The sequence below is a fragment of the Ovis aries genome, chromosome 12 (assembly GCF_016772045.2).
Source record: "Ovis aries strain OAR_USU_Benz2616 breed Rambouillet chromosome 12, ARS-UI_Ramb_v3.0, whole genome shotgun sequence".
Lineage (NCBI taxonomy): Eukaryota > Metazoa > Chordata > Mammalia > Artiodactyla > Bovidae > Ovis > Ovis aries.
The window spans coordinates 70731990-71284552 of NC_056065.1; the positions used below are offsets into that span (position 1 = coordinate 70731990).

At 42.7% G+C, this 552563-nt stretch overlaps 4 protein-coding genes, 4 long non-coding RNA genes and 1 other non-coding gene across 12 annotated transcripts; 5 read left to right on the plus strand and 4 right to left on the minus strand.

The window, feature by feature from the left end:
- Positions 1 to 63510: 63510 nt before the first annotated feature.
- On the minus strand, positions 63511 to 88997 carry LOC132657528 (uncharacterized). Of its 2 annotated transcripts, XR_009595875.1 has the most exons (4): positions 88605 to 88997; positions 86922 to 87011; positions 83973 to 85654; positions 63511 to 81553 (listed from the first exon to the last, which is right to left on the minus strand). It is a non-coding gene; the product is annotated as an uncharacterized LOC132657528 (long non-coding RNA). The 2 variants fall into 2 exon arrangements; XR_009595874.1 differs by having other exon boundaries at positions 78612 to 85654.
- TRNAG-ACC (transfer RNA glycine (anticodon ACC)) lies at positions 66114 to 66185 on the plus strand. Its single transcript has one exon. It is a non-coding gene; the product is annotated as a tRNA-Gly (tRNA).
- Positions 88998 to 91517: 2520 nt separating the features above from the next.
- Positions 91518 to 122572, plus strand: LOC132657529 (uncharacterized). Its single transcript, XR_009595876.1, has 2 exons — positions 91518 to 91638; positions 115098 to 122572. It is a non-coding gene; the product is annotated as an uncharacterized LOC132657529 (long non-coding RNA).
- A 47282-nt stretch (positions 122573 to 169854) lies between these two features.
- DTL (denticleless E3 ubiquitin protein ligase homolog) lies at positions 169855 to 220725 on the minus strand. The gene is made up of 15 exons (XM_004013903.6): positions 220531 to 220725; positions 214298 to 214423; positions 213412 to 213510; positions 209152 to 209213; positions 208946 to 209066; positions 201226 to 201291; positions 199773 to 199885; positions 197912 to 197985; positions 196383 to 196486; positions 195978 to 196082; positions 191577 to 191689; positions 185706 to 185795; positions 183068 to 183203; positions 173624 to 174456; positions 169855 to 171819 (listed from the first exon to the last, which is right to left on the minus strand). The coding sequence occupies exons 1-15, from the start codon at positions 220580 to 220582 to the stop codon at positions 171721 to 171723; spliced, it is 2193 nt and encodes a 730-aa protein (XP_004013952.2). The 5' UTR covers positions 220583 to 220725; the 3' UTR covers positions 169855 to 171720.
- Positions 220726 to 220932: 207 nt separating this feature from the next.
- Positions 220933 to 300431, plus strand: INTS7 (integrator complex subunit 7). Its single transcript, XM_004013905.5, has 20 exons — positions 220933 to 221131; positions 229885 to 230014; positions 231181 to 231327; positions 232649 to 232786; positions 240212 to 240258; positions 244753 to 244952; positions 245557 to 245679; positions 261212 to 261329; positions 267700 to 267834; positions 269168 to 269265; positions 270335 to 270574; positions 272171 to 272308; positions 273180 to 273386; positions 284394 to 284588; positions 285193 to 285296; positions 286525 to 286593; positions 290658 to 290790; positions 294095 to 294193; positions 295543 to 295728; positions 298983 to 300431. The coding sequence occupies exons 1-20, from the start codon at positions 221038 to 221040 to the stop codon at positions 299268 to 299270; spliced, it is 2889 nt and encodes a 962-aa protein (XP_004013954.1). The 5' UTR covers positions 220933 to 221037; the 3' UTR covers positions 299271 to 300431.
- A 15488-nt stretch (positions 300432 to 315919) lies between these two features.
- LPGAT1 (lysophosphatidylglycerol acyltransferase 1) lies at positions 315920 to 468492 on the plus strand. 3 transcript variants are annotated; one of them, XM_060396725.1, is made up of 8 exons: positions 315920 to 327487; positions 387363 to 387627; positions 423954 to 424072; positions 429387 to 429482; positions 432200 to 432473; positions 435799 to 435925; positions 460546 to 460652; positions 463772 to 468492. In XM_060396725.1, exons 2-8 carry the CDS (start codon positions 387390 to 387392, stop codon positions 463921 to 463923), a joined length of 1113 nt encoding a protein of 370 aa, XP_060252708.1. In that variant the 5' UTR covers positions 315920 to 327487; positions 387363 to 387389; the 3' UTR covers positions 463924 to 468492. The 3 variants fall into 3 exon arrangements, with proteins under 3 accessions (XP_060252708.1, XP_027812107.1, XP_060252707.1); XM_027956306.3 differs by lacking the exon at positions 315920 to 327487 and adding an exon at positions 386257 to 386449; XM_060396724.1 differs by lacking the exon at positions 315920 to 327487 and adding an exon at positions 386480 to 386806.
- A 19141-nt stretch (positions 468493 to 487633) lies between these two features.
- On the minus strand, positions 487634 to 503043 carry LOC121816056 (uncharacterized). Its single transcript, XR_006055513.1, has 3 exons — positions 502492 to 503043; positions 496537 to 496704; positions 487634 to 488139 (listed from the first exon to the last, which is right to left on the minus strand). It is a non-coding gene; the product is annotated as an uncharacterized LOC121816056 (long non-coding RNA).
- An 18686-nt stretch (positions 503044 to 521729) lies between these two features.
- On the plus strand, positions 521730 to 534240 carry NEK2 (NIMA related kinase 2). Its single transcript, XM_004013910.5, has 8 exons — positions 521730 to 521916; positions 523119 to 523336; positions 523618 to 523858; positions 526497 to 526579; positions 527312 to 527438; positions 528429 to 528648; positions 530057 to 530182; positions 533344 to 534240. The coding sequence occupies exons 1-8, from the start codon at positions 521821 to 521823 to the stop codon at positions 533568 to 533570; spliced, it is 1338 nt and encodes a 445-aa protein (XP_004013959.2). The 5' UTR covers positions 521730 to 521820; the 3' UTR covers positions 533571 to 534240.
- On the minus strand, positions 531492 to 534240 carry LOC132657530 (uncharacterized). Its single transcript, XR_009595877.1, has 2 exons — positions 531973 to 534240; positions 531492 to 531897 (listed from the first exon to the last, which is right to left on the minus strand). It is a non-coding gene; the product is annotated as an uncharacterized LOC132657530 (long non-coding RNA).
- Positions 534241 to 552563: the final 18323 nt, after the last annotated feature.

A 552563-nucleotide genomic window follows, 5' to 3' on the forward strand; every position in this document is an offset into this window, starting at 1 on the left:
CCTCTCTGGCTCTAAGCCGCGCACTTGGAAGTTACCGGGTAAATTTACAGCTCTCCCAAGGTTCTGGCAACACAGTTCCTGAGAGCTGTTTTAGCGCGAGTTCGGAGTGTCTGGTGCCTACTACTTGAAAGCCTTTCCCAAATCCACATCCTCCAAGAAAAGGTTTCTCATTCCCAATTTAACATCTTACTAATTTTCGCTTTTTCAGCCGGAGACCTTGAACTGCTTCAACAGGACGAGTATGAATTCGCTGATCAGCAGTTTGTAGATTTGAGGACTGGCAGTTTACTCTTACTAGGATCTCTTACAGGTTCCATCCACATTTTCCACTTCTTAAAGACCAGAAATGTTGGTCATCTTAGTTTTTTGTCCGGTGCTTTCTGTATAATGATGCCTAATAAAAATAAGTGAACTGCACAGCTTGTCTTGTGTTTGGCTTAGTGGACCCCAATCTCCATTTCTCTTCGACGAGCCCCAGATCTTTTCTTTTCGACGTGCTAAAAATATTGCCATATATTTAAGCAACACTACCTGATGACAGGTAAAGAAGGTGGTAGGAAGTTGAATTCTAGATCTAGAATCAAATGCTACTTTGAAATATTTCTCTCCTTATATTCACTGGGAGAAGGCAATGGCACCCCACGCCAGTACTCTTGCCTGGAAAATCCCATGGACGGAGGAGCCTGGTAGGCTGCAGTCCATGGGGTCGCCAAGAGTCGGACACGACTGAGCGACTTCACTTTCACTTTTCACTTTCATACATTGGAGAAGGAAATGGCAGCCCACTCCAGTGTTCTTGCCTGGAGAATCCCAGGGACGGCGGAACCTGGTGGGCTGCCGTCTATGGGGTCGCACAGAGTCGGACACGACTGAAGTGACTTAGCAGCAGCAGGATATTCACTGAGTAGTGAAATTGTACACAAGCGTTCTAGTCAAGGAGGTTCAAACTTCAGCACTGTCTTAGACATCTTTCTCTTTCTCATCCAATCAAGCTCCAGACTCTCTTGAATCTACCTTAACAAACGTTCAAACCAAGCTTTCCTTACAATTTGCTTAACCGATCCCCAAATATAGTTCAGGGCTTTCAAACTCTGCCAGAAAAGTCTTTTTACTACCGCCACATTAATTTTATTGGCATGTGTGAAGAACCATCCAGTACCTATGGAATAAAGTCCCAATTCCAGGTTCTTCTCATTCTACCTCGTGGATGTCTTTCCAGGCATAAATTGTGCCATGTCTCTACACAAATTCTTTTTTCAATTTAGACGCATCATTCCACATACTGATAGCCTAGAAGCAGAGGATTCCTCCTCTGTTCCTCGTAGAACAGAGGAGCCTGGCGGGCTACAGTCCATGGGGTCGCAAAGAGTCCCATGTGACTGAGCAACTAAGCACAGAGCATTTATCACCTACCCCACTCACAGAGTCTGTCCTCATATAGGGTTAGAGATTGCAGGTGCTATACTCTTTCTTCCCCGGCTGTTTGTAACCATCGAAAGAGTAAGGGACCTCCTGGTGGTCCACTGGTAAACAATCTGCCTGCCAGTGCAGGGGACATAGGTTTGACCCCTGGCCCAGGAAGATCCTACATGCCACAGAGCAACTAAGCCTGGATACCACTATAACTGAGCCCATGAGCCTACAGCCTGTGCTTTGCCATGAGAGAAGCCACCTCAGTAAGAAACCCAAGCACTGCAACTAGAGAGTAGCCCCCACTTTCTGCAGCTAGCGAAAGCCTGCGTGCAGCAATGAAGACCCAGCACAGCCGAAAAGAAATTAATAAATGAAATTAATAAAAAAAGAGTAAGGACTCAGTTATTTTATACCTTTGTATCTCTTACTGAACAAAGTATAAATATGCAGTATGTACCAATCATTTTTAATTCTTAAGAACAGGGTTTCTGAAAGTATAGTCACTGGATTACCTGCATAAGGATCCTCTGGGGAGCTTATTTAAAATGCAGATTGCTGGGCCTGACACACAGAATTCTCCCCCACACACAGAATCAGAACCAATGGGAAAAGCACTAAGATTTTTTTTTTTTTTGCCGCATGGCATAGCATGTAGGATCTTAGTTCCCCAAGCAGAGATTGAACCTGCGTGCCCTGCATTGGAAGCACAGAGTCTTAACCACTGGACTGCCAAGGAAGTCCCCTGAGAAAGCTGTTTTTAATAAGTTTCCTAGGTCATTCTTATGCACATGAATGTTTGAAACTCTATTCTCCAGTCACCTGGATGTTATTTAAAATAGATCTTAAATGTCCAGAATTTGTAATAAAGAGAATTTGCATAGGCTAAGAAGGGGAAATAAACAGCAGAAAGCACACCAACAAAGGTAAAATTCTTACTGGAATATGACATAATAAATAATGGAAAATAGAAACTGAATAGAACAGGTAGAAAATAGATACTGGAAACAAATTCTTGGGAGGTTTGGAACAAGCAAAACTGTCTGAGTTTTCTGAAATAGCCTCTTGGAGAAGAATTTTGAGAAAAATTTTAAAGAAAGTGTGAGTCAAAACCAAAAAAGAGAGCAAGATGGCATTCTAGATTCAAGCTACCAAACATTTTGGGTGGGATGGAAAGAACTATAGCCAAAGGCTCAAAAGTCCTGACTTTATTAATTATAGCATGGTCCCATCAAGTCACTTACCCTCTCAGAGGCTTGGTTTCCACATTTGTATATCAGAAAAAAAAGTAACCAGCCTTCTTTACAATATTGGCATGAGTTTTAAATATGATACATAAAACACACACTTGGAAAAGCGAATATCATGCACTTGATAATTTTATGCACATATGTATGTCCATAAAATTATCATGTGCATGATATTAATCATTTCTTTTCCATGCACGGTCTTAAGTAAATAAAGTATCTGAGTCATAAACAGATTTGGTCACTAAGAATCATCTAACAGAAAACCACAGTCTCAGTGCTGAACTGTTTGTACCCCTGACAAGGAAGAGTGTCAGTGACGATTCCATGCTGTAGAACTCCTGTTTTTTTCCATATGTGAAGACCCATATATAAGTCAGAGGCCAAGACTTCATCACCGGCAAATTCTTTGCTTTACTTTATCCTCACATGACTTGATTTATTTACTGATTTCATTGTTTTATTCACAATGACTATCTTGCAGGAGAAAATAAGCAAGGAGATCAAACCAGTCCATCCTAAAGGAAATCAGTCCTGAATATTCATTGGAAGGACTGTTGCTGAAGCTGAAGCTCCAACACTTTGGTCACCTGATGCAAAAAAATGACTCACTGGGCAAGACCTTGATGATGGAAAAGATTGAAGGCAGGAGGAGAAGGGGATGACAGAGGATGAGATGGTTGGTTGGCATCACCAACTCGATGGACATGAGTTTGAGCAAGCTCTGGGAGTTGATGATGGACAGGAAAGCCTGGCGTGCTGCAGTCCATGGGGTCGCAAAGAGTCGGACATGACTGAGCGACTGAACTGAGCGAGATGACAATACTTACAATAGCAAAATCAAGGTCTTTTAATGGTTTAAAGTGTGCATCAGAGGAAAAACCATTCTAGCAACTCTGATAGCTAAGCATATTATTTGTGCTTTAAATTTCAAGAATACTAGAAGAAATTTTTTTAAAGAGTGCATCAGAGACAGTATTATGTCCACATCACTGTGAAATTCTCTAAAGCATGTCCAAGCAAAGTGTTGGCTGCCAACATTTCTCTTTCCTTAAGAACCATGATACCCAAACGGTACTACTCCTATAGAACACCAAACAAATATGCTTTATCTGAAAATCAAATAGTAGTGATCTTTTCCCAATTTACAGAAACAAAACAAATTAAGATTTTTTCCTTGTATCTTTCTTAGAATTTTGATTCTTACAACTGCACTACTGAACTTGAATCTAAATCAAGATGGTATCGTAAAACATTAATTTTTAATATGTCATTCCTTCTTATTTAAGTACATTTAAATTAGGTAAAATTCCCTCCCTGGGAGGCAATCGAAGCTATCAGATTCTTTTATGTGCTTCTAGAGATAGAATCTGGAGAAGGAAATGGCAACCCACTCCAGTGTTCTTGCCTGGAGAATCCCAGGGACGGGGGAACCTGGTGGGCTGCCATCTGTGGGGTCGCACAGAGTCGGACACGACTGAAGTGACTTAGCAGCCACAGCAGAGATAGAATCAGTTTACTCTCTTAAGATTTAATAAATTAACATTTTTAGAGGCTCCACCAAAAGCTACATGATTTATAGGTATTTCATCACTGAAGATGGAGTAGGAAATGGCAATCTACTCCAATATTCTTGCCAGGAAAATTCCATGGACAGCGGAGCCCTGTGGGCTATAGTTCATGGACTTGCAGAGCTGGACACGACTGAGCAACTGAGTACGAATCACTGAAGAAGTTTGAAAACCACTGCTCTATACTTCAGCGAAGCTTCCAAAGTTCTTACAGACTTATTCACACCTATGCATTCATTCTTTCATTACTTTATTAATTCACTCATGTTGCAGATATTATATATGCATGCTGTGAATCAACAAAATATGAAATTTGAAGAGACCTTAAATGCTAATCAGGTCAAGTTGTTACCTGACCTCACGTAGACCAAGAAGGTCCTCCTCACAGACCTCAAACTGATCCAAACTGGAAAGTCCTTTTTTTTTTTCCAGGACTTACAGGAGACTTTTGTTTCTGTATACAGTGAGATCTTCTGACTAATAACTTACTCTCCAAGTGGTCAAAGATTTTTGGCACTTGGTTTTCATAAACTAAATTCAGCACTTTTTAGACTTTTTCCAAGAACTCTGATTCTGTGTTGTCTTTCCGGCCACTGTTCAAATACAAGTGCACATTGAGACAATTGGAATTTCAGCAATTTTCAGGAAGGATCCTTTGTCAACAGGGGAAGATCGGTGGTCATGGTTTTCAGTTGATGCCATTTTTGCTTTCAATTATAAATTGCTTTCAGTTAAGCTTGTCATTATTAAATAAGTTTGTTGTGGGCCATTGTACAGGCTATTGTGTTGGTGAACCAAGAACTCAGACAAGGTCAGTGGCTGTAGAGATGGTTAGACTGGAGATTTATCTTAGTGGAGGATTACATAGGACTTGCAGAAGGAGTGGACGTGAGCTATTGGTACAGCAGAGGTATTACTAATTCCCCCAAAGCGTTTGCTGGCACACTTACACTCTGTGATTATCTCTGAATCCTTTTCTCACAGCTGTGAGGTCTTTTGCCCCATCTAAGTGGGCTGAGTTGAAAATATTGGATAACTCCTGATGTGGGCAATGCTTTACCTGTATACTAGATGAGGAACTAGAATAGGTTGAAGGAGCTCAGCTCATGCCATATCCTTTCGTCCTTGCAGAGAGGGGTTTAAAAGATTGATATTGGTGAACTCTCTACTCTTTAAATCAACCCTGCAAGTATTTTGCAAGCACCATCCATGTGCCAGGCAATATGCCAGACACTAGGAATGAAAAGATAAATGAAGCATGGATCTTTCAATTTAGTGAGGAGGGATAGCACAAACAAATGATCAAAGAGTATATCCTAAGTGTTCCTTATAGCACTGTGTAAACACAGTGGGGAAAAGAGCGAATTTGGTTTGCAAAGAGGGTCAGAGAAAATGTAACAGAAAAAGTAATGTTTGAAGTGATTCTTGAAACAAAACAAAAATTTTATAGGGATATGGACAAAAACAACAGAGAAGGATACTTGCCGTTCAAGAAACTAATTTACCCACCTTTCTTCATTACTAAAAAGATTTCCAGGGAGTTCCCTGGTGGTTTAGTTGTTAGGATTTTGAGTTTTCACTGCCACGGGCCTGGGTTCAATTTCCTGGTCAGGGAACTGCGAAAAAAGATTTCAATATTTCATTCAATGAATTTACTTATTTCACACAACATTTTACCCCCCCCCCCAAAAAAAATTCCATTTCAGCAGAAGAATATATTATACCACACCTTGAGTCAGAATTTGACCTGGAGATGAATGGGCAAAAAGAAAAAAAAAGCAGATTAAATTCAAAACAGGACTGCTCTCTGGCTATATTTTGCAGCACAGTCATTATAAAAGTACTGTTGTCATTCTTTCTCAGTCCTGTCTTTGTGACCCCATGGACTGTAGCCCTCCAGGCTCCTCTGTCCGTGGAATTTTCCAGGCAAGAATACTGGAGTGGGTAGCCGTTTCCTTCTCCAGGGGATCTTCCTGACCCAGGGATGAAACTCATGTCTCTATCTCCAGTGTCTCCTGCATTGGCAGGTGGATTTTTTTTTTTTTTTTTTTTACTACCGAACTACCTGGGAAGCCCATAAAAACACTATATGGCTACTTACTGTTCCACTCATATGCAGATTTTATACAAACCTGTAACTGATCTTCTTTCATCTGCCTGGAGGAAGCAAATAGTAAGTTTTGAAGCAGTGCTTATCTTAAAATACCTAGTGGCTGCATGCCAGCAATGTGTTCTCTCTTACTGGCTTGCTACTTTGGCTCAAACTTCCAAAAAATGGTCAATCTGAAAATCTAAGAAATTAACCTTATATCCTCAGTATCAGGTGATGTCTATGCTTTGAAGAAGCAGTATTAGTAATATTACAGGATTTTCAGGAATTATTGGACTGGAAATTCCCCAGTGTTTCCAGATCCTAAGATTTGAATTCTGTGCCAAAGGACACAGTTGATTTTTTTTCTTTTTAAACTGCGTATGTGTCTGGGTAGGCGCATATAATCACCTTCAAAAATTTAACACCTACCATATACCAGGCATTATTCATACAACAAATCTGGCAGAAAGAGATCAAACAAGATTATTAAGGTCTCTCTCTCATCTGTGTGACACTCATCTTTACTGTCCTAGGATTCTCCTATTCTCCTTGTTTCCAGTGACTTCTGTCATGTCCAGGAACAATTTTTTTATATTCTAGCATCTCTGGGGTTCTCTATTCTTCTCTTGTAGAAATCAGTGGAGCCTGGAGAAGGGAATGGCAAACCCACTGCAGTATTCTTGTCTAGAGAATCCCATGGATAGAGGAGCCTGCCAGGCTACAGTCCATGGGGTCACACAGAGTCAGACAAGACTGAGTGACTAACACTTACTTACTTCCTTGTGGCTGTAAGGTGATCTAAAGAATTTCAAGCTTCAAAACTTGTACACAGTGACACCCAAAAGTTAAAAAAAAAAGAAATCAGTGGAAATTCAAGTTCGTTTATTCAGTCTGTATAGAGACATTCACAAAGAAATTTAATTGACTGGATTGAAATCTCACTGCTATAAGATGCCTAGCACTATAAAAAATTTGTAAATGTGGCACTCTGAGGTACTGTTACCTAGAGGGAAAATGAGCTCATCAAGAGATATAATGGTGTCCAATGCTTCCTATTCATTCACTCAAAAAATATCCCTTAATCTGTAATGTCCCTGCTTTATTCCAGGTGCTCGGAGGATAGCTATGAGTGACACAAGAATGACTTCATGGAGTTCACCATCAGTGGGGAGAGCTCACATCAATTACAGCTATAAGGACTTCCCTGGTGATCCAGTGGCTGATTCCAAGTTCGCATTGCAGGGAGCCGGGGTTCGATCTATGGTCAAGGAGCTAGATCCCACATGCCCCAACAAAGATGGAAGGTCCTGCATGCTGCAACTAAGACTCAGCACAGCCAAATAAATAAATAAATGAATAATTTTTTTTAAATTCAACTAAGAGAACAAAGCAGGGAATATGTACCAAAGGAAAGATGGTATAATTGCACACACAGCTGGGCAAACCAGGAGGGCTGGTCATCCTATGGACCAAACAAGCACCATCACAGATTTATGAGGCCTGTTATGAACACAGCCTGTGGGTAAATATTGTGGTCCCAACCCTAAGGGAGCACCAACTCAAGAGGAAGAGATGAGGCATATGCCCAGGAAAAGATATTAATGACTTCTCTCTCAGGGCAGTGTTTGATGAGAGCCAATGCTTTTGAACTGTGGTGTTGGAGAAGACTCTTGAGAGTCCGTTGGACTGCAAGGGTATCTAACCTGTCCATCCTAAAGGAGATCAGTCCTGGGTGTTCTTTGGAAGGAATGATGCTAAAGCTGAAACTCCAGTACTTCATGCGAAGAGCTGACTCATTGGAAAAGACTCTGATGCTGGGAGGGATTGGGGGCAGGAGGAGAAGGGGATGACAGAGGATGAGATGGCTGGATGGCATCACCGACTCAATGGACATGAGTTTGAGCAAACTCCGGGAGTTGGTGATAGACAGGGAGGCCTGATGTGCTGCAATTCATGGAGTTGTAAAGAGTTGGACATGACTGAGAGACTGAACTGAACTGAAGGTGTTTTAAGAGCGGTGGATGGGGAAACTGGAAGCCAATGAGATTAGGTGAAAGCGAGGATAGGTATCCAGGATAAGGACTTGGCTGAGGGGTGCTAAGCAGAGTGTATCAGCCCCCTGTGGAGATTTTTTTAAGCTCTACAGTATTTTGGAAAAAATCCCAAATGACAATCCAGACTCCCTGCCCCCCGCCTGGCCTCATTTCCCCTTCCTTGATGACCACAGGCTTTAACTAAAAATGGCCCTGAGAACAGGTATGAAAGACATTACAAGGAAATACCAGAGAGACATGGATGAGACTGGGGATGTGAGGAATTGGTGGACCAAAACTCAGAGGGCCAAGAACTGTCACAAAACTGAGTAGGCAAGTCAGTTAGAATTTTGAAGAGCTGGATGGTGACCAGATGAAGGCTAGACTGGGCTGGCCGCCTGGAGTAGGCCAGAGCAAAGAGGGAAATTACACCAACAACAAAAGAAGGGCTGCAGTAGGAGAAGCAGGGCTCAGCCGCTGTGGCGGAGAGTCAGGGATGAAGAACAAAGTGGCCCTCGCCGCTCACAAATAGGGCTCCGCGGGGACTTTCCAGGTGGTCCAGTGGTTAAGACTCTGCGCTTCCAATGCAGGGTGGCACCAGCTAACTCCCTGGTCGGGGTCACTGTATTTTAAAAATGGTGAAATTGAGCTGATCAGTTCAGTCCAGCCGCTCAGTCATGTCCGACTCTTTGTAACCCCATGGACTGCAGCACACCAGGCTTCCCTGTCCATCACCAACTCCCAGAGTTTGCTCAAACTCATGTCCATTGAGTCGGCAATGCCAACCAACCATCCCATCCTCTGTCGTCCCCTTCTCCTCCTGGTGATACTTGGGCATTTATGAAAGGGGAAATCCAGACACGGAGAGAATTCTCTGCTATGTGCATTAGATCCAGCCAGCAGACAGACTGCCAACCTCCAGGTAGCAGAGTAAGGATTCCGCAAAACGAGCTAGATAAAGGAAGGCTTGAGCACCACTTTAGAGAATGTCCACCTACAGGAAAAGTGACACCGAAGTAGCACCAGCAGAGTAAAAGCCAGAACAGATGGGTTGCAAAAACAAAAACAAAGGAAATGCATTGATTTAGATTCCTGGGGAGAAAGGAAGTAATAGCCTGTCAGTGACATCAAGGAGGAAAGTTAGAAGACAGTTTGACGTGTACAGAAAAATATTTTTATTGACTTAAGCAAGAGCTATTTTAGTAGTGAAAAAAGAAATCACGATGAAAAAACTTGCACTTCCAGACATGAAAATTAACAGAAACTGGATTAACCCTCTCACAGGACACAAGAAATTTAGGCAAAAATGCTTGAAATAACTGTTTTCATTGTACAAAACACAGTGCAGGATTGCGGTTCCTGGGAGTAGAGAAACAATAAGACTAGCTTTCTGCCTGGAGGCACTTTCCAGATGACAAGAAGAGGGATCCAAGCAGACAAAACAGTCTTGCTAAAACAGGGGCAAAAAGATCAGAGTTTGGGCAGGATTTGGACTGCAAGGAGATCCAACCAGTCCATTCTGAAGGAGATCAGCCCTGGGATTTCTTTGGAAGGAATGATGCTAAAGCTGAAGCTCCAGTATTCTGGCCACCTCATGCGAAGAGTTGACTCACTGAAAAAGACTTTGATGCTGGGAGGGATTGGGGGCAGGAGGAGAAGGGGACGACTGAGGGTGAGATGGCTGGATGGCATCACGGACTCGGTGGACGTGAATCTGGGTGAACTCTGGGAGTTGGTGATGGACAGGGAGGCCTGGCGTGCTACGATTCCTGGGGTCGCAAAGAGTCGGACACGACTGAGCGACTGAACTGAACTGAACTGAACTGAACTGACGTAGCTGTATTTTTTGAGGCAGAATAGCAGCGAACAGGGAGGTATATGGAGAAAGAAATCCTGAGTCACCTTGAATGTTAAGCTGAATGCTAAACTTATAAGGTACAACTAACTCTATGGCACTCAGGAAAGAGAACTCAGATTGCTAAAAGTTAACTGAGCTCCTTAGCAGAGCTGGGAAATACTCAAGTTCCAACCAGGCAGAATGGAGAGAACTTGTTCAACTCCTGTGGCTTTTAGAAGAGACTCTATAGCAGGGATCCCCAACGGGCACCAGTACTATCAAGAAGGTATAAGAATTTATACTGAAATTGGAATTTTTCATAATAATAATAATAACAATAATTCATTTTCATATTTTCAAACATGAATTAATATATAGAAGATTTTCATTGTAACCAAGAGCATTATGTAAGTCAGCTTCAAAAACTAAAAAAAATATGAATATTTTATACAAATATGAATATCGATGAATTCACAGTTGCTTTTCAATTTGTGCAATACTTCTTTGAATTGAACGTTAATAATACTGAGTTTACAGAAAAGTTAGTGAATTGCTTAACTTAGAATTGAAACTGATTTCAATTTGCTTCAAAGTCAGGTCATTTCTTCTAAAATAAAAAAAACCAAGTTTGACAATACAGATGCCCACATTGAAAGAGTGATGTTTGGAACTCAACTCAGTCATTGGAAAACTTTTCAGTATGCTTGAAGTAATTTGAAAAAACTCTACTTTTTTAAACTATAAATTGTATGAAATAGAAGATAAATATTTCTGATGAAAATTTAGCATTTGCACTGAAATGTGGTCTAAGTCTAAAAATACACACTGGACTTAGAATAAAAATGCGACATCCAAAACTATGGCCACTTGATGTGAAGAACTGACTCAGTGGAAAAGACGCTGATGCTGGGAAAGATTGAAGGCAGCAAAAGGGGACGACAGAGGATGAGACGGTTGGATGGCATCACTAACTCAAAGAACATGAGTTTGAGTAATCTCTGGGAGACAGTGGAGGACAAGGAAGCCTGGCATGAGGCAGTGCATGTGGTCTCAAAGAGTTGGACACAACTGAGCGACTGAACTGAACTGAATATACAAACATATAAATAATATAACATATAATAATCACATGTTGAAATGATAATATTTTGAAGATATTTGGTATTAAATATGTTATTAAAATTAATTTTTACCCTTTTTACTTTTCATGCATTAGAAAAACATTTTTTGCCGGTACCACCTGGCTTCCAGGAAGTTTCCTGGCCAGGGTTTGAGGCCGTGTCCCCTTCAGTGGAAGGATGGAATTTTAACCACTGGGCCACCAGGGAGTTCCCTCTTTTTATTTTCCCTGATAGCTCAGTTGGTAAAGAATCTGCCTGTATTGCGGGAGACCCTGGTTCAATTCCTGGGTTGGGAAATCCGCTGGAGAAAGGATAGGCTACCCACCCCAGGATTCTTGGGCTTCCCTTATGGCTCAGCTGGTAAAGAGTCTGCCTGCAATGCGGGAGACCTGGATTTGATCCCTGGGTTGGGAAGATCCCCTGGAGAAGGGAAAGGTTACCCACTCCAGTATTCCGGCCTGGAGAATTCCATGGACTGTATAGTCAGTGGGGTCCCAAAGACTCGGACACGACTGAGCGACTTTCACTTTCACCAGAACACTTAAACTTACATATGTGGCTCACATCTGTATCTTGCACTGTATTTCTATTGAAAACTCTACTCTAGGGTAGAGACTTCAGAGACTAAGATTTAGGCTTCAAATAGCTTAAGTTCAAGTCTAGACTTTGATACTTCTTAATTGTATATCTTGGGCAAGTTGCTAAACATCTCCATGCTTCAGTTTTCCCCATCTAAAACATGGGGAGTAACAATAGTTCCTACTTCACTATAAGAGTTGTTATAAGAATTCTTAAATAGTATCTAACACATTGGAATTACTATGTGTAATAGCCATTGCTGTTGTTTTATTATTATGAACTATGTGTCCTTGAGAAATTTCTTAACCGTTAATTTACTCTTTTGTAAAATAGTGATAACAACATGTTTCTCACGAGTTTAGTTATTGAATTAAATGAGATAAGGGATGCAGAATTGTTTGATAGAAGGTAGGTGCCCACCACAAACTTGCTGAATCTTCCATGTATTAGCTGGTGTTCAGAAGTGTCTGTAATCTGGCTCAGCTCGTGACTTTTTTTTGTTTGTTTAATGGAGAATAGTTGGTTTACAGTGTTGCATCAGTTTCAGTTGTACAGCAAAGTGAATTGGTTACACATATATAACATACATACATATCCACTCTTTCAGATTCTTTTTTTAACACATACATACATTCTTTTTTTTTTTTTAATTCCTTTCCACTATGGTGTATCCTAAGGAGATGGGATATGGTTCCCCCTCTATACAGCAGGACCTTGTTTCAGCTCACTGCTCTTAAATTCAATAGTGTAGGGATAGTAGAGGAGGGGAAGTACTTCTCTGACAGTCCAGTGGTTAGAACTTGGCTCTTTCACTGCCCAGGTTCAAACCCTGGTCAGGGAACTGAGATCCCACTAGCTGCATGGTGAGGTACCCCTCAAATAGTGTGTGTGTGTGTGTGTGTGTGTGTGTGTGTGTGTGTGTGTGAAAGCAGTTGCAAACCATAAGGTCCTCTTTAGCTGTTAAACATTATTTTTATTATTCTCTACCATGAAATTCCTCCTGCGAGTATTTGTTCGCTAAGCTTGGCTTTATTTCGAATCGCCCTGGTTCCACCCTCTTACCCTTTAGTCTGAAGGCTTGCTTTTCTGTGGTGCCTTCAGTGTGGACTCCAGCCCCAGCATGATCTCTCTGTCTCTTCTAAATTCCTGAAACACCTCCTACCCATTGTGTATGTTGCTGTTCTTGTCCCTAAGTTGTGTCCAACTCCTTGGTGACCCATGGACTGTAGCCCACCAGGCTCCTCTGTTCGTGGGATTTTCCAGGCAAGAATACTGGAATGGGTTGCCATTTCCTTGATATTTAACCATATATTACTTTGTATTGTTTTAAAGTAATCATGTAGGGTGAATGTTTTATAAATTGTGATTTTTCCAACAGCACATGATAATTGCTCAAAAAATATTTGGTCCACAAGTGGGGAACATTCGAAAACATTAGAGGGAAGGTCTTTTTTTGAGTTTGGACTTGGGAGAATCAAGTATCCTCTACAGAGAACAAAGAGCATCACTGGAGAGAGGAAGTTTTTAGCAGAAGTTTGAGATAAGCATGAACAGGCAGAACAGAACTGATGTGGGAAGTGAGAGGGGCAGAGGTGGTAGCGAAGGACAGAGCAGAGGTCAGGAAGCAAAGTGGACACCCACCCTGCAGGACATTCCTAGAACTCAAGGCAAAGCTCCTTCTTTCCCAAGTCCCTCCAACAGCTATTTTTAGCCACGTCCAATTTTAGAAAGTGACACAAGGTCTCATTCCAATCAGTTCTTTTGCTGATTTCAGACAGCTTATTCCCAGAAATTCCTTCCTCTTGCCCTGGGAGCCTTCCCTACCCTCAGGTACTTTTCTTTTTCTTTTTTTTTTCCCTCAGGTATTTAAGATGTTTGGAAATCCTCCTCTCCACCAGAGGCTTTGCTGGCCATCTGAAAGTGAATGAGGTCAGGTGCCTTCTGCACTCGGGAATCCCCCTGCTCACTCCATCAGGATAAGACAGCTTACTACCCGGATTCTGCAGGATCCAAACAGTGCCTGCTCCACGACAGAAGCCCCTGAATGCCACTCCATTGCCACTAAGTGAACCAACGTTGTTTTAATGACATTCATGGTAGCATGGTTGATTCTTGTTTGGGCTACAGTGGAGGAAACACAGCTAATGTGGAGAGAAAGAAGCTGTTGTTCAACCATGACTCATAGGCTTAGCTCTCAACACAAGTTTGTTTTGCATTTTTGTGGCTCTAAGGTGATGGTGACTTGGCAAGGAGAAAGGGAAGCAACACGGTAGGGACAAGAGAGACAGGATTCAGGCTTTATCACTAGTTTCAGTGTGAGTTTGGGTAGCAACTCATGCGGGTTTGAGGAGGTGCCTTCCCTCCTCAAAATTCTATGATTCTGTATAATGATATAATGCTATGATATCTGAAAAGTATAACGAAGATGTTTTCTAAAAGGCTGACTGCTACAATGAGACAGACAGGTAAATCACCTACAAAGGAGAGCCAAAGGAGTACAGAGCAAGGGCAGGGAAAAGGCAGGGTTTTCCCCTGGAATATCTTCCCAGTTAAATGGACATCTACATCTTTAAAAACATTCTGCTATTCTAAAGTTAGACTGTGTCATTAGGCACAGTGCACCGATGACAATCATTCCCAGAAGGGGGTGGATCCTCCCCACGGAAAAGGGTCCCTACTCACTGGACTTGGAGAAGTAGGACATCTCGGGTCTGGGGCTTCGGCCTGCAGGCTCAGAGACGTGGGCCACCAGAGGCCAGCATGCCTGGAGAGGGATGTTGTCTCAGTCCCTTGCTCTCTTTTCACCCAGCCAGGTATAACCAGTCTCTCTCTCTCTCTCTCTCTCTCTCTTTCTTTCTAACTTTGTACCCAGCCCCCAAGCCAAAATCTGATTACATAATTAAGTACTTAGTAAGTATTCTCTGATGCTGATTTTTAATGAACTTGGCTGGTTCTGCTTCCTGTTTTGAAAGAAACCAGCCCATTTAAAAAAGCTAGTCCATGCCCCCAATACGCACTGTGTCTTAGAAATCAAATGGGCATTTTAAACCATTTTAGAAGGGAAAATAATTATATGTAAATAGGTTAAAGTTCTTACAACAGAGAAGGTAGCTATTGAAAAAAGAAACTTGGGTAGCAGAATATGATTCTGATACCAATACTAGTATTTGCCCATCTGTTTATATATCTATCTATTCATCTATCTACCCTATCTAATCTCAGATTGTTCTGAACTAATATCAGAAATATCATGAACATGTGTTCATGTTCACATCCCCTAGAGCCTGCCTTTACCCTGGGATTTTGGAGCAGAGGCAAGAGATATCTCCTAGACTTTTCAAGGCATCTTCCTACCAAACTACTTCGCAGTCTCCTGGGTACTTTCGAAGGGTACCTTGGAATGAAATCTAGAAATTCACATGACGGCCTCTGAACTTGACCCCAGGCCTGCTCATGTCCCTTAGTGGAGTAGAATCAAGATAGCCTCACAACATTCTTGGTGTGGGCACTGAATAGTACAGAGCGAAAAAAGAAAACAGAAATGTTAAGGGAGGGGAGTAAAGATACTGGGAGAGATGATGGGCATTCAGGAGAGGCGCTGTGGTTATTCTCCATAAAACTATTCTCTCTTCTCACTCTACACCCATGACTATCAACCGCTGAAGGATTAAATCTAACACCATTATTTCCCTCCTTAAGATCTTTAATCCCAAGATGCCTGCCATTGCAACCTTGGTTTGACATTTAGTCCTGCCTGTAGCTTCTTCCTTAACACTCCCTGCCACACCTAAATACTTCTAATTCCCCATGTGCTCTCTCCTTTCAATACCATTGCCCATGTTGAACTCTGAGAATGCATTTTCCCACCTGAACCACTTCCATTTTCTATTTGTTCTTTAAGATACCTCGGGTGCCACCATCCCTGATACCCCCTGCCTGAGCTTGGTCTCCCTCCTAGGTTATCTCTGAGCTCCTGATAAGTAAGTAAGTGAAGTCACTCAGTCGTGTCCGAGTCTTTGCGACCCCATGGACTGCAGCCTACCAGGCTCCTCCGTCCATGGGATTCTCCAGGCAAGAATACAGGAGTGGGTTGCCATTTCCTTCTCCAGGGGATCTTCCCGACCCAGGGATCGAACCCAGGTCTCCCACATTGCAGGCAGACACTTTAACCTCTGCGCCACCACGGAAGCCCTGAGCTCCTGATAGCGAGCTCCTGATAGCGTGTCTCTGTCATTGTCTCTATTACCATATGCTGTGATCATCTCTTTGCTTTAATATCTCCCTAACTAGACTTATGGACCATAAGCTCTTGGAAGGTAAGACCATCTTTTAACCGTAATCATATTTCTGCTGTCTTGCACAATGCTAGTCACTTTACTGAAGCTCAATAAATGTTGATGAGTTAATCAGTTAGGCTATAGATTGGGGGTAAAACAATCCCAACCATCTGGCACTGGCATGGTGCCACAGAAAACAGCTGTTTTCATCTCCAGTGTTCTCCTGGGCATAAGCCTTGAGCTCCACAAGCCCTCTCTGACCTGGGCCCCGTGTCCACACACAGGGACACATTATTCTCCCCACCTAGGCTTAAACTGTTCAGCTCTGAGCTCCGTGCTCTCCCTCTTTTCGACATCTACTCCCTTTCTGAAGCCACTGGGCTCTTTTCCCTCCGTGTCTCTGCCCCCTCGTCACGGTATGCACCGTGCTTTCGGGTGTGTGTTTCCATGCCTGTTTTCACCTGCGTGAGTGTGTTCCCTGCCACCTTCACTCAGGTTGAGGTTCTGCACATGGCCCTGGCTCTCCACCAGGCCCTCTGCAGTGCTGTGTACACAGAGGAGCTCACCTTCCTCATTGGCCTTGAGCCTGTTTTGGACAATTCGTAATCCCCACAGTCTTCAACCACGGTTGCAGGAGGCCACCTTGTATGGTTTTCTCTGGAGCCGTTCATTTCTGCTGTACACCTGGCCCAAGACCGGATCTGTGCCGAGTTACTGCACAATAGATGCTTCACTACTGTCTCAGGGATGTCAGGAGGTGGTATGCCAGGACCTCAACAAGCTCAGAACAATTAAACAAAACTTGACACCTCACCTATGTTAGAACATCTCTACAATTTCTCAGTATATTTTTAAGGAAAAAGCAGTAAATTGGGGATCTTGGCCTTTCCTAATCCCAGGGATTAAGATTCAGTGAGATGCCAGGTCTCTATTGCAAATAGAAAACTATCTTTATATAAAGTTGTAACTTTTGACAACTGATCTGTAGTTTCATAGTTTATCATTTATTTCTTTTTAAATAGAGGATTATATTAAGCCACTTTCATTGCCATCCAGGGGTCTACACTTGAGAAATACTGGCCCAGGTTAGGAGTACTGTCTGCGACCACAGGTTAGATGGATGTGAATAGGACCACGAAGGAATCAGATTTGTGACCTTGGCCCTATTACCACTTGCCCAAGTAGGATGTGGTCCGAGAGGCCTGGCAAAGCAGGAGCTTGGTGACTACAAGCTTGAGAAAGAGCAGGGTTCCCTGCAGATGACCAGTTACAGGTCCCTGTGGATTCTGGGGCTAAGTATAACCCCAGACGTCTGGTGACCAGCTTCATTTTCCAAAGAGCTTCTTGTTTGAAATGGTATTCCCTACTTCAGTGGGTGGGAATAAGTTGAACTAAATGCCTTGTAAGCAGTGTAACATGATGGTTAAGAGCAGGGGATCAGGAATGAGGCATATTTGAGTCTGTACCCCAGTGTGGCCACTTGGCTGCTGTCTGCTCTTGGGCAGGTTGCTTGACCTCTCTGACCCTATGTCCTTACGTTTTAGAAGGGGATGGTATTAGAGTTAGCATATGATCCAATAATCCCACTTCTGGGCAAATATCTAGAAAAGACAAAAACTGTCATTCAAAAAGATATTGGGTTGGCCAAAATGTCTGTTTGGATTTTTCCATAAGATGTTACGGAAAAACTCGAATAAACTCTTTGGTCAACCCAATACCCACACCTCTGTGTTCACAGCAGCACTGTTTACCAAAGTCAAGACCTGGAAGAGACATAAGTGTCCATCAACAGATGAATGGATACAAAGGAGAAGGTGACAGCACTCATTTTATGAGTTTCCTGGAAGATTAAATGAGAAGTTTTGCAAGGTGCTTAGCATGTCATCAGGTACTCACTCAGTGGTAGCTTCTCTTCATATATAAAGAATATTACGAGTGGTAATAATAGGAAGTCATATTTAAAATGATTCCAGCAAGACAGGGCCAGATGGGCCGTGCTCTCAGGCCACCACCCCAGTCACAGCTGCCTGCCTTCTCCCAGGGTGACCCCGGTTGGCCATGCCAGCTCTGTCCAGGCTGCTGAGTGAGGGTGGAATGTCGGCCAGGATCGAGCTGCCTGGGCGTGAGCCCTGGGCTGGCAGCTGTGAAAGGAGGAGTGTGGAGCAGAGGAGAAATGGGGTATCAGCGGGCGAGCAAGACTCTGGGGAGGAAGTGGCTTTGCCGTGGGGTGAGGGTGGGGTAAAGAAGAGGGGATAGGCAGGGCTAGAGAGGTTTTCCACAGGAAGGAAAGCAGTTGAGAAAAAAAATGACCACCTTGTGTCTTACTGGCTGCTTGGTGTCCTTTTCCGGAAACAAAGAATCAGAAAGAGAACCCAACACAAAGCTTCTAGAGTGTTACTAAATATCAGGCATTTCTCTCTTATATATATATATATATATATATTTTTGGTGGAGGGTGGGCAACTCACCACTGTCCTGTCTGCAGCTCCAAAAAACGAAAAATGGGCTGTGCTTTACAAACGGTCAGACTGCCCGACTGAGATCAAATGTGTGCTTTTCACCTCAAAAGCCTTGTTGCACAACTTGGTGTTATTTCCACAGGCAGCTGAAGTAATTCTGCTCTTGAAATCTTGCCCCTTGTGACATTTTTTTCCCCTTGTTTGTTAGCCCAGTAATTATTGACAAACAGTACCCTAGTTCAGCTCAGTTCAGTCGCTCAGTCAGATCTGACTCTGCAACCCCATGGACTACAGCATGCCAGGCCTCCCTATCCCTCCCAACTGCCGGAGTTTACTCAAACTCATGTCCATCGAGTTGGTGATGCCATCCAATCATCTCATCCTCTGTCATCCCCTTCTCCTCCTGTCTTCAATCTTTCCCAGCATCAGGGTCTTATCCAATGAGTCAGCTCTTTGCATCAGGAGGCCAACGTATTGGAGTTTTAGCTTCAGCATCAGTCCTTCCAATGAATATTCAGGACTGATTTCCTTTAGGATGAACTGGTTGGATCTCCTTGCAGTCCAAGGGACTCTCAAGAGTCTTCTCCAACACCAATGATCAAAACCATCCTTTCTTCGGTGCTCAGCTTTATTTATAGTCCAATTCTCACAACCATACATGACTACTGAAAAAACTTTAGTTCTTCTTCCCTTTCTGCTATAAGGGTGGTGTCATCTGCCTATCTGAGGTTATTGATACTTCTCCTGGCAATCTTGATTCCAGCTTGTGTTTCTTCCAGTCCAGCGATTCTCATGACGTACTCTGCATATAAGTTAAATAAGCAGGGTGACAATATACAGCCTTGACGTACTCCTTTTCTCATTTGGAACCAGACTGTTGTTCCGTGTCCAGTTCTAACTGTTGCTTTCTGACCTGTATACAGATTTCTCAGGAGGCAGGTCAGGTGGTCTGGTATTCCCATCTCTTTCAGAATTTTCCACAGTTTGTTGTGATCCACACAGTCCAAGGCTTTGGCATAGTCAGTAAAACAGAAGTAGATGTTTTTCTGGAATTCTCTTGTTTTTTGATGATCTAACGGATGTTGACAATTTGATCTTTGGTTTGTCTGCCTTTTCTAAACCCACCTTAAACATCTGGAAGTTCACGGTTCACATACTGTTGAAGGCTGGCTTAGAGAATTTTGAGCATTACTTTGTTAGCATGTGAGATGAGTGCAACTATGTGGTAGTTTGAGCATTCTTGGCATTGCCTTTCTTTAGGAGTGGAATGAAAACTGATCTTTTCTAGTCCTGTGGCCACTGCTGAGTTTTCCAAATTTGCTGGCATATTGAGTGCAACATTTTCACAGTATCATCTTTTAGGATTTGAAATAGCTCAACTGAAAATCCATCACCTCCACTAGCTTTGTTCATAGTGATGCTTCCTAAGGCCCACTTGACTTTACATTCCAGGATGTCTGGCTCTAAGGTGAGTGATCACACCATTGTGTGATCTGGGTCATGAAGATCTTTTTTGTATCGTTCTTCTGTGTATTTTTGCCACCTCTTCTTAATATCTTCTGCTTCTGTTAGGTCGATACAATTTCTGTCCTTTATTGTGCCCATCTTTGCATGAGGTGTACCCTTGGTATCTCTAATTTTCTTGAAGAGATCTCTAGTCTTCCCATTCTGTTGTTTTCCTCTCTCTGCATTGATCGCTGAGAAAGGCTATCTTATCTCTTCTTGCTATTCTTTGGAACTCTGCATTCAGATGCTCATATCTTTCCTTTTCTCCTGTGCCTTTTGCTTGTCTTCTTTTCACAGCTATTTGTAAGGCCTCCTCAGACAATTATTTTGCCTTTTTGCATTTCTTTTCCTTGGGGATGGTCTTGATCCCTGCCTCCGGTACAATATCATGAACCTCTGTCCATAGTTCCTCAGGCACTCTGTCTATCAGACCTAATCCCTTTAATATTTTGTCACTTCCACTGTATAATCATAAGGGATTTGATTTAGGTCATACCTGAATGGTGTAGTGGTTTTCCCTTCTTTCTTCAATTTAAGTCTGAATTTAGCAATAAGGAGTTCATGATCTGAGCAACAGCCAGCTCCTGGTCTTGTTTTTGCTGACTGTATAGAGCTAATCCATCTTTTTCCACAAACATTTTAATCAATCTGATTTTGATATTGACAATCTAGTGATGTCCATGTGTAGAGTCTTCTCTTGTGTTGTTAGAAGAGGGTGTTTGCTATGACCAGTGCGTTCTCTTGGCAAAAGTTTGTTAGCTTTTGCCCTGCCTCATTCTGTACTCCAAGGCCAAATTTGCCTGTTACTCCAGGTATTTCTTGACTTCCTACTTTTGCATTCCAGTCCCCTATAATGAAAAGGACATCTTTTTTAGGTGTTAGTTCTAGAAGGTTTTGTAGGTCTTCATAGAACCATTCCACTTCACCTTCTTCAGCATTCCTGGTCGGGGCATAGACTTGGATTACTGTGATATTGAATGATTTGCCTTGGAAACAAACAGAAATCATTCTGTCGTTTTTGAGATTGCACCCAAGTACTGCATTTTGGACTCTTTTGTTGACTATGATGGCTACTCCATTTCTTCTAAGGGATTCTTGCCCACAGTAGTAGATATAATGGTCATTTGAGTTAAATTCACCCATTCCAGTCCATTTTAGTTTGCTGATTCCTGGAATGTCGATGTTCACTCTTGCCAACTCCTGTTTGACCACTTCCAATTTGCCTTGACTCATGGACTTGACATTCCAGGTTCCTATTCAGTATTGCTCTTTACAGCATCGGATCTTGCTTCCATCACCAGTCACTTCCACACCTGGGTGTTGCTGTTGCTTTGGCTCTGTCTCTTCATTCTTTCTGGAGTTATTTCTCCACTGATCTCCAGTAGCATATTGGGCACCTACTGACTGGGGAGTTCATCTTTCAGTGTCCTATCTTTCTGCCTTTTCATACTGTTCATGGGGTTCTCAGGGCAAGAACTAGTCACCTAGTTCTGCGAGGCTCAAAGCTGGGAGCTCAGCAGCAGCTACCAGGCATCTCCAGAAAGCACGTTGCATTCTGGAGAAATGAGTGATCCCTGCCCTCTGGAGCTTCTAGCCTGGTGCCCTGTGTCCTTCAGCTATCAGTATCCAACTGAGATGCAGTGTGGTGCAGACTGATGCCCCCTAGAGCCATGCCCGAAGGATGGAAGCTTAGGAAGCTTCTCCTATCTCAAACGGGAAGCAAACGCCACAGGAGAGCAGGGTTTCAAAATCAGGGTTTCTTCAGCATCTTGGAAACACCCATTTGCCTCTCCCACTGTCCCCAGAGCTTCACTTCTTATCTCTGCTCAGCCACTTGCTTTTCCGTATTCTTTTTCAGACTCTAGTCTCCAAACTTTCATCAGGCTTTGTTTATGTAACCAGTAGATTTATTTGACTCTGAGTTTCCTCACTTCCCCTCAAATCAGCCTATTATTTGGAACAGTCTATTCCCTGATGGCTCAGAGGGTAAAGAATCTGCCTGCAATGCAGGAGACACCGGAGATGCGGATTCGATCCCTAGATTGGGAAGATACCCCAAAGAAGGAAATGAAACCCACTCCAGTGTTCTTGCCTGAAAAATCCTGTAGACAGAGGAGCCTGGCGGGCTACAGTCTATGGAGTCCCAAAGAGCTGGGCACGACTGAGCGACTAAGCATGCATGCATTGTTTGATATAGCTCAGCCCAGTTCTATCCTCCCCTTAGATATTGCACCTTCGAAAATTTGCACCTTCAGCCCAGTTTCGTCATTTCTATTAAGCCATGCGACCATGTACCCAGTCCTTCAAGCGAATCTTTGACTCACACCTGCCACCTTCCTAAATCGTCACCAGCAGCTCTGGGTGCTTCTTGGTTCATCTTGAAATGTCACTCGACTGGCCCCTCATCACTGCCACTCTGTAAAGCCCAAGCCCTTATCACGGCTTCATGTCGGTACCTTGGTGACAGGCCCCTTCCAGATCTCTCCAGCTCATTCCATCCTGCCTAGTGTGTCAAAATGAATCCACTCAGAACATAGATCTCATCACTGCATTTTCTGCACAGAAGCCTCATCACTGCCTACAACACAAAGTCCAGCCAGACAGGCAGCCTGGCGTTTCCCACACTCCTCTGCAGTCTGGCAGCTGACTTCGGCAACCACCTCCCCTCTCCCCAGAGGACACCCGCTGCTCCCATTGGGCTGCTTTGACTATACTGTACTATACTGCTTGGTATGTGGGAGGTGCTAACTCCTAGGGAGGGAGAGAGGCAGGCAAGGAGGAAGGAAGTACTTGGCAACATCCCCTTCACAAATCTTTCTCTGGGGGCTCCAGTCCTTCCTCCAGCACCCAGCTCAGAACTGCTCCACCACTCAGGTCTACATCACTCACTGACATACAAGCAAAAACTTGGAGTATGAAGATTTCCAAATTCATATAAAACCCTCATGAGCTCACCAGCCATCACATTTTGCCGTATTTATTTCATCTATCCTGTCTCCACATTTTTGGGGGTGTGTGTGTAGGGGGGGGAGGTAGAACATTTTAAATCAAATTGTAGACATTGTACAAATTTATGCACAAACACTTCAGCATGCATCCCCCCAAAGGACGTTTTTATACATAGCCACAAAGCCATGATCACACCTAATAAAACTGATCATAATTCCTTCTTAACACCTATTATTCAGTCTATATTCAAGTTTCCCAAGTTGTTATTAAAAAAATCGTTTTTAGAGTTGCCTGTGTTTTTTAATCAGGATCCAAGGTCATGCTTACTTATCATAATTGGTTTTGTCTGTGAGATCTCTTTTAACTCCTTTTAAAGCAGAATATCTTTCCCTGGTGGCTCAGATGGTAAAGAATCTGCCTGCAATGCAGGAGACCTGGGTTTGATCCCTGGGTTGGGAAGATCCCCTGGAGGAGGGCATGGCAACCCACTCCAGTATTCTTGCCTGGATAATCCCATGGACAGAGGAGCCTGGTGGGCTACAGTCCATGGGGTCACTAAGAGTCAGACATGACTAAACTAGAGTGGTCCAATTTTCCACCCCTCCCCATGCCATCACCTCCGTAAATAAATCAGACAAGGTCCTGTAGTGTCCTGCATTCTGGATTTGGCCAATTGTTTCCTTGTAGTATTGTCTAAATCCACTCATTTCAACACTTATACCTTGTGTTACCCAGTCGTCAACCTAATTTTTGCATGTGCTGTGAGCTCTCAAAGATAAAAGTCTGTGTGTGAATGTGTGTGTGTTTAGCTTCAGTATTGTGAAGACTTTTTCACATACCAAGACTCTCAATAAATACTTGCTGATTAGCATTTATTATACTCTTCTGTCTGCAGAATTGTGTACTAGGGTGAGAGAGACAGAAAAGATTCTCAACCTTGGTGTTTCCAGTTCTGTTAACGATGTAGGACAGCAGCTCTGGAACTTGAACATGGGTCAGAACCACCCAGAGGGGCTTGCAGGATTCCACATCCAGAGCTCCTGAAGCCATAGGTCTGGGACCCGCCTAGAGAATCTGCAGTTTTAACAAGCCCCTAGGTGATGCTGCTGGTCCAAACTTTGAGAACCACTAAAGTCAGACATGAGCTTCGGAAAGTTTTCCACCAGTTCTCAGTGGCCAGGCTCTTTGCACAGACCCAGTTCCCAACACTGCCCACTTCTGAGGTCTCTCTCTCTGGGCTCAGTGAGCGAGCTGGTTCCTCTAAATCTTTCCTGGGGAAGAGCTACTTTGAAAACACTCCTCCAGGTGGAGAATGGGGAGGTGAGGATGCCTGACTGGAGGGTAGAGATGAGGAGGAAGGGGTCAGGTAGGTTCTGTGAGTCACAGAAAGCTGGAGAGGAGTGCTAGGCAGCAGGGGCTTTCCCCAGGCCGGTTCCTGAGAGCTTCAGGCACTTCTCCGCATACGCGGCGCAGTGACGCTCTGCAGAGTGATTCACAGCAGCCAGGCTGGGTGTGGCTGAGGCTTTGTGCCGCAGCTCCTGCCCCCAGGTCTGCCATCCAGATTTGGAAGGAAAAGATGCCCTTTGAAAGGAGTGGGCAAAATGAGGGAGCTGGAAAGTCTTTTAAGAGCACCCTTGAATCAAAGGGACCAAATTTAAAAAATCTGTTATTTTGCTCAACACTCTTAGTTCAGTTCAGTTCAGTAGCTCAGTCATGTCGGACTCTTTGCGACCCCATGAATCGCAGCACGCCAGGCCTCCCTGTCCATCACCAACTCCCAGAGTTCACTCAGACTCACGGCCATCGAGTCAGTGATGCCATCCAGCCATCTCATCCTGGGTCGTCCCCTTCTCCTCCAGCCCCCAATCCCTCCCAGCATCAGAGTCTTTTCCAATGAGTCAACTCTTCGCATGAGGTGTCCAAAGTACTGGAGCTTCAGCTTTGGCATCATTCCTTCCAAAGAAATCCCAGGGTTGATCTCCTTCAGAATGGACTAGTTGGATCTCCTTGCAGTCCAAGGGACTCTCAAGAGTCTTCTCCAACACCACAGTTCAAAAGCATCAATTCTTCAGCACTCAGCCTTCTTCACAGTCTTAACCAGACCTCTTTCCATCCTGGGCTTGTTTCTTTCCCTGCAGCCAGTTATTTCTGAGTGTTTTCCTTATGTTAATTCCTGTTACTTTATCCCTTCTACTCTCCACCTCATTCTTGGGGGATAGACTCCCTACCCCCTGCCCCTTACCTGTGGGCATTCGAATTTCTAGACTTGGCTTCTCATCACTTCTCACTATGTATAATTTCCCCTAGAGATACATCTACTTCTTTAGTTTCAACCTTCCACCTGTATGTTCATGGCTCCCAAAAAAACCTAGCCTAGACCTCTCTTTTGACTCCAGACCATAACTCCACTTCCTGCTAGATGCCTCTACTGCGTGACCCTCAAGTACCCTGCTCAATATATCTAGTCCGACTTGTTTCCTCCATCCCAATACTTCTCTTCTCTTTTCTCTTGCCTTGTACCCTATTCCTCCTGCATTCCCAAATTCAGTGATAGCATCAGCACCACTCGAGTTGTTCAAGCTTGAAATCAGGGAATTCTCTTCACTTCTCTTTTCCTCACCCACCGTCTATCTAATTGCTCATTGAGCCCCATCTTTCCACCCCTGAAATGTCTTTATAATTCATATTCTTCTTGCTATCTTCCCTGCCTTTGACTTAGTTTCAATCCTCTAGTAATTGTAAGAATCACAGCAATATGAAAATAACTGCTAGGTATTGAATGCTTACTATGTGCCAGGAACAGTGCTCAAATTCCTAGATACCTTACCTGATTCAATTTCAAGCTAATGAGGTAGTTCTTACCATCTCCATTTTATAGATGAGAAGACTTCTGAAAGCTTAAAGATATTAAGTAATTTGTGCAAGATCCCTTGCTTGCTGGTAAGCCTTGGAGTTAAGAGCCTGTAGCCATAACCAGTACCCTGTGCTAACATGCTTCCAACCTTGTGGGCATAGTAGAATCATCTGAGAAGTTTTTAAAGCCTCCTGTTATCTCAGCTCCACCCTAGGCTAATTGCATCAAAACATTATCTACTTCCCTGGTGGCTCAGAGGTAAAGAATCCACCTGCAACGCAGGAGACCTGGGTTCAATTCCTGGGTTGGGAAGATCCCTGGAGAAGGGAATCACAACCCACTCCAGTATTCTTGCCTGGAGAATTTCATGGATAGAGGAGCCTGGCGGGCTACAGTCCGTGGGATTGCAAACAGTCAGACACCACTGAGCAATTTCACTCATCTGAGTTCACCTCATTATCTACTTCTACAACTTCCAACTTTCCACCCATATGTTCATAGCTCCCCCAGATCTTTCTTTTGAGTTCTAGGCTCCTTCCTCAGGTGTGCTCCTGGACAGTCAGGACTGAGAACCATTGCTTTTCTGCCTCACATGTAACTATTAATACCATTTCTGCTCCCTATCCCACTCCACCCTGAACCTTCCTGCAGGACACTGTCTAAGTATTAGTCGCTCAGTCGTGTCCAACTCTTTGCAACCCCATGGACTGTAACCCACCAGGCTTCTCCGTCCACAGGATTCTCCAGGCAAAAATACTGGAGTGGGTTGCCATTTCCTTCTCCAGGGGATCTTCCTGACCCAGGGACTGAACCCACAACTCCTGCAAGTATTGTGCATTGTAGGCAGACACTTTACCATCTGAACCACCGCCTAGCTGTTCTTTTAAAGCATCACCATGATCAAACACCCTTGTAGCTCCCCCCTGCCTATAAAATGAAGGCCAAACTCTTCAGTGGAGCAACCAGACCCTCAACAGTCTTACAGTCCCATCTGTAACCTGCCCCCTACACACACACCTGCTCTGGCTTGCCTACTTTCCCTTCAGTCATACCACGGACTTGAGATTCCAGTATCTTTGCACATGCTATTTGCCCAGCCTGAAATGGCCTTACCCTTTAAGGTCCCCCACTCTAACTGTTTTGTAAATAGTTTCTCTTTGTTCTTTCTTTTGAGACAATTAAAATGTCACCTCCATAAATTCTCCAGCTAGTATTAATGGCTTCCCCTTTGTTCTATCTGTAATCTGTCTTATTACTCTGAGTTGCAATGATTTATTTACAAATCTCTCTCCCTCAAAAGACTTTGAGTCTCAAAAAGATCTGGGTCTTGTTCATATTTTTACCTTCATGACATAACCCATGTTAGGCACTCAGTAAGTGTTGAATGAATGAACTCCCTTGCTGGCTTGTGTAATCCATGGCTGCTGGGCCCTATGGTGCAGAACAAGTTCCTGAATCAGTTGAGTCCAAGTCCAGGTTCTGCACCCTTACTAGCTGTGAGGCCATTGACTGGAGGCTAACAGTGCTGACCTCTATGACTTAGTCTCCTCATCTGTAAAAGAGGGGTACTGATAGTACCTACCTCAGAGAATAGCTTTATATATATATATATATATATATATATACACATATATATATATATATATGCACCAAAGAATTGATGCTTTCAAACTGTGGTGCTGGAGAAGACTCTTGAGAGTCCTTTGGACTGCAAGGAGATCCAACTAGTCCATCCTAAAGGAAATCAACCCTGAATATTCATTGGAAGGACTGATGTTGAAGCTGAAGCTCCAATACTTTGGCTACCTGATGCCAAAAATGACTCATTTGAAAAGACCCTGATGCTGGGAAAGATTGAAGATGGAAGGAGAAGCGGTCAACAGAGGTTGAAATGGTTGGATGGCATCATCAACTCAATGAACATGAGTCTGAGCAAACTCCAGGAGATTGTGAAGGACAGGGAAGCCTGGTGTGCTGCAGTCCATGGGGTTGCAAAGGGTCAAAGACAATGGAGCAACTGAACAACTATATATATATATATATATATATATATATATATATAGTAATATATAGTAGTTTATATATATGAGTATATAGATAAATATATAAAACTATAATATAAAACTACTATATGAGTAGTATTTCACTTTTATTTTTTCTTTATTATTAGACTGTTCTGCAATAAATACTGAGTTTTACATATATGTAGAACTTCACCTCCCAAAATACACACACCCATCCATGCACACAAACTCTCCAGCCCATAATATATACAAACTCCACAAACATCCACATAACGCACACAAGCACGCATATCCCCTTGGGAGGAAGAAATGCTGAGTTCAGACGTGCCCCAGCCACAGGGAGGCTGAGAATGTGGCTGCAGAGAGGACGTGTAGACCTCGGGCCATCTCTGGCTCTCAGCCAGCAGGAACGGCAGGCAGTCTGCCAGCTCTGCAACAAGGAAGTGACATTCCTATTCATCCAAGCCTTCCAGTCAACATCCAACCTGCGTGTCTGGAGACTCTGAAGTGCAGGCCCTGAAGGGGAGGCCCGGCTGTGCTGGTCTGTTTCTCTGCTGGCGGAGAGAGAGGCAGGGGGCTGCACAGCACACAAAGGACGGCTGGGACGTGACGACCTTCCCGACTGGGCTTCCTGGAGCAGAGGGGAACTCACCGCTGTCAGAAATGATTTGTTTTTATTCCCGAAAGTTTAGGAAACGTAGGAGGAACTGTATGGAGGGAGATAAATGCTAACACATTAATTGGAAGTTCCTTTTTCTTCCACTGAAAGAGAAAACTTGATGGAGTGGGCAATGGGCATGCGCAGATGCATGCTTTTATATATAGGATGGATAAATAAAAAGGTCCTACTGTATAGCACAGAGAACTGTATCCAATAGCCTATGATAAACCGTAATGGAAAATAATATTAAACAAATATATACATATATATAACTGAATCACTTTGCTGCACAGCAGAAATTAGCGCATTTTACGATCCACTCTATTTCAGTGAAAAAAATATCAATAATAAAAAAAGTGAAAACTTGTAGTGACTTTTGAACTGGCTTTGTTGCTTAGGCCTCAGTTTTGATGCAGTTTATTAATAATATCAAATCTATTATTGTAATCAGCCTGCTCCACGTCGGAGTACATTGTGACCCAGAAGAAGCAGGCGACACAAGACCTGCAGAGATCATTCTAGCTTTCCCGTTGAAGAGAACAAAGGATGCCAAGCATTAGGGCAGAAATGAGGAAAAATCTCTGGATCCGTGAACTATCCCCGACCTTCAGAGAAGAATCTGAAGAGATTAGCAGCAAATAGAATACAGCCCTGTCCAGAGTTGAAGGCTCACACAGCGTGGGCCCTGCAGCCAGACTCCAGGTCTAGATCCAGTTCAGAGTCAGCGTGAGAAGGTCACGTGATCGAAGACCACCTTTGGGTGCTCTGCTTAAGGCAGAGAAGAAGAGAGAATTCCTAATTTTCTAAAAAGACACAGTTTCTACCCTCAAAAAGTTTACATTGCAGCTAGGAAAATAAAATGGACACTCAGGAAACAATTAGAAAAAAATCTCCATCCCTCCATCGTGGGCAGTGGAGATCCTAAGTGTTGAAGAGGTTCACAGAGATATGGGGCCACCAAGGACAACCACAGAAGTCATAACCTCTGTATAGTTTGCAAGACAACACCTCCTTCAATGCTGATGGAAAGCCATGATCCCAATCATCACCAGCCTAATGAGGAACAATTCTGATAACAGAAGAAGGTGTATTAACATAAATAACCAAAATTTTATTAGTTTGTAACTCTGGTGGATCACAATCTTGGGCCATCCATCTATCACCCCAAAGTTTCCCAATTCTTACCTTCCATTTAAAAAAATTGAGATATAATTTACATACCACAAAAATCTACCACTTTAAAGTACACAATTCGGTAGTTTTTAATACATTCACAAGGTTTTGCGACCATCACCACTATCTAATTCCAGAAAACTGTCATTGCTGAAAAAGAAACCCTGTACCCAGTAAGCACATGTTGAGTCATGTCGGTCATGTCTGACTCTTTGCGACCCTGAGGACTATAGCTTGCCAGGCTCCTCTGTCCATGGCATTCTCCAAGCAAGAATACTGAAGTGGGTTGCCATGCCCTCCTCCAGGGAATCTTCCTGGGCCAGGGATCGAACTCTTTTCTCCCGCGGCTCCTGCATGGCAGGTGGACTCTTTATCACTGAGCTGCCAGGAAAGCCCATACCCAGTAAGGAGTCACTCTTCATTCCCGTCTCCTCCCAGCTCCTGTCAATCACTAATCTACTCTCTCCATCTCTATGGATTTGCCTCTTCTGGATATTTTAAGTCAAGGAGTCATGCAATATGTAGCCTTTTGTGTCCAGTGTCTACTTAGCACATGGTCGAGGTTCATCCGTGCTGTAGCATGGGTCAGTACCTGTTCCTTTTCTAACTTTCTTCTGGGCATGCTGGACGGTGGTGCCTGTGTGCTCACGAACACCTGCTCTCCAGCAGCCACTTGGGAGATGTACCTCGCAGCGGCTACCTCTGCCCTCTGTGTGGATGCTGTTTCCCATGCCTCGGGTCTGTCTTCCAGTTCTTTGAACTGGAAACCCCTAAAACATCAAATAGCATTCAGTTCCCATCAGTCCTGCCCTCTTAGAACTGGAACCATATCCTGTTCAGACTTGGGGAAATGGAACCCTGTATACACGTCTCTGGCTCTTTCCCACTTACTGTATGTACAAAAGAAAATGAAGGTGGTACCTGCTGGATTGTTGGTGTGAAGGAAAGAAATGTATACACTTAGGGAAATTGATTTCATGAAGTTCCAGGTGACAAAGTTGATGATCAACACAGTGTCCAAGTTTGATAAGCCAGGGGTTCAGGCTAATACATTTCTCACCCTGGATTCTGGAAGGGCCTCTCTCTGGCAACTGCAATGGGTCTTACTTTCATCTTTTTTGAAGCACAGAACCCAAAGAAACAGGGAACTGAGTAGCCATAAAGACAATTACTTTTAGGACTCCAGTGAAGTCTGTCTATTGATCGATTAATCAGTCAATCAATATGTGATTTCTCTGTCAACAAATACTGGGTCTTAGCACCATGCTACGTGATAATATGTACTAGCTTCTGATACATTTGTGGAAGAGCTTTCCCGGTAGCTCAGTGGTAAAGAATCCACTTGCAATGTAGGAGACACAGGCTCAATCCCTGGGTCGGGAAGATCCCCTGGAGGAGGGCATGGCAACCCATTCCAATATTCTTGCCTGGAGAATCCCATTGACGTAGTAGCCTGGTGGGCTACAGCTCATGGGGTTGCAAAGAGTCAGATATTGACTGAGCATGGACGCACACATGTTTGTGGAAAAAGGATAAAAAAGAAGAGAAGATAGCAGAACCTGTGTGTTTTTTCACTCCCAGGAGTCAGCACCTGCGTTGCTATGTCAAAGGGCTGCTCTCAGGCCTCAGGGTGGCCTTGGCCTGGGCTCTCTGCAGGCTGAAGGGCCAGCAGTCTACACACCTGGGGAGTGGTCCTTGACCAGGAACTGACAGGGGCGGGCCACAGAGACCGAGTTCTCTGACTGACTTGGGCATGTCAAGTCCAGACATCTTTATTTTTCCATTTTCTCAGCTACTTTGCTCACATCCCGAGGATCCCCTGGAGGAAGGAATGGCAACCCGCTCTAGTATTCTTGTCCGGAGAATCCCATGGACAGAGGAGCCTGGAGGGCTATAGTTCATGGCGTTGCAGAGAGTCAGACACAACTGAGCAGCTAACACTTACCTTTTTTCCAAGGTATAAAGACTAAATCAATGGATATAGAAGATTTTGAAGAAACATACTCACAAATATAAAAAATTATTTTAAAAAATAGCTTTTGACGTTTTTTAAGAAAGGGAATCTTGGGCAACTAAGGGGGGATGTCTCAAAGAATGAGGCCAAGAATGTCCCCTTGAGTCCTCAGTGGGGTCTGAGTCTTACCATGACCCCAGAGCTGGCATGTCACCATGCATTCATTAACCCACCACCAGAAGCCTGTTTATACCTTCCAGCAGGGCTAATCCATAAATGTCCATGAGAAATTAACATGTGTTACAGTATTATTAACTAAAGTACAGACTGTGTTCAAATTTCACAAAATTTTATGCTAATGTCCATTATGTGTTTTCATTCCTTACTCGAGTCCCCTTTTTAAATTGTATTGAGCAGCTTCAGCTGAATGCAACAATTCTGACAAATTCTCTTTTAATTTTTATTCTTACAGATATTTTCTAATTTTTCTTATTATGGTTTCTTAGATATACCCGTCATTTAAAAGTGGACATTCAATTTTCAAATACATAGGGTTTTTAAAGTATCTTTCATATTAATTTATCATTTTGATATTAATTTTGCATTTAAAAGCTTTCTTCTCTACAGTTTTTTAACTTTATTGAGGCTTTCAATGGCCAAGTCAAAGATCTCTCTTGATAAATGTCCAATTATACTTGGAAATATGTGGGTTATTTTCAAATATCTTTTGATATTGATTTCTAACATAATTCCACAGTGGAAAGAGAACAGATTGTGTGATTTCAATACATTTAGACCATGACATTTTTGTACCTTCTTTTATGTCCCTGGATATGTCCTAGTGACTCCTGGTTTATAGTCTATGGGAACTTGAGTAGAATTTATATCCTGCTACTGGGTGAAAATTGTATAAATCTTAATTATGTTGAATTGGTTCATAGTGTTTTTCACATCTACTATAGCCTTCTACTTTTCTGTCTATTCATTCTATTAGTTTTTGAGAGTTTGATATTGAAACTCCAACTAAAAATCTTAGTTTATCTACTTAAAAATTAATTTGTAATATGAAGTGGAACTATATGTAACTTTGTTCTGCACTTCCCAAGCCTCCTGTAAATGTGCTATCATTCTTTAATAATTTAAAAAAATAAAAAAGAAAGAAAAAATATAAAGGTCCATGAGGAGCCCCAGCAGAATTAAGAATAGGGAGAGAAGGCAAAAGAGGAATAGAAAAAAGGGCGAGGGGAAAATGGGGGAAAGTGGATGGGAGAGGACAGGTGGGTAGGGAACAGATGAAGAAGTAGGGATAAAGGAAAGAGAGGGGACTGAGTGGATCGTGCAGGAGGGTGATGGGCCCCATTGGCAGCTGCTCCTGTAACGACCACATCCCACGTCCTGGGCTCCCCAGGCACTGGGGCTGCGGTGGAGGCCCCATTTGCCACGCCCAACCCTTCTCTCACTCTCTGGCGACCTTTCCAAATTTTTTGAGGAGGAAAAAATGTTTGGGAGGGTCTCTAAGGCAATCTGACCTTGACCCCCCGCAGACCTCCTGCAGGCCTTGGGCAGAAGGTAACCAGGAGAGTCAGGAAGCAAAGGCCCAGATCCGCTGGCAAACAGAGGGCCCTCAGTGAGCGTGCCAGCCTGTAAATTGTCCTTTTGTTTTGCAGGCTTTACAGAACACGGTTTTATTTCATGTGACTGTGCTATTTCAGGAGGAATAAATATTGCCGGCGGTCTGTTTAAAAGGCTAGTGACCTGAAATGGTGGTTTTTGGGGTTTTTTTCCCCCCTTTTCTTTTCCATTTGAATTATCTCCAAGAGACAGGTCTGCCCCAACATCGTGCAGTTTTAATTCCTTGGCTTTTAGTTCTAACTTTCTCTTTTTGTCTCGTGACATGCTGGACTGGCAAACAAAAGGGAGAAAGATATGAGATAAAGCTGTGAAACCGAGGCCCAAGGAAAAGAGGGGGGAGACGTCCAGGCTGCAACCCGGAAGAGGGCATGGAGCCACTGGCTCTCTGTTGCCTTCGCTGCTTCCGGAGCTGTTGTTGGACCTGTAATTACAGCCTCTTTCCTCTGATTTCCTCTGTGAAAATAGCAACATTCAGACTAAGTGCTGAGTAGAAAAAGGCACTACACAAAGGATCAGGGATTTATAAACACAGTTAAAATTACAGGATTGTTACCCCCACGGTTTAGGTCTCTGAAAGGCAGGTTGGGAAGAGGGAGAGGGCACAGCTCTTGAAACTTAAGTCCTAAAATACTCAGGTGTGTCTCTTTGGGGGCCTTGTCAAGGAAGATTCACCACAGTCTTTTTTTCCACTGGATGTCAGTCATTATAAAAAGGAATGTCCCTGATGAGGCACATACCGTTTTCCAGATTTTTATTTTGATGTTTTTAAGATTCTCACTCACCTTCTAGTTTTTCAGTCTCTTTTCAAACTCATTATCTCAAAGGAGAGGGTGGAGGTTATCCTTGTCTCATTAAATACCTCCCAGTCTTCTGGGATCTGCTTTTCCTTTTATTATTTTTGTTTGGTTTTGTTTTTACTTTTTGGCCCCATCATGCGGCATGTAGGATTTTAGTTCCCTGACCCAGGAATCGAACTCATGCCCCCCTTGCGATGGAAGAGTGGAGTCTTACCTATTGGACGTCTGCTTTTCCTTCTAGACAACAATGTGTTCCTGCTGGCACTATCATGTTCTTACATGACCCAGCACCCTGGTCATGGCTCACCTACACTGGCCCTCCCATGGGATTTCTTAACCTGGGCGAGGAAAAATTATCAGGAAAGTTCATCTCTGGTGAAAAAGGCTATCACAAGGAAATATGGACATGGAAAGTGGAGCCAGCCTGTGCCATAAAAGAGAACAAAGCAACCAGGTGAGAGAACAAGAGACAAGAGGCAGAGACAAAGGCCTGGCCCTGAAGTCCTTAGTTCTAGTGGTTCTTGAATCCATGTATCCCTAAGCTTTGAAGAGGATGAGATGGTTGGATGGCATCACCGTCTTGACAGACATGAATTTGAGCAAGCTCTGGAAGTCGGTCATGGAGAAGGTGATGGCACCCCACTCCAGTACTCTTGCCTGGAAAATCCCATGGATGGAGGAGCCTGGTAGGCTGCAGTCCATGGGGTCGTGAAGAGTCAGACACGACTGAGGGACTTCACTTTCACTTTTCACTCTCACGCATTGGAGAAGGAAATATCAACCCACTCCAGTGTTCTTGCCTGGAGAATCCCAGGGATGGCGGAGCTTGGTGGGCTGCTGTCCATGGGGTCACACAGAGTCAGACACGACTGAAGTAACTTAGCAGCAGCAGCAAGGAAGCCTGGTGTGCTGCAGTCCATGGGGTCGCAAAGAGTTGGACATGACTGAGTGACTGAACTGACTGAAGCTTTGCTTAGTTTAGATACTCAACTTCCCCTGAATCCCATGAACTAATATATTCCCTTTTTTGTCTAAACTTGCTCCTGTGAGGCTTCTGGTGTGTGCAACTGAAAAGCCTTGACTAATATGGCTAGATGCCAAGAATTCTCTAGGGAAGTTGACAAAGAAATGTTATCAGTGCAGCTTCTCAAAGTTAGTTTCACAAAGGGTTAAGAGCAATATTTATAGTTTGCTGACTGAATTGCTGTCACTACCCTACTTCCCAGAGAGATAAATGGCGGGAAGATGACTGAAAATACCCCAAGCAGCATTTATAACTCAACGACTAAAGAAGACGAAAGAATACGGGGAGAAGACTCATGGTCTGGCCCCTGCCTTCACGTGGAATCACATAGAAGTTGGAGATTCCCATTAAGGTATCAACTCCCACTATCAGATCTACAGTAAATGAAACCCAGTTTCCATGTCTGCTTCTCAGTAGACTTGAAAAACGCAACAGACCGTCATCAGAAGAAAGCCTGTCCTCTGCTTCGAGTTGTCGCCTCCACACTAAATGACTCCAGTCCTCTTTGTGTGTCAATGGGCAAGTGGACTGGCATGGCATGATGATGTGGAAAATGCCCCGAACTAGGATTTCAGTCAAGGTTTTGCTACCAAGCACTTAGAAGACCAGTTTCCTCATCTGCTGAACAAGGAATTGGGCTAGTTGTTGTTGCTGTTCAGTCGCTAAGTAATGTCTGACTCTGTAACCCCATGGACTACACGCCAGGCTCCTCTGTTTGGGCTAGACGACCTCTAAGATCCCTTCCAGCTCTTATATTCTGTAACTCAAAGGTAAGTTACTGGCCTAGTATCATTCTCCCCAGTGAATACTATTTGCTTTCCACCAAAAGTGGAAGAGAGAAGAAGTTCAAACATTTTGCTTTCTCATATTTCAGGTGAGATGATTCTTTTTATAAAATTAGGGTTATTTCTAATATACTATTAGATTTAAAAAATAAGTTTACTGCATAAAAATAAATGTCTAGGGGCTTTCCTGGCGGTCCAGTGGCTCAGGCAGTGTACTCCCAATGCAAGGACCCCGGGATTGATCCCTGGTTGGGGAACTAGATTTTACAAACCGCAACTAAGAGTTTGTATGCTGCAACTAAAGAGACCCCATGCGCTGCAACAGAGATGAATGATCCCATGTGCCTCAGCTAAGACCTGTGTAGCCTAAATAAATAAATATATACTTTAAAATGTCTACTATTTGCTCAGAAAGTAGTAATATAAATACATATAAGAATGTATTATACTAATACCATAAAAGTTACATTTCAAATCAGTGGGACAGATTAGTCAGTAAATTGTGATAGATACATGTTGGGGTATAAATATTTCCCTGGAGGGGTCCACAGCATGGCAAAAGCGGATGTCTCTGATGAGGGAAATGTGAGGCTGGGGAACTTGGGCAAAAGGGTGGATTTCCATTGAATACCCTTGTGTACCTTTCCTAATATTCTGTCATGCAAATCTATCAGCTCCGAAGTTTGCCTGAGTCCAAACCCCAGCTCCCCATATTGCTAGCTCTTAATCTTGGGCAAATTCTTCCCACTCTCCGAGCCTATCTCTTTATCTGTGAAATAGGGTCAATAACTTAGCTTGGTGCTGCATGGCACAGAATAAATTCTCAAAAATGGAAATTATTAGTGAAAAAATAAATGTCCACTATAAAAATATACATACTAATAAGTAAACAGGAAAGAAATTAAACAATCTGTCACCCTTCCTATCAAAGATAGCATCTATTAATATTTTGTGTATACAAATGAGATATTTTTCTATATACATATGTACTTCTTTTTCTTATGAAAACTGGATCAGAATATCCGTTTTGTTTCTCAGGTGGGTTGCCACATTTAGCAGCATGCTAAAATCATCTATGTTAACAAGTATGTTTGTATAGCATTGATTTTAACAGCTACATGTTAATCTGTTGTTTCTCTCTGCTTAGTCACTCAGTCATGTCTGACTCTATGCAATGCTATGGACTGTAACCTGCCAGGCTCCTCTGTCCATGGGGATTCTACAGGCAAGAATCAGTTGTTTGGGTGCACCTTAATTTATTTACTCAGTCTCCTATGGCTGGATAGCTGGATAGTATTATTTTTCATTATTATAAACAATCTTGTAAATACACTTCCTGGGTCAGGAAGATCCTCTGGACCCCACTCCAGTATTCTTGCCTGGAGAATCCCATGGACAGTGGGGACTGGTGGGCTATAGTCCATGGGGTTGCAAACAGTCGGACATGACTGAGTGACTAAGCCCACACAAGTAGCCTGCCATACTCCTCTGTCCATCAGATTCTCCAGGCAAGAATCGTGGAGTGGGTTGCCATGCATTCCTGCAGGGTATCTTCCTGACCCAGGGATCGAACCCAGTCTCCCAGATTGCAGGCAGATTCTTTACTGTCTGAGCCATGAGGGAAGCCCATATATATACATATACATATATATATACACATATATTTTAAGACTTGTAAGTGAGCAGCCAGTAGCAATTCAGTGCAGTTAGGGATGCAGCCCATCCACACATGTGAGTCAGGCTCTTTGAGGCTGCAGGGAACCATCTGATTCCTCTGTACCACATGACCTCCCACCATCCTGGTCACAGCTGGTTGGACTGGTATCCTCTCCCCCACGAAGGCAGTCATCTGGAGGCTGGCCAAAGGGCTGTGTGGGGCCTGGCAGGAGACCTCTGCCCTTAGAGGGATTCCTTTCCTGGATGGTGACTGAATTAGTGACCTCTGTTGCCAGGTGGCACAGTGGTAAAGAATCCACCTGCCAAGGCAGGAGACTCAAGTTTGATCTCTGGGTCAGGAAGATCCCCTGGAGAGGGAAATTGCAACCTGCTCTAGTATTCTTGCCTAGAGAAGCCCATGGACAGAGAAGCCTGGCGGGCTACAGACCAGGGGGTTACAAAGAGTTGGGACTTAGTGAGAAAGCAGCTTCTGTACAAGGGGCAGGCAGGGTGTTAACTCCCTTTAACAGTATTAACTGTAACCAGAGGGTTCCCTACGACCTGACAGAGAAAAGGATCCCTTCCTGTGTGAGGCTCCGGGTTCACCCTCCCTAGCTCTAGGTAGTTTAATTGGGAGGGTGAAAGTGTGTTTTCTGGAGCCAGAGAGCCTCAGTTTGGATCCTGGCTCCTTCCTGTATGACTTCAGGCTAGTCTTTTAGCCTCCCTGTTCCTGAGTTTCCTCATGTGAAAATAAGGATAACAAGGCCTATGACAAAAGGCTACTGTGAAAACTAAAAGAAGTGATACAGAAAAGCCTTGGGAAGAGCACCCAGTATTTAGCAGATATTATTCTGCCTCTGCTAGCAGGGTTTGCACTACCTAGAATCTCAGGAATTTAAAGAGCCCTACAGGTCACTGATACCTGCAAGGACAAGCAGATGACTTCAGATATCTTGCTATTACTCGTTTACTTTTTAAGTACTTCGGTTTCTTCCACTGGATTTGTGACCTCCTTGAGGGCATGGGTTAGGCCTGCCAGGTAAGTGTCTGATTTCATGACTGATTCTGCTCTCCGGTGAGAGAGTACTTTCTGCGCAGCCTCAGCACAGCTAGTTTGGACCAGTGCAGTGGACGGTGGTCTGCTGCCCTCCCCCACCACAGCCTTCCTGAAGCTGTTCTCCCTGGATGGCCCAGGGCCAGGAACCTTTCCCGGCATGTGGAAGCCTAGTGCTGCGTGCAGAGCCGAAATTTTGGGACTAGAATCTTGTATCCTAGTCTGCAGGCTTAGAAAAACACCCCCGCCAAGGCTCCCCGAGATCCTCCTTTGGCTTGTGCCAAGAGCTGTCAAATTGTAGGGGTACAATCTGTTTTGGGGACTCCTCCCCGCAGGAAGACAGTACATCTGCCTGCTTCCTGAAAGATGCTCCAGGTCACACACTCTGATTTCCCCTTCTGGGGAAAACCTCTGTCTCTGAGGTTAGAGTGCATGCTAAGTTGCTTCAGTCATGTCCGACTCTTTGCGACCCCGTGGACTGTAGCCTGCCAGGCTCCTCTGTCCATGGGATTCTCCAGGCAAGAATACTGCAGTGAGTTGCCATGCCCTCTTCCAGGGGATCTTCCCAACCCAAGGATCGAACCCCACTGAGGCTAGAGCCTCAGACAAATAATGGAATAAAGACAGTGAAATTTGTTTGTCCTTCTCAACCCTTGTTGGGAAGGATTGAGGGCAGGAGGAGAAGGGGATGACAGAGGATGAGACGGTTGGATGGCATCATCCACTTGATGGACATGAGCTTGAGTAAGTCTGGGAGCTGGTGATGGACAGGGAAGCCTGGCATGCTGCAGCCTGTGGAGGTCACAAAGCATCAGACATGACTGAACAACTGAACACCACCACCCCTTCGGTCTCCTCTGGACACACCTGCTGACTTATCTGCTCCACCAAACACATGCCTCAAATGCCTGATTGCTAAGCGGCTCCTGAGCCCCAGCTTCCTGTTAGCTGGAGAGAAGCTTGGCTGAGCAGGGCAACCAGAGAGGAAGGCATCCCAGAGGCCTGGCAGCAGGTTTAGTACTAAAGTTATTGGGGAACAGGGAATTACTTTTTTAGTGTTAGCCTATGCCAGATATTACACTGGGTATGCTGCATAATAATAACAATAATATTAACATCACATAGCACTTGCCGCCTGCAAATGATGATTCCAAGCATTTTATGCATATCAATTCACTTAATCACTACCCCAAACCGATGGAGTAGGTAGTGTTATTATCTCCATCTTACAAATGAGGAAACCGAGCCACAGAGACATTGAGTAACTAACTCACTTAAGGTCCCACAGCTACTAAATGGCACACCTGGACATATATCAGAAGCTTTCCCTTCTTTGCACTGGGTCTTCATTGTGGAGTGCGAGCTTTCTGTGGGCTCTCTAATTGCAGCATGCAGGCTTAGTTGCCCGCCCCCTACCCCAGCACTTGGAATCTTAGTTCCCAGACCAGGGATTGAATCCACCCCTACACTGGAAGGCAGATACTTAACTTGGCGGCAGTGAACCACCAGGGAAGTCTCCAAAGCTTTTCAGTTAATGTCTAAGTATGATCATGTATGGATGTCCACTTTTGATTCTCATAGTAACTCTATAATAGCTTATAGGTTAGTGTGATCCCACCTTATGGGTAAGGAAACCGAAGCTTAGAGAGCTTAAATATGTTCAAGTGCACAGTGATCAGTGGGGTTCATGCCAGGCCTATCTGACGCCATCTTGATACGGAGAGAAGACCTTGTAAGAGGAAGGAGGCCACTGCAGGACCACAAGGATCGGGGACGTGCAAACTGGGCCTGCTGGAGGTTGCACAAGCACAGCAAAGGAGCCAGACCTGGAATTACCTGCCCTTTTGCTACTTTCAAGCTGCGCCAATTAGCGACACGGGTGAGCTGACTTAAATCTCAGAGTGGCAGGCCTTTTAGAAAGGTGAACCCAATAGAGCTGAAAAAATGAGTCTAAATGCAGCCAGGTCACCAAATGGAAAAATCTCAAGGCATTTCTCACTCTCTTTCTAAACCATCTTGGAGTTTTTCTTCTCCCTTCTTTCCACTGGGATTTTTCCAGCCCAGCTTCAAACTATTCTTCAGCTCAAGATTGTTCTGATTCTAGAATCCCAGAACTGGAAGGAACCCTAAAGATTATCTAATGTTCCTTGTCAAGGCTAATTAAAGCAACTTCTACCTCTCATTGTATGTTTAAACCTTTTCCCCTTGACCCGAAGAAGACTTGCCCCTTATTAATGGGGCTCAGTGACTGACTAGTGGTGGAGCTATTTCAGGGACTTACCTGGAATCATATGATGGAGGCCGATGCTGGCACTGCCAATCTCCTAATACCACCAGCAGCCAGGTCCTCACTGGGGAAGGCAGGGGACCTATCCTGCCCTTTTCTAAACAGAAGGAGCCCTTAGAAGGGTCACTAGGAATATAGAAAGAAGTAGGATCCATTGAGAAACTCACCTACGTGTAATGATAACACTGTGAGACTGTCGTAACAGATGTCTGTAAGGAGTTTTATGTGAGCTCTCCAACCATAAACTACCAGGACCTGCAGGTGTCCACAAGCTTCACTAAGGAAGAGACCCACAGAAGAATCTGCGGCCCAGAGAAACTGCAGGCCTAGAGGCAGCAGAGTTTATCAACTGAAGGCAGGCATCACTGACTTTCCAATTTGACTTTCCCCTTTCCAGAGTGGGATTATGACAAGTGACACACCTTGGCATTCCCAGACTTTACTTCATGGTGCAGCTGTCTGACTGGGTGACTCCCCATACTAACGTGGGAATGAATGATGACTATAAAACTGAGTTCATAAAATGAATGGCTATATATCTAAGTTATACTTTACACAGATTCTTTATCATCATCATTATCTTGACCATCAAGCACTAACTGATTACCTAGCTCCATTTAAATGAGTGAGGATGAGGTTTGTCCAGTGGGGTGGAGGCTTACGCCGAGCTCAGCATCTGTGGCTCCCATCCCCACTGGGGCCAAGTTCCCAGCTGTGGCATTGCTGAGGTCCTAACCCCCCCGGGGGCAGGGGAAGATTTGACTGTGGCAACAACAGGCATATCAGCATATCAGTAATCTTAGTCCCACACCAGTTGTTTCTTGGCAGAAGCTACCAGTTTACCTTAGTTAAATGCCTGTTAAGTGTCAGGCACTCTTTAGAGTGCTGTATATCACTTGGGCTTCCCTGTTGGTTCAAACAGTAAAGAATCTGCCTGCAAAGTGGGAGACCAGGGTTTGGCTCCCTGGTCGGGAAGATCCCCTGGAGAAGGGAAAGGCTACCCACTCCAGGATACTTGCCTGGAGAATTCCATGGACAGAGGAGCCTGGCTACAGTCCTTGGGGTTCCAAAGAGTCAGACACAACTGAGGGACTAACACACAAAGGTGCAAAAAGTAGATGCCAGACCTTTCTGGGGCGGAAAGAAAACACAGTTTACAGCAGAGATGAAAGTGACGAGGCACCCATCACAGATGACTGGGTACTTAAAATACAATTTACTGACTTTTGTTCACATTGTGGGTAATTCACATTCCTTTGCTCAGCCAAGGTAGATGGCTGAATCCTTGTTTCCAAGTCTCTCAACTGGGAGAAATATAAAGTCAGGGAGAAAAGAGAAAACCTAAAGTAGGTCCTTGTCACCTGAGATCAATGCTGTGATCAGGTTCTGATAAGTATAGTGATGATGCTAAATGTTCAGTGGAGATGTTCCTTCTCCCTTCAGGTTTTGACTTTTATAACATCTGCCACCCCCTTTATTAGGGAAAACAGAGTGGATGGAGCATGAGGATGTTCCAGTTGGATGAGCTGCTACATGAATGTTCCAAATGCTAATTCCTTCACCAAAAGCATCCCAATAATTTCATTCCTCTTGACCAAACTGGATAATGCAGGGCAAGAACATAAAGAGAAGCAGTGCTTTTAAACATAGGTCCGGGCCCTGCTGGTCCAGTGGCTAAAACTCTGCACTCCCAAGGCAGGGGGGTGAGGTTCAGTCCCTGATCAGAGAACAATAATAGATCCTGAATGTCATAACTAAAGATCCTGAGCACTGCAGGGAAGATCCCAACGCAACCAAATAAATAAACATTTTTTAAAAAATGAATAAAATAGGTCAGGTTTCCCTGGTAGCTCAGTGGTAAAGAATCTGCTTGCCAACGCAGGAGACTCAGGTTCGATTCCTGGTCCGGGAAGATCCCACATGCCAAGGGGCAACTAAACCCGTGTACTACAACTGTTGAACCTAGATCCTGGGAGCCACAACTACTGAGTGCATGCGCCCTAGAAACTGTACTCCCCAACCAGAGAAGCTGCCACGAGGAGCCCGTGTACCGTATCTAGACAGTAGCCCTGGCTTGCTGCAACTAGAGAAAGCCTGCACGGGAATGGGGACCCAGCGCTACCAAATAAATAAATACAATTATATTTAAAAAATAGATCTGACTTAGTAGCCTTTAAATAATCAAGTATTATGATATGAGAGAGGGCTACTTTAGAGCTCCATCTCCACTGAGAGGAAAACTTGGCCAAAGGGCCTCAGTGGACTTGACTAAAGGGATTTGGTCTTCCTAAGTAAGAACTCCCACAAGGTAAGAAAACTGAACAAGAGAACTTCCTTCTCTTCAGCAGGACAGATTCTTATTGGACTGAGATGGTTGCTAAAGTTCAGCCTACATTGACATAAAGTAAAAATAACAAGTATATCTTTGCTATTCCAAGAGTAGTCCGCAAACCAGCAGCGTCAGCCTCACCTGGGAGATTGTTAAGGATACAGGAAACCAAGGCCCCACTTTCCACCTACTGAGTAAGGATCTCCCCTTTGACAAAATTTCCAGATGAAACTCTCATACCTAAGAGGCTGAGAAGCACTGGGCTGAATGACCTTTGTAGGTTCCTCACAGTCAGGGGGAGAAGGCAATGGCACCCCACTCCAGTGCTCTTGCCTGGGAAGTCCCATGGACGGAGGAGCCTGGAAGGCTGCAGTCCATGGGGTCATGAAGAGTCGGACACGACTGAGCGACTTCACTTTCACTTTTCACTTTCATGCGCTGGAGAGGGAAATGGCAACCCACTCCGGTATTCTTGCCTGGAGAATCCCAGGGACAGAGGAGCCTGGTGGGCTGCCATTCATGGTGTTGCAGAGTCGGACACGACTGACGTGACTTAGCAGCCGCATAGTCAGGGAGTTGATAGGCCACCCATGTTGAAAAGCAATGTGGTCCCTCTGCGCGGGGTACCAGGCTGCTAAGGAAGCCTGAGGCATGCTGTTGTCCCCGTCCCAAGCCACAGCTCTCTGCTCATCTGCTTTTAGAGGACACATTTCTCCTCACGGGGCCTGCAGCTGCAGTCCCTCTAAACACACACCAGACTCCCTGTGGCAAATTCCTGGGAGAACACAGCTTGGGAGTCCAGTGGGTGTTCAAGAGGACTGCAGCTGCAATACACTTGACGCTTGAAGTGTGCCTCCCTCAGGCCGCTCACGGACACCCAGAGCGAGGAGCCTGGCAGGCAATCCAGCGGCTTGTGCAGACCCTAGCTCTCCCCTCAGTGGTGAGAACTACGGCATGAGCTACCGTTCATTCACTGGGCCCCACAGATGGCGGGCAAATGTCAACATCTTGTCTGCTGAAGAGTCACAAGGCAACTCACATACTTTCCCTAGAAAGCTTTGTAAATGTCATTACTGCACGAAAGTGAAAGTCACTCAGTCGTGTCCGACTCTTTGCGATCCCATGAACTATATAGTCCACGGAATTCTTCAGGCCAGAATACTGGAATGGGTAGTCTTTCTTTTCTCCAGGGGATCTTCCCAACCCAGGGATCGAACCCAGGTCTCTCACATTGCAGGCGGATTCTTTACCAAATGAGCTATCAGGGAAGCCAAACAAACTGCCCTTTCTGAGACCCGAACTCAGGACCTTCAGATTGTGAGACTGACACACTGCCTATTGCGCTAAGAATTATTCATAAATATCAGTGAGACAAAGAACATCCAAAGTCACGTGGAGAGTGAGAGAGTCTCAAGATATGGGCAACAACCAAGGGGATCTAGCTCACAGCCATACACACGTGTGTCTACCCAGCTGCTGGTATCAACTACTAATTTGGTCTTTGGGGGCTGCTCTAGCAAAATACTGTAGATTGGGTGATTTAAGAGAGGTTTATTCTCTCAAAGTTCTGGAGGGAGGAAAGTTCAAGATCAAGGTGTAAGTATATCCAGTTCTCGGTGAGTCTTCCTAGCTTCCCGGCCGCCTTCTCACTGTGCCTGCACATGATGTGCAGGGCTAGGAAAGAGAGAAGGCAAAGAAAGCACTCTGGGGTCTCTTTACTCTTCTTTTAAGGGTGATAATCCCATTATGGAAGCCCCACCCTCATGACTTCTCTAAATCTAATTATCTCCCCAAGGGCCCGCCTTCAAATACTATCACACCGGGGATCAGACCTCAAGAGATGAATTCTGTGGGGACACAATATAACTATCAAGGTAACTGACTTCAGAGAGCCCGTTCTCTGATCCGTATTTTTCTCGATAAATCCTGTATTTGTGGCTAATGCTAATATTTTTATTGTACTAAGGCTATAGTAATTAAAGCAATGGAAATTTAAAAATGTACACATCTTCATAACAGCCAGTTGTGCTACAGAAAAGCAGTTCACCTGTGTCGAGGGTCTCTCCACTGCTCCATTTTTGTTGGACGGTTGTCCTCAAAGATGGGTGGCGCTGAATATTCACAGTAAGGAGATCAGAGGCTTAAGAATTAGAATGTTTTGGGTTAAAAAGTGATTCTATGATTCCATACCTATGACCCATCTAAACTTTAATTTCCCCACCTATGAAATGAGTGAGTCATAATGACTTCTACTATTATATATTATGCTTTAGTTGTGTGAAGGTTAAATGAAATATACATGAAACACTCTGCCACAGAGGAGACACTGACTACAACGGTGGTATTAATATTGCTGCAGTTGATATTACAGGACATGACCCTTATATCTTCCTGGCTCATATGCACTTTCTACTCAGACTGAGACCTCCAAGAAGCAGGAATCCAATTTCCCGTAACTGACTCCTTCTCATGTTCTTGAGATTATCTAAGCTCTCCTGCTTCCTGTAGCTCATGGAGCAGCTCATGGCGGGCTCTGTTCTTGGGGAACAGAAGAACTACTGTGGCCACTTGCCTGACTACTGACCAAAGAACTCCTGAGATCTTGAGCTCCCAATAAAACTTGCAGCACAAGTTAGACCTTGTTTGGTAGGAGGCCAGGAGTTCTCCTGACTCTCCAACCCGCATTGCCCCACCTTGGTACGTACTGATCTTTATCCATACCTCGTTACCTTGCCTGCTTATCCTTAACGTAACTCTTCAGCCCTGAGCACTGGTTTTCAATGGTGAGCTTCTCCTCACTTTCTCTCTCATGTCTGCCAGGATTCCCTGGGGTCAGCTATCTGAGCAGGCACCTTGATCATATTCAGTACTTCCTGGTAGGTCACCTGTACTTTCCCAGAGTAGAAGGAGGCCTCATTTCCACCTGTCCATGTGGTCCTAACTACACCAAGTGACATCAAAGTCTGTGGTCATTCATCCGTGGAAAACTCAGCCCCAGAGTTCATCCCAATTCCTTTCTCCAGCACTCTTGAACCACATGAATGACTTGGTTTCCCAGGTAAAGGCTCTGGGCCCTACTTGACCCCCAATGTCCACTCCTAATCAATCATCCAGTTATGTCTTCTAGGAAGCTTTCTGCCTTCTCTCTCAAGCCACGCTGGATTTAGGGCCTCTCCACCAAGCTTGCCTCCACCCTTTCCCACTGTGTTGGAATGAACTGTGTCTCCGCCTCCCCACTAAACCACGTTCCAGGAGGGCTGGGGCCATGTGTTGTTCATCTCTGTATACCCAGCACTTAGCACTGTGTGTAATACATTGTAAGCATGCAGTAAATATTGAAGAAAGAAACAAAGAGGAAAAGAAAGAAGGGAAGGAGGAAAGAAGACAGAAAAATAAAGAACAGCCATAGGAAGAAGGAAATAATGAGAACAGACTAAATCTAATTCTGTAAAAGTCTTCCCAGTGGCCCTGAGCAGTGAAGCTAAAACCCATCCTCCCCTCTGTTTAATCTTCCAACTTCTCTCTCCCTGTTATTAATGTAAAAATAGAATGAGTTTATATAGACTCATTAAAATCATTGGCTAAATAATGATGATAGTTCCTGGAGCCCTGGGCCATCAGCAAGCTTTATAAAATACTTTCTACTGACAGGAGGGCATAAAACCATCATCAAACAGGAACACTGAACTTTTTCCTGGTCACAGATACACCGTCCAATCAAAGGTCAAGGTCAGTCACTTTTGGTGTACAGAGCCCTCTACAGCTGACAAACATTTCCACACACATCCAAGGAGCCAGGGACTGAACAGCTCATAGGGATTCACTGTTGGTCATGATCACCTTATAGGTGTCTCCACCAATGGTGAGGAGCAGGGGCCCAGAAAAGTAAGCAGGAAAAACAAAACAGCCAGATAACCCAGAAAGCATCCACGTGTGTACACACAGACACACACACTCAACAGTTTAACTTTCCTAACAATGTTTTGCTCAGATTAATAATTAAATGGCCTATGTACTTTGACTGGAAGCCAACTTCTCAGCAAGGAGAGGTGATGGAGAACCATATCCACGAGGTGAGCCTGGAATGGAAATTAGCCAACCCACCATGCAGATAATCTAGTTTCCTACCTTCATCCCCTATATCTTCTCTGCCTTTGTTCAGCTCAGCATTTTACAGAGGGATTAGGCATAAAGATCCTCTGGAGGAGGGCATGGCGACCCACTCCAGTATTCTTGCCTGGAGAAGCCCATGGACAGAGGAGCCTGATGGGCTACAGTCCATGGGGTCGCACAGAGTTGGACACGACTGAAGAGACTTAGCATGCATGCATACATGAGAAAGTTCAGTCTACAAACTTTGGTCTGTTCCAGCCAATTCAGTCTTTGTTCTCTCTACACTGAATGGGAGTAACACTTTGACCCTGAAGCCTGAGCCCAGCTGTTTCAGTTGTGTTTGGAGACAGCTCCTCTTGGCCTTGGGCTCATCCACCCATATGTGTCCTTTCCCTTCAGCAGATCCTGCTCTCATAGGTACCCTGACACCTTCCTGACAAAGAGTGCATACTCCCCAGGATTCCCTTTGTGTCAGGAATTTCCTTCCTGAAGGTGGAAATCATGTGCCAGTTACTCCCCAGGGTACTGGATAAATGAATGTGGTGTTAGGAAGAGAGAATCTATGATAGACTACTTCCTAAAAATACTGTCAAATGTTTATCGTGTCTCCGGAGAGGAAGAGATGAAAGTTAACAAAGGGTCCAAGGGGAGCCCAGCTAGTCCTCAGGCAAGGGAGGCGGAAGTGGGGAAAGGAGCCTGAGAAGGAAGAAGGCGCAGGCCACAGAGGGGAGTTGTCCTCCCCAAATCCAAGGAGGGCAGCGCCTCCGGGAGAGCAGAAGGTCCCCTGTCCCCCAAGGCACCTACTGGGCCAAGAAGCAGGTGCAAGGCCAGGCCGGCCTCCTTCCCAGTCCCCTCCTCTTCTTCCTCCTTCCCTCCCCGCATGCTTTCCTTCCGTTGGTTTCTGTTGACCGTCTGTGTGTCAGTCCCGTGTGGGTGGTGGGAATATGAAGACAATAAAAGAGTTCCTAACCTCAAGTTATCAAGCCGTAAAACCAGTAGTGAATGTGTTCCACAAAGCAAACAATGCAGGTATATCGTAGGGCCCGTGTGAGAAAAGGTGCCAGACCCAGGAGACCTCAGTGGGAACCGTGGCCATTTTTACCTGCAGCCTTTCAGGAGCAAGGTCGTTCTCGGTGTTTCTCCACTGCTCCAAATATAAAAGAACAAAGAGATTAGACAATTAAATTCAATGTCAGACTCTTGATTGGATTTTGTTTGGAAAAAATAAAAAATCTATTATAATTTGGGCAATGCCAAAGAATGTTCAAACTACCGCACAATTGCACTCATCTCACACGCTAGCAAAGTAATGCTCAAAATTCTCCAAGCCAGCCTTCAGCAATACGTGATCCGTGAACTTCCAGATGTTCAAGCTGGTTTTAGAAAAGGCAGAGGAAACAGAGATCAAATTGCCAATATCCGCTGGATCATCGAAAAAGCAAGAGAGTTCCAGAAAAATATCTATTTCTGCTTTATTGACTATGCCAAAGCCTTTAACTGTGTGGATCACAACAAACTGTGGAAAATTCTGAAAGAGATGGGAATACCAGACCACCTGACCTGCCTCTTGAGAAACCTATATGCAGGTCAGGAAGCAACAGTTAGAACTGGACATGGAACAACAGACTGGTTCCAAATAGGAAAAGGAGTATGTCAAGGCTGTATAGTGTCACCCTGCTTATTTACCTTATATACAGAGTACATCATGAGAAACGCTGGGCTGGAGGAAGCACAAGCTGGAATCAAGATTGCTGAGAGAAATATCAATAACCTCAGATATGCAGATGACACCATCCTTATGGCAGAAAGTGAAGAGGAGCTAAAAGCCTCTTGATGAAAGTGAAAGAGGAGAGTGAAAAAGTTGGCTTAAAGCTCAACATTCAGAAAACGAAGATCATGGCATCTGGTCCCATCACTTCATGGGAAATAGATGGGGAAACAGTAGAAACAGTGTCAGACTTTATATTTTTGGGCTCCAAAATTACTGCAGATGGTGATTGCAGCATGAAATTAAAAGACGCTTACTCCTTGGAAGGAAAGTTATGACCAACCTAGATAGCATATTCAAAAGCAGAGACATTACTTTGCCAACAAAGGTCTTGTCTAGTCAAGCCTGTAAGTTTTCCAGTGGTCATGTATGGATGTGAGAGTTGGACTGTGAAGAAAGCTGAGCGCAGAACTGTGGTGTTGGAGAAGACTCTTGAGAGTCCCTTGGACTGCAAGGAGATCCAATCATTCCATTCTAAAGGAGATCAGTCCTGGGTGTTCATTGGAAGGACTGATGTTAAAGCTGAAACTCCAATACTTTTGCCACCTCATACAAAGAGCTGAGTCATTGGAAAAGACCCCGATGCTGGGAGGGACTAGGGCAGGAGGAGAAGGGGACAACAGAGGATGAGATGGCTGGATGGCATCACGGACTCGATGGACGTGAGTTTGAGTGAACTCTGGGAGTTGGTGATGACAGGGAGACCTGGCGTGCTGCGATTCATGGGGTCGCAAAGAGTGGGACACGATTGAGTGACTCAACTGATTAGAACTTTCCTAAAGTTCCATTGTTTAAGATAAGGAGCTTCCACTGAAGGGAGAACGGATCTGATCCCTGGTCAGGGCACTAAAGATCCTGCATACCACATAGCCGTTAATAAATAATAAAGGTTAAACTCTGCAAGGCCTTGAGAAAAAAAATTTTTTAATCTATTAGAAGGCTTAATGGGGGACATTTTGAAACTCTTTATATAGATTGAAAGTGAAAGTCGCTCAGTCGCATCTGACTCTTTGCAACCCCATGGACTATACAGTCCATGGAATTCTCCAGGCCAGAATACTGGAGTGGGTAGCCTTTCCCTTCTCCAGGGGACCTTCCCAATCCAGGGGTCGAACCTAGATCTCCCACATTGCAGGTGGATTCTTTACCAGCTGAGCCACAAAGGAAGCCCACTTATATAGATTAGGAATAAGGTAATTCAGGTAATCATTATAAATGTTCTTAAATGTAATAAAGATTATTGTGACTATGTAGGAAAATGTCCTTATTGCTCAAGAGGTGTGTGTTTAGGTGTTTAGGGTCATGTCTACATTTCACTTTTTCTAAACGAAAAAAAAAAATGTATATATACAGCAAAATGTAAGCAATTGCAGAATCAAGGAGAGGGACTCCAGTGTCAATTGTACTATTCCTTCAGCTTTTCCACCCATTTGAAACTTTTCCTAATACAATCAGTTTAAAACATTCTCTCCTCTTGCTAGCTGTTACACTAAGTTCCCAGTAGAATAAGGCCATTTACGGAGCAGTTCACCAACCAGTAATCATAGCTGAGACTTGCCAGGTGCCGGGAAATTCTGAGAGCCAGCATGCTTTCTCTCCTTTAGTCCTCAAAACTGACCTGCATCAGTGTGGGCTTTCATTCACAGAGAGAGGAAACTGAGGCTCGGCCAGGGGAAGCCCTCAGCCCACCTCCCACCACTGGTAACCCTCAGGACCAGATCCCAGCCTGGCTTTGATGTGGTTCTAGTCCATGAGCTCCTAGCCACGATCCCCAGGAAACACTCTGAAATGCAACATTTAGTTGAAGAGAGGGTGACAGAAATCATTTCCAAGAAGGTCAATCTGTCAGCCTGCGAGCCCAAACAAGAGCTTGTCCTGCTTTAATAAGGAGAAGAAAGGCCTCCAGGGGCTGCAGGGGAGGAGAGGCCACCAGTGAGCCGGGAACCGCGGAGAAGGAGGAAGCTGGGAAGGAAACGTGGCCTCACCTTGTGTACCAACAATGATTTGGGGACAAATGGAAGCTGTAAGGCAGGTATTTCTCTTTGGAGCAGCAAAGTAGTTTCTGTTTAGTAGAGGATTTGCTGCAATCAACACTGCTCCACATCACTAATGAAAGCTGGCGGGGTTGGGGGTGGGGCGCGGGGTGGAAATCACAGCTGAGACCTATCATGGTGTCTTCTTCCCAAAGGCTTTCTTAATCAAGATCTCATTATGCCTGAAATTCCTATTCACTGACCCACCATTCAGGACATGCAATACGATTTATGAGAGCGGGGCTGGGCTGCCATTCCCCACCCTGTAACCCCTGGTGACCCGGGCCAGAGCGCGCTAAGGGCAGGGTGTGCCCGGGCAATGGCCTCTATAGGAATTTCAACCCCGACTTCAACTTATTCGCCCTCTGCTCCTGTCTCATGACTAACCAGCCCATGCACACGGCAAAGCCACTGTTCCAGAGCCAGCCTGGCAGACCTACTGTGTAATAAACCAGGGTCAAGTTCTATTTTGCTCTCGGTGTATGAAATGTAAGAGTTGGGGAAATCATGTAAAAAGTCAGGAGTATGTAAACACTCCAGACACCAGTCTCCCAGGGGTTTGGCATTAGAACAAAAGTCGCTTCCTTCAGTGCCCTTTTCTTATAGCCCAGCTTTCCCTGTGAGGGCAAAACTACTTTATAAAACCTCCATCTAGTGGGGTGTGCTGAGTAACGGGATTCACCACTTGTGCAGGGACGCAAAGGGTTGCCTTGTGCAGACTCTAGGGACCGCCCTGGCAAGTTTGTTTGTTTGTTTTATTTATTTTAAAAATTTTTTAAATTTTTTTACTTTACAATACTGTATTGGTTTTGCCATATATCAACATGAATCTGCCACGGGTGTACATGAGAAGCACAATCATACCAGCTGACCTCAGTAGATATTTCTAGAAAATTCACTCCATTGTGACAGTTACAGACCCTTCTTCAGCCAAAGACCAGGGGCAACAGACTCTCAAGCAGCCCTCAGAAATCAAAACGTTGATTCTTGAGAAGCAGGAATTTCAACTCAGTGGGAAAGGAAACCATCACCCAAACTTCAGAAAGCTACAGAAATGACAGCTCTTTTAAAAATCCCCAAGTGAAACGTGCACCAGGGAGGGAAGTGGCAATAGGAGAACGTTTGTCAAAATAAACAGCTTTTACGGGACATTTCCCCCTCAAACAGTACTCCTGTCCTTAATCCATCCTGAACACCCCATGGCTGTAAGCATCTGATTAGCTGCTGCACAAACCTCACCTGCTCATCGCCAGAACTGGTCCCCTTCCCCTGGCTTCTCTGAGCCCCATCACTCTCTCCTCCCAGTGACTTTTGCAAAGGTCAGCATGAAGCCACCCTCTCCTGCTTAAAAGTTGTGGCTGGCTCCCGATGCCTTACATGATAAACATGCACATTATTTATCTGACACCTAGGACTTCAAGACTCCTTCAGCCTCCTTTCCCCTGATATGATGGTATAGGGGTGTGCTCCCAAGCAAACTTTGTCCCAGTCACACAGATTTCTCTGAATTCTCTCCTTGTCTCCAGTCTGTGGCTCCTCACAATACCTTCTCACTAGCTGTTTCCCTCCTAGGATGCTCTTCTTTCTTCCTCTGGGTCCACAGACGAAACTGAGGCTTTAAGACTCAGCTCATATCCCCATTGAGCTCATCCAGAAAACTCTCTCTCCCTCTACACACCAGAGACCACACACAGACACACACACACACACAGACACACACACACACACCCGGGCTCCCAGCTTATCTCCCTGGCTGTTCAACCATCACACCTCTTCCCAGGGCCCTGCCCTGCCCTCTGTTCGCATACCTGCTGCCTACATGGGGTGGGAGCACTAACATCAGGACAGAGCCCACCCAGCACTCATCTTCACGCTCCTGGCTTTTTTCTTCAGTGCCTGGCACCCAGTAGGTCTTTCATAATGTGGAAGGAATCTAGATTCTCCCCAGCCAGCCAGTGTGCTAAGTGTGTTAGTCGCTCAGTTGTGTCCAACTCTGTAACCCCATGGACTGTAGCCCACCAGGTTCCTCTGTCCGTGGAATTCTCCAGGCAAGAATACTGGAGTGGGTTACCATGCCCTTCTTCAGGGGATCTTCCTGATCCAGGATCGAACCCGGGTCTCCTGCATTGCAGGCAGATTCTTTCCAGCGAGGCCAGGGCTCAAATTCCTTGTCTTCCCAGACACCTGACAGGCAAGATTTCTGCCACTGCTTAACTCTGTATCCTATATGGTCTATAAATTGTTACTTCTCTCTTCCTGAATATTTTGCTACTATTCACCCGAAAGGACAGGCAAGATTTCTGCCCCCGCAGAACTCTGTGTCCTATATGGTCTGTAAATTGTTACTTCTCTCTTCCTGAATATTTTGATATTTTCTAGAATTTAAAAAGTTTCTTCTGCTCAACTAGAATAGGCTTTAGGAAAGTCACACTGTTTACTCCTTCCCTTCCCCAACCAGCCTCCGGTTTTGTTTAGGAGATACTGTTGATTGCTTTGTTGGCTTGTCCTTTAAGACATCAACATCAATTGTTTTCAAATCTTTTAGTTTACGAAGTTTAGCCTAAAGACTGACTCTGTTCTCCATTCAGAATCCGAGGGTTTCTGCAGGATGGAGGCTGTGAATTTGGAAGCTGCAGGAAAGTGAAGAGCTAGTAGGGGGGGAAAGGTCCTGGCCCCGGGCCCTGGCACTGTCCCCTCTGTCTGTCTTGCCGCCTGGCTTCCTGAAGGCTGGGCGCTGTGCTCCCTTCCCAGGGCCAAAGTGTTCTGAGGCGACCCTAGAGTTACACACTGAAGTCCCCCTCCGACTTTCTTAGGGTTACCCTTGTGGGGCGTGGTTCTCTGCTGTTCTGATAATACTTCTCGGACAGGCCCTGCAATTCTCTAAGTTACTTTGTTTCTGTGGCCCTAAGGGAGGAAATTCAGAGCCACTGCTTCTTTGACTTTGGAGAAACTTTTTTCAGCCTCACCATTTCAGAAATTCTAAAAGGCAAATCTGGGGGAGGAGGACGATATGCAGAAAATTTCATCTTTGGCTCCCACCTGCCACTTTTTATCACCAGCTACTGAAGAGTCCAGCTGCCCCGAGGCCTTGAGCCAGGATGGTGGTGAACTAGAGTGTCGGTAGGATGCTCTAGAACAGCCTTAAAATGGTCCCAAGGAAATCAGCTGGCATCTTGCCGCACCACTCACTCTCTACCTCTATGACCCGACCTTACCCTCCCACGTCATCCTGCCACAAACTCCCCTCAAAGGCAGGGGACCAAGAATTTGTTAGTTGAAGGGGAGCAGCCTTCCCCCAGTGGGCTCCCACAGCCCCTCCTGCCTGTATCCTTTGGATGCTGGGCCTGACTGTTGGTAGGATAGAGATTCAGATCTACACAGCTGCTCACAGGCACGGATGGCCAGGAGTTAAGGACAGGAGGGCAAGGGTGGGGACTAATTAATGGAGAGATGGACACACATGTGTTCAGGTCACCCTGGAAAGGCTAGTGTGACATAGTTGTTGTTAATCAAGGTGGACTCCACCTAGCCCAAGTTCCTTGGAGCCTCTCCAAGGGGGTCAGCCAGGCAGCTGATAGCACCTCGGGGTTTAACAGCAGTTATTGGGGTGTCTAGGTTCCAGGGCAGGAAATAATGTTGAATCTTAGGGGGGGGGGTGATGAAATATCAGGCAGGGGCTGGGTAAAAATAGAACTTTACAAAGAGGATTGATAACAGGGAATCAGGATACTGAAATCAAACCAAGTTACTAGCTGCAGAGCTTGGTGGGAAACAGGCCAGGGTGTCTCCACTTCCTCCTACCAGGCATCAGGCCTGGTCCCACACATGGGCAGGGCTGACTTTGCAGCAGAGTTCTCTCTTTGCTAGACAATCAGCCCCAGAAAGACAAGGACCATGCCTGGAACACTCTCTGCTCAGTAAGTGTCTGCCACATAGCAGATGCTCAATAAACACCTGCGGAGTGAATGGCCATTGTGTAAGTTGCTGGGGAGCAGGATAAACACGCCAGGCACAGCCTCCTTCCACTAGAAGAGCAGAGTTGGTCTTTGTCCTGTTAACCATGTTACCAGAGGTCTGTGTGGGCCCTTCCGGTTCTGGCCTCTGAATTTAATAAACACATATAGTGCTTGCCATGTGCCAGCAAATTCTAACGAATTTAATCTTTAAACAACCCTATGAGGCAGGTATTTTTATTAGCTCCATATTATAGATGAGGAAATAAGCACAGACAGGTCAAGTAACTTGACCCAGGAAGTGATAGAGCCTGCACACGAAGCCAGGTGTTCTGGCTGTAGGGCCTGTGCTCACACAGACTAGTGTAAAGGCTAGGGTAGCCAGAACCAGCGCTGTTTGTGATCTGAGAACCATCTCATGCCCGTCACTGTGATGCTCCTAAAGCCGTTCACCACCCTGAGGCGCTGGTAGTGACCACCCAACATGGAACCAGTTCCCGCTGTGTTTCCATGTCTCTGAAATCCAAGAGAGAGACAGACGAGAAAGCTTTGTCTTGTAGAACAACTCCTTGGGGCCTCTAAACTCTGCCACTGGTGCAAGGATCAGCTTCATGGGTGGGCATGCAAATTGTGCTGGCACTTAGGTTCCTGTGCTCAGAAGGGCCCTGCGTTTTGTTCTAATGCTCTTCTGTTGTCATCTTTTAAAAATTAATGTTTGGGGAGTATCGTTCCTTTATAATGTGTTGCTGCTGCTGCTAAGTCACTTCAGTCGTGTCCAACTCTGTGCGGCCCTGTGGACAGCAGCCCACCAGGCTCCTCTACCCACAGGCAAGAATACTGGAGTGGGTTGCCGTTTCCTTCTCCGTTATAATGTGTTAGTTTCTACTATACAGCAGAACGAATCAGCCATACATGTACATGTACACATATATCCCCTCCCTTTTGGGCTTCCTCCCATTCAGGTCACCACAGTGCCTTAAGCAGAGTTCTCTGTGCTTTACAGTGTCTTCTCATTAGTTATCTATCTTTATAGTATCTTGATATTCCTAATAATTTTTTAACCAGGGCTCTGGGTTTTTTTGTTGTTTTTTTTTTTTGCATTGGGCCTCTGCAAATTGTGTAACTGGTCCTGCCTGAGCTTGTATACTGTCTATCAGTTCATCCAGATTACCTTTCTCTCAGCGTCCCTCTCTTGTTTGTAGGAATCAGACTCTTACAATTCGGTAAATTCTTGTCATTCTCAAGTGCTAGGAGATTATGCAGGTCAATTCTAGTTTTAACAGTCTCTTATTTGAACGTTTGCCCTGAAGCCCATTAGGATTTTTTTTTTTTTTCTGTAAGATCTGAGGACTCTGATACTCACTCCATCCACCTGTCCTCTTCCCATATTGAAATCTTCTAACCTCTCAACTCCCTGCTCATTCAGGGAACAGATCAAGCCTGTGAGGCTGAGGTGGTTGGCGGCCAAGAGAAGCCCCAACTAGAAGAAAACATCCACAGTGTTAAAAGATAAACTGAGACGTGGTAAACATTTAAAAAGTTTATTTGAGCAAAAATCAATTCCCGACTGGGTGGCGCCAAACGAAGTGATTAGGAGCACTCTACTCTGCAAGAGAAGTCAGGGGAAGGAATTATATAGAGAAAATGAGGAAGCAGAGAAAGGAAATTATTTGATTGGCTTTGGTTTAAAGCCTCATTGGCTGCTCGTCATTCGTTCTCCTCAGTGTTTTTATTTCATAATCGTGAGGCATTTACAGGCTTAGATTTTGGTTTGCTTTTATGGTCTGCCGCAGAATTAGAGCCACCTCTGCCTAATGGCTTCCCTGTTGAATTAATTTAACAGTTGTCTAGATTAAAAGAGGTACAAGAAACGTGTCAACTCTATCTGTGAATCTTGTTTAGATCCTGATTCAAATAAACCCACTGCAAAAAGATGTTTTAAATATTCAGGAAATGTTAAGTATGGACTGGATAATGCTTCATTTTGTTGGGTATTGAAAAAAGGTATTGTGGTTATGTAAGAAAATGATCTTATTTCCTTTAGAGATGCATACTGACGTGGTTTGGAATGTTAGGACATGGTATCTAGGATTTGCTTTAAAATGCTTTGCAGGGGACTTCCCTGGTGGCTCAGTGGGAAAGAATCCACCTTGCAGTGCAGGAGGCACCAGTTCGATCCCTGATCCAGGAAGATCCCTCAAGCTGCTGGGCAGTTAAGCCCATGCGCTGTAGCTACTGAAGCTCCTGCGCCCAAGAGCCTGTGATCTGCAACAAGAGAAGCCGCCGCAAGGGAAAGTCCACACACGTCAAGGAGGAGCAGCCTTCGCTCGGCGCAACAAGAGAAAAGCCTGCGCAGCGACGAAGACCCACCCAGCACGGCCAAAAGTGTAACATCAAATAAAAATTTAAATGTTTTGGGGGGAAAATAGAGAGGGAGAGAGATGAAATAACTATGGCAAAATGTTGATGCTTGTTGAACTTAATGTGGGGTTTCTTGTACTCTTTTCTTTGTGTATGTTTGGAAGGTTTCATAATAGATAAACACAAAAGAGGGGACAAACAGAGTGGGAGACACAGAGCATTAGATCTACACGGTTTCCAGAAGAGTAGAAGCAGATGCTTACGCTGCTCTCTTTTAACGGGGTAGAGGAGCCTGGTCTCTGAGTGAACTGTTATTTCTTTACGTGGATGGGACTGGACTTGGCAGTATCCTCTGAGGCAATCTTGAGCTGCTTCAGTGGTCTCCGGAATGGCTCCACTTACTCCCCTGCCTGGTTCCTCGTGTGATCAGCAGCTTATGAGGACACCAGTATAATAAGTGTTATAGCCGATCAAACTCATAATCTCAACTTACCAGCTTCCTTCCCTAATTTCATCGCATCGGAATCCTGTTTCCTCTCTGGACTAGTTCAGTGCTACCTCCTAGGTGATGCCTCTGGTAACCACTTGGCATATCCAGAATTCTCCCTCATCTCCCACAGCAATTACAGTCCAGCATCTGGTGCTTCATACTGTTCATGGGTTTCTCGGTATGAAGCACCAGATGCTGGAGTGTAATCGCTGGGAAAGACTGAAGGCAGGAGAAGAAGGGGATGACTTCTTGGAAGAAGAGTAAGACGGAGGATGACCTGATGGACCTGAGTGTGAGCAAGCTCTGGAGTTGGTGATGGACAGGGAAGCCTGGTGTGCTGCAGTCCATGGAGTCCCAGAGTCGGACACGACTGAGTGACTGAACTGAACTGATCCATGTTTAGTTTTCTATTCGCACCTAAGTAGTTCTTGATTAATTTTGTACAACCCATTCTTATGTCCCCGACAGACTGCAGTTTTCCATGGCCTTCCACCCCCACAGAGTCAGAGTACTCTTAACAGTCTTATTCCATTCTGAGCACAGAATGGCTGAGCATAATGTCAGCCATTTGTTCATATGTTTATTCATTTATGCCTCCAAATCTGAGCACCTACAACATGCCGGACATGATGCTGAGGATTCAGCCTCAAACAAGATAGACCCAATCTCTGTCCTAGAGCTCTGCTGAGAGGGAGAGATGACACTAAACACAAAACGAACACGTTAGAAAACGAATTTCTGCCTAACTAAAAAATTTATGACATTTTCATTCCACTCGTTTGACTTAGTGTGAACAGAATGCTAGATTTGTAATTTAAAAAATAGATATGCAACAAGCAACAAAGGTTTACTCTCTAGCGCAAGTAAATATAGTCAATATCTTGTAATAACCTATAATGGAAAATAATCTCAAAAATAATATATGTGTGTATATACAACTGAGTCACCTTGCTGTGCACCTGAAACACTGTAAGTCAACTATACTTCAATTAAAAATATATATTAAGAAAAAAAAACTACACAGCAAAGAAATTCATAACAGTGCTTGCGAGTCCTGTAAAAGCAGCGCCTGCGATCCTCTGAGTGTGCAGAGCAGGAGACTGGATGTGGTCTGCAGAGCGGGGAAAGGCTCCCCGCATGAAGTCACTTCAGAAAAGGACTCGAAGGAAATGCAATTATCCTGCCAAGGAGGTGGGGAGGAACATTCCAGGCAGAGCAAACAGTAAGGGAAAGATCCTTGGGGAAAGGAGTGTGGCATATCACAAGAAGTCCAGTTTAACTGATACGTGGAGACCAAGATTGAAGCATAGCTCTTTAACTGAGATGAAAGCTGGGTTCTTGTTATCATCTCAGGTAGACTTTTGCAGTAATTGCCTCCAGTTTATTCTTGTCGTATGATTTTGTCCCTCTCCCCCAAAAGCAGCAGTCTGTTTCTCTATTTGATGAATCTGGGCTTCTGTTGAATCTGTACAACCTTCTCTTGCAAGTATGTGTGTGTCAGTAGCTTAGTCGTGTCTGACTCTTTGCAACCCCATGGACTGTAGTCTGCCAGGTTCCTCTGTCCATGGAGTTCTCCAAGCAAGAATATCCTGGAGTGGGTTGTCATGTCCTCCAGGGGATCTTCCCAACCCAGGGACCAAGCCTGGGTCTCCTGCGCTGCAGGTGGATTCTTCACTGTCTGAGCCACCAGGGAAGCCTTTGGCAAGTGGATGATAGCAAGTTTGACACAGTGGAGGCTCTCTCTGGTGGGAACCCTTTGCCACCACATGACCACGTCCCCTCGGGGATGACAGGTACCAAACAAAGAGGCTCTGACCATACCCACTGTTCTCCTGCAAGTCACTTGAGGCTCCAGATCTACAAGTGAGGCCATGCCAGACCACCCAGTCGCAAACAAACCAGCCCAGATCAGAGGAACCATCCAACCAACCCACAGAATCATGAGCTACAATAAATACTTGTTATTTTAAGTCATGAAGTTTAGAGGTAATTTGTTACGAAAAGCTAAGTGATACATCATCCTTACGTCTTACATGTACGCACTTATACCAACTCCCCCCTAATTCCAAAGATTTGTTAGGCCCTTGGGGATACAATAATGAGTAAAACTCAAAGATTATCATCTAGTTGGAGAACTGTTCTACCTAGAAAAAATAAGTATCACTGAAGTTCAAAATGATAAATGCTGAGGAAGTTCTACCAATACTTCTACAAGCGTTGGCAGAAAGAAGCGATCCCCAAGGCAGAGAAACTTTCTGCAGGGGTGGAAACATGCACTTGGTCTAGAAGGCTGTTCATTTAATCTTATATGACTGGAGAGTAATGGAAGTAGAATCTCCAAGACAAGAGAAGATTGCAAATAACATGTTCAGGAAACCGGTGAGCAGTCTGGTGTGGGCAGAAGTTAAAGCCTGTAAAGGGGGTTCAGCTCAGTTCGGTCACTCAGTCATGTCCAACTCTTTGCTGTTGAGTCACTTTAGTCGTGTCTGACTCTGTGCGACCCCATGAATCACAGCACACCAGGCCTCCCTGTCCATCACCAAATCCCAGAGTTCACTCAAACTCATGTCCATCGAGTCAGTGATGCCATCCAGCCATCTCATCCTTTGTCGTCCCCTTCTCCTCCTGCCCCCTATCCCTCCTAGCATCAGAGTCTCTTCCAATGAGTCAACTCTTTGCATGGGGTGGCCAAAGTATTGGAGTTTCAGCTTTAGCATCAGTCCTTCCAATGAACACCCAGGACTGATCTCCTTTAGGACGGACTGGTTGGACCTCCTTGCAGTCCAAGGGACTCTCAAGAGTCTTCTCCAACATCACAGTTCAAAAGCATCAATTCTTCGGTGCTTAGCTTTCTTCACAGTCTGACTTTCACTTCCATACATGACCGCTGGAAAAACCACAGTCCAACTCTCAAATCCATACATGACCACTGGAAAAACCATAGCCTTGACTAGATGGACCTTTGTTGGCAAAGTAATATCTCTGCTTTTGAATATGCTATCTAGGTTGGCCATAACTTTCCTTCCAAGGAGTAAGCGTCTTTTAATTTCATGGCTGCAATCATCATCTGCAGTGATTTTGGAGCCCCCAAAAATAAAGTCTGACACTGTTTCCACTGTTTCCCCATCTTTTTTTCCATGAAGTGAAGGGACCAGATGCCATGATCTTAGTTTTCTGAATGTTGAGCTTTAAGCCAACTTTTTCACTCTCCACTTTCACTTTCATCAAAAGGCTTTTTAGTTCCTCTTCACTTTCTGCCATAAGGGTGGTGTCATCTGCATATCTGAGGTTATTGATATTTCTCCCGGCAATCTTGATTCCAGCTTGTGCTTCTTCCAGCCCAGTGTTTCTCATGATGTACTCTGCCGAGATTAACGAGAGATAAAGTTGGAATCAGGAGGCCAGGTTATGAAGCACTAGGGACCTGGGGTTAGAGCTGATAGATTTAACAAATAAAAATTCAAGATGTCCAGCATTATTTGGGACAAATACTAAAATCTTATTTGTTGATTGTCTGAAGTTCAAATTTAACTGAAGTTTTGTTTTTCTGTCTGGCAACTGTAGCTGGGGTGGCCAAGTTCAAATGCCTACAGAAGGCTGGAATATGAAATGAATGAGGAATATGGGCAGGGTGTCAGGCGACAGTGCGATGGGGACTGTGGCAAAACAAGAGAACACTTGCTCCACTTAGACGAACAGCCCAACTTTGCTCTTGCCAATTACTGCCAGTGTTTCCAACTCTTCTAACATTTCAAGGGAAGTTGGAACTTTGGATTTTATGTGAAATCTCCTATTTAATATAAATGAACATTTCAATATTTTTAATGGAAGTATAGCTGATTCATAATGTTGTGTTAGTTTCTGGTATATAGCAAAGTGATTGATAAATAAATATACATATATTCTCTCCCATGGCTTATTATAAGAGATTGAATGTAGTTCCCTGTGCTATACATTAAGTCCATGTTGTTTATCTACTTTATATGCAGTAGCTTACATCTGCCAATCCCAAACTCCTAATTTATCCTTCCTCTGCTTCCCTGGTAGCTCAGTTGGTAAAGAATCCGCCTGTAATGCAGGAGACCCAGGTTCGATTCCTGGGTTGGGAAGATTGGCTGGAGAAGGGATAGGCTACCCACTCCAGTATTCTTGGGCTTCCCTTGTGGCTCAGCTGGTAAAGAATCTGTGTGCAATGAGGGAGACCTGGGTTCAATCCCTGGGTTGGGAAGATTGGCTGGAGAAGGGAAAGGCTACCCACTCCAGTATTCTGGCCTAGAGAATTCCACGGACTGTATAGTCCATGGGTCGTAAAGAGTTGGACAGGACTGAGCGGCCTTCACTTAACCCCTTTCCACGTTGTGTGCTGTGTGTGCTTAGTTGCTCAGTCGTATCTAATTCTTTGCGACCCCATAGACTGTAGCCCACCAGGTTCCTCCGTCCATGGGGTTTTTCAGTCAAGAACACTGGAGTGGGTCATCATTTCCTCCTCCAGGGGATCTTCCCAACCCGGGGATCGAACCAGTGTCTCCTGTGTCTCCTGCAGATTCTTTACCCGCTGAGCCATCAGAGAAGTCCCTTTCCCCTTTGGTAACCATAAAGTTGTTTTCTGTGTCTGTGAGTCTCTGTTTTCTAAGTAAGTTAATTTGTATCATATTTTATTATAAACAGTGCTGCTATGAACACTGGGGAGCATGCATCTTTTAGAATTAGAGTTTTCTCCAAATAAATTTCCAGGAGTGGGATTACTGGATCATATGGCAGCTCTTAGTATTTTAAGGAACTTCCATAATGTTCTCCATAGTGGCTGCACCAATTTACCTTTCCACCGACAGTGTAGGAGGGTTCCCTTTCTCTACACCCTCTCCAGCTTTTCTTATGTGTAGAATTTTTTATGAAGGTCATTCTGACGAGTGTGAGGTGCTACCTCATTATAGTTATGTTTTAATATGTTTTAAACCCTCTGTGAGCCAAACAAAACTTGTCTGCCAGCTGCAGCCAGCCTGAGGCTCTCCATTTTATGTCCTAAACATCTGAATAATGTTTCTTTTTACTGCAGTAATACATAGCCATAAAAAATACAAACATCAAAGAATTAAGGTGAATGAGAACGTTATTCTCCCAGTCTTTCCCTCCAAATCCTATTCTCTTTCTCAGAGGCAGCCTCTGGTTCAGCAGGCTGGAGCTAAGTGTTATCTGGACACTGGGGAAAAGCTAGAATCTGCAAATTCTAGATATACACTCTAGTACACTTCCATGTATATGTGTAGGACATCTGTATGTGAGGAAATATGAACAAGGATATTCATTGCTGTGAAAAATTTTTAACATCCTAATCCCCATGTTAGAGAATGACATAAACTATGATATATTCATATGACAAAATGCTATATAGCAGTTAAAACAGGTGAACTAGATATTCATGTATCAAATGGATAGATTCTCAAAAACATGAAGTGAGGATAGAAAATAAATAAAACAAAATTATCTTTTCTATTTATTTCTATCTCTCCACTTAGTTCAAGTATAAAAACATGGACCAGGTGGAAACATGTTTAACTCATTGTACTAGTATCTTATTGCTGCTGTAACAAACTAGCACCAACTCAGTAACTTTGAAGAATACAACTTTATAATCTTACAGTTTTCACGGTAGAAGTCTGCAGCGAGTCAGCAGGGCTGAGTTCCTTCTGGAGGTTCTAGGAGAGAATCCTTGCCTTTTCCAGCTTCTAGACGCTGCCCACATCCCTTGGCTCTTGGCCCCACCACACCAACTTCTGCTTTTATTACTACGTGTCTTCTGACTCTGACCCTCCCTCTAGTAAAGATACTTATGGTTACACTGGGCCTAGCAGCATAATCCAGAATAATCTCCCCATCTCAACTTCTTTAATTAAATTACATCTGTAAGTTCCCTTTAGCCATGTAAAGTAATGTATCCACAGCTTCTAGGGGACTAGGACCTAAACATTTTTAGGAGGCCAGTATTCCCTGGTGGCTCAGTGGTAAAGAATTCACCTGCCAAGCAGGAGCCGTGGGTTTGATTCCTGGGTCTGGAAGATCCCCTAGAGAAGGAAATGGCAACCCCATTTTAGTATCCTTGCCTGGGAAATCCCACGAACAGAAGAGCCTGGCAGGCTGCAGTCTATGGGGTTGCAAATAAGTCAGACAGGACTGAGCAACTAAGCAACAAAAAAATTGTCTTGATAGCCATTGTCTGAGGAGAGAAGGAAGAAAATAGAATGGGGGAGATGAATTAAGATAATTTACCTTTATGTGCTGAGTTTAATTTCTTTGCTTTAAAAAAGTTATCTGAGAGACATCTCTGGTTATCAAACGGCCCTGAGAAGACCCAGCTTGGGGCAATACTTTGAGAGCTTCCGGGGCCAAGAATGGGGCCTTTAAAAACACGCCTTCTTCACTTATTTCACCCTTCCACTCCCACTCTCCCTTCAACCAAAACATATCTGCTTTTATCTGGTTTTCATGTTGGGGTTCCACATAAAATAGCATAATTCAAAAAGATGTTCTTCTGTTTAAATACAGACACATTCATGCAGGCATGCATGCACACACATACACAGTTTGAAAACCACTGATTCATTTCAACCTTCATCACTGTGTGATAGAGGAGTCAATATGGGAAAGAAAAAGTAATTTTAATTACACAAAAGGTGTTACTATCTCTTAGTAAATCTCTTTTATTTGTGAGTCAGAGGCCAGGCCACTGCAGCAGACCCACAGAGGAAAACCTTAAGATTTTCCAGTAACTGGAATTGTTTTATCTGAAAACGTTTCCTGGAGTCATGGATTCCTAGGACAGGGGTGTGGAGGCAAGGAAGGAGAGGGTGTTTCTTGAGGAGGAAAAACCCTTTGTTCGTCCTCCTGCCTGCAGATGAATAATGAAACTTCTGAAAAGAGGGCTATTAGGAAGGGAAGATAGTAATAAATCTTTAAATCTCAAAAGTAGTTTAAAAAAACAAAATGATATCAGATTTCCCAGCCCTCCAGTAGGCTCAGAGATCATTCCTCTGCCTCCTTTTTCCTCATTTGCTTTTGTAAAGATATGTGTGTTTTCCTTATTCTGTCTTTCTAAGTCTGCTTTTTCCCTGTCTGGTTTTTTTATTTCCATATTTATTGTATTTTATTTGAAGTAGAAGGACAGGGCTGGCTGTCATGCCTCCCAGGCAGGGTATTTGTTTGGGGGACAGGGAGGACAGAGGTGCTATCCAGGTGAGGCATTTACCAGTTGTGGAATAAAAACTATAAGGAAGCTTAGCTATAACACAGAGGAGAGCAGAAGGAACAACTGGTCAACCCAAGAGCACTGGCTTGGCCCTGTGCTGTGCTGTGCAGTAGGCAACAAGGCGTGCAGAGTCGGCATCCACGTCTGGAGACTGTATAATCTCAAGCTTTTGAAAAATTTTCACTGGCGCTGACAAATGACTTGATTTCCAAGTGGAGAGGTGCATTAAGAGGTTGCCCTCAATCCAGCTTGTATAGATTAGGTTTGGCTGTAGTTGAGAGCAGTGGTGACTAACATTTCTGGGATGGGCACCTGCCAAGTGGTCGTCGTTATCCTGGGCATTTGCAGACTGCCGCAGAAACTGTTGGTGGCCTGCTCAACTTGCATTTCTCCCTTTCTTTCGTGTTGACAGGGCTCCAGTCTTGTTCATCTCTTCTTTCATTTTGAGGCTTAGAGAAAGGTGATCTATCCCCTGATTCCAAAGATAAATATTAATCCATCTAAACCAATCACAATATTTCCATTTCCCTTGATATTAACTAACTGGCACAGGAAGGGTCATGTGATATAATTCTGGCCAACAAAATATGAAGGGAACTCTTTTTGGAGCGGAGGGGGAAGGTTCTGGGAAAGAGACACAGAAAGAGATAGCTTTTCTCTCTGGGTATTGTGTTTGGATGACATTCCTGAAATTGTTTGCATTCAGCGTGTTATCAGCCTCAGGATAAATGGCAGCACAGAGAGGAGGGCAGAGTCAAGAGTCCTGATATTCTCCCCTGAAACCTGGGATAACTCTGGACTTCCTAACTCATGACGTGATAACGTTTTTATTGCTTGGACTTCCCTAGTGGCTCAGATGGTAAAGCGTCTGCCTACCGTGCAGGAGACCTGGGTTCAATTCCTGGGTTGGGAAGATCTCCTAACTCATATTAAATTGGAGGTTCTGGTACTTACATCAGAAATTGTTCTGATATCCACTAGTTAGTCCACTTAGTCTTCATCATTGTCTATGGAGAATATAGCTCCTTTTTATAGTTTAAGAAATGTATTTAAGTTAATACACCTGGTAAATAGCGCAAATTCAATGCAGTTCTAACTTTATGAAAGAGACGGAACCAGGCATCAACCTGAGGCCAAGGGCAGAATTTTGTTCACAATGTCTAGTACAGTGCCAGACATACAGTAGCCATTCTAAATGAGCTAGCCCAAATCCCAGGTTTATATTATTACCATATGCTACTACTTGCAGTTCAGTCCAGTTTAGTCGCTCAGTCGTGTCTGACTCTTTGCCACCCCACGGACTGCAGCACTCACACTTTCCTGCCCATCACCAACTGCTGGAGCTTGCTCAAACTCATGTCCATTGAGTAGGGGAGGCCATCCAACCATCTCATCCTCTATCATCCTCTTCTCTTCCTGCCTTTAATCTTTCCCAGCATTAGGGTCTTTTCCAATGAGCCATCTTTTCTCATCAGGTGGCCAAAGTATTGGAGTTTCAGCTTCAGCATCAATCCTTCCAGTGAATATTCAGGACTGTTTTCCTTTAGGATAGACTGGTTGGATCTCCTTGCAGTCCAAGGGACTCTCAAAAGTTCTCCAACACCACACTTCAAAAGCATCAAATCTTTGGTGCTCAGCTTTCTTTGTAGTCCAGCTCTCACATCCATACATGACTACTGGAAAAAAGCATAGCTGTGACTATACGAACCTTTGTCAGCGGAGTAATGTCTCTGCTTTTTAATATGCTGTCTAGGCTGGTCATAGCTTTTCTTCCAAGTAGCAAGCATCTTTTAATTTCATGGCTGCAGTCACCATCTACAGTGATTTTGGAGCCCAAGAAAATAAAGTCTGTCACTGTTTCCATTGTTTCCCCATCTATTCACCATGAAGTGTTAGGACTGGATGCCATGATATTAGTTTTTTGAATGCTGAGTTTTAAGCTAGCTTTCTCACTCTTCTCTTTCATTTTCATCTAGAGGCTCTTCAGTTCCTCTTCACTTTCTGCCAAAAGGTGGTGTCATCTGCATATCTGAGGTTATTGATATTTCTCCCAGCAATCTTGATTCCAGCTTGTGCTTCATCCAGCCCGGCATTTTGCATGATGTACTCTGCATATAAGTTAAATAAGCAGGGTGACAATATATAGCTTTGCCATACTCCTTTCCCAATTTGGAACCAGTTGGTTGTTCCATGTCCAATTCTAACTGTTGCTTCCTGATCTGCATACAGATTTCTCAGGAGGCAGGTAAGTGGTCTGGTATTCCCATCTCTTGAAGAATTTCCCACAGTTTGTTGTGATCTACACCTTAGCCCTAGCAGATAAATTCTATTCCCCACAATATGGTGGAGCAGACATTCTTAAAAATCCTGTCTGTGAAAAATACCTAAAATATCTAAAAATAACCTAAAATTTTTTTTTAAACTTTAAAAATGTATTGCTGAGCCGCTGTGCCTATATATCACCCCCCTCCTCATAAACACACAGACCAAAAAGGAAAAACTAAAAGGCAAAAAAAATCAAAGCAACAGAAAAATCTAGAGAGGTAAGTGAATGCTGAAGCCGGAGGTACCATGAAGAAACATCTGTCAGTTTCTAGCAACCAGAAGCCACAGAAGCTTAAGGATCAGACACCCTAATAAAAACCTGGGCTTCTGCAGGGTTGAACTGCAGTGGAAGTGGGGTACCCTACAAAAGCACTTAACAAGGAATTACTTCTCTTGGCTTTTGCTCTCAGTTTGGGAGAAAAAACAAAACAAAAAGTTCCCTTGAGATATGTGTCAGCATAAGCCATTTCTTGACTCAGTTTTAGGGTTCAAATTCACTCTACTTACATATTCTTGACAACCTAAAATTGAGAATTTCATTTAAATTGTGTCTGGGTAGGTGGTGACTCTGAGCACCTAGAAGAAGTAAGTGTATATCCTCTCTTGTGGAACACACCAGATCTCAGAGAATCCCAGCCAGTAAAGACCCAAAAAATATAAACTCACAGTTTTTTAAGGAATTCCCTGGTGATAGTGGTTAGCACTTTGTGTTCTCACTGCTGAGGGCCCGGGTTCAATCCCTGGTTGGGGAACTAAGATCCCACAGGCCATGTTGACATGGCCAAAAGCAAAACAAAACTCACAGATTTAAAAAACAAATGATAAAATATACAAGAAAATCAAATGCCACGAATGAGAGTCCAAAGAAACAACTAAAAGAAGAATCAGACCACAGAGATTGTGCATTGTGTAAAACATACCCTTTAGGATTATTTGATTCTAACCTTTCCTTGCCTTTGCTGTATTTTAAAACTCTGTGGGTAGTAGAGAACTGATAATAATATAAATTAATTATGCTAACCCATGGACATTCAAATGAATCCTGTCCAGTGGAGGGACAACATTTCTTCTCCCTACCCTAGAAAAACCAGTTTTGTATCTATTTGCAAATTCTTTGCAATATTCCTGATTGATAAATGTGTTGTCCTTTGGATTCCTTTGAGTCAGTTGTAACATCTGCCTAGTCCTCTCATTGTGTGTACTGTGCTTAGTTGCTGAGTCGTGTCTGACTCTTTGCGACCCCATGGACTGTAGCCCACTAGGCTCCTCTGTCCATAGAATTCTCCAGGCAAGAATATTGGGGTGGGTTGCCATTTCCTTCTCCAGGGGATCTTTCCAACCCAGGGATTGAACCTGGGTTCCCACACTGCAGGCAGATTCTGAGCCACCAGGGAAGCCCGAAAAAGAACATATAGATAGATAGATAGATAGATAGATAACTGAATCACTTTGTTGTATACCTGAATCAACAGTTGAATAGTTGTAAATCAACTGTACATATGTATATACATATATATATATGAAAAGTGAAAGTGTAGTCACTCAGTTGTGCCTGATTCTTTGCAAGCCTATGGACTGTAATACAGATACAAGTTGGAGAAGAGATGGTGACCGGTGAGAGGTCATTCGGAGTGAACTCCTCTACTCCTGGGCAGAATCCACCACTCTCTTAAAGGCTGCTCCCAAGGCTAGCAGCTAACCCAGTTTTCTTTGGAGCAAGAATGCCAGGGTTCAAACCAGGGCCCCAACATTCAAATCTGAGAGACTTGGGTCAAGTTATTTAAACCTTGCCTGCCTCATTGCCCTCACATAGAAAATGAGAATAGTAATACAGCCTTCCTTAGTGGGGTTCTTGTAAAGATTAAATGAATTATATTTGTAAATTACTTGAAATAGTGTCTGTGGCCCATGGGTAAAAGCAAGTATTAGCTAACATTATTAATTATTGTCAGCATGACTCAGTGGCCTATTTTTTTCAGGCCAATTTCAATCGGAAACAGGATCACCACTTCCCAATAAAGTGGTGGCTTCTTAATCTTTCTCTTTGCTATTTCCTTTTCACTCACTTACTGTTTCTGGTGGTCCCAGAAACAAACTGTATGGGGTCGATGGGTGGGTCGGGGGGACACAGAGAGCAAAGAGTTGGAGATAAATGCCAGGAATCAGTGGAAGTAGCCGTCATCAGAAAAGCTGGCGTATCTGTGGCAGCTGACCTGAAATAGAAAAGGAGGGAAATGTTGAAAACTGTTTGTCTCAAAATATTCTACCCACCTCAGGCCTGTGGTTAGTGAGTTATTCCTGCTAGTCAATTCATGTCCCCAGAGGGAAGATATTTTCCCCAGAAGACCCTGTTAAGAGGTGGCAGAGTGAGTGGTGAGCCATGCGGTGAAGTGAAAGTCACTCAGTCGTGTCTGTTTGTGACCCATGGACTGTAGCCCGTCAGGCTCCTCCTTCCATGGAATTCTCCAGGCCAGAATAGTGGAGTGGGTAGCCGTTCCCTTCTCCAGGGCATCTTCCCAACTCAGTAATTGAACCCGGGTCTCCTGCATTGCAGGCAGATTCTTTACCAGCTGAGCCGCCAGGGAAGCCCTGAGCCGTGTGGGGCTACTTCCACAACCTCTGATGCTCAGTTGCCCGTGTCTGTGTCCCTGGTCTGCCATTCCCCGGTTGTGGTATCTTGCATGGTTTACTGAAATTTCTTTACCTGACAGGGCTTTAAGGAGGATTAGATGAGATGAGGAATATAAAACGCCTGGACAGTAGTCAGTACTCAATAATCCAAGGGTGCGTGCAGTATGGGCTTAGAGAAGGCCTTATTCAGTGGACTCTGGCCAGGATTTCCCATCGGAACCACCAGGAGTTTATTAAAATACCAGGGCCCAGGTCTTTCACTGGAGGGGAAACCCTGGGGGCTGAGCAGATTTACTTTCCCAAGAAGGGGAGGAGCTACAAACAAGCTACAGTTGTCTCCTGCCTTGGCTGGCAGTTCTGCACCAGAATGTTAAGCTGTTACCCGTGTGGTGCCCAAAATACCAGAAGGCCACGTGACATGGTGGGGATGGCACAGGCCTTGGTGTTACACAGCTCTGCAGGGAGATGCAGCCCCAGTCAGCTGCTGGCTGTGTGACTATGGTCAAGGCACTTCATTTCCCTGAACCTCAGGGTCCTCATCCGTGCGGCAGAGATCTCTATAGATTTCTTTAAGCTTGTGGTGAGGATTCATTTAGGCCCAAAAGTGCCTAGCAGTCAGTCAACGTCAGCATCACTTGTCTTTTCAGGATAGGGCCCTGACACCATTCAATACCAAGCCCCTCTGAGAAGATGGGAGATGAGCTTCTGAGAGCATCCTCAGCAGTAATGGAGCTGTTCAGGTATGCAGCTGGCCTTTAGGCATTAAATGGAACTGAATTTTCTGCCAGGGGAACATCTGCCAGGTCACTGGTCACTGCTCCCAGTGGGTGGGTCATTGAGGATGGGTAAAAGCTCAGAGGTTACAGTAGTTGGGAAGCTGGGCAGGGCAGAGACAGGCAGTGGGGAGAGGGCCACTGGCTTCTTCCTTACTGAAAAATGAACTGTTCATTTCCAGAAGCCAAGAGCCTTCATATTAGCCTATAGGGCATTCCCTCCCTGCCAATGAAACAAAAACATCCCACCTGGGTGGCACCCTACTGAAGAGCAAAGCAAGCTCTGTGATGGTTGTTGGTGGTGGGGTTCCCCTTCATCCAACCACCCGGCCAGAGGAAGAGTCTCCTTGATCCGCCTCCATTTGCTCCCTGAGTTACACTCTTGTGATGAAATAATCTAACTCCCAGGATTAAATTCACAAGCAGAGTCACACACGTTATAACACAAAACGAGTGATACACAGCCAAACCAGAACCACAAGAGGTTTAGTCAATAGAAATGACAGACAACTACATCCCCTTCTCATCTCCCATCTCCCACCCCGGCACCCCAGCTGTAGCCCCGCATCTGTCCAGGTGAGGAGGAAGCCCTCAGTGGGAGCTGTTCCCCACTGCTCTTGGGGTCAACTACTGCAAGGTACGGCCAGTCTTTACCAAGACCTTTCTAGCCACAAGACATTCTCAGGGAATATTGGGAACGGGGGTGGGGTGGGGAGCTTAGAAGTCAATCAGCTTTCTTTGCAGTTGTCTCTTTCATGCTTACGTTGTGATTTTTCTTGCTTTGGGGTTCTTGTTGACATTTTGCCTTCTCTCCGACTTTTGCTGTTTCCAAGAGCACGTGCACCCCATTTCTCCAGAAACCTCCAGGAACCCCTACTGGAATGTGAGTTCCTCACCTGTCTTGTCTGTCTTTACATCCTCAGCGCTTAGCCCAGTACCTGGCACCAGGATGGTCCCCAGTCAAGGGTGCTAAGCCAGGGGAGCAGCTTCTTATTGTCCTAGAAGTGAGACTCACTTAGAGAAAGGTGGCTCTCTCCATCGCTGGCTTGACTGAGCAGAGGGCCCACAAGGGGTGGTGGGAGGAGAGGAATCAACAGCTTTCCAGCTCCTTCTCCAGGCCATGGGAGACACCTGGGATGTGGAATCTGATACCTGAAACTGTAAGGACCATTAACTTAAGCCCTATGAACCTCAGTTTGTTTGCTGGTTTCCAAGAAAATATAGGATTCTCCCTTCTTGCCCCACAATCAAAGAGGTTCTGACAATTCAAGAACAAAGGTTTCTACTAATACGTTCTATAAAGAAGTATATGAGTGACAGCCTTTACTCTTTGTAAAGTGGTTTCACTAGTGGGTTCAGTGTGGTGGCTCAGAGGTTTTAGGTACTTACCATGTGTTAAGCACTGGGCTGGGGGTTTCAGTAAGTCCACAAGGTGAGGAGAGCACTCTAAAGGGAGCCCAGAGAAGCTAGCCATTCACAGACTGAGCTCAGCCTGGGGGTGTCCTAGAGGTTTGTGTCACTAAAGCAGCCTGGAGCCTTTTCTCCTCTGGAGTCTGAAGCTGTAACAAACACCCAGATCATTCCCATTCGGCTTCAGGACCACCCCCAAGCCCCCGGGCTGAGTCTGTGAATGACTCTTGGTGCTGCCCCCATCAGCACCAGTGTGGGCCACATCTCTGAGAATATTGAGAAATAACTGAATATAATCTATGCTGAAGCCACATTTGGATTATGGACATCATATGACTTCAAACATCAGCACCCATTCTAATAGGAGATATTGAAGGAAGAAAAATTAATAGACAAACAGAGCTGCTGCTATTTCCCTCCTCTCCCACATCAGATCAGATGCTAGAGATATGCCAAGTCCTCTGCCAATAGCCAGTGCCATTGATTCCTGGCACCTACTTCCTACTTCTTTGCTCTCTGTGTCTCTTCTTCATGCAGTTTTGCTTCCAAGAGTCCACAAGAAACAGTGGTTGGGTGTAAAGGAATAGCAAAGAGAATGATCAAGGAACTGCTACTCTAAGAGAAAAGGGGAGGGGCAATACTAGGGTAGAGGGGCAAGAGATGCAAATTACTAGGTATAAAATGAGCAACAAGGATATATTGTACAACATGGGAGTATAGCTAATATTTTATAACTGAAAATGGTGTGTAACTTTTAAATATTGTGAATCACTTATATTGTGCAGTAACTATACTTCAATTTTTTTTAAAAAACTGCCACTTTATTTTAGTCCTAAAAGATGATGCTGAGTAAGTGTGGTACTCAATATGCCAGCAATTTTGGAAAACTCAGCAGTAGCCACAGGACTGGAAAAGGTCAGTTTTCATTCCAATCCCAAAGAAAGGCAATGCCAAAGAATGTTCAAACTACCTCACAATTGCTCCCAACTCACATCCTAGCAAAGTAATGCTCAAAATTCTCCAAGCCAGGCTTCAACAGTACATGAACTGAGAAATTCCAAATGTTCAAGCTGAATTTAGAAAAGGCAGAGGAACCAGAGATCAAATTGCTAACATCCGCTGGATCATAGAAAAAGCAAGAGAATTCTAGAAAAACATCTACTTCTCTTTTATTGACTATGCCAAAGCCTTTGACTGTGTGGATCACAACAAACTGTGGAAAATTCTGAAAGAGATGGGAATACCAGACCACCTGACCTGCCTCTTGAGAAACCTATATTCAGGTCAGGAAGCAACAGTTAGAACTGGACATGGAACAACAGACTGGTTCCAAATAGGAAAAGGAGTACGTCAAGGCTGTATATTGTCACCCTGCTTATTTAACTTTATGTAGAGTACATCATGTGAAATGCTGGGCTGGATGAAGAACAAGCTGGAATCAAGATTGCCGGGAGAAATGTCATTAATCTCAGATATGCAGATGACACCACCCTTACAACAGAAACGAAAGAGGAACGAAGAGCCTCTTGATGAAAGTGAAAAGGGAGACTGAAAAAGCTGCTTAAAACTCAACATTCAAAAAACTAATATTATGGCATCCAGTCTCATCACTTCATGTCAAATCGATGGGGAAACAGTGACAGACTTTATTTTGGGGGGCTCCAAAATCACTGCAGATGGTGACAGCAGCCATGAAATTAAAAGATGCTTGCTCTTTGGAAGAAAAACTGTGACCAACCTAGAAGGCATATTAAAAAGCAGAGACATTACTTTGCTGACAAAGGTTCATCTAGTCAAAGCTATGGTTTTTCCAGTAGTCATGTATGGATGTGAGAGTTGGACTGTGAAGAAAACTGAGCACCAAAGGATTCATGCTTTTGAACTGTGGTGTTGGAGAAGACTCTTGAGAGTCCCTTGGACTGCAAGGAGATCCAACCAGTCCATCCTAAAGGAAATCAGTCCTGGATATTCATTGGAAGGACTGGTGCTGAAGCTTTGGCCAATACTTGGCCACCTGATGCGAACAGCTGACTCACTGGAAAAGTCACTGATGCTGGGAAAGTTTGAGGGCAGGAGGAGAAGGGGATGACAGAGGATGAGATGGTTGGATGGCCTCACCGATTCAATGGACATGAGTTTGAGCAAGCCCGGGAGTGGTGATGGACAGGGAAGCCTGGCGTGCTGCAGTCTGTAGGGTCACAAAGTGTCAGACATGACTGAGAACTGAACTGAACTGACCACTTTATTGGGAAGCAGTGATACCATTTTAGATGAAAAGATGCCTAAAAATAGACCATGCAGTCATATACACAATAATAAATTACATGTAAACACCAAACAATTATGCACATTTTAATACAAGTATTCCATGTGGTGCTTCAGCGTATTTGGAGATGGTGTGAGAATACCCCCAAGTACAGTCTAGCGAGTAAGAACTAGGCGCTGAAGTCCATCAGATCTAGGTGCTGGGCACAAGCTGTGCTGATTACTAGCTACAGGACTTCAGGCAAGCTCTATGGCCTCTCTGTGCCTCGGTTTCCTCCTCCATAAAATGGGATATAATGTAGTACTCACCTCTGGATAGGCTGTGAGGACTGAGTAAAGCACTGTAGACTCTCCTTGATAGTGGCTTGGAGGAAAATAGTGACCCTACCGGGATTCATTTCTCTGCTTTCCTCAGTCCTTGTCAATGACATCTCTTCTTCGCTCCCACACAAGGGCACCTGATTCAATGCAGACTCTTCCACCCTCAAGGTGGGGAGCTGTGTCCTTGGCTTTAAGATAGATATCTTAAATTCTCTTCCGCAGTTACAATGACTCAGCTGTTGCTTAGGGATTTAATTAACTAGCAATCAGAGGCTTGAAAGAGACAAACCTCTGGGGACTTTTGCTCTGGTTGGCTTTCAGAAGAGTGAGAATGGAATATAAAGAAGCTTCCAGAACTTCACTGTCCAGTATGGTAGCCACAGGGGCTACTGAGCCCTTGAAATGTGATTGTCCAAATTAAGAATATGCTGCAAGTATAAAATATACCCCAGATTTTAAAGATTTGTATTAAAAGAGGAATATGTGTCTCATTAATAATTTTTATTAAAAGTTTAAATGGTAGTATTTTTGCCATATGAGTTTACTTTTGTTAATGTGGCTATGGGAAGACTTCAAACCACCTCTGTGGCTGTTGGAAGATGCTGTTCTAGAATATTCATGATTTAATAGTGACTTAACAAAAAAAAAGAAAAAAAAATAGTGACTTAACAGGCCAACACTATTTAAAACATAGATTGCCTTTTAATATTTTTAAGAGGTAGATATTGTTATAACCAATTTTCAGACAAGGGCAGCAAGACTATAACAACTCATTTTGTGTTGACAATCAGTAGACCCAAATAGATGTAAGCTGATGGCTAATCAGAGGGAAGAACACTGACTTAGGAATCAAGAAACCTAGCTTCTTGTCCTTGCTAGATCCCTAAATAGCTGCGTGACTTCAGGCAAATTACTGCCCCTCTCTGGACCTCTGATTTTTACTTGAAAAATAAAGGGATTGGCTGGATTTGAATTTTAAAGTGGGAAGCTAGAAGCCGGTAGACCAAATGCAGCCCTATATCTGTGTGTTTGGGGCAATGCCACTTTTAATTTACGTGGTTTTAAGTAGGGGTCAGCAGCTCTTCTATTGCCTAGGGCTCCTACCACTCCCCTTGGACTCTCACTCCACCACTTCAGGCTTTGTTACTTGCCTCAAAATCCTTAGCTGCAAATTTTAAACTCCAGATACAATGACCCCATGGAGGACGGTCTACTTCCTTCTATTCACTCCAATTCTGACCATTTTCAGGACTGGGGATCTTAAGTAGATTAGTGATCACCAATCTACTCTAGGCCAAATTTTGTCTCTCTTTTTTTTAAAACGATGTATTCCAACAAAAATAGTGCCATACCTTCCTGTAAACCATAAATATTAAACTAGAAAGAAACTTAAAAATAATCTATTCAGGGTAAACTTCTCATTTTACAGATAAGGAAACCAAAAGAAATTTAGAGGATATAGTGCTTTTATACTTACTGTGTCAGTGATTTTATTCTCTGTTTTGAAAAGTAAGATAAAAAATTATTTTTGAAATCAAATCTTATACTTATTTGCATTTCCTTTACAAGAAATCCAGGTAGAATTTTCTTCTTTTTCCTCTTTTTAACAAAAATTCAATGGGATGACTAGCTAGGAAAAAAAAAAAAAGGTGGAACAGAACTGCTTCCTTTTCCTTGTGATTATTCTATATAAAACTTGTAACAAAAAATAGGTAAATGTAACCCACGCAATGAAAATAAATAGCTAAAGGATTTTAAAGCATTGAAAGAAATCTTTTTGCAAGGATAATAGCAAGTGGGACGTGAACTACAGCTTTTGCATATTAAACGCAGGTCTTTGTCTCTTTCACCTAAGTAGTGTGAGAAAGCAAAATCTAATTTAATGGGGGAAAAGGAAAAGACCATAAATAAAAGGGTGTGTTGTTTTCTGAGTGACAATCTTCCTATTGGCATTCTGCCCAGAAGCCCTTTCTTCTTGTCTAAACCACATGATCAGGATAAGTTGAGTAACCAAATCGAGACCCCGGAGGGTCAGGAGATACTGCAAAGCTGATCAATACCTTCAGGGTCCAGATGTCAGCCAGACCTGACCGTTAACCTGGTCAATATTGCTGTTGGATGAACACAGAAATTCCACCTGTGATCTCGGTCAGGAGACACTCAAGGTCCGTGATGGGGGAGGTCCTTCCCAAGGTTAGGTAGTCACAGGCACCCCAGAAGTGTCTGAAGATATAATTACCCCTGCCCCCCAACACTGCTCCCAGGATCTCTTTCCAGGAGAGAAGTCTAACCTTGGGTCCATGCCAGATTCAGGCAAGGAATAGCTCCTTGTATTTTTCCCAGGAACTTTGCTGCCCATCACAGCCATGATCTCTGCCCTCAGGAAGTCAAGGTCCAAAGCACAGAAAGATAGATCTATTTTTCATCCATGAAAATATAAAAAGGTAAATGCTAGAGGTTGCATCAAGGATTCAAGAAGAGGTGAAAGCGAAAAAAAAAAAAAAAAGGCTTTGTGACTGGCAAAAGCCAGTCCAACCAACTCAAGGTGGAAAGAAGATGAAAATTAATGGTAAAATGTTTTAAAGAGATACATTTTTTCTTGATGTTTTTATTCATTTCCTCCCCTGCTTTTACACTTCCTGCATAGTAGGTCCTTAATTTTCCCTCCGTTTCTCCAACAATCTATTCTTTAAAGGTGCATCAAAGATTTCACTTATTAAAAAAAAAAGAATTCACTTCTCCCATGAGCCTTTTCTAACCCTTCAACCACAGAATATCTTACTTTACTATCTGCACTGTTCATTTGCCACTTAACTATGGTCTTGATGCGACCAGGCTGTAGACCCTTCACCGGCAGAGCTGTGTGAGTGACAGTGTCTAGCTGACCTAAGCAAGGAGCTATAGAGAGGAGCCCAGGGAAGCAGCTATCAGCCTGGACCCTTCCTGCTTCCCATTCCCAGCATGCCCTGGGACACCGTGCCTTCTGCTGACTCCCTCCTGGTTCCCTTCTGGACCAAACAGGAACCACTTCTTTCCTCAATAGAAGGCTGAGAGAACTAGAGGGCTTTATCTTTGTTCAAAAGATAAAGTATCAGGGAAACAGAAAGCATTATCAACCGTTTAGGGAGTTTTATAACAGCAATTACCATTATCTGTATTATTAAGATTTTCTTAGAAATCCAAGTCTTTTCCCATGGAACAGATCTAGACCATTAAAAGAAAAAAGGAAGCAAAGAGAAACCTTTCACGGATTTTTTCTGGATATTGTTACCATGATTCTGAGGACTTTTTTTTTTTTTTTTAGCAAATATGTATTCATTGGGTTTGGGGGCTTCCCAGGTGGCTCAGTGGTAAAGAATCTACATGTAACCCAGAAGACACCAGTTCAAGCCCTGGGTGGGGAAGATCATTTGGAGGAGGAAATGGCAACCCACTCCAGTATTCTTACCAGGAAAATCCCATGAACAGAGAGGCCTGGTGGGCTACCGTCCATGGAGTTGCAGAGTCAGACGTGACTTAGCAACTGAGCACACATTCACTGGGTTCACACAGTCCACAAGTTAAATGCAGGCAAGCCCATAAAACAAGTATTAACAACAAAAATACAGTCCATGTTGAACTGAACATTTAAAATGGGTAAGATGATATATTTGATGTTGTATTTTTACCACAATTAAAAACTGAAAACAAACAAACAAACCACACAGTCTATGTATGGTGCCAGGCACTAAAATACGAGCAGCAAGTTGAAAATGGAACATGTGAGAGTACAAGTTATGGTGGAAGATGCATGAAGATTTTAGCTTAATTGGAGGGAAGTGCAATCCATAACTGCAATATAACACAAGCTAGGCAATGAAGAAAATGACTATTAAAAACTCAACCATGGAATAGAGATAGGCATTTGTTAAGACATTAAAATTATACTTGGAATGCACATGGAACTGAACGCAGAACTAAGTACTATGTTCATTAGGTGTCTGTTTTTATTTATATAATTCACTCCCTTTGAGAAAAACTACAAGATGGAGTCAAGATTTGCAGTCTTATATGGCTGAATGTGTGTGTAACTTCATCCTTTTCCCCCTAAGTTAAAAGTCAGTACGTGCCAAGAACATAAAATTCCAGCCGGACAAATGAGGAACAGAGGAAGGAAACGGCCACTTTGGCCGGCGCCTTTGATGGGCACATCTGTAGAGAAAGTACAGCACTGGCGGTAGATTCTCCCTGCTCAAAACCCTTAAAAAAAAAAAGATTCCCCATTGTTTGTTGCAGTGTGTCTCAAACATATCTGATTTCAGGACAATTTTTATGTATAGTACATCGAGAAATTACCAGGAGGAGCTAATGAATTGCATCATCATAATGATGGTAACAGATAGCATTCACTGATAACTTACATGCCAACACTGTTCTAAGCACTTCATACACATTGACTTGTTGAATCTGCAGAGACACCTGCAAGGTAAGTATTGTTACTACATCAGCCTTCTGATCCTCCAAGTTTCATAGTGGAGGATTCAACCAACCTTGGACAGAAAATACTCAAGAAAAAAATTCCAGAAAGTTCCCCCAAAAAACTTGAATTTGCTGCATGTCAGCAACTATTTCCATAGCATTTACATTTCATTTATAATTATTTCTATAGCATTTACATTGTACTAGGTATAGTATATCATTTTAGAGAAGATTTAAAGTGTATGGGAGGATGTATGTATTATATGCAAATACCACACTGTTTTATATATAATGGAGTTGAGCAACCCTGGATTTTTATATCTATGGGCAACCCTAGAATCAATTCCCCTCAGATGCTGGATTTGAGGGCTGACTATATCTCCTATTTTACAGCTGAGGAAACATAAGCACAATCACGGAGTAATTTGTTCAAGGTCACAGAGGTAATAAGGGGTAAAGTCAGGATGCGAACCAAAGTAGCTGGACTCCAGAGTCCAGAGGCCTTGACTGCTGCTGTGAACTGAATGACAGTGTTCTCCCCAAACATGTAAGCTGAAGTTCTAACCTCGGTGTGATGGTATTTGGAGATGGGGCCTTTGGGAGGTAACCAGGTTTAGATGAGGTCATGAGGGTGGGACCCCTACCCAACCCCCCGACCCCTGACTGGATTACTGTCTTTGTTAGAAGAGACATAAGAAAACTCTCTGTCTCTCTTTCCATTAAGAAGAGGTCCTGTGAGCACACAAAAAGATGGAGGTCGCCTACAACAGGAAAAGGACCTCAGAATGAAACCTACCCTTGTTGATACTTTGATCTTGGACTGCCAGCCTCTAGAACTGTGAGAAATAAATTTCTGTTGCTTAAGCCACTCAGTCTATTTGCTATTTTGTTACGGCAGCCTGAGCAGACTAAGACAATCACTATATTTCACCTTCCTGCCCAGCACAGAATTTTAAGGAATGGTGTGTAAATGTTTAGGCCTCAATAAACATGGAACAGCATAAGAATGAATGCTGAAATCACAGGATGCCTGATGAGAGATGACTCTTGATTGGTTAGTCTTGCTGCCTCCCTTAAGCTCCCAGAGCAGGCTGGTATGCTCTCCATAACATGCTTGTATAGAAACATCATTTTTAAAGGAAAATGGACTGTAGGGGAGAAAAGATAAATGTTTTTAGTATCTTTAAAAAAAAATTAGTGTTAGCTTTTAGATTTACAGAAAAATTGCATGTGGCACTATTTAAAATAGCCAGGATGTGGAAGCAACCAAAATGTCTATCAGCGGAGGAATGGATAAAGAAAATGTGGTACAAATATACAATGGAATATTACTCAGCCATAAAAAGGAACAAAAACGGGTCATACGTAGAGATGTGGGTGGACCTAGAGACTGTCATACATAGTGAAGTAAATCAGAAAGATAAAAACAAACACTGTAAATTAATGCATTTATGTGAAATCTAGAAACATGGTAGAGATGGTCTCATTTGCAAAACAGAAATAGAGACACAGATGTAGAGAAAAAATGTATGGATTCCAAGAGGGGAAAAGAGGTGTGGGGTGAATTGGGAGATTGGGATTGATAGCTACACACTACTATGTATGAAATAGATGACTAATAAGAACTTACCATTTAGCTCAGGGAAGTCTACTCCATCCTCTGTGGTGACTTAAATGGGAAGGAAATCCGAAAGAGAAGAGAAAAATGTATAGCTGGTTCACTTTGCTGCATAGTAGAACTAACACAGCACTGCAAAGCAACTACACTCAGATAAAAAACTGATTTAAAAAAAAATGAAAAAAATAATATAGCACATTTATTACAATTAATAAAACAATATTAATACATTATTTCCAACTGAAGTCCATACTTGATTCAGATTTACTTAGTTTTCATCTGATGTCCTTTTTGTGTTCCAGTATCTCATCCAGGATGCCATGCTACATTTAGCTGTCAAGTCTCCTTAGGTTCCTCTTGGCTATGACAGTTTCTCAGACCCTGGTTCGATTCCTAGGTCAGGAAGATCCCCTGGAGAAGGGATAAGCCCAATCCAGTAATCTTGGGCTTCCCTGGTGGCTCAGCTGGTAAAGAATCCGCCTGCAATGTGGGAGACCTGGGTTCAATCCCTAGGTTGGGAAGATCCCCTGGAGAAGGGAAAGGCTGCCCCCTCCAGTATTCTGGCCTGGACATGACTGAGTGACTTTCACTTTCACTTTTCAAGTCGCATAAGGATAGGTTCTTGCTCTGTTTTTGCTCTGCTTTCTACAATCTGTTGTTTTCTTTTATAACCCCTTTTCCAAGTTCTGAGGCATATTTCCTCCTTTTTATCACCAGTTGCATAGGTGAGCCATGGTTTAGTCGCTCAGTCATGTTCAGCTCTTTGCAACCCCGTGGACTATAGCCTGCCAGGATCCTCTGTCCGTGGGATTTTCTAGGCAAGAATACTGGAGTGGGTTGCCATTTCCTTCTCCAAGGTAGAGAGGTTTTATTCAGGTACAGTCCTGCCTGGGAACCAGTGGATGTGAGCATGGTTGTTTGGCTGTCCCCAGATCTGTGTATTTTGGGAACAATGAGAACATTTGTGGGACACAGGCAAAAGCCCACATGGACTCCCATGTACCTACATCTAAATATTTAAAGTTATGAATCAAGAGAATAAACTGTTAAATAAAATGTTTTATTCTCCTAATTTGACAAGCGTACCTTCATCATGACCTGGGGAGGCCATTTCAAGCGCAGAATTCTTGATCTCCTTGGAGTTCTGTGCCGAAATGGAGTGGGTCCTGTTTCCCCACTCAGTCCCCACTTGTATTTCTGCTCCTGGCTCTGAGGGGCCTCCTGAGCAAGGCCACGGCTACCTCAGCCTGTGGTCCAAACTCTGTCCACAATTTTTGCAAACAGCTGCCACAAGGCCACCTGAAGATCTTCCAGGGACAGAGAGGTTAGTGCCAGAAGCAGGGTCCCGGAAAAAGGTCACACAGGCCCTGGAAGCAGGATCAGGAAAGGCCCTCTGCACAGAGGATTCGGGCATCCCTGCTCCTTGAAGCATCCCTGCTCCTTGAAGCATGGTCTAGAAGGGGCGGTGGGCTCTGGTGGCCGCATCTCCCAGGCCCAGAGGACTCCTCATCCAGTGAGGAGAGACACAGCTGAAGGAAGCCCATTTCTCAGACTTGAACGTGCCTGTGAATCACCTGAGACCTTATTTAGTGGGTCTGGGGTGGGGGCTGAGGTTACAGGTCTAAAAGGCTCCTAGGTGATGCCAATGCTGTGGTACAAGGACCATACTTTGAATAATAAAGCTCTAAAGCAGGGCTCCCCAACCTCTGGGATCTAATGCCTGACGATCTGAGGTGGAGCTGCTGTAGTAATAATAGAAATAAAATGCACAATAAATGTAATGCACTTGAACCATAACAAAACTATCCCCCTCTCCCCCTAGTCCTGGAAAAAATTGTTATCCGTGAAACCAGTACCTGGGTCAAAACCTTGGGGACCACTGCCCTAAAGTATAGGTCCAAGGTAGGGGTCCTTCTTGCCTTGGCAGACTAATACCCTAGGCAAAAAATGATATAATTGATATTAATTTAATCACACCCATGTTAAACTGGGGCTTCCCAGGTGGCTCTAGTGGCAAAGAACTGACTTGCCAGTGCAGGAGACACAAGAGATGCGAGTTCGATCCCTAGATTGGGAAGATCCCCTGGAGAAGGAAATGGCAACCCACTCCAGAATTCTTGCCTGGAGAATTCCATGGACAGAAGAACCTGGTGGGCTACATAGTCCATGGGGTCACAAGAGTTGAAATGACTAAGCATCTGAGCATACAAGGACAGCATGGGTAAATTACCAATAGAACTTAGTATACTTTCACTACACAGAAATGTAGATGTAATACAAATCTGAACGTAGTATCAGTGCCCATTCGGGGAGTTCTTTAGTTTAGCAGGACCCAGTAAGGGGCACAGCTTTCAGCCCTGACAGCTGTCCTTTTCTTCCCCTTCTGGTGTCCTTGACCCCTTCCTGCATGTGGCTGGCCCCGAGTCCCTCCCTGCCCAGTTACTGGCATTTCTCTTAGAGCTTTGCTGTCCTTTCTGCAGATTCTTACAAACATTTCTTACTTTTCCTCATCATTTATTCCACTCTTTCCTCTCATATGCTTTCCCACACTCTCGGCACCTTTCTTCCGGCAGTAATTCCAGCAGACTTGCTACTTTTCCGGGTCCCTCTGCCCTTTGCCCTCAGCCCTCAAGCCTCCTCCTCTGAGTCACCCCGCTTGTCTTGCAGCTGCTGCCCCTGTCCTCAGGCTCCCAGAGGTGCTCACTTTCCTGATACTGGGAGGCACCCTCCAGAGGTCTGCCTTCTGGGGCCTGAGGAGGCGTCTTCAGCCAATTCCATGTGGCCAGAGAAGCTATTTCTGCCTTTCAGAAACCTCCTCACTGGGGCAGGAAGTGACCAACTTCCTGGCAAAGAGTTCTCAAGAACATCTTCTCAAAGGGGAAAAAAAGAGAAAACATACCTCTGACGTACACGATGGTTTCCTCACTTTTAACTGGCCCTGCCCGCAGCCAGTGATGTGGCTCAAGGCTGACGAGCTTCTGCTGGTGACAGAAGCCTAGCCTGTGCAACCCACTCAGACTCAGGGTGTTGGATGTGGCAGCGGTTAAGTTAGCTTTGACTGAATCCAGTTGAGCTTCCTGGGGCTGAAAACCTGTTTCCTATTTACTCTCTGCTTCTGCGGCTCCTTCCATGGGGCGAGCCAATGGTAAAGAACTTGCCTGCCAATGCAGGAGACGAGTCCCTGGCTGGGGAAGATCCTCTGGGGGAGGGCATGGCAACCCACTCCAGTATTCTTGCCTGGAGAATCCCATGGACAGAGGAGCCTGGTGGGCTACGGTCCACAGGATCACAAAGAGTCAGACACGACTGAAGTGATTTATCACGCACACAGGGACACCGCCAAATATTGGTTAATACATAAAGTGAATTTTTTGCTAAAAATGAGGATTTGGACACGTCAGAATGCTGAGTCAAGCAGATCGTGCCAGGGGCATACAGGAGGATGCAAGCTTTCCTCCAGAAAAAGGAATGGTGTAAAGTGGAGCCAGAATGCTTGCCTCGCCCACTCTAACCACCTCCCTAAACCCCCAGAAAATGAAAAACAGAGCAGAAAAAAAGTTCTGTGTTCACTGGACACATGAGGATGTTGCCTTAGGATTATGTAAGGGATGACTTTAGGGGGCAATAAACAAGCTCTTTCCAAACAGTGGCATGTTTGATATGTGTATGTGCTCAGCCTCTCAATCGTGTCTGACTCTTTGTGACCCCATGGACTGTACCCCGCCAGGTCCCTCTGTCTATGGGATTCTCCAGGCCAGAATACTGGAGTGGGTAGCCACGCCCTCCTCTAGGGCATGTTCCCGACCCAGGGATTGAAACTGCCATCTCTGGCATTGCAGGTGGGTTCTTTACTGTTTGAATCACCAGGAAAGCATGTTGATATAAATGGACCCCAAACCAGTTTACTCTCTTTGGTTGTATATACTATAAGGGCTTGTTAGACTTTAGCAAAGACTGCAGGTGAAATCACTGCTGACTATGGTGTTGTTTTGAAGTCTATTTTTTTTTCAAATATTCTATCCTAAATTCTAGCAGTTAGAGATGTGCCTCCAGCTCAAAAAGTTTAAGAACCACAATCCTACCGCCATCTAAGATGCAACAGGACTATCCCCAAGGGCAAATTGAAACAGAAGTGTTGGTCTTCAGGGTGTTGTTCCCTCTTCCTGCTACCAGCTTCTTGCCCACCATTGTTGGTTTCACCTCAGTGCAGAAAACTTACTGCTGTATGGTTCTTTCTCCCCAGGTTAGTAGTTCCAAGGTGTCGTCTAGCTAATCTAACTGACTAATCCATGCGCACCTGCGTGCCAAGTTGCTTCAGTTGTGTCCGACTCTGCCAGGCTCTTCTGTCCGTGGGATTCTCCAGGCAAGAATACTGGAGGGAGTTGCTATGCCCTCCTCCAGGGGAATCTTCCCAACCCAGGGATCGAACCTGCATCTGCTGCATTCCAGGTGGATTTCTTTTTTTACCGCTGAGTCCCTGGGGAAGCCCAATCCATGCTATCATGCAAACGGACATGGGCCCTTCCTTGCAGTCACTGTACATGTTCATGGTGGTCTTAGGAGACTCGACCTCTCTAGTGCCTGACGGGACAGAAGACAGACAAGGCACATGAGGAAATCTTGCTGAAAGAAGACTTTCTCACAGGTGTGATCTTGCCATCCTCTAGTTCTACCGTTACACTGGTCTTCTCCTACACAAGTAATTCAACGTCCCTGAATTCCAACCTCTCAATTCAGTGAGACCACCAGGCTTTGTTTGTTTTCCCCATCCCCTGACTGAAGCCTAGAAACTGCCTCCAACTAGTAACCTAAAGATGAAAGTGGAGAGTGAAAAAGCTGCTTAAAGCTCAGCATTAAAAAAACTAAGATCATGGCATCCAGTCCCATCACATCATGGCAAATAGGTGGGGAAAAAAATGGAAACAGGGACAGACTTTATTTTCTTGGGCTCCAAAATCATTGCAGATGGTAACTGCAGCCATGAAATTAAAAGACACTTGCTCCTTGGAAGAAAAGTTATGACCAACATAGACAGTGTATTTAAAAACAGAGACATTACTTTGCCCACAAAGGTCCATAGAGTCAAATTTATGGTTTTTCCAGTGGTCATGTATGCATGTGAGAGTTGGATCATAAAGAAAGCTGAGCACTGAAGAATTGATGCTTTTGAACTGTGGTGAGGAGACTCTTGAGAGTCCCTTGGACTGCAAGGAGATCCAACCAGTCAATCTTAAAGGAAATCAATCCTGAATATTCACTGGAAGGACCGATGCTGAAGCTGAAGCTCTAATTCTTTGGCCACTTGATGAGAAAAGCTGGCTCACTGGAAAAGACCCTGATGTTGGGAAAGATTGAAGGCAGGAGGAGAAGGGGGTGATAGAGGATGAGATGGTTGGATGGCCTCACCAACTCAAGGGACATAAGTTGGAGCAAGCTCCAGGAGATGGTGCAGGACAGGGAAGCTGGCGTTCTACAGTCCATGGGGTTCCAAAGAATTGGACACAACTGAGTGACTGAACAAATAAGCTGAAGCAATCATAGGACTGACCTTGTTTTTCCCCCCTTTTTAAGGGACCACAGTCCTGTGCTGACTATTGTCCAAAGTCTGAAACCACTGTGTCATAGTTTGCCCAGATTTTTAGTTACTTAAGGTAAGAGAGTAACCTCTGGAGCCTGTATTACTTCATCATGGGCAGAAGTTGAACTTCTCTCAAGGAAGATTTAATGAAATAACATATGACATTTTAAGTCATGGTGTTTTTACTTAGTAGATATTGGTCATTTTTTCCATTTGTTGCATAATTTTGGTAAACATTATTTTAAACTGTGTATACATTCATTCACTTACCAAACACATTGGTTGAGTAATTCCTACGCTCCAGGCTCTGGATAAAGCAGTGTGTTGAGATAAGATCGCCAGCCTCCCAAAGCTTTTACGCTAGAGGAAGGAAGACAGGTAAAAGATAAACCTGTGATAAGAGCTAGAAAACAGGGTGGTATGTTAAAGAGTGACAGGGCAGCTGCCGAAGATTTGTATTTAGGGAAGCCCTCTCAAAATGTATGATGTAGGAGCTAAGTGAGGGATCTGCGGGGCAGTCGCGTGCATTGTTCCAGGCAGAGGAAGGGACGTGCCTGAACCCCAGGAAAGTGGCAAGCCTGGTGCGTTGGTGGAACAGAGAGGAGACTGGCTTGATGAAAGTCCAGTGAACCAGGCGGGAGAGTGATACTAGATGAACTCAGGGAGGTAGGCAGGGGCCAGGCTCTGTGGGGCAAAGAATGTCATACAGAGGCAGAATTTATTTACTTAATTTTGTCGTTACATATTGACTTCCTTATTCCTGTCCTGTGAAACGTAGATTTTTGCATTTTACAACATCGTATCATAAATAACACTGCAATTAAAACCTTTGTTCTCCACAATCCCCATACTTAGATTTATTTCAATATGGCAGAATTCCAAGACTGGAATTAAAGAGTCAAGAGGTAGCAGCAGGAGCTGATGGTGCCCTTGGGGTCCCTGTTACATTCAGGGGTGTCTGTCCTCAGCTGCGGAGGGGCTGCTGACACTTCACACTTTGCACAACTGGAGCCACCTCCCCATGTGCCTGGGAATGACACCCCTCCAAGCCTACAGCCAGCGGCTGACTGGTGTGCAGATACAAAAGCTCCCACCTCCTTGCCTCAATGCAGGACAAACTCTGTGGTGCCATTTACACTCCAGAGCTCCTGAAAGGACCGGGTGGAAGCCATGATCCTCCTGAAGCCACATTCTTGCTGAGTTTTTCCTGTCGCTACCCTACTCCCCCTCCCTCCCTCCCAGATTTATTCCAGAACATTCCCCTTAAAAGTCACCTGCACAGGAATCCCCACATCAGGCTCTCCTCTAGAGAACCCAATCTAAGACAGGATATGAGGTTTTTGAAGATTCCTAATTTATCCCTGGTGGCTCAGAGGGTAAACATCTGCCTGCAATGAGGGAGACCTGGGTGCGATCCATGGGTTGGGAAGATCCCCTGGAGAAGGAAATAGCAACCCACTCCAGAATTCTTGCCTGGAGCATCCCATGGATGGAGAAGCCTGGTGGGCTACGGTCCATGGGGTTGCAAAGAGTCAGACACACCTGAGCAACTTCACTTTCACTTTACGCAGGAGATGCAGGTTCGATCCCTGATCCAGAAAGATCCCATAATCCCTGGAGCAACTAAGCCTGTGCACCACATATACTGAGCCTGTGCTCCACAGCAAGGGAAGCCACCTCAGTGAGAAGCTCAAGCATCACAGCTACAGAGTAGTCCCTGCTTGCCAAACTAAAGAAAAGCTCACACAGCAATGAAGACCCAGCACAGCCAAAAATAAATAAATACATACAGGAATAAAATTATATAAAAAAGAAGAGATTCCATTTTTAGAAACACTCTGTCCACTGAAGGCAATTTGAAATGTACACAGTTCCCATGAAGGGTAGAAATTACTGGGAGGTCGCAGATAGGTAGCTGAAGGATAGATGAAGGTCTGGAGGTGAAGGACTCACGGTAGCTGATGGCTCCCTGTGGGATGAGGATTAAGATTCCGCTGGGTTTGGAGGAGTTAGGAACACAAGCCTGTGAAGACTTAGGAAGAGCCAGACTCGACCTTCAGCAGCAGGAGGTCATTTGAGAGCATCAGGTGAACTTGTTTCTTCTTTCAGTGACACTGGGTTAGCCCACTGGTCCCAGAGCCCCCTCCCATTCTCCCCCAGGAGTCTGCCATTTGATCCCAGGAGCCCTGTGACTTTAAGATAACAGGACAAGAGAACAGAAACACTGAAGTCGGGGATGGGAGCAATGGTCAAAAGAAAGAAGGAGACACATTGGGAAATGAGAAAGAGGGTTCAGACCAGGGGAGGAAAACTTAAGGGATCCCGACACTTCAGTCATGATTCTTGTTCTCCTCTGTGCTATGGGAGAAGAAGGCAGTCCCTCAGGAAAGCTGAAGATCAGCAGTGACTGTCACGTGGGTGTGTATACTCAGTCATGTCTGACTCTTTGTAACCCCATAAACTTTAGCCTGCCAGGCTCCTCTGTCCATGGGATTTTCCAGGCAAGAATACTGGAGTGGGTTGTCATTTCCTTCTCCAGGGGATTTTCCTAACCCAGATAGAGATTGAACCTGTGTCTCCTGCATGAGCAGGCAGATTCTCTACCACTGCGCCACCTGGGAAACCCAACGACTATCACACACACACACTCACCCTACTACTCTTCCCTGGGCCCCCATCTCCCCATCCTTTGAAGAGAGGATCTTAGATAAGGGAGCCCCAGCAGAGGGTTTGGAAGCACCTCTTATTGAGAGTCTGGGCAGATGTCAACCTGGCTTCCAAAGTAGATGACAATTCTACTGCCAACCATTTCTGAAGAGGCTGACAACTGAAGAGGCTGCGATCTAGAATCATTAACATATCTGACCAAACATCAGGGAAATGAGAAAAGACTACGTGCAGGAAGGCAGTTGGACTTGCTCTGGATTCTTGTGCTATCTCTACCCATCAGAATGAGAATAGTGAGGATTAGGTACACACCGGAACATACCCCTCATGTACTGAACACACACACCCTTCCAGCTCTAAGGTGGCATGGTCCTGGAGCTGCTTTTCCAGGACTGTAGATGGGTCTCACTGAGCCAGTTTTCAGGATGATGGTAATAACTGAGACTTACAAAATATTTCAGACTCTATAACTTACAAAATATTTCAGAAATACTACATTTAGCTGCCACTCATCTGTAAGACAGCTACTCTTTATCACTGTGGTTTTCACTTTTTCATGATGAGTACACTGAGATGAGTTCACTGAGGGTCAGAGCAATGGAATAACTAGCCCACACTCCCACAGCCAACATGAAGCAATCCTTTTCTACTGAATCTGCATCGTGTTAGTTCTCACGCTCTATTTGCCTGCCTTGTCCCTTTCTCTGCTCACCGGAGTCTTCTTACATCCTGCTGCTCAGGGCTAAGAGTTCTAAGATCCTAAAAAGGGCAATAGGGCGTTGGCTACCCTTGGACTCCTGAAAGCCTATACTCTCTTTCTAAAGGATGTTCTCATGCTTGATGGAAAAAGACCATGATGGCACAGCCTTTTAAATTTTGGGGTACAGCTCCCAACTTCCTGAACTCATGAAGCACTCCTTTCTCTGCCTAATTTGCTCCTCTATTGCTCCCAAGATGGCAGGCGTCTTCACATCAATGGAAAGATGACAAGATGCACGAACCCACCCCTGCATGTGTATCCACTGCATCCCAGGGCATGCAGGAAGTGAGAGCGCAGGTCACTGGCCACTGAATGCTGAGCACATTGCTTTATAACCTGCCCCGCCAGCTCCCTGTTACTCCCCCGCCAGCAGAGCTGCCTGTGTGACTAATCTGGGTGGATAGAATGCTAATTCTTTCTCTCCTTACCCTAAATGAAGTCTTGTTAGGAAGGTAAATGCTCTGCCTAGAACAAATACATCACTTAACATATTCCAGAGACACATTTAAATTATCTAAATTATTTTTAGATGACGCACCCCTTTGGATTATTGCTGCTTTCCTTAGCAAGAATAATTGAGAATTGACACAAAAAGAAACTCACCTGAAGCCCGAAGCCCGAAACCCCAGGGCTTAAGTTGACTTGCAGAACAGGTATAGAGCCTACTGTGGAAGGAAGTCTACAGCGATCATGTCTGGGAGAATTAGTCAGCCCGAAGAACGTGGTGGTGGTAATTCCAGCCTTTGCAAGCCCTGACTCACTGCAGAGCGTGCTGTATGGTGGGGACAGACCCAGCTTTGGATTGGATGACTTTCTCAGGTGGAGACACCCTGCAGGCCTGGGAGGCTCCATAATCCTCACCAGGGTATTATTACCATTGCCAGTTCTAGCCGTTAGTAGGCACAGATGCCCTGCTGAGGTTCCCAGGTGGGACGTGTAGGGCCAAGACTCCTCAAGAAAATAGAAGCCTCTAGACTGGAGGTTCCTTCCCCAGCTCACAGCAACAGAGGCGCTTAGTCCAGGGAGGCTACGATGGTGGCAGAGAGGCAGGGAGGGAGGAGAACTGCGGCTGGCTCACCTCCTAGAGCACTGTGCCTGCCACGCCTTGGCACCAGAAGCAGGCTAAACAGCCATGCTGCTGCCCGCAGGTCTGTTGGCTAGCCCAAGAGTCCCCATGAGGGTGATTAGAACTAGAAGTGTTTGTCAGACAGCAACACCGATCACAGAGGAAACCAGGCGAGAAACGAGGAGAAGTGTTTCCTCTAGGAGCTGCTGCAATGAGGCAGGGAGAGTTCTGGGTCAAAGGCCAAAGACCAGCAGATTTAAGGAACAGGCTGTGGAGGTGATCAGTGAATTAGAGTCCCTCCCATTCCTAATGTTCTGTGGTTCGAGTTTATGGGAGGAGACTGAATAAACTTACTTCAAAAATACACAAATGCTCAGCACCAGGAAACGTCAATGATGCAGTCAAGACTGTCTGCCTTGAGCATGATCCTTGTTGGCCACTGACAGCAGAGCTGAAGGCGACACCACAGACAGAGGGTGTGGGTATAAGAAAAGGTAGGTGATTCTAGCTGAAATATCGGGGAGCTGGTTATGGAACAGATTGGAAGGGGAAAACTCCATAAAATGAACTCTTTATTTTTTTAAACTCAAGGCTGAATATCTCATCTTTCCTCCTGGGGAGAGAGATTCTGCTACTGTTTCAGCCTCCTAAAGGAGGAGACGACTCAGGTGTTCCCTCTGGAAAGGTGGCTGCTGGTGAGAGAAGAGGGGCTACAGGGGATTCAGGGCTGACTTAGGGTGATTGAGATGGCCCAGGACCCTGACTTCCATGGGTCAAAATCCTGAGTTAGGTCCCTCATGCAGACACACAGGTGGTTGCCATGTGGATGGTCTGAGATGCTTCTGGGACGATGACTTATAAATGTCTCAAGGGCAAGTCACTGCACAGTTAAGCTAGGGGAGGGGTCAGGTGTGATGCTCTAAAGCTAAGCAGAGTCATGCAGGGCCAGGAAGGTGTTCTAGAAAATGGGGTTTCTTTTTAAGTTAGTTGCTATTATTATTTTTGCTGCACTGGTCTTCGTTGCTGCCCATGGGCTTTCTCTATTGTGGTGAGTAGGAGCTACTCTCTAGCTGCAACGTGTAGGCCTCTTGCTCCTGTGGCTTCTCTTGTTGAGAAACACAGGCTCCAGGTGCGGCCTTCAGTAGTCGCAGCACGCAGGCTCAGTTGTTCGCGGCGTATGGGATCTTCCTGACCAGAAATCGGACCTGCGGACCCTGCATTGGCAGGTGGGTTCCTAACCACAAGACCACGAGGCAAGTCCTAGAAGAGGGGTCCTCTGATCTGCCTCTCTGGGGAAGGAGCTGTCCTGGCTCCTGCACGATCTGCCAAAGCCGCTCTGTGTATACCCACCGCACCTGCAGCGGCAGTACTGTTTCCAGCTCTGGTCCTTGGACTCTTCCATCAGTGGAAACTAATGAGGTCAGGTGAGGAGTTCAGGCAAGGCTTTAACTGGGACTTATGCTGCAGCAGTGGGGAGTGAAAACAAGGGATAGTTTCCATCTCTAAGGAGGGCAGGCTTGCCGGGAGCCAGTGTGAGGAATCCCGCCCGTGACAAGGTCATGAGGAAGGAAGCTGACATACGCAAGGCGTGCTCAGACTTCAGGGGCCCCTATGGAAATTCCTAAGCATGTACCCCAACAAAAATCTGCCGGCTTTTGTGCTCTGCTTTTCCACTCTTCTGACATTTTCTGGAAAAAGTCAATTCAGGGCTTTAGTCTTCTGCATTTGAAAGAGTGTTTCAATCCAAAAAACCCTCTGATGGCTTTCTAGCCTGCCTGCAGGACTCCTACAGCTGCGCTTGTGATTGTTTGAGGCCTCCTGACTGCAGGAGGCACAGGAAGCTTAAAACATCCTAGGAATGTAGGGGCTTCCGAGGAGTCAAAATCTTTAGAATAGGACTGATTAAAGGTTTCATTTGTTGAGTCAATGCTTGCTGCCAAATTTTCATATCCTTTATTTTTAGATATAGTTGGTATATAGAAATGCAAGTAGTAGACCTGGTATTAGCAACATTAGATCTTTGATTTAAGTACCTTCTTTGTTATATCCCACTGCACCTTTGTTCTATAGAGATGTAACTTTAATACTTTAAAGAGATGCAAATTAAAGAAAAACACTTCAGGGGAAACAAAATTAACATTCATTAAGGAAGAGAGCCAAAAAGTGTTAACAAGCCTCTTGGCCAAAAGATAATGTAAATCACCTGAGACCTTTTGTATACAAAATGATGTACAGAAAGAATCTGGGTTGCGAACGCTACATAATTTTGTGTTACCCATTGATCTCCATATTTTATCAAAAGTATAAAAGGCCTTCTGAACAATAAAGGAGGGGACCAGTTTCTCGGACCAGCTTCTCGAACTAGTCTCTCGGCCTGGTTTCTTGGGAATCTGGCTCCCCCCGTGTCTTTCTCCCTCTCTTCTTCTCTCCCTTCCTTCTCTCTGCTCTTTACTTTAACTTCAGGCTGAATCTCCACCTGGGGCGCGGAGGCTCGCCAGGTCTACTTGCCCGGGCTGTTAAGACCCACGCGAAAGGGAGCTTAAGGCGAGGCACCCTTAGATATTCAAGCGGGCGCCGGTGGCCCAACGTAGATGGTGCAAATTCCTTGTCTGGAATTTTATTGGCCTTCCGTGTAAACCAAGCTATTCAGCCCTCTTCCTCCACTTAATCTTACTACACTATAGTTTCTTAATCTAATCTTATATCAATAAATAAACAAGTCTTTCCATGGCAACGCCATCCACCCTTCGAATTCCCTGGATCCACCGGGGCTGGACCCTGGCACAGGCTGGTTCCTTAAATGAGGTGAGGGTAGGGGTGGATCAGTGTGTCTGATTGGCGGAGTGGCTTAGGTCTGCTCACCTGCTTGGTGGTGCTGTGGGCAGGATCATATGCAGTACCCTGCTTTTGCTCCCAGCAACCTCAGAGTTGGTTTGTGGTCTTTTTGTATCTTGTTCATAATTGCCCCAATAGCTCATGCATGCAGTTACTTTTCGTCCCTTATTTGCAGGAGTCCCCAAACTCTAGGATCCAATGCCTGATGATCTGAGGTGGAGCTGATGCAATAATAATAGAAATAAAGTACACAATAGATGTAAGGCACTTGAATCATCCCCAAACCATAAAACCGTCACACGCCGCCCCCCACACTATTTCATGGAAAAACTGTCTTACATGAAACTGGTCCCTGTGTCAAAAAGGCTGGGAACTTCTGCCTTAAAGTTTTCCCTGTATTCTGTTGCTTGAGGAGATGTTTGCCCAGGTGCAAGTCCCCTGGTGGCTCAGATGGTAAAGAATCTGCCCGCAATGTGGGATCAAACCTGGGTCAGAAAGAACTCTTGGAGAAGGGTATGGCGTCCCACTCCAGTATTCTTGCCTAGAGAATTCCATGGACAGAGGAGCCTGGTGGGCTTCAGTCCATGGGGTCGCAAAGAGTCAGACACAACTGAGCAACTAACACCAACACAAGCCCTGCAGCAAAGGGGCCCAGGTTCCAGTCTGCCTCAGCACAGCTTTCAAGCATCCAGGTAGACAGAGTCTCCTTGATGGATCAGGGTGAGCTGGGGATGGGGAGCATTTACTGAGCTCCTACTGCCCAAGGAGGCTGGATCCTATGTAGGAAAGCCCTTGGGTTGCCAGAAACATCTGGGTTCAAGTCCTTCCTGGGCTACTTATTAGTTGTGTCTCCTTGACTGTGTTGCTGACCCCTCTGATTCTACAGAATCCTTGATTATAAAACGGGGAAAATCACTCCACAGGGCTGAAGAATATGATAAATGTGATAATATACAGCCCTAGGCCAAAAGTAGCTCCAGTCGTTTCACTTCTCGTGCATGTCAGAAACACAGTGGGAGAGCAGGACCTGAGATCGAGGTGGATTAAGGAGTTGGAGGAACAGGCCCAACGCGGGGCCCTCACTGGGCTTTCCTCTCATCCAGTGCCGTGAGGAGGGGAACCAGCCTGAACCCAGGGCGCCTTACCGAGATGGCAGCCCGTCACAACAGAGACTCCTCCACGCAGAACCTGTGACAGGCCCGGGACACATTAGCCTTGCAAACTGTGCCTCAGCACTGCCTTTGGCAAACAGAGTCACCCCGGAAACCCCCACTAAGCCCAGATTCTCTGGCCCTGCCTGCACAACACAACGCAAACACACATTAAAGCCCGAGGTGCTACACCGGCCCAGCCTGTGGTGCATCTCCTTGGTTGAGACGATAGGGCAGAGAAATGAAAAGTAATTTCAAAAGGGGAAACATTAGTTAAGATCATGTGGGCAAACTGCCAGTAGATAGACTTTCATTTTTCTTTGTACATTTCAGCGCTATTTGTGTGCTTTTTATTTTTTTAAATTTATTTTTATTTATTTATTTATTTATTTATTTTTATGTGTGTGTGTTTTAAAAAAACATTTTTTAAATTTATTTTTGGCTGCGCTAGGTCTTCATAGCTGCTCGGGCTTTTCTGTAGTTACGGTGAGCTGGGGCTACTCTTTGCTGTAGTGTGTGGATTTCCCTGGAGAGGCTTCTTTTGCACCGGGGCACAGGCTCCGGGTGTATGCGGGCTTCAATAGTGGTGGCATGTGGGCTCAGTAGTTGCAGCTCCTGGGCTCTAGAGCACAGCCTCAGTCATTGTGGTGCGCGGGCTTAGTTGCTCCGAGGCAAGTGGGATTGTCCCTGACCAGGGATCGAACTCGTGTCTCTGGCATTGGTGGGCAGATTCTTTACCACTGAGCCACCGAGGAAGCGCCCTATTTGCATGTTCTTGTATGAGACTGTGTCTGCCAGGTATTAAATGCGTCAAGCCAAAAGAGAAATAATACGTTCTGGGTTCCAACTCCAGCTTTTGTTAACTGAGAGAGAACTTGGGCAAATCCTTTAATCTTGTTCGGCCTCAGTGACCTCATTAAAATGGGGAGACTAGTGACTTCTTAAAGGGTTGTGGTTAGGATCAAATAAAATAACAAGTGTAAAAGCCCTTGGTGAACTGGAGGCAAAAGTGATGCAAGGGGAAGCTCGTTTTTGCGTGTTGAATGTTCCTTGACTGCTTGAAGTATCTTTTATTACCAGGTTGACTTCCAGGCTATCCAGTGATATCTCGGCAGACATCTGGGCCTGCCTCTTCCCTGCTCACTCAGTCCTTAATTCGGTCTCACACCTCCATCAGGTCAGAAGAACTGAGACAGTGTTGACTTGTGCCTGGGGCAGGTCGGATGTTGCTGAAGAGTCGTTGAGGACTCCTAGGCAGTGGTCCCCAACCTTTGTGGCACCAGGGACCAGGGACCGGTTTCATGGAAGACAGTTTTTCCACGGACCGGGGAGGAGGGGATATTTTGGGGATGATTCAACGCACTAAGGTTCGCACTCCTATGAGAACATAATGTTGCCTGCGAGCTGACAGGAGGCGGAGCTCAGGCGGTCACACAAGTGACAGGGAGCAGCTGTAAATACAGGTGAAGCTTCGGTCACTTGCCTGCCGCTCACCCCCTGCCGTGTGGCCCGGTTCCTAATGGGCTGCAGACCGGTATCGGGCTGTGGGCTCCCTGCTCTGAGGGACAGAGGTGACGTGACAACTTGCTGGTGTGAGTGTGGGAGCCATTCAGTGCTTGCCTTGCACATCCTCTCAGAGCTCCTGTTGCCCCAGCCTTTCCCTCCACAAGGGAAACAAAAGAAGAGATGAGGAAAGACTCACGGTACACAGGATGCTGACGGCCAAGGCCGCCAAGTTGCTCCACCCACAAACCCTCCATCAAACGCTTGAATCCACAAGCGAGAAACACAGCCTCTCAGGTCCTCCCCTTACTTTTCTCCTCAAGCTCTCCCTTCTCACACGCTGCAAAGGTGATCAGAGACAAGACTAGATGTACAGCTAGGAAGCCGAGGAGCAGGTGTGATTCCCAACCGTGCTTCGCGAAGCGAGTTTACTGTCTCTTGCTCACCTTGCTTTGAGCAGAAACGACCTTGTCAAATCAATCTTTACTAAAAAATTAAAGCCACTTGCTAACCATAAGAAAATACACACTTGTTGTAGAAAATTTAGAAAAGAAAGTGATAAAGAAGAAAAAAAAGACCCTCCATAATTCCACCATTACTGACATCTTGAGTGAGCTTCCTTTTGGTGTTTCCTCAGTCACACAATGTGGGTGCTGGGTGTACAGTTTTGTGGACTTTTTTACTTAATGTTATGACAGGTAAATTTTCTCATAGTGCTAAAATCCTCAGAAAAGTAGAATTTTTAATGGTTTCATGAGGTCTATCACACAGATGAATCACAAATTGTTTAACTGATGCCCTATTGTTCAACATGGAGGCTGTTTTAATTTTTTCCATTCAAAATAACACTGCTATTTATATCCCTGTACATGCGTGTCCATGTCTCTGAGTATTTCCTTAATATAAATTACTAGAAATAGAGCTACTGGGTCAAAAGAGTAAGAACATTTCTGAAAGTCTTGCTTGACCTATGCTACCAAACTGCCCTCAAGAAAGTATGTACCAATTTACCCTTCTACTTGTAGCACATAATGGCACCCGTTGCCCCCCTCCATCAAAGCTATGTATTATCTCTGTTTTAATCCTTGCTATTTTAATAAGTGAAAACTGATTTGCTTCATTTATTTCCATGTAGCAGTCCTGTCCTGTCATTGCACTCATGGGACTCATTTGTATGTTTGCGACCTGTTTGTTTATTTCCTATGCCCTGCCTACCTCTAAACAGAATCTGAAGCGGTAATAAGTCTAGGTAATAAGTCCTTAAAATAGTAATTTTCCTCCTTGCAGCTTCTGTGACTGGCACGGTGGTCTTCGTATATTTACTTTTATTTATTTGTTTATTTGAGCTGCATCAGGTCTTAGGTGTGGCGCACGGGATCCAGAGCACGTGGGCTTGGTAACTGCAGTGCATGAGCTTAGCTGCTCCACACCATGTGGGATCTCAGTGCCCCAGTGAGGGATCGAACCCACGTGCCCTGCAAACAAGGCGAAATCTTCACCACTGGACCATCAGGGAACCCTTCATATATTTAATATTTGATTCAAGTTTACAGGTTATTTTTGAACCATCTAGAGATGTTCACTAGCAGAATAGGGTATTCTCTCTTTTGCTAAGAGTATGGCCCTATTATGTTCTTTTCTGTCAATTTTCCTTGCTTTTATGTTTTTTTAAAATTTTACTTTATTTTGAATTGGAGGGTGATTATAATATTGTATTGGTTTCTGCCATACACCAACATGAATCAGTCATAGGTATACATATGTCCCTCTTTCTTGGACCTTCCTCCCACCTCCCACCCCTCCCCACCCCTCTAGGTTTTCACAGAGCACCAGATTTTCGTTCCCTGCATCATATAGCAAATTCTCACCAGCTGTCTATTCTGCATATGGTAATGTATGTTTCCATGCTACTCTCTCATGTCACCCCATCCTCTTCTACCCCTACTGTGTCCAAAAGTCTGTCTTTTATATGTGCGTCTCCTTTGCTGCCCTGCATATAGGATCATCAGTACTATCTTTCTAGTTCCATACATATGCATTAATATATGATATTTATCCTTCTCTTTCTGACTTACTTCACTCTGTATAATAGGCTCTAGGTTCATCCACCTCGTTAGAACTCACTCACATGAGTTCCTTTTTATGGCCAAGTAACATTCCATCATATGTATGCCCTGCATCTTCTTTATCCATTCCTCTGTTGATAGATGTATAGGTTGCTTCCATGTCCTGGCTGTTGTAAACAGTGCTGAGATGAACCCTGGGGTGCATCTGTCCTTTTCATTTATGGTTTCCTCAGGTTACGTGCCCAGTAGTGGGACTGTTGGGTCATACGGTAGCCTTTGACTGTGTGGATAACAATAAACTGTGGAAAATTCTGAAAGAGATGGGAATGCCAGACAACCTGACCTGCCTCTTGAGAAATCTGTATGCAGGTCAGGAAGCAGCAATTAGAACTGGACATGGAACAACAGACTGGTTCCAAATAGGAAAAGGAGTACATCAAGGCTGTATATTGTCACCCTGCTTATTTAACTTCTATGCAGAGTACATCATGAGAAACGCTGGACTGGAAGAAGCACAAGCTGGAATCAAGATCGCCGGGAGAAAGATATGGCAGAAAGTGAAGAGGAACTAAAAATCCTTTTGATGAAAGTGAAAGAGGAGAGTGAAAAAGTTGGCCTAAAGCTCAACATTCAGAAAACGAAGATCATGGCATCCGGTCCCATCACTTCATGGGAAATAGATGGGGAACGAGTGGAAACAGTGTCAGACTTTATTTTGGGGGGCTCCAAAATCACTGCAGATGGTGATTCCAGCCATGAAATTAAAAGACGCTTACTCCTTGGAAGGAAAGTTATGACCAACCTAGATAGTATATTCCAAAGCAGAGACATTACTTTGCCAACTAAGGTCCGTCTAGTCAAGGCTATGGTTTTTCCTGTGGTCATGTATGGATGTGAGAGTTGGACTGTGAAGAAGGCTGAGTGCTGAAGAATTGATGCGTTTGAACTGTGGTATTGGAGAAGACTCTTGAGAGTCCCTTGGACTGCAAGGAGATCCAACCAGTCCATTCTGAAGGAGATCAACCCTGGGATTTCTTTGGAAGGAATGATGCTAAAGATGAAACTCCAGTACTTTGGCCACCCCATGCAAAGAGTTGACTCATTGGAAAAGAGTCTGATGCTGAGAGGGATTGAGGGCAGGAGGAGAAGGGGACGACAGAAGATGAGATGGCTGGATGGCATCACTGACCTGATGGACGTGAGTCTGAGTGAATTCCAGGAGTTGGTGATGGACAGGGAGGCCTGGCATGCTGCGATTCTTGGGGTCGCGAAGAGTCGGACACGACTGAGCGACTGAACTGAACTGGACTGATGGTAGTTTTATTCCTAGTTTTTTTAAAGAAATCTCCATACTATTCTCCATAGTGGCTGCGTCAGTTTGCATTCCCACCAACAGTGCAAGAGGGTTCCCTTTTCTCCATACCCACTCCAGCATTTACTATTTGTAGATATTTTGATGAAGACCATTCTGACTGGTGTGGGGTAATATCTCATTGTAGTTTTGATTTGCATTTCTCTAGTACTGAGTGATGTTGAGCATCTTTTCATGTGTTTATTAGCCATCTGTTTGTCTTCTTTGGAGAAATGTATGTCTAGGTCTTCTGCCCACTTTTTGGTTGGGTTGCTTGCTCTTCTGGTATTGAGCTGCATGAGCTGCTTGTATATTTTAGAGATTAATCTTTTGTAAGCTATTTCATTTCCTATTATTTTCTCCCATTCTGAGGATTGTCATTTCACTTTATATAATTTCCTCTAGTGTGCAAAAACTTTTAAGTTTAATTAGGTTCCACTTGTTTATTTTTGTTTTTATTTCCATTATTCTGGGAGGTGAGTCATAGAGGATCTTGCTGTGATTTATGTCAAAGAGCATTCTGCCTATGTTTCCCTCTAAGAGTTTTATAGTTTCTGGTCTTACACTTAGGTCTTCAATCCATTTTGAGTTTATTTTTGTGTATGGTATTAGTTCAGTCACTCAGTCGTGTCTGATTCTTTGCGACCTCATGAATCGCAGCATGCCAGGCCTCCCTGTCCATCGCCAAATCCCAGAGTTCACCCAAACTCATGTCCATCGAGTCAGTGATGCCATCCACCCATCTCATCTTGTCGTCCCCTTCTCCTTCTGCCCCTAATCCCTCCCAGCATCAGAGTCTTTTCCAATGAGTCAACTCTTTGTATGGGGTGGCCAAAGTACTGGAGTTTCAGCCTCAGCATCAGTCCTTCCAATGAACACCCAGGACTGGTCTCCTTTAGGATGGACTGGTTGGATCTCCTTGCAGTCCAAGGGACTCTCAAGAGTCTTCTCCAACACTGCAGTTCCAAAGCATCAATTCTTCTGCGCTCAGCTTTCTTCACAGTCCAAGTCTCACATCCATACATGACCACTGGAAAAACCATAGCCTTGACTAAAAGTGTTCTAATTTCATTCTTTTACATGTAGCTGTCCAGTTTTCCCAGCACCACTTATTGAAGAGACTGTCTTTTCTCCATTGTATACTCTTGCTTCCTTTGTCAAAGATAAGGTACCCATACGTGTGTGGATTTATCTCTGGGCTTTCTATCTTGTTCCATTGATCTTTATTTCTGTTTTGGTGCCAGTACCATACTGTTTTGATGTGTGCTAGGTCTGGGAGACCTGGCGTGCTGCGATTCATGAGGTCGCAAAGAGTCGGACATGACTGAGCGACTGAACTGAACTGAACTGAAGTCACTTCAGTCATGTCCAACTCTGTGTGACCCTATGGACTGCAGCCCCCTAGGCTCCTCTGTCCCTGGGATTCTCCAAGAAAGAATACTATAGTGTGTTGCCGTGCCCTCCTTGAGGAGAGCTTCCCTAACCCAGGGATCGAACCCACATCTCTTATGTCTCCTGCACTGGCAGGGGGTTCTTTACCACTAGTGCCATCTGGGAAGCCCATTGTCAATAATTATAGCTTTGTAGTACAGTCTGAAGTCAAAAGTTGATTCTTACAGCTCCTTTCCTCTTTCTCAAGATTGATTTGGCGTTTAAGGGTCTTTTGTATTTGCATACAAATTGTGAAGTTATTTCTTCTAGTTCTGTGAAAAATACCATTGGTTGTTTGATAGGAATTTCACTGAATCTGTAGATTGCTTTGGGTAGTACATTCATTTTCACAGTATTGATTGTTCCAACCCAAGAACATGGTGTGTCTCTCCACCTGTGTTGTCTTTTCTTTCTTTCTTCAGTGTCTTATGGTTTTCTGCGTACAGGTCTTTTCTCTCTCTAGGTAGATTTATTCCTAAGCATTTTATTCTTTTTGTTGCAATGGTGAGTGGGATTGTTTCCTTAATTTGTCTTTCTGATTTTTCATTGTTAGTGTATAGAAATGCAAAGGATTTCTGTGTATTAATTCTATATCCTGTGACTTTATTCTTTGATTAGCTCTAGTAATTTTCTGGTGGCATCTTTAGGGCTTCCTATGTATAGTGCCATGTCATCTGCAAATAGTGAGAGTTTTACTTCTTCTTTTCCAATCTTGATTCCTTTTTTGCTCTTACATTTAATCTTAAATGTATATAATTATTTAGTAGTTAAAAAAAAAAACAAACACAAAACCATCTGTCTCCACAACTGGGTTGTCAGTCACTGGAGGGCAAGGGATACATGCTTTTTATTTCTCTTAGAAGAAATGAGTACAGCATCAAGCACACACTGACACTTAATTTTTCATTCCTTAATTCTCTTATTTAACAAGCATCGTTGAGCATCCATTAATATGTCAGGCATTGCACTCCGTGATGAAGAAACTAGCTCCCCTTCTGACAGGACTGGGATATGTCAGCACACAGGATGTTAGGAGAGCATTAAGCAGAGATCTCACACCAGGATTGGAGGAATCAAGGAGGACTTCCTGAAGGAGATGGTGGCTGACAGGAGCTAGCTGATAAATAATATGGCTGAAGGGATGGGTGTTTCAGGAAAAGAAAGAAATACCTGTGGAGTTATAGTCAGCAAAGAAGGTATGAGGCTTGAAGGAATTTACTACTGGCTCAACACACCCAGAACTTAGGGAGCAACAGAGAAAATGCAGGAGATGAGAGAGCTGGGCAAACTCTGTTACATGTGACCAGTTTTGGGCCTTACCCATCAGTGTATACGGAGAAGGCAATGGCACCCCACTCCAGTACTCCTGCCTGGAAAATCCCATGGACGGAGGAGCCTGGTGGGCTACAGTCCATGGGGTCGCTGAGAGTTGGACACGATTCAGTGACTTCACTTTCACTTTTCACTTTCATGCACTGGAGAAGGAAATAGCAACCCTCTCCGGTGTTCTTGCCTGGAGAATCCCAGGGACGGTGGAGCCTGGTGGGCTGCCGTCCATGGAGTCACACAGAGTTGGACATGACTGAAGTGACTTAGCAGCAGCAGCAGTCAGTGTATATAGAAGCAATCCCACTGGCATCAACACCCAGCTCCCGTGTGCTCTGCATCCTATTAACTTGACCACAGGAAGTCAAGATCTTGGAGGCAGTCAGAGTTCAGCGTCTTTCCCATCAGGGGACTCTCTGGGGAGTACGTCCATGCTTCAGTGAAACAACCTAGGTCATCCCTCACTACCATCTCTAGCCAGGCTGCAATACTGCAATCCCAGGCCTTGGTGCTTCTGCAACGGTGCCAACGCAAGACTGGAACAAATACCTAGCAGATTAAGGAGCTTCATATGTTGAAATTGGAGCATTACTGCTGCATCTGAAGTGCAGAGATTACTGCACTGCCCTAGCAAAGTGTGAAGGAAAATGCTCTTACCGGATACGATTCATATAAGGGTCCACAGCAAGGCTGCTCAGCTTCACAGAACTAGCTCTTTAAACATCCACACAAGCCCCCTTTCTTCCGGGAGCCACACATGCTGCCAACACAGCTAGCGGAGATAAGTCCTAGAGCTAGCTTCCACTGCGAACCCGGAACACCATCCTCCTTGGGCACTTGGGCCCAAATGCTAGATGAATTCAGGGAGGCAGATCCCTTCTTCCCTATGACTGCTAAGTTCTCAGGCCTCACTACCTATGATCATGCCTCCCTCAGTGCCACCCCAGTTCATCAGGTGACTGATCCAATCAGGAATAAGGTTCAGACTCTTTCTCATAGGTTGTACTGTTCAACTTCTGTGTCAATCAACAGGTGTAAATGGATACATGGAGGGAAGGCAGTGGCCCAACCATTCTTATCAAAGGTATCTGAACACCATCTCCTGCTCAGACAACACATTTGGCTTTTTGAAAGTGTTTTATTTTTATTTTTTGGCCATACCATGCAGCATATAGTTCTTAGTTCCCTGACTAGGGATCGAACCTGTGCCCCCTGCAGTGGAAGGACGGAGTCTTAACTACTGGACTGTCTGGGAGGTCCCCACATCTGGCTTTGTTAAAGTACATTGACTTTATTCTGTAAGCAAAGAGGATCCGATAAAGTTTTCATGTAATATATTAGTATACTAACTGCACTATACTAATTAGTGATTAATATCCACAATATACATGGAGCTCCCAGAAACTGGTAAGAAAAGACAAACTTGGTAGAAATGGATAAATGATATGAATATGCAATTCATGGAAGAGAACATCTAAATATCCAGTAAATGTACTTAAAATATGCTAAAGAAAATTAAAGCAATAATGTAATTTTACTTTTTACCCTTCAATTTGGTAAAAATTAAGAAAGATAACACCTACTCCTGGTAACAAGAAAGAAGAAACATTTGTACATTGCTAGATGAAATATAAATTGCTACAAACTCTTTGGCAATCAGGCAAAGACTATAAAAATTTAACACATATGTCCTTTATCCCAGCAATCCCATTGCTACTAATTGACCCTATAGAATCATAGTTAACCCTTGAACAATATGGGTTTGAACATCATGGATCCTTAATGGGCTGTTTTTTTTTTTTCTTCTGTAGTAAACACTGTAGTAGTAAACGATCTGTGGTTGGTTGAATCAGCAGATACGCAAAAAGAGAGGAGCTGTTTCCCAGGTGGCGCTTGTGGTAAAGAAACGGCCAGCTGATACAGGAGAGATAAGAGGCGTGAGTTCGATCCCTAGGTTGGGAGGATCCCCTGAAGAAGAAATGGCACCCCGCTCTAGTATTCTTGCCTGGAGAATCCCATGAACAGAGGAGCCTGGCAGGCTACAGTCCATATGGTCGCAAAGAGTTGGGTGTAACTGAAGCGAATTAGCATGCAGGCACCCATATATATAGCAGGCAAAGTATGGTGGCTCAGATGGTAGAGAGTCTGCCTGCAATGTGGGAGACCTGGATTCAATGCCCGGGTCGGGAAAATCCCCTGGAGAAGGAACTGGCAATCCATTCCAGTATTCTTGCCTGGAGAATCCCATGGATGGAGGAGCCTGGCAGCCTACAGCAAGCACATGGGGTTGCGAAGAGTTGGATAGGACTGAGAGACTAACACAACGCACAAGTTACATACAGATTTTGGACTACGTGGAGAACTGGTGTCTCTCATCCCTGTATTGTTCGGTGTCAAGTGCAAAAGCAAAGGACAAAGGATATATGTAGGGAAGTGTTTATTGCTATATTGTTTGTGGTTGGCAAAACACTGAAAACAAAGTGAAATCCCACTGTTAGGGGAATGACTGAAAACGTAATGATGTACACAGTCTGTGAGGAGTTGTTTAGCCTTAAGAATATGTTAGATTATACTCATTGACTTAGAGGGATTTCCATGAAGTGTGATTAAGTGGGAAAAGCTATATGCAAAGGTGTATATGTACTCTGATCCAATTTTTAGAAAACACAGGCAGTTCCCTGGTGGCTCAGAGGCTAAAGCGTCTGCCTCCAATGTGGGAGACCCGGGTTCAGTCTCTGGGTTGGGAAGATCCCCTGGAGAAGGAAATGGCAACCCACTCCAGTACTCTTGCCTGGAGAATCCCATGGATGGAGGAGCCTGGTAGGCTACAGTCGGTGGGGTTGCAAAGAGTCAGACACGACTGAGTGACTTCACTTCACTTCACTTCACTGATAGCAAAACAACAACCCTAAAACCTTGTGTGTGTGTGTGTGTGTGTATGTGTGTGTGTATGTTGCCCACCTTGCAGATAGGAGTGACCAATGAGATATAAGTGGAAGTTTTGGATGGAGTGTTTGCTGAAGTTCATTTTTACTCCTGGTCTTCCCCTTTTCTTATCTGAAATAAGGATGTGATAGCTGGTATTTTTACAGTCATTTTATGGCTTTGAAGATATGAAGTGTGAAAGACTACAAGGCAGATGGAACCTGGCTCCCTGATCACTTTATGGAGCCCTGGACTTTGTACGTGCAAGGATACAACCTCAAGTGACTAAACGCCTGTAGTTTGGTCACTATAATGAAGGACCAAATATAATTATGATTGTAATGAAGAAAAAGTATGAAAGTACTCATTCTTAGCATTTATTACCTGGGGTGGGTGTGGTGGTGCAGGAAGTACAGAAAGAGACTGGAAGGAAGGTACAAAAAAAGTATCTAAATAAAAGGTGTCCTTTATTCAAAACAAAGCATTATGATATAATTCCATTTGTTTCCAATTATATATTCAGTCTTTCCAGGCCCTGTTTGTTCCTACTTAAAATTATTCCTCCCTCAGGGCCATCCATCTGAATCCCAAGGAGGGATAAGGTTTAGACCCTTCTATCACATGATCGATCAATACAAAAAGGAGCCCACAGGGATGACCATCACAACATTAATGGGGAACGAGGCTATCACAGGGAGGAGGATTTCAGGTGATCATTTCTTTCTTCCTTATGTTTGTATGAGTGTTTTAATTTTTATATTGATTTGTATTATTTATATAATCAGGAAAAAACAACAATGCTATTTTCATTGTGAAAGTGAAAGTTGCTCAGTTGTGTCTGACTCTGTGATCCCACGGACTGTAGGAATTCTCCAGGCCAGAATGCTGGAGTGGGTAGCCCTTTGCTTCTTCAGGGGCTCTTCCCAATCCAGGGATCAAACCCAGGTCTCCCACATTGCAAGTAGATTCTTTACCAGCTTAGCCACAACGGGAACCCAAGAATACTGGAGGGCGTGGCCTATCCCTCCTCCAGCAGATCTTCCAAACTCAGGAATCAAACCAGGGTCTCCTGCATTGAAGGCGGATTCTTTACCAACTGAGCTATCAGGGAAGCCCTTTTTCATTGTGGAACAACAAAAATAATACAAAGACTGGAGTGAGGCAAGATTGGAGGCAAGATCATCTACAAAGGCATTTCAATCATCCAAGTAAGAAATGACGATGGGTTGAAGGAGGTAATGACAATTGGAGATGGAGAGATGTAGAAAGACATAGTAAGAAATAGTAAGGAGATACATTGGGGCTTCCCAAGTGGTAAAGAATCTCCTACCAATGCAGGAGACACAAGAGATTTGGGTTTGATCCCTGGGTTGGGAAGATCCCCTGGGGTAGGAAATGGCAACCCACTCCAGTATTCTTGCCTGGAAAATTCTGTGGGCAGAGGAGGCTGGTGGGCAAGAGTCCACAGTTTCGCAAAGAGTCAGATATGACTGATCATACATGCATGCACTCCAAGGAGGTAGATTGATAGGATGTAGTGATTGACTGGAAGAGGAGGAGAAGGCAAGATTTCTAGATTAAATGAGTGGATGGAGAGGTGTGCCATTCCCGAAACGAGCAACAAAGGAGGAAAAGCGACTGAGTGGAGGACGTGTAGCCTCTGCAAAATACTGATGCCGAAGCTCAGGCTGAATCACAACCTCTAGGCACATATTGCAGATGATTCCAGGGCACAGTCAGTGCCGAGAAAACACTAGTAAAGACGCCGACAGGGGACTAAGGACCAGAGGACCGGGAAACCTGAGAAAAGAAAACAGGATAAGAGAAGAACGAGGAAAGCTGAAACTGAGGTTTCGTGCACTCGTGAGGTTTGCTTGTTCAAGGCTTTTGGGAAAGAGTCTGAAAGGGTTTGTGGGTGAGAACGGCGGCAAATGTTTCCGAGAGGGAGAAGGGAGGTGAGTATGAGAGCAGTGTGAGGAATTAGCCTTGGACAGGACATGTCTTCCTGTGACTGGGGAAGGAGAGAAGTGTTCAGTAAGTATAAATGCAATAATTTGTAGGTGCAGAGAGAGAGAGGAGATGGAGAAAGTTCATGACTGATAGTCTTGGTGTCTGTTACTGAAGCCAGCAAGGCTGTCCTCGTCTACTTTTTAAAATGTGTATTCATCTGGCTCTGTTGGGTCTTAGTCGCAGCACCCAGGATCTTTATTTCCTCATGCGGATCTTTTGTTGTGGCACATGAACTTGGGTGTGCAGGCTTAGTAGCTCTGTGGCACATGGGATCTTAGTTTCCAGACCAGGGATCAAACCCATGTCCCCTGCATTGCAGGGTGAATTCTTAACCACTAGACCACCTGGGAAGCCCCAAGGCTGCCTTCTAAGAGAGGTCTTGAATAGCCACCGTAGGGAATGAAGGAGGAAAGGGGCACTCGGAGACATTGCCAAGTGGTACCAAGCGCCTGGCTTTGAATGGAGACGTGACTCTGCCTTGGCCCTGACCTGCTCCCATGTAGCAGGTGTACCCACTGTTCCGTCAGACTGTTTTTTTATTTTGGGGTCTGTATTCTTTTACTTTATTTTTTTTTAAAAATATATATTATATATATATATTTAATTAGAGGATGATTGCTTTACAGTGTCTTCTGCCGTACAACACCACTGGCATGAATCAGTCGTAACTACATACATATCCCCTCCCTCTTGAGCCAACGCAGACCTAGAGATCGGACTTGCGGACGCAGCGGGGGAAGGAGAGAGTGGGAGGATCTGAGCAGGCAGCGTTGACAGTGTACACACCACGCGTGTCACTCGGTTTTGGCGTACTTGTGGCTTGTCCTGGATTTGTCCCTGGGGACCGTGTGGCTTCTGGGCTCAGGAACCTGCAGAAGCTCCGTGTGGGTGTTTTCTCTCTGAGAACCTGTGGAATCTGATCACGAAAGAGTCATTTTAGGACAGGGGCTTGCCTCGGATTCTGGCTTCCTGATGGTGTTGATTGGGGGCCAGGATTATACTCAGTCTGTGTGTGAGCGTACATGTGCTTCCTTCACTTCTGCTCCAGGGGACTCAATTTGCTGGAGGGGAAGCACCTGTAATCCCTGTTTGGAAAAATGTCTGCTTAACGGCAAGTCTCCCGGATGTGACTCGCTTGACAATAAGAGTTCTAATGGAGTCAGGTCTCACTGTAGCCCCGTTTACGTATAGATATGATCAGACATTTGACTGGCTAGCTGGAAACGACTGGGTCCTCGGAATGAGCTCCCTCATATGTATTCTCTGACTTTATCAGGATCTCTGGTGTTTCCTCCCCTCCATTTTCTCCCACTTCAGCACCCCTCCTGGTGTATCTTCCTTCTATATCCTGCCTGAAATTCATGGCCTATCCTCTGGCATTCTTAGCATCCAGGCTCCCAGATTTTCCTGTCGATTCTTCTTTATCTATCATCAGCCTTGGATTAATCTAGCCATTTCCTCTGCTTCTATGTCAGGCCTACTGAGCCCTTCATCAGGGCCTGGGTTTTTGCTCCAACATGGTCAGCAGGGATTAGAGGGGAAGGATCCCACTGATGGGAATCAGTGACTGCAGGACCAAGCACTGGCCCCAGAGTAGCCAGGGTATTGGTTACATTCAAGAGAATTGAGCCAACATGTAATATATTAAGGATAATGAAAGTGACTCATTGTTAGTGAAAGGAATTCCAAATATGAGAAGGGTAAGGCTAAGAGAAACCCTGTGATACTAAATTGAAACTGGAAGTATTGGTGAGAACTCATGGTTTTTAGTAGGCAGACATGGAAATAGATATACAGATGTGCATGTGTGTATATGTTTATCTTTTCCTAATTCTGTCTATTGCAAGGACGGGGGCCTTAGAAGTAATAAATGACTCTCCAGTAGCAATGAGCACACTAAATACCCAGATCCTGATTTATGAATATCACCTTCCGCTAAAAGGAGTCAAGTCTCCTCAGAGAAACGGCTACTTTAGGGGCCAAGGCAAGGAGTATAAGATGATTCTAGATCCCATTACTAAAAGTAAGAAAATACTCAGAGAATGATGGAGTCAAACCATAAGGACACAGGAGATAACTTGAAGAAATTGCTACTGGTCATATGTATGGACAATTTAAAGATAAAAAATAATAATAGTAATAGATTGTAAGTCATTGAATAAAATAGAAATTCATGAACTTACACAACTGACTTTTAACTACAAATAAACAATTTACGGGGCTTATAAACTGTGTAGAAATAATTAAGCGTATTACAATAGCACAAAAGCCAGGAGGGGTAAAATATAAGTATATCATTGTATGTTTATTACCTTATACATGAAGTGATATAATATTTATAATATATAATATCTTGATTTCAAGAGATACTTGTGAAAAGTTAAGCATGCATATTGTAATTTCTAGAGCAACCACTAAAATAAACAAAAATCTCATGAGAAATAGCTAAAATGTCAATAGAGAAGATAAAATAGAACACTTTAAAAAGTTTGTTTTTTTGCTCTATACAAAGGAAAGCAGGAAGAGAGATTGAAAAAAAAATAGAACAGAGAACAAATGGGGTAAATTGAATATAAATAGCAAGAGAGTTGACTTAGAAGCCAGTTCTGTCAATAATTACACTAAATATAAATAGTCTAAACTCTACAACTAACAGGCAGGCTGGATAAATAGAATGGCTGGAGAAGGCAATGGCACCCCACTCCAGCACTCTTGCCTGGAAAATCCCATGGACGGAGGAGCCTGGTAGGCTGCAGTCCATGGGGTCGCTAAGAGTCGACACGACTGAGCGACTTCACTTTCATTTTCACTTTTCACTTTCATGCATTGGAGAAGGAAATGGCAACCCACTCCAGTGTTCTTGCCTGGAGAATCCCAGGGACGGGGGAGCCTGATGGGCTGCCGTCTATGGGGTCGCACAGAGTCGGACACGACTGAAGTGACTTAGCAGCAGCAGCAGGAAGGCTTCACCACAAATGTGACAATTAAGCAAATACCTGAAGGAGAAGAGGAAACAAGACGTGCAGATAGGTGAGAGTGTTTCAGAGAGAAGAGTGTGTGTAAGACTGACTTGGACTATTTTAAAAACAGAGAGCTGATTAGTAGACACTGCTCAGAGATGAAAGTGAAAAGTGAAAGTCGCTCAGTTGTGTCCGACTCTTTGCAACCCCATGGACTATACAGTCCATGGAATGCTCCAGGCCAGAATACTGGAGTGGGTCGCCTTTCTCTTCTCTAGGGGATCTTACCAACCCGAGAATCGAACCGGGGTCTCCTGCACGGCAGACGGATTCTTTACTAACTGAGCTATCAGGAAAGCTCAGAGATGAAGCTGTCTGGATTCTCACTGAAATATCCAGGAATATTCTTAGGATTGTATTCTAGTAAATTATTATGGCCTCAGAGCTTTGCAGGAATATCCCTTAGAACATGACTAGTTCTGGTTCTCAACTATGCCTTTTCTGAGCTCACATGTTCTCTGTGCTCTATCACAAGCCACTATCCTTTACCACAAGCCTTTAAAGGTTATAGTGATAATAATCAGAGTCATGGAATTAGGGATTGCAAGCTATCTCAAAGGTCATCAGGCTCCAACCTCGTATCTGTGACAAGGCTGACAAATAATGAGTCAGAGTCACATCCAGTGGAAATGATTTTGCATTTCCCAGGGCCAACTCTTGATCCCATGGAAGGCTTTACTAGAAAGTTCTTTATTCCAGTGCCTCACTGGAGTTAGATTTTTTTCTGCATTTAAGCAACCGTGATGAACGTCTTACCACGTGTAGTGAATGAGAAAGTGCAAGAGTTTCAAATTGACCATAAGTTTCTCGGCTTTCATCACCTTCACAGGGCCTGTCAAATGGTTTAGGTTTCAAAACTTAAACCCTTGGCCTTCACTAAACCTTCCCAATATCTTCTGTCAAGAGGCTTCCTGGACTTTTGAAGGGAAAGTAAACCAAATGGGCGTTTGTTTCTCATCAGCGAAAGCAAAGTGCTTGCAGAGGCCAGCTGGGCTATTTTTGTCTGTGGGTTGTGGATGGTTGCCAAGACTGAGCAGAGGTGTTTGCCTGTGGTAAAGACAGACAGGGACGGGTGGAGATGACTACTGATGCAGGAGAAGGATTCAGAACCTGAGAAGCTTGTTGAGATGATCCTAGCTTGACCTGCAAGCTCAGACTTCTGATTCTCCTCACTTGCATCTCCTCGTCTGTGGGCTCAGGACTGTTGTGGGATTCCTCTCCAGATAGAAAGCAGATATCAAGCCTTTGGTTGGGCCTGGTCATGTAGTGCCCTCATCTTACTGTATGATGCTCTCATTGCTGGTACCCTGAGAAGTATCCTCACCACCATCCTCTCTTGTGGGACTCTGCACTGCTTTGGCCAGATGCAGACAGCTGGGGTGGGAGGAAGAACCACCTGAGATTTTTGTTGTTGTTGTTGTCTGGTGACTATGTTGTGCCCAGATCTTTGTGACTGTTTGGACTGCAGCATATCGAGCTTCCCCGTCCTTCACTATCTCCTGAAGTATCTCCCGGCGTTTGCTCAGACTCGTGTCCATTGAGCTGGTGATGCTATCTAACCATCTCCTCCTCTGCCACTCCCTCCTCCTTTTGCCTTAAGTCTTTCCCAGCATCAGATGGCACAAAATCTCAAAGGAGTCAAGTTAATCTGAGGGATCTAGGGACAGATTCAGATTCAAAGACTGAATGTCATCCAGAGAAACACCGGCTCCACCAGCCCCGGAATGCTAGGATTTCAGAGCCAAGAATTTGTAACCAGGTAGATTTAAGACTGGGGCTTCCCAGGTGGCTCAGTGACAAAGAATCCGCTTGCCAATGCAGGAGACACAAAAGATGCCGTTTCGATCCTCGGGTCAGGAAGATCCCCTGGAGCAGGAAATAGCAACCAACTCCAGTATTCTTGCCTGGGAAATCCCATGGACAGAGGAGACGGGCGGGCTACAGTCCATGGGGTCACAGAGAGTCAGAGGAGACTGAGAACAGATCTAGATTATAAGGAAGCAGTTTGGGAACAAGCCAACGCAGTGCAGTTCAGTTCAGTCACCCAGTTGTGTTCAACTCTTTGCGACCCCACGGACCACAGCACATCAGGCTTCCCTGTCCATCACCAACTCCCGGAGCGTGCTCAGACTCATGTCCATCGCAGGGTCCTGAGTTATTTTAGTATTTGCATTTTCCTTTAAGAGTCCATGCGTGTTGAATACATACACGTGAATGAGTGTGAATTCAGGGTGATTAAAACAATTTTTTAGATTCGGTTTGCCTGGATCTTAGTTGCAGCTTGCAGGATCTTAGTTGCTGGGAACTCTTAGTTGCAGTGTGCGGGATCTAGTTTCTGACCAGGGATTGAACCCGGGCCTCCTTTATTGGCAGTGTGGAGTCTTAGCCACTGGACCACTGGGGAAGTCCTAGAGTGATTTTTTTAAAAATAGAGATTTTTAAATATAGATAAAAATACAGATTTCTGGGCCCTGCTTTTAGAAATTTTGATTGAGGCAGTCTGGGTAGGACCCAGAAAGCCATCTTTTGGAAATTTCCTGAGATGACTCTGGTTTGTGTTTGGGAATCATCAGCTTAAATGTCTGGAGGTGAGGCAGACACCTGTGCTGGGTCTCTTTGCTGACCTCTGAACTTTCTGTCCTCAACTGTGTAGATCGTATCTGTTCTCCTCTCACCTACCTGGATGCCTCTCGTGACTTGATTACCTCCCTGCCTGGTTTCAGTGGGTCTCAGGGCTGCTGTGAGCTAATGATAAAGAATACTTAGCACAGCGCCTGGTATTCAATAATCATCACTCAATGGAAGTCAGTTGTTATTATCTCTGATTACAGTTACATAATAGGCCTGAATTGGACAACCCATTAGACTTTACAATCATATTCCTTGAAGACAGTGTAACTAGGTCAACCTCCTACCTCTTACATTAATCCCTGGAATCTTACATTAATCTCCTCCAGGAAACTTCCTCCTATTTGGCTCCATTGGGTTCTCACTTGGTGCCAGTCCGATTTTCTTGGGTTTGCTTTCTATTTTTTTGGCAGGAACTGGAGCAGGTGTAATCCCCCTTTGTTTAGAAATACTCTCCACTGGGTGAGAGGAGTTGGGCCTCCCACCCATCGCGTTCTGGTGGTTTGTTTCCATTCCTCTGTGGTTGTGTTTATGATTGTGGTACAACTACTTGGAACTGAACTGCAGTTTCTTTGGAGACAGGGGTATTCTGTAGACATAGTGTGAAATTCTTTGGCCTGAGAGGTCCCTAGAATGTAATATAATATCTCTGCTGCCTCTAGAACTACCCAGAGTAGATAGGATTCTACGGTTACAACTAGAACTAGAGTAAACGCTGGATTCACTCATTTGTTCAACTGATGTTCATGAGTGCTTTTAGGGTGCCAGGCACTACTAAACTGGGAAGGAAAAGAGGGCCCCACATTTCAGCCCAGATCCTCTTTGTCCCCTCTCCAGTCCATTGATTGCAACACTGCCAAGTTAACCTTCACTTGTTCATACTCATAGTTACTGAACACCTACTGTGTACTCGGTGAAAAAGTTGGTAGGATATAGTTCCTGTCTCCCGGGAGCTCACAGCTTGACAGGAAAGCAAGCTCAGAACCACATACCTATTCTATTTCAAGTTCTGTTTGGAATGAGTGAAATGTGTTTATTCTACCAAGGCCTTAGTACTAACTCAGAGTTATAACAGAAAAGTGTGTAGAGTAAAGGAGCGTAAGAATTAAATTTACTTCAGAAGTGTCATTCATTTAATAAGCGTTTACTGAATGCCTACTATATACCTGGCATTACTGGCAACCCACTCCAGTATTCTTGCCTGGAGAATCCCCATGGATAGAGGATCCTGGCAGGCTACGGTCCACGGGGTCGCAAAGAGTCGAACACGACTGAGCTGCTAAGCACATGCTTGGCTATAGAGAAAAACAGCCTCTGCTTTTATGGGATAGACTTTAGAAGTGTGGCCTCTAAAGAGTAAGAGAAGAATACAAATTCACAGGATACTGAGTGGCTCTTCCATTGATTAGTGGTGTGATCTTGGGCAAATTATCTACCTTCTCTGAGCCTCACAATTCTCATCTATAAAATGGAGGGAATAACATTTACTGTACATACTGGGAAGGTTAAAGAGGATTTTTTTTAAAAGCTTTCTGTTTAATCACCCTTCATTCTCATCTCCTACCTTATATAAAATTTGGGCAGTACCTGACTATTGCCCTGGACTCTAATTTCCCAAGGGGGGTGACTGTGTCATATATAGTTTTGCATCTACTGTGACAGCTTCCTGTTGACTCCTGCCCATGTCTGGTTTATGGTCCCTCACAGCTGCTGTTCCTGCTCCCAGACCTGGGGCACCATCCGCTGACCAGGGCCCTCCGGCCGGGCTGAACTGACTCTTACCACAGAAACAACGCAAAACTGGGGCACGGCGCAGGAAGCTGGTGTGGTCAAGTTCGTTCCCAGTCTCCTCCAGGTTCCTGATGCGCCCCTCAGTTTTAACCTCCACCTCCTCCCAGCTTCCTGAACCCAGCCCTGCCCCTGCCCTCTCCCTTGCCACCCATGTTGCATTGCCTTGTCCGACTTCCTGCCTGACCTCATTCTCCACGCTGGCTCTTGGGGCCTGACTGATACAGCATTGTCTGCTTTGGAAACCTTGCTCACACATTCACCCCAGCTGGCCTCTAAGCCTCCCACTCTGACCAGTGCCCTAGTGGAATCCTTGCTGTCAGTTTTTCTGCCCCAGTTGGGCTTCCACCCACCCTGACCCCTCCACAAAAATGCACTGAGTTCTAAAGTATGCCAGGCTCTGGGTTGGGGAACATGCAGACAGATGAAATGGTCCCTACTCTGAACCACATATGTGACTGACCTGGTCTTCAACTCCCTCAGGATAAAAAGAGTTGTGTTGGAAAAGGAGTCTCTAGTCTCCACCATGAGGTTTTCTTGCTCACTTTGATGAGCAGCAACAGTATGCCTTCTGGCAGAACCCTTCAGGCACCCCGTTTTATCTGACCTGCAAGAATCATGCAGGGTAAGGAGCAGTGGATTGATAAATAGTTAATGAATACTTGGGCTTCCCTTGTAGCTCAGTCGGTAAAGAATCTGCCTGCAGTGCAGCAGACCTGAGGTTGACCCCTGGGTTGGGAAGATCCCCTAGAGAAGGAAATGGCAACCCACGCCAGTATCCTTGCCTGGAAAATCTCATGGACAGAGGAGCCTGGTGGGCTGCAGTCAATGGGGTCACAAAGAGCTGGGCACGACTGAGCGACTAACACTAACTAACTAACTAATGAATACTTACCATGTTCCACATACTGGGCATACGATAGAGACTATGATCTGCCTTCTGCCCTTGCAGAGCTTGGAACCTGTGGTAGACAGAATAGAGGCACCCAAAGATGTCCGTGTCCTAATCCATGGATGCTGTGGACATACTCTGCTACCCAGCAAAGGGAATTAAGATCGCAAATGGAAGTTAAGATTGCTCACCAACTGACTTTTTTTTTGGCCATGCCACATGACTTGTGGGATCTTAGTTTCCCAGCCAGGGATCAGACCCAGGTCGCAGCAACAAAAGCACCAGGTCCTAACCACTGGACCACCAGGGAATTCCCTAAAGTAGGGAGGGTATCCTGGCTTATTTAGGTGGGATCTGTGTAGTCGCACGATCCTTAAACGTGGAAGGGACAGGAGAGCTGGTGTCTGAGTGATGTGACATAGGAAAGGCTCAACCAGCCATTGCTGGCTTTTCAGTGTTTTGGGTTTTTTTTGGCCTTGCCACATGTCTTATGGAATCTTAATTCCCTGACCAAGGATTGAACCCAGGCCACTCGCACCAGAAGCTCATAGTCCTAACCTCTGGACTGTTGGGGAATTCCACTGCTGGCTTCGAAGGTGGAAGAAGCCATGTGCTAAGCATCTAGAAACTAGAAAAGGCAAGAAACCAGATTCTGCCTGGAGCCTCCAAAAGGAGCCCAGTCATGCCACCACCTCGGTTTCAGTGAAACCCATTTTAGACTTCTGACCTTCACAACTATAAGATAGTGAATCTGTATTGTTGTCAGTCACTGTTTGTGGTGATTTGTGACAGCAGCAATAGGAAATGAATCCAGAGCTCAACTCAGAAGACGGAAGTTAAAAAGGGATTAAGGTTCAATGGGATGAGTGCAGGGACAGAAGTATCGAACTCTGTGAGAGTACGCACAAGAGGCCCCAGCCCAGTCTTAGGGGGGTCGGTAAGGGGGCAGTCAGGCCGTGCCTCCTGGAAGAGGGCTGGGCACCTACAGGAGAGAGAAGGAGTCAGAGAAGAATCTGCTGTAATTGTGAGAGGGGACAGTGGTGTAGTCCAACAAGAGTCCAGAGGTGTGGGGTATCTGGGCTATGAGAGTGAGAGAGGTACCCGAAAGACTGCTCTGCGCTAGCCCCTCTGCCTGCAGTTTCTCCTTTGAGGAGAGGAATTTTGCTCACGTTTTCAAAAGATATAAAAGATAGATAAATTACTGGTACCAAATTCATACCACAGACTATTATGCCTCCATTAAAAAGTAAATGTAAATATTATTTTCACAGAACAAAATGTAAAAGGCACAATTTGACCCAGCAAGTCTCACTGCCAGGAATTTATCCTGCACATGTAACCTTTTCAATTCAGCTCAGTTCAGTTCAGTTGCTCAGTCGTCTCTGACTCTGCGACCCCATGAATCGCAGCGCGCCAGGCCTCCCTGTCCATCACCAACTCCCGGAGTTCACTCAAATTCATGTCCATCAACTCAGTGATGCCATCCAGCCATCTCATCCTCTGTCGTCCCCTTCTCATCCTTCCCCCAATCCCTCCCACCATCAGGGTCTTTTCCAGTGACTCAACTCTTCACATGAGGTGGCCAAAGTACTGGAGTTTCATCTTCAGCATCAGTCTTTCCAATGAACACCCAGGACTGATCTCCTTTAGGATGGACTGGTTGGATCTCCTTGCAATCCAAGGGACTCTCAAGAGTCTTCTCCAACACCACAGTTCAAAAGCATCAATTCTTCTGCACTCAGCTTTCTTCACAGTCCAACTCTCACATCCATACATGACCACTGGAAAAACCATAGCCTTGACTAGACGGACCTTTGTTGGCAAAGTAATGTCTCTGCTTTTTAATATGCCATCTAAGTTGGTCATAACTTTCCTTCCAAGGAGTAAGTGTCTTTTAATTTCATGGCTCCAGTCACCATCTGCAGTGATTTTGGAGCCCCCCAAAATAAAGTCTGACACTGTTTCCCCTGTTTCCCCATCTATTTCCCATGAAGTGATGGGACCAGATGCCATGATCTTCGTTTTCTGAATGTTGAGTTTTAAGCCAACTTTTTCACTCTCCTCTTTCACTTTCAGCAAGAGGCTTTTAGTTCCTCTTCACTTTCTGCCATAAGGGTGGTGTCATCTGCATATCTGAGGTTATTGATATTTCTCCCAGCAATCTTGATTCCAGCTTGTGCTTCTTCCAGCCCAGCGTTTCTCATGATGTACTCTGCATAGAAGTTAAATAAGCAGGGTGACAATATACAGCCTTGATGTACTCCTTTTCCTATTTGGAACCAGTCTGTTGTTCCATGTCCAGCTCTAATTGTTGCTTCCTGCCCTGCATATAGGTTTCTCAAGAGGCAGGTCAGGTGGTCTGGTATTCCCATCTCTTTCAGAATTATCCACAGTTTATTGTGATCCACACAGTCAAAGGCTTTGGCATAGTCAATAAAGCAGGAATAGATGTTCAAAGATGAATGTACAAGGAAGCTGAATGGTTTCTAATAGGTAAAATAAGAAATATCCTGTGCCCATAGATGGGTGGATGGTTTTGAACTGTGGTGTTGGAGAAGACTCTTGACAGTCCGTTGGATTGCAAGATCAGACCAGTCCATCCTAAAGGAAATCAGTCCTGAATATTCATTGGAAGGGCAGATGCTGAAGCTGAAACTCCAATACTCTGGCCACCTGATGAGAACTGTCTTGTTGCAAAAGACCCTGATGCTGAGAAAGATTGAAGGCTGGAGGAGAAGGGGACAACAGAGGATGAGATGGTTAGATGGTATCACTGACTGGATGGACATGAGTTTGAGCAAGCTCTGGGAGTTGGTGATGAACAGGGAAGTCTGGCATGGGGCAGTCCATGGGGTCGCAAGGAGTCAGATATGACTGAGCGACTGAACTGAACTGATAGATGGGTGATTAGTTATATTAGTATTGAGGTGCCCATGGTGTGACATTCTATGAAACTTACTAAAAGCAAGGCATGAAATCTATTTGACCTGATAAGTAGAGAGATTTATCCAAACCAGGATGCTTTGAGAGGGGGAATCTGTTGATAATTATACAGGATGGACTGTCCCAGGCAAACTGGGACATACAGCCATTCCAATGAAAAGAATGATCTCCACGGAAGATGTTTAGGTGAGAAAGGCAAGATGTATCACAGTGTGCAGAGCATGACTCCATTTGTGTGAGATTTTTGTTTTTGGGTGAGGTCTTTGCTTCTGTTTTAATAATGTTTGCTTGTTTATGCTGGGCTGTGCTGGGTCTTCGTTGCTGCCTGGGCTACTCCCCACTGTGCTTCTTGGGCTTCTCTTGTTGCAGAGCGCAGGCTCTAGGGCGTGTGAGCTTTGACAGCTGTGGCTACCGGGCTCTAGAGCAGAGGTTCCATAATTGTGGTGCACAGGCTTAGCTGTTCCTCGGCATGTGGGACCTTTCTGGATCAGGGATGGAACCTGTGTCTCCTGCATTGGCAGGCGGATTCTTTACCACTGAGCCACTCAGGGAAGCTCTGTGCAAGTTTTTTAAAGAAATGATACACTCTCCTAGTTACCTATGCATAGATGCTTTTTCATAAGAACATGTAAGGAGCTGATCACAGATCTGGAGAGAATGCTGGAATGCCTCCACACGAGGTTCTTATATTCATTGTGTAATATATATACTGGATATTTAAATTACTTTTATAATAAAAACACCAAGTTGACTGGGTACATATATTCCTTTCATAATAAAACTGCAAATTCAAATAAAGTCATAGAAAGTCAAACACAATTGAGTTAGCTGTTCGTGCCCAATCTTCCTCCAGTAGGTCAGCTCCCTCATCAGTCTCACCACTCTCAGTCTGGTCCGGGGTCTTCACACCCTACTGAGTCTGAATCCCGACAGTTTCAATAGAAGGTGATGGAAAACCAAACATAGTCAATAAATAACACATCCATATCACATATGAAAAAATCCCTCTTGGTGTCCAACTGGGACAATTATGAAAGTAGAGGCTACATTTTCCGGAGAAAATTTTCAGCCTCCTCTTTAAAGGGGCCAGTTCTCACCTCAGAGGAAACAGGTGCCCATTTGTAGAAAATGTTTCTCTTCTGTTAATATATTCTAAAACCTACTGCTGGACAGTAACTTGTTCCTGCCACTCCCTTTTCCTTCTGCCCTGAGAGGAGCACATTCGACAACTTTCCTCCTTTAGTCAATAGGTTTCTTCCACGAAGGGAAGGGTTGAATTCTAGGTCATTCGTCCACCCACTTCCTGAGAAAAGGTCACTTCCTCAGTCCTTATTACGGACCCCGCCTGAGAGCAGGGCGGGAAGGACTGTTTTTCGGCTGGTGGGGTCACATTTGCATCCAGACCTGTTGCTTTCCGTGGATGTTTATCTCCCTGGAACTTCACTTTCAAGGAAAAGGAGGCCCCAAAGCAACCAGTTGAAGAGACCGAGAGGGTGGAGGTTGTTTGATGTTTCCTTGAACAACTTTTTGACAGAATTCCAGTCAGACTCATTCTGTTCCTTCCCTTTCTCCACCCCTCGAGACCACTTAACTCTTCTAGCCTTGGAGAGCTTTCCCTCCCAGTGAGGTTGCAGGATGAAGGGGAATAATAACACTGGTAAGTGGTTGAGGTAGGGCTTGACCAAGTCTGTCTGCCTCAGAAGGCTGTGCAAGGGACTTCCTGGTGGTCCAGCAGTTAAGAATCCACATTGCAATGCAGAGGACACATGTTCAGTCCCTGGTCAGGGAACTAAGATCCCACGTCCTGCAACTATTGAGCCCATGGGCCAAAACTGGTACGTATGATGCAAGGAAAATCTGATGCAGCCAAAAAAAAAGCCTGTGAGATCTCCATACACCTGGCCCATTCCTGAAACTGAAAGTCTGTATCACTCAGTTGTGTCCAATTCTTTGCGACCACGTGAACTGTAGCCCACCAGACTGCTCTGTCCATGGAATCTGCCAGGCAAGAATACTGGAGTGGGTTGCCAAGCTCCTCCAGGGGATCTTTCCAACTCAGGGATTGAATCCAGGTCTCCTGCATTGCAGGCAGATTCTTTACTGTCTGAACTACCAGTTCAGTTCAGTTCAATTCAGTCACTCAGTCATGTCTGACTCTTCGTGACCCCATGGACTGCAGCACACCAGGTCTCCCTGTCTATCACCATTTCCCGGAGCTTGATCAAACTTGGCCATTGAGTTGGTGATGCCATCCAATCATCTCATCCTCTGTCATCCCCTTCTCCTCCCACCTTGAATCTTTCCCAGCATCAGGGTCTTTTCAAATGAGTCAGTTCTTTGCATCAGGTGGCCAAAGGATTGGAGTTTCAGCATCAGTCGTTCCAGTGAATATTCAGGACTGATTTCCCTGGACTATCAGGGAAGCCCTTTACTGTCACAGCACCTGGGAAGCCCAGCCCATCCCTGCTGCTGCTGCTGCTAAGTCGCTTCAGTCGTGTCCAACTCTATGCGACCCCATAGATGGCAGCCCACCAGGCTCCCCTGTCCCTGGGATTCTCCAGGCAAGAACACTGAAGTGGGTTGCCATTTCCTTCTCTAATGTGTGAAAGTGAAGTGGCTAGCTCATCCCATCTCTCTCCTTCTGGGAATTCAGCGCCCCCTTCAGGCAGGGCTCTTCTCAGCTCTCACCTCCCCTGCTCCTCAATAGGCTCCATACCATCCTTACTCCCTGTTCAAGGACCTCACCTGTTCAGAGTACACTTTCAGTCCTATCTCTTTCATAGAGATTTCCCTGAGCACCGATGTTATGCTAAAAAGATATCAGATTTTTAAAAATTATTTTAAAACGATAGGCAGAAGACTGTTCTCATCATTAATGATAATAAAATCACTGACTGTAGCAGGGGGGCACATTCAAGCTTCAGGCTTTGCCCGGTGGCAGCCTGTGTGAGAAGCACTGGATTTTCCAGGATGCTTTCCCCGGCTCTGACCGAGAGCATCAGGGGTACTGACAGCCTGAAGGGCCCCCAGGCTGTCCTGCTGCGCAGGGTGAACGCTAAGCCAGCCAGAACCAGCCTGATGGCAGGAGGTACTGCGAGAAAGCAGACTGCAGTTTGCACTTCAAATCCCAAGCTGTTTGGCTTCAAATACAAAGGAGTCACTTTCTAAGAGGAAGTCAGTTCTCTCCATGACTGACGTGATGCCACTGAAATATCTCCTGGTCACTCTCTCTCTCGGGGTATTGCAGGGAGTGGTGTGGTCTTCAGATGGATCCTAGACACACATCTGGTTCCTCTGACCAGGGCATTCTGGCCAACACTGCCAGCCCAGGGGTTTCTATTTCCAGCTGTTAGTAGAAAGAGAATCTGGGCTGGAGTCAGAGAATCATTAAATGTTCGGAGGTGGAGGGATTCAAGGAGAAATCCAATACCCTCTGATAAGGTATTGATAAATAAGGCCAGAGAGATTTCAGAAGTTGGTCCCAAATACGGATCCTGGTATCTGCCAGTCTTCTGAAAAGCAAAAAAAAAAAAGACAAAGTTGTTCAGTCGCTAAGGCGTGTCTGACTTTTTGCAACCCCATGGACTGCAGCACGCCAGGCTTCCCGATCCTTCACCATCTCCCAGAGTTTGCTCAAACTCATGTCTGTTGAGTCAGTGATGCCATCCAAAAGTAGTGAATTTAAAAAAGAAATGAAAGTTATTTAATTTAAAAGACACCCCCTTTATTCTGGTATTCTGATTTTGCCTTAACTGTTAAAATGCCTTTTCTCCTATGAAGTGATGTTGATAGTAGATGGCAGGTGATTTTTAACTCTCTTAAAAGGAAAGTAACGACTGTACTTGAAATTCCAGTGTGCGGATGCCAGGGCTTGGGTTGCTCAGCAGTGGCTGCTCGTGTATACACCTCGCCAGGGCGGAGCTGAGTTTGCATTCCTGTTACTCATTGTTTTCTTCTGAGAGACATGTACCCCTGACTCTGCGTAAGTGACTTTACATCCTGACCTTCATGTTTTGCATCTATAAAATGAGGGATAATAAAACCTGCCCTGTGTCACAAAGGCTAAAATGAGACAACAGAGAGGAAAGAACTTCAAGAAGTAAAATTTTTACACTTAACAAGGGCTTGGAGTGATTATTGTGTCTGTCAGTTGATTGTTGATGCTCAGCTGTGTGGATTGTTTGCTTTGAACAGTATTAGTTTCCTAGGGCTGCTGGAATGGAAAACCACAAACCAGTGGCTTATAGCAACAGGAATGTGTTCGCTCAGTTCTGGAGGCGAGGTCTGAAATAAGATGCTGGCAGGGTCACGCTCCCTCCAAAGCCTTTAGGAGATGATCTTTCTGCGCCTCCTCCAGTTTCTGGTGGCCGCAGGCTGTCCTTGGCTTTTGACAGCTTTTCTCCTCTCTCTGCTTGTGTTTTCCCATGGCTGTCTCCACTCTGCCCGTCTCCGCCTCTTCACCTGGTGTTCTTTTTGTAAGGAAACCAGCCATATCGGATGAGGGGTCCAGCCTCCTCCAGTCCGACCCTATCTTAATTGAGTTCATCTGCACAGACTTTTTCCCAATAAAATCACTTTTCGAGGTACTGAGGGTGGCTCAGTACCTGAGCTGAGTATCTCCCTGGTGGCTCAGATGGTAAAGAAACTGCCTGCAATGCGAGAGACCCGGGTTTGAGCTCTGGGTCGGGAAGATCCCCAGGAGGAGGATGGCACCCCACTCCAGGATTCTTGCCTGGAGAATCCCATGGACAGAAGAGCCTGGCGAGCCACAGTCCATGGGGTTCAAAGAGTCGGACATGACTGAGAGACTAACACTTTCACTGACAACTAGGATTTCAATATATCTTTTCTTTGTGGGTAGGGGGAACACAATTCAGCCCACGACAAAGATCATCTAGGTACATTTTAAAAAATGTTTGTTTATTTATTTCGTTGGCTGCCTTGGGCCTTAGTTTCAGCGCGCAGGGTCTTCACTGCGTCTTCCATCGCGCTGCACTGGCTCTCTAGCTGTGGCGTGGATGGGCTCAGCAGTTGTGGTGCGTGAGGTTAGTTGCTCCACGGCAGGGGGGCTCTTTGTTCCCCTCACCAGGGATCCAACCCGAGTCCCCTGCATTAATAGGTGAATCCTTAATCACTGGACCACCAGAAGTCCCATCTAGGTAAGTTTTAAGTTGCATTTTAAGTAGCACCAGCTACCCTGATTTTAAGAAAAGCAAATTTTATTCTTCCACCCTTCTAAGAAGAAACGCTATGAAGCAGAAAGGAAGAGAAGTGGTGGGAGGTGGGTGGAGAATTTTGGAGAATTATAGCAGCTGGTTAATCCTTGGCTCCTGAGAAATGGAGCCCCTTGAGCAGCAGTGATCAGAGCTGGAAAGCAAATCCCAGGCTGGGCTGATTCCTCAAAGACCTTTTAACTGGACTGCGGCCCCCGCAGAGCAATCTGAGCCAGGGAGAGGTGAAGGAACCACAGCTTCTTCTTCGGTCAACACGCTTGGGCCTGAAGCAATGTTTATTCATGAAGGGCCTGAGCTGGGTTTTGCTCTGCCCAGAGCCGATACGCTGGTGGCAGGGACACTGCTGGGCAGTCCGGCCTTGCCAGGCCCCGGGGCCAGTTGAATCAACACCAGCACCTTTCTTTCCTAGCTGCCAGCCTCCACTTCCTTCCAGAGAGCTTTTTTTGTTTCTATCCTGACTCAAAGGTCAAAGGCAGCTGTGTTTAGTTCTCCAAAGGACTGGGCCAAGGAAGAACATGATTGCAGAAGGAATTCTGCTCAGCTCTTGCGAAGAAGCCATTCTCCATCAGGTTTATGGACCTTGAAAAAGCTGTTACGTAAGGAAGACAAGGCTGCATTATGGCTTTTGCTGGCCCCTTGACACTTTTGCCTTTGTGGCCCCCTTCCTCCATTAAAATATATTTTAAATTATATTTTATATATAATTTGTATAAAGAATATAATCTAGGCTGGATTCATTACAATATGCTATTGTTCAGTCGCTCAGTTGTGTCCGACTCTTTGTGACCCCATAGATTGCAGCACGCCAGGCTTCCCTGTCCTTCACTATCTCCCAGAGTTTGCTCAAACTCATGTCCATCGAGCCAGTAATGCCATCCAACTATCTCATTCTCTGTTGCCCCCTTCTCCTACCTTCAACCTTTCCCACCATCAGGGTCTTTTCCAATGAGTCAGTTCTTCACATCAGGCTGCCAAAGTATTGTATATATATCATTACTCTCTCTCTCTCTCTCTATATATATATATCATTATTATATATCCACTATTATTACATTCCTTTTTCCTTCTAGTATTAAAATAAGTTAAAATTAAAATATTTGTGTTGGTCCTTAAAATAAATATCACAGGCCCTTAGGATTGCGCCTACTCTCTTTGGATCAGTTGGCCCTGGGGAGAGACTGGGCATTTTTTAAGCATGTGGGAGTTTGGTATAGTGAGGCATGTGTGTGTGTTTATTGGATCAAGGAGAAGACTTTAATCCAGTCTGGACACAAGGGAAGGACTAAAATGATCTTTTGAGACCCATGGAGCTGAAAGAATGAGATTGAAGGTACCATGCCCTTTTTCTCTATGTATAGTTAGATGCCTCCCTTCCTCCTAAGGACTCAGATATATACCCAAATGGAAAGTGTATCTGATGTCCAACTTCAATATCTGGATACCTTGTCCAACCTCAAGATAAAAGCGTGGAGGAGGATGGACAAACAGGGTTAGGAGATGGGGAGAATGCCAGGACTACTAGTCTAAACAGGGGCCCAGGGCCTGACAGTGTTGCAAATCGACACAGATCCTTCCCAGCTGCAGTCCGCCCCGCAAACCGTTTCCTCTCAGGCTTAGCTATTTACAGTTTTGAGTACAAAGTACTTCATCTTCCACCTAACCGAGCACTAATCTACCTTCTCCTCCATCAAGGGAAGTTGTACTAATTTTACAGAGTCTGGGGAGCATTTATTGAGTTTTGGGGTTGGCAAACTTTTTCTGTCAAGGCCCAGGCTGTGCCTATCTTAGGCTTTGCAAGTCTTTTGGTCTTTTTGAAACTATTTAATTCTGCTGTCATAGAACAAAAATGGCCATAGATAACCAATGGATATGGCTCTATTCAAATTAAACTTTATTTATAAAAACTGACAGAGGGCAGGATTTGGCCTGTGGGTTGTAGTTTGCTGAACCCTAGACTAACCTATTTTTCATTTCCTGACCATACCTTGTTCTCCCTGCAACTTTTCATGAGTGTCTATTATGTGATATGAACTATGCTAAAGACGTTAGGGGAATTTCCTGGGGGTCCAGTGGTTAAGAATATGCTTGCCAATGCAGGGCCCACGGAAGATTCCACATGCCATGGGGCAACTAGGCTCATGAGCCACAGCTACTAAGGCCTGTGCTCCACAACAAGAGAAGCCGCTGTGGTAAGAAGTGCACGCATTGCAGCTAGAGAGTAGCCCATGATCGTGACAGCTAGAGAAAGCCTGTGCACAGCAGCAAAGATCCAGTGCAGCCAAAAGTAAATAAACAAACATTATTAGACTTTGTGATATTTGAGTTTTCCTGTATTTATTTCTTGTTTCTCCAGTGACCTCAAAGGCCCTCTTTTCTTTCATCTCCTCCATGAGGCTGAACACAGTGCTGAGCTGAGCATATTTTGGTTTCTTCTGATATTTCTTGCTTCGATTTTTCTGGGTTTGAAATCACTAGGGAAGGAAATAGTTAAATTCACGAAAATCCACTCATTTCTGTTTGGTGTTCAATCACCTTTCCGAATTTCAGGCTTCTACTTTCTTCATGGAGCAACTTCACCTCTTCCTGCAAGGCCCATCCTACAGAGCTTTGCTTGCAGTTAACCACATTCTTCATTTGTCAGTCACCAAGTACTTATGGAGTGTCTACCAATATACTCTAGACTATGCTGGTAAATGTGAACATTAAAAAAAAAAATACAGTCTCTACTCTGTCTATAGATTGTGTTAGATATTGGTGGCCACATTTCCCCCCAAACCATACTGCCCATGAGTCCTCTCCCTCATTGACTCTGGGTTTGGTTGTGTGATTTCCTTGTGAGATATTAACAAATATGAAGCAACTAGATAAGTGCTTGCACATCAGGGCTCTACTTCTGGAAATGCTGCCTTCTGGAACTCAGCTGCCATACTGTTAGAAAGCCCAGGATGACCTGCTGGAGAGGAGGTTATGAAGAGAGGCCCTGGAGAACAACACACTATATGGAAAGAGGGGCCAGCCAGTTCCTAGCTGTTCTAATTTCCTCAACTGAGAATCAGACACGTGAATGAAGTCCTCTTGGGTTTTTCCGTCATAGTTGATGCTCCAGACAATGACAGCTGTGTGAGTGACATCAAGCCAATCATCAGAAGATCCACCAACTGATTCTAGCCTGTATTATAGAGTTGTGAGTAAATAAACAGTTGTTTTAAGTTTTGGGGTAATTTGTAGTGCAACAAGATAGAAACAGGTTTCCCCCACTATCCAAAAACAGAGTGCTTCTACAAAGCTTTTCCTAAGCGGAGATGGTATAAAGTGAAGAAGCAATTATCTTTTCTCATTAAAGTGAAAACCCCTTTGGATTTCTTTTGGTTAATGAAAACAGGTACTAGTGCAGGCCCTTTGTAAAAGCTTTCGAAAAGTGGGGGTACCTATAATTGACAGACACGCTGATTAGGAAGTGTATGAGCACGCACACACAAATACACATAACACACACACACACATAATCCAATCAAGAAGCCACACGAGACCAAATCTGCCAGATCAAAGTCTCACAGCAGCAGTATGAGTCCTCCCAAAGAGGAAGACAGGCCGGAAGAGAAGCCCCGAGGAAGCGCTCTGGACATGAGCGACTCCAAACATGCTTTGCATGGTGTGGAAAAGAGCAGCCTAAGCAAAGAGCAGCCGGAGCAAAGACGCATCCCTCTCTGGAGCAAATGCTTTTACAGGAAGGCTTTGCTGCTCAAAGGGTCCTTGAGGACCGCCTGTGATGCTGGACTTCCAGGGACAGTGGCACAAGGAGGTATTCTGGCATTCCCCCGAGGCACCCCCTCGTTTCTCTCGGAGCACACACGTGGGTGGCAACCTACCCACCTACTCATAAAGCCAATACAAATATTCCTATTGTCATTTTAGAAAAATCGTAAGGCAAACCCCCGGGAACCCTACTGGGGCTTCTCTCTTTGGAAGAATAGCCAAGAACAGCTAGGTTTACACCTCCTACTTTATAGAATGGTCAAATGCCAGGTCTCATTTTCCTGTTACCCATCCTGGTCCTTCCTGTTTACAACATAGTTTGGTTTCTTGTTTTTGTTTACGCACTGCCCAATTAAAAGGCTGAGTGCTTCTCTACCATCTGACTTGTTGGTTCCCTGAAGGCACACCCCGACTTAAGATCCAGAGCTGAACAACTCCCACAGTGTACCGTCGTTGACGGCTTGCTTCTCTGCAGCCCCCACTAGAGCATGAGATCTTCAGAGGCAAAGATTTATTCGACTCAGTATTGTGTCTCCAAAGCTTACATAGTGGCCAACATGGATGGATTCAGTAAATGTGTAATGAATTAGGGAGAAAACCCAGAAGTATAACAACCACAAAACCAGGCAAATTAGGGTGGAAGGCACACTTGGCATAAAACTTCACTAACATTTATTGGCACAACCTGATTCCAGATTCTGTGCTAGCCACTTTAAGAACATTTTGTTCTCTTTTAAGAAAATTTTTATTTATTTGGCTGCACTGGCTCCTAGTTGTGGCATGTGCGATCTAGTTCCCTAACGAGGGATTGAACCCAGGGATTGGGAACTTGGAGTCTTAGCCACTGGACCACCAAGGAAGTCCCTGTCTCTCTTTTTGTGTTTAGCAAGTTTTAATTACATTTGGAGAAGTGAAATCACTGACCCACAGGCTGTAATTCAGTTAGGCCCTTCTGTTCCCAAGTCCACACTTCTCTTTCTAGCTCTTTTTCTGGATCGTGAATTCTACCCACTTTCTCCTTTTCGGAGGCCACCAGACAGGAGTGGCACAGTGGTAAAGAATCCACCCGCCAATACAGGAGATGTAAGAGATGCGGGTTCAACCCCTGAGTCCGGAAGCTCTCCTGGAGTAGGAAAAGGCAACCCGCTCCAGTATTCTTGTCTGGAAAACTCCACCGGGAGAGGAGCGACAGGCTTCAGTCCATGCGGTCACAAAGAGGCGGACATGACTGATTGTACACACACACAAACAGGGGCAGGAGATGCAGGAGACTAAGGTGGCTCCCTTTAGAGAATTTTTGCTTGGGGCTCGGGAAGGACCTACTTACCCCTGAGCATGTGCTGGGGAGGGCTAGGTGCAGACAGAAGGGGCCTTTACCGTCTTTGCAGACCTTTTCCTGGGTGTCAGGAGGAAGGGTTTGGCACCCAGACTGCACTGGGGGTCATAAGCACAAGTCCCTCCCAGGCTGCTCTTTTCCTCCTCAGGACAAAGTTATTGTTCTCTGGAAGGACTGACAGGTACAAGAAGGCAGCCGGGCCTGCCCGGGCATAGGGTGGGGCATCATGATTAAGACCGGGAGCCAAAGGTGGGGCAGGGCTGTGGCACTGGGGCTGGGGCAGAAGAGGAATATTCAGGCTCTTGGAGGGCCGGGTGGAGCTGGGGTGACTCAGGGGGCAGGGTGCAGGGCAGCTTCCGGCTGGCAGGGGCAGAGCTGAGGACAGCATCTAACCATGATTGGTGCCTGCAGCCGTGCAGGCACCCTCTGGAAGCTGCAGGGGTTACGGAGCCTGGGGCTGGGTCTCCACTGTCCTAGGCTCAGAACTGAGCTATTGACTGTCTTTTTCACTTTTTTAAAATAATTTATTTTTATTTATTTATCTTCATCTTTGGCTGTGCTGGGTCTTTGCTGCTGTGCCCGGGCGTTCTCTAGTTGTGGCTGCTGCTGCTGCTGCTGCTGCTGCTAAGTCGCTTCAGTCGTGTCTGACTCTGTGCGACCCCATAGACGGCAGCCCACCATCCCTGGGATTCTCCAGGCAAGAACACTGGAGTGGGTTGCCATTTCCTTCTCCAATGCATGAAAGTGAAAAGTGAAAATGAAGTTGCCAGTCGTGTCCGACTCTTAGTGATCCCATGGACTGCAGCCCACCAGGCTCCTCCGTCCATGGGATTTTCCAGGCAAGAGTACTGGAGTGGGCTGCCATTGCCTTGCAGGGCCTACGCATGTTGTGGTGCGTGGGCTTCTCATTACGGTGGATTTTCTTGCAGCAGAGCACAGGGCTTTAGTAGTCGTGGTACACAGGCTTAGTTGCCCCCGTGGCACATGGGATCTTCTCAGATCAGGGATCGAATTGTTCCCTGAATTGCAAGGCAGATTCTTAACCAGTGGACCACGAGGGAAGCCCGGCCATTTACTGTCTTGATGGCAACAGGTGAAATCACTTCACTGTTCAGGGCTTCAGTTTCCCCTTTGATAGCATAGGGCTGAAAAGATGGATTGGGGAGACAACCCAATGAGAAAGCCTGCTGAATGTCAGTTCCCCTCTGTCTCCCTGTCCTGCTGGCTCTTGACATTCAGTTCAGTTCAGGTCACTCAGTCCGACTCTTTGTGACCCCCTGGACTGTAGCACGCCAGGCTTCCCTGTCCATCACCAACTCCTGGAGCTTGCTCAAACTCATGCCCATCGAGTTGGTGATGCATCTGGCTCTTGACATTAGCCAGAGCTTTAAAGGCGTGCTGTGTCAGGTGGGGCCACACTGTGGCTTTTGTGGGTCCCTTTCACCTTTCTGGGTTGTTTCCTCCATAAGAAAAAATTAAAAATTCCATCTCATGACTATTGATATAATAATCCAAGCTGGATTTATTAGCAAATATTAATTATTATTATACTCACCTCTCTTCTGATTCCAAAAGGAATTACAGCTAAAGTATTTTTGTGAGCCCCTAAAAGGCTATGGTTTTTCCAGTAGTCATGTATGGATGTGAGAGTTGGACTGTGAAGAAAGCTGAGCACTGAAGAATTGATGCTTTTGAACTGTGGTGTTAGAGAAGACTCTTGAGAGTCCCTTGGACTGCCAAGGAGATCCAACCAGTTCATCCTAAAGATCAGCCCTGGGTATTCTTTGAAAGGAATGATGCTAAAGCTGAAACTCCAGCACTTTGGCCACCTCATGTGAAGAGTTGAGTCATTAGAAAAGACCCTGATGCTGGGAAGGATTGGGGGCAGGAGAAGGGGATGACAGAGGATGAGATGGCTGGATGGCACCACTGACTCGATGGACGTGAGTTTGAGTGAACTCCGGGAGTTGGTGATGGACAGGGAGGCCTGGCGTGCTGCAGTTCATAGGGTCGCAAAGAGTCGGACACGACTGAGCAACTGAACTGAACTGGAAAGTATCATGCCTCATGAACACCCCCCTCCCACTGTGGCTAAGTATCAACTAAGGGAACTCTTGCAGGCTCGAGTCTCTTCCTTCTTCTGGAATCTTTGAGTCTCACTGTGATCCAGATGGTTCGGGACAGTGAATTCACGTCTGAGAGGCACTCCCACTTGAGGTGTGTATTGGGTCACTGAGAGGGTGTGTTGCACATGATGCCTGGCGCTCCCGTGGTGGTCCTGGTGTGTCTGCATTTCAGGATGTAGTTATTCGGGAGTGCAGGGGGTGGGTAGTGTGAAAGCTTCAATTATAAAGTCCCTGAAACTTGATTGGTTCATCCCACAAATATATATTTTTTGAGTAGCTACTATATTCCAAGCCTTGTTATAGAAACTAGAGAGATGGTGCAGTAAATAAACGAGAGAGAAAGTTCCCTTTCTCATGTAGCTTTCCCTCTACTGGAGGCACGTAGATAAACAATCAAATTGATGTCAGTTGGTAAGGACCAAACAAGGAGGGTTGGGAGAGCGGGGTGGTGGTAAGGTGGGGATGGTGTTTTGCTGTTACGTGTAAGATGGACAGGAAACATGTGCTGGATGAGGTGATATCGGAGTGGAGCCCCAAGGAAACTGAGGGGTGTGGCTATCTCGGGGAACAGCATTCCAGGCAGGGGAGAGGCAAGTACAAAGGCCCTGTGGCAGGAGCATCCTTGGCGAGCTTGAGGAACAGCATAGAACAGAGGCTGGAGCAGGCAGAGAGAGGGGTGGAGGGGCTGGACCGGAAGTCAGACAGGTGGTACAGGCTGTTGTAAAGGTTTTAACTTGTAGTCTGAGTGTGATAAGAAGCCTCTCGGAGAATTTGTTAGAGACATGATCATTTTGTCCACTTGCATGGAAGAGAGGAAAGGGACAGGCACGGAGGCAGGGGGCCAGTTAGGAGGCTGTGGTGTGTTGCGGTGAGAGATTACAGGGAGTTGGAGCAGACGGTTAGCAGTGGTAGTGCTGGGAACCGGTCAAATTGTGGCCATGAAGGTATGGGCAACAAGATTTGCTGGTATATTAGATGTTCAGGAAAACAGAGAGAGTGAAGTCAAAATTCCAATCTTTTGGACTGGACAACTGGAGGCATGCGCTTGGCATTTACTGAAATGGAGAAGTGAACATGTTTCAAGAGGACTCCAGGAGTTTGGTTGCTGGCCATTCTAGCCTTCAGAAATGGCCAATACTCTGTGGAGTGTGTTTCTCTCTAAATAAATCCACTTCTTATGTTTAAAAAAAAAAAGTTTGGTTTCTTTTTTTCTTTGAAAGAGTTTGGTTTTGAACAAGTTAATTTTGAGATGGTTCTTGGATAGAGATACCCCATACTGAAGCACTGAGCAAGGATTTGTAGCCCCACATTGACAGGTCTTTGGTTGTGGGCTCCCCCAGTGAGGGTGTGCAGAAATGAGCCAAGGATGCTCCTTTCAGCTGACAGCGTTGCTCAGAGAGGGACACAGCCGTGAGCCATCATAGGCAACACTCCTGGACGCTGACGGAATGCAAGTCTCAGTCCTGAAGGGGGGACCGGGACTGAGCATTGTCCTGTCTGTTACACACCAACTTCCTGTGACGTTCAAATCCACTCCATCGGGGAAGAGCTTCTCCGGGATTCTGGCTAGTCTGTTTCCCTGGAGGAACTTAAGGAAGTTTAGCAAGATGAATGAGACCCCCGACCTCTCCCCCCAGTACTGCAGTCCTGAGACCATAATGAATACACAGCATCTCCCTCCTGTACTGCCCATTCCAGAGTGCCCTCACCCTTGGCTGGCACCTCTGCTGTTCCAAGTGGTGTGACCCAGACCCTCATCCCCAGGGGATGTGAGCAGTGGGTTACCATGTCCTGCTTAGATCGAGGCCGCTACACTTTTCCATATACCTTTATGATTGGAAGGGGGACTATCAGGAGAGGCTCCAATGGATTACAGGAATGCCAGAGGTATTCCTCCCTGTCTCCACAGTTTAACACAGCCTTCTGATCATCAGAGTCAATGACCTTGGCCAGCCTGGTGATGTTTTCACTGTCTGCTGGTCTCTTAGCATGAGGAACTTGCAGTTACCAGGCAGCAGCCATGGCTTACAACTTACCGGAACGCCTGCTATGCCTCCTCCTGGTGGAAGCATTCTCCCTATGAGAATCAGGGCCTCTAGACCAATACATAGAGCCTAAAGCTGCAGGGACTGGATGGTAGCAATTCCACAAGGTCACTGGAGTCTACCATGTCCAGGTCTACCATGGTTCCTGGACGTATGTGTTCCATCTGTTGGGGACACAGTAGTATATATCGTTGTTGTTGAGTTGCTAAGTCGTGTCCGACTCTTTGCTCCACGGACTGCAGCATACCAAGCTTCCCTGTCCTTCACTATCCCTTGGAATTTGCTCAGATTCATGTCCATTGAGTCAGTGATGCCATCCAACCATCTCATCCTCTGTCGCCCCCTTCTTCTGCCCTCAACCCTTCCCAACATCACGGGCTTTTCCAGTGAGTCAGCTCTTCACATCAAATGGCCAAAATATTGGCCATTTGGTTTTAGCTTCAGCATCAGTCTTCACAGCAGAATATAATGGTGGTTGATTAGGGTGATATCAGCTCCAAGTGGGTGTCTCAGCTGCCTCATTAAGCAGCCACTTCACCACTATCAGCTTCTGGATGTGAGCTAGGACTAGCGGATCCCAGGACATGTACCTACTCCCACCGTTGCTGAAGAGTGAGGCCCAGATTCCAAAGCAAGGTTACACTCAGTCCTGTGTCAGTGGACCTAACACTCTAACAAGCCTCTGGATTGTGGTGTTGGCCCAGGCTCTCCTGGCAGAAAAAGCCCATCCAAACCTAGAATAGCAACCAGGAAGATGTCGTTTTAAAATTAAACCTTTATTTGATAATTATACATGCATACGCCGTTGTAAAAAACAGTTCCAGAGAGATCCAATGTACTCTTTATCCAGTGTCCCTCCAAGGGTAGCATCTTACAAAAGTACAATGCTGCAGCTGGGAGACAGACATGATTACAGATCAGTGTGTTAGTCACTCAGTCATGTCTGAGTCTTTGTGACCCCATGGGCTGTAGCCCACCAGGCTCCTCTGTCCATGGAATTCTCCAGACAAGAATACTGGAGTGGGTTGGCATGCCCTTCTCCAGGGGATCTTCCTGACCCAGGGATGAAACCCAGGTCTCCCATGTGTCAGGCGGATTCTTTACCATCTGAGCCACCAGGGAAGCCCGTTACAATTTGGATTGCTCCAATTTTGCCTCTCTGTCTTTCTGTGTCTGTGAGTCTGTGTGTATGTACTTCTTTCTATACAATTGTATCATGTGTGTAGGTTTGTTTATCCACCTCCGCAGTCAAGATACAAACCAGTTCCAGCCCCACAGGATTCCCTGTCTTGACTGTTGCTTCTCCCTCTCTTCTCCCCAGTCCCTAGCCTCTGACAACCATTCATCTGTTCTCCATGTTTCAAAACCTCTAAATTTTTTAAAAAGATTTTTTGATGTGGACCGTTTTTAAAGTCTTTATTGAATTTGCTTCAATATTGCTTTTGGGCCTCTTTTTTTTTTTTTAAATGCTTTGGTTTTTGGCTGTCAAGCATGCTGTCAAGGGATCTTAATTCCCTGACCAAGAAGTGAACCTGCATCCCCTGCACTGGAAGGTGAAACCTTAACCACTGGATTGCCAGGGAAGTCCCTCAAAAAAGAGACTTAATAAATGGAATCATTCAAAGCATAACCTTTTAGAATTGGCTTTTCCCACTCAGTATACTTCCCTGAAGAGTCATCCAAGTTGTTGCGTTCACCAATAGTTCATTCTTTTCTATTGCTGAGTATTCTACGGTATGAATGTACAGTTTGTTTACCTTTTCAAGCATTGAAAGACAGCTGGACTGTTTCCATTTTTTTTCCTTTGGCTGTCATGAATAAAGCAACTATGAACATTTGTGTATAGGTTTTCGTGTGAACAGAAGTCTTCATTTCTCTGGAATTAATGCCCAAGAGTGCAACTGCTGGGTCATAAGGCAATTTTATGTTCAGTTTTATTAAAAACAATAACAACAAACCTGCCAAGCTCTTTTCCAGTGCCACTATACCATTTCACATTCCTGCCAGCAATGTGAGGGAGCCAGTTTTCCTACATTCTCACCAGCATTTGATGTCACAATTATGGTTTTATTTTTCTTTAATGGCTAATGCTATGGAACTTTCTGGCCATGTGTTTATTTTCCATCTGTATATCTTCAGTGAAATGTCTGTATCTTTTGTCCATTTTCTAACTGGACTTCTTTTTTTTTTTTACTATTGAGTTTTAAGGGTTCTTTATGTATTTTGGATACTGGTCCATTGATAGGTATATGTTTTGCAAACATTTTCTCCCAATAGCTTCTTTCATCCTTTTCACAGTCTTTGATTGAGCAGAAGCTCTTAATTTTAGTGAGGTCAGATTTATCACCTCCTCCTTGTATGGATCAAGCTTTTGGGGTCAATTCTTGGAACTCATTGCCTAGCCTTAGATCTCAAAGACTTTCTCCTCTGTTTCCTTTTCCTTAAAGTATTTTATACCTTTACATTTTATAAATAAGTCCAGGATCCACTTGGAGTTAATGAAATATGTTTTTAAGTTGGGGCTTCCCTGGTGGCTCAGACGGTAAAGAGTCTGCCTGCAATGCAGGAGACCGGGTTAAGTTAGACATTTAAAAAGTATACTTTATTATACAGATACAGACTTCAAAAATTTCTATATGCTGTTATTCTAATATCAAATAAACATACTATTTAGTTTTTCTTTTTATTCTTCTTGAATTGAAACTGTAAATAATAATAGCCAATAATATTAAATATTGGTAATAAACTAATATAAATCTTAAGTGATCTTATAATTGGACTTCTTTAATATGCAAATTAAACTAATCACTTGAAGGCACACCCCTAAAAAATTACCATCAGGTGTCTGAAATGAAACTTGGTCCTTGATTTTGGGTAGCCTAGTAGATTAGTGCCTGCTTTGGAGCTTGTTTGCCCATTGATCCCTCTGTCCTTAGTGTTCTTTGCCTGATACATAGCAGACACTCATCAGATGTTTGTAGAGTGAACTAATGCAGGGCATTTGGGAATACAGAGGTCCTCCATTGTACAGTGTTTTCTTGTTTGACAGAGAATAAGTATCTTTCTATAAAATGAGGCAGAAAGCAAATAACATTTTAATATTGACTTCCATTAGGACTTAACGAGACATTTTTCTGTATGGATATAGTTGAAAACTTGTGAAAAGGAGTGAGTTAAAATGGTAATTACCTGTTGTATGTCACAGGTACTATAATTCTGGGAGTACGGCTTCTTCCCAGAGTTAATGAAATATGTTTTAATCCCAGTCAAGATAAACTGTTATCTCTTCCATGGTGAAGAAGAACAAATATAATCAGCTTCCCACAAGTGGCTGGTTCTTGTCCTTGAAAAATGGTTCTGTACTGGGGGCCATGCAATCTGAAAATTGCCTGTGCCTTCAAGATTGAGGGCTCACCTCATTTGCTTCCCTTTCCTGAGGGATCACAGTCCCGTCTTGCCTCTGATCCAATGTCTGGAAATAGTTGTTCCATATCTTTGATCCAGTTTTTCCATTGTTTATAGAGAGATAGTTAAGTCCCATTTTTCATGGATGAAGGCAAACCTGAATCTGTTTTTGAAGATCAGGCCAACAGGATTTGATTATGAGTTGGATGCAGGTTGTGGGAAAAAGAGGACGTCAAGGATGACTTCAAGTTTCTGGCCTGAGGACTTTCCTGGTGGTCCAGAGGTTAAGAATCTGCCTTCTAATGCGATGGACATGGGTTCTGACCCTGGTCAGGGAACTAAGATCCCACATGCTGCAGGACAACTAGGCCCACACACCACACCGAGGGAGTCCACATGCTGCAGCTGCTGAGCCCAAGTGCTCTAGAGCCTGTGCTCCTCAGCTAAGAAAGCCCGTGGACCCCAACAAAGACCCAGCACAGACAAAATAAAGAAATGAATGAAGCTTTTGGTTTGAAACCGGAAGAGTGATATTGCCATTTCCTGAGTTGAAATCAGATTTAGCCAGGGAGGTGAGGAGGTCGAGTTAGGAGTTTCATGTGTTAAACGTGAGATGCCCATTAGACATCCTAGTGGGGATGTCAACTTTCCACTTGGATGCACTGGTCATGTGTTTAGGCTGGAAGTCAGGCTGGAGGTGTAAAGTTGGGGATCGTCTCTGTATGGATAGTGTTAATACTCAAAGCTGTGGGTCTGGGTGAGATCACTAAAGAAGGATGGACAGAGCAGGTGGAAGTCCAGGACTGGGCCCTGGGGCTCTCTGATAGGAAACATTTGGGGAGATGAAGAAGAGCCCACGTTGTCTGTGCCAACCCTCCTCCTTTCCCCACAATTCTCTTTTGCTCTCAAGGCCATGCCCCATCCTGTCTGCTATCAGCATACTCTTGCTGCCTTTTTGGCACTGACTTTTGCTGACTTACTTGTCCTGCAGCCATCCAACTTTGGGCCTGACAAATCAGGTCCAGGACTCACCTCAGGCCCTGCAGACCTCTCCAGTCCATCCATGCCCTCAAAGGCCTCTGAGGTCATTTAAGATCCATCTAGCTCTGTCAGGACTGGCTCCCCTGCTGAAGTCTAAAGTGGGAATAAGGCCAATGACCCCTGGCTCCCAGTGTGAGCAATGCCTTGCCCAGAACCTCTTTTCATCTGAGGTGGTAACTTCCAGATACACACACACAGACACACACACACACACACACAGACACACACACACACACAGACACACACAGACACACACACACACACTTGACCAAGCCGGGTTTTTTTCTTCCTAAGAGTCTGTCCTTCTCAGTACTGCTTTATGGGCTACCTAGGTAGGTTCTTCCACGCTACTGACCTCAAAAATGAAGTGTACATTTTCCCCAAATTCCCAGTTTCCACATAGCAGTTTCTTACTGACTGGATAGTAGTCATTAATATTAGCATCTCTCATCTAATCACATGCAAGAAGAGTCGTATAAGGGTGATTGTCACAGTGGTACTTATGAAGGCAGAAGTATTAGAAAGGACCTACGTGACCCAACGGGCTTCCCAGGAGGTGCTAGTGGAAAAGAACCTGCCTGCCAATGCAGGAGGCATGGGAGACGCAGGGTTCGATTGACCCTGGGTTCGCTCCCTGGATCAGGAAGATCCCTTGGAGTAGGAAATGGCAACCCACTCCAGTATTCTTGCCTGGAGACTCCCACGGACAGAAAAGCCTGGCAGACTACAGTCCATAGGGACTCAAAGAGTCGGACACGACTTAAGCGACTTAGCATGTATACACATGACTAACAGTAGGAGATTGAGTAATAAGTTAGAGTACATGCATAATATGCCCCCACTAAAATAATTTTGCAGATATGGGAAGATGTTTATAATAAAAGCTGATTTTAACATTTTCACAAGGCAGTTCAGTGTAGTGTGCAAAAGCACTTTTAGGATAAGAGACTTAAAGAGAACTTTATGCCTTGAACTCTAACCATGAATGGCTAGGTAGAGAAGGATAAGTTTGCAAAGGAGACTGAGCAAGGTGGGTAAAGACAGAGAAATCAAACAAGGAGACTGTTGTGTCGTGGAGGATAAGGGAAGATTATTTTTTTTAAGAGAGAGAATGGTCATGTATAACCACTCAATAGAGTCAAATGCTGAAGAGGCAAGATGAGGACTGAAAAATGGCCACTGTATTAATCATGAATATCCCTGATGACCATTGAAAAAGCTGCTTCAGGAGAGTAATAACAGTGCAAGTCAGACTGGAGTGTACTGAACGTTAAAGGGAGGAATTAGATTGTGTACAGGAATAGAGGAAGAAGGCCGCAGACCGAAAAGCATGTATGTTAATATCTTTTTTAATGAGAGAGATGTGAGTTTGTTTAAATAACCACCAGAAGCGGACTTCCCTGGTAGTACAGTGGCTAAGACTCCTTGCTCTCAGTGCAGGGGCCCGTGCTCAATCGCTGATCAGGGAACCAGTTCCCACATGCCACAGCTAAGAGTTCGTACGTCTCAGCTAAAATATCCTACATGCTGCAAGTAAGACCTGGGACAGCTAAGTAAATACATTAAAAAAAAAAAAGTATGAGACAGACCGAGTACAGAGGAAGAGACTAAATATACAACAGAAAGATTGGCTAAATTACAGCTAAGATTCACTGTAGGAAGGTGAAGGAGAATGGGATATAATACACAAGTGGTGGGATGGCTCTTGGTTAGAGAGTAGATGGGAAAACTCTTCCAGTGTAATGGGGAGCAAGAAGGAAGGGAAGTCTAGGTAGGCTGAAACATTTGGTGGGCTTCCCTGGTGGCTCAGATGGTAAAGAATTCGCCTGCAATGCAGGAGATGCCAGTTTGATTCCTGAGTCGGGAAGATCCCCTAGAGACGGGAATGGCTCCCCACTCCAGTATTCTTGCCTGGAGAATTCCATGGACAGAGGAGCCTGGCGGACTATAGTCCGTGGGGTTGTAGAGTTAGACATGCCAGAGCGACTAACAATTTCAACACAAAAGGGGAGGAACTGGAAGATGATGACTTCTGAGGAAAGGGAGGGTGGAGGTGAGGGCCCTCAGGGGAGTGGAGAAGTGTTGGAACAGTGTTGTAGGAATGTTGATAGGAACAGTGTTGACAGAATGTACCAGAAATCCAGTAAAATTGTCAACCACGCTTTGGTGCATGTAGGGTTGATGATCCTCCTAAGTTACAGTGGAACCTATCTGACTGGGGGCTTCCAAGTTAGCATAGTAGTAAAGAACCTGCCTGTCAATGCAGGAGACTCAAGATAGATGCGGGTTTGATCTCTGGGTCGGGAATATCCCTGGAAGAGGGCATGGCAACCGACTCCAGTATTCTTGCTTGGAGAATCCCCATGGACAGAGGAGCCTGGCCAGCTACCATCCACGGGGTCACAGAGGCGGACACGAGAACGAGCCATCTGCCTGATGGTAAGACTTTCCTCAGTGGTGTTTGGGGTCTTGAGTGCAGACAAGAAGAAGGCAGAGAGATCAGTTCTTCAGGGGTTGGATTTAGCCATCGAGGAGAGGTGAGAATCTTTCCCCTCCCCTGTTTGCAGGCCTGGGGGACGGGAATAATTAGCTCCCAGCTCTCTGTGGAAGCACAGCTCGGGGGAGGGGTCCTCTGTCTCCACAGAGTGAGCTTCCCTGCAGTTCACCTCCCAAACTTCCTGCCCCTGGGACAGCCTGACTGATTGCCCGCGTGGAGCTCAGCCTCCCTGCACTGTCTCAGCAGGCTTGTTGGGAACTATCCCTTTCAGCTTTCAGAAAGTGCTGTTCTTTGATCCGTACTGTGCTTGTGAGTGCACGGGAGGGACAGGGTTTGACCCCTGAGGAAGGTTACTGTGCAATTCTAGTGAGGACTACACAGCTCTCTTTAATGCTTCAATTAACTCGACAGTCTGGTGCCCACACTGCCTTCAAGGAAGCAACGGCTTCCTCTGGCCCTTGGCTTCTGCAGAGAGTGATACAGAGTGGAGATGCTTCTGTCCCTCCACTCTGGGTGTTTTACCTGTGGAGGAGACACAGGGCAGCTAGGTTATAATCTGTGCACGAGTGACAGTCCTAACCTGCTTGCTGGGCCAGAGTGGTGGACTTAGGTTGCAGCTTGCACCCAGGCCTCAGGGGTGGTGTCTACTGTTTGGAGAACAGAGGAGAGCAGGTGAACACAGGGTCGAGTCACTGATGTACCTGCTGAAGCATGGACAGTGCTCCCTAAGCTGGCCAGACTTGGGAAGAGAGCAACCCCACTCCCACCTAGACATACACACTCCAACCAGGGAAAGGCCACACATGTCTCCTGTGTCCTAGCTCCCTCCGGGCAAGGGAGTGCCATTTAATTGATTACCCTCGGCCAGCTGACGAGTCCTAGGTCCCTTGCCATCTCTGAGCCTGTTACTTCCCCTACAACTAAATAAGATGACCGTTAGGTTCCTTCAGTTCCAGCTACAAACCTGACTGACCAGCAATGACATCAGAGTTTTCTTGTCTTATGGTCATTGGATCCCAAGGTCTTAACATCTATTGGATAATTACACACAGAGTTTCAGCACTGCTCACAAGGCTGGTGGGGGTAGGAGGAGAGGATACTTTAGGATGGCCCTGCCCTGAAGAAAGGGTTGAGACTAGCTTTGATTCCACTTTTTAGGCCCTGGTTTCTTCAACTCTTAAATGAGACTTGGAAGCCTAGGAGGTCTTTCAGATGTAGTTTTCTGAATTGTTATAATTTTGAGCCCAGTGGATAAGGGCTTGCCAAACTATTTGCTTGGCATGTGTGCAGTGCTATGGTGGAACACAATCTCTATCTTTAAGGAGCTCACAATGTATTTTTAAAAAATAACCCAGGGACTTTCCTGGTGGTCCAGTGGTTAAGAATCTACCTTTCAGTGCAGGGGACACAGGTTCGATCCTCAGTCTTGGTCCAAGATCCCACATGTCTCAGAGCAGCTAAGCCCATGCTCCACAACTACTCAGCCCTCACGCTCTGGAGCCTGTGAGCCACAACTGGAGTCCATGAAATGCAATGAAAGATCTTGCATGATGCAACAGCCAAATAAACGGACAAAGATAGATAAATACATCTTTAAAAATAAAAAAACAGTAACCCACATACATAGGGCAATATGTCATAAGATGCAGTACCATCGTGGTCTAATGAGTAACAGAGACGCCCCAGAATGACTTTCAGCACGCTGGAGGCTGGAGGAGTCACACTTACAGCTTGCTTCCCCTTGGCATCCTGCTACTTCGGCTCTTAGAAGGAGCTGTGTGCGGGCCAGACTGCAAAGTTTAGTTCTGGCTTCAGCACTTGCAAACACTGGGGAAGTTACTCGAGCTCTCTAAGCTTCAGTTTCCTGATCATTAAGATGGAGATAATAAAAGCACCTCCTTGCCATGTTATTGCAAAGATTAACTAAGCCCTCAGCAAACTTGGGCTTCCCTGGTGGCTCAGTGGGTAGCATCTGCCAGTCATGTGGGAGACCTAGGTTCAGTCCCCAGGGTGGAAAGTTCCCCTGCAGAAGGAAATGGCAACCCACTCCAGTATTCTTGCCTGGAAAATTCCATGGACAGAGGAGCCTGGTAAGCTACAGCCCATGGGATTGCTCACACATGGCTGAGCCACTTCACTTCTCAACAAACTGGGCATGGGGAAACCTACCTCAACGTAATAAAGGCCATATATGACAAGCTCACAGCTAATATTACACTTAATGGTGAAAAGCTGCAAGCTTTCCCCTTAAGATCAGAAACAAAATGGATGCCCACTCCCACTACTTTTATTTAACATAGTACTGGAAGGCCTAGCCAGAAGAATTAGGCAAGACAAAGAAATAAAAAACCTCCAAATCAAAAAGGAAGAAGCAAAATTGTCCCTCTATGTAGATGACAGGCTATTATGAGTAGACAACCCTAAAAATGCCACCAAACATTGTTAACATTAATAATCAAATTCAGTAAAGTTGTAGGACCCAAAATCAAGGTACAAAAGTCAGTTGCCTTTCTATACACTAATATGAACTATCAGAAAGAGATATTAAGGAAACAATCTCATGTATAATTGCATCAAGAGAATAAAGTACCTAGGAAAAAATTTAACTAAGGAGGTGAAAGATCTGTACACTGAAAATTATAACACATTGAAGAAAGAAACTAAAGACATAAATAAATGGAAAAATATTCTGTGCTCATGGACTGGAAGAATTAATATTATTAAAATATCTATACAATCCAATGCAAACTACAGATTCAATGCAATCCCTATCAAAATTCCAATGGCAGTTTTCACAGGACTAGAACAAACAATTCTAATGTTTGTAAAATTCTGGAATTCTAAAATTCCAAATAGCCAAAGCTATCTTGAGAAAGAACAAAGCTGGAAGTATCATGCACCCTGACTTCAAATTATATTATCAAAACGGTACAATATTTGTATAAAACTGGAAACAAAGATCACTGAGACAGAATAGCCTAGAAATAAACCCATGTAAATATGGCTAATTAATTTTTGACAAAGAAACCAAGAACATATAATGGGGAAATGATAGTCTCAATAAATGATGTTGGGAAAACTTGGCAGCCACTTGCAAAAGAATGAAACTCCTATCTTACGCCATACACAAAAATCGACTCAAAATGGATTACGGACTTAAATGTAAGACTTGAAACCATAACACTCCTAGATGAAACATAAAGGGTAAGCCCCTTGACATCACTCTTGATACACATCAAGATACACATCACTACATGATAATATCAAACTAAAAAATATCTGCATAGCAAAGGAAATCATCAACAAAATGAAAGGCAACCTGTGAGACAGGAGGAAATATCTGCAATTCATACGTCTGTTAAGGGGTAAATATCCTGCAGAGTTCCTCCTGGACCCAGTTCCAATGTGTGTGGCAGGCTTCTCCTCACCAACAAGCAATGTGTCCAAAAATGCAACTCAATTCTGACACTATCTACCTGTTGATAGAATCAGAAACCACAAGTAAAGAGCTCAGTCCCACGAGGGAGCCGTTCTCGACCTCAGTTGTCATTTGTTCTTCTGACCTACTGGCTAAACTAAGAAGTTCCCACTACTGCCTCCTGGGTTTGATTAATTTGCTAGAATGGCTCATAGAACTCAGGAAAACCTGTTTACTCACTAGATTACCAATTTATTATGAAGGGGCAATAAAGATTATGAATCAATAGCCAAATGCAGAGATACATAGGGCAAGGTCCTGAACAAAGGCACTTCTGTCCTCACGGAATGTGGCGCCTGACATGGTGGCACATGGAAGCATTCTGGTTCCCCAACGTGGAAGGTCTCCAAAAAGGACCAAAAAGCCATCCTCAGAGACATGATCGACTCAGTCATTGGCCAGAGGTGTTTGATTGAACCTCAAACAGCTCTCTCCTTTCTGGAAATCAGGGCATGGAGCAGAAGGGTCCTGTAGTCATAGGGTTGGTTTACCTGGCCACCAGTCCCCACCCTTAGGTGCTTCTGAAAGTTACCTCTTTCACATAAGAAAAAGCACCTTTATCACTCTCAACACTTAGGAAATCCCAAGGGTTTTGAGAGTTGTGAGCCAGGAACTGTACATGAAGACAAAATATATATGAGAAATATATCTTGGGCTTCTGAATAAGCAAATACATATTTCTTATACATCATGATATCACAATCCAGAATAAAGAGCTCACAAAACTCAGTAGCAAAAAACCAAACAGGGACTCTCCTGGTGGTTCAGTGGTTGACAACCCACCTGCCAATGCAGGGGACATGGGTTCAATCCCTGGTCTGGGAAGATCCCACATGCCATGAGGGAACAAAGCCCGTGTGCCACAACTACTGAGCCCGCCTGCCTACAGCCCATAGTCTGCAACAAGAGAAGCCAGCACAATGAGAAGCCCATGTACCTCAGTGAAGAGCAGTCCCCACTCACCGCAACTAAGGAAAACCCAAGCACAGCAACGAAAATCCAGCACAGCCAAAAAAAAAAGAAAAAAAATCAATGCACTACAGTAATAGAATGAGTGAAAAAATAATATTAATAACACACCATCATCTCAATTGATGCCAACCCACCCCAAACAATCCAATCAAAAGGTGGGCAGAGGAACTGAATAGACAAATTTTCCAAAGAAGACATACAGATGGCCAACAGGGACCTGTTAATAAAAACATGCTCTGTATCACTAATTATTAGGGAAATGCAAATCAAAACCACAAAATGGTATCACCTCATACCAATACTGTTGAATGGCTATCATCAAAAAGACAAGATGGCAAGTTTGGGGAGAATATGGAGAAAAGGGAACCTCTGTACACTCTTAGTGGGAATGCAGATTGGTGCAGCCAGTATGGAAAACAACATAGGGGTTCCTCAAAAATTTTAAAATACAACTACTACAGGATCCAGCAATCCCATTTCAGAGTATATCCAAAGGAAATGAAAACAGGTTCTTGAAGAGATATTTGCATGCATTACTCACAATGGCTAAGATATGGAAACAAGCTAAGTGTCCATCTACAGAGGAATGGATAAAGAAGGGGACACATATATACAACGGAATATTATTGAGCCACGAGAAAGAAGGAAATCCTGTCATTTGCAACAACGTGGATGGACTTTGAGGGCATTAGGCTAAGTGAAATAAGCCAGACAGAGTAAAACAAATACTGTGTGTTACCATTTACATATGGACTCTTAAAAACAAAATGAGATGTAGAGAAATTGAGTAGAAAAGTGGTTGCCAGGGTCTGAAGAGTGAGAGAATAAGGAGAGATTGATAAAGGGGCATGAAGTTTCAACTATAAGATTAATAAGGTCTTAGGATCTAATGTGGGCTTCCCTGATAGCTCAGCTGGTAAAGAATCCCTGGTTCAATTGCTGGGTCAGGAAGATCCCCTGGAGAAGGGATAGGCTACCCACTCCAGTATTCCTGGGCTTCCCTGGTGGCTCAGAAGGTAAAGAATCTGCCCGCAACATGGTAGACCTGAGTGCGATCCCTGGATTGGAAAGAGCCCCTCTAGGAGGGCATGGCAACCCACTATAGTAATCTTGCCTGGAGAATCCCATGGACAGAGGAGCCTTTTGGGCTACAGTCCATGCAGTCGCAGTAACCTCAGATATGCAGATAACACCACCCTTATGGCAGAAAGTGAAGAAGAACTAAAGAGCCCCTTGATGAAAGTGAAAGAGGAGAATGAAAAAAGTTGGCTTAAAGCTCAACATTTAGAAAACGAAGGTCACGGTATCTGGCCCCATCACTTCATGGCAAATAGATGGGGAAACAGTGGTTGACTCTTATTTTTTTCGGCTCCAAAATCACTGCAGATGGTGATTGCAGCCATGAAATTAAAAGATGCTTACTCCTTGGAAGGAAAGTTATGACCAACCTAGAGAGCATATTCAAAAGCAGAGACATTATTTTGCCAACAAAGGTCCGTCTAGTCAAGGCTATGGTTTTCCAGTGATCATGTATGAATATGAGAGTTGGACTATAAAGAAAGCTGAGTGCCGAAGAATTGATGCTTTTGACCTGTGGTGTTGGAGAAGACTCTTGAGAGTCCCTTGGACTGCAAGGAGATACAACCAGTCCATTCTGAAGGAGATCAGCCCTGGGTGTTCTTTGGAAGGAATGATGCTAAAGCTGAAACTCCAGTACTTTAGCCACCTGATGCGAAGAGCTGACTCATTTGAAAAGACCCTCATGCTGGGAAAGATTGAGGGCTAAAGAAGGGGACAACAGAGGATGAAATGGTTGGATGGCATCACCGACTCAATGGACATGGGTTTGGATGGACTCTGGGAGTTGGTGATGGACAGGGAGGCCTGGTGTGCTGCAGTTCATGGGGTCGCAAAGCATCGGACATGAATGAGTGACTGAACTGAACTGAACCATGCAGTTGCAAAGAGCTGGACATGACAGAGAGACTAAGCACAGCACAGGATCTAATATAAAATATGATCCTTGTAGTTGATAATACTGTATTGTAAAACAAATTTGCTAAGAGAATATAACTTAAATGTTACATTAAAAAACTGATATATGTGAGGTGATGAGTTAATTAGCTAGATTGAGGGGGCAATCATTTCACAGTGTGTATGTGTGTATATATATATACATATAAATCACCATGAAGTACATTTTAAATATATTACATTTTATATGTCTATTATACCTAAATAAAATTAAAATTTTAAAAAGTATAAACTAAACTATCAGTTCAGTTCAGTTCACTCAGTCGTGTCCAACTCTTTGAGACTCCATGAGTCTCAGCACGCCAGGCCTCCCTGTCCATCACCAACTCCCGGAGTTCACTCAAACTCACGTCCATCGAGTTGGTGATGCCATCCAGCCATCTCATCCTGTCGTTCCCTTTTCCTCCTGCCCCCAATCCCTCCCATCATCAGAGTCTTTTCCAATAAGTCAACTCTTCGCATGAGGTGGCCAAAGTACTGGAGCTTCAGCTTTAGCATTATTCCTTCCAAAGAACACCCAGGGCTGATCTCCTTCAGAATGGACTGGTTGGATCTCCTTGCAGCCCAAGGGACTCTCAGGAGTCTTCTCCAACACCACAGGTCAAAAGCATCAATTCTTTGGCACTCAGCTTTCTTCACAGTCCAAGTCTCACATCCATACATGACCACTGGAAAAACCATAGCCTTGACTAGATGGACCTTGGTTGGCAAAGTAATGTCTCTGCTTTTCAATATGCTCTCTAGGTTGGTCATAACTTTCCTTCCAAGGAGTAAGCGTCTTTTAATTTCATGGCTGCAATCACCATCTGCCATGATTTTGGAGCCCAAAAAATAAAGTCTGACACTGTTTCCCCATCTATAATAAGCTGCTAATCAGAACGTTTGCTCAGCATGTAAAAGAGATAGTTCTGCCTACATTTAGTACAGGAAAATCACCTCCCTCCAACTCAGTTCACAATAGGAAAAGGACCTTGAAGCCATGACCAGTGGAAGCCCTGAGTGTGGACTGCATCTGAATTGATATCTGTGTGCGATGAAAAAAAAATACAACTTAAGAAGGGGATGTTGGCACCAATTTCGTGTGTTGTGTGTCTGTTAATACTATGTTAAGGGAAGCTTGACCTTGATGGTAAATAGTACCTTGCATAGTGCCTGGCACTTAGTGTACATTAGATACGTATTTTTTCGATAACTGAAGAAATGAACAGATGTATGATAGACACTAAGTAAATATTGGCTGCCTATCTCAGTTCGTGTGTTTAAAAATGAGGAGACTATAATCATGTGCTTTCCATCATATGCAAAATTATATCCCTGATTCACCATTTAAAGCCATTCACTTGGTATTACGTGGTGTGGCCTGGGCTCTAGTTCTAGCCCTGTAATTGCCATGTGACCTCAAGTGAATGACTAATTTTCTCTGTGCTTTTCTTTTCCTTTTTAATCTATAAAAAGAGGAGGTTGAACTAAGCACATACTAAGCCTGTTTCCAGGTCTGAACTTTTGAGACTATTCTGCGGTTCTGAGATAAGAGCTTCTGTGTGCAAAGTCAACTCACCCACAGAGGGACTAAATCCATGAACCCTGTTCCACTACTGTTGGGCTGGAGCTCAACTGCTCTGCAGCAGCTTGAGCCAGGCATCCTTAAACACAGACCTGCAGAGCCTCTGAGGGTCATCAATGGGCCTCATTAGGTCTATGAACCTGCAGACCCACAACCATACTCTTACAAGCAACATTTTGTATATAAGTATCATGTGAATTTCTCTGTAGTGTGTGTCTCTGGATTTCAAAGATTCCTCCAAATGTGGATAATCCCCAAACAGTTAAGAAATCCTTGAACTTTTCAGAGGACAAGTGTAGAAACTTATGCTCCCAACACTATTGCATTTAATCTGATAAATGAATTAAGTCCTGGCTGTAGCCACAGAAAACTAATGAAATTCAGAACACAGGTCAGGTCTTCTGTGACAGTCATTCTGACTATAGGGGAGTCATCAACAGATCAATGACAGAAAAAAACCACATCCCCCCATGACTACAGGACAATAATATTTGAGCTGAGTAGAATTCCACCCAGCAGGGGTTATCACCGAAAGGTACGTGTCAGGTTTGCTAGGGTATTTATAATCTGCTACCTGATGCAGTGATGTCCAAGACTGTCCCAGAGAGACAGGTGGCAGTTGCAGAGAAGGAGCCTATGCCTGTAGCCATCAGTGGTTTAGTTTTTAGACTGGCACCAACCAGAGGCAAGCAGGCGGAGGTGGGCCAACTGAAAGAGGCAGGGACCCCACTGAGCTTCAGTCACAGCTGTGCTGCAGAGTTCTTTCTGTTTATTATTTATGTGTGTATTTGGGTGCATTGGGTCTTGGTTGCAACACTTGGGATCTCCAATCTTTGTTATAGCAGGCGAGATCTTTAGGTGCCGCTAGCAAACACTTGGCTGCAGCACGTGGGATCTACTTCCCTGTCCAGGGATTGAACCTGGGCCCCCTGTGTTGGTAGGGTGGAGTCTTACCCACTAGACCACCAGGGAGGCCCCCTAGGGTTCACACAATTCCATTCAAACCACTCAACCCTGTTGGATCCCAATTATTCATTGGGCTATTTAAGAAGAGAGAACTTGAATTCCTAAGAAGTCCCAAGTAATTAAGAGAGTTTACTTTTTAAGAAAAGGAGGAGGTATATAGGAAGTCGAGACAGGAGAGTCATCTCAGATCTAGACTTGGAACCCCTAAAAGACTTAAGGGAACTTGAGAATTAATCAGACCTACTATCATAGGATTAACCTTGAGAATTAACCAGACCTATTATCATACATGAACAGAGAACTTCCAGATGTTCAAGCCAGATTTAGAAACCAGAGATCAAATTGCCAACATTCACTGGATTATTGAAAAAGCAAGAGAGTCCCAGAAATACATCTACTTCTGCTTTCAGTTCAGTTCAGTTCAGTCGCTCAGTCGTGTCCGACTCTTTGCGACCCCATGAGTCGCAGCACACCAGGCCTCCCTGTCCATCACCATCTCCCGGAGTTCACTCAAACTCACGTCCATCAAGTCCGTGATGCCATCCAGCCATCTCATCCTCTGTCGTCCCCTTCTCCTCCTGCCCCCAATCCCTCCCAGCATCAGAGTCTTTTCCAATGAGTCAGTTCTTTGCATGAGGTGTCCAAAGTACTGGAGCTTCAGCTTTAGCATCATTCCTTCCAAAGAAATCCCAGGGTTGATCTCCTTCAGAATGGACTGGTTGGATCTCCTTGCAGTCCAAGGGACCCTCAAGAGTCTTCTCCAACACCACAGTTCAAACGCATCAATTCTTCGGCACTCAGCCTTCTTCACAGTCTAACTCTCACATCCATACATGACCACAGGAAAACCATAGCCTTGACTAGACAGACCGTAGTCGGCAAAGTAATGTCTCTGCTTTTGAATATACTATCTAAGTTGGTCATAACTTTTCTTCCAAGGAGTAAGCGTCTTTTAATTTCATGGCTGCAATCACCATCTGCAGTGATTTGGGAGCCCAAAAATACAAAGTCTGACACTGTTTCTACTGTTTCCCCATCTATTTCCCATGAAGTGATGGGACCAGATGCCATGATCTTTGTTTTCTGAATGTTGAGGTTTAAGCCAACTTTTTCACTCTCCTCTTTCACTTTCATCAAGAGGCTTTTTAGTTCCTCTTCACTTTCTGCCATAAGGGTGGTGTCATCTGTATATCTGAGGTTATTTCTCTCGGCAATCTTGATTCCAGCTTGTGCTTCTTCCAGCCTAGCGTTTCTCATGATGTACTCTGCATAGAAGTTAAATAAGCAGGGTGACAATATACAGCCTTGACGTACTCCTTTTCCTATTTGGAACCAGTCTGTTGTTCCATGTCCAGTTCTAACTGTTGCTTCCTGACCTGCATACAGATTTCTCAAGAGGCAGGTCAGGTGGTCTGTATTCCCATCTCTTGAAGAATTTTCCACAGTTTATTGTGATCCACACAGTCAAAGGCTTTGGCATAGTCAATGAAGCAGAAAGAGATGTTTTTCTGGAACTCTCTTGCTTTTTTCATGATCCAGTGGATGTTGGCAATTTGATCTCTGGTTCCTCTGCCTTTTCTAAAACCAGCTTGAACATCAGGGAGTTCACGGTTCACGTATTGCTGAAGCCTGGCTTGGAGAATTTTGAGCATTACTTTACCAGCATGTGAGATGAGTGCAACTGTGCGGTAGTTTGAGCATGCTTTTGTATTGCCTTTCTTTGGAATTGGAATGAAAACTGACCTTTTCCAGTCCTGTGGCCACTGCTGAGTTTTCCAAACTTGCTGGCATAGAGTGCAGCACTTTCACAGCATCATCTTTCAGGATTTGAAACAGCTCAACTGGAATTCCATCACCTCCACTAGCTTTGTTTGTAGTGATGCTTTCTAAGGCCCACTTGACTTCACATTCCGAGATGTCTGACTTCTGCTTTAGTCTATGCCAAAGCCTTTGGCTGTGTGGATCACAATAAACTGTGGAAAATTCTTCAAGAAATGGGAATACCAGACCACCCGACCTGCCTCCTGAGAAATCGGTATGCAGGTCAGGAAGCAACAGTTAGAACTGGACATGGAACAACAGACTGGTTCAAAATTGGGAAAGGAGTACGTCAAGGCTGTATATTGTCACCCTGCTTATTTAACTTATATGTAGAGTACATCATGCAAAATGCCAGGCTGGATGAAGCATAAGCTGGAATCAAGATTGCTGGGAGAAATAGCAATAACCTGATAGGCAGATCACACCACCCTTATGGCAGAAAGAAAAGAATTAAAGAGCCTCTTGATGAAAGGGAAACAGGAGAGTGAAAAACCTGGCTTAAAACTGAACATTAAAAAAACAACGAGGATGATGGCATCTGGTCCAATCACTTCATGGCAAGTAGATGGAAAAACAATGGAAACAGTGACAGACTTTACTTTTTTAGGCTCCAAAATCACTGCAGATGGTGACTTCAGCCATGAAATTAAAAGGTGCTTGCTCCTTGGAAGAAAAGCTATGACAAAGCTAGACAGCATATTAAAAAGCAGAGACATTACTTTGCTGACAAAGGTCCGTCTAGTCAAAGCTATGGTTTTTGGAGTAGTCATGTAAGGATGTGAGAGTTGAACCATAAAGAAAGCTGAATACTGAAGAATTGATGCTTTTGAACTGTGGTGTTGGAGAAGATTCTTGAGAGTCCCTTGGACTTCAGGGAGATCAAACCAGTCCATCCTGAAGGGAATCAGTCCTGAATAATCATTGGAAGGACTGATGTTGAAGCTGAAACTCCAATATTTTGGCCACCTGATGTGAAGAAATGACTCACTGGAAAAGACCCTGATGCTGGGAAAGATTGAAGTTAGGAGAAGGGGACAATAGAGGATGAGATGGTTGGATGGGATCACTGACTCGATGGAGATGAAATTGAGCAAGCTCTGGGAGTTGGTAATGGACAGGGAAGCCTGGCATGCGGCAGTCCACAGGGTTACAGAGTTGGAGATGACTGAGCAACTGAACTGAACTGAACTATCACAGAGCCACGAGTGTTCCCAGGGCAGTCTTTGGAGTTTTGCATTCAGAAGCAACTAATGCAAAGGCTTGTCCCAGAGGCATTCAGGGCCAGTTAGCTCTGGGTACTATGGGGTCAGAGATTTGGCCCTGTGTGTATGTTACTGTCTCCACGTTAGGCTGAGCGGTAACCCTCGCCAGCAGAGGGGACTGGCTGGGAGAGTGAGGGTGGCATTCCCATCTTTGGAAACAAACTCAAATTCACTCTAACTCAAACTACACACCTCGACCTCTCAGGTTTGGAGCAGTGTCTGTAGGTGTCCCGCATGGCATGGTCATCTTGCAGTCATTTTAAAGGACGCGTGTGCAGGGAGAAATAACAGGCTTCACTGGCTAGTTGCCCAACTGGACTGACTGTTGATTCTCCTTGAGGAAGCAAGCACTCAGAATTTGCTATCTTCAGGGAAACCACAGAGCTCTTCTATTCTTGCAGGGCCTGTCTCTCTGGGCACCTGTGTGAGCAGGGCTGGTCATTCAGACTCCCTGTGAGAGCTGTAGTGGGGTGTCAGGCACACAAACCGCAGGGCTGGGCTTTTGACGACAGCTCCCAAAATAAGGTGCCAAGCCCAAGTTCTCACTTTCCCCTTGCGCCCTGTGAGATGCTGGCACTTCCTCTGGGGCCATTACTCAGCAGCCTGAATGTTCAGAAATAGGCTGAGTGTGCTGACCCAGGAGCCCTGGACTTTTCCTCCGGCAGGTCCTGTCCTGGCACGGGGGGCCCAGGCCAGGCTGTGCGGGGCCATGTCCTGGTCTCCTACGTTCACTTCCTGTTAGGCAGCAATCCTATCACAAGACAGAGCTTCACAGAGTTCCTAGGCCTTTGAAGGTGTTTCCTTGCAGTGAGCCGGTGAACACACTTCCTCACTTCCATCATCTTTTCCACATACACGTTTTCCATCTTCTTCTCCCAGTGAAAACGTGGCCGGCCCTGTTCTCTGGTCCTCTCCAGAGCAGACCGTCCCATCTCCCTGGCCACCCCATTCAGTTGTCTATGGATCTCCAGCACTCTCCCACTGTGAACATAACCTGGACATGGGATCAGAATGGCCCATGGCATCACAAATTCTCACAACCTACTCTGCACTCAACCTATCGAACGCTTTCTGCCTGTGGGGGTATTTCCTTCCTCACCTGGTCACCCTTCCCGGAAACTCTTGTTTCCTCCATTCCCAGCCTGGACCCCTTGAGCTGCTGTCTCCAGGCTGCTCACTGATCTCGCATTGTTTATTCTTCTCTGGGTCCTTCTCGGCTAACTCGCCATCTCAGGTAATCCCTAACTCAGCTGTCTCTGCCTCTATTCCCATATTGTTGAGTTCTCCTGGAAATTTACAAGCTTTCTGTGATGTCTGAGCCCTCAAAAAATATTCCATTTAAGGGTCTGTATTTACTAGATCAATGTCAAATTTCTTGAGTATGATAATTATACTGCGGTCATGTAAGGGAATTCATGTTCTTAAGAAATACATGCTGAATACTTATTAATAAATAAATAGTAATAGGCAGTCAATAGCAACAAAAGGACCATGTGTCTTCAAATGAATTTATCTGTGAAACAGAAACAGACTTACAGATATTAAGAACAGACTTCTGGCTGTCCAGGGGGACGGGGTGGTTTGGGAGTTTGGGATCAGCAGATGCGAACTATTATAGAATGGATAAATAGCAAGGTCCTATTGTACAGCACAGAGAACTATATTCAATATCGTGGAATAAACCGTAATGGAAAAGAATATGAAAAAGAATTTTATATATATCTGAATCACTTTGCTGTACAGCAGAAAATTAACCCATCATTTTAACTATACTTCAATAAAATACTTTTTAAAAAAGACCACGTGTGTCTGACTCTCTCCTCTACTATTCACTCTCCAAGGCAGGAATTTTGGCCCCTCAGAGCAGTTGGAAAAGACGGTGTGGGAGGTGGGAGGAAGGTTCAGGAGGGGCCATATGTCTACCTATGGTATGATATATATGCCATATATCAACATGAGTCCTGTTGCTATATGGCAGAAACCAATACAATATTATAAAGCAATTAAAAATAAATTAAAAAGAAGCAGAAACTTATTACCTGCCTGGCCTTTAATTTGAGGACTTTACACAATCCAACTCATTGACTTCTCCAATGATAATGAGAGAATTACTGTTAATACTTCTGTAATTTTTTTGATGAAGAAACAGGCTCAGAAGGATTAAGTAAATTGCATAATGTCACAGAATTACCAAGTGGTAGAGTCAAGATTAGGGAATCTGGGCGAGACATTATCTTATATCTCATCATAAGATGACTGTAAACTCTGGGAAAAGTCTGTTGACTTTCATCAGAGCTCCTCCTGCAGTTCAACAGTCTTATAAATCATCCCTTGTTTACTCTTAATTGGAGGTATGAATACTTCAAGTCTGTTGCTATCGTTCTTGGTCAGGGGGGAACCAAGGACCAAAGGCATCGCTTTGGGAGTTCCAGTGAGCATGGGTTGGAATGTTGGGGTATTCTTCCATTCTCTGCCTGGGTCTGACTGAATCAGTGCCCACGTGAGCTTCCGGAGGTCAGCACTTTGAACTCTGCTCATTACTCACTAGCTTTCATGGGCAAATGGTTTAAACTCAGAGGTTCAGTTTATCTGTAAAATGGGAGTAACAACAATCCCCTTGTAGGGTTGTATTTATCAAACAGCCTAGCATAGACTGGGTCACAAACAGGCACATGTTCGTTCCTTTCCCTCTCTTCCCACACTCACTTTGTTTCTTTATTCTCCGTACTCTGAAACCTTCCTTCTGGGTGAACTTCAACGTCCTTATATATCTCTATCGAAAGTCTCTTTTACAGCACCACATTCTCGAAAGTAAGTCGGCACTTGTAAGGCAGGGATCTTATTTTTCATTTTTTATTTTTTTAGGCAGGGATCTCATTGTTTTCCAGTCCCTCCGTCACAGTAATTCCATCTCTGGGAATCTTTCATAAAGAAGTAGTGGAAATGTGTATATGTATTCTACATATAAATTCTATAACATAATTATACTACATATGTTTTATGTATCTGTTTTTTGATGTGGACCATTTTTAAAGTCTTTATTGAATTCGTTACAATCTTGCTTCTGTTTTATGTTTTGGTTTTTTGGCCATGAGGCTTGGGGGGTTTTAGGTCCCTGGCCAGGGACTGAACCCTCACCCCTTGTGTTAGAAAGTGAAGTCTTATTCACTGGACTGCCATGGAAGTCCTGATATGTTATAGAATATTCTATATAAAAGAGTCTATATGAAATGTTTTGCATACACACAAAGATGTTTGTTATATAATTACTTATCTTAGAAAAAAAAAATACAAATCTCTGTATTTCTGCCCTTTATTTTTTCTTTTCCTTTTGCTTCTGAGAAACAAGTAACTCTTTTCCTCCCTAGATTCAACTAAAAAGTATACTGCAAAATAACTTAAAATTTTTTTAAATCAAATAATTTTTAAAAGATTAAAAAATTTTTGAATGTTTACAGAAAGATCTGGAAAATAAGTCAAATCACTTGTGAGTCCACTCTCCAGTGCTGACTACTACTATTACTACAGTACCTTTACAAATATTCAAATTCACTTACACCCTGAAAAGCAAAATTAGATGTTACATCTACTATTTGGTAATTTATATTATTTCCTATCTTTTTTCTGTCATTACAATAGCATCTTTCCTTTCATATCTTGAGACTTCCCTGGTGGCTCAGATGGTAAAGCGTCTGCCTACAATGCAGGAGAACCAGGTTTGATCCCTGGGTCAGGAAGATTCCCTGAAGAAGGAAATGGCAACCCACTGCAGTACTTTTGCCTGGGAAGTCCATGGACAAAGGAGGCTGGAAGGCTACAGCATGGGGTCACAGACACTGAGCGACTTCACTTTCACCTTTCATATCTTAATTTATCTAACCAACATCCTATGATTGCTGGAAAATATTTTTACTTTTTTAAACTTTTAAAAGGTTGAGGTATAGCTGATGTACAATATTATATAAGTTTCGGGTTTATAACATAGTGAGTCACAATTTTCATATTATTTTTATTTTTTCAAGATTATACATAGCATTGTGGTGATCGCAGCGGCATCTCTGGGAGCTTCCTAAATGACATCCTTGTCTGTCTCTGTTCCTGATGCCATCCTTCCTAAGACTCCATTTCCGGGACCCTGAGCCAGAGCATGGCCCCTTGCCTCTGGGCAGGCCCCTTGCCGTTGGCTTACAAACATTACAAACCTCCTCCAGGCACATCTAGCCTTCAAAACTCTCCCCCTTGATTCTTCTGGCCTTTCCTGGCATCCCGAAGGCCCTTCTGGCCTCACAGGGAGGGCTCTTCCTCCTCAAGGCTAAGCTCCCTGTGTTCTGGATCCTCTTCCTTTGTGTCTCCATCATAGTTATCCCCACTCCCGTCTTTAAACTCTCCCTCTTTCCTGCCTCCTTTCTCCTGGCCCACACATGCACTGTCTTTCCATTCCGCAGATCTCGTCCTGACCACGACCCTCCCCCTGCGCCCAGGGTCCAGACCGTCTCTCTTCCCTTCTCAGCCAAACCCCTCAGAAAAGGAAACTGTGTTTGCTACCTCCCATCTCCTCCCTGCCACGGCCATCTGACTCCAGTATTACCCTCTAAATTGTCAAATGCAATTGGCATTATTTGTTCTCCATCTTGCCCAACATTGTTGTTTTTACTCCTTGAAACTATATCTTGAATCATCTCTTCCTAAATGGCTCCCTCTCAGTCTCTCCTGTCAGCTCTTCTTTCTCCCTGTTAGTTGCTGTCGTGTCTGACTCTGTGACCCCATGGATTGTAGCCCGCCAGGCTCCTCTGTCCTTGGGATTCTCCAGGCAAGAATACTGGAGTGGGTTGTCATGCCCTCCTCCAGGGCATCTTCCCAACCCAGGGATCCAACCTGGGTCTCCCACATTGCAGGCAGATTCTTTACCATCTGAGCCACCAGGGAAGCTTGCTTCTTTCTCTACTCATCCTCAAATGGGGGCTTCTCTCCACACAAATAAGCATGGTCCTCAGACCAGTACCATCAACCTGGCCTCTTGTTCAAGGTACAACTTTTCAGATCTCCTGAATTAAAAGCTGGTGGAGTGTTCACCCAAGCTTGAGAACCACCACTCGACACGTTCTCCCTGTCCATCTCCTCTCTGCTGCTAGTGCTAAGTTGCTTCAGCACTGTCTGACTCTGCGACCCCATGGACTGTGGCCTGCCAGGCTGCTCTGTCCATGGGACGCTCCAGGCAAGCATACAGGAGTGGGTAGCCATTCCCTCCAGGGAATCTTCCTGACCCAGGGATCGAACCCACGTCTCATGTCTCCTGCATTGGCAGGAGAGTTCTTTACCACTAGTGCTACCTGGGAAGCCCTTTCCTCTCTAAAGCTCCACATTAACTATTCTTTTCACACCTAATACTCCTTAAATTCTTTCCAGCCCAGACTGCTCTCTGGAACTTCTACAGGGCATCTCTACTTGATACTATTCATCAGGGCTTTACAGGGAAAATAGTCTTTTCCCATAATCCTGTCCTTTCTACTGTATCCCTTTCCCCCACATGATATACCATTCACCGGTTGCCAGTGTCAGATCCGGGGATTCATTCGATTCCTTCTCTCGTTTACCCACTTAGAAAACCACCAGACTGCTGTCTCAGGAGCCTCTCTCAAATCAGCACTCTCCTCTCGCTCGCACTGCCATTGCTTCCTTCAGGCCCATTCCTCCTACTGCTGAGATTACTGCATACCTCCTAACGGGGTCGACTTTCCGATCTACCTTCCACTCTGCTACCAGAAAAGTGAAAGTCAAAGTTGCTCAGCCCTGTCTGACTCTTTGCCACCCCATGGACTATACAGTCCGTGGAATTCTCCAGGCCAGAATACTGGAGTGGATAGCCTTTCCCTTCTCCAGGGAATCTTCCCAACCCAGGGATCGCATCCAGGTCTCCTGCATTGCAGGCGGATTTTTTACCAGCTGCTACCAGAATCATCTTTCTAAAAGAAAAACCAACTCGTGCTTGTTTCCCACCTAGTCACTCAGGGGCTGTGTCTGAGTCCAAACTAGTGGCGCAGTAGGGGCCTTCACGCCCTGCCCCCTGCCTGCCCCCACAACCTCATCTCCTGCTGTTCTTGACACATTCCCTCTTCTCCAGCCCTAGTTCAGTTCAGTCGCTCAGTCGTGTCCGACTCTTTGCGACCCCATGAATCACAGCACGCCAGGCCTCACTGTCCATCACCAACTCCCGGAGTTCACTCAGACTCATGTCCATCGAGCCAGTGATGCCATCCAGCCATCTCATCCTCTGTCGTCCCCTTCTCCTCCTGCCCCCAATCCTTCCCAGCATCAGAGTCTTTTCCAATGAGTCAACTCTTCGCAAGAGGTGGCCAAAGTACTGGAGTTTCAGCTTTAGCATCATTCCTTCCAAAGAAATCCCAGGGTTGATCTCCTTCAGAATGGACTGGTTGGATCTCCTTGCAGTCCAAGGGACTCTCAAGAGTCTTCTCCAACACCACAGTTCAAACGCATCAATTCTTCGGCGCTCAGCCTTCTTCACAGTCCAAGTCTCACATCCATACATGACCACTGGAAAAACCGTGGCCTTGACTAGATGGACCTTAGTCGGCAAAGTAATGTTTCTGCTTTTCAATATGCTATCTAAGTTGGTCATAACTTTTCTTCCAAGGAGTAAGCATCTTTTAATTTCATGGCTGCAGTCACCATCTGCACTGATTTGGGAGCCCCCAAAAATAAAGTCTGACACTGTTTCCACTGTTTCCCATCTATTTCCCATGAAGTGATGGGACCAGATGCCATGATCTTCGTTTTCTGAATGTTGAGGTTTAAGCCAACTTTTTCACTCTCCTCTTTCACTTTCATCAAGAGGCTTTTTAGTTCCTCTTCACTTTCTGCCATAAGGGTGGTGTCATCTGCATATCTGGGATTGTTGATATTTCTCCTGACAATCTTGATTCCAGCTTGTGTTTCTTCCAGTCCAGCATTTCTCATGATGTATTCTGCATAGAAGTTAAATAAGCAGGGTGACAACATACAGCCTTGACGTACTCCTTTTCCTATTTGGAACCAGTCTGTTGTTCCATGTCCAGTTCTAACTGTTGCTTCCTGACCTGCATACAGATTTCTCAAGAGGCAGGTCAGGTGGTCTGGTATTCCCACCTCTCTCAGAATTTTCCAAAGTTTATTGTGATCCACACAGTCAAAGGCTTTGGCATAGTCAATAAAGCAGAAAGAGATGTTTTTCTGGAACTCTCTTGCTTTTTCCATGATCCAGTGGATGTTGGCAATTTGATCTCTGGTTCCTCTGCCTTTTCTAAAACCAGCTTGAACATCAGGGAGTTCACGGTTCATGTATTGCTTGAAGCCTGGCTTGGAGAATTTTGAGCATTACTTTACTAGCATGTGAGATGAGTGCAATTGTGCGGTAGTTTGAGCATTCTTAGGCATTACCTTTCTGTGGGATTGGAATGAAAACCGACCTTTTCTAGTCCTGTGGCCACTGCTGAGTTTTCCAAACTTGCTGGCATATTGAGTGCAGCACTTTCACAGCATTATCTTTCAGGATTTGAAACAGCACCACTGGAATTCCATCACCTCCACTAGCTTTGTTTGTAGTGATGCTTTCTAAGGCCCACTTGACTTCACATTCCAGGATGTCTGGCTCTAGGTGAGTGATCACACCATTGTGATTATCCGGGTCATGAAGATCTTTTTTGTACAGTTCTTCTGTGTGTTCTTGCCACCTCTTCTTAATATCTTCTGCTTCTCTTAGGTTCTGTCCTTTATCGAGCCCATCTTTGCATGAAATGTTCCCTTGGTATCTCTAATTTTCTTGAAGAGATCTCTAGTCGTTCCCATTCTGTTCTTTTCCTCTGTTTCTTTGCATTGATCGCTGAAGGCTTCCTTATCTCTTCTTGCTATTCTCTGGAACTCTGCATTCAGATGCTTATATCTTTCCTTTTCTCCTTTGCTTTTCGCCTCTCTTCTTTTCACAGCTATTTGTAAGGCCTCCTCAGACAGCCATTTTGCTTTTCTGCATTTCTTTTCCATGGGGATGGTCTTGATCCCTGTCTCCTGTACAATGTCACGAACCTCATTCCATAGTTCATCAGGCAGTCTTATCTATCAGATCTAGGCCCTTAAATCTATTTCTCACTTCCACTGTATAATCATAAGGGATTTGATTTAGGTCATACCTGAATGGTCTAGCGGTTTTCCCTACTTCAATTTAAGTCTGAATTTGGTAATAAGGAGTTCATGATCTAAGCCACAGTGAGAGGCCTCTACACATTGACATCACCAGATGGTCAACACCGAAATCAGACTGTTTTGCAGTCAAAGATGGAGAAGCTCTATACAGTCAACAAAAACAAGACCAAGAGCTGACTGTGGCTCAGATCATGAACTCCTTACTACCAAATTCAGACTCCAGCCCTAGGGAAACTGGAATTACTTGAGTTCCCCCAACAGGCACTCTTCCTCACACCCTCAGACCATTGTTGATGTTATTTGCTATTTCCTTTATGAGGAATGCTCCTTTTTCATTTACCATCTGGAAATTTTTTCTTCTCCAGGGCTCAGCATTAGCTTCTGAATAAAACTTTCCCTGATATCCAGGCTTGGCTGGATGTGCCCCAGCGCCCTCACCCATCATGCCTTCAGCAGAGACCTTAGCACATCGTGTCCATTCTCGTCTGCCCTAGGAGACTGGGAGCAGCTTGAGGACAGGCCTTTGTCACTTCTGTTTAGTGCAATGCCTGACACGTAGCATGTGCTAAGCCACTTCAGTCATGTCCGACTCTTTGCGACGCCATGGACTGCAGCCCTCCAGGCTTCTATCGTGGGATTCTCCAGGCAATTTTACTGGAATGGGTTGCCGTGCCCTCTTCTAGGGCATCTTCCTGCCCCAGGGATCAAACCTGCATCTCTTGTGTCTCCTGCATTGGCAGGCAGGTTCTTTACCACAAGGGTCACCTGGGAAGCCCTAGGTGTTCAGCAAATAGCTATTTACTAGGAGAAAGACTAGGTTCTCTTGAGAGGAACCTACCTTGACTGCTTCTTTTCTAACCACTCCTGTTTTTCCCATCCCAGACACCTTTCATCCCCGTGACGCTACTGGGATAGCTCTGGAGGACAAAGACTTGCTGGCCTTACGGTCAACTTCTCTACAGCAGTCAATGACCCAGTTCTCAAAGATCTCTCTTCTCCGGGCTCCTGAGCAGACACTTCTGGAATTCTCTTTACAATTTGGTCTGTGCTTCCACTGGTTCCTTCTTCCTCATGCTTTTTGCAACTGCTCTGCCGGGCAGTATAGCAAGCAGGGTTGGTGGTAGTGGTGATGGGAAATATGCCTTGATGTGCTGTCTCTCTAGGGAAAAAAAGGGCCCTGATTTGTAGCTTTTGTCTCTTCCATAGTGTAAATACTCTCACCAGTAATTCAGGCTACCATTTTAACAACCAGCTCACAAAATTCTTGAATATTTAATACTTGGCTTTCATGAGTCAGCTCTAGCACACCACTGGGTAGACAGGAATGAGTGAGTCCAGTTTGACATCAAAATATGGAAATAATTCTAAGATAAATGTGATAAATACTAGTGTTTAAAAAAGGTGCTGGGGGTTCAGTGGAAGGCGGACTTAATTATGAAAATCTATAAATGCTTCCCATAAAAGTATATTCTTCCCTTAGAAGTATAGAGAAAAGTGTTTGAATTGGACCTTAAAAAAAAAGAGGATATTAAAGGCAGGCATAAGGGGGTGAAAACTATTCCAGTCACAGGAAACACCTTGAACACAGGTGGGACAGTCAAGTATTCAGGGGACTGGCTAACAGATGAGAAGGACTGGCATGCAAACAAAGTGGGATACCAGAACGGATCCTGCCACTATCTAGTTTTGTGATGCTGGTCAAATTGGTTCACTTTCCCAGGCCAGTTTCTATATCTTTAAAATAAGAATTTGACTTCTATGACCCATTTCTGTCTTAATTTGATGACTGACTGTGGGAAAAGTAAGAAAACAAAAGACTGAGGAAGGAGAAAGGAAGAAATGAATATAGCATGGAGTTTGACTTCCCTGGTGGCTCAGATGGTAAAGCGTCTGTCTACAATGCGGGAGACCCGGGTTCGATCCCTGGGTTGGGAAGATCCCCTGGAGAAGGAAATGGCAATCCACTTCAGGACAATTGCCTGGAAAATCCCATGGACAGAGGAGCCTGGTAGGCTACAGCCCATGGGATCGCAAAGAATTGGACACGACTGAGCGACTTCATTTTTTCAGGCAGCTAAAGGCTGCAATGCTGCTGGATTCTCTTAACTCTTGGCTCAGTCCCAGTTATGAAAACTCCAGCCCCATGTTGGAGCCATTGCACTGTTTGCTGAAGTCTCAGTTCTTTTCCAGTAAAGTGAACGAATATACTGAATCCTCACAGCACCTGCAGAAGCAACTCTTTTCATCCTTCTGCCTCAGGGGAGCAGAGGATTCTCCCTTTTCCTTAGAAAGTATCGAGGTCTCCCAGGCTCACCTAGTAGCTCATTCCCTTTGTGTAATTGTTATTTTCCAGTCTATCTAGAACTTCCTCCTCCCCACCTCTTGCCTGTCTCCTCTAGAGAACTATCTCATTTTCATTCCTTTCAGTTCAGTCGCTCAGTTGTACCTGACTCTTTGCGACCCCATGAATCGCAGCACGCCAGGCCTCCCTGTCCATCACCAACTCCTGGAGTTAACTCAGACTCATGTCCATCGAGCCAGTGATGCCATCCAGCCATCTCATCCTCTGTCGTCCCCTTCTCCTCCTGCCCCCAATCCCTCCCAGCATCAGAGTCTTTTCCAATGAGTCAACTCTTCTCATGAGGTGGCCAAAGTACTGGAGTTTCAGCTTTAGTATCATTACTTCCAAAGGAATCCCAGGGCTGATCTTCAGAATGAACTGGCTGGATCTCCTTGCAGTCCAAGGGACTCTCAAGAGTCTTCTCCAACACCACAGTGTAAAAGCATCAATTCTTCAGTGCTCAGCCTTCTTCACAGTCCAACTCTTACATCCATACATGACCACAGGAAAAACCATAGCCTTGACCAGACGGACCTTAGTCGGCAAATGTGGGGCCCTAAATGGGAAACCTTGAAAAAAGAAGGGCTAGCTTTGCGGTTTAGAGCTAAGATGGGGCCTAGCAGAAGAGATGAGGGCACGGACTAAGCTGTTTCTTAAAACTTTTGATTGGTGCTCTTGATTTCCGTGCACGTGGAGTGGACAGTGCACGTGGAGTGGACAGCGCGCATGCTCACCATTGACTCTTGTTACAGTCAAGCGCATAACGACTTGACCTTTAACATGATTGGTGCAACTATGGTAGGTTAAGATTTGACCTTTAACGTGATTGGTGCAACTATGGCATATTACAATTTGACCTTTAACGTGATTGGTCCAACCCTCGCAAAACCCCTTGCTTGCCTATATAAACCAAGAGTTTGTGGCAATAAAGCCAAACTGCTCAGACGGAACCCCTGTTGCGTCTGATTGCCTCTGGCTTGCTGAGGGGCTGGGTTGGCAGACAGCAGGCTCACCTCTCCTTGGGACCCCTCCGCTTTGCTGAGGGAAGTTCCACTGCCTCTCTTTCTGCGGAGCGCCCCCTGCAGGCAGTAATGTCTCTGCTTTTTAATATGCTATCTAGGTTGGTCATAACTTTTCTTCCAAGGAATAAGCGTCTTTTAATTTCATGGCTGCAATCACCATCTGCACTGATTTGGGAGCCCAAAAAAATAAAGTCTGACACTGTTTCCACTGTTTCCCCATCTATTTCTCATGAAGTGATGGGACCAGATGCCATGATCTTCGTTTTCTGAATGTTGAGGTTTAAGCCAACTTTTTCACTCTCCTCTTTCACTTTCATCAAGAGGCTTTGTAGTTCCTCTTCACTTTCTGCCATAAGGGTGGTGTCATCTGCATATCTGAGGTTATTGATATTTCTCCCGGCAATCCTGATTCCAGCTTGTGTTTCTTCCAGTCCAGTATTTCTCATGATGTACTCTGCATATAAGTTAAATAAGCAGGGTGACAACATACAGCCTTGACGTACTCCTTTACCTATTTGGAACCAGTCTGTCGTTCCATGTCCAGTTCTAACTGTTGCTTTCTGACCTGCATACAGGTTTCTCAAGAGGCAGGTCAGGTGGTCTGGTATTCCAGGGGCCAGAGTCAGGCTTTTTTCTGATGCATTATAATACAGGAATTAGTACTGTGGGCATTTGAGTCAGCCCAGTCTACAAGCTGCCACTTGTTGGCTGTGGTGTCTTTGGGCAAGTTACTGAACTTTTGTGCTTTACTTTCTGCCTAAATGTGGATCCGTCAAAATGTGGATAACAATTATAGTCACTTATGCGTGTATTGCATGAAATAGTCTACAAGTTTGATTAAAAGAGGTTTATAAACTTGTTCTTCAGATAGAACTGAGGAAAGACCAGAATTCAGAATGCCTTCAGGATGTGTGCACTGAGGATTCAGACTCTGAGTCTGTTTATCCTGAGCCTCAACACTATCCAGCCCTCTCTGTGGGGTGGCTGGCTAGGGAAAGCCTGTGACATGCTCGCTGCCAGTGGCCAAAGAACAGAGTGAAGTGAATAGGCACAGTTGGGAATCAAACTCACAACCCTGGCTTCATCTACTATTCAGCTGGCCAAAATAACATGAAACAGTGAAATCCTGTCAAAGTAAACAGGAAGGCATGAGGACACCACAGGGTAACTCAAGTTAAGCAGCTCTGAACAGCATCCTCCCTGTGTGTAATTTATTGAACAGAAGAATTGGCTGGGAGAGAAACCATTTTTAATCATCAAAAAACCACATTCTACTTCTAGTCCTGCAGGCACTCCATGTAGAATTCTACACTGTCACTGACATTTCCTGGTTTTAGGAGGTAGTTTTCCAAAACCAAATACTTAATTATAGCTGCAACACTTAAAGGCCAATACCTCATTACCTAATTAGGGAGCTGAGAAATGTTTATTATGAACATCCTTTTCTCCACTGAAAGTTACTAATATTCATTTCGACTTGTCTGCTAGTCAACCCCTTTGGAAGACATTGGTTTCTGGACTCAGAATCTTAACTTCCACAAAAAGCCAGAAAAATTCAATAAGGTTTTTATGGCAGTAGCACTTCCGACTTGACATTAAGTGTTGGGCCAAATGTTAAGCTATTATAAGTGGCAACAATGCCTACTGGATTTTAATTGTTAAGTTTGTGTACCTTTTTTACGTGTTACACTTAATAAATCCTGTAATGCTTCTTTTCAAATAACTCTTGGAAAGTTGTGTTTGAGTACACCATAGGTGATGGGGAAAAAGATGGAAGAGAAATTAAAGAGAGAAAGGCTGGTGTTGAATGATTATCGAGTGATGTATGACAATATTTGCTAACTTCATGTCAATATAGCAAGGTCAGAAGGTTTATTTATGGTTTGCTGTTCTAGTAACATGTATTATCTAGTAATATACTAAGGAAGGGTCCATTTGTATAATTACTTTTAGACTCTGACTTCAAAACTCTTAACATCTTTATCCAAATTGCTAACTTTGGCACAAACCCATGAAGGGGTCCGGTGTGGAGGACTGTTCAGAGAGGGAGATGCCATCTCCTACTAAGAGAAAGTTCTCGTAAACTGGAAACCAGGGTCCTGAACAGCAACAGCAGTAGCTCAGTTTGGTACTCGGGTGCCAACTGAACCCGTGCTGTTTGTCCACCAAAGGGTCAACCCTTCATGGCTGGCACTTTGGCACTGATGTGATACCACTGGCCTCGAAAAAGAACCCAGGGAAGAAACTCATTAAAATGAGGGAAAAGAATCTAGAGTTACAAGATACTCCTCAGCCAGATGTTCAGCAACTACCTTTCTTACAAAATCAGAGCCACTGACAGAGCAGAACGGCCTATGTTGAGCTTCACCTCCTCTCTCACTGGCCAGGGAACACAATAGGGCAACAAGCGATTAAGACTTGGCTCTAAGAGTGGACCAGCAGCAGCTTCCTCCCTAAGGTGAACACATCTTAAACAACGTAGCAAATATGAGGGCAGGCTTCAGGAAATGGGAGAGTGGGCCTGGTGTGAGCAATGTCTTTGGCTGAGTTCACAATATAGATCTGCAAATGATAGCCTCTTTAAACTGTGGCTGAGCCAGTATAGGAAATAACCTTGTAATTTTCATGTATACCTGGTGAGAGTCATGAATCCAAAATATGTGGGGAAATGGAAATTTTCCCCCCCGAGTCCTCTTTGCTCCTTTTGAAAAATGCTAAGACTAGGAGACCCAGGCGACATTTTTAAAAGCTTCCCAGGCGATTCTGATTTAGTTCCTGTAACTTTGAGACTTACAACTGTAGTGGAATAGGAATGAGTCAGAACTGAAGTTACTTAAACCTGTCCGTCCGTTTATCAAAAATAGTTAACCCCTGCCCTCCCTACCTTATGGGAATAGCTAACAGTAAACATTCAATAAATTTAAGCTATTATGTGCTATTAGGCACTGTCCTAGGAACTGCGCTTGTAATAACCACAGCCCATGGAAACTGATTCAGAGAGGTTAAGGAACTTGTCCAAGGTCACACAGCTAGGGTTGGAAACCAAAGCTGGGCAGCTTAGCCTAGAGATCATGTTTTTAACTGTTATTTAACAAGGTTGTAAAGTATATATGAAACATGCATGAGGGGACTTCCCTGATAGTCCAGTGGTTAAAATTCCACATTCTGAATGCAGGAGGCCTGGGTTCAATCCTGGTCAGGGAACTAGATCCCACATGCTATAACTAAGACCTGGTGCAGCCAAATAAATATTTTTAAAATGTCATCAGATAAAAACAAAACACTTGAAACAAAAACATTCATGAGGATAGCATTTCCTGCTATCCTCATGAAAAGTTAAAGACGGTTTAATGGGCAGTGAATGAAGCTGCTCCACTGAAGTCAGCATCTAGCCAGTACTTGCTACATTGTAGCTGCTCACAACTTCATTCATAGTACTTGAAAATCTGATATCTGCCTGTGTCCCTCAAATGCTGGCTTTGGCCTATTGAAGCGCCACAGATAAAGTGACTCCTGTGACAACTTAAAAGGCAAGAACTCTGCAGGCCAGGTGCCTCACACAGGGCTTGGCACTCAGGTGATGAATAAATAAGTGTTGGCTGAATTGAATACCTTCCAATTAAAGGCATTTGAAATGTGCTATTCATATTCTACAAACTGGCTTGAACTATTTAGAATGTCAAAACAGGAAAGGGCATGTAGCAAGTTAAGGAAATTAAAGAGAAACTGAGTATAAATGGAGTATTAAACTTTTGAAATTCAAAATAAAGAACCTGGTTATATATCCTTGAAGTCCTCTTCCCTGGCTTAGCAGGGAAGTGGGAGGGAGGAGCTTTGGGGATGGAAGAAGCTTCAATAATATAACAGCTCTCATTTGTGTTGTACCTATCTGCTGCAGGCATACTGATCCCAGCACACTGCCCAGTAATGTTTTTAAAGGCTGACTTCACCTTACATCATTGTTTAATGACCTTTACACTTTGCAGCATGCCCTCAAACGTAGCTCAGAAATAAAAACAGGTTTTTCCTACCACTTTAAAGGATAAAGTGGGTCCCTTATAACAAGCTGGGCATGTATTCTTGGCATTGGATCTAATGAAGTATTTGACTCATTTCACATTCAACAAAACACTGTGTTTGGCCTGCCTGTAACTGCCAAACAACCTCTGAAGAGCTCATGCATGATACTGGTTCTCCCACAACTCCTAAGAATTTAATGAGTAACCAGTTAATCTGTGATGTGGCATGACCCAAACCGAAGGCAGTCAGAGAATCTCCTCTGAAGACGTGTGTGGGAAGCGGTGCGATGCTCAGCTGGGTCAGGACGCGGCCCTTCATAAAATGAAGAAGCAGAGCTGCGCTGCACGGCCCCAAGGAGAACACAACTCAGTCGACACCCTCTCCCAGGGTCTCTTCCGAAGCACCTCTGTAAGATGGTGCCCCCACCATGTTTGTGGAACCGATTCTCTTTGTGAGGCTGCTGGGCCTTTGCTCTAAGAACAGTGTGAGAGGAAGTCCAGTTCCTCTAGGGACTACTGCTACTGCGAAGTCGCTTCAGTCGTGTCCAACTTTGTGCGACCCCATAGACGGCAGCCCACCAGGCTCCCCCGTCCCTGGGATTCTCCAGGCAAGAACACTGGAGTGGGTTGCCATTTCCTTCTCCAATGCAGGAAAGTGAAAAGTGAAAGTGAAGTCGCTCAGTCATGTCCGACTCTTCTCGATCCCATGGACTGCAGCCTACCAGGCTCCTCCATCCATGGGACTTTCCAGGCAAGATTACTGGAGTGGGGTGCCATTGCCTTCTCCGTCTAGGGACTAGGAATAGCAGAAAAACAGACCTAAGGGCACAGTGTGTCTGCTACAACAGGTTCTCAAAAAACACATTAAACTGATATGTGTGACCTATACAAGAGCACAACGTGCCTGCGTGCTTAGTCATGTCCGATTCTTTGAGACCCTTTGGACTGCAGCCTGCCAGGCTCCTCTGTCCATGGGATTTTCCAGGAAAGAATACTGGAGCAGATTGCCATTTCCTTCTTCAGGGGATCTCCCGACTGGGATTGAACCTGCATCTCCTGTGTCTCCTGCACTGTAGGCAGATTCTTTACCCCCCGAGCCACCGGGGAAGCCCTATTCCTCTCTCTCTCTGTCTCTCAAAGTCATCTCTACACATCCCTACTGGACAGCTGAGGTTTTAAAAAACGCCTCCTATTCAGGGTGTCCCCAAAAAAGTCTTGGTAAAGTTTTAAGTCATTAAGGCTGGGGATAAGGGTGGTGGGCTGAATCTGCCTTCTGCAACCCCTATGGAGGCAGCTACACATGGTTTTATCACCAATTAAAAGTGTAGCCTAGATTAAGAGGCATTTTAAAGGACTAATTAGTCAACCCTCCCAAAAGTAAATTAAGAGCCCCTGTTGAAACAGCCAAAAGGAAACTAACACAGCTTTGTAGCAACAGTGCTTGGAGTATATTCAAATAGAAAAGCTTGGGCTGGAAATACTTGTTTAGAAAAAGAACTACATCACTCCACCCTCTTTTATCAAGTAATCCCAAGTCATCTTAAATGCGAAAGGTCTGATCAAGCAAGAGGTATTAAAACTTCTTTCAGCCTGAGCTAGATCATGTCCTTGGGAATAAACAAATTTTATTCAATGAACAAGTAGAAGGGATTCTTGATTACTACTATAGTTCTTTTGTGTATACAGACTGCTTCTAGGTTAATGCAAAAGCTCAGGAAAGAACATCAGATCAGGTAAAAGGCTTTTTATTCAGAAGCAGCTCAAAGTCTGACAGGGACACAAGTAGGGATAATTATTAGCTCATTACCTTAGCTCATTGAACTTCAGCACCTATTTGAAGTACTAGTTTTCCAAGTGGGAATGTTACACCCACTAGACCCTCAGCAGTTTCTGACAGCCATATTTATCCCAATTACACTCAGTAGAGCTGTCAGGAGATGAGCAGAGACACAAAGAAGAAAATCATCTACTTTAGTTCTCTTCTTCACAGGTCACAGGCTTTCAAATCAAGAGAGACAGCATTATCGGCAGGTACTGGTCATAAATAACACCTTCCCATAGTCGAACACTCCAAAATCAAACATCAAATATAACTAGAGTTCTTAAATATTCAGTTAATGCTATGCCATACTTTGTTTCAAAAACAGCATTTCTGTGGCCTTTTATTTATTTTTCTCCTTGGATAAAACCAGGAGAATCCATGCTTAATTGACCTATGTAGTTTTTGCAGTTACAGCTTAATTTATAAGAATCAAAGGAATTATAGAGTTATAATTAAGAATACATTTTAAAATGACAGAATATATGAATAAAGCCTACACAGTCCTTAGGGAAATGGATAAAATGAATCACGTTTCATGAGTGGAAGGGGACTCCCTTCTGAGGACACAGTACATAGAAAATACATGGAGCTTGTTTCTATGAGGTTACAAAGGGCTAAAATAGAAAACAATGGTTCAGTTCAAACTTATTGATACATAACTGTTAAGAGACACTCAAGGTATTTTGCACATTATTAACTGAGAGTCACCTATATACTCTCTATGTTAAGTATCTATAGAGAAAATCCCACGATTTTTTGGCTCAGGGCTCTACTAGACATTCACTGCTTTTTAGTACATGAAGAGAATCCAAAAGATCAAGTTAAGGCGAAGATTTAATTTTTAGGTTCTGGATTTTCAGTATAGGAATTACCTACACTTTTATAAAAATATCAATAAGAAATCAATACTTTGCTTAAAATTTGATAGCTTTTTTTTTTTTTAAAGTAGCAGCCCCTAAAAAAACCAAAGACGTTAAATTCAAACCCCAGCTTCAGTGTATGACTACTGATTTTATAAACATCTTCCTCCAGGAAATGTCAAAAATCATAACGTGAAGTTGGGTTGGAAATGCAGTAGATTGCTTAGTAAAAATGTGAAAACCTCAGATCATATACGGCATATATATTTGGGGGGAGAAAAGACAAAGTTGCTAGTGTTCTAGTTTCGCCAACAAGTTGACATTTACCGCTGTTTTTAAAATAAAGACAATTTTAACTTAAGAGATTGTATTTTAACACTGAATCAATATAAATGTACTTATCTAAAAATCACATTTAACCATGTACTTAAAAAATCCACAAAAATGTAGTGAAAAGGTTATATATTTTATATGAAACTGTATTAATGTGTTAGAGGCAGCAGAGACCCAGGGTCCCGTTAGGCAGTTGACCTTCACAGACGGGCCTCCTGCTGTGGCCTGCAGAGGCTTTCAGCTGTGCACAGGTCTCAGAGCAGGAAGAGATAAGGCTTTTTTTTTTTTTTGCCTCTACAAACTGGGATGTCACTATTGTACAGAAGACGTGTCATTTAAAAGACTACTCACTCAAAATGTTACAGAGTGGCAAACTTCATGAAATTTAAACAAAGCGTTCACTCTGAGGAAGCTGCACATACACTATGGTAGCAGAACCAGACTAGGTAAACTTTTCCAAACGATTTTCACTAAAAACGAAACAATGGTAGCTTTCTTAAAACCAGAGTTAGAGTCCCTCTCAAATTTTTTTATCTTGTTTTAATGAGCCAAGCTTCAGTTAACTCACTCAGATGAGAATCTATAATTCTGTTGACTGTTCTGGACTACAGAAGTCATCTTGGGACTTTCTATGGAAATATGTACAGATTTTCCGCATGGAGCTGGGAGTAATGGTGACCTAGAAGAAGAAAGTTCAGATTTTAGAGATTTTGTACGATAAAGTTCAGCTATTATCTCAGCAGGTTATCATTATGGGTATTTTAAGTTAGGATGTCTGGAAATTTGCTTATGTAGCCAGATTTCAGTCTCAATTACTTGATGGCAATGTCTCTTTTGGTTGATTTGTACCAAATATAGGAAAACTGAAGGCAGCATGCGTGAAAGGAAAACAGATTTTTCATGTGAATGGAAAATATGTACCACTTAAGCCTCGTAATAGGAACCAAAGAGGTTACAATTACCATCCTCTTTGAAATAAATGAGTAAATAAGCCTTCCAAATTTACAAACGAGATAGGTATTTCAAATGGCAGATACTACCCTTTTCTGAAGTCTTTATCAACCTGTACATAAAGACAAAAAATGTTTTAAAGAAACTTTAGCTTCAAAAGATTGAAATTATAAAGCCAGAAATATCTTAGATAAGAAGACTATTTTTTAAAATGCCCTTAAGATGTACACATTCATGAAAATAATTTTTTATTGAAATTGTTTTCCTGCTAACACATAACTCAGACCAGGTCCCTTGAAAAAAATAGGAATTTTGCTAGGGGCAAAGATTACCTACAGTGTGAATTTTCAGAGAAGACTCCTTACAGCCTTTTTTCCCCCTTTATACTCTATGGCAAGGCCTTGGAGTTTGTGTTTGAAGTAATCTTTAAAATATTTCTAGTTTACCTTTTCTAAAACTAGGGGATAGGCTTATTGACAGTAGGAAGGGGTTATGAACATTTGTTAAATTAGTACTGGCCTAAGGTTAAGTACTGCCCTTTATAAGGGCAGATCTTACCTGGATCAGGTTTCATTCTTCCACCTTCTCCCTAACACAGAAAGAGCTACGGGAGAAACTTCCTTAAACTGCCTCCATCCTTAACTTGCAACCTGAGTGGCAGAAGCTATCCATTCTCTTTGACTGGTGCCCGCAGCTCACCCAATGCTCACAGCTACTTCTGCCTCCATCATTATGAGTCACTCACTTGCTTTTCAAGGTTCACAAAGCTATTTCTGCCAGCAATATCTGTTTTTGAAATTATCTAAATTTAATGAAAAGATGGGTAAAATTAAGATGAATGTTTAAAAAAAGGGAGATACAGGTGAGTTGCCAAAAATACCAGTGTGAGCAAGATGATCCTCAAAGACTGGAAGAAATCATGTAACTCTAGGATTCTGCACTTAAAACTGCTTTGTAAGTATCTTAATTTTGCTTTATTTTAAATAATCATAAGCTGTAATTACAAATTGAAAATCTATTTGTGGATGTTGGCAACTTGTCCATGAATTATAGCTTTCTCTATAAAAAGAGGAGGGAAATCTATAAAAAGAGGTTGCAGGAGCTGAGGGATGGTGAGGCAAATTTTTAAAAAGCAAGGGGTTGTGGGAGGGAATAATGTCAAACAAAGAAGGAAGTTATTTTTGAACTGATATCCTAGAGGATGAAGAAGGCTTTGAAGAACTGGGCAAAGGGGCTGGGGGGTGTGGACTTTGACAGAAGGGATTTTAACTGGAGTAAATAGGATTGCCAAAGAAAATACAGGACACATGCAGTTACATTTGAAATTCAAACAAATAACATTGCAGTATGAAAATTTTTAGTATAAATATGTCCCATGCAATATTTGTCCTATATTTTTATGTACTAAACCTGGTGATCCTAGGAATAAAAAGATTTACTTAAAAAAAAAAAAAGCATTCTGACTTCTGAGAAGGCATTTGTGCCTGCCCTGGCCAGGTTAGGAAATGCATTTTCTATCGCTGCCGACTTACCGGGCCTGGAGAGGTCTTTCCGCTCTGTCTCCTGGGGTTGGGGGTCTGGGACGATGGACTTCGTGGAGATGAATTCTCCGCCTTCCGTTTGGCTGCCATGGCCAACAGCCAGTTTTTATTCTCTGGGGAGCTATTCTCTTTGCCTACCACTTCAGAGCCTTCTCCACAAGACCCCAAAGGAAGAGGTAGCGTTCCACAGCCTTCTGAAGCATAAGGACTGGCAGGAGAAGGAGGCTCAGAGACACTCATACTAGCTCCTTCAATCTTGCTTGGTTTGGTAGGACCTAGCGAGTCTTTCCCAAGTTCTTCCTGGGTACCAGCAAGGCAGCACAGATCCAAATGAAGCTTTTCAACGGGGTCATCAAGTTCAGTCACACAGCTGCAACTCTTTACACACTTTTGTTTCACATTCTCCAGACAACTGGAGTCTAGCCTTCTCTTTACTCTATTTCTAGACTCAGAGCAAGCCACGGCCTGGGATGATTTCAGGCTCACAGGTATGAGGGCTTTTCTGGGAGACGTTATCTTGGTTTCGGAAGCAGGTGGAGTGACGGGTGGTGATAAGGAAGCCGTTCGGGTCATCCAGTTTCTAATGGACATTTTGAAAGATGAGGGTGGCTTGGGAGAGACGGAGGACACAGAGCCTCTTCTGCTGATGGGAGACCGGGCCTTGGCAGGAGGGGTCTTAAGAGAGAAGGTAGGCGTATTTGAAGCGAGGGGCAGGTCCCCAGCGCAGCTCGGAGCACAGGCTGCCGACGACGGGGAGGAGGTGCACGGGCTGCTCTTTGCTCTGGGTGCTTTAGCCGGAGTGCTCTGGCTGCTGGGCACTGCCACTGAGAAACCAAAGAGGTCACAAAATCAGAGGTGAAAGCTACAGAATATCCCAAGGTTCTCATCAAAGAAAATTATACCGATAGCTAACTTAATCATCCAGGGGCTGATTTCCCAGTGTGGATCACATAAATCATTCGATTCTTCCCAGACCCTTTTTAGCATTTTTCTTCCCATTTCCTAACTGTCAGCCCCTAAGACACCCTGTTGTAAAACATATGCTTGTAAAAGTCTAGAAATACAGGAAAAGAAAAATTTAAAAGCATCCAGGTGAACAATTTTTTATATTTATGCATATGATATCTCTTAAGGTTTTCTATACAAAAATGGGACCATGATGTACAAGATACTTAGTAACCTGCTTCTTAACGTATCATGAACATTTCCCACAGTAACACAGATCTGTACCATTTTTAACAGCTACAAAGTATTCTAAGGTAACAGTAAGACATCAGGGCTGTTAAGTAGTGCCGCTCTTAGTATTTCTGTGATGCTTCTAAGCAATGCTGGGCCACAGAGGCACCACACGTCAGGAGAGCACAGGTCTCCAATCCAGCACAATCGCTTACTAGGTCACCTGGGTACAACCGTTCACCTCTTCGGCCTCAGTTTCCACATCTGTTAAATGGAGATAGCTTTGAATCTCCACAAAAAGTAATCCCATCAATTACTTGTTAAGGTTATCAGTCCTCATGTGCCTTCCTCCTTAATATACAATTCATGATTTTCCACAAGCAAAGAATGGCAAAGAACGTTTCCAAAATGTGATGCAAAACCAATCACACTGTGGGGAGCACTCCGCTCCACCTGTCCTGCCCCTTGTCTCTAGGCCAGGACCAGTCCTTCAGGCAAACTCTCATAAAGCTCGTGTTTCTTCCTCCTGAAGACCCGACAGACATGATGTTTTCTCACCCTCCTGAGCTTTCCAGATTTCTGAAAAAGGGTTCCAGTCTTCAAATAACAAGGAAAAGGCATTTATTTCTCAGTTACCCAGTACTACAACTCTGATGTTTAATTCCGTTTAACTACTTCATTGTATTTATATGCAAATAAATACAAGTCCTAACTCTGGTCAGTTAGTTTTCCTGTACATTTTACCTTCTGCTTTTCCCTACTCAAACAGCCTAGCCTTGAGACAGAGAAGTTCTACAAACTGACTTTTGTCTAAACTTTTCTCATCAACGGTATGTTTAGAGACAAAGTGATACTGCTTCTTCAACAAAGATCATCCCTGGAAAGCCCCATGTCATTGTAACAAGCTATAGAAGGGGAGTTAATGATTAGGACCAGTCCACGCAGCGTTTGGTGATGGCTCTCACACTCATGTTCTAGAGCCTGAGCCCTGTTACTACTTCCAGAGAAAACTCCTCACTGCAGGTCCATAGTCAATGCACAGCCCCTACAGTTATCAGTTCCATTAAATTGAGCTGAAGAGTATGTTTAGGGCAGAAGTCCTAAAATACCATGGGTCTTACAACATGCAGATTCTAAGGCAGGATTCAGGGAGAAGGAAAAGTTGGGCCAGGGACAAACCAAATACATGTTTCTGACACTGCAGTGGCAGAAATCTGAAGTGTCTACTAAAGGCCAATGGAAAATCTGATATGTGAAAAGCTGTATCCTCTTCAGGATGTTACCGTCCAATTTTCTTCTCTTTTTCTTTCCTTCCTCCTCTGAACCGCTACAGGGGGGAATAAGGTAACAAGTAAAAGGTCCTCTTTTCAGCCATCTCATTTCACTCATGCTGCTGTGTATTCCACTATTTTCTATGTACCTATTAGCATTCACAAAAGTATATGTATATCACACTTAAAAAAAGATCACACACACACACATTCTGCAATTTTCTCTCCTCTGAACATCCTATCTTCTCCTCTTTACACCTCTTCATAGAAGTACACTTAGATGCAATACAATCTTTTTAACAGCTGTATATGAGTCACTACATTGACCTTTAGACTTAAAACACAGATGCCTTTAGTACTTCATCTCCTAAGTAAGTGTAGTCGCTCAATCATGTCTGACTCTTTGCGACCCCATGGACTATAGCCCACCAGGCTCCTCTGTCCATGGGATTCTCCAGGCAAGAATACTGGAGTGGGTTGCCATTTCCTTCTCCAGGGGATCTTCCCGACCCAGGGATCGAACCTGGATCTTCCATATCACAGGCAGATGCTTTACCCTCTGAGCCACCAGGGAAGCCCTCATCTCCTAAGTGCATCCCCAACTCCTATGGACCCTAAGTGCTGCATGGTATCTGATGACATGGTGGCACAGACTGGGCCACTGCCCTAAAAGCTTCATGAAAGTAGGTCCCTTTGAGGAATTACAGAGTTTACTAATCACCAGTCCATTTGGAGCTTCTTTTTTAATTTGCCACCTGGACTCAGCCTACCTTTGCAGTCTGATCACGGGCTCTGCCCGCTGAGGATCCTGTTACAGGAGACAACGCACAGCTTCCTGAACAAGCTGTGTGCACTGTCACATCTCACTGCTCACGTGGTTTTCTCGCCAAGTCTACCCCTTCTTTTCCAGGCAAAACCGCTCATGTTTCCAGGCTCTGGTGACAGTGTTATTAACTCCTTTGTGAAGATTTCACAAACTTTTTTCCTCCTCTCCCACAGGAAGCAAGTTCTCAAAGCCTTTTGTCTATGTAGCTGGGTGAAATGGTTACAATATACTATAGTTTTTGTAGCTGCCTCCTGGATTAGACTAGGAGCATCCAGAGGGCAAGTGATAATGATTTACTCATTTTTAGGTCTAGTGCCACTATAGTTCCTAGCAAGGAATTATTAAACAATGCTTGTTAAATTTCATTACTGCTGACAGGGATGAGGGTCAAGTTCCAACCATCAAAGAACAGATTCTGTAAGTACTGTGTTTGACTTATAAGTCTACAGCAAGCACTTGAGAAAATAGCTAACATTTCCCTCTTTTTAAGATAATCATCTTTTCACTCAGTGATACCTAGACCAGAGGTTCTCAGTCTGGCTGCATATTGGACTCATTTGGAGCTTTATAATACAGGTACTTGGTCTCTACTCTAGGCCTACCTAACAATTTCTGGAGGCATACAAATTGTTTAAAAGCTCCACAAGTGCTTCTGATGCACAGACAGGATAGAGAACCCCTTGGCCTGACAGTGCTGAGATCTCTGGCTGAAACAATGAAAGAATACTAAGTAATGGAGCAGGTGCTGACTGGGAAAAGTAGGACAGAAGGGAATGGGGCTGTGTGTTGCAATTTAAAGCTTGCCAGTTAATAAGTTAAAAAGGGCCAAAAGAGAAGACAGGCAATCCAGGACAGCAGTGAAGGGTTGGGGTGGCAATTAGAAGCTCGGGCAAGCAGAGGAACATAATTTTCAGAATGGCAGTGTGATTAGCAACAGCCAATCTGTCACTGGGAATTGGCTTAAAGGGCTGAATGGCCAGTGCACCAGCCTTTGGTCCCTGTGTCAAGTTGCTGCTCTCTTGCTCTTCAGAGTTAACTCTAGCATTACCCAGAAAAAGAAATCTAGGTCTAATTCCTGGACCAGTCTTCACTTAAACTCTTGTGCTAGGTTCTAAAGGAGGCAGTACTCCAGGCATGAGCTTTAGAATCAGACTGCAAGGGTCTGAACTGGTTCTACTATAACTTCACAGCTGTGTGACTTTAAGCAAATCTAAGTTCCTTGAGCTTCAGGTTTGGTTGTTTGGGGAATTACTAATAAATGAGATAATACAAATAGGTCTTTAGAACCAACTATGCTAATTCTTAATAATGGCTAAATGTTATTAATATGGTATAAATTTGGTCAACATATGTAACTTTTTTGTGACTTAGTTTGCAAAACTAAGAATAATTAATACCTAGAAATACCTAGTTAAAAGACAACATATTTTTCCTCAAAAATGTTTATAGTCATTAACACAGAGATTTCACCTCTGGGAATCTATTTTAATGGGAAATGAAGACCCTAAATTTAGAAAAAACCATTCCCCCCCCCCCCCAGCCCCACAAAACATTGGAAATAAAACGTTTAACTACAAGAGAAGAACTAGGTAAACTATGGAACATTTAAAAGTTTTGCTAAAGGAAAGTGTTTAGAATATCATGTTTAGTGAAAAAATCTTCAAGAAATCCAAATGTATACATAGCATGACTCTGTTAATAAAAAATCTCTATGGATAAAGGGGTAAAATCTAAAATTGAGCAAAATGTTAACTAAAATTGTGTATGAGTGTTGGGGAGGCTGATGACTTTTTCCTTATATAATTCTTTTATTTTTTTTCAAAATTAGGAAGCAAAATTAAAGACAAGGCAGCAGAAAGACATCCTATGTTCATGAATCAGAAGAAAATACGATTAAGATGGCAATATTCCCAAAACTGATCTAAAGATTCAATGCAATCCCTAACAGAATTCCAGCTGATTATTTCTGCAGAAATTGGCAAGCTGGTCCTAAAGTTTGTATAGAAATGTGAGACCCAGAATAGTCCAAACAATCTTAAAATTTAAAAGACAATTGGAGCGCTCAGACTTTCTGATTTTTAAAACTTACTGCCAGGGACAGGAATCGAGACAATGTGGTGACAGCATAAGGACGACTTACAGATCAATGGAATGGAGCTGAGCCTCCAGAAATGAACCCTGACTCTCACTGTCAGTTAATTTTTGACAAGAGCGCTGAAAAAATGCAATGGGGTAAAGAATAGTCTCTTTGAAAAATAATACTGAGAATGTGGGCTATCCACATGCAAAAGAATTTGGACCCTTACCTATCTCATACTATACACAAAAATAAACGCAAAATCAACAGTAGCCCCCAAACTACAACACTCCTACAAGAAAATACAGACATAAATCTCTGTGAGTTTGGATTAGGCAATGCTTTCTTAGATACAACATCAAAAGCACAAATTACAAAAGGAAAAAAAAACAGATAAACAGGTCTTCATCAAAATTAGAACATTTTGTGTGTCAAAGGACAACATCAAGAAAATGAAAAAACAACCTACAGAATAATAGAAAATATTTATAAATCATTATATGACAAGGGAGATACATCCAGAATATATACAACAATAAAAACAATAGACAAATTACCCAATTAAAATATGGGCAAAGGATTTATTTGCATAGGTACTTTTCTGAAGAAAATTTACAAATCACCAATAGGCACATGAAAAGATATTAAACATCATAAACCATCATGAAAATATCAGTACAAATCAAAACCACAGTGGGATACCACTGCACACTCAGTAAGATGGCTATAATTTAAAAAACTAAATAATAACAAGTGTTGGCAAGGTTATGGAGACACTGGAACCCTTATTTTGGGTCTTGAAAATAGACTAGAATTAGATTATGTTGACTGCCCAACTCTGAATATACTGAAGAACACTGGACTGTATAAACAGGTGAATTTGTGGTATGCGAATATATCTTGACTTTTTTTTTAAGTCTCAAGGGGAAAAAAAAAGTACAGGAAATAAAAAGAAACAACTATTTACCACATAGCTAAATTCTGAATAGAAAATACAATGATAGTAATAATAATAACTCTTGATCTAACCAAAATTATGACCCTATGTTGGGAAGCTAGGGGAATGTTGAGTGTGCAGAGGTTTGGTAATCATGGGGACATAGGCAAGAGCTAAGTGCTCATCTCACAGAGTAAGATGTCAATAGATAATGCTAAAGCAACAACAAAAAATCCCCTACGAGATAGAAATGCACAAATGTTACTTAGAGATACAGGAATAAGTATCAAAATATTAGTTAAAAGATTTGAAGTTGTCACCCTGGGAAAAGGGAACTATGGTAGGGTATCTAGAGAATGCTATTTACCTTATTTAGCCCTGTAGAGTTAGTTGACTTGTTAAAGTATCAACACTTAAAAAAAAATTTTTTTTTAATAAAGCAGAAACCCAAATTAAACACTTTATAGAAGTAGACTTAGATAGAAAGACTCCTCTGGAGTTCAGTCACGCTTGAGGTATCTTATAAAAGACTAAACAAGTAAGTCAGTAGAAAAATGTGCATATATTCTCACCCTCAAATCCTCATTACCTCAGGCCTTGACGGCTGACAGAAGTTTGAAGCTTGAATTTCAAACTTATGACTATCTACTGATATCCCCTTTGACTGGCTCAGTGCTTAGAGTTTTGTTCTCGATTCCCTGTCACTCTCTTTAACTCTACCCGTCAGTTCAGTTATTACAAAACCCACATTCATAATCTTTTCAATATCTGGTTTCTCATTTTCTTGACCTCCTCCTTCTACAATAACCTTGTCCTTTCACTCACTTATCCCTTGGCCTTATTACCAGTGCCTCCATTATTACTAAAATCCTCCACTATCTCAATTTCAACCACCACCTATTTTCCCAGTTCTCTTCAGCACTCCAGTGCCATCAGCTCTTCATGCCCAGGGGGCCCTCAGTTCACTGACCCTACCACTTCTACCCTCAGCCCAATTATATCCACACTTCCTTCCTCACCCAGTTTAACTCTGATAGTATATCTATCCTTAACTTCCTTGGCCCTCCACTCACTTCATCATACTTGTGGATTTAAACCACATCCCTGATTAAAACCAACTTTTCCACCTACAGTCTGCCTGTACCTGTGCAGCAGAAACACAACCATACTGACTGCTCATTTTCAGCGAAGGAGTGCTAGCCTCAGGTGGATTCTTCACTCAACAATTGCATTTCCCTGGTCCATTTGCTCTTCTATTCTCTATGTGACTGTTTCAGACTTTCTTTCCTCTCCTCAAATCTCTATCACCTCTTCCTCTAATCCTTATTCTCAGTTGATGATCCTGATTCCAATGTCACCACTTCCACAAGTTCTGACCCTCCCACTTACCCGTCTACCTCCACCATGCCTGTATTTCTGGCTTCTCATCACTATGGATGAACAATCCACACCCCGTATATTCGAGATCATCCCCTCACTCAAGGAAACTGCTCCAGCTGCATCAGTTTTCTCCTGGACTAGAGGATCCTTCTAATCAGATACAAAATGCTATATTCTCACTAAAAACAAACTTCAGCATTGCTTCGTCCTCTAACTACCATTTCATTTTCCTCCTTTGCTTTCTAGCAAGATTCCTTGAAAGAGCCTCCTCTCTTCCCATCCTCCTGAACAACACTAACCAGGCCACTGACACGCCACCAAAATCTGCCCTCAGCAAGGTTGCTAAATAACCCCTGTACTGACAAATCCAAAGGTCAGTTTTTAGCCCTCATCTTACTTGGCATGCCAAACACATTCAACCAAATTCATCCCTCTTCCCTTTACTTACTTTATACAATATTCTGGTTTTTTTTCCTTACTTCTCTGGTTGTACTTGCTGCTTCACCTCCCCCAACTTATGTTAGGATGCTCCAAGGCTCAGACCCCAGACTTATTCTCTTTTCCATATATAGCTACCTTTTACCTGTATGATAATAAATCCCAAATTTACAACTCTAGCCCTGAACTGCAGAATCAAATATCTAACCGCCTCTTTGACATCTCCATTTAGATATTTAATAATCATATCAAACAACATATCCAGTTGTTCCCTCCCTCAAACTGCTCTTCCTGCAGTGATTCCTATAGAGGTTAATGGTTACTCCATCCTAGCTTCTCAAACCAAGAACTCTGATGTTATCCTTGATCACTCTCCCTCATATCCCACATCTGATCCCACAGAACCTTCTGCTGAACCCATCATGTCAATATATCTGGAATTTGAAGACTTTTAAAAATTGTATCGTCTTCTACCTCTTTGGTCCAAGTCACCACCATTGTTTCCTAGGTTACTTCAGTAAGTTTTTAAATTAACTTCCAGTTTTACCCTGATTCCCTTACAATTTATTTTCAACGGAGAATTTAGAATGACCAAGAAAAGTCAGATTGTATACTTCTCTATTCAAAGCCCTCCAACAGTTTTTTGTCTATCAAAATAAAAGCAAGAACCTTATTTTCCACTACTATTTCCTGTCCTCTCTTCTGCCTGCTTTAGCCACAGGGAATACAGCTACATCAGCCTCTTTGAAGAACACAAAACATGCCAGGTCTGCTCCTGCTTCAGGGGGTTTGCATTTGCTGTTTCGTCTGCCAGAAACATTCTCAAAAACACCCCCATGACTTACTACTTCACTTCCTGTTCTCAAGCACCTCTTTTCATTGAGGTTTCTGTAGGCACCCAATTTAAAATTTTAACAGCATGCTGTTATTCTCCCATTCCTTCTTTCCTTTTTCCCTAATCCACGTATTACTACCTAACAAGCAAATTTTATTTCTTTAACTTGTTTACTGACTCAAACTAATATGTAAGCTTCATTTCTGATTCTTGATTCTTTTGATTACTGCAGAATCCACAGCAAATCAGAATAGTGCTTAGCACACAGTAGATATTCAACAAATATTTAAAGAAATAAATCTACCGGTGTATTCCAATGCCTTGTGTAGATAATAAACAGTGTTCAGAAAATATATATTAAAGAAAATGTCAGTAAGATGGTGCTTTCCTTCAAAATCATACTAAAATAAGATCAAATCTAGCTCATCCTTCTGTACTGCAGAACTAAATCAATAAAAACATAAAAAACCTTAGAAAAATGCATGGGATCCTTACCAAAGTCGGCTTTTGCCTCTCTCTTCTTCTGAGAGGCCCATCCCACTATGGAGAGTTTATCTCCTCCTGATTTCTCCTCTAAATCTCTGTTCAAGCGCCAGACTTTCAGTGTGTTGTCATCAGAGCAAGTAGCAATCTACAGAGAACCAGAAAGGGAGTTAGTAACTTTCAATCAAAGATTCACAACAAAGTAGAAAGCAGACATGTCTTTAAGGGCTCATGACTAGAGAATTATTCTGTCTGATATAGAAAATGCTACCTAAAAGGTCAGATACTTTCATTGCTTGTTTTCAGAAATCATTCCAGATTTCCAAAGAAGTGGATCCTTTAGTTTCTTCTTTATATACACTCTGTGGTTATGACTTTTGTAACCAGTGATTTCTCAGCTAACCTAAAGCTCTACTATAAAACCAGGTTCATTTCATCTTATTTTCAAGAAGTTGGGCAAATCATTATCACCTTCTGTATAACTACAAAACACACATAATTAAGACATTGCTTTTCTCTTACGTGATCGATCAGTGTTATGTCACTGACATTCAATTCATGTGACTTTCTTCAGAATTCTTCAAGTTCTGGCTTATTCCAAGTAATGGGATCACTCCCAAGATCTGACTTATTAGCCCATGACTCTAGTATGCTGTGACAAGTAGATTGAAACCATTTCCTAAGATTCTTTTTCAGATAGGTAAAGGAGCAATCTGGGAAAACAACAAGTTCACTAGCCTGAAAGAAGTTAAAAATAACCTTTGCCCCTTTAAAAATATCTGACCGTTCCTGATCTTGGTCCCAAGCCTTTTATGGCAGAGAAAGTCCGGCTTGAAGAGCTTGTGGCAAATGGCCACTGGTACCAGAGCTGTTCCCTAGCATTTGTTTATATAATTTCTCTATTTCAGTAACTAAAGAGAGAGAAAAAAAGAACACACGTTCTCTTAAGTCTTGGCCCCCAAGAGGCTGGCAGCTTTTTCCTTTCCTTACTGGGAGGCCAAAAGAAGACACACATATTTAACTGCTCAAAGAGATGCCTGGGATTCCCAGTTGTTCTATAGTCTATTATCTAGTTGTTACTTACAGAGCAACTATTAAGTCTGAGTGTCCTAAAATTAACATCATCGTATTTAATTCTCATTATATAAAAGCCTGACACTCAAATAACCTCATCTACAAAACAAGAATAGAGTTATTTGCCCAAGGTTACCACAATTCAGTGGCAGAGCTAGAATTTATTTATTTTTCAAACTTTAAACTTTTTATCTTGTATTAGGGTATGGCCGATTAACAATGTTGTGACAGTTTCAGGTGAACAGTGAAAGGACTCAGTCATATGTACACATGTATCCATTCTCCCCCAAACTCCCTTCCCAACCAGCCTGACACATAACAATGAACAGAGTTCCATGTGCTATACAGTAGGTCCTTGCTGGTTATCCATTTTGAATATAGCGGTTTGCTCGTGACCTTCCCTGCCTGCCTAACTATCCCGTTCTCCCAGCTCAGAGCTAGAATTTAAATCCAAGTTTTTTCAAAGTCTAAACCTTTTTTCTTTAAAGTGGGTTATTTTACATTCCTAATTCTAGGGTAGGGACAAAATTATTTTAAAGACCCTTTTGAAAAGGTGGTCGTTAAATGAATATGGGAAAACAGCCCTGCTCCTACTTCCTCTGAGTCTTTCCTGTGCATAGAGATAAGGACAATATACAATGGATGGAGAAAAATGACATGATTAACTGAGTAATTTGAAAAAAATTCATCTTCAAGTTCTCTGAAGATATAAAATTCCTCATTAAAAGCAGATATTTCACTGGAAATCACATGGAAACTTAGAGGGAAAATGTCACTGGGATGTAATTATTGGTGATTAAAGCAATGATTTTAAAAAAAAGTCTATCATGAGCTCATCACAGAAATGGCTATACAGGGATACAGAAATAAAAGCAAATCCATAGGAGTACTTGAAAGCCAGCAGGGATGTCCTGAGTAGATAAGACCATGAGAAGATTCTAAAAGATAGAAAAACAGATAGGCACAATAGGCAACAAACCTTTAACACATAATAGACGAAATGGAGCTCTCCACAGAAGGAACATTTCCGGTAAATCCAAAATAACCCAGAGACCAAAGGTGGGGGGCTGGGAGAGTGAGTGGAACTGGGGCCACTATTATATGAAATCCCTATATATATGTAGAATTTATTGTTTCTGGGATTTCTGCCTTTCAGGTTTTAAAAATTTGTTTAAAGTATCACTATTAAAAAATTATTTTAAAGTGAGTATATTTTCTTCTTTTCAGAGTGTCTATAACAGTTTAGAGTTACTTCTCCCATAGTTTAGTCACAGATAGCCAAACATTTTAAGACTTCACAGTAAGCATTTTTCAGGCATGTGTGAACCCAAACTGGTCTGTGAAGAACAGTCAAGATGTTACTTTTAACACACATTAATAATATATACAAAGTCAGAAACACTAGTTTTCTTCACTTTAGACTTTCTTTTCGCCTTAATTTTAAGATGAAATTTTACTAACGTTAAAAACTTAAATGCTATGTTTAGGAAAGGAATGACTCCAGAGAACCAAGAAATACACTTAGCAGGAAAAAACAGAATGTGTGATTAATGATGATATAGATTCGCTTACAAACCTTTGTGAAGTCTGATGGACACCAGCACACAGATGTGACCTCTTGAGAATGACCCAGGAGCACGGTGGGAGGATGCCAGGGCATGGAGACCTATCACACCATCAAAAACAAACAAGTCAGCAGGGCAGTGTTAGGTCTCCAGACCTCGACTTCAAATTTATCCATACTTGTACCTTAGACAGCTGTAGAGTTGTTACCAAAAATCCCTAGACATGCCTAGTTATAGCTCAGAAAAAGAGGCCCAATGGGCAATGAAAGTATTTCTGTCATTAATCTGAGAAAACAGAAGGAAAACAGCCAAAATAAGTAAATAGTATGAGGTAAGATACCAGGACAGCTCTTATTTCAAATCAGGACTACTTCAGTTCAGTTCAGTCACTCTGTCGTGTCTGACTATTTGCAACCCCATGAATCGCAGCACACCAGGCCTCCCTGTCCATCACCAACTCCTGGAGTTCACTCAGACTCACGTCCATCGAGTCGGTGATGCCATCCAGCCATCTCATCCTCTGTCTTAGTTATATATATTTTGATTAAAATTCAAGACTGAAAGGGTGAGTTTCAGTGGCTAGGTATAACACTTCAAGTGGAACCTAGACTAAATTTTAGATCTTCTCTAGTCAGCTACTTCCAGGAACACTGCACATACTAAATCCTGAAGGTACTTGAGAAATGGTAGCAGATCTCTTGGGACAAGGGGATAGTCTTTCTTCCAAAAGAACTCAACTGACTTCTAAGAAAGCCCAAAGTTATACTCCTTCATTTTGAAGGGGGAAAAGCTATATTCTACATGGCACTTTGGTATTTTTTTGGGAAAAAAAAAAAAAAAAAAACACTTCTCTGAAATTTTATTTTCAGTTCATTTGCTTAAAGAAACTGAATTTTCAAGTTAAGTATTGTCACATTTTAATGTACAAAAGAAGGGTCACATTGTGCAGTACTACACAGGTGACTAAGAATGGTATTTTCCCCCTCACTGAATGCTATTAGTGATATGCGTTTGACAGCTGACTCATTCAAGAGCTGTCAATCCCTGTCAGAGGCCATGGGCATTAATCAGCACAACACAAAGAGACAGACTCACGTAGCTATTACTAGCATATGTGTTTGAAAAAGAGAAATTATTCTCTTCTCATTTACCTGAGACTCTTAACCATTGCTCATTCATATGAAGAAGGAGGTGGCACTCTGGGAAGAATGTTTGGAACAATGACTAAGTAAGTTAATCGACTCCTCAGACTGTAGTTAAGAGATTCGACATACTGATTCATAAAGTATCCAACTCAATTATTACTACTCCTCTCCTGGGTTAAATGGCACATATGTAATGATTCAAAAAGCCAAAGAAGACAAAGAGCAGAATCTGATTTGCCCTGCTGGATTAATTAAAGTTTAACAGAAAAGGAGGCTTTTCTTCGAGCTCTAAAAGGATCTCTCTGGCTGCCTACTCCTACAATCCCACAGAACTCATTCTCTCACATGGTGGCATATTTTAGAAAACACTTTCAAGATAGACTCTAATGATCTCAACAGTCACAGAAATTCTCAATGGTCCCAGCCTACAAAGTTTCTCTTTACCCAAGACCCAAGGAGGATGGGTAACAGCAAATTAAAAGAGAAAATCCTATGTCCTTCTGACCCTCCCGGGTAACAACATATTATTTTATTCCATGTATTTACTTGCTTGTTGCTTCTAGCTCATCATCTCATGGTACTGTCCCTTCCTCAGTTTCTTAGGCATTACATATACCGAGGAGAACCTGAGTGTCTATATCGAAGATTAAAAAATGTCCAGAAAAAAAATGTCCACCAATAGAATGTATGTACATTTCTGCACTTATCTATAGGATTTAAGAGAAAAACAAAACAAAACCCCAGAAGAAAAGATAGACCTGTTGGAAAAATTTTTTATAATTTGATAATAAGGCAGGAATAAAAATAGTAACAATAAAAGTCAGCATTTATTGAATGATTGCCATGAACCAGGTATCTTACATAGCATTAAAAGTGAGGGGAGGAGTTCTAAAAAGTTAAAAACATAGAATTAGTTACCATATGACCCAGCAATTCTACTCTTGGGTATACACTCCCAGGAGAATTGAAGACATATTCAAACACAACTTTTTACATGCATGTTCATAAAGCCAAAAAAGTGGGGACTTCCCTGGTGGCCCAGTGGTTAAGAATCCACCTTCCACTGCAGGGGACATCGGTTTCCTCCTTGGGGAGGGAACTAAGATCCCACATGCTGAAGGACAACCAAGTCCACACACCACACTGGAGAGAAGTCTGTGAGATGCAACAAACGATCCCGAATGCTGCAACCAAGACCGGATGCAGTCAAATATATAAATAAATGAATACTTTTTAAAAAAAGCCAAAAAGTGGAAAAGTTTAAATGTCCATCAACTGATAAATAGACAAATAAGGTCTAAACATCCAATGGAATATTCCCTCCATAAAGAGGAATGAAGTACTGATATATATAACAAATGGATAAATTTTATGAAAGCAAAGCCAGACATAAAAGATCATGTCTATATATAATTCCATTTATAAGAAATGTTCAGAAAAGGCAGATCTACAGAGACAGAATGCAGGTTAGCGGTTGCCAGAAGTTGGGGGAAGGGAGGAATGGAGTGACTCCAAAGGTTATGGGGTTTCTTTTGGGAGTGATAAAAATGTCTGGGAATGAGATGGGATGGCTGCACAATACTGTGACTATACCAAAAAAAAAAAAAAAAAAATCACTGAACTGTACACTTTAAAATGACTACAATGGTGAGTTTTACAGTATTCAAATTCTACGTCAATTTAAAAGAAAAAGTGGAGGGAAGGGCATGTTGTAGGCTAGAATGAGAGCTTATGTCCAACAACTTTTTATGAAAGTCAGTAACAAGTGTTTTCACAGTTGAGGACTATCCTAGTATGGTAAAGTATATTTGGTGACTACTCCAAAGATTAATTTCTTCTAATGAAAATCAGGTGACTTAAATCTTTGATTCTTATTCAAATATGTTTTTATTTATTGTCCCTTCACTATAATATTCATTATACTTATAATAAAAATATTATCATAATGACATGATTTCACTTTTGAAAACCTCCCTCTACTTTTAAATAGGAAGAGGAGACTAATTAAGCCCAAGAGACATTTACATCTATGCATTCTGGGAAAGGTCAAAACACAAAAAATTGTCTTCTCTTACAAATTTTAGTTGTTACAGAATAAAGGCTTAACTCAAGGCAGGAGAAATTCCTAAGTTAAAACTCTCAGAACAATGAAGGTACCTTTAGAAGCAACTGGCCCTAATGTACAGACCTCATAAAACATTTTGTATACTTGAACAGGCAAAAAAGATCAGCACCTTTCCTCAAAAAACCTCCTTACTCTGCCCAGTTAGAGACCAAACCTAATCTTCATTTCTGCCATGAGATCATTTACACTTCCTAAAGTGTCAGGCTCAATGTTTCGCCAGTCAGCGGTAGAATGATGGTGCCAAATCAGTTTATTTATAACCACTTCAATACTATTCAGTGGCTCTATCAGAAATGAACCAGGGAAGGGGGCAGGGGTTAGGGTAGGACAAGGAGTAGGAAATTAAATAAGAAGAAAAAATAATATTAAATCTTTTTACTCTTGGGCCTCAGTGTCAGAAAGCCTAATTAAATTACATCTCCTCTTCGCTGGGCAGTAGGTAGGACTGGAGGGCCATTCATTCTCTTCTGCCCTGAGATCTAAAACTCCATTCTTTCACCCCATTTTCTTGCGCCCATGGGATTTTTTTGGCATAGGAAAATCCTTATACCTGAGAGAATTCTGACCTAATTGTCTGACTACTCAGATTGTGTGTAACTGTTTTTAAATTACACACTACATCCCACCCCCCTTTTCTTACCATGGAAAAGGAAAATTGAGCCACCTCACCAAGCAAATTCAATTTTAGGAGCAGTAAGTTTGCCAGGATCTCAAATATCAGAACCTGCACACTGAGTTATGTGTGGACAGGCAGGAGAACATCATGTCTGAACCACATCACTCAGCACCAACATGTGACCCAGCCTAGAATTCAGAAAGGGTCACCCATGTGTGTGATACTCACTGACTGGATGTTTGAAAATGAGTTACTAATAAACAGCCAAGTATCTTTACTCCTTATCTTTAAGGAAAGGAAGCATCCCTCAACCCAGATTTTCTGGAACCAAAAAAAAAACAAAGGCAATCTTTTGTACCAGAGCTAAGAGGAACTTTAGAAACTGGCAATAAAAAAAAAAAAGCCAGAAAACAAACAAAAGTATTGGCAATAAACTATACACACACACACACACACACACTCAACTAAAAAGCTGATTTTAAAATATGATGAGTGCCTAAGTTGTTTTGTGCATAATCCTTTATTATGCTTTTTGGTATGTTTGCAGTTTTATTTTTAAGAAAAAAAATTTAAAAGATACTGACCTTGGTAGGAATAAAATCCTCTAGCTAAGTTGGGAACCAAAGCAGAAAAAGGAATGTAGGTAAGATAGTGAGGGAAGGAAAAACCAAAAGATAATAAATATGCAGCACAAGACCAGATTATGAAACAGAAACACTAGTGCTAGTCACATAAAGTTTAAAGCTCAAGTAAGAAGAATTTTATAGACAGGAAGTTATGTAAAACTCTTATCATGAGAGTCTCAAGTATATATTTTATAAGAAAATTTTCATTTAAAAATACAGTAGGTGTGTGTGAAGAAAAAAAGGCAAGGTAAACAAAAAAGCATCTTGGATAGAACAATATCTCCACCCTGTGATCATCAAGCTTATTGTTACTAAAGCTTTTTGAGAAGGTAGTGTTACATTTAGTCATTTTTTAGTACCTCCCCCAGGACTAGTTGAAATTAAGCTGAAGAATTATGCCTCATATCTGATAGGATCTACCCCGTCCTGCATTAAAGATATGACTTCCTAGAAGTTGGCAGGACTAAAGGTGACACAATTGTCTCCTGAAAAGGGATTTAATAATATTGAACCTACAGGTCTATGAAGTTTCAGTCACTATGATTATAAAAGCTAAAATCAATAAACTTTGATCATTTATTTCACCAATGTCTATGACAGTTATGAAACTATAGGGCAATCCAGAAGATAATGATTTCTAGCCCTAGGAAAACCTTAATGCTCTTTTTCTTTGAACTCAGACATTTCTATAATTAATTATTTCATAAGAGCCATTTTCCATTGGTTAGCAAGTGCTACTTGTATTTCAATTTTCTCTGCTTGACTTCAAATGAATAGCTTTAAACTTCTTAGCCTATAGTAGCTGCTTTAGAACCACTATTTAAAATGTAAAAACAAAAAATTATAAATTTGTACAACAGGAACAGGTAATCTGTAAAATAAATAAATGAATAAATAATGCTATTAAAGAAATACAAAACTGACAAAGCAGCCACAACTGTTTTAATAACCTGACAACTGGCCACTTAGAGGAGAGTAAAAAATACAATTATTACATGAATATTTTTGAATGAGTGTTTTGTGCAAGGTTCTACGGGTGACTGGGGTGTAGGATTCAAATACTGTACTGTTACTGTACCAAACTAATACAAAGTTTTATGAGAGTCTGAAAACCCAGGGCAGTAAGGCAGTACAGCATGTTTTTCCAGGAAGCAGGACAAAGTATTTAAGAGTCTTTTCAGTCTTCTGAATTCTCAACTTCCTCATAATCTGTAAATCTGCTGGATGATATGTATTTAGATTCTGAGAAGCATACTGTGAAACTGTGATACATTTTGTCACAGTTAGGGTGAAGTTTCGGCTGTATTAAGAGGCAAAAAGCAATTTTTACTTAACATCTGATACAGAAAGGCTAAAGTTTGGTAACTTACCTTCCAGATGTAGGCAGCTTCATCACTTGAGCCACTGACTAAAAACTGGTCATCTGGACTAATACTGGATTTAACATAAAAGGTAGAGTTCTGATGTCCATTGAAGACAGCCACTGCCAGAAGGAAAAAAAATCAAATTATTTCTTTTTATTTCCAGTTTTCAAATAAATGCAGACAGTATACATATCCTAATAAGTTTTATTAATGTACTGACTAATGAAGCAGATGGTCAAGTCAGTCAGCAATTAAAAAAGAACTGGACAATGGCAGAGAAAGAAAGGAAATCCTAGGAAAAGGCTTTATATTAGATCCAATCTCACGATCTAAGGGCTTCCCTGGTGGCTCAGAGGTTAAAGCATCTGCCTACAATGCAGGAGACTTGGGTTTGATCCCTGGGTCACGAAGATCCCCTGGAGAAGGAAATGGCAACCCACTCCATGATCTAAGCCCAAATACTTGGTATGGAGTTAGCTATTGAGAAGAAAGTGACAAAAAATATTCTTAAAGGAAGAACAGAGCCAATGTCCAGTCCTTTAGTAAAAATGCCTTTGTTAGACCCTCTCTTTCCACCCCAGGCTAGGTTTTTTTCCACTGCATTAAACATTGGTCTTTCTTCCTCTTAAACTTCAAACCTCTTAAGGATACATTCCACAAATATCTTTTTCTTTCCTCACTACACTTCAGACTTTATAATGCTTTGAACAGAGGAAGTCTTCAAACATTTGTTGTATGAATAGGTAAAAATCAGTGAAAGGAGAGTTAAGATTTATGGATAGTTTATCTGAGATGCGGTAACCTTTAAACTTGACTTTAAGTAGGCTGAAGAGTAGAAGTGGCCAATGAGGTAAACTATATATTCATATGTAAAATACTCCAACTAGGTTAGGTTTAGACTTCTTACTATCCAATCTAGCATAATGTGCTTGATATGTTAAATTCCATCCTAAGGAGACCAAAACCTGAGGTCTCAGGCATCAGAACTCTACTAGGAAATAAAAGAAAAAACATCTCGGTCACTGGAAAATTTAAGGATACATTCAGGAAGGAAAAAATACTTCACTGCAATCTTCTAACGGAGTGGGGGAAAAACAATTATTGTTGGAAGGACTGATGTTGAAGCTGAAATTCCAATATTTTGGCCACCTGATGCGAAGAGCTGACTCATCTGAAAAGACCCTGATGTTGGGAAAGATTGAGGGCAGGAGAAGGGGATGACAGAGGATGAGATGGTTGGATGGCATCACCGACTCAATGACATGGGTTTGGGTGGACTCTGGAGTTGGTGATGGACAGGGAGGCCCAGCGTGCTGCAGTTCCTGGAGTTGCAAAGAGCCGGACATGATTGAGCGACTGAACTGAACTCAACTAACAGCTTTCCATAACTACTCACAAAAATCTCTTCCTTTTGCTAGAATAAAAAATTGGATTAAAAAAACAAACTTTGTATTTAAAGCCCTTCAAGAAAAACCCTGCATGTCAAATACACTGCCACATCACATACTGCAACTGTTAAAGTTAAGCAAGACATGAATCAATTCAGATACATGTATTAGAGTTACTATAACAGATAAATCATCACAAAATAAACAGGATCCTTTATTCTGAATACAATTCCAAAACTATAATTGTTCATCCTCCTCAGCTCTTAGCTATGAATGGAAAACTATAGACCAAATTTTCCACTAAACTCTTAAGTATTTATTGCCCTCTGCTGGTCTAAGAAAGCCAACATAAAGTTCATAGAAAAAAATTCCTTCTAAACCTATATTGGCTTTAATTAGTTTAACTGTTGACAATTTGAGCTCTTAAAATGCTTCATTAAGATGCTTTAATTGCCAACATTCACTGGATCAAGGAAAAAGCAAGAGAGTTCCAGAAAAACATCTATTTCTGCTTTATTGACTATGCCAAAGCATTTGACTGTGTGGATCACAATGAACTGTGGAAAATTCAGAAAGAGATGGGAATGCCAGACCACCTGACCTGCCTCTTGAGAAATCTGTATGCAGGTCAGGAAGCAACAGTTATAACTGGACATGGAACAACAGACTGGTTCCAAATAGGAAAAGGAGTATGTCAAGGCTGTATATTGTCACCCTGCTTATTTAACTTATATGCAGAGTACATCATGAGAAACGCTGGACTGGAAGAAGCACAAGCTGGAATCAAGATTGCTAGGAGAAATATCAATAACCTCAGATATGCAGATGACGCCACCCTTATGGCAGAAAGTGAAGAAGAACTAAAGAGACTCTTCATGAAAGAGGAGAGTGAAAAAGTTGGCTTAAAGCTCAACATTCAGAAAACTAAGATCATGTACTCTGGTCCCATCACTTCATGGGAAATAGATGGGGAACCAGTGGAAACAGTGTCAGACTTTATTTTTTTGGGCTCTAAAATCACTGCAGATGGTGATAGCAGCCATGAAATTAAAAGACGCTTATTCCTTGGAAGGAAAGTTATGACCAACCTAGATAGCATATTGAAAAGCAGAGACGTTACTTTGCCAACAAAGGTCTGTCTGGTCAAGGCTGTGGTTTTTCCAGTGGTCATGTATGGATGTGAGAGTTGGACTACGAAGAAAGCTGAGCACCGAAGAATTGATGCTTCTGAAGTGTGGTGTTGGAGAAGACTCTTGAGAGATTCAACCAGTTCATCCTAAAGGAGATCAGTCCTGGGTGTTCATTGGAAGGACTGATGCTAAAGCTGAACCTCCAATACTTTGGCCACCTCATGCAAAAAGTTGACTCATTGGAAAAGACCCTGATGCTCAGAGAGATTGGGGGCAGGAGGAGAAGGGGATGAAAGAGGATGAGATGGCTGGATGGCATCACCAACTCGATGGACATGAGTTTGAGTGAACTCCAGGAGTTGGTGATGGACAGGGAGGCCTGGCGTGCTGCAATTCATAGGGTTGCAAGGAGTCAGAAACGACTGAGCAACTGAACTGAACTGAAGATGCTTCAGAGTCGTCCTTATAAACATCACTTAGTATAATAAAATGCTGTGAATTAAAGGTATAGAAGATCAAGTACTGAGTTCAGGACCTTAAGTTTTGAAAAAGACAAGCAATTATTAGATCTCTCTTTCTCTCTCACATACACACCTGTCAATTTCTAACGAACATACCTATCTGCCTACCTAACTACCTATCTATATATGAGAGCCAATAAAACAATTTCAGGAGTACAGAGGAAAGGTTACTAAATTATTAGTTAAGTGGCCTTGGGCATATTTGTTTGATGGCAGAAGAACAACGAAATTTAAGGCCCCTGTTGGTGTCCACACATAACAAAATGATATAGAAAAAGCTCTTGGACATCTGATAATATGATTAGGCTTTCATCTTCTAGGGAAAATTTTTGAAGAGTTTGTTTTATATGGCTAAATAAACCAGGAGTTGTTCAAGTTCTAATTTCAATCAAGGAGACAGCAAGCAAAGTTATAAAACCTCTTTCGTTTTCCAAACATTCTTACTCTTGTTTAGACAACATCAGTTTAATGCCCTAACACAGGGCATTAAAAATGCCACGTATGATACTGTCATAGGTACTGAAGTCCTAATAATGGCTTGGGGTCAGTCTTAGGAAACTTCTGTAAATGCCCAGCTAAATTCTGCACTATTTCAAGATTTCTTTTTTATCAATGCATCTTATTTTAGTGGGAACTGGGTAGCTCTAGGGATTGGTTATAGAATTCAAAGTCTTTTTCTGACAGTTATATATGAGAAATAAGTAGGTAGGTTACAAGCATGTAGCTTGCTTAAACAACTGATAATGTCCTTAAAATGATATAACTCTAATCCTCTTGAGAGTATGCTTGAGAAACTAATTTTTAAAAATGTCATTTATTAGCTTTATATATTCTACTTAAAAATACATGTAATATATATAAAATATGTAAGCTTTTTATAGTCCACTTATAAATTATATATTCCACTTACAATTTTCTTAAAGAAAAAAAAATGAGATTAGGGAAAACATCCAGGGATAAAATAGCTTCTGTCCAACATTAGGGAGAAGGCTGAGGTAGGTAGGAACTATTTTGAGGGCTTAAAATTAAGCCCCCTAACTTTAACAAATAACCCACACAAAGGACAAAAGCTGAACAGAACAGCCTTCTCTATCCCACAAATATTGAAATAATTTTAAGTATACCTAAAGGGGCATAATTTAAGGAAAGACTTAAGCCAGCACATGGAGCAGGATTCTGTTCACTTGTGAAATCATCACAAGATAAGCACATCTATGAATTAAAACATCACTGGAGCTAATCAAAGACCCCAAAGCACCTATATGTCTTCATAAATTCAGTACAGAGAAAACAAACAACATTAAACTATCATTAATGAAAAAAATCCATATTATTTTTAGGAAAGAATTTGAATGACTAAGATCCTACTTGGAGAAGTCTTTAATCCAGTCATATTGAACATATAGATGTTGTCATCTGTGCAGTTAGCAAATAAAGTGGAGCCAGTAGAATCCAAAATCAGACTTGAGTATCCTGGGAAAAGGAATTTGAGTTAGCAAGCGCTGATGACAGAGTAGACTGGAGCTGAAAATTATCTTTTTAGATCACTTCATAAGAAGTATCATCAGAATTCTTATTCCCCCAAATTTCTACAAACCAAAATTATTCTTCTAAGTTTTTGTAACTTCAAAAAGATACTTTCATATACTAGTTTCTCAAGTCAACTGAGAATAACAGTTGCTGAAAACTAGCTTGATATTTATTTTAAAATTTTGACAAAACTTAGATATCCAAAAAAGCCCTACAAGAGTCCTACAGAATACAAAGGCTTACCTAGTTTTCGAGTGCTGCTACCTGGGTACAGGAAAGACTTCGATGCTATGGGTTCCTGTCGATAAGCAGTATAATTCTTACGTAAATCCCATATTTTGATTATGCTAAAAATCAAGGTGAAGAAATAGTTATTTTGTAGTCCTTTTCCAACACCAATCAGTTTCAACTATGTTTGAATGTGAAATGACTTTTAATCTAATTTCTCTGGCACATCAACCATCTACAGTGAGGATATTTCATTGGGGAACAGACTGAACTATCTCATACTCTTGTCTCCAATATCAGGCTAACAATTCTAGTAGAACGGAAACAGATGTGTTCTGACCCACAGATGGGTTGCCCTGAGTTTACTTGAAGAGAGCGGAAAAGGAAGATGAAGGTTGAGTGCTGATAGTCATTGTTTCATTGTTTTCAGGAAAAAAAAAAAAAAAAAAAAGGAACACTTCCTAAGCCTTTAGCATTCCGCATGTAACCTTTGACATCATTAAGTAGAAAACTGTGTCCTTATGGTTGGATCTCTATACATTAACTCTTTAAGAAATCTAGTCTAAACAAACTTTACTGTGAAATAGAGTATTTTTACATTTCACCTATTAGGATGATTTTCCTAATTTTCGAGATCTACTTTGTAAACAACTTGAAAACACAAGCTTGGTTATAAAAGGGCAGTATTCCTTGGAAAGAAAGCTTTCACAAAGAAAGCCATTTACAAATATAACTAATAACCTTTAGATAATCCTTCATTTGTGCCTGAGAATTTGGTCCACAGAAGAGTTTTAGTGTTTAGAGGACACAACAGAAATCTTAGTTTATTAAACCATATTTTTAAATTAAAATTTTTGAAGGGAAGGATATCTTGGGAGATATAATGGGCAAAAAGAGGGCAAAGAACTCGTTTCACTGTGCTTTGCAGATATTCCATTTTTTCACAAATTGAAGGTTGTGGCAAGTCTATAGGTACCATTTTTCTAACAGCATCTTCTCATTTCATGTCTCTATGTCACATTTTGGTAGCTCTCCTAATGTTTCAATTTTTCATCATTATTATTTTTGCTATAGTGATCTGTGATGTTACCATTGTAGTTTTGGCATTTTCCAGCAATAAAATATTTTTAAATTAAGATCTGTACATTGACTTTTTTAGACACAATGCTATCTTACACACAACAGACTACAGTAAAATATAAACATATCTTTTAAATATAACGGAAAACCATTGATTAAATTATGCAGCACACAAGCAAGTTACCATCAAGCTTCTCTGTAACAGCAGCAGCAGCAAGTGCCAACGCTGCTCCTAAGTGACAGACAATGTGCTAACTATGACAATTATCTCATTTAATTATTTGAGCAAGAGTCCTAATAACTAGATATTTTCCAGTGTGATCTAGAGTTCTTCTTCTCAGCTGGGTACTATGTTGAAATTTAAAAGCACACACATTAAATTACAATGGGACTAGGTGACTTATCCATCACAGTTCATGAAAGACAGCTCATCAAAAGAACCAATAAATAAAGACTCTTCTTACCCATCCACGGCTCCTGCTGAGACTAATGTGTTCTCATCTTGAAAGAGGACCACAGTAACACTCTGCTGGAAATCCTAATAGCACAAGGAAGAAAAAAAAAAAGAAGGAAATCCTATTTGGGGTATAACAATCTTCACTATTAAGAGACCAAGGCGCTAAAACGATGCCTTTATCCCCTAAACTGAACTAGGCTAAATCTTTCCCCAGCAATATCAGTCAAACATATATTGTAGACCAAGAAGTAATTTTAGCAAGAAAATAACCTAAACATCAATTTATATCATACCATGAACATTCTGACTTGCATTCAAGAAAAAAACTGGTGATTAACACAGTATTTTAGTACCTAAGTCTATCGGCTATACGTAAAGTCATTCCGACTGTGTATCCTTAGGAAACTCATTTAACTTGTGCATGTTTCATTTATAAAATGCTGATATCTTTCCAGATTATCATATAGGAGTGTCAAGAATTATAGATTAAAAATGGTTACATGCTCTGAAAAATCTAAAGGAGCTAGTGGAATTTTACCTCCTAATTAAAAGACACTTACTCCTTGGAAGGAAAGTTATGACCAACCTAGATAGCATATTCAAAAGCAGAGACATTACTTTGCCCACAAAGGTCCGTCTAGTCAAGGCTATGATTTTTCCAGTGGTCATGTATGGATGTGAGAGTTGGACTATGAAGAAGGCTGAGCACCGAAGAATTGATGCTTTTGAACTGTGGTGTCGGAGAAGACTCTTGAGAGTCCCTTGGACTGCAAGGAGATCCAACCAGTCCATTCTGAAGATCAACCCTGGGATTTCTTTGGAAGGAATGACGCTAAAGCTGAAACTCCAGTACTTTGGCCACCCCGTGCAAAGAGTTGACTCACTGGAAAAGACTCTGATGCTGGGAGGGATTGGGGGCAGGAGAAGGGGACGACAGAGGATGAGATGGCTGGATGGCATCACTGACTCGATGGATATGAGTCTGAGTGAACTCCGGGAGTTGGTGATGGACAGGGAGGCCTGGCGTGCTGGGATTCATGGGGTCGCAAAGAGTCGGACACGACTGAGCGACTGAACTGAACTGAACTGAATCGATGTTAAGTTTTCTTGGCCCCAGAAATCTGATGAAATGTCTGAAAAGCTACTCATTTTAACTTCATCTGGCTTCCAAAGACTACATACTAGTCCTGTCAGTTTCCATTCATGCCAATGTAGTTTAAGCCCTAATGTTTTAGCAACCACACATCCCCAAAATATTAACTTAGACCCTACAGAACAGGAATACTAGAAAAATAAATTAAGAAACACTGATAATTTTTTTTTTTAAGAAAAAAGCTATATTATGGGCACTGTTTGAACTTTGACTGTAAAATGCTAAAGAGGTACTTATATTTTCCCCAATATTTCTCAAAATATTTTGAAATCTTTTGCCAAGTATGTTTTTTAAAAAAAACAAAAAAACTCACATCTGTTCAGCAGTTTGTATTATGAAAACAATAATGAATTCCTTTGCCCTACAGAATATGGCACCATGGCACTTAATATGCTTTTGAAACCACACATCTCCCTCTCCTAATGAGTTATTCTACTGTAGATGATATGCATGCATGGAGATCTCTAGGGATGAGTTTCAGGAAACTGAATTTTTAACATATTTCCCTGGTGACTCCGTTGCACTCGAGAGTTTGAGAATCAGTACTGTAGGTACTGAATGAGTATCAAACAATAAACCACTGGTAACAAGAAGAAATAAAGACTCTCTTTTCACTAACTGAATCACTCTCATTTAATGCCCAACAAACTTCCCAAAATGAGACTCTATGATGCTGTCAAGATCTGCACACATGTACACAGCTATAAAACCTTACCACAGAAGGAGCAAGCCCTTTGGAATTCTGTTTCTTCTTAGGTTTTGAAGGGGTTTGCTTGTCTAAGGTATTATGAGCTCCACTGATTTGGTTCACTTGCCTGTAAAATCCATCTGAAAAATATTTTTTTCAGAACATAATTGGTTTAGGTTTCAGAAATTTATTCCCATGCTGAATGTAACATTTATATATAAGATCTCAAAATTATATTGTTTTAAATTAGTAAAAGTAGAAGCCAGCAGGGTCACTGTACTATAATCTCTTGTGTGAGATTATAATATATAAAAAGGAAATAAGCACATGGATATGTATAGCAGCTTTATTCTTAATTGTCCAAATCTGGAAGCAACCAAGATGTCCTTCAGTAGGCGAATATATGAATAAAAGTGCGGTGTAAGTAGACAATGATACATCATTCCATACTAAAAAACAGAAAATGAGCTACGAAGTCATGAACAGACCTTTAAAGATGTATTACTAGGTGAGAGAAGGCAATCTGAAAAGACTATATATACTCTAGGGATCCAATCATATGACATTCTGATAAAGGCAACACTATGGAGAGAGTGTAAAAGATCACTGATAGCCAGGGTTTAGGAGGAAGGGTATGATGACTAGGTGGAGCACAGAGGATTTTTAGGGCAGAGAAACTACTCTGTATGATACTGTAATGGCACATCCATGCCAGTTATACACCTGTCAAAACCAAGAGCACGTATAATACCAACAGCGAACCATAACGTTAAGCAAGCACAGATGGACACTGGGTGATAATGGTGTATCAGTGTGCGTTCACCAGCTGTAACAAATGTCCAACTCTGGTGCAGGATGTTGACAGTGGGAGAGACTGTGAGGACATGGGGTAGATCCACACAGAGAACTCTATACATTCCGCTCAGTTTTGCTGTATATCTAAAGCTGCTCTAAAAAATAGTCTATTACAAATAATTTTTTAAAAATAATGATGTAAGCAGGGAGACAATCATTTGTTGTTGTTCAGTTGCTAAGTCATATCTGACTCTTTTTGCGACTCCATGTATTCTAGCCCATCAGGCTTCTCTGCCCATGGGCTTTCCCAGACAAAATATGGAGTGGGTTGCTGTTTCTCTGAAAGCACTGCTTTCTGCTTAATGGCATTAGGGGGCAATGTGAGTATAATTAAATTTAATTTAATCCAATTCTTTAAAGTCCTCAAATTTTTAAAATTAAAATGAAAGATCATGTACTAATAATTGCAATCCCATTGATAATTTAGATAACTGGCATTATAGTTCATAAGGTAAATATGGAGGGTAATACTTGAAGAAATCACTAAGAACCTGGGAACCAAACAGAACTAGGGATTATGAACCTGTGCCCCCTGGTGGTAAACAGGTGAAATCACCAATTCTTTCATTCAAAATTATTATGGAGCAATACCACATTTGTCAAAATTAAAATGGAACTAGATTACCTTTTTTGTTGCACCTGGTATCCCAGACCATAATGTTGCCATCTCTACCCCCTGTACAGAAGACAGCTGTAGACATATAAATAGTTTATCAAGAAGTTAACAAAACCAGTCAATGACACATGTATTTCAACTTATTAATAAGGTTCCAAGGGTATATGCTTGGTACTGTAATTGGCACTGGAGACTAAAAATGATAAAATATACAGCTCAACACAAATAAGAGAAAACAAAGCTGTGAAGGAAAAGTATTAGAACTCAAAATGCTTACATTGAGCAAAAACTTGATAGAATAAACCTCTGTAAGTTTTCCTAAAGCCACATGAAATACTATATTATATACTAAAGTTATAGTAAGAATAATGATAAATAAGCACTAACCAAAATATATGGAGTCCTTACTAAGTTCTAGACACTATCCTTTTTTATAGATGACTTTTTTAAAAGAACACCTCAATGAGAATTATTACCCTCACTTTATAGATGAGAAAATTAAGGCATAGGGAGGATAAGTAACTTGCAAAGATTATTTTTGGCTTATGTATCTACAGCCCATACTCTGAATTTCCAAGCTGTATTCTCAGGATAAAATTATAAACTAGATCAATATAAAATTTGTGAAAGGAGTTGCCTCTGGGGATGGAAGAAGGGCAGTGACATTGGAGGAAGAAACACAGGAGGAACTCCAATTTACCTGTCACATGCTTTCCTCTTTAAAAATTAAACCAAAAAAAGTATGCTTCCTGTATGAGTGACCACTTACCAAGTTAATCCACCTGGATTAATTTGCAGCCAATGTAGACAGATTAATTTGATAAGTGCTCAGGTCAAAATACAAAAACTATTTGAGGGCCCTATAGACACTGAACAAAAACATGCAATTTTTGAAAGGAAGTCAACCACTGAATCAACTGACTGGCCTAGGCTAAGTTCTGGGTTTTTTGTGGTTTTACCTTGAGGGCAGCCAGAGTTGTACCATCTGGACCAAGCAGCTAAAGTGGAGGAATTAGGAAAAAGAGTGGGGCAACGCAAGCTGTAAGCAGCAGCAGGAAACTCTGGAGAGGGGAGACAATGGGAAACCCTAATACTGTGTTTATACTTAGTGCAAGTCTCTGGCTGACTCCTGAACCGTGTTTATGTATGAGCTGTAAGAACTGAACTGAGATCTGATCTTCTGAACTAACTGCTTTCCTACAGGTTTGACCATGCAGTTTGAAATCAATCAATCAATCCAGTCGCTCAGTCGTCTCCAACTCTTTGTGACCCCATGAACCATAGCACGCCAGGCCTCCCTGTCCATCACCAACTCCCGGAGTCCACCCAAACCCATGTCCATTGGGTCGGTGATGCCATCCAACCATCCCATCCTCTGTCGTCCCCTTCTCCTCCTGCCCTCAATCTTTCCCAGCATCAGGGTCTTTTCCAGTGAGTCAGCTCTTTGCAACAGGTGGCCGAAGTATTGGAGTTTCAGCTTCAACATGAGTCCTTCCAATGAACACCCAGGACTGATCTCCTTTAGGATGGACTGGTTGGATCTCCTTGCAGTCCAACGGACTCTCAAGAATCTTCTCCAACACCATACTTCAAAAGCATCAATTCTTCTGCGCTCAGCTTTCTTTATAGTCCAACTCTCACTTTCTATAGTCCACTGTCTATAGTCTCACTTTGTATAGTCCAACTGTACATGACCACTGGAAAAACCATAGCCTTGACTAGATGGACCTTTGTTGACAAAGTAATGTCTCTGCTTTTTAATATGCTGTCTAGGTTGGTCATAACTTTTCTTCCAAGGAGTAAGCGTCTTAATTTTGTGGCTACAATCACCATCTGTAGTGATTTTGGAGCCCCAAAATTAAAGTCAGCCACTGTTTCCCCATCTATTTGCCATGAAGTGATGAGATCGGATCCCATGATCTTCGTTTTCTGAATGTTGAGTTTTAAGCCAACTTTTTCACTCTCCTCTTTCACTTTCTTTTTTAATATATAAATTTATTTAATTGGAGGTTAATTACTTTACAATATTGTATTCCTCTTTCACTTTCATCAAGAGGCTCTTTAGTTCCTCTTCACTTTCTCCCTTAAGGGTGGAGTCATCTGCATATCTGAGGTTATCGGTATTTCTCCCAGCAATCTTGATCCCAGCTTATGCTTCTTCCAGCCCAGCATTTCTCATGATGTACTCTGCATAGAAGTTAAATAAGTAGGGTGACAATATACAGCCTTGACGAACTCCTTTTCTTATTTGGAACCAGCCTGTTGTTCCATGTTCAGTTCTAACTGTTGCTTCCTGACCTGCATATAGGTTTCTCAAGAGGCAGGTCAGGTGGTCCGGTATTCCCATCTCTTTCAGAATTTTCCACAGTTTATTGTGATCCATACAGTCAAAGGCTTTGGCATAGTCAATAAAGGAGAAATAGATGTTTTTCTGGAACTCTCTTGCTTTTTCCATGATCCAGCAGATGTTGGTAATTTGATCTCTGGTTCCTCTGCCTTTTCTAAAACCAGCTTGCACATCTGGAAGTTCATGGCTCACGGACTGCTGAAGCCTGGCTTGTAGAATTTTAAGCATCACTTTATTAGCGTGTGAGATGAGTGCAATTGTGCACCAACTCTTTTCTGAGCAACGTAACAGAATCCAGAGTCCAGCATACCATTCCCAACGCACAGGGTACAATCTTAAATTATTTGCCTTATAAAGAGCCAGGAAAATGAGTCATTCTCAAGAGAAAAGTCAACGGAGGTCAACCTCAAAACGACCCAGATACTGATTTATCAGGTCCAGTTGTAAGATAGATATAACTATGTCAAGTGAAATAAAGAGACAGTCAATGAAAAAGATAAGAAATCTCAGCAGAGAAACAAATAGAACTTACCAAAAACAAATGGAGATTTTAGAACCACCACCCACAACTTCTGAAATGATAAAATTCACTGGATGGGCCTAAGAGCAGAATGGAGGGAACAGAGGAAAAAGTCTATGAACTTGAAGACAAATCAACAGAAATCATTCCATCTGAGGAAGAGAGAAAACTAAGACTGAACATTACGCTAAGTAAAAGAAGCCAAAAATGTATTGTATGGTTCCATTTACATGAAGGCATAATAGGCAAATCTATAGAGACAGAAAGAAAGTAGGCTGTATAAGGCTGTGGAAGATGGAAAGTACTGTTAATGGCTCTGTTTTCTTTTTGGGCTGATGAAACTGTTCTAAACTTGGACTGTGGTGATGACTGAACTCTATAAAAAAATTAAAAATCACTGAAACATACATAGTAAATGGGTGAATTTTATGGTGTATTTATTATATTTAAGAAAACTGAAAAAGATGAATAAAGCTTCAAGGATTCATGGGACAATTTCAAAAAGTCTAGTACATGAGTAATTGTGGAGTTCTAGGAGAGAAAACTAGAACTGCCATATGACCCAGCAATTCCAATCCTGGGTTATATAAAAACAAAAACACTAATTCAAAAAGAAACATGTATCCCAGGGTTCATGGCAGCATTATTTATAATTGCCAAGATATGGAAATAACCTAACTGTCCATCAACAGATGAGGACTATGAAGATGTGCTGTGTACACACACATGCACACACAATAGAATGCTACCCAGCCATAAAAAAGGATGAACTGTTCCATTTGCATCAACATGGATAGACCTGGAAGGTGTTATGCTAAGTGAAGTAAGTTAGACAAAGAAAGATAAATACTGTATGATATCACTCATGTGTGGAATCTAAAAAATAAATAAACTAGTAAGTATGATGGAGAAGGCAATGACACCCCACTCCAGTACTCTTGCCTGGCAAATCCCATGGATGGAGGAGCCTGGTAGGCTGTAGTCCATGGGGTCACTAAGAGTCGGACACGACTGAGCGACTTCACTTTCACGCATTGGAGAAGGAAATGGCAACCCACTCCAGTGTTCTTGCCTGGAGAATCCCATGGACAGAGGGGCCTGGTGGGCTGCTGTCTATGGGGTCACAGAGTTGGATACGACTGAAGTGACTTAGCAGCAGGAGAGAAAACAGGGCAAATATTTCAAAAAATGGCAGAAAACTTCCCAGATTGGGGTAAATCATGAGTTCAGTTTCAGATATGCTGAATTTGAAGTCCTACCAGAAAAGCGAAAGTTGGAAATATAATCTGGTTCAATATAAGTAGAGCAAAAAACAAAATTGGAATAGATGAGACTGCCCAGGGAGAAGATACAGACTGAAAGGAAAACATGGGCAAATACCAAATTTTGGGCCATGCCAGCTGGAGAAGGCAATGGCAACCCACTCCAGTACTCTTGCCTGGAAAATCCCATGGACGGAGGAGCCTGGTGGGCTACAGTCCACGGGGTCACAAAGAGTCAGACACGACTGAGCGACTTCACTTTCACTTTAAGAAGGCAATGGCACCCCACTCCAGTACTCTTGCCTGGAAAATCCCATGGACGGAGAAGCCTGGAGGGCTGCAGTCCATGGGGTCGCTGAGGTCGGACATGACTGAGCGACTTCCCTTTCACTTTTCACTTTCATGCACTGGAGAAGGAAATGGCAACCCACTCCAGTGTTCTTGCCTGGAGAATCCCAGGGATGGGGGAGCCTGGAAGGCTGCAGTCTTTGTGGTTACACAGAGTCAGACATGACTGAAGCGACTTAGCTTAGCTTAAGAAACTTAGAAGAGATAAGGAAATAAGAAAGGGTAATAAGATAGGGTGATAAGATCTTCTTTTAGGGACAGGCCACAGATATGCTTGCATTTTTCCTAGGAAGAGCCAAGAAAAGGAAAACTGTGGAGACATAAGTGATGGCACAAGGTCTTGGGGGAGGATCAAGAATGCTTCTCAACATTAGCAGCACGCTGGAATCCCTTGAGGAATTTTAACTAAATAGATGCCTGGCCCACCTTCAAGAGATTCACACTTAATTGGTATTTTAAAAAAGCTCCCTAATGTGTGTAACTGAGTCACATTGCTATACAGCAGAAATTAACACACTGTAAACTTCAATAAAAAAACAAACCAAAAACCTTTCCAGGTGACTAATGAGTCAGGGTTGAGACCCAGTACTCTAGGAAGAAAGACTGGTCTTAAATTGGATAATGAAGAATGAGAAAGAAGGTACAAATTCAAAGATAATGTAGGAGAGGTAAAAGAAATATATTTGTAATTACTTTTAATTATCCACTAGTAGTTCTAGCACCCCTTGGACCACACAAAAACACATCTGGGAGTAACTGACAATGAAAAATGAAAACATTTTCTGGGTTTCAAGGTGGTAGATATTTAGGGGAGGCAAATTACACTATTATTAATATAACTATGTCCTAACAGGGTTATCTGTATCCTGCTCATGCAGGGCTGAAAGAACTTGATCATGATCTTTTCTACCATGTTGACTACAACCCCTCAAAAACCAAGAACCCCCACCAAGCATTTATATGCCCCTCAGTTTTGCTTTTTGCATTTGCTGCTGTTATTTTGTGCATGTACATCACATCTCATTTTTATGCTCATGAGGAGATCAAACTATTCAATCCTAAAGGAAATCAACCTTGAATATTCAGCGGAAGGACCAATACTGAAAGTAATATTTTGGCCACCTGATGTGAAGAGCCAACTCATTGCAAAAAATCCTGATATTGGGAAAGATTGAGGGCAAGAGAAGGGGGCGACGGGATGAGATGGTTGGATGGCATCACTGACTCAATGCACTGGAGTTTGAGGAAACTCTGGAAGACAGTGAAGGACAAGGAAGCTTGGCATGCTGGGGTCCATGGGGTCACAAAGAGTCAAACATGACTGAGTGACTGAACAACAACAACAAAAATGGTTTTGTGGTTAAACAGGATATTTATCTCACTAAATGAACATTCAGGGAGATAAAAATGACTTAGCCTAAGAATTTAGAGGCAGAAATCAGAATAAAACATGGGGTCTTCTATGTATGGTGGTAAAAGTATGCTCTGCACAAGAACACTTGGCTGAAGGAGAAGGGGTTAAAATCTGTGTTTTAGCAATCAAACTAGATGGCCCTGGGAGCAGTGTCCCACCAGACATTCATAATGGGGCAACTGTGGACTACTGGGATCCAAGATAAGGTTTGTGCTTTCTCTACTAGACCTTACTAGCATAGATTCAGTGCACAGAGTTTTCAAAATTAAGCAAAGGGACTGAATGATAATGGTGTTTTCCTTCTCTGTTTGTTTGTAAGTAAGATTATGGCATCTGGTTCCATCACTTCATGGCAAATAGATGGGGAAATAGTGGAAGACTTTATTTTTGGGGGCTCCAAAATCACTACAGATGGTGACTGCAGCCATGAAATTAAAAGACGATTACTCCTTGGAAGGAAAGTTATGACCAACCTAGACAGCATATTAAAAAGCAGAGACATTAGTTTGTCAAAAAGGTCTGTCTAGTCAAGGCTATGGTTTTTCCAGTGGTCATGTATGGATGTGAGAGTTGGACTATAAAGAAAGCTGAGTGCAGAAGAATTGATGCTTTTGAATTGTGGTGTTGGAGAAGACTGTTGAGAGTCCCTTGGATGCAAGGAGATCCAACCAGTCCATTCTAAAGGAGATCAGTCCTGGGTGTTCATTGGAAGGACTGATGTTTAAGCTGAAACTCCATTACTTTGGCCACCTGATGCGAACAGCTGACTCACTGGAAAAGACTCTGATGTTGGGAAAGATTGAGGGCAGGAGAAGGGGGCCACAGGTGATGAGATGGTTGGATGGCATCACTGACTCAATGGACATGGGTTTGGGTGGACTCCAGGAGTTGGTGATGGACAGGGAGGCCTGGCGTGCTGCGGTTCATGGGGTTGCAAAGAGTTGGACATGACTAAGAGACTGAACTGAATTGAAACAAATTTACCTTAAGAATTAATACATTTCCATGACCTTATTTTCATAAACTCAGAATGAACTCTGACACAAGTGTAGTAACCTAGAACATAAACATATCTAACTTTACAAAATAGATGTGCTAGGGAAAATGTATGCAGATATAAAAACTATGTCATGTATTTTCTCTTCATGGTTCCAGTCTCAATAGCAACTGATTTTTTTAAAAGTTCAAACCAGTTCCACAATTCGGTTTAGTAGTACTGAGTGCTCAGGTGAATAAAGGAAAATATTCCTTTAAAAAACAGAATATTTTTTAATGTAAAGGAGACTATAATGCTTATTTCTATTATTATGAGACTGAGGTCAGATGGATCAGCCACTTCTCTGAGGTTAAAGTTTGTTGTCTCACTCTCATTTAGTGAGAAACAAATGGAAGGAGGAAAAACAAAAAAAACAGAAATTAAGAGCTAATTCAGACACCCCTGCTAAGTTTTTCCCTAGCTACTATAGTACTATTCTGTGTTACAGCCCTCCTTAAACCTTCCTTCCCCATTGTAATAGTTAAATAAATGTAGAAAGATTAATTTTGAGTAATAGCTGGAAACAGAGGTTATCGTGGCTATTTGTGAATTTTTATCTTATCTATAACATCATAGAAAAAAATTATCTGAAGATGCTTGACTTTTAGGGACAAGTTAGAGGCAATATCCATTAGAACAGGACTAAAATCCAACTTGATTTCATTGAGGTTTCCAGGTCATCTTAAGAATCTCCATCATCTATGTAGGGAAAAGTGCAAATCTGATAGGTACAAACAACTGTAACTTATTACTTCACCATGAAAGAGGTTAAGGATATGAAAGAGGATAAGCACATACTTACCTTTCTCAAACTTAGAAAAGGCAACTGACTTGAGGCTACACTGATGACCTTTGCAAGTTCCAATCAGCTCACCAGCATTTACATCCCAAAATTTGGCTGACTGATCACCTGCTGCTGTAACCTTTCAAAAATAAGGTATCATGGTTTAATAAAACAACCCTTTACCAGTATTTACCCAGATTCCCCCCAAAATGAAAGTTACTTACAAGCTTAAATTCACCAGGGACCCAGGCCAGGTCAAAGACAGCATTCCAGTGAGCCATCCACTCTAAACGAAGAAAATGGTGAATGTGAAATGTCTACCTATGTTCTGTGGTAGCCATACCAACAATTTAAATGGCTTGAAAATTGTAGTAAAAACATCAGTGGTCAGTACAGTAAGGTCCATGGGCCAAAGAGAATTTGTGGATTCACACACATTATGCATTCCCTTCACTACCTCATAAAACTACCATCTGATATCAAATTGCTTTCCATGAGGGGATATATTCTCTAAAACAGAGTATTTGTGAAACATTCTAAAAACTCTTCATCATGCTCTCTGAAAGGAGTCTAAAGTACTTTAGCTTGGCATTCAAAGTTCTGCTCATGTTGGCCTATCTCTCACTGTGCTCTATGTACCTTATTCCAATCAAACTGCATCACTGCCTCTATCCACATTACTTCTGACGCTTTCCTATCTTGAGGCCTTTGCAAATGCTTTTCTCTCTACTTGGAGTGTCCAATTCCACCTGCACTCGTCTAAAATACCACAGTCCACCTTAAATGTCCCATCCTTTATGAAAAATTTCCCTCACCTTCTTTACTAGATGAGAGCTTTCTGTAACCCGTGGTGTTTTCTTTGTATTTCATGTACATCATCTAAAGCCTTTTTTCTTTGAGTTTTTTTTCAAACACCTGAATTTGTTGTTGTTGCTGTTCAGTTACTAAGGCATTTCTAACCCTGCAACCCCACGGACTATAGCATGCCAGGCTCCTCTGTTTTCCACTATTTCCCGGAGTTCCCATGCTCAAATTCATGTCCATTCAGTCACTGATGCTATCTAACCATTTCATCCTCTGACACCCTCTTCTCTTGCTCTCATTCTTTCCTAGCATCAGGGTCTTTTCCAACGAGTTGGCTTTTCGCATCAGGCGGCCAAAGGATTGAAGTTTCAGTTTCAGCAACAATTCTTCCAATGAATATTGAGGGTTGATTTTCTTTAGGATTGACTGGTTTCATCTCCCTGCAGTCCAAGGGACTCTAGAGAGTCTTCTTCAGCACCACAATCTGAAAGCATCAGTTCTTTGGCTCAGCTTTCTTTATGGTCCAACTCTCACATCCATACATGATTACTGATAAAACCATAGCTTTGATTATATGGACCTTTGTCAGCAAAGTGACATCTATGCTTTTTAATATGCTGTCTACGTTGGTCACAGCTTTCCTTCCAAGGAACAAGTATCTTTTAATTTCATGGCTGCAATCACTGTCCACAGTGATTTTAGAAACCAAGGAAAGAAAATCGATCACTCCTTCCACTTTTTCTCCTTCATTTGCCATTAAGCGGACTGGATGCCATGATCTGAGTTTTTAGAATGTTGAGTTTTAAGCCAGCTTTGTCACTCTCCTCTATCACCCTTATCAAGAGGCTCTTTAGTTGCTCTTCACTTTCTGCCATCAGAGTGGTATCATCTACATCTCTGAGGTTGCTGCTATTCTCCTGGCAATCTTGATTGCAGCTTGTGATTTATCTAGCATGGCATTTCACATGATGCACTCCACATATAAGTAAAATAAGCAGGGTAACAATATATAGCCTTGTCATACTCCTGCCCCAATTTTGAATCAGTCAGGTCTTACCTCCTGGTTTGTACTGATCTAGTATTCCTATCTCTTAGAATTTTCCAGTTTGTTGTGATCCACAAGTCAAAAGCTTTAACATAGTCAATGAAGCAGAAGTAGATGTTTCACTGGAACTTCCTTGCTTTTTCCATAATCCAATCAATGTTGGCAATTTGATCTCTGGTTCCTCTGACTTTTCTGAACACAGCTAGTACCTCTGGAAGTTTTCAGTTCATGTATTGCTGAAGCCTACCTGGAAGGATTTTGAGCATAACCTTGCTAGCATGTAAAATGAGCACAGTTGTATGGTAATCTGAACATTCTTTAGCACTGACCTTCTTAGCGATTGAAATGGAAAATGACCTTTTCCAGTCCTGTGGCCACTGCTGAGTTTTCCAAATTTGCTGACACACTAAGTGTTGCACTTTAATAGCATCATCTTTTAGGATTTGAAATAGCTCAGCTGGAATTCTGTCACCTCCACTAGCTTTATTTACAGTGATGCTTCCTAAGGTCCACTTGACTTCACACTCCAGGAAGTCCAGCTCCAGGTGATGACCATACCACTGTGATTATCTGGGTTATTAAGACTTTTTTGTATTCAGTTCAGTTCAGTCGCTCAGTCATGTCCGACTCTTTGTGACCCCATGAACCACAGCATGCCAGGCCTCCCCACCCATCACCAACTCCCAGAGCTGACCCAAACCCATGACCATCGAGTCAGTGATGCTATCCAACCATCTCATCCCGTCGTCCCCTTCTCCTCCTGCCTTCAATCTTTCCCAGCATCAGGGTCTTTTCAAATGAGTCAGCTCTTCACATCAGGTGGCCAAAGTACTGGAATTTCAGCTTCAACATCAGTCCTTCCAATGAATATTCAGGACTGATTTCCTTTAGGATGGACTGGTTGGATCTCCTTTGCAGTCCAAGGGACTCTCAAGAGTCTTCTCCAACACCACAGTTCAAAAGCATCAATTCTTCGCCATTCAGCTTTCTGCATAGTCCAACTCTCACATCCATATGTGGCCAATGGGAAAACCATAGCCTTGACTAGACGGACCTTTGTTGTCAAAGTAATGTCTCTGCCTTTTAATATGCTGTCTAGGTTGGTCATAACTTTCCTTCCAAAGAGTAATTGTCTTTTAATTTCATGGCTGCAATCACCATCTGCAGTGATTTTGTACAGTTCTTGCCACCTCTTCTTAATTTCTTCTGCTTCCGTTAGGTCCTCACCATATCTGTCCTTTATCATGTCCATCTTTGCATGGGATGTTCTCTTGATATCTCCAATTTTCTTGAAGCGATCTCTAGTCTTTCCCAAGTTCAGTTCAGTTCAGTTCAGTCGCTCAGTCATGTCCGACTCTTTGTGACCCCATGAATTGCAGCACATCAGGCCTCCCTGTCCATCACCAACTCCCGGAGTTCACTCAAACTCACGTCCATTGAGTCGGTGATGCCATCAGCCATCTTAGCCTCTGTCATCCCCTTCTCCTCCTGCCCACAATCCCTCCCAGCATCAGAGTCTTTTCCAATGATTCAGCTCTTCGCATGAGGTAGCCAAAGTACTGGAGTTTCAGCTTCAGCATCATTCCTTCCAAAGAACACAAAGGGCTGATCTCCTTTAGAAAGGACTGGTTGGATCTCCTTGCAGTCCAAGGGACTCTCAAGAGTCTTCTCCAACACCATAGTTCAAAAGCATCAATTCTTCAGCGCTCAGCTTTCTTCATAGTCCAACGCTCACATCCATACATGACCACTGGATAAACCATAGCCTTGACTTGACAGACCTCTGTTGGCAAAGTAACGTCTCTGCTTTTGAATATGCTATCTAGGTTGGTCATAACTTTTCTTCCAAGGAATAAGCCTCTTTTAATTTCATGGCTGCAGTCATCATCTACAGTGATTTTGGAGCCCAAAAAAATAAAGTCTGACACTGTTTCCCCATCCATTTGCCATAAAGTGATGGCACCAGATGCCATGATCTTAGTTTTCTAAATGTTGAGCTTTAAGCCAACTTTTCCACTCTCCTCTTTCACTTTCATCAAGAGGCTTTTAGTTCCTCTTCACTTTCTTCCATAAGGGTAGTGTCATCTCTTTAAGGTCAGCAGAACTTTGCCTTATGCCTAAAAGATACTTGTTCAATATAAATATTTTAAAGCAATGTTTTCCCACATTAAGTATAAAAAATTTAACTTTTTGGAAGAAAAATTGTCGTTAATCCTAAAATGTTCTTAACTCTCAGTAAAGATTTTGCTGCAGTTAACAGTTATTGACAGAAAGGCAGCCCACCATTTACTTTCAGTCTGGTCCCTAAACAAACTTAATCAAAATTGAGTATCACTGAGAATTTATTCAAATAGTAATTTCCTTGTGGTGGTGATTTAGTCACTAAGTCATGTCTGACTCTTGAGATCCCTTGGACTGTAGCCTGCCAGGCTCCTTTGTCCATGATTCTCTAGGCAACACTGGTGTGGGTTGCCATTTCCTTCTTCAGGGGATCTTTCCAACCAGGAATCAAACTCAGGTCTCCTGCATTTCAGGCAAATTCTTTACCCACTGAGCTATGCAGGAAAGCCTAATTTCCTCATTGAGGCTTTATGAATTAAAAATATTAAAACAGATATTTTAGATCTTGACTTACCTTTGATGCACTTCTTTCTACTGCTTTGTGATTCGGTGTTATACAACCTAACAAAGCCTTCTTCATTGGCAACTGCTAGTATATGCTCCATATTGGGAGCTACGTAAGAAATAAAGAATAAAATAAAGAGTAAGAACAAATGTTAAAGCTGAGTTTAAAGCTATATATGTATAAACAACATAATATCGATTAATTGAAAACTAAAAGGTAAACAACAAAGAACCCGTTCGGAAAGAGGCAAGACAATTCTGCCCGTATAACATCTGGTACAGTAGAGGTTTTTCTGAGTTAAAGATGGCTTAAAATTTGCCATAATATCTAATTTAGTAAGTGACTAAAAACCACCAATCCTCAGATAATCTCTTATTTAAAGGGGAGCTGAATCAAGAGTGATACCTGAACAAAACAAGAGTGATACTGGCCAATGGCAAAAAAAAAAAAAAAAAAGAGGGGGGGCATATGACATAGGCCTCCAGCAGGCTAACCCTATTAAATTAATATCCCTTTTCCTCAACTTTTTTACTTTTCCTCTGTTAAACTTTTAACAGCAGGGACAAGCACTTCTACTTCTGTGATATGTTCCCCAATGCATTGCAGAGGAGACAGATTCAATGAGATCAACATGATGGTTGAACCTTTGTAACCCTTTCCCGATATCAGATAAAAACAAACTAAAAATGATGCTATAAGAATCGTATGGTTTAGCAGAAATATATAGTTATGCACAGAGATTAAAGTAGATTTTATAGATGAGAAGAGAGGAGATATTAGAAAAACTCTACCATCTAATATACTTTTTGTTAAAAGAGACAGATAGGATAATTTCCCTCTAAAGAGTGAACCAGATCATTTCTGACCAACCTTGCTTATTCAGTAATTCTCTTACCAGAAGAGAAGGTGCATCCAAAAGGAGGAACTGGGGTTCCTGTTTCTCCATAAGAAGTATGCTCATCATTATAGCTGCACTGATAGCCAGTGAGCAGGGACTGTAGCGGGTACTGTGAAGACCATCCTAAAGGAAGACAAAATTCCTTATAGATTCCAATATATCATCACATTTCAGTACTTCTAACAAATGCAGAGGCAAAAATTCACTTTTAAAAGTTTCATATATTTTACTATAGATCTATTCACTATCCATGGCCCTCTGGAATACAGTTTCAGACATTTTCCTAAGTGGTCCTAAGGAAAAAATGAAAGAGCACTTCTCAACTTCTGGTGAGATACAGCTTTGGGCTTACCATCAAAAATGAAGACTCTTGCTAAACGTATTTAGCACAGAAAGACACTAGTGGCCTTTGTATGTTACTCCTTCCCCCATCCTTTGGTGACAATCACGAAAAATAACCACAAAGATTACCACAGCCATTCTTATCAAGTAAAATTCTAAGTTTCTAGAGTTCAAATCATTACTGCAAACTTTAAGTTACTAGCAACATCACACATAATCTGATGGTCGGAGTCAAAGGAAATAACGTAAGGTTGGCCAAAAAGTTTGTTCAGGTTTCTGGTAAGGTGGTGTGGAAAAGTCAGAATGAACTTTTTGGTCAACCCACAACATCAAGCCACTAACATCAGTTCAGTTCAGTCGCAGTTGTGTCTGACTCTTTGCAACCCCATGGACTGCAGCACACCAAGCCTCCCTGACATCACCATCTCCTGGAGTTTACTCAAACTCATGTCCATTGAGTCAGTGATGCTGTCCAACCATCTCACCCTCTGTCGTCCTCTTCTCTTCCCGCCTTCAATCTTTCCCAGCATCAAGGTCTTTTCCAATGAGTCACCTCTTTGCATCACGTGCCAAAGTAATGGAGTTTCAGCTTCAGCATCAGTCCTTCCAATGAATATTCAGGACTGATTTCCTTTAGGATTGACTGGTTGGATCTCCTTGTAGTCTAAGGGACTCTTAAGAGCCTTCTCCAACACCACAGTTCAAAAGCATCAATTCTTCAGTGCTCAGCTTTCTTTATAGTCCAACTCTCACATCCATACATGACCACTGGAAAAACCATAGCCTTGACTAGACGGACCTTTGTTGGCAATGTAATGTCTTTGCTTTTTAATATGTTGTCTAGGTTGGTCATAATTTTTCTTCCAAGGAGTAAACATCTTTTAATTTCATGGCTGCAGTCACCACCTGCAGTGATTTTGGAGCCCCCCAAAATAGTCTGTCACCGTTTCCCCATCAATTTGCCATGAAGTGATGGGACCAGATGCCATGATCTTAGTTTTCTAAATGTTGAATTTTAAGCCAGGTGTTTCACCCTCTTTTCACTTTTACCAAGAGGCTCTGTAGTTCTTTGCTTTCTGTCATAAGGGTGCTGTGTCACCTGCGTATCTGAGCTTATCGATATTGCTCTCAGCAATCTTGATTCCAGCTTGTGCTTCTTCCAGTCCAGCATTTCTCATGATATACTCTACATATAGGTTAAATAAGCAGGGTGACAATATGCAGCCTTGACATACTCCTTTCCCAATGTGGAACCAGCCTGTTGTTCCATGTCCAGTTCTAACTGTTGCTTCTTGACCTGTACAGATTTCTCAGGAGGCAGGTCAGGTGGTCTGGTATTCCCATCTCTTTAAGAACTTTCCAGTCTGCTGTGATCCACGTAGTCAAAGGCTTTGGCATAGTCAATAAAGCAGAAATAGATGTTTTTCTGAAACTCTTTCACTTTTTCGATGATCCAATGGATGTTGGCAATTTGATCTCTGGTTCCTCTGCCTTTTCGAAATCTAGCTTGGGCATCTGGAAGGTTCACATACTGTTGAAGCCTGGCTTGGAGAATTTTGAGCATTACTTTGCTAGCATGTGAGATAAGTGTAATTCTGTGATAGTTTGAGCATTCTTTGGCATTGCCTTTCTTTGGGACTGAAATTAAAACTGACCTTTTCTAGTCCCGTGGGCACTGCTGAGTTTTCCAAATTTGCTGGCATATTGAGTGCAGCACTTTCACAGCATCATCTTTTAGGATTTGAAATAGCTCAACTGGAATTCCATCACCTCCACTAGCTTTGTTCATAGCGATGCTTCCTAAGGCCCACTTGACTTCGCATTCCAGGATGTCTGGCTCTAGGTGAGTGATCACACCACTGTGATTATCTGGGTCATGAAGATCTTTTTTGTATAGTTCTGTGTATTCTTACCACCTCTTCTTAATATCTTCTGCTTCTGTTAAGTTCATGCCAGTAACATATTCACAAGTAAATATTAGTTCTTATACTCTCTCTTTCCTTTCCAGCACTGAAATTCTAGGACTCTAAAACGTTAACGGGAACAAGTCATAGTATCTTAAAGTTTATCACAACAATTTTAAGCCCTGAATAGCAGTAGTAGGTAGGGTCTGGAAGTCTTTAAAGAAGGTGAAATCAAACACAAGTTTTGAAAGGAGAGTAAGTACTCACTGAATATATGAAAGAGGAAGAAATTCAGAGTGGAGGGAAAGCTTACTCTGCTTGGGTCAGAGACCTGATATGTACTATGGTCCTAAAATAGTAAACCATCTACAAGGTTTTGTTTTACCATTTTGCCATGTAGGTTAACATATTTTAAATATATAAAACATTCATTTAGCATACAGTTACTGAGAACCAAATATAGTAAGCATCGGAGGAAACAATGAAGTTACAATCTAGAGAATTGTCTAAATAATTAAGAAACTCACTCATATTTTACAGTACTCTCAATTCTTACTTTTGGTGATATAAAATAAAAAATGTCATTTGGAGAAGACATCTTAGCCTAAATAATCTCACACAAATCTAGTTCTGCAGGTTCACAGAAATAACCTAAAGGAATACAAAGGAGGCAAAGAAATTCAACTCAGATTTAGTCATTACTCCTGGGGGCATTACCTTAAGGCCAGATATCACTGTAACTGCTACTGCTACTGCTAAGTCACTTCAGTCGTGTCCGACTCTGTGCGACCCTATAGATGGCAGCCCACCAGGCTCCCCTGTCCCTGGGATTCTCCAGGCAAGAACACTGGAGTGGGTTGCCATTTCCTTCTCCAATGCATGAAAGTGAAAAGTGAAAGGGAAGTCGCTCAGTCGTGCCCAACTCTTAGCGACCCCATGGACTGCAGCCTACCAGGCTCCTCTGCCCATGGGATTTTCCAGGCAAGAGTACTGGAGTGGGGTGCCATTGCCTTTAAAGACCACTAAAAGAATAATATGAATACAAAAATTAGTTATGTTGTAGAGTTCACAAATCTGCATCTACAGACAGAAAGGCAGTCCTTAAAAGCCTCTGTTCTAAAACGATTTAGAAACGATTCTAAAACGATTTAAATCTATAAAACAGTTTTTTACAGAGTAAGATAGGGTGATCAAAAAAATGACTTTTCAAGCTTAAAGTCAAATTACATTAGGATAAATCTGTGGGAAAAATAAAGTGGAAATATATTCAAGGGAAAAAAACAACTATGTAGAATATCTAGCAGTTCATACTTTAAAAAATGGTTGATGTGATTATTAAATCATTACTATAGTATTTACAGTCTATTAGACAGTTTAAAGACACAGCATTTTCATTTAAGAAGGTAAACACAATATGGTCAGAAATTATATATCCTTTGCATCTGTTTAAACTTTTAAAGAAAACTTCAAGATCAATTTAAAAATACACAGAAGAGTAATCAGCTTTCATTTTAGAAAGATCATTGGCAGCAATATGGGAAATAAACTGGAAAGAGGGAAACTAAGAGACCATTCAAGGGACTTGTTATAGTCCAGACAAGAAGGTATAAAGGCCCAACTGAGGGAAAAAGAATGATAAGCATAATATAGATCCAAAATATGTGAAGAGGCAAAATCAGCGAAGAAGACACAGAGAAGGAAGGATTCAGGAGATTTTAAGGGAACTTCTCGAAAGGGTATCTTGAGGAAAATGGAGGAATTCTGATTGACTTTCAGGTTTCTGACTGTGAAGACCAGCTTATAACAATGAGACCATTTCCTAAACTAGGTAATATAGCAGGTTAGAGAAAAAAGTGAGTTTACATGAGTTTGAGATGTTTCTGGGACTGACCACCTGGATGAAGATGCTTATACACCTCTCATAGAAATAGATGTAAAGCGAATAGAAGGTTGCAGGTAATAGTGGAAGAAATCCTGGTTACAGCTATGATCACCCATGGGAGTTGGTAGAAACAGAAAAGGGGCCTAGGATATATCATGGAAGGAGAAAGATGGTCCTACAAAGTTTGGCGCATGATATAGAACAATGAATGAATTTCAGCGCCTAAACACAAAACAATGAATGAGTATTTGGGGGCTTGGTGTGGGCTGTCTCAAAACATACCATAACAGCATATTGATTATTTTGAAGTTGCTTGAGAAGCAGCTGATGCAAGAAGGAAACCCTAACCTTCCTGTCTCCCTGAAAGGCAGGAAATAAATCTCTCCTATGAAAGGTGCACTCCTTGCAACTGGAGGTATAAGGTCACCCTTATCCGACAGAGAGGAAATTCAGAGCCAAGAAGGCTGTGTAAACAAACCTTGTAACTTCTTTTAATTTACTACCTCAAGCCCAAACTCTGTTTAGATTCCTTACTAATTACGTATCCCAAACTTAAGTTCTTTGTCCTGTCAATTCCTCACAAATTTATTGCCTTTTCTGGGGTCTGAAAAGTATAAAAGCTGCCTGCTTTGGCCACTTCTTAGGTACCATTTCTATGAGATCTCCATGCACATGAATTAAAATTTGTTTTTCTCCTGCTAATCTCTTGTGTCTATTTTGTTATTAGTCCAGCCATATATACTCAATCAGCGTAGAGGGGGAAATTTACCCTTTCCGGAAAAATATTTACGAATCAGAGATAAAGTTGACAGACAGAATGTAGAGTTAAGAGAAGAAATCTGTTTCAAACGAAAGACTACATAGCTTGCTCCAGGTCACACAGACAAGCAAGGAGTGGAGGTGAAATTAGGAAGACAGAGCTCTTAACTACCATGCTATACTGACATTCATGACATAAAGGATATAGAAGTAAAGCAAGGTCGCAGCAGAGACAGAAAGGAGAGGCTGTTAGAGTATAATTTAAAAGACTGTCTAAGAGATAAGGATGGTAGAGTTTTAGATTGGAGGAAGGAAGCTGATGAGCTACTCACCAGTCTTCTCAATATCTTTTTTCAAGACCTATGCCTTAAACATAAAAAGCTCACTTCTCACATTTTCTGTTTTCCACACGGGTTTCAAGGGGAAAGAAGACCTTGTTCATCTTTAAATGAATGAGATTTCATTTGCAGCCAACCTTAGTCTGGGTGGTAACTCCCTTATCAAAAACTTACCAGAAAGTTTCAGGTTGATGACACTCAAACCTAAAGCTCAAAATTCTTATTGCCAATGTTTTAACCTAAGGAACTTCAAGAACTGGAAAGAATAAATTGGAAGCCTATATACTAACATGGAAGTATTTCCAAGTTCTATCGTAAAAGTAAAGAGATAAAACATTTTAACCCCATTTCCATAAATAACAATACTTCCTACTTCTGGCATTGAAAAACATTTTGGAATAAAATACTTCAATCTATTAATAGTGGTCATTTGTGGGAAATGTGCTTACGGGCATTTTTCACTGTATTACTACGAATTTTTATACCCTTGAATTAATCAGGAAGAAAAAATTCTGACCATGCTAGAAGCAGATGTTCTGTTTTCCCTGCCTGACTGAGTTCTTTTTAAGAGCCGATCCTATTCTCTGGTGTATATAGCAAACGGTAGGGCTCACTAAGTTTCCACTACAAATGAATGAATTAATCAATGCGTACGATCCTTGACGATCTCACACAGCTGTTCGTTCAGAAAGCCAAACACTCTCAAATGCACGCGTCTTCCAGTTAACGTGCAAAACAGACATAAACCGTAATGGAGGTCAGTTAACTCAACGTCCCTCCCTCCCTCAGCCTACACGACTAAAAAAAGCCTCGATTACGACGAAAACTATCTCGAGGGCACTAAAGTGCGGCTTTCTTCAGTATTCCTAGCTAGTACGAACTCATTCTGGCTGGGGGAGAACTCGGCGGCTGGGAAACTGAACTGAAATCGGCATTGGTCCGAGGAGTTGTTCTGGGGGAGGTGAATCCCGCCGGCAAGAAACAGCGGTTAGGGCCGTTACTCACCATTTCTCGGGACGCCAAACTGGGGCTGGCGGAGCACCGAATTGAACAGCATCTGGGACGGAGGAAAACGCTCAACTGAGGAAAAAGCCGTGGAAATGCCTCCAGATTCAGCAGAAACTGTATCCTGCGCCCCTTAGACCACGACTAAGTTATTGCCTCCAACTCCCGCCACTGTAAGCCCCGGTCACCAAACTCCCCGCCAAACTGACGTCACGCCCTCTGATTGGCTCTCGGAGCGGCGTCCGGGAGCGTACGAGTCACTTCCCCCTTCGAAGCCCCGCCTCCTTCTCGCCCAGCCGCGGGAACCTAGCGTTCCAGAGCTCCCTGAGCGCCTGCGCGGGGGGCCGCAGGGGCGCTGGCGAACGGCAGGGAGCCCAGGGCGCATGCGTAACACGGCTTGACAGAGCGCGGAGGAAAAATCCGCGAGAAGGTGGTGGAAGAAGATGGCGGTGGTGGGGCCGAGTTTGCAATCTCTATGAATAGGCTAATCGAGTAACTGTATGGGTCATGGCGTCAAACTCAACTAAGTCTTTTCTGGCAGATGCCGGCTATGGCGAACAGGAGCTGGATGCTAACTCTGCCCTTATGGAGTTAGACAAAGGTATTTCGAAAGAGCGGGCTGCGCGTGTGTGGGGGGAAGTGGCGCCACCAGGCGGTGGTAGCCGCGCGAGAAGCTGGGGAGGCGCATGCGCGGTGCTTCCTGGGCGGGGCGGGGTCGGGCGCCTTTGCCTTTGGTGAGCCCAGGGCTTTTCGCGGCTTTGGGAGGTTGGCCGAAAACGGCAGCGTTGCTTGATTGGCCTTGTACAGCTGAAAAAGTAGAGAGCTCCCGCTAAAGGCTCGCTTGGACCGCTTGAGGGCACAGCCCCGCGATTTTCCACGCAGTTTCTAAAAGTGCTGTATTGAAATTATGAAATTATTTTTCAGTATGTGCAGTTAAGACCAGGTCTTCACCAAGACTGCTGCTTCTTGCACCGACTTTACAGCGATTCATTTAATTTCTGTAATTCTTACCTGCCGGTTACTAGGCAGGTCAAAAATAGGGCCAAGACATCCGAAAAGCATAGCCCCTATTCATTCTCTGCTTCCCTGATAGCTCAGCTGGTATAGAATCCGCCTGCAATGCAAGGTTCGATTCCTGGGTCCGGAACATCCGCTGGAGAAGGGATAGGCTACCCACGCTAGTATTCTTGGGCTTCGCTTGTGGCGCAAGCTTAGTGTAATTAAAGCAATGTACTTTAAGGGCAGGGTCAGATCAATGGAAAGATTAGAGAATCCGGACTTACTTGGGAACTTGTGTATGATTGATGATTTTCTAACTATATTTCCTATATTTGGTAGTTTTAAAGGGGGTATTTGAAGCCTATCAATAAAGTAGTGTTACTTCTGAGAAACTACAATTAAGTCCTAAAAATACAATAAGTGAGACATCACATATCCTATTTCATCCATTAAGATACATATTTTTTCACATATTAACATCTCTGAAACAGAGTCATCTTAAAAACCTGTAAAATAAAGTCTTAGTTATTATTTAATTGGGCTTCCTTTGTGGCTCAGCTGATAAAGAATCTGCCTACAATGCGGGGGACTTGGGTTGGATCCCTGGGTTGGGAAGCTACCCATTCCACTATTCTGGCCTGAAGAATTCCCTGGAGTGTGTATAGTCCTTGGGGTTGCAAAGAGGCGGATACGACTGAGCGACTTTCACACACATTCTCTGCAAATGAGTTCAGTTTCCTTATGGCAATGAAGGGATGGGACAGGCTTGGTGTAGTAGTAGAAGCTTTGGATAGACTTGAGTTGAATTCTAGTTTCGCTAGTTTTATGATCATGGACATGTCATTTAACCAAACCTAATCTTGGTTTTTTTCTCTGCAAAATGAGGAAAATACCATTGAGCTGGCAAAATGGTTGTAAATATTAAGTGATGTAATAGTATGCAAAAAAGTCCTTATTAAATGCAGAAGAGATTTGCCTTATCTTTTAGAGAGGGATTTGGAAGGCAAGGGCAGGTATTTCTTAGTAGAGAACTCAAAGTATTACAGTTACTCTATTGTTTCAGTGTACTTGTTATTTTTATTGAATGGGGGAAACATCACTTGGTATACAGTTAATTAACTGTAGCCAGTGGGTAATATGTTAAGAACTGGACTAGCAGTTAGAAGGATTTTTAAGTCCACTTGGAGCCACTTCCCAGCCCTCTGACTTGGACACTTTGTTAACTTTTCTGGGACTTCAATTTTTTTTTTTTTTTTTACCTTGTAGACATTTAAAGTGCAGTTGGTCCAGATAAGAGTTTCTCAGACTTAAAAACAAACAAACAAACTTTTAACTTCCTTTGATCAACATGAAAATTTCATAACACTCCAATGAGATATTCCTTTGGTTGAGTCATAGTAGTGCAAGTCCATCATCCAAGAAAATGATGTTGAGCTTTGCTTTCTCTTAAGAAAAACTATAGGGCTTTTTCCTTCTGAAATAGAAAATCATAATATCAGATGTGTTTTTTAAACACTGCATAACCTTTTCCTCCCCATTCTGTTAATTCCTTCCTTATTCCCCAATAAGAGTTGCAGGTCTACATGTCTAATATTTCTACTAAATCTCTAAAGAGATTTTCTACCACTGTGGTCTGGGTGGACTCATCCCATAATGAGAGTAGAGCAGTAGTGTAGAACAGCATTGGGATGGGACTCTGAAGAAATGAGGGCTCTAGAATTATTTGATTCCTAAAAACTTGCAGTTGTGGTAAGAAAAAAATGTAACACAATTTTTCCTTCCCAAAAGTTGAAATAGGAATATTTTAGACCTGTAAGAAGTGTATAGATGGTTATTGAGTGTTTACCTATAAACCAGGTGTCAGTCCTAGATCATGTTTAATCCTCCCAGCAGCACCTTGGGTGAAGTAAGATGTTATTCTATTCCATAACATCTTACAGAAGAACGCAAAGTAACTTTTTGACCAACCCAGTTATTTTACAGGTGGAAGTTGGTCTGGGGTTGCTTGAATACATGGTGCCACACAGATAGCAGCGAGGCTACTGCTGTAGAGAGGAGGTGATTGTAATAATCCAGGGAGAAGAGAAGAGTGGCTTGGGCCAGGTTATAGTGAAGCTGTGTGAAGTGCTGAGATTATGTATGTATTTTGAAGGTAGGGCCAACAAGATTGGCTAATGAATTAGTTGAGGATGTGAGAATAAGAGGTCAGGAGAAACTCAGAGGTTTCTTGGGTTTTTTTTGGTCAGTATTGGAAGTATATATGGTCATTTACCGAGTGGATGAAAATCAGATCGCTGTGGGACTATTGAATTTGAGCTATCGCTTAGACATTCAAGTGGAGATGTTGGGTAGGCAGTTAGATATACAGATGTGATAGTTGAAGTCCATAATAGAAAAGTATCTGTAGCACGAGTGTCAAGAAACCCACTTGGGAAATATTGCCATTTTATAACCTGTTATATGGTTATGACTGTTGCACTTTGTTCTGAGCATTTTGAGCAAGCATGGAAGTAAGATATTTATTTCTGATCTCTTTAGGAATAAATGGATGTTCTTTTAAAGCTGATTGAATGTCTGTTTAGGATGTAGTTAGTAACACAGGAAAATAATCATTCATATAATAGTCATCAATTCATTTAATAAATATTTACTAATCACCTGCATTGTGATAGGCACTTAAACTTGGAGCTGTATTAGTGAACAAAACAGCTTTAAGAACCTCCCCTGAGGGAGGGAGGTTCAAGGAAGGGACTTAGACTATGGCTAATTCATGTTAATGTATGGCAGAAATCAAACCAGTATTGTAAAGCAATTATCTTTCAATTACAAATAAATAAGTTTTTTTAAAAAAAGACCAAAAAGTGGGCAGTGGCCTGATTCCTGGAAATCTCCCCTCCCCCCAAATAGTTGGACTAATCCTCCCACTCATTAGCCTATGAAATTATCCGGCCCAGAAAAACTAACCATGGCCACATTTCAAGACCACAGCACTTGCCCTCTGTCGAGGCCCACACTGTATCTATGGAGTGTGTTTCTCTTTGAATAAATCTACTTCTTACCTATGGAAAAAAAAAAAAAAGCTCACCTAAGGAATCAGACAGGACTAGATTAAATATGGCCTTGTTAGGACAAGAAGTTTGGATTTTATGAGAAGACATTGAGAAGTTTTTAAGTAGAGGACTGACATGGATTGGTTTACATTTTTGAGGATGACTTTCGCTCCTATGTAGAGGTCTTTTTGCCTTCCCCTTTTTAAAGTTTTAAGCTGATAACCATGCTGCCTGAGCTATGAAGACAAAGCAAACAGAGTTAAGTGTTAAATCAAGTACAACTTATGTATATTGGACATTTCGTAATACAGCACATCATTTCTATAGTATAGGCATTACAAAGGACATACTTCACATAATTTATTCAGTTAGTGTAACTTTTTCACTAAACATTGTCAGTCTAAAGATTTTTAAGTCAGCTGATGGGAAGTGTCCTGATGATTTAGGAAAAGGTACACAAGATCTCCACCCTGGGTGGAAAGGAGAAGCTGCTGTAGAAGACACCACTCAGCCTGCCTGCTTTCTGTGAGGTTGGTCTTGGGAGGGATGAGATCAAAGAGCAATGGAGAAGAGAGCAGTTTGCCTTTCCTGTGCCTGGGCGATGAGAAAGGAGGACGTGCAGGGGTTGGAGTTGCTGGCCGAGGTGCTGGTGAGCTTAATGCTGCATGGAAAACCTGACGGTATGTTCAGTGAAGAAATTGATATGGATGCCGTCAATCAGGACAACTGTCTTGTCTCCCTTATTTTCCCCTTAGATGCTATCACGTCACCTATGTTGGCAAACATCTAAATTCTCAGATTGAAGAAGAGCACAGGTTGCTTTTACACTGTCCGTATTGGCACAGATGTAGTTGGCATGATAAATAAATGTGAGGCCTTACAAGTATCCTCATATCCCCTTCCAAAGAGGGAGATCTCTGCAGCCAAGATTGTACCAAGTGACTTAATTCTGTGCCATAAGTGATTCAGAAATGGACATGTGATCCACACTGAGTCAAATTCTTTCTCTTTAAGAATCTGTACTACCAGACCAAACTTAGTGTTGAGAGGTGGACCTCTTGGCCTTGGCACGTGTGCGCTCAGTTGTGTCTGACTCTTGGTGACCCTCCTCTGTCCATGGACTTTTCCAAGCAAGAATAGTGGAGTGGATTGCCATTTCCTACTTCAGGAGATCTTCTCGACCAAGGGATCGAGCCCATCTCCTGAATTACAGGTGGATTCTTTCCCACTGAGCCATCTGGGAAGCCCGTGGACCTCTAAGATCATGTATAATAGAATTGAGGTGAAGGTCAGACTGTTAACTCAAAGTCACATAAAAACAAGCATTATAATGGACTATTTCTTAAAGCCAGTGATCCCTTGGCCAGCTGTGAGAACTGATCCAAAAATTCAAGACCCTTCTTTGGTTCTTGTTGAAATCCACAGATTCATTTTTAGGTGTGGCTAAGCAGAGTCGGACATGATTGAGGGACTGAACTGAACTGAACTGAATGCATTTCTCTCGTTTGCACCCTACCTTCTCATTTCCTCTCTCATAATAAGACTCTCATATCAGAAAATAAGCAAGACATTTACTGTTCTTTAGCTCATGTACCCAAGGCTCTGTTACAGGAATAAATGGTCTATCTTAAATAAAAATTGACCACACTAGAGAAATCAGAATATTTCTCTGGCAGATGCAAAATTATCTTTGGCACATTTTGAATCAGTTTGAATAAATTGGTCTGAGATTCTGTTTTAAAGGGAAGGTAAAGTGGATTGTCTTCTGTTGAAGAGACTCCTTGTGCCTAGGCTACTTCCTCCTTTCCCTTTTTCATCCCAACTAAGGTTGATTTACTACAAACAGAACTTTGCTGTCATGTGCATCACTCAACCAGGGAGAGAGAGAGAAGGAAGCAAACCCAGTTGCTCTGGGTTCCCCCAGCAGTCCGTTCCCCCGCCGCATGTACACAAGCGCACATCTCTCCTTTCTCTGCCTTCACCTCTGTCTTGAGGCTTGCCTTTCTTTCCCTTCACTGCCCCGGCTTTGTGTCCCTTGACCGCCTTTTCAAGGCTTCAGGAGCCATTGCTAGTCACCTAGAAGGTCTGTTTTGGCGCTTAGTGTATTTAATGGGAAGAAGACTCCAAGAGCTCCTAGTGGCAGTTCTTGTGTGTATGGAAGTTGGTGAGTGAGGTGTGTAGGGAGAGGGGAGCAGACAAAGAAGGGATATGTTCTGAATATCTCAGTTAGAAATTAATTTTGAATTAATTTTCCCTTAAGAACTTTTATTATAAGCAGCCATTAGATTACAGAGTACTGTTAAGTACTGACGGTGCTGTTTTTTTTTCCTATGAGGAAATATGTTCCCAGTACCAGATAACTAACCTGAGCGTGCCTACAGAACTGAATTCATTAGTAAGCTGTAGAAATTGCGTGTGCACATTTACTTTGTAAGTCTTCCACATTGAGACAAAGAGGCACCCAGGAAAGAGCCCTCAGTCCACTGGGAATCAACCGCACAGTGTACGGGCGGTGAGTTCAGTTTCAGTCAGAGTCTCACTGAGGACTATAGCCCTGGAGACAGCTTTCCAGAAAGCTCTGAGAAATCGCTCAGGGGGAGAGGTCAGTATATCATGCAATTATGACTAAGGAGTATGTGCAAGCCGGCGGACATCTCGGTAGGTTACTGACAGTTTCAAGGAACACACATCTCAGTTAATGACTTCAGTGCTTTTCTAAGTGTGGGAAAATGCAGGACTCCGGGTTCATAAACTTTTTTCCCCTGAAATATAACTGCCTAAGTGCATGTTTGGCCTGTTTTCCTTAAAACACAGAGTGCCTCATTTAGTTCTTTAAGCTGAATTCCTTTCAGGGTGTACTGTAGGTCAGTGACTACAGTAAGACTGAATGGCGAGCGACAGTCCTTGTTTCAACCCCAGATATTTCCTTTGTCATTTTTAAACAATGAACAAACTTTACTGAACAGAACTATTCATGGGCACTTATTCTTGTACAGATATAATCAGCATTTTATAAGTGGCAAAATAATAAAAATTATTTGAAGGTGATACTATTAATTTCATATCAGGATATTCATTCTTAATGGATTTTTTTAAGGATTGAACATGAACTGTTTGTTGGATTTTTGAAAAATCAAATTCATTGAGGGAATTCCCTGGTGGTCCGACATTTAGGGCTCCATGGTTTCACTGTTGAGGGCCTGGGTTCAATCTCTGATCTGGGAATTAAGATCCCATAAGCAGTGCAACCAAAAAAAAAAAAAGGAATCATTCATTGAGGCATAATTTGTTTGTAATAAAGTTCACCAAATGTATATAGTCATGAAACCACTGCCTGGAATATTTCACCCCTAGAACTTCCTCATGCCCCTTTGTGGTCAGTCTTTCTTTAGCTTTCGGCAACCACTTTCCACTTTCTGTCTTCATAGCTTTGCCTTTTCCAGAATGTCATGTAATATATAGTCATAGAGTAGTCTTTTGGGTCTGACTTCTTTGATTTAGCATGATGATTTTGAGATCCACCCATGTTGTGCATCAGTAATGGGTTCCTTTTTTTTTTTTTTTTTTGCTGCTGCTGTTCTGTCACTAAGTTGTGTCTGACTCTTCCTGACCCCGTGAACTGTAGCACCCCAGGCTTCCCTGAACTTCACTGTCTCCTGGAGCTTTCTCAAACTCATGTCTGTTGAGTCAGTGATGCTATCCAACCTTTTCATCCTCTGTTGCCTCCTTCTCCTCCTGCCCTCAATCTTTCCCAGCATCAGGGTCTTTTCCAGTGAGTCAGCTCTTCGCATCAGGTGACCAAAGTATTAGAGCTTCAGCTTCAGCATCAGTCCTTCCAATGAATATTCAGGGTTGATTTCCTTTAGAATGGACTGGTTTGATCTTGTTGTCCAAGGAACTCTCAAGAGTCCTCTCCAGCACCACAATTCGAAATCATCATTTCTTCGGTATTCAGCCTTCTTTATGGTCCAACTCTCACATCTGTACACGACTGCTAAAAAAACCATAGCTTTGACTAGATGGACCTTTGTTGGCAAAGTGATGTCTCTGCTTTTTAATACACTGTCTAGGTTTGTCATAGCTTTTCTTCCAAGGAGCAAACATCTTTTAATTTCATGGCTGCAGTCACTGTCCGCAGAGATTTTGGAGCCCAAGAAAACGAAGTCTATTACTGTTTCCATTTTTGTCCCCATCTATTTGCCATGAAGTTACAGGACCAGATGACATGATCTTAGTTTCTTGAATGCTGAGTAGGAGACTGTTGTATGGAGATATCACAGTTTGTTTATTCATTCACCAGTTGATGGACTGGGAATTTTTCGCCATTCTAGTGGATGTGTAGTGGTATCTTACTGTTGTTTTTAATTTATAGTTCCTGGATGACTAATAATGATGAGCATCTGTTCATGTGCTTATATTTGCCATTCGTATTTCCTTTGTAGGGAAATTTCTCTTCACATCTTGCCCATTTAAAAAACTGAGTTTTCTAGAGATATAAGAGCTGTGAATGAAGTCCTTTATCAGATACATGTTCTACAAATATCTCTTCCAGTATGTGGCTTGTTTTTTTATTCAGAAAAGTATATTTTGAAGAACATAAGTTTTAAATTTTTATGAAGTTTAAACTTATTCTTTAATCTTTAAAAAGCCCACTTTTTGTGTTTTATCTAAGAATTATTGCATAATACAAGCATACAAAGATTTCTTCCTTTTTTCTATATGCTTCATAATTTTAACTCTTACTCTTAGGTCTGTGGTTCATTTTGAATTAATTTTTGTATATGGTGCAAATTAAGGATTGAGTTTCTTTTTTTCCTCTTTTAAATTTCTCTTCTGATTTCTTCTTTTACACTTTTAATTCTTTCAGTGGTTCATCTTATTGGTTTTTTTAAATAACTGTTGCTTAATTTCCAGTATATTTGAAAATTTTTTAATATTTTCTCTTATTGATTTTTTAATTTAATTCCATTATGTTGTAATGGAGAACATATATAATATGATTTCAGTGCTTTCATATTTGTTGAGATTTACTTGTGGCCCCAAATATTCTATCAATTCAACCTTAAAAAAAAAAGTTTCTCTTTCATTATATCTTAAGGTGGCACTTTCCAAAATTACTATTTCATGTGTCATTTTTATTTTTGAAAACATAACGAGTTACTGTTGTACTTTAATTGTTAAGAATGATTGTAATTTTACTGTGTAAATAAATTTTAGTCTGTAATACTGTGTTGGTATTTGCTGTTTTTGCCTTTCTATAGTCAAAAATTTCTAATCTGTTCTTCCCTTTTAATGGTTCCCATAGGTCTAAGATCTGGCAAACTTGGTGAACAGTGTGAAGCAGTTGTCCGCTTTCCCAGGCTCTTTCAGAAGTATCCATTCCCTATTCTCATCAATTCTGCATTCCTAAAGTTAGCTGATGTTTTCAGAGTTGGGTAAGTCTTTTTAAGCCCTTGGTGTCCTAAAGCACTTTGTTCATATTTCTTTGTTTTATATTGTAGTCTGTATTCTTTTTGCCTTTTCGGACTTCAACATGATGGGTTTTTGTTTTTGTTTTTTTACCATTTTAGTGGACGCACGTGGAAATTCACAACAAATTTTGGTGTGAAATTTAATGGCATTTTGAGCCAAAGTAAAGGGTATAAGGCAGAGAGTACTTATTTCTTTGGGGGACAGGATAATTCAAAGTTAAAGACAACCTTGATATATAATTGTGTATTTTGGAAATATCTGTGGCTTTGTGTAGTTCATTTTGAGAAGTTTCTGATTTAACAATTTATTTTTATAACATGAGATTACATGTTACATGAGATTATGGGCCACTGTGAAGTGCCTGAAACATGTAAGCAGAGCCTGAATATATACCTGTTCTGTCTCTACGCCATTCCCTCTCCCACTTCTTTCCACCATTCTCCATATACTTGTGTGCTTACACACAAACCTAATCATACTTGCAGAGAAGAAGCTGTAGAATTAGCTTGAGAGGAGGAAGACCATCTTCTTGGTTCTAGTAGGATTGAGGACGTTGAGTTTGGCTCCCAGACTTCTCTCTACGTTACAGCTGTTTGGGTGCCTTCCTGCAGGACTGCAGGCTCTGCTAACTGCTTATGCTTAGTACTCATCTCAGGGTTCTGCATCCATGGGTTCTACCAACCACGGGTCAAAAATATTTGGGAAGATAATTCCAGAAAGTTCCAGAAAGCAAAACTTGAACTTGCCACCCACTGGCCACTAGTTACATTGTACTTATACTAGTTTACATAGCATTTACATTGTATTAGGTATTATAAGTAATCTAGAGATGATTTAAACTATGTGAGAGGATGCGCAGGCACTGTGCCATTTTGCAGAAGCGAATTCAGTCTCCAAGGATTTGGGTTTGGTGCGGGGCTAGTCCTGGAATTAGTTCCCCTCCACACTGCGGGTATCATAGGATGACTGTACAGACTTTTGACTGTTTCTGTGGTAAAACAGAATGTTAAGATTGGAAAACATTGGCCTGTTGCTAAAATGTATTAGTATCGTTTGTGTTGCTTTGATTCCTAATTAAATATTACTTTCCTAAAGTGGTCTAATTCATTTTATCTGTGGTTCTTCCTAGAAACAATTTCCTGAGGCTGTGTGTTCTTAAAGTTACCCAACAAAGTGAGAAGCATTTGGAGAAGATCCTAAATGTGGATGAGTTTGTAAAGAGAATTTTCTCTGTGATTCATAGTAATGACCCTGTTGCAAGAGCCATCACACTCCGGTATGTTCTGTTACGCCACTGAGTCACCACAAGATTGTTTGAGCTGTATTTCTATACTCCCAAAAGGCCGTACATTTACTTCTGTTACTCTGAATATTAGGAATTCATTTTTGTTTTTCCTAGTAAGAGTCAATGAGAAAATATGGTAACCATCCCAATCTATAAATGCTTTAGAGCTAACCGTCTGTGATACAGTTTTGGTAACTTATGTTTGAGACACTCGTTTTGTAGGTAGATGTTCTGATCTGTTAACTCAAATGTAAGTATGGTTTGAAAGAAAGAAAATGAAGTTGCTCAGTCAAGTCCAACTCTTTGTGACCCCGTGAACTGTAGCCTACCAAGCTTCTCCATCCATGAGGATTTCCCAGGCAAGAATACTGGAGTGGGTTGCCATTTCCTTTTCCAGGGGCTCTTCCTGACCCAGGGATCGAACCTGGGTCTTCCGCATTGCAGGCAGACGCTTTAACCTCTGAGCCACCAGGGAAGCCTCATGCTTGTTTTGAACTTTTACCTTTCTGACCTTGTTCTTCTTGTTTCGTGTATGCTTTCTACATTCATCCTTGATTATGTGCTCATTTTTATATGTGATAATTCATATCTTGACTCCTTGGAGAATGCCAGGTACAGCCACCTTAGTTTCTTCAACATTTCCTTTTCTTTCTTGGCATTAAAAAAATTTTGGTAGAATTTCATTTTGTAAGCCTTAAAACCAGCTTGAAACATATCCTCTTTTTAGGTCTGTCATCTATGAAATTAGTATGTGTAAACTTTGGATTTTTGATCACTTTCCTGAACTATACCTGCCTCTATTCTGATATGAGCTCCAGGGGACCTCCTCCACTTCTCTTGATGTTGAGAGATTTGAAAATCATGATACAAGTAATTACTGATGTGGAAAAAAGACTGGGAAGTCTTACATTTTTACTTTGTGGGTCTGCTTAATAGCAAAAATATTGGACTCTTAATGCTTTGCTAAAATGGACTTCTTTATATAACATTGGAAAATTGGCATTTTGATGCTTTAGTAATTCAAAAGTTTGTTTTCCTGGGCTCTCTTTGGTACTTGGCATGTACTTCAAGGTGATTTTTAAAAAAAATTTTTGCTGTGTTAAATTAACCATGTTAATTTTTCTTACATGTTGAAGTATGGAAAAATGTTTACAGAACTTGAGTCGCTGATTTTTAAAATTGATATGTCATTAACCTGAGATTTATAGAGTGACCTACAAACTTTATTTTTGGTAAGCTTTGCCTGTTTCTTCCTTTTCTGACCTTGAACTTACTGTATTTCCATTCTTTTTGGGTTTCTCTGTTTGTGTAGGATGTTGGGAAGTCTGGCATCAATAATTCCTGAGAGGAAGAATGCTCATCATAGTATTCGTCAGAGTCTGGATTCACATGATAATGTAGAAGTTGAAGCTGCTGTTTTTGCTGCTGCTAACTTCTCTGCACAGTCAAAGTAAGCCTAGGCCTTTTATAGTTTGGCTTCCTAAGAAGAGGTTTTGAAAGAATAGCTCATGTATATATGTAAACACTAAGGGATATAGAAAAATGTAAACTGCAAGATGTATTTTCCAAGGGTGTTTCTATCATGTTGGGAAAACAGGACTTAAATCCATAAAATAGAAGAGTTAAGTACAGATGTTGGCATTAACTGTAAATGAAATTAAAGCTCCCAGAAGGACAGGATCAGCCTGGGATTAGAATAGTTGGGGAAGGCTTCATTGGGAAGCAGAAGCTTTGTCCACTGAGGTGTCTTCCCCAAACCTATACTGTCCTAATACTAAATTATTCTTTTCTTACTATCGTCTCAGGTCTGGACAATTTGACAGAGATAATAACTGGAATTGAAACCAATTTTAACTTCTTTGGGGTATCATACTCTATTATAAAATAGTATTTTTCTCTACATATATTAATTATTTTTTGATGAAATATTGGCCATAGTTTTATTAATGTGTTTGACTTACTGATTATTTGTTTTACTGACTGATGATGTGAAAGTAACACTGCTTTTTGGAGGGCATTTTGGTAATATGTATTTGGTACATCCCTTGGACCTAGAAAATCCACTTATAAGAATTTATCCTAAGGAATCAGCAGTGTGTACTGATACTTACTTGCAAGGATGCTAGTTATAAGATTGTAATAACAAAAAATATTAGTAACCAATTCCAACCAGTGTGCCAATAAGATAAATAGGATCATACATTGAAATACTATATCAGCTTTTATAACTAATGTATTTTAGAAATATATTTGAAAACAAGTTACATAATAGGTTATGTGATATTATGGTTTATTTGAAAAGCAAGTATTTATGGAATAGAAAAGAGACTAGGATATGTATCGAAATATTGTCTCTGAGTGAAGATATTATCTTATTTTTATTTTATTTTTCACAAACTTCTGTATATCCTGCTAGGAGCAAGTTTTGATTTATAATCAGGTGACTAATGAATTTTTTAATGTAAAAATAGCATTTATATTAAGAGTCTCTGCTAAGTTTGGATAAGACTTGAAATAGTTAATCACCAATGATCTTTCTTTATAGTTTAATTATATGCTTATTCATCTCTTCAGCTGCTCCTATCAAACCTTCAGAAGTCCAGGATTATTCATTGGAAAAGGAGATTAGAGAACATAAACTGTGTATTCTTTTATTTACTGATTGAAAGTAGTAGGTGTGACAGTAAATGAGGAAGAGAAATATCTAAGTAAAGACGATCCCTATTTGTGCTTTTGAAAATTGGCATTTTTTCTTATTGAGAGTCATGGGTATTGCAAGAACTTTTTAAAAATTAATTTTATTGATTAAGAGTTATAGCTGGTGAATATTTATCATCTGATCACCGCTGTCAAGGTGTGAGTACTTTAAATCTGTCCAATTAAGTGTGTACTTGGAGTAGCTCTAAAAATAGTTTTCTAAATGTAGATGATAAATTTGTGATTCAGTATTAGAATTTGCTTATGAAAATCATTTTTGGCTCAGTTTTTCTCATGTGTTATTATCAGAAGCTAATTTTATCAGCTGTGGAATTTCTGATCTATCTTGGAAAAGATTAAGACTAAGTAACATAGGAACAACATGATTCTTCATTTACAGAATTGATGACCAGTAAACATTTAACAGTTTAAACATAGAAGCGGTTTTTAACATACCAGGCTTCAATATGGTATACTTGTGATTTGTGATGTTTAAACATACCAAATTAGTGCAATAATTAAGTCTGAAGTACTTAGCGGAATGTATTAGAGTGTGAAAATCAAGAAAATACACCTTTTCCAGATTAGCATTTACCATGGGAAGTTCCATGGACAGAGGAGCCTGGTGGGCTGCAATCCATGGGGTCACAAAGAGTCAGACACAACTGAACAGTGTGTGCACTTCCCTCAGAAATGATGACCTGGTTTGAGATCAGATATCTCAACCAGTATAGATGGATTTTTATCTTAGTATCTTTATTAGTTTTGGATCTTAGAGTAGTTGACCAAACAAAGGCTTTTAAAATTGATTTAATCCTATTTCTACCTGTCTGCTACTATAACCACAGGTAACTTGTTCTGAGGGTGTGCGTGCTCAGTTGTCGCCAGCTCTTTGTGACCCCATGGACTACAGCCTGCCAGGCTCCTATATCCATGAAATTTTGCAGGCAAGAATACTGGAGCAGGTTGCCAATTCCTTCTCCAGGGGTTTTTCCTGACCCAGGAATTGAACCTGTTTCTTTTGAATCTCCTGTATTGGCAGGCAGATTCTTGACCACTGTGCCTCCAAAAAGGTTTTAATTGTTAAGAGCTAGTCCCAGAGGAGGAATTGCAAACCCAAATGACTTCAGGAACCTGGGAGGCATTGTCAAGCAGAGTGGTGACCTCTAGTGGTCACTGGTGGACTGGAATGTGCACACAATCTGAAAGGGTGACTGCTCCTGGGTACCAGCTGACAGTGATGGTGCAGGAAATATGACCAGTGTTGTCAGATCTGAATTTGGGGTGGGAAGAAGCTGGAGAATCAGATTATTCTGTAGTCTCAGCGAATGAGACTATGTATTCTTAACGTATTTTTAATGCTGCCATTAAGAGTTTTTAAAAATATTATTAGACCAAAAAAAAGAGAAAACTCCAGGCTTCAAACTTGCAGTTTATTGACCCTAGAGGCCCGTAACAGATTTTTAAATTTTGCATTTGTTAAAAAAGTTATTTAGTTAGTTAAGAAATACTTAGTGAATATCCATCATGTCCAGACTCTATTCCAAGCAGCGGGAATACAGGAGTGGAAAAGATGAATGCTCTGTTGCTATGTAAACCCACAGTAGTTTCAGCTGCTCACTGATGTTACAGAAAAATAAAGTAGTTTTATCATTATGGTGATGACCTAAGCAAGCTCCTTAGGTAGAGTGATCGGGGATAGCCTCCCTGAAGAGGTGGCATTTGAGCTGAAACGGTCCTGAAGAAGACGCAGCCACCTAAAGAAGGATATTCCAAGCAGAAGGAATAACAAATAGAAGAGTGCTCTGAAAGGTGAACAGGTCATCTGTAGATACCTAATACACCTCTTGCCTTGTACCCAAAAGACATTTACAGCTTACTTTTTCTTATTGAATATAAGGCTGATATCAGAGCAGTAATTTTCAAACTATTTGGTATCAGAATCTCTTTACACTCTTCAGCATTATTAACATCCTCAAAGTGCTTTTTATGTTTATATAGATTACATCGATTGGTATTTACTGTATTAGAGATGAAAATGCCTAAACTTAAAATACGTTATTAATTCATTTAAAGAATAACAAATTCCTAATATATTGACACAAAAATATCTTTATGAAAATATTTTTCCAAAACAAAAATCAATTTTGTGGGAAGAGGGACGTTGTTTTTTACATTTTGACAAATCTCTTTAATGTCAGGCTGGATTGTCACATCTGGTTCTGCATTCACCATTTCTTTTACAATGTGATGTTTTGGTTAAAGTATATGAAAAAATGCCAGCCTCACACAGATACGTAGTTGAAAAAGAGAGGAGTATTTTTAAAGGTTTTGTAGATAATTATGCTTATTTTTCCTTGATCTCTTAACGGAACTAGAAAATTGTTGGTTCATAAAAGTTAGTTGCAATGTGAACTGTAAAACCGTGTCAGTGAACATGTACTATTACATTGAAATCCGTTGGCATCCCTTACCTATGTGTGGTTTTATAACTTAGACATTGGTCTTTTGGGAAATACTGGTTCACTCTGTTAATGCAGGTCTACCAAATGTTGGCCCTTTCCTTTGTAAAATATCAAATTTGTTGTTAAATATCAAAGGATCATATTTGTTGTTATCACCACTGATCTCATCAGGAAAGGCTTTAAGTATTAAGCTGTCAAGCTCATGGTGACAGATAGAAGTTTTCTGAAGTGCTAATTTTTGTTTAGAAGCTAGGATTGGCAAAAAGTTTACCCAGTTATTTTTCTTAAAGTTACATGCTTATTTTATTTATCTCTTTAGAAGATACCTGCAAATAGCCATTTCTGAATAGTTATAGAGTTTCATGAAAAAATGGCTAGTTCATCTCATAACTCTAAGGATTGCATGGTGCTTACCCTGCAGACAGCCGCTGTGTAATTTACATGTACTTTTCATTTTGTCAGAGAATGTTAAAATAATATCTTAATGGCAGAAAATATTTTATACAGACATCCATTGAACTGCAGAGCGAAAGTATTTCATGCCTAATGTGTCATGAATTGTGACTGAAAGAACAAAATTTGATCATGTTACCTGTATCATCTTTCCTTACATATTATATAGTTTTATCCCAAACATTCATGTTACTGATAACTTTTGCAACATTCAGTGTTATTTCAGTTGCAACAGACTCAAAAGCGACACCTTGGAAAATACTTTTCAGATATACGATATTTTGAAAATGGCTACTTTAAAATTTTATTTATTTATTTATTTATTTATTTAATTGAAGTATACTTAACAATGTTATTTTTAGGTATACAGCAGAGTATTCAATTATACATATATATATCTTTTTTATATTCTTTTCTCATATAGGTTACTATAAAATATTGAATATAGTTCCCTGTGCTATATAGTAGGTCCTATTGGTTGTCTAGTTTATATTTATTTAGTGGTGTACGTATGTTAATCCCTAACTTCTAATTTATCCCTCCTCCCCCCTTCCCCTTGGTGACTACAAATCTGTTTTCTATATCTGTGGGTTTATCTCTGTTTTGTAAATAAGTTCATTTCTATCATTTTTCTTTTATTCCATGTATTAGTGATATCATAAGATATTTGTGTTTCTTAATCTGGCTTATTTCATTGGGTATAATAATCTCTGGATTCATCCATGTTGCTGCAAATGCATTATTTCTTCTTTTTGTGGCTGAGTTATGTTCCATTGTAATATATACCACGTCTTCTTCATCCGTTCATCTGTTGATGGACATTTAGTTTACTTCCATGTAAATAGTGCTGCAGTCAGCGTTGAGGTGCATGTATCTATTCGAGTTATGTTTTTCTCCGAGTGTATGCCCAGTGGTGGGATTGTAGGATCTTAGAAAATGCAGAAGAACCAGAGGTCAAATTGCCAACATCCGCTGGATCATGGAAAAAGCAAGAGAGTTCCAGAAAAACACCTCTTTCTGCTTTATGGACTATGCCAAAGCCTTTGACTGTGTGGATCACAATAAACTGTGGAAAATTCTGAAAGAGATGGGAATACCAGACCACCTGACCTGCCTTTTGAGAAACCTATATGCAGGTCAGGAAGCAACAGTTAGAACTGGACATGGAACAACAAACTGGTTCCAAATAGGAAAAGGAGTATATCAAGGCAGTATATTGTCACCCTACTTATTTAACTTATACGCAGAGTCACTTCACTTCAGTCACTTCAATTGTATCCGACTCTGCGACACCACATCATGAGAAACGCTGGGCTGGAAGAAGCGCAAGCTGGAATCAAGATTGCCGGGAGAAATATCAGTAACCTCAGATATGCAAATGACACCACCCTTATGGCAGAAAGTGAAGAGGAACTAAAAAGCCATTTGATGAAAGTGCAAGAAGAGAGTGAAAAAGTTGGCTTAACGCTCAACATTCAGAAAACAAAGATCATGGCATCTGGTCCCATCACTTCATGGGAAATAGATGGGAAACAGTGGAAACAGTGTCAGACTTTATTTTGGGGGGCTCCAAAATCACTGCAGATGGTGATTGAAGCCATGACACTAAAAGATGCTTACTCCTTGGAAGAAAAGTTATGACCAACCTAGATAACATATTGAAAAGCAGAGACATTACTTGGCCAACAAAGGTCTGTCTAGTCAGGGCTATGGTTTTTCCAGTGGTCATGTATGGATGTGAGAGTTGGACTGTGAAGAAAGCTGAGCCCTGAAGAATTGGTGCTTTTGAACTGTGGTGTTGGAGAAGACTCTTGAGAGTCCCTTGGACTGCAAGGAGATCCAACCAGTCCATTCTGAAGGAGATCAGCCCTGGGATTTCTTTGGAGGGAATGTTGCTGAAGATGAAACTCCAGTACTTTGGCCACCTTATGCAAAGAGTTGATTCATTGGAAAAGACTCTGATACTGGGAGGGATTGGAGGCAGGAGGAGAAGGGGACGACAGAGGGTGAGATTGCTGGATGGCATCACAGACTCAATGGACGTGAGTGTGAATGAACTCCGGGAGTTGGTGATGGACAGGGAGGCCTGACGTGCTCAATTCATGGGGTCGCAAAGAGTGGGACACGACTGAGCGACTGAACTGAACTGAATGATGGTAGCTCTGGTTTTAGTTTTTTAGGGAACCTCCATACTGGTTTCCAGAGTAGCTGCACCAATTTACCTTCCCGCTAACCTCCTCCACACCCTCTCCAGCATTTATTATTTGTAGAATTTTTTGATAAATGGCCGTTATGACTGGTGTGGGGCGATACCTCATTGTATTATAGTTTTGCTTTGCACTTCTAATAATTAGTGATGAGGGGCATCTTTTCATGTGCCTTTTGGCCATCTGTATGTCTTCTTTCTTCTTTGGAGAAATGTCTATTTAGATGTTCTGCCCATTTTTTTTTATTGAGTTTTTTGTTTTTTGATATTGATCTGTATGAGCTGCTTGTGTATTTTGAAGGTTTATCTGTTGTCAATTGCATTGTGTATATTTTCTCCCGTTCTGTAGGTTGTTTTTGTTTTTGTTTCTTATGGTCTCCTCTGCTGTGTAAAAGCTTTTATGTTTAATAGGTCTTATTGTTTATTTTTGTTTTTACTTCCATCTTGCTGGCAGACAGCTCCAAAAAGATATTACTGCAGTTTATGTCAAAGAGCATTCTGCCTGTTTTCCTCTAGGAGTTTTATGGTATCTGGTCTTACATTTAGGTCTTTAATCTAAAAATGGCCACTTTTAAATAATTTGGCTCTACCCATATTTCCCACTGCATTTCTACTGCTTCATACTTACTCTGTTTTTCTAAAATTCAGACTATTTGATGTATATTTTGTTGTTTATATAAATGATTAGCTTGTGTGCCAAAAGCTTTTCTTAACTAAAAGTATGTCCTAAAACACTGTAGACTGAGATAGTGACCTTGAGTATTTCAGACAGTGTCATTCAGTAATGAAATGGCAACAGTGCTCATAAATCAGAGCATCTTTCCTTGAAGATCATGTGGGAACAGTGTTGGCAGAAGCCCACTTGCTTTGTGGAGTTTTGGTTTTGGTTGTATTTCTTTCCCCATCCCCAGCACCTGACCTTAGGAATATTAGTTATGATTTGGAATATTGCCTTTCTCCTGTGCTTTCTGTGTTCTATATAAGTCCTTAGAAAACTGAAGCAAATTTAATTTTTTTTTGGTTTTAAAGATTATACTGTTTTCTCTTTCCCAAGGGATTTTGCTGTAGGAATCTGTAACAAAATCAGTGAAATGATTCAAGGTATGTATTCTTCATTTGGTGTTATGAAGTGACTTAATGGTACTCATACTAATAATAGCTGCTAACATTCATTAAATACTTACTATTTGCTAGTCACTATTCATTCCTTTATTCCTCCAAATAATGCTTATTAAGTGTCTTCTAAATGCCAGAACTATTCTAGGAGCTTAGGATGCAATACTGCACAAGGCAGAGTCCTTGCTCCCGTGTAACCTGCATTCTAGTGGTGGAAGGGGTGCCAGCAACAGGTGAGTCAATTTATGACACAGCAGGTGATATGGAAGAAAGGCGAGGTAAGAAAGATAGTCCCTAGAGTCCATGGTAGGATGGCAGGGGTGAGGTTTCTGTTGTATATCTCTTGATCAAGGAAGACTTCTGATCAGGTGATACTTGAGTAAGAAATGCATATTTTTAGGGGGAAAATATTCTGACTGGGGGGAAAACTCAGAGACTCTCTTCACTCTGCTAATATGCCTCCAGTATCTTCCAATTTCTACTAAACCCAAATCCAAATTGCTTACTGTAGCTTACAAAGCCTTATTCTGGTCTCATCTTCCGTACTATGCTTCCCGTGTATTACCGCATTTACTCTCATAATAGTCATAAAAGAAGGCTCTGGGGTTACAGCATTGCGCAACTCTAGAGAACACGACTTCCTTTGTATTTTTCTAAATGGTGTGTCTTTGTATTCTATAATTTGGCAGACTTGAATAGGTAATACTCTTCTTTTATGGAAAAGGAAATGGAGTCATAGTAAGATCACTTAGTTGAAGACAAAGATACAGTGATTGAGCTTTCTCCGGTTTCCCTTTATTCCTTTGTCTTTCCCCACTACCTCCAGAAAAAGGCTGCCTTGCAGAAAGCTTTCATTAGAAGCAGCATCACTCATTTATTGAGCAGGTTTTTGCTGAACACCTGCTGTATCAGACAGCATCTCAGCAGGAAACATGTCACACTTGAACTGCAGTAATTCAAGTAGGGTTTAATGAAGGAGCCATTTACAAAGATGTGGGCAGAATAAACTAGAGGGAATGACGTTGTCCTGCACTGTCTGAGCTGCAGGGGAGGAAGTGCTTATCAGAACCTGGAGTCATATCCAGAAGGCCACTTTGGAATACTTACCTTCAGGGTGATGCGACTTGATGTGACCCTGTAGAGGAGCCAAGGAATAAATACACTGACCTGACCTGAACTTCCCATCTGCTGGGGCTCTCCACACAGACAGGGTAGATAGCAAGGGAGTTGATGAAAGCTATACAGGTAAGCCTCCTAGGATGCTGAAGGATTCTGTATAACTTGAGTGGTGTGTATATATGAATATAGATACAGGCATATGTAGAATCCATTAATGTACATATTTAAGATTCATTTTTGTTCCTTTAGTTTTATCTATACAAAATTAAAGTAAAGGGACTTAACCTGATGGTCCAGTGGCTAAGACTCTATGCTCCCAGTGCAGGGGCCTGGGTTCAATCCCTGGTCAGGGAACTAGATCCCACATGCCGCAACTAAAGAGCCTGCACTGCCAAATGAATAAAAATAAGTTGATTCATTAAAAAAAAATTAAACAGGAATTAGGAAGTACTGAGAGAAAGGGAGAAAAGCAATGGGGTAGAAATGGGGGTGGGCTTCCCTAGTGGCTCAGATGGTAGAGAATCCACCTGCAGTATGGGAGACCTGGGTTCAGTCCCTAGGTTGGAAAGATCCCTTGGCGGAGGGCATGGCAATAGTGGAGGGCCCATTCCAGTATTCTTACCTGGAGAATCTCCTTGGACAGAGGAGCCTAGCGGGCTAAAGTCTATGGAGTCGCAAAGAGTTAGACATAACTGAGCAACTAAGCACAGCACAGAAGTGGGGGCAAGGTAGAGGAAGATTGAAGCCCAACATACAGAAGTGGCAGGTGAGTTTGAGGAATAAATATCCTTAAATTTTAAGCTGCTTGTGTTTCTACGAAGTAGAATTTTGAGTCTCCCTAAACATGACTTAACAACTAAACAACAACAAAACCTTCAGTAAGGTGTCTGCAAACACAAAGAATCCTCTGACTGCTGGCCTGAGAATAGGCTTGCAGAGGAGAAGGGAGGGATATGAGACGGAAGTCTGCCGTGGGGAAGCTGTTAAGTAGGGACAATACTTAGGAAACTTTGCAATGATCCAGTCAGGAGGTAGTGGTAGAAATGAACTGGTGTGACAGCAGTGAAGGTGGAAAGACGGTCAGATTTGGTTTATATTTTGAAGCTAGAAACCAACAAGATTTGTTAATAAATTTGGATGTGAATGTGAGAGAAAGAAGAGAATCAGGGAAGACTCCAGGGTCTGAGGAGCTGTCATGTTTTGAAATGGGGAAAGTTTTGCACGGGCAGTTTCATAGTAAAGATCAGAAGTTCTCTTTGTCCCTGTTAAGCATAAAGTACTTCTGAGATAGCCCATTGGTGATGACCAGAGGTAATGGGACAGAAGGTAATAACCAGAAGGTAATGGGACAGAAGGTAACGGGAAGGTAATAACCAGAAGGTGATGGGACATATGCATCTGAAATTCAGGGGGTGGGAGTGAGAGGGGAGGCAGTCTTTAAAAGCAAATAGCTGATTGCAGAACCCATGGGATTATATCAGCTCACTCAGGGAAAGTACATAGGAGGAGAAGATAATTTATTAGCAACCCCAAGGAATATCAGAAATTAAAGTGTGGATAGAAGAATACAAAGAGATTGAGAAAGAACAGCCAGAGGAAGGACAAAAACCAGGAAGAGTGAAAAAGCAAAAGCCATTGAGAAAGAGTTCAAAGATAGAATGGTCTTGCAAATGCATTCAGTAACTTAAGGATCAAAGCAGCCATAACACAGGCCTGATCTGACCCTGCACAGAGAAAACCGGGGAGTAAATATTCTGGCATTCTTCTCTCTCCCATCTCTTGGGGCTGCTTTGCTTTGGCTGAATTTGATGAGTGGCCAAACAGTAAGGGAGTCAGTTGATGTAAACTACTGTTGGATGTTGAAATGTCATGTATTCACACTAAGAGTTATTCAGTGTGGCAAAAAGCACTCATCAGCAGAGATAAATTAGCTTTTGGCATATAAGTAGGACATTATGATTGACAGTTTTTTGTTTACTATCACCATTAAGCCATGATGTAGAAGCAAAGACTTTCCATTTATTTAGCTCCAGTGTTGACAAGAAAAGATACTTTGGAATCAGTTCTCAACAAAATTCCAGCTGTGGATGCTGTAAAGAAAGGCAGTGCTGCACAAAGTTCAGAGAACTTTGCAACTGCTCCGTACATAGTCTGTTCACATTCTGATCTTGACTTAGTGTTGAAGGAAATAATTAAAATTGTAAATATAACAGGTTATCACCATTGAGTTTGTGTATATGCATGTGTATATATGTTCATGAATATGTATATGTTTTGGTATGCTATGGGAAGAAAGAGGCAGCAAATATGACTGCTTTCTACTGTGCCTTTTAAGGATATTTTCTACTATTAGCCTGTAATTTAATAATCACCCCCAAATCAAGATAAATACTTTTGGAAAAAACTATTGAACTTGATTACCTCTAATATAGTATTACATAAGCATAATATATATATAAGCATAATATAAATTTAAACACAATACTAGTGTACTATTTGGGCTTCCTGGTGGCTCAGGTGGTAAAGAATTCACCTGCAATGTGTTTTTGTTTCTTTAGTTTTATCTACACAAAATTCAAGTATATAAACAGGAATTAGGAGATATAGGACTTCCCTGATAGCTTAGTTGGTAAATAATCCGCCTGCAATGCAGGAGACCCTGGTTCAGTTTTTGGGGTGGGAAGATCCCCTGGAGAAGGGATAGGCTAACCGACTCCAATATTCCTGGGCTTCCCTTATGGCTCAGCTGGTAAAGAATCCGCCTGCAATGTTGGAGACCTGGGTTGGATCCCTGGGTTGGAAAGTTCCCCTGGAGAAGGGAAAGGCTACCCACTCCAGTATTCTGGCCTGGAGAATTCCACTGACTGTATAGTCAATAACATCGCAAAGAGTTGGGACACCACTGAGCTACTTTCACGCTCAGGAGGTACAGAGAGAAAGGGAGAAGAGCACAGGGTAGGAATGGGGGCGGGCTTCCCTGGTGGCTCAGGCAGTGGAGAATCCGCCTGCAGTGCAGGATACCTGAGTTCAGCCCCTAGGTTGGGAAGATCCCCTGGCGGAGGGCATGGCAATACTGGAGGGCCCACTCCAGTGGGTTCGATCCCTGGGTTAGGAAGAGCCCCTGGAAAAGGGAATGGCAACCCACTCCAGTATTCTTGCCAGGAGAGATCCTATAGACAGAGGAGTCTCGTGGGCTACAGTCCTTGGGATTGCAAAGAATCAGACATGACTGAGCAACTAACCATTGAGTTTGCTATTTGCTTTTAAATAGTCATTTTGCTAATGGAATCAGACCTTCTGAATCTGAGGTATTATCCAGGATGAGGGTCAGAAATCTCTAAGCATTCTTTCCATGTCCAGGTCTAGCCACGCCAGTAGACTTGAAGCTGAAGTTGATCCCCATCCTGCAGCACATGCACCATGACGCCATCTTGGCGTCCAGCGCGCGTCAGCTCCTGCAGCAGCTGGTCACCGCCTATCCTTCCACCAAAATGGTGATAGTCTCTCTGCACACTTTCACTCTGCTTGCAGCTTCATCTCTGGTTGATACGCCTAAGCAGGTAGTTTCAGTTTCCTTTAAACTTCCTTTTTCTTCAGTAAACTTGCCTTTTAAGTATTAATATGCTAAAAAATAAGTAACCCATAAGTTTTGATAGTATTGAGATCCCTTTCTCTGATAAAAGATCGCAGAAAGTTTAATTGCCTTTTGCTTGTTCTTTTCCCTCTTTGTATTCACAGTATTAATTCTTGGGAGTCTTGTGAAAAAAGAGGTGGCGGTGAGGGTACAGAGCAGAGCATGGAGTTGGTGCAGTGGGGAGGAAGATTTGAGTTGTATTCTCAGTGCTGATTCTTGGAAGTCTTATAAAAATTAAATGAGGTGGAGGTGAGAGTAAGTACATGGCAGAGCATGGAGTTGGTGGGTGGAAAAAGGAAGAGTTGAGTGTTTAAGGCCAGGTCTTGCGCTAGAACCTTGCAAGTTAAGTGAAGATATATTTTTATACAAGAGGAGAAAGGCCCAAACATGGGTACATAGTGAATAAATGGCAGGGCTGTAATTTGAAATGAGCCCTATCTCCAATCTGATAGTTTCACGAAACTACAGTGCATCCCTAACGATAATTTCAGTGATGATGTCACTCATGGAATGACTTATTTGCTTTATAGATTCAGCTTTTATTGCAGTATTTGAAGAATGACCCTAGGAAAGCAGTAAAGAGACTTGCTATTCAAGATCTGAAATTACTTGCCAATAAAACACCACATACTTGGAGTAGAGAAAACATTCAGGTATGTAGAACTTCAAGCATCATTATTTTATATAGAAAAATAATATGATGTTGTCATAGATCAAATTGTTTCACTTTACACTTTTATGTTATTTTTGTCTTCTTAAATGTTTGAATATGGAAAATTTCTAAGAGTATTGTTGATATTTATGGCAGAAGTTAGAACTGGCAAAGTAAATATATAAAAATTCTTTATTATTTTCCCTTTACTTTTTTCCCAGTTTTATTGAAATATAATTGACATGCAGCACTGTGTAAGTTTAAGGTATACAACATAACGATTTACCTTAGAACATCATAAAGTGATTATCTCAGTAAGCTTAGTGCACATCCACTTGTGTCTATCTCATATAGACACAAAATTAAAGAAAAAAATTTTTAGATTTGCTTTCCTAACTAATTTCATATATAACTTACAGCAGTGTTAATTATATTAACCATGTTGTACATCACATCCCTAGTACTTACCTATCTTGTAAATGGAAGTTGGTGCCTTTGACTGCCTTCATCCAACTACCCTCTGCCTCTGGTAACCACAAATCTCATCTTTTTCTGACTGAGTCTGTACGTTTGTTTGTTTTCTTGCTTTTGATGTATAATTGAGCTATAACACTGTTAGTTCCTATTGTGCAATGTAGTCATTTTTTTTCTATACATTTCAAAATGATCACCATGATAAGTCTAGTTATGATATGTCACCATACAAAGATATTACCTAGTTACTGGAAAGCTTATATCCTTTAATGTTTAGATTTGTTGTAGTTCATTAGACTTATCTCTTAGTTTCTTTTTCAATTATCCCATAGCAGCACCATGGCTAGTTGAGAAGCCCTGTTAAGTTGTTCATTTTATTCCTGTCTCCTTTACTCAATTTAGGGAGAATGGTTTTGGTGCTGGCTATGATTTATTAGAGAAGAGGTAAAGCTTATTTCTCCTTTACACACAGAGGAAAAGACAGTCTTAAGTTTTCTTTTGTAAATACAAGAGAAGATCTCAATCTTTAGACTTTTAATGTGACATCTTTTATAGCATTTCTTAGGTTACATTGATGTTTAATATTTTTCTCAAGGTACAACCCTGTTTTTAAATGCTGCTTAAAGTGAAATGGAAGATTGTTAAATTCAATCTTTGTTTTCATGGATTTTATTTCTTGGTATCATCATAGCTACAGTGTAACAAAAACTGCTGAATTTCAGATTATGAAAACTGAGCAGCTCTTTTTTTTGTTTGTTTTGTTTTGCAATTTTCTAAACATGTCTCAGTGGGCTTCCCAGGTGGCGCTTGTGGTACAGAACCTGCCTGCCAGTGCAGGAGACATAAGAGATGATGGTTCAATCCCTGGGTCAGGAAGATCCCCTTGGAGTAGGGATTGCTACCCACTTCAGTATTCTTGGGCTTCCCTGGTGGCTCAGCTGGTAAAGAATCCGCCTGCACTGCAGGAGATCTGGGTTCGATCCCTGGGTTGGAAAGATCCCCCAAAGGAGGAAATGGCAACCCACTCCAGTATTTTTGCCTGGAAAATCCCATGGACAGAAATGCCTGGCGGGCTACAGTCCACAAGGCCGCAAAAAGTCAGACACGACTGAGCATCTAAGCCAAACATGTTTTAATATATTATGATTGATAGTTGGCAAATATCCCAAGAGATGAGGACAGTTATTAATATTTGCACTTAATAGATGAGCAAATTAGGATTCAGAGAGACTTAATATGCTTAAGAGAGCTTCTTAAGAGGGCTTAATTAAGAATTTAATTAAGAGAGCTCTGTCCTCTGGTGCTTTTTTCCTACTAAACAGGAAGAGAATGTGCTTGGCCGCTTTCAGGAACCAGACCCAGTGAAAGCACTGTATTAGTCCATCTCATTTCTTTCCTTATTGTGAATAAATCGCACACACAGTTGAAGAATGTATATTTAATAGTTTAAACAATAATTGTAAGTCAAAGCCCATGTAGTCTCCATCAGCTAGAAATAGAACACTGCAAAAATCACAGGACCCTGTTTCCCTGAATGTCAGGTCCATGAATCAAGGCAAATTGGAAGTGGTCAAACAAGAGATGGCAAGGGTGAACTTCGACATTCTAGGAATCAGTGAACTAAAATGGACTGGAATGGGTGAATTTAACTCAGATGACCATTATATCTACTACTGCGGGCAGAAATCCCCCAGAAGAAATGGAGTAGCCATCATGGTCAACAAAAGAGTCCGAAATGCAGTACTTGGATGCAATCTCAAAAACAACAGAATGATCTCTGTTCATCTCCAAGGCAAACCATTCAATATCACAGTTATCCAAATCTATGCCCCAACCAGTAATGCTGAAGAAACTGAAGTTGAACGGTTTTATGAAGACCTACAAGACCTTTTAGAACTAACATCCAAAAGATGTCTTTTTCATTATAAGAGACTGGAATGCAAAAGTAGGAAGTCAAGAAACACCTGGAGTAACAGGCAAATTTGGCCTTGGAATGCGGAATGAAGCAGGGCAAAGACTAATAGAGTTTTGCCAAGAAAATGCAATGGTCATAGCAAACACCCTCTTCCAACAACACAAGAGAAGACTCTACACATGGACATCACCAGATGGTCAACACAGAAATCAGATTGATTATATTCTTTGCAGCCAAGATGGAGAAGCTCTATACAGTCAACAAAAAGAGGACCAGGAGCTGACTGTGGCTCAGATCATGAGCTCCTTATTACCAAATTCAGACTCAAATTGAAGAAAATAGAGAAAACCACTAGACCATTTAGGTATGACCTAAATCAAATCCCTTATGATTATACAGTGGAAGTGAGGAATAGGTTTAAGGGCCTAGATCTGATAGACAGACCGCCTGATGAGCTATGGAATGAGGTTCGTGACATTGTACAGGAGACAGGGATCAAGACCATCCCCATGGAAAAGAAATGCAAAAAAGCAAAATGGCTGTCTGGGGAGGCCTTACAAATAGCTGTGAAAAGAAGAGAGGCGAAAAGCAAAGGAGAAAAGGAAAGATAGAAGCATCTGAATGCAGAGTTCCAAAGAATAGCAAGAAGAGATAAGAAAGCCTTCTTCAGTGATCAATGCAAAGAAATCGAGGAAAGAACAGAATGGGAAAGACTAGAGATCTCTTCAAGAAAATTAGAGATACCAAGGGAACATTTCATGCAAAGATGGGCTTGATAAAGGACAGAAATGGTATGGACCTAACAGAAGCAGAAGATATTAAGAAGAGGTGGCAAGAATACAGGGAAGAACTATACAAAAAAGATCTTCACGACCCGGTAATCACGATGGTGTGATCACTAATCTAGAGCCAGACATCTTAGAATGTGAAGTCAAGTGGGCCTTAGAAAGCATCACTACGAACAAAGCCAGTGGAGGTGATAGAATTCCAGTTGAGCTGTTTCAAATCCTGAAAGATGATGCTGTGAAAGTGCTGCCCTCAATATGCCAGCAAGTTTGGAAAACTCAGCAGTGGCCACAGGACTGGAAAAGGTCAGTTTTCATTCCAATTCCAAAGAAAGGCAATGCCAAAGAATGCTCAAACTACCACACAATTGCACTCATCTCACATGCTAGTAAAGTAATGCTCAAAATTCTCCAAGCCAGGCTTCAGCAATACCTGAACCATGAACTCCCTGATGTTCAAGCTGGTTTTAGAAAAGGCAGAGGAACCAGAGATCAAATTGCCAACATCCGCTGGATCATGGAAAAGCAAGAGAGTTCCAGAAAAACATCTCTTTCTGGTTTATTGACTATGCCAAAGCCTTTGACTATGTGGATCACAATAAACTGTGGAAAATTCTGAAAGAGATGGGAATACCAGACTACCTAACCTGCCTCTTGAGAAATCTGTATGCAGGTCAGGAAGCAACAGTTAGAACTGGACATGGAACAACAGACTGGTCCCAAATAGGAAAAGGAGTACATCAAGGCTGTATATTGTCACCCTGCTTATTTAACTTCTATGCAGAGTACATCATGAGAAACGCTGGACTGGAAGAAACACAAGCTGGAATCAAGATTGCCGGGAGAAATATCAACAACCTCAGATATGCAGATGACACCACTCTTATGGCAGAAAGTGAAGAGGAACTACAAAGCCTCTTGATGAAAGTGAAAGAGGAGAGTGGAAAAGTTGGCTTAAACCTCAACATTCAGAAAACGAAGATCGTGGCATCCGGTCCCATCACTTCATGGGAAATAGATGGGGAACCAGTGGAAACAGTGTCAGACTTTATTTTTGGGGCTCCAAAATCACTGCAGATGGTGACTGCAGCCATGAAATTAAAAGACGCTTACTCCTTGGAAGAAAAGTTATGACCAACTTAGATAGTATATTCAAAAGCAGAAACATTACTTTGCCAACTAAGGTCCATCTAGTCAAGGCTATGGTTTTTCCAGTGGTCATATATGGATGTGAGAGTTGGACTGTGAAGAAGGCTGAGTGCCGAAGAATTGATGCTTTTGAAGTGTGGTGTTGGAGAAGACTCTTGAGAGTCCCTTGGACTGCAAGGAGATCCAACCAGTCCATTCTGAAGGAGATCAACCGTGGGATTTCTTTGGAAGGAATGATGCTAAAGCTGGAGCTCCAGTACTTTGGCCACCTTATGCAAAGAGTTGATTCATTGGAAAAGACTCTGATGCTGGGAGGGATTGGGGGCAGGAGAAGAAGGGGACGACCGAGGATGAGATGGCTGGATGGCATCACGGACTCGATGGACGTGAGTCTGAGTCAACTCCAGGAGACGGTGATGGACAGGGAGGCCTGGTGTGCTGCGATTCATTGGGTTGCAAAGAATTGTACACGACTGAGCGACTGAACTGAACTGAACTGAACTGCTTCCTCTTCTCACATGCTTCTCCCTGATCAGAGTCTTAATAACCACCCAAAGGAAACCACTCTTGACTTTTGTGATAGTCACTTTTTGCTCTTCATAGTTTTACTGTGTGTGCCTCCCTAAAAATACCATTTAGTTTTGTGTTTACTGCTTTTGCTTAGCATTGTACTGATGAGACTCGTCCATGTGGCTGCATGTTTTTTTCCTTTCATTGCTATTCCGATGTCCCTTGATGTCATTGGGGAATTGGGTCTAGTACTCCCTACTGGATACCGAAATCCTCAGATGCTCAAGTTCTTTGTATAAAATGAAGCAGTTTTTGCATATACCTATGTATATCCTCCTACATACCTTAAATCTAATCTCTAGATTACTTATAATAGCTAATACAATGTAAATACTATGTAAGTAGTTGTAAATAAAATCTAAATGCAGTGTAAATAGTTGCCCTTTCCACGCTCTGAAACAGTTAAGAGCTTTGACATAAAAATTTTCTGTCTTCTGAGGGTATAGCTTTATAAGGGCCGTAAATCGGTCTGAACCTGGACCTTCTTTCAGGAATAGCATTTTGAGAATATTTCCTATTCCTTACATGGTTGTTACCATGTTGAGGTTTTCTAGCTCTTCTTGAATCAGTCTTGATAATTTTTTTTCATTTAATTTTTTTTTGCAGATGCATTAGTATCAACATTAGGAGAACGTTTGTAATTTGTAGTATGTCTGTATTTAAAATGTTATCTTTATTTTATTCTTACTGTTGTGTTTGTGTTTCCCTTTTCTTTATTAAACTTGTCAGCAGCATGGCTTTCTTACGCCTCAAGTGGTTGGTACATTTATTTTTATTCTTCTGTTTAATAATGGAAGCACTTAAGGCTATTAATTTTCATCTTAGTGCAGGTTGGCCACATTCCATAAATTGCAACTTTTAGTGTTCCCTTTGCCATTAATTTGAAGTACACTTTTTAAGTCAGATTTACTGTGGTATAATTTACTCACTGAAACTTTTCCAGGTATACAGTTCTAGATATGCAATTCGAGTTTTGATAAATCTATACAGTCGTGTAACCACCACCACAGTTGTGATATAGAACATTTTTCAGATCACTCCAAAAGGTTTCTTCAGGCCCCTCTGTAGTCAGTTTTTCGCCTAACTCCTGACTACCACTGAACGGATTTCTAGCCCTGTGAGTTTGCCTTTCCAAAATCTAAATGGATTTATATAGTATGTAGCCTTTGGGGTATGATTTCTTTGGCCTAGCATAATGCTTAACATCATTCATCCATATTGTTACGTGAATAGTTAGTTCATTCCTTTTTACTGCCAAGTAGTATCCCAGTATATGAACCACAGTTTATCTGTTCACAACTTGATGGACATTTAAATTGTTTCCAGTGTTTTTTTTTTTCTAAAATTCCTGATGTACAGACCTTTGTAGGACGTTATTTGAGTAAATACCTAGAAGTAGAATTGCTGGGATGTGTGGTAAATGTATGTTTAACTTTGTAAGAAACTGCCAAATTGTTTCCTATAGTAGCTGTACCATTTGACGTAGTCACCGGCAATGTCTGAGTTGTGGTTCTGTACCCTTGCTTGCACTTTCTATTGTATGGTTCTGTAGTTGTAGCCTTTTGAATAATTGTGTAGTGGTATCCCATTGTAGTTTTAATTTGCATTTCCCTGGTGACAAGCGGTGTTCAACCTTTTAGTCTTGTCATCACCAGATCTCTTCTTTGGTGAAGTGCATATTCTAATCTTTTATGCTTTAAGTTTTCTTCTTGTTACTGAGTTCTCTCTATGTTCTAGATACAAATTCTTTATCAGATGTATATTTTGCAAATATTTCCTGCCAGTATGCGCCTTTAATGCAGAGCCTTTTAAGTTTTTTTACTGTGGTAAAAGTCACATAATATAAAACCTACTATTTTAACCGTATTTAACTGTACAGTTCAGTGGCACTAAGTACATTCACACTTTTGTGCAACTATTGCAATCATCTATTTCCTAAAGTTTTCACCTTTGTAACTACGTCTCTAATATAATAAATATCTTTTGAAGATTTTTGTTTTGATGAAATCTAATTTATCATTTTTTATTCCTTTTGGGGTTTTATTTTTGTGTTTTATCTAGGAAGTCTTTACCTAACCCAAAGTCACAAAGATTTTATCATATATTCTCTTCTAGAAATTTTAGTTTTAAGTTTAATATTTAACTCTGTGTAATCCGTTTTGAGTTAACTGTTGTGCAGTGTAGCAGACCTGGGTTTGTTCCCTGTGTCGGGAATATCCCCTGGGTCCCCTGGAGAAGGGAATGGGTACCCACTCCAGCATTCTTGCCTGGAGAATTCCTGGACAGATGAGCCTGGCAGGCTACAGTCCATGGCGTCACAGAGAGTCAGACTTGATTGAGCGACTAACACTTTCACTTTTCATCGCATATGGTGCAAGGTAGGAATCAAGATGTGTTTGGATAGCCGTGTGTTCCAGCACAATTTGTTGAAAAGACTGTGCTTTCTCTTTGAGTTACCTCAGCATCTTTGTTGAAAATCAGTTGACCTTTTCTGTATAGATCTATTTCTGGATTCCAATCTGTTCCTTTGGTCCATGTATGTGTTCTTAAGCCAAGTAGCACACAATTCTGATTTCTGTAGCTTGAATTCTATAAGTCTTGCAATCAGGTGGTGTGGATCCTCTTACCTTTGTATTTCTTCTTTGTTTTGAAAATTGTAAGTCTTCTGCCTTTCCTTGCCTTGCCTTGAATCAATTTGTCAATTTCTGCAAAAAGTCTGCTAGGATTCTTTCTGTTCGGCATTTGCATCTACAGATCAATTTGGAGAGCGTTGACATCTTCATAGCACTGAGTTTCTGATCTATGAACATGGCACATCTCTCCATTTATGTAGAGCTTCCTCTCTTTCTCATCAGTGGTTTTTACTTTTCAGCAGACAAATTTTGCGCATATTCTGTATGATATTCCTAGGTATCTCATGGTTTTTGGTTATATCCTCAGGTTCCATGTCTACAAATTCAACTAACCCCAGACTCAAAAAAATATTAAAGGAAAAAAATCCCAGAAAGTCCCCCAAAGCAAAACTTGAATGTGCACCTGCAAATTTGCCAGCAACTATTCACATGGCATTTACGTTGTATTAGGTATTGTAAGTAATCGAAAGATGATGTAAAGTATATGGGAAGATGTGCACAGGCAGCTTATATGCAAACACACCACTTTAGAGAAGGGACTTGAGCATCTGAAGACTTTGGTATCCACAGCAGCGCAGGGGGTCTTGGAACCCCTGCAGATATGGAAGGTTGACTGTATTTTAAGTCATTTCCTTGTTTTAATTTCCTTGAGAGCCGTTTTGATTTCCCCTTTGGCAATAGAATTAGTTTGGTTTGCATCCATTGTCTCATATAGATAAAAAGAAAAAACAAATTTTTTTTGCTTGTGAGGGTGACTCTGAGGATTTCCTCTAACAATGTTCCTGTGTGTCACGCAGCAGCATTAGCTATAGTCACCATGGTGTGCATTACACCCCTAATACTTACTTATAACTGGAAGTTTCTGTTTTTAAAGTGATAAGCTTTTTATATTTGTTGATGGAATTTTTGTTGTTGCTAACCTCTTGTTCAGTTCAGTCGCTCAGTTGTGTCTGACTCTGCGACCCCATGGACTGCAGCATGCCAGGCCTCCTTGTCCATCACCAACTCCCGGAGTTTACTTGAACTCATGTCCGTTATTAATTCCTGATTTTAAAGTTTCTTTGCAGCCCAATGTAGGGTCACTTTTTATTAACAGTTCATAGAATTTAAAAAGAAGGTATGTTTTCTATATAATGTAATATACTAGATAATATAGATAAGTATATAATATATATGTATTATGTATTGATATTATATATTATTAACATTTATTTCAGTATAAAACTGCATGAAATCTATATAGTCAGATTTACCTCTTTGGACTTAATCTGAATCTTTTTTAGTAGTATAACATGCATGACTTATTTACAGTTATTGATGTAACTGAGTATTTTTTAAACTCCCTTCCTCTTATTTTATACTGTTTATAACATGTCCTTTGTGTTTCTTTAGTTTCATTACTTTCCCTTGTTGTTTTGATCAGGTTTTCTTTGTTTATTCTCTAGTGAATTAAAGAGACTTTGACATGGTAATTAAACGTTATTCTTACTCTGCCTACCTCTATACTTAATATATTAGTGTTAGAACTTGTATATTTCTACTCAGAATGCAAAGTATGGTGGTTCATATGTTGCAGATTTTGGCAGAGACTTAGGTACTCTTTTCTACTCCCCTTCATTCCCTCCCCTTCCCTTTTGTGTTAAGATAATCTGGAATTTAAATACCAGTTACTGTTTTTTCTTTAATACTATGTAATTTCTTTTTTGTAGTAGTTTTTTTCATAATATTTCCATTGAATTTCACAACCACATGAATGGTCACTTAAGTGTTAACTGTTTTGTTGATTTCACAGCTTACTAGTATTTCTTCAGTATACCCCTTGTTCTCTGGAGTTTTTTGTTCTGATTTATCTCTTTCTTGTGGCTTTTTTCATTACTTGTTTTTAATTGAAAATATGTATTTTTGAATATTTGTCTCTCCCACAAAGAATTTTTTCCTGAAACTTGATTTTAATTAAATGGATATGATCAAACGATTGTTTTTTCAAAGTGTGGTGTATTTTTTGAAAATATTAAAATAGAGCAGGAGAGTGTTCTAATGATTTAATCTTTACAGAGTAATAGCTTGTTGATTTCAAATTTGAATTTTGCTCTTAGTCACCGAGAATAATTATTTTTCTTCTAGGTCTCCCTCTTCTTTCTTCATTCTCTCCTTTTTTCTTCCTCTTAGCCAGTATTAGCTCTGGTTATTGTTTTTTGAGTTTTGGTATTTCCAATGCAAATTGAATCTGTTCTATTGCTACTTTTACTGGTGTCTTGGTAGATATTATAATTTCCACCCATAATCAAATATTCCAGCTGTAAAAGAAGTACCTTCATTCTGAATGTTTTAAAAACCTGAAGGAAGGAAGAGCTTAAAATCAAGGCCCAAGAATGGTGTATTCTTGTTAAGGTTGTCAAAAATAAGTTCATAGGAACAAAGAAAGTTTTTCACATTTATATTTTTCTTTGGGTTTTTTAAAAATTTATTTTTAATTGGAGGATAATTGCTTTACAATACTGTGTTAATCTCTGCCATGTGAAAAGTGAAAGTGTTAATTGTTCAGCTGTGTCCCACTCTTTGCAACCCCATGGACTGCACATATGATGGGGAGGGAGGGGAGGACAGGGAAGCCTGGCGTGCTGCAGCCTGTGGGGTTGCAAAGAGTGGGACACAACTGAGCGACTGAACAACAAGAGTGTCTTTGACACAGTACTTTTATTTTTAATTGAAGTGTAGTTGACATGCAATGTTATGTTAGTTTCAAATGTATCCCAGGGATTCAACATTTAAATACTTTATGAAAGGATCATCACAATAAATCTGGTAACCACTTGTCCTCATTCAGGGTTACTGTAGTATATTCACCAGATTTCTTATGCTGTACCTCACATGCCGTGACTTTTTTTTTTTAATGACTGGAAGTTTGTGCCTCTTAATTCCCTTCACAGAGTATTTTTCATGTGGCATTTCTCATTAAGGATTATAAACTGCCATTCCTTTCTAGAACACATCCCTGGTGGCCAGTCCCATCCCAGAGTAGAGGAGAAGCCCCCACTTAGGAGCTGACCCAGAAAACAGTAAATCAGGACAGAGCCTCAGCTGAGCAGTGAGTTAAACCAGCCTAGAGAGAGAGAAATCCAGACCAGATAGGCAGTGACAGTAACAGTGGTGGTGTGTGAGAAAGGGCGCCTTCATTTGAAGAATTAGATTTTTCCTTTTGGTTGATATGAAAAACAGTCCTGGTAAGAACAATTTTGTAATAGGTAACATCCTTGAAAGAGACTTGAACCAGAGTTTATCATTGAAATATGATTGATGGGCTATCTCTAGGGAGCTTTGATGAGCTCAGTTAATTACTACTTTGAATTAATTGGACCTTTAAGACCAATATGTCATTACAGAGAGCATTTTAGATATCCAGTACTGTGCAAAGTGACACTAATTAGAAGATGACGTTGTAAATAATTCTAAGATTTTCTAATGTTTTGTTCAATTTTTTAAATGATAATTTTTTCTTCTTTAAAACTTTTAGTATCATCTTACGTAACATGTCTCTCTTACCTTCTTGATTGTTCCAAAATAATTGTTCTGTTATACATAGAGCATGTCATAATACATAATTTTGAATTTGTATAAATACAGGACATAGCCTCTGGGGCTATTTGATTGAGAATTTTATTCCTAGATACAAACAGTACAAGCAAACCAGTTTAGGCAATAAAAAGTGGATAAGTGGAAGTAGTCTCAGTATTTGAATAAATAAGTTATAACTGTAATTTACCTAATAACAATCACCATTTTTAACAAAAGCTTTCTTTTGAACTTCAAAAAAGCATCTTTATCTGCTTGTATTTCTTCATCCTCTACTCTGTCTGTAACACACTTGGATATAATTCTGTCCCCTATTCCTTTGCTTAGTTACTTAAGATCACCAGTGTTCTTAATGCTAAACCCAGAGCCTTTTTCTGCCTTTCCTGGCTTTCCTTTGGGTCCGTATGACACCGTCAGCCTCTCCTTTCTCTGGCTTCTTTGGGCCTCACTGTCCTCACTTGCTCTTCCCACTCTCTGAACTGCAGCTTCTCGGGATTCTTCACTGCTCCCTTTCCTCAGAGTTGAAGTTTTTGAGTTGAGTTCCGTCTACGTGCTTTCTTCCATTTATTCTCTGCCCCTCTGAGGGCTTCCCTTAACCTTAGCCATCACATCCTCCAACAATTGAGTCCACTTCTGAGCTCAGTTGCTCTCCAGCACAGTAGCTTAAAGAGGTTGTGAGTGCTTTTTTGTCTCTCGGTAGCTGTTTGATCTTACAGATGCTATATGTCACCTCCTCTTATATTTTAAATTTCACTTCCTTTCTTTTAATGCCAATACACTCATGTGTCAAAATTCAGATGCTCTAAAAGGCTATCTGGACTTCCCAGGTGGCTAGTGATAAAGAATTTACCTGCCAGTGTAGGAGACACAGCAGACGCAAATGTGATCCCTGGGTCTGCAAGATCCCCTGGGGAAAAATGGCAACTCATTCAGTTTTTTGCCTGGAGAATCTCATGCACAGAGGAGCCTGGCAGGCTACAGTCCTTGGGGTTGCAAAGAGTCAGACATGACCGAGCACAGCACACAGCAGTAGCAAAAGGCTACATATATAGTAAAATATTTCCCACCTTTCTTCCATCCACTCAGCTCCTTTGCCTGGTGGCAGCCAGTGTCTAATTTCTTATATGTTTTTCCAGAGATATATAAATTCTGTGTAAATCTTTACTGCCATTTTATAGACAAAGAAGTTGAGACTCAAAGATTTCAATAATTGGCTCAGATCACGGAGATGGTAAGCGGCAGAGCCAGAATTCTAATGCAAGCCTTCCAGTTAAAAATCTGCTACATCTCAGATTCCAAATGCCTGGTGGATCTTGCTTTTTGGATTTCACGTCTCCTCCTATTTTCTATTCTTACGCACGTGTTCATTTGTCCACATAAATTCTTATAAATGGAACCAACGTTCTCGGCCATCAGTTTTGAAATGTTGTGATAGTAATTGAATGCTTCTTGTTCATTGCTCGTGCCTCATGTACAGTCTCCTTCCAAGTGTCTCTCCTATTCATCCTCTATTCTCCACTCCTACCCCTGGGTTCTAGCTCAGGCCATCACCAGTGGATGTCTGATTGCTGCCATAAACTACAGGATGGCTCCTTAGCTCTCGACTTTCTTTGTTAACTTGTTCTGTTTACCATTGCCAGAATAATCTTCCCAACACTTTAGATGACATTATTCCTCTCCAGTGGCTTCATTTTTTCTTTCTCATCCTGTTTAAATTATTCTGCCTAACTTTCAAAGCCCTCTAATCTGGCCTAAATATTTCTCTCTCTTAGCCTTCATCCCTTTTGGATACATCTCCTCTTATCACAAATAAGCACTTCATATTCTGCCCTTATTGCCCCAGTTCTTGTTTATATCACCTAGACTGTCTTCCCTTCCAAAAACCTACTTTGTGTCTCAAGTCCATTTCCATGCTTTCCACAGTAGTGTTTGCTGCTGATGGTGTTTTTGTTATTAACTAAGTTTTTCTTTGAATTGAAAAAGTATTGCATTCACATGATATATATATTTTAAAAAAGCAGTTCATAGGTGCACAGTGAGCAAAATATAAGTGTCTTCCATCTCTTCCCTCAAGTGTCCTCTGTAGAGGTGATCACTGTTACTAGTTTCTTAGGTATTCTACCTGAATTTCTTCATCCACATGCAAGCATGTGTACGTCCCATCTTTTTTCTGTACAAATGAAAGTAATACTCTATGCATGTTAAGAATTTTTTATCACTTAAGAGTATATCTGGGAGAATATCTCATATTAGCACACAGATCTACTGCATTCTTTTACCAACTATGTAGTTCAGTTCAGTTCAGTTCAGTCGCTCAGTCTTGTCCTCTCTCTTTATTCCCCGTACTCCATCAGTGGACGTTAGAGTTGCTTCCAGTATTTTTACTGCTGCTGTTTATATTGCTACATTGACTAGTTTGTTTAAAAGAAAAGAAAAGTTGCCTTAGTCGACATAAATTTCCAAAAGAGGAATTTAAGGGCTCGACAGTGTTTTCTATTTAATGCCAGTTACCAGTCAAGGAAATTTACACCCTTTTCCTCTCTATCAGGGCTTCCCAGGTGGCTCAGTGGTAAAGAAACTGCCTGCCAATGTAGGAGATGGGGATTCCATCCCTGGGTCATTAAGATCCCCTGGAGTAGGAAGTGGCAACCCACTCCAGTATTCTTGCCTGGGAAATCCCATAGACAAAGGAGCCCAGTGGGCTACAGTCCATAGGGTCACCACAGCTGGACGTGACTTGGCAGCTGAGCACACACACACGCACCCTCTGTCCACAGTGTGGTAGAGTGCATTTCCCCATACTGTTTGCAGTGTTATGTATTATTAAATTTTAATCTTGGCCAATCAGATCAGTGAAAAACAACTCTAATTTTAATTTAAAATTTTAAAATTATGAATGAAGTTTTAAAACGTTTGTATAAATTTTTTCTGTGAACTACTGATTTTTCTTTTTGGGTTGTTTGCTGATTTATTAGTAAGAACTTTAAAGATTATTAGACTTTTGTTGACTTTACATGATATGAATTTTTCTTCCAGTGTTGTCAGTTATCATTTTACGTTTTCTTTTGCCTTGTTAACTCTTCGTACTTTTATAGTTTCTTTTGATTTGCCATAAAAAAAGAAAAAAGAATCAAGTTTTATTTTTTCCAGGTGACTGGCCAGTCGACCTTGACTTGTTTGTTACCTGGTCTCTCTGATTTGAAATACCATTATCATATATTAAATTGTGTGTGTAGTGGAGTCTACTTCCGGGACCAGTTCTCTTTCGATTTCTATGGAGTAGGAAAAATTTATTGTATTTCTTCAAATTTATTATATATTTTAATGTTTGATAGGGCTTGTCTTGTCTGTCATTATACTTTGTCAGAATGTTCTGCATATTTTCTGATTTCTATTTTTCCATATAATCTTTAGATAAAGGTTATCTAAGTTCTCCCCTCCCTCCAGTATTTTGTTGACATTTTTACTGGAGTCATATTAAATTTATTGTTTAACTCTTTGTGAAATTTGATTTTTTATTGTTTCCCTAGTCTTTCAGTTTTGTTCATCTTCTGAAACTTGGTGAGAGAATGGGAATTAGTTTAATTTAACAGGACAGTTATTTGACCATATATATATATTGTTATAGAGTCATAAGAGTAAATATCCAGGATGAGCCAACAGTCACTAAGCCAACACTGACATATTCAGGGTTAACTGCAGTGAAAGGAAAACTAGCATCTTGATTTTAGCAATACATCAGAGCACCTAGGTAAGGAGCAGAGGAAGTGACCTGAAATGGCAAAGAACAGAGAGACAGCCCACTCACTTACTAGCTAGATAGAATGCTACACTCTCAATTATTTTTAAATATACATATGTGTGTATATATATACACACACACACATATTCATTTATATTCAGCTAATATTCATCTCTTAGATAAGGTAAATATGTTGGAACTCCTGCTTGTGAGAAGTAAGCAGTACATAATTGATAATGACCTTAATAAAAAGTTCATCATGACATTTTTTTAAAGACTGTATTTTTTAGAACATGTATAGATTTACAGAAAAATGGAGAAGGTAGTACAGAGAACTCCCACATACCCACAACCAGTTTCCCCAGTTATTGGTCTTTTACATGACTGTAGTAGGTTTGTTAAAAATCAGTGAATCAGTACTGAAACATTATTATTATTAACCGAAGCTCATACTCTGTTCTGACTTCTTCAGCTTTTACCCAGTATCTTTTTTTGTTGCTGTTATTCCAGATCCATCTAGGATACAACATTGTCTTCTTAGGTTCCTCTTGACTGTGGCAAGTTTGACTGAAGTATTTTCTTATGGAAGAAAGATACAGTTTCTCTGAAAGCTGGAACATTTACAATGAGTAGACAGTTTTAAGGTATATCGATGTTTTAACTTCTGTGTTCCTTTCTCTTTTGCATTTCAGGCACTCTGTGAATGTGCCCTGCAGACTCCTTATGACAGCTTGAAACTCGGGATGCTCTCTGTCCTTGCCACGCTGTCAGGGACCATCGCCGTCAAACATTACTTCAGCATAGCTTCAGGTAAAGAGAAGAAAGGAGATGATATATGGATAACATGCTAATAATCTTTTATTCATGTCATATTTATATTTCAAGTTAAAGCTTTAGAATCAAGAAAGGTTTTAGTTTCTTACTGTTACATGTTAGTAATTTCTTCAAAAATGATTTCTTAACTAATTCCTAAGATAATAAAAGCTTGCATCCTTGATATTAACTCAAGGCTATAGTTTTTCTTGATTTGCCCTTTTTTGCATTGTTATGTGGATGAAATAATATTTTTTGAGAGTGCTTAAAATAGCTGGTTTGCTTTTGTATGTCTCTGACTTAAATTGCCCTTTGGATTTAAGTATCTTTCAAAGGCCAAGTGGTGGTGAATTTTAAAAGCAAATGTCATATGCTTCCTTTTACGCATATGTTATCCTTCTGGAAAATGATTAAAATAAAACTTTGCCTCAGTTCAATAATGCTTTCCTACTTGCCTGTTCAAGATGATTTAACTCCAAAATGCCTTTATTAATGCCTTTTGAGGAGCTTGCTTACATAACACACTTAAGCTTAAAGGTTTTTGTTGTTTGAATGCAAGTTTTGTAGGATCTCTATTGCTTCCTTTTCTAGTTCAGTTCAATTCAGTTCAGTCGCTCAGTCGTGTCCAACTCTTTGCAACCCCATGGACTGCAGCATACCAGGCCTCCCTGTCCATCACCAACTCCCAGAGTTTACTCAAATTCATGTCCATTGAGTTGGTGATGCCATCCAACCATCTCATCCTCTGTTGTCCCCTTCTCCTCCTGCCTTTAATCTTTCCCAACATCAGGGTCTTTTCCAATGAGTCAGTTCTTCACATCAGGTGGCCAAAGTATTGGATCAGCATCAGTCCTTCCAGTGAATATTCAGGACTGACTTCCTTTAGGATAGACTGGTTGGATCTCCTTGCAGTCCAAGGGGCTCTCAAGAGTCTTCTCCAACATCATAGTTCAAAAGCATCAGTCTTTGGCACTCAGCATTCTTTATAGTCCAGTTCTCACATCCATACTTGACTACTGGAAAAACCATTGTTTTGACTAGATGGACTTTGTTGGCCAAGTAATGTCTCTGCTTTTTAATATGTTGTCTAGGTTGGTCATAACTTTTCTTCCAAGGAGCAAGCATCTTTTAATTTCATGGCTGCAGTCACCATCTGCAGTGATTTTGGAGCTCCAAAAAATAAAAATCTGTCACTGTTTCCTCTGGTTCCCCATCTATTTGCCATGAAGTGATGGGACCAGATGCCATAGTCTTAGTTTTATGAAGTTGTGCTTTAAGCCAGCTCTATCACTCTTCTCTTTCACTTTCATCAAGAGGCTCTTTAGTTCTTCTTCACTTTCTACCATGAGGGTGTTGTCATCTGCGTAACTGAGGTTATTGATATTTCTCCCGACAATCTTGATTCCAGCTTGTGTTTCTTCCAGCCCAGCATTTCTCATGATGTACTCTGCCTGTAAGTTAAATAAGCAGGGTGACAGTGTATAGCCTTGACGTACCCCTTTCCCGATTTGAAACGAGTCTGTTGTTCCATGTCCAGTTCTAACTATTGCTTCCTGACCTGCATACATATTTCTCAAGAGGCAGGCCAGGTGATCTGATATTCCTGTCTCTTTAAGAATTTTCCACAGTTTGTTGTAAATAGCCAATAAAGCAGAAGTAGATGTTTTTCTGGAACTCTCTTGCTTTTTCAATGATCCAACAAATGTTGGCAGTTTGATCTCTGGTTCCTCTGCTTTTTCTAAATCCAGTTGAACATCTGGAAGTTCAGGGTTCACGTCCTGTTGAAGCCTTGCTTGGAGAATTTTGAGCATTACTTTACTAGCATGTAGTTACTCTGAATTGAATTAATTAAGGAACTGCATTATGCATTTGTCTTTTTTATGGCTTCACAGCATATAAACTCACTTATTGGGTAAGGGAAATTCCCCACCATATAAGTCTTGGTAGGAAGCTGTAAAGACCTGATGCTCTATTGCCAAGGCTCCTGCCATCTAGGATGCACACAGCAGTCTGCACTCAACTAATCATTTTCATACTGGAGAATAAATTGGAAGGCATTGACAGCAAGAAGTAGTGATATCTGAGAATCCATTCTGATGATACTGCAATGACCGCAGCAGTATCCCGTTTCCAGGGTACATTGTAGCAGGGACGTTTGCCGTATCTGGTCCTTTGGCAGCAACGTAAGCTGTGGCAGCAAGCAGCAGTAACAGCAGTGATCATGTCTTCACTGGGCTAATTCTATGCATGCTTTGGGCTATCGCCTTTGGTTGGTCTCTAGCCTCAGCTTATTCCTATCCATCTTTTGAACTTAGTTTTCCAGCCTTTTCAATAATTGTGTGAGGTACCTCTGTATTAGTTATCTATTGCTACATATTAAATCAAAACTCTGTGGCTTGAAACCACTGTTGTCTGCCATCTTGACCAGACTGGATGGTCTGAAATGGCCTCATTCACCAGCTATAGGTCGGAAAGACTTTCACCTGAGGCACTGTGGTTCTCCTCCTTCTGACTCTGGCAGTCCAGCTTGGGCCTGTTGACATCACGTTCTTAGGGTTCTGCTGCTGCCGTCAAGTCGCTTCAGTCATGTCCGACTGTGTGACCCCATAGACAGCAGCCCACCAGGCTCCTCTGTCCCTAGGATTCTCCAGGCAGGAACACTGGAGTGGGTTGCCATTTCCTTCTCCAATGCATGTTTGCATGCTAAGTCGCTTTAGTCGTGTCTGACTCTTTGTGATCCTATGGACAGGAGCCCACCAGGCTCCTCTGTCCACGGGATTCTGTAGGGAAGAGTCCTGGAGTAGGTTGCCATTCTAGCAGCACCCAAAAGAAGGCAAGCCACCAACATATGAGCACTTTTTTAGCCTTTTGCTTGCACATGTTTTTTAATGTCTCATTGGTCAAAGCAAGTCGCATGGCCAAGCCCAGACAGGTGGAGAAATAAACACCTGCTGATGCAAGGAATTGGAAAATTACATTGCAAAGGGGCATGCCTACAAGAGACGAGAGAGGTTATCACAGCGTTTTTTTTTAAATCAACAATTTAGAAAAATCAATGATCTATTTATACTCATTGTGTTTTCAATAAATTCTTTTTTCTACATAAATCAGCCAATCTCAGTTTATTGTTTTTCAGTCACCCAGTTGTGTCTGACTCTTGGCAGCCCTGTGGACTGCAGCACAGCAGGCTTCCCTGTCCTACTCCATCTCCCGGAGTTTGCTCAAACTTGTGTCCATTGAGTCAGTGATGCCATCCAAACATCTCATGCTCTGTTGCCCCTTCTCTTGCCCTCAATCTTTCCCAGCATCAGGGACTTTTCCAGTGAGTCGGCTGTTCGCATCAGAGTATTCAGGGTTAAGTTCCATTAAAATTTATTGGTTTGATCTTGCTGTCCAAGGGACTTTAAGGAGTCTTCTCCAGCTTACAGTTAATATCCTTCACTCCTATCACACGCTGAAAGAGCAGCAGTAGGCAAAGTATTAATTTTATCTTACAGTTTATAGGAGCCCTCCCTTACGAGGTCCTTTGTACGAGTACCTATTAAGTGAGGCACATGCATAAAAGCTGCAAGTATTGGATCTGAGGCTCCCAGGGCTTCAGTGGTGTCCAGAGTCACAGCTGTGAAGCACGCGAGCCCAAGGGCTCTGTCTTGGGATTTTTTTCTATACTAAACTGACCTAGATACAAGATGTCTTTCTTTTTCTTTATTTTCTAATTCCAAAGACCTTTGTAAGTGTGTCAGGTTATAACATTCAAGCACTTCACAAGCTAGATATTTTCTTTGTCCTTTTTTAAAATTTTGTTAAATTGTAATTTGTATATGGAATTAAGCAAACAGCTTAAACAACCAGACTAGGTAATGCTCACAAGAAATAAATGTCAGGTATTTTCTAAAGTCAGATTATTTCCATAACTAATAGTGAATATTTAAGTGTATTTTCATTGATTAGAGTTTTAGTATAACCAGATAAACAGTTTGTAAAACAGACTTAAATTTAGTGTGTCTAAATTATCCCTAACAAATGGGCCTTAAGCATCTAATATGTTCAGTATCACACATACCTAAGAAACATGCAAATTAAAGCAACACTGAAATATTTTTCTAATCCATCAGTTTGGCAAAGATCCAGAAGTTTGATAATATGTTGACAAGGGGGTGGCTAATCAAAAGCTACTCTCATTCACTGCTGGTGGGAATGTAAATTGTTAAACTTCAGCATAGGTAATTTGGAAGTACTCATCAAAATTATAAGTGAAAAACATAGAGAAATTCCACTTCTTGGAATTTATCCTACTAATTTAGTCTCACATTTGAAAAATGATATGTACATGGTTATTCATAGCATCATTAATGTAGTAGCAAAATATTGTCCATCATTGGAGATGGAGTAGCATAAGAAGGTCCATCAATAGGGAACTCATTAAAGAAATTAAGATACAAAACTGCAGTAGCAATCGGTGCAGCTTACTAAAAAGAATATATGGCATGGAATAACCTCCATGACATAATGTCTGGGGGAAATAAAGCAGGATGCGCAGCAGTGTTTAAAACAGGAAAAAAGAAAGGATTGTGCTTACAAATGTGTAGACTCTTTAGAATGATACACAAGAGATATAACCTTAGGTGTTTGAGGAAGACTTTTCACTCAGTAACTTTTTACCTTTTTCCTACTATTGGTTGAACTTTTCGAACCAAGTAAATTATCTTACAAAATTATTTCTAAATAAAAAAACTAAAAATAATAATTTTATCCCTGAAACAATTGACACAGAAAAATGCTCACAAATATTATATTTTAAAGGCAGAATATTGACAGTATCTACTTATCCTGATTATGAATTTTAAAGTTATAATTGTATGCATAGGGAAAAGATTTTTAAGTACTACAGAAAGCTAATAATAAGGTTATGCTGGTTTGTGAGTTTAGAGGCTTTTTTATTTCCTGTTTTTTTTCCCCCAAGTTTTCTTTGACATCTCAGTGAGAAAAAAAAAGGAAAAAACAAGTTAAAAACATTTGTGAATTTATAGATGAGTTGTCATTGTCCATATTACATGTACAAGGGAAAAAATGGAGAAAATTACAATTTCCATTGTTTTGTGAAAAAAAATCCTTTCACATGTTTTGCCTATCAGAAAAACACTGAGGCCTTACCTACGCTAGTAGTTTCATGTTAAACTGGAAATCAGTAAGGTGACCATATGTCCCAGACTACCTGGGATAGTCTTGGTTTATGCCTGTTGTTATTAGTAATAGTGTCCCCTTCAAACCTCAAAAAGGGTGATTGCCCTCAGTGTAAAAGGTTATAGTTGATAGGAATCATGGAAAAATAAACAGGGCAAAGAAAGACAGGAATGAAAGACCCTGCTGAGAAGCTGAATTAGCTTTAATCTTCAGATTCTTCTTGATGCTAAACTCACCTATAACTGAGAGCTTCTCTGCTATAAATAAAAACATTCACAGCATAAACCTTATGTTACAGAATTTCAAGTGTGATTTTTAACTGTAGGATAGAACTTAACGTATAAAGCACAAAGCTGGTGCATAACTAACAAGTTTATATGACCTCGGTGGCAAGATGCTTAAGATCTTTAGGCTTCAATTTCTTCTGTAAAAATAGTATTGAATCAGAAGATCTCCAAGTCCTTGGTAGCTCTAAAATTATAAATTCTTACATAAACCTTTTGCAGTATAACTACATGCCAGCAATTGAGCAAACTTAAAATTTTTGTTTCTCTTTTCTCCTCTTGAATGGAAGGTTTTTAATCTGGCAAGAAGCCTTGTAATGATTCTGTTTTAATGAGAATCCGTTTGAATGCCCAAGATACAGTCTTGGCTTTTGGTGTGTTTCTTAGTCAATTTTTATTAATATTTCAGTGGGGGGAGCCTGGAAAATCCCATGGACAGAGGAGCCTGGAAGGCTGCAGTCCATGGGGTCGCTGAGGGTCGGACACGACTGAGCGACTTCCCTTTCACTTTTCACTTTCCTGCATTGGAGAAGGAAATGGCAACCCACTCCAGTGTTCTTGTCTGGAGAATCCCAGGGATGGGGAGCCTGGTGGGCTGCTGTCTGTGGGGTCGCACAGAGTCGGACATGGTTGAAGCGACTTAGCAGCAGCAGCAGTATTATGTTAATTTTAGATCTTAATCATTAGAAAACTATTTAGTATATACTTATTCTAAGTATGTGAACAGGAGAAAAAGGGATGGTTTTGTATATTGAGCATAGGGTTGAGGTAGAAAATTTTGTTGAAATTCATTGTTAGAGATTTTCTTTTGAAAATGATAAAAAATGAACCTATAAAATGAACTGCTTTTGAACTGTGTAAATTAATTAAATCTGCCCTACTTTTCTTTGCTTGCTTAGGAAATGTGGCTTCGTCCCCTAGATCCTCTGATTTAGTCAAATTAGCCCAAGAGTGCTGTTACCATAATAACAGGGGCATTGCAGCTCATGGAGTGAGAGTCCTAACTAATATAACTGTATCTTGTCAAGAAAAAGGTAAGTTTGATCAAGACTGATACTATGTATGAACTTTCAGATTGGAGTTTCACCAGAGTCCTGTTTGTATTTCATTTTTTAATCCCTTATTATTTTTAGGCTGTGTGCTTTTATCTATTAGTCACCTCCTCCTGAATGTTCTTAGGGCATATTTTCTCAAAACTACCTAATTCTTTGGGAAAACGAAATGAGGATCTTGGGATTGGGAGTGCAGAACTGAAAGGTTTTACGGAGCATTGCCCATCTCCTCCTATGGCTTTACCTTTGCTCGTATGATGCTATGGATAGAGGCTGCTTATAACTATCCAGTGATTATCAGTTTGTTCACTTGTTTAAAAAAAAACTAGAAAATTTAGGGGAGAAAAAGCATACAAAGTTATTGAGAGGCTTAAGTAACAGATAGTTTTCACCTGGGGGAAAATGAATTAACAGAGCAATGTAAGTTAAACTGTCATGGAATTTATCTCTATGTATCTATAGCATTAAATGACTTGCATAGTCAAGAAGGATGTGCATAGAAAATAATGCATATATTTTATTGTATTCTTAACATCTTTTGACCTAAACAAATTCATGCTGGTGTTCAAAAACAGGAATGCGTTCTGGATGTTTCATCTGTTTCAGTGCTTATTTTGATCTTTGTTAAGAATCAGCAGTCCCTCTTATCCCCACTAGGCTTCAGCACTGCTTGTGACTAGTACCTTTGTTTTCCCAGCACCTTGATCTTCACCAGACATTGTTTGCCAAGCTCTTACACTGACTCAAAAGGCATTTAAGTTGTTTGTTCATTCTGATTTCAATAACTCAATTTTTGGCATAGTAATAAGCATCATCTACCATGTAACACAGAAAATTGCTCTGTATTCTCAAAGTTGACATATGTTAATATTAACCTAAATGTGGTTTTATATACACACACACACACACACACACACACACACACACACAGAACTTCAGAGAAATTTTAGCTCAAAAGTAGTGAAAAGATGATATAGTACTGGTATTACATGAGACATCTAGAGGGTTCATTTCTTTATGATCTGACTTAAAACACTAGTAAGATGAAGTGGGATCTTGATTATTTCTAGAAAGCATTTCTACTTCAATGAGAAGGTTGCATCCTAGGTAAAAATGGACCTGCATAATGTTAGGCTAGTTTGGAAGATTTGACACACACCATGTCGATACATGGTTTGCTGTACTTAGTATCTTTCTTAGCTAAGCTGTTTGGTATTTTCTTGTCCTGAATGTTTTTTTCTTCTGTGTGCATCTGTGTGTGTGTGTATGTAATCTTCTCTACTTGACCATTAAAGACACAGTATTTTTCCTCTAGACCTTTTGGCACTGGAACAAGATGCTGTCTTTGGCCTGGAATCCCTTCTGGTGCTTTGTAGTCAAGATGATAGCCCAGGTGCTCAAGCCACTTTAAAGGTAAAAACATCAGCTCTTTTTATATAATGCCTGTTTTCATTGCCAGAAGTGTAGATTGCCAGTCTCTCTGTAAAGGGTCAGATAGTAAATATTTTAAGCTTTGCAGACAATGCACTTTTTGTCACAACTATTCAGTTCTGCTATTATAGGGAAAAAATAGCCATGGACAATTTTTTTTTTTTTTTTTTCAAGAGAAGGGTTAATGGTATGACTATGTTCTGGTAAAATTTTATTTGCATAAACAGGCAGGATTTGGTCCAAGTGCAAGAGTTTGTCAGCCTCTGGCTTAAACAAATATTTGCCCTTGATCTTCACTTTCAAAGCTAGTATTTTGACTGTTATTATTCCGAAAGACAGATGAAGTTAAAATTTGATTTTGGCCTATTTTGCCATCAGTTGAAAGTATTTATTAAGCTGTAATAGATATGTATGATGATCCTAGATAAGGTAAAGCAAAGTTAAACAGACAGAGCTCCTGTACTTTTGCAAGTTTTATAATCTGAGGTAACACTGATAAGGTCACAAAGAACTAATGAAATTACTGAAATAAATGTGTAAGTGTATATTAGTTTATACAGTATAGAAGCCCTAGTTTTAATCCACTCACCTAACTATCATCTTAGAGGTATTTAAACATTTTAAGGTGAAATGAGACTATTATTGGAGTTAAACATGAAATGTAATATTTGATGGCACAAAATAATTAAGAAAAGTAGGACCAATAGAAATAAAAGGCTGTTAGACATTGGAGAATGTAAGAACTATAGCTTGTTTAAGGTATAGTTTGAGAAAAATCATGACTTATTTTAGCATGTTAAGAAAAGGTATGATGTGGTTATAATGATGAATAATACAGATGCTGGTACTGTTAAATAGAAGCTGATAATCAAGAGGTGGTGAAGGAAATAGGCCCCATGTGATTGGCAAATCCCCAGAATCCCTGTGGGACCACAAGACCTTTTTTTGTGCCTACCAACAACCTTGATTCTTCCTAGTAACTTTAACTTTCTTTAAAGCTTCACTTCATACCTTCTAAATGTAACTAGTCCACTTTCTATTCAATATACAGATTGCTCTGAACTGTATGGTGAAGTTGGCCAAGGGCAGGCCCCATCTCAGCCAGTCCGTGGTTGAGACCTTGTTGACTCAGCTGCATAGCGCTCAGGACACTGCCCGCATCCTGATGTGCCACTGCCTGGCCGCCATTGCCATGCAGCTGCCCGTGCTGGGCGATGGCATGCTTGGTGACCTTGTGGAACTCTACAAGGTGATCGGACGATCAGCCACAGACAAGCAACAGGAGCTTCTGGTAAAGAGCTACTTTTCAGTAGCTGAATGGGTTCAGCTGTGGATGAATGGGTTCTGGTCTAGGGAGGATTATCAGTAATCCAGGAAGACAGCAGGTTAAAATAATTAGCTAAGACCAAGAGCATGCTGAAGTGAAAATAGGCTGGGGAGCTGGAGCTTTTTGCTGTTTCCACTTTAGGTATAGAAAGCCCTGTTTAGTTCACATGTAAAACTGCTTTCTTCCTAAGCCCTGTCAAATCAGTTTAGTGTAGCCAAAACCTTCAATCTGATATTTTTGCTTTTTTACAAAGGACAGAATGAAACTGAAGGGTTTGTTTTTATTTTTTTCCTCTTTTTTACAAAGCAAATAAATAATGAACCAAACCCTGTTTTGTCCTTCCAAAAATATAAGTAAAATGACCTAGTGATATCAGCGACCATAAGAGGAATTAAATCAGTTCCTCTTTGCCAGTCCAGGACCTCTTTAGCTGTTGAGGATCCAGTTTGGGTTTCAATGCAGTCCTGGGGTTGGAAAAGGTAAGGCGTGGAAGGCGTGGAAGTTGTGTAATAATGTTGACTTGAAAGTTCTCCAGGGCTGAGAGTAGACTGGATGCTAAATAGGCATAAATTGGAATTAAGCTTCAAAGTAGCCTCTCCATATTGTTTGTGGTCATTTGATTATATGGCTTGGGAAAAAGCCTAGTGAAATTACTTACTCAAGCCCATTTTATGTTTAATCCTGCAGGGGGCATTATGTAAAAGATCGCCCCCATCTCATCATTTGCTGTCAGGAAAGGTTACCCTGATGTCTTAAGTGGCAGTGGTCGTGGAAACCATGCATTTATTGCAGTATGTATGGATCCTTATATGTGTTGGCTTTGGAATACTGAGGAGCAGGTAGCCAAGTCTGCTTTTCATTGAAGCAGCATTTTCAACTAATGTTCTTTATCCCTTTTTTTTTGTTTAGTACTATTTTAAAAGCAGCTTTAAATTATGACAGGAAATATTCAAAAACACATCAGGAATAATATGATGAGAGGTCTTGCATCCGTCACTTAGTTTAAGAAAAAAGTGTTGCTAGTACAGTTGACTTGTACCTGCCTATGTATCTCCATGATGGTATCTTCTTCCTTCCTGTCAGGATAGGTAACCACTATCCCAAAACTGGGGTTTGTCATTCCCATACATATTGTTCTATATTTACTGCCTTAGTATATATCCTACGTGATATGCAAGATTTTTTGTATGTTTTAACTTTATATGTTATCGCACTACATGTGATCTTTTGCATTTTTCCTGTTTTATGTGAGTCTGTATTGATTCTATATTGGTAAGAGTATTTCTGGTTTATCCATTTCACTGCTCTATAGTTTTTCATTGTGTGATTTTAGTAATATCATAGTTTGTCCATATAATTGGGCATTGTTTCTAATTATTTGCTGTTATACACAATGTTCTGAGTAATGGAATAAAGTGGAAATTTAGTAAGTGTCAAAGGAAGACAAATGTTGTTATTTTTCAGTAGGCTCTAACTAGCGTTTCACCCTTCTGGGTAAAGTTATCTATAACACTGGATAGAGTCAACAATTCTCTTGACTTTGTTCTTGCTCGATGCTAGGTGAGCTTGGCCACTGTGATTTTTGTAGCCAGTCAGAAAGCACTGTCTGCTGAAGTGAAGGCGGTAATAAAGCAGCAGCTTGAAAGCGTTTCCAATGGATGGACTGTCTACCGGATTGCCAGACAGGCATCCCGAATGGTGCGTACTGTCCTTCTGTGCGAGCTGGGTTGTTGAAAAGGGCAGATTACGAACCTTTAGGCTGTGTGATTGTTCCTCCTAGTCAGAACTAAAGATGAAGGTGGAAGTACTTTTTAGTCATGGGATTAAAAGATGATGAAGGAAAGGACGTAATTTTTAACATATACACATGAGAACAATGTATACATTGTTAGGGAGAGATTCCACCGGAATTCCAGAAATAGGAGCTTTCCGGCTGTAGGTTGTTAGCAGCGCTTTCAGTTTACCGTGTACTCTCGGAAACACAGCTCCTTCCCGCTTGTGTTTCTCTCCTCCCCTTTCAGCTTCCCACATCTTTCTTCCCTTTTTCTCTCCCACCGTATCATTCTTATACTGGGCAGGAGAGTGAGCATCCCTCGCCCCCAGGCATTAACAGGCATTCACATCCCCCCTCAACTCCCTCCCTCTCCGTCAGTCATTTCCCGAGGGCACAGTAATACTTGATGGAACTTAACTGGACTTCTCCCCCACCCCACTAAATAGCTCATATGAAAATGACATACAATAAGAATTTATACTTTCTAAATCTTGAACTAGAAATTCTAGACTGGGTCTAAAATTCTAGACCCAGGTTATAGATAACGCCATTCATTTTTTCTTTGGAACTGTTTTGGTACAGAACTTCAGGCATTATGTTACATAAAAGCAGCTCAGCATATTTTCTCTGAAGAACTACTTTGACGGAGTCTGACACAGTTATATAATGTGAGGAATGATTGCTAAAACTTTATCCAAGGTTTGAATTTCTCTTTTAGCTGCTACATCAACCAATTCAAGTGTAAGAATCTCATCATGCCCCTCCATTTCTCCCTCCCCCCACTTTTTTTTTTAGGGTAATCATGACATGGCCAGAGAGCTTTATCAGAGTTTGCTGACTCAGGTTGCCTCAGAACATTTCTACTTCTGGCTGAATAGTTTGAAGGAGTTCTCACATGCAGAACAGTGCCTCACTGGGTTACAAGAAGAGAATTATAGTTCAGCACTTTCTTGCATTGCTGAGTCTTTAAAATTCTACCACAAAGGGATTGCTTCCTTAACAGTAAGTGCGCTTAATTCTCCTTTGGTGACGATTACTTGTGAGAATGATTTCTCTTTTCTTTTGGGGCTATTCTCTTTTAATCTTGAAAAATTTGCTGATACACATATATTTGGCAGTATTAAAATGATGAATAGGATCTGGAAGTAGATCATTAACCCCTCCCTAACTTTTTACTGTTCCTAGATTGATGAACATTTATCATTTTGTTTTATCAAGTATCAGGTACACATGTGAAGAGAATTGCTGAATCCATACAGGAGGGATAACTGAAGGTGGGATTCCCCCTTTCCAGACTCTTAGTAAGACCCCAACCTGGATCACTACTGTTGTCAAATGTGAACCCTCCACCTCATCTCATACCTGGGAGCTACTTACTAGAGTTTCTTATTTTGTAAATTAAGAAGAAATTATCTAGGATGCCAGTATCTCACCTTTTATCCCTCTGTGATGTCTTCCCATTCCAAATTAACAATCAGCCAGCTACTACCATTTCAGTTTTTTTTTCTGCCAAGAAAGAAAGAGGGGTACAGAGAGAGCAGATCCTTAACATTTTCTTGAAACCAGTTCTTTTCCTTAAGTAAGTACCTGTTTCCGAAAATGTGCATTTTATATATTAATGCAAGGACTTTTTCCCCTGAAGAGTGTAAAGTTTGTGTAATCACCATTAAGCATCTTTAAAGTATTGTCACTTGACTTTAAAAATTATATGTATATAGATGGGGCCATAAAACTTTTGGTACCTGTTTTATATTTATCACATAATCTAAAATGTTTTTAATGGTGAGCCATTCAAAGAGAAGTGTTGCAAACAGAACAGAGAACAAACAGATGTCACAAGAGACAGACTGTTCAGATAACTGTGGGTGCATATCTTTTGAGGAATGATTTTAGGGGGCTGGGATTGATTGACTGCTGTTTTAAAACAGGAATATAGGTGTGGCTCCCCTCCATTTTAAGGGGTAGCATTGACTTCTGTGGTTCTCTTCCCTTGACTATCCTGGGAAAAGATTGTTGTTGCCTATATCAGGCTATTAAATACCTCAGAAAATCTAAAAGTACTGTTACTGTCTCTAGTAAGTAGAATTATTTCATTTTCTAGTTGATGTAGAGCAGAAAATTGTTAATCATTTAGTGCAGTGAATGATAGGAACTGTGATATAGGCTAACAAGATAGTGAGCCAGGTAGAATTAATATTATGAAAAAAATCTTATTGAATACTTAATAGTCCTAATGATTTGTGTGGTATGTGTGTTTAATGAGGTTTGGCAGTAATTAAGAAGTGAATTCCGATATAGGAAGAAAGCAGCCAATTGACAGACAAAAGACCCTTGTCTTAGCCTCTGTTCTGCAATTAACACATTGTGACCTAAGGCAGGTTATTGATCTTCAAATCATCTTTTGATGGAGTTCCTTTATTCAGCAAACTGTAAGCACTTGCTATGTGCCAAACACTGCTTTGAGGATAAAAGAATCAGGAAATAATTCTTCACTTGAGAGTAGTCTCAAGAGGAAGGAAGTATAAGCCTAAAACAATCATTTGGAACTTCTCACATTTCTGATTATAAGTACTATACTATCACAGTTTGGGGTGGTTTTTTTTCGTTGTTTTTTTTTTAAGATTTTTAGACAAGTGTGAATTTGATGATAGCTTTCTGTCTTTTTAACAGAGATGATTTGAGCATGTGCTTAGTTGCTCAGTCGTGTCCAACTCTTTGCGACCCCATGCACTGTTGCCCACCAGGCTCTTCTGTCCATGGGATTTTCCAGACAAGAATGCTGCAGTGGGTTGCCATGCCCTCCTCCAGGGTATCTTCCCCACCCAGGGATCGAACCCAGGTCTCCCACATTGCAGGCAGATTCTTTACATCTGAGCCACCAGGGAATCCCAAGAATACTGGAGTGGGTAGTTCCCTCCTCTAGGGAAACTTTCTGACCCAGGAATCGAACTGGGGTCTCCTGCATTGCAGGTGGATTCTTTACCAGCTGAACGACCAGAGAAGCCTAATTGCCCTTTTGTTCCTTGACACATGAAGGAACATGTCAGCTGTGATGATTATGCTTTTTAAACCTTCTTCAACCAAACTAAACAGAAGTTAAGAATTCTGTGTTTGTTGGAGGTGCTATAGCAATGTTGGGTGTCTGATTTCCCAGTAGAGTGATTAATGATAGTTACCTTGCTTCTTAGGAATAAAATTCATAAAAAGTGTTTGTATCAGCTTTCTGTGCTGTGTAACAAATTACCACAAATTTAGTGGCTTAAAACAGGACCCATTTATTGTTTACTGTTTTACCATTTGCATGAGTCAGAAGTCCAGGCATGACTTAACTGGGTTCCCTGCTCATGTTGTCACAGAGTTGCGGTCCAGGTGTCAGCCAGGGCCAGTCTTGTCTGGGACTTGGGTGCAGGGTCCCCTTCTAAACTCATGTAATTGTTGGCAGGATTCATGTCCTCACAGCTGTGAGACTTGTGGAAGCCTCAAGCCCAGAAGGAACATCTCTTACCTTCAAGACTTTGTTTTAATGGACTCACCTGATGAGGAGTGATCTACCCAGAATAATCTTCCTTTTGATGAGTATAAAGTCAGATCATTAGGGACCTAAATTACATCCTCACAATCTATTACTTTTTCTATATTCCATTAATTAGAAGCAAGTTACAGGTTCTATCCACACTTTAAGGGAGATTACACAAGTTTTGGAGACTGGGATGAGAGTGGGAAAGCATGATTAGAGGAACCATTTTAGCAATCTGCCTACAGATGGTGGGTCTTTATTTTTTACCTTATTAAATATTGAATAGGTATTATATCTATATATTATATAGGGTGTATAAAGATATCAAATATCCAAGTATAAACTTATATGCAAAGTACATCATGAGAAATGCTGGGCTGGAGGAAGCACAAACTGCAATCAAGATTGCCGGCAGAAATCTCAATAACCTCAGATATGCAGATGGCACCACCCTTATGGCAGAAAGTGAAGAAGAACTAAAGAGCCTCTTGATGAAAGTGAAAGAAGAGAGTGAAAAAGTTGGCTTAAAGCTCAACATTTAGAAAACGAAGGTCATGGCATCCGGTCCCATCACCTCATGGCAAATAGGTGGGGAAACGTGGAAACAGTGGCTGACTTTATATTTTTGGGCTCCAAAATCACTGCAGATGGTGATTGCAGCCATGAAATTAAAAGACACTTACTTCTTGGAGGAAAGTTATGACCCACCTAGACAGCATATTAAAAAGCAGAGACATTACTTTGTCAACAAAAGTCCGACTAGTCAGGCTGTCGTTTTTCCTGTGGTCATGTATGGATGTGAGAGTTGGACTATAAAGAAAGCTGAGTGCTGAAGAATTGATGTTTTTGAACTGTGACTCTTGAGAGTCCCTTGGACCGCAAGGAGATCCAACCAGTCCATCCTAAAGGAAATGAGTCCTGAGTGTTCATTGGAGGGACTGATGTTGAAGCTGAAACTCCAGTACTTTGGCCACCTCATGCGAAGAGTTGACTCACTGGAAAAGACCCTGACGCTGGGAGGGATTGGGGGCAGGAGGAGAAGGGGACAACAGAGGATGAGATGGCTGGATGGCATCAACGACTTGATGAACGTGAGTTTGAGTGAACTCTGGGAGTTGGTGATGGACAGAGAGGCCTGGCGTGCTGCCATTCATGGGGTCGCAAAGAGTTGGACACGACTGAGCGACTGAACTGAACTGAACTGAGAGTCATTTATGATTATCACAACTAGGTGTTAACTGGCATTTAGTGAATAAAGGCCAAAGATACTGCTAAACATCCAACAAAGCACAAGACAGCTCCCCTCAAAATTTGAGAGTTATTCCAAAATGTCACTAGTATGCTGAGGTTGAAGACCCTTCTCTAGGGCAGTATACCTCAGTCAAAACTGTGTATCTGCCCGCTGCTCCAATTTAGAAATATGTGAAGATGTTTCTGTTTTTCCCAGTGATAGAGTGGTTGGAGAGACTGCTGCTAGCCTAACGGTCATTGACTGGAGATGCTGAATTTTCTGAAATGCTGAGGATATTCCTGCTCCTATTAAAAGATACTGATCGAAAGTACTACCTTGGAGTAAAATTGCATAAGTTATGTGCATCTTCAGTTGACTAGCTGATACCGGGAGTTTTTACATAGTGGTTTTAAATTCACAGTATTTCCAGCAGTGTATAAGAGTTCTTGTTACTCTACATTTCCCCCATTGGTATGTTCTGGAAGTTATGATTGGAGTAATTAATACAATTAAACTTTATATATCTGCATATTTGAGTTTTGCTTATTATAGAACATATTAGTTTCAGATGTGCAACAGGATTTGATATTTTATCTGTTGTGAAATCACTACAGTAAGTATGGTGATAGTTAAAATCTGTCACATATATAGTTACTAATTTTTTTTTTTCCTGTGAAGAGGACTTTTAAGATGTACTATCTTAGCAACTTTCAAATATTCAATATAGTGTTTTTAAAACTTGTTTTTTCTTCCAGTTTTCTTGAGATATAATTGACATAAAACACTGTGTAGTTTAAAGCGTACAACATGATGATTAGTATACATCATGAACTGTTTATCATAATGGGATTAGTGACCATCCATGGTCTCATATAAATACATTAAAGAAATAGAGAAAATAGCTTTTTTTCTTGTGGAAAAAACGTAGGATTTTTTCTTGCCTTTCATATATATCATACATCTTACGTACATTTTATCCTTAGAACTTATGTATAACTGGAATTTTGTACCTTTTGACTACCTTCTTTCAGTGCCCCCACCCCCAGTCTTCCACCTCTGGTAGCCACAAATTTGAAATTTTTTTTGTTGATTTGTTAAGTATGATTGACCTACAAAACTTAGTTCCTTATACACAACACACTGATTCAATGTTGGCATCTATTTTAAAATGGTACCGTGATAAGTCTCCTTGGCATCCGTCACCATAAAAATATGGTCATGATTATTGGCTCTTTCTCATGTGGTACATCACGTTATCTGTGGCTCGTTTACTTTGTGTCTGATAGTGTATTCCTCTTGGCCTCCCTTGTGTGTTTCACCTTCCCGCCCTCTCCCCTCTGGTAACCGCCTCTTCTCTCCGCGACTCTCTTTCTGTCCAGTCACGTGTACTCACTTGCTTTGTTTTCTAGATGCCATTTATACATTAAATCATAACAGTATTTGTTTTCCTCTGACTTTTTTAGCTTAGCCTAAAGGCCCACCAGTGTCGTTGCAAATGACAAGATTGCCCTCTTTTTTTATGGCTAACATCCCATTGTATAAATGTGTGCTGCATCTCTTTATCCGTTTGTCTATTGATGGGAGCTTAGATGCCTTCCATATCTTGCCTGTTGTAAGTAAAACTGCAGTGTGACGGTTGCGTATATCTTTTTGAATTAGTGTTCTTGTTTTCTTTGGATAAAAATGCAAAGGCAAAACTGCTGGAACTTGTGGTTCTATTTTTAATTTTTCGAGGCCCCTTCATACTCTTTTCCATAGTGGCTGTGCCAGTTTACACTCCTGTCAGACGCACACAGTGGTCCCTTTTCTTCACATCCTCTCCAACACTTGTTACCTCTGGTCTTGATGATAGCCACTCTGACAGGTGTGAAGTGATATCTCATTGTGGTTTTGATTTTCATTTCCATGATGATTAGTGATGCTGAGGCCATCTATGTGTCTTCTTTGGAAAAATGTCTATTCAGAGCTCTGCCTATTTTTTAATCAGAATTTTTTTTTTTTTTTACTATTGAGTTGTATGAGTTTTTAAATGTATTTTGGATATTAACCTCTTATTAAATATATGATTTGCAAATATTTCTTTCCACTCAGTAGGTTGTCTTTTCATTTTGTATGTTCTAAATACCAGTCTTTTGTCAGTAATATGAGCTGCACATATCTTTTCATTCACAGTCACTCTAAGAAATGTTTTCCCTTCAAGTCACTACCTTTACCCTCCTCTACAGAAATCACTTTAGGTTTCTAAAATTATAGATTAGTCTTGCCTTGTTTTTCATCATCATTTGAGAAATCATGCAGTATTAGACTTGATTATAGCTTCTTTACTCAGCTTTATATTTATGTGATACAGTAATGGTATCTGTTACATATTGCAGTAGTTTGTTCATTTCATATCATCATGATATTCTTTCGGATGACTTATAACAGTCTGTTTATCTTTTATTTTTGATCAGCATTTGAGTTATTTCCAGGATGGGGCTATTTAAGGTAATTTCACTATTAACTTTCTTTGCACATCTTTTGGTGAAGTGTGCATATTTCCTGGATGGTGTTATATGTTTAAGTTCAGCTTTAATAAATACTGCCCAAAAGTTGCCTGTGGTGGTTTCCAGTTTATACTCCTGTCAGTATAAGTGCCTTTTGGGGTCCACAGTACTTCTTGAATATATGGCTTGATGACTTTGGTCAGTTATGGAACATTTGCCATTATCTCTTCAGCCAGTGACTCCAAGTACCCCTTTGTTAATTCTTTTTACCAAGTCTCAACTCTCTCTCCATTCTCTTCTGTATTGCCTTTTTATCTCTCCATACCTAATTCAATATTTTCTTCTAGCCTGTCTTCCATTCCCATAATTCTCACTTACATTGTATCTAATTCATATATTAAACTCATTCATTAAGTTCTTTTTTTTTTAAACTCATTCATTAAGTCTTTTTTAAAAAACTCATTCATTAAGTTCTTAATTTCATTTATTGTGTTTTTCCAGTTTCAAAATTTCCATTTAATTATTTTATATTTTGTAGTTCTTCTTTAGGATCCTCTATCTTGTCATTGAAATTCTTTAATATGCTAATTATAGTTATCTTGAAATTCGTCTATGTCCATTATCTGAATCTATTACAGTTTGTGTCTTTGACACTTTTTCCCCCTCTTGGTTTGAGGAATTGCATCTTTGTTGTATGCTCAGTTATTTTTTATTTAGTTTTGGACAGTGAGTGTGAAAATTATATTATCTTCGCTTTTGGAGGGCAGTTAGGCTCTGGGCAGATTACTTAATCCAACCAAGGATTGAGCTAATTCAAAGCTAAGCTTCAGTCCTTGGAAGAATCAGTCTATTTTTGGTTCTCCTGACTGCTAGAGTATAGCTCTTTGAAGTTACAGACAAAAGCCCAAAATGTTTTCCACAGCCCTCTTCTTAGTTTTGTGAGACTGATGAAAGCTCTGTTCAGCTTCTCTGACTGCTGGGAGCAGATTTCAAATTAGCAGATATTACCAAATGTCGGTCTTACCTCCTTGAATTGCCCACTTCTCTGTGATTTTGGTTCCTTGTTGCTTATAGCTCTTCAGTGTTTTCAGATAGATGTTTATAACATTTTATTCATTTTTCCATTTGCTCTTAACAGGCTGGCTGGTTTAAGACTATTTAGTCTAGCATTCCCTTAAGCTTGGCTTATTCTTTCAAAAACTGAGCTTGTATTAAGTAAAATATAGTCACAAGAAGACAAATATTGTATGATTCCACTTAACTGAAAGTGGTCGGATTCATAGAAACAGAAAATAAGTGGAGAAGGCACTGGCACCCCACTCCAGTACTCTTGCCTGGAAAACCCCATGGGCAGAGGACCTGGCAGGCTATAGTCCATGGGGTTGCAAGGGTCGGACATGACTTAGCAACTAAACCATCCACCACCTCAAAGTGAATATATGCCTAAAGATAACATGTGAAAAGGATATTTGCCATATACTAGCAAGTTTTTGGGGGGGATGGTGGGAGTCAAGAAAGACTTGGGGTTATTTTGTCATCACCTTCCATTTTATACTTATTTATAGTGACCGTTATTTTTACTAATACTGTAAAACTATGAAAAATGAATAAAATACTAAAAATACTAAAATACTAAAAGTTTACCAAAAAAGTATGATGGTGGTTACTAGGGGCTTTAAGTCCATCACTGTGGCTCATTCTTGGTTGTTCCGTGTTCTTTATCACAATGTATATAAATATTTTAAACTGAGTTTATCAAGTAGCGTTACTTTCAGCCACATTGGGAGTTTTCTTTTAGCTGATCCATGTAGAAATCAGGGTATGAACCACAAGTCAGAAATTCTGTGAAGCAGTATTATATGTGTGTTTAACATAGATTTAACTCTTATGTTTAGGCTTTCCTTTTTTTTTTTTTTTTTGAGAAAGAAGTGCCAACCCACTCCAGTATTCTTGCCTGCAGAATCCCATGGATGGAGGAGCCTGGTGGGCTACAGTTCATGGGGTCTCACAGAGCTGGACATGATTAAAGTAACTCAGCACTAGCACTTAGGCTTTTTTTAAAAAAGTCAAGAAAACAAAAAACAAGAATGAAGAAAAAAATAAGCAATTTCAATAATAGGGAAGCAAAATAGCAGTTTAAATAGTGAGCAGTTTTTCTCCATTAGCTTGTACCCCAGAGTGAGCAGTAGAGAAGAGCTCTGAGTTTGCTGTTTTTTCACCAGTGTTAAATTTACTGGAGGTGATTCTTTCTTGAGAAATTTTCAAGAATAATTGTGATTATATACAATTTTTGCTTTACCTGCTGACCTTACAACCCACTTCTATTTAAACTTTAGCCCCAGCATAAAGAAAAGTAAATAATATTCCTTTTATTCCTCATTGGCATTGTTCATCATGCTATAGTCTAAATTTTATTTTTGTCTGTTTTTCTATCTTTCATGGATGATACTACCTTTTTAAAGTCTTTGACCTCTAGCACAAGTTTAGCCTTTCTGTTTTGTTTTTGAACATGCATACTATATCTAGCATATTTTTCCTTTGGTATACCACAGTCTAAGATGCACAATAACTTGGCAAAGTTGCCATCTTATGTCATCAATCAAATATTTCCTGTTAGTCAGAAATAAATCCAGGCTAACAGTAAATCTTTCTCATTATAACTACATCTTTCTTTGCTGTCAATTTTATAATGAATGTTAGGACCATGTTGTAAATTTTTTTGCCTGATAAGATGGTCTGCACTGTATATAACAGTATCATATACCTACTTGTGTTTCTGACCCTTCTAAAGTTACTGACAAGCAATAAATTAAAAATAGCAAGTAGGAACATAAGAGGCAGAGGGAAGGGGAATTTATCTTCCTGTAAAAGCAAATCAGATCTCCAAGAAATTAAAAACAATTGAAATAGTCTCTTTTACATCCTAATCTGTACTGTTTCACAGTTAGAACAAAACATCCCAAAAGTTTGAAAACCACAGAATTCGATACATTGATTACAGTTATTACCTCTAGCTTATATAATTTTATATAGAGGTAGCTTTGCAATCTGAGAGGGATACTATAGCAAGTATACATTCTTGTAAAGGATATAGGAAGTGGCTATTTCCTAGAGTAAAATACAAATGCTGCCAAGTAATAAAACTTACCATTTGACACTTAAGACTAGAGAGAACCTCACAGAGGTCAATATGTGATACTTGGACAGATGTATAATATTGTAACTGAATTCTGGAACCTCAAGTCACATACCTGGAGGTTCCAGAATTGAAAATTTAAAGATCCAGAATTAAGCAGCTGCTGCTGCTAAGTCGCTTCAGTTGTGTCCGACTCTGTGTGACCCCTTAGATGGCACCCCACCAGGCTCCTCCATCCATGGGATTTTCTAGGCAAGAGTACTGGAGTGGGGTGCCATTGCCTTCTCCGGAATTAAGCAGACTCTCCAGCTAAAAGAATAGTATGAGGTACTAAGAAACAGCATCCACATGTTTTAAGTGAGTCATGTCAGAGAAGAGAATTAATGTCATTGTACTTTCTTTGTTGTTAAATTAATGTATTTTTAATATGCCTTTTGTTGAAAGCACCATGCCAGTTTCTTCCCTAGGGCAGTTGATAAATAGTTAAAGGTTGTCTTAGTTCTCTGTCTACACTGACTTGACTTAAATTCTTGGCCTCCTTTACCTAGCTGATGCTGCTCTTTGCTGTTTAAGACTAATCCCTGACTTTTCTCCATTCTCATTGAAACTTGTGTGTTATAACCTATTCCTTGGTAGCCTCTCTGTGCATTCTAAATGTCTAATGAGAAATTCTCTGTAAAATTAATCTGGACTTGAGACTTTGCTTCCAGTGGTTAAAAATCTACCTGCCAATGCAGGGGACCAGGTTCAACCCCTGATGCCACGAGGCAGCTAAGCCTGTGCGCCATGAGGCAGCTAAACCTGTGCGCCACGACTCCTGAGCCAGAGCTCTGGAGCCCATGAGCCCTAGAACCCGTGCTCTGCAGCAGAAGCCACTACAGTGAGGAGTTCGTGCACTGCAACTAGAGAGTGGCCCCTGCTCACCAGGGAGAGCCCACGCGCAGCAACGAAGACGCAGTGCAGCCAGAAATAAACAGATTTTTTAAAATTAATAAATAAGTAAAATAAAGTTGACCTGGACTAGTCATGGAAGAAAGCAGCCATAAGGCAACATGCTTTGTTTGTTGTTGTTGAAACTGCCTTTCTGCCACGTTTAAAACATAATCCAGAACTTTGCCTGTTGTTTGCAGGCCCCACATAATCTGGCTGTCCCTTGCCTCAGCTCTACCAGCAACGTGCTTTTTAAGCAGTGACTATCTAACAGTATAATTCTCCTGCCCTTACCTTCCTTTTCTCCCCACTCCCACCTTTTAACAGTTCTGCTAATGATTCCAGCATGAAAATTTCAGGTTAGAAGGGTAGGAATGTAATAAGGGAATCTGGAGAGAGTGGTAATGTCCATGAAGCACCCTTTATATGCAATCTTAACTGCTGACAGTGTAGCTGATCCATGTGTTGTAAGATCTTGGCAAATGTAGGAAGGAAGGATCCTCAGGGTTGATGGAACCCAGATTTTCAGAGTGCCGATAATAACAGTGTCTTCCTTTCTGTATTACGTCCTCCCGTTATAAGTGTTTATCCATCACTGTTAGAACTGTTGGTCTTTTGCACAGACTACGACAAATACTTTGCCCTTCACTATCTTCCTTTTATGTTTACTTTGTCTTAAATATATCTTTTTTTTTTTTTAATTCCCCAGGCTGCCAGTACACCACTGAATCCTTTAAGTTTTCAGTGTGAATTTGTAAAGCTCAGGATCGACCTTCTGCAAGCCTTCTCCCAACTTATCTGTACTTGTAATAGCCTCAAGACAAGCCCCCCACCTGCAATCGCCACAACTATCGCCATGACCTTAGGGAATGACCTTCAGCGGTGTGGTCGCATCTCCAATCAGGCATGTCTTAACTGTATTTTCAGGGCAGTTTTTATGTACACTTTAGAGATTTTTGAGGTTAGTTGTGAGATCAAAAACATTGTGAAATTTATTTATTTATTTATTCATTTATTTATTTATTTTTACAGTGTGAAATTTAGAAATCAGTGGTTTGACTCATAGGCAACAGCAAATGCTTATAAACTCATCTGTCTTGCAAAACACAAGCTACGAAAGCTTATTAAAATGACAAAATGATTGATGATACCTCACTCCATGCTATATATTTATATAAAGAGAAAGGACATACATTTTAAAGAAACTTTGGGATGTTCACAGCTATTATTTATTTTAGTAGAACTTTGAAGAAGCTAAAAATGCAGTGGTTTTTGTTTCTATTCGTGGTATGTAAATTATTATAATCTTATGCCCATTTGTGGTTTCATTTGCCACCTTTGTTAATTCTCAACAGTTTATAAAACTGAGTGAACTGAAAAGAGTTGAAATATTTTTTGCATTTTTTAATTGAGGATTTTTTCCTTAGGTTTCAGTTTTTGTGTTATTTACACAATAAGGATAGCATGTTTGTTTATTTATCATAATTGATATTTTTCCTTCTTTATAGATGAAGCTATCCATGGAAGAATTCCGAAGCCTTGCTTCCCGATATGGGGATCTTTATCAGGCATCTTTTGATGCTGATTCGGCAACTTTGAGGAATGTAGAACTGTATCCTAAACTTGCCTGATATTTCTTGTTCATCGGAAGTATTCTTTTAAATGTAGAATAAATACTTCAGATATGCGTAACTAAAATATACATTAGATAACCCTACAGATTTACAACGTTAAAGTCGCTCAGTCACGTCCGACTCTCTGCGACCCCATGGACTGTATAGTCCATGGAATTCTCCAGGCCAGAATACTGGAGTGGGTGGCCATTCCCTTCTCCAGGGCATCTTCCCAACCCAGGGATCGAACCCAGGTCTCCCACATTGCAGGTGGATTCTTTACTAGTTGAGCCACCAGGGAAGCCCATAAATCTACTGTAAGTAATGATTTTCTTTTTTTGAAATCTAGTATGAACAGTATAATTATACTTTTCTTTTTCAACCAAGCTTTTTAAAAGGTGGTGACTCAATGTTGGGTGGTCGTTCTCCCTCTTGAGAAGAGCATCCAAAACCAAGGTCTGATCAGTGTTGAGGTCTTTGTGCTCACTTAAGTTACAGAACATTTTTGCACCAGAGAGCCATTTTGTCTCTTGCCTCACCTTCTTTTCTTCACAGCTAACAACCCTAGATTCCATCACCTTTATTAGTGATATATTCAGTTGTTTCAGTCATCACTTTTGTTCCTTAAGCCATCTTTAGTTCTCCATATTTTTTTATTAGCAGCCTTAGATCCTTTTTGAAAAGAGTAAAGGGATACATTGGTTTTTAGTTGTAGGACCTATAAATCAATAATTCCTGGCAATTTGGCTTACCTGATAGAAAACCTAATGAATGCTATTGACTCTGTCCCCTGAAAAATGCATATGTGCACATACCCTCCCAAAGTTTGCATACCATTTCAGGAGGGTTAACAGATCCCTCCCAGCCTAGGAATCTCCAGGGTAACCACTGTACAGACCCTTATTGTGGTGGTGGTTTTTAACTTTTATCAGTGAAACGCCTGTATCTAAGATAAAGAGCTTTTGTGAGTGAATCACAGATCCTGTTGCTTGGGTTCCTCTTTCCAACATGAACCTCTGAAGCACCCTTCCTGAAACTACTACAGACAACATATATCCCTTAAAAGGAAAAAAAAACAAAACCACCACAGACTGTTTGAATCAGTAACATAGTTACCTTCACCAAGAATATGATGATTTTCATCTTGCCTTATTTAATATTCAAATATAAAGTCTGTAGTACATTTCTCTATTATCATGTATAACGTATAACCTTAACATAATTCAGACAGCAGCAGAGCTGTTTACTGATATCTCATGCAATTGAAGCCCTCATTTTGGACCCAGAATCAGCAAGGTATTTTTTTTAAGGCTTTCATTTAAAAAAAAATATTTATGATTTATTTGGCTTTCAGGCCTTCATTGTAGTGTGCAGTATCTTTGTTGCATCCTGTGGGATCTTTCGTTATGGTGCCCGGACTCTCTGGTTGAGCATGCAGGCTCAGTAGTCGTGGCCTTTGGATGTCTCTCGTTGTGGCATGTGGGCTCTGGAGCTCGCAGGCTCAGTAATCACGATGTGCCGGCTGAGTCGCTCTGCGGCAAGTGGAATCTTAGTTCCCCAACCAGGGATCGAACCCATGTCCCCTACTTCTCAGTATATTATCAATGAAGCATTCTATTTTTTTAATTATTATTTTTTTACGAAAGGATGTCTATTATAATATATATTTATGTTTTGAACTTTAACTTTTTGTTTTGTATTGGGGTTTAGCTGATGAACAGTGTTGTGGTAGTTTCAGGTGAACAGCCAAGGGACTCAGCTATACATGTACATGTATCCATTATCCCCCAAGCCCTGCTTCCGTCCAGGCTGGCTATACATGTACATGTATCCATTATCCCCCAAGCCCTGCTTCCATCCAGGCTGGCTATACATGTACATGTATCCATTATCCCCCAAGCCCTGCTTCCATCCAGGCTGGCACATAACACTGAGTAGAATTCCATGTGCTATGCGGTAGGTCTTTATTGCTTATCCGTTTTGAAGACAGCAGTGTGCACATGACCTTCCCAAACTCCCTAACTATGCCTTCCCCCCAACCCCCAGCAACCATAAGTTTGTTTTCTGAGTCTCTTTCTGTTTTATAAGTTCATTTGTATCATTTCTTTTTCAATTCCACATATAATGGATATCATATGATAATACTCCTTCTCTGTCTGACTTACTTCACTCAGTGTGACACCCTTCAGGTCCATGTTGCTGCAGATGGCATTATTTCATTCTATTTAACCGCTGAGTAGTATTCCATTGTATATATACCGCACCTGTATCCATTCTTCTGTCGATAGACATTTAGATTGTTTCCATGTCTTGGCTATTTAAACAAAGCATTTTAAATTTCTCTGTCCTAAAGCATTGACTTAACCATTTTTTTTTCTAAGCAGTATCAAAATCCTGGCCGTCTGTTTTGAAGTCCTGTCTACTCTCAGACTAGGCCACTTGGCTATTTTTTTCCCATTTACCTGATTCATTCCAAATTTTTTAGAATACTGTGTGAGAGAAAATCTCCATGACCTTGAGGTCAGCAAGGACACAAATAGCAGTTACCATCAAGAAAAATTTGTTTAATTGGATTTAAAAATTTAAACTTCTGCTCTTTGAAAGATGCCACTAAGAAAATGAAAAGATAGGTTGCAGGGTGAAAATATTCTCAAACATACTCTGTCAAAGTTCTTGTGTTCAGAATATTAAGGAAACCGTACAACTCAAGATAACCCAATTTTTGAGAACTGACAAGATTTTTTTTTTAGATTTTATTTGTTTATTTAGCTGTGCTGGGTTCTCGTTGCTGCTCAGGCTTGTCTCTAGTCGGGGCGAGCAGGGGTCCTCTCCAGCTGTGGTGTGTGGGCTTCTCATGGAGGAGGCTTCTCTTGTTGCGGAGCACAGGCTATAGGCGCTCGGGCTTCAGTAGTCGCAGCTCCTGGGCTCTAGAGCACAGGCTCAGTAACTGGGGGGCACGGGCTTAGTTGCTCCACGACCTGTGGGATCTTCCTGGATCAGGGATCAAAGCTGTGTCCCCTGCATTGGCAGGTGGATTCTTTAGCCCTGGGCCACCAGAAAAGCTCTTGACAAGAGATTTGACGAGACACTTCAAAAAAGAAGACGTATTAATGTCCAATAAGCACATGACAAGACGCTTAATATCATTAAATATCAGGAAAATGCAAATTAAAATCACAGTGAGATAAACTTATACCCACTAGAATAGCTAAAATTAAAAAGCCCTATAATGCCAAGTATTAATTAGTTGTGGAAGAGCTTGAATTCATATATTGTTGGGACTACAAAATGATTCAGCCACTTTGAAAACTGTTTGGCAGTTACCATATGACCACCAGTTCTATGCCTGCTTACTTAAGAGAAAAACATATTTTTACAGAGACCTATACACAGATTTTCTTAGCAGCTTTATTTATAACAACAAAAATTGGAAGGAGCCAAATATGTCAACAGACGAGTGAGCAAATAAATTGTAGTATATCCATACAGTGGAATATTCAGTCAGTTCAGTCACTTAGTCATGTCCAACGCTTTGCCACCCCATGGACTGCAGCATGCCAGGCCTCCCTGTCCGTCACCAACTCCCAGAGCTTGCTCAAACTTAACGTCCATCGAGTCAGTGATGCCATCCAGCCATCTCATCCTCTGTCATCCCCTTCTCCTCTTGCCCCCCAATCCCTCCCTAGATCAGGGTCTTTTCCAATGAGTCAGCTCTTTGCATCAGGTGGCCAAAGTACTGGAGTTACTGGAGGTTCAGCTTCAGCATCAGTCCTTCCAATGAACACCCAGGACTGATCTCCTTTAGGATGGACTGGTTGGACCTCCTTGCAGTCCAAGGGACTCTCAAGAGTGTTCTCTAACACCACAGTTCAAAAGCATCAATTCTTTAGCACTCAGCTTTCTTTATAGTCCAACTCTCACATCCATACATGACTAGAAGAACCATAGCCTTGACTAGACGGACCTTTGTCAGCAAAGCAATGTCTCTGCTTTTTAATATGCTGTCTGGGTTTGTCATAGCTTTTCTTCCAAGGAGTAAGCATCTTTTAATTTCATGGCTGCAGTCACCATCTGCAGTGGTTACTGGGGGCCAAAGGTAGGGGTCTGACTAGGAAAGGTGCATTTTTGTGATTTTGTAACGTATCTGAGTAAAATTTATTTTTAAGTAAAGGAATACTCCTTTTGTATTGAAGGTGGAACAATGTATTCTGGGTTTTTACCCTTTTATTAGGTCACTTTGTCAAAGACTTTAAAATCATCATGCTTAATTGTGTGGGGTAGTTTTCCTTAAAGTCCGTCATATAAATGAGGTTTGGTTCTTGTCTTAATGCAACTTAAGATGCAGTACAGAGTAGGGAACAAAGCTTAGGAGCCAGCCGGATACTCATGCGCTTACAGCTGGGAGTGAGTCAGTCCCTTAAGACTCACTCCTAGCTGTATGAATACAGACATGTGATTTCATCTCCCTGAGCCTCTTATGTGTAAACTATAGGTAAGTAATGATGCCTGTCTCTTAAGAGTGGTTGTGTTGGTTAAGTGAAAAACCTCTATAAAGTACCTAGTTGAAGTACCTTGCGCATAGTAGGCATTAAAAGGATAATAAGGGAGTGATAAGAGTAGTATTAACACAACATAGTTGCCTGTATTGCATTTTCTGATAGCCCTGTTGAAGTTTAGTTAGAATGCAGTTTTGCCACCTCTTCCCATTTAGAAATGCTTCCAAAAATATCTCTGGGTTTGAGGCAGTAGAGAGAAAACTGAAGAAATCTGGATAAAACTTTTTCTAGCATGTTCCATATGGTAGCTCTCTGCTGACCATTCTTGAGCATTTCACCTGCTTGCTGGATTCATGCCGTTTTCCCAGCTGTGAATGCCCTCCGCACTTTTCATCTCTTCACGTCTTATCCTTGCTACTTGTGTAGTGATTTGTCCAAGATTGATGTCGTCTATGACATTCCTCAACTCCTTGCATAATCTGATGACTTGCATATCTTTATTAGTTATTTGGCCCTTGTCTGCTGGCTTTATTAATAGTTACCTTTTCAGATATCTTTTGTCTGTTTCACCTCATGGCAGGAACAATTTTTAATTAAACATTTTTCATCTAGCTAACAGCCAAAGTGATTAAGACTTGTATAATTTGAAATCAGGTCTGGATTTGCATTCCAGCTTGTCACTTATTGTGACTGAAGGCAAATTACTTAACGTCTCCAAGCCTCAGTTTTCTCATCTGTGAAATGGAAATAACAGTGTCTACTTCGTTATTTTGAAGATTAAATGAGTGTGTGGAAAGTACCTGACACATTTTGACATTAAATTACTGTTTTCGTTGATTCATTGATACTAATTTTTGACTTCAGTTTCCAGGAATATGGGTCTACAGGAGCAGCCCATGCTGATAGTGAATATGAGAGAAGAATGATGTCTGTATATAATCATGTCTTGGAGGAGGTGGAATCGCTCAATCGGAAATATACCCCTGTTTCTTACATGGCAAGTCGCATTTGTTTCATTGAGGTCTTTTTATGTGGAAGTGAGTTTTTGTGTGTCTCTGGCACTTACTGTGTTGTGACTTCAGCACATCAACCTCTCTGTGCCTGTTTTGTGACAGGGTTAGTACGGTGCTTGCAGCCTGGTAGTTGTGAGGATGGTAATCCGTGAAAGCTGCTACTGAACACATCTGTAGTGGCTACGTAGTCACACAAACATGTCAAATCTGTTCTACCAGAATGCAGATAAAACTATTTTTCCCCTTTTTTAAACTGCTTAACTGAGATTGCAGTTGTTCTCAATCTTGGCTACATTCTAGAATCACTTGGGAAGCTTTTTAAAAAATACATCAATATCCAGGCCCCACCACAAACCAGTTATCTTTGAATCTCTGCAAGGCCCAGACATTAGTATTTTTAAAAGCTCCCAGGTGATTCTTTCATGACATGAGGGTTAAAAACCACTGGCCAATTAAAACAGAAAGAACTGGGCTTATTGTCTGACTGTCAGTAAATTAGTTCCTGCCAGGCGATGCCAGTGTGGTCCTTTAGTACACCTGGCCGTCTTAGTATACCTGGCCATTTAGCCTGCTGAATCTCTGGTGTCTTTGGTTCTGTTGAGCACCTGCTCTTTATCCCCTGACTTTCCAGTCACTTGACACTCTCACCCAGATTTCTTCCTCCCTGTCTGGCCATTTCTCCAGTGTCATATTCAACTCAGGTTCCTATGAAAAAAATAGACATAGTAGCTTAAGCAGTGGCCATTTCTCACAGTTCTGGAGGCTGAGAAGTCCAGAATCAGGGTGCCAGCCAGCTTGTTTCCTGGTCGGGCTCTCTTGCTAGCCTACCAGCTGCTTTCTCACTGTGTCCTTAGGAATTAGAGGGAGAGGAGGCTCTCATCTCTTTTTCTCTTCTCCCGTAACGGGGGCCCCACCCTCATGTCCGCATTGAAACTTAATGACCTCCCAAAGGCCCACCCTCAGATATCAGCACACTGGGAGTTGGGGCTTCCGCATGTGGGTCTGGACACAGCAGCACATCAGCCTGCAGCACCATCTTTGAACTTCACACCCTGGAGGTGTCCCTTGCGCTGCCCACACGTGGGGTGCTGACTCCCTGTGGCTCTCTTCCGCCTCCTGCTCCCTGCGATCTGAACTCGTCATTCATCAAGTGTTTTAGAAGAAACTGGCAGGATGTGTCATGAAAGAGTCAAGTTAGATACCAAGGTTAGATACTCTGCTTTACACACTGCTTTCCACATTAGATTGTCAGTATGTATATGCTGGATTGAAATGACATAGGTAGCTGTTTGATACTGAAATTGGTTGCTAAGGAAGGTTGTAAAGATAATCTTTGTAGAAAATAGACATATCTGTGTGAGACATTGGTTAAAAAAATATTTTCATATTTCCTCTAAGCTCCACCCTAAGAAGTTAAATAAATGCCACACAGTAACTTGAGTTTGATACATTTGAATCCACTGAATATAATGGAAGAGATGGGAATTTTCTGCTCAGTAGGTATGCAATATAAGAGAAGACCCCCTCAGGTCAAGTTCTACTGCTGTCAATCAGCAGGTCATGATTTGAGGCAGATTTCTAATATCCTTTTCTGTGATGTGGAAAAATATCTACCTCGTAGAGTTTTTGTGAAGTTTAAGTGAGATAATGCCTGATGCCTAGCACATCGTCTGGCCCGGCACAAAAGGAGTGGTTACTAATTCTTGATTCCCTTTCCAGATTGTCTTTTATAGACTTGGTACTTTCTGAACCCAAAATGCAGTTCAACAACTATTTTTTGAATCCTAGGAATAGAAAAATGACAAAGACGATCTTCCCTCCAGTTGTCTATAGCCTGATAAGAAAGAAAGATTCTGTAAGCAAATACAGGTCCTGTGCAGTGGTGGAGCTCCTTGCAAAGTAGAGCTGTAGCACAAAAAAGAAAGTAATTCACGTTGAAGGGTGGGAAGAACAGGTGAGGGCGCAAGCCAGAGAGATGTGCTTGCACATGGGTTTTCCAGGCAGGTAAGGAAGTGTGGAGAATTCGTGGCAGAAGACAATACGTTCTAAAGCAAAGGCAGAAAATCGCATGACGTCTCCTGGGAACAGTGTGTTACTGCTGCAGTATAATGTCCAGGCTCGGGACTAGAGAGGTGGGCAGAGGCCAGATGACAAAAGGCTTTGAACACAGTCTTAAGGAGTTTGGACCTTGTCCCATAGGCAGTGGGGGCACTTTTTAGGAATTTTACATGGAGGTGGGAGGGAAGTGGTTAAGTTAAGACTGTACATTATGGCTCTATAGAAACAGAACAGGTCATGGCCTGGAGGGCATGGAATTAGAAGAAGGGTGGTTATAAGACTTTTGCAGTAATCCAAAGTAAGGGCCACACTGGTAAAATGGGAGTAAGAATGAGAAGAACAGATACATAAAGATTACTTAGGTGTAATATTTTCAAGGCTTGGTTTTGTTTTTTGTTTTCTTTGAATCAGATATGAGGGATGCAGACATGACCTCTGGGTTTCCAGCTTGGGTGACCATGTGCACAAGTGGTTGATACTTTACTGAGACAGAATACGGAGGGACAGTGGGAGAGGTGAAGGTTTTGTTTTTAAACCTGTGAAACCTGGGTAATTGGATAATAGGTCTGATGTCAGAAGGAGATAGATTGCGATGCATGGAAGTTGTCATGATGTAGAGATTCTTCATGTCCTGGGAGTGAAGAAAATTGCCTGTGAAGAACAAGTGGACTGAGAAGACAAAAGGACTGAAGTGTCAACACTGAGGGAGCAAGCAAAGGAAGAGAATCTTAGGGAAGAAGATGGGAGAAGGGAGCAGGCAGAAAAAGTGAAGGCAGGGGCCGTGAAGGGGCATCCCATGGAAGAGGACCATTGTCAGGAGCCACAGAAATGTCAGGAAAATCCAAAGGCTGCAAAGTACTGGGTTTGCAGTGAAGAAGGTATTGGAGGTGGACTAGTCCTCCTAGCAGGGTACTAACCATGCCATGTGATTATCATACCATGTGCTATGAGATGTGGTTTCACATCTCCAGACTGGCACGTTGATAGTTACCTGCAGCTAACATACCTGTGGGGGTGGGCCCAAGGGCTATAAATCTCTGACCTCAGCAAGAGTGATTTGACAGATGTATGAGTTCCTAAGTGTTGTCTCTGTTAACCTGCTTGGTGTGTACTTTTGTAAGAATCATGAACATTTAAAGTTTTTAAACTTCTTCCTGAAAGTAACTATTCGTTGATGAAATTTGGAAATTTATTTTCACTTCATTTTTCTTTTTTTTCCGCCCCCCCCAGCATACAGCATGCCTCTGCAATGCCATCATTTCTTTGCTGAAAGTTCCTCTTTCATTTCAGAGATATTTTTTCCAGAAACTTCAGTCTACCAGCATCAAGGTAATATAGGACGAACACTCAGGTTTAATGTAGTTTAATACCTTCTTCTGAAGATGACAAGGGGCAGAGCTTTACCTTTGGTTTAGATAAAACTTACACTCTTCCGTTGTAAGCCTTTCCTTTATCAACTGATTTAGGAGTTAAACCTTCTCCTCTCCTTTCTTACCTGACAGCACCCAATGCAGTGTGATAGACATTTGGGTACCTGGAGTTCTGACCTGTCTTCAAGAATGATTTGAGTGGTATTCATCATAGTAGCCCATAAGGATCTTGAGCTGAATCCATGTCTAATCAGCCTGTTCAGACCCAACTTAGAATGAATCAGGTCTAGTGAAACATTACCAGCCCTACCTCCAGAGAACTTTTGTCTGTGAATAACAAGTTTTGAGGAGCTGGTCACTGAGTAGAGTTAGTATTTTAAAATATTTAAGCCACTCAAAATTTAAAAGCTGTTTTGATTCAAAGAATGAAATTGTTGGGGAAGAGGGGAATTGTCGCTTTCAAGAGATTCCCTGGATTATCTGTATCAGTAAATGTCTTCAGTGTACTTTTGGATCCGTTTGAATGTTTTTGACTGCAGATGATAGCCCATTCCATTTCAGAATGACATGAATAATAAGGAAAATTGATTATCTAGATAAGAAGTCCTAAAGGCACCATGTCTCCAGGGTTGATTAGTTTAGTGGCTCAACATTATCAAAAAGACCCAATTTCTTCCCTCATTTTATTTAAGTAAGATTTGAGCTTTCTGTAATTAAAGTGTATTTAGGATTCTTAATATGTTTTTGAAAGAAAACTAGTGAGGTTAAAAATGTCTTTGGCTTAAAAAAAATTTCATTGGAAATAGACTTTTTTTTTTTTGGAAATTGACTTTTATACTATGGTGACTTGGTGATATATGTAATCCTAGAATTTTGGAGTCATTTGCATTTGAATTTAGTCTATTTAAAATTACCTAAGGCCAAAGAGACAGCAACTGCACATGAAAATTTCCATAGTGCATTTCCCTGCTGGAGTTGGTTCATTGTGAGAGAAGTGCCCCACCTCAGAAATTGGGAGAGAAGGGCCCTTACTGTTCTGTAAGCCTCTGTTCCCCTCTGTAGGGGGTAAATTCAAATAAACAAACAAACAAAAATTGGTATTTTAAAAGAGGCACTGGGGATAAGGAACCATAGACTTTAAAGGTACAACTGTCTGGTCGTCCCAGCACAATCAGGTCTTTAAAGGGAGATGTGTGTCTCTGTGTGCAAGTACCATTTTAATCTGTGATCAGCGAATAGCACGGGTGTGTGTGTTGGAAGGAAGCTTGCTTTTGGTTGTGAGCATTCTTTTTGGTGTTGGCTTTCCAGCTTGCCCTGTCACCGTCCCCCCGGAACCCTGCAGAGCCCATCGCGGTCCAGAATAACCAGCAGCTGGCACTGAAGGTAGAGGGGGTGGTCCAGCACGGGTCTAAACCCGGACTCTTCCGCAGAATTCAGTCCGTCTGTCTGAACGTGTCCTCCACGCTGCAGAGTAAATCCGGGCAGGACTACAAGGTAACGTAGAAAAGAGGCAGAGTTGTGATGCGGGTTTTATCAACTCACTGATGCAAGTTTTCCATGGTTAAGCAGACAGTACTTAAACCTACCAAAGGACACAGATGGACATAAGCTAAAAGCGCTTATTGTGGTGTGAGGGGGCTGATCAGCAACACTTCTCTTTTCCCTGCCTGAACCGGTTGACGGACAAAGCATCCAGGCAGTGGAGTGTCACCCCTGTTAGAGCTGGGGGAACCTAGCTCAGTTCCTGGCAGCAAGGACTGCCTAGCCTTGTAGCTCTGAATTGCGTTCTCCCACCGGCCTCCACCAGTACACGCAAGAGCCTGCCCCTGTGAAACTGGGAGGAGCAGTACCCTGCAGCCCAAAGGAGAAGGGAGGGAGAAGGTGCTTAGCACCCCAAGTCCAGCCCCCACCCCACAACCTACCAATCAGTAGCATTTACCTTCTCCCCTAGAGACAGGCACTGTTCATCTAATGAAAGGTTCCTCCACGTGGAGGGAAGCGTCAGGAGTGGGGAGTAACTTCTCCCTAACCCTTTGACCCCAAAAGAACACATCTGTTTATTTTTCCTTTAAGTAAATTTTAACATGTTCAAAAAAAAAATTACTGTGTTGATATGCAGTGATCAGATGAAGTAAAACCTCTTGTTAAGGATTAGACCTAGGAATGTGCTGCTTTGAGAAATCATGAGGTAGATTAGCCAAAATCGTGCTTACTTTGTTAGTCAAAGCTAAGATTCTGAATCTGTGCCCATGAGACACCAACGTTCCAAATGTGAAATGTTCTGTCTTTATAGACATCTCTTGCCAGTTGCTTGGAGATTTATTCATCGTAAGTGGAACAAGAGAACGAGTGTGCAGTTGTATGAACAGAGTTGTTTAAATGCCCAAATTGGTTTATTTGTCGGCATCCGTGAACTGAGGTCCAGAGCAAGGAAAATGGGGTATCAGTAAAGATATAAAATAACAGCCAAGGGAATGTCTGGTGTAAGCCATCACTGCTTTCCTTACTTTGGTGACTCTCTTTCCGGGGGCTCTGTGCCCACCCTGAGAAGGCTCTGTCTTCATTCCCTCCCTCTCTTTTGACTTCCGTGGCATAAAGCGCAGCACCTTATGTGGCCATTCAGTAGGTATGTGGTGAATAAGGAAAAAATCATTTATTGTGTTGTTGCAGTGATCTCTGTTGTCACTCACAGAAGATCATAACGAGAATTTACGTAGTTAGCTTATCCCTGTCTGCAGCTCTCTGCTCATTTTGAGTTTGAAAGAACAGTGGTGATTTCTGTTTTTTAAAAAACATACATTTAAATCGAGGTGACTTTTCATTGTTGACTTTCCTCTCAAGAGACATGCTGAAAGTCAAGAAGCTGATATTAAGAAACCAGGTGATACATGATTGCTTTGTAATGTTACTTGTAGTGAGTTTGTAGCTTAAGATGCATTATCCATTTAGAGGGATCAGGTTGCCTCCTAGGCCTATTTCTGGTCCTTTTAAGGAAGTTCTTGTTTGGTGGGCATATTCTTTAGGGAAATAAACATCCTACAGAATTTGAATGTGCAAATAAAAAACAAAAAAGGACTTACAAATAACTCTAAGATCTTGAATTGGCTGGCAACTTCATTTCATTAATGTAACACCAGTGTCTTTGGAAAACTGACCTCATGATAACTGCCTACAGAGACCCAAAGCTTCAGGGCACATTTATGTAATTAATCATACAACAGAAACACACAGAAACATAGAGCAATCAGGTCAAATATTCATTCTGATTATCTCTATATGCATTCTTAGAATTAGCGTCAGCCTTGATTTACTTCGTCTTGGGTACAGATAAGGGTACATCCACAGGTGTTATTCTGTTCTGTGAAGGACAGAGGTTTGAATATCTAGCTAAATAAGTGAACCAATGTGTTCATAATATAATAATCAATGTGTTTCATAATATACTGACAGTCTGAACAAGACACTGATTTGTTGAGACTTCCCTAGGAGTCCAGTGGTTAAGACTTCACCTTGTAAAGCAGGGGGTGCAGGTTCGATCCCTAGTCAGGAAGCTAAGATCTCACATATCTTAGGGCCAAAAACCCAAAACATAAAACAGAAGCAATATTGTAACAAATTAAAGACTTTAAAAATGGTCCACATCAAAAAAAAAAACCCTTGGAAAAAAAAAAAAACCAGTCAATTCTAGGATTTGGAGGGAAACTATATATTTACTAAGCATTATGTTGTTCTTCTGTCGTCTAGATTTTAAACTCCCTGAAAAAGATGTTTGCATCCTCTTTCTTTAGAATATCTCTTCACAGGGTCAAGAAAGATGGAAATTGGGTTGGGGTTAATCTAGCAAGTGTATGGAGAAGAGAACTTTCTCTTTACCCTCAGGGTCTCCAGCTGGGCCTAAGATTGAATTGACATGAAGGCAGGTTAACGGGAGAAAAGCAGGCCAGTTTTATTAGCATTTCACACATATATGGGCATCTTCACAGAAGGATGGAGACCAAAGAAGTGACCAGGACAGAAAACTTAAATGCCTTTTTTTAGACGCAGAAGCAATGTATTTTTGACAAAATGACAAGACGGGGGGTTTGGGACTAGAGACAGTAAGTCAAGGAGACCATAAGGCTAGGAGATTTCTTGGGAAAGTGTGGAGAGACCGATGAAAGGTGAGGGTTCTCTTCAGAGGTGGGTCTGTACAGCTCCATCTCAGTGATTCCCAGGCTCTGGTGCTAAGGCTGGTCTTCTGTTCCTTGTGCGGGGAGGTTACCTTTCTCATGGAGAATTTGACGTGTGTTTTAGGTTAAAAAAAGGAGTGTGTGGGGCAGATCAGAAAGCCCGTTCTGTATCTGTTGTTTTTCAAGTACCCTTAACGCTGCCTTAGCAGCCTGCTTGGGGTGGCGTGTTCTGAACTCTGTCGCAAAACACACGGGCCTGCGTGAGAAGGTAGAGGCAGCCTCTTCTGCTCAAGGACAGTGAGGAGGCATTATCGTCTGATGATGGAGCATGGAGGCCCTGGAGTCAGCCTGCCTGGGTTCAGATGCCTGCTGCCCCACTTGTTAGCTGTGTGGCCTCAGAGAAGTTACCCAGCCTCCCTGCCTCAGTTTCCTCATTCATGAAGCAAGGATCATAGTAATACCTACCTCTTGCTTGTTTGCAAGGGTTAAACAGTGCTCTCTTATCACAAGGGCTGGCTCATAGCATACCCCTCTATACATGTCAGCTGTTGCTGTCATTTAACAATTTTTTCATTCCAGATACCCATTGACAATATGACCAATGAGATGGAGCAGAGGGTTGAGCCTCATAACGATTACTTCAGTACTCAATTTCTGTTGAACTTCGCCATTCTTGGTACTCACAACATTACGGTGGAATCTTCGGTGAAAGACGCCAATGGTATCGTGTGGAAGACTGGTCCCCGAACTACCATATTTGTGAAATCCCTGGAGGACCCTTACTCCCAGCAGATTCGCCTACAGCAGCAGCAGGCCCAGCAGCCGCTGCAACAGCAACAGCAGCGAAATGCCTACACGCGGTTTTAGCCACACAGCCACACAGTTAGAATGCGGAATCCATTTATTCATCGGTTTCTGTAATGTAACATTCTGGGGGAAAAAATTTTTTTTTCTAAAAAATTCAGTTTGAGAAATAATTGGGGTCCTAACCAGAAAGATTTTTATTTTTTCCTGACTGCTTCTCCTACCAAGCCCTTCATCTCATCTTTAACACTTTTGTTGTTTTGCTATGATTGCTTTTATTGTGGCTGAGTCTTTTCTTTTTCTTTCAGGAAAAGTCACATATTGGGATCATTGAATTAGTAAATTTGACTGCTTTTCTACCAAAATATATCACATGCTGCCTGACATAGACCTCTAATTCTGAGCTAGGCCTTGGGAAATCCTAGTTCTGATCAGTAGGTGCTGGGTTTACCCAGGGTATAGACACAGAGTCCTCCCATAGTTGGTTGGAGTTGAAAGTGTCCCCTGAAACATCTGGTCTTGTGGGTTCTGAGCGTGACTGGTCTGGCAGAATTGAAACATCCTGCCATATTATTTCAACTATTTACCTATCTTTTCCCTGCTAAAGCAATATTAATTTATTGTTTCAGTATTTAATTGACCCAAACAGCAGCTAACAATTACGTAGAAAGATTGGAAATTAATAATTTGTTTTTTCTAATATGTGTGTGATTATATATAATACAGACTTTTTGTTTGTTTCTTAAGAGTGAAAAAATCACCTGCATTTAGTATCTTAATATTTTAAGTTAGGAGGGCAGATCCTTTCCTTTGATTGGTTTAAGTTCTTCTTGGCACGTTAGGTAATGCTAGACTTGATCGTCTAGAAATAGCAGTCTCTTTATAATACAACCTCTGTGACTTGGAATGCTCAGGGAATAGATGTTTTCCGGTTAGGCCAGAAAACCCCTGTTTTTTCTGTTTCAATACTGGTTGAAAACCATTATAAAAGTAATAATAATAGACTTTCTTGTCTGAGCACAGTGTCCTAAATGTCATTTAACTGTTCCTTACTGATTTGGGATCATTCAGTGCTTTGGGATCATGATTTCTAGACATCAGGGATCACAAGATTGCAGACATTGCTGATATGGGCACTTGGGCCGGAAGCTGCTCCCAAGATGAAGCGCAGGGCACATTCCTAGAAGTTTTCTTTTAAAATAAATCTCTCAATTTCTTTGCTCATTTTGTCTTTCTCTCTTTAAAGTTGACGTTGGCTTAAAGGAGGGGTAGCGTTTAAAGGAAAGAATGAATTTACAGGATTTGTGTGTATGTGTAATGTGTGTGGGAGGGGGGTGGGGGGGCACGTGGAGCTGGTGAAACTGATTGGCAGGTAACTTGGGTCCTTCTAAGATCTCTTGGCTTCATGAACGGTTGTCCCAGCGCAGCACTTCTGCCAGTGGCCTGGCATTGTCATAAAATGTGTGTAAATCCACAGTGCACAGGTGTGACCACGCCTCAGAACGCACGCCTGGAGACTTGCCAGAAGAGAGTGGGGATGGGTGTGGGACCGCTCAGCCTCTGCCCTGTGTGGAGGAGCCTGGGTCCCACTGTGAGCTCTGGTGAGTGAGCCCAGTGAGCTGCGCAAGTCATGTCATTTCTGTAGACTTCAGTGTCCTTGTCTGTAAAATGACTGGATTAGAGGGGACCTCTTGAGTACAGTCTAGAGTTCAGTTATCTAAAAGACTAAAGACCAAAAAATGTTCCTTGAATTGGGGAAAATCCTTTTTTTTTTTAAGTGGCTGTTTTTAGAATGAAACTTTATAGAATGAAACTTTCAGGTTTCTGATACCATTTTGAGGCAGAATTGTCCAGAAAAGAAGCAAATTTTGTAAACCAATTCGTGCAATTCCTGTATTTTATGTTCTTGAAAGATAGTCTTTTGATAGCTGTAGTTATAAATGCATTGATTTGGTGCACTATAGAGTTGCTGGCACAATTGGAAAGGAATTACTAAAATAAAAACAAATCTAGTTTGGAGTAAAAAGTAACTCTGGGAAGCAAAAAAATGAGGCTATTTTATGTCTCTTAGAATCAGATTTGGGACACTTCAATTTTATGGTTGTTTTGATATCTACTGCATTTTTGTCATCAACTCTTAAACAGTTATTTAAGGTGAAAGGAAACTGTTTATAATTTCAACACTACACTAATAAATGAAAAAGAATACTCAAGGAAAGATGCAGAAAATTCTGGAAAGATAAACATGCTGGTTAAATAGTGAACATGTTCCCTGATAAGAGTGACATAGGGCACTGGCCAACTAATCTAGGAAGGCAGGACTGATTTTTCTCAGTGTTCAGTGATTTTGCAATGTAACCTGGTGGCTAAGAGCCCAACCTCTAGAGCCAATCCAAATTCTAGTTCCAGATTCTAACCCTTATCTAGATTGGTGGCCTCAGACAAGCTACTCAATCTCTCTGTACCTCGGTTTCCTTATTCCCCAAATTGGGAAGCATAGTAATGCTTTATGGGTTAGGTGTGAGGAGTAAGTTAGTTAATACAGAATTAGGGGGGGTTCCCTGGTGGTCTGGTGTTAGGATTAAGCGCTTTTACTACGGAGATCTGGGTTCCAATACCTAGTCAGGGAACCATGCCACATGCTACTACACACACCACATGGCCAAAGTACAAAAAAAAAAATTTTTTTTAATACAAAATTAACATATATAAAGCGTTAAGTACATGCTTCGCACATAGTAAGCAGATATATTGTTGTTCAGTTACTCAGTTGTGTCCAACACTGTGACCCCGTGGACTGCAGCATGCCAGGCTTCCCTGTTTTTCACCATCTCCCAGAGTTTGCACAAACCCATGCCCATTGAGTCAGTGATGCCATCGAGTCAGTGATGCCATCCAGCCATCTCGTCCTCTGTCGTCCTCTTCTCCTCCTGCCTTCAGTCTTTCCCAGCATCAGGGTCTTTTCCAATTAGTCAGTTCTCCATATCAGGTAGCCACAGTATTGGAGCTTCAGCTTCAGCATCAGTCCTTCCAATGAACACCAAGGACTGATCTCCTTTAGGATGGACTGGTTGGATCTCCTTGCAGTCCAAGGGACTCTCAAAGAGTCTTCTCCAACACCACCCTTCAAAAGCATCAGTTCTTCAGTGCTCAGCCTCCTTTCTGGTCCAGTTCTCATATCCATACATGACTACTGGAAAAACCACAGCTTTGACTATACAGACCTTTGTTGGCAAAGTAATGTTTCTGCTTTTTATTACACTGTCTAGGTTTGTCATAGCTTTTGTTTAGTATTTTATTTATTCAAAGTTAGAGTTACATTTCCTCTGCTAGTAAACACGTTTTAAGCTATCTTCCCTCATATTCAATTCGGGTACATTGATTAAGAACAAAATAATGTTGGCCTAAACAAAATGAAATTTCTGTTTACTTGTTCAGTCGCTGGGTTGCCTCTGACTCTTTGCGACTCCATGGACTGCAGCATGCCAGGCCTCCCTGTCCTTCACTCTCAGAGTTTGCTCAAACTCAAGTTCATTGAGTCGATGATGCTATTCAACTATCTCATCCTCTCCTGTCCACTTCTCCTTTTGCCTTCAGTCTTTGCCAGCACCAGGGTCTTTTCCAGTGAGTTGGCTCCTCAAATTTGGTGGCCAAAGTACTGGAGCTTTAGCTTCAGCATCAGTCCTTTCAGTGAATATTTAGGGTTGATTTCGTATAGGATTGACTGGTTTGATTTCCTTGCAGTTCAAGGGACAATCTGCTATCTTCGTCTACTATAGTGCTGTTAAGTACTATTAAAATATTTAAAGAAAGGGAATTCTCTAGCAATCCAGTGGTTAGGATTCTGTGCTTTTAGTGCCAAGGGCCTGTTTGGGGAACTAGGGTCCTATAAGCCATGCAGTGAAACCCAGAAAAAAGAAAAAATATTTTATGTATTAAAAGTATATAAAGAAAATTATGAAGTACTTCCAACAATACTGATTGTCTTTAATGTTGATAGCAATAGTATATAGGTTATTTAGAGATTAAAGTACTGTTGTAGTCTGGCTTGAACTGGGAGATCTTGTGATGTGACTTTCTTGCTCAAACCAACGAAGGTAGCAGGTAATTTGCAACTGGAGGCTATCGATCTCTTCACACTGAAGCATATAGTTCAGAGAAGAACAAACCAGGCAAATAAGATCCTCAGTGTAGAGTCCCAGAGATACCAGTTTAAATTCTAAAGACTCATTTGCCATGGACCCTTGGGTAGGCTACTTGATCTTTCTCTGTTGATATATGCCAGTAGTATAAGAATAAGGAGGCCCTGTCCCTGGGTGTACAGTGTATGCAGTGCTATCCCACAGAACTTTCTGTGATGATGGAAGTGTGCCAAGTCTGCCCTATCCAGTATAGTCACTAGCCACATAGAGCTGTTGAGTATCTAAAATAAGCCTAGAATAACTGAATCATTTATTACTTTTAATTCAGTTAAATAGCCTCATGTGGCTACTGCCTTTAGAATTGGACAGTGCAAGAGTAGTAAGGGAAGAAATGACCGACTCAATGGACATGAGTTTGAGCAAGCTCTAGGAGATGGTGAAGGACAGGGAAGCCTGGGGTGCTGCAGGCCTTGGGGTCACAAAGAGTTGGACACAACTGAGCGACTGAAAAACAGCAAGGTTTCTGGATATGGCGTCTACGTTAGGATTCTTTGATGAACCAAAGCTTTTTCAAAGTGGAAGAGTGTGGATGCCGAAAAAGACCATGGGGGTTTGTATGTTTGCTTTGCTTCTGATAACACAACACTAGTGCTCAACCATCCAGTCCACTTTTCTGAAATGTGCCTTGAATTTAGCCTTTATCGGTCACCGACATTAAAAGCATGATGGGAGTACTGAAAAGTCCAAAAGTCCGGTGAATTGGCTTAGATTTCCGACCAACAGCTCTCCAGCAGGTTATGGTCTTCCTTTCCATATCTTGTGCAACAACACAAAGACCTGGGCTGTGTGTGTATTTTATTGGCTTAAGTAGCATTAGTTAATACCCACTGTCCTGTGGATATCCACTGTCTCTCCCAGTCCACTCATTCTATGAGCAAATTGCTATTTAGTTGTCACTGAAATTTAAACAGTCATGGCTTTTTTTTCTTAACCTACCAAGATGTGGAGTCATTGATTTTCACATTACAATTGAGAATGCTGCGTGTAAATTTATTTTTTTTCCAAATCTTTTATTTGCAAAACATTTTTTCAGTCTATCTTTTCCCTTATGCCATGTTTACTCGCTAATCTCTCCTAGTTCTCTCCTGCACAGTCATGTTTGTTATCAATGATTGTCCTCTCTGCTTATTATTTAGGTCCAGCCTTGGTAAAATGATTTTGGGGATTGTTTTCTTTACAGATCGTGACTATGAGTCTAGCTTTTGTCTATGGATACTTAGCTGGCAGGCTGAGACTAAAAATATTTTTATTGTTATTTTTTAGTAAAATTATAAAGATGAGATAATATAAAATGAAACAGTCAGGAAGATGAACATCTACCCAGTGCCTCAAAGTCAGATTATAAGCAGAGAAGAAACACTTCTACCTTTTGGTTTTCTCTAGAGATTTCGTTTGTGGGTTTTTGTGGAGCTGGTTTGCAGCTTCCCTGGTGGCTCAGTGGTAGAGTCACCTGCCAGTGCAGGAGATGTGGGTTCCATCCCTGGGTGAGGAAGATCCCCTGGAGGAAGGCATGGCATCCCACTCCAGTATTCTTGCCTGGAGAATCCTATGGACAGAGGGGCCTGGCAGGCTACAGTCCATTAAATTGCAGAAAGTCCAACGTAGCTTAGAAACTAAACAACAATTTGCAGATTATTTGTATTTTAAGGAAAAACATTTAGAAGACTGTGACAAGTAAAATAGTACTGAGTTAGACTAAGGAGTTTTGAGAAGGTATCTGTTTAATTTTCCTGTTTCCCAAGATCACGGAAGGTGAAAGTCAGCTGCGCTGCCTCCGTCTCCACCACTCTCACCCCTGGCCCAGCCCACTGGAAGCAGCAAGGCCAGTGAGGCCTTCTGTTTATGCCACCTCACCCTGAGATGAGCGAACTGACGGTGAATTGTTAACACTTGTGTCCCCCATCCTTGCGTTCCCCTCCCCACCCCCACCCCCAGCAAAAGCAGCAGGTCCTATGATCAGGAGGGTTAGTTCTGAAATCGCCCCAGCCCCCTCCCCCACTTGACCAGAGAAGTAGATGAAAAACCTACCGTAGAAGCGCTAGTTGGAGAGGGGGACTTTGCTGGGTGATCCTGACAAAGCCAGGCCCTGAACTGGAGTGAGAAATGCAAAAATCTGACAGAACGCTCAAGCAACTTGTAGACTCATTTGACAGAAAAGGCCTATTTTTAGAAAATGTGGAGAGGGCATTATAAACGCGATAGAGCACAGAAGATGCAGTTCTGAAATTCTAGTAGCACCCTCCATTACATGTAACAGGGCAGGCACTTAGGTAATTAGAAACTGGCCTTCATCTGGCATTTTCTCCTTTTCCAGCACTTGGAATGCAGTGTCCCTTCCTCCTCAGGGAGCCTCTTTTTGACGTCATCAGAGACAATTGGGTGCCTACTACTTGGAATTCTGCCAGAGGGACAAAAGAACCTTTAGAACAAAGATACACCCCTGAAGTGTGAAGTTACTATTTAGCCTCGAGGAGACAGGAGCTTATACTCAGAATTAAAGACTGTCTCCTGTTGCAGAAACTGCTGCTGCTTCTGGCCAAGCGGATGGAGGACATGAACCCCTGAAGAGCACATTTTTCAAGGTATCAGGGCATTAGGGAGAAATGACTTCGATTGCAGAATCACTTAAGCAAGATCAGCTCTATCCTGCTTGGTGGTTACAGTGTCCCCTGGGGATGCTCCCGAGCGTGTTAGCCCTGCCTTGAATTGTCTCTCAGGGAGTGAGTGCGTCTGGAATCTCCTTGAGGGCCCTTTGCACAGGAGAGGGCTCACAGCTCACTGTGTCTGTCCCAAGCCCCATCTCCCCCTGCCGTCTCTCTGCACCGACCAGGTTAGCTGATGGAAAGCACTTTTTCTTTCGTCCTGAGCTCCAAGGTAACTCAGCTGATATCACAGGGCCCTGCAGTTCAGTCAGCATCATTTGTCCATTTGTCTGAGCTGGAGTTCATGAACTCAGATTTCCCAATCTATGCAAAAGGCACAGCCAACAAGGACACAAACAGTTTGGGAAATGGGGTCTTTTATTTATTCACCAAATGTTGATTGAACACGTACAGGGCACCGAAACGGAATACAATCATGGACAACCTCCCTGGGTTCATGGCCATGCCACTCCTTGTTTCTGCACAGACCGTGGGAGGGGAGGCGGCAGGAGACCCACTCTGGCCTTGATTCTGTTGGATGGGCCTGCGCTTCCTCGGTAGTCAGTCATTTTCTCCAGGGGCAGAGGAAGGTGTTCAGACATGGCCATCCAGGTCAGAGTCGCTGCTGTTTGCTGTGTGGACTTTGGGAAAGCTCTCTCAGCCTGAGTGTCTTCTCGTTGGCATCTAACCATCTTCCAAGTTCACTAGGCCTTTCCTTACATCCCAACTAAGCCTCTCATGGCAGTCTTAACCTCCTGCTTCAGTTCTCTGTGTTGGAAGGGATGGAAAGCTCCCCAAAACCTTGGTCATGGGGAAATAACTTTAATCAAAATACAGTCTCCCTGACCTCAACTACACCACTATACCACTTTGAAAACCCCATCCGCCCCTCCAGACCTAGCAGAAACCCCAGCCAGACCTGGTGCTCTCTGCCTCCATCTGTGACCAGAATCAAACCCAGTCTCGTGGATGTTCTCCTGCCTGACCCTTGGGGCTGGCGTGAACATGACCAAACGGTGACTAAAGTTACCATGTCCCATTAATGGGAACAAACAGCTCTCTCCACTGTTCCATGCCCCACGTCAGCCCCCTTGGCTATCCTGTGTCTCTTGACTCTCATAACATCTCTTTGAGCCATGGCTTCTTCATCTGTGAAATGGGATTAATACTTAACAGTTGAAGAGTTATGAAGATTAATGGTAATAAATAATACAGGGATAAAACCAGCTGCTGCAAGGCCCACCAAACATTGGTTGGCTTCTGCATTTATGATGGAGTGGCTGGTGTTGCCTGGCAGACCTGGGAATACCAAGGAAAGAAACCTCAGCCTTATAAAAACAGGTTTCAAAACATCTCTGCCTTAAAGATGATGAGGACTCAAAAAGGAACTAAAATTTCTCAGACTCAAGATGAATTTATGCTTTTCGTGTGGGAGGACTTGAAGACATTTACACCTGTCGGGCTTCTCTATCAACACAAACCTTGAGCCCCTGGGGGAGGGAAAAAATTGGAGACGTGTTTTCGGCTTCTCTGTCATTCAGACTTATTTAGCAATTGCAAAATAAATGGGCTTATATCCAGAGTTAGTCCTTGCCAACCAACTATTGTGCATAAGCCCCATAATTCACCAGATACCTCCCACCCGACCCAACTTCCCTACTCATAAGGGTTTCAAGAGTTTATCATTACCCACAAACATACAACATGAAGCTAGGAGATTTATGGATAAAATAGCAGGAAGATGTTTAGGTTGGGTATAAAGAAGAACTTGAACTGTGAAAATAATTACTAAAAAAAGAAAGCATTTGGACTATCCTGTCCAGCCAACAGCCTCACTGGAGGCAGGGGGATGGACTGTCTGACCTTTTGGTCCCACTCCATCAGCGGGATCTCTTGCAAGTGGCAGACTCCCGAGGGGTGCGAAGGTTCTGCCTGGGGGACCTGGGGTGTGGCCCAACTCCCCACCAAGCACATGACCTCCGGACAGAGGGCTCAGGCGTGGCTGCAGATATAAATAACCCTCTCAGGACTCTTTCTGTCCTTTGAGCAAATGCCTCTGGCCACTGTCCAGAATGGGATCAAGGGAACAGGACAGAAGTGGGAGGAAGTTGGGGGAGAGGGTGGGGACGGGGTGGGCTTGACAGTGGAGAGGAGAGGGATGGTAGAGAGGTTCTGTTTTCTCTCACCTCCTAAGTGTGTCTGTGTGTGTTCGTGTGAGATGTGTGTCCAGGAGGGAAGAGAAGAGGGGAGACTGCTTCACGGTGTTCCCTCCCTCCTGTTTCTATTGCCATTGTCTGAGTTCACAGCCTCCTTGAATCTTCCTGGAATATCACTTTCACTTCCTGTTTTTCCTGCTGCTAGGGTCTGCCTCCTCTGAGTCATCCTTACTTCCCACTGCTTCCCGGTTCACCCATCTGCTCCAAAATCTTTATTCCCATTGGCTACACTAAATAGTCCAGATTCTTCGGGCTTTGTGCTCAGGCTCTAAGTTGTATCCAACTCTTTGCAAACCCATGGACTGTAGCCCACCAGGCTCCTCTGTCCATGGGATTCTCCAGGCAAGAATTCTGGAATGGGTTGCCATTTCCTTCTCCAGGGGATCTTCTCCACCCTGGGATCGAACCCGCATCTTTTTCTTAGCAGGCAGATTTTTTACCACTGAGCCACCAGGGAAACCCCTCAATATATCTGAAAAGACTCTCCATGGTGAGACCCCAGCCAAGCAGCCAGGCCTTACCTCTTGTCACACTTAAATGTACATCCAAGCCTGTAATAAAATTAGCTTCCTGGGCCTCCCACGAGCTCGGTTTGCACACTCTCACCATCGTGACTGTTCATACTTTCCCACCACCTGAATACCCTTCTGCATCACTGACACCCCTGTCCGTCCCTGAGTGTGCTGCCTCTCCAGCCAGGCACAGGTCTCCCCCACGTCCTGTATCGTGTTCAGCCTTGTGTGGCGCAGTTAGGCTGCCTGACCCTCGGGGCCAGCGTGACAGTGGACAGATAGGGGCCAATATGACCGTGCCCTACTGATGAGGACAACGGCTACCTTCACGGTCCCACCCCTCGTGACTACCCTCCAGCCGCCAGCCCTGGTTCACACCCCTGCATGGGGCAATCCTGACTACTACACCTGCTGACTCAGTGTTCACCCCAGAGACAAGGCGTGTAGGCAAGAACAGTGTCAAGGCAGGAGCACAACCCACTGGCATTGCAGCGGCCCGGTGGGGCTTGGAGTGCAGCTCAGGCTCTGATCTGATGGAGCCAGAGCCTAGACTCACTAGAAAGAAAACAGCAAAAAAAAAAAAAAAAAAAAAAAGGACCACTCATCTGTCTTTAGACACCTCCACTCTCCTCCAGCACCAGCCTTCTGTTGATCAGAATTTGGAATGTGTTGTTGCTCTGGGGGATTTGGGTTTCACCGTTGCCAGCCAACTCCTTCCCTGTCTGCCTTCTTCCCTCCTTCCCTTTCTCTTCCTCTGCCTTCCTCTTTGCAGGTCTGATTGAGTACCTGTTATGTGCAAAGCACTGCAGCAGGGAGCATCCTGGCTCTAAGGAAGCTTTGGTCGGTGGTGTCGGCTTGATCCTTGCCTGTGAACAAGGTCAAGGTGCTGAGGTGCCAGGGTCCACCGAGATGAGACTCGAGCGGTCCACCGCATTGTCCTTCTCATAGACTGAGCTCGTGCGTAAAGAGCTGCCTGAAAGAAAGGCCCTGGGGGCGGAGGAGGCAACGGAAGATGCCTTGGAAGACACAGGCCAGGAGAGGAAGCGGAGGCGGCCATGGGTTCTCACCGCTCCGATCCAGCCTGGCCCCAGCGCGGCGGCAGGCAGATCTGTCTTGCCGAGTTCCTCACTGGTGCTTTCACTCCTCTGCGGGTCACCTATTAGGTTTCTGTCAGCTTATGTTTTCCTGTGGCCTCCTGCCCCCATCTGCTTTCATCTACAGATTCTACCCTCTGAGCTCTGGACCACAGACTCCCTTCGGATGGCTGGACCTGTGATAAGTAACCTTGGGAGTCATTCAAGACTGTGGGGGTTTTTTGCTATATGTACCGACAATAAAAAAAAGAACAGCCCAGCTGAGTTCCTGCCCAAAGTTCCCTGAGCTGCCCTTACATTCCTATAATGCAGTGAAATATTCATCTTTGTGCTTTTCTTTTGGACATTGCCCAATGTTGAGAGGGATCTGTAGTCCCCTAAGGAGAAGTGGAGGGTTAAAGCAATATGCCAAGACAAAACAAAACAACCCAATGTTCCGTTTTTTAACATACAAAATGAGATACTGAGAATAAAAAGGGATAGCATTTCGGCTATAAAAATAGAAGGGAGAAAGAACAGTGAGATAACCACGGCTGCTGCTGTTGACCTTCTTATTGTTCCCTGAACCCCAAGGCATTTCACACCTCCGGGCCCTTGTCAGCACTTGGCATTCAGTGTGTGATGCTGTTTTCCCCATGGTTCTCCTTAGCAAGCTCAGTCCACCTCTGAAGACTTAGCCGGGTCGAAAGTCTTCCTTTCCAAGAAGCTCTCCCTGAAAGTCCCACAGGGCTGGGTGCTACCCTAGCCTCCTTCTGGGCTACTCTCTGCTTATTTATATATACCTCCCTGCTTTCATAGCTGTCCTCTCCTGTCTAGACTATGAACAACCAGCGGGAGGACTGGGAGTTTATCTTCGCATGCCTGCTGTCCAGCTTGTGCCCAGCACAGAGTCGGCAGTCAATCAAGCTGAATTACTTAATGCAGAATTCAGCTTCTAATGACGTAGCCTAACTATAGCTTCTGGTCCTAGGAGCCTAGCCACTGAGAACTAATCATAAATTCAAGCAAAACCAATGCTGGACGTTTCTGGTCCTCGGCTGAATCACTCAGCTGCTTAGGTGACCCTAAGCGATGCCGCAAAGGATGCGGCACCCTGGCAGCCTAAGGACTCTGCAGCCACCGTCACGGGGATGCCCTTCCTAGGCTAGTGGCCTCACCTAGACCCTGCAGCCTCCGAGGAGCAGTCAGACCTGGGCTGGGCTCCTCTGGGACCAAGGCGAAGCTCTCTCGTCACTGTCTCCGGTCTTCAGCCTCTCTGTTGTGTGGTTGTGGGTCCTAATTAGAAAGCTTTTAGAGGTTCCTGGAAGGACTGTTACTGTTTAGCAGCACAAAGGGTATTATGTCACAGTGGTAGAAGAGCACGGCAAGGAATAATAAGGGTACTTATTCCCAGAAGCACATTGATTTAAACCACAAAAGCTCCTTGGAATAGGGCTTGAGGATTGTAAAAAGCCTGAGCAATCAACAACCCCTGTGGGAGGGGAGCGTATGCCAAGCTACCGCTGGAGAGTTCATTTGGTCACGGTAGGCGGGCCGGTTGTGTCCCTCAGGTGTTCTCACTTGGGTGAAATTTCCCTGCTGGAAGGAGCCCAGCCTATTTGCGGGTTCCGGGGAGAAGTGGCTGTTAACTTCCACACCCCTGGCATAAGAAGTGAAGACTTGGCCTGAGCACAGCTCAGTTCACTTTTTATCCTCTGTAGGATGAGGACAGTTCTCCAGGCAATGGAAACGTCATCACCACCTTTGCTTCTACAGTCTGTACAGCAGAAAAGTCATCTGGGTCACACTTGGACCTGCCGTTGCTGCCCCTGGTCAGCAACTTTGGCAAAACTGCCAGACACTCTGTTAGCAAGCTGGTCATTCTGGAGTGGAAAACTTATGCTAAAACATAGCTCTCTGACAGTAGGAAGGGAGAATCTACCAAAAAAAAAAAAAAAAAAAACCACACATACACAGAACGATAGCTCCTGGAAGAGATAGGCCCCTGGGCTGATGGCTCCAGGGTTTCCGCTCAGGAAGGTCAGTGGGTCCTTGATGGCTGAAAGGGGTGGGCATGGGAACCTGCTTGCTGTGTTCGCACAAGAGTTTAACTGAACTGGGAAAACCTCAGCTATTCCTGAGAAAGAAGGAGGTGAGTGTGTGCAGGCATGGGGTGCTGGTGGAGGTGAAGAGGGAGTGGGTGAAGCCCCCAACCCTGCTCTGGAAGTCAGTACTAGGCATGGATAAAGATGCATCCTGGATATACATGAAAGAAGCATTTAAACATGGGAGTGGGCGTCTGGGAGCTTAGCCTCTGGGGCCGGCTTTGCTACTAACTGATCAGGGCAGGTTGTTTTCCAATTTAGCCCATGGTGCTTCAGGAGGTTCTGAAGACCAATGTAGGACAGGATGTGTAGAAAACCCAAAAAATCCTTGTCAAAGCAACTTCAAGTAAAGACCTCTGCTTACCTGATTTACCTGGTCAGGCCCACCTGCCCCTGATTTTAATGGCCTGGCAAAATCCAACCAGCTCAAATACCCAGAGGAGTTGTATACCTGGGAAACGTATGTGGACAACAAAAAGAAGAGGTGAAAATAACTAAATCTGTGTGACTGAAAGAAACCCACATTGTTTAATCATAAATTTACCTGAAAGTGAAGTCACTCAGTCGCGTCCGACGCTTTGCGACCCCGTGGACTGTAGCCCACCAGGCTCCTCCGTCCATGGGATTCTCCAGGCAAGAATACTGCAGTGGGTTGCCATTTCCTTCTCCAAATTTACCTAACCAAACACTGATGTGATGTGACATGGCATTACACACGACATGGGATGATAGGTGATAAAATATGATGTGTTGGCTTCCAATTTCCTTCTTTTTAAAAAAATAATAATAATCCTGTCAATTCTTAAAAAATTTTTTTAAATTAATTTATTTTAATTTGACTGCCTTGGGTCTTAGTTGTGGCCTGCAGATCTTCACTGCAGCACGTGTACCTTTGTTGCGGCGTGTGGAGTCTAGTTCCCTGACCAGGGGTTGAACCTGGGCCCCCTGCACTGGGAACCACCCGGGTCCAGTGTTCCTTCTGACTAGGAAATTAGAAAAGCCTCTTAATCAAGCATGACTGAGAGACGGGTAGAGAGGTATAGGATTATACATAGAAAAAGAACAGAGCTCAGAGTATGCCCCACAGTGTGTGCACCCCCAGTCTGCCGCTTACTCGTTGTGCAACTCAAGGTACATTCCTGGAGATTACTGGGTCTCAATTCCTTCATTTGTAAATTGGAGAAAACACAACGACCTCACAGAGTTGCTGTGAGGATTAAACGTCAACACAGAGAAAGCATGGAGCATTGTAGATGCCCAGTACCGGCCTGACGGATTCTTGTTGGCAATATATCCTTCCTCTGGCAAGTCCCCAGTTCTCCCAATCCCCCCCACCATCCATGTCTCTTGTCAAACTGGGCAGCAGTGTCCTGTTAAAAATTTAGTGTGCCTGGGACTTCCCTGGCAGTCCAGTTGTTTAGACTCTGCCCATCCGATGCAGGAGGCGCAACTTTGATCCTTGATCAGGGAACTAAGATTTCACAAGCTGTTTTGTAAGGTGTGACCCAAAAATGAAACAGAATAAATAAATGAAATTACATTTTAAAAAAAACCACCCAAAGACACATCATAATTAAAAACAATTTAGGGTGCCTAACTCTGTCTGGAAAAAATCATATTGTTAGACACTTGTCCCAGCTCTTGGCAGAGTCCCAACAGAGGCCTGAGTCACCACTCCCAGCTTCAGGCTGCAGTGATGGGACAAGTGGTACACGGCCATAGGGCCCCAACTGAGGGAGGGGTCAAGTAAAGTCAGTGGGATTTGATGGAGACAAGCAAGGGTCAGTTGCCTGAATTAGAGTTGACTCCTCACGTTGCTTCCAAGCCTGAGATGTGTGTGTGTGTGTGTGTGTATGCACACTCAATCACTCAGTCATGTCTGATTCTTTGCAACCCCATGAATTATACCCCTCCAGGCTCCACTCTCTGTGGAATTTTCCAGGCAAGAATACGAAAGTGGGTTGCCATTTCCTCCTCCAGGGGATCTTCCCAACCCAGGGATCAAACCCACATCTCTTGCACCTCCTGCATGGGCAGGTGGATTCTTTACCACTGTGCCACCTGGGAAGCCAATGCAATATGAGAGACCAAAAAGAAAGCCAAGAACCATCAAAGAACACCTACAAGGGGTGGTAGGAAAAAAAACAATGACTAAAGAAGCAGTTGTTGTAGAGGAACAGGAGAACCAGAAAAGTATACTATCATTATGAGCAAAAAAGAGCATCGAGAATATGAAGTGTGCAACCACCATACTGAATATTGTGCAGCAGCGATGAGCGTCCTGTGTAAACCTGTAGCCTAATTTCCAAGGCTCTCTTTCTGTTCTTACAAAGCAACAGTATTAGGAGAAATAGGGCTATTTTAAGAACCACTTAGGACAAGAAAAGGGACCTTGAAGAATTCTCATGTTCCTAAAATCCTGAAGACATAGACTGATACAGAGGTCAGAGGCAGGCTGCAAGTTGCCATATGGCACCATAGCAAAGCGTAGAGCAGGCAGGCAACTGCAAGTTAGTCCTTCTGGGAAACTGGTAACATCAGTTTAAGAAGGAAGCATGGCTCACCTGCCTTGCCTAGAACACTGGATGAGAGGTTGGAGTCCTAGAAGTACCTGACTCACAACAAACAGTCCAGGGCAAAATTAGAATTGTAAGAATTTAAGGATGAGGTAATGAAGGCAGAGAGTCAAGTCAGGACTGAAGCAACTGAACACACGCTGAAGGCAGCAGCGTTCGTTACTGTTTCCAAGCATTTGACGAGGGATGGAAGGAGAGCTTGAAGACTAATGAAATGGATTTTTGTTGCTTTTTGTGTTTTTAACTTTGATCTCTCAGTGGATTGAGTGGGTAGAACAGAAATGAGGAAGATGCAAGATAAGAGGATAATTAAGGAGGCAAGAGTCTTAAGCCCACAACAGAAGAGGAAATCAAGATTGTAAGTGGGAAGTTTAACCCCCCCAAAAATTGTCTTTATTTTTCTAAAATGAAAAGGGAAGAGAAAGTATGAGTAGAGAAACTGTCCAGGTAAAGAGAATGAAGTTAGGAAGCAATGATTGTTTCATTTTCTCAGAAAAGAAAGCCTCAAAATCATCTGAATGAAAAAGAGTAAGAGTGCTTCCAAGCCTGAGATACCATGATTTTTAAATCTTTCTCTGTTTACTTCACTAATTCGTACAGACCAGCCTAGACTGGTTCTAGAGAGAGAGACCAGGTGACTCAGCCAAGGTCATACGTTGAGCAATGGCCAGACTGAGATGAATAGCTCTAGCTTGTGAACCATTATCATGAGCTGGCAGAGATCTTAAGCCTATACCAGTGGAAATTTCAAGTCTATACATGGAGTGCCCAATGGGTCAACAGCATGTTGATTTTTAAAATATTCCTTGACAATTCTCGCATCATATAGTTTTGCTGTTAATTCATTTTTAAAAGGTTTCTTTGGCCTCTACTATAGGTGACACACAGTGCCCAATAAGTCATCTTGTAGAGTATTTATTTCCTTCTCTAGTGACATTTCCGGAGAAGGCAATGGCACCCCACTCCAGTACTCTTGCCTGGAAAATCCCATGGACGGAGGAGCCTGGTGGGCTGCAGTCCATGGGGTTGCTAAGAGTCGGACACGACTGAGCGACTTCACTTTCACTTTTCACTTTCATGCATTGGAGAAGGAAATGGCAACCCTCTCCATTGTTCTTGCCTGGAGAATCCCAGGGACTGGGGAGCCTGGTGGACTGCCGTCTATGGGGTTGCACAGAGTCGGACACGACTGAAGCGACTTAGCAGCAGCAGTGACATTTCCTAAATGGAAATCAGGAGTGAGAGTCTCTGGGCAGGACGTCCCAACATTCGCCTTCACTGGGTGCCAGTCTGTGTCGAATCTCTAGGCTGCCTGCCAGACAGTCTTGTGATTGGACTGGAGAGTAGGAAAACATGTAACAGTGAGGCAGGCGGAGGCCGGAGGCCAGAGTAGCTTGAGACAGCAGGGAACACAATAGTAAGATGAGCAGGACTAGGATCGGATTTTCCCACGGACACATGGAGGCGGGGAAAGATGAGTGGCCAGCAGGAAGCAGCACAGGGGAGATAGAAGGGCTAAGTGTGGGTTTGAAACAAAGGAGGCAGGAAGCTTCTTAGGGTTCACCCGGCAACATTTGTCTTAGTCAGGGTTAAGCTATGGAAGCAGAACCACTATGAGTATTATGGAATAAGGAATTTACCATAAGAGTCAGATCAGACACAATTGTGGGAGGAATTGGATAAGGAAAGATCTGAGCGGAGAATCACCGAACAGTCATTCACCAGCTGTGGTGCATGTGAGCAAAGCAGAGCTCACAAGAAAGAACAAGGTGAGTCTGGCTGCTGGCCTGGGGCCACCAAGGGGCTGGTGCGGAATCTTTGGGAGGATGTTGGCGCTTTGCAGTTACTGCCTCTGTGAGTTGGCGACAAAGCATCTCATGGTGTGTGGTGGGGGTCACAGAGGAGTGGGGAAGGGCAGGGACACACTCGAGCCTGGCTGCACCTGTGTGTCCCCCTCATGAGCTCCAGCCACCAGTGGCCTTGGGAGTGTGGTGGCTACTGCTTCACAGCTGACTCCTGCAGTTCACACAATCTCACTTTTGGCCAGCTCTCTCTAGAATCAAACAGGCAAGGGGATGCTAGGAAATACAGTCCCTGGTGTATCCAAGGTGACCACTGAAGCTTCCAACTCTGATCTAGGAAAGACAGGAACACACTCAGCTCACAGATACACAGAGCCTCACATTTTTGAAGTTTCAAAAAAGCGTATGTTGGGATTTGCCTGGCTGTCCAGTGGTTAAGACCTCGCCTTCCAATGCAGGGAGTTGGGGGTTCAACCCCTGGTCAGGGAACTAAGATTCCATATGCCTCTCAGCCAAAAAAAACAGAACATAAAACAGAGGCGGTATTGTAACAAATTCAAGAACGACTTTAAAAATGGCCCATATCAAATCTTTAAAAAAAAAAATAACAAACCAGGTAATGTAGAGAAGGAAGCTGACAGAATACTTCTGTTCATCAAGACTCTGGGTTGCAAGTGACAGAAATTCTAAAACAAGCTGTCTTAAGTGAAAAAAGAAATCTTGAGGCTTTGGAGAGGGGTGGAAAGCTTGGGATAGCTCAAAGAATCTGAAGGAAAATAGCCAGGACAGTCAGAGGGAACATGACCCCAGGACTCTCTTTCCTTGTTTCCATGTCTGTCTCAGCCTCACCTCTCTGCACGGCGGCCTCATCCTCTCAGCCTTCTTATATGGTAGCTCTGGTGTTGCACTTATACAGCAACTCGACAAGAAAGGAGAGGGTTTCCCCACCAGCTTTATTTGGAAAAATCCCTGGCTTTTCTGTTCGTTGGTTGGTTTGTTTTAGATTGGTCATTAGATGAATCCCCATACCAACTGCTGTGGCTGGATGAGTAGGCTATTGTTATAGTTAAGCTGGGGTCGCATGTCCACCCCTGGGGCCCCGGAGGCATGGCCCAGGGTGCTCTGATCAGTGTATGGAGGGGGAAAGAAGCAATTCCCCAAAGGAAGGTGGCTCTGCCCCCACGAGAGAGGAAGCAGGTGCTGGACAGACAGGAATAACCCTGGCGTCTCAGGGATTGAATGAAATGCTCTTCACATTTATATTTCTCATTCCTACCCATTTCCTTTAACGTGAAGGCCACTGAGGCAAATTTCTGCTTACTCTCCACTGTACAAGGAGGGAAATATTAGTTTGTAAAAGGTTATGAGCAGATGATAACAATCAATTCAGAGACCTAGAGATTGAGCAGTTTGCTCAAGGCCACAGAATTACTTAAAAAGGAGAACTAGAACTCTCGTCCTCTCCCAAGCAGGACATCAGGGGCCTGGTTTATGGAGCACACTGTGGAGATTGGGGCTACTGTGAAACCATTTTCCAGAACCTGGTCAGATTGCTTTCCTGGACCTGAAAGAACAGACTGGGTCCAGACTGATTACTCAGAGGTCAAAGGGTAAAAGACATGACTTAGAATCTGACTTCAGAATGAAGGCTGGAGGAGATGAGTCATGGTGTGTGTGTGTAGACTGCAAGGTAAAAGGAATGTCACTGAAGTAATACACATCTTTTCTAGGAGGAAAGGGACCTGAGATTAGGGTTTTGAATGCCCTGAAAAAGGCAGGCATTTAGTTATCAGCCCTGTTAGTCACTCAGTCGTGTCTGAGTCTTTGCAACCCAGGGACTGTAGCCATGGGCTCCTCTGTCCATGGAATTTTCCAGGCAAGAATACGGGCCTGGGTTGCCATTTCCTCTTCCAGGGAAAGTTCCCAACACAGAAATCAAACCCGTCTCTTGCATCTCTTTCACTGGCAGATGGATTCTTTACTGCTGTGACACTGGGAAGCCCATTCATTTCACATTCGCTGTATCTTTTCTCCTCCTTACCAGGCATGATTAACACTTCCCTTTTTTAATGACTTTACAAAATCACCTCAAGAATGTTTGTTGTTGTTATTTAATGGCTAAATCGTGTCTGAATCTTTGCAACCCCATGGACTGTGGCCTACCAGGCTCCTCTATCCACGGGGTTTCCCAGACAAGAATACTGGAGTGGGTTGCCATTCCTTCTCCAGGGGATCTTCCTGACCCAAAGATAAAACCCAGGTATCCTGCATTACAGGAAGATTCTTCACCATCTGATTCACCAGGGAAGCCTAATCAACTCTAAACAGAATTTTAAATGTGCAGATAATCTAAGACATCTTATTAGCTAACAGTGTAATTGATTTTCCCTCTTCTACTTGTCTTTTATACTTTGTCAGTGGCTTCCCCACTTGACTGTATATCAGAATCACCTGAGCAGCTTTAAAAAAATAAAAGCTTTCCAGAAACCAGGTCCCACCCTCATTCGCCCCTGCTCCCCGCCACCCTTTACCTCTTCCCCTTGCAGAAACCCCACCTCAATTTTGAGCTCTGTGGAGGATTCCAGTGAGCAGGAAAGAGAACAGCTCCTCCTGGGGCAAAGGGCTCCCTGTCCCTTTATCTTGCCTGATGCCCCACAACTGTGGGAGCCAGGCAAGGTGGGCATCCTAGGATGTGTGTATAGGTGCTAAGTTGCTTCAGTTGTGTCCAACTCTTTGTGACCCCATGGACCGTCATCCACCAGGCTCCTCTGTCCATGGGATTATCCAGACAAGAATATTGGAGTGGGTTGCCACTTCACTGGGGGATCTTCCTGTTAGGTAGGCAGAACAGGGAAAAGGAGTCCAAAATGGCGGTGGCTACAGAGAAGGAAGGGAAAAGCCCTCGAAAATGAAACAAAAGAAGGTCTGAGGACCGGATTGAGGACCTCAGGTAAAACAAACAACACTCCTGCTTGGCCCAATTTACATACGACAGGCCCAGGGAGAGATAAACATATAAATAGAGGAGCCAGAGCCAGCTCTCTCTCTCTCTCCTGCGCTCTGGGGTGCTCTTCTCCGCGTGTCTTTGGATCGACGTGCCCTCACGCCTCGAAGATGGATTTTCCTGCTATCTTCTAAATAAAATAGAGCTGTAACACTGATTTGTCTAAGAGCTATAACTCGGTCCATTTGAGACCTGAGAGCTATAACATGGTCTATCCAAGACCTGAGAGCTGTGACACGCCGAGGGAACTTTAATGTCTGTCACTCCAAATCTTTGTTGTGACGGGACAAAGAACCGAGGAACATACACTCGTGTGACATTCCCAACCCAGGGATCGAGCTGGCGTCTCCTGTGTCTTCTGCATTGGGAGGTGTGTTCTTTACCTCAAGCGCCACTTGGGAAGCTGGCAGTCCAAGGATACAGCTGTTAAATGGTGTTTTTAAGGCCAGACAACTTGTAAATTCTGGAACCAGGTGCACTGGGACCTGGATTCATCTGGTCCTGATCTAGTCAAATGGGGCACCGAGGGCTTGGTCTTGACCCCTAAGGAGAAGTGAGAGAGGCCTAACTAATAAGGATATGTCTACTTCTGTCAGTAATTGAGCAACTGGGTTGGCCAAAAAGCTCACTTGGGTTTTTCCATACCCAAATTTGGGTTTTTCCATACCCAAATGAGCTTTTTGGCCAACCCCAATAGTATTCCTAGGTAATATACAGAAATTAGCACGTCTGACAGGCAGAGCCCTTCCTAAAATATAATATTCATGGATTCTTTCCTTGCTGAATGAAGGTGCCATTTTCCCTGTTCTGACAGTTACTGCTGTGTGACCTTTGGAAAGCTGCTTGATTTCGATGTTTCTTGGTTTCCTCATTTATACACTGAGAATGTTGGGCTTGACTCCTTTCTGCTCCTGTGCTCAATTGTTATATCCGGAGAGCCCTTGAGCCATGATGTGATTGCAAAGAGCTGAAAAGAGCCCTTTGTTTTCTTAAAGTCCATTGGGCAAACTTTTTATGTTGCAATACAATATGAGAAAAAGCGTAATATATGGTGATCCCTGGAAAAGATGCGTATGACTCAAGTAAACTGTGACTGTGACTCAAGTGAAAAATGAGAATGATAGACAGTGAAGGGAGTGGGAAGTGTGCAGAACAGAAGGTGGGAGGCTGGAAATCCATGAAGGGAGTGCGGATGCCGCTGAAGAGTGCCTCAGGGGCTGGAGTTGACAAGACAGGGGTGGCAACAGCAAATGTGGCTGGTTCAATCCAATGTTGCCTGAGGATGAAAATTTGAACTCTAATCCCTTCTGCCTCAGCCCTTCTGGAAAGGCTTAAGTTCATTTTCCCTAGATTTTCCACTGCAAGCCTGCTGCTGCTGCTGCTGCTGCTGCTGCTGCTGCTGCTGCTGCTAAGTCGCTTCAGTTGTGTCCGACTCTGTGCAACCCCATAAATAGCAGCCCACCAGGCTCCCCCATCCCTGGGATTCTCCAGGCAAGAACACTGGAGTAGGTTGCCATTTCCTTCTCCAATGCATGAAAGTGAAAGTGAAGTCGCTCAGTTGTGTCCGACTCTTAGCAACCCGATGGACTGCAGCCTTCCAGGCTCCTCTGTCCATGGGATTTTCCAGGTAAGAGTACTGGAGTGGGTTGCCATTGCTTTCTCCGCACTGCAAGCCTAGTAAGCGTAAAATAGGCATTAGTGTCCTGAATGAATGAAACACGTATGTTGCTCTTTGCCCAGCCTGGCTACTAGAGGTGGGAGAATAAACTCAAAATCTAAGAGGGGGAATTCAAAGACAGACATAAACTCATGAGAATGATTCAGAAAGCCTAAAGCCCCTACAAAAAAGGGCCCTGCCAACCACAATCAGGGCAATAAAAAGGCCCACTGGGTCATGTTCAGAGCAGGAAGAGGGCTAGTCCTATAGCCTGGGAAAGAGCACAATGTTGACAAATGGCAAAAAGACAGAGGAGTCATTCAGCTCCTAAGTGCTTGCTCTGTGTCCATTGCTGGAGACACGGGCAAGTCTCTGAACTCAGGGCCTGGCATGTCGTAGGAGTACAGTGAAGGTTTGTTCGGTGAATGGAGAAGGAATGGGAGGAGGATGACAAGGAGAAGGCTTTTCTTGAGCTTAACAGAGAGCCCAGGATGGTTGAAAAGGTCTTGAGAGTCTGCACTGTCACTTCCTTCTGAATTGGGAACGGGAGGTCATTGTGGCAATCAGTCCCTTCGAAAACTGACCAAGATGGAGGTTGTAGGCAGGAAGTTTGCTGAGTGCCCTTGGCATCCACACCTATGGGTTACTGGCTGCTGCTGCTGCTAAGTCGCTTCAGTCGTGTCCGACTCTGTGCGACCACACAGACAGCAACCCACCAGGCTCTTCTGTCCCTGGGATTCTCCAGGCCAGAATACTGGTGTGGGTTGCCATTTCCTTCTCCAATGCATGCATGCATGCTAAGTCGCCTCAGTCGTGTCTGACTCTGTGCGACCCTATGGACAGGAGCCCGCCAGGCTCCTCTGTCTACTGGATTCTCTAGACAAGAATACTGGACTGGGCTGCCATTTCCTTCTCCCAGCGGGTGACTGGAGGGAGTAGAAATGGCAGAGGGATGAACTGAACTGTGATGCAGACGTAATAAATGTCTCAGGTCAACCCTAGGGGATGGTTCTTCAGAACTGGCTCACCTTGAGGACAGGGGGGCTGGGTCTTCACACTTCCTCATTAGCTCCTTGCTGGATACAGGCTATGCTTTTGGGGGAGATGTGGTCCTGGGCCACCTGTGAACTGTCAGTTGGCCCAATGGTTGATGGAATGAGTGACTTAGTCTTGAAGAAGGATGTGTGGATATGGTGGTTTAGAGCACAGACTCTGGAACCTGATGGACTCTATGTATTCAAATCCTAGCACCATCAATTACTCAGTGTGCCGCCCTGAGCAAGTGTCTGATTTCCCTGTCTCCGTTTCCTCATCTGTAAAACAGGGACAATAATACATAATCATAGTATTTACTTCATAGGATTATTTATTGTAAGGATCTGCGAACTAATATGTATAAAGAATTTATGACTGTCCCCAGCACAGAGGAAACACTGTATTACCATTTGGTGTCATTATGCGTAATTGTTTCAGCTATCTATTGCTGTTGTAACAAACTACCCCCAAACTTAATGATTTAAAATGACAATTTATTACTTTTTATGATCCTGTGGATTATTTTCTATCCCTTGGTACTGACTGGGACTCTGGGATAACTGGAAGGACCAAAATGACCTCATTCTCAATAGTTGATCATTGATACCAGCTAGCATAATAGAATCTTTGAAAATGGGGCCCAGGAATCTCCATTCTAATAGCCCTCCATATGATTCTGATGACAGCTAGGTTTGAAAACCAACCGTGCATTCTCAGACACCAGTTCCAGTTCCCCAAGGGGCTGTCAGGCTTCACAGCATAATGGTTGGCCCCCAAGAAGAGTCTTCCAAGAGATGAAGGCAGAAACTGAGATCTCTTTAGGCCCAGCTTTGGAAATTACCTTGTGTTTCTTCCCTATATTCTATCCTTTGGAACCAGCTGCAGGCCCAGCCCAGAAGCAGGGGAGAGGAAATAGACCCCACCTTTCAATGAGAAGAATAGCAAAGACTTAGCAACCATCTCTAATTTATCAGACATTCAATCCCACTTTTGTAAAACTGTGTGTATTTGTAAAACTTTGTGTGCGTGTGTTTATGCATAGAAAGTGATGTCTAGAATATATCCCCAAATGTACACAATAGTTATCTTTAAAAGGGAAGGGTTACAATATTGTTGTTATTCCCTTCCTGTTTTGCTTGTTTCCCTGAATTTTCCATGATGAGTGTATATTATTTTTTTAAGTAGTTTCCATTTTTTGAAACAATATGACGATTTCAATATTAATATGAGCCAACATTGTGATGATTCTACCCCCAGAAAAGAAACCTAACTCAGATTTACACAGCCTTTAAAAAAAATCAGAACAGCTAAATCTGGAGCAAAGTTCCAGTCCCAATCCCCCAGCCATCAGACCACCCTGAGGATTATGCACTGGGTTTTGAACTCCCAGAAAGGGAAGCAAAGAGAAACACAGTGTATCAACGTGCCAAAGGGCTGACAAAGTGTCTGTAAATCTCTGGTGAAGGATGTAAGGACACTGGGTGGAAGGAAAGAGGCTCAGAGGGGACACGAGAGAGTAAACCAGGCCAATACTCTGTGTGCGAGGAAGGCTGCCATAGGGGAGGGGTGTTATTGACCAGGGTTCTTGATCTCCTTAATCAACAGAAATTGATCAGAGGCTGAACAAGAAATTCAGGAAAGACTTTATCTGGGTCCCTGCTGCAGCAGAGCGATCAAGAACAAACAACACATCCCCTTGCTTGCTTGCTCCCCAAGGCTGGGTGAACTGGTTCCTTATATGGGGTGAGGGTAAGGATGTCTTCAGGGGTCAGACTGGAGGAGTGGCTTAGGTGGTTTGCCCACCCCTCTGTGGTGCTGTGTGCAGGGGGCAGGTGCAGTACCCTGCTTTTGCTCCCAACCCCCTGTTGTTGCTCCTGGCGCTTCAGAAGTGGCTGTTAGGCTTTTTAGTCTTCACTTTGGTCCAGAATTTTCCCCGACTGCCTACACGCACAGCAGTTATTTTTAATCCCTTATTGTTTCTTTTTATGTTCTTGCTCAAGGAGACGTTTGTCCAGGTATGAGCATTGCAGCCCTGCAGTAAAGGGTGCCAGGTCCCAGGCCCATCACAAAGCCATCCGTGCTCTTTTTGTTTGTTGTTGTCTAGTTGCTAAGTCAGGTCTGACTCTTTGGCGACCCATAGACAGAGTTAGGAACATTGAATGGAATTGACACAGAGGTAGATTTGAGATTTTTCATACGAATAACTCCCTAGACTATAAAAGCTAGAGCTGGAGTGAGCCTCGAGGATGGCTAAGGTAAGCTCTCCATGTGGAGGCCAGAGGCCCACATCCTGCTTTGTGAAGATGCCTGAACTAGACCCACCAGGTCCTTCCCAAACCCCAAGCTGTGTGGTTATAGGCCTACAGGAGAGTGGGAACAAAACACACAGACATTTAAGCCTTACCCTACCTGAAGGCAGTGGCCTGAAATAAATGAGCTCTTGAGATTCCTTTTATGGGTCCATAAATGGATATTGCCTTTGACGTGAAAACATCATGAATCAACAAATATTATCAAGTGAATGCTAAATGCATGGCAATGTCCTCGGTATTCAGGACGTTGGTCTCTCAACCCAAGGCTTTAAAGTTTAATAAAGAAGAAAGATATATAATCACCGTATGAACTTAACACTCCTAAATACAGCCATTACCAGTGGGAGTGGCAAGGGCCCAAAGAGTAAATGATTGATTTGTAATAGCCTAGAAAGCTTTCGGGGAAAGTGGGGATGGGAGCTTTAGGCTGTGACTATGATACGAGAAATGAGAGGGATGGGGGCTGAGGCCAAGGAAGAGGGCCCTTGCCCCCCATCTTTGTGTTAATGTGAACGCCTTTGGTGGAGGAAAGAAGCTGCATGCCAGCCTCCTGGATTGGTTTTCCTAAAAATAGATCACATGCTATCTTTATTGACAATTATGATAATTATAATCACCTCCTTTTACTAAGGACATACTGTATGGCCATTTCTTTACACGTATTAACTCATCATACTTGTCTGATGACCAGGTGAGGCCGTGACTATTATCTTCAGGGTACAGGGGCCCTGAAGAACTAAGGCTGACCTCCTCTGGGGAGCCTGCCCAGCTCTCAGGAACCTTTGTCCCTTGCCCCAGCGCTGGCTCCTAGCAGCCATCCGTGTAGCTTGACTGCACTCCTGGACTCGGCTGAATCAGAACCCTCCCCCAGGCATCTGGAACTGTGTCCAGAGAGTCCAGGCTTTCCATGAAGTGGGAGCTGTGAGATGAAATGCAGGCCACTGTGGGCGACCATGTTCTGCTGTGTTAAGAGAGGGGGAGAGACAGACAGGCAGACAGACAGACAGAGAATGCAGTTGCCCAAAGAGCAGCAGAGAGCGTGGTCCTTGGTGGGCAGCCACCCGCCAGGTGTGGTCTTCCTGGGGCCTGGATGCCTTGCCACCCTCTGGTGTTAAGAGACAGCCCTATATCATTATGGTACTAGACCTTTTCCACTTATCCTAGCTTTAGTGTCTCGGAGAAGGCAATGGTACCCCACTCCAGTACTCTTGCCTGGAAAATCCCATGGGTGGAGGAGCCTGGTAGGCTACAGTCCATGGGGTCGCTAAGAGTCGGACACACTGAGCGACTTCACTTTCACATTTCACTTGCATGCATTGGAGAAGGAAATGGCAACCCACTCCAGTGTTCTTGCCTGGAGAATCCCAGGGACGGGGGAGCCTGGTGAGCTGCCGTCTATGGGGTCGCACAGAGTTGGACATGACTGAAGTGACTTAGCAGCAGCAGCAGCAGCTTGAGTGTCTATTACTGACAACTGAGTTCTTACTAATGCAGGTGTTTTGTCCATCTGTTAAATAGGGAGCCAGGCTTCTGGGAATTACTCCGCAGGCCAGTGGTTAGGACTCTGTGCTTCCACTGCAAGCGGCAAGGGTTCAATCCCTGGTCAGGGATCTAAGATCCCGAAAGTGGCAAAATAAAAGAGCCAGGCTTTTAACTTTGTGTTTGCTGGTTTGTTCACTGGTTTACTTGACCGCACCAGGTCTCAGTTTGGCACGTGGGGTCTTCAGCTGCAGCGTGAGAACTCCTGGTTGGGGCACATGAGATCTAGTTCCCTGACCAGGGATCAAATCTGGGCCCCCTGCATTGGGAGCACAGAGTCTTAGCCACTGGACCCCCAGGGAGGCCCTTCAACTTCGCTTTGTATACCTCCAGAGTGCATCCCTGGGGTCCTCCAGCTGCTTTCTGTTCGCTCCAGAGTGGCAATTTTAGGGTAACATTTCCTCAAAGGAGGTTTAGTGGGACAGCTGGCTCTTTGCTTCGTCAAGGTGGCTCTGGTGCCACTTAGGTGTCAGCAGGCTGATAACCAGGGCAGGGGTCTCCCAGCAGCAGTCCAACTTGTTCATAAGGTTCAGCAGTTGCCATCATCACGTTGTCCCTAGAACGTGTGCCTTTCCCGTAACGTTGTTGCTTCCCAGGTGTCAATGGACACAGATCAATGGGCACAGGCATGGCTGCCCTGCCTCCCCGGCCCCTGAGCCTGCCTTCCACGTGCTGCTGCCCCTCACCCGTCACAGCTGTCACCCTGGCCACCCCAGACACCCCTTCTCGGAAGCCTCCTCTTGACCTCTGCCCACAGACTCCCCACGTGATTGGATCACCCTGACCCTTGTACCCGTGTCTACAAAAACTCTGATGACATACCTGGGCTTTCATTTACTTAGTGACTTGGCTCCCACTTCTACCTGTGTGGGCGGGGTCCGTGTCCTACCTGATTTTTTGTGTCTCTAGTTCCTATCACAATGGATGGCACAGAGATAGTATTTCCTAAATGTCCATGGAGTGAATGACTGAATAAATGAATCATCAAATCATCGGCATTTCTTTCACTCTTTCTCCATTCTGACACACCGACTATGCTATGTTTTACTTCGCTAATGGTGTTTCTTTTAGGACCATTTTTGTCCTCCCTGGTTTTTCTCCTCTTTGTCCACCTGAAGGACTGCAAAGCGAAGGTTTTCTTCCCTCTTTCCTCCTCATAACTATCACAAGGGTTTGCAAATTGTCGGTGTGTTGACTGAATAGTTGAATAGCTGATTCACGGTGTGTGTGTTGTATCTATTTTACAGAGCACAAAATAATAATCTGAGTGCGTATTCTCTAACGGAGATTTCTCATTCGCCGATGCCGTCTAGTTCTGCTCCCTCCTTTCCGCGTGGCCGGCTACCTCCTCATGGGAACATAGTCCAACACAGGGCTTTAGAGTCAACATGAGTGAACTTTGGCTTAAGCAACCCAGACAGCATTTTACTCTGATATTTAGAAATAGAGGCATCTGTTTAATAATCCTACTGAAACTTGGGGGCAAATCTATCACATCACCTTCCTGCACTTTTGAGCTCACCTAAACGGAGCAAACAGGAACCTAAGTGGCCGCTAGGAGGTCAGACTGTCCCCGTCAGTCGGGCAGCGGGTGCACAGAGCGAGGTGGGTGAGCTCCCCCCGGGCCATGCATGCCCTGCCTTTGCCCCTCACTGCTGTAACCCATGTAGGCTTTACTGTAGGCTGCGTTTTCTTCCCACTATAAGGCAGAGAGAGTGGCCTAACAAGATGGGACTGGAGCAGACAGTCAATGAGGCTAGAGAGGACAGGGGTGAGAAGGGGCTTGCCAGCCAGGAGAGGTCTTGGTGAGGGGCCCTTCTTGTGTTCTCTCGGCCGCCACAGCCTCATGGTATTGATCTCTGAGCTCTAGGGTCTCTGGGCTGCATCAGCTCCCTCCACTGTCCTGGATCACATCATCTTTTTATAAAGTGAGCCAGGACATCCCCAGGAGATGAATATTCTGAAAAGAAACTCACAAGGGACAAGAGCTGAGATTTAAGTGCTTTCTTTATGGCAAGTGTGGTGCTGGGTTTGTCTCTCTCTTTTTTTTTTTTCTGAGCTGGAAGTCACATTCTTTTTTTTTTTTTAATTTTCAATTTTTAAGTCCTCATTAATTAACTGTTTTATGCATAGTAGTTTGTATATGTCAATCCCAATCTCCCAGTTCATCCTACACTCCTGCCATCCTTCATATTCATATGTTTGTTCTCTATGTCTCTGTCTCTACTGCTTTGCAAATAAGTTCATCTGTGTCATTTTTCTAGATTCCACATATAAGCAATATGATATGATATGTGTTTTTCTCTTTCTGACTTACTTCACTCTGTCTGCATCTCTAGGTCCATCCGCATCTCTGCAAAGGGCACAGTTTTGTTCCTTTTATGGCTGAGTGATATTCCACTGCATATATGTATCACATCTTCTTTATTCATTCCCCTGAGTTAGTCTTTCTTTCTTCCTTTTTCCTTCCTTCCTTTTTCCTTCTCTTTGTCTTCACCAACACCATCTTCATATTCTTTTTTTATTGAAGAACATATCTATGAAATTTTATAGATGTGAAATTAGTAATAATGAGACCCACACAATTAATTTCTTTTTACTTTATCTGGCCTGCTAAACATTGTTTAAGATTTCAGTGCTCCGCTGCGTTAGCCAGCTGCTTGTGAAATTACATGGCTTTTTCATAGGTATTAAACATGAACGGAAGACTTCTTCTGGTATTTTTGGACTTCTATGAAGCTCTGGTTTTGTCGCCAATATCCTGAGTCTCAATCTATTTCCAGAATTGCAAACTAAGTGGAAGGCTTGAGACAGAAAATTGGGGGGTAAAATAACCTTAATGGTCCAGCCAGCTCTGTTCTTCCCTTTATCCTTGTCACATTGCCCAGCCTTCCTTGGAGTTAGATACGGCCAACTGTTAAATGTCTCAAAGGAATGTGAGCGGAAGTGCTGTGTGCCTTGCCAGGCCTGCACCTTAAGACCTGGGTCTGTCTCCTCCCCAGTCTCTTCCCCCTTCTCACCCACCAAGACCCTGACAAGACAATGACTCAACCTTGATTAAGCAGATCATATCAAGGCCTAGGGAATGGAGGAGCAACAAAATGGAATGAAGTTGGATCCCTGAGTGATCACGTGAGGCAGAACCAACCTGGACCGTTAACTGAAAAAGAACTAAGCTGCGGTCTTCTGAAACATATGGGATTATTGAGGGGGTCTCTTTGTTACTCATCTATAGCCTTACTCTAAGTAATACAGAAATCGATTCCAAAAGCATGGTATTGCCATTACAAAAACTCAAAATATATGTCGTTGTCTCAGTGGTTAAGAGATAAGAAAACTGACATTCTTTACTGGAAAGCCAGTGTCCTCATATGCGGAAGCAAAAACATTTGACAAGATTGTCATCTGCGATACTTTGAAGGACAGAACACTCGCCTACCAAGCCCTAATTCCAGAGGAAGTAACTGTGTGAAATTCCATTGTCAACATGTACTAGTTGCTCCTTCCTGTAAGATATTACAAGTGCAGGCAAGAAGTGGCCGGATTACTGAGTATGACCAGAATTGTGGATTTTTACAGAGTTAGAAAAGTCAGTTGCTTCTTTACTCAAAACAAGAAGAGAAAATTGTAGTTGTTTAAAGCATTTTTCAAAAGTTCATTAAAACTACTCAGCCAAACCAAGCGCCAGAACTGTGCCAGAGATGAGACTGAGGGTTGAAGGGTTTGTAATGCAGCCTGTGTTTCAGATGGACTCAAGGTGCGTGTGTGTGTGCTCATTCTTGTCTGACTCCGAGACTTCATGGGCTGTAGCCTGACAGGCTCCTCTGTCTGTGGGATTTTCCAGGCAAGTGGGTTGCCATTTCCTCCTCCAGGGGATCGTCCCAATCCAAGGATTGAACTCGAGTCTCCTGTGTCTCTTGCATTGGCAGGCGGATTCTTTGTCACCGAGCTACCTGGAAGCCCTGGACTTGAGGAGCTATCATTAAAATGAGAGAGAAAAGCACTTATTGACCAAGGAAGCAAAGAAATAAAGCAACTTGAAGAACTATGTTCAGAGAAGAACTTGGGAATGGTGACTGGCTCATGGAACTGACCAAAACCTTCTCAGTTTTACAAGCATTGTCAAAAAAAAAAAAGAAGAAGAAGAAGAAGAAGCCTCCTAGTGTCAAGTGTTGATGGCATAAAGCAACCCTTGGACCCCAATGTCTGCACCAGCAGGAAGCTGACTATGAAATCTGCTTAGCTCCAAAGAGGGCTTAACCCAAAACTTAATCCAGAGTTCAGATGTTATGAGAGAGGAGAATAGATAAAGAAGAAGCTCCCAGAAGACAAGGCCATCCGCCTTGAAGGAAATTGGCCTCATCTCTTCCACACTCTTTTGCCACTTCCTGCCAGCTCGGCCACTGCTCATCCATTTTCATTGCCCAGTAGTGTTTCGTTGTCAGAATATGCCATAATTTATTTATCCATTCTGTCATTGGTAGCTGTTTAGATTGTCTCTCATTTTTTGCTATTATGTTCGGAACATTCTTTTACATGTTTCTTGGTGCGCATGTGGACAGATATCTCTGGGGTACATTCTTAGGCGTGCAATTGATGAGTCATAAAGTACTCAATAGTGCCAAACTCTCTCAACTCTCTCAAAGTAGTTGTACAATTATACTCCCTCCTGCACTGTGTTTGTGTTCCCTTTGTTTCATACACTTGTCTATATTTGTTATTTTAAGATATTTTTAAAATTTCACTTATTTATTTGTTTGGCTGTGTTGGGTCTTAGTTGCAGCAAGCAGAGTCTCTCTTGCGTCATGCAGGTGGGACCTGCCCTGCGGCCCTTGGGCTCTCTGTGGCGTGTGGGTTCAGTAGGTGTGGCTCATAGACTTAGTTGTTCCAAGACATGTGGGATCTTAGTTCCCCACCACGGATCAAAGCCATGTCCCCTGCATTGCAAGGCAGATTCTTAATCACTGGACCACCAGGGAGGTCTCAGTTACTTTCAGATATTTTAATTTTGCTGATCTGTTGGATGTACAATGGTGTCTTATTGGGGCTTCAGTCACACTTGGGCCTTCAGCCTCATTCACATGAGGTTGAATATTTTGGCATACTGTTTATTGGCCATTTGGATTTTCCCTTTGGCGTCCATTAAAGGGGCACCAAAACTTTTCCATAGAGCTGTTGGGTTGTCTATCTCTTTCATGTTAATTTTTAAGAATTCTTCTTTGTAACAATCACTTACATAATGTTGCAAATATTTTCCCTCATTTTATGGCTTATCTTTTCACTGTTTATCTGGTCTTTGGTGGACAGAGGTACTTAATTTTAATGTGGTTGAGCCTAAGTTTTTTCCATTCCTCATTGTGTATCCCTCTCTATTTATGGTTCACATGCAGGATCTCTGAGAGATGATTTACCTAGCTGGCCAAGCACAGCACAAAGCTGGGCGGTTGGATGATCTTCTCATGTAAGATCATCTCTTAGGTCCTGGGAACCCATGGATGTCTGCTTGAGGATCAGTGACGGTCTCTGGCCCATCTGGAGTCCCTAAGATAGGGAGTACCATTTAAAACAGTAAGTGATGGAGACAGGAGGAAATTAGACACCGGATAAATATTCAAATCACGAAATACTACTCATTGACAATAAAACTCTTAATAATCTACATCTAGAAATGAGAAAATAAACAACAGAAAACAGAAATTTTATCATTCTATGGAAATTTATATCTCAATTATTTGGTGATTGAATACATAATAATAATCCATCCTAAAAACTGTGGTTTGTAGAGAGCTTATTGATTATATTATGTGACTCCAGAGTCCATGGGGTCACTGAGTCAGACACTACTGAGCGACTTCACTTTCCTTTTTTACTTTTGTGCATTGGAGAAGGAAATGGCAACCCATTCCAGTGTTCTTCCCTGAAGAATCCCAGGGATGGGGGAGCCTGGTGGGCTGCTGTCTACGGGGTCGCATAGAGTTGGATACAACTGAAGCGACTTCGCAGCAGCAGTAGCAGCAGGGTTATGGCCAGGAAGTAATAAGCTTAAACCTTCATATAAGTATGTTGAAATGATAACTACAATTGCCATCTAAAGGTAGAAGTCCAAAGTCTAGAAAAATGAGAGTCAGTGAGTGCAGATTCGCCTGTGTTCCTTCAGGAAATCTCCAAGAGAGAACTTCACTGGATGGACATGAACACTCCTGTCACCCTAGGATGCTTTGTTTCAGTTTTAGAAAATAACTTACTCCTACCAAAAGTTCAGACAAGGAGGGGAGCTGACGGGGACTTGTGTGGAGAAAATTGCTCCGTGGGCAAAATCCAGAGAGCCAGCATATCATGGGTTTATCCAACACACAAGCATTTATCGGATGCCTGCCATGTGACAGATACTCCCTGTATCAGTTAGGACTCTTCCTGTTACAAGTCACCTCAATTTAATAAGAATTTTTTTGGGGGGTTATGCAAATAGAAGTTGAGAGGTAGGGCAGGCTTTGGGGTTTAATTACCCAGGGGCTCCCAGGTCACCTCTGCTCTATGCAAGGGCCTCCTCTTCAAGATTGTCTTCCCACATTATGACAAATGACTCTTCTAGATACCAGGACTTATGAAAGAGAGGACAGCTTTTATGAAGGTTTGCTTTTAAAAGCATAGACCCTTTTTCCCCAGAATTACCTAGCAAAGTTCACCTTATTTTCCAGTGGTGAGATCAGGTCACATGCTCCTTTCAAAACCAATCCCCATATGGAAAGAAATATCAGGCATTGACTGGTTCTAAAACCCAGGCCTAAGCAGGATAGGATTACAAATAGGCAATAAAAGTCCTTCTCTTTAGCTAGAGGGTTGGGGGGTCATCTTTCCCCTAAGCTTATGGACCAGAGAGTAAATGCTTGATTAAAAATAAGGACACAGTTAGGGAATGGCAGAAAGGATGCGGTGCCATCTTTCTATTACAGTCTCTGTCTGCAAGGAGCTTACATTTTGGGAAGACAGGAGTATTATCTACTCATAATGAAAAATGATATGAGAGACACAAACTGCAATGGGAGACTAGAAGAGACCATTTATCCTGATAACGCCTGAGGGATCAGGGAGCTGGCTTTGCAGAGATGCATTTTCTAAGGATGCCAAAGTAGAAATTCATGTAGGTGAAGGGTGTTGGATCCAGGACATAGGAAGGCAAGTGTGGTTTAGAGGAAGGAGGCAGGAAGTTAGTTAGATTCATAATACATTGAAACAATCAAGTAAAAATATCTGGAGAAAATTTGGGACCAGACAGGGATGGAGAGATTGTGTTGGAAGCCATTAGTATAAGAGAAATGATAGTAAGAGGTACGTTTTATCACATATATGTGTGTGTGTGTGTGTAAGTCTCTCAGTTGTGTCCAACTCTCTGTGACTCCGTAGCTTGGCAGGCTCCTCTGTCCGTGGTATTCTCCAGGCAAGAACCTTAGAGTGGGTTGCCATTCCCTTCTCCAGGGGATCTTCCCAACCCAGGGATCGAACTCGGGTCTCCTGCATTGCAGGCAGATTCTTTACTGTCTGAGCCACCAGAGAAGCCCACATATGTATTACATAAACATTTTATTTTATTATATATTATTTATATATTAAATATTATATATTTGTCAGACTGGTTCCAAATACTTTGTTGATATTATTTCTTTTGATTCTCACACTCCAGTACAGATGGTCTCATCTCGCTTTTACTAAGAAGGCAATTGACATTCAAAAGAGTAACTTGCCAAGGCCATCCATGTGATCAATAGATGAATAGGATTCAAACCCAGATAATTCAGGGGTCTGGGTGCTGGAGCTATGAATAGAAATGAGGTTATTCAGAAACATGTTTCCAGTCCTCATCTCCAGATGCAGTGATCCTCAATTTATATGGATACCTTGACTTTTTAGTAGTATATTTTTTCTAAAGTATTTTGTTGTCATAGATTTCCCCCCACCCCCAACGTTACCTTCTGACTACAAGCAGCTCAGCAAGCCAAAGCAATGAGAAAAAGTATGAGCATTATCTCATATAACAAGGTTCAAGGCAGGGCAGCTCCAGGATTAATTAGTCCAGCAACTCCATCTCATCAAGAACCTCGGTTATCTCCATTCATTGTGTATCTAAAGCATGTCAGTTGGGTTCTTAAGCTAACTCATCTGAAAGATGAAAGGCTACCTTTCAGAGTTTAAGATCTAGAGGTGCTAATACATCTAGACCTGCCAACACCCAAGGGGAAAGGTCAGACCCTCTCTTCTGGTGTGTCCATTTTGAGTCATGAAGAAACCTTTCCCCAAAGTCACCTGTCAGATTGGTCCTCACGTCTTGCCCAGAACTGTTTTGCACACCCATTCCTAACCAATCACTAGTGAAATCACTAGCAAAGAGAACAGGGTTACCTAACTGGCTGAATAAAGTACACGACCCCATCTGTGACAGTGGATTAACATAAATAAATAAATGAAACATTAGGGTTCCCTTAGAAAGGAGAAGGCAGAGGGTGGAGGATGGGACACGGGTTAGTGGTAGGAAGAGGAAGATGGCAAGAAGGACCTTGAATAGCCAATCAGCATGTCTGCTACATCTTCATCAGTAATACAGCATGCATTCTCAATGGCAATGATATCCCCCCAAGAGAGTAAAATACTGATTGGGGTGGGACTTTCCTCCTTTCCTGTGTAAGACGCAAGTATCCATATAGTGCATAAACACATGAATATACAGTGTATCATCTACACTATTAATGGACTTCCCTGGTGGCTCAGACTGCAGTGCAGGAGACCTGGGTTCCATCCCTGAGTCTGGGAGATCCCCTGGAGAAGGAAATGGCTCCCCACTCCAGTATTCTTGCCTGGAGAATTCCTTGGAGAGAGGAGCCTGGCAGGCTACTGTCCACTGGGTCGTAAAGAGTCGGACACGACTGAGCAACTAACGCATGCTGTTAATATTTCATAGTGGGAGTAGATTAGGGGGAAGACTTCTAAAAAGGCTCCTGTGGAGCGGGAGTGGGGTGGTAATAGTGAAAAAAAAAGGGGGGACAGACACTGAGATATATCACTGCGTCATTATTTAGAACTGGAGGCTCCACTCGAGAGGGAAGGGATATATGTATACGTACAGCTGATTCACTTTGTTGTACAGCAGACTCTAAGACAGCATTGTAAAGCAACTATACTCCGATAATAAAATAAAATCAATTATTAAAAAAGTAATTGGAGGCTCCTTGAGAAAAAGTTGTGCTGAAATCCTTCTGTGTAGCAGAAGGCAACGATACTTTGAGACTCTGTGACCTCTCAGGGCCTTCTATCTCTCTTTGGTCCAGTTCTATAAATATAATAACAGTCACTCATCACGGAATCTTTTATTTATGTCATTCACTCTGTTGAGTGCTTGACAGGCATTAACTTGTTAAATCCTCATAACGATCTAGCAAAATGAATACTATCATTATTCTCATGTGACAGATGAGGAACCTGAGACACGGGAAGATTAAATAATTTTCATAAGAAAGTGGCTGAATGGGGGGATTAGAAAAAAACTATTCAGTATGGAAAATAACAAAATGGGAAACTTTCACAGTAGCACAGGACTGTAAAACTGTAAGCTGAAACCACACAATGCAATTTTAATAAACAATGAAAAATTGCAATTATTTGATGACCTTTAAATATTTTTGTCAAAACTTTAAAATTTCTCTTACTGTCAGTTGTAAATCTATAGGGAGATGAAAAAAAGAGTAGAGCTAATATTTATTTAGTACATTGTAATTCAAAACAAAAATGAAAGTGCTTATTTGTTTGTAAGAAACAGATGTAGAATAGTTTGAACGGTGCTTGCCCTCACGTCGCACAGCGGCTGAGCACCTTCTCTCTGCCTTGGTGAACTGTCATGCTCTTTCTAAGGGCAGATCAGCTTCTGGTACTTGGTCCTTTGAGCTTTCCATGTTGCGAAACTCTTCCAAGAGTACCTTCAATGTGAACATTTTTCCCAGAGTCAGTTCCCCTGAAATATTATCATCTTTTCGTCACAACCACTGTTTTTCCTACTTTGCCTTCACAGAATCCTCTGACTGCATCCACGGTCTTGAATGGTGGCAAGGCTGACCTCCCCACGGTTGGCTATTTATCTACAAGTTCACCTGTGTTCAGTGTTATCACTCTTCATTTCTTTAGTGCATTTTCATTTCTATTGGCTGATTCCCTCTTTTGATTATCCGTCTTTGCAAAATGTCACGTAGGTTTATTGCTAGGAGATACGGGGGCAGCTCAGCACATGCTTTCTGTCTGTGTGTAAATGTTAACAGATGGGCAGTGACCAACAGCAGAGACAGGGTGTGAAAGAACTGATGAGGTAAGTCACTGATGACAGGCACATCTGTGTTTATGCAGTGATTTGTGCACCAAAGTGTGTGCTTTGTGTAACGACTTCCAGTTAATATCCTGTGGCAACTGAAAGTTGAGTTGTGTTGTGGGGAGATTGGTGTTCCTTAACTAAACCATGGTAACTGCCATCCATGCATGTCAGAACCATGCAAAGTGAGGACTTCCTGTTTATACAAGGTAGGCAGATGTATCTACGCGTCCATGGATACCCAGGTCTCCCCATGTAGCCATCACCCAGTTTCAGCCATTATCAACTCATGGCCAATCTTGCTTCATAACACCCTCACTGACTCTCCCCTTCCAGCACTATTTTGAAGCAAATCCCAGACATCTCATCATTTCATACATAAATATCTATTTGTAATTGAAAATGGGGGTTTGAACCCAGTTCTGTCAAATTTCAGAGACTGCACTCTCAACAATTACACTCTATTTCTTCCTGGAGAAGGTAGTACACCCAGAAAAGTGGAATGGCGTATTGACAGTACTTGGTTTTTTTTTTTCATCTTGACAACACCCTTTTTCACCCTGTGAAGTATTCTTGTCTTGATTTTTTTCTGATGAGGAAACTGAGGCCCAGAGGAGCAGCATAACCTGCCCAAGATCACACAAAGAATGAGGAACTGAATCAGGCTTTAAGTTCAGATTTTCTGATTCCACATCCCATTCTCTTTCCCGCACATCACAAGTGCCCTTCAAGATGGTTTTTAAACTTTAATCATTGAACTTCTCCTGTGCCTAACCTCTTGTGCCACTTTGCCCCAAGCCAAGGCTAAGAACTTCGGAAACCACATATTATTCCCTTCTCTCTGTACCTCCCGTCTTTTTTTTTAAATTTTCTTGGCAGCACCGCATAGTGTGTGGGATCCTAGTTCCCTCACCAGGGATGAAGGCTACACTGTTGCATTGGAAGTGCCAAGTCTTAACTACTGGATCACCAGGGAAGTCCCCATTCCTCCAATCTTCCTGGAATATGCTTTCGATGGCAAAACGAAAAGACAAACAAGGGGGGCTTCCTCAGTGGCTCAGTGGTAAGGAATCCACCCGCCAGTTCAGGAGACACAGGAAGATCCCACATGGCTCGGAGCAACTAAGCCCGTGTATCACAACTACTGAGCCTGTGCTCTAGTGTTGCAGGAAGGGGAACCCCTTCCAGGGCCCCAAACTGGGCTCTTGTCTAACACTTGGAAGTGAATTGTCCGAGGAGACACATGTGCTGACAAAGCAAGAGATTTTATTGGAAAGGGCTCCCGGGCAGAGAGCAGTAGGTTAAGGGAACCCAGGAGAACAGTTCCGCCAGGTGGCTCACAGTTTCATGGTGTTTGGGATTAGTTTCCAGGTTGTCTTTAGCCAATAATTCTGACTCAGGGTCCATCCTGGTGGTGCATGCCTTGTTCAGCCAAGATGGATGCCAGCGAGAAGGATTCTGGGAGGTGATCGGACATGTGGTGTCTCCTTTGGACCTTTCCCAAACTCTTGCAGTGGGTGGTGGCTTATTAGTTTGGTGTTCCTTACCAGGACTTCCTGTCGTAAACTTCCTGTCAAATGGTTACTATGGTGCCTGGTCAGGGTGGATGGTTTCAGTCAGTGTGCTTCCCATAATACTAGGGCCAGGAGTCACCACTACTGAGCCCGCGAGCCATACCTACACATGGAAGGTCTCGCCCTAGAGTCCATGCTCCGCAGCAAGAGGAGCCACCGCAACGAGAAGCCCGTGCACCGCGACTAGCAAGTAGCCCCCATTCACTGCAGCTAAGAAAGCCTGTGCACAGCAAGGACACCCAGCACGGCCAAAAACAGTAAATAAATAAAATTATATAAAGAAAGAAAATAAAGAGAGGGAAGTCGCTCAGTCGTGTCCGATTCTTTGGGACCCCATGGACTGTAGCCTTCCAGGCTCCTCGGTCCTTGGAATTTTCCAGGCAAGAGTACTGGAGTGGGTTGCCATTTCCTTCTCCAGGGGATCCTCCCAACCCAGGGGTTGAACCCAGGTCTCCCGCATCGCAGGCAGATGCTTTACCGTCTGAGCCACCAGGGAAGCCTAAAATTATATAAAAACAACAACAAGCAAGGACTCAGCACAAACACCCGTGCAGGTGTAGTCGTCCCCCACACTCCGCACCCCCCCAGTCCCAATCCCCACAGGCACTGAACCCATTGCCAGGGCCACACTTGCTATGGGCCCAGGAGCCTGGTCTGGCAACCACCTCCTCCTCCATGGGTATCTTCTTTTGCTTCGGACTGCAAGAAAAGTCCCATGGAGCAGGTTACTGGATGGAAACCAGCTATGCCCCAACCTGTAGGCCTCACTTGGGCCCAAGTTTAAACCACTCTCTGCTTCCTGCTATAATGCCTCAGCTCTGGATGGTAGCATTCCTCCCGCTGAGCCTCCGGCAAAGGCAGGAACTGCTGGAGTTCTCTAAAAACTGTGGAAGCAGCAGAGAAGAGAAAAAGAAGGGGAGGGAGAAGAGGAAAGAGAGAAGACGCCCTACCTGGCAGTTGAATGGCACCTTCCTGAACCCTGCCACCAGTTCTAATGGGACGTGCTGTGTTCCAGCTCCTAAGTGCTGAGAGAACAGGCCTGATCATGGCCTTGCGGGCTAGCTTTCTTTTCTACTACAGCTTTCTGATCTTCCTGTGAACCTTCCTTCTACTTTAGATGGCAAGCATCTTTTCTCTCCTGTTCCTGTTTCTCTCCTGGGTCCTTTCAACCCCTTTCAGCTTCAGTTCCCCCGCAGCCTCAGAAGTGACTTTGGGTGTGGCTGGGACAAGGATATTTAAGGAAGGAAGTAGGAGGTTCCAAGAACAGAGGGACTGAGAGCTGCCAGAAGAAGGAAGAAGTGGATGGTTTAGTTTAATGTTAGTACAAGGCACCCCTTATATACAGCATCCTATTGATAGAAATAGACAGTTGCTATTTTGTCTGCCCAGATTCAGCTCCATCCCATCCCCACCACCCAAATCCTTATTTTTGGTGACTGCTACTGCTAAGCCACTTCAGTTGTGTCCAACTCTGTGTGACCCCATATACAGCAGCCCACCAGGCTCCACTGTCCCTGGGATTCTCCAGGCAAGAACACTGGAGTGGGTTGCCATTTCCTTCTCCAATGCATGAAAGTGAAAAGAGAAAGTGAAGTCGCTCAGTCGTGTCTGACTCTTCGCGACCCCATGGACTGCAGCCTACCAGGCTCCTCCGTCCATGGGATTTTCCAGGCAAGAGTACTGGAGTGGGTTGCTATTTCAGTATTTACAAAATACCCTTTGCTCAAGGGAATTTCCTCTTTCCACTCTACCAGAATGTTCTGGTGGGACTGTCCTTCACAAAACCCTTATCCCCTTCCTGGGGTAAGCTTGCAACTCAGATCTGGCCAATCAGAGACTTTCCTGGGACTTGTCTATGCTGATCAGGGAAACAGAAGTCCTTTTCCCCTGTGGATTGCTAAGCAGAAATGAAATAAACTATTGACGAGCATTACCACCACTTGTGGGGAGAAAGCATGTTTGTAGGAAAACATGAGAACAATTACAGAAAGAAGCAGAATTGAGTGTGTGTATGAAATAAAGAGAGAAATTGATATGTATCTCCATCTCTACATGTCCAGCTCTCCACCCATCCTTCTGTTTATGAAAGAGAGACTTGAAAGTCACATAGTCTTTGGATTAAGACATAATGTAAACTAATAATACCACTATGTACCAACATTTTGTTTTGGTTTTTTGTTTTGTTTTTATTTGCTTGTTTGTTTTTTTGATGTAAGCTTGAATTGGGTTTTCAATACCTCAGTTAAGTTCAGTTCAGTCACTGAGTCGTGTCCAACTCTTTGTGACCCCATGAATAGCAGCACGCCAGGCCTCCCTGTCAATCACCAACTCCTGGAGTTCACTCAGACTCATGTCCATCGAGTCCGTGATGCCATCCAGCCATCTCATCCTCTGTTGTCCCCTTCTCCTGCCCCCAATCCCTCCCAGCATCAGAATCTTTTCCAATGAGTCAACTCTTCGCATGAGGTGGCCAAAGTACTGGAGTTTCAGCTTTAGCATCATTCTTTCCAAAGAACACCCAGGACTGATCTTCTTCAGGATGGACTGGTTGGATCTCCTTGCAATCCCAGGGACTCTCAAGAGTCTTCTCCAACACCACAGTTCAAAAGCATCAATTCTTTGGCGCTCAGCTTTCTTCACAGTCCAACTCTCACATCCATACATGACTACTGGAAAAACCATAGCCTTGAGTAGACGGACCTTTGCTGGCAAAGTAATGTCTCTGCTTTTGAATATGCTATCTAGGTTGGTCATAACTTTTCTTCCAAGGAGTAAGCATCTTTTAATTTCATTGCTGCAATCACCATCTGCAGTGATTTTGGATACTAGAATAGAGACAATTCTAAAAGAAGGCTGATCCCGCAACTCCACTCCTGGCACTCTGCCAAATTGCCTTCTGCAGCTGCTAAGTCGCTTCAGTCATGTCCATTTCTGTGCGACCCCATAGACAGCAGCCCACCAGGCTCCCCCCATCCCTGGGATTCTCAGGCAAGAACACTGGAGTGGGTTGCCATTTCCTTCTCCAATGCATGAAAGTGAAAAGTGAAAGTGATGTCACTCAGTCGTGTCCGACTCTTAGCGACCCCCTGGACTTCAGCCTACCAGGCTCCTCTGTCCATGGGATTTTCCAGGCAAGAGTTTTGGAGTGGGGTGCCATCGCCTTCTCCTAAAGATGGGTAAAACCTGGTCCTACCCTCAAAGAAATAAAGTCTGCAAGAAAATGAGACCTTTACAAACCACTTTAAAGAAAGACAGAAAACAAGGATACAAAAGAGATACAAATAAAATTCTGCGGGATCCACAGGAGAGGAGAGACCGCAGTTGTGCCTGAGGTCAATCCAGACCCAGCTCTGAGGGCTGCCTGAGTGTGTGAATTAACGCCCAGTCTCCCAAAGTCCATTTGGGCTTTCATGGTCACTGCCGTTTACTAAGGTACAACCCGCCGTTATCACAGCCCTGAACAGAAACCTAAAGCTGCAAGCTTCGACCACTGTTTGCAGAACTCGGTTTTGTTTGTGACCCTGCCCGCTCATATTTACAGTTGTCCTGAAACCTTTGCTGGGAACAGCCCCGCCCCACTACCATTCCTAACCGATGCCCGGCCGCCTGATGGGTCAGACGCCATGACTTTCTGCTACACCCACGGTGAGGCTGCAGCTGAGTAGGGAGTGAAAGAAAGTAAGCATGGATATTTATTTTCCAGGCATCGATCAAGGGAAATGAGTTTGCAAGTGCCATTTGTAAGTTGTTTGCAAAATGTGCTGTATATTCAATTGTTTATTCTTCAAGGCTAAGACAGTGGTTTTCAACCTTCTCTTTCCACTTTAGGCTGGGCAAAATAGACCACAGCCAGTCAACCCTATCCTTTCTCACATACCAATGGGATAATAACTCAGGGATACTATTGAGGGGCCACTGTGAAGTATACTTTGGGGAATCAAGTGTCAATGTGCTTTAGCAATCAGGGTATACATGATTCATATTCAAATAGCAATGCATAATTGTTTTTAGGCGTAATTATTGGAAAATTAGAGGCCAAAAAATGCAGCAGAAGCAAATATGCAACAATAATTGCTTCAAGGCTAACCAAACAAATCACAATTAACATGATAATGATGAAGCTAAGTTAACAATACGTAATAATTAAAGCAAGAATGACAACAGTTGAAAACCTTGACCCAAATGTGACAATACAAGCAATAGGCTAATGACAAAGCACTGGTCCAGAGATGGTCAGGCGTGGACAAGTCTCCATCAGAGCTTTCCTTGAAAGCCAAGCTTCATGATGAGATGCTAACTCAGAAATTAGAAATCCTCAATAAGAACTGATATCTCATTGATTCTGGCTTATGAATTCCAAATTAGAGTATCTTTTGATAATTCACTTTTCGAACTACTAGAGAGTAGGTCTTAGATGTACATGAAAACCTGAGTGTACATATTTGTAAATAGTTCATAAAGACTTGCTTTCTTGGGTCCATTTGAGATTGGCCTTGGGTAGCTTTGAGAATCAGTGTTTGGAAGGCTCTGAATTATTATAATTACAGCTGAATTATTATTATTACAGCTGAATTATTATTCACCAGGAGCAAAATATGAGATCTGAGAGCCAGGGACATTTATTCCACCTCTCTTGCCTTCTATAATAAGAGTTTGCCAGGACCTCAGGAGGAAGGGGCCTGGAGAAGGAAGTGGCAACCCACTCCACTGTTCTTGCCTGGGAAATCCCATGGACTGTAGTCCATGCAGTTGCAAAAGAGTTGAACACAACTTAGTGACTGAAACAACAATAGGAGGAACAGAAGTGTTCCAGGCTGACACTCCCAGTTAAGTTAGCACAGAGGTTAATGTGACCTGGAAGTTTATCACATTTCCTGCTTATAACGCAAACCTCCTCAAAGCAATGAAGATGGATGCTGGTGGCTAACAGAAGAGTTATAATTTATTTGTGGCTAAAAAATTAAGTGAAGGAAAGACTAGATAGTAGTTGGCCAGAAAGCACAGAGTACCAGTTTCCAAAGGGTACAATGCTTTGGTATTTGTGCCTTAGAAAATAACACTCCACAATTGCTAACACTTTTAACCTTTGAAAACACATTTGCATATGTTACTTTGATCTCCAGTGAGGGGTGCAATTTAAATCTCAGGTGTTTGGAGGCTGTTTGCAGCTTTCTGACCTCCTTTTCCCTTCCTCTGTCCTCCAACACTCTACTTCCTTCTCCTTGAGTTCACATCCTTCTTAATATAGCTTTTCTTTCTTGTTCTTTCTGCTCAGTTTCTCAGAGGTTGCTTTAGAAGCTGGCCCAGGCCTTGCTTACTCTTGAAATGAACCTACAGGACTTCCCAGGGTCACTAAGAGTTAAAGAGGTGGCTGATCCTGGAATCAAAGTCTAATTCAATCTAGATCTTTTGGTATCTCTTTTAAAAATCAAAATATTTGACTTTTTGGTGTGTTAAAAAGCAAACATTCACTGAGTAAATTTAAGAACCCTATTGGCTTTATCCAGGGATTCATGAATTGGACAGCAGCCCATCCAGTAATTAGAAAGGAACACTAAGGATCATACCAAATAGAAGGTTTTTATAGGTAGATGGGGGCAGGGAAAAGAAAGAACAATTAGCGAATCTTTCTTTGGGGATGGAAAAGGTCTACTGCATGGATTTCCACGCTACTGCTGACCAGGAAATTGCAGGTGGACTGAACCTGCAATTAGATAGGTATTGAGTTTTACTTTGGTGATGTGCGTTCAGCACAAGTGACTCCATTTGGGCCCTGTTTTTTTTTGTTTGTATTATTTTTGATAAGTGAGTCAGGTAGAAGCCTTCACTCCTGGATGATGATCCTAGTAAGTGGGTTTATGAATTGTGAGTGACTCGTGCGTAGCATAGCCTGTCCCCTGACTCCACCTCCCTGAGGCAGCCAGCACCAGTTTGAGTGTCTCTTTCTTATGAAACCTACAGTTCAGTAATTGGGGGACTGCTATGGGTTGAGCTGTGGCCGCCCCCCCAATACATGTGTTGAAGCTGTAACCCCCAGTACCTCAGAATGTGATCTTATTTGAAGATAGGGTCTTTAAAGTTGGGCAATCAAGTTAAAATGAGGTCAATAGGGTGGGCCCATATCCAATAAAACTGGAGTCATTTTCAAATGGGAAATTTGGACAGAGACAGACTCAAATAGAGGGACAAAATGTGAAGAGACACAGGGAGAAGCCAAGCCAGTGAGAGAGGTTTGGGACAGATGTTTTCTTCAGAGGCCTCAGAAGGAGACAACCCTGCCAACACTTTGGTCTCGGACTTCCAGCCTCCAGAATCCCTAGCAAGTTAATACAAGGGCAACAGAGCCAAGGAGACTGACTTTGCTACCTCCTCACAGAATTATTTTAGGAATTAGATAAGTTAACTTAAGGAGGTAAAGGACCTATTCTCAGAAAACTATAAGACACTGAAGAAATAAATAGAAGGCAACATAAACAGATGGCAACATATACTGTGTTCACGGACTGGAAGAATGAACATTGTGAAAATGATCCTGCTACTACTGCCGAAGTCAGCCTACCAATTCAGTATAATCCCTACCAAAATACCAATGGCATTTTCCACAGATGCAGAACACATATTTCAAAAAATTGTGTGGAAACACAGAAGAGCCTGAGTAGCCAAAACAATCTGGAGAAAGGACAGACCTGGAGGCATCAAGCTCCCTAAACTCAGACTATCCTACAAAGCTGCGATAATCAAAGCTTTATGGTAGCGGCACAAAAACAGACACACAGCTAAATGTAACAGAGTAGAGAGCTAAGAAATAAACCCACATACTTATGGTTAATTGATCTATGACAAAGGAAGCAAGAATGTACAATGGAGAAAAGACAGTCTCTTCAATAAGTGGTACTAGGAAACTGGACAGCTACATGCAAAGGAATAAATTAGAGCATTTTCTCACACCATATACAAAAATAAATGCAACATGGATTAAAGACCTATATGTAAGACTGGATACTATAAATAGAGGAAAACATAGGTAGCATACTCTGTAACATAAATTGTAGTAATATTTTTTTGTATCAATACTTCAAGGCAAAGGAAACAAAGCAAAAATAAACAAATGGAACTAGTTAATCTTAAAAGCTTTTGTACAAGAAGGAAGCCATTGACAAGACAGAAAGATGACCTATTGAATAGGAGAAAATAGTTGCAAATGATATGACCAACAAAGAGTTAACATCCAAAATATATAAACAGCTCATACAACCCAATATAAAAAAACCCAAACAACCCGATTAAAAAATGAGCAGAAGACATTCAGATGACCAGCAGGCACATGAAAAGATGCTCATCTCCACTAATCATCAGAGACATGCCAATCAAAGCTACAATGAGATAATACATCACACTTGTCAGAATGACTATCATCAAAAAGACTGAAATAACAAATGTTGGAGGAGATGTGGAGAAAAGAGAACTCTTGTAGACAGCTGGCAAGAATGTAAATTACTGCAGCCACTGGGAAAACAGTATGGAGATTCCTCAAAAATCTGAAAATAGAACTACCGTATAATCTAGCAATTCTACCCCTGAGTATATTCCAGAAGAAAATGAAAACACTAATGAAAAATATACTTGCACTTCAATGTTCATAGCATTATTTTTACAATAGGCAAGATATGGAAGCAGCCTAAGTACCCACTAATAGACGACTGGAAAAAGAAGATGTGGTATATATACACACACACACACATACACACAATGGAATGCTGCTCAGCCATAAAAAGAATGAAATAATGCTATTTGCAGCAACATGGATAGACCTCGAGATTATCATATTAAGTAGAGTAAATCAGATAGAGAAAGATGAATAACATATGATATCAGAGAAAGGTGGATACGTGAAATCTTAAAAAAAAAAAAAAGAATTATTTATAAAACAGAAACAGACTCCTAGATATGGAAAACAAACATATGGTTACCAAAGGGGAAATCTCAAGGAGAGGGAAGGGATAAATTAGGAGGTTGGGATCAACGTATATACACTGTGTGGGTGTTTGCTCAGTTGCTTCAGTTGTGTTCAACTCTTTGTGACCCCATAGACGGTGACCTGCCAGGCTCCTTTGTCCATGAGACCCTCCAGTCAAGAACACTGGAGTGGATTGCCATGCCCTCCTCCAGGGCATCTTCCCAACCCAGGGATCAAACCCACATCTCTTACATCTCCTGCATTAGCAGGCAGTTTCCATACCACTAGTGCCACCTGGGAAGCCCAACACACACACACTGCTGCTGCTGCTAAGTCGTTTCAGTCGTGTTCGACTCTGTGCGACCCCATAGACGGCAGCCCACCAGGCTCCCCCATCCCTGAGATCCTCCAGGCAAGAACACTGGAGTGGGTCCATTTCCTTCTCCAATGCATGAAAATGAAAAGTAAAAGTGAAGTCGCTCAGTCGTATCCGACTCTTCGAGATCCCATGGACTGTAGCCTACCAGGCTCCTCTGTCCACTGGATTTTCCAGGCAAGAGGACTGGAGTGGGGTGCCACTGTCTGCTGCAATACACACACTGCTGCTGCTGCTAAGTCGCTTCAGTCGTGTCCCACTCTGTGCGACCCCATAGACGGCAGCCCACCAAACTCCCCTATCCCTGGGATTCTCCAGGCAAGAGTACTAGAGTGGGTTGCCATTTCCTTCTCCAATGCATGAAAGTGAAAAGTGAAAGTGAAGTTTAGTCAGCCATGTCCTACTCTTAGCGACCCCATGGAATGCAGCCTACCAGGCTCCGCCACCCATGGGATTTTCCAGGCAAGAGTATCACCTTCTCTGAATATACACACACTACTATCTATAAAATAGATGATAATCAACAAGGGCCTTCTGTATAGTACAGGGAACTCTACTCAATATTCTGAAATAACCTTGTGGAGAAAGAAACTGAAAAATAATAGATATATGTAAATGCATAGCTGAATCACTGTACACCTGAAATTAACATAACATTGTAAATCGACTATACTTCAATATAAAATTTTTTTAAGAAACAATTTACCCATGAAAAAGGAATGAACTTTTGAAATCTTCAACAAGATGGATGTGCCTAGAGGGCATTACGCTTAGTGAAATAAGCCAGAGAAAGATAAATACTGTATGTTCTTACTTACATGTGGAATCTAAAAGAGCTGAACTCATAGAAACAGGAAAGAATGGTAGTTGCCAGAGGTTTGGAGGTGGAAGACAAGGAGAGATGTTGGTCAAAGGGTACAAACTTCCAGTTTGGGATCAAATGGACAGCTTGGTGACTAGAGTTAACAACACTGTCTTATGAACCCGGCTCTAAGGAGCTCTGTGAGGGATGCCTATGGGGCAAATAACCTGCCAGATCCCACGCTGGTCTGGGAAAGACTTTAGGTTCTGTCTGGACAAGACTCTCTGAGGACGAGTAGGGACTTAGGAAGAGGTGGACAGTGATGGAAGAATGGTCATATTCCTGGATGTTCAATGGGTTGCCCTTAGGAAACTCAGGGAAGTGTCCACAAGTATCCTGTTAAGGAGTCCTTGCCTTAGGATGCTGTGGCACCATGGAGGAGGTTCCCTGTGCGAGTCATGGCGGGATTGAGTGCTGGAAACATGGGCAAGGGACCATGAAGCTTGTGGGGACTCAAGGGACATTTGCGACTGTGACCTCATCTTGGACTCTGATGGAGCTCTTGCTGTTGTTTAGTCACTATGTCGCGTCAGACTCTCTTGCTACACCATGGACTGTAGCCCACCAGGCTCCTCTGTTTATGTAGCTCTGCTGGCACCTAAACCCTGAGAGCTCCAGTCTGCAAAGCCGGCTCCTCGAAGCCAAAACAAAACAAAACAAAAACCCTGTAAATTTATATACGTGAAAGTCGCTAATAGACTCAGTTCAGTTCAGTTCAGTTCAGTTGCTCAGTCATGTCTGACTCTTTGCGACCCCATGGACTGCAGCACGCCAGGCTTCCCTGTCCATCACCAAATCCCAGAGCTTGCTCAAATTCATGTCCATCCAGTCGGTGATGCCATCCAACCATCTCATCCTAACAGAGTAGATCTTAAAACTGTTCTTACCACAGCCACCACCACCACGACAAAATGGTACCTACGTGAGTTGATGGATGTACTAATTAATCTTACTGTAACAATTATTTTGCAGTAAGTACATGCATAAATCATCACTGTATACCTTAAACTTACACAATGTTATATGTCAATTACACCTCAATAAAGCTGGGAAAAATGCAATTTTTTAAAAAGAAGTGACTCACTGTTGACGCTGTAGCCTCGGCCGTGCCCATGAGCACATAAAGGGATGATCAGGACTTCTCTGGTGACACAGTGGATAAGAATCTGCCTGCCACTGTGGGTGACATGGGTTTGATCCCTGGTCTGGGAGGACTGCACTTGCCAAGGGGCAGCTGGGCCCGTGAGCCGCAACTACTGAGCCATGGGCTGCAACTACAGAAGCTGTGTGCCTGGAGCCGGCGCTAGGCAACAAAAGAAGCCGCTGCAACGAGAAACCTGCGCAATCCCGTACAAAGCGATGAAGACCCAGTGAAGCAAAATTAACTAATTAGCTAATCAGTTAATTAATTTAAGAAAAGTAAAAATGTTAAAAAAAAAAAAGGGGAAGTCCACCTCATATGCTATTTTGGGGGCCCCATCAAATAGGCAGTGAGAAAACCCTGGAGGAGAAATAAAATTACAATCAATAAATCAGAGCAAGGATATGGAAAGCCTCAGTAAAGATAAAAAAAAGGAGAGGCTTCTGGATATACAAAGTAAGAGTCTTATTTGATAAATATGTTAGCATAATCCAACACAGAATGAGTTCTCCTGGGGCTGAGGAGGAGAGTGGGGGCTGTCAACTGGAGACTTTGGTTAGGAAAGGGAGGACTGAGGTGCCTTTGTCAGCTGAGCCTGGCTTAGAGTGCCCACACTGGGGATGAAGACATCAGATTTTCCTGGGAGGTCTCTGACAGGAACTAAACCCTGGGGCCCATCTGGGTTCGGTATGGCCAGGAAGCAGCACCAAGGTAGTACTCAACTATGATAAAGTGATTCAGGGTAGGAATCCTTTGCCTCTGTGAAACCTAGTGTTGCAGTTTGCATTTGAAAAGGACAAAGCACAGGAAAGAAAATCTGTAAAGATCCTTGTGCTCTGAGTGAAGAACTAAGGCTCTCGGACTGGTGCATCCAGCCTAAAGAACAGGAAAGGCATCGCACTTGCCAGACTGGCTGCCTTTGGGGTGCACCATCCCAGGGAGGGGGAGTCATCATTTTGTCCGTTCATTCATTCATTCAGGTCTTTTTGAACCAGTTTGTTTTTTGTTGTTTGTTCACTCAGTCGTGTCCAACTCTTTGTGAGCCCATAGACTGTAGCCCACCAGGCTTCACTGTCCATGGAATTTTCTAGGCAAGAATACTGGGGCAGCTTGCCGTTTCCTATTCCAGGCGACCTTCCCCACCAGGGATCCAACCCATGTCACTTATATTGGCAGGTGGATTTTTTTTTTTTTTTTTTTTAAACCACTGAGCCACCTGGGAAGCCCCATGGCCCTGTGCTAAATCCTGGAGATACAAAAATAAATGTTAACAACCAATCCAACTAAGAACCTTAACCTCGGGATCTGTGTAATCTATAATCCAGTTCAAACAAGCATCTGCTGGCGTCCCCCAGGGGGTTAGGAAGGGCAGTTGTAACCCAGAGGAGCACGAGTCTAATCGAGCAGAGCAGAAGCCGTTCAAGGAGTGAAATGCCAATGCACCTGGGGGCCTGGGTCCACAGCCTTACAGCCTCTTTCTGGGAACGGTAACTGGGACACTTTACAGTAGAAATACAGCCCCATTGCAGCACCACCACTGATAAGCACTTAGCCAAAATTATCACGAGCTAAAGAAGGGTGAGCACCAAAGAATTGATGCTTTTGAACTGTGGTGTTGGAGAAGACTCCTGAGAGTCCCTTGGACTGCAAGGAGATCCAACCAGTCCATTCTAGAGGAGATCAGCCCTGGGTGTTCTTTGGAAGGAATGATGCTAAAGCTGAAAGTTCAGTACTTGGCCACCTCATGCGAAGAGCTGACTCATTGGAAAAGACTCTGATGCTGGGAGGGATTGGGGGCAGGAGGAGAAGGGGACGACAGAGGATGAGATGGCTGGATGGCATCATTGACTCAATGGACGTGAGTCTGAGTGAACTCCGGGGGTTGGTGATGGACAGGGAGGCCTGGCGTGCTGTGATTCATGGGGTCGAAAATAGTCGGACATGACTGAGCAACTGAACTGAACTGAACTGAAACAAGGTTAGGTAAGCAGATATCAACTGAAAAAAAAAAAAAAAAGCACAACGTGAAAATTGAGCATTATGTTTTATTCTGAGGACTTAAGCCTCGGAGACAGCCTTTCAGCTCTGAGGGACTCATCCAAAGAGGTAATGGAAGAGCCAGGGTATATATGAGTTGATTACTGCTAATCACAAAACATATCTCAAATGAATGATTTTAGTGCTTTTCCATGTTGGGAAAGATGTTAGAGTTTGGGCTGACTGAAATCGTTCCTTCAATATGCACCTGAACTATTTTAGGGTCAGTATCCTGTTTTTCTCCATCTTGAATCCCCATGGGTAGATTGTCAGGAGCCCTGCAGTGGGTGACAGCTTTAGGGTGCAACATCCTTTGTTTACTAAAATGGCAGGTGATAAGCTTTGTCCTCACGGATCTTTCTAAAATGCCTGCCAGGGCCTTTCAGATCTGTTCACTGACTGCCCCCACTGGCTGACTTCCCTGACTGAGCAATCCTTCTTTGGTCCAGAAACAAACCGGCCCAAAGTCACCCCAGGATTCTGTGTCTAGACGGCACTTTAACTAGGACAGTGCCTTTCATTTTCGAAATTTGGTTGTTGTTTAAGCCAGATTGTCCACTTCTTTTTCAAGTGTGGATGTCAAGACCAGTGAGCCTAAAAGCCACCTTTCTGGGATCAGAGTAGATGGAGAAAGTATACTATTTCCCACCCAGTGCTTTGCGTGAATTTGTATATTCCAACATATGACTTTATATGCTGAAGTTTAAAAGCATTATTCAAGCAGGCAAAATTAAACAGAACAAAGCACTTTAGTCCTATTCCAGATCTGGCCTCATTTCCCTACCTATAAAATACAGTTTCCTTCAAGGGATCTTCCCAACCCAGGGATCGAATCCGGGTCTCCTGCATTGCAGGCAGATTCTTTACCATCTGAGCCACTAAGGAAGCCCATAAAATAGAGATTAGTCTTAATAACCTTTGTTTGCTGGATCCTTCCATACTAAGAGCCATTGAATTTTCTTGGCCTGAAACAGCTGATTGAGATCCATTGGAAGTTTAACAGTTGCCTATGGCTGCGTAACGAATGACCACAAAACTTAGTGGTTAAAACAGTGAATGTGTATCATCTCAGTTTCTTTAGGTCAGGATTTCAAGAGCAGATGAACAGTTGATAGTTCTGCTCAAGGGACCCCATGAAGTCGCAGTTAGGAAGCTGGCATGGGTGGCAGCCATTTTAAGGCTTGACTGGGGTTGGAGGACCCACTTCTAAGATGGCTGAACTCACACACCCACAGGCAGGAGGTCTCCATCCCGTGCCACATGGACCTCATGACATGGCAGCTGTCTTCCCCCAGAGCCAGTGACCCAAGACAGAGTGGCCAAATGAAAGTCACATGACTCAGTCTCAGAAGTAACTCGGATCCTTCTGCCATATTCTGTCTATTAGCAGGAGTCAGTAACTCTGGCTCCTAATCGAGAAAAGGGGGATCAAGCTCCCATCACCAGTTGAAGGGTGGAGGGTCAACGGATGAGTGGACCTAATTCAAACTACCACAGAAGGGAATGCAAGGCAGGGCTACAGAAGGTTACAGAGTGAGCCTGGAGCAAAGCTGTGAATCAGAGTCTCATCTTGGCTCAGAGTCTCAGGTGTGTCCTCACTTTTCCTCATCAGTCCATCTCAGACCATCATGTATTGTATCTCTCCCAATGGACAGCTGTGCCCCGAGGAGATGGCCGGGTAAGCTAATGTACTAAGCCCTCCTCGACCCCCCAGGTATTGCCAACATTTCCTTAGAGGAACCTGCCTCTGCTGAGAAAGTAAAAGCTATCCTCTTGGAGAAAGAATGAATTTAGAGGCAGGTGCCTAGAGGAACTTGTGAGGTAACTGCCTGATGTACTCACAAATATCAGGTCTCTTCCAGAGAGCTCATATGCCGCGAAGAATCAAGAATAAATGTCCAACATGCTACATTCCCCCAAGCCTGCTCTGTTCCCTTCTGACCTCTGAGGTAGAATGAGCCCCAGGCCTGGTGGTAGCGCCCTCCAGGGGAGTCCTTATCAGCCTCTGCTTCTGATCCTGCATTAGGATCACAAACTCAAGAGAGGTGCTTCAAGTCCTTACTGAGAGGGCATGGTTCTGTGCCCAGAGCTCCCTTGTTCCTATCTCCCATGTCTCATCAATTAAACTGAACTACCTCCCATCCCAGAGTGGACAGCAGACAAAGAACAGTTTCTTGGAGTCCTTCTGGGTTGGGGCTCTAGAGTCACCTTTAATGACTATATGTTCTCTGGGGCCAACCAGCCAGGCCTGAATCCAGCAGAAACACAGGGAGCTGGGCCTGCCGCTGATCAATAGTTCTCCGATTTGCCTTCAGTGGTCAGTTCCAATCACCAGATGATGTTCTTCAGATGTCCAAAGAGAGCACAGAGCTCTCTAATGTCTAGATCAGGGATGCCCAACCTCTGGGAACTAATGCCTGTTGATCTGAGGTGGAGCTGATGTAAGAATAGAAATAAAATGTACCATGAACATAATGTGCTTGAATCATCCTGAAACCACTCCCCTTCCCCAACTCTGTGTAAAAATTGTCTTCTTCCATGAAACTGGTCCCTCGTGCCAAGAAAGTCTGCGAATGGCTGATTTAGGCTAAGTGCTAGTGGCTTGTTGTTCTTCAGTCGCTCAGTCGTGTCTAACTTTTTGTAACCCCATGAACTGCATCATGCCAGCCTTCCCTGTCCTTGACTACCTCCCAGAGTTTGCTCAAACTCACATCCATTGAGTCTATGCCATCCAACCATCTCATCCTGGATGAAATGAACCAATTCCTTTAAAGACCATCTGCCAAAACTCACACAGAAAGAAATGGCCCGTGTGAATAGGCCTACAGCAATTAAAGAAATTGAATCAATCATTAACAACTTTCTAAAACAAGAAAGCACCAGGCCCAGATGGGGAATTTTATCCAACATTTAAAGAAGAAATTATACCAATTCTTTGTAATTTATTCCAACAGATAGAAGTCAATGAAATACTTCTAAACTCATTCTATGAGGCCAGCATTTCTTTAATATAAAAACAAGTCAAAGACAGTACAGGAAAACCATAGACCAATATCTGCCATGAACAGAGATGCAAACCTCATCAACAAATTGAATCCAACAGTGTACAAAAAGACTTATATATCATGACTGAGTCAGATTCATCCTTGGTAGGCAAGGATGATCAACATTTGAAAATCAATTAATATATCACATCAGCAGTTCAAAAAAGAAAAATCATATGAACATGTGAATAGATGCAGAAAAAATATTTCACAAAAATCAACACCAATTTATGATTAAAAGACTGGGCATGTGTAGGATAAGGGTTATGTGGGAACTCTCTTTACTTTCTGCTCAGTTTTGCTGGAAATTGAAACTTGCTCTAAAAAAATTAAGTTTGTTAATAATTAAACAAAAGAGATAGTATGTACATGTAAGAAGGCATATAATATTAGTCTTTAACGTACCATTCAATTCAACATTTGTCTCTTTTTCTTAACACATAGTTATTTTTGAAATAGTGTCTAATTTGAAACACCTTTAAGATCTTAAGACTCAAGCCAAAGGTTCTTCCTAACACCAATGCCAACTCCAGGCATCCTTTGTCTTCTGACTTGAGGACTTTATTGATAATGCTAATCTCAAAAGTTAAAGGCATTCTTAATTTTTCTCCCATACTTTAAACTTTTTATTTTGTATTGAGGTAGGGCTTCCTTTTTAGCTTGGAGGGTAAAAAATCTACCTGCAATGCAGGAAACATGTGTTCAAACCCTGGCTCAGGAAAATCCCCTGGAGGAGGGAGGAGCAACCAACTCTAGTATTCTTGCCTGGAGAATCCCACGGACAGAAGAGCCTGGCAGGCTATGTTCCATGGAGGTCTCAAAGAGTTGGACATGACTGAGCAACTAAGCAAGAACACATAGCTGATTAGGGCTTCCCTGGTCGCTCAGATGGTAAAGAATCTGCCTACAATCAGGGAGACCCAGGTTTGATCCCTGGGTCAGGAATATTTCCTGGAGAAGGATCTTCCCACTCCAGTATTCTTGCCTGGAAAGAATTTCATGGACATAGGAACCCGGTGAGTTATAGTCCATGGGGTCTGGTGGTGCTAATGGTAAAGAACCCACCTGCTAATGCAGGCAACGTAAGAGACACAAGTTTGATCCCTGAGTTAGGAAGATCCCCTGGAGGAGGGCATGGCAACCCTCTTTAGTATCCTTGCCTGGAAAATCCCAAGGACAGAGGAGTGTGGCAGGCTATAGTCCATTGGGTCGCAAAGAGTCAGACACAACTGAGCAACTTGACATTCTGGTAATGGACATTTAGGTTGCTTCCGTGTCTTGACTGTTGTAAACAGTGCTGCAATGAACACTGGGATGCATGTACCCTTTCAGATCATGGTTTTCTCCAGGTATATGTGCAGGAGTGGGATTGCAGAGTCCTATGGTAGTTCTAGTTTTAGTTTTTTAAAGAAAACTCCATACTGTTCTCTATAGTGGCTATACCAATTTACGTTCCCTCCAAAAGTGTAAGAGCATTCCCTTGTCTTCCATCCTCTCCAGCATCTGTTGTTTGCAGATTTTTGGGCAATAGCCATTCTGACCAGTATGAGGTGACATCTTATTGTAGTTTTGGTTTTCATTGCTCTAATGACTAGTGATGTTGAACATCTTTTCGTGTGCTTATTGGCCATCTGTATGTCTTTTGGAGAAATGTCTGTTCCGATCTTCTGCCTGTTGTTTTTGAGTGGGCTGTTTGTTTTGATGTTGTTAAGTGTCATAGCTGCTTGTAAACTTTGGAGACTATTCCCTTGTTGGTCACATCATTTGCAAATATCTTCTCCTAATCTGTGTGTTGTCTTTTCATTTTATTTATTGTTTCCTTTGCTGTGTAAAAGCTTTTGAGTTTAAGTAGGCAGAACACAATGGCACCCCACTCCAGTACTCTTGCCTGGAAATCCCATGGATGGAAGAACCTGGAAGGCTGCAGTCCAGGGGTCGCTGAGGGTCGGACACGACTGAGCGACTTCACTTTCACTTTTCACTTTCATGCATTAGAGAAGGAAATGGCAACCCACTCCAGTGTTCTTGCCTGGAGAATCCCAGGGATGGGGGAGGCTGGTGGGCTGCCGTCTATGGGGTCGCACAGAGTCGGACACGACTGAAGTGACTTAGCCGCAGCAGCAGGCAGAACACTCTCTGACATAAATCACAGCAACATCTTTATCAATCCATTTCCCAGAATAATGGAAATAAAAACAAAAATTAACAAATGGGACCTGAAGGCATTTTCTAATCAATCTTAACTTCCCTAATAACCCATTATGAACCTGAATGTTTTTCATTAGGATACATAAATAACTTGTAAAAATTTATATCATTTGGCATATTCATATTATGCTGTCATTAAAATAAATATATTTGAAATGTATATTTAAACATCACGAATTAGACAAATGTTTGTTAGAAATGCTAGAACTTGAAGACATATTTAGTGACAATACTAAATTGCTCAGTATTACATATAGCTTGCTATTTTTGCATTAACTTGTATTTATATTTTTCCTCACATTATTTTAATAGTAACAAATGGAAAGGAAGAAGGGTGGGTGGGACAAGGAGAGAAAAAAAGAACTTCAACTGCATTGTCGAAGTTTTTAAAGGAATCTATGATGAAGCTTCTGGTTTTCTCCTAAAGGGCCCCGAGGAAATAAAAGTTCCTCAAGTTTCCTACCCATTTTGTAAAGTAATTCTTTCATTTGACCTGAAGTTGCACCTTCAATTTTGAGAGGCTTTCTGAAATCTCTTAACTTAATTTGGTTTGCTCTATCTTTACCATTGCAATTTTATAGTAGCACCTTTGAAAAGAATATTTAGTCAGATGTAGGATTAAATCTAAGTTTTATCACATGTTAGTGGTTTGGTGTCAATTAAGTTATTTAATTCAGTTTCTTTGTCTGTAAATGTTGGTAAGAAAAATATTCCTCTCTGATTGTTGTGAGGTAATATATGTAGTAGTAGCTGACAAAAAGCTGATATCCAATAAATGCTAGCTTCTTTAAGACATAAATCACATTATTTCTTAGTTTCTGAACTATTTGTAGAAAGAATGCATGCATGAAGGAATGCCAGGAGAATTATACAGTTATTGATGAAGTAGGTGTTGATACAGTGAGATAGCATGTTAGAGATTTTTCACGGAAATGTAAGTAATAAGGTAAAACATTAGTGATAGTTCATTGGTTAGTTCAGTTCAGTTCAGTCGCGTCCAACTCTTTGCGACCCCCATGAACCGCAGCACATCAGACCTCTCTGTCCAACACCAACTGCCGGAACCTACCCAAACCCATGTCCATTGAGTTGGTGATGCCGTCCAACCATCTCATCCTCTGTTGTCCGCTTCTCCTCCTGCCCTCAGTCTTTCCCAGCATCAGGGCCTTTTCCAATGAGTCAGCTCTTCGCATCAGGTGGCCAAAGTATTGGAGTTTCAGCTTCAACATCAGTCCTTCCAATGAACACCCAGGACTGATCTCCTTTAGGATGGACTGGTTGGATCTCCTTGCAGTCCAAGGGACTCTCAAGAGTCTTCTCCAACACCATAGTTCAAAAGCATCAATTCTTCAGCACTCAGCTTTCTTTATAGTCCAACTCTCACATCCATACGTGATTACTGGAAAAACCATGGCCTTGACTAGATGGAACTTTGTTGACAAAGTAATGTTTCTACTTTTCAATATGCTGTCTAGGTTGATTGTAACTTTTCTTCCAAGGAGTAAGCGTCTTTGAATTTCATTGCTGCAATCGCCATCTGCAGTGATTTCAAAGCCCCCCAAAATAAAGTCAGCCACTGTTTCCACTGTTTCCCCATCTATTTCCCATGAAGTGATGGGACCAGATGCCATGATCTTAGTTTTCTGAATGTTGAGCTTTAAGCCAACTTTTTCACTCTCCTCTTCATTTTCATCAGGAAGCTCTTTATTTCTTCACTTTCTGCCATAACGGTGGTGTCATCTGCATATCTGAGGTTATTGATATTTCTCCCGGCAATCTTGATTCCAGCTTGTGCTTCTTCCAGCCCAGAGTTTCTCATGATGTACTCTGCATATAAGTTAAATAAGCAGGGTGACAATATACCACTTTGACATACTTTTTTTCCTATTTGGAACCAGTCTGTTGTTCCATGTCCAGTTCTAACTGTTGCTTCCTGACCTGCATACAGGTTTCTCAAGAGGCAGGTCAGGTGGTCTGGTATTCCCATCTCTTTCAGAATTTTCCATAGTTTGTTGTGATCCACACAGTCAGTCTTTGGCATAGACAATAAAGCAGAAATAGATGTTTTTCTGGAACTCTCTTGCTTTTTCGATGATCCACAGGATGTTGGCAATTTGATCTCTGGTTCCTCTGCCTTTTCTAAAACCAGCTTGAACATCTGGAAGCTCACAGTGCATGTATTGTTGAAGCCTGGCTTGGAGAATTTTGAGCTACTTTACTAGTGTGTACTGCTGCTGCTGCTGCTGCTAAGTTGCTTCAGTTGTGTCCGATTCTGTGTGACCGCATAGACGGCAGCCTGCCAGGCTCCCCCATCCCTGGGATTCTCCAGGCAAGAATATTGGAGTGGGTTGCCATTTCCTTCTCCAATGCATGAAAGTGAAAAGTGAAAGCGAAGTCACTCAGTCGTTTCCGACTCTTAGCGACCCCATGGACTGCAGCCCACTAGGATCCTCCGTCCATGGGATTTTCCAGGCAAGAGTACTGGAGTGGGGGTGCCATTGCCTTCTCCGTACTAGTGTGTGAGGTGAGTGCAATTGTGGGTTGTTTGAGCATTCTTTGGCATTGCCTTTCTTTGGGATTGGAATGAAAACTGAACTTTTCCAGTCCTGTGGCCACTGCTGAGTTTTCCAAATTTGCTGGCCTATTGAGCGCAGCACCCTCGCAGCATCATCTTGTAAGATCTGAAATCGCTCAACTGTAATTCCATCACCTCCCTAGCTTTATTCATAGTGATGCTTCCTAAGGCCCACTTGACTTCACATTCCTGGATGTCTGGCTCTAGGTTAATGATTATCTGGGTCATGAAGATCTTTTTTGTGTAGTTCTTCTGTGTATTCTTGCCACTTCTTTTTAATATCTTCTGCTTCTGTTAGGTCCATATCATTTCTGTCCTTTATTGTGCCCACCTTTGCATGAAATGTTCCCTTGGTATCTCTAATTTTCTTGAAGAGATCTCTAGTCTTTCCCATTCTGTTCTTTTCCTCTATTTCTTTACACTGATCACTGAGGAAGGCTTTCTTATCTCTCCTTGCTATTCTTTGGAACTCTGCATTCAGATGCTTTTATCTTTCCTTTTCTCCTTTGCTTTTTGCTTCTCTTCTTTTCACAGCTATTTGTAAGGCCTCCTCAGACAGCCATTTTGTCTTTTTGCATTTCTTTTTCTTGGGGATGGTCTTGATCCCTGTCTCCTGTATAACATCACGAACCTCCGTCCATAGTTCATCAGGCACTCTATCTATCAGATCTAGTCCCTTAAATCTATTTCTCACTTCCACTGTATAATCATAAGGGATTTGATTTAGGTCATACCTGAATAGTCTAGTGGTTTTCCCTACTTTCTTCAATTTAAGTCTGAATTTGGCAATAAGGAGTTCATGATCTGAGCCACAGTCAGCTCTAGGTCTTATTTTTGTTGACTGTATAGATCTTCTCCATCTTTGGCTGCAAAGAATATAATCAATCTGATTTCGGTGTTGACCATCTGGTGATATCCACACGTAGATGGATATCTTCTCTTGTGTTGTTGGAAGAGGGAGTTTGCTATGACCAGTGCATTCTCTTGGCAAAACTCTATTACCCTTTGCCCTGCTTCATTCTGTACTCCCAAGACCAAATTTGCCTGTTACTCCAGGTGTTTCTTGACTTCCTACTTTTGCATTCCAGTCCCCTATAATGAAAAGGACATCTTTTTGGGGCGTTAGTTCTAAAAGGTCTTGTAAGTTTTCATAGAGCCGTTCAACTTCAGCTTCTTTAGCATTACTGGTCGGGGCATAGACTTGGATTACTGTGATATTAAATGCCTTGCCTTGGAAGCGAACCGAGATAATTTTGACGTTTTTGAGATCATATCCAAGTACTGCATTTCGGACTCTTTTGTTGACCATGATGGCTACTCCATTTCTTCTAAGGGATTCCTGCCCACAGTGGTAGATATAATGGTCATCTGAGTTAAATTCACCCATTCCAGTCCATTTTAGTTCGCTGATGCCTAGAACGTCAATGTTCACTCTTGCCATCTCCTGTTTGACCATTTCCAATTTGCCTTGATTCATGGACTTAACTTTCCAGGTTCCTATGCAATATTGCTCTTTACAGCATCAGACCTTGCTTCTATCACCAGCCACATCCACAACTGGGTGTTGTTTTTGCTTTGGCTCCATCCCTTCATTCTTTCTGGAGTTATTTCTCTACTGATCTCCAGTAGCATACTGGGCACCTACCGACCTGGGGAGTTCATCTTTCATTGTTCGTAGTTCATTGATAGGTGTTTTAAAGATAAAGGATGAGTAAGCTAGTACTTTCAGGCATCAGGTTGATGTTTCATTGTAAAATGTGTGACATAGGAAATTAATTAAGTTGTCTTTACTAGTCTCAAACTATCATCAGTAGCATGCATGGGTCTAGTTATGTCATATGATGAATCACGTAGTTACCTGTATTAACAACAAAATAAAAGTCATGGTCCAGAGTTACCAAGAATGAAATGGGTTGGAGGTGGGGAGTTGTAGAAGTGAAGCATGAAGATGTCTTATAGGTTTGAATGTAAGAGCAGCTGTGGTTAATATATGATCTTCTTCTGAAGTACCAAGGTAATAGATAGATAAGGCTCTTAACTAACAATCAGACAAATCAGAAAAGTAAAGGTCTTGTTTCTTTTTTTGTCCACTCTAGGTCCTAAGGTCTTTTAGAACAGAAAGTGGCTAGACAAATATTTCTCAAAGTGATCAAGTATTTTCATTGTGTGTACCATGTCATCAATTAGCAGCAAATGGATATCATGTGTCTCCAGAGGGAATATTCTGAAAAGGACATATCAATTATGGAAGATTCTCACCAGAAATGCATAACTCAAATCTAATCATTAGAAAGCATCAGCCAAACCCATAATAAGGAATGTTGTATAAAATAATTGGTTTGTATTCTACAAAAAAATGTCAATGTGACTAAAACAGAGATAGGCTGGGGCACTGCTCCAGTTTGGAGGCAAAGAGATGTTACACTAAATGTAATGTGTGATCCTTGAATTGGATCCTCTTTAGATGAAAACAAGTTGTTATAAAAGGCATTGACTGAAGAAGTGAAGTAAGGTTGCTTAGTCGTGTCTGACTCTTTGCAACCCCATGGACAGTAGCCTACCAGGCTCCACTGTCCATGGGATTTTCCAGGTAAGAATACTGGAGTGGGCTGCCATTTTCTTCTCCAGGGGATCTTCCCAACCCAGGGATCGAACCTGTGTCTCCTGCATTGCAGACAGACACTTTACCCTCTGAGCCACCATTGAGGCAATTGATAAAACTGGAATATGGGTTATGTATTAGGTAAAAATAGTTCATCAAAGTTAAACTTTCCAAATTTGATAACTGAACAGTGTTCATGTAGGGTAAATATCTTTATTCTTAAAAATACAGACTAAAATTTTAAGGAGTAAAGGGGCATAATATGCAACCTACTCTTTTTAAAATTTTTTACTGGAATATAGTTGACTTACAATGCTATGTTACTTTCAGGTGTACAGCAAAATGTTTCAGTTATATTCTCTTCCATTATAGGTTGTTACAAGGTACTAAGTACAGTTTTCAATGCTATACAGCATATCCTTCTTAGTTACATACTTTATACACAGTGGTGTGTGTATTTTAATCCCAAATTCATAAATTATCCCTTCCCAGCCTCTCTCCTTATGGTAAGCATAAGTTTGTTTTCTATGTCCACACGTCTATTTCTGTCTTGTAAATAAGTTCAATTGTATCATTTTTTAGATCCCACATATCACTGATATCATATGATATTTCTCTTTCTCTCACTTCACTTAGCTCGGTAATCTCTAAGTCTATCCATGTTGCTGCAAATGGCATTATTTCATTCTTGTTTATGACTGAGTAACATTCTTTGTGTATGTACGCCTCACCTTTATCTATTCATCTGTTGATAGACACTTAGCACAACCTACTCAAAGGATTTAGAAAAAAATTTTATAGAGGGGCAAATAGATAAAAAGAGAGATTGGGAAAACAAACAGAACAAACTATCAAAAACTGGTGAATCTTGGTGCTTTTTTTACAATTTCTCTATAAATTTGAAATTATATCAAAATGAAACTTCATTTTAAAAAGCACCCATGGATCGCTTGCATCAGAAGTGTACTCCGTAGTATACTCAGTACACTGGAGGACACTATTGCTCTTGATGCAGGTTCACGAGCCCTGCCACTGAACCAGAAACTCTGGGCAGAGCCTGGGAGTGTTCATTAATCATTCTTCCTTTTTTATGTTTTTGGTTGTGCTGGGTCTCCCTGGGGCGTGGGGTTCTCTAGCTGTGGTGACTGAGGGCTACTCCCTGTGTGCGGTGCGCGGCTTTGTTCTTCCTGATCATTTCTGCGATTTTCCAACTTATCTTGCAGATCCTCTTTAGCCTACAGGTACCAGGCTGGGTGAGGTCTGGATATACCTTCGGCAAAGATAGTCTCACCCTTAGAGTGAGAGGGTTTCTCATTGAGATGAAATGTCATCATAGTGTTAAACCAGGAAACGAATTATCCCTAATGAAACCAAAGATATGACTTGATGGGGCGGGGGTGGAGGAGGTGGGGTGGGGGGATGGGTAGATAGGGGGAGAGATAAATTGGAAGATTGGGATTGATACATACACACTGCTGTTGCTGCTGCTGCTGCTGCTGCGTCGCTTCAGTCGTGTCTGACTCTGTGCGACTCCCATAGACAGCAGCCCACCAGGCTCCACCGTCCCTGGGATTCTCCAGGCAAGAACACTGGAGTGGGTTGCCATTTCCTTCTCCAATGCATGAAAGTGAAAAGTGAAAGTGAAGTTGCTCAGTCATGTCTGACTCTTAGCGACCCCATGGACTGCAGCCTACCAGGCTCCTCCGTCCATGGGATTTTCCAGGCAAGAGTACTGGAGTGGGGTGCCATTGCCTTCTCCAACATACAAACTACTATATATAAAATAGATAGCTAATAAGGAACTACTGTATAGCACAGGGACATCTGCCCAATTCTGTAATGGCCTAGCTGGAAGAAGAATCTAAAGAAGAGTAGATATATGTGTTTTTTTGTACACCTGAAACTAAAACAACATTTCATAAATCAATTATACCCCAATAAAAATTTTTTACAAAGAAGAATGCTTAATAGTCATAAAATAGTTCATGTGAAAAGCAAGCTATAAAAATTTGGGTATAATGCTTAACCAATCTGTGGTTGTACATATACATGCACACTTGTGTCTGGAGACTGAAAAATAAAGAGACTGATACAAAATTAATGTTGGGAAAAAAAAATAAAGGACTAAAAAGAAGTAGGCATTTCCCCAAGGTACAGCTCAGTTGGTTCTGCCTCCCCTGGTCTCAGGCACTGCCACCCCTCTGAGGCTCAGTCCTCTGCAGAGGAAGCAGCCAGCTTGCAGAAGGAAGCCTGATGAAGTAGCTCACTGGACTCTTAATAATAACCATGTGAAGTGAGGTAGCCAGACATTAGTCTCACTTCTAATAAGGACAGAGCTGGACTGGAAACCAGTCTTCCAGTTCCAGAGGCTGAGTTCTTTCCATTAAGCCACACTGACTTCTGAATGAAAGAGACCATTGCTAACACTATTTTGGAATCATGAGCTCATGTATTTATGTAGGTTGATAAGTGCAACCCTTGCGGTACAAAGCAAAACTGCAATTTTTCACCTGCCTCTAGTTGAGATGTAGTGTGTAAAGAATTAGTAGTGCATTTTGTTCCTTCCCTTATGGCTCAGCTGCTAAAGAATTCGCCTGTAATGCAGGATACCTGGGTTCGATCCCTGGGTTGGGAAGATCCCCTGGAGAAGGGAAAGGCTACCCACTCCAGTATTCTGGCCTGGAGAATTCCATGGACTGTATGGTCCATGGGGTTGCAAAGAGTCGGACACTACTGAGTGACTTTCATTTTGTTATTAAGAAACTCATCCTTTCTAGCTAGAAAAAGGAGAAACTCTCAGCAAAAGCATCACTATTTTGGAGGGATTGAATAACCACCCCCAGCTCAGCCCCACCACAGTGCAATTGTTGCAGTCTTTAAGAACCTTCAGTTGGTAGATGACATGACTTAATGTATAGAAAATCCTAAGGAATCCACTTTAAAAAATTATTATGACCAATTAATAACTAAGGTTGTAGGATACAACCTTCAGAGAAGGCACCCCACTCCAGTACTCTTGCCTGGAAAATCCCATGGACGGAAGAGCCTGGTGGGGTTGCTAAGAATTGGACACGACTGAGCGACTTCACTTTCACTTTTCACTTTCATGCATTGGAGAAGGAAATGGCAACCCACTCCAGTGTTCTTGCCTGGAGAATCCCAGGGACGGGGGAGCCTGGTGGGCTGCCGTCTATGGGGTCGCACAGAGTCGGACACGACTGAGGCGACTTAGCAGCAGCAGCAGCAGGATACAACCTTAGTTAATTAACCTACAATTAAATACAAAAATAATTTTCTATATAATTGCAATGAAAAATCTGAAAATGAAATCAGGAAATCAATTCTATTTACAACATTATCAAGAGGAATAAAATAATTAGGAATAAATTTAATATGAGAAATGCAAAATCTATTCTCTGAAAACTATAAAATATTGTTCAAGAAATAAAAACAGACCTAAACAAATAAACAGACAATATAGTTTAGGTGGCAATACTTCCCAGGGCTCTACAGATGCAGCACAATCCTTATCAAAACCTTAGCTGGGTTCTTGGCAGAAATCAACATGCTGATTCGAAAATTCATAGGACCCAGAGTAGCCACAACAATCTTGGAAAAAAAAAAAAAAAAAGAGCAAAGATATGTATTCACAATTCCCAATTTCAAAATTTACTAGAAAACTACAGTAAATAATACAGCATAGTAGTGGCATAAGTAGAGACATATAGATCAATGGACAGAACTGAGAATCCGGAAGTACACACTCACATTTCAGGTCAATTGATTTGACAGGGGTGCATGAACATCCAATGGAGAAAGAATAGCCTGGGACAGCTGAGTAGCTGCATGTAAAAGAATTAAGTTGGACCTCTACCCCACACAAAAATTAAGTAAAAATTTAGCACCTAAAAGTTAAACTCTTTGAACAAAACAAAGGTATAAGTCTTTGTGGTCTTGGAGTAAACGATGGTTTCTTAGATATGACACCAAAAGCACAACATATGAAAGAAAAATTAGATATCATCAAAATAAAAAATGTTTGTGCTCCATCATGAAGAAAGTAAAAAGAGGGGATTCCCTGGTGGTCCAGAGACTAGGACTTGGCACTTTCACTGTCAAGGCACAGGTTCAATCCTTAGTTTGGGAACTAAGATCCTGCAAAAAAATAAAAGGAAAAAGAAAACCCATAAAATGAAATAAAATACTTGTAACTCACATATCTAAATATAGGACTTGTATTTAGAATATATAAATTACTTTCACAACTTACAAGTAAAAAGATAAATAACACAATTTAAAAAGGACAAAGCATCTGAATAGTTATTTCTCTAAAGAAAATTTACAAATGGCCAATCAGCACATGAAAAGATACTCAACATCATTAACTGCCAGAAAAATGCAAATCAAAACTACAATGAGGTACCACTTCACACCCATTAGGATGGCAATAATATACATATATATATATGCACATGTATTTGTAAAACAGCTTTACAGATATATAGTCATAGGTAGAGAGATTGCTACACATGCATTTGAACTCCAGATCATCCAAACTTATCCTGGTCACCGCTATAAGATTTTAAGAATTATTTTATTAACATTATTTTCAATGTTTTTACAATTAAATTAATTTAACAGTGCTAAATATTGCAGAGTATAATTTAATAATGACTGTAGCCTGCCAGGCTCTTCTGTCCATGGAATTCTCCAGGCAAGAATACAGGAGTGGGTTGCCATTTCCTCCTCTAGCGGATCTTCCTGACCCGAGAATTGAATCTTTGTCTCTTGAGTATCCTGCATTGGCAGGCAGATTCTTTACCACTGGACCACCTGGGAAGCCCCATAGAGTATAATTTAATAATATTAAGATATGCTAATTGTTACTTTGCGAAGAAAATATTTATATACATTATAGGTGTAAAACCCACTCCAGTGTTCTTGCCTGGAGAATCCTAGGGATGGGGGAGCCTGGTGGGGTGCCGTCTATGGGGTCACACAGAGTTGGACATGACTGAAGCGACTTAATAGCAGCAGCAGCAGCAGCATAGGTATCCAGTTCCAGTTCCAGTTCAGTCGCTCAGTCGTGTCTGACTCTTTGCCACCCCATGAATTGCAGCATGCCAGGCCTCCCTGTGGAGAAGGCAATGGCAACCTACTCTAGTACTCTTGCCTAGAAAGTCCCATGGATGGAGGAGCCTGATGGACTGCAGTCCATGGGGTCGCAAAGAGTTGGACACGACTGAGCGACTTCCCTTTCACTTTTCACTTTCATCCATTGGAGAAGGAAATGGCAACCCACTCCAGTGTTCTTGCCTGGAGAATCCCAGGGATGGTGGAGCCTGGTGGGCTGTCATCTATGGGGCAGCACAGAGTCGGACACGACTGAAGTGACTTAGCAGCAGCAGCAACAGCATCAGGCCTCCCTGTCCATCACCAACTCCCAGAGTTTACTCAAACTCATGTCCTTCGAGTCGGTGATGCCATCCAGCCATCTCCTCCTCTGTCGTCCCCTTCTCCTCCTGCCCCCAATCCCTCCTAGCATCAGGGTCTTTTCCAATGAGTTAACTCTTTGCATGAGGTGGCCAGAGTATTGGAGTTTCAGCTTTAGCATCAGTCCTTCCAATGAACACCCAGGACTGATCTCCTTTAGGATGGACTGGTTGACTCTCCTTGCAGTCCAAGGGACTCTCAAGAGTCTTCTCCAGCACCACAGTTCAAAAGCATCAGTTCTTCGGCTCTCAGCTTTCTTCACAGTACTCTAACATCCATACATGACCACTGGAAAAACCACAGCCGTGACTAGACAGACTTTTGAGTTCTTATAGGTTTTTAGAAACTTTAGATTAAATATAAATGGATAAAACATATCTATGTTTAAGCACAAATTTTGATTCTACAACATCAAGCTTTTTGCATCGTTTTCTCGGCTCAGAATCCTAATCTTTCATTTCCTAAGCTATTGATTAGTTTTATGGTGCAAAAAAAGAGGCAGTAATTAAGTTATACATACTGTTTGCTATTCTTACTAAAAAGAACATTTTGCAAAGAATGTTAAAATTATCATTAAACTACAATGACAATTGTAATAATTGTCTGCTGCTGCTGCTGCTGCTGCTGCTAAGTCGCTTCAGTCGTGTCCGACTCTGTGCGACCCCATAGACTGCAGTCCACCAGGCTCCTCCATCCCTGGGATTCTCCAGGCAAGAATACTGGAGTGGGTTGCCATTGCCTTCTCCAACTGTCTGGGAATTATATAATAATAATAATAACTGGAGAAGGAAATGGCAACCCACTCCAGTGTTCTTGCCTGGAGAATCCCAGGGACAGAGGAGCCTGGTAGGAGGCCGTCTATGGGATCAGACGGAGTCGGACATGACTGAAGCGACTTAGCAGCAGCAGCAGCAGCAGCAACAATAACAATAATTCCCTGGGAATTCCCTGGTGGTCTAGTGTTTAGTACTCAGCTTCCAATGCCAGGAGCTGGGGTCTAATCCCAGTCAGGGAACTAAGATCCTGAAAGCCACATGGAGTGGTCAAAAGCAAATAAATAATAAAAACCAACCACTTAACTCTGCAATTGTAGCATGAAAGAAACTACAGACAAAATATAATCAGACAGGGTGGGAGGAGCTCTGTTCCAATATAATTTTTTAAAAAATTGCCAGTTTAGAAACATGAGTTAAGAAGCAAGACAGAAGCAAATGATTCTTTGGAAATATTATCAAAAACACAGTTCTCAGACCAATAAAACCTAGATCAGTAGCTCCTGGTAACTACTGTACCGCTTTCTAGCAGGAGGAAAAGTATTTCAGAGGAGGTGAAAGAATTCCTGGTTTCTTTTGCAGTTAGGTGTAATTATTTGGCTATTGAAAAAAACACACACACACAAGATTGTTTTCCTTGGGGAACACTTTGGTCTAATGTGATTTAAATGATCTTTGCCTAAAGGTAGCAGGCTAATTAGCCATAATTCTTGAAACCAAGTATTAGACCAGATAGTTTGTAGTTTGGCTAAGGTGATGTCCTCTTGGGTCTACCCTAGTATTTCAGTGCTTAGATGAATACAATCAAAGTAGTTCCTATGTGGGATTGGGAGTCCAGATACCATTGTTATATCTGAGTTAATTCATGTGGTCTTGGAAATAGCATTTCCAACCTCTCACCATGTCCTGACAATTATCCTAATTCCATTCCTGAACTCCTACACTTGGTTTTCCACATGGCAGCCAGACTGTGGTCTTTAGAAAAAATTAGATCACTAAGATGACCAACCCCTTGGTTTGCCCAGAAATGTGCTAGTTTTAGCACTGAAAGTCTCATATCCCTCAGTCCCAGACAGATTGGTATGGTTCGTCATCCTAGGATGGCCAGCAGCCGATCTTCTTTAGCACAGAACCCTTTATGATGGTCTCCAAGGCCCTGCAGGACCTCTCTTTTGCCTTCCTCTCCAGCTCGTCTCATACTGGGCTCCCCTGTGGGCTCTCCACTTCAGGTACACTGGTTTTATCTTATTTATGAGAACTTATCCTGCTCCTTTCCATCTCAGGGCCTTTGCCTTTCAATTCCCTGCAGGGGCTGTACCTTCTGTTCCTTTCACTTAGTTAACTCAGGTTCATCCTTCATATCTCAGTGGAATCCTACATCACTCTAAGCGCCTCTAACACCAGCTCTCAGAACATTCTCCTTCTTTCCTCCATAGTACTAACATGGTCGTACGATTAATCATTACAGCTTAATGTCTGACTCCCGGGCTGTAAACTCTGTGAGTGTTAAGAAGATGTGTGTTTCTATTTCTTATTGTAATTTTAACTCCTAGAATGTGCCTGGGACAGAAAAAAGGCTCATTAAATACCTGCTTCTTTTCCACTGCTAATGCCATAGGGTAGACTTGAGACTTCTGAAGCATTTTCCTGCTTTTAGTCTATCCACCTTTCAAACATGAAGTCGACTACAGCCATGCGAATCTTCTAGATACAGACATCCTCTGAATTTCCACAGCCACTGCGTCCCACAGTGATCTGTTGCTATGCTCCTGTATATAATTAGAAGGAGTACAGTTATTAAGAGTGTGCTATACACTAGATACTTTATATAGTTAATCTAATTTGCTCCTCACAACCACCCTTGAGGAAGGTTTTCCCCATTTTACATGTGAGAAGACAAGGGCTTAGGGAGATTAGGTAATAATCTATTAGGGTCAGAGGGTTGGTGACCTGGAACAAGGATGGTGCCTGATGCATAAGTGCTTGCATTTTTGGCTTTCGATTACACGTTTTAGGAATTTGAATTAGGTTTGTCTGTGCAAGACAGAAAAGCCAAAATATAATGTTAGTGACTTAAGGAAGATACAAAATTACATCTTTCTCATATTAAAGAGACCAGAGGAAAGCAGCCTGGGGTTAGCATGGCCTGTTCTTGGGACCCAGACTCCTCCTGTGTCCCTGTTTGTTCACGTTAGCTTGTGAATTTCACCATCCGGTCCAAAATGGTTACTTGAGCTCCAGTTTTATCCTCATCCCTCTTTAGTTACCAAGAAAGTGGAAGATGTCCAAAAGGGTGTGCCCCCATCCTTTAAAAATACTTAGAGAGGTCACAGCTGACACATACTCTTTTGTTTATATCTCATTGGACAAAAAGTCATCTGATCACATTGCTCTGTAAAGGAGGCTGGGATGTGTAGTGTCTTGGTTGGCTATGTAACCAACTTTAAAAAATCCCCTTAGTCACCTATTGTTATTGTTTAGTTGCTCAGTTGTTTCCTACTCTTTTGCAACCCCATGGACTGTAGCCCACAAAGCTCCTTTGTCCATGGGATTTCCCAGGCAAGAAAACTGGAGTGAGTTGCTATGTCTTTCTTCAAGGGATCTTTGACCCAGGGATTGAACCCACATCTCCTGCGTTGGCAGGTGGGTTCTTTACCTCTGAGCCACCAGGAAAGCCCTTAGTCAGCCTTACTATAATTTTTTAAAAATCTTATCAAGAAGAAAGAGAGAATGGACTGGGAAAAATAAGCATTGTCTAAACACATGCTGTACCAATTCTACTTCTGACCGTCATACATCTACAATTTAGTTTCATCCTAATAATACAATATACTGTCACTTCGGTCGTGTCTGACTCTGTGACCCTGTGGACTGTAGCTCACCAGGCTCCTCTGTCTATGGGATTCTCCAGGCACGAATACTGGAGTAGGTGCCACGCCCTCCTCCAGGGGATCTTCTCGACCCAGGGATTGAACCTGTGTCTCTTGTGTCTCCTGCACTGGCAGCTGGATTCTTTACCACTGGTGCCACCTGGGAAGCCCTTAGTTTCATCCTACATAACCTTTTTGTTTCCTGTTCTTCATTTCCTTTAAACTTTTGCCACAATAAGACTGTTTATTTCTCTGTCTCCCAGACAGGTCAAGCTCGTTTTAAGTTTTACTCTCTTTGCTCTCTCTCCTTCTTGGGAAGGCCTCCTGTCAGCTTGCATAGCACCCACCAGACTTTACCAACCTGCTCACTCCTCCTCCATGGAGGCTCTCCTGATTCCTCCAGTCAGTATACTTCCCCTTTCTTAGACCTCCAGTTGCCAACATCGAATGCCCACATACACAGCATCGAGGCATTTCATTCTCTTCTATAAGTCTTGCCTGTATTATCTTTCTCCCAAATGGAATGGGAGAAGCAAAATTCTGGGCATTGGAAAACACCCAATAAGTAAATACCCGTTGGTTAATGGGGGCTTCCCAAAATATATAAAATGATCACGTTTGTATACTCTTAACACTTATGTAGACTTCTGGCTTATTCAGGATTATGTCAATGCAAGGTAGTTTGCACAATGAGACTTCCATGGTCTCTCTTCCATGAAAACATATCTGTCCAATGAATATTTGTTGAGTACACTTTAAAGGCCCCCATGGAAAAGATCCCGACCCAGGAATCAAACCCGGGTCTCCCGCATTGCAGGCAGACACTTGACCGTCTGAGCCACCAACTGCCCCATGGAAAAGAAAGCTTGTTCCAGGTTGTTCATTGATAGCTCTCACTTGCTTTCAGATTTTGGGTTGATGCGATGCTGTTAGTTGTATTGTAGGGCACTGCTTATCAGACCTTATGTACACACAAGCCACCTGGGGATCTTATTAAAATGCAGATCCTGCTTCAGAAGACCAGGCTTCTGCCTGAGAGTTTGCATTTCTAATCCATCCCAGGTGACACTGACGTTGGCAGCCCACAAGGAAATAGTAAGGCTATAGCGCTCTTCAGAGCGCCTGCCTCAGATCACCTGAAGGAGCTTTTTAACTCTGAAGACCCCCCAGGCCCTGCCCCAGAACCCCTGAATCCGAATCTCAGGGAGGAGGCCTGGGAATCTGATTTTTAACAGACTCGCCAAGAGATGATTATATACACTCAGTTCAGTTCAGATCAGTTTAGTCGCTCAGTCGTGTCCAACTCTTTGCAACCCCATAAATCGCAGCATGCCAGGCCTCCCTGTCCATCACCAACTCCTGGAGTTCACTCAGACTCTCGTCCATCGAGTCAGTGATGCCATCCAGCCATCTCATCCTCTGTTGTCCCCTTCTCCTCCTGCCCTCAATCCCTCCCAGCATCAGAGTCTTTTCCAATGAGTCAACTCTTCACATGAGGTGGCCAAAGTACTGGGGTTTCAGCTTTAGCATCATTCCTTCCAAAGAAATCCCAGGGCTGATCTCCTTCAGAATGGACTGGTTGGACTTCCTCGCAGTCCAAGGGATTCTCAAGAGTTTTCTCCAACACCACAGTTCAAAAGCAACAATTCTTTGGCACTCAGCCTTCCTCACAGTCCAACTCTCACATCCATACATGACCACTGGAAAAACCATAGCCTTGACTAGACAGACCTTAGTTGGCAAAGCAATGTCTCTGCTTTTGAATATACTATCTAGGCTGGTCATAACTTTTCTTCCAAGGAGTAAGCGTCTTTTAATTTCATGGCTGCAGTCACCATCTGCAGTGATTTTGGAGCCCCCCAAAATAAAGTCTGACACTGTTTCTACTGTTTCTCCATCCATTTCCCATGGAGTGATGGGACCGGATGCCATGATCTTCGTTTTCTGAATGTTGAGCTTTAAGCCAACTTTTTCACTCTCCTCTTTCACTTTCATCAAGAGGCTTTGTAGTTCCTCTTCACTTTCTGCCATAAGGGTGGTGTCATCTGCATATATGAGGTTATTGATATTTTTCCCGGCAATCTTGATTCCAGCTTGTGTTTCTTCCAGTCCAGCGTTTCTCATGATGTACTCTGCATAGAAGTTAAATAAGCAGGGTGACAATATACAGCCTTGATGTACTCCTTTTCCTATTTGGAACCAGTCTGTTGTTCCATGTCCAATTCTAACTGTTGCTTCTTGACCTGCATACAGATTTCTCAAGAGGCAGGTTAGGTGGCCTGGTATTCCCATCTCTTTCAGAATTTTCCACAGTTTGTTGTGATCCACACAGTCAAAGGCTTTGGCATAGTCAATAAAGCAGAAAGAGATGTTTTTCTGGAACTCTTTTGCTTTTTCCATGATCCAGAAGATGTTGGCAGTTTGATCTCTGGTTCCTCTGCCTTTTCTAAAACCAGCTTGAACATCTGGAAGTTCACGGTTCATGTATTGCTGAAGCCTGGCTTGGAGAATTTTGAGCATTACTTTACTAGCATGTGAGATGAGTGCAATTGTGCGGTAGTTTGAGCATTCTTTGGCATTGCCTTTCTTTGGGATTGGAATGAAAACTGACCTTTTCCAGTCCTGTGGCCACTGCTGAGTTTTCCAAATTTGCTGGCACATTGAGTACAGCACTTTCACAGCTAAAGTCTCAAATTAAAAAGACCTGCAGATGACTCTGATGATTAGGCACATTTAAAAACACTGAAATAGAGCAGGTACATTTTTGAAAGAAAGTCATTCAATTCAACATGACGTGGAGTGCTGAAACATTACTAAAACCTCATGTAAGAACTTAAACTATAGAACTACAACACCTTAAAAGGCTGCAAACTTTCAAAGTCCCATACTTTGAGAGGCAGCATTCCTAGCCTCACCCTTTGCCCATAGCCTTGTTGTGGTTTCCTTTGTTTCTGTTTTCCTTTGGCTCTGCCAGGTCGTCACGCCAGGGTGAGAGCTTTCCCTAGCTATGGAGCACTGGTTCCAGAGTGTGTGAGCCCAGTAGCTGCAGGAACCCCGGTTTAGGTGCCCGGCAGCATGTGGGGTCTTAGATCCCTGACCAGGGAACCTGAGTCCCCTGTATTGGAAGGCAGATTCTCAACTTCTGGATCAGCAGGGAAGTCTCATCCGAAGCCTTGTTTAATTCACAGTACTTGAAACAGGAGTTTGTGCCTAGAAGACCTTATAATAGTAAACCAAGGGATGAGGGACTCTGTTGATGGTTCCCAATTTACAATCAGGTTCTATTTCAAGAGAATGTACCTGAGCATTTCCCCATAGAAATAATATTCTGGGTGAGAGGATGTAGGGAGGCAGGGCCTGCCAGAATGTGGGGTGATGGAGGGTGGGCCCTTCCCGAGTGGGACCCTGTCTTCCTCCAGGACCTGTGCTGGCTGGGAGGGAGGAGCTGGGATCCCCCCAGCCCCACTCTGGAGTTTCTCCAGGCTGTGTGGTTACCAGCGGCTGATTCCTAATAATTTAGATCTCCAGTTTATGCTTTGAAGACAGAAATTAAAAGAAACAAAGGCTTTGAAAGCATGTTTTATAAACTGTTTCCTGAAGACATTTCAAAAGAAAACCACTTGTAAAGAAGTTCTTTCCTTACCCTTCTTACCTCTTTCAACCAGTAAGTACCTCAGGGGGTTATTGGTAATACCCAGCAAGGTGTGTGTGTCTGTGTGTGTGAGAGAGACAGAGACAGAGAGAGCTCTCTGTTGATCATATGGCACTGGGGAAATGCAAAATGGCATGATTTTCATTACAAGAGAGTCTCAGGCAACAGGCTCAGATCCCAAGATGACAAATCAACCTTAAACACACAGTTTGAAAAGGAGCAAGGTGGAGATTTCTGCTCCAACTTCCTATGATTTAAACTGTTGAAAACTTTGGAAAGAGCCAAGCTGCACTGCTGAAGGCTTGGATAAGAGGGGAAATTTAACCTAGGTAAAGGACAGATGATACACATTAGAGGAAACACTAAACACGCTATCAACCCTGAACAGCTTGTTGACTTTTAACGTATCAAGTTGCCCAGGAGCAGCAGTGGCAGAGGAAAGGTGGGTTGCATGGGGAAGCTGGACCTCTGCAACCTGGCTAAGGGGCTGCACGGGGACCCAGATGCAATAGAGGATCACCAACTATTTGCCAAGACTGAGTAGTTTCCTGGGCCATGGGGCTTTGAGTGCTAAAATGATGAAAGTCCTAGGTAAACTGGGAGGTACTGGTCACCTTAAGACCACAGCAGTTCTGTTTGTGATACGCTCTAGGATGAACAAGCTGTGTAACTTCTTCACACCTTCTTTCCTCTGTTTATAAGTGGAATTGTCCTGTGTCGTTTTTCCTGTAAAGGGGGAGTTTCTCTTCCTTATCAAACATCACTACTTTCACCATCCCAATACCAGAACAAAGATGCTGCACTGGTTTGTTGTTTGGTTTTCTTTTTATATTTGTGGGGAAACCCAGAGACACAGGATACTTGTGAATTAAAAGCTTCTAGCCAAGTTAAGAGTCTGTTGACAGTGGTAGGTCAGGGAATTGTGAAAGAAAGCTTGAGATATGAGATTCCATAAGGTCTCCTGAGGATAAAAATGGGAGCAGAGGAAAGGGAGAAGAAATGAGTTCAAAGCAGTTAGTCGGGGTACTCTTTTCAGAAAGAAGTCAGTGCTGGGAAATGTTGTGGACACAGTCTAGGGAAACTGCCAAGCTGGAATTTATAGACAGCAGTTTTGTCTGGAAACAAAGGGGAATCCACAGCCCTGAAAAGACCTAACTTTTCTGAGGCGCTAGACAGTGAAGTAAGATTTAGCTTTAAACTGGGGGATAGAGCTTGGAAGGACGGGGTGACTGAAAGGATCAGTTGCTGAAGGACCAGCAGATAAAGAATTGAGAAGGAGGAGATGGGAATTCTGCAGTTTGAGTGGGGTACCATGAAACTGTGGACCGGAATTTCTCAATGTGTTCAGGTTATATGTCAAGATCACTTTGTACTGTAGGCTCAGAACCAGGCAGTTAGTTATGGCTATTCACCTCAACAAGCATGCAGATGGGATGTGTGAGAGCAAATCAGGAAATCAAAACTGTGTTTGCTCTCTATCAGTGCAGTAGGTATCCAGAGGAGGGACTCTGGAGGGCCAAGGGACTCTGGACGAGAAGATGGGCTTCCAGTGGTTGTAAAAAGATGGTCAGAGAGAAAGAAGGATGACGTTCCAGGTAGGGGAACAGCCAAAGCCAAGGTATGGAATGTGTTTGCTTAAAGGGAGAGGAGGCTGTTTGGGAAGTAAATGAGAACTGAAACAGAACTTGACAGTGTTTGCCAGTCTTTAATTTCGTGGCCCTCATTGAAAATGGAGGTCATCAGTCTGCTACCCTAGAGAGCTAGGTTCTGCTGCGGGAACCCCATGGAGACACAGCAGCATGCATGGCCATTGGTTGATAGGTTCCAGGACAACGAATGAGAAATTGGATGCTAAGGTCCTGAAGTAAACCAGACAGAGACACTCAACCTTGGTTTGCTAGGACATGGAAAAACAATGGCAAAACTTGAGCAGGAAAATAAAATGTTAAAAATGGAACTTTAAGAAAAATGGACTTCCTTTGTGGCTCAGCTGGTAAAGAATCCACCTGCAATGCGGGAGACCTGGGTTCGACCCCTGGGTTGGGAAGATCCCCTGGAGAAGAGAAAGGCTACCCACTCCAGTATTCTGGCCTGGAGAATCCCATGGACTGTATAGTCCACGGGGTTCCATAGAGTCAGACATGGCTGAGTGACTTTCACTTTAAGAAAAATACTATAACCACATCATCCAGGATTGATTGGGAGTAGGGGACAGCTTGAGAATGGAGGAAGATATTAATATTAAAAGGGGCAATATTATTTTGTACAATTAGTGATTCACCTGAGGTGCTTCTAGTCACTGAAACAATCATTTTTAAAAGTTGAAACACATCTTAAGATGAAGTATTAGCAACATTTATTTCCTCTGGCTATGGTTTGGGTGAGGATGATGATGATTCACCACTCAAGATATCCAGTTAACCTAAAAAAATGAAATGATTCAGTCTGAATAGATTAAATAAACATTGAATTCAAAAAATTTTTCCTGCCAAATATAAGACACTAAGCTAGACACTGGAAAAAAAATAATGAGACAGGTGATATGGAAACTCTACTCTCAACAGACAACCTAAAATATCAAATATCCTAGCCTGTTACAATATGATAGGCACTGGGCTATAAGAATGGACACAGAGGGAGAATGAATTCTGGGGGTGGGGATGGGGTCGTGGATCCTTTGATATTTTAGCTGGACCACAAGGGGTGAATAGGATCAGAAAGACACTAAGAAGGGAAAAGCATAAACAAACAAGCAAACTAACAACAAAAAGATGCATGAGTTTGTATGTGTGAAGTTGCACAGTGCATTCTTTCAAGATGGTGAGCACTTTGGTGTGGCCACACTGTGAGGGAGGGGAAGGTGTGAGAAGAGAATGATAAGAGATGAGGCTGGAGAAGAGTAGCATCTTCTGAAACTTCCTGTCACTCTCTCTCTTTCTCTCACACTCTCAGTGGAAAACAACTTTTCTACCAGCCTCTCCTAGAGAGGCACTGTAGTGTGTGGTCTAGGCAATGGAGTCTGAGAACTAGGAATTGAGTTGCAGCCCCGCCACTTGCTGCCTAAGTGACCTGGGACTGAATGCTTAATTTCCCCACTTGTAAAATGTGAGTGTTCATGGGGTTCTCAAGCAAGAATACTGAAGTGGCTTGCCATTTCCTTCTCCAGTGGACCATGCTTTGTCAGAACTCTCCACCATGACCCGTCTGTCTTGGGTGGCCCTACACTGCGTGGCTCATAGTTTCACTGAGATAGGCAAGGCTGTGGTCCATGTGATCAGATTGGTTAGTTTTCTCTGATTGTGGTTTTCAGTCTGTCTGCCCTCTGATGGAGAAGGATAAGAGGCTTATGGAAGTTTCCTGCTGGGAGAGACTGACTGAGGGGGAACCAGGTCTTGTTCTGATGGGCGGGGCCATCCTCAGTAAATCTTTAATCCAATTTTCTGTTGATGGGTGGGGTTGTGTTCCCTCCCTGTTGTTTGACCTGAGGCCAAACTATGGTGGAGGTAAGAGGATAATGGCGACCTCCTTCAAAAGGTCCCATGATGCGCTGCTGCATTCAGTGCCCCCAGCCCTGCAGCAGGCCACTGCTGACCCATGCCTCTGCGGAGACTCCTGGACACTCATGGGCAGGTCTGGGGCACTCTCTTGTGGGGTCGCTGCTCCTTTCTCCTGGGTCCTGATGTGCACAAGATTCTGTTTGTGCCCTCCAAGAGTCTGTTTCCCAGTCCTGTGTAAGTTCTGGCAGCTCTGTTCAGTTCAGTTCAGTCACTCAGTCATGTCCGACTCTTTGCAACCCCATGAATCGCAGCACGCCAGGCCTCCCTGTCCATCACCAACTCCCAGAGTTCACTCAGACTCACATCCATCAAGTCAGTGATGCCATCCAGCCATCTCATCCTCTGTCGTCCCCTTCTCCTCCTGCCCCCAATCCCTTCCAGCATCAAAGTCTTTTCCAATGAGTCAGCTCTTCGCATGAGGTGGCCAGAGTGCTGGAGTTTCAGCTTTAGCATCATTCCTTCCAAAGAAATCCCAGGGCTGATCTCCTTCAGAATGGACTGGTTGGATCTCCTTGCAGTCCAAGGGACTCTCAAGAGTCTTCTCCAATACCACAGTTCAAAAGCATCAATTCTTCAGCGCTATGCCTTCTTCACAGTCCAACTCTCATATCCATACATGACAACTGGAAAAACCATAGCCTTGACTAGACAGACCTTAGTTGGCAAAGTAATGTCTCTGCTTTTGAATATACTATCTAGGTTGGTCATAACTTTCCTTCCAAGGAGTAAGTGTCTTTTAATTTCATGGCTACAATCACCATCTGCAGTGATTTTGGAGCCCCCAAAAATAAAGTCTGACACTGTTTCCACTGTTTCCCCATCTATTTCCCATGAAGTGATGGGACTGGATGCCATGATCTTCGTTTTCTGAATGTTGAGCTTTAAGCCAACTTTTTCACTCTCCGCTCTATTGTGGGGTTAATGGTGACCTCCTCCAAGAGGGCTTATGCCATACCCATGTCTGCTGCACCCAGAGTCCCTGTCCTTGCAGCAGGCCACTGCTGACCCGTACCTCCTCAGGAGACACTTAAACACAATTCTGTCTCAGTCTCTGTGGGATCTCTGGGTCATGGTGTGCACAAGGTATTTTTGAGCCCTCTGAGCATCTTTGGCGGGTATGGGGTTTGATTCTAAATGCGATTTCACCCCTCCTCCCATCTTGCTGGGGCTTCTCCTTTGCCCTTGGACGCGGGGTATCTCCTCAAAGTCACTTCAGTGCCACACAGCCACCGCTCCAGCACCTACCATCTTGCTGGGGCTTTGCTTCTCTGCCCTTGGCCGTGGGATATCTCCTTATATTTGCTCCAGCGTGACATTGTACAGGAGGCAATGGTCAAAACCAACACCAAGAAAAAGAAATGCAAAAAGGCAAAATGGTTATCTGAGGAGGCCTTACATATAGCTATGAAAAGAAGAGAAGCAAAAGGCAAAGGAGAAAAGGAAAGGTATACCCATTTGAATGCAAAGTTCCAAAGTATAGCAAGGAGAGATAAGAAAGCCTTCCTCAGTGATCAATGCAAAGAAATAGAGGAAAACAATAGAATAGGAAAGACTAGAGATCTCTTCAAGAAAAATAGAGATACCAAGAGAACATTTCATACAAAGATGGGCACAATAAAGGATAGAAATGGTATGGACCTAACAGAAGCAGAAGATATTAAGAAGAGGTGGCAAGAATACACAGAAGAACTATACAAAAAAGATCTTCATGACCCAGATAATCACGATGGTGTGATCACTCACCTAGAGCCAGACATGTGAAGTCAAGTGGGCCTTAGGAAGCATCGTTACAAACAAAGTTTGTGGAGGTAATGAAATTCCAGTTGAGCTATTTCAAATCCTAAAAGATGATTCTGTGGAAGTCCTGAACTCAATATGCCACAATTTCCAATATGCAAATTTGGAAAACTCAGCAGTGGCCACAGGACTGGAAAAGGTCAGTTTTCATTCCAATCCTAAAGAAAGGCAATGCCAAAGAATGCTCAAACTACTGCACAGTTGATCTCATCTCACATGCTGGCAAAGTAATGCTGAAAATTCTCCAAACCAGGCTTCAACAGTACTTGAACCATGAACTTCCAGATGTTCAAGCTGGATTTAGAAAAGGCAGAGGAGCCAGAGATCAAATTGCCAACATCTGCTGGATCATTGAAAAAGCAAGAGAGTTCCAGAAAAACATCTACTTCTGCTTTATTGACTATGCCAAAGCCTTTGACTATGTGGATCTCAACAAACTATGGAAAATTCTGAAAGAGATGGGCATACCAGAACACCTGACCTGCCTCCTGAGAAATCTGTATGCAGGTCAAGAAGCAACAGTTAGAACTGAACATGGAACAACAGACTGGTTCCAAATAGGAAAAGGAGTATGTCAAGGCTGTATATTGTCATCCTGCTTATTTAACTTCTATGCAGAGTACATCATAAGAAATGCTGGGCTGGAAGAAGCAGAAGCTGCAATCAAGATTGCTGGGAGAAATATCAATAACCTTAGATACACAGAAGACACCACCCGTAAGGCAGAAAGTAAAGAAGAACTAAAGAGCCTCTTGATGAAAGTGAAAGAGGAGAGTGAAAAAGTTGGCTTTAAACTCAACATTCAGAAAACTAAGATCATGGCATCTGGTCCTATCACTTCATGGCAAATAGATGGAGAAACAGTGGAAACAGTGTCAGACTTTATTTTTTTGGCTCCAAAATCCCTGCAGATGGTGACTGCAACCATGAAATTAAAAGACGCTTGCTCCTTGGAAAAAAAGTTGTAACCAACCTAGACAGCATATTAAAAAGCAGAGACATTACTTTGCCAACAATAATCCATCTCGTCAAAGCTACGGTTTTTCCAATAGTCATGTATGGATGTGAGAGTTGGACTATAAAGAAAGCTGAGTGCCAAAGAGTTGATGCTTTTGAACTGTGGTATTGGAGGAGACTCACCCTTGGATAGCAAGGAGATCCAACCAATCCATCCTAAAGGAAATCAGTCCTGAATACTCAGTGGAAGGGCTGATGTTGAAGCTGAAACTCCAATACTTTGGCCACCTGATGCGAAGAGCTGACTCATTTGAAAAGACCCTGATGCTGGGAAAGATTGAAGGCAGGAGGAGAAGGGGATGATAGAGAGTGAGATGGTTGGATCACCAATTCATCGGACATGAGTTTGAATGAACTCCGGGAGTTGGTGATGGACAGGGAGGCCTGGACTGCTGCAGTCCATGGAGTCGCAAAGAGTCGGACACGACTGAGCAACTGAACTGAACTGAAAATGTGGATGACAGTATGGTCCTTATAAGGTCTTTGTGAAGCATGAATGAGTTGATGCCTGGAAAGCAAGCACTGAGAACAGGGCCGGCAGTGTTGAAAGTGATTAATAAATGTCAACGATTATTACTACTGTAACATAATCATGAATATCAGGTTATTTCAGTTCTTATGTTAGGAAAAGCCAATTTTAAATTTGGATTTGTCTTATTCTTACGGGTACTACATAGTTTTATAGCTTCTGTCAGTTAGGAACTTGCTGAAATAGACTCTCCAAAATATCTTACAGGAATACTTCTCCACAACTGTACCTAGGAATCTACCAATAGAAATGCTTTTTTTTTTTTTTTAAGGAAGTCCTTTATAAAATGTTAATACTTTAGGAAGTGGAAATGTGTGTTTCAGCCATTCGCAACTCAGCAGGGATTAGTTTACCCCACTAGGCAAGAAAGACAATGCTGAAATGCAATGTTGGATAGGTGAGAAAATAGGTTCTAGCTTAGAATGTTGTCTGTTGGGGGTGGGGGTCTTAGATGGGGTCTTCAGTGCCCCTTGGAAACTAGGGACCGTTTCAGTATCAAGAGGGGAAAAGGAAATTAGTCGAAGAGGAGAAGGACATAGGAAGGAAAAGAGAATTGTTTACTTCACAGTATTGTTTAAAGTCAATCTTGTTAATAAAAAGAGTTGCTGAAATGGCTTTAATAAGGCTGCTGTCAAATCTTATCTAGAAAATGTTAAGGTTACAAGCCCTAACATACTTCATGGAAAATGATTATGGATACTAATATAGAAGATAAATTATATATGGTATATTTCATATTATATATATATATTTAGATATATATGTGGCAGGCTTCCCTGGTAGCTCAGATGGTAAAGAATCTGCCTGCAATGCAGAAGACCCAGCTTCAATCCCTGGGTTCAGAAGATCCTCTGGAAAAGGGCATGGCAACCCACTCCTATTCTTGTCTGGGAAATCCCATGGACAGAACAGCCTGTCAGGCTACAGTTCATGGGCGTCACAAAGAGTCAGACACCACTGAGCGACTAACCCTTTCAAGCTTCACTTTCCTTTTCACGATACGTATGTATTTCCCTTTTTGTCTGAAGTTAAATCTGACAACACTCAGAATGCATGACTGTCTTAGGGGCTAATTTCTAGGTTGCAACTGTGTCTAGTGATGTGGGGGCCTTTGTCAAGTCGTTGAATGTTTTATGAAACTGCTGGTTGGGTTTACCCTAGAGAGAAATAGTTCAGTGGAGCTTTAGTGCAGAAACTGGCACAGGTAGCTGAAATGTTTTTTTAATTGCCACCAGGAAAAAGAGAGGGCCCAGAAGGATTCTTCAGCCCGAGGGAGCCCCTCCTTGGTTATAACCTAATTTGCTGTGTGCATGTGGACCAGATGGATGGAATTAAACCTTCTTGGGTGTCATGGTTAAATCGTTTTAAAATGTCTGGAGACTCCTGGAAATGTAAGAAGTCATATTTCTCTTTCAAAGGATCATCCTCTTATGGTTCAATTGTGAGCTTTGAAACTGAAATGATAACTCCTGTGGCTATAGGGTGGGGTCTCTATGTTTTCCTTCTTCCTTTATTGGGCTTTACTATATAGAAAGATTGTAAAATTCTCAGTTTATGTTTGTGTTTTGATAAAGCCAGCTCTAAGGTAGTTGGAGAGGGGACTGGAGGCTAGTTAATCTTTGAAGAAAGTCCCTGCTTTCTACAGATCTTCTGTCCTGAAGAACTGGTCATCCCAATCTTCTTGTTACAGTTGTTCAGAGCCTTTACACATCTATCTGCCTGTGGTATTGTGGAAATAACCTATAGAAACATCTCAGGAGGCTGCATCAGTAAGTTGAAATATGGTGGAGAAAAAAATGTAGGCTAGAGGGAAGTATCATATGTAGGGTAAGAGAATACAGACCTGGGCTTGATTCCTGGTTTGGGAAGATCCGCTGGAGGAGGAAATGGCAATCCACTCCAGTATTCTTGCCTGGAGAATCCCATGGACAGAGGAGCCTGGCAGTCTACAGTCCATGGGGTTGCAAAGAGTCAGACACGACTGAGTGACTAACACTTTCACTTTTCAAAAGAACACAAACCATATATCTTAAGTGAAATATGAAATACAAGAGATAAATATAAGCATCATCTGAAATTGTTCCCTGAAGAAGCCAGCCCAAATTATCCATTGTAGGTACTGAATTGTCTGGAAGCTAAACACACTACTGTGATAAAAAATGTTAAAAAGATAAGCCCTCTCAATCACCCTGGGCAATAAAACAGGGCATATCTACACCTGGAATACCATGTCTTGTTCTATATACTTAGCTTCAAGATAAGTCTAATGAAGTTGGAGTCAGTCAAGAGGGGACCAGCTGACTGGTTAGGGTTTCTACATCCCTCCCATAAAGCTACTGTAAAGAATCTGTCTGCAATGCAGGAGACCTAATGTCAGGGAGATTGTTCGATTCCTATGTCAGGGAGATCCCCTGGAGAAGGAAATGGCAACCCACTCCAGTATTCTTGCCTGGAGAATCCCATGGACAGAGGAGCTTTGTGGGCTATATTCCATGGGGTCACAAGAGTCAGACATGACCTAGTGACTAAACCACCACCACCAAAGAGTAGAAGGAGGATATTATGGGTGACTCTTGTCCCCCTAAAATTCATATATTGAAGTCATAACCTTCGGTACTTCTGAACCTGGCTGTATTTGGAGACAGGGCCTTTAAAGAGGTAATTAAATTAAATGGGGTCATTAAGGTGGGTTCTAATCCAACATGACTAGTATAAGGACTATGGTCCTTGAAAGAAGAGACTGGGACACAAGAATGACACCAGAGGCCTGCACGCATAGACAGATGACTATGGTCATCCACAAGACAAGGTGAGAGGCTTCAGAAGAAACAAACCCTGCCAACACCTTGATCTGTGATTTCCAGCTTTTGCAAGTGCTAGAAATAAATTTCTGTTGTTTAAGCTCCCCAGTCTGTGATATTTTGTTTCGCAGCCCTAGCAAACTAGTACAGATGAGAACAGATATGATTGAATTATTTAAAATCATGAAAGGTCAAGAAAAGGTGATAATGTCAGGATACTTCTCGGTCAGAGTTTCTTAAAGCAAGATCTGCCTACTCTGCCTGCATTAGAACCACCTATGGTTTTTTTTTGTTTGTTTGTTTTTTGTTTTTTTAAAGAAGCAGGTTCTCCAGCTCCTCTGAACCTAGAGTATGAAAATTTTTCTGATATGAGGTTCAAGAATCTCTCTTTTTGGTAGGCACCATAAGTGATGTTGAGCTTTGGAAGAAATGATGCTAAAGCTGAAGCTCCAGTACTTTGGCCACCTCATGTGAAGAATTGACTCATTGGAAAAGACTCTGATGCTGGGAGGGATTGGGGGCAGGAGGAGAAGGGGACGACAGAGGATGAGATGGCTGAATGGCATCATGGACTCGATGGATGTGAGTCTGAGTGAACTCCGGGAGATGGTGATGGACAGGGAGGCCTGGTGTGCTGCGATTCATGGGGTCGCAAAGAGTCGGACACGACTGAGCGACTGAACTGAACTGAACTGATAAGTGATGTTTCTGCACGCTAAAGTTTGACACCTGCTGTGAAAGGTCCTCCCCAACCTCTGGCCCTTTTCTGGGCATGACTGATTGATACTAATTACATCTCAGCAAGTGCTGGTGTATCTGGAGCTCTGGCAGATGCTCTGTAATCCAGGAACCAGGTACAGATCACATTGTAGGTTATGTCTCCCCAGGTGTCAGCCAGCATTTGCCAGCATGTGGAGAATGTTGAATGGGATGGACCTAATGGAATCTTAGGGGAGTTTACTCTTGATTCCCAGAAGAAATATGTGTCTTACCTATCTTATCCACTTAATAATACTATGACATATTTTAAACAATCAATAAACAGTATATATATTATTTTTATCATGAGATTTATTTTAAGATGCTATTACCTTGGCACCTAAATTCTCAAAGGAAACATTGATACAAAGAATAGAAAGGTCATATTTAACTTGTCTATTGCTATTCATCACTTGAACTTATACAGAAAGACATGGCCTGTGCCTTTTTATGCTCTGTACAGTTAGAATATAATATTGGTGAAATAAACAACATCTATAAATAAAAACAAATTAATACTAAATGGAAAGAAATCTAATCAACTATTCCAGCCAGGCTCCCAGGCTCTGTGCTTTCATATTTTCTCATCACCCAAGGGAATAGGAAATACTCTTTCACATGTCCCTAAGGTGAATTTTCTTTCTTTGACCTGTGAGCCAAAGAGGAGCTGAAGGACTGAGAGAAAGAGAGAGGCCATTGAGAGTCTGAAGCAAACACAGTGATAAACATTTTGTAGGAAGAGTAAGTGGCATTCTGATTTAAATATGGCAGGTCACCATGGCAGGGCACCAAAAAAAAAAAAAGTGCCCCTCCTCAATTTACAAATGTGATTAAGGGATATAACAAGATTTTATACTTTTTTTTAAAATACTGAAAATTAGTAGGCCATATGCGGAGAAGGAAATGGCAACCCACTCCTGTATTCTTGCCTAGAGATTCCTGTGGACACAGGAGCCTGGTGGGCTCCTGTCCATAGGGTCACACAGAGACGGACACGACTGAAGCGACTTAGCATGCATGGATGCACTGGAGAGGGAAATGGCAACCCACTCCAGTATTCTTGCCTGGAGAATCCCAGGGACAGAGAAGCCTGGTGGGCTGCCGTCTATGGCGTCGCACAGAGGACACGACTAAAGCGACTTAGCAGCAGCAGCAGCAGCAGACCGTATGAGAATGTGTAGGTGGGGAGGTCGTTGGGCTCTGTCTTTATTTTTCTTCTGGTGGTCCAGCCTTTGAAACAGAATGCAACTACAGTATCTTGGGAATGACCCAGCCCTGTCCAGGGGTACCTATGGACACCAATTTTTGAGCACTCGCTCAATGACAGTTACTGCTTACCTGCTTTTCCCTCTTTGACTAACCAAATTTTAGTGTCTCTGTGTAGACCACTCATTCCCACTGGATTCTTTGGGGGTGTTGTAGGGAGCAGGAGGATGGATGGGACACTGGAACTATCATTAATATTCCATGTGCTTTCCAGGAACGAGAGATCTGGCACTTAACATGAATTGATTTTAAACTCTAAACCTTAATCCTCTGGAGAGAGTCAGAAGAAAAGCCGTGAGAGCAGCTGGGTTTCATTAGGAAAGAAAAGAGGGCATTCAGTCTTCGAGGAGGACAGTTTCCCAGCCCGGGCAGTGATCTGGTTTGTCAAGAAGAGAGAGAGAGCCCTCACAATGAAAAACCGCTGTTTCGGCAGAAAAGCGGCTCTAAATCTGGACCAAATCACTCTCGTGTAGTGGAAGGGTTGGAGCTCGTTGCTAGATCTTTCCGAGCGGCTCTCTTCCTCGGTCCCGGGCTAAGCCAGGTCCCGGCCTAGGGACCAGGCGGGCCCCAAGGGCCTCGACCCACGGGCAGCGGGGACCCGGCGCCGGCGGCGGTGGCGCGAGCGGGAGGGCGGACGACGGCCGCCGCGCCTTCATTAGAGGGCGCTCTGGGGGCGGCTCTGCAGCAGTGCAGACTCCCGCCGCTTCCTCCCCGCTGCCCCTCCCCGCCAGCCCCGGCGAAACGCGGCCAGGCCCCGGGGACCGAGTCTCGGCGCCGCCGGGGGCCGGGTGCGGGCCGCGCCGCTCCTCCTTCCGCCGGCCATGCAGTCTTCCGGCTCCTCTGGCTCCCGCAGCCCGGGCCGGGGCCGGGCCGGCCCGAGGTGAGTGCGGGCTCGGCGGGTGCAGGCCCCGCGGCTGCCGCAGGCTGGGCCCCGGGAGGCGCTGTGGCGTGGGGTGGGGGGGAGGCGGGGAACGGGTGTCGTCGTCGCGTGGCCCGGGGAGGAGGCGGCGGCGGCGGCATGAGGGACGAGGGCGCGGTAGGCCCCAAGGAGGAGGCGGGGGCGCGGGGCATCCGCCCGCCTCCCTGGGACCCGCCCCGGTGACAGGTCCGGCCTCAGAGTCCCCGCCGTCCCCTCTGTCCGCAGGCAGCCGCGAGGGGAGTAGGGCGCCTTCGCGCCCGCTCGCGCCGCACCTCGGCCGCCGCCGCCGCCGCGTCCATGACCGCGACCCCCCGGCCGAGGACACCCGCCGCCGCCGCCGCGCCTCGGGCCGCCCACCCCCGGCCCCGCCGGTCCCCGCGCTCTGCCGCCCGCCGCCCGCGCCCGCTGAGGTGAGCCCGGCGCGCGGCCCGACCCCTCCCACACCTCGGACCGCGGCCGCCCCAGCCGCCCCCTGACTGAAGCGCCGCGGTCGCCTCTTCCCCGCTCCTTTCATCACCCCCGGCTCCCCTGCGCTCCGGCCGCGGACGGGGCTCGTCGTCCCCGGCGCTGCGCCTCCTGCCGCCGCCGCCGCCGCTCCCCTCCCCCTACTCGCGTTCTTCCTCCTTTTCGCCTTATTATCGCCCACTTTCTTCCTCTCACCCGCTCACGCTTTTGCCCGCTTTTCTGGTCCCCCACCTTTCCCCCACCCTCCTCCACACACCTAAGGAAAAAGGAACGCCAGCCCCGATTTGCGGCAAATGAACCATGTTAGCGTAACTCTTTTTTTTTTTTTTTTTTTGCTAATGCGAGAGACCGTTATAAAGGATGAATCGGTGCAGAAGGGTGGTGGTGAGGGTCCCGGTCTGGATCGAGAGGTGCCCGCTCCAGGCTTCTCTTCACCCCCGTCAGTTAGGGAGCTGCCGAAGGCGTGTGAGGCAGGTCGCTGTGTTGTTTCTTCCTCAAAGTCCAACCGAAGACTGCAGTGAGACGCGGTTGCGGGCCGGCCGCTGAGGAGTTGGTGGGAATAGTGTTATCATTTGCTAAATATATTATGACATAGCCTGTGCCTCCGTGAACAGCTCCCTTGACCTTGTGGGGCTCCTCCTCCGCTGGCTGTCCGTCCCCCTCTGGAATTTCCCGGACGGATCGCTGAGGTACTACAGCGGGGGGGGGGGGGGGGGGAGCTTAGATCCTCGATTTTTCTTTTCTTTTCTTTTTTTTTTTTTTTATTTGTTTTTGTGCTGGAGGTGATTTCTCTATTAGTGACTGTCTAGATGTGTTCACTCCGTTTTCCTTTTTAAATGGATTTTCTTTTCACCTCAGCGAGACAGGACAGACTTCGATGTGAGAATGGCTGTGACTCTGGAAGAAGCTCCGTGGCTGGGCTGGATCTTGGTGAAAGCCCTGGTGAGGTTTGCCTTCATGGTCGCCAACAACCTGGTTGCAATTCCATCCTACCTCTGCTATATAATCGTGCTTCTGCCCCTTCGACTGCTGGACAGCAAGCGGTACTGGTACCTTGAAGGAATGATGTACAAATGGCTTTTAGGAATGGTGGCTTCTTGGGGATGGTATGCTGGATATACAGGTAAGAGCATGAACAGTTTTTAAAATGCATATTTAAAAATGTGTAATGTTCGCCTTAAATCAGGAGCCATGTTTTTTTTTTAAAAAAATTCGTATTACACTTCAAGTGGAAGATGCTTTGACTATTGTAAACACAGAGACCAATTCTATTGAGGTTTTTTTTTTTTTTAAGAATCCTAATTTAGAAAGGATGATATTTTCAAAAGTATAATTTCATAATTATATATTGATAAATGCCTCAAATAATGGCTTTTAATGATTGACATGTACTAAAACCCATCAGTGTAAGCCGTCCTAGAGGAGTAAGAGTGAGTTTTATAGGACTTCAGGGGTTATAAAATGGAAAGGTAAGATGTTTAGCTCATAATCATTGGGCATTAAGAAAAAGTACTGAGCCCTATTTGTGCTAAGATGGTTTAATAAAAGTTTTTTCATTTAATGGTGTATTGTACTTGTGTTCACATTTGAAGCCAAGCAAAGGGTGGCTTTTTTCTGTTATGTATGTTTCCTTTGTTTACTAGAATCTATATCTTATCTGATAATTTTATATTAGAATATTAAATGTAAGAAATTAAGTTTTATCCCTGTTAAGCTAATATATCTTCAGAGTGTCTTTTAATAGATTTTTATTTCTGCAAGCGTAATACTATTCTAAAGTGAATTTTAAAGAACTGAATGAGAAGCAGTGTTTATTTTCTGCTTATAAGCCTTACAGGCTTTGAGAACTTGTGCCCTGGTTGTGAAAATTGTGTACTATTATATTTATTTGACATTTCCCTCTAAAAAGCAGGATAACAAAAAAAGCATTCAGGTTTCTGGCCCTTGTCTTGGACACTGAGGCTTTATCATAGAATTTTATAACCGGTAAGCTCCTTAGAGATAGTGCCACAGATGCTGCGGTCAGTGGAGTCTGCCGGTCATATCTTGGAAGAGTGAGCAGGGTACTTTTAGGGTTGAACAGCACGGCAGATCCCCACTTAAAATTTTCTGTCTCCCTCTTTCCTGCCCAGGCGACATCCGCAGATTTTATGTACACACACAAGGGCACTGACAACACACAGCTTTTATGGAGTCTGAAAGTCTCTTGCTAGGTTAGAGTGCTCTTAGTTGCCCCAGATGAAGCCTTTTCTCCTTCTGGCAATGCCATTTATTATTCTGCAAGATCCGAACCCCCAGGGATAGTATACGCATTGCTTCTTTGTTATGTATCTTGTTGAGATTCCAGTGGTCTTTAGATATGGTAGGTGAACTTCTGGTCCTCTTTGGGGGGACCCGGTGGTAGTAGCAGTAGCAGGAGAGAAAAGAAAACAAAGTAAAAATGAAGTTTTTGCCTATGGTGCTGAATTTTTACCTGTGCTGCACTGCTGTCATAGAATCGCTTTGCTCTGTAGAGTCTGAGCTTCCCCCAATATGCTATGCGGTACTAGTGGTTTGTTCTTTGCATAATATACTTAAGTTTGCTTGTTTTAAATGAGCTCATAGTATTTCTAGATATAAGTTCTAGAAGTTCATTCTACTTAAAAATAATGAAATTACTGAAACATTTGTGCCTGTGTGTGTAAGTGTTAGCATGATGAGAAGCTGGAAAAAAATAACTTGGCATTGACCTTGAGATTGTAAGGAGTTCAGTGGTGCTGACTGAAGTTAAAGTTAATTATGTATGGCTACAACAAGGCTGCAGCATAATTTTTAAGCATATTTTCTTGGAATGTTTCTTCCTTGCTGCCTATAAAACCACGCAATTTCTTTGGCCACCTGCTTGGAAGGTGGTCTTGGCATGCTCTGCGTATTTTAGTCTCTCTGAAGCATCTGCTCTCCTTCAAGGTACTGCTTTTTGACCATTTGATTGGTTTGTCTCATTTAAATATAGAATATCTTGGTATGTGCATTTTAAATAGTCTTCCTAATAGGTAGACTACTTCTCAAAGGTCTGGTCATAATAGAACACAGACAAGGTCAAACAAATATAGGAATGACTTTTGTTTAAAGCCACAACTGGGTCTAAAGAAGCAAACATAAGCAGGGGTTGATGAGCAGATATACACACAAGGGGGTTGTGTTGGGCTTTGTTTGGATTATATGTTTCATTTCTTACCTTTATATCAAGGAGAGGGTGGGCCTGAGTTTTTTTTTCATCTTCCCCTTTCCCTGTTTTTAAGTTTCACACATGGAAGATTGAGCATTGCCAAAGCAATGCTGCTCAGTGTATCTAGTATGTTTATGTTTTAGAATAAAAATTGCCAGACTTTGTTGAAAAACCACTTCTAAGGAAACCTTAAATGTTAATTAGCTAACTGTTAACTAGGAAACTGAAAATTGAATATTGGTATAGAATATCAAATTTTCAAGTTGTGACATTCAGTCTAAGGTAAGTGAATTACTCAGCTTTGCTGCGGAAGACTTATGTTGATTATATAATCTACACTGCCCCATATAGTAGCTGCCAGCCGTATTTGACTATTTAAATTAATTGAAATAAATTTAAAACTCAGTTTCTCATTCACACCAACCACATTCCAAGTGCTCAGTACTAGGTGTCAAGCGGCTTCTGTAGTAGACAGTAGAGATAACAGAACTTTCCATCATCACAGGAAGTTCTGTTGAATAGAGCTGATAAATAGTGGGTGTGACTTTTTCCTATTTCTTAGAAAAAGTGCATTTTATCTTTATAAAAGAATGTTTTTCTTAACATAATTCTAAACAGATTTCTTTGGGGGAAGACAGGAAGATTTATTACTTTTATAATATTGTCCTTTAATTTGAGGAAAATATCACACAAAAAATGAGTCCTTTAAACTCAAACACACTTCTTGGATAGAGAGTGGTGAGACTAGTTAAGTCTAAGAACTTAACTAGATGTTCTTGTACTTGATTTGTGTTCTCAGACCTGGAGTGCTATCTGTGGACCCAGAAGAGGGAAAGGATTTTCTGGTCTCTCTGCCCATTTCTGATTTTACATTTTCTGTCCAGGGGAACACATTTCTTGAAAGAACTCTGAGGACGCTGGGGTTTCTCATCTCTAGTTCGCTACTAGGTAGTGATGATTGTTGTGACCACATTTCCTTCAATGGCAAGTGCTTGGCAAGTGCCAAGCCTCTCATGTTGAGGGAAAGTTGTATACTGCCTTGGTCCCTTATTTCAAGAGCAAACTAAAAGACCTACTCCTTAATGATTCACATCTACCTGCCTTATTCAGAGCCAGGATAAATCAGCATACTCCTTCGTCTTCAGTTTAAGTAAAGATTGGCAAATCTCAATGAGCTATTTCTTTGAAATAATATGTTTATTTAAAATAGATTATTATGATTTTCATTCATTTCTTTTAATAAATACATTGTTCCCCATCCAAACACATCTAATTAAAGCCTCTTACACAAAATCCTTGAAAAATATTCACTGCAAGTAGAAGCTCCAAAATTGCTTATGCAGGATGAGGGGAGTCTTTTGGGCCACAGTCTGGCTGGAAGAAAGCGAGGTGCCAGGGACTTAGCACCAAGCTATCTTTGCTTCACAATCCTCGTTTCCCTTGGATTGGGAATTTACTTGGATGGCTGATGGGGATTAGGTTTAGCTTCCTCCCACTCCCCAGGGGACAGCTGTCATGGCTCCATGTTAGTCTTTGGGGGTGCTATTTGATTATTTGATAGTGTTTTATGTTTTTTTTTGCTGGGATATTCATTGTGTGAGGAAAATTAATTATTAGGAATTTTGTCTGCCTGACATTTAAGAGTTTTAATCTAGCATAGTATTTTTCCACTTTTGAGCCATAAACCTATTTAATGTGTCAGGACGAACATAAAAAAAAAAAAAGTGAAATAGAAAAGATCAGAAGTATATGTATTTGTACTAGGTGGGTGGTTGTTAGTCTCTCAGTCATGTCTGACTCTTTGTAACCACATGGATTGTAGCCCTCCAGGCTCCTCTATCCATGGGATTCTCTACTTCAAGAATACTAGAGTGAGTCGCAGTGCTACAGATTTCTTTTTTTTTTTTTTTTGCTGTGAGCCCTGTTAGCATTTGAAAGACATTCTTCTGGTGGAAAGAGAACTGAAATTTAGAATTTTGGGAGTCAGCTGTCTTGGTCTAGCTTTAACTTTAACATCTCTACCTACTAGTTAGTAGGAGGGAGAGCCTTACCTGCTCTGTGCCTGGCGGCTGTGAGCTCCCTATAGACAGAGATGTAGTGTTCTTTATACTCCTAGAACCCAGTTCATTGCCTGATGCTCACAGGGTGCTCTATAAGTGTTCTAAGTTCTTGGTTTTTTTTTTTTTCCCAATGAATCCCTTCTTTCATTCTTAGTCCCAGCTGACCTTCCATTCCCCCCCAACCCCTGCCCTTGGAAGCGTGGCATCTTAATCACTGGACCCCCAGGGAAGTCCACTGCCTACGTTCCTAATTTTGATGTCAGAACTTTCAGGAAGGTAGGCATCTAAGGCAGCTGTCTCTTATCAAGATCATTGCAGTCCACAGAATATGAACCCTGAACTGGATCATGCTTTTCATACACATGCACACACATATACACACCGACTACAATATCACATTTGTTAATTTAACACACCTTAATTGAGCTTCTAGTTTGTGTGGGAACAGGTGCATAAGACATGACTTTAAGTCGTTCACAGCAGCTTTGGTCGGAAAGACAGTGCCACTAACAATGAACACATCCTGGTATAAGGCTTAATGAGGAAGGGCTGATGATCTTGCCCCGGAGGTAGGTGGTAGCCGAGAGGAAATAGGGAATTTAGGATAGGAGCAACTTTACATTCTTTTTTTTTTTCATAGGGAAATATTTGTCTGTGGGGCTAATTCTATCATCAGTAATTACATAGATTTAAAAGATTTGAATAATGCATCAGTTTGAAATTTGCATCTCTATAATATTAGCTAACATTTATTGCAGTGTAAGCCAAGCAGTGTTTGATGAGTTTCAGTCATTTGATGCTCACAGCAGTCTTATCAAGTTGGTACTATTATTATCTTCTCCTTTTGTTATTGATGTTGAAATTGAAACACAGAGATTTCACAGTTACTTCCTCTTATGCATTAACTGAGTTGATACTGCCACAAGTGTATTTTTGTATTTATAGAACCATTATTGACTTTTATATTATATTTTTAGAATATTTAAAAATGTTTTTACTTCCCATACTTTTGTTTCTGAGGCCTGAAATCTCTTTCTGAAACTACAGATTTTTGACTCCTGAAAGCAATCTCATGGCTGTGGATTTCTGCAAGTGGTTAAAAAAATTTTTGCTTCAACAGAATTATTTTTAATAAATAAATTGCATAAATTCCCACTTCCTTAAGATTCAGAAAACAACTGAAATTTTAGTTTTTGAGTGCTTGACGGTAGATTGTCATCAGGATGAGGAGGTATTGCAATGATGTTAGATCAACAGCTGATCTTGATGTAAATATAGGTGAGGAGTGCTCAGTAAAGTATTTTGATTTTTATGTGGAAAAATTTTTATATACCATGAACTCAGCAATTTGATATCTAGTCTTACTTCAAAGATTGTATATTTGTATATAATTGAGTAATTATATAGTTTTAAGACATATATATGGTATATTTAATCATGTACACATACCCTATACATACGTTGTTACAGAAGCACATGAAACATTATTTGCAGTTCTTGTGAAAGAGAAGACCTCAGATCCTGGAATCAAAAAGAGCTGGAATCAAAATATTTCTACTTTCTTTTTGTTTACATTTGCCTTGTATATCTTTGCCCATCCTTTTGTTTTCTAACCATTTAAATTACTTTGATTTACATGTGTCTTTCAATCAGCATGAAGATAGGTTTTGTTCTATGAGTCAGTTTGAAAATCTCTTTCAACATGAGTTGAATCCATTTACATTTATTGATATGTCAGACTTTTTTTCTGGAGTCTGTCATTGTATTTTATATTTTCTGTTGTAAAATATATAAATGTTAAGTCTTTCACTGTGTAGTCTTCCCTTGCTTTCTTGTTCTTTTGATATTTAGGAAGGTTTGTGTTTTTGTCTTATTAGTTGCTTTATATGATATTTTTATATTACAGTTCACAGTAACTGTTAGTTTTCTTCTAAGAAAAAAGGTAAAAGTCTTTTAAAATATTCTCTTTTCTCTTCCCCTTTCTCTTCTCTATCACCCAATTTACATTTGCACTATGTATGCTTTTACTTCTGCTACTTGATTTGTAAGCTTTAAGGCTCTCTGTTGACTCCCACCTGTTACATCAAGATAATGAGTTAGCTTATTATACCTCCTGCTCACTTTCTCCCATCACCTAATTTTTTAATTTGAATTTATACATTATTATAGACTATAATGTTTGTGTTCTGTTTTATCACCTTTATCTTTTCTTCTTTTAGTCTTAATTTTTCAGTTAAATATGTGTAATGCTCACCCAGACACTTTTGCAGAAGTTTTTCCTAGTTGATTAAAGTTTGTCATCTGGTAGTCTCTCAGTAACAAATCATGAAAACAAAAGGGAATATTATTCTAACAACATTTTCAGAACTTCTTTTTGTTGCTTTACACTTATAATAAAGTCCTTGCCTCACTCTTTATTTCCTTGAGAATCTTACAGGTTTGTTCAATGTCTTCTGGCATTAAACGTTGCTTTGTAGATGTGTGAAGCCAACTTGAACATTTTTCCCATTGTTAATGATTTGATCTTTTTGCCTATTGGCCCAATGAATTCTGTCTCTAATATTTAGTAGTTTTGCTAGGATATGCTGGTGTAGGATACGTTGGCACATGTGTGCTTTTTTAATATGTAGACTCAGATCCATTTTTATATCAGGAAAGTTTTCTTCAATTACATCTTTAAATGTTTGTTTTTGATTATTTTTGTTTTTGTTCTTGGTGACCCTAATTATATGTCTGTTGGATCTCCCTCTTTATATCTTTTCTGTTTATTATTTTGCTCTAATCCCTTTAAGCGCTTTTGCATTCGTTTCTATCTTTAATGTCTCTTGCTGTGTCTCCTGCAGTCCCTTTTCTGTGTTCTCCTTTCAGTTTCTTCATGTCTGCGATGCTTTTGTTTATTCTTCTGGTTCTTCCTTGAGTTCTGCTAGTTCATGCTTCTTTTGTTCCTGTTGTCTAGTCACTTCTTCCTTGAGTTCTTATTATATTTATGCTTTGTGATCTTCTTCATTTTGGAGTGACTTTGTTGATTAATTTCCTAATTTTGTGCAAGAGTATGTAGTTACAGTTTTTATTTTCTCCATTGTAATGTTTTTCTAGCAGTATTCTTTGACAGTTGGTATGTTATGCTGCTCATTTCTGCTGTTTTTCTTAACAGTATCTCCAAGTCATTGCTGTGCCAGTTTCCCTTTGGTTTCCTGTGATTTAGTGAATTGGATTTTCCCTATTCAGTTATTTGTAGGAGGTATGGGTGGAACCAAAGTAGATTTCAGACGTAGTTTTTTTTTTTTTTTTAAACATATGAAGCCTGATTGTGTTCTCTGTGGTGCCACAAATCCTCTGTCTCTCCAAAACCAGACTAAGTCCAGGAGGCTTTTTGCCACCGCAGCATGCCAGCGTAAATCCCTCTTCTTAAGGATATGCATTTTCACGTTGCTTTCTGAGATCTGCCATTTTGGAGCCCTCTTCATCACATGCCACACATTCTGTCTGTCTCTGCTCTCCACTTCCACTATAGATTCTGTCTTATGTCAGCTTGGTTTGATCTCAGCCAGATCTCATGTATTGTGGAATTTTTATATTTTTGTTTTTCTCCTATACTTCCAGGAAAAGAGTTTTGTGAGGTTTTCTTTTTCTTTCTCCGTGTTGCTATGTGTATTTTCTAGGAAGATTCACACCTATAACTCTACAGTGTTCATGCCAATGTAAGATTTTTATTCAACTATGTAATTATACTGCAGGCAACCCTATGTCCATTTAAATGTACTACTAGTTGATTATTATAAAGTGGAGACTAGTTTTGCTACATATTTAAGTTCTTTCTGTCCAAAAGCAAGACATAGCCTCCCCATTTTTTTTTCCCCTCCCAAATTGTTTTGGATTTTGGTTCTCAAACTGTTTTGTTTCTTGAAATACTTATCACTGGAGTATATAGAAGATAAATACTCTGTTTCCACTTGAAAGAAAATGTCACTAAAATGAATACAAGAAGTAACTTATCTTTGATACTTGAGTAAGGAATATGAATGAAATGTAACATTAATACTATACTCTAGGATCTAGTCTATTGACCACTTTGAAAACTTTAAAGCTGACTAGTGCTACCAAACTTTGATAAACATATTTATAGTATAATATTAAATATATTAAGTATATATAATATATATTAGTTATATAAAAAGTATATTATCTGTATTAAATAGGTATATTTATAGTTTGAAAATGTTAGTCACTCAGTCATGTCCGACTCTTTGCAACCCCTTGGATTATAGCCCGCCAAGCTCTCCAGTGCATGTATGGATGTGAGAGTTGAACTATAAAGAAAGCTGAGTGCCGAAGAATTGATGCTTTTGAACTGTGGTGTTGGAAAAGACTCTTGAGAGTCCCTTGGACTGCAAGGAGATCCAACCAGTCCATCCTAAAGGAGATCAGTCCTGGGTGTTCGTTGGAAGGACTGATGCTGAAGCTGAAACTCCAGTACTTTGGCCACCTCATGTGAAGAGTTGACTGATTGGAAAAGACCCCGATGCTGGGAGGGAGGGATTGGGGGCAGGAGGAGAAGGGGACGACAGAGGATGAGATGGCTGAATAGCATCACCAACTTGATGGACATGAGTTTGGGTAAACTCTGGGAGTTGGTGATGGACAGGGAGGCCTGGCATGCTGTGGTTCATGAGGTCTCAAGGAGGTGGACACTACTGAGCTACTGAACTGAGCTGAATTGAAGCTCTTCTGTCCATGGAATTCTCCAGGCAGGAATACTGGAGTGGGTAGCCATTCCCTTCTCCAGGGGATCTTCCCAACCCAGGGATCAAACCAAGGTCTCCTGCATTGCAGGCAGATTTTTTTACACTCTGAACCCAGGGAAGCCCATATTTATAGTTTATCTGTTATAAACTAGTTTCAAGAGTTTCTTTTTGGAGTTTGCAAACTAGTGACCATATTCAGCAGCCAGTGGGACTTTATTTGATCTTTGCACTTTTTCAATTTTTTAAATTAGTTGGCAACATTTCAAAATTAGGGGGTTTTTCCAAAACATGAAAGATGAAACCAAAGTTTCCAGCTCTTGAGAAATGAGAAATGTGACTCTGTTGGGGCCTCACGTCTGGCAGCAGCTTGCTGGTTGAGTGATGGCTGTCTGCTTAGATGGTCCTGTGCTCTCCTGTTTACCCAAGACCCCACCTCTTCCCTGTCCTCCTCTGGACCTGCTTTGCTCACTTACAGTACTGCCTGGACCCCAGAGGCTTAAATGATAATTCATTTAAAAATATTCAAGCAACAATTACTAGTCTATTTCTGCTGGGAATATGATAGTTTTGCACTTATGGCCTTTAACAATGCCTGTATCCTAATGAGTTGTACCATTAAAACTGAGAGTTGGTTAGTGACCTCAGGCTCCGATTTCATGCAGCAGAGGCATGTGATGAAAACTGCAAAATGAAGTGCCGTTAGTAAGAGCTGTGGTCACAGGTGTTTCACGTTTCATGTGCCGTATTACTCGTCTAAGGAAACGTTTCCTGTTACTGGTGCATTCAGTAACTGGTAGAATGTCTCATTTCTTCTTTTGAATATAGTCATGGAAAACCTAGATGATTAAAAATTGGTAATTTCTTTTTGCTTTTCATATTTGAATATGACGAACAGCAAGTCTAGTTGATTTGTATCTTCAAATTGTAGTGTAGATAATTTTAAAATAGTGTCATAAAAAGCATGCATAAATTTTAGTTATAAGATTATACTTTTTCTTAAGTTTGGTAGATCTGATCAAGTTTTGCTACTGACACCCTTTCCCCCCAATTTTTTATTACTCATTAAGCTTTAAGAAAGCATTATGAGTCAAGTATATAAACATGTTTTACATATGCTATTAGGAATATGCATTGTTTGACACTTTTAAGGGATAAAACATCTGTAAACTTAAACACATCAGGATATTTCTGAATCATCAAAAGACTAAACTATGATCAATATAGCTTTTGCTATTGTTGTTCAGTCACTATATGATAAGAATATGTATGTGTATATAAATATATAAAAATTGAGATAGAACTCACATACCATAAATTTCGCTTTATTTGAATGTACAATTTAATGAGTTTTACTAAAGTCACAAGATTGTACAGCCATGAGCACTGACTAATCCTAAGACATTTCATCATCCCTAAAAGAAACCCCAAACTGTTTAGTCCTTACTCTCCATTTCTTCCTCCCTTCCAGTCCTGGCAACCACTAATCTCTATTCTGTCTGTATGGATTTGCCGATTCTGGACTTTCATACAAATGGAATTATGCAGTATGTACCCTATGTGTCTGACTTCTTTCACATAGCATAGTGTTTTCTAGGTTCATCCATATTATAATGTGTTAGGAATTTATTCCTTTGTATGTCTGAATAATATTCCATTGTGTAGACAGATCACATTTCATTTGTATATTCATCAGTTGATGAACATTTGGGTTGTTTCCACATGTTGGCTACTGTAAATAATGCTTCCAGAAACATCCATGTATGAGTTTTGGGGTAAATATGTGTTTTCAGTTCTCTTGGACCTACGAGTCCAGTTGCTGGCTCATATGATAATTCTGTGTTTAACTTTTTGAGGAGCTGCCAAACTATTTTCCATAGCAGTTGTCATGTTGTGCATTCTTACCAGCAGGGTAGAAGAGTTCCAGTTTCTCCATATCCTCACTAATACTTTCTATTGTCTGGGTTTTTGTTTTTGTTGTTTTAGTTTGGCCATCCTAGTGGATGTGAAGTAATAGCTCATTGTGGTTTAGATTTGCATGTTCCTAATGACTAATGGTGTTGAGCATCTTTTCATATGCTTATTAACCAGTTATATATCTTTGGAGAAATGTCTGTTCAAATGCTTTGCCCATTTTTGAATTGAATTATTTGTCTCCTTAGTATTGAGTTATAAGGTTTCTCTGTGTTTTATATGCTATACTCTGTTTTTTCATTGGTTACTTGTGTTTTTGGTGCTAAGGAACCAGTGCCTAATCCAAGGTCATGAAGGTTTACACCTATGGTTGTTCCCCACCCCGCCTTCGTTTTTCTTTTTTCTTTCTTTTTTTTTTTTGTCCCTCTGTGTGGCATGCAGGATCTTAGTTCCCTAACCAGGGATCAAACCCGTGCCCTCTTCATTGGAAGCATAGAGTCTTAACCTCTGGACTGCCAGGGAAGTCCTATGTTTTAAGAGTTTAGATTTTATACTTAAGTTTTTGATCCATTTTGAGTTAGTTTTTCTAGGTAGTATAAGGTAGGGGTTCATACTTCATTCTTTTGCACATGGAGGATAGCTAGTTGTTCTCGCATTATTTGTTGGAAAGACTATTCTTTCCATATTGAATGATCTTGGCACCATTGTTGAGTATCCAATTGGCCATATGGGTTTATTTCTGGGCTCTCAGTTCTGTCCTTGTGCCAGTACCACATTTTTCTTTATTACTGTAGTTTTGTACTAAGTTTTATGTTTTAAGTATATTTTGCTGTATTTCAATACTTTAAAAATTCATGATCCATTTTGTTACATATAATGACTTCAATAATCATGCTAGTTCACTAATCAGAAATCCTAAAGTTGTTTTGGATTTAAAAGTGTTTACTGAATACTGTGTTTTTCAAGAATTAATATTTATAATTGGGTTAAATTAACCATTTTTAGCTCTGTGTTGAGGAAACACTTATGAGTTACGTATTTCACTAGGAGTTGTCTTAGAAATAATGGGATTAGAATTAACAATATTTCTTTCCTGTTTGCTCTGTCAAGAAAGCAGAGCCTTCATTGTAGAAATATCTTGTGTAATTGATCAATCAAATGCTTATTGTCTACTGCCAGTTAGCAAAGTTATTGATTTATATAATACTGTGCTGAAAAGTACGATTTAGATTAATTTCTACCCTAAGGATTTTTGGCATAGTTTCTAGTTTGATGGATGGTTTTGAGTTTGCTATGAACTATGGGTCCAAAATGCTTTTGCAAAAAATTTTCTGAAAAACAGTGTTCAGTATGCACATTTTCCCTAAAGTGATGGCTCTACTCTTTAAAGTTAATTAAAGTCATTACAGAGAAGGAAATTAACTAGAAGCTAAATTGATGTTAAAAATGGATGTATAAAATGGATTATATGGATCAGGAGAAAGGGTATCATTTGGAATGAGTTGTAGGCTGTTTTTTTATGGGTGGGATTGTTATTGTTGTTCAGTCACTAGTCATGTCTGACTCTTTGTGACCCCATGGACTGCAGCACACCAGGCTTCCCTGTCCTTCACTGTCTCTCGGAGTTTGTTCCAACTTATGTCCATTGAGAAAGTGATGTCATCCAGCCATCTCGTCCTCTGTCACCTCCTTCTCCCTGCCCTCAATGTTGCCCAGCATCAGGGTCTTTTCCAGTGAGTGGGCTCTTCACAGCAGGTGGGCAGAGTATTAGCGCTTCAGCCTAAGCGTCAGCACTTCCAGTGAATATTCAGGGTTGAATTCCTTTAGGATTGACTAGTTTGATCTCCTTGATGGCCAAGGGACACTCAAGAGTCTTCTCCAACACCACCCTTCAAAAGCATCAATTCTTTGACACTCAGCCTTCTTTATGGTCTGTCTTGGACATCCATACATCACAACTGGAAAAACCATAGCTTTGGCTATACAGACCTTTGTGGGCAAAATAATATCTCTGCTTTTTAATACACTGTCTAGATTTGTCACAACTTTCCTTTCAAGGAGCAAGCATCTTTTAATTTCACAGCTGCAGTCACCATCCACAGTGATTTTGGAATTCAGAGGAATAAAATCTGTCACTGCTTCCACTTTGTCCCCTTCTGTTTGCCATGAAGTGATGGGACCAGATGCCATGATCTTAGTTTTCTGGATGTTAAGTTTTAAGCCAGTTTTTCACTCTCCTCTTTTCACCCTCATGAAGAGTCTCTTTAGTTCCCCTTCACTTTCTGCCATTAGTGTGGTGTCATCTGTATTTCTGAGGTTATCCGTATTTCTCCCACCAATCTTGATTCCATCTTGTGATTCATCCAACTTGGCATTTTGCATGAGGTACTCTGCGTATAAGTTAAATAAGCAGGGTGAAAACATATAGCCTTGATGTACTCCTTTCCCAATTTTGAACCAGTCCATTGTTCCATGTTTGGTTTTAACTGTTGCTTCTTGACGTGCCTACAGATTTCTTGGGAGACAAGTAAGGCAGTCAGGTATTCTTGTCTCTTTCAGAATTTTCTGTAGTTCGTTGTGATCCACACAGTCAAAGGCATTGGTGTAGTCAGTGAAACAGAAGTAGATGTTTTTCTGGAATTCTCTTGCTTTCTCTGTGATCCAGTGGATGTTGGCAATTTGATCTCTGGTTCTTCTGCCTTTTTGAAACACAGCTCATACATCCAGAAGTTCTCAGTTCATGTACTGCTGAAGTCTAGTTTGTAGGATTTTGAGCTTTTCCTTGCTAGCATATGAAATGAGTGCAATTGTACAGTAATTTGAACATTCTTTGGCTTTGGCTTTCTTTGGGATCTTCCCTCATAGCTCAGTTGATAAAGAATCCGCCTGCAATGCAGGAGACCCCGGTTTGATTCCTGGGTTGGGAAGATCCACTGGAGAAGGGAAAGGCTACCTACTCCACTATTCTTGGGCTTCCCTTGTGGCTCAGCTGGTAAAGAATCCACCTGCAATGCAGGAGACCTGGGTTTGATCCCTGGGTTGGGAAGATCCCCTGGAAAAGAGAAAAGCTACTCCATCCAGTATTCTGGCCTGGAGAATTCCATGGACTTTAGGCCATGGGATTACAAAGAGTTGGACACGACTGAGTGACTTTCACTTCACTTCACTTCTTTGGGATTGAAGTGAAAACTGACCTTTTACAGTCCTGTGGCCACTGCTGAGTTTTCCAAATTTGCTGGCATATTGAGTGCAGGACTTTCACAGCATCATCTTTTAGAACTTGAAATAGCTCAGCTGGAATTGCATCACCTCCACTAGCTTTGTTCATATTAATGCTCCTAAGGCCCACTTGACTTTATACTCCAGGATGTCTGGGTCTAGGTAAGTGACCACACCATCCTGGTTATCCAGGACATTAAGACCTTTTTTTGTATAGTTCTCCTGTGTATTCTTGCCACCTCTTTTTAATCTCTTCTGCTTCTGTTGGGTCCTTACTGTTTCTGTCATTTATTGTACCCATCCTTGCATGAAATGCTCCCAAACTCCCTTGATAGCTCTAATTTTCTTGAAGAGATCGCTAGTCTTTCCCATTCTCTTGTTTTCCTCTGTTTCTTTGCACTGTTCACTGAAGAAGGCCTTCTTGTCTCTCCTTGCTATTCTCTGCAATTCTACATTCAGTTGGGTATATCTTTCCCTTTCTCCTTTTCCTTTTGCATCTCTTCTTTCCTCAGCTATTTGTAAGGCCTCCTCAGACAACCACTTTGCCTTCTTACATTCCCCCCCCCCCCTTTGGAATGGTTTTGATCACTGCCTCCTATACAATGTTACAGACCTCTGTCCATAGTTTTTCAGGTATTCGGTCTACAAGATCTCCCTTGAATCTACTTATCACTTCCACTGTATAATCATAAAGGATTTAATTTAGGTCATACTTAAATGGATTTGTGGTTTTTCTCTGTGTTCATCAATTTAAGCCTGAATTTTGCAATAAGGAGCTGATGATCTGAGTTTTTGTGAATGAGAGGCTGAGTTAGGCAATCATTTTAAAGCTGAAATAAACTTTTAAAGCTGTTTTAAAACTCAGATCCTTGTATACAGTTGTAGTATTCTATTACAGTTAATAATGATTTCTAAATATGTATGTTATTGGAGATACCATGAGGTATTAGGGAAAAACATTGACTTTTGAGTTAGTATGAGTTTGAGTTCTGCCACGGCTCATTACTAGCTGTATAACCTTGAACTTAACTTCTCTGAGCTTCATTTTCACCATCTTTATTAATGGAGATAGTATTGATAATATTTATCTCTTGTGAAGTTTAAATGTAAAGTGAATAGCTTGACATTTGGTACTCTATAAATAATAATATCATTATCATTATTATTATTACATTAATGCCTAGGAAAAAAATTATGTTTACCTTTGGGGGAAAGGTGTGAATAAATCAATAAAAGCTAACTTATGGAATAATTTTAGAAACACATTTGAGGATACTCAGACTTGGCTCAATATAGTTCTTATGCTTTCAGTTCAGTTCAGTTCAGTTCAGTCGCTCAGTTGTGTCCAACTCTTTGCGATCCCATGAATTGCAGCACGCCAGGCCTCCCTGTCCATCACCAACTCTCAGAGTTTACCCAAACTTAGGTCCATCGAGTCGGTAATGTCATCCAGCCATCTCATCCTCTGTCATTCCCTTCTCCTCCTGCCCCCAATCCCTCCCAGCATCAGAGTCTTTTCCAATGAGTCAACTCTCACCTGAGGTGGCCAAAGTATTAGAGTTTCAGCTTCAGCATCAGTCCTTCCAGTGAACACCCAGGACTGATCTCCTTTAGGATGGACTGGTTGGATCTTGCAGTCCAAGGGACTCTCAAGAGTCTTTTCCAACACCACAGTTCAAAAGCATCAATTCTTTGGCGCTCAGCTTTCTTCACAGTCCAGCTCTCACATCCATACATGACCACTGGAAAACCATAGCCTTGACTAGACAGACCTTTGTTGGCAAAGTAATGTCTCTGCTTTTTAATATGCAGTCTAGGTTGGTCATAACTTTTCCTCCAAGTAGTAAGCGTCTTTTAATTTCATGGCTGCAATCACTATCTGCAGGGGTTTTGTAGCCCCCCAAAATAAAGTTTGACACTGTTTCCACTGTTTCCCCATCTATTTCCCATGAAGTGATAGGACCAGATACCATGATTTTCGTTTTCTGAATGTTGAGCTTTAAGCCAACTTTTTCACTCTCACTTTCATCAAGAGGCTTTTTAGCTCCTCTTCACTTTCTGCCATAAGGGTGGTGTCATCTGCATATCTGAGGTTATTGATATTTCTCCCGGCAATCTTGATTGCAGCTTGTGCTTCTTCCAGCCCAGCATTTCTCATGATGTACTCTGCATAGGAGTTAAATAAGCAGGGTGGCAATATACAGCCTTGACATACTCCTTTTCTTATTTGGAACCAGTCTGTTGTTCCATGTCCAGTTCTAACTGCTGCTTCCTGACCTGCATATAGGTTTCTCAAGAGGCAGGTCAGGTGGTCTGGTATTCCCCTCTCACTCAGAATTTTCCACAGTTTATTGTGATCCACTTATGCTTTAAGCAATAAATAAAAATACTTTATTGTTAGTAGTTTAAGCCATAGTCTAGCTAAAATATTAACTAAATTTCACATTTGTAAATTATGAAATGCTTCAAAGCAATTTATGTTTAACTTTTCTGATTCATTCCGTCACCTATTCTAATACCAAATATTTGAGTGTCTTTTCTGTCAGACATTGTGCTGCTGGTGGAAATAAAACAGTGACAAAACAGAACAGCTCCTGTTCTCCTACAGTTGACTTTTTCACATGGGAGACAGAAGAAGTTGCATGATAACCATGAAACCCCAAGTGTGAAAAGGGCTGCAAAGAACAAGTGTAGGGGCTGTGAGAGTAGGTAATAGAGGGCTTGTTCTGGAGATGATGGTGTCAGGGAGAAATGGCCTCCTTGAGAAAGTGACATTGAGACTGAGACTTCGAGTGTGAGTGGACCAGGTGGTGCTGGGGGGGGGCTGCATATACAGAGGACTCAGAGTTTGTTGTGTTTGAGGAATGAAGGGAAGAGCAGGTGGGATGCAGCAGGGAGTGGATGAGGAGGGGAGCAGCGGTGGTGAGGGTGAGGATGAGGCCAAGTCCACTGAGGCCTTGTGGTACTTACTGAGAATTTTGAAATTTATCATGAGGAAATATGCAAGGATTTTAAGCAAGGGAATGATGGAAGTCAGACTCTCTAATCCATTTCCACAAAACTCTGCCTGTTTTGTGAAAATGGATTAGAGAGAGGTGAGAGTACACAGGTAGTACCCTCTGGAAGATTCTCAGCTTCCCCAGTTGAGGTGATAGTTGGTTGGTCCAGGGATGATGGTATTGAAGATGGAAAGAAGTGAACTAATTTGGGGATTTTATGGGAGGAAATTATCGAGACTTGCTGAGAGCTTGGACATAGAGGATGGAATTCATGGACAGGTGATGGGGTTGACTATGAGGTTTCTGGTGTGAGATGCTACGTTCATAAGGAAGCCCAGCGAAGGAGCAGTGTTGAGAAGAAAGAGGAAAAATTGAGCACAGGCTGAGTGAGAAGCATCTAAGAAAAGCTCTGAAGTAGGTACGTGGGTGTGCAGTTTAGAACTCAGAAGAGAAACATGAACTGGAAAGATCAATTGGGAAATTAACAATGGTACTTAAAGCCATGGAGATGAATGGGTTCACCTAGGGAGATTGTAAGTACTGAGTAATGGCGGACCAGGGCCGGACTCTGAGGAATGCTGTCACTTGGAGGCTGGGGAGAGGAGGGTAGTAGAGCCTGTGAAGGAGCAGCGAGAGCAGTAGAAGGCATGTCTGGGCTCTGAGTGTGTGTCAGAGTCGGCAGTGTTCCAGGGCAGGGGTTCTCCAGGAGAGCTGCTGAGAGTGTCTGTTTTGCAAGGTAAGAGCTGATTCATCCTTTCAGTTGTTCGGCAAGAGCACCTTCACTGAGGTAGGAGTGGACCCAGCTTGGAGTGAGTTGGAGATGAATGGAGGAAATAAAATGGAAACCTGTATGTATGATTTTCCAGAAATGTGGCTCTGAAGGAGTCGAGGAAGATAGTTGCACGAGAGAAATTGGGTCAAGGGAAGGCTTTTATTTATTTATTTATTTTAAGATTTAAGATTCTAGCTTTTGATCCACTTAGAGTTGTACCTGATGAAACCAGAGTCATTTACTTACACCACCGCTCAAGTACTTAGGAAACTATTCTAAGATTGAATGAGACAAGGCTTATCAGAGCTCCGTGATACAATAAAATGTGGAAAGCACTTTAAATGCTGCCTCTGGTGACACAGGCAGGTAAGCAAGGCAGAGCTGTCATAGTTTGATCCTGTTGCAAGCTCTTATTCAGTAAGGCTTCTCTCCCTTGGCCCCTCTTCATTTTCCCATTGGTGTTTTTCCTGTCCCTGAGATCTGTTCTTCAGTTTCTTTGAAAGTGTATCTCCTTATCTAAGCCCATGACATCCTTTCCTACTGCTCTAGTTTCTGCTGTTTCCTTCTTTCTGAACCTCTTTGACATCTACCCTGCAACTGTGGTTACAAACCTTTGGACAGAGAGTTCCTGCAGTGCTTCAGAGTTCTCTCAGGGGTTTGAGAATCCCAAAATATATTAAATGCCATCTATGGTTGAATAAATAATGGGTCTTATAAGTACATGTTAATATTTTTCAAATATATGTAGCTGCTGTTTTTTTTAAATAAGAAATCCCTTAAAAGCATTATAGTCTTTACAGTTGCTTTTTGTTACCAATCTTTTCATTCAGTGCTAGGAGAACTACTAGCATAGATGTCTGCCACACTTTTTTCACTTAATTTTAGAATGCTATACCACTCACTTTGAGAAACAATCTATTAATGTCAGGGGGTAAATATTATAAGATATAAAGTCAAAAATGTTATTAGGTTACTAAAGTAGGGCAGTAACACAAGTGTTGGCAAAATGCTCAGATTTCCTTGGTCACGCACTGCACACTGTGCATCATGTCAGGTCTTAAAAGTTCCCTGACCAGGGGTTGAACCCACGCCTCCAGCACTGGAAGCACTGAGTCGTACCCACTGGACTGCCAGGGAAGTCCTACACAGATTTCGTCTCATTTCTCTGTGCTCAGAGGGTCTATATTGCCAGGCCCAGGTCTTGTCATGTTTTGTGATGTTAAAATAGACCGTTCACACTTGAAACAGTTAAGACTCACTGCTCCACAACCAGAATTCTGGTTCATATTTTTTCACTGTTGTTTTTCACCTTTGCTGTTCCCATCTCTTTAACTAGCTTGTCAGCTAGTTCAGGGCAGGGACTGAGAACCGCAGAGATTCCTTATACCTTTCCACAGAGATTGGCAAGCTCCCGCCTTGAAGCCAGATCCAGCTGCTTGTTTCGTAAGTCCTCTCTAGCTCAAGAGGTTTTTTACAGATGACGGTTTGCAGTTGATCTGATGATAGGAAACTAACTTTGAACCCCAGTTCACTGAAATCTTACCCCTCGCAAGAAAGAATTTTGTTCTTCTCTTTAGTAGACCAAAAATCACAAAAAGTTGTATTCTATTATTTTTACATTTTCAATTTTGTCAATAAAGATTTATAGAATTTTGTTGTAAAACAAATTTGTTACATAAATGCCTACATAATTTACTCAGTTCTGACTCTTGGCCCGCATAGCCTAATAGTTTTACTATCTGACCTTTTAGAGAAAAAGTTTATTGATCCCTGCTTTATAGTGATAATTCCCAAATTAGTCTGCACATCTGTATTATCAGAGAAACTTTGTATGTATATGAATTTCTCTACCCTGGAGAGTCTGATCAACATATTAAGATGGAGCCTGAGAGCCTACATTTTTAACAGGCCGTTAACCTCTGGGATCTAATGCCTGATGATCTGAGGTGGAGCTGATGTAATGATTATAGAAATAAAGTATACAATAAAAATAATGCATTTGAATCATCCCCAAACCATACCACCCCTCCTCTCTCTTTGTGGTGAAATTGTCTTTTATGAAACCAGTCCCTGGTGCTAAAAATGTTGGGGACTGCTGTTAATACATTCATAGGGTTGAACCCCAAGAGATAGTGAAATGAATATTGGATTAGATATCATAGGACAGCTTGTTATTTTCTTACCTCAATATTTACTAACTATGGGACCCTAAGTAACTACTTGTTCTGCAGGTTTTAAAAAAATTTCTAGTTCCTTTGTTTATAGAGAATTTTGCTTAATCCTCTAAAATAGTGGTTCTTTTACCTTGTGGGGTTCATAAGAACCTCTTTTAGAGTCTGATGAAAGCTCTGGGCTCTCCTCTCAGAAAACTGTACCTGTATTAATTTCATGGGGTTGCATAACAAATGAGCACAGAAGCGTTTAAAACAACAGAAATAAATTCTTGCCGCATTTCTGGAGGCCTGAAGTTCAGCTCCCCACAGAGGCTCCAGGGGCAGATCGTCTGCCTCTTCTGGTAGCTGTCAGCATTCCTGGGCTTTTGGCTGCATCACTTCAAGCTCCGCCTCCAGGGTCATGTGGCCACCCCCTCTTCTCTGTGTCTCTTGTAAGGATGTTTATCATTGGATGAGGGCCTACCTGGGGTAATCCGGAATTAGCTCCTCTTCTCAAGAGCCTTAACTGAATCACATCTTTTACCATATAAGATAACATTCACAGGTTCCAGAACTTGACATGGTTATCTTGGGGAGTGGGTGTAGGGGAACATTTTTTGGCTTACCACAGCACCTTTGCACATACTCACAGTTTTACAGACAGTTTCAAGGGGTTCACAACTCTTTTAAGTCCATTTATTGACCCGCAGAATCCAGATTTGAACTCCATGCTCAGTGAGAAGAACTTTACACCTTTAGTGTATTCTAGTCTATTTACTCTCTCCTTTATGTCAAGTTACATTCATCTCATGTTAATATGAATCTCGAAATGATGATGTTTTCTTCTTGTGACTTAATTTCTTCAATTTATAGTAAGCTTTGAGTTAGTTTCTCTGATTCCTTTAGAAACTATCCTCTAGTAAGATTTATTGTTAAAATACAAACCTTTCACAATCCTTTTTACTTAATTCTGTCAGTAATGCTTCCAGTGAGGAGACAAACTTATGTTAGCTGAGTATCTGATGTTCCAGGCTATTTACCAAGTGCTTACATATGACTTCTTATTAAATACTGAAAAGAGTCCTGAGAGGGAAGTAGTATCAACCCCATTACATAAATGAGAAGAGGAAGTAACTTGCTTAATGTGGGTGATAGAGCTAGCAAGGGATAGAGCTGGTCTTTGAATGAAAGTCTACTTTAAAGTCCATTCTATTTTCATTATACATTGAAAACAGCATACTTCCCTTTTAGTTGAATGGTTAATAATTTTGTTAAACAGGGGCTATCTTTGTTGTGGTTTTAGGGACAGAGAGACAGATTTCAGTCAGATTTATAATGCTTACTTATAGTATTACCTTTTACAATATCTTCTCTGAGTCTTAGCTTTAAGTAAGACTGATACACAGCTTGTATGTGTTTAGTGCTGCTGTGGCAATTGAGAGAATAGGAATGAAAGCCCTTTAAAATAGGAAATTTTTAGTAATGTGTAGTTTCTCATTTAAATATAGTCTTAGTACTTTCTTATTTTAGTATCCTGGATTTCAACACTTAGGAATATGGCCAAACCTCAAACCAGGGGCTATATTATTAATAGCTCCAACTATGAACTTTGCTTCAGGCCTCTTGGGCAGTTAGCTGGTGTGAATGCTTGTATCTGCTGTCTGCTCCTCTGTTTTGAGAGGCATCCCCAGTTTTGTCTAGTTCAGTTCCACGTAGGATGTCTACGTTGATGATGCTTTTGTTAGCAATTCTCTTTCCCAAGTCAGTTTTGAATTCCACTCATTGCCTTTTGCCATGGGTTTGGTTGGTGCCCTGGAATTGTGCTCTGGAGACTCTACCCCTTTCTCTGTCCTACTCCCCAACTTCTTTGCACCCTCGTTCATCAATAGATCATCCCTTACCCAAAGCAATTTCCCTATCTCTCTTGTTTCACCTTAGTGATTACTATCTCCTTCTGTTTGTGTTTTAGTCTTCCAGGATATAAAAATACTAAAGACATTCTCATCTTAAAAAAATCCCCCACTTAACAAATAGCTACTCTCCCTCATCCCTGCAGTCCTGCATCTCTTCCCTCCATCCCACATTTTGTCAGTTCCTTTCCTACAGGCTTTCTGTGGTTTGTGAGACAACGTGCAGAGCTCTGGTGCTCGGCTAGCCTGGCCCAAACCTGCCTCTTTAGCCACATCTTTTGGTGTTCCTTTGTTTTATTCCTCCCGTTACATTGCAGAATGTCCTTTCTACCAAAAGCCAGTTGTCTCTTTGCTTAATTCTATTCCTGCTAACCCAGGAGTCTTCCAACATTGTTAATCTTCTATTTAAATTTCATAAAAAACTCTCCAATGTCCAATTACTGTTGAATTGGAAGGTCTGGTAACCTGGGTCCACATTTCCAGATATCAGAAACAGCTTAGAACTGGAACTCTTGGAGGAGGTGAGGCATGCAACTGTTTTGAACACAATACCACTGCTCCCTTCTGTCATATAGGAGCCCACTGCTCTCAATTTTGTCACCTTCCTGGTGACAGAAAAAGGAATTTTATATTTCCTGGTCTCAATTCTCGTACCTGATGTCTAAAAGTACCTTTGTAATCTGACCTTTTATTTACAGTTGTAACCTCATTTTCCAGTCTTCCCAATAGCAACTGTCTGTTCAAGGCCATTTCCCCCATGTCTTTGGTGTCTCTTCCATTCATGTTTTATCTCCCAATGATTTCTTCTCTCCATGCCTCTTGTAGTACATATTTTCATGTGTCGTGCATTATTCCCTAGTTTATTTCTTATTCCTAATAAGTGAGCAAACTTCTTGAGGGCAGGGATCATGTTACATCAATTAAAAAGTTTGCTTATGTTTTTTATGGAAGAAAATGAATTTTTTAAAAAACCGAAATCATCCTGCTCAGTGGGCTGCTATCATGATGACCGGCACATGAGAGGTGAATTGAGGAGGCAGAGCAGATTCACACGGAGAAGGCAGTGGCAGCCACTCCAGTGCTTTGCCGGAAAAATCCCATGGATGGAGGAGCCTGGAGGGCTACAGTCCATGGGGTCTCTAAGAGTCGGACATGACTGAGCGACTTCGCTTTCACTTTTCACTTTCATGCACTGGAGAAGGAAATGGCAACCCACTCCAGTGTTCTTGCCTAGAGAATCCCAGGGACGGGGGAGCCTGATGGGCTGCCATCTATGGGGTCACACAGAGTTGGACATGACTGAAGCGACTTAGCAGCAGCAGCAGCAGCAGCGGATTCACAATTTCAGTCTCAGGCTTCCCCCAGGGCATACACCTGAGGAGTGGAAAGGCAGGCAGAATTGCTTGTACTATTTGAAATGTTCTCTGTCTCAGTCTTTTACTTCTTCCCTTCCTTACTCTATCTTCTCTCAACCATTACCTTTTTTTCTCTCTTAGTTTTCTTCCTAAGCTCATGTAGTTGAATTTAATGATTGAATCACTTTTTGATACAATCCCTGTATATGCAAAGAAATGCTGGGCTGGATGAAGCACAAGCTGGAATCAAGATTGCCGGGAGAAATATCAATAACCTCAGATATGCAGATAACACCACTCTTATGGCAGAAAGTGAAGAAGAACTAAAAAGCCTCTTGATGAAAGTGAAAGAGGAGAGTGAAAAAGGTGGCTTAAAACTCAACATTCAGAAAACTAAGATCATAGCATCTGGTCCCATCACTTCATGACAAATAGATGGAGAAACAATGGAAACAGTGACAGACTTTATTTTGAGGGGCTCCAAAATCACTGCAGATGGTGACTGCAGCCATGAGATTAAAACATGCTTGCTCCTTGGAAGGAAAATTATGACCAACCTAGACAGCCTATCAAAAAGCAAAGACATTACTTTGCCAACAAAGGTCCGTCTAGTCAAAGCTATGGTTTTTCCAGTAGTCATATATGGATGTGAGATTTGGACTATAAAGAAAGCTGAGTGCTGAAGAATTGATGCTTTTGAACTGTGGTGTTGGAGAAGACTCTTGAGAGTCCCTTGGACTGCAAGGAGGTCCAACTAGTCCATCCTAAAGGAAATCAGTCCTGAGTATTCATTGGAAGGACTGATGCTGAAGCTGAAACTCCAATACTTTGGCCACCTGATGTGAAGAACTGACTCATTGGAAAAAAACCCTGATGCTGGAGAAGGGGACAACAGAGGATGAAATGGTTGGATGGCATCACTGACTCAGTGGACATGAGTTTGAGTAAACTCTGGGATTTGATGATGGACAGGGAGGCCTGGCATGCTACAGTCCATGGGGTCATAAAGAGTCGGATACAACTAAGCGACTGAACTGAACTGTATATGTCTACGTCCCTCAAAGTGGCAGAATCCTGCTTATCTATGAAGAAAATAAAACTAATTGAATGAATGAATACATCAGTAAGTGCTTTAGGGGATAGTAAGCAAGAGTGGTTGTAAATTAATTATCTTTATCATTTGCATGTTTTTTCTTTCAACTAATTCAGTCAGTCAAGGGGTAGCCATAGAGTTCTGCTTCTTGTATTTGAAAAAGTATCTGTGAAGTAAGGAACTTGATTCAAATACCTCTGTGTTCCTTTCAAGCTGTAAACTTCATTAAAATCAAACCTTCTTCCATATGTAATGGTCTGATTCTAAAGCTATTTAGAACTCTACTAGCAAAGCAGAGAAGCATCTACATTGCCTACTTATTTCCTAGCAGTTTGGTGTAATCCTCTACCTTTAGGAGAAGTTAAAATTTCCCTTCTTCTAATTACTCATTTTAGTAACCTAAGGCAGACACTACTTAATCCCATTGCTTACACTTTCCCAAGAAAATCAAATTAAAGTACCTTTGATTTAAATCCGAATCTTTGAATTTAGTGTGCTTGTTCTGTTTGTCATCTTACAAGTAAATGAAAGAAGCTATTTAAAAGGTTGAGAAAACTTTGAACAAGTTGAGGATTTTGTGTAGTGTGAAGTACTTTTACTGGAACATTCTGTAAAACGAAATAATATAAAGTCTTAGCTACTTCAATTCTCAGTGATTTAACAAAACACATTTGAAGCAGACTGACAGCGACTTCACTTTCACTTTTCACTTTTATACATTGGAGAAGGAAATGGCAACCCACTCAAGTGTTCTTGCCTGGAGAATCCCAGGGACGGGGGAGCCTGGTGGGCTGCCATCTATGGGGTGGCACAGGGTCGGACATGACTGAAGTGACTTAGCAGCAGCAGCAGCAGCACTCAAGGGGAGAGGTTTTTAGAATGTGAGAAAATGAAAGAAAATTAAATTAAGAAACAAAAAGAGTGTAATCCATTAGTTAACATCTTCTAATACTTAGATCTGGGGCAAAAAACTTCCCTGAATTACTAAAGAAAAAGGAAAGAAATGAAGTCGCTCAGTCGTGTGCGACTCTTTGCGGCCCGCTAGACTCCTCCATCCATGGAATTTTTTAGGCAAGAGTACTGGAGTGGGTTGCCATTTCCTTCCCCAGGGTATCTTCCCAAACCTGGGTCTCTCGCATTGCAGGCAGACGCTTTACCGTCTGAGCCACCAGGGAATCCTTTGAATTACTAAAGTAAGAAGTCAAATGCTAAAAACTTGGAGAAAGTAGAAATATTTTTAAAAGGAAGAGAAACAACAGAGTAAAAAATCATCTGTAGTTCTGCCATGCTGCAGTGATCTCTATCCTTGGTAATCACATCCTCCCCCTACCTGTAACCCCTGTAATCCCTGGTGTGTCCTCTTTCACTATAATTTTGTCTTTTTGAAAATGTCATAAAATAGAATCATGCATTATGTAACCTTTTGAGGGGCAATTCCTGGTCTGTTTTCCGTCACCATAATTTTGTCTTTTTGAGACTCATAAAATAGAATCATGTGTTATGTAACTTTTTTGAGACTGACTTCTTTGACTCAGCATGCCTTTTAAAGTTGTCCAAGTTGTGGTATGTATCATTAGAATGCCCTTTTTTGCTGCTAAGTCATATTCCATTTTATGGATGTATCACAGTTGATATCCATTCAGCTACTGAAGGATATTTGGGTTGTTTCTAGTATTTAGCAATTATGAATATAGCTGGTGTAAACATTCATGTAGAGTTTTCTGTATTGACATAAGTTTTCATTTCTCTAGGGTAAGAGTTAACAAACTCTGCTCAAATTTTCCTGTTGCCTGTTTTTGTATGGCACTATGAGCTAAGAATTCTTAGCCTTTTACATTTGTAAAGGTTTGTTTGAAAAAAAAAGAAAAGAGAGAATATGCAACAGAGACCATATGTGGCCCTCAAAGCTTAGAATATGTAATGGCTGACTCTTTACAGAAAGTTTGCTAACCCTTGCTTTAGGGTAAATACCTAGGAGTGGGTTTCTTAGGTTAGACGGTAAGTGTATTTTTAACTTTAGAAGAAACTGCCAAACTGTTTCCAGAGTGGCTATATATTTTTCATTCCCATCAGCAGTGTCTGCAAGTTTGTTTTTCTGCATCCTTATCAAAATTTGGTATTATCAGTATGTTTAATTTTAATAATTCTAGTAAGTGTATGGGCTTTCCTTGTGGCTCAGATGGTAAAGAATCTGAAGTTAGCTCTTCATGGTTTTAATTTGTATTTCCCTAATGGCTAATGATGTTGAACATCTTTTCATAAGGTTGTTTGTCATCCTTTTATCTTTGGTGAGGTGTCCAAATTTTTTGCCTAGTTTTTAATTGAGTGATTTGTTATCTTACTCTTGAGTTTTAGAAGTTCTGTAAACATTCTGGATACAAAGACACAAATACTTTGTTGTGATTGCTTCCATTTTCATCCAGTCTTGTCATTCTCGTAACAGTGTCTTTTCCTGAGCAAAAGGTTTAAATTTCGATAAGTCCAGTTTACTTATTTTTTCTTTTATGAATTATGCTTCTCTTATCAAGTCTAAGAACACTTTGCCTAACTCCAGGTCATGGAGATTTTCCCCTAAATTTTCTTCTGGAAGTTTTGTAGTTCTCAGTTTCACATTCAACTCTGTGATCCATTTTGAATTAATTGTAGTAAGGTATGGGTTTAGGTTTTATATTTTTCTAACATGGTTTGTTGAAAAGACTCTTCTTTCTCCATTGGATTGACTTTGCACCTTTGTCAAAAATCATTTAGCCATATTTGTGTGATCTGTTTCTGAAGTCTTTTTTCTGATCTGTTGATCTGTGTGTCTGATCCTTCACCAGTGCCATGCCATTTGATTAGCTTTATAGTTAGTAAGTAAAATTTACTTTTACTTTATTTTTCCTTTTTAAAGTTATTTCGGTTATTCTAGTTTGTTGGTCTTTATACATTTTAGAATCCAGTTGTCTGTATATGTAAAAATTCTTTTGGGGATTTTTATAAGAATTGTGTTTTATTTGTAGACCAACTTGTGGGAGAATTGATATCTTTACTGTGTTGAATCTTTCAGCCCATTAACATGGTATTCATTTCATTTTAGTCTTCTTTGAGTTCTTTCATCAACACTTTGTAGTTGGAAGCATACAGATCCTGTCCATGCATTTTAGATTTATACCTGAGAACATTTTTTGATCTGTTGTAAGTGGAATTTAATTTTTAAAACTTCCTATCATTTATTACTAATATAAAAATATGATACTTATTGTTGACTTTGTATTTTTCAACTTTTCTAAACTCATTTATTAATGTGCTAAGTCGCTTCAGTCATGTCTGACTCTGTGTGATCCCATGGACTGTAGACTGCCAGGTTCCTCTGTCCATGGGATTCCCCAGACAAGAATACTGGAGTGGGTTGCCATTTCCTTCTCCACATTTATTAATAATAGGAGCTTTTTGTAGGTTTGGATTAGGACATTCTACAGAGATAGTCCTGCCTTTTGTAAATATGGGCAGAATTATCTCTTCCTTTTCAATCTGCATGGCTTTCATTTCTTCTTCATTTTCCCCCCCTTTTCTTTCTTTTTTCTCCTGTTACTAAACTCACTAAGACTTCTGGAATAATGTTAAATAAGACAGGTGAGATTGAGCATCCTTGCCTTGTTCTCAATCTTAGGGAGAAAACACTCATATATAATTAATACCAAATAATATGTTAACTATTGATTTTGTGTAGAAACACTTTATCACACTGAGGAAATTCCTTTCTGTGTTTAGTTTACTGAGAGTTTTTATCATGAATGGATATTGAAATTTAAGCACTTTTTGTGTATTAATTCATATGTGTCTTGGTCTTTTGGACTGCTGTAACAAAGTGTCACAGGCTGAGTGGCTTATGAACAACAGAAATTTATTGCTTATAATCCAGGAGGCTTAGAAGTCCAAAATCAAGGTGCCAGCACAGTCACCATCTGGTAAAGGCTCTCCTCATGGTTCATAGCCTTTTCGCTGTGCCCTCACTTGGTAGAATGAGCTGCATAGCTCTGTGGGGTCTTTTATAAGCCCACTAATTCCATTCATGAGGCCTCAACCCGTAGACCTAATCACTTTCCCAAGTCCTTGCCTACTAATACCATCACCTTGGAGGGTTGGGACATTAAGATATGAATTTAGAGGGATACAGACCTTCAGACTGTTGCAATATAATTGTGAGATTTTTCTTCCTTAGATTGTTAATATGTTGGATTATTACCTTCAGTTCTTGTGATGATAAAACCTTACTTGATTGCAGTGTATATTATTGGAGTACATTTCCTGATTTTTTTGAGGATTTTAATGGACGTGAGTCTGTAGTGGTTTTTTTTTGTTGTTGTTGTCTTTTCCTGGTTTTGGCATAAGGGTAATCTTTCCCTTCTTTTCTATTTTCTGGAAGAGATGGTATAGAATTGTTGTTTCTTTTTAAAAAGAATAGTGGAATTTGCTAGTGATATCATTTGGGCCAGAAGAATTATTTATTGGAAGGTTTTTGACCATAAAATCAATTTCTTTAGTAGACTATTTGCTTTATTTTCTTTCACATTAAGGGCTTTTTCTGGTTATCTGGTAATAATGACAGTGTGTTCTTATTTAAAAGTAGGGGACTATAAAGTTGATTGGCAGCCCTACTAGTGGTTGAGGCTTGTCTACACTAAGCCTCATTGTAAGATAATGATTGGACTACTTCACTGGAGAATCCTAAATGTCAGTATTTTTCTATCTTTTCTCATGAGCTGATCAGATTTCCCAGAGAAGACTCTAGCAGTCTCCTTGCTGCCATATCCTGGGGGGTGAGTGGGTAAAAGCTGGTGTCACAGGGCTTGATCTTTGTTTGTAATAAGCACGTGTTCACTTAGTCCTCATGTTGTTGGCACTATTCTCATTTGTTATTTAACTCACTCTGATTTTATTACAGGGTCATATTGACCTCAGTCATTTTGAACTCTCTTAGTGGTTTTAAAGGGGATAGAGGTGGGAGTAGGATGTTTGGACATGTGTAGGGTCTTCGGGGTGGTAACGGAGGATGTTGACCAGCTGTGCTGAAAGTTTTGCGGTGCTGGTGACCGAAGGTAGAATTGCTTCTTCCGAGATACATATCTTCCCTTTGGGGAACTGTCTAGGTTTGAGGTAAAACAAACCTGTCTAGATTTGAGGTAAACCAGTTAGAGTTAATTATCAGTTATCTTTGACTTCCCTGCTCTTTCTCTTTCCAGTCTTGCCAGTGGTGATTCAGATTATATTGGTATTTGAAATTATAAACTATTTTAAAATTTTGTTTTAAGCAGGTGGCTAAAGTAGAAATGAGAGGTCAAGTTAGGAGGTCGCTTTAGAAGTCCACGAAAGAGGTGTCGATGGCTCGGCCTAGAGCAGAGGTAGTAAAGAAGGAGCAACATAGAGGCTACAGGATGTGTCTTGGAGGTAGAGCTCAAAGGACTTAGATTAAATGTGGAGAATTGAGGAAAGGAAGGAATCAAAGGTGGCCTTAGGTTTTGTCTTGAGTTGGTTGGGTGAATGATGATGTCCTTTGTTGAGATGGAGAAGACTAGGGTAAAGAACTGGTTCTGTATTGAGCATATTAAATTTAAGATGACAGCATCCGGGCCCAAAAGCAATGTTGATTCTCTTTTCTTAGGTATCCTTTGCCTCTTTCAGTCAGTTCAGTTCAGTTCAGTCGCTCAGTCGTGCCTGACTCTTTGCGACCCCATGAATTGCAGCACGCCAGGCCTCCCTGTCCATCACCAACTCCTAGAGTTCACTCAGACTCACGTCCATCGAGTGAGTCAGTGATGCCATCCAGCTATCTCATCCTCTGTCGTCCCCTTCTCCTCCTGCCCCCAATCCCTCCCAGCATCCGTCTTTTCCAATGAGTCAACTCTTCGCATGAGGGGACCAAAGTACTAGAGTTTCAGCTTTAGCATCAGTCCTTCCAAAGGATACCCTCTTTAGTCTGGGTTATTGTTCAATTGTCATGCACAAAACACTTGATTCTTGGCTTCTGTTCCACTCCTTACTGTTGTTGTCCACCACCCTTATTTGTTGTTGAGGATAAATAAAGTTAGTGGACCTAACCACTAACTTGGCACGTCTACCCCATTTCCTGGTATGATCATGGGCAACGTCAGGGGCTGTGTGGGCAGTGTACCCGTTTATTCCTCTCCTCAAGGTTCCTCAATGCCGTAAGACACCCACAGTGACAGCATGATACAGTGGTTTTGAATCCCAGTTCCTCTACTTCCTAAGTGTGTAACTTTGAAGATATTGCTTAACCTTTTGTATTTCATTTTCTTCAACTGTAAATTGTGGATAAGTGTCTATACCTTTGGGATTTTTGTGAAGGTTACATAAGAAAATAATGTGAATTATTTTCTATTACTAATTATTAATGCCTGATACATAGTAAACATTCTATAAATGATAGCTATTAATATTATTAGTATTTAATTGTATATCTATTTAATAATATATGCTACTATTATTCTTTTAGTTAAGCAACCCTTCTAAAAGCTATACCTTGAGCCTTGCCACCTCAAGTTTAACCTCTTAAAGTGCCCAAAAGTAGTGCTGACTACAGCTTCCCAGTATGGTCAGTATTCTTAAAAACATTGGTGCATAAATTCCAGTGATCCTTGTTTATACGCATACATTCAGTTCTCCTGGGGGCTTTCTCAAAATGTCTGGACCCTATTTGTGGAGGTTTGAATAGGATGGGTAAAGGCAGACATCGCGGGAGGCACCAAGTATCTCTAGAATAATAGCCCTCCCTCTGTTTTCTTTTAATGAATCACTCCCTTGCTTGCTCCCTCCCCTCCTGTCTCCTCTCTGTTACTCAGTACCCTGAGCTGCTTTCTCACAGCCGCCTGTAGTGTCCTCTCTCCTTTTTCATCTTCCTCTGCTAACCCCTGGCTTTGGACGAGTCCAGTCCAGTCTGCCTGCAGTCTGGGCTACTGAAAGCCACAGTTTGGAGTTTCACGAGATTCTTCCATGTGTTGTTGTTTCTTTTGTCTCTCTAATCTTTACTGTTCATATTAGAATACCTGACCTTATGTGAGTGATACAGTGTATCACTCAGTTAATAGTGATTTCAAAGGGAACTTCAACTGTCGTGTAATCTAACTACCCAGGATGTCTGTGATTCTATCAATTATATCTCATTCATTTCACAATAAGTTTGAATAGCATAATGATATCATTATGTTTCTTAAGTGAAAATACTGAGGCACACAATCATAAACTAGTTTGTGCCATCAGCTTGCCGATATTTTTTTTTGAAAAGCAAGCTATGATTATGATTGTGTTATTATGATTGTATGTAAAAAGCAACCTTTCTTCTCCACATTAATTCTGTTTTGTGGATCAGTATAACAGCTTTAAGTAAGTAAGTAAAGTCACTCAGTCGTGTCCGACTCTTTGTGACCCCGTGGACTGCAGCCCACCAGGCTCCTCAGTCCATGGGATTCTCCAGGCAAGAATACTGGAGTGGGTTGCCATTTCCTTCTCCAGGGGATATTCCTGACCCAGGGATCAAACCCAGGTCTCCCGCATTGGAGGCAGATGCTTTAACCTCTGAGCCACCAGGGAAGCCGTTAACAGCTTTAGCAGCAGTGTTTTTAAGGAATTTGTGATGGTTTAATTGTTGTTTTTATTTTCTTTTTGAGATGTGAACTATCCTGATCAATTCTAGTCTATGACTTTTGGGGAGATTTATTAATATATGTGTATGTGTGTGTGTGTAGTAGGTGATAATCTTTAGCCTTGGTTTTTAATAAGAATTTTTAAAAATTCAGTTATAACTAGGGAACTTTTCTTCCAGTTTTTACCCAGTTGTCTTTCATTCCCTTTGGAAATAGTGGACCTGACCCAGTTCTTTTTTGAGAATTCATTTCACAGAACAGTATGTTAAAATATTTTTGTTCTTCTAATCAAGTATAATGTAAGAACTGGCTGTCATCCATAGTTTCTGTTCTTTAACATGAGAATAATTCTATTCCTTGGTTAAGATACTGGCTCCATTATTATACTTACTGGTTTGGATAGCAGGCTATGATTTGAGGAACACAGCTATTTCATACATAAAATAAATGTTTTTTCTCTGCAAGCATTTTTTTAATCTTGATTTTGTCTAACAGTGATCTTTGAAGTACATAATGATACGGTAAAAGTATTGGTAAAAGAAGAATCCTATAGCTACTAGAAGTGAAATTTATTGTTGAATAAAATTCAGCTAATTATAAAATATAGCATGACTTTATTGCTACATCAGGATAAGTTTTTAAAAGTTGATCCAGCTACCTTCCCTTGTTTGATTTAGTATTCATGTAAGTCTTAGTATAATAAATTGACATTTAGTTTGAAAAGTAATTTTAGTTAAGTTGTGGCAGAGAGAGAAAATATGTATTGGGTTAACTCTTAATGATTATACCCTTAAACTATTTGTAGGAATGAACATTGAGAACCATTTATAATATATAATATTAGGTTTCTATATAATCTTCTGGGTGTTTAAAGTATAGTGTTGTTGTTTTTTTCTTATAGTTGGTTAGAAAAAAACTATTATTTGAAGGGAATAGAATGGAAATTGGAGAAGGAAATGGCAACCCACTCCAGTGTTCTTGCCTGGAGAACCCCAGGGACGGGGGAGCCTGGTGGGCTGCCATCTATGGGGTCACACAGAGTCGGACACGACTGAAGTGACTTAGCAGCAGTAGCAGAATGGAAAAGTGAAATGAGGAAAGTTGAGGAGGGTGGGATATATTAGTTTTAGAGGGCTTCCATAACAAAGTGCCACCAACTGGGGGACTTAAAACAACAGGAATTTATTATGTCACAGTTCAGGGTTAGAAGTCTGAAGCTGAAGTTTTGGCAGGGATGTTCTGTCTGACAGCTCCAGTGGGAGGGTCCCTTCCTTGCCTCTTGCTCACTTTCGATGGTTGTCTGCAGTCCTTGGCTTGTGGACGCGTCACTCCAGGATCTGTCTCCGTCGTCACATGACATTCTCCTTGTGTATCTCTGTGCAAATTTCCCTCATTTTATAAGGACACCAGTCATATTGGATATAGGTTTAGAGCCCACCCTAATCCACTCTGACCTCAGCTTAACTTGATTACATCTACAAAGCCCCTGTTTCCAAATAAGGTCACATTCATAGATTTTGGATTGATGTAAATTTGAAGGGACGCTATTTAAGCCAGAACAAAGAGTTTGAAATTCAATTTATATTTTGAGATTTGAAACCCAACACACTGGATTTATCTACTTTATATCTAACAAACGGTAAGATGCATGTTATATAGAAAGCTTATTTTTATTTGCAGTTATATTTACCCGTAGGCTTTCCTGCGTCACAGGCCTAAGTATCTAGTATTTTCCATTCATGTAGCAGAAATTGCTTAAAAGGAATATTTGGTTATAAAACATCAATGTGGAGCCAGAAGGCTTTCCACATTACCTCTTAATAGCCCAGTATTTATAGAATCGAGTTAGACTTTTCTTGTGTTTTAACTGCTATTAGAATAATACTTTTGCTCTTGTTCATTTTATATCCACAGTGCCTGATACTGCTTTATTGAGTGAAGAATGAGTTAATGAAAGGGTAGGGTGTGCATGTGTGTGTCCATTGAAGGGTTGTTGACAGAGGCGTAATATGGAAGTTCTCACTTAGTAAATATATTCTCTGTCTTTTCTGAAAACCCAGCTGATGACATCCTTCACAGTGTTCTGCACTTGGCCTTTATTGCTTACAGTCATTTCATCAGTTCAGTCCCGTTGTTCAGTCGTGTCTGACTCTGCAACCCCGTGGACTGCAGCACTCCAGGCCTCCCTGTCGATCACCAACTCCTGGAGCTTACTCACATTCATATCCATCAAGTTGGTGATGCCATCCAAGCATCTCATCCTCTGTCGTCCCCGTCTCCTCCTGCCTTCAATCTTTCCATCATCAGGGTCTTTCCTAATGAGTTAGGTCTTTGCATCAGGTGCCCAAAGTATTGGACCTTCAGCCAGTATCATTTCATATTAGTGTATAGATGATGATTGCATAATATTCTATTGCATGGATTATTATAATAATATTGTAATTTTATAAATTAAAATATTATAATTTATTTAACTAGCCAGCTCCCCAATTTTCCCTATCAACCACCATTTTAGAAACTTCTATGAATTTGAGCTACTCTTGTCTTTTCAATTGCTTTCATCTTTGCTCTTCTAAATGACGCTGCAGTGAAGAGCTTTGCATCTGTGTCACTTTACACATGAGTATGTTTGTAAGATGAATTCCTAGAAGTGGAATGCCTGGCTAAAAAGATTTTTACATTTCTTAGTTCTCATATAGATTGCCAGATTGACTTCCAAAACTCTTGTACCGATTTATACTCCCGCCTCCCCCCACCCTGCATACAATGTATGATATATCAGCTGTTCAGATAAGTTTAAGTAAGGTTAGCTTGTCAGCTAAACTTCACTGGCAACTTGGGAAAGCAAAGGCCACTCTGAAGGAAAGTTGTTGCCACTGGACTGTCCCCAGTGTTTTACCTCTATTCCTTAAGGATTACTGGACATCTGTAATGTAGTTTCCATTCTGCATTCATTTAAAAAGCTTAAAGTAAAAGGTTTCAGCACCCAGTGTAAGCTACTTGTGTTTTAGTAATAATTTCTGAGAGAATGATTATGGAAGTAGATACCACAGCTGATTGAAGGCAAAAGAAGAGGGTGGCAGAGGTTGAGGTGGTTAGATAGCATCACTGACTCAGTGGACACGAATCTGAGCAACTCTAGGACATAGTGAAGGACAGGAGAGCCTGGTGTGCTGGAGTTCATGAGGGCGCTAAGAGTTGGTCAAGACTTAACAACTGAGCAGCAGTAACAACCACAACTGAAGATATGTTCAGCCTAGCTGAAATTCCCTTAATACAGACTTTTAAAATGAAGGCATAGATGCTTTGCTTAGATTTTAATAGAAAAAATTAGCAGAACTCTTTTTTCAAATGATGTCTTAAGAGGAGCTCCACTATACTGGGGTGACAGTGAAGTGCGGCTGTGGAGGAGGGGGTCTGGCAGAGGTAAAGCAAGTGAGCTCCAGGTCCCCCATCCCTGTTTCCTCCAGAACTATTACACACAGGGAGCCCAGCCTCTTTCCTTATAGCAGTGACAGAGATGAGTGAATACTAGCGTGTATTCAGCCTCTGGTAATTTATGTCAGACATTTGAAGAACCTAGAAGCTTCTCCATAGAATCCTGATGTTTGAAACTGATGTTTAATTTTATCTTTTGTGTGTGTAGTAAGTGTACTATAAAATGAGGCACACCTATTTGGAGATATCACTGTTTTCCTTAGAGTATACATATAGGTTTTGGTGCAATGATTTTTCATCTGGAGATTTTTAATAAATGTAACATCTTTAATGGTTTTCTTATAAAATTAAAATGCTTACACATTTTATAATATTTGCATATTTTATTCTAAAGTAGAATTTAAGGGTCTTTGGGAACTGCCTCCCAGTGAAGATCAGTTTTGGAGATCAGTTTTGAATTCATTTCCCCAGACTTTTTTCAATGTGTTAAATTATATGTAAATTTTATTCCTTCTCTGAAAAAATGGAATCATATTATATATACTGTTTGGTGATTTGTTTTGTTTACTGGATAAGGAGTCCTTTCAGGTTAGTGTATAGAGATATCTTCCATTCTTTTAATGGATTTATACTGTTTCATTGTATGAAAATTATCCATTCCCCTGTTGGTGAATTAACTATCCTTTATGCATATTTTTGCCCATTTGGACAAATGTTTCTGTAGGATAAACTCTTAAATAGAATTTCTAAATCAAAGGTATGGCTGTTTTACATTTTCATGGATATTTTGGGTCTCTCTAAAATATGAATACCCTGATTTTTATAGGAAGTATACTTAGGAAATAAACTCTCAGAAGTTTTAATGTGCACCAGTGTTTCTCACATAAGATTTCTGGAAATAGATAAATCTTTAAAATGACAGCTTTGGAACTTTTTGTCTTCACAGTGATGGAGTGGGGGGAAGATGTTAAAGCAATTTCAGAAGATGAAGCAGTCATGTTGGTGAACCATCAGGCAACAGGAGATGTGTGCACTCTGATGATGTGCCTCCAGGACAAAGGACTGGTAAGCCATCCCGAAGGCAGAGACAGACTGTGGGGAAGGGGGGTTGACGAAGGGTCAGCTGAGTATCTTACTACAGCTGGGAATGTAAAATCTTGAAGAAAAAAATCTACTGTGTATATAATTCTAATCACTCTAAGAGGAATTCATAGACTTAAAGAAAACCAACTGGGATAATGTGGATTATACCTCCATGAAGCTTTTTTTTGTTTTATTATTATTATTATTATTATTTTTGTTTTGTTTTAAAAAGAACTGAAATGAAAGCAAAGTTAATATGGTTCAACTTGGGGCTGTCTTGAGGTGAGTGGTGGATTGCCAGTTTGAGAAATACAAGCACAAAAAACAGTTTGCTTAAGACAGAAGAATAAAATTGGATGGGGAATTAGGTGATCTTGGGGATTTTTAACCAGAAGAAAGTAAGGTAGATATTGTTTTGAATTTCACTTAGAAAGCAAATTGAAAGGAAAGATACTACGTCCATTTTATTCAGTGTTCTAGGACTGTGTTTGAACTGTTGATTTCACATTGCTTATATTGATAACTAAAATATATCTATAAAATGGGAAGATGTTAAAGCCAATCCTTAACATTAAAAGAACTAACACCTTAGGAGAAGGTAAAGAGGTTATGTTCATAGAAAAGTAAATAAATAAAAAGTATATAGAATTGATGGAATTAATCTTTGGCCTAATAATGAAGGAACCAATAGGTATTTTATCAGTGTTTCATGTTCATGGTCACTAACTATAAATATAGAAGAACATCATCCTGTAAGATGTCCTCTTAAAGGAACTGATAAGCTAGTGATAGGTGAAGAGAGGGAATAGCAAACAGTACTTAATTACGAAGTGAGAAGTATTTGGTGGAAGGTGAGCTCACCATTTACTTGGTGGATATAGAAAACTTTGTGGAGAGGAGAAGACATAAACTTGACCTGAAAGGGTTGAGTAGAACTTAAGCAGAGTAGTGAAGCAAGGGCCTCTTCTGTAGTGAAATAATTGTGGCCAAAACCCAAGGCAAGAATACATCTGGTGTGTTTAGGTCCTCAGAGTTTGATTCAGCAGGTCAAGGGTCAGAAAATGAGGTGAGAGTAAATGGAAAAGGTTTGCTTATTATGAAATCTGTTTTTGTTATTTATCTGAGAAGCAAAGGCATTATTTTGCTAGAATGTAGAATAAATTCAATAATTTCTTATGTTCAGAATTGTTAAAATAATATCACTGTATAGATATATTTGCATTTATAATAATATGTCACCTGTCCTCTAAATTATTGATGTTAAAATTTTGTAAAAACTAGTTTATTTTTGGACTTCTCTGGTGGTCCAGTGGTTAAGACTCTGCTTCCACTGCAAGGGGCATAGTTTTGATCCCTGGTTGAGGAACTAAGATCCCACATGCCGTGAGGTGTGCCACCCCCCCCCCCAAAAAAAAAACCCTATTTGGCTTTATATCAAGGAGAACATTTTTATTCTTACTGATAAGATACTTATATTTATAGTGATTTTTCTGAGGCCCTATGATGTCTTCCATTGGTTTTTGAGTCTCAAAAAGTGCTCAAACTGATAAGTATAAATATCCTAACTTTGTTACTCTTAACTTCAGTCTGGCAGAAATGATGACTGTATTAGTCAGAATATAGGTAATCTGAGATTCACCAATATTGTGGACAAAAGAAATTTTGATTTATTTGTTTGCTTTTGTAAAAAGATTTCAGTTAGTTGGTCTTCTGCTCATTTTTCTGTCCAGAGTTATTCCCATTTTCAGATTAGTTATACTAAATATTTTTTACCATCTGATATTACTAAAGTGTGAAATTTCAAAGAATTTTTATCTTGTTTCATAAGGAGTAGTTGAGAAATAAAAGGTAGAACATTATGATCTCTACTCCTGCCTAGTAAGTGTGGGGCAATATTAATTTATACTCACAAGTAGAAATGTTTACTTGATTAATTGCATACTCCATGGGCACTTTCAAAGAAAGAAAGCTAATGTCAGTTTAAAACTGGCCCACTAGGGCTTCCCTGGTGGCTCAGATGGTAAAGAATCTGCCTGCAATGCAGACATGACTGAGCAAGTAACACTTAAAAATATTAGTTTAATGGTGATATAAGTGTAACATAGCTTTTTGAATTCAGGAATTCCTGTGGTGCTCGTCATTATTCCTTTGTGGAGCAAGGGCACTGCTTGCATTTTGGTAGGACAGCACTGTTGTTCTCAGTTGTCCTGCTGGAATTGTTTCCCTTACCTGGCTGCAACCTACTGCATGCTAGTAGAACTCCCTAGCTATTGTGACAGCCAAAATTGTCCTTGTAGATTTCTAAACTGGAAAACCATTGACTTTACTAACATTTCAGAATGATATAAAGAATGGAGCCCTTTATGTAAGCCTCTCCAGATGTTTGAATATGTAGAAAATCCATGCTTATGGGTGAAGGATAATTAATGTAAAGGATAAAGCACAAGCTGGAATCAAGATTGCTGGGAGAAATATCAATAACCTCAGATATGCAGATGACACCACACTTACGGCAGAAAATAAAGAAGAACTAAAGAGCCTCTTGATGAAAGTGAAAGTGGAGAGTGAAAAAGTTGGCTTTTCACTCAACATTCAGAAAACTAAGATCATGGCATCTGGTCCCATCACTTCATGGCGAATAGATGGTGAAACAGCGGAAACAGTGGCAGACTTTATTTTGGGGGGCTCCAAAATCCCTGCAGATGGTAACTGCAGCCATGAAATAAAAAGACGCTTACCTTGGGAGAAAAGTTATGACCAACCTAGACAGCATAATAAAAAGCAGAGACATTACTTTGCCAACAAAGGTCCATCTAGTCAAGGCTATGGTTTTTCCAGTGGTCATGTATGGGTGTGAGAGTTGGACTATAAAGAAAGCTGAGTGCCGAAGAATTGATGCTTTTGAATTGTGGTGTTGGAGAAGACTCTTGAGAGTCCCTTGGACTGCAAGGAGATCCAACTAGTCCATCCTAAAGGAAATCAGTCCTGGGTGTCCATTGGAAGGACTGATATTGAAGCTGAAACTCCAATACTTTGGCCACCTGATATGAAGAGCTGACTCATTTGTAAAGACCCCGATGCCGGGAAAGATTGAGGGCAGGAGGAGAAGGGGACAACAGAGGATGAGATGGTTGGATGGCATCACCGACTCAATGGACATGAATTTGAGTAAACTCTGGGAGTTGGTGGACAGGGAGGCCTGGCGTGCTGCAGTCCATGGGGTCGCAAAGAGTTGGACACAACTGAGCGACTGAACTGAATTTTGTCCTTTGGAAATACCTAGCAGTGTTCTGACAGACAACCTTTGAAATATCGACTGAGTTGACTCAGGCAGCTTGTGTTTACTGACTTCCTTTTTTTCGGGAATATGAGTCAAAGGATTAGTTTTATTTTCTAAACATTCTAGTACCTTTTTAAGAAATGTCTCTTAAGTGAGGGGTCTTGCCCTTTCAAGGCAGTTGATGATTAAGAATTTTCATATCTACTAATAGAACTCTACTGGACATGTAATGTATATTTATTGACTTGTAATATTTTCTGCTAAAATAAATTAGGACAGAATTATCCATACAAATCTTAAAAGATAGCTTGACTGTCTTACTGAATTTGTTTTAGGTTACTTTCTAACTGAGGAGGTAAATCCACTATAAATGTAAGATTAAACATAAAAGCTAGTTACTTTAGTGTTGGTATATTAAACCCAGAGATCAATAATTTGCAGCCACACTTCATACTGTGTGTAAAGCTCAAAGATTTTACAGGTTGAATCCACTTGCTTTTTGTTTTGTTTCTTGGGAAACTTTTCAGCAAATTCCATTTAGTTCAGATCTCAATTTATGTACACAAAGTAGTTATCATTACAAAGCAAAACAAATTATTTTATTCTGTATTAATTGATTTGAAAATTAATCTTTCACTGGGCATGTATCTATTTTTTTAAGTTGTTTTATACAGTAAAACTGGTGGAATAGGAATCATGCAACTGAATTATTTAGTAATGCTGAAAAATTAAGGCAGAAGCTCGAGTATTATATTATTTGTGGGGTTTTATAATGTTTTTGTAAAAGCAGCACATGGGTGTCAATGCTTCATGTTTTCCTTATATGTGCATACAGTTTTGTGCTTAGAGATAGAATTTATGTTTGTTATTCCCGTAGGAACCCAAGTAGAGCTCTGTTGCATTCTTAATTGAGGCTGTAGATTTCACTTTATTTAAGGCTTATAACAAGGGATGCTATTATCTTAGCAGGGGAGAACAATTAAGTAATTCATTAGCTAGATCCTGTTTACACTTACTTTTAATTTTGAAATTTTGCTTGGAATAAAGTCTTCTGCTCCTGATAGAGTATTAACTTTTATCAGCAATGGATACCATTATCAGCAATGGATAATATTTTTGTATTTAAGAAACAGTATTTTTATGCTGGTAAAGAGTATGGCTTTATATAAACTAACAAATACACTTCATAGTAGAATGTGTAAATCACTCTACTGAATTAATTTTTAAAAATTTACAGTGTATTTTTTGAGTAAATGAATTTAGTGTTCTTTTGTTGAACATTTTTATATTTTTGTATTTATATCTTAATATTTTTTGGCTTTTAATGTTTTAACCATTAAGGTAAAGTCACATTTTATAAAGCTTTAAAGAAGATGTTAACAAAGATATTAAGGCTTTTATAAAGCCTTAATAACTGTTTAATTGCTCAGTCATACCTGACTTTGCAACCCCATGGACTAGTCCACCGGGCTCCTCTGTCCGTGGGATTCTCCAGGCAAGAATACTGGAGTGGGTTGCCATTTCCTCCTCCAGGGGATCTTCCTGACCCAGGGATCAAACCAGGGTCTCCTGCATTGCAGGCAGATTCTTTATCGTCTGAGCTATTAGGGAAGCCCTTACAAAGCCTTAGTGCTTATTAATTAAACTCATAGCCCTCATTTGATAATTTAGGCATATTGTATTATTTCAGAATAACTTTACAAGTTATATAAGAATTGCCAGTCATGTTGTTTATATAGAACAAATTAGAAATCATTAAGTTCAAATTTAAGTTAGTTCAGTTTTATCTATCACCCAGTGATGTATATACCTGTGATTTAAGAATCCAAGACTTGGAATCAAGACCTGTAATTTTTCATGTAGCACTTTACTTGTAGAAATAGCATTAGATTTTAAATATTTAGGTTAATGAAAAGTATGGTTGGATGATTATGCTTAAAATTTAGATACTGGCTAGCTATACTCAGTATTTTTTCTATCCAATATTTAATTATTTTTTGCTTTTAAATATTTTAGGTTGTTGCTCAGATGATGTGGTTGATGGATCATATTTTCAAATACACAAACTTTGGAATTGTTTCTCTAATTCATGGAGACTTCTTTATAAGACAGGTAACTAATGAGCATTTTTTTCCATAGTGAGCGTCTTGATCAGTCTGAATCTTTAGTGTAAAAAGAGACATCACAAAACTAATTGTAATAGAGCCTCTTCTAGTTATCTCAGGGAGCTGGAAATCGGTTCCCTAAAACAGAGTTTGAATGATTTAAGTCTGAATTTGAGTATGCATAAGTATTAAACATGCAAATATTTTCATCTCTACCCTCCTCCTCCCTTTCTAAACAGTTTTCAAGCATCTACCACATTCTCAGCTCTTCTGAGATCACTGTTAATTTTATTTACGAGTCACTGTTACATGATCCAGAAGATACCTAAATTAACAATTGTGAGATTGTTAAATAAGATTACCAGTAGGGAGAATATTAAGTAATTAAATAAATAAATATTTTGTGAATTCATAATATGAAAACTGAGTATATCAGATTTCTGTAAATCCAGAGAAACCTTAGAGGAGAAGATAATACATGGCATAAATTTAAAGAATGAGTATGAGTTTGATGGAAGAAGATGGATTGGGAATGGATCCCAAGCATTAGGAATAGTTTAGTAGGAAAAAAAAATACTCACTTATCAAAATAGTGTTTCCCTGATATGCTACTTAGAGTCACATGCTTTATTTTCTCAAAAATGGATAATTGAAATATGATATCAAGAGTATTTATGTATGGTAATGCCACACTAATCTACTGTTTATATATTTAGCAACTTCACCTTGGATGGTGCAGTACCTTTTACATATTAATTTATTTAATGAATTGCTGGTGAATCTAATTAAACCTCTTCTGAGAACTGCAAATTCAGAAATAAGCTGAAATAATGTAGAAAAACTTCTGAGCTCTATGAAAACACATATCCCAAAACACATAAACTTTGCTACAGACAGTTTTATGTACAAAACATTTTTTTTCCAATTCTATATAATTGCTTCGTTCCTTCTGGGAAGGCCCTTGGTTTTTCTGAGCAGAGAGGTGGGAAAAAAAGCAGGCTTGGTACCTCAGGAAGAACGGGGAATGGGGATTGGCCACAATAAGACTGAAACAAAATAAGCAGATCAACTTATAAGTGATCAGAACAACTTAATGAAGAAACTAATCTTGTATCGCTGGAGGGAAAGACAGCAGAACTGACAATTGAAGCAGTCTGGGTGGAGTCCAGAGGAGAAGCTGGATGAACTGCTTAGGAGTCTGAGGAAATTATTGAATTTATAGTGTTGAAACAGTTGACCTTGTTATCATGATGATCCTTAGGCCTCAAGAAGAGGCTAAATTAGACTAAATTATCAGTGAACTTTGAGGAGTTGAAAGTAGAAGATAATGTACTCCAAAACATTTCCTTTTTTATTACAGTGTTGTTTTACATACTTAAGACTATATTTCAGATTATTGGAGAAACTTACAAATTCACTTATAAAGAACAAAAATATTTTTCCTGTTAGATAGTAATTAAAATCTATAACTTGAGGGTAAGAGAAAGAGAGAAAAAAATATTAATATTAAAGAAAGTCTCTTGGGGCTCTGCTACTAGACATTTTTAAGAAAATATTTCCAAGGATATTAAAAATATTTTACGTGTAGTCTTGGGAACTTAATAAAGTTTAATCATAATCAGTTCCATATATCAGCTAAGAAAATTGTTATTTGTTTTGCATTTGGAATAATTTAAAGACTGAAAGCATACGAATTATTTGGGGGAGCTTCTGTAATTTTGTTGGCTGGAAAATTACTAGCAAATTGATCATATTGAAAGGAAGAACCTTTCTAATATTTAGTCATGAGTTTGGGGCTTTCCTGAAAATGCTTCTGAATTCTTTTTTTCAGTATCCAGGTTATCCTCTTTCTTTACTTTCCCTCAAAACTGAAACCCAGTCCATTAGAACATCCTGTTAGCATTCAGACTTTTTTCCTGAATGTATGCACCTCTCATTTATATCCTGTAGTTGAATCTCATCAAACTCCCCTGTCCAGACTCTACAGCAGTCTCCTAACTCATTTCCTGCAGTCTTTTTGTCACTGGAGCCAGAAGATATTTAATGTAAATAAGATCATGACTCTCCCTTTTTGAAAACTGTTTAATGACATCCCATCCCAAATTACTACTCACCAAACTCAAGGCCTTTCTCATATGATCTCCAACTCTCTACAGTTCTCAGCCATACTGACCTTGTCATGCTCTCGGAAATGCCAAGGTTACTCCCACCTCAGGGCCCTTTGTCTCTTTTGTCCTCATCACCTGTTCTCTGCCACTTATGTTCACATGGCTTATTCCCTCACATTATCAGCTCTTTGCTTAAATTTCATCTCCCTGGAGTTGCTTCCCCTGGCCCTGTTGCATTTCTCTAGCCTCTTGCTCTTCTTCCTAACGCTTATCACCAGTTGCATGCATCCTCCACAAGGCTATCTTACTTCTCTATCTCTAAGACGTGCCTGGCAAGTAAGTAGTAGGTACTCAGTAAATACTCACTAATGAAGAGTGAATAAACTTTCAGGGGCAATTAGAGCAATTTGTTTCTTCAGAGAGAAGGGTTTATTTATGTTAAGTGCTAATAACTTCCTTTTGCCACTGTGGTCAAAAGGGGAAGTAAGCAGTAGGGTGCAGGGGGAAGTCACTATTGTAGCCTGTGTTTGGGATTTACTCTGGAAGCAGTAATTTCTAGCATTTGTGGTCTTTAAATTTCATACCTATGCTTATTATACATGTGTTTACCCTCTAGGGAAAATCTCATCGTGACCAACAGCTTCTTCTTCTTAAGAAGCACCTAGAAAATAATTACAGGAGCAGAGATCGAAAATGGATTGTTCTGTTTCCAGAAGGGGGCTTCCTCAGGAAGAGACGAGAAATCAGTCAGTCATTTGCCAAGAAAAATAACTTGCCATTTCTTACACATGTCACTTTGCCAAGAGTTGGGGCAACAAAAATTATTTTGCGTGCACTTGTAGCACGACAGGAAAATGGAAGTCCAGCAGGAGGAGACGCTAAGGAATTAGGTATGATGGGTTTTAGCATTTTTTTTTCTTTTCTTGGAATTAGAGGCTTTTCTGGAGTTCTTTTTTATTTTTGTTGAATAGAAATAATACTGAGGAAGAAGATGAAAATACAACTTAAAATATTTATTTGTTTGGCTATGTTGGGTTTTAGTTGTAGCTCATGGCTCACATGTGGGATCTTAGTTCCCCAACCTGGAATTGAACCCACATCCCCTGCATTGGAAGGTGCAGCCTAAACCACTGGACTGCCAGGGAAGCCCTGAAAATATAACTTTTTAATGTTTCTATTTACAAAGTAGTCCATGCTTACAGTAATTTATTCAAATAATATAGGAATGTATAAGGTCAAAGGTGTCTTTCCCTTCCTATATACCTTTCTCCTGGCCATTCACACTGCTTCAGTTGCCATCCCTGTAAATATCTTTTCAGATTTGTGAAGCATGTAAGTAGTGTAAATTCCTATAAGTGGAATTACTATATTAAAAGATATAGGAATAGAAATGACTAATTTGAAAAACTGTATGCAAATGAAATTATAATGACATATATTTTGCATTTATCAAATTTAGAAAGTTTTTTTGTTTTTAATACAGAGAATGAGTTTAATACAATTGGACAATATTTATTGAAAGTCTTAAAATGTTGATTAGTTCCTCCACTGCATATAATACTTATCAAAACAGAATGATCTGAAATACTGGCACAGTAGTTTATCACAGCATTATGTCGAATGGCAGGAAATTGGAAATAGCCAGAAGAGAGAATAGATAAGAATTATTAAATATCCATCTAACAGAATACAACACAGCCATTATGAATGATGTCTATGGGCTTAGAAAATGCTTCTGCTCTATAATATTAATGGAGTAGGAGGAACATAACAACTCTTGTGTAAACAATATGAGCTTAAATATGTAAATAATAAGGCAGTAGAAAATTTGTGAAAGGAAAGATTCCAGAATATTAGTGATTGCTTCTCTGAGTTGTAACATTATGGATAATTTTTCCCCATTTCTTAATACTTTCCTGAATTAAAAAAAAATAGTACATATTACTTTTATGGCCAGGAAAAGTAAACCATCCTCAAAGATGCAGCTCTCTTGCAGATAGTCTGATGAGGTATGCATATCTGCAGCATCTATTTGTGCCAACAATGTGAAGGCTCTTTTGAACAATTTTCTCTAAGACACTATGAAAGTTTGCTGATAAATTATAAGTCAGAAAGCTGAAAGAAAAAAAAAAAGCTGAAAGAAACTGACTAGGCCTGTTTCCTTAGTAGCATTTTGCTATTTCTTTTAATAGTCTTTAGATAAAATAAAAATGGAAATGATGGACCCTCAGAAATATGTGTTATTTTAGATGACAGATACAAAAATAATGCCATGAGATTGTGCTGAGTTCTTTTGTTTTTTGCTAACAGCTGCCTGGCAGTCAGCTCTCTTGATCTTTCATCATCTATTAAAAAGACAAATTGAAAGAGTCTTTTAATAGAAAAGGAAGGTTCGGAATAGCTTCACGGTTGCAGAGACACTGTGGCAATGTCAGCCAAGCCAAAGCTTGAAGGCAAAGGTCTTCCAAACAGGATTAATTGCACTAATAAAGGCTGCTGTTTTTAAATAGTTTTACCCAGTCAATATTCTGTAGTGGTCTAGGTCCCAAAGGAATGGGTACTTAACATATTGATTACACACAAGGGAAGAAAAATGTTTTGTTTTGTTTTGTTTTCCTTTTGGAGAGAAACAGTCTCTGTGAAATTGTTTATTACTTATCTTACCTTAGTTGAAATTTTTAGGCCTCTCACCTTCTGAGATGGCCCACACTCTGTGGAGTGTGTTTCTCCCAGGGCTGCCCTGTCTTTCTGAGACAGATCACATTCTGTCTGTGGGATGTGTATCTCTCTAAATAAATCCACTTCTTACCTGTCAAGAAAAAAATTTTTTTTCTTCTAGCAGATTAGGAAAAATCCCATAAGAAATTCTATAATAAACTGTATACCCCAAAATTAGTTTTACTTATATTTTACCTTTTCTTCTCTATGTTTTGGTATTTGTATTTTATTTTTGTAGTGTTCATATTCACTATTTAGTATTTTATTCTATATAAACAAAAACCATGCCTTCATGTTGGTTTTAAACATGTAAACATAAACATGTAAAAATAAAGTTGTATCTAATTAACTTTAAAATTATTAGTATTTTCATTTTTTGTATGATTTAATCAATATTAAACTGAACTCTGGTGATTTTTCCCAACCATTTTACTATAAAAATTTTTAAACATCCATAAAAATTAAAAGAACTTTGCAATTTTGCAGTTAATGAGCAGACCAACTAGATTTTACAGTTAACACTTGACTGTTTTATCACGTCTCTCTATCCTTCTATCTGTCTATTAGTCCATTTTGTTTTTGTTTTTTTTTTTTTTTTAATGCAGCTCAAGGTAAGTTGCAGTCATCACTTTAGCCCCAAACATTTCAGCCTGTATGCCATGGGTAGCTTGTTAAAATGTCTCTCTTTACCTATGATATTCCTTCAGCAATATATTATTTAAAAATTAAATTTTTTATGCTTATTTCTTATATGAGTATTTTTTCCCCTTTAGAATGTTGTCTAAAATTTTAAAAGAATTTTAGGCCAGTTTTAAATTATTTGAAATTTTAAGTAAAATATTGTTGATTCCGTCTGTACATTTGGCCTTATGTTTAAAAGTAAGTTTCATTGTTTTAAAGATCCTTTAATTACTTCAAACACAGGACCTTTACACTTTAAAGTCTACCTATTAGCATTCTCTGGGAGGATTCCCCTCTCAATTCTTGCTCAACTTTGTACCCTGAGGTGGGAACAGAAATGGAGTGCAGAGGACTGCAGCGAGCAGAGCTTCCCCAGCCCCTCCCACAACAGTGGTTACCACCTGTTGTTCCTGCCAAAGGGTGGACAGTTTATTGCTTTATTTTTCTATAACTCTTGACATAGGGGAGGGGTGTTTTGTTGTTGGTTTTGAACAAAAGCAGCAACTGAAGATCATGTGTGTCAATAAAATGCTTAATTTTACTGCCTTATTCCAATATTTATTAATGTCTTCCAAGTATCACAAATCTTAGTGTTTGTATTATAATATAGTGTTTGTATATAATCTTGTGTTATATTTAGTGAATGGATTTTTTTTGTTTGTTTCGAGATCTGCTTTTCACTTTCCTGATGTGATACTTTAGCTTTTGACATTTTCAAGATGCTTTATACTTTCTATGCTTGTTGCAGGTTAGTTTTTTTTAGTGTTATTTGATGCAAATAACATAAAAATTGATCCAATTTTATATTGTTCTCAGACAACAAATCAAAAGGCCTCCAGTGGATAATAGATACAACCATAGCTTATCCCAAAGCTGAACCCATAGATATTCAAACCTGGATCCTTGGATACAGGAAACCAGCAGTCACACATGTACATTACAGGTAAGAATCCCGTATTAGTACTCAGCATAAATCCAACATAAAGTACTGTCTCTATCAGCCGTAGGTTGACTAGGTCACCTCATGTATTACTCTAGTCCACCAGGACACCCTGGGGGATAGGAAAAGAAAGATTGGTGTTTTGTTTGGCTGTTGGGGGGATTTTGGCTTTATTTTAACCCTTAGCTTTCTTAATTCCAAAACAGTCTGTTTATTGCATATTCTAGATTTGTCCTGTCAGGAATAACACCATTGAAATTAAAGTAAATGGAAACATACACGGTACTTGTAAAACCAAACATTCTTGGTTTTCTGTTTTGTTTGTTTGTTTACTGTTCTCAGAAAAATTGGTTTCTGTTCAGACTCTCCAGTTGTTTGGTTATATTTAAAATTTTTTAAATAAGAATGAAATGTTTCCAATTAGAATAAGAGATTTAAAATGCAGCATTAGAAACCATATATATAAAGATGTGAATAATACAAATAATGAGGTTAGATCTCTTTCTCTTTTAATGTGGGTAGATTGGCAAGAAAAACTAAGTAGCATCGACTGCTTAAACTGGGGAATAGGTGCCCACAGATAGAAGGCAGTTTGGAAACTATGAAGTTCACTGAAAAAGGATAATTTAGCTTAATGTTGGTTTACTTATAGGTAGATTTTAAAGTCTATTCATGAATGTATTCTTTTCTGCAGTTAAGCATATCTTATCCAGAACATTACTATTAGCCCAAAATTAGTACAAGCCAGTTTTGCTTCACATGACATAGAAAATGTTTTTCTTCTTCATCTCAGCTGACTTTAAAGATAACGCAACACCCATTCTTAGAGAATTTAATCGAAACGATCACTTTGGTAATTTGGTATAGCTAGACAAGTTAGTGGAGAAGGAAATGGCAACCCACTCCAATGTTCTTGCCTGGAGAATCCCAGGGACGGGGGAGCCTCGTGGACTGCCGTCTATGGGGTCGCACAGAGTCAGACACGATGGAAGCGACGCAGCAGCAGCAGCAGCAGCAGCAGCAGCAGCAGCAGCAGCAGCAGCAGAAGACAAGTTAGTACTTTTGCTGGTTTTTTCCCCCAGTATAATTTAGAAGACTATACATGTGATTGGAGAAGGAAATGGCAACCCACTCCAGTATTCTTGCCTGGAGAATCCCATGGACAGAGGAGCCTGGTGAGCTATGTAGTCCACGGGGTCGTAAAGAGTCAGACATGACTGAGCAACTAAAACAACAACAGCAATACATGTGATAGTTGGGCTTCCCTGGTGACCCAGTGGTAAAGAATGTGCCTGCCAGTGCAGGAGATGAGGGTTTGACCCTTGGGTCAGGAAGAGGAAATGGCAACCCACTCCAGTATCCTGCCTGGGAAATCCCCTGGACAGAGGAGCCTGGGGGGCTACAATCCATAGCGTCACAAAGTGTTGGGCATGATTTAGTGTGCCCAACATATCTCAGCAACTAAACAACAGCAACAAGAACAACATGTGAGAGTTAGAAAGGAATTATTCTGTTTTGCCCAGTATTTATCAGATCCCACTTAGAGTATTGCATGTATGTCAATTTCTCTACTTCAAAAGAAATAATGCAATTAATAGAAAAGTTTGCAAAGAGCCAATATAATAGATCACTGCTACCACTTAAAATGCAGTTGTTTTAGAGCAAATCTAATTTGGAGATAGTAGTGACTAAATGTGGAGAAGGCAATGGCAACCCACTCCAGTACTCTTGCCTGGAAAATCCCATGAACGGAGAAGCCTGGTAGGCTGCACTCCATGGGGTCACGAAGAGTCGGACACAACTGAGCGACTTCACTTTCGCTTTTCACTTTCCTGCATTGGAGAAGGCAATGGCAACCCACTCCAGTGTTCTTGCCTGGAGAATCCCAGGGGCGGCAGGCAGATCCTGGTGGGCTGCCGTCTATGGGGTCACACAGAGTTGAACATGACTGAAGCGACTTAGCAGCAGCAGCAGCAGCAGCAGCAGCAGCAGCAGTGACTAAATGAAACAATGCTAGGAGAAACTCCAAGTTGAAAGCACCAAATCCTAACCACTAAACCACCAGGGGAGTGAAACTCCAAGTTGAAAGTACAAACAGGTTAAAGAGAAGTTTAACAATTCATAAATATTAAATTTGTAATAGGTTTCTGTGTATACGAAGTATTTTTATTGTATTTTAAGTAGATTTCATGGAAGGTAGTTTGATGCTAAGAACTGACTCATTTGAAAAGACCCTGATGCTAGGAAAGATTGAAGGCGGGAGGGAGGAGAAGGAGAGGGGTGATGGACAGGGAAGCCTGGCATGGTGCAGTCCATGGGGTCGCAAAGAGCTGGACACGACTAAGCAACTGAACTGAATGAACTGAACTGAATAGAAGGTAGTAACTGTTCTTTCCTGTGCGATCATCTTGGAGCCTGCTGAGAGTGGCACAGTGTGCCCCTGGATGGCTGGAGCACTCTATTATTATACTGCAACATTGCTGACCATCAGAGTTCACTTGGGAAATAATAAAATTGCCATCATTTATTTACCATTAATCAATGGTTAGGCCATTTTAAATTTCTTTAATACATTTTTTTTCCTTCTTGGAAATTATTGTCAAGGCTACTAAGTGGATTCCACTACCTGTTCTGTATCTCTTTGCAACGTACTGTGACAGGTGTATAGAGATCTCTGAGCAAGAAAGACATTTCCCCTACCAAGTGACTTCAGCCATAATGTATTAGTACACTCAAGTGCTTAGAAAACATTTGGTCTTTATTTAAATAGGAAAAGAATATCCAGTTACCAGAATGTGCAGCTGAATGTTCTTTTAGATTTTATATTTCTATACTGATGTTTACGGGAAAAAATTAGAAGAATGCAATAGCTAATTTTAACTGTTCTGATATAAACTATTTTTTCTTCCAAAAGCAGTTTTCTACATTGTCAGTTCAATTGTTACTTCTTAGGCTTATGTTGATTTTTAGGATTTCTGGAAGAGATGAAGTCTATATATACATATTATTATGTACTATAGAATACTTTCCTAAAATACCACGTAAATGAGAAAGTTAAAATTTGTGACGTGGCTATTTATTAGATCCTATCCTATGACCAGGTAGTAAATAACAGTGCCGTAAATGCATTGTTTGAGCACCAAATGATACATGGATTTTTAAAGTGTTTAAAAAACTACACAAAGTACATTTACTAAGATATATAAGGTTTGTATGGGTTATTGATAAATCCAGTACTAATAAATTAGCATTCTGCATAGAGTGGATCTAAACTAATGGAGAAGGAAATGGCAATCCACTCCAGTATTCTTGCCTGGAAAATTCCATGGACAGAGAAGTCTGGCAGGCTATAGTCCATGGGGTCACAAAGAGTTGGACACGACTGAGCGACTAAGCACAAGTTACTTTAAAAGGTGTCTTATTCTTTACTTCGCAATGCTGTATATTATTTAACTAGGGAAATATTTTTCGTTACTGTGGATACAACTGCATTATGGATCTCTTTCAGAAGTGAAGGTTGTTTTAAAAGAGGAAAGTGAAAAAAGAGAGTGAAGTCGCTCAGTCATCTCTGACTCTGCAACCCCATGGACTGTAGCCTGCCAGGCTCCTCTGTCCATGGGATTTTGCAGGCAAGAATACTGGAGTGAGTTCCCATTTCCTTCTCCAGGGAATCTTCCTAACCCAGGGATTGAACCTAGGTCCCCTCACACTACAGGCTGACTCTTTACCATCTGACTCACTAGATGAAGCCCCTTTAAAAGAGGAACTAAGTCTTAAATATGAGAACCATTTGAGGGGAACAACTTTTTCCTCCCCTTCATATTATAGTCACATCAGAAGACAGCTTATTCCAATTAAAGTAGAAATGGGCACGGTGTGCTGCTGTTGAGGAGTTAGTAGTAAAATTAAACATGAATTAGATTTTAATTACAGGGATAGAATGTTACAAGGATAAAAGCAAAATTAACCCATCCTTAATACAAATGTCTCCTTCACTCCAAATTAGAAAAAGTGAGTTGGAGAAGATGATTCTGTCGTGCAGAAATGGCTTATATTTTTTAAAATCTTAAGTTATAACCATCAGTGTGCTGCTGCTGCTAAGTCGCTTCAGTCGTGTCCGACTCTGTGCAACCCCATAGACGGCAGCCCACCAGGCTCCTCTGTCCCTGGGATTCTCCAGGCAAGAACACTGGAGTGGGGTGCCATTTCCTTCTCCAATGCATGAAAGTGAAAAGTGAAAGTGAAGTCGCTCAGTTGTATCCAACTCTTAGTGACCCCATGGACTATAGCCTACCGGGCTCCTCCATCCATGGGATTCTCCAGGCAAGAGTACTGGAGTGGGTTGCCATTTCCTTCTCCAAACCATAAGTGTAATGGGATAGATAAATTGCTAAAAGCAGAGGTGTTACTTTCATGTCTAAATTGATTGGAACGTTGGTAACTTCGAAGGTGTTCAGTTAGAGACTTTGGGTAGTAAATTATTTTCTGTTTGTAGGAGGGTGGGAATTAATTCAGAAAAGTACTATTTAATGAGTATTTTTAAAGAAAATATATTCATTAGCAAGGATGGACAAGTGTTAACATTCTGACATATTTGCCTCAGGTTAGTTTTATCAGTAAAGAAAATAAAGCATTTCTAGAATGCAGTACTTGTTGAATGTATGAATGCTGAAGTTTGTGCTATTTAGACATGGACTGTCCAGTTACAGCAGCCAGTAGCCACATATGCTATTAAGCACTTAAAATGTAACTAGCCTGATTTGAAACATTCTGTATGTGTAAAATATACAGTAAATTTTAAAGACTAGTAGGAAAAAGGAATATAAAATATCTCACTAATAATTTTTGTTGATGATATACTAAAATGATTAGCTTTAGGAGATTAAAGAATTAAATTTCTTTAATGTTATTAGATGCTCTTTACATACTTTTAAAACATTAAATTTATTTTTAAAAATAAAAACATGTACCTATGAAAATACATCATAGAGGGAAAAAAATCTCTCCCAGCATGCTCACATAAAATATTTTTTTCGTATTTCAATATTGTTTTATGTATGTTTATAGTATAGCTGCAGTTGTAATATGCATAAAAGTTATTTTTATTCTACTTTATTCCACATTGCATTTTAATGAACGTTAAACCTGTACTACGCATGTTCTAGATGTTAAGATTACAAATTTTATAAATATTTTTAAGTACCCTTATGAAGTTTTTACATTTTTAGTGGCTTTCCAAAATCCTGGTTATTATTTAATATTTAATATTAATAATTTAATATTATTTAATATTTTAATTATTTTCCTATTGATCATAGACTTCTCAGGTTTCATTCTTGATTTTAATAATACTATGCTGAATGTCAGTACATACATTGAGTTTATCCTACCCCATATTCTAGATTTTTTATAATAGATATATTTAGCCTGTTAGTTCTGATGTTAGATTGGAGAGTATTATTAAAATTACAGAAAAACTTATTTATTAGAAAAATTACCAACATTTTAAAATAGTATAATATTTTGTTAATTTTATGCATAAACCTATAATATTTGTGATTAATATTATATCACTTTGATTTTTCTTTCTGTTTTTTCCCTTTACTTCTTAAAACAAATTACAAGTTTTTATCAGTTTGGGGGGCTATAATTTCAGAAATAGTGTTTTTCTCCAAAACTTTTTGTTATGGAAAATTTCAAACCTGGAAATGAAACCCTATATACCTGTTTTACACTTACAGTGAATGGTGTTTCCTCTGTGTTATTTCCCAGGTTCCAGTGGATTATTTTGAAGGAAGGCTCAGACATTATATCATTTCATTTGTAAATGTTTTATTGTATATTCTCTAAAATGTAATAATTCTTTTTGTAAAAAACAGTACACGTTATCATACCTAAAATATTAATAGTTTATTAATATTATCAAATATCCAATCAGTCATCAATTTTCCTGGATTGTCTCATAAATTATTTTTTTGACACTTTGAATTCAGTTAACTTGCAATTGGTTGACATATCTCAAGTTTCTTTTGTGTCCAGATTCCTCCCTCTTTTATTTTCCTTGTGGCTTATTTTTTGAGATACCGTATCATTTGCCCTGTAGAGTTTATACAGTTTTTGTTTTGCTGATTTGTATCCTATGTATTCCTCTGTTCTCTATATTTCCTATAAATTGGTGGGTAGGTACTAGAACTTCATCAGGTTAAGGGTTAAATTTGTTTCACAAGAAATACCTTTTAAGTGATGATGCTTCTATCAAAAGGTAAATAATATCTGATTGTCAGAAATAGTTTTTGAATGCTGTTATTAGTTTAAATTTTTCAAATATATCCAGTGCTTTGAGAAAAAAAATGATACCTCCTTATACCATCCCTTTAACCCCAAACAGTAATGTCAGAAATTTCAATTTAGAGTCGAGACCTCTTCTGGCATGTAACATATAAAGAGAATCAATTTGCTTAAGATACCCTGATAGTGATGGATTGAAGTCCATAGTCTTTTATTGTTTGATGAGTCATTAAAAAGGATTTTTCCCTACTATGTCCCTAACTATAAAGCTATTGAAATTGTTCTAAACTTAATTGGCAAATGAGATATAAATCATCCATTGGGATGATGGATATTTGTATTAGTTAGAGTTCTTCAGAGAAATAGAACCAATAGGATATATAGAGAGATCAAGAATAGATTTATTACAGGAGTTGGCTCTCCTGGTTATGGAAGCCAGGAAGTCCGATGATCTAGTATCTGCAAGCTGGAGAACCAGGAAAGCCAGTGGTATAATTCAGTCTGAGTCCCAAGTTCTGAAAAAGGTGGGGAAGTCTGAAAGCCTAAGAACTAGGAGCGCTGATGTTCTAGAGCAGCAGAAGGAGGTCTTAGCAAAGACAGTGGACTCCCCCTTCTTCCACTATTCTGTTCTAGTTAGGACCTCAGTGGATTAGATGCTGCCCTCCAGCATTGGTGAAGTGCATCTTCTTAACTTAGTCTTCTGATTTGAATACTAATCGCTTCCAGTGACATCCTTAGAGCACACCCTTATAGCATACCAAACATTATTTCAGGTAATGTAAAACATTATTATTTATTTATTTACAAATAATGTAAAACCTTATTTGGACATCCTTTAGCCCAGTCAAGTTGACCCATTGCAGTGGTCTATGTAGAAAACCAAAGAAACTGAGTTCACCATCTATTTATAGAGTTTAGCAATCTTGATATAAAATTATTACAGAAAAATCAATATTATCCCTTTATCCTGACAATACATAGAAAATGTGATATTTTTAAAAAGGTGCTTATCTGAGAAACAAGAAGACTATTAAGTATTTACCAATAAAACTTAAGAAAAAATGTAGAAGGCTTCTATGAAGGAAAATGTAAAACTGCATTGAAGAACATAAAAAAACTGAAAAAGTGGAAAGAGATACTGTGTTCATGGGGGAAGGCTGAAAAGTATAAAGATGTAAATTCTCCCAATCTATAAAATTAATCAAATTTATTCTATAAATTTAATATAATTGAAGTTACATTATCCAGGAGTATTAGGATAAGAATTCAGGATTTTTTTTTCTGGAAACCTGACAGATGGTTCTAAAATTCACTTGAGAGAGTAAAGACAAATGAATAGCTAAGATAGTTTTGAAGATAAACAGGACAGAGGAATTCTTCCTACCAGATGTCAAGGCTTAGTGTAATTAAAGCAGTGTACTTTAAGGGCAGGGTTCAGTTCAGTTCAGTCGCTCAGTCGTGTCCGACTCTTTGCAACCCCATGAATCGCAGCATGCCAGGCCTCCCTGTCCATCACCAACTCCCGGAGTTCACTCAGACTCGTGTCCATCGAGTCAGTAATGCCATCCAGCCATCTCATCCTCGATCAATGGAAAGATTAGAGAATCCGGATTTACTTGGGAACTTGTGTATAGTTGATGATTTTCTAACTATATTTTCTATATTTGGTAGTTTTAAAGGGGATACTTGAAGCCCATCGATAAAGTAGTGTTACTTCTTAGAAACTACAAGTAAGTTCTGAAAAACACAAGTAAGACATCATATATCCTATTTCATCCATTAAGATACATATTTTTTCACATATTAACATCTCTGAAACTGAGAGTCATCTTAAAACCCAGTAAAATAAAGCCTTAGTTATTATTTAATTGGGCTTCCCTTATGGCTCAGCTGGTAAAGAATCCACCTGCAATTGGGAGACCTGGGTTCGATCCCTGGGTTGGGAAAATCCCCTGGAGAAGGGAAAGGCTTCCCTCTCCAGTATTCTGGCCTAGAGAATTCCATGGACGTCCATGGGGTCGCAAAGAGTTAGACACGACTGAGTGACTTTCAGTTCACGTCTCTTCACGGTTTTTAATTAGATATTTGGCATGCTGCCACAGTAGTTGCTGCCTCTCTCCTCTCCCCCTCTGCCCCTGGGGAGTGAATCTTTGTACTATTTTAGGCCTTTTGTTTGTTTTTTACAATGTGAATGTATTAATTTTTCAATTTAAAAAATTATTTGAGGAACTCCCTGGTGGTTCAGTGGTTGGGAATCTGCATGCTACAGGGCAACTAAACTTGTGCACTACAACCTCTGACCCATCACGCTAAAGCCTGCAAGCTGCAACTCCTGAAGCCTGCATGCCCGAGAGCCCTGCTCTGAAACAGGAGATGCCACCTCAGTGAGAAGCCTGTGCAACAGGACTGGAGAGTAACCCCCCACTCGCTACAACTAGAGAAAGCCCATGCACAGCAAAGAAGATCCAGAGTTCAGTTCAGTTCAGTCGCTCAGTTGTGTCCGACTCTTTGCAACCCCATGAACCACAGCACACTGGGCCTCCCTGTCCATCACCAACTCCCTGAGTCCACCCAAACCCATGTCCATCAAGTTGGTGATGCCATCCAGCCATCTCATCCTCTGTCGTCCCCTTCTCCCCCTTCCCTCAATCTTTCCCAGCATCAGGGTCTCTTCCAATGAATCAGCTTCTCACATCAGGTGGCCAAAGTATTGGAGTTTCAGCTTCAACATCAGTCCTACCAATGAACACCCAGATCCTTTGCATTGTAAGGCAGATTCTTAACCACTGGACCACCAGGAAAGTCCCCAATCCATAATTTTGAAGTGAGTTTAAGCAGCTTAAATTTCTGTAATAATTTTTTTAGTATAAAATCTAGCATAAAGTAGAATATAGTTAATGTATTAAAAATAAGTTATTCGACATATTGAGGTTTCACTTTTCTCAGTAACTGTAACTCTAAAGTAATACACACCTAAGTGGTACACACCAGGTACTAATGATGCAGGTTTAGAGGTTTACCACCCTCAGCCCCCAAATTACTCATCTGAAAGTAAGGTCATTAAATTGCCCCTTGAACTTAAAGTGACTTTTTTTTAATAGCAAAAGGAAACATTGTCCTGTCTTTAGTTTTGCTTATAGAACTTTTCTTTATCACCATAGTTATCACTCATTTCACCTCTGTTTTCACTGTCTAATGATTCTCTTCTTCCTATCTACTTTTCTTGTCATCTCTTGTTTTTTACTGCTTTGCCTCTGTGCCCTAGCTTTACCCTGGAAAAGTCTGGATTTTTTCAAAGCTTCCAGTTGGAAAATGGAAAGTTACCCATTAAATTTAATTTTCAGGTTTTTAGTTCTGCTTGGCTGTTTTTATTGATGTTCACCACCCCCAAGTTATTTTTTCTTTTCTGCCCCAGCAGTTTTTTCTTTCTTCTCTAAGAAAACAAAACATTTTAGTTTGACACAATTCAGGATGCTGATGACATTAAATAAGTGGTCTTAATTTAGGTTTGACTGTATTATGGATTGAATTCTGTGTTTCTGTAATGAAGTTGATGATTTGAAAGAGGTGAATCACCATTTCAAATAAGATAAAATCTCCATCCTCTACTTAGAAGATATCCTTAATTTCTTCTCAAGTTTTTATAAGAAGTTATACATGAAAAAAATATTTTACTGTTAACACAGAACCAAGAATCTAATAACCTAAAATCTAATTTGCTAAGTTATTTTCATTGTATGAATCTGGAGAGAGTAAGCTTTGGAAATGAAGCTCTATCCTCCCTTCCTTGGCCCTCAGGGGGTTTATCTTTTCTTTTTCAGATTTCTCTAGTCAAGCATAGTTACTGCCATTGGTATTCAAAAAATGCTTTTTGTTTTCTAAGGAAGTTTTGTTAGAAATATTATAGCTTCCAAATTAAAAAAAAATTCTTAGAGTTTAAATTTTAATTGAATAATGGTTAAGCATAACTCTCACTGATCATTATTTATATTTTATATTTTATAGTTACTTAAAGTCATTGAATTAGATCTGCAAAGTGGAAAGGCTAACTAGGTTTTTTTGTCTAACCTTCCATTTAATACAGGAATACACACACAGACACACACACACATATGCACACGCACAGATTACTTAAATATAGACCTTCTCTAGAATCCTATTTTTAATCTTCTCTTTTTTCTCCTGTGAAAGAGGTTCATAATAGGAGAGTATGTAGAAATGGATCCTGTGTAGATGTTCCTCTAGCTCTCAGTCTTTCGCCCAAGTTCCAAATCCTCACTTAGCTTTCTTTCCTCCACCTGGATACCATGTCTTCTTCAAACCTAATATGTCTAGAACTGAACTCATTTTCCTTCACACAAGCTTGTTTCTTTCCATTTGGGGTTTATGTTAACCTAATTCTACCCTCACCCAGAATGAAAATTTTGGAATTTTTTGACTCTTCCACTTTAAAATTTTATCTTCTCTCTCAAATTCGGCTGCCAGTTCCTATGAAAGTTACCTCTGCAATGTTTGTTTCTGTTCTCTCTTTTTATCTAAATGCCATAACCTAGCTCAGATTTCAATACTTCTTACCTAGAATATGTCTGCTTATTAAATATTCTCTTTATTGATACTGATACTTTACCCTATCTTTTTTATTTCACTGCTATTCTCCTATTCCTAAAGCATGGTGCCTTTTTTCTCCCTTTGTTTCTTTTCTTGTTACTTTATTCCTTTGTTTCTGTCTTTTTTCTTTCCTTTTTTTGTTATAGACATTAGTGGAACACGGCACAATTTGAATGAAATCTGTAGATTGTAAATTAGATAATAGTAGCAGTGTTCATTTCCTGATTTTTATCATTGAAGCATAGTTATATAAAGGACTGTTCTTGTGTTTTAGAAAACATTCATGGAAGTATTTTAGGGGACACACCATCTATAACTTACTCTCAAAAGTTGAGGAAAGACTATGTAAATAGATAGATCAGGAAAAAATATATATGGAAAGATGATAAAGTAAATATGAGAAATAATGATATTTTGGGAATCTGATTGAAGCATATATATGAATTCTTTGCAGTATTTTTGTAACTTAGCTTTGAGTCTGAAGTTATTTCCAAAAAAAAAAAATTTTAAGTCTTTAGAGAGATACAGAGATCTCTGTACCTTCTCCTCAGTTTTGCTGTGAACCTTAAACTACTCTTTAAAAAAGAAAGTCTTGACAAAAATATTAAGAAGTCATTAGACTCATGGAAAACATAATAATGATTCTCATAAGCATATATACTAGTGTTATATTTTGCTTACTGGATAGTTCAGTTCATTCAGCAAGCATTTGTGTCTCAAAGAATGCAACACAAAAAAGATATAATGAATAAATTTGAGGTATAAACAATGCCATCTCATTGTTTATGCCCTTTTCAGATAGCTGAGTGGCTTAAAAAAACCCACAACTTTTCTAGTGGATCCAGGAGGAAGCTCTAAATATTATTCCTTAGTATGTTGAGGATGAGGCCTGAGCAGCTTACCTAAGGACAACGACTCAAAGCAAAACTTCTGGGAACTGAGTACTCGGACATATTCTGATGTGTTAAGTTTGACAGGATCTGTTCTTGTCCATAAATCTATTTTTGGTGACAAGTAGTTTCCGTATTTCTGAGCTATTCTTGTCATATTAGCCCTTGCGGTGTCGGTTAACCATGGTTGTGTTGTTGATGGCTGTCTACAGATGGCACCTCATCAAGTTTTACCCTGGCAGATTACTTTGAATTTAATTCAGTTCAGCAAATTTGAGTTTTCACAGAGGAGCAGGCACTGATTTATATACTGGATATGCAAAGATGAGTATAGCACAGTCTGATAGAGTAAACAGACACGTAAGAAAATAAATAGAACATAAACTAATAAGCATAGTTACAAAGGGCAGAGTTGGCACCAAGGAGGAATTACTAACTGCAGGAGAGGAGGAGGAAGTCAAGAACAGAACAAAGGTAGAAGAGAGCCAAGTCCTTGTCTTCCCTGTTAGGAAGTTAATGAATACATTTTAAATTGGACAGTCTAGCATGTTATATAACCAATGTGGAAGTGAACAGCAAAATAAAGTTGAAAGAGGTTGTATCTGGGAAATAGGTATCTGAGGAGGGAAAAAATAGGTCTATTATTTTTCACCGCGAACCTAATAGTACTCTGACTCTTGAAAACTACATGCCTGTCATTACTCTGTTGAAAATTTAAGTTTTTTAAACTTGCTGACTCTTTTAAGCCAACTCAAGTGATGCCTTTTCCATGTATCCTGTGTCATAAGTAGACATGCATACCCCTTCATTTAAACTTACACAGAAATTCTTTAAAGTCCTTATATAGTGAAAGTTGCTCAGTCACATCCAACTCTTTGCAACCCCATGGACTGTAACCCGCTAGGCTCCTCTGTCCGTGGAATTCTCCAGGCAAGAATACTGGAGTGGGTTGCCATTTCCTTCTCCAAAAATCCTTATATAACGTTTACCATATTCTGATTTTAGATTATTTACTTTCCTTGTCCCTCTGCTAGATTATTTGGTTTAAGAAAGCATCAGCAGTTTATCTTCTTCAGTGCTTATTGGCTCCTAACATACCATTGACATAATTGAATTGAGGGTTTAGCCATGTTGTTGGTTAGCTCACATTTTGGAGTCTTTGTGGCATGAAAATTCAAACATTCTAATGAGAAGGTATAGAGGTGTCAGCTGCTAAGCATTATTTTATGTCTTTTTTTAAAATATAGTTTATCTGGTGATCCTAAATCTGACCCTATGCTCTTTGGTGGAATACTCTGTATTTAGGAGAACATTCTAGATTACTATTAATAAGAATTCTTGTTTCTGGAACACTAGGAGCTGGTTTCTCAATTGGATAACTATTGCTATTGCAAAGATTTATTTCTTTATATCCCACAAGAACTCCTTTTATTTGATTCCAGGAGGACTGGTATTCAGTGCATTTGACACTCTGCCATATTAGGAGATTAGTCGTTTTAATATTTTAATCCCATGGTGACCAAACAATCAGACTAATAGGGGTAGACTGCTCTTGAACGAGCATTTGGTCTTCCCTCCAGGCTGCCTCTTAAAGCAAGAGAAAGTCCAAGCTATTCTAGGCAGATGGTAGGGTAGATTTTCTGTTAAAACATGGCCCCACTCCCTTACACTCGCCCCATTTAAAGCAATAGATACTTTACCAATCTCACCACAGTCTTTCATGAGTTAAGTTGGTAAACCCAAACTTCCTCTTTCAGCCTTATTTTTAATGTCACTTTCCTCCTTATAAAGATGTTTTTAAAACTATTTCCAAGATAGCTCTTGCTAAGTTATCCTCAGGTTGATTAGACTTGCTTTTTTATTTATAGAAATAGTGTATTTTTAGGGGCTAAAAAGTAATCTAGATAATTCCCCAGACCATTTGACTGTACTCAGTATAGTAGAGGTGGATAAAGCATTTAAAGAGCACCACTTATATAACAAAACTGTGTTAAGGCAGTATTAAACTTCTAAAAGTAAGAAGTCAGTAATTTGTAATACCATTCATTTAAAAAAACAAACTTTGATTTTTAAATTTAAATTTTAAAACATTCCATGAATCAACTGTATTTCAATTAAAAAAAACAACAACAACACTTCCATGAAAGAAACAAACAAAACATCCCTCTAGTATCAGGATGACTAATTGACTTTCCTAAAAATCCAAATATTAAGGACATTTAATTTGAAAAAAAAACCAAAAAGAAACAAATGATTAAATTTCCTGAGTAGTTGAATTTCCTGCATAGCCCTGGGCATCTCTCTTGTGTCTGGCACTGTGCTGGCTTTATTTTGCTGGTTTCTGCCCCATATGTACATAGTTCAGGAGTCACCCAGAAATTCGAGTGGGGAGCAGACTCAGACGGCATGGCTCCCACTCAGTGCTTACTTATGTCTGAGATTCCTCACTTTTCAAATGCTATGGTCACCCTAATATCTGTCCTCTGATTCTTCAAGGAGTGAGACGACATGTTCTTATAGAAGTCTTGATTCTCTTTGTGGCACTAACTGGGAACTATTCTGAGGTAGAGAGCTGTAAAAAATGGGAAACACACCTACGTTCCTGTCTCTCCTACTCTCCTGTCTTTCCTGACTCTCCTCCAGTATCTGACTGCTTTTAGTTACTCTCCAGTGCCTTCCACTAATTACTTTTTGCATTTTGTCCAGAATTTATAACCGTTACCTGTGAACTACTCTACCATTTCAAGAAACAGAACTCCTCTTATTTTATTTTATTTAAAACATTTATTTTAATGGATACTAAGAAGTCACAGGGGGTGGTGACCTTTCAGAGGTGAAAGAATAGGTTTTACTCCTGAGGGCGCCCTTGTTGAACTCCTCTGGCCCTTATGCATTTAAAGCAGTACTGCGTTGCGCCAGTGTGGTATAGAGTCAGTCGCTCAGTTGTGTCTGACTCTTTGCGGCCCCATGGACTGCGGCCCCATGGACTGCAGCCCGCCAGTCTCCTCTGTCCATGGGAGTCTCCAAGCAAGAATACTGGAGTGGGTCGCCATGCCCCTCTCCAAAAGATGTCAGTGCTCAACAAATCATCTAACAAATTCAGTAAGTGAAAGTTGCCCAGTCGTGTCCAACTCTTTGTGACCCCATGGGCTCTTCAGTCCATGGAATTCTCCAGGCCAGAATACTGGAATGGGTAGCTGTTCCCTTCTCCAGGGGATCTTCCCAACTCAGAAATCAAACCGGGGTCTTCTACATTGAAGGCGGATTATTTACCTTCTGAGCCACCAGGGTACCCCTAAAGTGACTATAAATATAGGCTCTGAAGTCAGATGGCAGTGCTAATGTGTTTTTCTGTAAGTAAGATTCAGAATATTTGTATTAAGGTTAATATTGAAATGAAGACATAAGGTATCTGTATTCTTAAAGAGAGCTCATAGGTAGATTACTAAGAATGTGTCCCCAAATTGTTATATCCCAGTTGTGAAAGGCAGAGGAACCAGAGATCAAATTGCCAACATCTGTTGGATCATAGAAGAAGCAAGGGAGTTCTAGAAAAGCATCAGCTTTATTGACTAAGCCAAAACCTTTGACTGTGTGGATCACAACATACTGTGGAAAATTTTCAAAGAGATGGGAATACCAGACCACCTTACCTGCCTTCTGAGAATTTGTATGCAGGTCAAGAAGCAACAGTTAGAACCCGACATGGAACAGCAGACTGCTTCCAAATTGGGAAAGAAGTATGTTGAGACTGTATATGGTCACCCTGCTCATTTAACTTATATGCAGAGTGCATCATGTGAAATGCTGGGCTAGATGAAACACAAACTGGAATCAGGATTGCCAGGAGAAATATCAATAACCTCAGATACACAGATGATACCACCCTTATGGTAGAAAGTGAAGAAGATCTAAAGAGCTTCTTGATGAAAGTGAAAGAGGAGAGTGAAAAAGCCGGCTTAAAACTCAGCATTCAAAAAACAAAGACCATGGCATCTTGTCCCATCATGTCATGGCAAATAGATGGGGAAATGATGGAAACAGTGACAGACTTTATTTTCTTGGGCTCCAGAATCACTGCAGATGATGCCTGCAGCCATGAAATTAAAAGACGCTTGCTCCTTGGAAGAAAAGCTATGACCAACCTAGACAGCATGTTAAAAAGCACAGACATTAGTTTGTCAATAAAGGTCCGTCTAGTCAAAGCTATAGTTTTTCCAGTAGTCATGTATGGATGTGAGAGTGGAACTATAAGTAAAACTGAGTGCCAAAGAATTGATGCTTTTGAACTGTGGTGTTGGAGAAGAATTTGGGGAGTCCCCTGGAAAGCAAGGAGATCAAACCAGTCCATCCTAAAGGAGATCAGTCCTGGATGTTCATTGGAAGGACTTATGCTAAAGCTGAAACTCTAATACTTTGGCCACCTGATGCGAAGAGCTGACTCATTGGAAAAGACCCTGATGCTGGGAAAGATTGAAGGCAGGAGGAGAGGGGGACGACAGAGGATGAGATGGTTGGATGGCATCACCAACTTGATGGACATGAGTTTGAGCAAACTCCAAGAGTTGGTGATGGACAGGGAAGCCTGGTGTGCTGTGGTCCATGGGGTCACAAAGAGTTGGATACGCCTGAGTGACTGAACTGAATTGAGTTGTGAAACACTGCTCATCATCTTCTACACCTAAATCAGAGCCTTCGGATTTTGTTCTTCTCCAGTTTAAAAATCTTTCTCTGAGAAGCATTCTCATAAATTGCTAGTAGAAATTTAAATTGGTATAATCTTTATGAAGATAATGTAGCAATCTTTCAAAATTAACCTTTGACTTAGCAGTTTCACTTCTGTAATTTTATTGTATAGATGTAAACATATGAATGGACATTTACAGAATGCTATAACAAAAAAATGAGAAACTGTTCATCAGTAGGGTGGTTGTTATTGTTCAGTCACTAATTGTGTCAGACTCTTTGCAGCCCAGTAGACTGCATCATGCCAGGCTTCGCTGTCCTTCACTATGTCCTGGAGTTTGCTCAAATTCATGTCCATTGAGTTGGTGAAACTAACCATCTCATCCTCTGCCACCTTCTTCCCCTTTTGCTTTCAATCTTTCCCAGCATCAGGGTCTTTTCCAATGAGTTGGATCTTCACATCAAGTGGCAGAGAATAAGGAATTTACGGCTTACTGTGTATGAAGAGATTACAATGAAAGTAGAAAATATTTTTAGCAGAATGATTGTGAAAATATGATCTATAAAAATTTATGCAGTACAACTTAATCTGTATTAATCTATATTTTACAGGAAAATTTACAGCCTTAAAAACTTCTGTTAGAGACTTCCCTGGTGGCACAGTGGATAGGAATCTGCCTGCCAGCGCAGGGGACACAGGTTCAGTCCCTGGTCTGAGAGGGTTCCAGGTGCCATGGAGCAGCTAGTCCTGTGCACCACGACTGCTGAGGCTGCACTTTAGAGCCCTTGAGTCCCAAATACAGAGCCCGCGTGCTTTAACTGCTGAAGGCTATGCACCTAGAGAATGCGCTCTGCAACAGGAAAAGCCTCCTGAGAAGCCTGCACGCTGCTCTCCACAGCTAGAGAAAGCCGGCGCAAAACATTGAAGGCTCTGCACAGCCAAAAATAATAAGATAAAGAAAAGCAAAAAGATCATTTCTATTAAAAAAGAAGACAGTTAAAAATCAGTGATCTAAATGTCTATTTTAAGAAGTTAGAAAAAAGAAGCAAATGTAATCCTAAGATAGTAGAAGACCCGGGAATAATAAGGGAGAACTTACTGAAATAGAAAACATACAATAGAAAGAAAAATGACATAAAAAATTCTATTTTTTGAAAACATTAACGTGATCAGCTCCTGGCAAGACTGATCAAGAAAAAAAGGTCAGTGTTGTCAATAGCAGGAATGAAAAGGGGAACATTACCTCAGATTCTGTAGTCATTAAAAAGGAAAATTAAAGAATATTAAGTGTAGTTATTCCAGAGCATCCAAAAGAGGAAATACTTCCTAACTTCTTTTCTGAGGCCAGCATAGCTTGGATACCAAAACCTGAACCAAAGATATTAGAAGAAAGGAGTATTTAAAGGCAAATCTCTTGCATGATTATGGATGTAAGAGTAACCCAGCAAGATATTTTAAATCCATCACATTATGTACTGAGAGCATATATTTCAGGAATGAAAGTTTGGCTCAACATTCAAAATAAGCTTGGATTTTTAAATAAAATCACTTACTAAATATAAATACCTATTCATGATAGAAACTCTGTAGATTTTTAGAATAGAAAGGACTTTCCTCATTCTGATAAAGGATATCTACAAAATTCTTCAGAAAACACCATATTAAAGGATGATATACTGAAATGTTTCTTTCCAAGATCAAGAATAAGAGAATGATGCTTTTTAAAAATAAAAAAGAAACTTTTTATTTTGTATTGGGCTATAACCAATGAACAATATTGTGATAGTTTTAGGTGGACAGCAAAGGGACTCAGCTGTACTTATATATGTATCCATCCTCCCCTAAACTCCCCTCTCATCCAGGCTGCCATGTAACATTGAGCAGAGTTCCCTGTGCTATATAATAGGACCTTGTTGATTATCCACTTCAAGTATAGCAATGTGTATGTGTCACTCCCAAACTCTAAGAACAATGCTTTTTATCACCACTTTTACAATATTGTATAAGAGGCCCTATAATATTGCAATAATGAACCCACTGAATAGAAGATATTAACAATACATTTATCTGATAAAGGGCATGTGTCTATAATATAGAAGTAAAATCTACAAATGAAAAAATATCTAAAAGCAATCCCTTTAATTAATCGCATTAACAGAAGTAGGAAATTATATAAGCACTTCAACAGATGGAAAAAACTGATAAAAGTGCAACTCTTATTCATGATAAAAAAGAAAACTTTTAGCAAATTGTGAATAGAAGGGGATTTCTTGAATCTGATTAATGTTATCTATGAAAGAAATCTACAGCAAGCATATTAAATGGTAAACTACTGAATATTTCCCCCTGAAATATAAAACATGAAAAGCAGGGTGCTCATTATCACCACTTCTATTCAACATTGTACTAGAGGTCTTAGCAACGTGATAATAAAAATCGGAAGTGTAAATATAGAAAAGGTAAAAACAAAATTGTCATCATTTGCATTAATTCATCTTCCTACCTGTAAATTAAGATTATAAAATAGTTTGATACAAACATTCAGTCCTTACATATAAATGACTGTTTCATGCAACCAAGTACCCAAAGGACTTCTTAGGGGAGGAAAGGAGTTAGGAAAAACTACTTCACAAAACTGACTTTTGTTTTTAATTATTACCCTCTTAAAAACTCACTTTAAGTGGAGATACAGGCTTGAGATAGGGTGCTAGGCCTTTTGTAACTGGCAAGCAAATGTACAGCAGGGTGAGAAAATGTGAAGTTGGTATTATCTGGTGAACACTGAGAACATTTTTCCACAGAAATGTGTTTGTCTAACGGTTCTTTCTGCAGGATTTCATGTACAGTGTAGGGGAACTAGTCTGCAAGCACTCTTAGGAGCTTGTGTATCTTCAGTAACTTCCCCCACAGGAATCTGCTTTCTTAGTTTAAATGGGGAAAGAAGAAAGAGACAGTGGAATTCTTGGACTATTATTTCCAATTTGAGGGTTTCTTATAATTCAAAGATAGAAATTATCCTTTGAAGAGAAGGGAAAACAAACTCATTTAATTATCCCACGGACTCTTCCTCTTTTGAAATTTTCTCTCTCTGTCTCTACTCCTCTGATTATATAAATTTTGTTATTAAAAGAACTCTGTCAAGAATTCATTTTTACAATACTCGTAACAGCTGTCCTTTTACATTTATATGGCTGGCTTGAAGCTGGCTTTTTTATTGCCTCCATGGTATGAAAGATACACACACACACCTTAATATGTGTAAAGCTGGCTTAGGACCTGTTACTTTATTTACTGCTCTTTTTTCCAACATCCCAGGTTTTGTTGCTATTGTCATTCCTAGTGTTCACCCCATCCTTGTGAGTTTACCCTTGGAAAACCTCTCTAGTATTTTACTGGGGTTTTGGAAGGGCATGAAAGTGGACTTGAGTTGAGTCCGCTCCCTCTTTTGAAAAGCCAAGAGGCTGGCTGCATCAGCACCTGTGGAAATAAGGTGGAAAGTTGCTAAACTTGGGAAGTCTGGTTGAAATCTGTTTAAGGAGAACTGAGAACCCCAGAACCCCCATCCTGCATTCCGTTCCTGGGCTCTTGTTCTTTCCCTGCCCTGGCAAATACTGGAGGCCTGCTCTGGAACCCCAGGTGCAGTTGAGGCAGAGGTCCTATAATGAGATGAGAATAGCATGGTTAGGTGACATCTGTGTGCTGAGTGTTGAGACTCCCAGCCCTCACCTTGCCCTGCTGCCAGAAAACTAGCAACAAGGCCTTTCCTCTCTTTTAGCAGGAAATTCAAGGATCTTTCTGTGAGTAAAGGGCAAATTCAAGAGGAAAGACCAATTTAAATGGCCCAGTCAGATAATCCTCAGGGTTACTTATAGTCAACAAACTCCACTCACAGGCAGAGAACTTTGAATCAGCTGTGTAGTCCCACATCTGTAAACATGCATGAGCAACAGAGAACCCCCAGATAACTGGGAATCTGATCAGCCTCCACTGTTAAAGATGGAGACGAAAACGAACATAGGAGGGTCATGTGAGAAACAGACTATACGGCTTCCAAAATCCTCATGGTACATGAAGGGTTCATTAACCCTTTTCTCTACTTCTGTGAATGTTTTTAAATTCCCATGATAATTGTCATAGAAATGAGATTCTCATAGAGATGAAATATTGTAACAATAATAGCATTCTGTAAAAAAAAAAAAAAAGGAACACTCAGATCTCTTAGAAACTAAAAGTATGATTTAAAAAAAAAGTAAAACTCAGTAAAAGTTTGAAATTTAAATAAGAAATCTCTCAGAAAGGAGGACAAAAAGACAGATGGAAAAAAAATGAATTTCAACTCTGAATACTATATCTAGTTAAATTATCAACCAGGTATGAGGACAGAAAAAAAGACATTGGCAGAAACGCAAGGTTTCAAGTGCCTTTTCTCAGGAAACTACTGGAGGGGTGTACCCCATCAAAATGTGGAGTAAACAGAGAAAAAGTAAGATAGGAGATACAGAAAGCACTAAATCCACCTTAGGAATATGAAGACTCACCAGAATGACAGTGAAGGGCCTTTGCAGGATGAAAACTACAGGCAACACACCCAGAACCTTGCTGAAATTTCCTCACGAAGGTGAAATTAGAAATTAGAAGGTGAATGTCTAATGCATGTGAATCCCTTGGGAGGAGATCTAGACCCAAGTCCATGTGGCCCACTGCCTGGTTTTTAAATAAAGTTGCATTTGAACACAACTACACTAATTTATTTATACCTTATCTGTGACTGCCTGCACATTACACAAAGCAGAGTAGAATAGTTGTGACAAAGATCTAAATAGCCTGCAAAGTCTCAGTATTTTTTCTCTGGCCCTTTAAGGAAAAGTTTGTTGACCTGATCTAGAGATTTGATTTTAGATTTGATTGGTCCATAGTTTATGGTTGAATTAGTTATGTCTACCGTGAAGTGAAGTGAAGTGAAGTCGCTCAGTCCTGTCCGACTCTTTGTGACCCCGTGGACTGTAGCCCACCAGGCTCCTCCGTCCATGGGATTCTCCAGGCAAGAATACTGGAGTGGGTTGCCATTTCCTTCTCCAATGTCTACCTAGGAAACAATGCAAATTGCTCAATCTAGGGAGAACAGAAATTGGAGAGGAAAGGAAACATAGCCTTGATTTACCGCCTGGTTTACCTTTGAATGGGCTTCCCTGATGGGTCAGAGGTTAAAGTGTCTGCCTGCAATGCAGGAGACCTGGGTTTGATCCCTGGGTCGGGAAGAACTCCTGGAGAAGGAAATGGCAACCCACTCCAGTATTCTTGCCTGGAGAATCCCATGGACGGAGGAGCAAAGTCGGACACGACTGAGCAACTTCACTTTCACTTACCTTTGAATATACTTACATGATTATAATTTTGAGCATTACTTTACTAGTGTGTGAGATGAGTGCAATCATGCGGTAGTTTGAGCATTCTTTGGCATTGCCTTTCTTTGGGATTGCAATGAAAACTGACCTTTTCCAGTCCTGTGGCCACTGCTGAGTTTTCCAAATTTGCTGGCATATTGAGTGCAGCACTTTCACAGCATCATATCTCAGGATTTGAAATTCGATCACCTCCACTAGCTTTGTTTGTAGTGATGCTTTCTAAGGCCCACTTGACTTCACATTCCAGGATGTCTGGCTCTAGATGAGTGATCACACCATTGTGATTATCCAGGTCATGAAGATCCTTTTTGTACAGTTCTTCTGTGTATTCTTGCCATCTCTTCTTAATATCTTCTGCTTCTGTTAGGTCCATACCATTTCTGTCCTTTATCGAGCCCATCTTTGCATGAAATGTTCCCTTGGTATCTCTAATTTTCTTGAAGAGATCTCTAGTCTTTCCCATTCTATTGTTTTCCTCTATTTCTTTGCATTGATCGCTGAAGAAGGCTTTCTTATCTCTTCTTGCTATTCTTTGAAACTCTGCATTCAGATGCTTATATCTTTCCTTTTCTCCTTTGTTTTTCACCTCTCTTCTTTTCACAGCTATTTGTAAGGCTTCCCCAGACAGCCATTTTGCTTTTTTGCATTTCTTTTCCATGGGGATGGTCTTAATCCCTGTCTCCTGTACAATATCACGAACCTCATTCCTGATGTTCAAGCTGGTTTTAGAAAAGGCAAAGGAACCAGAGATCAAATTGCCAACATCTGCTGGATCATGGAAAAAGCAAGAGAGTTCCAGAAAAACATCTATTTCTGCTTTATTGACTATGCCAAAGCCTTTGACTGTGTGGATCATAATAAACTGTGGAAAATTCTGAAAGAGATGGGAATACCAGACCACCTAACCTGCCTCTTGAGAAATCTGTATGCAGGCCAGGAAGCAACAGTTAGAAGTGGACATGGAACAACAGACTGGTTCCAAATAGGAAAAGGAGTGCTTCGAGGCTGTATATTGTCACCCTGCTTATTTAACTTCTATGCAGAGTACATCATGAGAAACGATGGACTAGAAGAAGCACAAGCTGGAATCAAGATTGCTAGGAGAAATATCAATAACCTCAGATATGCAGGTGACACCACCCTTATGGCAGAAAGTGAAGAGGAACTAAAAAGCCTCTTGATGAAAGTAAAAGAGGAGAGTGAAAAAGTTGACTTAAAGCCCAACATTCAGAAAACGAAGATCATGGCATCCGGTCTCATCACTCCATGGGAAATAGATGGGGAAACAGTGGAAACAGTGTCAGACTTTATTTGGGGGGGGCTCCAAAATCACTGCAGATGGTGATTGCAGCCATGAATTTAAAAGATGCTTACTCCTTGGAAGAAAAGTTATGACCAATCTAGATAGCATATTGAAAAGCAGAGACATTACTTTGCCGACTAGGGTCCATATAGTCAAGGCTATGGTTTTTCCAGTAGTCATGTAGGGATGTGAGAGTTGGACTGTGAAGAAAGCTGAGCACCAAAGAATTGATGCTTTTGAACTGTGGTGTTGGAGAAGACTCTTGAGAGTCCCTTGGACTGCAAGGAGATCCAACCAGTCCATTCTAAAGGAGATCAGCCCTGGGATTTCTTTGGAAGGAATGATGCCAAAGCTGAAACTCCAGTACTTTGGCCACCTCATGCAAAGAGATGACTCATTGGAGAAGACTTTGATGCTGGGAGGGATTGGGGGCAGTAGGAGAAGGGGACGACCGAGGATGAGATGGCTGGATGGCATCACTGACTCGACTGACGCAAGTCTGAGTGAACTCCGGGAGTTGGTGATGGACAGGGGGGCCTGGCGTGCTGCAATTCATGGGGTTGCAAAGAGTCGGACACGACTGTGCGACTGAACTGAACTGAACATGATTATAAGAATGTAAATGTCAAATATTGTGATAATTAAAATGATCATACGAGTGCATGGGAAGATGGAAAGGATGTGCCTGTGTTGTGGGATAGGAAGAGAAAGGAGCTTAACCCTCATTTTTGATTGTCAGTAGATAAGCCCTAAAACTAAAGAAGCAGCATTGCTAAATACTAAGAGGGAAAAATCCATTCCTCTGGGGAAGGAGAAACAAAAAGCAGAGGAAGGGGAGGGGCTGCGTTTTTCATACAAACAAACATTTTGCAGACTTTAAACACTGCACCTTTTTACTTTCGATGAAGAAATATAATCAAGAACACCTTCTTCTCAAAATTGGAAAACAAAAAAGGAAAGAAACACTTGTTCAAGGCCCCTGTTCTGTTCTCACTTGCAGTAGATATATGTCGCTCATCATCCCAGTCCAGTTCCTGTTGAGTAAGGACAGTCACAGAATCCTTCAGAATCATGTTCCAGCAACTACATTCAGTCATTAGCTGGCCCTGCTCATGAAACCAGTATCTCTGATATAATTAGCAAAAGGGCACCAATTAATATAGATTCTGTCTGGTTCATAGATATTCCCAACAAAGGAACATTGCTAAGATACATTATTTGGCCTAACATTTGAGTATTCTAAATATGTTCTAAGAAAGCTGCAATTCTAAAACTTCACTTGTTCCAAAAAACATTCCTACTTAAACCTACAAACATGGAAAGACAGGTATTTCTCAATAATTTTTTGTAGATAATAGGATACTTTAAAGCTAAGTTGTGGTTCTGAATGATTTTGACTTCTGAATTAAAGTAGTTTTTGCTTTTTTTCTGACTCTTGATAGAATCTTTCCAGTTAAAGATGTACCCCTGGAGACTGATGACCTTTCTGACTGGCTCTATCAGCGTTTTATTGAAAAAGAGGACCTCTTATCGCATTTTTATGAAACAGGTACACAGAATCCTATTACATGTATTCCTGAGGTTACTGATGGTTTCAAAGATATATTTTAGGGGAGATAACCATTTTTCAATTCTTCAGGCACCCTAAAGGAATCAAAGTATTTCCATATTTTAGAATTTTAGCTTAGAACTTTTATAAAGACAAATAAATGCATGTGAAATTTATCCAGGCCCTTACTTCATCAGCCAGTGTGGAACAATCAAATGATGAGTAAAACATCGTACAAACAGATCAAGTTCAAGAGAATACACGTCTGTGGAAGACTGTAGACCTATCTCTGTGATTATATGGTCTCTTTTATGAAATAGCAAATATCATTCATGTTTTGATCCTGCACTTGATTGTTTGACTGATAGCCATCACCATACAGTCATTTTAGATTATTTTTAACTGCATTTTAATGTGCTTACTCTTTTCTTTACGTGGAGGGATAGCATTTACATTTTAAGTCTTCATAGATATAACCTTATTACATTTTTCTCCTAGGGAGAAAAAGGTCTATTTACTCTAAGATCCCTTTTCTGTACTCAATATTCTGTACTTTCTATGACAACTACAGTGTGATGAAAAACACAGAGAAGGGAAGGAGAAGAGAGAGAGGAAACCAGGAAGTTGGGGAAGCAAGAACTAACCTGCCTGGAGCCCCAGGCAAACCCCAGGTTTTCACAGACAGCCGCACTGCACACCTGTTTCCAGAGCAACAGGAGTAAGATGAAGAGAAACATGTCCTGGGTCTGAGGATAGCCTTGGGGTTTTAGATGAATAGAGGCCCAGTTTTCTTCCCATCTAGACTTTTTGGGGACAGAATTAAAGTAGATATTAAATCAGTCTATCAAAGGTCTAAAATTCATAATATTAATCGCTCAGTCATGTCTCACTCTTTGCAACCCCATGGAATATAGCCCCTGAGCTCTTCTGTCCATGGGAGTCTCCAGGCCAAAATACTGGAATGGGTTGCCATTTCCTCCTCCAGAGGCTCTTCCTGACCCAGGGATCAAACCAGGGTCTCCTGCATTGCAGGCAGATTCTTTACCATCTGAGCTACCAGGGAAGCCTCCTGATAGTCATAAGCAAAAGCTGATACTGTTAATTATCTTTAAGGCTTTTGTGTTTGTATTTAGGATTGTTTCACTTTATCCTCAATAAGACTCCTTCCTCATCTTAACTTTCCCACCTGGGGACTTTGGAGTCATGGATATTAATATGACAGGAGCAGGACACTGTCTGTGCCATTAAAATACCTAGTAAGGCTAGCTGAACAAGGTGTCCCTCTCTGCTGTTTTGCATTCCTTGCTCTCCAGGATTTTCTTTCAGGATAAGACAGAATGAATATATTGGGGAAGCCAAAAAGCTTGTTCAGGTTTTTCTATAAGATGTAATGTAAACCCAAACAAATATTTTTGGCAAACCCAACATAAGGCATCAGGTGATTAAAAGGCCAGCAAGATCCCTCTTCTTATTCATCTCAATCTCTTTATAATATTTGGCCTAAATAGTAGCAACAATAGTAGAAACTCTTTTTAAGAAAGCTATTTGCATAACAGACCTTGAAACTTTAAAGTGTTCTCTGTAAATTGTGAGAAGCAAATCCTCTCTCGAATCAGCTTACCCTAGGGGATTATCCTCAAGAACAAAGACTATTTGAAATGCTGAAGAGTGTTTTCAAGATGACCTTAGGAAATATTGTTCCAAAGTGGTGTAGCTTTCCTTTCCGGAAAAGAATGTAAAGACATCTGTTTACTTTGTTTCTCCTTTTTATTTATTTTTTATTATCGACATAGTCCTTTTGAATAAAGGAATAAACCATGTTGCCTTTTGAAAATAGTTTCAGCAATTTATGGGCTTCCATGCTGGTTCAGTGGTAAGAACCCACCTGCCAAGACAGAAGACACAGGTTCATCCCTGGGTCAGGCAGATACCCTGGAGAAGGAAATGGCAACCACTCCAGTATTCTTGCTTGGGAAATCCAATGGACAGAGAAGCCTGGTAGGCTACAGTCCTTGGAGTCGCAAAAAAGTTGGGTATGACTTAGGGACTAAACAACAACATTGGTAATTTACAACCCCTTTTGTGGCAAAAACATTTAATTTGTAAATAGAAGAATTAGTATAAATTACATTATTTTGAAAAAGAAAATATTTTTTGGCCACAAAGTTTGGCTTGTAGGATCTTAGTTCCCTGACCAGGAGTTGAACCCGTGCCTTTGGCAGCGGGCGCAGAGTCCTAACCACTTGTCCATTAGGAAGTTCTCTGGAAATTATTTAATTGATTTAATCCTGTGTCCTGGCCATTGCAGAAATCTGTAGGGATACAGTGGAAAACGAGGCAGCCATAGTGCCTGCTCTCCTGCAGTTTATGTTCCTGCAGGAGACAGAAAGTAAACCAGTATGTAGAAGAGAAAGGTAGATTGGAATCAATACAGACTGTGGAAAGTGCCAAGAAGGAAATAAACATGAAGATACCAGTGACTGGTGGGGAAGGGGAGACAAGACAGTGGTGTTTTTCTGATGTTGGAAAAATGCCCTGAGCCTGCCTTTCACAGAGGTGGAGGGAGAAGCATTCTAGGCAGAGAAAAAAGCAAAGGCTCAGAGGTGGGAAAGGGCTCAGTGGTTTGAAAACTGTATCTCAAATGATCTCTCTCTTTAAGAGCAACATGAAATCAGAGATGCTTTTAAAAAAAAAAGAATGCAGGGCTTCCCTGGTGGTCTAGTGGTTAAAAATCTGCCTGTAAGTGCAGGGGACGTGGGTCTGATCCCTGGTCCAGGAAGATCCCACATGCAGCGGAGCAGCTAAACCCGAGTGCCGCGACTACTGAGCCAGCACTCTAGAGCCTGAGAGCCGCAACTACCGAGTCCTTTAGGCCTAGAGCCTGTGCTCTGCAGCAGGAGATGCCTCCGCAGTGAGTAGCCCACACGCGGCAGTGAAGAGTGGTCTTGGCTGACTGCAGCTAGAGAAAGCCCGCAAGCAGCGATGAAGACCCAGCGCAAAACACACAAAAGCAGAAACAAACAACAACAGCAAAAGAAACTCTAGCTGATGTTCAACGTTTACTCTAGGACACCTCCCACCACAAGAAAACAAATTAATATTTCTGTTTTATCTTTTAGGGGCTTTTCCACCTCCCAAGGGCCGTAAGGAAGCTGTTTCCAGGGAGATGACCCTCAGCAATATGTGGATACTTCTCATACAGTCTTTTGCGTTTTTGTCAGGCTACATGTGGTACAGCATCTTCCAGTACTTTTACCATTGCCTGTTTTAGGAATGGACTTGGAATCAGAATATAAAAAACAAGCAAAGAAGATTCAATGGATGGATTAATATTTATCCCCCTTTGGGATATTTTTAAACTCTACTAAAATGAGGATCAATAATATAATGACCTGCTAATATGTTTTAAGGATTTTTCATGTTTTAAAACAATACACTTTACCACCCATTTATGCAAACATCACATTTGGAGAAGAAGAAATCATCAACTCATCCTAGAAGACTATCTGAGAGAAATTCTGTTGCCACCAGATGTACGTGATAATCTTGCCCAGGCTCAGAAAACTGTGCGCGTCCATTCCTCTTAGCTAGTCGTCTCTGCTGGGCAGCACTGGGGCATGCCCTCGCCTCCATCAGCTCTGGCTCCATTCCCAGTAGCCTCGAGGCGAGCTGGTGGGCGCCTTCGAAGAGCTGCTTCCCTGTTGTTTGCAGAGACACCCGGTCCTCAACAGCTCCATGAGGTTCGGTGTCAAGCGTGCCCCCGGGGCCAAAGCAGTGTCCAGTGACACATTCCGGTACTAGAAGGTGTTCTTCCAAAAGACCAGCTCAGTCCAATGCCGTGTTTACATGCATTCATGCTGCCCCTTTATGGGGAGGGGGGCTCACTTGATTTATCTTTTTGTATAGAAGGCATATCATAGATTGATAATTGTCTTTTACAAAATGCACTTTTATCAGATGCATCTACAGCAGAGGATTAGCACTATAGGTTGGAAACAGATGTGAACGTGATCAGCGAGTGAAATTCTTGAGAGGCTGCCTGTCTGTCTGCATGTTGATCTGTGCGCTGACGCTCTCCAGCGCCATCTGCACTGGGCACCACACCACGGCTTCTGTCCCGCTCAGAGCCTTCGTTTAGTTTTGTTCTCTTTTCTTTCCATTTTGCATTTTAGTATCACATGCATATGGGGGTGGTTGAAATAAATTAAGGCATTTAACTGATCAAGTTAAGGTGAAATAGACTCATTTAATATAAGGACTATTAGAGCTAGAGCCAGGCACTGGCTTCCAATGGTGACACATTCTCACATGACACCCCCAGAACCTGCATTTGTTCCCTTAGCACGTCAAGGAGCTACCCGTGCCAGAGTGGCATAACCAGGAGAGACCAGCAAAGAGGCTTCCCAGTTTCTTCCAGTTGATCTTGGAGAGGATAGAGTCAAGTTCATATTTCTAGAAAACTGTTTTTTAAAACGATGTGTCACTATATTCATGTGATTTGGTTGAGAACCAAACACTCCTCAGAAAGTGCTGGCACGGTGTCAACTGGTCACCTGCACTCCCAGTGTTGAGAGAGAGGTTGTGTTTTGGTTTGGGACTATAAGACTATTTAGACCCTAGTGAGTCAGTGTACTTATTGGTGATGAGCATTGTTGATTCCCCTGTTGTCACTAATTGTACAAATGACAGTTTTGAGAAGTAGGCCAGAACCTAAAAGTAAAGGCTATTGTTTTCTATTTTTAAATAAACCAAAAAAACCAAAAACTGAAAAGATGTGAATTTTCTCCCAGCTATGTGGGAAAGGCAAAGCAACCAAATAAAAGCCCCCAGCAGCTCCATCTTTAGGGTTAATTCAGTACAGAGGTGAAAGAATGATTCATTACCTAAAATACCTCATTGAATAGTAGACAACTACTGGTGAAATGCAGAAGACAGTGTTAATATGTTTGGTTTGGTAGTGGGTATTATGCAGTTTTTTTTTGAAACCTGAGTATTTTGTTATATGTGTTTTACAGTGACAGTAATTAGGTAAAACCAGTCTCAATTAAAGGTATGAAGGATGATAGGAAGCTGGATAGAAACTTAAAGATCCTTCTGTTTGAGGCCCAGCAAACACTACTAGACAAGATGAATCGAAATTGTTCCCTTGAGAGAGTCAGCCAGCTGGGGGATAAGTAGCTCACTGTGGAGTCTGGCATGCATAGTCCTAGCCAATAGACCTTTTTCGTCATTGCTAAGTAAACCACAGATAGAGTGGCCAGTTCTCCCATCCAAAAAATAAAAAAAAGAAATGCATACGTCAGTGTGATTTAGGGCCACTTTTGCTATCACTGTTCTCCACAGGAACATCATATTGTGTAATGTACATGTCAAGCAGACTGTTCTGTAAGATGCTTTTGTTTTCAAGTGCAGTCATTTCAGCAGCTCTAGAGTGAAAAATACCAACAGATGTGTGAGTTAATTTTTGAAAATAGATCTGTGAGTTGTAAATAGATGTGTATTTGGTCTGCCCTATCCCTCTTTGATTCCTTATCAACATGTTCTTTCTCTTCTGTTGGCAAAACATGTTTGTCTGAGAGCATTGATTGTGCTTTCCTTATCAAACTGGAGTTCTCCTGCTTGCACTAGGGAAGGTAAAGAGAGAAACTGTGATTTTGTATGGCAACCAGGGAAGCAGCAATATGCCACTGTACAGAACCAAATTAAAAGTCCTAATCTGTATTTTCTTTGCAAAGTGAGATCAAAGGTTGTTTAGAGAGTATACATCTTTGTCAAGGGAAAAGAAAATAAAACTGTGCCAGTTTCTATGCTAGCAGCTGGTAGAATCTCAGCACTTCCTGGTCTCAGCTGATCTGCCTGGATTCACACAGCAGAGAGGGCTGAGATCTCCCTGCTGGATTTTGGTCTCCATGAGTCACAGTGATGGAGCATTGCTTGGCCACGGACAGGTGCAGTGACTCCAGAGATGACCACCCCAGCAGTTCACACTTAACTTCAGAAACTGTCATTGGTGTTAAAAGATACAAATAGCGTGGAGAAACCTATATGCCAGTGGAAGGTAAAGAAAAATTACAGAACGGAAAATGATGTTTTGGGTGAGCAAACGAGTTGAGAATCTAAATAGTAGATTTTTTATTTTAAGCTAGCTATGAGTTCAAATCTGTCATTAAGTAGTCCTTCATATTACAACCAACCCTTAATTTTTCCACGGGGAAAGACCTAGAGATTACCAGAGTTAATCCAGTAATAAGTCATAGTAAACCAAAAATCTAATTGTATTTAGGAGTTTGAGTCCTTATTCTCATCAAACTGTTCTTCTTCTAGGGATGCGTATTAATTTTTTTAAAGAAAAGATTTCTGTTGCCTATCTATTTATGACTGTTCATGAGCAGTGAAAAGATTTGGAAAGACAGCTTCAGGAAGAGGAAACACAAAAGCCTGGATAGTCAATCTATGGGCTAGAAAAGAATCCGTGAATAATCAAGAGCTGGTGGTATTGTCATTTTTTTTCAAGACTTTTTGTGAAAATGAAATGTTAAATCACTGAATGTAAACCTCAGAACATCACTGTGGTATTAATAGCACTTGGATCGGTGTTGCAATGCCTCTTCATTCTTTGTTCTCGCCACTCATGTCTTGTGGGTTTGTCTCGGTAATGTTTCTGACAATCATTTCCCTATAGACTGTTCTAAACTACTGTGACCTGGTTATAATTGTAGAAAGTTAATCATGGATATTCTTATTGGATTCTTTTTATATTTAAGGAAATTTTATTTACATTGCTAAATAGGAAGTTATTTTCTTCATTACACTATAGGACTTCGCTCCAGAGTTACCATTATGAGTAAGTCAGCTCTAGTCTACAAAGGATGGATAAAAATAGTTAGCCTTATTTTCTTGCAATGTAGTGCTGTGAATTTTACATCTGTTAACATGAAAGGCGAAGTCAGAGCCACCCTGGGCAACAAGTATACTGGTTTATTTTATGAGACAGTAGAGACTAATAAGTTTGGGACCAAAGCCACCTAAATTGAACATTTTGGGGTCACAAAGGGGCCAGGTGTTCTCTGGAGCAGTCACTGGTTGGTGCTTTATTGCAATCATTTTGCACTGATACCCAACAGTTAGGAACTGGACCCTGGGAATAAGCTGAGGGTGCTGTACTGTTGAGGGAGGGTGACTGTAGCCATACAGAAGATAAAATAAGGGTTTTTCTGCAGAATTTCCATTTGAGGATTTTTACATTTAATATTTTTTTAAAACAGTTAAAAGAGCAAAAAATATATGTGTAATCTAGTTGCAAGATATGCACACATATGTTGAATGGCTTTATTTTTGTTGTGTAAAACCGTTGAATACATGACTGTAATGCCCAAATTCTTTATGTGTAGGGGGTCTGTGCATTTTACAGTAACTCATTTCATGATTGGATAATGAAACAGTTATACATTGAATTGCCATTGTTGTGTTACATGCTTTCCTTTTCTTTATAGTTATTACAGAGTTGTATTTATTTTATACAGGTGGATTTTCATTTTCCTGATGCCATAATGTTTACTTCAGCTTGTTGACCTGTCTTTCTTTGTCTATCTGCATGTTGTAATGTATGATAAGAATGAATGTAAAGGCTGTGGCACCTGTCATTAAATTTTGTAAAGGGCTGGTCACTCGTGGATCTATCTGGTTTATGAATGCATTTGCGATTATTTTAGTAACCAGAATCACCTTTTCAGAAATTTAGATGTGAACACCAAAAGAAACATTTTTCCCAACAAAAATTTAATAGCTGGTTCTATTTTTTTTAATCTAGAAAAAATAAAGTTGATTTTTTTCAAGTAAAGTGCTTTTAATTCTTAGTAGTGGGGGTGGGGTGTTTGTATTTTACTGGAGAGATTTAGGCATTAACATCTGTGGACATGTATTATGGCAGTTGGATGCTGAGGGCAAACTGAAAAACCAAAAGAAAAAAACATTGTGCTTCCTTTGGTTTTAAACTATTCCCCCAACTCCTTCCCCACTTTCCCCATCTAGCGGTGTACTGGTAAATGTTGAATAGTCTGCCCTCCTAGAAAAAAAGTTCTGTATACAAGTGTACATGTTTGTTAAAATTTTGCTGATAGCAAAGACATATAACACAGCTAACAATAATAAAATATACTTTATTGTCAAGTCCATATAGCCAGTTCATTCTCCCAGGATGCTTTAATTGATTTTTGCTGAACTCTTGTAGCCAATCTATGATTGTAATTTGGCCATGATTTGAAAAATGGAATTACATCATAATTACTTATTACATTCTTAAATTTATTGTCATTCAATCTGATATGTGATCTGATAAAGTGTTTCTTTAGTTCAGTTCAGTTGCTCAGTCATGTCTGACTCTTTGCGACCCCATGCAGAAAAAATTGTTTCTTACCTTGTGCAAATTATTCTCACTAAAGTGAACCACATTTGGCTTCATTACTCTTTGTAAGCTTATGTAACTTAATTTCAATAACAACTGTTTAGCAACTGCTGGCAAAATTTTAAAATTTAACAATCAGCTGTAGTGAGCCAGTAGGAGCTGTCTCCATCACACTACTGTCCTGTGATCTTTTTAAAATTTAACTGTTGGTGTTGAGTAAACTCACTGCTCAACACTAAAGGTCCTATTACTGACCCCTGCAGGGGCTTAACGGGTAGAAAGCATTAAGTCCTACAGAGCATGCTTTTGTTTATTTTTTCTAAGTTTTTTTTTTTTTTAATGTGGATCATTTAAAAAATCTTTGTCAAATTTGTCGCAGTACTGTTCTTTTTTATATTTTTTGGCTATGAGCCATGGGGGGGTCTCCTAGCTCCCTGACCAGGGATTGAACCCTCACACCCTACATTGGAAAGTGAAGTTTTAACCACTGGACAGCCAGGGGAGTGGGCTTTTGATTTGGAGGATTTGACAACAGCAAATCTTTCCTCAAGTGCATGGGAAGCTTGGATTTTTCTAAAGTTGGTCCTTTGCTTTCATTTCTCAAAACTAGGTAAATTGATAATAGGCATCTCTAAGATTCTGTTCTGAGCACTGAAAACACTCATTGTTTAGATATTTGGAGAATATGTTTGATCCCACTGAAAACTTTAATGTATTTAAATGTCTCACACAGTCTGCCAAACAAGTTAAACAGTTCAAGTTCGGTCTACCTCCTCTTTCTCTGGACGTAGGATGCTGTTCTGGTGAGGCTGTTACTGTTTCCCCCAGTGTGGTTTCTGTGGAAGATGAAGGACAGGCTGAGGACAGAGCCCTGAAAGCAAGTGTGAAGAACTCTGAGATCTGTTGTGGACCAGCCCTATTCTTCATGAGCTGGGAACAAAAGAAAAACCATTGTTTTTAATTTCCACTTAATATGAAAATGTTTGTTTTTAGAAAACGTTTCTTCCTGATGAAAAAGAAAATGTATTTTTAAAAGGAAAAAATTTCCTCTTTTGGCTATAAGAAAAAGTCAGCTGTATGAGCATGTGTGACCATATCATAACATGCTGATATGATATAAGTCAATAAATTTTTACCTCTCAGGACTTGGATAACCTTGTTCTTCACTCTTAGAGGCTTGAGAAACAAACTGAGTATCAATCACCCAGATCATATTGAAACATACATGAATGGACTGTGGGAGGAGGGCTGCCTAACCACTGGGAATAAAACAGGCTCCTTTCCTAGTCAGCAAAATGCTCTTTATTAGCTGAGTAAACCCATTTTACAAAGAAAGAAACTGGAACTGTTTGGGTTTGTTTTTGTTTTTGTTTTTTTGCTGGAAAGCATGAGCATATTACAAAGCTCCCTCCTGAGTCTTCCCCCAGAAAATTTCTGTCGCCTCTTCTTGGAAAACTTTCTGCTTTTTAGGTGTGCGATTCATTCTAGAGGTGATGGTAAAGTTCTCATTGCTGAAGAGGGAGCTCTGGGCCATCCTTTTGATGATAGCAGCTGTCTCAGCGATGTCACTGAGAAATCACACGGCTAGGACACCTGCCCTGAAATTATCAATTCCGCATCTTCATTCCTTTGTTTCATTTTTGACACCAAACTGCCTGAAAAGGTCTTTATCTTCAGTTCTTACTAGTTAACACCGAACACTATCAGAGTCAGCTGATGGATAAAGGAAAAGAAAATAGATACCTATAAGTTGGGGGAGTTGGGAGGGGATTGGAAGAGGTTGAAATACTAGGAAGAGGAACCTAGGAGTGTTAAAAGACAAAGAAAGTGCCAAAGTCTGCTGTCTACAAACAGGTACACACACCCCTGATCAATGAGGACCCCAAGGAGTATTCAGACACAGTCTTAAGGAATCAGCTTCCGTGTGAACTGTCCTCAGGCTGCCGTTCCTGCGGGCCCACGTCTAAAGGATCACAGTATGCAGTGTTAGTCACTCTGTGCCCCACCAGGCTGCTCCGTCCGTGGAATTCTAAAGGCAAGAATACTGGAGTGGGTTGCCATTTCCTTCTCCAGGGGATCTTCCCAGTCCAGGGATCAAACCCAGGTATCCTGCACTGTAGGTAGATTCTTTACCATCTGAGCCACCAGAGTAGTTTAGAGGAGCCCAGCTGCCATTTTAGATACTCTGCCCTCTTGGCAGAAGTAAGATATGCCTCTCAGCCATTAGGCATCTCCAGGATACCAAAACAAAGGGACAATTCAAAATATTGGTGACAAGGAGCCTCTTTTAATCAAGGCATCTAGGGCCCACAATAGGGCTTTTTCTCTTTCTCTCTTTGCCTGATATGTACACATCTTAATAAGGACAAAGAATAGCATTGGAAATGAGACATCTGGGCCTGCATTGGCTCTGTTGAACTCTGATAGGTCTGGTGTGGAGCAGGGAGAGCAATGGCAACTTGGAGCACCCCAAAAAGCAGCAACCAACACTTCTTTTGGCTTAGACCCAGGTCTGGCACAATGTCACTTTGGCCACAGTGACTCACAGGGCAGTATGGGAGGACCTACTAAAAGGTATGGATACTGGAAGGCATGGCTCATTTGGGAGCCATCTTTGAAGACCAGCTATCACAGTGAAACAATTCCTCAGCTATTTGAATAATTAAAGAATGCTACATGGGTCTAGCAGAACTCTCTCCCTTCTAAAAGTTTGCCCATAATTTCAACAATTGGAAATTTTTTGAGTCTGAATACTTTAAGAGGATTAGATCTGTTGATCCTTCACTCATTCATACAAATCACATTAATCAAAGGGACACCAATCTAAAACAATGGAGGTTTTGTTTGGGAGTAATCTTCGTATTACCTTTGGCACTGATTGATGCATAACTCATTGGCCCCTACAATTTCAGAGCGCCTGGAACTTTAGAAATCACCTTGTTTTGAGATGGCACATTTCATTCTGGGACAATTTTGGTCCATTGCTGGTTGCATTAAATGACTGCTTAATCGAATTGTGGGGACTAGAACCAGGCCTTTTGATTTCCGTTCAAATATTTTCCTCAAAACAGCAGATTGGCCTCTGTTGGATTTCTGTTTTTAGTAAATGAGAGTTAAATCTAAATGATTAGGTATGCTTGTTAAAGAGGGTGATGGACCGAAAGCCTTCTATAATTTCATTTTCCCCAATTTTAAACTAACCATAAGAACTCCCAAACCCTAGAAGATTACTTTTTAAGATAAGATATGGTCCCCTCAGCTGTTACAGAAATACAATTAACCACTAAAAAGTTGGAAACCCATATTTTTTGTCTTTTTGGATATGGATATGAAATGTATTTTGTTTTTATTTTTGCCACAGAGACTGCAACATAAAGAGACATTTGTTTCCAACTAAAGGGGATAGAGATTTCAGTCTCATGATGGTTCCTTTCATTTCTGAATTCCAGGTATGAACCTAGAAGCAGGTGATTCTTTACTAGCTCTAGTACCTAAATGTCCCTTCATCATGGTGGCCTCTGAGTTCCACGGCTTGTTCAGGTAAGAGTCCCAGACAAGCGGTGGAACCAAGGACTCGTCAAATGAGTCTGAATGGCACCGCCTTTGACAAGGTTCTTTTTCACTCAACCTCATGCTCATGTTTTAAATGGGAAAGTTTCAAAGAGGTCTCTTCAGTGTTAAGTGAGATCATCTATGTGAAGCACATTGTATGAATGCAATGTGGGGAGGCTGTTTTATCCCACTCCAAGTAGGCTTAGCAGATGACGTAAATTATTCTCACACCTGGCTGTGCCTAAGGTCCAAATAGCTGGTTTGGTGCATAGGAATTTTATCACTATGGCATAAGCTATAGTGCCCACTATCTCATGTTTCAGACTCCCAGGGAAACTGAAATGCAGGTAGCGTAGCCAAGCTCCTAACCTCACCTAGTCAGACTCTATCTATTTATCTACGGCTCCAGACAGCAGCAAGAAAAGGCTTTGTAGGCAGAGAGCCAATTAGAAAGGTGAGGAGGCTAGGGCATAAAGAGGAAATAGGACCTGCTAGACAGAAGACATTACATAGTCCTAATAGGGACCTATTTTTGCTTCTGAGACATGATGTCACTTGTGGTGAAGACCTTGAACTCATTATCAAAAGTGAGGGAAATAAAACTTCTAGTAGTTGGAAGCTACCCACCAGCCCACGGTTCTCTATGCATAATTCATATGATCCTAAATATAAAAGCGTGCTTTGACAGAATCCTAAAGATTTAGGAAGCTGCACTAATTCTGAAAACCTTTTCCTTTCTAGTTACAGTAGATTCTCAGGTTTGTATCTTGAGAACTGACATTTCATCTTCCAGGTTTAAGTATGGTATCCTCAATTCTTGGAAATCTGGGTACCAGAAGGAAGTGGGCAGATTAGAGTCAAATGTTGCTTGTGGTTATGGAGGTATCATGGTGAAGTATGGAGGGACTTTCAGCAGAGCTGAGACAGCAGGCATGGGTTTGAGGCCTGGCTCTGCTGAAGGTTGGAGGGGAGAAATGATAGAAAGGTGATGTTTCAAAGCCCAATCTGGCCCTAAGGGCCTTTGAGTTCCCAGCCAGATAGCCCCCAGGCTGTTCCGTCTACCATTCACAGAACTTCTTCAGAGCATCAACACCTGAAGGTAGAACTCCCTGAGAAAGAGGACGAAGGCTCTGATAAGAGGATGGAACAGGTCTCTGAGAGGAGATTTGGAAGTACTTAGAGCCACCATCCAGTGATGACTCACGGAGATACACCTGTGCCTGCTCTCAGTTCAGTTCAGCCGCTCAGTCAAGTCCAGCTCTTTGCGACCCCATGGACTGCAGCACACCAGGCTTCCCTGTCCTTCACTATCTCCTGGAGCTTGCTCAAACTCACATCCATTGAGTCAGTGATGCCATCCAACCATCTCATCCTCGGTTGTCCCTTTCTCCTCCCGCCTTCAATCTTTCCCAGCATCAGAGTCTTTTCCAATGAGTCAGCTCTTTGCATCAGGTGGCCAAAATATTGGAGTTTCAGCTTCAGCATCAGTCTTTCCAATGAATATTCAGCAGTGACTTCCTTTAGGATGGACTGGTTTGATCTCCTTGCAAGCCAAGGGACTCTCAAGAGTCTTCTCCAACACCACAGTGTCTGCCCTGGCACAGCACTATTCAGAGAAGTCCTGATCTGCCTTCTAATGATGAGAACCTGGCTTTGTTTCCCTAAAGAACTACTGAAAAAAGCAAGGGACTGAGCAAGTTCACGAATGAGGAATTTATAAAGCAGTTTCTCTCTGGAGGCAAAGATGTGGTCTAGTTGACGACTCAACCTGCAGAATCCATTCCATTTTAGACCAGGAGTAGCGACTGGAATGAATAGGAGTCCTACCCGAATAGTGAGGAAAGGTGGTGTGTCAGATGCAGTGTTGACTCAGACTGACTTACCCTTTACTGAAAGAGGAGGGAGAGGAGTGACAGGCAGGCTCCCTCCCCAGCCCCTCTGCGGTGTCACCTCAGGCAGGGATTCTAGCACAGAGAGACAGCTCAAGTGCCAGCCCGCGGGTTTTTCATTTGAAAGGTATTTATGGTTCAGGTGGGGGTGGCGAGGAATGCTGTTTGTGGGCACAGGACAGCTACAAAGAACCTGAAAATCACAGACAAGAAGCAAATGAAAGAAAAGGCCTTTGCTTGACTATAAGGTGAGGGAGCAGGAGAGCAGGCAAGTCTACAGGACAGGGGAGAAACCACAAGCACGGCCTCCAGGGAGCTCCCGCCTCATGTTCAGCTGGGCAGGCAGCGTGTTCTCACCGGCAGGGTGGCATGTGAGGCTGCTTCTGCCTGTGTGGTTCCCACTCTTCCTGCCGACCCTGTACCCACCTCGCAGACAGCAGGCCCAGGACGGCCCTTCCTGCCCGCTCTCACAAAGTTCCTTGCCCTTCCCTCCCTCAGGCGGCTGCCCTTTGAATCCGAGGACACTGGTGAAAGCTCAGGATTTTCTCCGTGGATCTATTCCCCCAGTCTGGGGTGGGGGACAAAGTCCCCTGGACGAACGTCACTGGGTTCTAGAAGTTTCTTCCTTTAACTGGCTGTTGTTGACGCATGTGTTCTACCCGCTTTCCCTGTATGATGGGCTCTTTGGCTGTTTGGGGTTGTTGTGGGGTTTTTTGTTTGTTTGTTTTAATATTTCTATGGTATTTCTTTGGGAAATAGCAAAAGGAGTTTCTGTGATCCTGTTTTATTCACCTTTTTTTTTTTTTTTGCCTGCACTGGGTCTTCATGGCAGTCCATGGGCTTCTCGAGTTGTGGCATTGGGTTTAGTTGCCCTGGGGAATGTGGGATCTTACATCCCCTGGTTTGGAAGGCAGATTCTTAACCTCTGGAGCAGCAGGGGAGTCCCCTATCATCTTTAAACAGACGTCTAACTGCTCAGCTCAGCTTCTTAAGGTTCAGTTCGTTGAACGTCTGCTTAGCTCATGCCATTTTCAGGCTGTTATTCAAAGTAAAGCACATCTGGGGAAAAAAAAAAAAAAAGGCATTGTATTTCCTATAGCCCAGGGAGAAAAATAACTTACTACCATATAAAGACTTAAGGGAAAAGAGAATGAAGGAGTTTTTCTTCTCTCCAGATAGGTGAAGTGAGATTCCAATTGCTGATAGAAGGAAGGGAAGGCTGAATGAAGCAGCAAAGCCTGTTAATCTGGAAGTTACAATTTCCTCAATCTCTACCCCTAAGGAAATGACTACCGCCTAAAATGGTTGGAGAGAATCCAGTGGCTATGCTGACTGCATTTCAGTTTACCTGGGTCAAAGGAGCTGGTACCCCGCCAGAGGCCCAAGTCCTTGTGAAAAGGTTTGGAGAACCTTAAAAGACCCACAGGAGTGAGGGGTGGTTACACTTAGAATCAATAATGAAACGAGTCCTTTCTTGCCACTGGAAGAATTCACAAAGAGGCTTGGGTGAGCCTGTGCCAGGGGTGCTGGGCAAGAGAATCACAACTCCGGGTGGGACTGGACCAGCTGGCCCCTAACGCCTGTCCCTACTACACCCCCACCCCCAGGAGTCATTGTCGTCACACCACACCAGCCGTGATAAAAGCTGCCACTGTGTCTGCATTTTCTGCTCTGCTCAGGGAAGGGAGAATCGATGAGCCCAGCTTGGCCAGAGGACAGGGTTCATCGCATCCTCATCGTTTGGAGACCCTCTTCCCCAGACTCAAGCCGCCAGGCAAGGCCAGCTCCAGAGTTTGTGAGACTTAGTGCAAAATATGGAGTGCCCGGTTCAAAAATGTAAAGATTTTCAAAACTGCAACAACAGACCATTTAACCAAGTACAGGTAGGTCATAGGCTTGTGAAGTCAGCCTTGCCACCAGGACCACCAGGAAGGATACAAGGAATGGGAAGCAGCCAGGGCTGGGTCATTGGGGTCCCCGCTCTGTGCCTTCCTCCAGGGCACCGCACAAGGAGCTCTTAGATGGAGACAAATCTCAAACAGGAAGGCAGTGTTCTAAGCATGTCCCACGCCCACTCCTCTAACCTTCACAACAACCCCGTGGGTAGCTACTATTACTGTCACTGTTTCACAGATGTATGAAATGACACAGAGCTTGCCTGACTTGTCCAAGACCACCCAACCAGTGGCAGCAGAGTCAGGATTCAGATGCAGGCAGTCTGGCCTTGCAGCCACTAGGATTTACCCTTTTTCCGGGGGGTTCTGTGCAGTGACTCAGAGATGGGAACAGTGGTAGGGGAAACCACTACAGAAATGGATCACCGGGCCTCTGTGGCCTCTTCTTCTCCTTTATCGTCCTTAGTAAAACCACACCAGATCCACCGAGGAGGAGCACAAGGCCGTGGGGACACACAGGCAGAGATAACTGTGCATCCAGGGGGTGTCTTAGCATGGGTTCCCTCTAAAGCAAATGTAGTTATTTGGGAGATGGTTCCTGGAATGAGTCAGGAAGCAGAAGGCATGGAAAGGAAAAGGGATGAGGAAAAGTCAATATTGGGGGTGTCGCTGAGGCCCCCACCGTAGGCAGTGGGAGCGCAGCTCGGCAGGAGGTGGGCAGTCATCCACTATTTGGGGGGCTGCCCCCAAGTCCCAAGGCCAAAAGCCAAAAGACTCATGGCATGTGCTAGAGGTGTGAGTGTGAGTCCTCAGGGAACCCATCTGAATAAGGGCCACCAGATTTCCCCAGGAACAGGCTCCCTGTAGGGGCAGAGGGTGGCGAGACGCCCTGTGGACAGAGCGCTGTTTTGCCTCGTTCTCCTAGGCATCCCCCTGTTTCCTCCCCCTCCCTCACCGACTGCCTTAGGCCCCCCCACCCCACCCCCGCCAGCCCAGTTGCACCACAGAACCGGAACCCGGAACTGGAGAGCAGAACCATGGGCCAGGGTCGGTCAGCTGTTGTTTCCTGGGTGGGTGTGTTTCTGGGTGGACCAGCGGAGGGGTCAACGGGGGCGAGAGGATCCAGCTCCGTCACCCCTCCAGCAGCTGACACACCCCAGATGGCATCGCGGAGATTAGCAGAGGCCCTGCTGAAGGGCGTGGGGAGGGGTTAATCCCCAGGGGATTCCTGGAGGAGCCCCGGAGGCCAGGCAAGGACTCACCACCCCCCCACGCCCCACAGCCCCCTCCTGCCCCCTGAGGTCTCCTGGGCTGCCGGCCTGGGGCCGTCTGGGCTGAGTCAGGGTGGCTGAGTCAGGCCTGCTCCGAGCCTCTTGCCAAGTCCTTTCTTCCCTTGGCCCCATTTCCTCGAAGCCACTTTCTAGGCTCTGGTTGCCTCCCACACTGTTCTGATTAGTGGGTTGACAAGCTGACCGGCCCAAAGCCCTGAGCCCGGGAGCAGAGGGCAAGTGTATGACTGTTACTCCTCTGTGAGCGGAAACACCCGGGCCCCTCAAGGCTGGGCTTCCAGCTCAGCTTCCCCCTAGCCGGTGAGGTCATGGGGCCTCCGTCTCCACAGGGGCAACGGCAACCTGCCCTGCCATGTCCACTGCCCAGGGTTGCTGGGAGACCAAAGGGAGTGGCGTCTGGCAGCGGAATTTCTGAACCCCTGGCGTTTTCTGTGAGTGGAACACGATGACCATTGTTTCTGCCCTCGCGCCTGGCGTCGCTTTAGACCTTCCTGGCACACGCAGTGGACTTTGTTGCTTGGAACTTGTTCTCTTGGCCAACTCCTGTTTGTCTGGAATCTAAACTGGATGCTCACACAGGCTGGTTGCGAGTTGTCTGGGGTCGTGGGGCAATGGAAGGGGCACACAGTGCAGGGCCAGAGCCAAGATTTCTCTCTCCAGATCCAGGAGCCCTGCGGCCTTGGGCAACCTCCCTGATTTCCTAGGGCCTTTGTGAGGCATCTGACAAAAGGGCTTATTGTGCCTGCCCAGGCTGCCTCCTGGGTTCTCCTGGGGGTCAAGCTAGATTAAAAGGGCCCACCGGATGTTCAGGTGCTCTGTAAATATTGGGGGTCACCCCTGAGGAAAGGCTTTCTGACTTCATTCCGTAGCACACAACCACCCACCAAGCCTGGGGTGGACTCAGAGGCAGGATGAGATCCTGAAAGGCTTCCCGGATCTCCTGGGAAACTCTGTGCACAAGAGAAAGGCTACCCCTCTCACCAGCCAGGGGCACTGGTAGCCATCACCTCTACAGCGATGGATGTCATATGAAGATATTGTGGGTCAGAGTGAAGAAAAGGAAAGGGGTGGACTTGGAGTCCCAGAAAAGGAAGAAGAAAATGGTAAGAAGTCTTGGGAGGGGTGACAGGAGCCAGAAAGAAGGAGCAAGGCAGGGCCCTCAGTACAGAGCCTGGAAGGAGGCGAGAGACAGGCTGGGGGCTGTGAGAGGAGGGGCAGGAGGGGGAGCAGGAGAGGGTGGGAGTACAGGAAGGAGGGGGAGCAGGAGAGGGTGTGGGGTGCAGGAGGGGGTACAGGAGGGGGTGCTTAGGGCCAGGAGAAGAGGAGGCAGTAAACGCAGGTGGTCTTGGCTCCTCCGCCTGCAAGGGCCCTCCCCCGACCCACCATGGATGGACCATGATTGGTTTAGAATCTCGTTCTGCACCAGTAATCAGCTTATTAGTGTGACCCAGTCCTGCCATAGAATCTGGGAGAGAGAGTCTACTGGGAACTTTGGGGAAAGATATTTTTCTTCCTAGATTAAAATAAAAGAGACGACGGAGCCTTTTCCGCCCTGGACAGTGTCAAGCCACTGCATCTTGGAGTGTTCGACGTGTGAGCCAAGGATTGGTTTTAAGCCACTTGTAATCTAATATTCCATTGACAAGAGGACCAGGGATAAAATAACGCTGATAGTATATGTCATTGGAGGGAACATTCTAGTTTTCATTGCACTTTTATATACACTTATGCTATTTGATTGTCACAAAAGACAAGAGGACAAGTGACCTTATCCTTTTTTAAAAACACACAAGGAACCTGAGATCAGGGAAGGGAAGTGACCCCCCAAATCACACAGCTAATTGGTGGTAGGTCTGATGTCCTAAATCAGGAGGTTTTCTGACTCTTGGTCCCATAGGCTTTCCACTCCAAGTCTATCAGAACTAAACAGGAGACACAAATGCCTCCAGACACTAAAACAGACAGACAGCTCCTTACTCTCACCTCCAAGAAGAATCCAGAGGAGAGTAAAAGAGAATCTGACCATCAACTCTGGGTGAGATATTGGGTGGAGGAGCTGAGACCTGGGTGTCACCTGACAGTGTGGGGTGGGGAGGTGGACAGATGAAGAAGGTGGCAAGTTCCTCCACCACCCCCAGGGGAGCCCCTCCCTCCCCCCAAGCCTGCCTGCCTCCTAAATTTTCTTTCATTCAACAAATAGGTACTGAGTGCTTCCCACCCGCTAAGCACTCTGTCTGCCAAGAGCTGCCGTGAACAAAGCAGACGAGTCCTCCTGGAGCTTATCTTCTGGTCAGGAGGAATACAGCACAGCTAAGCCAAGTGCGGCTGACCCTCCTCCTCCTCAGATTGCTTTATTTGCAAGCTCACCTATTTGTCAGAACCTATTTGCAGTCCCAGGATCAATGCATCTAGTACTTTCAGAGTCATCCGGGGACAAGAACTGAGCAGTGAGAATTCTGAGTAAGATGAGCATATTCCCAGGAGAGGTGGACTCTTCTTGCTTCAGCTCGCATATGCTGAACAAGTGACCTTCTGGGGACTATTTAATGCCACTGTTTTTTTTCTTTTTTTTGTCATTTGTATTGGTGGTTTCCCTGTTTTAAAATGGCCCCAAGTTCAGCATTGAAGTTGTCTGTCTAGGATTTGTAAGTGGAATAAGGCTGGGAAGCGCCCCCACGAAGGAGAAATTGAAAGTTACATAAGCTTCCCTCAGGCATGCATGCTGTTGGCTGGGAATTCAGTGTTAATGAATCAACAGAATATTTTAAGCAAGCTGTCTTTAAGCAGAAACAAGCAAAGAACACGGTTAAGAACTTGATGAAAATTTTGTGGCCAGAGGCTCATAGATGCCTAAGCCTATGTTTCCCCAATGGCTCAATATTTGCTCATCCGTTGTTCAGGACGAATCTAGAGATGTGTTCTGTGTGCTAAGTCACTTCAGTTGTATCCAGCGCTTTGCGACCCTATGGACTGTAGCCCGCCAGGCTCCTCTGTCCATGGGATTGTCCAGGCAAGAATACTGGAGCAGGTTGCCATTCCCTTCTCCAGGGGATCTTCCCAATGCAGGAATCAAACCCACGTCTCTTACGTCTCCTGCACTGGCCGGCAGGTTCTTTACCACTAGCGCCGCCTGGGAGGCCCTTACAGAACATAACTGCCTTCAGTAATGAGAAAGACTGGCGTTTCATTTGTGATGCGTAGCTTGAGGAAGATCAAACAGGGCGATGATCAGCGTGATTTATGTGATTGGAAGGCAATGTGGATCAAGGCAGTTTCTTCAGGAGGTGACACTGGAGCTGAGATCTGCAGAGAAGCGGGCAGCCAGTTGGGAGAACCAAGCATAGCGGTCTGAGGGCGGAAGCTGGGGTGCTCAGATCCTGGCTGGGGGCAGGACCAGGTACACAGACCCCATGCAGCTGGAGGGCTTGGGAGCGGGCGCCCCTGAGGACACAGAAGGACTTACGCTTTTACTCCAAGTCCTGTGGAAGCCATTAAAGGGTTTTCAGCAGAGCAATGAAACTGATTTCTGGGTTTTCAAAGATGCCCAGCTGCTGTTGAGGAGAACGGCTCAGAGACCATGGTGGAAGCGGGGGCCAGCTGGGCGGTGGCTGCTGGGTCCAGGCTGAGACAGGCGTGGCCTCGTGGGTTGTGGCATTGGAGACAGGTTGCAGGTATATTTTGAAGGAAGAGTAAAACCTGACTGGCTGGTGAATCAGTGACAGAAAGTGAAAGAGAGAGAGGAATTAAGATGACACCTAGGTTTGGGAGCTGAAGCGACCGCATGAACTGGGGTGCCATCTGCTCAGATGGGGATGACTGGGGCCTTGGAAAATAACAGTATGTGAAGTTTCAGGTATTTACATTTTCAGACATTCAGGTTGACTTTCAGAAGCCTGGTTTGAAGGATTTTGAGCATTACCTGGCTATGAACCAGGACATGTCACATAAGTGACTGAAAACATGGATCTGAAACTCTGGGGGTGCTGGAGTTGGAGAGGTCAGTTTGGACATGGGAGGACTGAATGAGCTCACCCCCAGCTGGTGGGTGTAGGGGACCCCAGCATCATTCAGACAGAAGTGGGTGGTAGTAGGGAAAGGCTGGCTGGAGGCCAGGGCCTGTGGAGGTGAGGATACAGCTGAGGTTGCTGAGGGTTCGTGGTTGTGGGAGTGATAGAAAGGGGATCTGAAAAATTCTGAGGCTCAGGGCGGAGGGTCGGTGGGAGGCACCCTGGGCAGCCCCGCTCCGCCAAAGCAGGCAGGACCACGCTTCCTGGTGAGTGGCAGGACCTAAGGCCAGCCTGGTGCCCGTGAGTCATCCAGTGCCTTGTCCTGGGCCACCTGCCAGGAAGCACCTGAGCAGGGTAATAGCTGGTTCACATTTCTAACCAGCTTATTTCCCTTGCTGCTGGGGGCTGGGCATTCACTGAGGAGACCAAAGGCAGGACTGGCCTGAGGTGGAGTGAGATGAGAGAACGCGGGGATTTTCCGAGCCTGTCATCGCCTTGGATGAGAGGGCAGAGATAGGAGGAGGAGGAGGGCAGGCTGGCAGCCAAGGCTCTGAGTAGCGGTGTTCTGCCCAGTCAATCAGGAAGGGGTCATCCTGGTTGCCCAAGGCAGCGCAGGGAGGCACTTCCCACACACGCTCTGAGGCCTGACCCTTGGATTCTGATCTTACTGCTGCCACTTGCCCGGTCTTTGCGTCTGCATAAAAGCGCTGAGCGCACGGTGCCCTTGTGGAGTGCTCAGATCAGGGCACTCGGGCCAGCACTCAGAGGTCAGTGTCCATAGCTGTCCATTTAACTCCCTCCTCTGAGCTCAGGCGTGATTTCAGAGTTGCAGGTCACGCCTGCACAGATGACAGAGAGGTGACTGTGGCTAGATCAAGGCTGCAGATGAGGCAAGAGCATAATGAACAGATCTGGACAGCACTCAGAACCAGGCAAAAGAACCCCGAGTTCAGTAGGTTTCTGTGCAATGGCAATGCCTATTGTATTAGCATTCCCGGTCCCATAATGCTGTGTTTCTCCCACTTTTCATATTAAGCTTATGTATTGTCTCCTCTCTGGTTGCTCTGCTTTTTCTAAACCCAGCATATACATCTGCAAGTTCTCAGTTCATGTACTGTTGAAGCCTAATTTGAAGGACCTTTTGCATTACCTTGCTAGCACGTGAAGTGGGTGCAACTCTATGGTAGTTTTGAACATTCTTGGGATTGCCCTTCTTTGGGATTGGAATGAAAACTGACTTTCCCCAGTCCTGTGGCCACTGCCGTATTTTCCAAATTTGCTGACATAATGAGTGTGGCTCTTTAACGGCGTCATCTATTAGGACTTAAAATAGCTCAGCTGGAATTCTGTCACCTTCGTTAGCTTTGTTCATAGTAATGCTTCCTAAGGCCCACTTGATGTCACACTCCAGAATTTCTGGCTCTAGGTGAGTGACTACACCATCGTGGTTATCCGGGTCATTATGATCTTTTTTTGCATGGTTCCTCTATGTATTCTTGCTACCTCTTCTTAATGTCTTCTTCTGTTAGGCCCTTACCATTTCTATTCTTTATTGTGCCCATTCTTGCATGAAATAGTCCCTTTATTTCTCCATTTTTCATAAAGAGATCTCTAGTCTTTCCCATTCTGTTGCTTTCCTCTATTTCTTCACATTGTTCATTTAGGAAGGCTTTCTTATCTCTCCTTGCTCTTCTCTGGAACTCTGCATTCAGATGGGTATATCTTTCCTTTTCCCCTTGCCTTTTGTTTATCTTCTTTTCTCAGCTATTTGTAAAGCCTCCTCAGACAACCATTCTGTCTTCTTGCATTTCTTTTTCTTTGGGATGGTTTTGGTCACTGTCTCCTATACAATGTTATGAACCTCCATCCATAGTTCTTCAGGCATACTGTCTATCAGATCTAATCCCTTGAATCTATTCATCACCTCCACTGAATAATCATAAGGGATTTGATTTAGGTCATACCTGAATGGCTGAGTGGTTTTCTCTACTTTCTTCAGTTTAAGCCTGAATTTTGCAATAAGGAGCTCATGATCTAGGCCACAGTCAGCTCCTGGTCTTATTTTTGCTGATTGTATAGAGCTTATTCATCTTTGGCTGCAAAGAATATAATCAATCTGATTTCAGTATTGACCATCTGATGATGTCCATGTGTATAGATGTCTTTTGTGTTGTTGGAAAAGGGTGTTTGACCATGGTGTTTATGACCATCTCTTGGCAAAACTCTGTTAGCCTTTGCCCTGCTTCATTTTGTACTCCAAGACCAAACTTGCCTACTATTCTGGGTACCTATGGATACCTCTTCCTTTTTTTCTTTGTTTTTGGTGTTAGTTCTAGAAGGTCTTGTAGGTCTTCATAGACCTTGTCAACTTCAGCTTCTTCAGCATCAGTGGTTCAGGCATAGACTTGTCTTACTGTGATGTTGAATGGTTTGCCTTGGAAACAAACCAAGATCATTCTGTCTTTTTTGAGATTGCACCCAAATACTGCATTTTGGACTCTTTTGTTGACTATGAGGGCTACTCTATTTCTTCCAAGGGATTCTTGCCCACAGTAGTAGATATAATGGTCACCTGAATTAAATTTGCCCATTTCCAGGTAATTTAGTTCACTGATTCCTAAGACGTCAATGTTCACTCTTGCTATCTTCTGCTTGACCACATCCAATTTACCTAATCAATATTGTTCTTTACAGCATTGGACGTTACGTTCACCACTAGACCCATCCATAACTGAGCGTCATTTCTGCTTTGGCCCAGTCACTTCATTCTTTCTGGAGCTATTAGTAATTGCCCTCTGCCATTCTCCAGTAGCATATTGGACACCTTCTGACATGGGGGTTCATCTTCCAATGTTATGTTTCTTTTGCCTTTTCATACTGTTCATGGGGTTCTTGCAGGAAGAATACGGAAGTGGGTTTTCATTTCCTCCTCCAGTGAATCATGTTTTGTCAGAACTCTTCACTATGACTCATCTGTCTTGGGTGGCCCTGCACAGCATGGTTCATAGCTTCACTGAGTTATACAAGTCCCTTCACCACAACGGGGCTGTGATCCATGAAGAGGAGCCAGAGATCCAATTGCCAACATCCATTGGATCATGGAGAAAGCAAGCGAATTTAAAAAAAAAAAATCTATGTCTGCTTCATTGCCCACTAAAGCCTTTGACTGTGTGGATCACAACAAAATGTGGAAAATTTTCAAAGAGATGGGAGTACCAGACCACTTTAACTGTCTCCTAAGAAACCTGTATGTGGGTCAAGAAGCAACAGTTAGAACCAGACATGGAACAACTGACTGGTTCAAAATTGGGAGAGGAGTACGACAAGGCTAAATATTGTCATCCTGCTTATTTAACTTTTATGCATGCAGAGTACATCATGTGAAATGCTGGGCAGGATGAATCACAAGCTGGAACCAAGATTGGCAGGAAAAATATCAACAACTTCAGATATGCAGATACTATTCTAATGACAGAAAGTGAAGAGGAATTAAAGAGCCTCTTGAGGATGAAAGAGGATAGTGAAAAAGCTGGCTCGAAACTCAGCATTAAAAAACTAAGATCATGGCATCCAGTCCCGTCACTTCATGGCAAATAGAAGAGGACAAAGTGGAAGCAGTGAACAAATTTTATTTTCTTGGGCTCCAAATTCTGCAGCCATGTAATTAAAAGACACTTACTCCTGTGAAGGAAAGCTATGACAAACCTAGACAATGTATAAAAACGCAGAGAAACATCACTTTGCTGACCAAGCCTATGTAGTCAAAGCTATGGTTTTCTCCAGGAGTTGTGTATGAATGTGAGAGCTGAACCACAAAGAAGGCTGAGCACCAAAGAAATGATGCTTTCAAACTGTAGTGCTAAGGAAGACTCTTGAGAGTCCCTTGGACTGGAAGGAGATCAAACCAGTCGATCTTAAAGGAAATCAACCCTGAATATTCATTGGAAGGACTGATACTGAGGTGGAAGCTCCAGTACTTTGGCCACCTGATGCGAAGAGCCAACTCACTGGAAAAGACCTTGATGCTGGGAAAGATTGAAGACAAAAGGAGAAGGAGGTGAAGATGAGATGTTAGATAGCATTCCCAACTCAATGGACATGAATTTGAGCAAACTCCGGGAGACAGTGAAGGACAGAGAAGCTTGGCGTGCTGCAGTCCATGGGGTCATAAAAAGTCAGATATGACTTAGCAACCAAACAACAATATTGCCTCCTCTGGCTGCCATAACAAATTACCCACCAGCTGAACGGCTTTAAACAACAGATGCTTATTCGTCCACATTTCAGGAGTCCAGAAACCTGAAGTCAAGGTACTGTCCAGGTTGGTTCCTTCTGAGGGCTGTGAAGGAGAGACCACCCCATTCTGTTCTCCTGGCTTCTGGTGGCTTTCCTTGATGTTCAGCACCCTTTGGTTTATAGACACACCTCTCCAATCTCTGCCTCCCACTTCTCCTGACCTTTTTCTCTGTGTCTCTTTGTGTCCTCCTCTCTTCACTAGATTCTCCTCCTCATGTCACTAGATTTAGGCCATGTCCCCAACCCCAGTATCATTTCATCTCAGGATAGTTAATTAATTATATCTGCAAATACTCTTGAAACAAAGTTGTATTTTGAGATCTATGTAAACATGAATTTTGGGTAGACGCTATTCAGTCCTCTGCACCTTCCCCCACAGCCTCCCTCTAGATACAGGTACTCTGATTCCCTTTTTAGGCATTGAGAAGCCAGGGTCTAGAGAGACGTGAACCACTCCATGGTCATCTAATTAGTAGGTGGGCATAGAGCCTCAGATTTCCATTCCTGCCCTAACACCCAGGTGTTATTCCCTTTAGAGAAGCGCTGTATGCGTGTGAGAGAGACAGGGAGGGCAAGAAGGAGCTGCATCTTGACTGTCCAGCCCTCCCCCCTCTTCTTTCAAGTTGGCTCAGCCTTTTCAGTTATGTGGTGCCGTGGAGACGAAGACACTTTGAGAGGACCTCCCCGCCCACCCAGCACAGTTCACCTGGGGCCCAGCACCTGCCCCAAAATGAGTGCCAGGGCATCGCTGCTGACTGCGCTCGATGGTCCAGAGATGGACACGTGATTCAAAGGAAAGCAGAGCCTCTTCTTAGGGATGTATACCTCAGGCTTTGTATAGCAATGTAAACATGTAAACAAACTCAGTTGACAATAAGGAGGTCAGTAAAAAAAGTTAGAAATCATATTTTGTTTTCAATTTAATGTTAGATGGCAAAGTATTTCATATTTAAATAAATAAATTTATTTAATCAATGGGTTAGCACAGAAGTGTTGACAGAGCTCTCTTTAAATTCAGTAGGAAAGAGCAAAAGTGATATTCAAATAGCCTCATGATTTTAATGGCTACACTCTGTGACAGGCAGACTTCTAAGATGGTCCCCAGTGACTGCATCCCCTGGTGCTCACAACTGTCACTTGACCAGGAGACAAGCCTAGTAACTTGCTTCTGACCAACAGAACACAGCAAAAGTTATGGAGTGCCACTTCTGCAATTAGGTTACAAAAGATAATCTTGCTGAGTCTGTCTTTTGCTGACTTTGATGAAAGAAGCTGGCATTGTGGATAAGCCCACATGGCAAGGAATCCAGGGTGGCCTCCAGCCAACAGCCAGCAAGGGACTGAACCCTGCCACTACTATGTCAAGGAGCTTGGAAGTAGATCAGGTCCCAGTTGAAACCCGGTTACAGCTGGGTGAGATTTCCCAAAACAGAGGGCTCAGATCCGCTGAGCCCAGCCTCCTGATACACAGACACTCTGAGAATAAGGTGTGTGTAATATTTTAAGCCACTAATGTTGGGGGAATTTGTTACAAAGCATTTCCTCTACACACACACACACACACACACACACACACTACAGACTTCAGTTTGCATGGCTAGACAAGATAGAAAATTCTGTCAGCTGAAGAAAAATGCGCAGCCTAGAAGTTGTGAGTTAAGTTTTATTTGGGGACCCACTAAGGACTATAGCCTGGAAAACTAGTCTCTCAGATAGCTCTGAGGAACTGCTCTGAATTGGTAAGGGAGGCACCAGCATATATTGAAGGTGTTTTTTGCTGGACATATAGTTGAACAAAATAGAATGATCTAAATTTAGATCTAAAGATTATTGCTAATGACAAAGAACAGACACATCAAGGTAGTGATCTTAGTGCTTTTTCTATGTATGGAAGATGCAAGAAACTGGGATCACTTGAAATTATTCCTTAGATATGTATCTTAACTATCCAGGGTCAGCATCCAAAGCACAGAACGTGTCCTGTTTCTCTTCATCCTGAATTCCCCTCAGGGTGCATCGTGGGTGAATGGTTGCAGTGGCTAATGCCTTGATCTTTGTAGAATTGAGATGATGGGCAACATTCCTTGTTTACTGAAATGGCAGGTAACATTCCCTGTCCACACTTCCTTAGGCAGAGGGAAATTGAAAAGAGGACCTGGAAGGATAGAGAAAAAGAACATGAGCTTTGGAAGCTGATGAGGAAAACACCTTTGTTTCAAAGCCTCACTAAGGCTTTATAACTCTTTTTTTCAGTTATGGGTGCATTTAAATTTGCCTTAGTGTCAGGAGGTGAGGTTCATTTATTCATTTGTCTTTTCATTAATCAACAAATATTTACCTAGTGTCTACAGAGTATTGGACAGCATCAGTGCAGCTGAGATGAGAAATGAAAAACCAGGTCATACACCCGAGGCATCCACAGAGCCTGTGTACACAGAGCATATGGTTAGAGCCAGATGGTACAGTTAACAATGCAGAGATGGCTGCTGTGAGGAGAGTGTGTACTATGGGTGGAAGCAGGGAGAACCCAGTCTAAGCCAGCCTGGGCTGCAGCACAGAAACCTCCCAGGAAGAATGGATGCCTCGGTCTAAGTTTGCAGGGTCCATCATAGGTGTCCTTGCAAGAACAGACCTAGGCCTGAAGCCTGAACTAAGACAGTGCCATAGAATGGAAAGGAATGGCCAATGGGGAGGGGGTCCAAGGAGGACTTGGCTGAGGGTGGTAACCCTGTCCCTTTCACCCCTGCCACCGATTTCAGCTCATGGAACTGGCAAGATAAGAATGCCACTAACTTAAACTGGGAAGAAAAGAACAGGTTTATGGTCAAAAGGATTTTTCCCCCAAATATAAGAATTCGACCATATAAATATCTGATAGAGTATTTTCTAAAAATTTGCCATAGCTTTTAAGAAAATATTTAAACTCTTGTTCAGCACATGTGGCTCTCCATTTTTTTTTTCTTCTTCTCCAGGTTTATTTCTTGCCACTCAACCAAGTTCATCCACAGATCCAGCTATTTGAAACTACTAGTAATTCCCCAGACACATTCCATGGTTGTTGTACAGTTTTGAACATGTGATTCTCTCTGTTTAGAAAGTTCTCTATTGGGGTATCTGTTGTTTTTGTGTTTTCAGTATCCTCTCCTTTGGCTTTTCTCTGTTTCATTCCACGCGATCCTGATGGAATATCACAGTATCCTGCTCTCTCCAACCCCAGGGATGGGCAGGAGATCCAAGCCTCTTTAAGCATAGTATCCCAACCCTCAATGACTGGTCCAGGATCAGCACGTGACCCAATCTGGACCAATGTGAGTCCTTCTCTGGGATTTTATATATGGTGCTGGGATAGTTTTCTCTTTCTTAAACAGCCAACACACTGAAGTGACATAAGCCTGGAACTTGATGTGGCCATGCTCCTTTTGCCCACTGAAACACAGAGGAAGCTCACTGGTTAGGAGAGAATGGGTCTAACACGGCGGGAGAGACAACAGAGGTGAGTGTGAGAGCAGCAGATGTGAAGGCTTTTCCCCCAGTCAGTCTTCCTGGTTATATAACTTAAGTTCTGGTGTGCTTTAAGTTAATCCTGTCACTTAAAATTGAAAGAGTCCTGCAACCAAAATTCCAGTTTCTTCTACCCACTTCCTACACATCCTTTAAAACTCAGTTCCAACCCAGTTCTTCCAGAAAGCCTACTGTGACCAGTTGCTCCTCCCTTCCCTGTTTGGTACACTTCCCTGGGTTCTCGTGAATACCATTCTGGGCAGATTTCAACTGCATCCCTTCCTAATCAAATCCATAAGAGTTGGCTTACATCTCTGTTTACCATCAAATCATAAGCTCCTTGATCCTCATTGTATTCACCTTACAGCTCAATGTCTGGCAAAAAGAAAGTGCTTTATAAACCTCTGATGAATGAATAACAAGTTCAAAGTCCATCTGTGGAGCATTCAGGTGCCCAGGAGAGTTGTGGGTCTACAGATCATAGAAGGGGGTCTCTGTGTCAGTGTAGCAGGTGGAGACCGGTGGACTTCAGGCAGTGGGCAGTGAAGAGGGTGGGGTGCCCTCAGTCTCTCCAAGAAGGGAAGGAGAGAAGTGGGCTGGTGACTAGAGGGATCAAGGGGGACTTATTTTAAGATTCCAAAGTCCTTCCCTGGTGGTCCTGTAGCTGGGACTCTGCACTCCCAATGCAGGGGGCCCAGGTTTGATCCCTGGTCAGGGAACTAGGTCCCACATGCCACAGTGAAAATTGAAGATCCCATGTGTGGCAACTAATACCTGGTGCAGCCAAAAATAATAAACAAACATTAAAAAAAATCCCAACGTCCAAATGTGTTTATATATTGAGGGAAAGGGGCCAGTGGAGAGAGAGTGGTGAAGATTCAGAACAACCAAGACATGCCACATGGAGAGGGCGTGAGCCCCGAGCCCAGCTGGAGAACAGAGAACTGGTGTGATCACTCCAGTTTAGTCAACTCAGCAGCAGAGGCAGTGGAAATGGGGCATCCATGCCAGAGTGACCTCATTCAGCAGCCCACAGGCCAGTGAGGTTGGGCAAAACAGAGCCTCCATCTTGTTCCTAAGGCCACAGAGAGTTCAGCTTTCTCTTCCCCAGTCACCCTCCATCCCCCACCAGAGACGGGGCACCGCTGAGCTGAAGCAGCCCTATCGGGTCACCCACTTCCCACTGGGTCCAGATCTCCCGGAGCGCTGGCCAGCATTCAAGGCAGTCCTCACATTGTTCCCCTTGTTGTCACCCGACCTAGGAGATCAAGTTCCCCCAGCTAAGTGTTCACCAATTTTGTCCGGGGCCATGCGATCCCATCCAGGGAGAAGCAGAGATGTAAATTATTGAGGAAACCTCAGGTTCTCAACAACTCCCTAGCCATCCCGGTCTGCCTGGAAACCTGAGCGGACTGGCCCTGGGCACCCAGCAGCCGGGATTGGACAGCATCACTGCCCAGTCCTCTGAGCTCTGAACCTGCAGTGATTGAACCCCGAAGCCTGGTGGCTCCCTGGGGCCTCAGCAGCCAGAATTTCCCAAGATCTGTAGGGGAGAGCGTGCAGCAGGTCACTGAGAAGCCCAGCTTAGAAGCACTCCCTCGGGGCCCTGGGCACCTGGGAAGGTGAGGAGAAGAAGGCAATGTCTGCTCCCTCAGGAGGGGCCCAGGTGAGGGAGGGTCTTCCCTCAAGAAAGGCTCAGCCTCACCATGGAGGGCATGCTGCCTGCCCTTGGGAGCTCCTGGACAGATGGAGAACACACGCGCACACACACACACACACACACACACACACACACACACTTGCTGTTTCTAGCTGTTGAGCATCAGACCCTGTGGTTCCCAGGGCAAAGCTGAAAAGGTCTTGCTAAAGTCCCAGCCTCCTTTCTGGATAAGAGGACAGGAAGGCGGGGAGGAATTCAACACCTCTGAGCATCCTTCGGCTTTGGTTATCAGGAGATAGCCCAAGCATCTGCCCCAGACTCTCACTTCTCTGCTGTTTAACAACTGTGATCACACTCGCTGTGTTTTGTGGGCTCTCAAAACCTGCCAAGCTTGTGTGTGTGTGCATCTTCATGGAAGTCTCGTGTGCATCTCTACACGCCTGGCCATCCAAGTGCACATCCACACATCTCCATGTGGGTGTGACCGCACGTGGTAACTCCTGCTTGCTTAAGTGGTCCCTGTGCACACCCCAGTGTGTGCAGGTGTGCTTGGTGGGCATCCTCTTTCTCAAACACACTGAGTGTTCCTCTGCCAGGTTTTAGTGTCCAGCAATGTGACGACGTTAACACAGTGGGTTGTACGTTGAACTGAGTCTTGCCACTCCCCTGGCTTTGCCCAGAGCTGACACATGTGTCCTAATATCCGCAACCACCCCTCTGCTCAGTCTGTCTTGAGTCCCTGAAGGACTCTGGTTTGCTACACCCGAGGCTTCCCCAGAAGAGCTGAGGATGTCTGCTCTTTGCAGCTTCCACTGGACCTTGGTTCATCTGGTCATTTACTCCTCAAACAATCACTGAGCTTCTGCTGGGCCAGGCCCTGTGTTAAAAGCCAGAAATACTGAAATGAGTATTTCATGGCCCCTGTCTTCACGAAAGGCACACTCCAATCAGGGAGAAAGCCCTGGACACAACCAGCCGTGTTCAAGGGCAGACTCTGGTGAGACATAGCCGAGAAGTCACTACCACTCATATATGTGGAATCTAGAAAAATGCTACTGGTGAACATATTTGCAGGGTTGGACTAGAGATGCAGATGAGAGAAAGGACCTGTGGACACAGAGGGCAGGAGAGTGGGGCCTGAACTGAGAGAGTAGCACTGACGTATATACACTGCCATGCGTGAAATAGCCAGCCAGTGGGGAGCTGCCGAGCAGCACCAGGAGCCCAGCCCAGTGCTCTGCGATGACCCAGAGGGCTGGGATGGGGGAGGGAGGCTCAAAGGCGAGGGGATATATGTATACTTACGGCTGATTCACATCATTGTACAGCAGAAACTAAGAAAACAATGTAAAGCAATTATTCTCCAATTTAAAATAGACCAACCAAATGAAAAACGGAGGGAGGGGATGTATGTTTACATATAGGGGGTTCATGTTGTGTACAACAGAAACTAGCACAATATTGTAAAGCAATTATACTCCAATTAAAAAAAAAAAACTCTACAAAAAAAGGAAGTCGCTACCACCCTTTGAGGAAACCGGCATAGTTTCATTGAGGCTGCATTTAGTTATGACTTCAGTGGAATTTCAACAAGACAATGTACATTCCAAGAGCATTCCAAGCAGAACAATGGTGTGATTGGAGATGAGAAATGAGGAAGCCCATAGAGTGTTTACTTGCAAACCCATCCTCAGTTTGCAACTACTGGGTGCAAGTGTAGGGCACCCCCTGAAGTTGTGCAAGATTGGGGACGGAAGTTCTGAGAAGTCACTGTGACATGAGTAAACAAGGGAAAAAAATTCATTAACTCACGGGCAGATGGTGTGGCAAGGGGCTGTATCGTCTATCTTACTCCACCTAGGAAGGCTTTCTGGAGGAGGTGTGGCCTTGGGAACAATTGAGGGAAGAACGGGCAATCTGAGGGACGGAAGCTAATCTGTGTCACATGAAAGCAGCTATGTACTTGGGGGAGAATAACCATGCAGTCAACGGGATGGACTTAATATCTGTTGGAAGATACTTTGAAGAAAGGGTAGCCAGGAAGGAGGGGGCCCAGATCTCCGTGCTCAAGCAGCCCCAATCTGATAAGAGAAAGCACAGAACCTACTGGGAGCTCCTAGCTTGATGGCGGGACATAGGAAATGATGGCTTCCAAGACACTGGACATCAGGCAACAAAGGTCAGCGATGCCTGAAAGATGCCCCAATGTACAGCCTTGAGAGAATGTTTAAGCCGAAGGAGTTGGTAGTCTGGGCAGACTCAAGCCCTCAGTTTCTACATAGTACGTACAAAAGAGTACCCAAGAGGAGAGAGCTGCGCAGAGAGAAACCTGGAAAACTGCAAGTTTTCAGCAAAGCACTGATTAGCATATATGTATGAGGCAACTACCCACAGCTGGGGAAAGAACCACCCCAAAAGATGAAGAGTGCCCAGAGCTCACACAGGGCTGAGAATACTTCCTACTCCCACCAGTCAGGTTGGAAAAAAAACATAATTTATAGGGAGATTACTCAGAAGGATCTTGCTTCAGTAGTAGAAAGTAGGCTTGGTCTAAATACTGCTTTCATCTCACCTAATAAATCTTAAAAGATCTGAAAGGATAAAACTGCCACAACCTGGAAGAAGTTCAAGGACATTTATAGGGATACAAAAATATCTAGCACCCAATAAAGTAAAATTCCCTCTGTCTGGCATCCAGTAAAAAAAATTACCAGGCATGCAAAGAAAACAAGAAAATACAACCCATGATAAGGAGAAAAAAAAAATCGTTGAAACTGGCCCTACAACTAGGTGAACAACTGTCCCAGTTTATCTAGGGATATCCCAGTTTGGGGCTTCCCTGGTGGCTCAGCCATAAAGAATACGCCTGTAATGCAGGAGATGTAGATTTGCTTCCCAGGTTGGGAAGATCCCCTGAAGGAGGGTGTGGCAACCCACTCCCGTGTTCTTGCCTTAAGAATCCCATGCACAGAGGAGCCTAGAGGGCTACAGTCCATAGAGTTGCAGAGTCAGACACGACTGAAGCGACTTAGCATTCACACACACACGCACATACCAGTTTTAGCACTAAAAGTGGTACATCCCGGCAAATCCCTCAGTCCAGCGAAATCTGGGACAATTGGTCACCCTTACTACAACTAACATCAGTACTTAGTGAAAGACTGAATACCTTCTCTCTAAGATCAGGTGCACAGCAGAATGTCCACACTCACTCACTACTTTTACCAACAATGTATTTGAGGTTCCAGCCAATTAATAAGGCAAGGAAAAGAAATCCATATTGGAAAGGAAGAAATAAAACTGTTCTCATGCTCAGATAATATCATCTATGAAGAAAATCTTGCTGACTCTATGAAACAGCGACTTGAACTAGTAAGTGAGTCTAGTAAGATGTCAGATCTAAGTGAATATTCACAAAGTGGATTTCTACACACTGGCAATGACCAACTAGAATTGAAATAAAATAGCAATACCCTTTTCAATAGCATCAAAAAATATGAAATAAGGATGACAATAGATGAGAAAGACCTGTATGTTGAAAACTACAAAACATTGCTTAGAGAAATTAAAGAAGGAGTGTATATACTTTGGTTATAGTTTGGAAGACTCAAGGTTGTTAAGCTGTCAAGTCTCCCCAAACAGATTCAACACAATCTCCCCCAAATCCCACTAGCCTTTTTTTTTTTTAATAGAAATTGACAGGCTGACTCTAAAATTCACGTGAAAAATGCAAAGAACCTAGAATAGCCAAAACGACTTTGAAAAAGAACAAAGTTGGAGGCCAAAACTACTTGATTTCAAAACGTATCATAAAGCTAGAGTAGCCAAATAGACCCATGTCCACCTGGGACTTGTGATTGTGACCTCATTGGGGGAAAGGGTCTGTGCAGATGTAATTAAGTTAAGGATCTTAAAATGAGATCATCCCAGATTAAGGAGAGGCCCTAAGTCCAATGACAGGCATCCTTATAAGAAGAGGGGAAGACAGAGATACCTGGGAAGAGGGCCAGGTAAAGATAGGTTGGAGTTATGTTGCCACAAACCATGGAATGTCTGGAGCGGTCAGGAGCTGGAAGAGGCCGAGAGCCTCCAGAGACAGTACTGCCTGCCAACACCTTGGTCTCAGACTTCTGACTTTTCTAGAATTGGGAGAATCCATTTCTGTTGTTTTCAGCCATCAAGTTTGTGGTATTTTGTCAGGCAATCCTAGATTCCAAAGAATACCATATATAACTGATATTCTGCAAAAGTGCAAAGGCAAGTCAGCGGAGCAAAAACAGTCTTTTCCACAAACGGTGCTGGGACCGTTGGATATGAATATGCAAATATGTAAACTTGGATTTGTACCTTTTAGCATATATAAAAATTAACTCAAAATGGTACATACATGGAAAACCAAGTCTATGAAATATCTGGAAAAACTCTTAAGAAAAAGCCTTTGTGAACTTCTGTTAAGCAAGATTAGTTTTAGACATGGCACCAAAGCATGATCCATTAAAAACTGATAAACTGGACTTCTTAAAATCAAAGTCTTGTACTTGTCATATGATACCATCAAGAGAATGAAAAGATGAGTCACAGATTGCCATGCATATATTGGATGAGAGACTCAGGTTTAAATTATAGATTTTTGTAAACTCTCAGAGCTCAGTAATAAAAACACAAACAACCCAGTGTTAAAAGTAGACAAAAATTCAAATAGATGCTTTACCACAGAAAATACACAGATGGCAAATGAGCGTATAAAAAAGATGCTCAAAATCATTAGTTAGGGAAATGGAAATCAAAACTGCGAGGTACTACTACTGCACACTTATTAGAATGTCTATGATTAAAGACCTTCAGTGCCAAAAGCTGGCAAGAATGCAGAGCAACTGGAATTCTCAGCTACTGCCAGCAGGAACGTAAAAATGGTACAACCACTTTAGAAGATAGTGAGATGGTTCTTAAGCAAACATGCACCTAGACGTGATCCAGCTATTCCACTCCCAGGTATTTACCCAAAAGTAATGAAAGCACGTGTTCACACTAAGACCTGTACACAAATACCCATCAGCAGTTAGGTGGACAGATAAACTGTGGTATTTATACAGTGGACTTCTACACAGCTATAGAAAGGAATGAACCAGTGATGCGTGCAACAATGGACGAATCACAAAATAGTTAAGCCAAGTGAAAAGAATCTGGACCAAAAAAAGCACATAATGCACCATCCCATTCATGTAAAATTTTATAAGATGAACCGAATCTATAGTGAGAAAAAGCAGACCAGTGGCTGCCTAAAGCAGGGGCTTAGGGAGGTGTGGAGGAGAGGGGAGAAACTGGAGGGGAAAGTGGATATATTCATTAGCTCGTGGTGATGGTTTCATGGGGAACATGTGTCACACTTACCAAAACGCACACTTGATATAGGTGCACTTCATTGTGTCTTGCCTAGAAAATCCCACGGATGGAGGAGCTTGGTGCAGGCTACTGTCCATGGGGTCGCAGAGAGTTGGACACGACTGAGCAACTTCACTTTTTCACTTCACTGTTGTGTGTCAGGTAAGCCTCAAAAAGCTGTAAAATGAGAAAGAAGAAAAACCGATGTCTCCAGTGCTCCCAGCACCGCTGCTGCAGTCCCTCGCCTAAGGACGGTGGGCCAGAAGGGCCGAGGCGCTGAGGGGGTCCCACAGCCCTTACTCCTAGGCAGCCATGAAACCCACCCCATCCACACTCACACCTTGGACACTGGATGCAAAGGCAGCTGGCCGAAGTCCCCACTGCTAGCCCCTCCCTAGGAGACCCCCGTGCTTGCCTGTGGGCTGGGGCTGGCCCCAGGGGGAATGTTAGGGGAAATAAGGTCATTACAAGACTTGGAGCCCGAGCCCCTGAGAGTTGATACAAATGTCAGAAAACATTTGGTCCGACAGATGCTGGAAAACCCCTTGGAGTAATCTCCTTCCTTTGCTTCATTAGTCTTTGCCGCCTGTCTGCAACTGCGTCTTTTGGGTAATGGGGGGACTCTGCCCAGTCGCTGTCCTGCAGTCAGGGTCATGGAGCAGGGACGGTGAGGGGGACAGTTCAGGAGCTCAGGACCGAGGATTCACTGTGATAGGATCTCAATATAATTGGGGTTTCTACTTCTCGGATTCACAAGGGTATGATTTTTTAAAAATTATTTTTTAAAGCTTTTTCTCTTAAAAAACTAAAAAATATTATTCATTTAGTTGGCTGCATCAGATCTTTCTTGCATCATGCAGTATCCTTTGTTGCGGCTACAGGCTCTCTAGTTGTGGCTTGAAGGCTTAGTTGTCCTGAGGTATGTGGGATCTTAGTTCTCCGACCAGGGATCGAACTGGTGTCTCCTGCATCACAAGGCAGATTCTGAACCACTGGACCAAGTCCCCAAGGATTTTATTTCTTTCCTGTTAATACACTTGTTTATTACATGTAATTACATTTTATGTTTTCATAAGGCTTTTAAAGTGAATACATTTTTAAAAATTGCTATGAGGATCTACCTACTCCACTAGAAGTTGAGACAGTTTGCCACCCTATTCCCAGAAAGCCCTGCGGAAAGACTTGGGGGTCGTTTATTCTGTTCCTCAATTCAGAAATTCTCTTGCACTCGATCTATCTGGTTTGTGCCAAAGCAGATTCAGCTCACCCTTTTGCTAGGCAGAAGAAGACCCAGAAATTTCAGCCTGCTGTACTTAAGTTTAAAATGATTCAGTTCAGTTCAGCCGCTCAATCGTGTCTGACAATTTTCGACCCCATGGACTGCAGCACTCCAGGCCTCTTTGACCATCACCAACTCCCGGAGCCCATGTTTAGAGTCTACATAATCAGGAGGGCTCAGTAGTTCTGCTGGGACCCATATGTTCAGGACAACAAGACTTGAGGACTCAGTCCGTCTTGTGGGGTAGATTCCCAAAGTGCCAGAATAGACTCGTCTTCTCGACCCCCACACCTCCACTATGGCATCCTGTTATCCCTGTCCCCTTTGTCTGAAAAGCAGATCTAATCTGCCCCCTTCCTGCCCTTCTCAACTGGAAACACTAATAATGATAATAACTGACACTAGAGCACTCAGATGGCCAGGCACAGTGTGAACCCTTTACATATGCTGGCTTGCTCAGTCTCTCAGTCACGTCTTTGCAACCCCATGGACAGTAGCCTGCCAGGCTCCTCTGTCTACAGGATTCTTCAGGCAAGAATGTTGGAGTGGGTTGTCATTTCCTTCTCCAGGTAATCCTCCCAACCCAGGGATCAAACCCTCATCTCCTGCGTTGGCAGGTGGATTCTTTACCACTGAGCAACCCGGGAAGCCCCTGAACCCATTATATATATTACCCAGCAAATCCTCATGGCAATGCTATCAGAGGGGTAGCATGCTTATTCCCAGCTTACAAATGAGGAAATCCAGCCAAAAAGAGATGAGAAGAGGGTACAGACTTTCCAGCTTTGTTTTGGGAGTTTTTGTTGTTGTTGTTTTAGTTTAAAATTTTTTCTTTATTGTAAATTACACACAACATAAACTTTATCATCTTAGCCATTAAAAAAAATGTACAGTTCAGTAGTGTTAAATATATTCACATTGCTGTTCATCCATCTGCAAAACACTTTGCCTTTTGCAAAACTGAAGCTCTGTACCCATTAAACACCAGCTCCGCCTCCACCCAGCCCCTGGCACCCACCATTCCACTTTCTGACTCTAAGGTGCCCCCATACCCGTCCATGGGATTCTCCAGGCAAGAATACTGGAGTGGATTGCCATTTCCTTCTCCAGGGGATCTTCCCGACCCAGGGATCGAACCTGGGTCTCCCGCATTGGAGGCAGACACTTTAACCTCTGAGCCAGCAAGGAAGCCCCATAAGGATGGAATCATACAGTATATGTCTTTTTGAGACTGGCTTACTTCACCTAGCATAATGTCTTCAAGGCTCATCCGTTTTGTAGCCTGTGGCCGAATTTCACAGAGGGTCAGTTTTGCAAGATGAAAAGGATTCTGGAGATGCGTGGTGGTGATTTGTACAACAATGCAAATGAACTTAATGCCACATGAAAATGGTCAATTTTAAGTTATTTGTATTTTACTACAATTAAAATAACAACAACAAAACAGGTGAGGAGGGACTTCCCTGGTGCTTCAGGGACTAAGAGACTCAGAGCTCCCAGTAAAGGGGGACCCAGTTTGATCCCTGGTCAGGGAACTAGACCCTACATGCCTCGACTAAGAGTTCACATGCCACAACAAAGACCCAGTGGAGCCAAGTAAATAAATTAAAAAGAAAAAAACAAACAACTGCCAATAGATGAGGAGCTGTGCTCAAGGACACACAGTCAGAGCAGACCCATACCCATGGGCGGGCTCAGGGTCCAGCACTGCGCCTAACCGCCGCCAGGAACAGAAGCGCTGCACAGAAAGCCTGAAGCCCCCAGGCCTTCCAGGTCATCACACAGATGTGCGTGGCTGCAGATTCAGACCTGGGGCTTACTCTCAGCAGGAGCGAGTGGTCTGCGTGGGGCTCTCAGATCCAACAGGATGATCTGGCTTTAGGAAGACAGAGAAAAGCACCAGTGTGCGGGGAGGGGCGACAACCTAAGGTCTGGGAGCCTCCAGATGGCAGAGCTGGGCGGGAGGTGGTGTGAGGGTGGCTGTGCCAAGGAGCTGAGGTGAAAGAGGGGCGGGGGGGGGGGTGCTCACCTGCTTCCCTTACCTCTGTGGGGGCTCCTGGAGGAACAGAGGACCATCAGACCCTCTTCTGTGGGCAGGGACTAGGGGAAGAGGGCGGCAGGAGAGAGGGGCAGAGGCCAAATGGGTGCAGTGGCCAGCTCACCAGGTCCTCCAGACCCCAGCCCCCTCCACGTGTCATAGACAGGACCGTGCCCTGCCCTGGGGAGCATTTTCTTCCTGTAATCACATCTCACCCCCTTTAAGCGGAGGAGTGAAAGGAAGAAAGTGAAGTCGCTCAGTCGTGTCCGACTCTGCGACCCCCAGGCTCCTCTGTCCATGGGATTTTCCAGGCAAGAGTACTGGGGTGGGTTACCATTGCCTTCTCCAGGGGATCTTCCCGACCCAGTGTCACACACAGCAGGACAGACTCTTTACCGCGACGGAAGCCACGAGAGAAGGAGTGGATGACCACTAAGAAAATTTCCTTTTCATCAACAGTTTTAGGTGATTTTCAAGAATTCAGATAACAAAAAGACATACAAATAATGTGACAAAGATCACTGGAGAAAACACATACTTGGATGTGAGGGCAACAGGAATAGATGACCTTTTTTCTCTCTGATTTGTCCCTGACCTGGCGCGTCTTTTGCTGGGATGCTAGCCCTCTCTCCCCGTTTCCTGAGGCCCAGGGGGAAGGCCAGGAGAGCACTCCAAGGAGCGGGCTGGACGGAAGCTTGCTGGTTGTCTGGGCAAGGGTTGGGATAGGATTATGGTGGCGCGCCCCCTGCAGACGGAACCCAGGGACAGAGCAGGAAGGTGCTACCTGTGCGTGCAGGTGAGGCTACCACACCCTGGCTTCTCTGGGGCCTCGTCCTAACAGGCAAGGACTCCAAACTGGGCTGTGGGTGCTCCTCTGGGGCTGGGTGACCTTGACATATTGGTCTGGAGACAGGATCACTTCCCAGGGAATTCTTGGAGCTGAGGACATCCTCTGATGAGGTGAGTGAGTCCTGTATCTGTCCCTTGCCAGAGGAGGCTGGCCGGTCTCTGCCCGGTTGCAGCCTGCGGCCAACCCTGGGAGTCTTCAGGCCATGAAGGCGCCCGTCCAGGGTCACCCAGTTAAGATTTCCCGGCAGAGGGCTGGGGGCAGGGCTCAGGAAACACACACCCTGGGAATTAGCTCCATGTGCGCACACATCTACCTTGCTTTTCCTAACTGCTCTGGGTGGGTGCCCCCAGCAGTAGCAGAGCGGGTTCAAGCACTGAGCTTTATTGCAGCTTCAACCAACCTCCTACTCCCTGGGGACATGAACAGAGGTGCTTAAAGAGACCGAATCAAGAAGTCAAAGAGGCGACTCAAACACCGAGACTGTGCTCCCACCCTCCCGGGTCCCTGAGGCGCCCTCCCTCTCGCACACACCTAGACGTCACCACCCTCACACACACCTAGGTACCACACCTAGACGTCACCCCCGCCTCCTGTGTCTGCCCCAGTGCCCACAGCCTTCTCTCTTTAGACCCTGCACAAGGCACGGGTTTTGCACCATCCAGTCTTGTGAGGATGGTGTGCACGTGTAACCTTATCTGAGGCCATATTTCTTAAAGCAAGTTGAGGCCAGATTTCTGACAACCCTTGGCTTATAAACCCTTGGGGCCGCAAGGCAGTGAGCTGACTAGCTCACCAGTTCTGCTGGGCTGCAAACAGCACTAGAGTGAGCCAGGAAGCCCGATCAAGAGAGGACGCCTCGGCTCATGCTGCTGTGTTCGACAACCTCCAAAGCTTTGGGTAGGTAGCCCTGCTGTCCGTAAGCAGACAGGAGAAAAGCGTCATAATAAGAGAAGAGCTAGCTGGTGTTTACTGTACGTGTGCCAGGCCCCGGGCATTTACATGCGTTATTTAAAATCCTCTGCATAACTTTAGAAGTTAGTACTGGAAGTTAGGTACTCCCTTGTGGTAGTATGGGCTTGTTTGGCGGCTCAGATGGTAAAGAATCTACCAGCAATGAGGGAGGCATAAGTTTAATCCCTGGGTTGGCAAGATCCCCTGCATAAGAGAATGGCAACCCACTCCGATAGTCTAGCCTGAAGAATTCCATGGACAGAGGAGCCTGGTGGGCGACAGTCCGTGGGTCGGACACAACTGAGCAAATAACGCTTGCACTTTATGTCCTTATAAGATAGGAGAACCAGACCTCACGGACCAGAGAGCCGGTTCTCAAAATGGACTGCATTTGTCCAACAACCATAACTGTACCGTAACCAGTGTTTCTCGCCTTCCAGCAGCAGCAGCAGCTCCTGAGGCTCCCACCGCGGAGGTCCTGATTCGGTGAGTCTGGCGGGGAGCCTGGACTTGCACTTCTTGAAGGCGCACGAGTGGGTGGCACTCGTGGTCCCAGGAGGAACCCTTTAAGTGGCACTGCCCCGCACCACACTTAGGACGCCCGGCCTCCTGCAGAGACCACCTGAGCCTCTCCCAACCCCCGGTGTTGTCAGCTCATGGTCTTCACCTAGGAAACCCAGCCACTGCATGAGCAAGGCATCGCTGCCATCTTGGCTAGACAGCATGTCTCCCCAAAACACAAGGTGCAAGGGTGGGGCAGACACAAACTCACCGCCCTGTCTGTACCCAAGATGCAGAGCTTTTCAAAGTCGGCGAGACACTTCAGAGCTCTACGAGGCTACTTACCTATAACTGAGTTGTCTTTGTCCTCAGTTGGTGGAAGCAGATGGGGGTCAGGGTCGCGGTGATGGGACTTCAAGGCCCTCTCAGCTAATTGCCGCTTCTGTCATTGCAGCTCTGGCCACTGTCTAAACTGACCCTGACCAGCACTGTTTCACTAACACCCCGTCCTCTGACTGTGTGAAAGCACTGTGGGGGCAGACTCCTGTCAGCCTTGTTCCCACCGTTGCCAAACAGCTAGAACAGCAACTGCACACAGGATGTGGGCAAGAAAGATGTCTTGAAAGAAGAGACAGGTGGGCCGTGGACAAACAGATGAAGACACGAAAGACCAAATGCAGAGGACCACAGGCAGGCCCTGGAGAGTGCCAAGCATGACTTGGTGAGAAGCTGGAATAGGAACTTGAGAGGAGAAACCAGAAGAAAGACTCTGTTCTGAGACACCCAGCTCCCTGAACCTTCTTTCTAGAAATATTTTCAACAGGTGTGAGAGGTGGGGCCTGGTGTCCTGCCCACGCAGTCATATGAACAGAGGTGTATTCGTCTGCTAGGGCTGCCCTTACAAATGTCACACACCGGATGGAGGAAGCAACAGAAATTGACACCCCACAGGTCTGGAGGCCGGAAGTCTGAGATCCAGGTGTGGGCGGGGCCAGTTCCTTCTACAGGCTGTGAGAAGCACCCATTCCATCTCTCTCCTGGCTTCTGGTGGTCTGCAGACGTCTCTGATATGACTTGGCTTGTAGAAGCACGACCTCTCTCTGCTTAAAGCATCACATGGGCATTCTCCCTGTGTACCTGTCTCCAAATTTCCCTGTTTAATAAGAACACCAGTCATGTTAGATGAGGACCCACTGAAATGACCTTGTCTTTTTTCTCTTTTTTTCAAATGTTCTCCCATCCTATGGGTTGCCTTTTAGCTATGTCTCTCTTACAAACACTTATCTGTCTGTTTCAGGTCTTAGTTGCAGCATTCAGGATCTACCACTGTGGTGCGTGGACTCTCTAGTTGTGGTGCACAGCTTGATTGTTCTGCAGCATGTGAGATCTTAATTCCTTGATCAGGGATCAAACCCACGTCCTCTGCATTGCAAGGTGTATTCTTAGCCACTGGACCACCAGGGAAATCCCTGAATGACCTTGTCTTTAATTATATCTGCAATGACTCTATTTCCAAGTAAGGTCACATTCTGCCGTACTGGTAGTTAGGACTCCAGCATAACTTTTCTGGGGGGACGTATTTCAACCCCACACAGAGGTCTATGTAGCAGTTGTGCTTTCAGGTACAATTTCCAAAAGTAGGTCCTTTTCTTTAGTTGCTAGCGGTTATCTGTTAACACAGCTCTTAAGCCTGTGAGGAAAATACGCTAGAGGCAGTGTGAAAGTAAGACCAGGTGGGACTTCCCTGGTGGTCCAATGGTTAAAACTCCTTGCTTCCATACAGGGGCATGGGTTTGATCCCTGGTCGGGGAACTAGGGTCCAAGACGCCCATCAGTGTGGACAAAAATTTTTTTTAAAGAAAAGGAAGAAAGTAAGACCATGAGAAGACCCGCTGAGGAGGTGGGCTGAGGTGCTTGTCCCCAGGACAGTGGACTTCAGACCATACCAGCAGAGCAGCTGCACCTGCTTCCTGGAGCTGGCAGATAGACTGAAGGGCTGAGGGTGGACCAGAATGCAAGCCCCATCCCCCAGGTGCTGCTGGGACTGGACTCGGCTCTCCTCCAGGAGGCGGCCTTCCTGAACCCAGCCCACTACCTCCCGGCAAGAGCAAAAGTGACCAGGGGAACAAAAAGGCTCATGTTCCCCTTGCAGACATCCCTTTCTGGTGCTTCCGGTCCCAGATGCAAATTTCAACACTGTCCCCTCTCTGCCACCTCTTTTGTGTGGCACAGGAAGGAAGGAAGGTCGCTTTCGGGGGTGAACCCCCCTGAGCCAGGCTGAGCTACTGCAGTGCCGCCCCACGCCACTGTTTCAGGGCCTTTCCTCCTGCCTTGCATTCTCGATTTCACATATAAGGGATATTGTATATCTGTCTTTCTCTTTCTAACTTACTTCACTTAGTATGGCAATCTCTAGTTGCATCTGTGTAGTTGCAAATGGCATTGTTTCGTCCTTTTGTATGGCTAATATTCCATTGTACATATGAACCACATCGTCTTCATCCATTCCTCTTTTTATGGACATTTAGGCTGTTTCCATGTTTTCGCTGTTGTGATTCGTGCTGCTATGAACATCAGGATGCATGTATCCTTTTGAATTACAGTTTTGTCCAAGTATCTGTCCAGGAGTGGGATTGCTGGATCATATGGTAGTTTGATTTTTAGTTTTCTGAAGAACTTCCGTACTGTTTTCCAGAGTGGCTGCACCAGCTTATATTCCCACCAGCAGTGTAGGAGAGTTCCCTTTCTCCACACCCTCTCTAGCATCTATTTCAATGAACTAGGTTATCAGGCTTTGATAGCTCCTAATTAAGGCAGCAGCCAATAACTACATAAAACAATTTATTGGAAAGCAACTTTCAATCTAAGGTATCATGCCTAATTTAGTGACTGTAAGTAGTGATAAAGAAACTGCCTGCCATTACAGGAGACACAAGAGATGTGGGTTCGATCCCTGGGTCGGGAATATCCCCTGGAGGAGGAAATGGCAACCCACTCCAGTATTCTTGCCTGGAAAATTCCTGGGACAGAGAAGTCTAGTGGGCTACAGTCCATGGGGTTACAAAGAGTTAGATATAACTGACAGGCTGAGCACAGACGCACACACGCACACACGCACACACACACAGGTAGAATTTAGCTGGTTTTGGATTCGTCAAAACAGGAGTTTGGCAAAACCACACACGCCACGTGTGTCTACCTGCCTGTGACCCTTGGCTAACCTCAGTCCGCCCTGCGTGCTTCCCTCCACTCGACCCTCCGGGCCTCCTCATCCACACCCACATCTGTGCCTTCCATTACCGTTTACCTTGGATGACCCCCCGTATCTCTATGTATCTCCTTCCCGGATTGTCTGTCTTGTTTCGGAGTCTCCAGTGGGAGGACCACAGACACTTCAGATCTCCAGGTCTGGGCCAAACTGCGCACCTCCCGGAGCTCCTCCTCTTTATCCCAGGAACATCCCAGTCATTCTACTTTCTAACTGGAACTAGATGGTGTCGTCTTCGCCCTGGTGCCTTGGCTAAGGCACCTTCAGGTGCCCAGAACCCCACAAGACCCTCTTGTCTGTGCCCTGTCTCCAAGCATAACACCTACCTTTCTTCTTGACTCTGATGTGATTTTTGTAAATGCACATGGATATGCTCCTACCATCCCCTGCTGAGGGCCCATCAGTGGCTTTCTGTCACTGTCAGGCTAAAGCACAACTGCCTTAGCAAAGATTTAAGAAGTTTTAACACCTGATTCAGCCTCTTGCTTCCCAGTAGCATCTTGATACACACCCAGGACTATCCCTTGTTCTCCATGTCTGACACTGTCCCCTATCCCAGCTCTTATCTCTCTGGCCAACCTCTGCTTGACTTTTAAAACCCAGCTCAAGGGTCACCTCCTGGGGATCCTTTGGTAATCCCCAAGGTGAGGTAGGTGATGCTCTAACACAGACCCTGAGCATATGGACTTAGCTCTTTCAAAGCACTTAAAACACTATGTGGCCATGATCAATTATTTTCTTTTCTTTTCTCAATCCAACCAGGCTCTGAGTCTTAGAGAACAGAACTGTGTCTTAGTCATCACGGGATCCCCAGCACCTAGAACACGGCCTGGGACGTCCAAAAGAGATGGCTTTGGTGTCAGCTACCCAGACTATATGGTAGAGAACCAGCACTCGATCCACAGGGAAGAGCGGCGGTCACTCTCACTCTACACCAAGGTGGCCTCATGTGGTGGCGCTAGCATGGGCTTCGGATCAGCCAGGCTCGGGTCCAGATCTCGGCTTCACAATTCTGTGGCCCAGAGCTTCAGTTGCCTAACGTGTAAAATGAGAATAAATGAGAGGGCTGGGTAGGGGGAGTGGGGTTTAGAATATATGTTAATGGTGCTCCAGCGTTTTTAGTTAAAACCCTGTGCTGATTATACTTCGGAATTTTTGACAAAACAAAAAAACCTACAGAATAACAACAATAAAATCCCCTAAAACTTTATTGTTTTGGGATGCACTGAATGAAACTAAATCACACCTGTGCTCAGGGTTCGAGAAGCGTTCAACTCACTCTCAGGGTAATCGGTTACATACTAAAGAGGGGATAAATACTTCGTGATGATTTAAGAACCTGTCTGAGTTTTGTCCCCCAGTGAGATCTGTTGCTTCTCGATGGACAAATGCTTGGTGCTTTAAGAGCCAAAGGATGACAAGTTAAACAGGGAAATAACCAAACATTGCCCAGTTCAGTGGACCTGGTACATGTGATGCAGTTTAAACTCACACAAAAATTGCCTTTTATAAAACTAAGATAATACAAAATGAGGATAATAATACTCCCTCATTGAGCTGTGGAGAGGGTTGAAAGAGATCAATGTGCAAAGCAGGGACATAAAGGACACTGGTGAGGATGTTGGTGGGTCAGGATGTGGCCTGTATCTCCAGCTCTCCCGAACGTGCTCCTCAGAACTTACATCATGAGAGTCTGTCTGCAGGAATGTGTCCTGCACATGTACTCTCTGGCCTGTCTGGTGGACAGGGACCCACGTCCATAAAAGTGCCATGGAATCATGGGAAAATCATGGAATCACGGGAAAATCATGGAATCATGGGAGAATCATGGAATCATGGGAAAATCATGGAATCATACAGAACCATGGAATCATGGCTTCATGAAGCTGGAGCAGAACTCAGAGACCCACATCATGGAGCCTCTAACGTCATGTGTAGAGGACTGAGGCCCAGAGAGGACAAGAGATGGCCAAGGCCATGCAACTCACAACCATCTGGGCAAGTCAGGACCGGGAGGCAGGCTCCCCGACTGCCCGCCCCTGGCCCTTCTCATCCTCCCCCAGCTCCTGTGTCTGTATCTCCTCCCTATGCCTGGAGAAGGGCTCTTCAGATGCAGCCCCCTGCTTTGGCATCTGGCCTAAAGGCCCAGCCCTGTGAAGTTCACCTCCAAACAGGGAGGCTGTGTCCGCAAAGGCTTCCTGAGGAACATTCATGGCATAGGAGGAAAATGCCTGACAGCTAGGGACAGATTCTTCTCCAAGTCAAATCTGAGTGGGTAGGAGGAAAACTGGAAGTGAAGGGATGGGATGGTTCAGAGCAAACCACCCCCAGACCTGGTCAAGCACCTTCTGGAACACATCTGCCCCTCAGAGGTGGCTGTTTGCTGCTCTTGTTTCTGGAATGGAGTTGATGTTTCTATATTTGGATGCTGTGCCGTCTCTAAGCCTCCCAAGGGTTTTGAGTTCCCTGGAGTCCCTTCTCTCATGACCCACTCCCTATCCCTCCGGCCAGAAGCCTGTGCCAGCCCAGCCATGTAAGGGCTGAGGCTCCTCCCACTTCAGAGCCTGGAGGGAAGGGCACCATCCTCTGGTGACAGGCAGGTGGTGGACAGAAGGCCACTCTGAGGGCCACAGGCTCTGCTAGAGGTCCTGCTTCCTGGATGCCCCTCAGAACTACCTGGGGGACTTTTCCAAGTCACCGAAGCCTGGTCCTCACCAGAGACCTGAATGCAGAATGGCTGAATTGTGGCCCTGACACTTTGTTTTTCCTTTTTTAGTAATTCAATCAATCACAATTCAAGTTATCTTTTATTTTAGCCATGCTACAGCTTGTAGGATCTTGGTTCCCCATTATTTCATTCAGTCACTAAGTCATGTCCAATTCTTTGCAACCCAGTGGACTGCAGCATGCCAGGCTCCCCTGTCCTTCACTGTCTCCTGGAGCTTGCTCAAACTCATGTCCATTGACTCGGTGATGCCATCCAATCATCTCATCCTGTCTTCCTCTTCTCCTCCCACCTTCAACCTTTCCCAGCATCAGGAAACTCATCTTTTCCAGTACGCTGGCTCTTCACATCAGGTGGCCAAAGTATTGGAGCTTCCGCTTCAGCATCAGTCCTTAGTTCCCTGACCAGGAATCAAACTCAAGCCCTAGGCAACGAGAACACAGAGTCCCAACCACTTGGACTCCCCAGGGATTTTTTACTTTTACTCCCTGGAACTTTTTACTTTAAAAAAAAAAATAAAGAACAAGCCACACAGGGCTTCTGACCTGTACCCAAGTTGAGAGCTGCAGGGTATGGAGATCAGATATGCCAACCAGCGTTAAGGTGCCAACATTCGACGTTTTGAAATATGTGAGTTAGAGCAGGTTTGAGGTTGGTCCTCCAAGTCTCCTCTGGCTCACACTCTCAAGGAGAAAAGGCTGGTGGGGCAGCTCTGCCCACACCCTGAGCCTTCCCTGACAGCCTGGCCCTGATACCCGCTCACAGCCAGGATGCGCTGCACTCGATCTTGCACTTTATTCCTCCCCAAACCTCGGGCTCACCGCCAATCTGAGACACCAAAGGAAATGTGTCTTGAACGCAGACATCGTCTTCGCTTTCTCAGCAGAGAAAGGCTGGAAGTCAGCAATCCCAAGCGGCTGCTCTTGGCTTTTAACCTGCCTGGGGATCCCCTAGGGACCGTGTTCCAGAGCAGGCTCTGGTTCTGAGGGTCTGGGGTGCGGCCTGAGAGTCTGCATTTCTAGTGAGCTCCCGGGGAGGCCGTTGCTGCTGTCCAAGGACCACACTTGGGTCTACACCACTTACAAACAACACGGCTCTCGCTATGAATGGGTCTGGGTGCTTGCAAAGAGGACACACCATGGCCACGGCAAACAACCATCTTGGTTTGCCTGGGACTGAGGGAATCCCCAGGAAGTGAGACTCTCAGCACTAAAATCTGACACTGTCCAGGGAAGCCAGGATGCTCGGTCACCCGCCTATAAGCCCATGTCCCCGGACAGTTAGTTTAGGTGAAGACCTGAAATAGACACGGAGGGGTGGTGGTCAAGAACACTTATGAAGTAACAAACAAGATATTATAAATTGTTTCCCTGTAGAAAAGGGACTTCTTTTTCGTATCATGTTAACCCCAATTTTTATTCTCTGAAAATTTTGTTTATAAAAGAATGTGCTGAGTCAGAGAATAAAACATTGTTTTATATGGGTCTAAATCTGAAATCCATAAATGCTGTTAAGTCAATTTAAAATTTTTTAAAATATGTTTCCTAGTTAAATCCAAGACATGACAACTCTACAGGAAAGCACTTGGTGGGGGGGAATGGATTAAACTCATGGTCCCTGAGAAATGGGGGTTGGTCAGGGAGGGCTGAGCTCTGAGTTGTGATGGGACATGAAGACGTTGGAGAGTGACCCGCAGCCCGGGTGAGGGGAAGGCTTTTCACTCCTACATGAGTCAGCTTTGGTGGGTGTTGATTTTGCCTGATGCCATTCTGTCTCGTTTGTCAGGAGCTACAAGGCCATTAAAAATCATGTCCAAGCACGCTCCGGTGTATTTGTATTGAAAGCCTCCATCTAATTCTTAATAGCCCCTGTCTTCCCCGCATGCCCAGAAATTGCCCTGGCCTCCCCGCCCAGATGGCTTCCAGAGAATGTCACACAGTGCAGAGGTCTGAGGGCTGTAGCCCGGGCGTGAGGGCCCTGAGGGTCTCCTGGAGACATGGGGCCTCACCAAAACTTGAACAGACCTGGGAAAGTCAGGAGGCTGCTCTGGGGAGGCTCTCACACCAAGACTACACACAGTGCTTTCAGCAACGCAGCCATACTCTGGCCTCTGGGTTCTGATTCCTAGAATTCAGAGTGTGTGGGTTTGGAATACACTGTACTCTGGGCTGGGGCACAGAAAAGCTTCTTACAAAATATATTAAAATAAATGCAGCTTTATTTCTTCAGCAGTGGTTAGGATATGAGCTTTGGAGTTGGGCAGGACTAAGGGCAAGGTCAGTTCTGGAGTTTTCTAGCAGTCTGACCTTTGCAAATTACTAAACCCCCAGACCCCTGGTTTCTTCATCTGTAAACAGAGTATTTGAGTATCTGGTCTTCGGGTTGTGGTGCCTGGTGCCTGGGCTGGCACGCAGTCAGTGCCCCAGAAGAGAAGCTATGTTGTGGTCGCTGATATTGTCCGAGTTTCACAGAGCCCTGGAGAAGGAGCCGAGCAGGACCCCAGCTGGGCCTCCTTTAAGGAGCCACTCGTCATTGGCATATAGTAACCGAAAGCTCCAAGATGCTCCAAGATGGCTTGAAAAGATGTGCTAGAAATCCATGTCTGCTCAAGGAGATCCAAAATCTCAGTTCACAGAGCTTAGAGATCAGGCGGGCTTATTTTTTCAAATAAATGGTTTGTTTCTGAAGAGTCCTCAACTTGTAGAAAAGTTGTAAAGCTGCTACAGAGACTTCGCACACACCCCACCCTCCGTGTCCCCGCTGCTAACATCTTGGCGTGCCATGGCTGACACACAGAAAGAAGCAGCAGCACTGTGCCATCACAGCCCGAAGCCCACTCTGGATTCTGATTTCCGTGGGTTTTTTTTTTAACCTAATGTCCCTTTTCTGTTCCAAGATGGCATCTAGGCTGCCGCGGGACACTGAGTTGTCCTGGCCATGGCCCCTTGAGGTTCTCCGCTGGCGGTTTCTTAGACTCGCCTTGGTTTTGACACCCTGACAGATCTGCATACTGTGGAGCTGCCTTTTACAAAGGAGGAAGCATGGGCCCAGGAGACGGCAGAGCTGCTTAAGGGACTATATATAGAACTCTCTTCTCCATGGTCTTCTTGTCCGGGTGAGGTGCGCAGCAAACCCTTCCATCACCGCGAGCACGGAGGTCAGTTTCTGCTGGGCACTGGGACAGCCCAGGCTCCGTATTAACGTGCCACCCCGGTGAATCAGTGGGTCTTGCTGGATGCCCTTGACTCCTCAGGACTCCTGGGTCCCCACGCCCTTCCCTGCCTGGCTGCTGTTCCTGTCCGCACCCAGCCCAGCCCAGCCCGGGGCTCCTCCAGGTGCCTGCCAGGCCTCTCACATCACGGGGACGTGGGGAGGAAAGAGGAACCCACCTTCAGGCTAGGTCCCTGGGCAAACAGGCGGTGCTGACCGGCCTTGACCTGCACCCCTGGGGCCCTCTTTGTCTCCCAGGGAGCCCCGCACCGCCTCCCTGCTGCGCAGGGCTTGCTGGGGCCCAGCTGTTCAGTTTTTGTCTGTCTTCCCTTTTCCTGTGGTGAGACTGTGAGGAGACTGCAGCCTTTTCATTTATAGAAACAATCCTCATCCCCACCTGCATCCTTGCCTCTGTGTGGGGAAATGCCTACTCATGGTAGTCCGCCTGCCGTGCCAGGCTCGTGCCGACCCGACTTGTTCCCCTGCAGGCGCTAGTTCCAAGCAGAGTCCTTGCAGGAGTCATCTGTTTCCTAGGTGGTCCAGGGTGGAGGGGCTGGGATGGAGGAGCGTCCTCAGAGATTCATGAGCCAGACTGCTAAGCATCTCTAGGGTGGGCACATTTCTGCTTTCTCTTTTTCAGATGAGAACCGGTATAGTGCCTGAGACATTAAGTAAGTAAGTAAGTGTTAGTCGCTCAGTCGTGTCTGATTCTGCGACTCCTTAGACTGTAGCCCGCCAGGCTCCTCTGTCCATAATATTCTCCAGGCAAGAATACTGGAGTGGGTTGCCATTGCCTTCTCCAGGAGATCTTCCTGACCCAGAGGTCGAACCTGCATCTCTTAACACTTCCTGCATTGGCAGGTGGGTACTTTACTACCAGCACTACGCTGGGAAGCCCATAAATATATATACATACATATGTATACATATATATACACATACATATGTATACATATATATATATACACATACATACATAGGTACATGTCTATATATATGTATACATAAGTATACGTACATACACACATACACATATATATATAATTTCTCATAAAATCCAACAGAAGAACAATTCTGAGAGTATGCAGGAGTCTGAAGGTCACCAGAGGCCATGCGACAGATCTCCCCAGGGGAGCTTCCAGATGTTTCCTTTACACGAAGAGAGGAAGAGTGAGGTCTCACGTCGTGTCTCAGACCTGAGTGAGGCTAGTTCTGGAACTGGAGGCTTGTGGGGGAGGGAATAAAGTCTGAAGGGCCGAGGCCTCTCCTCTCCCCAGATCCCCTCCTCTCTGCGATGTGAGGGCAGCCGAGGACGGGAAGAGAAGGGAAGAAGAGAGAGAGACAAGGTAGGAGCAGCCAGAGGAGGCTGGCAGGCACCTGGGGGCCGTTCGCACCTGCTTATCCATGGGGAAGTGGATGTAAAACCACCCAGGAAACAGCCGTGTCTCGGCCTTGCTGCCCTGGCCTTGTCTTGAGAGCTATGAACTCGAATGCCCTTGAATGCAGGCTTGAGAACCTGCCCAAGGCGGGATGCCATCTGTGAGCAGGCAGAACAGAAGCCAGGGAGTGGGCCGGGCCAGCCAGGCGGGCGGGGTGGAGGGAGTGTAAAGTGCCGCTCAGGGAGCCTTGGCGGTGAGCAGAAAGTCTAGGTATTATGCTGTGCTCCAGGGCTCCACCCGGCAAGAGGATTGCACAAAAGACCCTGAGAGCCATCAGGGATGGCCTGGCTATCTGCCGCAGGGCAGACAATTCCTACGTTATTTCATCCCCCACTCAGTGAAGCCCTGGGAGATCAGCAGGGTCTCCCCGATTCCACAGGGTCACTGCTGAGGTCTCACCCAGCTTGCGTGCCTGGCCGGGGGTCTGCCTCGGGTCCGTGTGATTCAGGAGCAGGCGCTCAGAGCCCCACATGGATGCTCACCTCTGTCTCCCACGGTTGCAGTAGGTGAGCTCCCCGGGTCCAGTGAGGGTGGGAAAGTCTGATCAGCAGGGAGAGGCCGGGCCTCGAGGCAAGGCTGTTAAAACACAACCTGAAGCAGACGTTGGGTGTTTGCTGTTTGAAACCCTCTCCCTCTTAGACGAGACCAGGCAAGCCTCACAAACGAGCCGTCAAGATCCTGAGTCCTGTGCTGGAGCCTACCTGGCCTTCAGTCTGTAGCTGCCACTCAGCACCCTGAGTCAGTTACTTAACATTTTTGTGCCTCCAGCTCCTCATTTGTAAATCCCCTGAGGGCACTTGGGAGATGGAGCAAGACCAGTTCACCAATGCCAGGCCTGGGCTCCGTGACGTCACTTGTCTCCACGGCTGTGGCTGCAGGCTCTCCTTTCTGCCTCTGCCCTGGGCATCCTCACTGAGGAAAGGCAGCGGCACAGAGGTGACTCTCCAGCTGGGCTTTGGTCAAGGATTAATGCAGAGGAGCAATCCAAATAGCCCAGGGCTTTTCTGGACTGAATCCAGACTCAAGTGTGCTGCTGATCCGAGGTACCTCGAAGCTCAGCATGTGTCCTGGTGGTGGAACGGGCCCCAGCTGGTGCCTCTGAGTTCTGCCTCCAATAAGTCGAAATAGAAGATCCTCCCCTGATCTCTTTCCAGACCCTCCTCACTAAGCAAATGCAACCTCTCCCAGGGTCTCCGTGGGTTGGCATTCAGGTCTTGGTGGATGCCAACCTTGGCGGTGGCTGGCACCAGCTGGGAACCTGGGGCAGGTGTTTGTTGTGAAGAACAACATGCCTCTCTGGGTGACATGTCCTGAGTGTGCTCTGTGACATCAGGGGAAGTCAGGCGGACAACTCTTGGTTTGAGTGACCAGATGGCTGGACGGCTGGTGTCATGGGAGTGGTGACAAGGAGGGTGGAGACGCCTCTGGGATGGGTCATCCTCCCAGGGCACAGGACCAAGGTGCAGAAGGGGCAGAAAGGCTGGGCCCATAGCTACTCTGGAAGGCCACCTAGGGCTGGCCACACACATGCTTCATCTACCCTCCCTCCCCATCTGCTCCAGCTGCAAACCCTGCAGACTGGTCTCTGCCCCACCTAACTTGCCAGTCTCTTAGGGAGGTCACCTTACTCTCCAAGAGGAAGGAATGGCAACCCTCTCTTGCCTGGAGAATCCCATGGACAGAGGAGTCTGGTGGGCTACAGTCCATGGGGTGGCAAAGAGTTGGACGTGACTGAAGTGACCAAGCATGCACGCACGCACTGTACTCTCCAAATGGCCAAATCCAGTGTTTACATTTCTGCCCTTCCCTTACACGCTCTTTCTGCAACATCTGCACTCTCACATTCTTAAAACCATCTCTTCTATTGGAACCGGGGTTAGATACTGTCTCTATGTGGCCTCCTACTCTTTGGGCTTGTTTCTTGCTCTCCTTTGCTGATTTTTCTTTGTTTTTGTGCCATGCGGTGCTGTGTTGTGCTAAGTCACTTTAGTCATGTCTGACTCTTTGCAACCCTAAGGACTGTAGCCCACCAGGCTCCTCTGTCCATGGGATTCTCCGGGAAAGAATACTGGAATGGGTTGCCATGTTCTTCTCCAGCAGATCTGCCTGACCCAGGGATCGAACCCTTGTCTCCTGTGTCTCCTGCATTGGCAGGTGGATTCTTTACCACTCGCGCCACCTGGGAAGCCCTTCTTTCTTTCCAGCCCAGTGTAGCCTCCAGGCTGCCCTTCCATTGCTCTCTCACTCTGCCACTCTTGGGGCACATTCATCCCCACAGCTGGGCTCTCTCCCCAACTACTCCTGCTCTCTGGCTCCCACCTAAACCTCCCTGTTGAGACTCTGTACCCAATTGCCCACTGGTCAGTGCCCCCCAGGCCTGTGGGCTCAACACGCCCTCAGTGCCCACCCCAGCCAGCTCCTCCTCTAGTACTGTATTCTGCAGCGGACGACACCAGCATGCCTCTGGTCACTCAAGCCAGGAGCTGTCCGCCGGACTTGCCCTACATGTGGTTGCTCACCACACCTCATCTCCTCGACCTCTCCAGTGGTTCTAGACTCCCTCCGTCTTCTCCACTGCCTTCGTTCAGCTGGTATCATTTCCTCCTGGGCTGCGACCACACCCTCCCGCACCATGTTCCTTCCCTCCCAGGTTTATCCTCTATCTCGTTATTGGGGTGACCTTTCTAGAGCATGAGCTGGTGATGCTCAACTGCTCGAAGCTTCCACTGGGACTCCATCACCTTCAGAAGATCGCTTCAACTCCCGGGTCATCCTGCTCAGCGGTCTAACCGGCCGTCTCACAAAGTAATCACCAGCACCCTTGGGCTGACCAGCCTGCAGGCCTCTGCCTGCCTCCGGGTTTTTACCCACAGTCCCCTCTGTCCTAATTCTAACCCATCCTTTCAATGTAATTCAGGGGTCACCTCCGTTAGGAACATTTGCCCTGACCTGTACTTCTTGCTGTTTGTAAGAGCCTGTCTCCCCTTAGGCAAAGTTCTTTCAGAGCGATTACCACACCGAATAGGGATAACTGATTTACACCTGTCTCCTGAGCTCCAGGGCTGATCTTCTATCTATGTCCAGCACTTCTCACTGTGTTGCTAATAAAAATCAAGAATGAAGAGAGAGGATGTTGAGAAAGCTAATGCAGACATAGCTACTTAATAAGAACTGTCACCTGGGGTCAAACCAAGAGCTAAGCAGTGTTCTGGCTCTGACGGAAGTTCTGGTGGATTATTAGGAGGAGAACGAATCATAGCTTCTGAAACTGGAAGGGTCATTATAGGTCCTCTAGCGTAATACTTCACAGAGAGGTGAAGAGCAATCCCGAGGTCCTGTTGTTGTTTAGCCACTAAGTCATGTTTAACTCTTCTGTGACTCCATGGACTGTAACCCACCAGGCTCCTCTGTCCACAGGATTTTTCCAGGCAAGAATACTGGAGTGGGTTGACATTTCCTTCTCCAGGGGACCCTCCCGATCCAGGGATTGAACCCGTGTCTCCTGCATTGGCTGGCGGGTTCTTTACCACTCAGCCACCAGGGAAGCCCTCCCTTGGTCATGCAGTTCATCAAAACAGAACTAGAGGAACCTGGGTTCCCAGACTTCAAGCCCACTGCTCCTGTAATTTCACCGTGCTGACACCTGAAGGGAAAATTAGGAGTGTTTTCTAAAAGGTCCTGAAGTCTCTTAAATATACATTATGGCTTCCTGTCTGTGATTCATTTTAACATTCTTCTTAACCAGTTTATATTATCAATATTCTTAGAGATTTGATAATACATATCGTGAATATACAAATGTCACTAAGCACATAAAATCTGTGAATATCTGTGTCTGAAAGTTTATCCTTGTATTGAACAGACGTTAGCCTTCCGCTAACTTGCCTCTTTGGGTGTAAGCCCGACAATATCCCTCTTTAAAATGTGATAGAGCACAGAACAAACCACAATGTGGTTTCAGAGATAAATTTCTTCTCATCACGCTCTTCCATCAGCTGCCTGTCATTAAGTTCAAAGCTGTCTCTTCTGTTCATTTGTTCTTCGTTTATATCAAGAAGCGAGTCACTATTAGGGTCAATCTCCATAACACTCATTCTTTCTTCTAGAACATGGTTATTTATTCAGTTCAATTCAGTCACTCAGTCATGTTCGACTCTTTGCGACCCCCTGGACTGCAGCACGCCAGGCTTCCCTGTCCATCACCAACTTCCAGAGCTTACTCAAACTCGTGTCCATTGAGTCAGTGATGCCATCCAACCATCTCATCCTCTGTCGTCCCCTTCTCCTCCTGCCTTCAATCTTTCTCAGCATCAGGGTCTTTTCCAATGAGTCAGTTCTTTGCATCAGGTGGCCAAAGTATTAGAGTTTCAGCTTCAATATCAGTCCTTCCAATGAATATTCAGGACTGATCTCCTTTAGAATGGACTGGTTGGATTTCCTTACTGTCCAAAGGACTCTCAAGAGTCTTCTGCAACACCACAGTTCAAAAACATCAATTCTTCAGCGCTCAGCTGGTTATTTATTGATCACATACTATCCCACGCACCTTTCTTTAACATCTTTTAGTTTCTGCTCTTCCCAAACAAAGAACCTCCCTCTCTCCTTTTTTGATTTCTAGAAATCTTTATTAAGCACTTTAAAGAATTTCCATAATTCCTGACTTCAAATGGCTCCAAGTAATTGTGGAGACACGGCGTACAGAACATCTTATCTGAGATCGGAAGTCTCTATATGCAAATCTCAGAAAGTCCCCTCAGGACAGGCCTGGGGGTGGGCTGGTCCAGAGGTGCTGATGCCTTGTTTGTCATGCGGTGATTTACAGCCCTCTAGCGACTAAAGCCAGAGAAGGCAGTGGCACCCCACTCCAGGACTCTTAACTGGAAGATCCCATGGATGGAGGAGCCTGGTGGGCTGCAGTCCATGGGGTCGCTAAGAGTCGGACATGACCGAGCAACTTCACTTCCACTTTTCACTTTCACGCATTGGTGAAGGAAATGGCAACCCACTCCAGTGTTCTTGCCTGGAGAATCCCAGGGACAGAGGAGCCTGGTGGGCTGCTGTCTATGGGGTGGCATAGAATTGGACACAACTGAAGCGACTTAGCAGCAGCAGCAGCAGGAGCAGCGACTGAAGCAACTTAGCAGCAGCAGCAGCAGCAGTGGGTCCTTATGCAACTTACAAAGGGATGCCGAGAGCAGTGGAGTATGATGGTTCATTTGTGCCTCCTTTCGCTAGTATTTTCTTTCAATGTAAGATGCCAATTCAGTGCTTACTACTGCCCAGGTATATTTTGGGTGCTGGAAATACTGCAGTAAACAAAACAAACAACAACACAATCATATACATTAGTTACTTAAGACGAAGAAGACAGTAAGTAGAACATATTTGAGGCAAAGTTCAAGAGTTTGATTCTGGACACATTAGTCTTCCCAGTAGCTTCTTTTGAAAATTAGTTGGTGTCTCTGGAAATACCTGTAGGATATTTGTGAGCAGAACACACATGGTGTTAATCATTTTTATTTGAGATTCACCAAATTTAAATGAAAACTAACAACCATGAGCATATTTAGCAAAAAAAAAAAAAATGTGAAGACAGTGAATCAGACAGACCCTGGGCATAGCAGTCTGGTTATAGACAAGTTCAAGCCTTGACCCCACCCTCATGGAGCTGGTCATCTCTTAGTTCTTTCAACATAATTTTCTCGGTTTCTTTGTTAGTTTTTTTTTTTTTTTAATTTTAGGCCAAGTTGTGTAGAATGTGGGATTAGTCCCCCAACCAGGGATCAAACTTGTGCGCCCTGCATTGGGAGCCTGGAATCTTAACCACTGGACTGCCAGGAAAGCCCCTGTTTTCTTAATTCTTAGCAGAATTTGGAATGATTGAATTTCTCTGTCTACTTTGGTATATCTACTTTCTCCACCTCCAGGACTGCATGTCAGTCCCACAGCCGTGGCACCTTCAGCACCTGGAGGGGCCTTGATTTATATTTGTTGAAGGATAATTAGGTCTGATAATCATCAGATTAGGTAAGACAGATGTACATGAGAAGCCTGTAATTCAGACTATTATATGACACATTCTAAATGAGTAAAGAACACAGTTAGTTGTTCTTTTAGGAGATCTCTGTGGGTTGAAGGCAGCCAGGGAAGTTTTAAGGGAAGAAACTGGGCTTGAGCTGAGTCTGAAAGAATGGATAGGATATGAAGGAAGGAGGGAGGAAGCGATGGAAGAAGAGGCATTTCCTCTAAAGTCTTCCTGATTGCCCTTCACATGCTCTTCAGCCACCAATGTCTCTTTCTACTCAGTATCTAGTGGTCTCTGACCAAATGTTCTGCCCTTACTCCCACCCAATAGTATGGGTTAACCCTAGCCAGTTATTAGGGTTTGTCATGCCATACCTATATCACTCTTTATCATTTTTGTCTCTTTTTTAATGAACACCCAGCATAGAAATGCCTATCATTATATCTGGCACATAGAAAATACTCAATAAACATTTGTTGAATGAACATAAGTGCTTCAGAACTACTCTCCATATTCTTGGGATAGCTTTTCCCCCAGTATTTAGTTTCTGCCACAGGGTTGGAGGCTATTGAAACAAATTCTTACATGATTATTAATAAGCTGCCTTCTTATATTTTCATTTAATAAAGATTTATTGCATGCTTCTTTTATTACAGGACTTATGCTATCTACAAGGAGCTTGGAGTTGAGCTACTGTGTGATCCATGTAAACAAATGATGATAAACAAATTAAAGCGAATTTATGTACAAAGTGGTCTAAGAACACTGTAAATGGAGGAATTGCTTGTTTCAGGCTGCTAGGAAAAGAGTAAAGGGTACAGGAGAGAAAGGAGAGAAAACTGGCATTGAGTCTTGAAAGACAACTTGTGCCCCTAGACAGACATCATCAGGGTAGGCAAGTTGCTAAGGGAATGGGATGGACAGTATTCCAGACAAATGGAGAAACAGGTGAAAAGGAGGTGGTAGGAGGGAACCGAGAAAGTGCGCTGGGTTTGGGGAACTGGGGCAAAGCAGGAGAGCATAACAACGGCCAGAGAGAAGGTTCAGGAGTGAATGTGAGGCAGGCCAGCAAAAGAATTCATGGATGTCAGTCTTTGCTAGTGCTCACGCTCAGTCACTTCAGCCGTGTCCAACTCTTTGCAACCCTATGGACTGAAGCCTGTCCGGCTCCTCTGCCCATGGGATTTTCCTGGCAAGAATGCTGAAGGGGGTTGCTGTGCCCTCCTCCAGGTGACCGACCCAACCCAGGGATCAAACCTGTGTCTCCTGTATTGCAGGCAGATTCTTTACGGCTGAGCCACTGAGGAAGCCCATCAAACCTTGAAAAGGTACTAAAATTAAAAAATATAAAGCCAATTAACTCAGCCACGTGTGGCGCCTTACATAATTTTTGTAATGGAATGGTTCCATTCCTTTGAAGTAACGCAACGCTCTTGAATATTACTTTAAAAAAATCTGGCTGGCAATTCCGATCATGTAATATTCAGTACATGTAATGAATTCCTCATTTTTAACATAAAGAGGATTGTAATTCTTATTAATAGAAAATCAGTTTCCTTTTAATCCCATGCTAAACAGATATTTAAAGAAAATTGACCTATTTGTGCATTGCCAAAGTATTAGCCTTCTTGTAGTGTATAAATTCCTCCATCCACCCCTTAGATAGAAGGCTCCAGGTGCAGTATCCCAGGTAAAAGTGGGACAATTCCAGCTGGCAGGGTGAGTTGAAAATGTTGGTTTTTGTGCACACTCCAAGAGGCTGCATTCAACAAAGTGTTTCAATTATTTATGTGCCTGGCACCTCAGATAATCTATTCAGAGTGCAAAGGTAGTCTTTTCTAACAACAACAACAAATTTTAAGTCTTAAAGGTAAACCTGACTGTCTCTGCCTTACATTGTTGTTTAGTCACTAAGCTGTGTCCAACTCCTTTGTGACCCCACGGACTGTAGCCCACCAGGCCCCTCTGTCCCTAAGATTTCCCAGACAAGAATATTGTGGGCTGCCAGTTCCTTCTCCAGGGGATCTTCCCCACCCAGGGATCAAACCCGCATCTCCTGCATTGGCAGGCACATTGTTTTACCACCGAGCTACCAGGTAAGCCCATCTCTATCTTATAGAACCACCATATTCTTCTGGGTATTTCAAAACATCAAGGACTTCCATATTCCATTTTCCACCTAGAGATTTTGTACACGTCTGGTGTTCAAAAATATACTCTCTCTAGGACGGCTGCACCCTAAAGTCATGTGAAAACTTTAAATCATTACTATAAATATCCACTGTTTTTGCATTGAGTCCTCGCTTTTGGACCTAAAGCAAATACTGTGACCTTTCTACCCTTCCGTTTCTTCATGGGAAATAACGCTAATTCCTGTATTACAAACCAGACAATACATGTAAAGTGCTTGGCACAATCCCTCAGCACTGTCGGCCTCACTCGCGCACCCTTTACAGAGGGCCGGTACTTTTCACCTCTGCACTCAGCTTTTCTCCCAGGATTTAGTATATGACCCCGCCCGGGTTCAGGGGGCGGGAATCTGAGAGCGGAGGGCGCGTGCCGGAGAGTGAGAGGTCACAGTGCAAAGGTCAGAAGGCAGTCGGTTGAGGCTGTGCGCTAATAACTGAAGAAAGATCTCTGGACTTAGGTTGCCTCGGCAACCTCAGCGGAGGAGGCACAAGGTGGCGGGGACCGCCCACTCGCTGCAGCTTTCGGTCCCCAGCCCACCTTGGGCTTTAGCTCCGCCCCTTTCTCCCTGGAGGTTGGCAGCGGAAGTCGACACAGACGCCGACGCGGTTGCCTAGCGATACCTTTTTCCCAAGATGCCCAGCGTGTTGTGTTCTTCTTAACCAATTAGAGAGGCGAAGCGGCCTCACCGCGAGCCAATAGGCTGCGAGGTCGGGGCCCGCGACGGTTAAACCGGGGCTGCAGATCAGGGCGGCCGAGCGTCGGGGCTGGAGCTCTGAGGAGACTATACGGCCCGCAGACGTCCTGCGCGGGCCCCGCCATGCCGACTCGGGTGGAGGACTACGAGGTGCTGTACACCATTGGCACCGGCTCCTACGGCCGCTGCCAGAAGATCCGCAGGAAGAGCGACGGCAAGGTGAGCGCGGGCCTGGTCCCTGCCTCCGCCCCCAGGCCGCCCAGAGGAAGCAGGGAGCCTGGCGGTGTGCATCTGAAAAGCAGGGTGCTCAGAAGAGCCAGCCTTCTCCCCCAGATCTGTGTCTGTCCTGGGTCTCTCGAGGGATGGGAAGCCGCATCCTTTTTTTTTTTTTTTTTTAAATTTGTGAATCTGTGCCTTAATTCTTTGTTGTTGTTGTTCTGTCGCTCAGTCGTGTCCGACTCTACAACCTTGTGGACTGCAGCACGCCAGGCTTCCCTGTCTTTCACCAGCTCCCGGAGTTTGCCCAAGTTCATGTCCATTGAGTCGGTGATGCCTTCCAACCATCTCGTCCTCTGTCGTCCTCTTCTCCTCCTGCCCTCAGTCTTTCCCAGCATCAGAGTCTTTTCCAGTGTCAGCTCTTATCACGTGGCCAAAGTAAAACTAATAAAATGTGCCAAGTAGAATGTATGTATATATATATGTATATTTCTTCTTCTCCTGTCTTTTTTCCATTCTCTTCCATTTTCTTCCTTTTTTCTGCTTTGACCTGCCATGGGCCTTCTGTTGGTGACTGGTAGCTGACTCCTGAGCTGTTTTTAGAGAAATGTAATTCTCTATCATAACCATCAGAACCTAGAACTTTTATGTCTTGTAGTCAGAATTCATTTAGTTCAGTTCAGTTCAGTCGCTCAGTCGTGTCCGACTCTTTGCGACTCCATGAATCGCAGCTAGCCAGGCCTCCCTGTCCATCACCAACTCATTATTCCCATTGTTAGATTCATATCTCCCAAGGTGTGTGGGTAGACCCACACAGAAAAATAATGGAAAGGAAGTTAGCTCAGATGGAAGGGTCTTTACTAAGTTCTCTTACCCTAGAAATTTTGACTAGTTGGAATGGTTGGGGACTTCAATCGCCTTTGCTCCAGCTTTGATTAGAGTACCTTCTGCCAACCTCCCACTAGGCATTGAGGGCAGAGGGTTGGGGGCGGCCTAACCTCCCTCGTCACCCTCTGTTGCATCATTCACTGCTTAAAAATTAGGGGAAGGTTATGGAAATAAACTCAGGGGTCCTCAGCTCATTAAACTAAATTAGATAAATAGTGACTGTATGATCTGTTTACTAGATAAGTAACTTTTTTTTTTAATTTGAAAAATTTGGAGTTATAATGAGTTCATTTATACCTTGGAAATTTTTATTTCAGATATTAGTTTGGAAAGAACTTGACTATGGCTCCATGACAGAAACTGAGAAACAAATGCTTGTTTCTGAAGTGAATTTGCTTCGGGAGCTGAAACATCCAAACATTGTCCGCTACTATGATAGAATTATTGACCGGACCAACACGACCCTGTACATTGTCATGGAATGCTGCGAAGGAGGAGACCTGGCTGGTGTGATTTCAAAGGGAACCAAGGAAAGGTAAGATAAATTCATCTCTTAAATGGGCCTAGTTTTGTTTCTGGAAACATCCTATATTAGGATCAGGGACAAAGTACTTAGTAATGGGGAAGAGTCGTCTTGTGTTTGTTCAGTGGGTCCACAGTACTTTAGAAAATCCCTGGTAAGTCAACACTTGAATTTCATATCCAAATAATTTATTTCCCTATGTGTATACTTAGAAAACTAGATAATTCACATCCTGTCATCTTTGTAATGGTTTCATTCAGCAGATACATGCTACATAACTGCTTTGATTTCAGACAATACTTGGATGAAGAGTTTGTTCTTCGTGTGATGGCTCAGTTGACTCTGGCCCTAAAGGAATGTCACAGACGAAGTGATGGCGGCCACACTGTGCTGCATCGGGATCTGAAACCAGCCAATGTCTTTCTGGATGGCAAGCAGAACGTTAAGCTTGGAGACTTTGGGCTAGCTAGAATATTAAACCATGATACAAGTTTTGCGAAAACATTTGTTGGCACACCTTATTACATGTCTCCTGTAAGTATTTCAAAATGTATATACTTTTAAAACATCTTAATGCTAAGCATTCAAGCAAGGAAATTTATTTCTTTGTTTAGTAATATCTAATAGCCAAGAATTAATAATACTGTTTTATTTTAAATTGATAATTTTCAAATGGACCGTCAGACCACTAAAAGATTATTATTATTTTTTGTTTTGATGTGGACCATTTTTAAAGTCTTTATTGAATGTGTTACAGTATTGCTTCTGTTGTTTATGCTTTGTTTTTTTGGCCACAAGGCATGTGGGATCTTAGCTCCCCTACCAGGGAGCAAACCTGCACTCCCTGCATTGGAAGGCGAAGTCTTAACCACTGGACCCCCAGGGAAGTCCCACCACCAGACCGCTAAACTTCTATATCAGCAATGCAAGTCAGACTTTCACTGAATGGCTGCCACGTGCTAAGCTTGGGGATCATAGAGATGAAATAGGTTTTGTCTCTGCCCTTAAGTACAGTACTTCCAAAGTGCCATAGGTCCTGGACACCAGCTTGTTCTCAGCTGGAGTGATAGTTTAAAATGCAGAGTCCTGGGCTCCAGTCCAGGGACTTAGGACCTCTGGACTGGTCTTTGCACTCAACTTTTTATCTTTTTGTCCCCTACCTTTTTATTTTGGACTCTGTATTTTAGCAGACTCCTTAGATGATTCTTGTGTGTGGAGATTCAGGACCCAGGAGACTCACTCCTCGAGGCATATTTTGCAGTGCTAACCTTTAGTATTTGTTCTTTTTTGTTGTTGTTGCCTTTTCCTACTGGGGAGGTACGGTTTCCACCCACTTACGGGTTTCCTCTATTGCTGGATATTTTGTTTCCAAAATGTCTCACCATTCTAAGGAGGACTGCTATGTATATCTTTGTAGGAATTATTCTTTCTTCCTCTTTGATTATTTCCTTGGTGTATAGCTCTCAAAATGAAATTGCTGGGTCAAAGGGTATGAATTATGTGTGGCTCTCTAGTGACTTTTGGGACTTCGCTGGTAGCTCAGTTGGTAAAGAATCCACCTGCAATGCAGGAGACCCTGGTTCGATTCCTGGGTTGGAAAGTTCCCATGGAGAAGGGATAGGTTACCCACTCCAGTATTCTTGGGCTTCCCTGGTGACTCAGACAATAAAGAATCTGCCTCCAGTGCAGGAGACATGGGTTTGATCCCTGGTTTGGGAAGATCCCGCTGGAGGAGGGCATGGCAACCCACTCCAGTATTCTTGCCTGGAGAATCTCCATGGACAGAGGAGCCTGGTGGGCTACAGTCTATTGGATCACAAAGAGATGGACACAACTAAGAGACTAAGCATAGCACGGTAACTTTTAAAAAACTTGAATCAATAAGTGATAGCACCAATCAATGTGTTAAATACAAAAGATGACCAGAATAAAGATGGAGAGAGATTTATTTTTTTAGCAGTTCACAAATGCTTCCAGATTTTGTAAATCTTTTTGTTAAGCAATCTGACTACAGTATACAATTTTATAAATTAATGACTTTGTTTTTGACTAAGATCTGATAAGGCCAGAACAGTGTCATTTTCTCACTGGATCAGATTCCAAATAGAAGCCAAGGAAAATTATCCAGGGGTGGTGGTTGGAAAATTTGAAACCTGTGCAGTTCTTTTCTTCCTGCTCCCTCCTGTCCCTGTAATTAGGTCAGTTGAGCCTTCCCTATGGGATTGATTGCCAGGAGGTGGTGCCAGACTCACCTGTTGGACTTTAGAATACTCAGAAGCCTCCTGAAGGTTTCAGTACAGTGCTTGCCTCCGTGTCCTCAGCTGAAAATAAGAGCCATGGTGGACTGTTGTTAAGAAAGGCAGGTAGTTAAATAGGCAATGAGAATATTAGTTAGTAGTGTGGTATATACAGTGGATCCATTTAAATGTGAGCTAGATGTTATCTTAGACTTTTCTCTGGTTCTTTGAAATAGAGTTTCTAGATTATGAATTCCTTGAGGTAGAGAGGTCTCATGTTCACCTTTGAGTTTCCAGTGCCTTGCCTGTAGTAACACAATAAATGTTTGTGAATGAAAAATAGGTGAAAGGATTATATATGACAGAGTGTATTAGGATAAGATCATTGCCTGTTTTTCATTATCAGTTTAAAGACAGAGTACCATCTTATGATGTAAGACCTAATGTAAGAGAAATCAGCCTTTTGTATTTGAAACTTTTGTTATAGATATGATATATTTATAATATAAAAATTTTTCTTTTTTTTTGAGTGACTATTATTAAACTGTAAGGTTTCATCTTTGTCCCAGGAGTAATTTTATACGTTCTAAAGCAAACTTAAAAAAAATTACTTTATTGAAGTATAGTTGTGTTAATTTCTGCTATGCAACAAGATGATTCAGTTTTATGCATATACACAGACACACACATTCTTCTTTATGTTCTTTTCCATTATGGTTTGTTACAGGTTCTTGACTGTAGATCCCTGTGCTATGGAGTAGGACCTTGTTTTTTTATCCATCCTGTATATAATAGTTTGCATCTGCTGATCCCAAACCCCCAGTCCTTCCCTTCCCCTGCTTCCCTTCTGGCAATTACAAGTATGTTCTCTGTGTCTGTGAGTCTGTTTTAAAACAAAGTAAACTTTAATCTCCTCTTTTCTTTCCCTACTAAAGGAACAAATGAATCGCATGTCCTACAACGAGAAGTCGGATATCTGGTCACTGGGTTGTTTGCTGTATGAATTATGTGCGTTAATGTAAGTATGGTGAAGACGGGATTCTAGTCCGAAGTATAGGCTTAGGTCTGTCACGTGTCACTGGGTTCAGCTTTTGGAGCATCCATGCACTTTCAAGTCTGAAAGAGTCATAACTTGGATTAAAATTAAGGTAGATGGGCAGGTTAAAAAATGAGTTGCAAGTTAATAGCATAACCCCTGAGGCTGAATCTAGACTTCCCAAGCTTGTAACCTGGTTAGGTGCCTCCCTGTCAGACTGAGTGTAGCTCACAGGGCGAGCACGTAGGTCAGGCCCGTGGAAGAAAAGAAATGAAGACCTAGAGGAGCGGTCTGACAGGATGGAACCCTGCTTCTTTCCCTTTTTTCTGTCCCTTTTTTTTCCATTCTAAACTCTTCTGTAGAGCAGGAGTTCTCAAGCAGGGAAGGGAAATTTTACCCCCTCAGTTTTGCTTCCCATGGGATACTTGACAATGTCTGGAGACATTTTAGTTGTCATGGCTAGGGGTAGCTACTGATATCTAAGGGACAGGGATCAGCCATGCTGCAAGCATAATAAGGATGAACAGGACAAGCGCCCGTAACAGAGCTGTACAGCTCCAAGTGTCAGAAGTGCCAAGGGTGGGAAACTCAGCTACAGAAGAAGGCCCCAGAGGCAGAAGCATAAATACAAACTGGACCTTAAACTCTGCTTTTGATTTGCTGCTTCTTATATATTTTCATTTTTACATTAAAAATTCATTTTTTTCTCTTCAGGCCTCCATTTACAGCTTTCAACCAGAAGGAACTAGCTGGGAAGATCAGAGAGGGCAAATTCAGGCGAATTCCATATCGTTACTCTGATGAATTAAATGACATTATTACGAGGATGTTAAATTTAAAGGTAAAGTTTATAAGATGACATGTTTCCATCCTCAGTTAAATTTTGCAGCATGTGCTGTTGTGGAGCAGTGAGACTGAAGAAACGTTAAATAGATTTCCTTAGCTGATAAATCTGCTCTGTTAACACAAGTGAAAACATATATCCTTGGCACATTGCTGGCTGCCCGTCTCTGCTCTCTTTATGTCTCCTTCCACGCTCTGCCCTGCTTGTAGCAGTAAGGATTGAGAGCATCAGTCACCTTGTCCTTGCCTACCTCACCGCAGCAGATGGTGCAGGAAGGGGCCAGAAATAATAAGATCTTATTACTCTGCTCTAACTCGGAGAGATTAGAGACCATGAGAGATGGGAATGGTGGGGCGGGGAGGGCTAAAAGAGCAGAGGGGAAATGACTCGAAGAGACTATGTAGAACAAACCTGGTGGTGGGGTGGGGGGATCAGGCTGGTGTAAGAACAGAGGTACATGCTGTGGGAGTTCAAACAGAAGGATACAAGTGAAGTAACAGGATTGGAGGTCAGGGAGAGAGTGTCCTGCTTAATATGGTTTAGAGACGCAAGGGCAGAGGGTGCCCCCAAACAGACCCTGGCAGTGCTACCCAGCCCAGCACAGGGGCTGAGCCTAAAGGGGAGCAAAGGTAAGTTAAAATCTGCATCGATTTGTGGACCCAGAGCCTCCTGAGTTAAAGCCATCAGTGAACTTACTTTTCAGGTGTTTAAGACCCCATCTATGTGGGGAGGGGCAGTGGGCAAAATGGGTGAAGGGGGTCAGTTGCATGGTGATGGATGGTAGCTGGAATTGTGTCAGGGATCTTTGTGGTGTTCATAGATATTGAACTGTGACACTGCACACCTGATTTAAAAAAAAGAGCCACCTGTAAAGGAGCCTTTTCTTTTGCTTTGGCATATATGCTGTTTTAAACGTCACTGCTCTTTCAGGATAAGTAGTCCGTCCATTATGAAGTCTGCTTGCAACACCGAGTCTTTTTCCCCTAGGATTACCATCGACCTTCTGTTGAAGAAATTCTTGAGAATCCTTTGATAGCAGACTTGGTTGCCGAAGAGCAAAGGAGAAATCCTGAGAGGAGAGGGCGGCGATTAGGAGAACCAGAAAAGCTGCAGGACTCCAGCCCTGTGCTGAGTGAGCTGAAACTGAAGGAAATACAGTTACAGGAGCGGGAGGCAGCCCTCAAGGCCAGGGAAGAAAGCCTGGAGCGTAAGTCGGGGGGGCGGGGTGAGGGGCGAAGCCCAGTGCTCCCGGAGGCTGATCCTAGTGTGTGAGTGTCTGCCTGAACGGAGGGTCTCACGTCTGTCCTTGCAGGGCGTTTTTATAAATACCCGCACAGACAAAATGCCTGTATCAGGCTTGTGGCTCCTCCATGCTGAGCCTCTTTCTCCGAGATCAGCCGCTGTCACCATGCTGTTGGGCTCTAACCGTGACAGCCCAGCACAGGGGTCATCACCCCGTACTCTAGAGTCACTGTTTTCTTTTATTCCTTAACATACGGGCCCTAAGGTTTCCCATCGTAAAGAATCTCTTAGAATTCACCACCTTCCAGAATCAAAGCCATCGCTTCTCCCTTCTGACACGACGCTGCAGCGCGGCCCGGCTCTAAAATTGCACCGTGTGTAAGACGATACGGGTTCAGGTCGTTTCGTAGAGGCTGCGGATACAAGATGTTTAAGTCTTCTGATGGGTATTGACGGACACAGGAGTTTTTGATGTTGAGTCTGTTGATGCCTCTGAAGTGAGAGCTGCTAGCCAGGTGTAGGGGTTCCACAGGGCGGCCTCAGTAGTGGGGCTCTGCCTTTTGACATGGAGAGGAGAGAGACCGTGAGTCTCCTCCACCCTGGTGCCCCACCCGCTCTCACTTCTGCAGCTTTACGCCAATGCACATTCACTTATGAATGTACTTATGTTTAATTTTAAATGTACTTCTAAAGGGTGCAAATGCATTAGTTAATGTTTTACTTCCTAATCATCGGGGACTGTTAGATACACTCTCTGTAGGAGGAACAGCTTGTGCTTGCCTGAAAATCTTAGTCTCTTCTGTTAAAGGCATTCTTTTGAAAGAACCCACAAAAAACAAGCGAAAACTTTTTTTTTTTTAACTTGCCTCAGTGTTCTGTAATTTCATGTAGCAGCTAAAATCTACACTCTAAATGCTGGGCCATGAAAAAATAATAGCCTTCGTTACTGATCCAAAGAAGTAGCACCTCACTGTGCTGTGGTTTTTTCCGTTCTCTTTGGGTGCTGTTGTTCACTCCGAGGGAGGGGGTTTCGGCCGAGTAATGCCCGGAGAGTGAGCTGTCGGCCCTTCCCAGGGGCGAGCAGGATGGCGGGAGCTCTTTGCTCCCCCCATGAGTTATTCCCACACATCACGACCAAACGTTGAAGCTGACTTTGTCCTTGTGCTTTAGCTGGTCTGTAGGAGGGAACCTGAGACAGCACACTGACACACTGGGTTGTGACGCAGGGACCGTCCAGTTGACTGGTGTGTCTCATCGGCAGCCAGGTGCCAGCCTCTCGATAAGGAAGAGCAGTAAGGTAACCAGACGTGAATCGTTTACATCCAGAGCCGCTTGTTCATTTCTGTCTGTTTTGTTCCATTCCCTTTTTAAAGAGAAAGAGCGCGAGCTTTGTGTCCGTGAGAGGCTGGCGGAGAACAAGCTGGCCAGAGCGGAAGGTCTGCTGAAGAATTACAGCCTCCTGAAGGAGCAGAAGTTCCTGTCTCTAGTGGGCGGCCCAGGTATGAGAGCCAGCTCTGAGCAGGAGCTGCTGCCCGCGTTAGCTTTCCAGAGTCCTGAGCTGTGAGATGGACTTGGTTGGGTGGATGTGGCTCAGTGGAGGTAAGGACTCTGCTCTTGCCGTCGCTGACTCTCTGGGATCAGAGACGTGAGGCTGTGCGTGGGGATGAGTTCGTCTTCAGTTTTGTTCACTTTGTCAAACTACATGTGCAGTATTTGATATTTATTATTAAAAATTAGGTCATAAAAAATTGCTGTGCCTTTCAGGTTTTTCTCCAGGTATATTATCAGAATTCTACATTTCTCTCCCTTTTCAAGTGAAAATCCCAGCATTTTACTATTGCCGCATGACCAACTAACACTTGCCAGATCCTTCACAGAAACCGTGGCTTAAAAGGTGTGACAAACCAGCTATAGAATGGGCCATCACTTTTGGGTCTTTGCTAAGACCCGTTCCAGTTACATGTATATGTCAAAATGTGATTGTTTAATATCTACATATGCTCTGTAATAAGCAAGGGAAATAAATGAAACTAGTGATGGAAGTATCTTTTTTCTCAATATGACTACCTACCATTTCAGTATTTTTGTAATATTTATTTCAACTTTTCTTAGATTCTGCACTGCCATCCATAAAGACAAACTAGACCTAAGTCATGATAGAATGAGGGATAATTTTTATCTGGGTGAGTTTCATGCATCAGGTCCATTGCTGAGAATTATTGAAGGCCCTGTTGGGGACGGCTCTTCCAGTTACAGAGTTTATTTCCGTCTTTCCCTGAGAGTCTTTGAGCGGAGGGTGAGAAGTCCTGGAGAGGAACGCTGTGTTTCACTTTGTAGGGTGTGTAGGTAGAAGAATTCACCTGTGTGCAAGTCATGGCAAAGACTTAGAGTGAGCTGTGAGGATGCAGTTTCCAGTGTGGGTCGGAGATATTTTGAAGAACTGAACTTGTCAGAACCTAAGAAAAGCATTGACATAGTGGACATGAGTTTGAGCAAGCTTTAGGAGATGGTGAAGGACAGGGAATCCTGGCGGGCTGCAGTCCTTGGGGTCACAAAGAGGTGGACATGACTGAGCGGCTGAACACCAACAAGAAAAGCAGCAAAGCAGTGGGGAGAGGGCGCCCTGGTGAGCCCAGGACAGTGGCAGTGCCCGCTCCTCATCCTCAGGCTCTGGAATTCAGCTGTGAGAAAACTAAGCTGAGGCCATCACAGTTAGCAATAGCATCTTTTGAAAGTGCTCCTTAGTCTATTTAGTGAATGCTAATTCTCTTTCTTCTTCTATTTAAGGAAATACTAATTCATTTTCTAAACACTTTTCTTTCTTCTGAAACTATTTCATTAGAATTTACAGTTTACACTGTTGCTCTCAAATGGGTAGCTATTTGTGTTGATAAAGGTGGGTCTATTTGAAACCATGGAGTTGAGGCCTAAAAACAATCTCCTAATGCTTTGCGGAGAAAGAGTGTGTGAAATAGGAAGTCGGGACAGTCAAAGCGCGGCATTTCTCTGTGTAGCCTATTCCTCTCTTGGGACCTCTCCATGCCTGTGGTCTGGAATGTTCTCCAGATAGTCACGTGGCTTCTTCCTCTTCTCTGTCCTCGTGTCCCTGCTCAGAAGTCACCTTATTATGAGGCTTCCTCGCTGCAAACACCCCCAGACCCTCTGCCTCCCTTCTCCCCGCCACAGCACACGTACCACCCTCCGATACTCCCACCTCCAGTGCTCCCACCTCCAGTGCTCCCACCTCCAGTGCTCCCACCTCCAGTGCTCCCACCTCCAGTGCTCCCACCTCCAGTGCTCCCACCTCCAGTGCTCCCACCTCCAGTGCTCGTCTGGACTCGCTTGTCTGTAGGTGCTGTCTTCTGCTGCCACAGCAGGGCCTTTGTTTGGTCCACAGTGGCCCATGGGGTAAGCTCAGTAAATGTTTGGACGTATTTCCTTTAAATGAATACAAAGGAGAAACAAAAGTTTCTGGAATTCAAACCTGCCAGTTCCCAACCCTCAGATAATCCTGTTAGTTCCTAATAGTGTAGCCACTTTAAGTAAATTATTTTTCTTCCCATTAAAAGTACACATTTTTCACTTTCTGTTCACTTGATTTACTTTTATTGTGCTGAATTTGCTTAGGTTCTTTTTGAAACAAGTTTCTGGTGAGTTAAACATTTTAAAATGTATTCTTAAGTATTTAGCCAAAGCTGTAGGTGCTTGCTATAAAAAAGATCTGCTTCCATACTTACCTGGAAGTAATGTGTTCCAGGTAGAATGGCACTTGTTTTGAAGAACAGAGATAAATAACATTGATTTCAGAAGTTTTATATTGTGGCCCACAGTCTTCAGTGCATTTAGCCTTAAGAGGAAGGTTGATAAGAGAGTGAAGCGTACGCTCCTTGATTTTCGACTGCAGATTAGAAGGCCAGTCGACTTCTGCCAGCCACAGCCCCTGACCTATTAAACAAGAAACAACAGGTCCAAAACAGAGCCACCTGCTCAGTCGTGTCCAACTCTGCAAACCCATGCCCTGTAGCCCACCAGGCTCCTCTGTCCATGAAACTTTTTTTCTAGGCAAGAATACTGGAGTGAGGTACTGTTTCCTCCTCTGGCCCAGGGATCGAACCCACATCTCCTGTCTCCCCTGCACGGCAGGCAGCCCATCCAAAGTGGAGTCACTTGTTACCAACCATCATCAAATCAAGACTCAGTGCTTAATTTCATCACAGTTTCAGCCTCTCCCAGGAATGGAATCTTAAACTAGTCAACCTGGAATTACCTGGTCAGCACGAGTGAGGTCATCTGCCTAATAAATCCCTGCTGTCCCCTAAAGGAAAGTGATCTTGCCACAGGCAGGCCCCTCTCCACTGGTTTACTTCATCATCCTGCCTCCTCCTGCCTATAAAAGGCTTTCATTTTGTACAGTTCCTTGGAGCCTTTCTATGTGCTGGATGCAATGCCACCCCAGTCATGAGTCATTGAATAAAGCTAGTAAGGTCTTTAACACTCAGTTGGATGCTGCTTAGCATTCCTGTCCCAGAGAGAATGACAGGTACCCAGGTTTCACATGGGAACTGAGAGAGTCAATATGTTCAATAAGTTTGGTCAAGTGTGGAGGAGCCGAATGCCTGTTCACGTAACTCAAACCCCTTTTCTTTTTTTCTTTCTGAAGAACTGTTTGATCTCCCATCGTCAATTGTGAAGAAGAAGGTTCACTTCAGTGGGGAGAGTAAAGAGAACGTCATGCGGGGTGAGAATTCTGAGAGTCAGCTCACCTCCAAGTCCAAGTGCAAGGACCTGAAAAAAAGGCTTCATGCTGCTCAGCTTCGCGCTCAAGCCCTGTCGGATGTTGAGAAGACTTACCAGCTGAAAAGCAGGCAGATCCTGGGCATGCGCTAGCCGGGCCAGAGACACAGACCTGTGCAGAGTGCTTCACGTCGCTGGCGCTTTCTAGATGAAAAACTGACTGCTGTAACCCGTTTCTGTGGTTCTGAGAGCCGCACTTTTTGTAGAGTTGGCAGGATATTTGGGTATTAATCCTGCAGTCCTCCAGCACCAGTTGTACCAAAGTCCACACCTTTCATTTTTCTTCCTTTTGTAATGAACACTTCATAGAAAGAATAACACTTTCTTAGCCGGTTGGGCTTTTAATCCTGTGTGTGATTACTACTGGAACATGAAATGTTATCCTCTGAATGTAGGGGGATGGGGAATACTATTAGGAAAAGAAACTGACTCAGGAGCAGTGTGTACTGAGACATTTTAAGGGACTGAATGGTGTGTTTACAGCTGTCATGTCTAGAAGTTTTAAATGTTTTAGAAGTTTTAATAAAAGTCAGGTTTTAAATGTTCTTAGCTTAGAGAAAACCTAACTGGATTATAGATTGGTCACTAAAACCTTGACATCTCGCTTATAAATACCCACTACTCTGTGGGAGGCTAGGGAAGAGAATGTGATGTTCCCAAGAGCCGTACAGTGGTGTCTTTTTTTTTTCTTTTTAGCAGTATGTGAGCTTTCATTTGTCCACCTCTTTCTCACTAAATAAAAGAATTCGTTAGTTTTCCTATATCCAGTGTCTCTTGTATAGGTTGATCGTAGTTGCAGAGAATCTAATATGGCTTGCAGGCACGGGAAGCAAGGGCAGGGAATATGGTCCCAAGGGCCGTGTGGTCACTTGGCGACTGGTTGTCCGTGCAAGTGGGTGGTCCTCACCAGGGCAGTGCGAGGCCTGGAGGTGTTTGCAGTGTCGTGTTGGAGGGAGGCTGTTGCTAAACACCCTGCGTCCCCATGGGATGGTCCCCACAGCTGAATGTCAGAGCACCACTCCTGAGATACCTGACCCCAGCGAACACTTGGAATCATTTCGGTTCAGTCGCTCAGTTGTGTCCGACTCTGCGACCCCATGAATCGCAGCACGCCAGGCCTCCCTGTCCATCACCAACTCCCGGAGTTCACTCAGGACTCACATCCATCGAGTCAGTGATGCCATCCAGCCGTCTCATCCTCTGTCGTCCCCTTCTCCTGCCCACAATCCCTCCAAGCATCAGGGGCTTTTCCAATGACTCAACTCTTTGCATGAGGTGGCCAAAGTACTGGAGTTTCAGCTTCAGCATCGTTCCTTCCAAAGATATCCCAGGGCTGATCTCCTTCAGAATGGACTGGTTGGATCTCCTTGCAGTCCAAGGGACTCTTGAGAGTCTTCTCCAACACCACAGTTCAAAAGCATCAATTCTTTGGCACTCAAGCCTTCTTCACAGTCCAACTCTTACATCCATATATGACCACTGGAAAAACCATAGCCTTGACTAGATGGACCTTTGTTGGCAAAGTAATGTCTCTGCTTTTCAACATGCTATCTGGGTTGGTCATATCCCCCGCCAAAACTCATTTTGGTCTTGATGGGTTTTTTGTTGCTTTTAAAGCTCTGACTTGTAAGATGAATTAGCAGTCCTTGCTGTGCCCATTGCATTTTTCATGTGATGCTTTGCTGGCAACGCTAATCCTTTTAGCTTAATGAACTAAGACCAAGTTATGAAGAGTTATAATAAATAGGAAAAACAACTCCTTTATTAGCTATTTCATTGTTCTGTTGCTTAGTCATGTCCGGCTCTTTGCGACCCCATGGACTGCAGCATGCCAGGCTTCCCTGTCCTTCACTGTCTCCCAGAGTTTGCTCAAATTCATGTCCATTGAGTCAGTGATGCCATCCAACCATCTCATCCTCTGTCATCCCCTTCTCCTCCTGCCTTCAATCTTTCCCAGCATCAGGGTCTTTTCTAAGGGATCGACTCTTCACAGGAGGTGGCCAAAGTATTGGAGCTTCAGCATCAGCATCAGTCCTTCCAAAGAATATTCAGGGTTAATTTCCTTTTAGGGTTGACTGGTTTGATCTCTTTGCTGTTAGCTATTTTATTACAGGTTTATTACACAGTTGATAGTGTAGTTCCAGCAAAGATTTATAATATTGCAATACAATCAAACTGATTACAGTGCCTTCATGGTATACCCACAGATTAATCCTAACAAGACCACTCTGATGTCAGTGTTATAATTTGCAGGGCCCAGAGCAAAATAAAAATGTGGGGCTCCTTGTTCAAAAAGCAGGAAATAAGTACCATTAAAGGTACATAGAAAGCCTCGTCCTTTCTTCCCAAATCTCTCTGCTTATTGTGGTGTTATTTGCTGCTTAATTCCTTAAGAAAAATTGAAGTTTTAAATTATTAGCATGAAATTGCTATTCATCTTTTATATTGTGTGATGCCAGTTTTAAATGCAGATAGCAGCACATTTAGCTCATTGGCGGAATCACTGAAATTACATAACTCACATTTAGTGACTCATCTGGGAGGGTGCCTCAGGCTGGCCGGAAGAGACACGCATGCCTGTAACAGGCGTTCGGGGTCCTGTGACTCTGAACAAGCATGACACGCTGTCAGGTTGGAGGAGTCGAGCCCACAGCCCCAGCTGCAACAGGTGGGTCACCCCCAAGCCAGGACTTTCTGTGTACCTCAAGTGGAGTGTTTGGATCACCCCTGCCAAGAGAAGGCGTCTAGCTGGCTGCCCACCCACCATGCGATGGGGCTGCCAGCCCGGGAGGGAGATGGGCATCCTCTGTCCTGAGAGGCTTCTGGGCATCCTCCCCTGCCCGTGCCCAAGACCCCTCTGGGAGCAGAGAGTGGGACGCCAGATGGGGCCCGGTGCCCCAGGGGTGGGGGACATGGTGGCAGACCCATGCCTGAGCCGAGGCGCTAAGCCAATATCTGCACCATGGTCCTGCTGGACTGGACTTATGAAACACTAATTCAACAGCACTACGACTTTCAAGATTACAAACACGGAGCATTAGACTCCAGGTAGTAATCACAGTGTAGGTCGCTCAGTTGTGCTCGAATCTGCGACCCCATGGACCATAGCCTGCCAGGCTCCTCTGTCCACGGAATTCTCCAGGCAAGAATACTGGAGTGGGTTGCCATTTCCTCCTCCAGGGATCAAACCTGGGTCTCCCACATTGCAGGCAGATTCTTTGCTCTCTGAGCCACCAGGGAAGCCCTTTCTAAATGCCAGGCCCTTCCATAGTGCAGAGCCTGTGCGACCGCACTGGCCCCATACTCGTGAAACCTACCCTTTCTTTAGGAAACTCCTTTCCTACCTTAGGAAATGAGTTTTCTTTCCTATTTTTAATCCTGTAGCACGCTGAGAGCTTCTCTAGTTTCTCCCATCTTAGAGTCCATCTTTGTTTTCATTCTTTGCTTTAGTCAATCAGCAAGTTATTGAGCACCTCCTACAGCCAGGCACTGCTGAAGGTGCTGAAGGTGAAGTCGCTCAGTCGTGTCCGGTTCTTTGTGACCCTATGGGCTGTCGCCTACCAGGCTCCTCCTCCATCCATGGAATTCTCCAGCAAGAGTACTGGAGTGGGTTGCATTTCCTTCTCCAGGGGATCTTCCCGACCCAGGGATCGAACCTGGGTCTCCCGCATTACAGGCAGTCGCTTTACCATCGGAGCCACCAGGGAAGTCCCAGAAGGTGCTGAAGGTACAGCATGGAAGACTGAAATCCCTGCTCTCAGGGAGGTGCCATTCAAATGGGGCAAGAGAGTAAACAGAGAAGAAACACGTGGGGGAGTTAGTGCTGAGTGCTATGGAGAGGAACTGAAGCAGGAAAGGGGTGGAGGAAATGGGGGTGCAGTCACAGAAGAGGTGGTTAATTAGTGCTGCAGAAGTTAGGTTTGAAGTGGGGTGGAGGGGGAATCAGAAAGGTTTGAGTGGGGTGCGGGGTCGGGGAAGAGATGCCGTAGAGGAGGGGTAAGTTGAATGTGGCTGGGAGATGAGATCAGGCAGGACTTGAAAGCAGGCAGAGGCTTGGGAACTGAGATGTCTTTATTTGCTTATGCATCTCCACCCCTAAAGCTGGGGACATCTAGGGTATTTGGGCGATGATGATGTACTAATCTAAGAAGAGGATCTCTTTGGTGGTGGAGAAGGCGAGTCCTCCCCAATGATGTTTCTCCAGCATGTAGGGGCTTCTCTGACGGCTCAGATGGTAAAGAATCTGTCCACAATGTAAGAGACCCAGCTTCAACCCCTGGGTCGGGAAGATCCCCTAGAGGAGGGCATGGCAACCCACTCCATTATTCTTGCCTGGAAAATCCCATGGACAGAGGAGCCTGGCAGACTACAGTCCATGGGGTGGCAAAGAGTCAGAGGCAACTGAGCGACTAACACTTGTCACTTTCTTGTTTGATAACGGAGAGGGCAGAGTCCTCCCAAATGGTGCTTCTCCAGCATCGCTTTCTAAAATCTTTCTAAGGTGACATCAATACAGTACTTACCATTACAGACTTTGAATGTTTACACAATGATGAGTTTCACCAAGCACAACCTGCTTCTCGTCATTTGAAAAAGAGGCTCTGGTTTTGAGAAAGACCAACCTACTGCTCCGGAGAAGGCAATGGCACCCCACTCCAGTACTTTGCTTGGAAAATTCCATGGATGGAGGAGCCTGGTAGGCTGCAGTCCATGGGGTCGCTAAGAATCGGACACGACTGAGCGACTTCACTTTCACTTTTCACTTTCATGCATTGGAGAAGGAAATGGCAACCCAATCCAGTGTTCTTGCCTGGAGAATCCCAGGGACTGGGGAGCCTGGTAGCTGCCGTCTATGGGGTCACACAGAGTCGGACACGACTGAAGTGACTTAGCAGCAGCAGCAGCAGCAGCAGCAGCAACCTACTGCTCTGAGAGACACCTACCACAAGGTGGCGCCATGGAGCTGTTATACCAGCAGCGCACCCTTTCCGTACGGCCCCATGCAACTGGTTTGTTATAGAGAAATCACTCGTGGGCCTTGGTTAAATGCCTTGTTCTCATTATTTCATTCAGTCCTCGCAACGCCCCGTGAGGAGTTCACATCATTAGTGTCACATGTTACACGGAGGAACTGAAGCGCAGAGATCACAGCTGGGAAGAAGCACAGCTGCTTTCTGAAATGATGTTTTTAACTCCGAAGTGGTTCTCTTGACTACAACCCTCTACTGCTTGCCTCCACAAGAGGTTAGCTTTGCTCCCAGACCATCTAGTTTCCCCTAATGATGAGATAAGGGTGATAATCCATAACCTTACTCAAAATATTTGAATGACTAAGGAAGGGTGGACCCAGAGCCAGCAGGGTTCTGGCCCAGGGGCCTTCCGGAACTGTGGGCTGAGAAAGACCGGTTACTGATGCGGTGGGGGTGGGGAGGATCCACGAGGGGTTTTCAAGTGAGCCCAGGAGGACCCCACGCCTCCCTGCTCTTTCCTCAGCATCTTCTCCAGGGCCACCTTATTCAGGCCTGAACTCCTTGGAGATATTTTGTTTCCAATCGACCTTCCTTGCAAAATAAAGCCCATTTTCCTCAAAGACCCCGGGGGGCTGCCCTCCCAGAATGAACTGAGGATGAAAGCCAAAGATAGTACAAGGCAGCTGATGAGGAAAGAATAGAGAGAACGTCTTTATTCCAACAGGAAGGATTATCGTTCCCTGGACTTGGTGGCTGGGAAAATAGGGATCCGTAGTGGATGGACAGATTTCACAGTGAGGAGGGTGATGAAAGCTGATGGAATCCATGGGCGTGTGAGGGCCTGCCTTCCGGTAACCTCAGCTCACTCCACCTTGGAAGGGCAGAGGTCAGTAGCCTGGGAAGCTCCCACGTCTGCAATGCTGGGTTCAACACGATATTGCGAAGGGCCGGTAGGGGCACTCTTGCTTACTCGACCAAGGCTCCTCTCCTAACGTTTCTGACACCACAGCCACGGCGCGGTTCCGGGGCTCCGCTGGAGCTTCTGAGTCTAGATGTCTCAGGGTGCCCGTCACTGCCTGCCTGCCTGCGGCCACCCAGCCAGGAATCAAACCTTTCTCCTCGCCTGCCCTGACTTTCTCTGGAGACAACACACTGGCCCTCTGGATGCAACTGGATGCCCTGTAACCTTAGGCCCACGTTCACAAGAAGTGTTCACAGCAGCTGATTTTATTCAATACATTTTTTTTAAAGTCCTTAAATTACGAAGTGATAGCATCAATGTAAAAACTCCAAACAAAATTGCATTTTGTTCAGCGATTGGGACCAGATTTTAGAACGTGGGTTTTCTTTACAGCTTTATTTGTGACCCATGAAATGCTCCGTGAATTACAGAAGAAAATAAATCTATGTTCTTTTGCAAGGCATGATGATTAGTTTTTTTTTCTGAAGAACCCTGTTTGATACATAATGTATATATTTTGAGGTACGTATTTACTGTGTACTTGCTTATTACTTACCTGTTAATTTGTTAAAAGCTCAAAATGTGTCAAAATCTTTTGCTACTTATTGCCTTTCTGTTTCTTCCGTTTCCAACACCTTTCCCTTCAATACTCCGTGCTTGTGCTGTGCTTAGTTACTTAGTCATGTCCGACTTTTGAGACCCTGTGGACTGTAGCTTGCCAGGCTCCTCTGTCTATGGGATTCTCCAGGCAAGAATACTGCAGTGGGCTGCCATTTCTTCCTTCAGGGGATCTTCCTGACCCAGGGATCCAACCTGGGTCTCTGGTGTCTCCTGCATTGCAGGCACTGTGCCATCAGAGAAGCCCCTCAATTACACTGACATAGTAATTTGTCGCTTAGGGGTTTATGAGAGTTTCAGCTTTGTGAATTATATCTTTGTTAATAGAAAGGTTCTGTTTGTGTAAAAAATAAGCTTTGTCTGATGCTGATATTGTCCACAATCAACATACTGTCAACAATTGATTTCAATATTGTTTCCTGTTAGTTGCACTGGCATAAAATACTTTTGTTATATTTGCTTATAGATTTTATTGCAGTTTTGCTTTAAGTAAGTATCATATAAACAGCATATATTAGGTGTTTTTTTTTTTCCTCCCTTAACTCAGTTTAAAAGTTTTTGTCCTTTAACCAAGGAATTGCATTTAAAAGTCTGTCCTTTAATGGAGGAATTCATCTAATTTAGGTTTCTTTTTGTAAATTGTGAATTTGGTCTTTGTTCTTTCATGATATCCTAATCCTTTAAAAAATGTTTTTTGTTTTTTGGTTATTCCTCTTTTCAGCCCTTTGATAAACTGCATTTAAGACTTAGAGTTTTTGGAGCATATGAGCAGTTCTTAATTATATGAGTAGTTCCTAGTTTAATTATATCATTGGTTTCCAACAAATTTTTTGAAAGCATACTGTTAACTTGTGTTTCTTTAAAGTGGAGACTTAAACAGTAATAATAATAAAAAAAAAGATTCTAGCAATATGGAAATACATACAGTAAAAATTAAAAAGCAATGTTTCCTCATCCATGATGTCACCTTCTGTCTCTCTTTCCAGAAGTAGCTGTAAACGGTTTGATGTTAGGTGTTTCTTCTAAACCTCCTGTGTGATCTCTGATCTGCGGTGTGTGTGTCTACATAGATGAATCTGAGTATGTGTACTTGCAGCACACTCGCGTAAAGGATCTTAATACATGTACTGCTCTTTCATTTGCTTTTTTCAATGAACAATAATCCTTCCCTTTCGGTGCATATAAATTCTCTTCCTTCTTTGCTAAATAGCTCCTTTGTGTCTTCTTTTGCATTGATCTCAAATGTCTAGGAAGATGACCTTATCTTTGAGGAAAACAGATTGCTTGGAATACCCTGTGGGCGAGGCGGGCACACACTTTTGAAATACTCCCACAGAGCAATTCACCTGTTCCAGTCACAGGTGAAACGGTGGCCCCAGCTTGGCCCTTGAGAACCTTTACCATCAGTTAATTGCGCAAATGGTGGACATCGCATAAGGGAGCCTCTTGAGCAGGCCTAGCGGCCCCAAAGCATGCTGAGCAAAGTTTCCCCATGATGCTTGATGGAGAGTCCCAAGGCTCAGAGCAAATCTGATGCAATCTCCCTTCTGCTCCTTCTCAGCACGTCAGCCCACCTGCCAAGAGAACCACGCCCAAGTGCTTCCGGTGTGTGTGTGCAGGCTCAGTCACTTCAGTCGTGTCTGACTCTTTGCAGCCCTATGGACTGTAGCCCTCCAGGCTCCTCTGTCCATGGGATTCCTCAGGCAAGAATACTGGGAGGGGTAGCCACGCCCTCTTCCATGGGATCTTCCTGACCCAGGTATTGACCCTGTGTCTTCTGCTTTACAGACAGATTCTTTGCCTGCTGAGCCGTTGGGGAAGACCCCAGGTGCTTCCGACTGGTGGCCAACTCTGCATGCAGAGAGCTGAGAGCCTCACTTAGACACTCAGCAAGGGCCCTGTCTTTGGCTTGTTTGTTTAATCTCTCTGAGCTTCTGTTTCTTAATCTGGAAAAAGGATTAAATAGGACAGACTGTATTCAGGGATCTAGAACAGTACCTGCCCATGAATTTATCCTCCCGACTTCAGGAAGGATTTTAAAGTGGCTCATAAGACAATAAAATGCATACATTACAATTATGGAGGAAGAGTGGTACAGAGAATGAGTCCAATGTGAGGACTGTACATAATTATACGTTTACCATTGCTGAGACACGAAGTTGACTCTAAACAGCTTAGCAGCCAAAGCGAAAGGGGAAAATGCTTGGTTTTCCCCTATTGGCTTACAAAATAAAGGCAGTCTGCTTGCTCAAGAAACGTGGAGCCATCTGGGTGCTAAGGTGAGCGCGTCCCCGCTTTGCATTCTTGTGAAAAGAGGACCCTTCGCCCCGTAAGTGGGATGCTGGCATCATCCACGCTTGAGTGAAAAGCTGTGGTAACTGAGAGAGCAGTTTTTGAAACAATGTGTTTTTCTCTCTCACAGTCCTAGCTTCTCCTCTTTCCTCCCCTATTTTCAAGAAACATGCCTTGGGGAGGATCAAGACTAATAGTGAGGCTGTCGAGAGAAGGAAAGAAAGTGTCTGTTCAGCCTGTGACTTCCAAGACACCAAGGCAAGACTTTTGAGTCTGCACCATCCAGAAGTTGGGTTTTGGCAAGAAGGATAAGGATTTCCCAAACTTGCTGAACTCCCATGAATATCATCAAGTACCAGGCCAGGAGGGCCAGGTGATGTGACGGAATCTGACATCAGACAAGACAGAAAGCAGCCAGGCTGTGATGTGAGCAGCACTGCCCCTCAAACCGTCACATGCACACAAATCACCTAGCCTTGTTAAAATGCAGACTCAGTTCAGAAGGTCTGGGGCGGGGTCCGAGAATCTGTATTTCTTCTGGGGTCCCAGGTGATGCTGATGCTGCTCGTCCATGGACCGCGCTGGCAGCAAGGATGTGAGGGAGAGCGAGGCGAAAAGTGAAGCAAGAAGAGCCCTCTCCTCCTGGCCCAGAGAATTGTGGGAAGAAGATGGACCAAGGTCAGGGATGTGCTGTCCTGCCTCCTCCAGGCAGAGGTCCCAGAGTAAGGAGGGAAGCTGAGCAGACTGCGGGGAAAGGCAAAAGCAGAGTCTTTGGGCCCGGATCCTCATCTCGAGCTCCGGTAGTGGGAGGGTTTGGGAGGTAGAGCAAGCCCTGTGCTGGGGACTCTGGCAACACGGGAGGGAGAGGGTGCCCGGTTTGGCCTTCCTAAAGCCCTGGGCACCACGTGATGGAGAAGGGACTGGGATGGGGTGGGGCCCAGCTGGCTGCCCCGGAGCTCGTGTGAGTCTGTCTGGGGCCACAGGGCTGCACAAGGGTCTTGGGCTGATTGGGAATTACAACCATGCTTCTAGGGTCAGCAGAACTTTCAGGACCTGGGTGAGGGTGGCAAGTGGGTTGTCCGTGCCAAGAGAGCAGGCCAGGGGTCACACCTGCCACGGATGCCAGCAGCAGATGCAGGGGCTACAGGGACAGACTGGCCCTCCCAGCTCATGCACCAGTCCAGACGGCCACCCAGAGCAGAGAGGCACGAGGGGGCCAGTCAGCCAGGGGTCCACCCCCACCAGCACCCTGAGCAGCACGAGAACCCTAGTCCTCGTCACCAAGTGGCTCATTAGAGTCAAATTTTGAACTCCTGTGTATTTACCCCCCAAACCCCAAGCCAGTCCATTAAAGTCAATTAAATAGCCTACTGAATGTTTCTCTCATTACCCTACCAGGTGGAGACTGTGACAACAGTTATTAGATTCATTACAGAAAACAGAAGCCACGACTTTGCTCATCTGGGCCAAGTGTAGGCATTTTTTTTTTTTTTAAAGCTGACATAACAAAGATAATCCTAATGCTGATGGATAGAGCCCTTTCGCTGTATAAGAGAGCACACACACAGGCAGCTCCTCTGTGGGATCAGCAGAGACAGGGACACAGGACTGGGCCACCTGCCTGGGGAGGGGTGATAGCTCAGGGATGTTCACTTCCAGCAGAGATCAGGAGAGGCACTCGGATTGGCATAGAGGGAGCAGAGGAAGGATAGGAGATTTCAGGAAAGCATGGGAGAGGCTTCCGTCATTTGTCTCCAAGTCCTTTATTAAGCTCCTGTTGTATGCCAGTCACTGAGCCAGGAACTTAAAGTTCAGAGTGCCATCCCATGCCATGTGGGGCTCACTCACCAAGGAGAGGCTGGAAGATGGACAGTGCTTCACTGCTGCCCCCGAGATGGGAGCCTTTGCAGGTGGCACATTCGAGAGTGGGGTGTTCAAAATACTCCTGCAAATCCCCTTGATGTCCTGCTCTCTAACTTCTGCCCTGGAGAGGCTGGGGCTGCAGAGGTGGGTGGATGGAAGACCCACTTGGCATATCCCTTTCCCCCTCGAGATTTATCCTGGGAAGGAGGCAGCCGCCATTTGTATTTAGAGAGAGGTTCCTAGTGACCTGCTTTTTGCCCTCCTCCCTTAACCCGTGCCCACCCCACTCCCACCAGGCACACGTACACACACACACAACATGCACACATAGGCTGATGTGTCTGGAGCCCAAAGGTCAAGCTGGGCCATGCAGTCAGGTGGTATCAGCTGCTGGGAGCAGGAAAGCAACTTGGAAGGCTTTTCAAGTCCCTCACAAGGCACAATCATAAATGTATTAATACATTTTGCACAAGTTTCCAGCTGCAAATTCACTTTCATGTAGCACAGCCACTTATTTCACAGAGGGGCCCCTTAGGGGGCCAGAGAGGAGGGCTGGCCTGTGGCCAGGCAGGCCAAGGGCTTGTCAGGCACCTGGCATCTGGTCCTGCTCCCCAGTGACCCTGTGCAAGGGCCCTTGAAGTCTCCTGGGTGCTCACCTCCAGCACACAGGAAAGGATTAATTATTAATTTTTATAACAACCCAGGAACTGATATCTGTGAACCGCAAGTCCCGACACTTCTCCTCCAACGTCCAGCTACTCCATCACGGTTTTTAGCTGGGTCAGCGTAACAGTCTCATAACCTCAGAAGCAGGGAGCCGTGAAGGCCTTCATCAGCCATTCCTGGGGGCAAAGGCCAAGTTCACAGGGGCCAGCCGTGGCACGGGAGCTGATAACACTAAGAAACCCAGATGTCTTCACCGCACAGCAGAGCTGGGCTTCATCCTGCTCCCTTTCCTGGCATTTATTGTCTTCGACCTTCCTCTAATTTAGCTACAATCTTCTCAGCACTTTTACAAACCCAAGCTCAGGTGATCCCCAAACATTGCTGCTACTGGATGGGCAGCTAATTGTTCTCTGGCAGAAAATTAAGACTCAGAGAGGGAGGTGACTCTCCAAGTTCACACAGGCTCAATCGAGCACTCTGTCCTCAGCATCACCTACCTGGAGGAATTCATAGCTGTGTTGCAAGAAGGGGGAGCCCTTCCAGGGCCCGAGATGGGGCTCTTGTCTAACACTCAGAAATGAATTGTTTGAGGAGACACATGTGCTGACAAAGCAAGAGCCTTTATTGGGAAGGGGCCCCCCAGGTGGAGAGCAGGAGGGTAAGGGAGCCCAGGAGAAGTGCTCTGCCACATGGCTCGCAGTCCCGGGTTTTATGGTGATAGGATTAGTTTCCGGGTTATCTCTGGCCAATCCTTCTGACTCAGGGTCCTTCCTGGTGGTGCATGCATTGCTTAGCCAAGATACATGCCAGCGAGGAGGACTCTGGGAGGTGGAAGGTTACGTGGTGTCTCCTTTTGCCCTTTCCCGACCTCATGCAGTCGGTGGTGGCTTATTAGTTCCATGTTCCTGACTGGGACCTTCTGTCATAAAATAACTCATGAAAATGGTTACTACGGTGCCTGGCCCGGGTGGGCAGCTTCAGTCAGTGCGCTTCCTTTAACAACTGGGCCAGCCTTTTAGTGCAAGATGTTAATTATGGTCCTTGGATGTATCCGAGGTTGGATGTCCATGAATCTTCAGAAAGCCTCGGCAGCATTTGATCATCTTTCTGAGATGAAGTCCACAGTCTTCTCAGGACACTCTCTGACCCCCAACAGTGAGCACCACTGCTTTAAAAATGAGCAGCTAAAACCCCTCTGCCCCTGCCTGCAGCGGTGCCCACTGGATGAAGCCCCCTCTTGCTGGGTTCTGGGGTTTGCTGGGCACAGTCGTGGGCAGGAGCAGGGCCAGGCCAGTGCCGTGGTTGTTCCCAGGGGCTGAGCTGCCCTTGAATCAGGACTGTCCGGGCAGCAAACACCAGGCCGGCAGACTTGAAATGCAACAGGTCCCATGTATAGCAGCAATGCCAGGGAGTAAAGCTCTCAGGAAACGCATAATATTCATCACAAAAAACCTGCTGAACTACACAGAGGGACATTAAATAAGTGGTAAAACATGCCATGTTGAGAACTCCTAATACTGTAAAATACCATTTGCTCAAATTTATGTTTTAGGTAATTCTAATAAAGCATCTCAGGTTTTGTTTTTGTTTTTGTTTTTTTAAATCTGACGTAATGAACTTACATGGAACAACTCACCTGGAAAAATAAACACGTAAACGGAGTCATGAAATTTGGGGGAAGAAAAGAACAATGTGGGTCTACATTCCCAGCTATTAAAACACATGAGAAAGCCTCAGAGATGAATACAGAGAAGAATGGAAGATGGGCAGACAGCTCAATGGAAAAGAAGAGAAAGTCCAGGATCAGACCCTGTGAATTAGAGAATATTAGTAGTTTATGATGAGTGTGATGTTCAGATCTGTGGGGAAAAGATCAGTTGTTTAGTAAACTATGTTCAACTAACGTGGGGAAATAAAGCTAGACTTCTACCTCATCCCTTGTATCCAGTTAAAATCAAGATCTGTTTCTTTATAATAGGAAGGGATATAGTTCCTTCCTTGTAGTGTAATTATAGAAGGATGTGAGCCAATGCATGTAAAGTTCTTAGTTTAGAACATATCTGATAAGCATTACCTATTATTATGAGTGTTATTAGTCCAGACGGATTATAATCCAAACATAGAATGACAAATTCGCCATCACATTACTGAGAGTTCAGGCAAAACTTCCCTGATCTCAAGGTGGGAGTGGTTTTCAGAGACGCAAAAGAAGAAACCAGCAAAGGCAGGATGTGCCTGGAGTCTTAGAAAGTTCTTACCCTGTGATTCAACAATTCCACTGCTAGGATGTTAATCCTAAGTATGTTCTCAAATCAACATGCAAAGATGGCTAATAAACATTTTTTCTAAATAAGAGCAAGGCTTTTGGAGAAGCCTCTTGAGATTTCCTTGGACAGCAAGGAGATCAAACCAGTCAATCCTAAAAGAAATTCAATATTCATTGGAAGGACTGATGCTGAAGCTCTAATCCTTTGGCCATCTGATGCAAAGAGCTGACTCACAGGAAAAGACCCTGATGCTGGGAAAGATTGAAGGCAGGAGGAGAAGGGGACGACAGAGGATGAGATGGTTGGATGGCATCACCGACTCAGTGGACATGAATTTGAGCAAATTTCAGAAGATGGTTAAGGACAGGGAAACCTGGCATGCTGCAGTCCATGGGGTTGAAGACAATCAGACATGACTAAGTGACTGAACAACAACAAAAATAAGAACAAAATGTAGATATCTACAACCTAATATCCAAAAGGGAATGGTTTTTTAAAAAACTTATTCAACCGCATGCTGGATTACTATGCAACCATTAAAATTTTAAAAATTACCCTAGTGAACATTAAAAGATTGATTTGGGGAAATGTTTAGGTTACAATGCTAACCATGACCCTAAGTGGTATATATAGTATCATAGATTGAACTAGACACTGAAACAGCTATCTCTGTTAAGGGAATAACGAGTTTTTTTCTTTAGTCTTTGCAAATTTACTATGTTAAACCTGTTTCTTTTATGATTCTACCACATTTTTTTTGTAATATTGTTTTATATTGGAGTGATCTGTCTAGTCAAGGCTATGGTTTTTCCAGTGGTCATGTATGGATGTGAGAGTTGAACTGTGAAGAAGGCTGAGCGCCAAAGAATTGATACTTTTGGACTGTGGTGTTGGAGAAGACTCTTGAGAGTCCCTTGGACTACAAGGAGATCCAACCAGTCCATTCTGAAGGAGATCAACCCTGGGTGTTCTTTGGAAGGAATGATGCTAAAGCTGAAACTCCAGTACTTTGGCCACCTCATGGGAAGAGTTGACTCATTGGAAAAGACTCTGATGCTGGGAGGGATTGGGGGCAGGAGGAGAAGGGGACGACCGAGGATGAGATGGCTGGATGGCATCACGGACTTGATGGACGTGAGTCTGAGTGAACTCCCGGAGATGGTGATGGACAAGGAGGCCTGGCATGCTGCGATTCATGGGGTCGCAGAGTCGGACACGACTGAGTGACTGAACTGAACTGAACTGGACTGGACTGAACTGAACAGCTGATTAACAGTGTTGGGTTAGCTTCAGGTGTACAGTGATTCAATTGTATCTATTCATATATCGATATTCTTTTTCTAATTCTTTTCCCATTTAGGTTGTTACATAGTGCCAAGCAGAGTTCTCTCTGTTGTACAGAAGGTCCTTGTTGATTATTCATTTGAAACATAACACTGTGTACATGTGATCCCAAGCTCCCTAACTCTCTCTCTCCCCAACCCTTCCTTCCTTGGAACCATAAGTTCCTTCTTCGAGTTTGTGACTCTGTTTCTATTTTGTAAATAAGTTCTGGGGTATCATTTGTTATTTTTAGAATCCCCATATAAGTGACATGGTACCATATTTGTCTTTCTCTGTCTGACCTACTTAACTCAGTGTGACAATCTCCAGGTCCATCCGTGTTACTGCAAATGGCGGTATTTCCCTCTTTTTAAATGCTGAGTAAAATTCCATTGTCTATACACCGCGTCTTCTTTACCCACTCCTCTGTCAATGGACAGTTAGGTTTCTTTCATGTCTTGGCTTCTGTAAGGAGCGCTGCGATGAACACTGGGGCACAGGCATCCTTTTGGCCATGTGTTTCTCCATATACACGCCCAGGAGTGGGATTGCAGGATGGTATGTGATTCTACCACATTTAATAGGGGGTGTTAAGATCAATTTTACAAGTTTTTTTTTTAATGGACATTGCCAGGAAATTTGTGCTTTTAAAAGTTATTTATCAAGTAGAGATTTTATAAAAATTACTTCCTCACCCTTGCATCTCAAACTAGGGTAAGTTTGGGATTTCTGCTAATCGCTCATCACAGGAACATGTCCATAATTTATGCAAATAATTTTCCTCTAGATGTTCCTTTTATAACAAAATAAATCCAAATTGAACAATGGGAAGAATACAAAATGCTTATCATTTCTCTTTTCAGAAAGAGACCCACGCCGCCCTGGACCCCAGATAAAGCTGCCTCAGGTAGGTCCCGTTGATGAGCTCTGTGTTGGGAGGGCCCAGCGTCCTCTACCCATGATCTGCCCTGGAGACGTGTACCAGGAGCCTGATGCCAGGCCACGGCCCTGAGGTCAAGTGAGTCCACACTCCCTGGGCCTGAGGTGGCCGATTGTGAGCTGGACTTTCTTGAGAATTCAAAGTCTCAGCCCTCACAAGTCCCCAGGTCAAAGATCCCCCTCAGGTGGGGACTGGCTTCCCAGAAGCCTCCAAAACAAACAGTGATAAGCAAATGAGATGTAGGAAGCTGGCTAGTAGCCAGCGTGAGACTGGGTGCCAAGCTTGGAGTGGCGAGGGCCCAGAAAAGACTGAGGGCTTCCCCAACACCCGCTCGTCGAGGCAGCTCCAGGCTGAGCATCTCCCCCTCCCTCAGCAGCCATCACCTCTGGGCAGGATGAGATGTAGGAGTGGGAACCCAGCCTGCCTGGGTGAAACCCGCCTGGGACCCAGGGCAGGGCAGGCTGGCAGGAGCGCTGTGAGGCTGGCACATTCGGGGCAGGAGGGAAGCTTGGCCTCGCTTCATCTGCTTGCCCGGCGCCAAGGCCCAGGGCAATGACGGTGGTGGGGAGGGGTGGCTCAGGGCTGCTCGAGGTGCCAGGCAACAGACAACGCCAAGTCTCAGCGTCGCCCATGCTTTCTGGGCCACCAAGCATCAGCCCACACCAAGGAGAGCGAGTCAACGGCATGTGGGGTGGTGAGCGTCCCACAAAGCTAAGTCCGCTCTCACTGTGGGCCGCAGACCTTGGAAGGTGAGGCTTGGGGGTGGGGGGCACAGGACAACTAGCATTTACTGAGCTTTTACTCTCCGTCAGACTCTATTGGCTACAGCATGTAGCATTTCACATTTCTCAGCACGACTCCGAGATTATGTCCATTTTACTGCTGGGGAAACTGAGGCTTAGACATGATGGGTGGTGGAGGGGGTGCCCATGGGGGAAGGGCACACAGCTGGGGAAGGATTCACCTGCAGGTCCAGATGTCTGAGTTAGGCTGTTCCCACTGCCCTCGACTCTGCGTTGTCACAGAACCCGCTCTCTAGGCCCCAGCCCCGGCCGTGGACCCGCCACTGCACCGCTCCAGCCCCCTTCTGAGGCCCACAGCCTCCCCGCCTCGTGATCAAGTCCCCGGGACCCCTATCTCTCCAGGAAGTCGGTCCAGGCGGTTCCACCCCCCTGTCTGGAGGAAGACAGAGCTGGGAGTGGAAAGCTGACTTCTCTTCTTTCTACCTCTTTCCCTGGGCAGGTTTTCCTCTGGGAAATCGGGTAAGCCATCATCAAAATAGTGAGCAGAGCATGCAGTTACAAAGGGGCTAGCACTGAACTGAGCTCTCATACCCCTTGCCCGACTCCCACCCTGGTTGGTGGTCCCTGACTTTCCCTGAGAAGGTAGTTGAAAACTCAGGTAAAGTTGACTTTATTAGGGCCCCGGCCCCAGCCTGCATCTGTGCTTTCCCCGTCCTTTCCCTCGTCTCCTCTGTCACTCTGTCACCGGAGGTGATGAGGGCAGGAAGGTGGACTGTTTGCTTCTTTGTGATTTTTTAGTCTGTCTCCCCCACCCCCACTCGGGGGCCAAGGCTAACTTGTGACTTGCAGAAAATGCAGGTCAGTTTAGGTCACAGCAGGATGCCTTACCAGGGACTGATTCAAAGGCCCTGGGCTTCTGGGAGGGGCTGGCACTCAGGCAGGGGGCCGGCAAATGTTGTGAATGTTTGGAGGCCTAAGCTCACCTCTGTCTCATCAGAAGGGAGGGGAGTGAAGACCCACAGACACAATTGTAGCACCGCAAAGCAGCAGGCTGTTATCTGAAAGAGCTGTCTTGGGGTCCCCATCATCTAGGCACACGGCCTCCCCATGGTGATTGACTTCTTGTACCTGGTCTTCTGAAAGCAGGGCTGACACCTGGGCTTTTCTGCTTCACAGTCTGTTAAGTCAGTGTAATGATACCACTCTAATGTGGAGAAAGCAAAGAGGAAATAAAGGAGCCTCTTGATGAAGGTGAAAGAGGAGAGTGAAAAAACTGGCTTAAAACTCAGCATTCAAAAACTAAGATCACGACATCTGGTCCCATCACTTTATGGCAAATAGAAGGGGACAAAGATGTTATTTTCTTGGGCTCCAAAATCACTGCAGATGGTGACCGCAGTCATGAAATTAAAAAATGCTTGCTCCTTGGAAGGAAAGCTATGACAAACCTAGTCAATGTATTAAAAAGCAGAGGCATCACTTTGCCAACAAACGTCCATATAGTCAAAGCTGTGGTTTTTCCAGTAGTCATACATGGATGTGAGAGTTGGACCATAAAGAAGGCTGAGCGCCTTGAAGAACTGATACTTTCAAACTGTGGTGTTAGATAAGACTCTTGAGAGTTCCTTGGACACCAAGGAAACCAAACCAGTCCATCCTAAAGAAAAATCAACCCTGAATATTCATGGGAAAGACTAATGCTGAAGCTGAAGCTGAAGCTTCTTCACTTTGACCACCTGATGCGAAAGGGTGCCTCACTGGAAAAGACTCTGGAAAGACTGAAGGCAAGAGGAGAAGAGGGCAGCAGAGGATAAGATGGTTAGACAGGGTCACCAACTCAATGGACAGGAATCTGAGCAAACTCAGGGAGATAGTGAAGGACAGGAAGCCTGTTGTGCTGCAGTTCATGGGGTTGCAAAGAGTCAGATATGACTTAGCTGACTGACAAATGTTAGTGTAAATAACCTCTGACCCTCCTTGACCTGAGAGGTCGGGCCTGACTCAGGATCTACCTGCACAACCTTACCTTGAAAACACAGAACCTCAGAGTTTGCTGGGTTCATTTTCTAAGCCTAACCAAGGATCTGAAATAATAGCTGTGTCTCCAGCCAGCGTGGGTAGCATAAGGCTGGTCAGCGAGTGCAAACTGTAGGTGAAGGGACACTGAGCCGCACAGACCTCACCACCAGATGTGTGAGTCAAGCGGGGCCAGAGCTAGAGCTTCCACTTCCTTGTCTGTCCAAGTGGGGTGGGAACCTCTATTTCACAGAGTCTCTGGATAAATAGATAGCACTTCCATCACTCCTGGAACACTGACAGCACTGAATTTATGTTAGCTGTGATTATACTTTAGAGTCACAAAGCGCTGAGAGCCGCAGTCATTCACTGAACAATAGACATGAATATTCATAGCTATTGTTCAGAAGATCTGAGGACCAGGGGG

Bases quoted from the DNA above. Each gene is read 5' to 3' on its own strand.
- DTL (XM_004013903.6), bottom strand. From the start codon at position 220,582: ATGCTGTTCAATTCGGTGCTCCGCCAGCCCCAGTTTGGCGTCCCGAGA. The intron at 183,204-185,705 runs GTTTGTAAGCGA...GGTTCTCTGTAG, and splicing joins GTCCATCAGACTTCACAAAG to ATTGCTACTTGCTCTGATGA. The intron at 174,457-183,067 runs GTAAGGATCCCA...TTGGTTTCTCAG, and splicing joins AGAGGCAAAAGCCGACTTTG to TGGCAGTGCCCAGCAGCCAG.
- INTS7 (XM_004013905.5), top strand. From the start codon at position 221,038: ATGGCGTCAAACTCAACTAAGTCTTTTCTGGCAGATGCCGGCTATGGC. The intron at 240,259-244,752 runs GTATGTATTCTT...TTCCATGTCCAG, and splicing joins AATCAGTGAAATGATTCAAG to GTCTAGCCACGCCAGTAGAC. The intron at 270,575-272,170 runs GTAAAGAGCTAC...GCTCGATGCTAG, and splicing joins ACAAGCAACAGGAGCTTCTG to GTGAGCTTGGCCACTGTGAT.
- LPGAT1 (XM_060396724.1), top strand. The intron at 387,628-423,953 runs GTAAGAGCATGA...TTGTCTTCACAG, and splicing joins ATGGTATGCTGGATATACAG to TGATGGAGTGGGGGGAAGAT. The intron at 435,926-460,545 runs GTAAGAATCCCG...GACTCTTGATAG, and splicing joins GTCACACATGTACATTACAG to AATCTTTCCAGTTAAAGATG.
- NEK2 (XM_004013910.5), top strand. From the start codon at position 521,821: ATGCCGACTCGGGTGGAGGACTACGAGGTGCTGTACACCATTGGCACC. The intron at 523,337-523,617 runs GTAAGATAAATT...CTTTGATTTCAG, and splicing joins TCAAAGGGAACCAAGGAAAG to ACAATACTTGGATGAAGAGT. The intron at 527,439-528,428 runs GTAAAGTTTATA...TTTTTCCCCTAG, and splicing joins CGAGGATGTTAAATTTAAAG to GATTACCATCGACCTTCTGT.